A 566,664-nucleotide genomic window follows, 5' to 3' on the forward strand; every position below is an offset into this window, starting at 1 on the left:
GAACCCTGGTCCAGGAAGATCCCACATGCCACGGAGCAACTCAGCCTGTGCGCCACAACTACTGAGCCTGCACTCTAGAGCCCACAAGCCACAACTACTGGGCCCGTGTGCCACAACTACTGAAGCCCGCGCACCTAGAGCCCGCATGCCACAGCTACTGAAGCCCACGCGCCTAGAGCCCGTGCTCTGCAACAAGAGAAGCCACCACAATGAGAAGCCCGCGCACCGCAACGAAGAGTAGCCCCCGCTCGCTGCAACTAGAGAAAGCCCGCGCAGCAGTGAAGACCCAATGCAGCAAAAATAATAATAATAATAATAAATTAATTAAGAACAAATAGTTGCATATTATTCCTTAGTGTAGACACACCTTTCTTTACTCAACCATCTGTGGACATGTGGGTCGTCTCCAATGTTTGTTATAACAAGTGCACCTGTGATCAACACCATCTCACCTTACAGTTAACATATAGCCACTGCTTTTATTTCTGTGAGTTAAATTCCCAAATGTGAAATTACTGAGGCAGAAGGTAGATGTAATTTCTTTGTGAATTTTATAAAATTATTTTATCTTTAGCTTCCTGTTGATTTTTAGTGGAGCTAAATATTTTCTCGCGTTTCTTTACTAACTATAGGTCCATATTTGTGAATTGTGCGTTTACTTCTATTAATCTGTTACAATCTTTTATGTTTTTCTTCTCAGTTTTTATGAGCTTTTATGTAATTAAGTTTGTAGCAAAACATACTTTTTCATATTTAGCTCTTAGTGTTCACCATTTTTTCAAGTAAAAAATGTAAGGTATGCAAAAAATTAAAATTATTAAAGAAAGTAGACGTAATTTTAGCCCTAATAGACTATTTGGTCATTTTAGAATTCTATAACATCAGCTTTGGGGGTCTATAAAAAAGCGAAGCAGAGACCAGTGTCTTCCCACGTTTGCAGGAGGGAACTCATTAAGTTACCCACCTGCTTAAGAAAAGGAAACGTTGTTTTAAAGGGGGCACCCAGGTAAGAGGCAGGATTTCAGCCGCGGTAAAATGAGGCCTTTATTGACTAAAGAAAGTGAGGCCTCCCTTCGGCTTACTGCCCCCCACACGCCCCACGTTTCCTTCCATGATGGCGCGCCAAGGAATTTCCTGACTTGGAAGATGTTTCTGAAAATACTAACATATATGCATCAAAACACACCATGAATTCACCTTTTATTGTAGATGGAGAGGAACACGAGCCTGGGAGTCAGATAGCACTGCCTTCAAATTCCTGCTGCGTGCTCCCTGTGTGACCTCGAGCCCTTGAATCCCAGCCATTCTGACTCTTGTTTCCTCACCTGTGAATTAGGGTAATAATACTGACCGTGGGGGCCAGCCTCAAAGATGGCCCCAGGGACCATCACCGCTAGTGATCACACCCTGTGTGGTCCCTCCCACGCTGATTCAGAGTGGACCAGTGGGACCAAGAGAACACAGTACAAATGATGGTGTGAGTCTCCCAAGTTCAGCTCATAAAGTATTGCAGCTTCCACCTTGGCCCCTTGGATGGCTTACTCTGGAGAAAGGCACGGTGAGGGGAGGACACTCGGGCAGTGCTGGGGAGACCGGCAACCGTGGAAGGTGGCCATTCTGGAAGTGAACCCTCCAGTCCATCGAGCCCTCACTTGACTACAGCCCCGGGCGACATCTAATGGTAACTTCCTGAGGGACCCCAAGCCAGAACCACCCAGCCGGGCTGCTTCTGAATTCCTGACCCACTGAAACAATGAAATATAATAAATGACTATTGTTGTTCTAAGCCACTAAGTTTTGGGGTGATTTGTTGTTCCACCCTTGTAGTGACTGGGACATTGACCTAGTGGGTGTTTGGAAGATGCTAATGTACAGAAGGCGCGTACATAGGACACATTCTGATGGTGCTTTAAATGGTGCGATGGGTGAGATGATGATAGCCCCATTCCTCTGGACCCTGGCCACATCACTACACAGGGAGACTGCAGGACCAGGGAGCCAGAGACCGAGGTTCTGGTCTCCCTGCGTCTCAGACGATGAGCCTTGTGATATAGGGCAAGGCACTCAACATTCACAAGCGCTCTCCTCACGTCCAGATTAGTGAATCTGAATACTTTCCATACAGAGTTGATGTGAAGACCGAATAGAAACAACACATTCAAGCACCTGGAAACCAGACGATGCTCTAAAAATGAAAGGTGTATTCCAGTTACCTGCTGCTACACAACACATCACCTTAAAACTGAGTGACTTAAAACAACACTCACGGGCTTCCCTGGTGGCGCAGTGGTTGAGAGTCCGCCTGCCGATGCAGGGGACACGGGTTCATGCCCCGGTCTGGGAAGATCCCACATGCCGCAGAGCGGCTGGGCCCGTGAGCCATGGCCGCTGAGCCTGCGCGTCCGGAGCCTGTGCTCCGCAACGGGAGAGGCCACAACAGTGAGAGGCCCGCGTACCGCAAAACAAACAAAACAAAACAACACTCACTTTATTCCTCTCTCATGGTTCTGGGGTGATGGGGCCCAGCTGGGCTGCTCTGCCCTGGGCTCTCTCACACAGGTGTTCCCAGGCGATGGAGGGACCAGAGTCAGGCGCTCACCTCCTCCCTGTGCGTCTGGGGTCGATCCTGGCTGTTGACTGGGATCTCATCTCGCGCCGTCAGCCCAGCACCTGCATGTGGCCTCTGTGTGCAGCTTGGGCTTCCCCATGGCTTGGAGTCTGTGAGCACCAAGGGCTCCCCAGGGAGAAGCTGCTGCCCTTTCGTATCCTGGTCTCAGAGTCACACAGTGTCATTCCCACTGCATTCGATTCAAGGAAGCAGTCACAAAGGTCTACTCAGCTTCAAGGGAGGGACCCAGACTCACCTCTCAGTGGAAGGTGCATCAAAGAGTTTGCAGAGGGCTTTCCTGGTGGCGCAGTGGTTGAGAGTCCGCCTGCCGATGCAGGGGCCACGGGTTCCTGCCCCGGTCCGGGAAGATCCCACAATGCCGCGGAGCGGCTGGGCCCGTGAGCTATGGCCGCTGAGCCTGCGCGTCCGGAGCCTGTGCTCCGCAACGGGAGGGGCCACAACAGTGAGAGGCCCGCGTACCGCAAAAAAAAAAAAAAAAAAAAAGTTTGCAGAAATATTTTTAAAACCTACATCAGCGGGCATTAACATTCTATACAATTTTAAATCAGTATTCTCTCCCATCCAGCGGTTGGGGCTGATGGAGATCAAAGAACTTCTAATAACAATGATCATGAGCAAGTTCTCACCAGCACTTGACCTGAATAACACAAGCTCCACAGCAGCGTGGGCGGTACTTGGTGCAGAGGGCCAGCTGAAGGGAATAATCTACTCAGGGCTCTTGACTATCTCGCAGACTGTGCCGGTGGGGCCGCACGATCAGACTTTGGGGCTAAAAGAGCCAGGAACAACACCCAAATCACCCTGCGAGACAAGTCCCACTGCAGCTCGCACCAGGGTGCTGGGCCTTCCCCACAGCCACCTCCGAGAAACAAGGGTCAAAGCAGGGGCCTGCCAGTGAGATCAGAATCCGCCACTTCACGGTGACTCAACTGTGAGTCTCAGATTCGGGGCTGGACTGGCCCCTCTGTCCCCAGCCTGGGCATCGCCCTGGCTTGAGGCTGAGCAGGGATGCCTGGCGCCCTGGGCTCCGGGATTTTTCCTTCTCTCGCTCTTGCCGGTTGCCATGGTTCTGGGCTGGCCTGTTAACTTGCCTGCAGGTGTCAACTAGTAAGTGGTTTCCACAACCAAGTGCTTTTAGAGCCGGAGTGGAGGCGGCTGGGGCGTGCTGGCGCTGGGTGATGTCTTTGCTGCGGTGCGGCTTCAGACTCCATCCTTCACAAGGGGCTCAGGCATTTCACTATCTTACGGTTTGCACCTGGAGCACGTTAAAGCACAGTGAAAATGGTCCAGAATCTGCGAATTTGGTACTGCGATCATGCCAGCGTGGTAGCCTTGGTTACCGTCGTGGAGGGAGGGCTACCTTAACCTGTGTCTCAGGAGTGTCAGTGATTAGAGCTCGCAGGTTGGGCAGTACAGAAATCAGCAATTTCTCCAATGGACAAGATAGGAGGTGACTTGAAAGGATGACATACTCGGCTTCTCTCCCTCTCACCGGGTGGAATTTTCAGGCTATTCTGGAGTCGGATTGCCAAAACACAAATCCGTTGTTTCCACGATTTGGGATTAGAACCATATATGTCCTCATGCTGTCACATCACGCTCCATGCCTAGGTAGCCCCTTGACGAGGAGATGGAGTCAAGACTCTTGCATTTTACTCTCCAGTTGAATTCTCCCACACGGGCACATCTGCCCCCACCTCCCTACCCCCGAGGGTTTATATAAACCAGTGTCCTTGCTCTCGACTAAACTTCCCCACTTCCTGGTCATGTCACCTCTTAGGGCCTTCCGTTTCCCCATCAATACAGCCTCACAGAGTAATTGTGAGAAATCAGCAAGTAATTCATGTCAGTGATAAGGGCTCAATGACTTTTCACTGATAGGATTGTTACAGATCAGTCCATCATTAGTCAGGGTTAGTGGCCTCTGGTTAAGACTTCAAGCCGTCAACTCTTCTCAGGCCAAACTTCCTGTTGGCGGCAACAGCTGGGAACACTCTGTGTGTGACGGAGACCCCCAAACTCCACCAGCGCACATGAAACACCAGCAGGCACACAGGCCCCCGGGGATCCTGTGAAAATGCAGATTCTTCTCATCTGGTAGGTCTGCAGTGCAGTCTGCAATTCTGCATTTCTAACCAACCCCCAGGGATACAGATGCTACAGGTTGGTGGCCCACACTTTAACAAGGCTCTGAAAAATACATGCTAGGAAAGTACAAGTTCTCCACTATTGTTGCCATAATTGACTCACGTGTGAGACTGGGTCAGAAACCTGCCCTAGAAAAAATTTCAAGAAGAGATTGGGAACTTCTTTTTCAAATTTTTTTAAATTGAAGTATAGTTGATTTACAATATTGTGTTCATTACTGCTGTACAGCAAAGTGATTCAGTTATACATATGTATGCATACTTTTAAAATATATTCTTTTCCATTATGGTTTATCATAGGATATTGAATACAGTTCCCTGTGCTATACAGTAGGACCTTGTTGTTTATCCATCTTATATATACTAGTTTTGCATCTGCTCATCCCAAACTCGCACTCCATCCCTGCCTGCCCCCACCCTTCGGCAAACACAAGTCTATTCTCTATGTCTGTGAGTCTGTTTCTGTTTTGTAGATAGGTTCATTTGGGTCAGACTTTAGATTCCACATATAAGTGATATTGTACAGTATTTGTCTTTCTTTTTCTGACTTACTTCGCTTAGTATGATAATCTCCAGGTCCATCCATGTTGCTGCAAATGGCATTAGTTTGTACTTTTTTATGGCTGAGTAATATTCCATTACTGTACAGCTTTTTTTCCGTTCATCTGTTGATGGACATTTAGGTTGTTTTCATGTCTTGGCTATTGTGAATAGTGCTGCTATGAACATAGGGAGTGCATGTATCTTTTTGAATTATAGTTTTGTCCAGATATATGCCCAGGAGAGGGATTGCTGGATCTTATGTTAATTCTATTTTCAGTTTTCTGAGGAACCTCCATACTGTTTCCACAGTGGCTACACCAACTTACGTTCTAGGTTGGAAACTTCAAATCAGAGCTGACTTCTCCCTGCTAGACATTGATCTACATGCCCCCAGTGCTCAAATATTTGCACAATTGAATGAGGTCGGGAGATGTCAGAAAGGTGCTTTTTGCTTTTGAATTCATATTATTTTAAAACTGATCAATGCTGCATTAAAGTTGTCTTCTCTTGAATTCAATTGTTAAGCTAATAGTTACCAAAAGTCCTCGAAAGGTTAGGTAGAACCATGCAAACTTGCTGATATTAAACTTTTCACTTTACCTATAAAAATGGCAATCTCTTACGGTTCAGCTGAACAGTTGTGATTTCACTTGGTAAATGCAGCCACCGTTGCGGTGAAGAAAACAACGTTCAAACCAGGAGACGCTGCTTCTTCCATTTAGATTTCTGTGAGCCGCTGCAGCTGACATGACGAACAGCATGAATAACACCATTTGGAAGCAGCCTCCTACCTAGCTAACATTCTCATTTAAATGATCAGGGCTTTGAAAATGGTGCCTGAGAAGGTAACACCTGTGAAAATCCGTAGGACTCAGTTTTGCAATTTTCAGGCGCATGTGTGCTGAGTCCTAGAGTGCGTGGCACTCAACACACAACTGAGAAAAGCACAGGTTTTCCTAAGGACCAAGTTTCCATCTCATCAAGGGCAGGAATGTGGGCGATCTATACGATATTTTCTTTAAATCTGCATGATCTATAAAACCACACGATTTTATTGTCTAGCCCTGAGGCTCGGTAAACTTTTTCTACAAAGGGCCCAATAATAAATATTTTAGGTTTTGTGGGCCATATAATTTCTACGTTCATGACTAACTTCTGCCACTTCGGTATGAAAGTAGCCATAGACAGTAAGTAAGTAAATGCGCGTGGCTATGCTCCAATAAAACTTTATTTACAAAATCAGGCTCAGGGCTAGATCTGGAAATGGGCCTTAGTTTGACAACCTCTGGTTTAGCCTTTTCTGTTACAATGATAGAGATGGTGAAATACTGCAATGGTGGCAATAATTCTGGATTCTCAGTATAAACTTAGAAGATAAAATCACAGTTGCTGGAACAAAGAAGGCCAGATGGTATAATATGTGGTTAATTATATTTTGGGTTCTCTTTAATATCGATGATCACATTTTGAAAATACAAAGGGGAAAGTTCATGATTTTCTCTGTGGTTAACAGAGCAAAAAGTTTTGGGTATGCAAATCTGAAATCTTAATTATGTAATAAGTGTTTCACTAAAATGATTTAAAATTTTCATGTGAAAACCTTCAAGAAGATATCAAGGATAATAATAGTGTTTAAAGGATCAATAAAGGCCTTCTTTTCAAGAGATGAGTGAAAAAAGAGTATGTTCCTTTGTGGTGTAAAATATCTGATGAGCTCTAAGATGATTCTGTTCAGATTTAGACACCCAGAGAAGACGATTCGTCCATCTCCTTTTATGCCTGACAGTTCTCAATTGCATCATTTTCATGTACCTTATTCCTGTAGGTTTCTATCACCTAATAATAACCCCTTTGTAGCTGTATTCTGAAATGGTAAAGACTCATCTTACATAATACAGTAGGACAGATCGCGGTAGAAAAGAATGGCCATCCATTGGTGTTACGAGCTTTTCAACCACAATATTGTACACGTGTGTTTCAGCCCAAGTTCCCCAGGCTTTTCTGTCTTTTGTGTTCAGAGGAAATTCTAGCCTAATTTTCTTTCTCCCGTAGAAAGAGCGTCCTGTGAAGCCTTCCGTGCCCTAACGCCTCCTCTGTCTCCTATCAGATCCCACAGACAATAACCTCCTGGCTCACTTGGTCCATCCCGTCACCATCAGGTGTGACCGTCACCTGGCTGTGGTGTTTGAGAAGGGGCGTTGCATCAAGGCTCCTATCCTGAACAACAGACGGAGCAGATGTTGTCTTCAAATACAAGGGCCTTCTTTGATGAGTGAAGGAGGAGAGGGGTGGATTCCGGGGGAAGTTTCTGCCATTACTGTTTCCCCTGGGGCAATGCTCAGTCTACTGGTTTAGGCCAAGTGGAGGGAACAGTGAACACCTGGGTTCTGATGAAAGGGAGGCACTACAGGTGAACCATGAACGCAAGTGGTGTGGACAAGCTTCTTATAGACGTTGGTGAAAATGCACAGCGTGAGTATGACGTGTGAAACACTGGGTCTCCATCATCATGCTCTTGAATGAGCGCTGACTGGTGGTAAACACGTATAGGTGTCATTTCAATATGGAGAATATTCTAAGACCCGTTTATCTCAGGAGTGTGAGCTTGTGCGATGAGCTGAAGAAAAAAACATGGCTATTGATGCTTTGGGTGGAAATTCCACCAGGAAGACCATACAGTCTAGAAATCTCCAAACAAGGCAAATATGAACACGTTTACCCCACAAGCCATCTGCTCACCATATATGCTGCCAGAGGAAGCATGCCTGTCCTCAACGTTCCACTTTCCAGATGCGATAGAAGAAGCCCGCAATAATAAAAAGTGTGTCGCAGACAAATGATGACAGCTGGGGTTTAAGAGATGAAGGGATGTGTATTTGGGTCAGTGAAAATATGGTAACTGACTTCAAATCAGAGGCTCAAAAATGTTCAGTGATTCTAAGAAGCCTATCAGGCCTCCATGATGCCCCCAAACCAGCGGGGAGTGGTCAACGTGGGAGCCAAGGTGTTTCTCTCACTCAACCCTGAGAAATCAGTTCCCCTTCACCAGGAAGGTCTGTCTACCTCCCATCAGGCTCGGTCCCTTTCGAGACCCAGTCTGGCTCGTAGCAATTACCCCTGCAGTTCCTCCTAACTGTCCAGAGAAACAGGACGCATGTGTCTTCAGAAAATCCTCTCGAGTGGGAAATTGCCTTGATGACACCAAAACCTGTAGCTGGTTGTTTGCACAAGGCAAGGAGATGCTGATGAATCCACTGGAAATTCTTTAGGTTTCCTTAGCAACCTCAGGAGTTCCCTAGTGCTCCTGGTGAAAAAAGATTTCCCTCTTCCTGGAAATCCCTGGGCAGGTGGGTGCTCTCTTCTCTGGCCCCTTCTTCCTGTGGACTCAAGGTCCCTGGCCTCACCAGGGAGCCTTGGTCGACTGAGGGGCCGGGGGGATGGGAGAAAGTGCCCGGACGAGGAGCAGCCCTTCAGAGGGTGGCCTTCTCATCTGGGTGTCTGGGACCACTTCTTTCTCCTAGGGCCACTTGGTGGGGACATTCTTGTGAGTCCTGTGACCAGGCTTCACATCCGAACTGCTCTCTGGGATGCTGACGGGCCTGATAGAGCCGGTCGCCGTATTACAATGCAGGAGCGATGCATATCCCAGCCTTTCCCCCGTGAGTATGGGCTGTGTGATGCTGCAGTTAGTCATAAAGACACTAAGCTTCACACTAAGATATGTATAACTTGAAGATGATTAGGCTGCTTCTTTCTCCACTCGATGGGATTCTCAGGCTCTTACTTTCGGGTTATGTTGCCAAAACATGATTTGGATGTTTCCACGATTTAGGATTAGAATCCTAGTTGTCTCTGGACCGCCATATTGTACTCCATGCCTTGGTCCCACCTTGGCGGTCCAATGGAACCAACATCCTTGCTTGGTGCTGTTCAGTTGATCCTCTCACTCTGGCGCGTTTCGCTACCTCGTGGGTCTCTCTCTACAAGTCAGTCCCTTGCTTGATCTTTTCTAAATCCCACAGGATGGGCTTTTAACTGCCAAACACACAGCTTTCTCTAGCCGAGCCACCAAAAGACTGTAACTTAACCTGGTCCTGTAACAGGCTACCTCGGTGGCACACACGCAGTACGTGTGGATGACAATCTGACCTCTTACACTAGGGTCTATTTGCCAGAAAACTTCTCCACAAGACCAAAACGTCCCTTCTGCAAAAAGATAGCAAGTTCTGCTCAAAGCCTGCCTGCCCCAGGCCAGTGGGTTTATAACTAATTCTAAACACCATAGGACACACTCCCCGGATGGAGTTTTTCTCCTACCTGCTCCCTTTGGCGTCCCGACTGCCTCTCCTCTCACAGTCTAGGAAGTCCTCTCCAGTGTCTCACCGTGTCTCCCAGAAGCTCATTCCCTCTGGTTTAGAGATGAGGAGACAGGCCTGCAGGAAGTCCTGGAGTTGCCCAAGCTGCTTCTAGACCTTTCCCTTCCACAAGATATGTGGCGGGTGAAGAATTCCTATGATGTCATATAGGACTGTTAAGAGATTCTTCTGCTTCCTTAGTCTTGGAGACGTTGCGGATGGCTGTGGAATGAAGTCCAAGGAGATGGAGGGGTGGCTGATGGAAGGAGACAGCTGCCCCAGGGAGCCTCCTGCAGAGCAATGGTGGCACGTGAGGACCGGGCCCCTCACCGGTGGCCTCTGGGCGCAGACACGCTGGGCAAGAGGAGGCCGGTGACTGGCATTGCCCGGCCCAACCTTGTGCACCCAGATCTCTGCAAGGCACCCCAGTATACCTACATGTGCCACCGAGGGGCCAGAGTGCAGCCAGCCTCCAGCCTTCTTCTGCTCTGCACCACGACGCTGTCATCATGCACAGCTGTTCAGGTTGGGCCTCGCTCCACGTGGTCACGAGTCACCCTGGCGCGGCTGCCTCCACCGTGTGACCTGGGCTCCCAGAATGAAGTCAAAGGGCCCAGGGATCACCTGTAGTGATGGTGCTACACGGAAGGAACAGCGCCCCCCAGGGTAGGCCTCGGACCCCGCCCCCCTTACCCAGGCTGAACTCTGTGCAACACGTCCCCGCGTGGCCGGTTTCCACCCGTGGGCATCCAAGTCTGGAGCAGCCTCAGACGCAGGGGCAAGTCCGCCGCATCCTTTACACACTTGTGAAGAAGGTGGGTGCGTTTCCACTTGATATTTTATAATAGGAGCTCTTGGGAACTTATTAGCCAGGGAGGGAGAAAAAAAGAGAGAGAGAATCTGATTTCTTTCCTGTGGAATATTCTGCTGACTCGCATTGCATTACTTTGAAACAAACTGACCAAGGTTTTCTATTTCTTCTATACTTTTTAGTCACCTTCAATGTGCTCCCTTCACTATATGATTTCACTTAGTATCTCACGTAAATGAAATTTTGGTTTCTTTTTGAGAAAAGGTATATTTGGTCAATCGAGATAAATTTCCGCAGGGGATGAAAGAGCACATTTGCAAACAACCACACCTTATTGACCATGATGAAGATGGACATTAGGGTTTTTGATTTATGATTCTGGACAAGAAAAAGTAAGCCAAACATAGATGCCAAGACGACATCCCTGCGGGCCAACCGCCAGGTTTTTAAGGATACTTTTCATTGGCATAGAGCACACGCTCACCCTCGGGATGCAGGATCTTCTATTGTGAGGTGTCATTCAGAGAGAACCTTTGAAAAGTCTCACATTATTGCTTAGAGGGAGCAATCATCAGGCCACAAATCTGAATTTTTCTTTGTTTCATTCCAACTTTTCAGGATGTTACAAACACGGCTTTGTCCCCATGCTTTCAGGTTGTGCTGCACCAAGCTTCTGTCTTCTTGTATTTTCCAAACTGGTAAATAATACAAACAATAAGAGGAGGGGCAGTTCGTCCTGGAGGCAACTTACCTGTGCTGGCTGCTCCTTCATTGTTACTGAGTCTATTTCAAGCCCTCACAAAGGGAGGAATACTCCACCGTCCTGACAGCTGAGCCTTTTAGTGAACCCTTTCCCACATAAAACTTTAGGTTCAAAATCTGAAAACGATCGCTTTCGTCACATTTTCCTTCCCAGTTTCTCACGTACTGCCCTTCCCACCATCACGCCAGCTACACGTTCTGGAAATGCAGCTCGTACTGTACAGATTTCTAACATCCCTTTGCTGGGCAAATCTTAGATTTAGTGTGCCACAGGAGAAAAGCAGCAAACACACATCAGGAAGGGAAGGGCGTGCACAATTGTGATGTTTAGCTCGGCTCCGTGATCAAGTGTTCCAAAGGCAGAGGAAAACAACTCAAAATATTAACTGGTGAGTGTCAGGATTGTTCTTCAAAGAGCTTTGTGACACATAACGGAAAACAGTGTAATTACCGCTATTAAATTTAATACCCCAAACAGATGGTGTTCCAGTTTTTTCCCCCAAAATGGACTGCTACCTGATTGGAAAATTATTTCTGAGCCCTTACCCCAAACCCTGTTGCTTAACTTCTTTTGCATCCAAATGAGAATTGGTCTGCTTCCCTTATTTTGAAAATCTGACCATAAAATCGTTTCTACTTTCTCCTAGTTGTTACCTAAGGATCAGAAATTACCCATTTTACTTGAGGAATTACGGTTACACTGAGCCCCAAACTGTCAGGAAACGAAGGATCTGCTAAATTAAAGCGGTGTTCTTATATCCCCTTGGTTAAAAGGATAGGTTTGTGTGGACGTTTATCTAGATTTCTCTGGAAAAGGTTTGCACAGCTTCCCTTCTAACCCCCACCTTCCAGTACATTCCTAAGGACCCCTAACAAGCCTTTGGCTCCAGCTTAGCTGTTCTGAGCCTACACCCTTGAAGTGCCGGAAGGGGAGAATCTGGCAGCTCAGGCTCAGCTCTAAAAACCCACGATCCTAGTGACGGTGGTGGGTTTTCTTAATAAACAATAGACACACATATAAGAAATCATTGGAAGCTCTATTTTAAATCCTTGTGGAAACCACGTGATGCAGAAATAAGTCCACCTTACTTTGACTTTGAAAATATTTTATTTGAATAGTAAATAGTTATACAGTTGAAACAGTTCTATTGAAGCTTTCTATAAATAGCTAACAATTAAGAAAATAATGTATGTAGAAAAGAGATTGCATTTAAAAGTAAGAGCTGTCGTTTGTACGAGGGCCCTGGGGGCGCTCCAAGCAGAATAAAATGGTAGGTTGTCTGTAATTCGCTCAGATAGGTATAAAAGTTAAAACTTTTAACAGATCCCCTTAGAAAAAGGCTCTCTTCTAAAATGCACAGTGAAATGTCAAGAGTGGCGGGGGGGGGGGAAGCGCACCAAAAAAAACCTGCAATCAAATAATATGATAATCTTCATAATTAATATAAATAAATAAAGAATAAATAACAATTACTCATAAATCAACATATACATTTAGAGGGAACTCATTATAGTCCTACCTCAACAAAGATGATCAAACCGAAAAGTCTTACGTGAAACATTGAGGCAGTTTCTACAGCATCTTCTGAAAATTCCCTTCCCTCCCCCCGAAAAACAATCCCAAACAGACAACAGTTCAAGGCATTTGTGGCTAGACTAAAGAGAACTCTTTTTTAAGCAATTTGATTTGTTCACATACAAAAAGGTAAAGCCAGACTCCAGCAGTTCACAAGCCATAATAAAGCTAATCGTGTGGGAAGTTCAATTTACAGCCTGTGAAATATAAAGGCATTTATTCCTCAAGATTCACCCAAAACAACCCGTACGCTACATACATAGAGAGCAGAGATGGGTAGGCGAGAGCAAACCGCGTTTCTAGACCGTGAGCACAGAGAATACTAGCAAGAAAAACATCTCCCCTCCAAGGGGAGGCTTCCAACCACGAGACAAACGCGTACAGCTTTTCTCCCTTGTACAGAAAGAGATTGGCTCCTGTTGCGCCATGGGGGGGAAAGGGACACAACGCAAAGGGGGCGAGGGGTCCAAAAGGAGTCACAACGAGAGGATCGGGGTTACCGTCACGCTACACCGAGAGAAGCGGAGACGACACTTTCACCGGGGGTGGGTGCCCCCGGCGCGGACGCGGGGTCGGGGCGCGCTCTCTTCGTGGGTCTCCAAGCGAAGGCACGGTTCGGGGGGCCGGGGTGGAGGGCGCGCTCTAGCAGGCCGGACGCACGGGCACCTGCAGGAGGATCACTTGTCTGTTCTCGGATGGGTGGCACTTGTTGATGTGCCGCGTGAGGCCGGGCGAGCTGTAGAAGGTGGCCGGGCAGTACTTGCAGGGGAACACCTGGGCGGCGTGCAGCAGGCGCAGGTGGCGCTCCTGGGCGCCCTTGCTGGGGAACGTCTCCCCGCACACTGGGCACAGGTGGCACTCGGCGGACGCACTCAGGCCAAGCACGCCGGCCGCCTCGCCGTCGCCGGCCGCCTCCTGGGGCGCCTTCTCGTCGGGCCCGGGGTACAAGGCCAGTAGGTCCTCGGCGGGGGGCGCCGGCGGCGCGCCCTTGGCCTGCAGCGCCTGGTGGTGCGCCAGCAGGTGCTTGCGCAGATAGGCCTGGCGGCGGAACTTCTTGGCGCAGTGGTGGCACTCGTAGAGCCCGTCCTCCGAGCCCGACTCGGACACGCCGCCGGGGCTCGGCGTGTCGCGGTCGCTGCCGCCGCCCGTCGCCTCCCGCACCTCAGCCCTGGCAACGGTTTCGGGCTCGGACGCGCGGGCGGCGGCGGGCGCAGGCCGCGGTTTGTGCCAGCGGCGGTGCGAGGCCAGGTTGGCCGGGCAGCTGAAGACCTTGGCGCACTCGGGGCAGCGGTACTCCACGCGCACGATGCGCGAGCACTTGTGCTGCGCCAGCGCAAACGGGTCGGCGTACTCCTCCTTGCAGAGCTGGCAGATGAACTCGCCCAGCGGCCGCGCCGCGCTTCCCGCGCGGCCCCGCGGCGCCTCCACCGGGCCTTCCTTGATCTTGAGCCCCAGCACGGGCGACGTGGTCACCTCGTCCTCGAAGTGCAGCTTGCGGATGGCTTTGGGCTTCTTGGCGCCTGGGGCCTTGGCTACCTTGGCGGGCGGCTCGGCGGCGGCGGCGGCGGCGGCGGGGGGCGCGGGTCGCTTGCCTGGGGGTCGCAGGGAGGCGGCGGGGGGTAGCGGGGGGCCGGGCCCCGGGCCGCGGGCCGCCTCGGCGCCTGCCGAGAACGCCGTGCCCATCTTGAGCTCGGCGGGCGCGAAGAGCAGCGGGTCGCCGCCGCAGGTGCCGCCGCCGCCCGCGCCATTGGCCCCGCCGCCGCCGCCGCCGCCTCCAACGAGCAGCGCGGCGGGTGTGGGGAAGGACTCGGCCGAGACGGGCGAGCCGAGGTTGAAGCTGCGCTCGAAGTACTTGTGCTTCTCGTGCTCGCGGCTCACGGGCCGCGTGGGGCTGTAGAGCGGCGCGGGGTGCGCGGCCTCGGGGTTGCCGAAGTGCGCGGCCCGCGGCCCCGGCGGGGGTGGCGGCGGGCCCGGCGCGCAGGCGAGCGCGGCGGCGAGCGTCGCATGGGCGCGCTCGGCGGGCGGCGGCGGCAGAGGGCCCGGCCCGGGGCTCGGCGCCGGGGGCGAGGCGCGGGCGCCCCCGCAGCCCGGCGAGAGCAGCAGCGCGCGGTCGCCGTCCTCGCCGCCGCGGACCCGGTAGGACACGGGCGTGGACTTCTTGCTGCGCTTCACCAGAAAGCCGCGGGGCATGTTGGCGCGGGGCGAGGGCGAGAGCGAGGCGCTGGCTCGGTCCCACCTTCGCGCTCGGCCCCGGCGGCCCTCAGTGCCCTCGGCCCATGGCCCGGGCGCGGCGGCGACGGCGGCGAGACTCGCGTGGCGCCGGCGGCGGCTCGGCCCGGCTCTGCGCCCTGCACGCGCGTCCCTATCCCCGGGCCCGGGAGCCGCTCCCTTTTAACTGGGGGAGGGGGCCATTGTTCTCGCCTCCCGCTTCCCCCGGAGCCAATCAGCGCGTCCGCAGCTCCTCCGCCCGGTCGGGTTGGGAGGGCGACGCGGCGGCCAAGAGGGGGCCGGGACTCGGGGGTCGCCCGGTAGGTGCGGCAGATGTACCTGAGGGCGCGGGGCCCCCGCGCGCGCCTCGCCGCCGCCCCGCCCGGCGCTACCGCCCCGCCCGGCCCAGGCACACGCCCGGCCCCGCCTCCCTTCACGGTCGGCTGCTCCTCTATGGGGAGGCGCACGTGCCTGGGCTTTGTGTCTCTCCTCCCGGGGGCGCGGAGCCGCCAAATGGGCCCGTCCATCAGCACGACAATGCTCGCCCCCCTCCCGCGCTGGGATTACCCGCGGGTCGCGAGCAAAATAGCAACAAAGGAGAAGAATGGCCCCAAATATGTCAGGAGGGTTCAATCCGCGAGCCGAAGCGGAGGGGGAAGTTGTGCTCGCTGATTGGGTAGGGGCGGCGGTGGGCAGCAGCAGGCGCGGGGGAGATCTGAGTTAGGCGGCCGGGGCGGGAGTGGGGTTGGGGGAGGCGCAGGAACTCCTCCTGGTGTTTGGGAAATAATCCGGAATCGAAAATAGCTGCAAAGCCCGGGCCGCCCAGAGCCCCGCCCGGGCCTCGGACTGATGGGCCGGGGGACCCAGGGTCTAAACGAAAATGGGACCCTGGAGTTCCAAGTTTGGGTGGAGGGTCTGGCCTTCTGGCAGCAGCTGAGGGCGATGTTTGTGTCCGCAGCCGCTGCGCACTCTCGGGCCTCGGGAAGGTTCCTCTCGAGTTTGAGAAACAGTTGGCACCTCACTTCTTCAATCGCCAGCAGACGCAGCGCTGGATGGGGGAGGGGGCAGGCTGGGCTGTGTTCCAAAAACCTTGAATTTCTGAACTTTTTTTTTAAAGTTCCCGGAGGCTCCGGCATTGGCATCGTTGGAGGGGCCCGGTCCAGGCTGCTCGGAGCCTCCGCGCCGCCCAGGGCCGGGTTGATTCGGGTGGACTTGGCCAAAGCCCGAAACGCGCGGCTAGCCGCGTGCGCCCCAGTGAAGTTGGTTTCCGCTCTCCTTGCACGGCCTCATGCATTTTCATTCCGAGCGGGCATTTTGTCTGTCGGTTGACATCAGATGCTAAATCAAGGGCTCCAATCAAGGCGCCTCGGAATAAAGGGGCCGCCTGTCTGGGCGCGGGGCCCCCCGGAGCCGTGCCCCCTTCACCTTTGTGAAGGAAATTAACCTCCCGCTATTGAGCGCCGGTCGCGGCCAATCTGGACTCAAAAGAGGCGCGTGCTGCCGGCCGGGGGGAGAGGGGGGCAATCTGTCCTCTGAGGCAGGCTGCGGCCTCGGAGAGGACAGGCCGCCTCCCCCCGCCCCCCCCCGGTGCCACCAGGAAAAGACAACAGTGAAAATCCACCCCCCCAGCCCCGCCACCCCGACTGGACCCCAGACCGGGCCCTTTGCCTCCAACCTCTTCCCAGCCCTGCCCCAAGGAAACACAAAAGGCAGAATCTCCGGGGGATGGGGGCAGAACCCCAAGAGTGCGTAGTGGCCCTGATCGCCCATCACTAGGGAACAAATTGCAAAACCACAGAAAATGTCATATGTTGTGAAGAAGATGTCACTTTATTGAAAGAGAAGGAAACGAACACTTTTCTGAAAAGCTCTGTGCACTCAGATAGACTTTGCTGAGTTTTGCTTACGTCTGATTCCACTGAAGGTATTTCATTGTTTTGGATTTTCCCTGTGAAAATACCCTGGCGTGGAAATGAAAGATTAAAAAAAAAAAGTCCACATGAGTAATAAGTTGTAATGGGGACAGTTGTTAGAATTAGTTAATCAAGGGGTTAATCAAGTTGACTAATCAAGGGGAAAACATTTGGTGATTTTATGTTTGTAATTTCTTTTTTAACTCACAGACTGAAACGAGAAGAATACACATAATGGAAGATATTTTGAAAACTCTCATCGTTTTAAAAATGCTAACTACGATGAATGCTAGTCCTGAAAAAAGTTAGAAATTCTAAAACGAGTTTATCTAAAATTTATATATATCTTTCAGTCTAAAAGTAACTGACGTTATTTCCTTGCTCTTTTGAGCGCTGATTGATACTGCTGATGAAATTAGAAGTGGGAAGGGGATTCCGGGACAGCTTTGGCCAATTTTATTTTCTAATCACGAATCCCATCTGGATTGTGGAATAATAGGGCGGGGGCTCAGCCCGCCATCCCCAACTGACGGCGGGGTATTTGGTCTTACATGTGTAACACTCCTTTCATTCAACAGATAACAGGGAGAGTTAGTCACCTTGTGAATCCTTTAAAAATAACAACACCCATAATTGTAAAGAGGGCGGGGGTGGGAGGCTAAAAACAAAACAAAACAAAACCCCTGCCTGAATGCAGCAAATTCAAATAGGGCTCTGAATTAAGGCAAGAGCATCTATTGAACACTATTGAAATACTGAGATTCAATGGATCCATTTCTTTTTCTTTGTGGTTTCTAGTCTGGCCAGCGAAAATGAAATCTGCTTTCAGACAGGTACCGTCAAAAACAAATGGAAACTTGAAAGGTCCGAGTATTAGAAACTAATTTCATAACCCAGGGCTGAGGAAGAATTAGGCTGCGCTCACGCACACACCGGCAACCTCCAAGGACGTGCACCCTTGCACCCGGCCGTGGGTTTGCGTCTTCTGCGTGATTTTATTTCTCAGAACCTGCCCGCCCGCGGGCATTTGGACGGTGAGTCGAGATATTTTCCTTCGTCTTGGAAGAGAGCGAAGCGCTACCACGCTGCGCCGCAGCGGCGGGCCTTTGCGCATTGCGATTCCGGATAGGGGCCGCGTGGAGTTGGGCTGGGGAAACACTGAGCGCTGACTTGCCCCCTCCTGGGGAGTTTCACGGGAGGAGGCGAGCAGAAGGATCCCAGGCAGGGTCCCGAAGTGTCCTTCCCAGGCCCCAAGCGACTCCTCCCCTTCCTGTGGGGTCCTGGCCGGCGCTTGGGAAAAATCCAGAGGCCTCTTCGGCCCTCGTGCTTGCGGACCCCGCGGTGGATTCTTCCTCTGACCGCTGCAGAGCTGGAGGCCGCGGCCGCGCTAAGATCTCCTGTCCTGGAGTCCTAGGTTGCCGTCGGGGAACGCAGTGGGGTTCACTGTGACCCTCGGCTCCCGAGTTTAGCGCCAGGGAGTTGCTGGAAGCGCAAAGCTTGGAGATAAGCGCCAGAGCGAGGAATTTCGGCTCAGGAATTGCCCTGTGGGATGTCGCCGGGACTAGGCAGCCCCTAAGCTCCTAAGAGGAGAGGACAGGAGGGTCCGCAGTCTCACCCCGCGGCGCGCGGCGCGTTTGGAGACGCTCGGGAGGCGCGAGAGGGAGTGGTCAGCGCCCCCAGCGCCTTCCCGGGCCGGCTGCGGACGCCTCTGCCGGATTCGCAGAGGCCCTCCCGGCCCGCGAGCCACGGCCGGGCCTGGACCAAGCGTTCCAGGCGCAGAGCCCGCCGTCAGGTCCCGGAGGGGCCCAGTTCCCCGTGCGCCGCGCGCGCCGGCCCGAGCCGGAGAGGCTTTGTGTTTGCAGGAATGAGGGGCGGCCGTGTCTGGCCCCAGGGCACGCGAGAGCCACGCGCAGCCCGCTGCCTCCCCGCCCGTCCCGCTCCGGCCTCCAGGCACCTTCCGGGCCCCCGCCGGCGGGCCGTCGCCTTTGTTCGGCACATTAGCATAAAGCTGCCATGGATCTCCCGTTTAAATAATTCCACACAAAAGGAGAGCGCATGAAAGAGGGCAGACGACGGCGAATCCGCGAGGCTGCGCCGTCCGCCGGGCGCGGGGAGGGACCGCGCTCCAGCAGTTCCCTCCCCTCGAGTTTCAAGTGCCCCCGGCAATCTGCCGCGCGCCCATTATTCGCCGGGGCCCACGGGGTGGCCGGCCGCCCCCTTTCATCCTCCCGAGTGTGCCGTCGGGCCTCCGCACGCTCCTTGAAGTGCCCTCGGGGCTGTTTGTTTTCGCCTCGGGTGGGACTGTCGCGGGCCGGGCAGGGGAGGCGGGCCGGACAGTCCCCGGGCCGGGCGACGGAAAGGGCGATGTTGGCCAAAGCGGGCGAAGGAGAAGCCAGGAAGTGTGGGAAAGTCCTAAGCAGAAGATGAGGCCAGGAAGAGCTGGGAGGGCACCGAGCGGAGCGGGAGGGCCCCGAGCGTGGGGCGCGCAGGGGGCGGCTCCCACCTGTGAGGGGCGGCCCGGCTCCCCGCGCGCCCCAGTCTCAGGAAAGGCAGCGACGAAGCCCCAGCAAAACTGACCAGAAAGGCCACGGCGACTCGGAACGTCCCCAGTCCTCGCCAGCCCCGGGGGGCGGACAGAGAGGCAGCCAGACGCCCGGGGGCTGGAGAGTCGCGCTGTCCGCCTGGGCCTCTGTTCCCACCCCCACCCCCCAACTCCGTCCGTCCTAATGCTGCTGTTGGGTTTAGGTGTCCGTGTTCCTCCTCTCGCCCTCCTTCTCTGCCGGCCCCCCCCCCCGCCCGCCTCCTTCTCTCTCCCACCTTCCCTCCCCCACCCTCCTCTCCTCCTTCCCGGGCGCTCCCTTCTTTCTCCCCTGCCCCTCTCTGCCCACCCCGTCCCACCTCTCCCTCTCTCTTCGCATGTTTCACTCCCCCATCTCTCTCCTCCTCACGGTCTCGCCCACCCCCGACCCTCTCCCCCTCGGACTGTCCCTCTCATTCTTTTCCATGGTCTCCCTCCCTGCCCCCCATCACCTCGTCTCCCCTCCCCTCTCTCCCCGTCCATCCTCTCTCCTTCAGGGGCTCCCTCTCTCCCCTCCTCTCCCTCCCCCTCCCACCCTCTCCTCCCGCTCCTCTCCCCCTCTGGCTCTCCCCACTCCCCGCAGGCCAACGTGTGTTATTTTATTTGTCTAGAGAGAGCCTATTTGTTCAGTGATGTGTGGCCTCCTGGCCGCCTGCTTTAATGGGGGACGCGGAGGCTGGTTTCTGCGAGTATTAGCATACAGCTGTCGCTCCGCCCGGCCCGGCGCGCACTGTATCCCAGCCTTATCATCACCTCTTCTCTCAACCAGAAAACAATCAACAGCTCCTCGCTCACGACGACTTTCGAGCCCCTCTCCCTGCGCCTTGGCTAACACTCAGCCGTGCACCCGTGTGCGCGCGCTCTCTCTCTCACGCGCAGACACACACACACACACACACACACACACACACACACACACACGCACACACACCCTCTTCTGAGGGTAAATATTGATTGGCTGGCTTCACATTTTCTCCGTACAGTGTTCTCTTTCCTCTCCCACATCATCTTCTCTTTTTCTCTCGCCTTCCTGGGATATTTCGGTGGCATCTCAGGAGCCATTTTGGGGAAGGAGGTGGCCACGTGCTAGTAAAAACCGACTTATGTCAGAAGATCATTAGAGGCAACTGTGAGGCATGGTTGTGACATGTGATTTGGGGGGAATACAACGTGGGAAATTTAACTTTGGTGTTTTCCTGTCAGTAAGATTGGGCTTAGAGTTCAAGACTCCCTGGGGAGCAGCACACGCTGAAATGCCTGGGGACTTCCTGGCACTCATGTCTCTTACAGAAGCCATGCCAGGGCTCCCCAAGAGAAGTTCAAACTTGGTCTTTCTGAAGCCCTTTCTTCTGCCAGGATTCATCATCATCGAGGAATAAATATCTTTATTTTCCTAAAGCCCTTAAAACAGCCAGTTTCAAGCTATGATCAACAACTCTTGGGTTCGTCTCTTATTAGAAAAGTGGTTCCTCAGTGACAAAATGCTTGTCTGCACATATATGCTAAAATTCCTGCCTAGATTCAGGAAACGACTCACTTTCTGAATATAGGACAATGGTCAGTAACTTCCTCCAATGCACCATGTAGACTAAATTATATTCTAGACATTTTCAAATCTGCCATGATACCTCTGGGGGCCCAAGACTACTTTTAAAAAGGCAGCAAAGGAAAACTTACTAGAAAGTGTATGCATGATTTGACATTAAGGTTGGCACTATCATATGGGGTCACTTTTATGTGACCAGAAGCTTTTTAATGGTAGTACTCAGTCACAGAAATCATAACTGTTGATCCTCTAACTGGTTGTACTGTTAATCTCCACCCAAGGTCCCAGGGCCTGTCAAAGAAACTCACTCCATTTGCTGATGAATTTAATCCAGGGCCTCTCAGAGGAAGGGGGTGAGGGAAGGAGAGTTTCTTGAGCTGACTCATTTGCAGGCCCTGAAATATGGTTCCATATGTGTTGGGCTTGCAGTTTGAAGAGGGGACCAGTAGCAATTGTTCTCCACAAGAGTTACACAGTTTGTACCATATGGTGGGAGCTGGGCCCTCCCTCTGAATGACCCATGTGCTTATGAAAAACATACGTGTGCAGGAATTAATGGAGTTTATTGCTTGCTTTTGCCTGCCTTAGAAAAATCAGAGTCTAGGGTTCCAAAACCATTTTATTTCTGAGAGGTATCAGTTTGTTAATGGTGGATAATTCTGTAATGCCAGCTGTGACAGCCTCCAAATTACTGTGTAGTCATTGTAATTGAGCTAACTTTTGCTAAATATTAACATAAATGCCAAAAAAAAAAAAAAAAAAGAACGAAAACTGTAATTCTGTCCATGAAAGCCACTTTTAAGCTCTACTGGTCAAAAATTCAGACACAAATTGTGTCACACTATCTGCTTAAAAGAGATTCAAATAAATGAAAACAGTCTTATGTGTTGTTCCCGAATCCATATTTTGTGCTAGGCACTTAATTTGCTTTATTTACAAGAAAGAGGGCTACTGACCCACGTTACAGGTGACAGGTACCAGAGGGGGCCGATGCAAAGCAACAGCGCTGAGGGCCAAAGGAAATGACCGAGATTAGTTTCCCACCACCGTTTTCTAGTCTAAAACCTGTGTGTGAACCTGAATTGATCTTCCAGTTTTTCGGTGCATTTATGCTCCTGATCTGGGACAGGAAGTAGAAATACAGGGGCCGTGAGAGCAGCCTCCTCGTTTCAAAAGTTCCTGTAAACTTGTCTGTGCAATCAGTCCTTCTGATGTTAAGTTACAGAGATAATTTCCTGTCATCTGTTTTACTCATTTTCCATCCTGGGCACACGATTTTCTTTTTTATCGCCCACGAGTATGACCGGGTAAACATGTAAAGGACTAGCAGCATTGGCGGCAGGACTTTTCAGGAAATCAAACAGAACCACGCCCAAGGTAAAAAACAAGTTTTACACAGTACGGTCTCATTTTATTGCTAAAATGGGTTATTCTGCCCAGGAACACGCCTGGTGTTGGTAAAGCGTCTCCCTGCCCCAGAATCCAGACGCACCGCCGTGCGCCACCTACTGGGACGATAGGAAACCACAGGCATCGGTGGACACGGAAAAGAAAGGAGGGAACCACGACGGTGCCTGGCGGTCCAGCCAGGCTTCAGAGAGGTTTCCTGCTTCTGCGGAGCACTTCCCGGAACGATACGAGTGGAAGCAATCAAGTGGAGGCCGTGGCCACCGCTAAACGATGCCCTGCCACGCGTACATGGGCAGGTGGTAATGATTATAGCGCAGATAGTCAAGGATGCTCTTCTCCACCAGAGGCCTGTAGATGGTTTCCTGGAAAACTCTTCTGAGGTAATTCCTGGGCTTCTCGGGCAGGTTAATGCCCTCATCTTCGATCCGACGGGCTAATTCTTCTATGGAAGGAAGGTTTTCCTCCTGGAAAATACGGTAAGAGGCCAGATACTAAAATTACTTGGGCTTAGCTCCACAGTAAGAGGGCAGTTTCACTAAAACTCCCCAAGGTTGGTCATTTTGTTTTCTACATTAAAAAAAAAATTTTTTTTAACTGTGGCAAAACACACATAGCATAAAATTTACCACTTTAACCATTTTTAAGTGTAAGATTCAAAGGTGTTAGCGGCTTTCACACTGTCAGCCATGACCACCCTCATCTCCAGAATGTCCGCATCCTCCCAAATTGTAACTCTTTAATTTAACACCTGACTCCCCCTCCCTCTCCTCCCAGCCCCTGGCGACCACCCTTCTCCTTTCTCTATGGCATCTCGTGTAAATGGAATCAAACACTATTTGTCTTTTTGTGACTGTCTTACTTCACGTAGCATAATGTCTTCAAGGTTCAGCAAGGGTAGTAATTTTAAGCTCTTAATTTTAAGCTCTTAATGTACAGATAGAAAAGATCTGTATATCAGGCTTGTTTTAAAAATAAGAAAGGAGGTGATTAAAGATTTTTACATGAAAACTCCTAGATGGTTACTTTACTTGGTTACAGTCCCCAAGAAATGGGATTTTTAAAACCCTGGAATAAATTCTGAGTAAAGGCAAATTTCATTGATATCTTTAAAGATGGGGCTCAGAGGGAATAAAGTTATTTGAAGTTGAGAAGCATATGCTGTGCATGTTTACAATACAGTAGAGATTTTTCCAACATTTTATTATAAAGTAAAAGGATTCAAACATAGAGGCAAGTTGACAGAACGGTGCGCTTGGCATCTGCATACACACTGCCTGGTTTCTACAGCTACCATACTTCATCACCTATCTGCCCATCTATAGGAGGGTTGTTATAAAAAGCACTTCACTCAAAAATTAAAAAACGTTTTTAAAAAGGGACTTCCCTGGTGGTCCAGTGGTTAAGACTCTGTGCTTCCAATGCCGGAGGCACAGGTTCGATCCCCAGTCAGGGGACTAAGATCCCACATGCCATGTGGCGTGGCCAAACTAAAATCACTTCACTGAGATTTGAGCTGTGTGCTTTCTGAACACCACAATAATTGAAAATTACCCTAAAGGAAGATGGACTTTGATGGTATATTTATTTGACCTTCCAATAATTCTTTTTTATTTTTAACAGCAAAAAACCACAAAAAAGCGGATAACTTGCAGAGTTCTATTGGATCATTAATTTATTAATAGTAAGAACTTAGAAAACTAGATTCAAACTATATGGAGACATAAGGTAATTATCACTTGGTTAAGTAAGTGAGACACTGCCAGGTGTGGCAGATTATACACACATCACCTGGAAGTACAGTCAGTGGGGGGCCAGGACTCCAAATGGGCTCAACAAAGACGGTAAGAGAGAAAATGGCAAGGGATGCCCAGAACTAAATATTAGAGGCACTGAAACATTTGAGTGCCCAAGCACGTATGCAGTACATCTGAGATTGATTCTTTCTCCCTTAATTTTTCAGGAAAAATGTATCAAACATAAGCAGTGAATATACAAAAATTAGAGAAGATTTTGGGCTCGTGTTGCATGATGCTGTTCTAACATCAGGGTAAACGGTGTAAGGTCACATAATGGAGCTTTTAAATTTACGGAACACAAATACTGCTCTAGATCGTAAACTCATTTTTGTACATTTGCCTCTCCTGGTGTGACCTTTTCTCAGTGTGATCACCTCCCGCCGACACTGTGACCACCCCCGCCCAGGGTGACCACCCCCCCTCCCAACGTGCTCATCTGTGAGCAGCTCGCCTCACAATGCCACAGACGACACTTGACCTTTTATGTCTGGCTTCTTTCAGTTAACTCAGTGTTTTGAGGTTCATCCACTTTCTAGACTGTATCAGCACTTCATGTCTTTTATGGCAGAATAACGTTCCATCGTGTGGATAGTCCACATTTGTTGATCCACCTGTCCCTTGATGGGCATTTGGGTTCTTTCTTCCATCTTGTAATTCTGAATAGTGCTGCTATGAACGTTCATATACAAGTATTCCTTTGGGTATATACCTAGGAGTGCAATGGCTAGGTCATATAGTAATTCTGTTTGTAAGCTGTTAGGAGCCATCAAACCATTTTTTTCACAGCAACTGCATAATAATTTTACATTCCCACTAGCAATGTGTGAGTTCCAATTTTTCCACATCTTTGCCAACAATCATTATTTCCTCTTTTTTTTTTTTTTTAACTATAGCCATCCCAGTGGGCGTGATGTGGTATTTCACTGGGGCCCTGGTTTGCATTTCCCTAATGATTAATGATGTGGTTTGCATTTCCCTAAAGATTAGTGATGTTAACATCTTTTCATATAAATGGGTTTACTCTGGCTCTTAATTTTACTCCATTGATCTATATGTCTATCCTTATGCAAGTACCATACTGTCTTGGTTACTGTTGATTTGTATTAAGTTTTGAAATTGCAAAGTGTGTATCCTTCAACTTTTTAAAAATTCCTCAAATTGTTTTAGCTTGCATTTCCATCTGAACTTTAGGATTGACTTTCCATTTCTAAAAAAAAAAGCCATGGGGATTTTTCTAGGATTGCATTGAATCTGTAGATTGCTTTGCATAGTATTCCTATCTTAACAATATTTTTTTTTAGTTTAAAACTTGGCACTTTGGTTTTTAAAATTTTTATTTTATATTGGAGTATAGTTGACTTACACTGTTGTGTTAGTTTCAGTGTACAGCAAAGTGATTGTTATACATATACATATATCTATTCTTTTTCAGATTCTTTTCCCATTTAGGTTATCCTATCTTAACAATATTAAATATTCAAATCCATGAGCATAGATGTCTTTTCATTATTAAGGTCTTCTTTAATTTCTTTCAGAAATGTTTTGTGGTTTGCAGTGTACAAGTCTTATACCTCCTTGCTTAAATTTATTCCCAAGTATTTTAATATTTTTGATGCTATTGTAAATGGAATTGTTTTCTTAATTTCATTTTGGATTATTGATTGCTAATGTAGACAACTGATTATTGTATGTTGATCTTATATCCTGTAACTTTGCCAAGTCCATCTATTAGCTCTAATATTCTTTTGTGATTTTTTAAAATTTTCTTTATATAAGATCACGTCCTTTGAAAATAGAGATAGTTTTCCTTTCAAACGTGGATGCCTTTTATTTCTTTTTCCTGCCTAATTGCTGTGGCTAGAACTTCCAGTACACTGTTGAATGTAAGTGGTGAAAGCAGGCATTCTTGTCTAGTTCCAGATCTCTGAGGTAAAACTTTCAGTCCTTCACTATTGAGTGTGATGTTAGCTGTAGGCTTTTCATAAATACTCTTTATCAGGTTGGGTCAGTTTCCTTCTGTTCCTGGCTTTTTAGTGTTTTTACTATGAAAGCATGTGTGATTTAGTCAAATGCTTTTTCTGCATCAATTGAGATTGTAGCACTTCTCCCCCTCTTTCATTTTATTAATGTGGTGTATTACATGGATTAATTTTCATATGTTGAACCACTCTTACATTCCTGGCGTAAATCTTGGTTGTGGTGTATAATCCTTTTGGTGTGCTACTGGATTTAGTTTGCTAGTATTCTGCTGAAGATTTTTGCATCATAACTTCATAAGGGATATTGTTCTGTAGTTTTCTTTTGATGTCTTTGGCTCTGGTATCAGGGTAATGCTGGCCTCACAGAATGGGCTAGGAAGTGTTCCTTCCTCTCCTATTTGTCTGAGGAGTTTGAAAAGGATCAGTGTTAATTCTTATTCAAATGTCTGGTAGAATTCAGCAGTGAAACCGTCAGGTCTTGCGATTCCCTTTTTTGGGAGGTTTTAGGTTACTGATTCAATACCTTTACTTGTCATATAGGTCTCTTGAGATTTTCTGTTTCTTCTTGAGTCAGTTTTTGTAGTTTGTGTGTTTCTTGGAATTTCTCTGTTTCATCTAGGTTATCTGTTTAGTTGGCATACAACTGTTCATAATATTCTCTTTTAACCTTTATTATTTAAGGTTGGTAAATGTCCCCATTTTCATTTCATTAGGGATTTGAGTCTTTTTTTTTCTTGATTAATCTAGCTAAAGGTTTATGTTGTTGATCTTTTAAAAGAACCAGCTTTTGGTTTCATCAGTTTTCTCTGTTTTTTTTTAATTCTTTATTTCATTTATCTCCACTCTAATGTTTATTAAGTCCTTCCTTCTGCTAGCATTGGGTTTAGTTTGGTTTTCTTTTTCTAGTTTGGTTTTCTTTCTTCTAGTTCCTTAAGGAGTAGAATTAAGTTACTGATTTGAGGGCTTTCCTGTTTTTTAAATGTAAGCATTTACAGCTATAAATTTCTCTCTGAAAACTGTTTTCTCTTTGCATCCCATAAATTTTGGTCGGTTGTGTTTTCATTTTCATTTGTCTCTAAGTACTTCTAACATCCCATTTGGTTTCTTCTTTGAAACCAAAGAAGTTGCTTAAGAATCTGTTGTTCACTTTCTAGTTGATTTCTAGTCTCATTTCATCGTGGTTGGAGAATATACTTTGTATGGTTTAAGTCTTTTAAAATTTATTGACACTTGTTTGGTGGCCTGTCCTGGAGAATGTTCCACACGCACTTGAGAAGACCATGCATCCTGCTGTTGTTGGGTCAAGTGCTCCGTATGAATCTGTTAGGTCCGGTTGGTTTTTAGTGCTATTCAAGTATTCTATTATCTTGTTAATCTTCTACCTGGTTCTATCCATTACTGAAAGTGAGATATTAAAGTCTCTATTATTTTCAAACTATTTTTTCCCAACTCTATCAATACCCATCTTTCTGAAGGATGATTTTGACTATACAGAATTTCACCTTGGTCAGTGACTCTTTGGCTAGATGCATGACCAGAGGATTTATAAGCCATTCCCCTTTTGACTTCCACAAAAGGATTTGAGATGTCTTATAATGATCTTGTTTTCAAAATAAATCATATACACATTTAAAATCTACATATGACTTATGGAAGTCCTAGATAATAGTCATTTATTTCTTTCTCCACACGTGGAGGGAGGGGAAAATTGATAAACTGAGTGCTAGGACATCATAGTTAATGGGATTGAACTTCTGTACTTCCCTGAAGACAAGGTAGAAAGTGAAATTAAGTGGGTTACATCATCTCAACATTTGATAAAAGGAATTACTGTTATTCTGTAGTGAAGGCTATCTGCTTTGTTTTCCTATTACCAGACTCCTCAGTGAAATTCCCGCATGTCTGTTTGTATGACTACCACTTCCACTATTGGCCTGTCTCCACCATACCTGTCACAGTCACTCTGACTTTTGGTGGCCGGCACTTCCTTGGGGCCATTCTGTGCCCCGTGCTCGCACACAAACCCTCCCTTTCTCCCCCCGAGCTCTCTGAGTCCCTGTTCCATGTGTACCTGAGCTACAGGCAGACACCACTACAGGCCCCAACGCCTCCTGTGGCCCTTGCACTTGACAGATGTCAGAACAGTCCCCCAGTGGAGGCTCTTCTTGCAGAGGTTCCCCTTTCTGGAAATGTAGAGAATCCATGAGGATGGTTGGGGAAGCCTTAGAGCATCTTCTGCAAAGGCCACTTGCAGTCTCCCTGCTCTCCTGCCAGGGCCCACTGCCAGGCCGAGTTTATGCACTGCAGACTGACCCACGGCAAACATGTTCTCCTGCCTAAAAGGTTTCAGGAGTCTCAGCGGGCGCCATGAGAAGCAGCCACCATTGCGTTTGAGGATGTGTGCTTGGGAAAATGAAGGGAAAGTTTCCCTTTTAAACTTGACACCAAAAACCGCTTGGCTCTGTGCAAAAGGTTTACTGAGGAGTTCAGATCTGGGGTTTAGAAGGTTTAGGCATAGAATGTTGATGGAATAGCGAGAATACTGATGACTCCTTCTTACGGGGCAGTGGTGAGCTGCAGGTTGTCTTGGGAGGGAAGAGGGAGGGAGCTTAGCCAAGCTCAGTGAGCACCAGGCTTCCAGCTCGGGGTCATGTTTTAATGTGGACCGACTTCCTCACAGCCCCGAACGAAGTGCAGGGACCTGGCTGACCTGTGACATCCTAAATCTCTCTATCTCATTACTATTCTCATTTCCAATTTGAATGACTCTTGCCGTGGCTGACCTGGGCCTTTAGCCGTTGGCCCCTCTGCTTCCCTTGGGTACGCTTCCCCGCCTGGTTCCTATCTTTGTGGGCATCAAAGAGAATTGAGTTTGGTTTAAACTTTAACCCTATGTTTCCCAATCTGAATCTACCTCTGATTAGTAAAATTACGTCGGTTTCCCAGCTTGGACCCCCCCAGGGATGAAACTGAACAGGGGCGGGGCAATGAGGAGAGGGTACCACGCCACCGCTGTGGTCCAGGGCCGTCATCCCTGGCTTTGGAGCGGGAGACCCTTGGGTTGCGTGAAGTCTCTCGGCTTCAGCTTCCTCATGGGTGAAGTGGAGGTGATGACAACAGTGCCTCCACCCACCTCGGAGGGTCCCTGTGTGGTTCGGTGAGGTGGGGCGTGCAGAGGCTAGAACGAGGGGCCTGGGGACCTGGGCTGCATCTGTGCATCCGGTGTGGCAGCCCACACCCCAGGGACCCACGAGGAGGCGACACAGAGACGCAGAACCTGCCCGTCTAGACAGTCGGACGAGGCGGAAGGTCAGCTGAGCCCCAGCTCTCGTCCGAGTGAATCAAGGAGGAGTCTAGAATGCACGTTTGACCAAAGATGTAAACTCCCCGCAACTCCGGTAAGGACTCTAGGTGTTGAAAAAGATAAATTTTCCCAAATATTTTGCTACGTACATGGCAGAGTCCAATTTCCTGCCGAGTACGGAGCCTGCGGGGTGTGCAGCCTCACTTCCAGTTAATTCTACGTTGCTTGGAGAAAGAAGTTTCGGTTATAAAAGGAGTGCATTTCGACACCTGTTGAGTCCCCTGACACCTTTGGAACAACACGCGCACACGAAGGGTTAGCGAACAGCTGGCAAACGCGGACAGAAACTATAGGAACGCAGCCTTCATGCTCGAGGGCAAGGAGATACCACCCACACCGCGCTTTCAGCCCTCACTGTCCGTGGATAATGAAAGTACAGGTACCTGTAAAAGGGGAAAGCACATCTGCCCCGCCTAAGAGATTGGAACAATCCACATTCCCTGAAATATCACCATCTACGTTTACCTACTCCTTAGTTTGTTTCTGTGAGGGACAGTTGATTTTCAAAGTGAAACCGTAAAGTGGGAATGTAGGGAAAAGTCTAAATGATCAACAACTGTAACTGCTTCATTTGCAAGGAATAACCTACATATCTGTTAATCACTCTTACCTCCTTGGAGGATAAGATCTGGCGCAACTCTTTCCGGAGATCAATAAAACGATCGTGAAAGAGGGCCATGCACCACGGCTCCATGAAGTAGCTGGTGAGGGAAGGAAAAGGTTCAGTTAGTTGGAAACTTTCTCATTACCACTGATAAAGTACTTACCTGCTTTTTTTGCCTTTATAAATCACGGTTCTGGCCCCTTTGCGATCGTTTGCTCATGAAATGGCTCGCGGAACAGCATGGCCAATCAATTTTGTAAATGGATGTCCCTGATGTAAGGCCAGCTTCCATAATTACATTTAAAGTGGTTTAATTCAGAGCTGGGGCAAGACCCAGTGAAGAACCCTGATTTTATCAGAATTTAAAAGCCTGAAGACTTGTAAAGAACGGTGTCTCCATTATCTGCCCTCGTTTGAGAAAAACAGATTGCAGGATTAACTGAACTGCTGCATAAACAAATTAAATTTGGGGAGACAATAACACAAATGTTGTTCATCATTAAGGTTTCTGGATTAATAATGACCAGAAAAACAGGCCACCTTGGTGTTGCAACACGGCCTTCGTGCAACTGCACGGACGCCTAATTGAATCTTTCTTCAGAGAGCAGTTCTGTTGGTGGCCCTATTTGCTAACTTTGCCCTGAAAACTGTTTGAACACATGCTTTCTTATGTGGAAGACAGTATGGCCATCCTTTATTTACAGGGGATTGCTGAATATTTGATGCATTCTTGGAAGAGCCAGGAACATTTACTGGTATTTTAACTCTTACTTTGTCTTAATGTTCAGTGTCTCGGAACAGGAAACTTCGCTCCTTCATGGTTAGAGACACTTGGGTGATGTGAGCTCCTCTGGATGTGAGTTTGTTGTTCCTGGGACTGTTAGTGGATGTCACGTGTGTGTCCAGGGGAAGAAAAACTGGTGCCCACATGCAGATGAGCACCTTCTGTTTTCCGAGACAAGTTAATTCTTGGGAAGGAGGTAACGAGCCCCAGGGACACCGAGGCATTAAAGGACCGGGGCAGTGACAAGCATGCATACAATCAACCTGGCACTCAGCCACACGGCTCAGTACCTATCACCTGTTCGCCTGACCAGAATAGGACCTAATTTCATCCTTAACTACCTACTTTGTTGTTCAGGTCATATTTTCATCCAACTATTAATTCCACTAGTGTGGGCTCCATACCCACTCTGTGACCAGCACTGTTCTGGGTACTGGGGAGACAGCAGGGACCAACACAGACAAACATCCCTGCCACCGTGGAGCTTATATCCAAGCGATAAATAGGTCCATGTTCAGGATGCAAATAAGAACTGCTTAGGAGGAAACATAAATCAAGCGAGGACGGGAGACACAGAGCAAGGCTCTCCCCTAAGACAGTGACTTAGTGAGTAAAGCCCAAGGGACAGAGACGGGAGAGAGTGAGCCACGTGGGGCTCTGGGGAAAGAGGCTTCCAGGAACAGCAGGTGCAAAGGCCCGGAGGCAGGAATGTGCCTGGCCCTCCAGGAGGCGGAGTAGAGATAAGCAGGGCGGGGGTGGGGGGTGGGGTGGGGTGGTCGGGGTTGAGCTTAGGAAGGTGATGGGCAGGAAGGATGATCCTGGAGGCAGAAATGCACTCACACGTGCTGTGTGATAGCTCCACGGCTGTCTAGCTCAGCACCTGTGTGCAACAGGCGTCCTATAGATGTTCACTGAACCAAGGAAGGAATAATGAATGCGTAAACGGCATTCATTTACGTAAACGTAAACTGCCTGGCCCTGATTGGTCTTTCATTAATATAGAGTAAAGTTCTGCTAAATACATAGGCGATAAAACACTGCAAAGTGCCCCAAGATGGGCAGTAGTACCAAAGAGTGAGCCTCATGGGAACAGGGGGAGAGCCGTGGGTGAGCCCAGGCTTGAAGGGTGGTCTGCCTGAGCCCTGAGGCCCGGAGGGAGGGCAGAGGAGGTCCGGGGGGCACTCGTGGAAACCTGTCAGAGGTCTGAGTGACTCAAGGCTGCTGAATCCTGAATGAATGGAGTTGATGGGGGTTCTGGCTGGGGTTCTGGGCCCCCACAGACCCAGGCCGACATCCAACACCCATCTAATTCCTGGAGCAAAGGCACTGATGCGGAGCCGGCCACCTTGGAAGGCATCAACTGAGAGGGGTGATGTTGATCTCCTCGGACGGTAGCTTCTTGGACCAAAGCATCAGTAATGCCTAAGCCCAGACTCTCAAGCGCAGCTGTGCCAGGATGGTCCCTGCCTCTTAGGTCTCAGCAGCTTCTAGAAAAGCTTCAGGGAGTTGTGGACTTGCAAATCTTGAAACCACTATAATGCCTGAGTTAGAGACCAGTGGGCGCTTTTATGTTTGTCGCCATCTTTCCTGCATTGCTCAGACGCCCAATCCTCCCGTGTGTTTCCACGGCAGCATCCCTGTGGAGGGTCTGAGGCTCTCACCTCCTCCAGCCCCTCCAGACACCTTCCACCCTGGCCCTCCTGCCAGATGGGCAGCCCAGAGGACCCGTGTCCACGTCTGCACCTCCCCAGTGCCATCCATGCCCACATCCAGTGCAAACCTCCTCTGTGGAGCTAACTCGTGGCCTGAAGGCTTCCACCCACTTCAGTGCGTGGGACACTTCTGACCGTGCAGGAAAGCTGACGCAGGGAGTGTCTTGACCTCTAACGCATGGTGGGCAACGGGTCCCCACGGCGTCCAGCACAGGCTGGTTCTCAGGAGACTGGAGGAGCCGGTGAGGATACCTGGGCCTGCTTCTCCCCGCTCTGTGGGGAGCTTCTGCGCTGGTGCGGTGACTCCGTTTAGGGTGGGCAAGAGGGGATTTTGAGTGGCATGGACCCCTGTGGGCCTCCTTGAAATTATCCTGGAAACATGGCAGCCTTCATTCTTAAAATTGGAAGCGCTTTGAATTTAACAGAACTCATTTTGCAATGGATGAGAACATTTCGTCAAGTGAAGATCGTCTCCTTTTGATATAATGTTAGAAAGAAGTTTTACTTTAGGAAAAGCTTTAGGTCTAGTTTTCCCCCAAACTGAATGGCTCCTGTGCTTTAGTTTCTTTCCTTCTCCGTAGAAAGGAGAGGGGCTTCTGGAATCCTTGCTGAGGCTGGTGGGGTGGGGGGCAGGTCTGCATTAACGGCCCCGGGGGCTTTGGATAGCTGGCATTAGTGCTGACCTTTGGGGAAATGTATATTTCCGTGAACACTGTGAATTTAAAAAATAGAAAACAATCGCTTCTTTCCCAGTTTACATTCAAAATGGAAGACCTCCATCGTTGGCGGCCGCGCCATCTTCAGGAGACACTGTCTGGTAAGAGCACGGCCACGTGTGGTTTCTAAGTGGCCGTGTAGACTTGGGTGTTCGCATCATGAAATTCATTTCTAAACAGCCATGAGAAAAAGCTTACACGAACGCTCCAGGACCCAAACAGAAGGTGTGAATGTCTCTGTTCATTTTGCCACGGCTGGCCTGGTTTATTTCGGGGGACTTAGATTCTCCGTGACTTTTGCAAACGATACACTTTTCTCAGAAGGCCCAAGAAATGTCAACTTGTGGAACTGAATTAAGCATTCTGGTCGATGTGGTGCAATCGTGAAGGAATTGGTCAGACTTCTCCAGAGCTCGTCCTCGTCTGGTCATTCGGCCTAGTTGATGGACACCATCACACCAATGGGGTAGGGATCTGGTAACCAGCTCTGCCACTGGCCACGCTGGACGCTGAGAAAAGCAAATGGACAAGACACGCCGGTGAGGCTGCACTCGCCAGCCGTGGGACAAGCAGGACGCGTCTGAGGGGAAAGATAGGTGGATAAATGCTGTTCTTTCAGATCCTGGATCTCAAGCCCAAGGCCAGGGCCCTTCAGCAGCAGGTAGGGAAGGAGAGAGCGTTTCAGAAGAGCAACTGGAAATGCTAAACTACACAACAGTTGGAAAAGGCAGAGAGTGGCAGAGAAGAAACACACCTTGCCCTCCAAGATTTTTTTTTTTTTTTTAATGAAAAGCATTCTCATTTTATCTTAGTGTGATAATAGTCAGTTTTTGCTTTTGGACCCGATCAGAGGGTCCCCAGCTGCCCCTCACACCTGCACAGAGGTTTATTCAAGCTGGAAACTCACCCAAGAGTTGCCTTTTCTCCTGGGGGTTGGGGGGCACTGCAGCTGGGGGGCCCACAGACCTTCCCGGGAGCATGATGTTCTCGTGGTCCAGGCCCTTTCTTGTACTGACAGCACCACAGACTCATGGTGGAGGACCGACATTCTCCTCCTGCCAGGCCTGGGAGTAGGTGACACCCAGCAGGAAGCCTCAGCCTTTGGGCTGCAGCGTGGCTGGGGCACCTCGGCCCTCCTGTGGACACTCCACATGCAGAAGAAAGGAAGTGACAGATGACAGGGTCCATCATCCAGGTTGCAGACACCCTGGGGGCCAGGTGTGACCTAGAGACGTCTTTGCTTTGGCCTGAACAGCATTTGGAAATTGGAGTTTCGGCCTTTCTCTAAAAGGTCAGATTTGGCCACGTTGGGTCCTCGTTGTTCTACGGCGGCAACCAACTCAATGGACAGATGCCCCTGCAGTCCCTTGTGGTCCATCCACCAGCCCAGCCAGCATCCCTCACCTTTGGGGCCACGGTGGGCATGTGGTGTGCCCACCAGTCCTGGTTAAGCAATTTGGGTGACACGGAGGTGTCACCAGCAAAGCCCACTGGGGTACCCAGGAAAAATGAGATGGAATCTGGGTGATAAGGTCTAACTCTTCTTTTGTGCTCAGTCTAGTTTCGCTTGCCCGGAGGGGGACTGTGTGCAGATGCCTCGTACCTAACGTGTCGGATTAGAGTTCCCAGCTGTAGAACCGACACCCTAGCTGAGCTGGGCGTGTCCAGAAAGGCTGTGCCCAGCTCTGGGCCCGGGGCCGGAGCAGCACAGCTACCCCGCCACCCCCCAGAACCCCGTCCCTCCCGCCGGTGAGACTCCTATAAAGCAGTCCCGTCCCCATCCCTGTCCCGCCCAAGGCCTGTCCCAGAGAGCCTGTGCTCTAGGGCAGGGGCTTGCACCCCTCCCTTCCGTGATCAGAGCAGAAAGCTTTCCTCCGCTCTGAGCCCATCTCCATCTTGTTCTATTGGCACAAGTAACACGGGGCCGGAGGACCCTTGTCGGGACTTGACTCGAAGGGGTGGTAACAGAAGCAGGTGTGTAAACATGTTCTCTGAAGCCACCTGCCCCCGTCCCCTTCCCCAGGCCAGTATGTGTGCCCAAAACACATACGCTGTCCTGTCTTCCTTTCTTCTTCCATCCTCTGTCCATTCGTTCATCCTTCCTAACAGGTTCCGTGAGGCCTCTCAAAGCCCTCTGTCTCTCCCTCCGACACCCATTTTGGTCTGGTCCTCTGTTCTCTGCCGCCTCTGCCCACCCCTCAGCGAATGCTTGCTCCTTCTCCGCCGTGCTCTCCCCTCCTCTCTGTCTGAGGCGTCGGCCAGAGCTGACCTCAGTGGCTGCAAAGTGGCAACGAGGGGGACAACCTAGGGGGGGCGATTCTTTGCTGTTACTCCATCACAGCCATTGGTGGCAGATGCTTTGCTGGGCACTGTGGTCCCCACCCCGAAAGTGCACACACGAGGGTGGATGTGGTAGAGTGGAGGGCCGGGGGCAGGGAGGAGGGCCAGGTGGGGCAGCTGCCCTCACATCTGCGTCCTTTCTGTCGCTGCATTTCTATGTCACCCCTCTCGGGCAAGTGTTTGCCAAAAAATTCAAAATAACCCTGGCTTTAAAAAGGCATAGCGGTACTTTGTTCATATAAAGAAAGTCTAGGTGGGGTATCCAGGATTGGCATGGTGGTTCCATAGACATCAGATCACAGCACTAACCATAGGGCCCTTGGCCTCACAGAGCAAAATGGCTGCTGAGCTCCAGTCATCATAGATATGTTCTTGGATGGAAAAAGGGAAAATGAGGGTCCTTATTCTTTATTTTAGGAACAATTCCTAGAAATCTCACACAGTACTTCTATTTATATCTTACTGGCTAAGTTCGGTCAAATGGCTTCCTTGGCTGCCGGGAGTCTGGGGATCATTGTCATTTATTTTAGGTACAAAATAACATCCTATAACTCAGGATTCTGAAGAGCAAAGAGAGAACATACATTGTCTGCCATGATACCCAATAGACTCCACAACATCTACTTAACAATCTTTTCTTACAGTTAAATCTACATCAATTGGGAGAGTGTGTTTAGTTGAAGTTCCCAGAATGAGAACATATCTTTAACTAGATTTAAACCTGTCCCCAAAGTAAGCCTTGTGGAAACACACACACACACACACTACTTTCTATATGTGACAGTCACCTCCAAGTCCATGGGAAAGCCCTGGTGTCGTCCACATCCCCATCTGGCCTGAGTTGGCTTAAATGCAGAGGACAGGGGAGAACAATTTGTGTTCCCACTGTGAGGTTGCATTTTGGTCATTTTATTCTGCCCATAAAAGAAAGTGGATTCATGCATTTCAAAACAGTTTTCAAAACTAAGAATAGGAACAAATAAGCATTTCCAGTTAGCCCTAGGTTTGCTTGGAAATTAAATTACACATTTCTGGGGTGGTGGATTTACTCAAGGACGCCACATATTACACAAGTTGACACAGCCCCGTGACACACTGTGACAAGAAAACCCCGAAGACCAAAATGGAAGTTTGATGTGACTATTTCCTGTCCAGTTCAAGTTTGCCAGAATCGCTATCTAGTTCATTTATGGCTTCGAGGCAGATCTAGAAAGGTAAGATGAATGATTTTCAAAGCAAAACCGACTAGTTATTTGAGATCAGTTGTAATTGTCACCTGCACAAGATCTAGATAACAGAAAACCAAGTCTCCTCTGAATATAATTCGGCTACAGTGTTGTTGTCGCAATCTACAACAGGCATCACCAGATAAAGGATGTTTGCTGCTCTAAGGAAAAATGCCTCTCGATGCCCTGGCGCTAAAAGCAAAATTCTGATCTTTGGCAGAAGTCACCATCTTCTGACTGGCTTGTAAGCAACCTCTCTCTTAGTGCTGGTCAGCTCGTGGCTCTGCAGAGCTGGTGTTTGGCCAGTTACGCTGGTGTGCCAGGAACCAGAAGCTGACACTGCCTACGGCTGGGCACCCTGGGAGCCCCCGCCTGGCTGCAGAGGTGCCAGGAGAGACAGTCCCGAGCGGCTTGGAGTGTGAAGGCTGCTGTCTGCTGGATGCACTGGAACCAGTGTGATTTATTTGCCTGTGAGTGGACGAACCCTCGGCCCCGAGCCGAGGTGCCAGGAGGATGTGCTATCTCTCAAACACGAGTCTGTAAGAACACAGAATCCCAGGGCACATTTGTCCTGAGTCTGTGTCGGTGCCCAGATCGTGCTGAGGTTGGAGTCCTGCCTGACTGCCTCCGGAGTCTTGGTTTCTAGAAATGCTATTCCTACACGATTCTCTGAAAGATCTGTCTGCTGACCATTTGTTTTTCTGAATCCTGGACACTTAGCCCAGGAAAAGCTGTGCTTCATCTTAGGAAATGGAATACATTTCTCTCAGGCACCCTGCAAATCTAGCCACCGATACACATTTCCCTCCTTGCTTTGTCCTGGAAGGAACCCAAAGCTAAGTGTTCGAGTTCACTGCAGAAGCACCTGCGCTGTGAAGGGCGCAGCCTCTCCACCTGGGCTCCGCTTCGCATTGCTGGCCTGCCCGTGGCTGCCCTTTTACTGATGGCCTTTCTTTTTATCCCAGCTCTGCCACTTGTTAGCTTATGTAATCTTGAGCTGGGCTGCTTTAACCTCCCAGCCTCAGTCTTCATAGCTGTAAAATGGGGATAATGATGGTCCTTCCCGCAAAGAATGACTATCAGAATTCTCGGAGACACTGCAGGAAAGGGGTCTGGCTGTGTGCCTGGCGCAGGGCGGAGGGCCTGTGTACTGTGTTCTTCTTCTTCTTGTTATTCTTATTACTGCTGTTGTTGTTCTTAATTATCCTATTGCATATACTTTGTGTAAGCTGCCTCAGACCCTTTCTGGTGTGAGTTAGAGACCAAATAAATGATTAAAATAAACACTTTTTGTTTGCCATGTACTTGAAAGTCTTTCTTTGGCATAATTCTGCGTTCTTCTTCTTGGGGACTGCTTTTGCTCCACTCCAGGGTGTCTGCATAAACTCATGTAGCAGCAGTTTTAGACTATAAATTCGTTTTAGCTGAGATCAAGGTAAGAGGGGCTTCACGACAAGCCTTCATGGAGTTCTGTCGTGCCCTGGAGAGTTACGTGGGAACAAATAAACTGTGGCCTCGACTGCTCATTTTGGTCTGAGCTGATGGAAGTTAAATAAAAGGTTTGCGTGGAGTTCCCTCTTTTTGCCTGTTTATTATGAAGAGTGAGCCAATCAGTCACAATAGTTAACCCAGCCCTTGGTAGGATGTATGCAGAAACAGAGAGGAAACTAGTGGGGTGAGGACATGGGCCCCCCCGCCCCAACGCCCAGCTGGACAAGATTATCTTCTGACCTGCTCTTTTGCCTGACTTGCCGGGGCAAAACAGTCTTCCCATAGAAATAGCATGATTTTTATATAGCTAAGAATTTTGTTTCTATTTAAGTTGACCTTTCCATTCTCATTGAAGTTGTGACATCACCTGCCCAGACCTTTGGCTGCAGTGGGGAGCTGGCCGGCTGCCCTCTAGGCCCAGAGCCCGGGGACCAGTTGACATCCAGCTCCACGTACCTGCCCTTTCAGCCCATCTGCGGTATTTCCTTGCATGTTGCTGGTTTCTCAGGGGCTGCATTAATTGAATTTTGACGAGAAATCTAGTGCCCTGGAAGTTGTCCAGCTATTTACATTGATTTGTTTGATACAGTCAGGACTCAAAGGAGGAGGCGAGGTTAGCGTTTAATTCCGTGGAGAAAGGCAAGCTCTTAGAGCTCAGCTTCCCTTCCTGTGCCCCCTCCTCCTATTCTGTGCCTCTCTTCATAGAAAGCACAACCATTTTCCTTTAATTAGGCTGCAGAGAGCACAGGCTAGCATTAGGCCACTCAGCCACTCAGCCGTGCTCACAACCATGGCCATTTCCTATCTATTTTCTGTAGGAAAAGAAAAAAAAAAAGTGTATATATGCACACATAGCCCCCCAGAAGTCTTGGGGGGGATGGAACAAAGGAATCAGTGGAATTACCTTTTGTGAGACCGAGGCCACGGGAGCTAGCAAACCCCAGAAAGCAAGGTATTTTGCTACCTCACGAGTCCTCTGGTTAGACGAATTGCTCTTTAAATTCTAAAGGACTGCTTAGTAGAAATATCATTCGCTAGTACAGAATATATACAGCATGTTTGATATATGTTTACAATGATTGTGATTAGTACATATTTAAAATAATTACCTTTCATAACAACAGTTTTTCTAATTAATAGGTTTTTTTAACTGATAAAGCTTTTATAGAGACGATGACAAACTGCAAACTGTTCCTTCCCTTTCTTTGTTACGTTTATGCTTTCAGGTTTGTAGTTTCCAAAAATCATGTATTAAAATTCAACTAACATATTCCCAGTTCTTATTTCCCTACAGCATAATAATGAGGGGAATGGATACGACCATGTCTAGAAGAATCCATAAGTGCGTGCTGATATAGATAAGTGAATAAATAAACGGAGGAGAAGGGACAACTCTTCCTTACGGTCGAAAGCCAAGTAATAAATGTGGAGTGAATGCTGGAGCTAGACAAAAAGCACCCTTTGGCAAACAACACAGTAACAGTTGTTTCAGGCAAGAATTGTTTATGAATGCTAAAATAATTGGAAAAAAGGACGATTGAAAATAGGATGTTTATAGTCTCAAAGTATCACTAATTGATTATGAAGGTAAAAACAGAGAAGCCTGCATCCTCCAGTTTACAAATGACCACAGTTAACAACACAAGTAGAAGGACAAATCTGCACGCGTTGCCCAGAGGGGGACAGAGCACCGCTCCCGCAGTTCTTGCCAAGAAGGCACAGCCCGAAATGAATGAGGAACCATCAGACAGACTGAAATGGGTAGACTTCTACAAAATACCTGGCCAGGGCTTCCCTGGTGGCGCAGTGGTTGGGGGTCCACCTGCCGATGCAGGGGACGCGGGTTCGTGCCCCGGTCTGGGGAGATCCCACATGCCGCGGAGCGGCTGGGCCCGTGAGCCACGGCCGCTGAGCCTGCGCGTCCAGAGCCTGTGCTCCGCAACGGGAGAGGCCACAACAGTGAGAGGCCCGCGTACCGCAAAAAAAAAAAAAAAAAAAAAAAAAAAAATACCTGGCTTGTGTACATCACAAGTGAAGGCTCCCGACAGAAAAGGGCTGAGGAGCCGTCCCAGATTGGAGGCAATGAGGGAGACACAAGAAAGAGTTGACAAGAGGACTGATGAGAAGCCAGGGAAACACCAGTATCTCATGGGGACTGGTGGGGTGGGGGAGCGGAGGGAGAAGCTGGAGCAAAGCAGCATCATGAGTGACTGGGAGTGTAGGAGGGAGCCGCGGATCCCCGCCAGGCACAGACCCAGGGGCCCAGGTGGTAAAGCAGAGTGAGTTTGTGCAGCTCTGCAGTAGGGGAGCAGGGAGCCCGGGGGTCTGGGTAAGATGGAGCTGGGAGGGTCCTAGAACAGGGTGTGGGCTTCGGCGGTGGTTTCGCAGAGGGCGGAGGTGAAGGGCAGCAGGTCTGTGTTAGCGGCGGGCAGTCTGATGACATGATAGTTTCTGTCCAGGAGGCGGGAGGATTAACACAGGGCCAGAGCCATCCCTGGTCACTCGTGTTTGCAGAAGAGGGGTGTCGCAGGGTTTTCGTCGCTGTGTCCCCTCCCTGTCCCATCTCAGACCAGGTCACGGGGCGGGGGCGTGCTCTGATCACGGCTGCATTCCACGAGCACTGGGTATCACGGCCTCGCTGCTGGCTTCTGGGACCATTTTTCACTTTCTTGGAATGGACCCAGGAGGCTGAGACGGGGAAGGAAGACAGAGTGCCTCCCATCAGCGGCTCCCTAGAGGTGAAGCTCCAGGAACCTCCCTTGCAAACACCCTCTCATCCCCCATTCAACCCAGTTGTCTGCCTACTTCTCTCCTGCACCCAAGCAGCAGAACATAGATGGAAGGAAACCCACATGACCATGCTGCCAGATTGGAGCTCATGCCCATTCATCCTCGCAGATCCTAACGGGCACGCAGCGTTGCCTGGCCATCCAGACGCTGCCTGAGTGAATACACTTTTCTGCTCTCTGAGATGACTTTTCCTCTCTCCTCAAACATCCAACGTCCCTTTCGGCTTTACTCTGCTCTCAGCCGATGACCTTGCCTCATGCTTTATTGAGAAAATAGGAGCGGTCAAGCACTGCCTTGTCTTCTCACCCCGAGACCTGATTTTCTCCCATGACCCTGCCCCTGCAGCTGTTAGGATAGAAAGTTGTCCCGGCTCTGCCACTGACCTCTCTCTCTTGCATCTTTTATTTGTTTACAGACAAGACTCACCACCTCCCCTCTTTAACAAGCCCTCTCCTGACTCCGTTTCCGCCCTGCAAAGTATTCCCCGGATCTCTCTCCACGTCACAGAAAGCTTCTCCAAGTTGGACTCTGCAGCATCTTCAGTTCCTCAGGTCATAAACTCTCTCCTGGGCTCTTTCCACCTCCCCACCTGCTCTGAAGCAGCTCTCATGAAAGCCAAATCCACCAACCAGCTCTCTGTCCTTGATGCAGCCCCTCTGTGGAAACGACACAGGTGGCCGCTGCTGCACTTTGCAAACACGTCCTCCTCTTAGCTTCTGCCAAACCCCACGTCCTGTCCTCCTTTCTGAACCATATCTCTGGACATGGGAACATTGGGGTCCTCTTGGCCCTTTTCTCTAGGAGCTGAGCGGGAACGGATCTGAACTGGAGTCTGGCCCATGCCTCGGACCAGGCGGCTCTGGGTGTGAACTGCATCACAGGGTTGGCCGGACCTTGAGGCAGGGGCTTCTGGAGGCCGTGCCTGTCACTGGCCATGGGCTCCTCGGGACCAGGCAGATTGGAAGCTCCGGGCAAGGTGGCTCCCAGCTCGTTACCTCCAGGGGGCAGCTGTGAGTTATAAGCCCACATTCACCCCAGGGGGTGGGGGGGTGGAGGGGTGGATGGGAGGATGGGGGCACTGGACCAGTAAGGGCTGGGGAGGTGGGCCCCAGCAGTGCCCACGACAGAGGTGGAGGGCCACGAGTTCTCTCTGGGTAAGTCTGAGAGTCAAGCGAGCAGTTGGATGTTTTGTCAGAGCTTAGGGCATGTCTCGCACACCCTGCCGCTACAACACATCTCAAATCCAAATGCTTCACCCTGCATCCATCTGGTCCAACCCCCGCGTCTCTCACACGTGGGAAACCAGCAAGAGCCTCCTAATAGCTGCTACTGTCCATACTCTGTGGCAGCTGCGGTGAACTTTAAAGCGCGATTTGGCAGGTTACTGCCCTTCCTTTATGGAAATAAGCATCTCAGCCCAAACCTCCGCCTACAGAGATCTACACAATGTAGCTCCTCTGACCTTCATTCACTCCGCTACAGCTTTTGCTCCCCAGACGTACCAAGACCTCTCCCACTCACGGGCCTCTGCACCCACTGTTCCCTCTGGACTCCTCTCCCTCACATCTTGCAGGCCTGGCTGTGTCTCAGCGTCCAGCACTGGCTCAGAGTCTGCCCCGCACACCTCGACTCCTGCCCAGTGCTGCTTTGCCACATTTTCTTTTTGACTTTGTTTCGTAGCCTTTAGCACCATCTGAAATGGTCTTATTTCCATATTTATTTACTTGCTTGTGGCCTGCCTTCCTTCTCTAGAATATAAAATCCAGAAGGGCTGGCTTTTTTCAGTCTTACTCTCAACTGTATCTTCAGAACATAGTACACAGCAGGTGCTTAATAAATGTTGATTGAATGAATGAGTAAATCAAAAGCATAGATCAAAAACTATACTGGGTTTGCAATTAGGAGACCATCAAAATCTTAACTGGGAGGGGTGTGTTGCAGAGGAAATGAGCTGAGTGTAGTTTACTCCTTCAGAGACAGACAGACAGACAGATGGACAGTCACATGTCCATCTGACGTCTGTCCCTATGTGCCAAGCACCATGCCAAGTGCTGAGGATCCACAGGTGAAGATGTGCCTTGTTCTGAGGTGCTCAGCCACCGGGAAAACACAGTGGTGTGTGAGCTGGAACGTAGCCAGCTCAGGGGCCCAAGGTCAGGGTCACTTTGCTTCGCCTCATGACCACCATCAACAGATAGCTGTTTCAGGCACATAGGCAATTTGGAATATTGTTTTGTAACATGGGTTCTATCAACATAAGCAAACTGGCTTTGATTATTCAGCAGGTTTAATCTAGCAAGTTAAAATATCAAGTGACTATTAAAAGCCCAGGTTTTAAAACAGGCTTGTTCACTTCTCAAAGGGAGGAAGCAGTGAAACCAGTCGGGCCTGCTTGTGTCAGCTGGACCACGGACGTGACTTCAGCATGGCCTCTGGCAAGACGGGTGGTGCCTGGGAGCGGGGTGGGAGGATCACCCAAGACTGTGAGCTCTCTCTCCAGGCAGAGGAGACCTGACCTCACCCCTGGCGACTGCCCAGCGACTCATGCTACACAGAGATCTGATCCATCAGGAAGAAAGATGTAGGAAACCTCGGGGAAGGGGGACCTTCAGGGGATGCAAATGCTCCTGCATCTTCTGCTTTCCATTTTGGGAGGAAATTTAGTGATTCACTCATGAAGTATATTTGGTCATTTCCCTTCTTCCTTAAATTACCTTCCTAAGCTGGGATAGTTAACCCATTTCCTCTTTAGGGAAGGTCTTGGTTATAACATAAACTAAAAATGTTTTTCTTACCCAAAGTTGAAGATAATGGCAGTCCAAAGATATAAACATGTGACCTTAGCCACAGGAGAGTCCACTAAAATCAAGATGAGAGCCCACACCAACCATTCTGGAGACATACCATTATGTAAAATGGAGCATATCTATATTCACTGGGGACACTTTAATTTTTCTGAGGGAATAAAACTTATAATGAGAAGGTACATCAATGTTATTTGATCCCAATCTATGAAATATTGGACTAGCCTTCCAAGTCCTTGATTTAGTTTCTCTTAAAAAAAATATCACTTGTTCATTGTCTCTTTTTCATGAAAGGCAAGAGAAAGACAATAGTGGCAACTATCTCCACTATGATTTAATATTACACCAGTTATTCTAGGGAAGTCAATAAAACAAGAAAAATTAATAGGAAGTATAGCTATTGGAAAGGAAAGAAGAAAAGCTGTCATTATTTGCAGCTGATAATCATCTACCTAGAAATATGAAGATAACCTACTAAAACACATTTAAACAAAAAGAATTCAGGACTAGAGCAACTTACAAAAACCAATATTTTCCCTATCTACCAATATTTTTTAAATTAGAAAATGTAATAGAATAAAATTATCCCATTTACAATAGCAACAAAACAATAAACAATACTAAAATAAATCTAAAAGCAAATGTGCAAGCTCTGTGAAGAGACCTATCAGAAGAAAACAACCAAACTGAAGACAGCAAACAAAGATATGAATGGTAATATTCACTTTTATAAATATATTCCAAACTAACCTAAAAATTAAATTCAAAAATGCAGTTAAAATCCCAAAATTAATTTTTAATGAAATTAGACATGGTATTCATTTGGAAAAGTATAAGAATAGCTAAGAAAACTGCACATCAAAGAGATCAAAACAAACTGTAATGCAACAGTAATTCAAAGAGTGTGGCAGAATCCAGAAACAGAAATGAAATAACATTTCATTTAACAGGATGGAAGATAACAGGATAGCAAGTCCAGAAATGGACTCACCTGTATGAAAGAATTTAGCTCAGTATATGATACTGGTAGCATATCAATTAAATAGGAAAAAAAACCCATAAACTATTTTAAAAGTTATTGGGAAAGTTGTTTCTTAGAAAAAGTAAAATTAGAGTCTCATGTTAAACTATACACAAGCATGAAAAAAATTCCAAATGAATTAAAGATGTCAATGTGAAAAAAAGCCAGAAAAGTGAAAAAATAAAATAGAATACTTTATAATTGTCAGTTGGAAGAGATTTTCCTAAGTAGGAGACAAAATTCAGAAGCTCTAAAGAAGATGTGATTAGGTAAAAATTAAAACATTTATATGAAAAAAATCATAAACAAATGGTATAAGAGAATGAAAAGACTAGTCAAAGACTTGGGAGAAAATCTTTGCAAAACACATGTCTGATAAAGGACTAATGTCCAAAATATCCAGAACTCTTAAAGTTCACCAATAAAAAACATACAACGCAATTAAAAGATGGACAAAAGATCTTAACAGACACCTCACCAAAGAAGATATAGAGAGAGCAAATAAGCATAGAAAAAGATGCTCCACATCATTTGTCATCAGGGAAATGCAAATTAAAACAAAAATGAGATAGCACTACACACCTATTAGAATAGCTAAAATCGCAAACACCGACAATACCAAATGCTGGCGAGGATGTGGAGCAACAGGAACTCTCATTCATTGCTGATGGGAATGTAAAATGGTTCAGACACCTTGGAAGACAGTTTGGCAGTTTTTCCTTACAAAACAAAAAACATTGTTACCATAGGATCCCAAATCATGCCCCTTGGTTGACACCCAAATGAGTTGAAAACCTATGTCCATGCAAAAACCTGCACACAAATGTTTACGGCAGCTTTATTCTTAATTGCCAAAACTTGGAAGCAACCAAGATGTCCTTCAGTAGGTGAGTGGATAAACAATCTGTGGTCCATCCCGACAATAGAATATTATTCATCAATAAAAAGGAATGAGCTATCAAGCTTTGAAAAGACATGGACGAAACTTACACGGATATTGTTAAGTGAAAGAAACTAACCTGCAGGGCTACATACTGTATGAATCCAAGTATATGACATCTGGAAAAGGCCAAACTATTGAGGCAGTTAAAAGATCAGTGGTTGCCAGGGTTTTCTTTTTTTTTTTTTTTTTGGTGGGGGTGGGATGGGGTGGGGAGGGCTGAATAGGTGGAGCACAGGAGATTTTTAGGGCAGTGACACAATAATGATGGATACCTTATTATATGTTTGTCAAGACACCCACAGAATGTGCAACACAAAGAATCAACGGTAACAAGCTACGGACTTTAGTTAATAATAAAGTATCAGTATTGGTTCATCAGTTGTAACAAATATACCACAGGAATTCAAGACGTAAATAGCAGGGAAAACTGTGTGTGTGGAGGGGAGGGTATGTAGGAATGCTGACCTTGCCCATCAGTTTTTCTGAAAACTTAGACCTGGTCTTAAAAAAAAAGTCTATTAACTAAAAAAAACGATATACAGGAAAATATTTGCCATGTGTACCATGAGAATTATTAGTCCTATTTTATCATAAATCAAAAAGAAAAAGGCAATCTGTAGAAAATTGGCAAAGGATAGAAACAAGGAATTTGAGGAAATGCAAGCTGAAAGTACAAGATAGTTTTCTTACTCTTTCTTCCTCCTGCAGATTGACAAAAATTAAAACGCGGACTATATCAGAGTTGGTGAGGGTGGGGATAAACACACACTCTCATAGCTATTGGGGGGTATACATTGGAGTAACCCTTTTTGAGGATAATTTAAGCTAATGTCTTTTTTTTTAAGATTTTTTGATGTGGACCATTTTTAAAGACTTTATTGAATTTGTTACAACATTGCCTCTGTTTCATGTTTTTTGGTTTTTTGGCCGTGAGGTATGTGGGATCCTAGCTCCCTGACCAGGGATCAAACCTGCACCCCCTGCATCGGAAGGCGGAGTCTTAACCACTGGACTGCCAGGGAAGTCCCTAAGCTAATGTCTTGATCAAAAAGTAAATATGCATACCCTTCGATCCAGAAATTCCACTAGTGCCGATAAAGATGGGAATGTTACTTATAATAACAGAAAAATAATAGCAAATAATCTAAGTATTCATTAATAAGAAAATAGCTAAGTAAACTGGGATTTAGTCATTCTATGGGATATAAAGAAGCCATGAAAAAGAATGAGACTTATGTGTACTAACACGGAAAGACATTCAATATGTATTATTAATGGAAAAAAGAAAAATACATAAAGTATATTTGAGAAACACACATTCACGCCTCTACGATGTGGTCTGTGCTGGGGAGAGGAGTGGGACTGAGAAGGACAGACACTCATTTGGGTGATGGTAGAATTTTTTTAACCTCCATTGAAACATTTCTATCTTTGCTACTTAATTTCAAGCACTGTGAAGGAAAGAAGCCCGTCTGTCTTTCTGTTTGGTGGCTATGTCCCAAGTACCCAGCACACTGGTGTTCAATAAATATATGTTGAGTGAACACGAATTAGCAATGCTTAAAAAACTATAATGGAAATAATCACACATAGGGCCAAAAGATGTATCATTAAGGATGCTTATTGCAGTGTTAATGATCAAAAAGCCGGAAGCAACCTGATTAACAAAGGAAGACACATTCGTATGGTAGAACACTTTTCAGGCACTGAAAAGTCATGCCATTAAAATAATATTCCAAGAAGTGAAAAAATGTTCAGACTATCCTGATAAACCAAATTAGCAAGCTATAAATCAGCACTGAAAATATTATTAAATATATATAAATATTTATGTATTCATAGGATAAAATGTCCTGGAAGGACATACATCAGAAAATGTACCATGGCTGTCTCTGGGTGATTGCTTACGGACTTTTGGTTTCTTCTTTGCACTTCTCTGTTTTATATCCCTGTTTCCTTTGGGTTATGCAGCGATTATATATTACGTTTGTAAATAGAGGAAAAAAAGGTTTGTTAAAAAAATACTTCTAGAAATAGAGTGCTGCAGTTTAGAGTTTTGGAAGTTTTCTTTCCGGATGCCTTTAGAAGCTGCGCTTGGCTTATGGATGTCAGCTCCGTGTATTTGACTGTAATACCACTTGCCTGTGCACATCTTAGCCACTGATGCCCCCCAAACTCCTTCCTGAGTGCTGAGTTCAGAGCCTCATCTGCTAAAGGTAGTAAAGGACACTTTGAGCGATCGCCCTCTGACTCTATGGAAAGGGAATTCCCCTTATAAGATACTAGTCTATGACTGGCTTTTGCACATTTGAACTCCATTCTTGTTTTCTCAAGAGTAAATTGTGTTTGAAAGTAGGGGACTGTCTGTGTTATCCTCTGTTTAGTGCCTGGTATATTTAAGGTTTTTTGTTATCGTTTTTTAGAAAGAAGAGGATGGCTGAATAGATTCTGGTAGCTCCTTTCGTGCTTACATGACGTGAGATCCATTTATTCACTGGAGCCTTCTTTAGGCCACAGGTGCTTCTCCAAAGAAAGATGTGGATAATCTGGAAAGTATACCGGCTCAAACCAGAATCCTCTCCTAGCTGAGGTTTCAACAGTAAGAAGTTGGGTGGCAGACAGTTAACTGGCAGTGGGGCTGGACCTCGGGGGAGGGGGCTTGGTCTGGGATGGTGATCACAGGGTTATAGGTGTGTAATCACATCATTAACAGCCATCTGATATGATTGAAAACAAAGTCATTATTATGATCCTTTGACAGTCTCAAGCTTAAAACCACTCACGGTCTAATTCAATAAATAAGCTACTTAAGTACAGAAAGTTACAAGCAAGAACAGATTTTGTGTCATATTAGCAAATCTGATTTTCATTAATTCAAGATGAATGTCTTCTATGAAACACTTTCATATCATATTAATGACATGATAGCAAACAGCATTCACGGGTTGCTAGGCAACATGAGGGCCCTCTAATGATCTCCTCTGTACTGGAGATGGAGGGAAGATGCCAGAGCTCTGAGGCTCTTCCCCACTTCTTGGAAACTGTTTCTGTTGGAAGACCACCATGCGGCCGGGAGGGGAAGGAACGAATGATACCATTTACCGTGTCACCGTGTCACATATAGCTTTACTGGTGGAAGAGCAAGAACTAGAAGTAGGCTCAAGAGAGGTCAATCTACCTCTGCTTAGGTAGGCAACAGGCTGCCGGGAGACCAGGAAAGGCAATGGAGTGGACACCTTGAGGGGTTTCTGTCAAGCCATAATTTTCTGGACTCTGCTCTGCTCCTGGCATCCCTACCTCTTTGGGGGGTAGGTCCCCAGCAGTCATGTTGTGACTTCATGATTCCATGGATCTGAGATGGCATCTGATCTAAGCCTTCTAGTTCCATGCTGATGTGCAAAAACCACCCCCAAACTTAGTGGCGCAGAGGGAAAACCATTTTATTACGCTCACGGCGGCTTGGCTCTGCTTTATGACTGCAGGGGCTCCACATGGGAAGACAAATGCTTCGGGGCCACTCTGACGGCCGGGGCTGGAATCATCTGGAGGCTTCTTCCCCTACACATCTGGCACCTGTGCTAGGATGACTGGAAAGCTTGGCTCAGCTGGGACTCTTGCTGGAGTGTCTACCTGGTCCTTCCAAACAGCTTGGGCTTCTTCACAGCATGGCAGCCTCAGGATGCTTGGACTTCTTACCTGACAGGTCAGGACTCTAAGAGCAAATGTTCCAGCAAAGAAGCTGGAACTATGGGGCCTTCTAGAACTCAGCCTCCGAAGTCACACAGCCCCGCTTCTGCTGCACTCCACTGGTCAAAGCCATCACGAGCTCGCCCAGATTCAAGGGAGGGGGCACAGACCCCATCTCTCTTCGGGAAGAGTGCCAAATAATTTGAAGCTGTACCCCCCAAGCCATGCCCGTCACTCTGTGGGGAACCTGGAGCTGGGACTGAGATGCATCTGGTTACTCTCTGTGGGTTTGGGGCTGTGGCAGGGGCAAGCCGAGAAAGCCGACCTGCAGAGAGAAAGCAGCCGCCACTGCTTGGCTTCTGCTGGCTTTAGCCTTCCTGACTGTAGTCTCCGTCCTGAGATGGAGCCATCTCGACGCCCTTTGTTCCTATGAGATACAACCACGATGAATTCTCCTTTTTAGCTTACATCTAGCTTTGGTTGGTTTCTGCTGCTTGCAGCCAGAGTCGTAAGTGGCTCAGACAGAGCGAGCTGGTTTTTCCTGTGATTACTGATATAAATGTGATTGGTTATATGCATGATACAAATTATTACTTATGAATTTCAAGTATGCCTATCGACTCCTTGTTGTGGTAAATGAGGATTTATCTTTTTAAGCACAAACCCCCAGTTCTCCCTAATCCCAAACTCTCCCAACAGCTTGTATGGCAACTCTTGGTTAAATTAGTATCTGTGATTATGTTATTTTAACAATGCAAATACTAACTACATTTCTTTCTTGTATAACTTTTTGCTTTTCTTAGAAATAATGACGGCCCGGCCCTGGTTTTTTTTCCTTAGCTTTCAATGTATCTAGCGCAAGTTTTTTTTTTTTTTTTTTTTTCAAAATGCTCCAGCAGGTATGTAAAATGCCCTTCAATATTATTTTCCAAATAAACATGTCAAATAATCAAAATTAATTCTTTTTTCCTCAGGATCCCTCTATGTTATTGTCTCTGTGCTCCTGTCTGGCCTGGCCTGGCCTGGTTGTCCCCTGGGCCCATGGGGACTTCTCCCCACTATTCTCCAGTGTTTTTTTTTTGATGGTAGTATTCTTTTTACATTAAAAAAATTTTTTTTATTGAAATATAGCTGATTTACAATGTTAGTTTTAGGCGTACAACAAAGTGATTCAAATATGTATATCTATATATCTATATCCACATACATAACACATATATACACATATGTATATTCTTTTTAAAAGTCTTTTCCATTATAGGTTATTACAAGATATTGAGTAGAGTTCCCTGTGCTATACAGTAGGTCCTTGGGTTGCTTCTTAAAAATAACTCTTATATACAGGAAAAATTAGTGGTTACCAGTGGGGAGAGGGAAGGGGGGAGAGGCAATATAGGGGCAGGGGAGTAACAGGTACAAGCTGTTAGGTATAAAATAAGCTACAAGGATATATTGTACAGCACAGGGAATATAGCCAATATTTTATAATTAATATAAGTGGAGTATAATCTTTAAAAAATAACTCTTTATTATGCAGAATTTTAAAGCACTTTTAACTTAGAAGGACACCCAGTTCCAACAGCTATCAACACATGGCCAATCTTGTGTCATTTCTAGCCCCATCTACTCTTCTCCCTCTGGGGTTATTTTGAAGAATATCCCAGATATTTCAATGTGTATCTCTGAAAGGTAAAGATACTTCTCTTAAAATATGTGTAACTACAATATCATCTTCACATTTAAAAATGAATTAATTCCTTAACATCATCAAACATCCAGTGTTCAAATTTCCAATAATGTCATAAAGGGCATAATTTTTTTTACAGCCTATCTGAATCAGGATCCAAATCAGTTGATATGCTTATAAAGTCTATTTTATCCCACAGGCTCCCAACCCCATCTCTCTTTCATTTTTTGCAGTTTATTTGTGGAAGGAGTCAGGCTGTTTGCTCCGTACAGTTTCCTACACTCTGAATTTGGCGGACAGAAGCTCTGTGGTTTTAGTGAATATGCTCCTCTGTCTCCTCTATTTCCCATAAACTGGTGGTAGACCTAAGGTTCTGGACAGATTCAGGTTCAATTTTTTTTTCAAGGTGGTGTGTTTTCCCGACAAGTAGCACAGGGTGTCTGGCTGTGTCTTTTTCTGTGTCAGCAGCCACATCCCCATGTCCTTTCATTCAGGAGGGGTTGCAAAATGGTGACATTCTAACCGTGCCATTCCTCCTTCATGTATGGGCAGGGACAGTTCTCTGTCCTTGGTACCTCCTTGAAGGATGGTCGTAGAATTACTGCTGGAAATATTTCCTTTCAGAAGGATGGGGACCTTGCCCATCGTTTGTTTGGTTCTGGGGTTGCTATTGAGAAACCTGGTGCTATTTTGACCCTTGTTCTTTTCTAAGTGACGTGCTTTCCTCACCAGACACTTGTAGGAGCTTCTCATTATGGCTGGTGTCTGGAATTTCATCACAGAGAGTCTCGGGCTGTTTATCATTTATTGTGCATTTTTCAATCTGGAGATTGATATCTTTCAGTTCCGGGCATTTTTTTTTACCTTCCGCCCAACTGAGTTTTCTCTGCTGTCTCAGGAATTCCTATTAGTCAGATAAAAGGCCTTGTTCTCTTTTTCCTGAAGTGTCCTTGACTTCGTCTTCCGATACCTCTGCTCCGACTACTGCCATGCTGGGGACAGGGCAGCAGAGGGGGACGAGGGACTCTACCGGTCAGTATCGGGACGTTCATCTGATTCCTTCTCTCTTCACACTTTTCCTCTCTTGGGTCTGCTGCCCTCCCGTCTCAGTCTCTCCAGTTCACATTTTCCAAAGAACAAGCCTCCAGTCTCTTACGGAGGGTGACAGGGAGGAGGGGGTTCCTGGCTGTTGCAGGAAGGGGAGGGGGTGCTTTGGGGGGGTGACATTACAGTCTCTTCTGGGGTTTCAGTTCTGTCACTTGCAGAGGTTCCCGACTAATGGTTATGACCAGGAAGAAAATCAACAACCACAAAAAATTTTAACATTTTATCCAACTTGAAATGACTGATTTTTTTAAAGAAAACCCTGAAATTAAAAATGCTTCTCTGCCTCAGCTATCTTCCTACTCCATGTGCTACAGCCTGACCCGGTGCAAAAAAAGCCCTAGTTTAGCACTTCGGTCCGGTTTGTAATTGGAGAAATCAGGGTGGGGTTATATACGTTCATATATTAAATCCTTGCCAGGACCCCAGGAGCCTCAGACCTGCAACCAGAAAGATCCACTTGCAGGTCCGTCCAGAGGGCAATAACTGACCCCATGGACACCCTTCAGGGTGCCCTGGAGAGGTTTCGATTCGGGGGCCTGACAAGCCTGGCAGATCCTTGGTGGCGAATCCGTGTTAACATCTTGAAGGCGGCCTAGCTTTGTTCAATTATCACGTGCAGACAGCCTGCAGCTTGCAGGCGCCGCTTGTCAGCTGGGGCTGCTGGTGGCCGGGAGCGGATCGTTAAGCCCGCCACGGAGCAACCTCCCAGCAGCCTCACAGCCTCCAGCGTGGTGTATATCTTCCTATTTCACTTGGATTTGCTCCTAATGATTGAACTATAGATTATTAATGCTGCGAGCCTCCGAGATCCCAGCGTGACTGTGCTGGGCTCTATTCTGCCCTCAGAGCCTTCGGCACGTATCCTGGCCTGGCAAACAGTGCTCCGGCAGCTGTCAGAGCCGCTGGGGCCAAGACAGGACCGTGGGATGCAAACAGCGGCTCCTATTAGCAGCTGCGGGTGTGTCGCTGGTGGCATTTGGAGTTCTCTTCTCCCCAAATTACCAGATAGAGGGAATAATAAGTCACAAAACCCAGCTCGGAGTTTGCTGGGTGGGTGACAAAAAGTGTCTTTGGAGAGAAGGAACTTGGGGCTATGCCATCTGTCACTCTGCAAGGGATCCTGGGTGGGTGCCAGGTTCGGGGATGCACAGGGCCTGAGGCAGGGCGACCCCAGGGCAGCCACCAGCCCCGCCTGGAGCAGAAGTGCAGCAAAGAGAGTGTTTGTGCCGTGACTCCTCCAGGACAGGCTCTGAGCCGAATACTTCCTGCAGGTCATCTCGTTTAGTCTTCACGGCAAGGGCTAGAAGCTGGTATAAGCCCCACTTACAGGTAAGGGAAACGAAGCTTACAGGAACAGTTACCTGCCTAAGACAATACTGGTAAGTGAGGTCTGAGGGACTCCCAGGTGTGTTTTCTGAGATGTGCACTCTCCTTTTCACACCTTGTCACCACCGAGTGAGAACCAAGTTCCCGATAAGGAACCTGAGGCTGGTATAATGTCAGAAGTAGGGGTCAAACCCAGGACGAGCTGACATGGAGGTCGTTCCCATGGTGGCTGAATGGGAGTGCCCGGGGGGTACCATGTGCCTTGTGCAGCACGGCGGGCGGCTGTTGGAAGCCGCAAAATACCCTCTGCCCTTGTGGGGAGATAAAGCAGCACCAAACTTGGGATGTAAATCTGGCCTAGCTCAGGCTGTCATAACAAAATACCCCAGACTGGGTGGCTTAAATAATAAACATTTATTTCACACAGTTCTGGAGGCTGCAAGTCCGAGATCAGGGTGCCAGTATGGTCAGGTTCTGGTGAGGACTCTCTTCCCGGCTTGTAGACGGCTGCCTTCTCACTGTGTCCTCAGATGGAGGAGAGAAACAGAGATGTCCCTCTCTCTCTTCCTGTTCTTATAAGGCTACAGTCCTACAGGATTAGGGCCCCACTTTTGTGACCTCATTTTACCTTAATTACCTCCTAAAGACCCTATCTCCAGATATAGGCACACTGGGGATTAGTGATTCAACATATGAATTCTGGGGTCATGGTGGTGTTATCAACTGGGAGAACAAACCAACAGAGGAGTTAAACAGGGTAATGGGATAGAAAATGACTCAGATGTTGGTTGGGGGTAGGTAGGGTAATCTATGTAATATAAGGGGATGTTATGCTATGTATTAGGCTGGAGATGTTATATAATATGTAATAAACTTGTTCTCAAATTTGAAAAAAAATTCAGTATTTTAAAGATGTTAGTCCACTGACTTCTCACTTGCATTGTTTCTGATGAGGAATCTGTTGTCATTCTTATCTTTATTCCTCTGAAAACAATGTTTTCTCTTGTTCCTTCTTGACGTTCTCTTTATCACTGGTTTTGAGCAGTCTGATTATGATATGCCTTGGTGTAACTTTTTCTATTGTACAATATTATATGTTACAGGTATACAATATAGTGATTCACAATTTTTAAAGCTTATACTCTATTTATAGTTATTATAAAATATTGGCTATATCCCTGGGTTGTACACTATATCCTTGTAGCTTATTTTATACTTAGTAGTTTGTACCTCTTACTCCCCTATCCCTATATTGCTCCCCCTTCCCTCCCCCTACTGGTAAACACTCATTTGTTCTCTGTATCTGTGAGTCTGTTTCTTTTTTGTTATATTCACTAGTTATTTTTTGTTGGTTTTTTTTTTTTACATTACACATATAAATGACATCATATAGTATTTGTCTTTCTCTGTCTGACTTATTTCACTTAGCATAATTTCCTCCAAGTTCATGCATGTTGTTACAAATGGGGAAAGTTCATTCCTTTTTATGGCTGAGTAGTATTCCATTGTATATATCTGTATATCACATCTTCTTTATCCATTCATCTGTTGATGGATACTCAGGTTGCTTCCATGTCTTGGTAATTGTAAATAATGCTGCTTTGAACATTGTGGTACATGTATCTTTTTGAATTAGTGGGTTTTTAAAAAAATTATTTATTTGGCTTCTCTTAGTTGGGTCTTAGTTGCAGCACGTGAGATCTTTAGTTGCAGCATGTGGGATCTTTAGTTGTGGCGAACTCTTAGTTGTAGCATGTGGGATCTAGTTCCCTGACCAGGGATTGAACCCAGGGCCCCTGCACTGGGAGCATGGAATCTTTGCCACTGGACCAGCAGGGAAGTCCCTTGAATTAGTATTTTTGTTTCTTTCAGATATATATCCAGGAATGGAACTGCTGGGTCATATGGTGGTTCTATTTTTAGCTTTTTGAGAAACCTCCATACTGATTTCCTCTTCATGTTTTTTCATGCTTGACATTCACTGAGCTTCTTGGATTTGTGGGTTTATGGTTTACATCAAATTTGGAAAAAAATTTGGTCATAATTTCTTTAGGCTGTTTGAAGTTGCCTCATAGCTCACTGACACTCTGCTCATTGCTTTAAATTCTTTTTTTCTCTTTGTGTTTCATTTTGGGTAGTTTCAACTAGTATGTCTTCAAATTCACTAATATTTTCTTCAGCAAGGTCTAATCTTCCATTAATCCCATCCAGTGTATTTTTTCATCTCAGACGTTGTAGTTTCCATCTCTAGAAGTTTTATCTGGGTCTTTCATATACCTTCTACATCTCTACTTAATTTTTTGATCATGTGGAATACAGTTATAATAACTGTTTCAATATGCTTGTCTGCTAATTCTAACAACTGTGTCAGTTCTAGATTGGTTTCAATTGACTGATTTTTCTCCTCATTATGGGTTGTATTTTCCTGAGTCTTTGGATGCATGTTCATTTTTCTCACCACTGAGGGGAGACCGTAAGTGTATACTCTACCCGCTGATGAATCTTGAGGTTCTCCAGGCTGGCTGGTGGAAATACACACTGTTCCCAGCCCTGTGTGAGTGCCAGGAAATATAACCTCTAGTCCTTTGAGTGATTCTTTCCCAGACTTGGGGGGTTTCCTCTCCTGCATGCACTGAGCAGGACTAGACTGAATTTTCAAGAGGGACCTCCTGCTGATCCCCACGCCCCTCTCTCTGAGCAGCGACCTCCCCTCCAGTTCCTTGTCCTGAGAACACTAGCTGCCTTGGCCTCTGCACACTCACAGTTCCAGTCCTCAACTCAGGGAGTCTGCTGGGTTCCTGTCCCTTTGCCACAGCTTGGAAATTCTAAGGCAGCAAGCTGGAGTAATTTCAGGGTTCACCTTCTTTCTTTCCAGATTCTCAGAGATCACTGTCCTTCATTGTCTTATGTCCAATATTTATTTTTGAATGTTTTTTCACATTTTCTAAAGTTTTTTAGTTATTTCAGGTGAGAGGATAAATCTACTCCCCAAACAACTTTTTTTAAAAAATGTAATATCTGCTCCTAGGATGTTGGATAAGGGTTTGTCAACCTATAAATAATTAGGACAAAGTTCATCTTTATTGATACAGATGTAAATTCAAATTTCAAGTGTTCTTCTTGATGGTTTTGCATTTTGGGGGGGTGCTGATTTCTGGTCAGATTTGATTAGTTAGTTATGGGAGATATTACAGACTAGTTCATCCAGCTGCATTCCAGACCCCTGGTAGCATGACTTACCCAAAATACCAGGTAGGAAAGGGAAAGACTAGATTTTCCAGGCAGTGGAAATGTGGGTTCTACCTGGGACCGAGTCTCTGGTGTAGGTTCTACATGAGACCAAGCATCCTCCAAAGAGACACCCTCATGGAGGACTTGGAAGGTGGGCATGAGTACTATGAGGCGGAGACCATGTTTCCACTGTTTTTCTTCCTTTGCTGGCAAGCCTGGTCCTGGTAGCATTTGGTGTTGGCTGCACCAGAATCCCATGGGCAGTGAGAGGCAGGGCTTAGGGGACCCATTCTGCTGGTGTGGACTGCGGCAGAGAAGGTGTGGTTGTAGACTGGCAGTTTCCTGACTCCACACATTCCTCAATGTGGCAGAGGTTGGCCCGGTCTGTAGAGCTGATTTCTGAATTTTCCCTGAAGCCAGTTTAAAGCCTGCTCCTCCAGCTCATTCAAGGAATTTTTTTTTTTTTTTGCAGTAAGCAGGCCTCTCACTCTTGTGGCCTCTCCCGTTGTGGAGCACAGGCTCCGGATGCACAGGCTTAGAGGCCATGGCTCACGGGCCCAGCCGCTCCGTGGCATGTGGGATCTTCCCGGACCGGGGCATGATCCCGTGTCCCCTGCATCGGCAGGTGGACTCTCAACCACTGCGCCACCAGGGAAGCCCCATTCAAGGAATTTTATAAACCACCTATCACTGGCAGTACATCACGTTCTGTTTGAACTAGCCAGAGAGGATTCTGTTGTCTGCAACTGAACCCTGACTGAGGATTCATCGTTGTGCTTACTCATAATACGGCCGGTAAAGATCCCGTCTGAGGACTTGGAGACAGGTCAGCTCTGCCTTTTCCTGGTTTATGCATGCATGCTTTCCAGGATTTTCAATCTGTGGTTTCTTTGGAGGAGTTCTTTAAATGATCTTGCCCATGCTGTGGAGGTTAGTTTAGCTAAAACCAGATCATTATTTATAAATCCACAAAACCAGACACACAAAAACTGCAGTAATTCCAAGTTCACTAATAAGGTTGACCCCTCTAAGCTGTGACATCCCCCTGTAACACTCGATGTGTTGAGTCCATGTAGAACACACATCTGTCTTTCATCTGGCCCAAGAGGGTGCCAGTATTTGTGCTTCAAATACGAATAAAGCCTGATTGCTCTCCTTTTTTCTTAAAATAAAAATATAAACAGAAGTTCTAATGTTTTCTTCCTCCACATGTGAATCATCCTGGTCATCTCCTGAGGTATTTTGTCAGAGAAGCAAAATTATTCTCATGTTCCAAGCAGGTGCTTTCTCTAAATGATGTCACTGCACAACAGGAAACGTGCTCCTCTGGTCCTGTATGAAGGGAACTGGACTTGGAGGCAGGGGACTCTGATTCTTATGTTCCTGATGCCACCCTTGTGGCTGTGAGCCACGGCCAGCCCTGCCGCTTTCATTTTCTCATCTCCGAGGTGAGCGTGCCGGACCACAGTTAAGGTCCTTCCTAGCACCTGGTCACAAGAGAGGGTCTGTGGACCGTCCACAAGCTTGTTGCAGGTCTTAATTCTGGGAGCCGATAGCAGTGACTCTTCAACTCTTCTCATCTTGTATAGCTCAGTCATCTGAAATAGGTTCTGGGTAGTGGGATTAGGTATGGACTTTGTATTCTACTTAGCTTTTAAAATATTTTTCTAAATTTTATATAACAAACATGTATTGCTTTTGTAATGGAAAATGCTAAAGAGTAAAAAAATGTACAAAAGAATCCTCAAAAAGAAACATATAAAGATCCAGGCCTAGGGGGAGGGGGATGAGAGCATCGCGTGCGTGATACTCCACTCTGCCCAGGTGGCTTTGGAGCATCTTTTTGCATTATTGGGCCATAAAAAATGTAGGCAGGCAGGCCAGTTTCTTCTCACAGTTCAGTAGACTGAAAGATTTCTGAAATGTGTTTATGTTGACAATTCCAATAACAATAGAACAATTCTGTTGTTTCTTGGAGCTTGGTAAAGAGGTATTTATATTAAAGCAACTTGGTAGCCTTGGAGATGACCATTGGCTCATCAGCTATTATTTTAGACTCATAAATAATACCTTTGACCCACAGGCCGCCAGGTGGAAAGGAGGAAGAAAATCTATAAAGGACTTTAGTTCCTGCAGCAAAAGTTTGAAAAGATGCTCAGAGGGCATCTAGTCAGTTCTGAACATACCAGTCAGATCTGCTGAGCCCCAGATCAAGACCTGGGGTCCGACAAGGGCTAGAATGTTAGTAACTGAGTCTGCTGAGGATAACTGGTGAGGAAGTGCGGGCTGGCTGGGGTGGGGTCAGCTGAACTGTACACAAGGAAGCCCCTAGTGTGACCAAGGGCCCCAGGGAGCTCGACTGCCTCGCCCCTTCTCCCACGCTGTCCTTGCTCCCCCTCTGTCCACCCTTGGCATGTGATCTGGGGAGAATCTCCTTTCCAGTTGACCCCACAAAAGCAGGTATAGAGCGATATCACTTCCTCCTTCTCCCCCCCGGGGCTTTCACTGAGCACCCATCTCTGAGCTACCACATCTGCAAGTCAGGGATTCAGAACCAAATGGGCCTGGTGATTAGCACTTTAGGAAATGATTGTCCAGAGATGCACTGCTCCACACCACTCATTACCACGTCCATGAATGTGACTGGCCTACACCATCACGGCCCAGTAGAACTTTCTGCCATGATGGATGTCATCTATCCTGCGCTATCCAATATGGTAGCCACTAGCCACGTGTGGCTGTTGAGTACGCAGGCCATGGCAAGTGTGACCAAGGAGCTGAGCTTTTAATTTTTTTTAATCCTAATTAAAATTTAAAAGTCACACCTGGCAATTGGCTGTCATATGGGACAGTGCAGATCTAAGGTGTTGGTAACTCTTCACAATGCGTGAAACAATTTTCCGAAGCAATTTTTAAAACTATATGATTCTAGATGTACTTTATAACTCAAACAGCTCATGATTCCAAATCTTAGATGCTATTCAGAGCCTACGTGGTTGCTTTTGGTGGCAGTGTCTTGAAATGAAATCGTCTTTAAGTGTTGCTTATACAGAAACGTGTGACCCATTCCTTTGCTCTTAGCGCCCTGGGAGGTACAGTCTTCATACATCACTAACTCTGAATAAAGCACCTGATTTCGCACATATTTAATTCTTGATAATGACCTCTCCCCAAGTTTTTTTTTTCCTCAGAGCATGACTCTGAAAAAAAAAAAGCACGTGAAATTTCAAGAGTACCTCCAATAAGATAATTTTTAAAACAGGACATAGCAAGCACATATATAAATGCAATTTTAAAACATTTGCTTACTTGATTTTAAAAGAAGCACCGTATTTCCTTAAATTTGTATTAACTTGGGAGGGAGAAGGAAAACTGTGTAAAAGGCTGAAAGAGTGCCTCTCCATGAAGGCTAGTATGGACTTAGAGGGAACGTGAACACTTGAGCTAAAGTAATGACGAAACTTGGCGTTTGTATATTACTTTACGTCTTTTAAATACTTCCGCATCATCATCTGCTTTTATCCTGCGATGTGGGCAGTTTGATCGTTGGTGATATCTCCACTTCAGAAATGAGGAAGAGGATGCTCAGTGAGATTAAATGTCTTGCCCAAGTTTGCAAGGCTAGTAAACAACAGCGCAGAAATTGAACCCATCTCAGTCTAGCGTCCTTTCCACTCTAGGATGGAGAAGTAAGGATTCACTCTTATGCACTGTTGGGTTTTCACACCAAATTACCTTAGGATATATACCACGAGTGTACGGGCAAGCATGACAGAAACGTGGCTGGTTCGGCAGCTGTGGAGATGGGGGGCTATCTAGAGCTTACAGACGGCAGTGGTGGTTTCACCATGAAGTGTTTGTTTATTTTTATACAGCTAGGTGAAAAGTTTGAAATTTTTCATAATATTGTAGATGTGGTCCAACAGATGCATATGTGAGTTATGTGTCCCACATCACGTGAACTGTCCCGCGTACGGGTCACACTGCAGCACGGTGTCTGGGATGCTGGATCCCTGCGCTGCAGGTATCTCCCCCAGGTACTAAGATGTGATTTAAATATCCCTGTTTCCCTTCAGATACTGAAAGCAATCATTTTCTTTTATAGTAGGGAGACAGTCAAGCTCCTCCGTTTCAGGAGATGGTGATGCCTGCTCAGAGGTGGTGACATAAGGACAGGGGCATTCACATGGAACCAGGAGGGTGAAGAAATGTGCATTCCTGTCCCTCATCCTTCACTTTATTTATTTTTTTAAAGTAATTTATTTACTTATTTATTTCTGGCTGCGCTGGGTCTTGGTTGCTGTGCAGGCTTTCTCTAGTTGCAGCGAGCAGAGGCTACCGTTCACTGTGGTGCGCAGGCTTCTCATTGCGGTGGCTTCTCTTGTTGCAGAGCACGGGCTCTAGGCATGTGGGCTTCAGTAGTTGTGGCACACGGGCTCAGTAGTTGTGGCTCGCAGGCTCTAGAGCGCAGGCTCAGTAGTTGTGGCTCACGGGCTTAGTTTCTCCGCGGCATGTGGGATCTTCCCGGACCAGGGCTTGAACCCGTGTCCCCTGCATTGGCAGGTGGATTCTTAACCACTGCACCACCAAGGAAGCCCCCATCCTTCACTTTAGACTGATGGGAATGGGCACTGCGTGCGCCTGATGAGACTTTACACATTCTCATTAATAAAGGCCTTTAACGTTGAAATGAATCTTGGCTGTGAGATGGGATACGCACTTCTCTTTCACTCACTTATGGGTACTGTCCTCAAGGCAAAGATTCTCACTAACACGAATGAGACTGAGGCAGTTGAAATAAGAAAATGTACCTTCCAGACACCTCAAAACCATAAAAATATCTCAATCCAGGCCTTTCTGATAAATGTTGGGATAATATGCCAAACTATAATTTCATGACGAATGAGGCAAATTATTGGAACACATCGGATAAGAGATGAAAAAGCAAAGCTCCAGACTCCAAGCACTGCTCCAGGGTCATTACCTTAACATTCAGCCCTGACCGTGTGCACGCCTGCGTTTGTTTTTCCTGCATGTTATCATCTTGGGATGAATGTCTGAAGGGACACGTTCTGGCCATGACTTCAGAACCGCTTAAAACAATCTTGCCCTTCATCCCAGGAAAGGTTAATGCCATACAATGGCACTGTGGGAAGGAAGGAGATGACATATACTAGAAAAAAAGAATCCTAGTCTTTTAGTCAGAGCAATATTACAAATAAAAATGGACACAGGTTGTGTTAAATGGAATTTGGCCCCTTCATTGGTCTATACTTTGAGACCTAAGGTTGACCGTCTCAGTAATGAGGGATATTCCAAAACATGGGTTCAGCCTCACACGCAATGTGATCGTATGAGAAAACCAGTGGGCAAGGAGATGCCTCTTGGATCAACGAGGCCAGGGAATGACCAGTGTGGAGCCCCAGGTGAAAGTGTGTGAACATGCACAAGGGTGGAGAAATAGAGTTAAATAACGGGGAAGCAAAATGAAGAGGATGGATTTTTAAAAATATTTATCTATTTATTTACTTATTTATTTGGCTGTGCCAGGTCTTAGTCGTGGCACGAGGGATCTTCATTGTGGCATGTGAGATCTTTAGCTGTGGCATGCAGGATCTAGTTCCCCGAACAAGGATCGAAACTGGGCCCCCTGCATTGGGAGCACGGAGTCTTAACCCCTGGACCACCAGGGACGTCCCAAGAGGATGGATTTTGATTTTAGCAAATCACTTGAAAAAGGATTCTTTATAAGGCTATGAAATGGAATTGGCATTATCTGAAATGAATGATGGACAGGAACACTGATCTAAAGGGTCTCCAGAAGGGCAGGGGGGTGACTCGGTAAGCAGCCAACAGGGAAAGTTGCATCTGGGGAGAACTATTATCCAACAAATTTTAGGCGTGCACCAAAAAATTGACAAGTTGGAGTGGGCAGCCATAGTTCAATAAAATTTTGACAAGTCTGGAAAAATGGGCACCTAGTATTTAGTGTGTGATATCCTGCCGGGCATAGCACAAGGTCACTGACTACAGGGGAACTGAAAAACACGTTAAGTCATGATCAAATGATTCCAGTTGAGTCTAATAAGGGAATTAGGAGGCTGCGCGGGCTGGCAGCGTCCTACTTGGCTTCTCTGAAGACAGAGATAGCGTACGGCAGCTTTCCTGAGGGAGTCACTCCTTGGGCTACGTGGTGCAAAAAGGTAACGGCAGCCTTTTAAAGGGCCTGCTCAAATCCCATTTAGAACACTGTGCACAGCAGCACTTAGCCATTAAAAATAGGCATCCGAGCATTTGGGAAGCGTGGAGGGGGACGCAGCGCTCGCAGGAGGAGAGGGCCGGGCAAGGGCAGCCTTTGAGAGCTGAGCACGTTAAGATGTGAGAAGAGGTGATTTAATCAAGGTTTATGAGTATCTGATGGGCTCACACAAAGAAGCCAGGGCAAGACCTATTCACGCCGTGAGGATAAAGGATGCTACAGACTGTTAATTAAGGCCATGGTGTAGGGGAAGTCGGTAGGCAGGAGCTTTTCTTTGCAGGGTCACCGCTAAGCGGCGTACATGAAGATGAGGCAGAGGTAAGGAAGCAGGGAGGACAGGGGACAGGCCTTGTTAGAGCCCCGTGATGGGGACTTCGCAGGGCCCCGCCTCCACCTCCCCTTCCTCTCCACGCACGGTTCCCATCTCCGACTTCCTGGCACCCCCGTGGAAGCTGCTTCTGCCCCAGTGTCTGAGGGCGAAGCAGCCCAGCAGGTGGAGGGAAGGAGCGGCCCCTTCTAGACATCGTCAGAGGGGGTGGGCGAGAGCTGCAGGGGCTGTGACAGGCGTGTGCACGCGTACGTGGGACACCGCAGGGCACAGGTGCTCTGAGGGGAAGATTGCGGAAAAGTCCTTTTTGTAACACATTTGTTATGTGACTTTCAAATGCTGGTTGGTTCAGAAAGGAACAGATAAATTACAGGGACTCCATTCTTTTTCCAAAGTGATAAATCCGTCAACCCATCCATTTATTTCTCTCTCTTTCACACACACTAACAGACACACTCACACACAAAGGCACACACATTCACAGGCACACACTCACATGCACGCACACACACAGTCACCAGGGGTGAATTTATTCTCTCCATCACCAGTGGTTTGCACTGGAGCGCCAAGGGGAAAACAAAGGATGAAACAGAGGTAGAATCCAAGCCAGCCTGGCTCCAGACCCTCAGTGGCACTGCTGTCCTGTGACAGCTGTCGGCCTGGGTGTCACAGCGGCTGACTGCTCGGCAGCCACCACGTGTCCCCAAATGGCTCCAAGTGAGCCTGTCCGCAGGCAGCCAGAGACACGGCTGGTGAGGCCTTGGCTGCTATGGCGTCTGCCTGAGTGGCTGCCACAATTCCCACTGGGGCCACCAGCACCTCCTCTGTCCTGGCCCTTGATGGGGTGAGAATAGATTGAGGGAAGTGGAGAGAAAGGATCCAGAGGGTTTCTTTGAACCTGGAGAGGAACTTGACCTTGAGGTCATGTCTGTCTTGCAGAAGACAGAGCGGCTGGTTAACGGTCAGCCCTCCCAGCCTGGAGGAAGGTACCCCCAGACACAACAGATGGAAACGCACCCAGATTTGAACAAGAGATGTTACTGGTGCTGCCGAGGTCAGGGAAACAATCGGTAATCATATCTCGGCCAAAATCAGCTAAACCATTCACCCTGCCTGCTTGGAAAGAGCCTTGCCAGTTGGTCTGACAACAGACAGGGCGAGCAGTGCTGGGCCAAGAGTCAGCACGGGCCCTGGCAGCATTTCGTGGCACTTGAAAAGAACGTGGCCGCAGCTGCTCGTGCACTAACAGGCATCCGGGAGGGACGGACGGGGCCTGGCAGCGCCCTGGGTACCACACTAGAACATGGTCAGCCACCATCCCCCTGTCCCCTTTCTTACAGATGTCAGTTGGCACGTCCTAATAGCCAGTGTTGTCCCATTTTGCCATACCAAATATTCACTCCCAGCAAATCAAATTCACTTTTAAACTTATTACTGTCCTCAGTTAACAGCTGTGCCCAGACCAGTGGTCTCGAGCTCACAAAGTCTGTCTCTTTCAGCATCTCTTCTCAGGAAAAACAAACTGAATTTGGTCAAATGTGAAAATATTTTCTTTTCAGAGAAGACTCAATACATAGCTCCCATAAAAATGTTCTTTGACGAACAACTGATTCCCCTCTAACTCAAATATTTTGTGTAAGATTGAGAGCCACAATAAAATCCTACCCACAAGCTGAGGAACAAATGAATTCACTTTCTAAATACTTGTAATTTTCTTTATTTTAAATAAATGTTGGAGTCATGTCTACAAAGACCTGAGGAGGGGAAGCCTATGATTAAGGAATTTGATACTTTATCAAAATGTAGTTTATAATGGGAAACATATAGGAAGATATCCTCACACATAAAAGGTTTCAAAAGTTAAGTACTCTTTCTTGGGCTTCCCTGGTGGCGCAGTGGTTGGGAGTCCACCTGCCGATGCAGGGGACACGGGTTCATGCCCCGGTCCGGGAAGATCCCACATGCCGCGGAGTGGCTGGGCCCATGAGCCATGGCCGCTGAGCCTGCGCGTCCGGAGCCTGTGCTCCACAACGGGAGAGGCCACAATAGTGAGAGGCCCGTGTACAGCAAAAAAAAAAAAAAAAAAAGTTAAGTACTCTTTCTGGGAAAAAATAAAAATCCGTGCATGATAAAAATGCTTAGCAAGCCAGTAATAAAAAGAAACTTCCTTATCCTGATAAAGGGTGTCTACAAAAATATGTATGGCAAACATCACACACTTAATATTGAACGAATTCCCTTTAAAATTAAGAATGAGGCCAGGGTGTCATCCCTCACTACTTCTATCCCAAACTTTACCACAAATCTTAGCCAGTGAAGTAAGACAGGAAAAAGAAATAAAAGTTACAAAGATTTAAAAAGAAGAAACAAACAAAACCGTCATTATTTGCAGATGACATAATTTTTTTGTGTGGAAAATCTAAAAGAATCTACAGGTAAATTATCTGAATGAATGAGGGAGTTTAGCAAAGTTGCAGAATCCAGAACCATAAAAAAGCACATTTCTATACACTATATAGAAGCAATCAGTAAGAAAATGATATTTACCACAGCAATAAAAATATAAAGAACTTTGGATCATATCAAACAAAAATTAAGCAAGCCATTGACGGAGAAAATGATAAATCTTTACTGAAAGATATTAAACAGACCCACATAGATCAAGATCTACACAGTTGACCCTTGAACAATCGTGGTTTGAACTGCGTGGGTCCACTTACAAATTTTTTTCAGTAGTAAATACTATAGTACTACACGATCCATGCTTGGTTGATTGGCCCTTAGCTGAATCCGAGGATGTGGAACCACAGGCACAGAGGGCAGAAGGTGAGTTATACTCAGACTTTCGACTTTTGACTATATTGACACTGTAGTTCAAGGGTTAACTAGTATGTTATGAGACTAAAATTAATATCAAAGATGTCAACTCTTATGTAATTGATCTAAGGTTTAATGCATTTCCTATCAAATCCAGTGGGGCTTTTCACGGAGCGGCACAAGGTTACTGTAAAACTATTAGAAGAGCAAAGGGACAAAAATATCCAAGACATCGGGAAAAAGACAGATGATTTTAAAATGAAGAATATCTGTTAATTGACACCATAAAGAAAGTGAAAAGACAAGCCTCAGAATGCAAGAAGACGTACGAAGGAAACGTAAACAACCAAGTTTGTATCCAGAATATACGAACAATTCCTGTGAGTTAGTAAGAGAAGACGACCCCCGCCCCCCAAAAAGGGACAAACGTCATAAACAGGCATTTCCCCAGAAACTACCATGAATGGCCCACAAACAAATGAAAAGGCACTGAACCACATTAGAAATCAGGAAAGGGGGGGCTTCCCTGGTGGCGCAGTGGTTGAGAGTCCGCCTGCTAATGCAGGGGACACAGGTTCGTGCCCCGGTCTGGGAGGATCCGCGTGAGCCTGCACGTCCAGAGCCTCTGCTCCGCAGCGGGAGAGGCCACAACAGTGAGAGGCCCGCGTACCACACAAAAAAACAAATAAATAAATCAGGAAAGAGAACACTGAAACCCTGGGTAGACACCTTTCCACACCACCAGGGTGGCCAAATGTTCAAGCTGAACGGTGCCGAGGACTGCCAGGGCTGCGGAGGGCTCTCATGGCTGGCTGGAGGGAGGGTAACAGACACCACTACCGTGGGGAACATTTGGGCGTCACCTAGTACACCCGAGAGAAATTCCTGCACAGGTGTGCCCACGATGCCAATGGCACCAAACTGGAACAATATGAACATCAATCGACAGGAAAATGGACGGATGAGCTGTGACACAGTTATCTTACACACGGAATACCACACAGCAGGGAAAACACACAAACTCCAGCTACACGCATTGCCATGAGCAGGCTCGCAAACAGGGCCCCAAACGGAGTGCTGACTTGCTCCATTTGGGGATCTAGAGCCCCCAGTCTAACCAACCTGCTGGAGCAGAATTCCTTCCCAACGTCTTAGGCAAACGGTCGCCCCCTCTGCTTGAGCATGTGCCGTGAGGAGGCGGCTGGGGTCACAGACAGCCTGTCCGTGGTGCTGGAACTCCCCCCAGGACCAGATACCTCCATCCTGCCCCCAAATCGACCTCTTACGTTTCTGACCACTGCTCTTAGCAGCCTGTGTCTCAAGAGAGACTTGAATATCATCTGTGGCGTGGAGGCCATGCACGGATGCGTCTGGGACCCAGGCCTGCACGTGGCCGTGCAGCCACTTGTGGACACACCAAGAGCCTGTGCTCTTCTCCGTGGGCCTCTCCAGTGCTGGTGGGTCTGATACTCTTCACTGTTGAGAAGCTCTAGCTTCTCCCAGGGGTTCCCGTGTACTTCCTGGTGCATCACAAAACCCCTCCCTCATTCACAAGACATCCATGGCTTGTGTCTGCATTCCCCCCACCCCATAACCCCCGGGAAAGGGCAACGCCCAGCTCACCTGTAGAGGTCTGGGACCAGCCCATCCTTGTATCGAGCGCACAGGTTGTTGAGGACTTGCTCGTGCTGGCCGAACAGGCGGATGTAGTTGGAGGCAGGGAAAGGCACTTTGGAAAGGCACGTGATGGTTTCCACCATCTTGTACTTGTTGGTGTGGATTCGGAAGTAAGTCCCGTTCTTCACGTTACCTGTTACTATTTCTGAACCCTGGCGGAGGAGTGCATCAGAAAAACAACGTTAGAAACATTTCTGGACTTTGGGAACTTTATCACAGCAATTTATTTTTCAAATATAATGGACGGATTAGAGCTTATTGCCTGTTGCAAATCACAGTAGTAGATATTGACCAAACTCGACTGAAGATAAGTGCGTGTCAGAAACCATGTGTTTGAATTTGATGACTGAAAGTTCCTCAGGGTATTTGACACTGTGATTATATCGCTCCATGTTTCTAAATTAGTTGCTAGGTTACGGTCAATTCTCCGTTATTCAATACCTGGCACAGCCAGTAGGTGGAACTGGGTCTATTCTCTCCTGCGCGGTGTCATAAGACTGTTAACTTTAATTTTTTCACAGCACCATTTTGAGAAAAACCTCCTAGTCAAAGGTGTGCAAAAGGAATTTCAGTTTTTAAAGTTCTACTCGAACAAAGGAAAGAAGGAAAAAGGTGAATCCCTGACAGCTGGGTTTGCAGAGGTTCACCTGTTTGGTAGGGTCTGTTCCTGGGAAGAAGGTTCAAGTTCATGGAAAATATATAGACCGTTCTGTGGGCTACCTGTTAGTTTGTAAATTGTGAAAGGTGTAGATTCATGGCTTTATGTCCCCTAGAAACTGGCTGAACCACCATGTGAACCCAGATGACAAGGAAAGATGCCCCTCTACCCCAGTCATGACCACTTTTTCTATTTCAGCCCCTGATGGCCACTGACTGACCAGCCAGAGACATGCTTCCCACTGGCTCCAGCAACAAACAGAACCTCCATGGACAAACCTGGGTTTGGCTGTGGTGGCTGAACCCACAGACTTTGCCTCTGGACTCTGAACTCAGTACACAGTAGCACTCAGTAAATCTCTCCTGAGTGCATATAGATTTAAGCTTTTGTTCTGAACTTGAATGTGGCATTTAGAAATCCAGGGCAAGTTGAACTGCACTGATCCCAAACATTTACTGAGTCCCGGACATCCCCTGGGGACTTTATCTAAACAAGGACACACGGATTAACTGGATTTTTAAGTAAATTGAAGCAACTGGTGGGTGTTTGTGTATCACATGACTAAGCCCTGAGGAGGAACCAGCCAACTACAAAGGCACAAGGTGAGAAATACAGGAGGGATGCCAGGTAAGTCCTGGGCCAGCCCCAAGGATATGCACGAGATTGGGGGACAGAACAAACACAGCTTAGGATGGGGGTGGGGGACAGCGCCCCAGGGAGGTGCACGAGGTCCAGCATCATAGAGATGGATGCATACAGACAGGAAATCTACCTCCATAGCAAAGTGTTTAAAAAAACACCGAGTAAGGTATTATCTAACGCAACAATGGTATATGCACACATCTGGATGCAATGCATCCAACAGAAATTATTGGTGAGTTATTTCATAACAGGAAAATATGTTCCCAGTACATTTTATACTATAGAAGTATAGTATAAAAATTTATAATGTTTTATAATTTGTAGAGAATCATTCTATTTTCATAAAAATAAGCGGTATCATTTATTTGTTTCTGTGTCAATATTTTAACAAAATGTTAATGGAAGGGGCTAAGACTAAAGCTGCTGGTGCCAAACTCAAATGGTTTTTAAAGTCTTGTATTTATTCTTAGAGATGCTCGCAACGGGCGCGTTCCTCACTTTCATAGCTCTGCGTGTATTTAATTCAGAAATAGAGTTTGCTATGATGAGCCACCAAGTAAAGTTGACCCTGGGGAGGCCTCTTCGCAGTCAGGGGTGCCTTGGTGAAGTTGAATGAGTGTCTGGGGGAGGGGCTGCTCCCTGGCCTTGCTGGTAGGGCGGCTGGGGGTCCAGGAGAGGGGGCACTGGCCACAGCTCTAGCATACTTTTAGCACCAGGTTTCCCTGGCCTCAGTGGACAGCAGATCCCACAAGGTCGTGGACTCTCCTCTTCCTCTTTGAAATTTCTTTATGCTGAGTGATTAAGGAAGGGAACTCAGGCCTCAGAGGGGTACATCTCGGGATCCACCCACGTGGCTGACAATATTTTTGACTTGGCAAAGAGTTTCACTGAACATCCCACCCTCTGCTCACAAGCACTTGTATTTGGGGGCTGATTCAGTGGATTCTGAGCACCTCAACTCGAGGGCCACGGTGACTCCATGGCTGGTGTCTCAGCATCACATGCCCTCTGAGGTCACCCTGTTCTACAAGGGCTGTGTCGTCAGCATCGTTTCCAGTGATGTGTCATCGTGGGTCTGTTTATTTGGTGGAGGGAGTTGGCCTTACTTTTTAATTTAAAGGTTGAATTTAAAGGCACACGGAGGAAAGAAATGCCCAGTGGTGCAAAGACAGCACATCTTGACTCTGGAAGTGACCGTGACCATCGTTAATGAGATCTGGCTCTGCGATCACATAACCAGGGGGCCGTCCTAGGCATGCGGCATCAAAATAGTTTGCATTGACATGAAAGGCAAGTCGCCTACAGATGGGTTTCTCAGACACAAGTTACCCCTGTGGGGCTGGGCAGACTTATCTAAATTTCTGAGGTCATTCCTAGTCACTGTTGCTGACAGATGGGAAAATCCAGTGAAGTCCAGGACCCTTTCTGCTTATCCTTCCAGAAAATCACTCCACTAAACAAGGACTTAAGGCAGCTTCCAGCCCTGCCACCCGGTGAGGGATTCTGGGCTAACGACGATGATGATTTCATACACTTTCCAATTCTGTGGGATGTGGCTAGTTTCTTCCTTTAAGTATATGAATAAATTGTTAGGAGATTTGGGTGTTGAGTTTAAAATTTTGACAGAGTAACGGGTTCTGATGTGTTGTTTTTTTTGTCTCTTCCTTTTTCCCTGAATATAATTATCCTTTTGAGCTCCTTTATGATTTTGACAAAGATTGGAATATGGCTCTGGAATTCATGCCAAACGAAAGACCCAGGGGTAATCAGACTCGGCATGCAAGAAACCAGGTTCCCAGCTCCCACGATGAATACACAATTTTAAATTTAATGGTACCCAGGCAGAGTTTGTTGTGACAAATTTGTTTATTCCGTGGAGTATAAGCCAACAAAGCATGTGGACTGGAATCTGCGGATCAGTTCATTATGTAGACGACTTGGGGTCCCCTGTCTTCCTTTTGTCGGGTTACCTCATGAATTACTAAAGCATCTCCTTACTTACATATCCCGATGCGTGAGTGCTACACGAGTCTGATGAGATTCATCTGTACTACATTTGCTGTGAGAACAGTAATTTAGTTTCTCTAGCGAAATACTGCTCCGTGGGCTCCATTCTCCATCCACTGGCCATATTTAGGCGACTGCCTGACCATTTTGGCAACAATTTTACTTAATCAAATTAATTCCAAATCCGAAAGATTGCCATGGAACCATCCTACATTTTTTTTCTTGGTGAATAAAATGGGGAGAAAAAAATCTGTTTAGATCTTCTGTACTAATTAAAAAGGAGGCCCACCTGGCAAAATGGTTAATTACAGTCAGGGTTCCTGCTCAAATACTGTCACAGCACCAGCCAAAGAAGCTAGTCAAGTTCCATTCTTATGAAAACCCTCATTATCTAAAACTCCCTTTCGCTCCTCCTCTGACTTTATTCCGAGAAAGAACCAGTGGTTGATAAATAAATGACACTGCATGTCAGAAATCACACACTGTCCTTGAAGAATCTGGTTCAGTGTGAAACCAAGTCCAGTATTTCCTAGCTTTTGAACCCATTCCCACCGTGTACTGTCCGAATTCCTAACCCACAGAATCTGTGAGCGGAATCCAATGGCTGCTTCATGTCCCTAAGTTTTGTTACACAGCAGTACAGACTGGAGCACCATTCGCTACGGTCCTTTCTTTACTTGTAAGAACATTTTGCATCAGACTGTGGATACAGGACACACCTGAAAGAATCTGGGAAAGGCCCAAGGGAAGTAAGTTTTAAACACACAGCATCCATCCTTTCCTTGGAAGAACCAGGTTTCATTCTTTTTCTGGAACTATAATTAACAACATCTACCACTGACGGGTCACTGTTTTATTCCTTGAAGGCAGTGTTACTTTATATGGGATCCCTAATAACCCCCGAAATGCAGAGGAGTTGATAACCCGTCCAAAGTCCATGGGAAGTCGACGGAAGAGCTGGGATTCTGACTTCCCGAACAGACAGGGTGAGGGGCCAGGAGCCTGCGACATCCGGAGTCTGCTCCCCTTACGGAATTTTCCAGCAGCTTCTACTACATCTCATTGGCCGGGACCTGCCACATGGCTGACCTCATTCTCAAGGAAATCTGGGAGATGTGCTTATTTTACCTTAGTCAGATCATGAACCCTCAAAAAAATTCAGGATGAGAAAATGGGAGTGGAAGCAGGCAACCTCCAGTGTCTTCCTCACTGACGAAAAAGCAAACTTGAAGCACCAGAAAGGAAACCCCAGTTGACAACAAACACCAGTTGGGACCAACTGTCCGATAATCTTACCTGAGAAGCTCACCAACCGACCAACCATGTTGCGTCCTTTCTAGTTACCTTGAACACAGGGAACGCCCCTCCCAAGCCCCAAGCACACGCAGCTTCAGCTTCACCTCGCTGGCCCTTCCTGTGTCATCCAGGGAGGGCAGGAGGACAGGGGGGCCTGGACAGACATCCCAGACCCTAAGCAATTTACTATTGCCACAGAGGTGGTTATTTTAATTATCTATGGATTCATCACAGGCTACCTCAAAACTTAGTGGCTTAATGTCCTTCAGGAGGTGGATGGATAAACTGTGGTCCATCCAGACAGTGGAATACTATTCAGGGCTAAAAAGAAATGGGTTATCACGCCATGAAAAGACATGGAGGGAACTGAAATGCAAATTACTAAGTGAAGGAGCCAATCTGAAAAGGCCACATGCTGTATGATTCCAACTCTATGACATTCTGGAAAAGGCAAAAGTATGGAGACAGTGAAAATATCAGTGGTTACCAGGAGTTGCAGGGGAGGGAGGGAGGGATGAATAGGTGGAACAGAGGGATTTTTAGGGCAGTGACACTACTCTGCATGATACCGTAATAGTGGGTACATGTCATTACACATTCGTCCAAACCCACAGAATGTACAACACCAAGAGTGGACCGTAATGGAAACTGTGGGCTTTAGGTGATAATTATGTACCAATGTAGGTTCATCAATTGTAAAAAATGTACCACCCTGGTGGGGATGTTGACAATGGGGGAGGCTGTGCATGAACGGGGGCAGGGGGTATATGGGAAATCTCTGTACTTTCCTCTCACTTTTGATGTGAACCTAAAACTTCTCTAAAAAATAAATGGCTTAAAATGACAATACATTTTTATAACCTCAGTCTTTGGGAGTCAGAAATTGGGAATAGCTTATCTGGGGGATTCTGGCTCATGGTCTCCTGTACGTTTTAGTCAAGATGTTGGCCAGGGCTGCATCATCGGAAGGCTGGACTAGGGCTGGAGGACCACTTCCACGGTGGCTTCATCACACGACTGGCTGGCGCAGAAATCCTCAGTCCCTCTCCACGCGCACCTCCCGAAGGGCCACCTGGGTGACCTTACAATATGGCAGCAGTGACCCAGGAGGGTGCAAGTTGGAAGCTGTATTATCTTTCAGGACCTGGCCTTGGAAGTCACACACTGTCATTTCCACAATATTCTGCTGGCCACACTGGTCAGCCCTAGTCAGTGTGGGAGGGGACCATGCAAGGACATGAATACCAAGGGGTGGGAATCAGTGGGGGCCGTTTTGGGGGCCAAACTGCCACATGGCTCTCTGATGCGTGAACCAATACATTACACTAAAGACTGAATTAAGAATTTCACCCCTACCCCCATAAACAAAGTGTTATATTTGAAAGTAAAATGAAATTCAGGAATAATACTTACAAAATCAGACTGGGCCATTTGTACCTCCAATAGGGTTGGGATGGCAGGCTTGGCGATATGCAGATAATGGTACGACCCAGGGAGGATGCCTCCTGGTGGAAATGGCAAGTTTTCCACATTTTAATTCAGTCGGGTAACAACTGGGTAACAGGGCTTACATCTGTACCACAGGACAACCAGAGATGCCTGCCGTGGTGTATGCTACTCAAACTTTCCCACTCAAGTACCTCTATTAGCAAGGAACACCCTGCGATTTATTTTATTTAATAAAATCAACATGAATGTGCCGTTATAACCCATAATATAGCCACCAATGTTCCAAGATGTGCCAAGCTGATCCCGTGCATCCTGATTTCCCATAACTTGTGGCATTCTCATCTCTGCCTGCTAAAGCCAGCCAACACTTTGGTCTACAAATGTTGCCATGGTGTTCCCATTCTCCATCCTCCTCCACTATGTAACCAAAATACTAAGTAAATGTTATAAGGAAAATCAACAAAGTTCTTGTTCAATGCTTTAGAAAACTCGTATTATGAAACTGTTACTATTTCTAGCTTGCCCTAGAAGCCCGAGCCTGGTCTAGCTCTGATCAGCCTCTGACACCCATGCCTTGTCTTCCTTTCCCACATCCACCACCTTCCTTAAGGTCTCATCCAGAGTGAGAAGGAGATCACGACCTCTCGGAGGCCATTTAGTTGGGCAGATAAACACAAGGACTGCAATACAGGGCTTTTGTCTCTTTAGCCTGATGTTTTGTTTACTGGATTGGGGCTCACAGACCCCCTAGGGGTCCACGGGCGACTATGGGGGTTGGTCCATCAACCTTCTAGAAGTAAACAGTTTTGTAAAATGTGCATTTTTCTGGTAGAAGATCCACAACATTCAAAGATGCTGTTTTCAAGGGTAACTCCCACCTCCCAAATATAAGAAAGTTCCGCGTCACTCATATGATGATCTCCTTAGGGGTCAATAAAGCTGAGGGGATAAAACTGGACCGTTTTACAGCTGCTAATGGTCTAGCTTATCCATCCAGACAGCAGACCAAAGCCCGGGAGGCTTGGAAGTTCTCCTTACCTCTCAACTGATATTGAGAATGAAAGTTTGGTAAGATGTCAGGGCATCGAACCCTACACCAGTTGTGAGGGACCTCTGGGCAAGTTACTCATCATCCCCTAGTCTCAGTTTCCTTAGATGCAAAGTGAGCATCACATTCTGATGTGAAAAATTTTATCACATCAGTTCTGATGTGATAAAGTCAAGTCCATAATAAGCAGTTAAACGTAAAAGAGAGCCCTCCCGTGTCTCTGTGCAAACCCACTGAGGGACACAGGCGCCTCCTCACCAAACCTACAGGAAACGGAGGGCTGGCTGGTCCAGATCCAACCAGTGGCTCCGTCACAGGGATGAAGGTGGCCCACTACCTACCTTTGATCTTGGCTCCCCTGTACATGGGGATGAGGCGGTCAAGGTCAGCCGGCGGCTCAGTCACAGGCTCGAGGGTCGGGTCAAAGAGGTTGAGCATCACGGCTGCCAGCTGGAAGCCAACTTCCTTGGAATTGAAGTTGCTGTGAGTCCACTCATTCGAGTAATACCTGTTGGAGAACTTGGTGAGGGAGCCGGCAGCTCTGATGGCTATGTCATTGGTGTGGAAGTTGGTGTCTATCACAAGGCGGCCGTCGTAGACAAGGCACGCGTCGTTGAAGGCTCTGAATGTTTCGTAATCCACGTTCTTCTCACAGAAGCTGAAGAACATCTACAAAGTGAACAATCACATTATTTCTAGTTATCACTCTTCACTGTACCTTCCCAACAGGGTGAAGAGTCTCTATTTTATTACTTGGGGCACACAAGAAAACCTAAATCTACAAACAGTATGTCATAATGGTGTGTGTATCTTTGGTACACAGAAGAAATTAAGATCGTTCAATGTCACTCTTTTTTTTTCAAATTGCTCAATCTAGACATCCAGAGGCGAGGGTGCCACGTGGTGGAATATCTCCCACAAGAGCACGTTCTTCCCCGTAAGGAGGTTTACATTCATAAACACCACTTTCCTCTCATTCTCGGACATTTCAAATCGTTCCTTCTCAGCCTCCTACCATTTTCCTCTCCTGCGTCTGACACTTAGGTCTCTCCAGGTTCCTTCTTGGGGTCACTTCGTCCAGTTTTGAGTCTTCAGGCTGCCCCATTCCTGCCCCTTTAAACCCAGAAAGCCTGTCTCTCCCTGCAGGACGCCCCAGAGAGGACGCAAGCCCCGTCCGCCTTGGTGCCCCCCAGGTTTGGGCTCCTGCCTTGTTATTTCCTGCCCTGGGATGGCAGGTGCTGACTCAGTGAAGATTTACAAGGTACCTGCAGGCCCCTCCACTCTCTGCCCAAATTTTAATGTGTTCTCGTACTTATCTGGAGATCATCTTCCATATTGATGTTAAGTCATTAAAGCAGTCCAAGTTAGCTGTTTTTAAGTCTTCAGTTGTCATTGAAGTAGCTAAGCTGAATCATTTTTAGCTTTACCTAAACACAGTTTGCCACCTTATTAAAAGCATGCTAAGAAATGAACATATGACCTTGGTCCTCATCATACTGGTGGATACCACACTCCCTGCTTCCTTCACACGCCAGCTCTACCCACCTCACTTGCCTCATTACGTACAGAAATCAGCTGTCCTGAGCCAGAGGTAACCCCCTTCCATGCCCTTCCCTACATCTAGGAATGGCGTGCCAATGAGGAATGAGCCACAAATGAGCCTGCAGTAGCCACTAGTCATGGGTGACTATATACTTTTAAATCTAAATTAATTACAATTAAACAAAATTTAAAATCCAGACCCTCAGTTGTGGTGGCCTATTTCAAATGCCCCAAAGCTACAGGTGGCGGTGGCTGTCATGTTAGACTGCACAGACATGGACCATTTCCACCATCACAGACAGTTCTATTGGACAGCACTGGACTCAGATCCACCATCCCTATGACGTCCTTTCTTCTCCCTCAGGGAACCGGCAGGGCCTTTGCCCTTTTCCCTGTCTCTGTTCACTCAGATGTCTAATCCTATCCCAATTACTCCCATCCAGGCAGCTTCTTTCCTTCAAACCTCTTTAAATTTTTTTCTGTTTTATAACCTTGCTCAGTGACCACAGGAAAATATATTTCTCTGAGTCCGTGACTCTGAAACTTTCTGTCTCTCTACTCCTCTTTTTTTTTCCCTCCTCTACTCGTTTCCCATCTCTATAGAAACAGACTTCCCACTCACAGAAAAATAGGAAAAACGTTTGATTTGAATTGAAATTATGCATGAAAAACAGGACCATTAATGCTCAGCAGCTCCCTTCAGCATCCCTGCAAAGTTCTTCTACCTACCCAGTTTTTCTCCTACTTAAAACGACTCTTTTATTACGGGGCACATACATATACTAGCCCTTGTTTTACTGCGTTTTAAAGACTATCAGTACCTCTATCATATTATTTTATATGGTTTTGGCGTAGGCATTGACGCTACGGTTACATTTGGGACATAGGGGTTTGTGGAATAGAGTGAACGCCGGATCAGCAAATCCAACACTGTCCGTGGGAGCACGTGTTCTGAGTTACAGACCTCTCAGACCTCTCAAACACAACTCACGTGCTCCTGTAATGCCAACTGAATAAATAGTACATAGTGGATGAAAATATGAAGTAGGAACATCTGCTTTAAATGCTTCTACAAATAATGACCTAAGGGTCTACCTTAAGGAACTAGAAAAAGAAAGCCAAAGTAGATCCAAAGCAAGCAGAAAAAAGAACATAATTGTTAAGAGTGGAAATCAATGAGAGAGAAAACTGACAGATGACGGAGATAATTAACAAACTCAAAAGCCGTTTCTCTGGGGGGAAAAAAATCAATAAAATTGACAAATGTCTAGCTAGACAGAGAACTTCAGAGAGGTCCTCATCTCTCCTTAGCTGCTGGTGGGCGCTGGCCATCCCTGCTGCTCCAGGACCTGTGGCTGCCATCACTCCATCTCTGCCTCCGTCAGCATGGGGCCTTCTTCCTCATGGGCCTCCTCTCTGTCATCAAGTCTCTCTCTCCATGTAAGGGCACCAATCATTAGAGTTCGAACCCACCCCAAACCAGGATGACCTTCTCTGTACTTGACTACAACTGCAAAGATCCTATTTCCAAATAAGGTCACATCCACAGGTACTGGTTCTTAGGACCGTATCTCCTCTCTGGGGGCACATAATTCAGCCCACGACACCATGACCACATGGCCACAGTGAAGATCGTGAATATATTCGTGCCCATCAAAAGTCTCCTAATTCCCTGGCAGAGATGCCACCCAAAGCTGACGATCAGGAGGGATAAATACCCTGACTGTTCCCTTCTTCCAGTTTCTAATCTCCTGCCAGGTTGGCCAACCTACTGAGAGTCAGGGGAAATGGGCTGGGAGGGTCCTCTGTAGAGGCCCCTCGTCATGGTGCAGAGCAGAGCAGGGGAAGCCGGAGACAGGACCTGAGGACAGCAGGCCAATGTCCGACTCATCCATTTAGGGTGCAGTTTGGGCAGGAAGGTGTATTGGATCAAGGCAGCTGAGAGTATCTGCAAGATGTCCTTGCCATGATTTCCAATTCTGACCTGGACAGCAGAGTGAAGGCCAGCAGGGGCTGCTACAGAATCTGTATTCAGTTGGATATTGGGGGAGGTTTTCCTGCACCCATGCGCCCTAAGCAGGGTATATGTTCACCCCCAGAGTTGCCCAGGATAACCTGGGCATACATCTTCCACGATCATCATTTTGGGAGGAAACTTTTGGTGAAAAGATGTTGATTTTCCCTATCTTATACAGGTATTGTGACATACATGTGTAGATGGTGTCACTTTTATGTTAAAATAAAATGAACTTTTTCTGTCTTTTTCACTGCTATATCCCTCACACTTAGGACTAAGCCTGAGACCTAGTAGGTGTCCAATAAATGTTTGTGGAGTGAAGGAGTAAATGAAGGTACTGAGAGCAGAATGTGAAATCCCCCTGGGTTATCAGAATGAAATGACAGGTGGCAGGGAAACCCTCTCTGTGCAGGTGGTCTGCCTTGAGCTCCAGTCCAGACTCTGGGGGGATGAGGGTGGCCCATAGGGGCCCTTGGGTGAGAAGCCCTGACTTAGGCTGACCCACTCCTACTGCCAGGTGAGGGACTGCTATGAGCCCCCACGGGGTTCCCCAGCTGGCTTGCCCACTAGATGCTGCTGTCATCCTTTATCCCAACCGCCAACACAGCCCTTGACCCCCATAGCTCCAGCACTCACTCGGACCGCAGCCCCCTTTCTCTCAGGGATCTCCTGCTTCTCCATCACATCAACTGGCCCCTTTCCCCTCTTCCTCCCTCCTGGCTTCTGCTCATCTCCTGAACAGGGTGTGAGCTGAGCTGTGACAAGCCCCAAAGCAAAGCACTCTCTCCATACATCATGGGGGAAGATCCCCTATTGCTGTTTCCAGAATCTTAGGAGGTCGACACAGCATGGACTTTGAGGCCCTGCCGGCCTGGGTTGGGATCTCAGCTGACGCGGAGCCACGGTGTTCTCGTCTGTAAGGTGGGGATGCTTCCCTTGAAAGAGCTGTTGTGAGGAGGGGACAGAATACACTGCCAGTGTGCAGCATGGTACCCGGGACACGGGGAGCGCTCAGTGGGGCTGGCCCTCTTCAAAGCCACCCCCCTGACACTCTGCCCAGGAACAGGCGGGGTCCAGTTCCCTTCCCCTTGAGTGTGGGCTGCCTTAGTGACCTGCTTCTAGGGCACAGAATGCGGTGGAAGGGTGCAGCTTGACTTCTGAGGCTAGGTCACGAAAGGAGATATGCTGTCTCTCTCTCTCTCTTTCTCTCTGCGTCTCTCTCTCTGTCTCTGTCCCATTGCTTTCGGAACCCAGCCACCATGCAGAGGGGAAGCTCAGTCCCATGAAGGGGCCACTTGTAAGTGTTCAGGTCAAAATCTCACCTGAAGCTGAGCTGACACCAGCAGACGGACAAGTGGGTGAACACACCTTCTAGACGATTCCAGCCCCAGCCCCAGTCTGACGTCAGCCCCAGGAGACACCTCCAGGGAGAGCTGCTGGGGGAGCCCGGTCCAGCCCCAGGACCACGGGAGAGAATATGGAATGGCTGTTGTTGTTTTAGGCCACTCGGTTTGGGTGGCTCATTTCTCAGCAATAGAAAATCTGAACGTTTAGGGGAAAAAGAACCCTGTGACTATAAATTCACCACCTACCACTTTTCAGACCCCAAGTCCCCCAAAGGCAGTGTGTGAGGTTCTGGGGACCTACTTACGGAGCAAGGGAGCTGGAAGGGCTTGGTGGGTGTGGTGAAGCTGGCGCTGTGGATGGGGTCTGGGTTCAGGCCATCGTTCCACTGAGCTAGGACCGCATCCCGGTAGACGGTCACCCCCGCGGCTCGGAGCGCATCCTCCACTGCGCCCTCCACTGCGTAGTTGTTGATGCAGGTGACGATGGAGGTGGGTGGGTGCTGCACCAGGTGGATGTAGGAGCCCCTCACACCCAAGTTCAAGAGCGTCTCCACCGTGGTGTATGTGTCAATTGTGTTCCCATAGATGATGACATTCCCTACAGAAGGGGACAGATGCTTAGATACATAGTTTAAAAAAAAAAACCCAACAACCTTATTAGTCAAATGCTAATAATGCCGAATTGCTCCCTCCAACCCTCTCATTTTTTTTCAGCTGTGGGAGGTCAGCGGTGTTACCTAGCAACAGCGACCAAGAAAATTTAGTAAAGAATGGGCACACAACGTCCCACAAAGTAGTCAAGTACTTTTAACACAGAAGTAGGACATTCATTTATGTTCCTATAATTTGAAAGTTGAAATTATGCTAAATGAAACTGGTGAGAATAAAACCTTTTGCCTTGTTTTTGCTCCCTATTTGCTAGACTTATTAAGAGGAAAAATGGCTGAAGTTTGCAATAAATGCAAGTTCTTCCTGAGTGGTGAAAAGGACAATGGTGAAAATAATTGTCATGTGCGTGATGGTACGGATATTTTAATACTTAGTTGTTGAATCATGTTGATTTCAAGGACATTTTTCCTTCTTTGAGAACTAAAGACTAGAACATTCTGCTTGCAACAGATAATCTTATATTCAAATTCTGATTTTTAGGATTTAATGTGTCAAGACCTAGCAAAAGAGATTGACAGGTATTCTTTTGGTGAGGAAAAATAAAATCACAAAATGACTTTGAGAGATTTCCCCTGTGTAAGAGCATTTTGATGGTAACAGTCTATATGATTTATTTATATTTCTTAAAAATATTATAGAAGTAATTACATATGCTCTTCTACTAATGATATAAGTTTTAAGACCAATGATCCTATTACATGAGTGAGATGTATTACATGCTATTTATATGCTGTTTTTGACACTGAATTGGCATTATTACCTCTTCACAAAGACAGAAACTGCTGTAGGCTCACGTTTCGGGCGAGCTGTAACAATTTTACCACAAAATGATAGGTTTGTCAATCTACCTCTCTTTTTCCTCCTGTTTATAAAATGATCTGAAGAGGAATTTTATGAGACAAAATAAATGGCAAGTGTACTTACTCAATTTGGTGGAATAAATTATGCAAAAATCTATTTCTATCCAAAATTGAGAGGACGTATAACGGCTTGTCTTACTTGTTTAGAAGGAAAGGAACTAGAATAGCTTTCAGATGGCTTCCCTAAGGTTAAGAGCTTCTGGAAAGTCCTCCCCTACTTCCTGTTGCTCAAACGTGGAATGCCAAGGGGGCAAGGCAGCCAGGGGCAGGGTCCTTCCTTCCCGGCTTCCCTAGGATGCTCCGATTTGGGGGCTCTGATTGCCGCCCTATTCAGACGCGCTAGTGCAGCATTCCTGGGTGAGCTGCCTTTTCCTTGGCTGAAAGAGCCAACATTTTGCTTAAATTATTGAGGCTCCCACCTGCTGTGCAACATGAATCCTGGCGGTCTGACACAACAAAGAACTAGCCTGCCAGGAGAGCCAAAACTTGAACCTCAAACTGTCATAGGTTTGAGGTCTTCTGCCCCTTTAAAATATGCATGCAAAAACAATATTCATTTTCCGTGAAACAGATTTAAGTGCTTAGGCCCCATGCAACTCAGAGTTGAATATTTTTCCAGTCTCTCCTTCATGTTGGCTTTTAGTAACTATTCTGTGAGATGGGCTTTTTCATTACAGGCTCATGGAAGCCCCAGCAATGCAGGGTTATTTAGCCAGGGTTGCCCACAGATTGCAGGCGGCTGGAGAGGATGAGGACTTCCATACATTTCATAAAAGCTCTACTATTTAAATTAGACGTTTATTTATAGATATGCTAACTTCTAAATAGTTTTTTCTATCTTTTAGTTTAATTCGAAACGCCTCCCCCAAATATGAGACTTCAGTTATTGTAACTGTCAGCTATTGTCACGATAATGCTGCATGACAAACTACCCCCAAACTCAATGCCAAACAACAATAAGCCTGTTGCAGGTTGGCCTACATGTCTGTGGGCTGACTGATGTTGGCTGATGTGGCTCCAAGCTGTGGTTGGAGTCAGATCTGCACCACGTCTCTCTCATCCTCTCTGGACCAACAGTGACCTGAGGCATATTCTCTTTCAGGAGCTGTGCAGGAGCACAGGCGGGCAAGCACAACTGCTCAGACACTTTCTAAGCCTCTCCTTGCAAGACATCCACTAATGTTCCATTGACCAAAGCAAGTCATGCGGCCACACCCGCACCCGCCCAAGGGGGTGAAGCAAACTCTGCCCACAGCGGGGATGTGTGTGTGTACATATTTGCTGAACAACGGTCCAATATCACAGTTGTATTGGGCACATAGTAAATCATGCCTATGTGATGTCATCTAAAATTTTTCACCTAAATGTGTTTTATATGATTATTTACTTACATTGTCTCATTACCCACAAAACAGAATAAAATCTCATTATAATTTTTTTACTACCTAAATAAGAACATGTCACAGGTCAAATCACATTCCTCCACATACATAAGACCCAATGTTACAAAGTCAGCCTGTTATTCTTTGCTAGTTTGATCCCTTGCCTTTTACATGTTTCCACTCTGGGGGGGATTATTCTTTCCATTATCTTTGTGCAATTGTGAGTTCTTTCTACATCATTTCCCACTTTTTCTTTGTAAAGAATTTTTAGATTCAATTCCTGTTTATCTCGTGACTCTTATATACCTGGCCTAAAGCCAGGCACTTTAATACACAATCCCAGGAACTCCCTGGTGGTCCAGTGGTTAGGACTCCAAGCTCTCACTGCTAGGGACCTGAGTTCCAGCCCTGGTCGGGGATCCAGCAAGCTGTGCAGCATGGCCAAAAGAAAATAAAAAGTTATCTCTGGTATCAGCTCTCTTTCTGGGCCTGGCCTCCTATCTAAATTCTTAAAAAAAAATACACAATCCATTATTATTATTATTACCAGTAACAGTAACATTTAGAACTGTTACCAATAACCTTGGCTTCACGCAAATGCCCGTAATTTTTTCATAAGCTAACAGTAAAAATATAAGCACGAAGATAATTCATAGGATAAGCAAAGACATATTTGGGGGAGTCCCCAGGACAAAAGCTAGCAGACAAAGATTCTGATTAGTAATGTATGCGTTTCGGGACAAATCAATCTAGATATAAAAATATGATTACTTATAATTATCAGAGTAAGTTTACTAGCAGGGATGGGGTGGAACTAGGGCCTTTGAAGCCCCCTGGACTGGCCTATGCTTGTGGTTGTACCTGGGCCCCAGCAGAAGGTCCAGCCCCAGGCAGGTGAGGTCCCTGCAGGCCCGAGGCTGTCTCTGCCTTGCCTTCCTTGCATCGGCCGTCTACACGCCCTGGCTTACCTGGGGGAGGAGAGGACTTCAGGCCCACCCTGCCCACCCTGGGGCCTCACACAGAGCCTGGCCTGCAATGGGTGTGACAAAACGTTCCCCGACCAGATGCGCGGATGAGTGTTTGAGCTTCATCAGCTTTTGCTGATCCGAAACTAACTGGGCTTTCCCTTTGTGGCCTGTCGATATTTACTGCAGAACACCCTCACTCTGGCCAGGTTTTCCTACTACGTATTTCGACCTGGTGTTCACTATTAAGTTGGCACTACATACCAGTCCAGCCACAGGATGGGCTGTGTACCTGAGATTTGTAACACAGAAACATGTTAGATCTGGCTATTAGGTTTCCCTTCTAGCCCACGAAATCCTACACGATCCTAAATGTAACCAAAACTGTGTGTGCCTCCAACACGACAGTAGAAAATAATACTGCTGCCATGTTGGTGCAGTTTAAACCGAGGGACCAAGGATGTTTCACAGGGAGGTTAGCCCTTGGGTAACTATCACGCTGCGGACAGCTGGGTGAATTTGGGGCCAAATCAAAGAGGGAAGATGGAGAGGGAAGGAAACAGAGAAAGAAAGGGAGGGGGCAGAGAGAGAGAAGAACCCAGAACGCCTCAGAGAAGTAGATTTTCTTCCATCGCTGGCTGAGTTAGAAGCAAGCAAGAGTTTAAAAGCAGGTGAGAAAAGTGGTTGTGAGGTGGGGGAGGGGTGGGGGAACTGAGCCGTGAATAACAACACTGCAAAGGGCTTTGTAAGGGCGATGCTGGGTCTGACAGCGTGTCCCAGTCCAAGTGGACCAGGCGGGTGGCTGGGGTCCTGCTGGCGCAGAACATCCTGACGGCTGGTGGAGGAGAGGGGGGCAGCCTCAGGGTATGTGGAACCCACGGCATCTGTCATCTACAGCGGGCTTAAGAGGTCAGACAACCCCAGTTCATTAAAGATTCATTCAGCTCATGCATTTCCACCACTTTGGTGCTCTGTAACTCACGGAGTCTTTGCAAATATTTTGAAGGAGGTGACACATTGCAGGGGCTTCCTTTATCTTGTTGGGATTTCGCATATATTCTTTGGAAGTTTCTATGCATATGTGGAAGAAACAGAGTGGCAAAGCTGAGGATTTCCCCCTGGATATCAGTTTTATGCTAAGAGATCTGGTCACTGTCTTCTTCACAGCAGCTCAGTTTACTTAACAGACAAGAAACAGCCAGTCTTTGCACTTGACCTGATGGGTGACAGAGGGGAAGTGGTGGGCGGCCCTACTTTGAACTGGCAAATGATAACTCAGGATTCGAACAGTCTGGGTGGATTTTCAATAGGGGGCAACGGAATATAACTATACCAGTTTTCATGGGAGGCCGATCTTTGTTGCTCCTTCTAGGGGATAAATTATGCATTACTGAGAGTACAGAGCAGAATCGGGAGGCATAGTACAAGGAGGGCACGGTGGTGAAAAGACGACCTTGTGAAAGCCCCTGGAATTGAAGTTGGCAGGAAGGAGCACCCAGTCTCTCTCTCACGCTCGCCTGCAACGACCTTTGGGACAGAATGTGCAAGGGAGCTTCCAAAGGAATGAGGGGCCCAGCTGGGGAGGAAGCGGGGGCGTGATGATTCCCATCACCACCTGGGTGAGCTGTCACTTCTCCACCTCAGGCTGCAAAAGCACTAAGACCAGCCGTCTGAAGTGTTGGCATGAACGTAAAGGTGATGCTTGTGCTTTCTGATACACTCTTGTTGAAGGTGTAAATGAATACACCAGCAACTCTGATTGTGTGACCACCAAAATGAGGCAAGCCCACACAAGAGGTAAAGATGAAGGATTCTCCAGGAAGGAAACCATCACTTGGAAAGGAGAAAAGGGAAGGATTTTCCGATCTGGCATTCTGGCCAGGAACTCACATCTCAAGAGGATAAGAAGTAAATTCAAGATTTATGCACACAGATATTAATAAGAATTTTTCTTTACAGTTATTGCATTTTAAGACCAGAGAAAATAAGAATTATATACTACATTTTATAATTTATGTATTTTAAGTTATTTTATTATTGTATGTATATTTACATATTCCATTGTATTTTAATGAAGAATTATGGTTCCTTTCCACTTCAAAAGAAACAGAGATTATGTAAGATCAGAACAGGCCCATGAGAAAAGTTTTATTATGCTCTCCAGAAAACTGAGGACAGAGGGGTTAAGTAACAAGCTCCAGGTCACACAGCAGTAGATGGTTCATCAGAACTCAGACCTGCCAGATCTGATTTCAGAACCAGTGCTCACACCACTGCACTATATTTGCAGATGGAGATATATAACATGTTCCTTAAAAACTCCTCTAATCGGCATTGTATCTGTATTATTAACTTTAGGGAATAACCAGATAATGAAAGAATTTTAAATAGATACCCTAGAATATTAATAAATTGTGAAATAAACACATACTTAAAAAACATATTATGTTCATGAATAGACCAGAAAATACTCTTTTTACTTTTTAGAAGTCAAAGCATAAGATTTCTATGACACATCTCATTTTGCTCTGTCAAATAAAAAGGGAAGAATATATTAGATATAGCATAACAAAGGCTTTGTTCGGTGATTCATGCACTGGAATTTTAATGTTATACTTTTCTTACAAACATGCTTTTAATAAGGCAGTAAACTGTATTTAGCTAAAGATGAAAATAATTGAGCCATTTTGGGCCATCAAGGCGGTGTATTTTTTTGTGCTTTACTTTCATCCTACTTTTCATTTTCATGGAAAGTACAGAGGTAATAGCAGATGAATTTCAATTAGTTTCAATTAATGCCATAAACTGTTATAATGTATTAGGTTGCTGGGTTCTATCTGAAACACCCCCCCGCTCCCGCCGGCTAAACCCTCCAGGTTTTTTTTGCAGTTGAAAGCCAGTGATGTCAGCTATTCTCCAGGATAGTGAGGCAGTTCTAATAGTTTACGATAATTTACATCTATAAACTCATCCAACTGCAGAGACCAATAAACAATTTCCTTCAGACTGGACAAATTCCATCACAGAACAACTGTTTCTCCTTTGGAAGCAGAGGAAGACATGATAAAACAGAGACAGGGGCAGGGGAGAGTGGTGATGCTTTGGGGGAGATATCTGTGTTTTTTCAAGGGGCAGAAATTCAGAGGAAAGCTAACCTCCTCCTATTAAAAAAAAAAATCCATTGTTTCTGCTATGTAGCATCCTTCTGTCCTTCTAGAACAATCCCTCCACCGTCCTCAGCAAACAAGCCCCTCCTCTCGAGTCTGTTTGCTTCAAAGTTAGGCCTGGAGTTTCCCAGGATTCGGGGTGTGATTCCTGGAAGGACATTCGACCCAATCACAGCCCGTGAGACACAGGAGTTTTTTTCGCAGGCTCTTGGGAGAAGGGCCCTATCCTCAGCTCCCACCCTCCAACCCCAGCCTGAACTATTGAGAAAAAGGAAAATTAGCACTGAGGGAGCAAAAGCTAACTATCATGAAAAATGTCCACATTCTTTCTGGTGTTATTAGAAACCAAGGGCTGACAGGCGGAGTGACGGTAATGGATGCGGGAACAAAGCCCTGCTCCTCGTTTTCATGAAGTGCCAACTTCCAGTTTCCAGCTTCAAATACCATCAGCCCATAACTGACTTGGAAATAAGCTAGATGCAGCTGTGCCAGCAGGACCTCAAATGGATCAGAGATGGCTGCTTCCAGCCCGCCCCTGCCTGAACGGCTGCCCCGCTCCAGCCCTGACCCATCCTTCCCCGAGGGCTTTCTCTCTGCCGCCGTGGGCGCCAGAGATGGGAGTTCACCTTCCTGCAGTGCTGTTTTGTACACAGCATCACCCCTGGTTCCCCAGCCTCTAAAAAGTAACCACTTAAACCTGGACTCCCCTGGATCCTCCACCTTCTCCTTCCACTGCTGCCCTTCACGGAGTCTGCCCGGCCTGAGTTGTTGGGTCATGGTCTTTGAATACAAATCAAACTCCCCCAACCTCTCTCTTCCTTGCTTATCCTGCCCTTCTTTTTTTTTCAGCAATTTCAGTCTTTTTAAAATTTTTTTATTTTTGGCTGTGTTGGGTATTCGTTGCTGCGCGAAGGCTCTCTGCAGTTGCATCAAGCGGGGGCTATTCTTCATTACAGTGCACGGGCTTCTCATTGCGGTGGCTTCTCTTGTTGTGGAGCATGGGCTCTAGGCACACGGGCTTCAGTAGTTGTGGCACATGGGCTCAGTAGTTGTGGCTCACGGGCTCTAGAGCGCAGGCTCAGTAGTTGTGGCGCACGGGCTTGGTTGCTCCGCAGCATGTGGGATCTTCCCGGACCAGGGCTCGAACCCGTGTCCCCTGCATTGGCAGGCGGATTCTTAAACACTGCGCCACCAGAGAAGCCCCTATCCTGCCTTTCTTTAAGGCTGAGCTCAAATCCTCCTTTCTTGAGGAAACCTTCTCTAAACTTCACAGCCTCCAGGGCTCTCACGAAGGTCACGATGCCTCTCTACAACCAGACTGGTACCTGGTGTACACGGCTCCCCATCTTTTGTGTAGAGACTGTGCTAGGCTGCACCATCACCAGGATGGCAGTGGCTGAGACCTACACCCTGGAGAAACAACCCTATCACATGTAGCGGTAGTAGTAGTAACAAGGCTAACAACAGCCCATATGATTGAACTCCTACTGTGCTGCCCTGAGCTGGACATGTAATATCTTATCTCGTTTAATCCTCATAGCAGCCCATGTGAGGAAGATATCTGGAATGGCACTAATTAAATTCAAGTCTGAATATGACTCTAATTATGGAAAAACTACAAAGAGAAAGAGCTTCCTCAAGGCAGGAGGTTAACATTTTTCTTTCCAACTTTTCTTATAGTCATTTGAAAAGGGTCACTACCCTAAGTTGAATGAACTTGTCTGGTCTGTTTCTCAGATGCCTCCCAGAGCCTGGGCCCAGCATCTGAGTGTTTGGACCACCTACCTGGGAGATGCCCTGCCCTGGGGGTGTCATTAATCACTGGACCTGGGGAAAATAGCCTACTTTTAGGACAAGAAACTAATGTCTATAAACTCCCTAACCTGGCCGTTCAGTGGACAAAAGCGGGCACGCAGGGGTTTTATGCAAACAGTTAATGGGAGACATTCTTAACTCTTGCAAAAGCATTTATTTCCCTTTAGGTGGGCACCAGAGTATCACCATCTTCAACAGCTAGTCAAGGCAACACGATAGCTGGATGCTATTCCCCCATCTGAAAACCAAGAGCTTCTTACATTGGAATTTCTAAGTTCTCTGCCATAAGCATTCGACCTTAAGGACTTGCATTGCCATGTTCAAAGGCCCTTTCCTTGGTCAAAAGGCTCCTGAATCCTAACATTCAAAACAGCCAACAGTTCAATTAAAACACTGCATTATAACAGGACTGGGCACATTCCTAAGACATAATGTATATTTTGTATTGAACCATTGGCTTTTGTGCTTTCAGCAAGCTTAAGTTACATTTTGAGGTCTGGACTTGAAGAAATGGTAATGAGTTGTCACAAATTGTATGGATAAAAGCAGGGTTCTGCAAACTATGACTCATCCCCTAGTTTTGTAAATAAAGTTTTATTGGAACACAGCCATGCCTATTCACTGACATATTGTCTGTGGCTGCTTTCTTGCCATAGCAGTAGAGTTGGGTTGTTGGGACAGAGACCATATGGCCTGCTAAATCTAAAATTTTTACTGTCTGGCCCTTTACAGTAAAAGTTTGCTGACCCCCAGATCAGAGAACTCCCTAAGTGTACTTAGGTCATAGGGCAATGATTAAAGAATGACTAAAATATTGAAACAGGTTTAAACACATACAGATGCAAAACTGAAAATAATACTGAGTTTTAATGCAAAAATTAAAATATTGAATACTTTGACAAGTTTTTATTCTGGGTCCCCAGTATATATCTATATATCCCACCTCTGCCCAAAGGTTCCAGACCCAGTTGATTTTATGGGTGATTCCTGTCCAATTTTTAGGTTATACAAAGTATTTCTGACCCACCAAAAATATGGAAAGCTTCCCCAAAACCCTTTGTGAGACTAGCATACCCTTGATTCCAAAAACTTGCCAAGTAAAGCATAAAAGAGAAAACAGGCCAATCTTACTCATGAGTTTAGATGCAAATAGCCTCTAAGTACTAACAAATTGAATTCAGCAATGTATCGAATATCCTTTGATACCTATTTTTGATTTTTAATGAAGTAAATGTAGAAACTTGACAAAAAGTTAACTAACACTTAAATCTTCCACCAAAAATCGAAAGAAACTATATTTAATTTTAATATATTAATTATATTAACTAACATAATGAAATTATATTTAAACAAATACATTCAATAAACTAATATATTTAATTTTATATACTGATCTCCACACTCCAGTAACTTACTGATTTTTCCATCCCGGGACTGAATCAAAGGTCTGGGTTAGAAGCCTAGCTCATCACAGGTGGTTGTATAACCCAACCAAGTCCCTGATCCTCCCTGCGCTTTCGGTAAAATGAAGGGGCTGCAGTAAGTCATCTCTAAAACTTGACTCCCCAGGTTTCAATTAAAGACAAATAGGCAGCCAGGCCCTGTTCTAGTTATTCTACTAGTCAAACAATTTCCATTAACCCAAGCAATAGAGAGGAAGATGCTTGAGAAAACAATTTGTACAAATGTTTTACTCCCTCATTTGGCTTCAGGAAGTGGCAGGCAACTCGAATATGTTCATTTGTGGGAAGGACTGTGCAGGCAACCACGAAGGAGAACAATGGGTTGTGAAAGAGAAGAGCCCTTCCAACTCAGACCTTTCCTTTTCTTCCGAGGTCTTTTCAGCTTCACAAAAGGAGTCATATTTTCCATATAATTGCTAAACATGTTTGCTTATTAAATTATTCTTTAATTAGTTAATGATTTTAGCCATGCTTTGCTCTTTGGATATTCATTTTTGTGTAATAAAATAATTATAGATAATTAAACTATCTCAAGCCTTTTTCTTTCCCCCAGAAAACATGCTGGGTATCCAAAAATGACAAGTTGTAAATTAATCTGGAAAACAAAGCACAGCAGATGAATGATTTGGTTGGAATTAATTAGGCACTAATTATATACTGGAACTAGACGAAGAATAAGACTCATTATAAAGATAAAATGCTGTTCTGAAAAGATGCACAGTTACCAGCATCCTTACCTTCTGCAGCAATGGAGTTGTTCCTGATCCAAGTCAGGGCCTTCAAGCAATCTTCTTCGTCGTTGAGGGTGAAATGATTGCAGGGAACCGGGCCCGTGTACTGCTGCAGACCACTGTTCGGAACTTCTCTGTTTGTCGGGTGTTGACTAATGTCGGCCCCTGTAGGGCGTGGGACCTGATATACGTTACAGAGAGATGCTTATTTCAGTGGTAACAGGTGAAGCGCTCACAAGTAATGAGTTAATTCATCGATTGATTGATTAATTAATTAAAATAAACAGAGCAATACCCAGTACAGGTGTGCCTTTTGCTGTCTCAAGATATAATCAGGTCTTAATTAAAAAAAAAAACAAAAAACAGGTGAAATGATCACTTGGAGCTAATTCTCAGAAGGAGCTGCCCTGGTCATCTGATGCTGCGTAACAAGTTATTCCAAGGCTCGGTAGTGCAAAACCCCCATTCAGTAGGCTCACAGATTCTGTAGGTCAGCCATGCAGCCAGGGAATGGTGGGGGACAGTTTGTCTGTTTAGCAATGTTGGAGGCCTCAGCTGGGAAGACCTAAAGACGGGGTGGTGACCTGACGGCCGGGGGCTGGAATCACCTGGAGATAAACTCTCTCAGTCCTTTGTCTTTCCCCAAGAAAACATGGTGGGTATTTAAAAAGATGACAAGTCATCACTCTATGTCTAGCAGTTAGTGCTGGCTGTGATCCCAGCTGGGGTTGTCGGCCGGAACTCCACGTGGGGCCTCTCCCTGTGGCCTGAGCTTCCTCACAGCTGGGGGGCTGGGGGGTTGAGTTCCAGGGCACATGTCCTGGGAGAGGGTAGCAGTCCAGAGAGCTCCACATTCTTCTCTTCTCGGTCCCGGGAGCCCAGCAGGGCCTCTCTCGCCACGTTCAGTCACAGAGGTCTTCACAGAGGCCTGGCCAGGGTCAAAGGGAGGGAACCCAGGACCCGCTTGTTCCTGCAAGGGGGGCAGGGCCATGGAAGAGCACATGGTACTGGATTTGATGTCGCTGTTTTTGGTAAAAACAATCTGCACTGAGGCGATTATATCAAGGGATTGAAATTCAAGCACATAGAGGGTCTACCCACAAAATGAGGGAAGTGGGCTACTACTTACTTGTGAAAATTATAGGATTATCTTTCACTTTGTCAAAGAAGTGCTCTCTCTCTCTCTCTCTCTCTCTCTCAACACTGAGCCCTCCCAGTACAGCTCCTGTTCCCTCGCTTTTGACATAGATGTGGGTGAAGACAGACGCTTTCCTCTGCTGTAGGAAACCCAATAACGGATGATGGCCAACTCTTGTCCTTGGTGTCCAGGATGCTGTGACAAGCGGGACTCCCAGGCCCTGGCCAGAGCGTTCAGCCGTGACTCAACTCCATCTGGGCATTGTCAGGGTAGAGCAGGGGTTCAGGGTGGCCAGATCTGATCGCTCAAGAAATGCCAGATACTTGGGTATTTTATATGGACTCCTGATTTGTTCATTACTTTGGTTCAATTAAAATCGAGCAAACAGACGCCATTGTAGAAGCCAAGTCAAACGGCACAGTGGGGCGGGTGTGCCCAGTGGGCCCCCTTGCTGCCCCTCCGAGGTTCATTTGGCGGCAGGTGGAGATTATGGGAGATAACGAGGCCGGAACCTAGGGCAAGACTCCCAGGCAGCTCGGCTGCTGTTAGAGGCCCCGCAGCAGCCGTCCTGCACATTTGTGGCGTGAGGCCTAAGGATGTGAGGCCAGACTCCTACAGCTACAAAGGGCAAAACATTCACTGGCAGCAGAGACTAACACGGGCTCTCGGGAGGCTCTTCCTCCCCGACAACCGCGGGCAATGCCTGCTGTGCTGGGGGATGTGAATGCTGGCTGGTGCCGGGACACGTGGGGCTCCACTAAACCCCAGATGACATTTAGGAAACTTTCGGGTATATCCTTCCTCAAGAGAAGTATTAAAGCCTTGGCACATTGCTGTGATGTATTTAATTCAATTTCAGGCTGGACTAAAACAAAAAACAAAAAAAACAGAATCTATTTTTAAAGCTGGATGTCCTTTCTCCACAAAGAGGCTGCAGTAAAATGATATTTAGTAAAAAGGAACAACCCAATAAGTAGTGGTCATTTACTACAACGAAAATTGTGGAGGAAAGCTCTTATTAGCAATATAATTTATTTAGCAATATCACACTACAATTTTGGCATTAGTATATTCATAGTTATCATAAAGCAGTCCACTGAGGGCTGCACAATACTGAATACTGTGCTTTGGAGGTTTGAAACTTTACCAGAACTACAACAAGCATTATAGTATAAGAGAAAATGAAATTGGGGTAACATTATACCAGTTTAGTAAATCATGCTTTAACAAGTCAGGAAAAATCCTTGGCAGGAAAAGGCAGGGCTGAAGAACAAATTGAGAGCCATTCAATTTATAAAACTTTCAATGACTTATCATTCCAAATAGTGGGTGTTCATATGAAAAAACAAGGAAAAGAGGGGTGGAAAGAAAGAAGGTCAAAAACGAGAATTAGTTTGCTACAGTCCTGAGAGGCAACTGCATTCTGATAATCTATATAATTCTTCCACACACGTAACTGGATGGAGTTGTTTTTGCACATTTTTAACTATAAAGAATTAGAGAAATTAAAGGGATAATATATTTTCATGTTCGCACGGTGGCATTTCACAAAATAGGTAAAACTGGAGCTAGAATTTTAAATCCCAAAGCTAATTAATTTGTCCACAAAGAGTTTAGCAAAACTCAGTATATCAAGAAGGATCTATGGGGAAAAATCATATTATGTCATCAACAAAAGGAGGGAGTAGAGTTCAATTGGAGGGAGTAGAGTTCGACGGGAGGGAGTAGAGTTCAACAAGAGGTGTGGGCACATTTACTGAAGACGCACCATCAGCGCTGGCTCCCCAAAGCAGAGCTTCTCTACCACCACTGAACTGGCACTGACTCGTGATTGGAGAGAAGCAGACACTTCTCAACCATTCCAGATGATTTGGGATGGAGCATCACCTGCTGGTGGGAGCCCCTTGGCCACCTTGTTCTCCTCAGCAAGTTAACATGGCAGTAGGGGATGCTGGTGGCCTACCCAATATCCTGTCTCCCTTTCTTTCTTAGTAACAGACTCCTGGGACATATGCCCAGTTGGAACATTTCCCAACTCATGACCTGAGAGGTCAAGAGAGATAAGCAGGTGTCCTTTGGGGGCAGTGGGAGGGCAACTCGAAAAGTCATTCTGCTCTAGTCTTTCCTCCTTCCTGCTTCTTGCACATGAAATGGCTGGAACCACAGCAGTCACCACAAGGTGCTGAGGATGGAAGGCACATTCCAAAGATGGAAGAACAAAAGACAGAAGGGCCTGGGTTCTTGAGGACACCAGGAAGCCACCTTACCAGAACTGAGGTTGCTTTTCTCCAGATATATATATATATATATATATATATAAATATATATATATATATATATATATTTTTTTTTTAAGATGTTTGGGGTAGGAGTTTATTAATTAATTAATTAATTTTTGCTGTGTTGGGTCTTTGTTTCTGTGCGAGGGTTTTCTCTAGTGTGGCAAGCGGGGGCCACTCTTCATTGTGGTGTGCAGGCCCCTCACTATCGCGGCCTCTCTTGTTGCAGAGCACAGGCTCCAGATGCGCAGGCTCAGTAGTTGTGGCTCACGGGCCCAGTTGCTCCGTGGCATGTGGGATCCTCCCAGACCAGGGCTCGAACCCGTGTCCCCTGCATTGGCAGGCAGATTCTCAACCACTGCACCACCAGGGAAGCCCCACATAGTTTTAAAGAGAGGTGAAAAAAAAACTTAAAAAGCTGTTTATTTGACTCTAGCTATAAACGGTTAGTTCTAGAATTTGTGAGTTGTGAAGACTTTTAAAGCCATCCAGTGTAACCTCTGCAGCACATGGATGGGAGAGGGCAGGAGGGAAGGAGGAGGTACAGGGAAGGAGACGGGGAGAGAGGGAGGGAGGAGAGAGACAGGCAGCGGCGAAGAACTGGAGCCAGACCACCTGCGCTCAAACACTAACCCCTAGTCTGCCACCCTTGTGCGACCTTGGACAAGTTGTCTTGTCTGACTTTTAACCTCAGCCCCACTGCAGCTTGGTTCCCTCACCTGCGAAATGGGGGTGGGAGTGGCAGGGAGCTCAGGGTGTTACCACAAGGGTGACTTCAGGGAGCACTGGTGTGGTGCAAGGCCAGTGCTCGATCTAGGTCAGGTGCTCTGACCCCTCCTGCCAGCTGCCCGCTGTACCCGGGGGTTGGACAGTCCCTCTTGGCAGAGGCTCTGACCCTTAGGAGGTAGTTTCTTAGGATGGATGCGCGCTGTAGTCCCATGGCTTCTGATGTCTGTCGTTATCTGCTCCCCGGGCCACAATGAGTCGAATTCATTTCTACACGAACACTCCCAGCCATCGGACTCTTTGCCCCTCTGGCTAAACATCCAGGATGACCTCTTATCTCTGGAGGTGCTTCAGCTGGTTCCTTCCCTTACGTGTGACACCAAGAAATGCACGTCATGCTGCAGGTGCACTTCTGTCCTGGGATACACTCTGTGACACAACCACATTGCGCCATGTAACGGGCTCGTGACCTCCACGTCGTCGTCACGAATTTCACCCTTTGTCAGGATCAGTGCTCTTATTTCTCCAGCTGATTCTGCTTCGCCGGATATGACTATTGCTGCTGCTCATAACAGCTGTTTGAATTTGCTTGACATCTTTGGCTGGTGCCCCTGGAACTATCTTTTCACTCTTAAACTCTGAGTGTGGTTCGTTTTGTATTCCTCTTGTATTTCGACGTCCACGTAAAAACAGATCCTTGATCTTGTAATGGGGGCAATTTAAAACCATGACACTCGCTGTTACAACTGTTAGGTTTTTTTCCTTATGCCATTCTGGTTCATACTTTCAAGTGTAAGCATCGTGGCTATTTTCTTTCTTTTCTTGCCTCTGGTTACATGAAGGATGTTTTCTTCCTTTTTATCTTCTCCGGTTTTTGGAAGGTGAATTTATTTAGGCTGCTCAAAAGCATTCTTTAACCTTATTTCCTCTAAATATAAGAGTCAAGAATGAAACATTGCCTTTGTGCTTCCCCATTTAAGACACTGCATCGTCCTTGGCCACCTCTCTCCCTATTTTCAAGAACTCGGTTTTTTTTTGTTTTTTGTTTTTTAAGAACTCAGTTTTGATTAGATTACTTTAGAGTAAGATTCATTATTGCCCATCTTGGATTTATTCTCAGATTTATAAAAATGATTTGGATTACCTTTTGTTTGTGGCGTTGCCATGTGTCCTTTTATACTACTGTGTCCAGTTCTTTTCTGTCTCCGTTATCCAGAGTGCGAATTAAAGACCACGGAAGATCTTCTTTCTCAGGCCTGGCCCATAAAGAACACATTTTGCCATCCTCCAATAGGATACACTTAGGCGAGCATGTGATGACTGAATTGCCCATTTTCTTCAAAATTCTGAGCAGCCAGTTTCATTTTCTTAAACCACTGAAGGCTGGAGAGGTAATTTTTTGCCTTATTTGCCTTGCCTTAATTTTGTTCCTTTTGAGGCAGGGTGGGGGGAGGTAATCTGCTATTTTTCTCTTGAAGTTTGTTCATTGTTTTCCCTATCGTTCTCATAGAACCAAAATTTCATCAGAATGTAACTAGCTGAGAAAATTCTTCCTTGATTTTGCCAAGAATGTGGTCAACTGGATGATGTTTTCAGGTAAGGAAAGTTTTCTTCTAGCATATCTTTATTGTCTCTATTCCATGTATTTGGGCCTCTTCTTTGGGAGAAGCACTGTCCAGGAATGGCCTCCACCTCTAGCATATCTTCTTGTCTCTGGCACCCAGTGTATCCCTTTGCCCCTTGCCTCCACCCTCCAGGGGAGTTTTGTGATTGGTCTCCAGCTGACTTCACCAACTTATACAGAAGCAGGTCTGTCTCTTGATGGAGATTTAACATCAATCCTTTCTTACTCCATCTCCCTTTTCATCTCACCCTGTGGCCTTCTCAGCTCAGCCTCTGCTCTTCGAATGTCTTTGGCTCCTGTGATGGAGGCCGTAATGAGGATGATGCACAGTGTCCTGGGGAGAGAGACAGAGACAGAGACAGAGAAGGAGGGGCAGGGAGAGACAGAGAGAGAGAGACAGAGAGAGAGAGAGGGAGAGGATCCTTCTGGAATATTTTCAAAAGTATGTCCTTGCTCTGATTTTTCTAGATGTTCTTCTCTTTTCTCTTATTCTGTTATCTTTTTGTTCCAGTTGTTTCTTGCTCTGCAACAAGCTCACACCAAAACGTAGTGGTTTAAACCACCATTTTATCACCTTTCATGACTTTGTGGCCAGAAGTTCCAGTAGAGTTTGGCTGGGCAATCCTTTTATTCCATGTGTTATGGATAGAGGGCACTTGGTGACATTCAGTGTATGGATGGTCTGGTCTGGAGGGTCCATGATGGCTTCACTCACATGTCTGGGGCCTTGGCAGGGATGGCTGAGAGCCTGGGCTTGGCTGGAACCCTCAACTGGAGAACCCATGTATGGCATTTCCAGCATGGCGGTCATAGGGTATCTGGAATCCTTATGTGGCAGCTCAGGGCTCCAGGAGCCACTGTTCCCACAGACAAAGAGAAGCTGCCTAGCCTTTGACTTGGACTTAAATTCATGCCATGTCACTTCCTTCATAGTCTGCCGGTCAAGGCTGTCACAGATTCAAGGGGAGGAGATGTTGGCTCTGATGGGAGAAGCCTCAGGGAATCTGAAGTCTTGATTTAAAACGGACTCTTTTCTTTGGCCTCATGCTGTTATTTTCCCCTTTAATCTGCCCCAACACAGGGAGGTCTCTTCATGCTGGGCGCTGCCGAATGACAAGGGGTGGCACCTTGATGCATGCAGCTCTGTCCACCCTCTGCAGCAGGCTCTCGCCCGGGCCTGCACTGTCCCGATACCATGTTCTTCTATCTCCCATCTGAGACATAACTCGCGTCCTTGGAGACCACATCCGTTGCTCACCCACACCAAGCTCACCAGAGCTCACACCCCACTTGCCCTCACCTGGCTGCATGCTCTCGCCCCACCCCCCGCTGGCTTTCCCCGAGCGTCACCCTGTGGGAGTCCCAGCCACGGTTTTCTCATGGCCCACACCAACTCATCTGACTTCAGGCTGACACATTTTTATCCCTCCTCTCTCTGAGATGACCCACACCCAGGCGTGGGAGTGGGCATCTCTCCGTCTCTGCTCAATGCTCCATGAGCCAGCGAGGGGGCTCGGGGACCCTGGTTATAAGGTCTTGCAGACGGCTTTTCAGAACCGGCATGTGCTCACCAATAAAAATAATCAAATCCATCCGTGGGGCTGGGGAGGGGCTTAGAGGGTACTGGACGTGAGCTAGAAAAACCTTCATCGAACAAAGCGGAAAGGTCATAGGTAATGTCGGAAGTTGACCGATCAAGGGGAAAACTTCTATAAACACATTGTAGTTCTGGCAGGTAACCAATGAAGAACAAACAACAGAAATGCCTCAGAATGGCTGACCCTGGCGAGAGGGCTTGGAAGTAGAGACCAGGGCCCCTCACACGCAGCCCTGCAGCACACTGTATCTTGTGCATGGATCTTCTGATTAAAAAAATAAGTGCTATGGATTTGGATATCAAAAATATTGCACAATATTTTAGACTGGTACATGCCATTTACAGGTCAGATTAGAGGTTAAGATTTGTAATTATATTTTATAACACGTAGTCTTCTTGCTTATTTTCATCATTTTAACTTGTTGGTATTTTTTTAAATCACAAAATTGGGGCAAAACCGTGAGAGTGGCGGAGAAGGGAAATAGGGAAAGAAATTCGAGCCGGAAGCTCCTAGTGAATCCAGCTGCCTTTTTTATATCAGTCTACATACTTTTAATCTTTATGTCCTTCTGGAAAAATTAAATTGAAACTCTCTTTATCACTTCATTTCGTGTTTCCCATTGTTAAAAGGGCAAGAGCTTAATGTACCACAGACTAAAGCCGCAGGGGCAGCTGGGCACACATGGGCAGACGCCTGAGTCTCTGGACAGCTGGCCGGGCCTTCCTGTCACATTTTCCCAAGTCCACAGTCGCAGGCAGCAGTTGGAACTCGGAGGGGTAGGTGAGGGGGGACAAAGGGGTGCTTGGTGGTTTCTTCTGGTTTCACGTTTGAAAAAGAGGAGTACTTAAGTAACCAGTTTATTTTTCTCCTTTATCCAGAAAAAAAAAAAATCCTTTCCTACACTTTGAGAATGGATTGCTTTAAAAGAAGAAGAAGGAGAAGGAGAAGAGGAAGAAGGGGAGGAGGAAGGGGAAGAAAGAAAAGAAAAGAAATCACTCAGACGCTGATCCAAGCTGGGTCCTCAGGTGGTCCCCTCACTAGCGGCCTTGGCCTTACCCAGAAACATGTTAGAACCGAGGCATCTCAGCCACAGCCCCCCCACCCCCACCCCCTGCTCAGCATCTACATTTTAACGAGATGCACAGGGGATGTGTGTGCACATGGCAGTTTGAGAAGTGCTGCTCTAAGGTACAGATGAGGTTCTAGGTCGAGAAAGTTCAAGTCTGTGTTTCTCCACCTTAGCTTAGAATCACCTGGGAGCTTCAAAAAAATACTGATGACTGGACCCCACTCATCCCCAGAATAATTAAAACAGAGCCTCTGGGGGCAGGGCCCTGGCCTGGGTTTATTTCAAAAGTGCCCCAGGTGCTCTCAGTGGGTAGCCCAGGCTCAGCGCTGGAAGTCAGTGATGTGCGCAGTTGCTGGGCTGTCTATCCCCCCCAGGCCGGCCACCCGTGGCTCATCTGTGGGAAGCAGGCCTGAGCACATCCCCAAGGTGGCCTAGGACAGGAGCAGAAAATCATGACCAGTGCCTGGGGTGGAGAGTGGATAACTCCCTACAAACCCAACTTGGAGGCCTATCCAGTCCCTGAGAGAAAATGTAATGAAAGGACTCCATCATCTAAATCTCTTTTCATCAAAGAGATGCCCTATTTCTGTGGCATTTCTGCATGAAATGCTCCAGCGTTGCAAAGCAAGAATGTTCAAATTCGCTTCTGTCGGATGTTGAATAGGTAACATCCTGCAACACTTCCCTGGAATGTGGCTTGAGAATCTAATCGAGTTGGAAAGCACGGTCACCAGGTAAGCAACCAGCACACTTCCTAGCTTTGTAACCGAGAGACAAAATAAAATAAGGCTGACAGAAGGTGCACATGTTTGAAATACTTTCTCGCAAGCCCATCACCACCGCCAAATGTTAGCCTCTTGAAGCATAAATTAATTTTCCACAGACGCACGCCGGGCTGCGTCTGGATTCTGCTCTGGTGAGCAGTACGTGTTAGACTTTTGGACAACAGCTTCAAGGATGACATTTCTCCAACTTGCTGTGATTCTTATCCTTGGGCAGAATGTTTTTCTTGGAATGGGTTTCCAGGAGGATTTTGGACCCAGTTCCGGTCACATGTGCAGGTGGGAGGCACGCTCTTGACCCTGAGACGTGGGCCTGGTCAGCACGTGACCCCTGCCATCCCCGAGGGCTCACCTGGTACTGCTGCCCGGTGCAGAGGACAAGGTGGTCGTAGAGCACGACTTCTTCTCTGGAAACAATGACCTGCTTAGCTGCTCGGTCTATGGCCGTCATTTTACCGACCACCACGTTGACCCAGGAGCACAGCGACATCAACGCGTGATCTCTGTCATTATAACAGTGGCTGCGGAGAGAGAGGCTCCATCAGTGACATTTGAGCAGCTGACAGCGGGCATTAATTAGACATCTGCTGAGCTGGTTCAAGTCCCCTGGTTGGCTGAGCCTGTGCTCTTGCTGGGAGTTTACCGGGACCCAGGCTAGCCAGGAGATTTGTCCTTATGAGACACTTAGTCGCAAATTGACATCTTCCCATTAAAGCTAAATTGTTCTGCCTGGGGTAGACCAGTCCACAACAGGGAGGGAGGGTGTGTGTGTGTGTGTGTGTGTGTGTGTGTGTGTGTGTGTGTGTGTGTGTGTGTGTGTGTGTGTGTAGACCAGTCCACAACAGGGAGGGAGGGTGTGTGTGTGTGTGTGTGTGTGTGTGTGTGTGTGTGTGTGTGTGTGTGTGTGTGTGTGTAATCATTCATATATACTCTTGATTCCATTTCAAGAGTATATATGTAAATTTACCTTAGCGGTTGATCTGTCATACTGACAACTGTCATATTGACCACAGACTCGGAGCAAATGAGGATGAAGAAAGTGACATCTGAGGATTCCCACAGGCAGGGGTCAAGGTCCAGCATATTGAGAACCCTGTCTATTTGCTAAGGCTTTTCAATAAATGATTCATTCTTAGAATTAGTGTATGGATTCATGCCAAAACAACAAAACACATTTTATTTAGAGAAAGTGTCCATTAGGGAATTATGTTTGCATCCAGTACAATCCCTGGGGACTCTGGGGGGTGGGGTCACTTCTCAGGGTAAAGGTGATTTACGGGGACCGCTGCTTCCATAAGAGCAGGCCCAGGGTAGACGGGTTTTGTTCTCTGGGTTCTATTCGAGGGTGAACACAATACTGTAATGGGACAAAAGTGGGTTTCCTGTGGCTTTGGGTTTATTTAGAGTTCTGTGAGGGTTGTTTCCAGAATTTTCTGGAAGGTTTGACCTCACGTACATGACGTTTTAATAACCCTGTTCTGAAGACGCAGAGTGTAGGGCAGCAGAACAGTGAGAGTCTGTTTAAATCTAGGCTTCCCCGTGCCAGGGTCTGTGTCCCTGCTCTGTCGCCAATGCAAATGGACCCTGGGGACTCTGCATCCCTTTTTAGAACTTCAGTTTCCTCACCTCTCAGCAGGAGATAACGACCCCTCCTCACATGCCTGGAGCATTGCAAGGGATGGACCCAAGAATGTAAGAGATGCTGTCTGTCAAGTGGGATGCATATGTGAAGGGTATTATTCCAAATAGTATTAATGGTACACAATCCTGTTTACTCTCCTTGGAGGCAAACAGGATTCTGAAGTGGTAATGGGAGAACATTTTTTCTTTTTGATCCACGCATGAGTCTGCTCTCACCACACAAAAAGAATCCTGGTAATGGATGCACATTAGACCCTGTTATAGGGCCTGTGAAAGAGAACGGAGTCTGGGCTTTGTATCTCTCCACACAATGACACTTAAAAACAAGAAAATTTCTTCTTAATAAGAAAGGAAAATCGGGGGCTGGTCTGCCACAGGAAAATAACAGATAGTGAGATGAAATTCTCTAATAAAAAGCCATTTTGGTAGCTTTACAGGAAAACAGGAGGCTTCACTGATTTCATACATCTGTGAGAGACCCACAAGGGATTGTTCTTACTTGGGATGTGATCCATTCCTAACAGAAGCAGTACTGTCAGCCGTCCAAGATGAGGAAAAATTAAATGTAGTTAATGCACAGAGATTCGTCATATGAGGGTTTGCTCGAAGATGAAAGTTCTCAGGGGAAGTTTGGGGAAGGCTAAGACAGTGTTATTTCTAATGACAGTAGGCCAGCGGTGTTGATAATTTCAGCATGCATACTTCAGAGATAAAATCTGAAGCTCTGTCCCGTGGGAACTGGCCCTCGGGAACGCTGGGGTTGTAGGGACCTTAGGAAGCACTGAAAAATGTGGGGTGCTTGCTTTTACAGCCTGTGACCACACGGAATGACATTTCTCAGTTTCGAAACTGAGAAATTTACACTGCGTGTAGCTGATGCCTATCTGTTTCGGATATTAGAATACATTCTGGACCTTCTTTAATTTACCCATGAGGCAGTGAGACTAGATATTGGAGACTGTAAATGATATTTCTCCAAAATTATTTCCTAAGCAGAGTTAATGAGCATTAAGATTCCCACAGGGCAGGGACCATCTCCAGGCTCGAGGACAAGAGAAATATCTCCACTAGAGTCCTCTGGAAGAGAGAGAAGGAACCAAAGAAGGTAGGTCAATGAAACTTCGTGTTTCTCAAGTGACCTTGACTCTGACGCAAAAATAATGTGGAAGCTTGTCTTCACAGAACATTCTGGAGACAGGTAATAAGGAGGAGAAAAAAAGTAGAAATGCAGGATGGGGGAATTGCTGGAACAGGACATATGTGGAGAGTGGCCAGCTTGCTCAAAGTTGCAGTGACCCCAAATCTAGTGACGGGAAGACTTAGCCTAAAGTTCCAGGTACAAAATTAAGAGCAAACTCCAGAGGAATAAACTAAGTGTGGTGAGGACCTGCATTTCATGCAATCAGAACCCTGCAGGACCGGAAAGAACCTCAGAGGTTTCCAGCAAGGGTTTATCATGACGCTCCCAGAAGAAGGAGCATCATAATTAACCTTCAGTTATTCAGAGCTGATTGTCCAATTAGTGGATTTCTCCCACTGCCGGTTCCTCCTCTCCTCCCTCCGCCCTCCTTTCTGCTGCATCCCGGGCACATCATTAGCACGTCCACCAGAGGCTGGACAGGGCGGGATTTGGGCAGGGGAGGTGGGGAGACAAAACATGGCTTTTCAAAAACTAGTAACAGCAATAATAAATCAAAACACTGGTTATGGAAAAGTTCAGAATTTGTATTTGGCGTGAGGAATTTGAATCATTAAGTTTTTGGGTATCAATGCACTTGTTCTTTCTAAACTCCATGACCAGACATAATTTCCTGTATTGGGGTCTGAGGAACACTTGAAAGGCAACATCTTGTTGATGTTTCAATTTGCGGTTTCTAAGAGGATGACATGCAGGTAGCCATCCAGAGACGTCTTACATGGCTGTGTTATTTAGTCCCTGTCTACACCCTGATGGAGAGGACTTCTTCAGGTACTTTCGGAGGTAACTGTCATCTATTTGACATTATTTACTGAGCACCTGCTAAGTGCCAAGCATTGTCCCAGATGCTGGGAACCCATCAGTGAACAAAAGGCAAAAAATTCCTGCCCTTGTGGAGTTTACATCATAGTTGAACGATTCAGAATAAACAATTTTAAAAGGCAAATTGTATAATATTTACAAGGATTTCAGTAGCAAGAAAGAGAGCAGAGAAGGAGGATAGAGTGTGTTGGAGAGTTTGCTGCAGACGACTGGATGGTCAGAGTAGGTCTCATGGAAAAGCTGACATTTCAGCAAAGACCTGAAGAGAGAAAAGCAAAGACCCCCAAGGTGAGGACTTGCCTGTTGTGTTCGAGGGACATCAAGTAGGCCGGTGTGGTGACAGCAGAGAGAACAAGGGCAAAAACAGTAAAAGAGGGGGTCGGAGGAACCAGCAGAACAGGGGCAGATTTCGGATCGGAGCATCTGGAAATTTCTGTGACTACAGAATCCTTCTGCAGCTGGGCTGTCTGATAGGGCTGCGAGCCACACGTGGCTGGCCTCCCGCTTCAAATGTGGCTCATGTAATCAATGAGCTGAATTTTAATCCCGTTTAACTGTAATTAATTGAAATTTAAGCAGCCACATGTGGCTCACTGCCGCCACACTGGACAGAGCAGCTCCAGGCTGCTCGGGAGTTGATGGGATCTGTCACGTTTCTGCAGTCTTGCTCTGGCTACTGGGTTGGGAGTGTGGAGGGGGAAGGACAGAGGCAGAGACCCCAGGTGACTATGCACCCACCCACACGCAGGTCCCCACAGAATCAGGCCAGCAGAGCATCACTTGCTAGCCGGTCTCTCCTGGAACACACCTGACCTGGACTGACAGAACCTTTGCCAGGCCGACTGAATGAAATTCCTCATGAGACATTTATCAGGAACACCAGCATTTCCTGGGAATTATGTCATTTGGAAAGAAGGGAAAGTGAGGGAAGGGGGGTGTACGTGGGCTGATCCTCCATGCTCAGCCAGAACTTGGTGTTAGGCTAATTTTAACCAAAAACTCCAGCAAGGCTGGCTTATCATACACATTTCCAGTCAAAACCCCCAAAGCTCAGAGAGATGAAATCCCCTTTGTGGTGGCAGCAGGATCTGAATTCATCAACCTGGCTCAAAACCCACGTCTTGGGGCTTCCCTGGTGGCGCAGTGGTTGAGAATCCGCCTGCCGATGCAGGGGACACGGGTTTGAGCCCTGGTCTGGGAAGATCCCACATGCCGCGGAGCAACTAGGCCCGTGAGCCACAAGTACTGAGCCTGCGCGTCTGGAGCCTGTGCTCCGCAACAAGAGAGGCCGCGATAGTGAGAGGCCCGCGCACCACGATGAAGAGTGGCCCCCCCCTCGCTGCAACCAGAGAAAGCCCTTGCACAGAAATGAAGACCCAACACAGCCAAAAATAAATAAATAAATAAATAAATAATTTTTTAAAAAAGAAAAAACCACATCTTTTTGACTGCACCCTAATGATGTCCTTCCCCAAACCTCAGAGTTTATAGTCTGATCAAAGTATTAGGTCAAAATGAGCCTAGTTCTGCTGGCAAGGAGACTGCCGTTTCTCTCACCGTTTGAAGGCAAAGTCAGCCTTTTTCACAGAGGAAAGAGGGTCCTTCGTTGTGGATCTAAAATGAAACCCCCCCGAGAGAGAACAATTTCCTCCCTCCTTGTTGGAAAAATTGGGACATTGTTTCTAGAGGCAGGGAGCCTAATCATTCTTGTACTCATGCTTTGCTACAGGAAATTAAAATGAATGGAAGCTGTGTGACAATGAAGTGGCATTTTCTAGAAGGGGTGTTGTCAAAGACTGATTCTACTGGGACAGAAACAGTGACAGGCTCAGGGGACTCAGAAGGCCTCTGCCTCATCAGCCCTGATGACAAAGGGCCAGGTGGGCCTGAGACCCTCACCCCACGGAGGTGCCCAGACTTTAGCTCCCTCTGGCAAGTTGCCTGGTCTGATGCAAATATAGTCACCAAGCTCCCATGCCCTGGAGTGTCACTCAGAACCCAAAAGCAGGTGGTGTCTGGGTCACAGACCCGTCCCAGTTGTTTGGAACAGGGCCGGCATCCTCCCAGACCTGCTATTCACTCTTAACTTGCATTTGTATCTCTTAAGGAATCTCTGAACTCAAGAGAAAAGGCTGCCACTTCCCTTTTCTACCATTTAGCAGAAAAAGGACTGCACACGAATTAGGACATTCAGCCTTCAGAATGAAAAAGCAGGGGAGGGATAAATTAGGAGATTGGGATTAACATACACACACTACTATATATTAAATAATCAACAAGGACCTACTATATAGGACTGGGAACTCTACTCAATATTCTGTAATAACCTATATGGGAAAAGAATCTGAAAAAGAGGAGATATATGTATATGTATAACTGAGTCAGTTTGCTGTACACCTGAAACTAACACAACATTGTAAATCAACTATAATCCAATATAAAATAAAATTAAAAAAAAAAGAAAATAGAACACATACTCGCTTGCTAAAAACTTCCTTTGTTCAGTGCCCAGAAGGTTTTTTCCTGGGAGTCCGTGGGTTGAAATCAGGGTGAGATTACTGAACTTCAGGTGAGAGCTAAGGAGAAAGAAAAAAAAAAAAAAAGAGGTAAAGCACAATTCAGTGAAAGTTTATTACAATTCAATTTAACCTTATTTCACGTGTCTTCCAATTGTTGAGTCTTTCTTTGAACGCAGCAAATCTTTTTGCACAAACCTTCCAAGAGAACCGACCATTTAAATGAAAGAAGCGAGAGGGTGCCGGAGCAGCTAATGGCAGAAACTTCCAAAAGCTGTGACCTTGTGAAGGCAGGTGCCATTTAACTTTCTAAAATTTGCTTCTCAGAGTAAAACAAAATAAAACCCCAAACGGGGAGGAAGCAGGTAAATTTAGTATAAGTCAACGCCAAGTTTGAATTTCAGACTCCTTCTGAGAGATGGCCTGGAATTCTAACCACCACGGTGAAACTTGCTTAGTGCGTACACTCCAGTGCTCTGCAAGGCCCTCACTGAGTCCTGGAAGGAGTACGATGAGGTCAGTACTATTATTACCCCGATGTTATTATGCGGAACAGAGGCAAAGTGATTTGCCTAAGACAGTGCAGCCAGGTAATCTGGAGGCTGGGTGTGAACCCAGGCCATCTGGCTTTAGCATCTCCTCATCTAACCTTGGCCTTCACTGCCCTGTAGACCCCAAACTGTGGACAGGGATGCAAAGCTCATCTAATTCCCATAGTCAGCATTAGCTTTATGACTTTCAGATATATGTAACTACTCAGATCAGGAGAGCACAGAGGAGAGAATTCTAGAAGATTCCTTTCAAGAGCAAAGCTGCCTCATATTTATTTGCACCAGGCTTTCCAGGGCCCGAGGCATGATTATGGGTGTCGTCATAGAGATTAATCTTCAGGACAATTTCTGCGGGGGGTGGTGGCAGGGGGGCGGTGCAGGTTTGTATTCTCTGTATTTCAGACAGAAGAAAATCGAGGTTGGAAACGGTAGGTAATTTGTCCACGGTCACGAAGCTCAGAAGCAGCAGGGCCGGAAATGAAAGCCACATCTTCTGACCCCAAGTAGTGCCCTCTGCACTCACCCAGGCGGCCCAGGGACCAGTCCCCCAGGTATAGTAGGCAGCACGCCCAGCACACTAAGCGGACGCTCCTCAGCGCTCCCGCCGTATCTCCCTGAAATAGTTAAGATACTCCTGCTGCAGATCTGCCTTCCAGCTACAGTCAGCAACGTCTTATGGGTGGGCTGATCTCCTGCGCTTCAGCAGGATGAGAAAAACATTTTTTTTTTTCTAAAAATCTCTTCTTGGTTCACCCCTCCCCTTAGACCAACCAAATGCAGAAAAAGAAACCTTCTCCAAGTTAGAGGAAAACACCTGCCCTCTTTTCCCATGAGAAAACTGGAAAATTTCCAAACGTGGAAATGCTATCAATTTGCGGACAATCCGTTAAGTACCATTAAAAGCAGGAGATTTCTGGGGATGGCACGGCAGGCAATGGAAGAAACTCAACTGCACCTGACATTTAAAAATAGCTAAATATTAGGAAGGGTTTTGCTTTAAAGTCTCTAAGGATGTGTGTCATTTAAGAATGAATATTCTTATTTGATACAAAGAAAAGCAAGCACATTTTATCCCCTAATAATAAGAATAAAATTTTGAATACGTTCAAATAACATAAAGGTCACAATTAACCCCGACTACTTATGGCTGCAGTCTGCAAACACACCAATTACCATTTAACGGAAAATGCAAATAATAATACGTGTTTATACTTACACGCGGTCAAAATTTATTTGGGCTTTGGAGCCTATGTGGCTAAAATGTGGTTTATGTTGTACTAATAATACAATTATATGCAGGCTTCTTTTACGTCTCTATGTGAATAAGTGGATTAGTAATTATCCAGCGGTATTTTTTACTAAAGAAACAATCTCTTTGGCACTGAACAGTTTGAACTATCTAACAACGTGGATCACTTGTAAAATGACTTGTAAATTGCCGAATTACCACACTGTATTACCCTGAATTATGCTATTGTACAATTAAAGATTTCGCCAAAAGATTGGGGGAGGGGCCTTTTCTTACTTTTTATCTATTAAGGAACCAGCTTCCCACCCTTCTTCTCTAGCCTTAGCCAAATTCCTTTTGCATTCTTCATTGTGGCTGTTCTGGTTCTATATCCAATCTTCAAGGTCCCTACTTCACCCTTTCTTGTTCTCCCTACTATCCCCCTTTCTCATTCTCAAGTGAGAACATCTCCCACGTCATAAGGAAAACAGAAACTAGTCCCCTGGCAAGACCCCTCCCTCCATTTCCCTTCTTGCCACCTCCAGATACAGCTACAAGAGCCATCTTCCATTCCCCACCTTCAGAAGGGAGGGGTGTCCCATTAACCCTGTCTCCTCTTCAAGTTCCTCTCCTTTCTCTCCCTCTCCCTATCCCAGCAAGTTTCTCTTACAACTGCACTTAAGAAACCTGGAAGTGACCTGTCTAGTGCTGACAGGTGGAGCCACACTGTCAGCAGGCCCTGCTTCTCCACTTCTCAATGTGTGCCTTCCATTCGCAAGGTCACCTCAGGTCCAAGGTGGCTCCTGGAGCTCCAGCCATCACAACCCACATCCACATTACAGGCAGAAGGGAGGAGGAATAGGTAGAAAAGGATGCCCATTAAAGAGCTTCCCTGAATGTCTCACATGACATTTCTGTTGACGTGGGAGAACTTAGTGACATGGCCATATATAGCAGCAAGGGAGGCTGAGAAATGTGGCTTTTCAAAGAGAAACACAACGGGTTTTCCAAGAACCACACTGCCCAGGGTTCTGTTGTCAAGGAAAAAGAACGGAATAAACACTGGAAAGGAACTAGAAATCTCTATGTATTGACTCCTAAAGGAAAGGTGGGGGGGTGATGAGGGAAGATGCTTGTATCAGTCAGGGTCTGAGCAGGAAGTAGAGAGCCGACTCCACAGTGTTTGACTGAGTGAAGGCAGAGGTGTGGGCAGGGTTCTGGGGCTCATCCAGGGACTAGCAATGGTGGGTGGGGTGCCACTGCTGGTGGGAATCCTGAGGAACAAGGGCTGGAGGACATGTGGACAGCTGGGACCATGCAGGAGGCCACACCCAGGAGCTACCGCCATAGAACACGTGGTCTGAGACAGCACTGTCTTAAGGTTCTCTTTGAAGACCGCTTTCCTCGCCAGCTCCTCCTCCATGCCCCATTTATCCTTTGCCAAACTTCCCAGTCTCCATGCCCAGCTCCCTGGGTGATGTGATTGACACCACAACTTCATCTTACATCTTTACATTATAGTTTTCTTCTGAGCTAGAAACCTAAATTCCAGATGCCCATCAGTCCTAATGTGGCCCCTCCACAGGTATCCCAAATTCAATACGTGTCCAAACAAAGGTCCATGTGGCCCAGTCCCACTCCTCTTTTAACTTCATCAAAGGCATGGTCAACAGACTGCCTCTCAAGTTAGGAATTTGGGAGCCAACCTCAAACTCCTACCCTCTCTCTCCCTTTCCACAATTGGTCACCATGTCCAGTCATGTCTACGTCGTCCACATCTCTTGAATGCCCAACACCTGCCATTCCCAGGATACACTGCTTTTGCTCACCTTCTTGCCCAGAGAAAACAGTCTCAGGGTTAGTCGTCCCGGCACAAGCCTCTCTCCTGCCCATCTTCCACACGGCTACTGGAAACCTCTTTTTAAATTAAATCCCATCTCACGTCTATGTCTGCTCACCGCTTTGGTAGATACAGAGCAGAGCAGCTAAGACCATGGGCTCAGGGGTCAGATTGCCTCACTGGACTCCTGGCCCAAGCACTTTCTAACTCTTTGAACTTGAGCAAGTTATTCAACCTCTCTGTGGCTCAGTTGCTAGCTGGTAAAATGGGAATAATAGAACCTAGCTCCTCACAGTGGTGCTGTGAGGATGAGATGAAATAATATCTGTAAAATGCTTAGACTATTGCCTGCTGCACAAAACATTTTCAATGAATGTTACTATTTTTATAACCAAAATACTAAGTCCAAATTCATGAGCATGGTATCTCAGGCCCTTATGGTTGGGGCCTAACCTAGCCTCTTCACCCTTCTTTGTAACATCAACCTTTTTGCTATTCCATGAAGGTTCCCTGTCTCTTTCATGACTTTATATGAACTTACCATCAGCATTTCCATTTTATCTTCAACCTCATATTTTGCTGTGATAGTTATCTCTGTCATCTGATTTAGAAACATCAAATATTTGATTTCTTAAATTTATAACTATCTAAGAGTATCAGTCCAAAGTCATTATACTATTTATAATGTACAAATAGATCTTAGCTCTTCTGAGGATGAAATATGGATATAAAACATTTAAGGCTTTTATTCTGATTACCTATGAATATTCAAAAAGTTCCTGCAGGGAGTTCCCTGGTGGTGCAGTGGTTAGGAATCTGCCTGCCAACGCAGGGGACACGGGTTCGAGCCCTGGTCTGGGAAGATCCCACATGCCGCGGAGCAACTAAGCCTGTGCGCCACAACAAGAGAAGCCCTGCAATGAGAAGCCCGTGCACCACAACGAAGAGTAGCCCCTGCTCGCTGCAACTAGAGAAAGCCCACGCACAGCAACGAAGACCCAACGCAGCCAAAAATAAATTAATTAATGAATTTCTTTTAAAAAGTTCCTGTACATGGAAGTGGGTCACGGGGTGCATCCTGGTTTGGACACGTGTTAGACGAGATGGCAGAAGCAGCAGCACATCGGGAAAAGCACGATCTCGGGTCTAATGGTATCGGCTTAACGTATAGAAACGAAACCTAGCATCATTGTGAGCCCTCTGCTCCAAAATCAAAGGTCACCATGCTGTGGAAGCAAAAAAAGTTCAAGTGAAGCGCTCGGGCCAATGAAACATTAAACAAGTGCACCTGCATTTCCACAGCAGATAATTCCGGTGGGATTTCACGTTGCTGTGGATACAGAGGGAGGAACAGCTCACAGATACTTGTAAAGCAGGGAGGGATTAGAGTATCCAGGGAAATAAGTAAAAGCTATTGTGTTTCATCCCATGCTTCGGGAGGACAGCTACAAAATTAGGTCTGAGCATTCTTATCCCTCAAATAAAGAGGGTCACATTGCCAATTTATGGTGAACATGGTAAAAGAAACATAACACTTCTCACGTGGCTTACCCTTCTGAGCGGTAGAAACCTGTCAACCTGCCAGGTGAATGCTTATTATTTTTTATTTTTGTTTTTGCTGATTTCCTATTTTTGGGGGGGGGCACATAACAAGGACAACCAAAGCAAGGGATTTAATTAACTGTTTTCATTAATGCTTTTATTTGAACAAATAATACAGAGGGAAACTAATTATCCCATATCGATCTAAACGTTACAATTTAATTTACTAAAACCTCTGCTTCCTGAATTGCTCAAGCAATGACAAAAATATCTGCTAACTGACAGTAGGTTCCAGCTCAAGACAGATATTTAACCTAACTGCACGTGTGACTTGTCAGAGAATAACTCCGACTTAATGATACCACATAGTTCCACAAAATTAATGATAAAATGATGGGATTTAAAAGCTCGGAGTTCTATGAACTTCCAGTAGGAGAGGAAAAATAGGGACAAAACAAATCAAAACAAAATATTTATCCTGAGAACCAGTTAAGAGAATCTACAGTTTTTCCTTGAAAAATGTTTAATTTCAGCAATATTTTTTCCACTTAGATCACAAAAGAGACTTTTGGACAATGTCCTTGGCTACTGACTTCATTTTTGTTGTGTGAGTAAAAATGACACAGCAGCTGCACGCGTGGCCACAAAGCTGTCAGTAACAGCACACCCTGACCTCTGGGGGAGACCAGAGGCGTAGGGGCGTGTGGTCAAGGATTCCGAGCTCTCTATCGATAGAAGGGATGCAGTCAGTGTTCATGGGGCGGGTGCCATCTTCCACGGCTCCCCCCGCTCATGGAAGCCCCTGTAGGAACCGGGATACAGCCCAGCAGAAGGGGCCAAGGAGCAAGTCTCTTCAGCCTGCCTGAGTCCAGCCTTGTGTCCCGGGGCAAGGATCTCTGATAAGCACTGGATCCAACAATAAGTAAAAACGCTTGCCTGGCGGGACCTCAGTGCTCTGTGGATTCTCCAGGGACCTGGCAGGGGAGGGGGCTGGTGGCCGGGGTAAAGGGGTTTGGGGGAGGGAGATTTGGGGCTTCAGGATTTCAGATGAAAAGCTTATGTATCTCTGCATGAAAGGAAAACATAAATCCTTACTGAAAAAGAGAAAATGAGTGTAATGTTTGAAATGTCCACTGAACAAATAAGAATAAAATGTGGGAGTTCTGGCAAAAAAGACCAAAATGAAATTGAGTTTTGCTTTATGATTTAGGGGAAATGATTTATGATGTTTTCATCTCTATATACATGAAGTAAAAATGTCATACATTTATCCTTTGAGCATATAAATGTAAGATGTAAATACCAAGATGGAAGGTATGAAAGACAAGCCGGAAAGCCTTCGCACACAAGAGGCGGCCAAGTACAAGACAAAATTGGTCGTCCCATGGGACTGGAAAAACCAAGCATTATGGGAATTCAAAAGCAAGTGAGATCACTTCTAGTCTCGAAGGATGAGGAAAGGTTTTATGCTTTGGGCAAATGCTGGCAGTTACGAAGGCTTTATTGACACCATCAGGGCAGGTTTCCTCATGCTTGGCAGGTGTATCTCCTTGGACCTGCATTCTCAATGGTGAATAGTTGAAGCATGAAGCTTTGTGAAATGCTTTCTAATAGGTCCGATGCAGCATGTAAATACTATGAACTTAGGGTAATGACTTCAGCTATGCAATGTTTAATGATACATTAATAATTATGCCTGGTAAGCCCTGAAGTAATGATGTGACTTAGAAGTGCTATGATTTGTTGAGAATTTAAAAATATGGTTTGGAAAACACGGCCCATAAAAACAGCTCAGTTACAATGAGCAATCCGAGGGGGAAATAGGTTTCCTCATAGATAAGACTGCCAATTTGAGGAAATGTCTATATAAATGTTACTAAACCCGGCTGCATGTCAGAATTACCTGGAGAGTCTTAAAAATACAAATTCCTGGAGCCCAGTCCAACCTGGTGAATTGTAACCACAGGAACAGGGGCCCAGGAAGCTGTCTTTTTACAACTACCACCTCCCCACCCTTACCTGCACCCCAAAAGTAGCTCTGATGTACCGGATGGTAGAGTCTGGAATTTCCACAAACTGTTGCTTATATGGAAAGTTACTCCACCTTAACCCCGAGGTCTAGGAAGCTGATCCACAACGTTTTTCTTCACCACAGTTCTTAAAATCAAAAGGGAAATGCAGGGCTTCCCTGGTGGCGCAGTGGTTGAGAGTCTGCCTGCTGATACAGGGGACACGGGTTCGTGCCCCGGTCCGGGAGGATCCCACATGCCGCAGAGCGGCTGGGCCCGTGAGCCATGGCCACTGAGCCTGCGTGTCCAGAGCCTGTGCTTCGCAACGGGAGAGGCCGCGACGGTGAGAGGCCCGCGTACCGCAGGAAAAACAAAAAAAGAAGGGAAATGCAAGCAGTTTTTTCCAAGCCCTAGCACCTTACCATGTGGCGAGTGTTCCTTTGAAAGGAACGCTCTTCAGAGAACTACACTTAGAGATAAAGTCTCTGCTCAGCGGGCGGCCTTGCCTGGTCTGGGTCTCATACAATGGTTCCGGGTGCTCCCTTTCTCCAAAGATCACGGCTACGGGCACCTCTACGGAAGGGTCCTGGCCTATGTTTCCACCTAACATCAGATGCTGTAAGGCAGAAGGGTGAGGGGTTTGACACCCCCTGACTCCCTCAGTGCGGGGAAGCAGGCGCGGACGCCTCAGGAAACGCCCCTGGTTCATCCCCAGTCCTTGGGGAAGAGAGCACCTCCCACATCATGACTCTCCAGGCAATTCCCTCACAACGCTCAGCTCCCACCCGGATCTGGACATGCAAATGGCATTAGCGGGGAGGTGTCAGTCTAGCAAGAATTGAGTGCTAGGTCTTTCTAGGTGCTTTGCCTTCTTGCCAGTGGAGGAGGAGAGATCCTGGGTGCTTTCCCTGTTGTACAGCTGTGGAAACGACGGAGGTTCAGAGAGGTCAGATGGTCCACGTGGTGCCCAGCAGTAATGGCAGAGAGCTGACTCTACCCCAACTCAGCGGTTCTCGTGCTCCCAAAAGCGGTGTGAAAACACGGGTCCCAGCCTCCGGCCCCGGGTTTCCGATTCAGTCCTTACAGGGGGGCCTGTATCGGCACCTGCAACAGGTTCCCAGGCAGCGCTAAAGGTGAAAACTGCTGATCTAATTTCATCTCCATCCCAAAGGAGAAATCGAGTATTTGCCAAGACAGGCCCACTCTCCCTCTTTGTTCCAGCAGAGGTTGCTGGTGGAGCAGAGTACATGGGTTCTCTCTAGAGCTGCCAGGACGCCCGGGGAGAGAGGTGGAAGGAGTTCAGGAGATGCTCCCGACACAGTTTTCCCGTCTGGCCTTGCTTCCCTCTGCCTTTGTCTAGACCCACGCCTTCGTTAAAGGGCAATTGTATGAGCATCAAGAAAGGAGAACAAATGAAAGAAACCGGGCCGGCAGCGGGCCCACCCGCATCACCTGCAAATGGTCCTCCCGTCCCAGTGCTTTCCTGCCTTCTCTGCCCGGGGTCTCCCCCTGACTGTGGCAGCTTGAGGGACAGGCTGGAAGCACAGCCCAGGGTGACCAGATGGACAGGAATTGTTGGGTAAATACCCCACTTCCTCGGGCACGGAGGGACTGGTCCCAGCCGTGTCCTCGGAGGGGGTCCCGGCGGGACTGAACCTCGTTGCCCATGGTGAGCCAAAGGCACATGATTTGGGGGCTTTGCTGGCATTCCTGCCGGTCCCATCTCACCTGCTCGCTCGGGTAGTTCCCAGGGATCACCCCCAAATAAACTACTCGCACCAAATTCTTTGTTTTCAGCTTTTGCAGGACCTCAAACCAAGACGGAGCCAATGTCGTCATTTGAAAATGACCTGATAGTAGAGAACAGAGGCTGAAGTTACTGGTCCGTGTTTGCGGTTTGTGTTTTGTGCGATCGTGAAGACAATTTGTAAAAAACGCAGTATCTGTGAAACACAATAAAACCAGGTATGCCTGTACATTTAAATACCGGAATCAGGTTAGGAAATGGGATGGTGATTAGGAACCAGGGACAGCTCCAGGTCAGTATTTTCTGGAGGCAGGATGTCAGGTCCTTCTGCCTGGGGAGGCTGAGCCTTTGAACCTGACATACTGCCCCACCCCTATTTTCCCCCTACCAGGCCATCAGAGGGGCCTCTGTATCAGTCCCGACAGGCCCCACTGTAATGCCAACATAACAAGATGGTGAGATGTGACCTGCCCCGTGGATCTCCACCTGTGCCCCGGGCACATGCCCCGGGCCTGGCCGCCACCCTGCATTTCCCTGGTACCCAAAGGGGTATTGGGGAGAGCACACAGCCCTCAGTTCGTGTGGCAGAGGCCGACGGCATGGACAGCCACCAACCTGTTCGTGGGGTTCATCGCTGAGATCAGCACGTAAGCACTGACTACTTAATTAGTCACCTAATTAATGACAACCACAACGAAGCCTTCAGATGTCCTCAAAGGCAAAGATAAGAAGCTCATTAATCTGCAAGTGCTCGGCTGCTGCCGCCAGACCCCACAGCTGGGCCGGAGGCTGTGTGGTCCTGTGCGGCCCGATAACATGTGTTCCGGTCATCCAGCCACAACTGCAGCTTCACAAACGTGCCCTGTCGTTCCCAGCTAGTCTTAGTTGTTCTCGACACACCCCACCAGATGAGGGATCAATGCCCAGGTCGAAAACCAGAAACTTCACCCTTTGGTGAGATGACTCGGTGGGTGTTTTGAGACATCTCTTCCCGGGGTGGAAGTGGAAGCCGAGGTGATGGTGGGTGGTTCCCGTGAACCAAAGTGCATCTTCTTCTAACCACCCAGCCTCGGCGGGATGCCACCCAGGGCTGCCTTCATTCACTGTCATCCCAGGAGTCATACATGAATTTTTCTAGCCCTGTTATAGGCTGCTTGAGAGATTCTTTACATCAGAACTGAATTAGGTAAGATTTTAAAATAATGGATTAAAAGGAACTGCTCCATAATTGGGAGTAAATAATATAATACACAAAGCACAGAGACGTACGAGCTGAAACAGAATCAAATAGTAACTGCTTCAGCTCAGTGACTTGACGCCCAAGACATAGGGAAGAAGCTGTTGTGAATAATTCTGGAAAATAAAATGTCTGTTTGGGACACTGACTGCAGCAGGGCCTGAGATTCTGTGTTTCTAATCAGCTCCCAGGCGATACCAATCCTGCTGGACTCCAGACCAAACTTTTGAGTAGAAAGGACATAAGACGTAGGATGAGTCCATAGACCCGGTTCCTACTCCTTTTTTGGTAGAGCATATCCATATTTCTTTTTTTTTAAAATGATTTTGGAGTACTACTGTGGAAAGTAGCATTACTTTGGGGAGTTCATCAGGTCCAGACCTGGTACACAAAGGGACTGCTAAAAATATGGCCAGCTAAGCTGCGTGAAAAGAGGCCCCTTGCTTTCTGGAAAGAGCTTTCAGACTTCATTGCAAAGTTCTCCTTCGGGAAATAGCATTTCCTTGACAGATGACAGAAGCTCCCCTCTGGCCTTGGCTGTTGACCCAAGAATAGGGAGTTCCCTTTAGACCTCTGATACGGTCGGTGGAGTTCCTAGTGTGACAGCGCCCAGGGCTGGCAGGGCCAGGGGAGCCCTGCCGTGACCCTCCCTCAGCAGAGGAGGAGGGCAGGACCACAGCACTGGTTGGTAGCAGAGGTGGGCTGATGACCGAGGCCAAGATCTTTCTGCCAAAAACCAATGTTTGGGGTTTTAAAGAGGTTTTATTAATAGAAGTACCAAGAAGGATAATGTACATGAAACACCTACGGTGCCCAAGCCAACACCTTTCCGTCCGGAAGAGCCAGGCAAACGAACAAACACATGAGAACCACAATTTAAAAATAGCTCAGGTTCGACACCTGAATGTCTTGGGCATGATGAGAAACACAGATAATTCACAGCAAAGTGTCTTAAGAGTGGCCTTTCCCCTCCAATTCACTGCCCTCTATTTCATAGGATGAGTGAGGGTTTCCTCCTCTATGCCCCCCACCCCAAGAAAGCTCCCCGGCCCTGGTTCTGTGCCTGCTGTCCTTCCCCCTGCCAGCCCCTGGTCCCCACCCAGGGGGCACACAGCCCGGCAAGGCAGGTGATGAGGGGAAAGGAGGCCAGGACGTGTGTGCCCGCAGGGTGGGGCCTGGGAGCCTGAACATGCTCCCTCCTCTGCCCTCCATGGAGTTACCTGGGCACAGCACCCTCAGAAGACAGATGCACAAGACGCAGGGAGGGGGGACAAATTAGCCAAGTCTCACCTCCACCCTGAATCACCCTGCACCCTCGCCCTTCTGCATCAGCTAGCCAGGGGCCTCAGGAGTGTCCATGGAGATTGCAGGAAGTCTAAGGGCAGGGCTGCCACTCAGCCCAGCGCTGGAATATTCACCAGGACCAGGAGGACACAGAGAACCGCGGGGGGGTGGGGTTTGGTGTGTGTCCCTAGAAAACGCCTGTCACTCATGTCACCAGGTACTGGAGGGCCCAGGAGGTCTTGCCCTTGTAAGGACAAGAAGAAGATGCAGGGTGACCCACAGGCCTCACAACCAGAAAAGAAAGTGTGTCCTCCGTGCAGGTGTAACTGTGGACTGGTGGCAGCTGAGGACCAGACAGAAGGTTGTACTAAAAACCAAAACCCCAAATATCCCCTCAACACTCACACCTCGCATGGAGCTTCTATCCTGGTGTCTGTATTAGTTGGTGACTTTGGGCAAGTCACGTCAGCACCCCTAGTAGCACCGTGGCACTTGTGGAAAGAAGAGAATTTCTGCAAGGACTGCTTTTGGTGTCTTTGAAGAGGAGACCAAAGGTGCTTTGCAATTTGTTTTGCATGTAAATAATATAAGAACAAAGAGTTGTACTTGTTTTGTCACCAGATGACAGGATGACCAGATTTTCTGGAAAAAGAGGCGGCTGTACTGGGCCTCAAATGGATTTTCCAGGAACTACAGTGCCCCAACTGAGTTTAATAATGCAGGGCATGAGCGTGGGAGGGCGATTTTCCTAAATCTTGCCTCCAAAATGTGGATTTAATCCTCACTGGAGGTCAGTGTTTGGTGAAAACTCTGTTTCTTCAATTCCATCCCAACTCAAATCATTTACAAAGTTTAGTTCAAATGGCAGTTAAATTGGTAAAGTAAAATCTGCAGCAGGTTACTATGGTGACTGCTGATATGAAATAATTAGAGAAAATAATGAGAGAACTACTTCCTCTCTCCGGGATTTGATATCCGTAAACTGATCCCGGTCTCTTTTTAGTGCACGTAATCTGTATAACGATGATAGAGAATTATGAGTACTTTAAAATGCTTTAAAAAGCTCTGTCTGATTGACGAATTTAATCAACCAAGTACTTATATCAAAATTTATACCTTTCTTTATTAAATCTAAGTTGATTCCACAAAAAGAAAATTATATGTGTATATCTTAATGTAATCATTTTAAAGAAGACATAATGACAAGATATATAGCTAAACTAAGATTTAAGTTCTGTTTATGGTAACTTCTTGACTACTGTAATTTCACAACTCCACCCTGATGGTTCATCTTTCAAAAGTGGCTGTACAGATTGCTGTTCAGAGTCTGAGGTGAAGAGACCTGTCAGAATAGGGAAAGCCCTCAAACTACAGAGTGGAACAGGCAGGAAAATGGAGATTCCTGGGTGCTTCTCATGATTTCTTTCTTGCAATGAGAGATTGCTGTAGACTGACCACAGTATTTAAAGCCTGTGAACTTGGTTGCTAATTTCAATAAAGACAGGCGACTTATTTCTGGTTAACTAAGGGTGTGTTCCGGATAATTGAACAAATTGGCTAGAAAGTGAAAAAATCTTCGGTTACGTATGATGTCAAATGAGCAAAATAACCATCTGGGTTACTTCGTCTCCATATCCACCAGGGACAGACACCTTCTAGGGGTCATTTCCTCCACCCTTTTCCTTGTCTAGACCCTCACCACTTATCTGGCCTCCGGAGGAGTCATGGTGGGGATGCCTTTCCCCATCTGCCACTCTCCTCTTAGCACCTACAGCTTTGAACAGTAGCTAAAGTTTCTCATGCGATCCTGAGCAAAAGGTCTGGGAAAAACTGGATTCTCCTAACTTAGGAGTCTGTGGTTCTCCAAAGCCTGGGTCTTTGAAAACATCTAGAGACTTTTTACGAAATGAATGAGGAAGCTAGGTCTGAGAGAAGTCAGGCACACATCGAAGGTTCCATGCCAGTGGTGGCAATGCCAGGCCATGAATCCAAGTTCTTGGACAATAACCCAGGGCTCTTCCTGTTAAAGAGAGGCTGAAATTCGCTGAGCAGATGAAGAGCTAACTGGGGGAGCTGAGAACCCTCAGGAATCACCTATCGGGAAAATGGGCTCTGCAAGGAAACTGTGCAGTGCTTTGAGGATAATAGAAAACACATCAAACAGCTGCACAGACCTCAGTTGTCCTGGGGAAATGTACTCTGTTCCCTGGCACCTGAAATGCAGGTGTTGAAGGAAAGGTCCTGGACTGTCTGCCACTTCTGAAGCCTATTTGTGATGTATACAGTCAAAACTGGTCCCCAAACCTGCTTGATCACACAGAGCACCTGTTAAAATACAGGTTCCCAGGGCCCTCCATAGGAGTTTCTGCTTCTCTGTGTCTGTGAGGTCTGGGAATCTACATCTTTAACAAATGCTCTAGGTGATTCTTATAATCCAGCCAAGAGAGGGGAGCACCAGTATAGAATAGGGGCTGGAAAACTTCTTCTGGAAAGGGTCAGAGTGACATATACTAGGCACTGCCAGCCAAACGGTCTCTGTCACGGCTACTCAAAGCTGCCGCTGTATCAACAAAACAGAGACAACACATAAATAAATGAGCGCGACTGTGTTCCCATAAAGCTTTATTTACAAAGGCAGGTGGACCTGTTTTGACCTGGGGGGCTAGAGTTTGCCAACCCCTGATCTAGAATATTCCACTGATTCATTAATCCACATAGACAACGTATGTGAGGTAGCAGAAAGCTCAGGTCTGTCCTTTCAAGGGACCCTCTCAGGTGTAGGAAGAGAAAGGCCCTTTAAAAACAAAAAAATAAAGTAAAACAACTCACCAAAATATCAGTGTCTCTAGGAAGGAAATTCCAACATTGGACGCACCAACCACAACAATCTTGGCATTGACAGTTATTTTAGGTTCCAACGTTAGTTTTCTGTTTATATGGTTCAAGGCATAACTCAACTGGAAAAAAATACAAAGAGAAAAAGGGACTTGAGGAAAATGTAGTTGAGTCTGCATTCCCAAATTGGCAATTACTTAACCAGTAATTACCAGCAAATCAAACTGAAAAATGCCCCTGTGCAGCCCTGAGGAAATTTATGGGAAGTAATTTTTAAGAAATTAATGTAAGAATATGGCAATATACCTAACACCTAGGCTGGTTCACATCAAAATACTTGATTTAGATCATTTTCGTCTTATTGTTGACAGATGTTTTGTATAGAACCCAGGCCATCTATGACTAGAGATGATAAGGTAAATAATTCCCCAAGAAGACAGGCAAGTTGCTGCTTGAGAATCTGTAGTTTCATCAAAGGTCCCAATCTTTCCTTCTGTCCATGGTTTGAACAATTATATTACAGTAGCTGGGTGCCTGATGGAAGGTATTAGCTCTCATTCAATTCTGCATTCCTCACACAACACCTGGAGCACAGTAGGTGTTCAGTAATATTTATAGAATGACAAATGTGTTGAATGACAGAAGCATATTGGATGATAAGGATTGTTCAGTCTTTCAAATAACTTAGGGTCAGCGAGGACTCTTAGAAGCACAGAAAGTAACAGGTGATCGTTTTAATGTCCATGTTTGAAAAAATCACCTGGATTGATTTGTTTGGTTACTTTCGTGCAGAGGCTTCAGTGGGAACATGAAATGTACAAAGGAAGGTTTTACAAAGAGGTGGTGGGGTCTGTTTGTTTGTTTGGTTTTTGCCCACAAGGCACAGCATGTGGGATCTGAGTTTCCCGACCAGGGATCGAATCCATGCCCCTTGCATTGGGAGCGTGGACTCTTAATAACCGGACTGCCAGGGAAGTTGGGGTACTCTTAAAAGAACGTTGGATTGGGTCAGAAGACCTTGATTCTCTTTTTTAATTCATAAATTCAACACACATTTTTATTTGATGCTTCCTGTGTGTCTGGACAATAACAGGGTTTACAGCCGACTTCTCATCATAGGCAATGGAGGACAGGAGTCAGTGGAATGACATCCACACCAATGTGTCCCACTCGTTCAAGTTCTCATTACATTAGCATTAACTCACCCTCTAGGTCAGAGACCTTCAAATTCTAGTAGAACAAACCTATTTTTAATTTTCTTAAAATCCTGAGATACCAGGAGCTGGAAGTCCAGCAGGCTAATGGTAAAGTCCTATGGAAAGCTAGGCTCCCACCCACCTTCCATTGCCTAAGGCAGCATGGGTGGGGTCACATGCTTTGCAATTTACCTGGCAACATGTGTGACCTAGATGATAAATCCCCTCTCTTTAGCTCGAGCTAGCCCAGCAACATGCAGGTAAAAAAATGTCTTGAGCCAAATAAGGTATTAATAGAAATTCAAAACAAGGTCTGGAGGTTTTAGACTCTCTCCATAATTAACATTGCTGGTGCCTCTCAGCATCTGTCCCACCCCCCACTCCCACCTCTAATGAGACACACCAGGGATTCTGGAAAAGACTGAACCCACTCCCATCTTTAAGAGGGGGCTCTGGTTGACATAAACCAAGTTGCATAATCCCACCCTCCTTGCTCAACAATTGGCCCAGGATAGACACATGACCTATGCTGGCTTAATCAGAGTGAAGCCCAGGACTTTGGTGTGATGCTTTAAGAAGAAAAGCCTCTTGCCTTCCAGATGGTACGAGGTGTAGATTGTGAAGCCTGAAATAGTACAGTCATCATGCCACCAAGAGAGAAACCATTCTGGGATGAAGCCCCAAGAGAATCACAAAGAAATAGAGCAGGAATTCCTTTCAAATCCTACCTGAAGCCCATGCTAACTTTGGACTCTTCAGTTACATGAGCAATAAATATCAGTCAGCTATCGCCAAACAGTGCTGCATAACAAACCACCCCAAAATGCATTGGCATAAAAAATTGCCATCTATCCTCACCCATGTAACTCTGAGTCAGCTGGAAGAAGGCTGATGTCAGCGGGATTCAGCTGGCTTTGGCTCCACTCTGCAGATTTCAGCTTAGCCTCACATCTCTCCTATCTTTTTTTTTTTTTTTTGCGGTACGCGGGGCTTTCACTGTTGTGGCCTCTCCCGTTGCGGAGCACAGGCTCCAGACACGCAGGCCCAGCGGCCATGGCTCACGGGCCCAGCCACTCCGCGGCATGTGGGATCTTCCCGGACCGGGGCACAAACCCGCGTCCCCTGCATCGGCAGGCGGACTCCCAACCACTACGCCACCAGGGAAGCCCTCTCCTATCTTTTTTGATGAGAAAGAGCTGGGTCTGTTCTTCTCACGGCAATGCAGAAGTACAAGAAGGTAAGTGAAAATAAGAAATACTTCTTCAGCCTGGCCAAAGCAAGTCACACGGTGGAGCCCAACACCCATAAGGTGGGGAAGCCGACTCCCCTGTAGTGGGAGGAACCTCAAAGTCACACAGTAAGGGCACAACCCAGGGAGGGAGGAAGAACTGGGGAGAAAGACTGCAACCCACTGTGTTTCCTTGATTGTTTAGCTCAGTTTGATTCTTTTACATGCAACTAAAAACTTCCTAAACTGATAGACTTTCTAAATGACAATAATGAATATATCATTTGGGTGAAAGAGTATCTGTTCTTCAAATAAATGTCATTCTGATCTGCCCTATGAAAATTTCCCAGCACAGGCCAGTGAGGAATTCTGGGAGAAAACTAGTTAACACTGGTACATCTGGCTGCCAGTGTGTCCTGTGTTCCCATTAACTTGCAAGACAAGCCTGGTAGCAGCAGATTGGGTCTGGTGGTTTAGAGTGAGGAAGATAGGAAGCATAAATGGTGGTATGAAGGCATGTAGTCACAGGTCTAATTAAGAGACTTAAGATGCAAGCATCTTCACAGAGGTCAGAACCCAAGATTCCTTCCATAGGAGGTATGTTCAGACATTCCCCTCTGCTGTCCGGAAGCATATACTAAAACATGGGCAGTAATGACATTCCCTGGTAAAGAACTGTACCCCATTTAGGAAACAGTTCCTGAATCAATGATACAAAGGCACCTGGGGAACAGAACAGAATGGCTTTTGTTTCCCACACAATAGCTTTAACACCAACAGCTGCCAGGCCTCAGAAATCACCTTTCTAACCTCTGAATACACAAAGTGGCCTCGGGTGTCAAGAGTTAGCATCAGTACCAACGGCGGTGGGTGTCTCAGGACAGTGCTCAGGCACCACAATGGTTCTCACGAAACCCAATTTTGTGCCCAGGCTTTAATTAAAAACATATTCATCACTGGGTATGAAGAAGTGACCTGAAAAAGCCACATTTTTCTTTTGTTAGGATAGATGGTTTTTAAATACCTTGAAAAGAAATTCTTTCCAGCCTGGAAATATCTTTCAGTGACAACTGCAAATGAAGTCTTCTTCGGCTTTCAAAGGGTTTGTTTTGCCCATAAGCTGAAAGCTCGAGGCATTTTTGGAAGAAAGCAGAATATGTCCTTCCTTTATGTTCCTTCAAACTACAGGTTTTCCCAGTAAAGAAAAACAGGTACGGAAGACCCTCTGAGCCAAGCCAGCTTTTCCTTTTCTTTGTCTGAACATCTACCAAAAATGTCCCGTGCACTAGAGATCCTGTTTTAGATGTTTGTTTTTGTTTTTTATTTCCTTAACAGCAAAGTAAAAATAAAAGCTGTATCTACTGATTCATATTTTATAGACAGAAATTAAATGTGCCTTGTAATAGTAAATTATCAAAGATGAAACAGAGGAGTCTCTGTAAGCTGTTTAACTACATATCATACCAGTGATAATATGGGTGAGAAATCAGATTCTTACCTCCATATTCTTTGGAGACATTTATGCTTCTATTCTCCTAATGACACTAAGTTAGTATTTTTAGACAAACGGATGATTTTAAATAGATCAACAGGCACCCCAGCAAGAAGGAATAGGCCATATATCCTGTATAAGCTGACCTTTCAAGGCTGAGAGAAATGTTCCTTAAAATTGATTACGGCTCTCATAATAAGTTTAAAACACAAGGCTTAAGTTCCATCCCTGAGATGGAAGAAGAAAGAATGATAAAATGGGACTCCCTATTTGGAAATTCTAGAGCCAGGCTTGAGGTGTGGGGAGGGGAGGGAGTGTGGACGGTTCAGAGGGAAGTGACAATAAAGGTCAGGTGAGGGGGTTGTTGAGATGAGAAAATAGGGAACAGAAACGAGCACATGTTTAAATTTTAAGCTATTTATCTGTAATTTCCTATGAGCTTCTGAATTGGCACACCTTGTGCAAGTGTGTCGTTGAGCAGTTTGGTCCCTTTATTAATTCATCTGGTTTGTCTGCTGCCCTCCACCTAGACTGTTTGCTTTCTGAGGTCAGGGGCTATGTCTTTGTTTTTTTGAGGCATTCGTTTAGTTTTAGTTTAGTTTTGTTTTATCTGAACAATTCCTGCCACACATTTTTGGACATTTGGTAAATGATGAAAGGACAGATATGCTGACTTTGCGTTCTGTGAGCCCTTCTTAAAGGGTGTTGACGTAATTTCTACTGATTCAGGTTATTTCTGTTGGTGCTTTTCCAGTTGCTTACATGACAAACAAATGATTTATATATGATGAGAAGAACTTGGATTAAATTTGATCTTTTTAGTAAAAGTGACACTGACGTACATGCTCAGGTGAGTTTATGCCGTGATTCGCATACATTCATCAAGAGACCTTAAAGACACAGTTCTGAATTTCATGCACGTTTGTTAACTGTTCTGTGTGTACAAAAAGAAAAATTCGTCAAAGTATAATTTTATCTGATACACACAGACCTGAGTTCTGTGTTTCTATATCTGGTTTAGTTTTTCTCATGCACTTAGAATGAGTTAGAATGACAACAAAAACAGTATTAAAACTCGGTTTCGATAATAGATCCCAAATCAGAAGTTGCTAAAATAACAAATAGGCCATTGAACTAGAAAGCAGTCAAAATAACTACAAATGATCCTACATAATAAACCCAATTCATACTAAAATGGGACATGACAGCGTCTACGGTGAATTTTTTCTAATGATACCCTTTCGTTTGGGGGTCACATTCAACCTCCAGGATCACTGGACTGGGCATCATTAGCCCAGTCCAAACAAGGGACTGTTTTCTTAACTCTGCTACTGGTTGAAATTCTGAGCCTCTTTTTCTTAAACATCAGTTTCCTCAGGTGTAAAATGGAAGTAAATTACACAAACCTCTGCTTCCTCAGCAGGCAAACACGGGAACTATTCATTAAAAAACGTCTACAAATACTTGGAGCTTTTCAGGCAAAGATGTTTCACAAGGTAAAATTGCACATCCTCTCTCGCATCTGCAATATGAAAGGCAAATCTTCGAAAAACACGTTTTAAAAGGGCGAAACAAGGAGCTCCATTTTCAGCTTCACACCCATGTGTATATATATTTTTTCTTCTAGAAAGCTTCCAAAGACTTCAAAGGGAGCTCTGTCCAGGCAAGAAAATGGAAGATGGAGAGATTCAAAGCCATTAGAAATAGAATTTCTGAAATTCTTAATAAGCCTATTTTTGCTTTATAAATGTAATTTTTTCTCCTTACACTTTTCCATTCTCTCTCTTCTTTTTGAGAAGCTCCCCTTTCCCCAATTTGATCAAAACAAATAATGACAGGTTGACAGAGCTATAAATATCAGTGTCAGTTTCAGAGTTCAAAGTAAACGAATTGACCTCTTGGGGTCAAAGTATTGCAATATTTACCAAATACATAAAGAGTAGGGAGATACAGACATGTAAACTAGAACCAATAAGTCGGGCATCTCTTCCACAGACACAAAATGCAATTTTGAAAAACCTTTCTGCTAAGATCATTAAAAGGGCTCAAAACTACGATAGGGGGCTTCCCTGGTGGCACAGTGGTTGAGAGTCCGCCTGCCGATGCAGGGGACACGGGTTCGTGCCCCGGTCCGGGAAGATCCCACATGCCGCAGAGCGGCTGGGCCCGTGAGCCATGGCCGCTGAGCCTGCGCGTCCGGCTCCGCAACGGGAGAGGCCACAACAGTGAGAGACCCGCGTACCGCAGAAAAAAAAAAAAACAAAAAAAACTATGATAGGAACGCCATCACCTCTGTCCTAGCAGAACATGAGGAGGCTGTCAAGACAACGCCATGGTTTTGAACCTCGTTTTCTGAAGGATTCCCTTAACCTTCCTCTTTGTTAGGATATGGGGAGCTTCTAACACTTCTTGCAGCTCCAGCATGTGGGGAAAATGCACACTGTTCTGTCTCTGGCATCTGCTGAGAGTGACAATGACTCAAAGACCCTTTCTGGCTTGCTCTCCTATCACGGGGAGGAGTGTTCTCAAAACCGTGCAACGTGGGCCAAAGGGTGGGCTGGGGTTCCTGCAGCATCCCCACCACTGCACCAGGCACAAGCTAGGCACACAGTAAAGTTTGGGAAGTGAATGAAGCACTAATTTGGCCTCTGCAAAATTATTAGTAACCCTACCCATGAAGAATTCTCATTTCTTTAAAGAACTATAATACCTTTAATTCCTTTACATTCTTCACATTATCCCAGGCAAACAATGGGAGCTTGAACCCTAGCTAAAGAAGAGGGTCCTGTTTCAGTTAGGATTGGGCTTGGCTGCATACAACAGAAAATGCAGCTTAAACAGAAAATGGAGGCTTTGACAGGATAGAAGATAATTTCTCACTTATGCAAAAGAAATCTGGAAATACATAACCCAGGGCTACTGAGGCACAGCCAGACTTCTACCTGCCTAACTCCCCATCCTAGTGCACGGCTTCAATCCTCAAGGATGGCCTAGGATGGCTGCCAGACATCCAGATATCACGTCCTCATTCCAGGGAGCAGGAAGGAGAAGGAAGGAAAGAAAAAAGGTCCTTCCTTCCAGTGAGCCACACCCTTTAAGCAGCCATCTCAGAATTCCCATTCCAACTACTTCTACTTCCAGCTCAGTGGCCAAAATTGAGTCATGTGGTCATGCCGGATGCAAGGGAGGCTGGGAAACAAATTCTCTTAGTTGGGTGCATTGCTGCCTTGCACAAAATTGAGATCTCTTTACTAAGGCTAAAGGGAGGAATGGATATTGGGGGCAACTCATGGTCTTCGCTGTTGTTCCTTAAGCCTCTATAATTCAATGAGTAAATTTCTTTTACTTGCATTTTTCTTATATTTTTCTTATCAACTCCATCTGTCCCAATCCCTCCTACACCCATATTCCCAGCCTGGCTATTATCATTATTTTGCAAATGTTTTTAAAAGTTCAAATTATTGCCACCCCATGACAATCACTGGCAACCATTCTTATACATTTATATGTGCGGAAAAAAAGTGTTTTGGAAGTTGAGTGACTTTACTGAATTTCGCCAGTTCTAGGATGCACGTTTTTTCCACATTTGCATCCCTGAAATCAGCCTCATGGTCAATGTCACCTTAGCCGTTGGGATTGGCCAGGTAGCAGCAGTGACACAGCTGTCCTTTCCTGGGAACAGGTGACTTGGTCAAGGCTGTTCACTGTCATCATTTCCGGAGAGTCATGTGCGTTATGGGACAACATGTGTTGAGTTTAACTGCTGCTGACAACGCCTTCAAAAAGATTACAGCATGATTTGGCATCGAAATGAACACTTAATATGTTCCCATGCAGGCCCAGAAACCGAGCGGCAGGGTGCAAATTTGATATTAATGAAGCAAATATTAGTCATCGGAGGGAATGGCTGCAATTCCGTATTTTCTTGCAATGAAACAATCGAATGCTTTACAGGAACAAATCAGGGATGATAGATACCTACAAGCAGACGAAGCTGTGTCACATTTTGTTACCAAGACACATGCAAAAGTTTTTTTCCCCATCATGCAGCAAACAATGCAATTGAAGGGTACGTAAATTGGCTCTCCTCTCTGAATAGATAAAAGAAATTTCAAAGCAATAAGACTTATATGACTGATTCATATTCTGTTCAGGGGGGACAGTTGGTACCTTGGTACCACTTGGTACCAAGTGTTTAGAAATGTCCTCTGTGCCCCACATCACTCCCAGGAAATCCTGTCTGTTAGGGTTCAGCTACTTGGCTACCTCCAGGTTTCACTGTCAATACAGAGTCAGCCACAAACTGGAGAAATGACCTCTCTGGGGTGAACAGACAGCAAAAGGCAGGGAGAAAGCAAATCCATGGCAGGGAAATGGTTTGCAGAATCAATGACAAATTACTATTATGTTATATCTGTGTCTCTTAAGAAAAGCTCACTGACTTAGCATGTAGTTGCCTAATCATTCTCAACTTCTACAGCCCTAAGAAAGACCCATTTTTAATGAAATAAAATGAAGGTGTGGCCTCAAAGGTTTTGAAAATAATCAAATTCAAGAGCGATGAAACACATTCTTCCTGTTAAATAATGCCTTCCAAAATGATGGCATTTTCCTACAGGTATCCAAGGATAAAAATGGTGCTGTATATATTAAATACAAAATGCATATATGGCAGGGGGGATCTTCAAGATGGTGGAGGAGTAAGACATGGAGATCACCTTCCTCCCCACAAATACATCAGAAATACACCTACATGTGGAACAACTCCTACAGAACACCTACTGAATGCTGGCAGAAGACCTCAGACTTCCCAAAAGGCAAGAAACTCCCCGCATACCTGGGTAGGGCAAAAGAAAAAACAGAGACAAAAGAACAGGGACAGGACCTGCTCCTCTGGAGGGAGCTGTGAAGGAGGAAAGGTTTCCACACACTAGGAAGCCCCTTCACCGGCAGAGACGGGAGATGGGCGGGGGGAAGCTTTGGAGCTGCGGAGGAGAGCGCAGCCACAGAGGTGAAGAGGGCAAAGTGGAGAGATTCCCGCACAGAGGATCGGTGCCGACCAGCACTCACCAGCCTGAGAGGCTTGTCTGCTTACCCGCTGGGGCAGGCGGGGGCTGGGAGCTGAGGCTCCGGCTTTGGAGGTGAGATCCCAGGGAGAGGACTGGGGTGGGCGGCATGAACACAGCCTGAAGGGGGATAGTGCACCACGGCTAGCCGGTAGGCAGTCCGGGAAAAAGTCTGGAACTGCCTAAGAGGCAAGAGACCATTATTTCAGGGTGAATGAGGAGAGAGGATTCAGAGCACTGCCTAAACGAGCTCCAGAGACGGGCGCGAGCTGCAGCTATCAGCACGGACACCAGAGATGGGCATGAAACGCTAAGGCTGCTGCTGCAGCCACCAAGAATCCTGTGCACAAGCACAGGTCACTATCCACACCTCCCCTCCTGGGAGCCCGTGCAGCCCGCCACCGCCAGGGTCCCATGATCCAGGGACATCTTCCCGGGGAGAACACACGGCGCGCCTCAGACTTTTGCAACGTCACATTGGCCTCTACCACTGCAGGCTCGCTCCGCATTCCATACCCCTCCCTCCCCCAAGGCCTGAGTGAGCCAGAGCCCCCTAATCAGCCGTTCCTTTAACCCCCTCCTGTCTGGGCAAAGAACAGACACCAGAGGGTGACCTACACCAGAGGCAGGGCCAAATCCAGAGCTGAACCCCAGGAGCTGTACGAACAAAGAAGAGAAAGGGAAATCTCTCCCAGCAGCCTCAGGAGCAGTGGGTTAAATCTCTACAATCAACTTGATATACCCTGCATCTGTGGAAGACCTGAATCGACAATGAAGCATCCCACAATTTGAGGTGGTGGACTTTGGGAGCACCTGTAGACTTGGGGTTTGTTTTCTGCATATAATTTGTTTCCGGTTTTATGTTTATCTCAGTTTAGTATTTAGAGCTTACTATCATTGGTAGATTTGTTTATTAATTTAGTTGCCCTCTTCCTTTATTTTTATGTATATATATTTTTTCCTTTTTCTTCTTTTGTGAGTGTGTATATGTATGCTTCTTTGTGTGATTTTGTCTGTATGGTTTTGCTTTTACCATTTATCCCTGGGTTCTGTCTGTCGGTTTTTTTTGTGTGTTTTGTTTTGTTTTGTTTGGTTTTAGTATAGTTTTTAGCACTTGTTATCATTGGGGGTTTTGTTTATTGGTTTGGTTGCTCTCTTCTTTCCTTTCTTTTTTGAAATTACTTTTTAATTTTAATAATTATTTTTTATTTTAATAAGTTTATTTTATTTATTTCTTCTTTCTCTTTCTTTCTTTTTTTTCCTCCCTTTTCTTCTGAGTCGTGTGGCTGACAGGGTCTTGGTGCTCTGGCCGGGTGTGAGGCCTTAGTCTCTGAGGCGGGAGAGCCAAGTTCAGGACATTGGTCCACCAGAGACCTCCCAGCCCCACATAATATTAATTGGCAAGAGGTCTTCCAGAGATCTCCATCTCAGTGCTAAGACCCAGCTCCACTCAACGAACAGCAAGCTACAGTGCTGGACACCCTATGCCAAACAACTAGCAAAACAGGAACACAACCCCACCCATTAGCAGAGAGGCTGCCTAAAATCATAGTAAGTTCACAGACACCCCCAAACACACCATCGGACGTGGTCCTGCACACCAGAAAGACAAGATCCAGCCTCATCCACCAGAACACAGGCACCATCCCCTCCACCAGGAAGCCTACACAACCCACTGAACCAACCTTAGCCACTGGGGGCAGACACCAAAAACAACGGGAACTACAAACCTGCAGCCTGCAAAAAGAAGACCCCAAACACAGTAAGATAAGCAAAATGAGAAGGCAGAAAAACACACTGCAGATGAAGGAGCAAGGTAAAAACCCAGCAGACCAAACAAATGAAGAGGAAATAGGTAGTCTACCTGAAAAAGAATTCAGAGTAATGATAGTAAAGATGATCCAAAATCTTGGAAATAGAATGGAGGAAGTACAAGAAATGTTTAATGAGGACCTAGAAGAACTACAGAGCAAACAAACAATGATGAACAACACAATAAATGAAATTAAAAATTCTCTAGAAGAAACCAATAGAAGGATAACTGAGGCAGAAGAATGGATAAGTGACCTGGAAGATAAAATAGTGGAAATACCTACCACAGACCAGAATAAAGAAAATAAAATGAAAAGAATTGAGGACAGTCTCAGAGACCTCTGAGACAACATTAAACGCACCAACATTCGAATTATAGGGGTCCCAGAAGAAGAAGAGAAAAAGAAAGGGACTGAGAAAATATTTGAAGAGATTATAGTTGAAAACTTCCTTAACATGGGAAAGGAAATAATCAATCAAGTCCAGGAGGCACAGAGGCCCATTCAGGAGAAACACACCAAGACACATATTAATCACACTATCAAAAATTAAATACAAAGAAAAAATATTAAAAGCAGCAAGGGAAAAGCAACAAATAACATACAAGGGAATCCCCATAAGGTCAAAAGCTGATCTTTCAGCAGAAACTCTGCAAGCCAGAAGGGTGTGGCAGGACATATTTAAAGTGATGAAAGGTAAAACCTACAACCAAGATTATTCTACCCAGCAAGGATCTCATTCAGATTCGACAGAGAAATTAAAACCTTTACAGACAAGCAGAAGCTAAGAGAATTCAGCACCACCAAACCAGGTTTACAACAAATGCTAAAGGAACTACTTTAGGCAGGAAACACAAGACAAGGAAGAGACCTACAATAATAAACCCAAGACAATAAAGAAAATGGTAATAGGAACATACATTTCGATAATTACCTTAAATGTAAATGGATTAAATGCTCCAACCAACAGACATAGACTGGCTGAATGCATACAAAAACAAGACCTGTATGTATGCTGTCTACAAGAGACCCATCTCAGACCTAGGGACACATACAGACTGAAAGTGAGGGGAAGGAAAAACATACTCCATGCAAATAGAAATCAAAAGAAAGCTGGAGTAGTAATTCTTATATCAGACAAATTAGACTTTAAAATAAAGACTATTACAAGAGACAAAGAAGGACACTACATAATGATCAAGGGATCAATCCAAGAAGAAGATACAACAATTGTAAATATTTATGCACCCAACATAGGAGCACCTCAATACATAAGGCAAATACTAACAGCCATAAAAGGGGAAATCGAGAGTAACACAATAATAGTAGGGGACGTAAACACCCCACTTTCACCAATGGACAGATCATCCAAAATGAAAATAAATAAGGAAACACAGTCTTTAAATGATACATTAAACAAGATGGACTTAATTGATTTTATAGGACATTCCATTCAAAAACAACAGAATACACTTTCTTCTCAAGTGTTCATGGAGGATTCTCCAGGATAGATCATATCTTCATTCACAAATCAAGCCTTTGTAAATTTAAGAAAATTGAAATCATATCAAGTATCTTTTCTGACCAAACGCTATGAGCCTAGATATCAATTACAGGAAAAAAAAAATCTCTAAAAAATACAAACACATAGAGGCTAAACAATACACTACTAAATAACCAAGAGATCACTGAAGAAATCAAAGAGGAAATCAAAAAACACCTAGAAACAAATGACAATGAAAACACGATGACCCAAAACCTATGGGATGCAGCAAAAGCAGTTCTAAGAGAGAAGTTTATAGCAATACAATCCTACCTCAAGAAACAAGAAACATCTCAAATAAACAACCTAACCTTACACCCAAAGCAACTGGAGAAAGAACAACAACAACAAAACCACCCCCCCCAAAGTTAGCAGAAGGAAAGAAATCATAAAGATCAGATCAGAAATAAATGAAAAAGAAATGAAGGAAACGATAGCAAAGATCAATAAAACTAAAAGCTGGTTCTTTGAGAAGATAAACAAAATTGATAAACCATTAGCCAGACTCATCAAGAAAAAAAGGGAGAAGACTCAAATCAATAGAATTAGTAATGAAAAAGGAGAAGTAACAACTGACACTGCAGAAATACAAAGGATCATGAGAGATTACTACAAGCAACTATATGCCAATAAAATGGACAACCTGGAAGAAATGGACAAATTCTTAGAAAAGCACAAACTTCCGAGACTGAACCAGGAAGAAATAGAAAATATAAACAGACCAATCACAAGCACTGAAATTGAAACTGGGATTAAAAATCTTCCAACATACAAAAGCTCAGGACCAGATGGCTTCACAGGTGAATTCCAGCAAACATTTAGAAAAGAGCTAACACCTATCCTTCTCAACCTCTTCCAAAATATAGAAGAGGTAGGAACACTCCCAAACTCATTCTACAAGGCCACCATCACTCTGATACCAAAACCAGACAAAGATGTCACAAAAAAAGAAAAGTACAGGCCAATATCACTGATGAACACAGATGCAAAAATCCTCAACAAAATTCTAGCAAACAGAATCCAACAGCACATTAAACGGACCATACACCATGATCAAGTGGAGTTTATCCCAGGAATGCAAGCATTCTTCAATATACACAAATCAATCAATGTGATAAACCATATTAACAAATTAAAGGAGAAAAATCATATGATCATCTCAATAGACGCAGAAAACCCTTTCGACAAAATTCAACACCGATTTATGATAAAAACCCTCCAGAAAGCAGGCATAGAGGGAACTCGCCTCAACATAATAAAGGCCATATATGACAAACCCACAGCCAACATCTTTATCAATGATGAAAAATTGAAACCATTTCCACTAAGATCATGAACAAGACAAGGCTGCCCACTCTCACCACTATTATTCAACATAGTTTTGGAAGTTTTAGCCACAGCAAACAGAGAAGAAAAAGAAATAAAAGGAATCCAAGTCAGAAAAGAAGTAGTAAAACTGTCACTGTTTGCAGATGACATGATACTATACATAGAGAATCTTAAAGATGCCAGAAAACTACTAGAGCTAATCAATGAATTTGGTAAAGTAGCAGGATACAAAATTAATGCACAGAAATCTCTTGCATTCACTAATGATGAAAAATCTGAAAGAGCAATTAAGGAAACACTCCCATTTATGATTGCAACAAAAAGAATAAAACACCTAGGAATAAACCTACCTAAGGAGACAAAAGACCTGTATGCAGAAAACTATAAGACACTGATGAAAGAAATTAAAGATGATACAAACAGATGGAGAGATATACCATGTTCTTGGATCAGAAAATCAACATAGTGATAATGACTACACTACGCAAAGCAATCTACAGATTTAATGCAATCCCTATCAAACTACCACTGGCATTTTTCACAGAAGTAGAACAAAAAATTTCACAATTTGTATGGAAACACAAAAGACGCCGAATAGCCAAAGCAATCTTGAGAAAGAAAAACCGAGCTGGAGGAATCAGGCTCCCTGACTTCAGACTATACTACAAAGCTACAGTAATCAAGATAGTATGGTACTGGCACAAAAACAGAAATATAGATCAATGGTACAGTATCGAAAGCCCAGAGATAAACCCACACACCTATGGTTAACTAATCTATGACAAAGGAGGCAAGGATATTCAATGGGGAAAAGACAGTCTCTTCAATAAGTGGTGCTGGGAAAACTGGACAGCTACATGTAAAAGAATGAAATTAGAACATTTCCTAACACCATACCCAAAAATAAACTCAAAATGGATTAAAGATATAAATGTAAGGCCAGACACTATCAAACGCTTAGAGGAAAACATAGGCAGAACACTCTATGACATAAATCACAGCAAGATCCTTTTTGACCCACCTCCTAGAGAAATGGAAATAAAAACAAAAATAAACAGATGGGACCTAATGAAACTTAAAAGCTGTTGCACAGCAAACGAAACCATAAACAAGACGAAAAGACAACCCTCAGAATGGGAGAAAATATTTGCAAATGATTCAGCTGACAAAGGATTAATCTCCAAAATATGCAAGCAGCTCGTGCATCTCAATATCAAAAAAACCAAACAACCCTATCCAAAAATGGGCAGAAGACCTAAATCAACATTTCTCCAAAGAACATATACAGATTGCCAACAAACACATGAAAGAATGCTCAACATCACTGATCATTAGAGAAATGTACATCAAAATTACAATGAGGTATCACCTCACACCAGTCAGAATGGCCATCATCAAAAAATCTACAAACAATAAATGCTGGACAGGGTGTGGAGAAAAGGCAACCCTCTTGCACTGTTGGTGGTAATGTAAATTGATACAGCCACTATGGAAAACAGTGTGGAGGTTCCTTCAAAACTAAAAATAGAACTACCATACGACCCAGCAAGCCCACTACTGGGCATATACCCTGAGAAAACCATAATTCAAAAAGAGTCATGTACCACAATGTTCACTGTAGCTCTATTTACAATAGCTAGGACATGGAAGCAACCTAAGTGTCCAACGACAGATGAATGGATAAAAAAGATGTGGCATATATATATATATATATATATATATATATATATATATACAGTGAAATAATACTCAGCCATAAAAAGAAACGAAATTGAGTTACTTGTAGTGAGGTGGATGGACCTAGAGTCTGTCATACAGAGTGAAGTAAGTCAGAAAGAGAAAAACAAATACCGTATGCTAACACATATATATGGAATCTAAAAAAAAAAAAAAAAATGGTTTTGAAGAAGCTAGGGGCAGGACAGGAATAGAGACGCAGACATAGAGAATGGACTTGAGGACACGGGGAGGGGGAAGGGTAAGCTGGGATGAAGTGAGAGACTGGCATGGACTTATATACACTACCAAATGTAAAACAGGTAGCTAGTGGGAAGCAGCCACATAGCACGGGGAGATCAGCTCGGTGCTTTGTGTCCACCTAGAGGTATGGGATAGGGAGGGTGGGAGGGAGACGCAAGAGGGAGGGGATATGGGGGTATATGTTTATGTATAGCTGATTCGCTTTGTTATACAGCAGAAACTAACACAGCATTGTAAAGCAATTATACTCCAATAAAGATGTTAAAAATATACATATATGTATGTTTATAATATAGAATTTGAATGTCTTAATAATTAGGTAAGGAATCAGAGAAATATACAAAATGATCGGTGATAAGTTTATTCTCTCAGGACTTTTGTTAAGTGAAAAAAGTTGTACTGCTAATTGTTTCTGCTTGCTAAAAAAAAGAAGGTTTAAAGAAAATGTGTCAGGTGTCATATGTCTAAACACTATTTGATTCAAGAAAGAGGACTTCAGGCCATCCTTCCATTTCCATCCCAGATCTGGGATGTGTGCTTTATCAGGATGCACGTACAGTTGATATTTAGCCACAGGCTTAAAAATATTTTGCATTTACTATCCCAGAAGTAGACTGGAATCCACCCTTATTCCCATAGAGCAACTTACAAATATATAGCAAAGAGTTTCTATGGCATAGAGTCATTTCCTCAGCGTGAGAAGCAACTCTGGGAAAAACTGTTTGTATGAAATCAACATTCTAGCAACAAGGTCAGTCTGACTTGTTGGCAGAGAAGGCAGTTGGATACATGGAGTGATTCTGAGGGCACCGGGATTATCCATCCAGAATCCCGATGCCTGATATTCTTCCATCAAAACTTTAACACAGACCTTAATTCAACAATTTCAATCCAACAGATACTCATTGAGCATCTCCCATGTGCCAAGCACTGGCCTCAGCACTGAGGTAAGAATGAGGCACAGCTCCTGTCTTTAAGGAATTCTCATTAAGTCAGGAGACAGACATGTAAACAAATAAAATGCAGTAGTGTATCAGGAAGCTATGGCTGTGTAACAAACCAGTCCAAGATTGAGTGGATTAAAAGAACAAGTGTTCACTGAACTCATGATGGCAGGGAAGTCAGGAAGGTCTTCCTGGAGAAAATGATAGCTGAGCTGGGTTTAGAAGGATCCTTCCCAGGTGGGCGAGGGAGAGAACAGCCTTCTGGATGGGAGGAAAAGCCAGTGCAAGCGTCTGGAAGGGTGACACGTCCCACTGAAGAACAAATAAGCCTCTACACGTGCATTTTCAGATGATGTCCTGAGAAGGCAGAGTGGTCCTGCGTGGGCCACATGGGAGGCAGACATAGAGGGGCTGCATGGGGAGGAACAGGGTCAGGAGAGACCCTGGCATCTCTGGGCACAGAGCACGATGGGAACTTTCTGTTCCCCCCAGGAACAAGCTGTTTGCTCAGGTCAGGTCCCTGGCTATTTGCACTGCTGGTTTAGGCCTCGGGTTCATTTGCCAGGAAAATGACAGCAGTGGAAAAGGAACTCATTTTCCTGAGAACTCCGGTCCACCCGAGTGCCATTCTATAGATACAACTTTTCAATCTGGCTGTCTCCCCGCAGCCGTTTCTTTATTTTCACTCCTGGATCTTTTCAACACACACTTGCACGTCCTGTAAGCAGGGCTCCACTGTTCACGTCTAAGGTGTGCCTTCACGCACACTTTTAGTCTTTCAATCAGGCTAGTTATTTCCGTTGACATCCAACTGTATCTCAGAGCTGCTCTGAAGAAATTAAGCACATCATCTCTTTCACCTCGATGCAAACATTTGTACTCTCTTGCACACGACTTGACATTTCTGCACACCTAAATGAAAGGTTCACTCGGCTTTTGTGTGAGCAACACACAACGACTCTTGTGAAAGAATAAGCCTTTCTGAAAATTCCTATGGAGAACGCTAAGGCTGAAAACAGAGCTCAAAGGACCTTGATCAGAATCCGTGGGCCAGCCACTTAGTTCGAGGGAAGGATGTGCAGGGGGGAAAGAAACAAAACCAGCTTATTTTTAAATTGAAATTAAAAGAGAGCTTGGTAGAGAGCGAAGCAGGAACCACAACAGGAAGGAAGCTGGCCACCAGAAACGGGGGTGGCCAGAGCTGAACAAAGGTGGGGACACGTGTGAATAAAACACGGAGGCTAACTTCAGCCACGCAGATATTTCACATCAGATCAGGGAAAGCAAAAGCCTTGTTCCGCTCCTCGTTCTTATGAAAAGATCTCATTGCACAGAGGACATCGGTATAGAAGATTTCTACTTCGCTCCTTCCCCTCTTTCTTTGAATCCATTCCTGATGATTTTGACAGCACTTTTGAGAGACACTAATTCCACGCTCGCAACGGGAACTTTCCCATCATAGTAAGATAGTAAGTATTTTAAATATCTGAAGTTACAACACACATACACACAAACGCACACATACACACACACGCACAGCAATAACAATCCTGCTGTAATTAATTAGCACAAAAGGCCAGGCCAGGCCTGGAGGGCTTAAAAGGGAAGCTGGCTTGCCGCTCCTGTGGGAACCACCCATGGGATGGCAGGTGTCACTGGCAGGGTGTCTGAGTCTCCACGTATCAAATCAAGCAGAAGACCTGGGGAAAATGTCCCCCTTTGCTCACTCTGCTGTGTATTCAAACACAAAGTGTAACAACAACTAAAATGGCTCTTGGTGGGGCGGAAGGGCAGAGGCAAGCGTATTGCTCTGTCTTTACACCTGTGCACGGCTGACATCACGCTTCAGTGCAAAGACAGGCCCAGAACTTTTCATTTGTCGCATGCACGTCAGCGGTAAACAGCCCCAGCGTTCGTGTTAATGACACCATCTGTCGGCTCCCATAACTGTGTAGCGTTCGGCTTCCAAACAAGATGTAATGGCAGCAACACATGAAACCCACTGACATTTACAGTAAGGAAATTTATTATCCGCCGTCGGTTTGTATAAATGTGTTTGCATGACTGCTGGGGCTATAAAATCATCACCTTTGCCAGGCAAGAGAAGGTGCAATAAATAATGGATTTTAAGCCATGCATGTACTACCAAATCATTAAACATTTATCACTCAGGCACAATAGCATCTTAAGCAACAGTTACCACTTGAAAAATTAATGTCACTTTTGCGGGTTAAATGAAAACCATTTAGTGTAAGCTTTAATGATGTTCAATATGGTTTGGTATAGAATAAGGGATTTTTAAATTTTTTAGTTGAGCATGATATATGCATCTAAATAACTCTTTTATAATAATTTTCTCTTGTGAAACAACCAGTCTATGCTCTTTTGTTAAAAAAAATACTCAAAAATATAAACTGAAATGTTTCTTGAAAAAAGAAGTCAATGTTAAAACCTTTTCAAAACTAGAAATGACAAAAGAAAGGTTCAAATGGCATTCTTCCCTTTGAAATCCTTAATGGATTGCTCAGTTATGGTTGCAATTAAATCATTTTAACTTAGAATTAAGGAAACAAGTAAATATAAAGTCAAAACCAACCAAATCCCTTGAGTAATCGAGCCACATTTGTCCCCATTACTTAGTCCTTTAAAGTACTCTCCCCACAGGGTGCCCAGTAATTTTTTCCTTTTTTCTTGTTCTATGGGTATCCACGGCTTTAAAAAAAAATCCATGGAAATAACAATTCAAAATACAGATAGATTGGGCGATGGTTACTGGCTTTATGGAGGACTCATCAAAGAATACTGTTGGATTCAAAGGAACAAAGAGAGACAAAGGTGGGAATGAGTTACTTGTTTTCTTCCTAGACACAGAACAGTGAAGGTGGGGAGCCCCTGGCTGCCCTGACACAAGCCTCCCGGCAGGCAGGAGGGGGACCAGCAGACCCAGGCTGGACCGAGGCTCTGTCACGGGATACTCCGAGGAGGATGTATCCTTGAAATAACACCATATCGACACGTAAAAGGATCACTTATCAAGAGGAAACAGAGGAAGCTCTGTTTTTAGTGAACAGCACTGTTTTGTTTTGTTTTTTTAAATAGTTTTAGGCAGAAGTCAAGAGATGACTGAACTAGAGATTTCTATCTCAGTTTGTGAGTCCGGCTTAAATCCTTGGTGAGAACTGACATGTAGGTTTACAGGCCTGCGTGACAGGCGAGTTTCCCTGTCCACTATCTCCCGCCCCTGCAGGCGCAGCCCCAGCACAGGAGGCAGAGGAGGGCATTCCTGTAGCAGGGGGACCAGGCCGGGCAGGAGAGTCAGGACACCCTCGTGGGAGCCCTGCTCCCATCACTGGATCCGTGGAAGGACTTCAATGTCAGGATTTCAACGCCTTCATCCCCAGGGCTGACTGTCATCTCAGTGGCTCCTGGGGTCGCCCCTCTGTGCGCTCTAGGATTGAAATCCCAGGTTTTGTCAAGTGAGTCTGGAAGGACGGCTTCCTCGATTGCCAGGGAGAGCCACCCGTCCTTTGATGGAGGACTTCAGAGCCCAGTTTGGGCAGACAGAGGGGCGGGGGTGCCACTCGACGTCCCCTGCCGTCCTAAGTACCTGGCAAGGCGCACCACGTGTGGAAGCAGCCCAATTCCATGCACATGCCCACGAGTCTCTCCCGCACAAAGGAGCTACTCCAGCGACTAACTCCGATGAGCTTATGTGGACATGAACCTCAACCACAGGGACTGTTGTCCTATTATGATGTAACATGTATTGCTTAAGCCTTGACGTTCAGACAAAAGCACCAAGTGGGGGATTCTTCTCAAGCAGTGTTCCTATCCAATATCCTGTGAAAGCACCACACACTCGCCCTGTCCTTCCATCTGTCACTAATTAATTTAAATACTTCCTAGAGTTCTAGCTGTTATATGGCATGTTCTGGAAATGATTCTCAGGGCTCTCTCAGGGGCTGAGGATGGATGAAAGACCAAGAAGGCCTTGCTCTTTTCTTTCAAAGTGGCGTTGGTGCCTCTAGTTCTTGATTAATCACTCTGCCTTTGCACACGTGTGTGCATGTGTACGTGTGTGTGTGTGTGTGTGTGTGTGATGGACAGAGAGACAGAGAGACACAGGGAGAGCGTGCAGCATGACAAAAACAGCTCTCCTGAGGGTGTGACACAAGGTGACAGCCTGAATGCAACTGTGAAACGAAAAAAAACAGTTAACAATGAAGAAAGAGAAACAAAAAGCAATTCAACAGATGCATGTCATTTTTACTCTGCAGCGAGGATCAGTTTTTTTGGTTAATTATATCACCTATTCTTTCCTTATATTGATAATTACATAATTACATGAAACAGATGGGTGACAGAATGCACCCAGATGGTGAGAATGTAAACAAGCTTACCAATTGCTTATGCTTGAGCATATTATAAAGAATTATTTAATAATACATAGATTTCTATACTCTGCACATCTGTTAAATAGAGCCTTCAAAGTAGCAGCTACTTTGTCATTTTTTCATACCCAGATACAACGCCCTCCTAGGAATCCATGGGAGGCCAACTGCCATCCAGGTAAAATAGTTAACCTTTTCCAAACAGTTGGCCGTGTGAAATTCTAAACTCTTATCTGAGTCCATGGGTTTCCCCTGCTCCTTTTAAAAATAGAAATAATCATTTCAAGGGGAGTTACAATCCCACATAGCTCTAGTTCTGCTTTGAGCAAGCTATGGAAGATTGAAAAGGCACGGGGGGAACATAATGTGAAATGTTTCCACTGCATCTGATGGACTTCTGGAACTAAATTCTTTTAAAATAACCATGAACTAGAAGTCAAAGCATCAGCGCTGCATCGTTGGCCATGTGTCCACAGGGCTCAGGGCCAGGCTGCATTCTGTGGGTGTAAAGAAAGAAGAGAAACCTTCCTGGCCCTCACACCATGCCTCTGCCCCATCAGTTCAGGCCTCTGCTTAAATGACTCTCACCGGCATCACCCTCCAGCCCCGCCTGGGTTTTCTTCTTGCCCCACCTGGCACAGAGCATCCTTTTCCGCCTGTCCCTTGTCTACCTCCCCGGTGGACACAGGCACCAGGGCAGCAGGGATTTGTCCACTTTCTTACTGCTGCAGCCCCAGTGCCCAGAACAGGCCCTCCATGTGGTCAGCACACAATAAGCACTGATGGAACAAATGACATAAATTAACTGTCCACCTCCAAGCTTCCCAACCATCCATGCAGGATGGACCCGGGCCCGAGGTTCAGACAGGACCTCGGGCACTGGGGCCTGTCCACGCAGGGGCAGGGGTGACTCTGGGAAAGGTGGGTCCACACTGTGGTGTGCATCAGAGTCCGGGCAAAGAACACAACACCGGGACCAGTGATGCCGTGGGGAGAGAAGCGGGCTCAGGCTCCAAGTGGGGAGGACCTGGACGGGGGAGGCTGGTGAAGAACAGAACTCAGAATCAGGCCGTGGTCACCCACTGCTCTCTAGGAGTTGACCAGGTGTAGACGTGCTTGGAATTCGGGCACTTCTCTAGGGATGGTGATTGTGGGGGGTGTGTGTGTGTGTGTGTGTGAGAAAGAGAGAGAGAGAGAATGAGAATGAGAGAGAGGGAGGTTGGTTCATAAGCAGCATTTGAGAAGACTTGGGTTTGAAACCTAACTATGTGCTTTATCAATAAGGAGAGTTTCTAGACCATGGGTGGTTGTTGGGATTAAATGTACTAATTCTTAGAAGGAATATAGAAGAGCGTCTTTCACACATAACACATGACAAATGTTAACTATTATTGACATTTCTCTTGACTTTACTTGGTTGTTCTTACTTTTAGCATATTTTTTTATTTTGAAAATAAATATAATGAGACTAATTGAATAGTCTCATTCAATTACACAGTGCTTTGTTATGTTTTATTTTGCAAAGTCAATAATATTCAGAAAAAAACTTTAATTCTCCAACGCAAGCACTAAACACAACTAGTTTTGTTTGTATATATTTCCTGTTTTTGTCCTATGCATGCATATCTCTAGAAAGTTGAAATAAACCCATAGTTAAATAACACACACACGTGCACGCGCGCGCACACACACACACACACACACACACACACACACAAATGCATTTGATTACTCAGGGTCTGGAGAGTCTTTTGGAATCTGGGCTTGGTGGGGTGCATCCCCCATCTGCTCTCCAGTGGGGGTGAGTCCCCAGAGGGCAGCCCAGCTGGGAAGGAGAAGCCTGGTCATCTCTCCTGGTGCTCAGGGGAACCCGGGTCTCAGTGTGGCTGCCCTGAGTGGAGTCAAGGATTCTCGGGCTCCAAGCAGCATCCCCCAGAGCACACAGCTCTCAGGGAGCAGGACACAGCGAGAGGGGAGATGGCGGGGACAACCCCATGAGGGGTACGTCAGGCGCCTCCACCTGAAAAGTCAAAGGGGAGGGACAGCCAAGGGCGGGGGCAGACGTGAGCCCAGCCGCCGAAACTCCTTCCGCCTCTGGCACTTGCTCCCCTCTTTGGGGTGAATCAGATCACCGGTGTAGGTATTTGTCTGTCTGTGTGACTGCCTGTAGCCTCGGTCCTACCAACCCAGAGTGACCCAACACCCAGGGGGTGGGGAGGGAGGCTGTCTAGTAACAAATTAAAATAGTTGTCAATTGTACATAATTCCATGGGACAGACCATCAGGTCAGACAGCAGGTCAGACCAGCTTTGTGACCTGTTCACAGATTGTAACTTGTGAAAGATAATAATACCCGGCTCACTTTTTAGAATCAGCAATCACCTCTGGTTTCACGGAGGCACCATACTGAGGGGAAATCGGGGTGCTTTTGGCCAGCAGAGCTTCACTATGGTGACCAGAAAGTGCTCCCTGAGCCTGACTCCCTGGAAGCACGGCTCCTTTTGGTTAAATATATAAACTACCATAAAACCCTCGATTATAACAACTACCGTGGTGATCATTTCAATGCACTGAATTATATTTTTAAAAAAACAAAACAAACAAAAGCTAGGACATGATTGAAGATCGCCAAGGTGGGAGCCAGGGTATAGTGTGTAATTCTCAGTTATCACCACAGGTGCCCAGCCCTGGAGGGCGGGAGCCGGCAGCACAGTGGCTGAATCATGTTTGATATCGCGAAGAAGCAGCCATAAAATCCTTTCTGGCTCCCACGCTTCTTCCACACCTTATTTATTCTCTTTTTTTTTCTCCCCTGTTTTTAAGTCATGCTTTTTGTTTTCTTCTTGCTTATTAAGTTGGTTACTATGGAGATCATGACATCAGTAATCTTGACTAAGCTTAATGGTCTTGAGGCAACATACGGGGTAAAGGGTTTTATTCTTCCTGAAAGAGGTTCAACCCCAGACAAGAGCAGCAGCCTGAGGTCTGAGGCCTTCGAGCTGCTTCTCTGACTGGGGAGGGCACATGGGGGAGGGCACACGATGGGGGTGGGCAGAGCACTGGGGAGGGAACACGGTGGCGGAGGGCACAGCAGCTCCCCAGCCATGTGGCCAGAATGGGCAGGGAGGCCACACCCCCAGATACCCGGCACTTCAGTTTCCAAGGCTCATTTAATCCTTTGCCTCTGACGAACACAAATGCCATTTCCCTTCAGATTCACCGAGTGTGTAAATAATGATAAATAAACTCGGACAGCTTCATGAAAATTACTAAAATGTGGAAGATTTTAATGCACCTGTGCTCAATTTGAATGTAAAGCCTCCCTAGACTCTTGGTCTGTTTGGTGTTTTTCCTAGTCTTTCACATCTTTCAAGAAAGCATGTCCTACATTGCTTCCACTAGAATTTATTAACAAGATGTACCATCTAAAAACGTTCACAAAAAGACCTAAAAGTTAGACTTACGCACTTTCTAGTACAGGCATCTATTGACATAAAATCACGTCGTGACTGAGGGGCTATGCTTGTATAACTCCTCCAGGGGATAGAGGGAGCGGGCCAGCCCCGCGAGGAGCCTGCTGCGTCTGCAGTCCGTGTGTACATCACTGCCATCATCATAGTCAGCTACTGTTTTATATTAACAGATGCAATTCATTCCTGCCAAGTGCCCAGCCCCTCCTGACCCCCAAGCAGCAGCCAGGAGACACCAGCCGTCGTACACACGCGCCTCCTCATTTCGAGGCAGAGAGCAGGTTGAGAGGCTTTGGGGCCTCAAGAGAGCCTGACTTCTGAGTCCCAAAAATCAGAGTTGATGCTTCAAACAACAGATTTCAGAAGAACACGTGGTGACGGCAGAGTCTGCTGTCCCAAGACCAGATGAGGAGGCCAATTGGAGGGAGGGAGAGAGAGATAAATGCAGCCCACCCTCTCCTTCCCTCAGTTAAGGCCGCAAAGCGGAAGGAGGGGGCAGGATCCCCAAGGGGGTTCTGAAGAACACAGAGGGTAGAGAGGCCTGAGCCGCATGGGGACGCCCGGCTGCCTCTCCCGAGAAGGCGGAGCTGCTTGAGGGTGGAGCCAGGGCAAGAGAGGATGAGGCCGGCCAGGAGCTTTCCAAAGAGGGAGGAAGGGAGGGAGGGAGGGAGAGGGTGCGCATGCTCCAGAACCTGAGTCCTGACCCGAAGAGGGGACCCCACTGTGAGCCCTGAGGGCCATCTGGGAGCCTGGATACCAAAATGAGGGATGGCTGAAGACAGGCTGAAGCTCTGAAAATGAGCAGATGCCTGTGAGGAGGGAACACTCCTGAATGGACTCCATTTAAATGGTAAATGGCTAACTGTGCCTGGAATCAATGGAGATTCCTTGTCCTCCCATCAGGTGGAATGGAGGCTCCAAGCAGAGATCCAGCTGAGTTAAAGGAAAACGGGGAAATGAAAGGCTGTTGGCCACTTGCACACCCGATTATCTGCTTAAAAATCTACGTCTCACTGTACTATATGTATCTACAATGGAATACTACTCGGCCATAAAAAAGAATGAAATGATGCCATTTGCAGCAACATGGATGGACCTAGAGATTCTCATACTAAGTGAAGTAACTCAGAAAGAGAAAGACAAATACTATATGATATCAGTTATATATGGAATCTAAAACATGACACAAATGAACTTATCTAAGAAACAGACTCACAGACATAGAGAATAGACTTGTGGTTGCCAAGAGGGAGGGGTGGGGAAGGGATGGATTGGGAGTTTGGGACTGGCAGATGCAAAGTATTACATATACAACGGATAAACAACAAGGTCCTACCGTATAGCGCAGGGAACTATATTCAATATCCTGGGACAAACCAGGATGGAAAAGAAAAAAAATGAATAAAAAAAATCTACATCTCACAACAAAAGAGAGTGTTCCTCATGCTGGCGGCTTACTTAGATAATGCAAACACACTGCAAGGAGAAATCATCTTTTAAAGCTGGGAATCACTAGCTTCCATTTTCAAATTCTACAACGTTATCCCTTTTGATTAAAGAGATAGTAGCTTTACCTTTGACCTAGCAAACCGTTTCTAGGAATTTACTGAAATGAACTCATGATGAATGTACTCAAAAAAAATAAGGATGGACATGGTGGCATTGTTTATAATGATAAAAATTTGTCAAGTACATTAGGGAACTGGCTACAAGCAGCAGTGGTGGCTCTCGGGATCTGGCATCCCTACACTGTGTCCCGGCGCCTCAGCCCAGCAGCTGCTCGGCCTGGGGAAGCTGATGTCACTGAGGACATGTGAAGCAGGAAGACAAAGCATGCTGCATTCCACAGGAGCTGCTCTCGTGAAAATGCGAAAGCAGGTGGGCAAGCACTGGTTAAGTGACTTTTAAACCCCTCATTCACAATGAAGATACAAAAGCGTTGGAAGAATGGACAGAAGAGGATTTTTCTGGAAATTTCCTCTATGAGAACTGTTGATGTGCTGTGGGCCGCATGCCACTCCACCCCTAGGAGGAGGGCTGGGGGGGTGTCTCGTCCTTCAAGTCACAAGACGAGGGTTTGGGAGCCTCAGAGACCCTGGAGTGAGTTCCCACAGTTAGTGGACACAGCACAGTGGCATGTGGTTCCCACCCATATTGACGAAACTGATGAGCCGGCCAGCTGCTGGAAGGCTGGAGGGAAGGTGGCCGTGCTGGGCGCATCTGCTGACCAGACAGCCTGGGCTTTTATCGGAGGCCCTTCCTGTAGGGCTGCCTCCAGGGGCAAATCAGATTCCGGCCACAGAGTTGGAGGGTGCATTGCCTGCATTACGGGATGCAGGTGGGAGGTTGAGGCACAGGAATCTCTAAAGAAGCTCCAAGCACACGCATGAGAAGAGCCGCCCGGCCCACGGGGCAGGAGCCACCCTCTGACACATGCCTGCTCTCCCAACTGTCCTTCCCTGCCCTGGTCCCAATTCCAGAAGGACTGGAAATACAGCTAAACAAGATCGAGAAACCAACAGGCTTTCTTTCCGAAAGCTAAATAATAATAAGCTAAATAGATGCTAAGCGGAGGGCATAGTGAGTTAGAGAGAGCAAGGAGGCCCCACCCTCCTTCCCCAGCTACCGGCTTCAGTGGAGATATGGGGAGGACAGACTCTAGTCTTTAGATGACAACTGAGTTTGAGTTTTGATTATTACACAAAATAAAACTGGACATTTTACAGAATTAAGACCATGTTTTGTGATTTGGAGTGACCCCCTGTAACTACCTAAAACTGACCAGAAAAGTAACAGGACTTGCCCACTCTCTGTCTGGGTCCATGGGAAACCCGGCCCCGGGGAACGTATTCTCAGGGGGACTGATGGGAGACAGAGATCAAAGGGACTCATGATTATTCCCACAAGTCCTGCTGGATTAATGTTCAGTTACATAACCAAACCTCTCCTAACCTCAGTTTCCCCCACTGCAAAATGGAGAAAATAACACATAAACTTCTCTGAGAACGTGGCAAGATAATCCAAGTGGGCACATAACACAGAGCCTGGCACAGAGGACAAGGAGGCCACCCAAACGACGCTCTAGAATACACAGTGACACGCGAGATGTTCACAACATCGGAAGTGAAAAGGCTTGTTTCAAAACACTATGTGCTGCAAAGATGCTCAACATCACTAATTATTAGAGACATGCAAATCAAAACTACAATGAGGTATCACCTCACACCAGTTAGAATGGGCATCATCAGAAAATCTACAAAGGGAACCCTCTTGCACTGCTGGTGGGAATGTAAATTGATAGAGCCACTATGGAGAACAGTATGGAGGTTCCTTAAAAAACTAAAAATAGAACTACTATATGACCCAGCAATCCCACTACTGGGCATATATCCAGAGAAAACCATAATTCAAAAAGACACATGCTGGGCTTCCCTGGTGGCGCAGTAGTTGAGAGTCCGCCTGCCGATGCAGGGGACGCAGGTTTGTGCCCCAGTCTGGGAAGATCCCACATGCTGCAGAGCGGCTGGGCCCGTGAGCCATGGCCGCTGAGCCTGTGCATCCGGAGCCTGTGCTCCACAACGGGAGAGGCCACAACAGTGAGAGGCCCGCGTACCGCAAAAAAAAAAAAAAGAAGACACATGCACCCCAATGTTCATTGCAGCACTATTTACAATAGCCAGGTCATGGAAGCAACCTAAATGCCCATCGACAGACGAATGGATAAAGAAGTTGTGGTACATGTATACAATGGAATATTACTTAGCCATAAAAAGGAATGAAATTGAGTCATTTGTTGAGACGTGGATGGATCTAGAGACTGTCATACAGAGTGAAGTAAGTCAGAAAGAGAAAAATAAATATCGTATTTTAACGCATGTATGTGGAACCTAGAAAAATGGTACAGATGAACCAGTTTGCAGGGCAGAAGTTGAGACACAGATGTAGAGAACAAACGTATGGACACCAAGGGGGGAAAACTGTGGTGGGGTGGGGATGGTGGTAAAAACAAACAAACAAACAAAAAACCACTATGTGCGTATAACTCCGTATTTAATTGCATGTATTTTTTTTCACAGAAAATAATCTAGAAGTGAAAACACCAAAGTATTAAGAAAGGTAATCTATAGCGGATTGCAGGTTTCATCCATTTTCTCTTTACTTTTTTTTCCCCTAAAATTTCTCCTATCAATATGCACTGCTTTTGTAACCACATATATTATTTTAATCAAAGGGAAAGATGTAACTTCCCTAGTGGGCATCTGCAGCTCTAATTGTCCCCTTTGTCGTTTTATATCCCCAGCTCCTTTAAAATACACAAAGCAAAGCTTCCTGTTGGCGGGCGTGCTTTTCCTCCCTGAAGGCGGATTCTGAAGAAGCCACTTAGCTGCGAAGGCCAGCTCCTGCCTGGTAGCTCGGGTCCACTCGGGAGCCTTGCTGGGCCGTGGCGTCCAGAGCTCTGCAGCCGGCAGCTGGCGCATCCCGAGGCCCTTCTGGACCTCCGCGGCCTTCATTACCCTGGCTCTGCAGGGAACAGAATGCATTTTCCCCCTACTGGGTTGTGGCGAGAACCCCATCAGCATCTAAGAAAGCCTCAGAATTTTTTTTTTTTTTTCTGTTGGTAGCTGTTTTAAAAGCAATAACATTATTAAAGGTGGGCTGAAGTGCTGGACGTGCTGGTGTGAACAACAGAAAGTCCTCCACGTCACTCCTGGGGTCTGGATGGGCATTCCCTGTGCTGCAGGAGCTCTCTGAAACATTTGTGCAGGCCCCTGGGAGGCTGACGGGCCAGAGAGGGTGAGGCAGGGAAGATGAGTACAGGAGAGATTTTATTTTAGAAAAAATCTCTGCTTTCCAAAGAAATGAAGCTTAGATTGGTGGTGTACTGCCAAATATGTGTATGGTGCTCTCCCAAAGCAGTGAGAAAGCTCCACTCCTGAAACTGAAGGAATGGTCAGGTTCACGGCTCAACCATGGCCTTGAGTTGGCCAGCACCTCGCCACCTACTAGCAGTGATGCTGAGCCTGATCTAAGAATGAGAGTACGAAGTGGTGCCGTCACTTGGGAACATGGTCTGGAAGTTCCTCAAAACATTAAACCTAGACTTACCACATGACCAAGCAATTCTACGCCTAGGCATAGTACCCAAGAGAAATTAAAACATACATGCACATAGAAACTTGTGCACAAATGTCCACAGCAACACTGTTCATAGTCGCCAAACAGTGGAAACAACTCAAATGTCCATTAACTGATGAATGGACAAGTAAAATGGTGTATGTACACACAACAGAGTATTATTCAGCCATAAAAAGCAATTAATGGGAACTTCCCTGGCGGTGGTCTGGTGGATAAGACTCTGTGCTTCCATGCGCTCGATCTCTGGTTGGGGAACTAAGATCCCCCATGCCGTGCAGCACGGCCAAAAACAAAGGAATCAAATACTGGTAAGTACTGCAAATTGCTTGAACCTTGAAAAGATGCTCAATGAAAAAAGACAGTCACAAATACCATGTATTGTAGAGTTCAGTTATACAAAATGCCCAGAAAAGGCAGATTCATAGAAACAGAAACTAAAATAGTAGTTGCCTAGGGCTTGGGGTGGAGGGAGAGGGAGTGACTACTAATGGGTTTCTTTTGGGGAGAGGTGACAAAAATGTTCTAAAATTAGATGGTGATTGTTGCCCAACTCTGTGAATATATTAAGAACCAATAAATTGTTCAATTTAAGTGGGTGAATTGTATGGTAGGTGATTTATATGTCAATAAAGCTGTTAAGGGGGGGAGGGAAGATGGAGGAAGACGGTGGGGGGTGGGGGGAGAGAGAAAGAGATCAACTCTCCTATAATATCTATCCTAGAAAACGATGATAAGATACAGGATTGATTTTTGACAATACCGAGATATTAAGAAGTAACTTTACTTTTCACAATTTCTTATCACACCCTAGAGACCTCCTTTTGCTACTCTACCACAACTCAATTTCTAAACAGCGTCCAGGCGGGTCCATCACGCCGCCAGCGCACCCCCACCCACCCCTCACCTCCTGAGTAAACCTTCAGTTGCTCATCCTGGGCATTTACTCGAGGGTTTTCTAACAACACCGTGAAGCCACACATAGCATGGAAGTGAATCTTGAAAAACGGATAATGTGACCCACATACGGGGTTATTATTTTTTTCCACCTTTCCCAGCAGCTGCCACTATAATTTCGAAAGGTTTATAACAACGAGCTGACACAGCAAAGAGAGACATGGAGATAGCCTGGATCAGCTGCTGTCCAAAAAGTGACCCCAGGGCTCTATCCTGGACCCCTGTGTCTGCTCCCAGCCCAGCCAGGGTCAGGCTGGCACAGGAACAAACCCAAGGCTGGATGGCTCAGCCAGGAGGAAAATCCAGCTGTTCAGGCAGAAAGCCAATTATCCGTGGGTCACCTTTTGATTATGTAGCTGGTGCCAAAGATCTGGGAGATTCCAAAAGGTCTCTGTCAAGCCATCTTCCTTTTCTGTGGTTTGGTTTTCCTACAATAAGCTATGATATCACTGCTTTAACTTTTTAGATAAGAGAGCATATATAATGGTATGAGTTTTGGCATCCAACTGCCTGGGTTTGAAGCTCTGTCAAGAATTCGCCTTTGGCCAAGTCACTTACTCTCCCTCCTGCAAGCCTGTTTTCTTTATGTACATTGAAGACGACAGTAGCAGTAACTGTTTACAAGTGTTGATATGAGGATTAAACGTCATAACTCATGGGGAGCCTTTAGCGACAGCATGTTAGTAATAGTAGTAGTAGTTGTTGTTTATTACCCTGTAACCTTTATAAGAGGGAGGAATTTGATAACAAGGAGAATAAATCACTGATTCATAAGTCATTTTGATGTACACATACACTATGTACAATACTAAACTAGATAGTATTCAAAGAATTGGAAAGAAATGACCATACAACTTGTATTCGTTTGAAAAAGAAAAAACCTCACAAAGGAATTTATGTAAATTATTCTAAGAATGTCAGAGAAAAGGGTTCATCATAAATAGGAGGAAATGCATTTCCCACAGGTAGGGTAACTGTAGGAAATGGCGGGAATGTGGCTTGAAAAAGCAAACTGGACTCATGGCGGTGATTTGAAGTGGGTTAATTTCATTTCAGGAAACTATCACCATGGTCACATTAATAATGTTCAGTGCATATATGATGTTGAAAAATATGGGTTTGCATTTTTAGAAACTTCTACCAAGGAGATTCTAAAGGGCTAATTTAAACACACACACACACACACACACACACACACACACACACACACAAGTACAACCAAGGAAAGTCTAACGCGGGCAGTGAAAGTTTCCAAGTTTAAGGAAGGGGTTGGGGAAACAATTAAGCTGGGGAAAATCTAGCAGGTGCTGGGAGAATAATGCAATTTCCTAGGGCAGCAGATGTACAAGTGAAACAGTATCCAGCAACAGTCCATCAGATGGTAATTATAGCTGAACTGGGGAAGAACAGCCCAGATGAAAGGGGCGATTCAAAGGGTAACCGAATGCCAGAGCGTGACATCTTCCTGAGAGATCACACACTAGGAAAAATCGGGCCAGCACTTAGCTCCGAGAAGGGGGGTTAAACAAACCGTCATTTTTCTTTTGTAGAAGGACAAAGGGAAAACAGAGGCTTCAAATAATTCATTAGTCGAGATTTAAACAGACCGTCACCAATAAACAACCACAAAAAAAATAACAGGTGTTGATCACTCTGAAAGTCTGATTCCTGAGATGATTCTGTCATCTGAAAGAAGATGGATTGATCTGGTACAAAAAAATTTTGGAAAAAAAAAAAGGAAAGGTGAGTTGACACTGTAATTCTATGAATACTAGAAATCAACATAGAGAACTAAAGTGATTGAAGTGGATAATGGGGAGCATCTCTTAATACTGAAGCAAAGGTAGGAGCTTTTTAAGTTCAAAGCAGATTTTCTGGTGTTTAATATGACAAGTAAGAGTCATTTAAAACCCCAGTCTTGGAAAGGAAACCATGCCTCCGACCAGACACATTCCCTCCCAAAGGATTCCGCAGAACAGGTCTGACCCCGGCGGGGCTCAGGGACCCATGCAGCCCTCTCCGATCCCTGGTTTAACCAGCCCTGAGCAGTCCCACGTTAATACTGACACGGGGCTGTACGCTCCCCGAGGACAGGGCCCCTGTCACGGTCATGTTTGAATCCCTACGTGGAGGCAGGAAGGACAGCAAGCCAGCTTGCCCAAGGAACCACCCGAAAGTAAGCGTGGGTCAAATTGGTCCACAGTCTGTAATTAATATGGCCATCAGTTCATTCAGCCAAATTCTGAGCACTTCCCAGATCATAGTTCGCATGCAAGTGGGCCACACTGATTCATTTCATTAAAAATTCCCATGATAATAATTCTCAGAGGGCAAATGCCCAGGCCAAGACAGCCCATTCAAGCTAAGAAACGAAATCTTCTCGGTCCATGCCACGTGGATTACGGTTAGGAAAAAGCCTTCTCTTATCCACGTATCTCTGCTGGTTGACTGTGGCGACATAATGAACCTTCCGGGCCTACCTCGGTGATGTGTGATGAAAACCATTCACATGTTTTCCAGGTCCTTTCTTGTGACCTGACACGGGGCACACTGTCAATTGATACGAATGACAGGGACAGTTTGGTGGCAGGGACACCGACTCATCTAAACCAGGCAGCAGCTACCTGACCTTGGGGCGAGCGGAGCACACTACCCTGCCACGCAGTGATGAATTTCAATCTCTGCTGGCTTGTGCCAGAGTCAGGTTGGCAACCCACCGAGATGAAACGCTTTCTATCCCATTACTCATGCCTGAAGTGATCTGTTCCCTTGAAGACTGGCTTCCTAGGTGAAAGCCAGGGAACGGATGGTCAGTCTGAGATGGGATAAGAAGTATGAAAGGCCAGTGCCCAGCGAGAGCAGTGTGTGGACACGTGAGGGCGCTGAGGGTTGCTCGTAGCTCCGGGCAGAGGGGGGTGTAAAACTTAAAGGGACAAAGAGAGATTCATTTAGTAAGACAATCGCTCAACTTCAACGGCTGCGGTACTATTTGCTCTGCTAAGAAATCAATGTGCTTAGGACCCTGTAGAAAGTCCTCCAAAAAGTTTTCCATCTGGCTCACCTTGACTCAGATAATCAGCCTAAAACATTAAATCCGCCTACAATGTTTTTTAAAATTTAAAATAATGTAATGTAGTATTTTAACGTTTGCATGTCTAGGCTCATCCCATGTGGATTCTGCTCTCAATAATCCTCTGGTCCAACTTTAAGATTTCTAACATTTTCACTAGACCTTGTTTACTAAATCTAAATCTTTACTAAACCCTTCTCAAGAATAAGTGTAACAAGCAGCGGTAAAGTGCTTCTTAAAAAGTCAGAATTCACCAATACAGTAAACAACACAGCACAAAGTGGCGGATACGAGCACCAGCCCCACCCATCTGGTAAGTGGTTGTCTTCCTGGAGCAGGGATTTAAAAACCCATCCTTGGGGACTTCTCTGGTGGTCCAGTGGGTAAGACTCCGTGCTCCCTGGGCTTCCCTGGTGGCGCAGTGGTTGAGAGTCCGCCTGCCGATGCAGGGGACACGGGTTCGTGCCCCGGACTGGGAAGATCCCACATGCCGCGGAGCGGCTGGGCCCGTGAGCCACGGCCGCTGAGCCTGCGCGTCCGGAGCCTGTGCTCCACAACGGGAGAGGCCACAACAGTGAGAGGCCCACGTACCGTGAAAAAAAAAAAAGACTCCGTGCTCCCAATGCAGGGGGCCTGGGTTTGATCCGTGGTCGGGGAACTAGATCCGACATGCATGCCGCAACAAAGATCCTGCGTACCGCAACTAAGACCCGGTGCAGCCAAAATCAATCAATCAATCAATTAATTAATTAATTAAACAAAATCCATCCTCTGCTAGGTCTTGAAATAAGCCGGGGGCTCTGTGGGGACACAGCACAGAGAGATGGCCATGAAAAAGCTTATTAAATGTAAGCAATGATTTCAACTCATAACAACCTGGGAAGTCATGATAGGATCATTTTATTTTATTTTATTTTATTTATTTATTTATTTGTGGCCGTGCTGGGTCTTCGCTGTTGTGCGTGGGCCTTCTCCAGTCGCAGCGAGTGGGGGTCACTCTTCGGTGCAGCGCGCGGGCCTCTCACTACAGATGCCCTTCCTGTTGTGGATGATGGGCTCCGGGCGCGCGGGCCTCAGCAGTTGTGGCACGCGAGTTCAGCAGTTGTGGCTCGTGGGGCTCTAGAGCGCAGGCTCAGTAGTTGTGGTGCATGGGCCTAGCTGGTCCGTGGCATGCGGGATCCTCTCGGACCAGGGCTCAAACCCGTGTCCCCTGCATTGGCAGGTGGACTCCCAACCACTGCGCCACCAGGGAAGTCCCAGTAGGGTTGTTTTAAGTGAAATAAAATGTTTTCTCTGGCTTTTTCCCCCACCAGGAGCTCCAGCTCACCTCAAAGTCATCCAGGTCTGTAGATTCCCAGGGTTGGGGGTGGGGTGAGGATGGGGAAGCTCCAGAGGTTCAGGAACACGGCTCTTGATACCAGGTGGCAGCCCCGTGCTGCTCCCCGTCCCCCCCAGCCATACCACTCACGCCCCCTGGGGACCAGCTGAAGGTGCTGGGGCTGCGGGCTGCCGCCAACGTGTGAGGGCTTCTCTTGGCCTGGCCACGTGGTCTATCCCAACTCAAAGGCATCTCAGCAGTGGCTGCAAGAGGGCAGCACCTCTCACACAGAAGCTACATCTCTGTACTTTGTACCTGTGGCCCCTTCTCCTGGGATCAGGAGGATGTCACATTAGCTGTGTTTCAGTGACAGATATAGATGAGGCCACCCTTCCTGACCCCGACACACTCTCTTGGCTCTCATTCCAAAAGAATCCAATCCCAGGATCTCCACACACCAGCAGACCACCTGGTGGTCGACCCCACAGTCCTACAGATTTGCCCGGGGCCCCTTCCTCTCTAGAGTGTGATGCTGGGGCCCTGCTACCTAAGGACACACCTGTGGTCTTAGATGAAGTGATGACATGTATCTGTTGCAAGATGATAAGGGAGGAAGAAGTGGGTGAGGCTGTAGAATATGCAAAACTGGCCAAGAGTTGAACCCTGTTGGAGCTGTTTCTGCGCAGCCCATCGTGTGGGCTGAAACACGTGCCCGTCTGCCTTCAGAAGCTTTTAGAGCAAGTGCGCAGAGTAATTCTGTGTCTGTTAAACCTAGTGATAAAATAATAGGACCTGAATTTGGTCTCTGTTTTTAATCTCCTTCTAGGATTTCACATTTCACAAAACTATCAGTCTATGAGGGACTGTACATTAAAAAAAGAAGACGAGGTCCCTCAGCACAGACAGAAGGAGAATCCCTGCTTCGTAGAACTTGCTCTACTTTTGTACATGCTTCACATTTTCCATAATGAAGATTTGGGTAGAGCAAAAGAATTGCTATTCGTTTTTAGTCTCTACTCAAATACAAAGTTAGAACTTAGAAAATAAATACAAATTTATTTTTTATTTTACAAATATAAAGACTTAGGATTTTACATAGGACTTAGAGCAGCCTGCCTCTAAGATGAGTCTTGGTGGACCCACCCCCCATACGTAAAGCAGGAGCTGGGGGCCGTGAGGTGACGCATGTCCTGCAAAACTGGGGTGTTGATTTGAGCACCATTTCCAGCGCCATTTTTAGCTCCTTTGCTAAACGTTTGGAGAGTTTAAACTTTCCACTTTCCTCCTTTCTCACAAAGAACAAGTGTCGGCCCACTGCGGGGCGTTTTGCTACCGTATTTAAGTGGAAGTGTGCACATACAGTACAAGCTTACATGTAAGTCAGCCTGACAAAGTCACGCTTCCAGCCAAGTTCCTGAACACGGCTCTGTGTATGGTTGTTTACGCGTACACTTCCACTGAAAGCGAAATCTAGGTTCTGTTTGGTCCCTTCTCCTGTTCTGGTACTAAGAGTGTCCCAGGGCTGTGCACTCTAAGCTCAAAGCCCCCGCCACCCAGGACAGCTGAGACGTTCCTGTTCATCACGCGGACTCCCCCAGGAGGAGGGAACAAACCTAGCTCAGGACTCAGCCCCAAACGTCCTCACGCGGCCAGACCTAGGTTCTCAAACCGAGAAAGCAGAGCATGAAGGAAAGGGGAGTCTGCTTTGAAGCAAGGGGGCTAAACCCAGAAAGATGCTGGGAGGTGGACCCCAAGCCACTGGTACGGAGGCGCAGCAGCCCGCGGCGGCGTCCCCCGTGTGAGGGGGGGTGGCGCGTCACGAGGGACCACATGGCGTCCGCTCTGCTCCGGGCTCGCTGCGGAGGCACCACCCTAGGGCAGGGGCCGGTGGGAGGGAGCCTGGGCTCCTGGATGAAGGAGCAGCCGTTGGGCTCCGGCTCTGCGTATGCAGCGCCGCCCCATCTGCCACGCCCGCCCGCCCGCCCGCCCGCCCGCGCTGGCACTGCGCCCCGCCTGCTGCCGCCGGCTACCCACCGCGTCCCTGGAGACCTCCTTTGATGGGGCGTTGATGCCAAGCTTTTCCAGGGGATAGACAATCTGTCGTCGGGGCCGCACGGGAACCAAGTAGTGGAGGGCGGACGTCAGCGAGTGGGCACCGGAGCTCTGAAACTGGGAGACAGCGACCTCGATGTTAGGGGGAAGGGCGTGGGAGCCGCGCGCACATTTGCCGGCACGCGCCTCGACAAATACAAAACTCCCAACCCGGCCAAACCGGAGGTGGGGGGAACCAGCAAATAAACAAACATACTCTTCGACCAGAGGAATGAATTGTAGATAATGCCTGACACTAATGAAGATAATTACGGGAGTAATTGCATTAGTATCTCTGTGGGAATGACAGATAAACAAGTGGTTTGGTTTATGGGATTTTTCAGCACAAGTATTTTCCCCAGGAGGATATTCTTCTCCGTAGTGATCATGAATCAGCTCGATTTGACCCCATTAAGCTGTGTTATCTGCGTCCTGGTAACCTTTGCGTGTTTCACACAAGCTGCTTTAAGAAAGCACATAGATAAAAATGTCATCTGAGGGGCAATAGGGCGCAGATGTGAAAATCCTCATGTTTGTGAAAGTCACTGCTACTTCAGCTGGACGTCTGTTGATCAGATAAGTGTTTTAAAACAAAAGGATAAAACCGGAGAGTGGGGGAGCGGCGGGGGGAGGGGGCTGGACCGGATTATTCTGCTTTATATTAATACTCAATTGTGAGCTGGATTTATGCTTACTGAAACGGGCTACAATAAATCATGTTTTAGGTGAATGCTTTAAATATTAATTTTATCCAAGTTTTAGACTTGGCAGAGAAAACTGAACATGGTGATCTTTATTTCTTTCACATTTATGAACTCTTAGGGGTTTTGGCGAAACCCCTAAGCTTTGGGTATTTCAACTGTGTAAACCTCAAACTGTCAAACCAAAAATTTTTAATGAGACATTTACCGAATGTAACCTGGAAAGCAAAGAAAGTAAAACGGAACTGTAGCTGTAGTTTAATAAATGACGTGGTTTACACATGACTTATTTGTGGTTCTAAAAATAGCCCCTAGGCCTTTCTAAGAGCTTCTGGAAGGGATTTCTAAAATCCTTCACTATTGAACTTCACTGCCTGATTTTACACACTGAGAAACAGAAGCCAGGGATCTCTAGCCAAAGCTGTGTTTTTAAGCCTGGAAGAGCTCTCAGTACATGTTCTGGCAGGAGGGTGTGGAGAAAACCGTCTTCATCGTGTCAGCCGAAAGCTCACTTGTACTGCAGTCAACTGGGGATTTATTTATAGCAGAATTTGGAGATTCTTACCTGTACTATTTGGTATTGCTTCTTGCACTTATTTAAATGTACGTGTATAAATCAACTAGAGGTGCAGACAGAGAGGAAATCTGTTTCCAAGTGTGTTTCTATGTTATATATACAATAGCGCGTAACATGGTCCTAATTCCACACCATGGAGGGAAATACGTGAACACTCAATGAGTTCAGTTCAGGTCACCATTTTTTAGGATGCATGCAAAAGAACTTTCTACCAACTGGGCACTGGCAGGAAACACTGGGAATAAAAACTGAGAATGTAACATCCCATCCTTAAAGGTCACCAAATTGGCACTTGGCCAAATGTGAAGTACAAAGAAATTGTGCAGGACCAGGATTTTCAGGCAAAACTGTTAAACTTCCCATGTCCCAGGTTCAAATCTGGGACAGTCACATTGCAGTAGGGCTGCATTTTGACAGGAAAAAAATCATCACTAGAGCATATTCTACATTCGCTACCTATCTTTTCCATGTTTTTTCTTCTTTCTCCTCCATTCCTTCTGTTTTTCCCCAAAAGGCATTTGTCAAATAAGATACATTGGTAAAATTACTGTTATGTGTATGTACCCATATACCTTAGATTGTTTTTAAGTTTAATAATTCAGAGCATTTAAAAAACCCACTTAGCTCACCATGGTAACTAAGAAGAAACGTGACAATGTCAGACTCTAGGCAGAGCCTAAGAAAGTTTTTGGTCACGAATGGGATCTTATGGGACAATTTCTACCTAGGGGGGGTAGAAATTTCTACCTGGGGGTTCAGTTCTCAACACCCCTCAAGTCTGCATCAACACTGTCAGTGACAGAGGGACCATCTTGCAGGAAAGAACTGCTTGGGGATCCAGCTCCAAGAAGCCCTTGCCTGTGAGCAAGCGGGACACTGCGTGTGAGCACGTGTGAGCACGTGTGAGTGTGTGGGACCCTCCTACGTAACAGGGCTGCAGCTCTGAACAGGGCAAACAGCTCCAGCTTTACGGCACAAGACAGAATGTGAGCGAGTGAGAAGTGCTATGAAGGAGACGGAAGCAGGATACACGGAAGCAGGAAGCAAGAGCTTGCTATCTGTGCACAGTATACATAATGTATACACAGCAGACACGTGTTTGTTATAGAAGTATTGCTCTATGTAAGTACAAGTATTATGCAGACATAGTGGTACCTACTACATAAAGGTTACGTCAATAACACATATCTCCACTTTTTATCCATCACTTTTATGGGGATGTTATACTGCTGTTTTGCAATACCGTGATAGCACACCAGTATTAAGGACTGAGCTAATTTATTCTATGGGTTCACTACTAGAACATTCTTTGCTTGAAGAACATCATAGGACATTTTGGCCTTCACTAATTCACATGAGAAATAATTTGATTTTCACATCCCTTAGAGTGTTTTTCCATAGCTTTCAGTGTCTGCTTTGTAGATATGGAAAAGCCAACAATTTGTCCTACTAATTTTATGGGTTGTGATGGTTTCAGAAATTCAAAGCCTTCTGGGTTTTCACTGTAGTGTAAGAAAAGGACCAAACTCAATATGGCCATTTGAAATTCAGAGCCACATTACAATCAAAATACATGGAGTGAAGAAGAAATAAAATATGGCACACGACACAAATGACACCGTGACACAGATCTGCTGGAAAAGTGACTTAAGACATTCTTTTACCTTGCCTTCCTTGGCTCGCGGGTAAACAGGGTAGTAGAGACAGGACTTATATCCTAAACGGAGGATCTCCTTCAGAAAAAACTTGGTGTAGTGCTGAAAAATGGGGTTCAGGGCAAAGTGATACAGGTGGCCATGCTCTTCGCGCTGGTGGTGACTAAAGTATATGAAGTCTTCAATATTGTAGTGGGATCGTATGTACTCTATATCCTAAAAAGAGATGTGAGAAAAGACACCTAAGAAGGTTTTAAACAAACGGCATACGCTTTCTGAGAAACATCATTTAAAAATGACTTTAGGTACAATAATGAGAGACGAGTTTTTCCCTCCTATTATTTACGATCTCATTTTCATTGTTAATTTTTTTAAAGCTAAAACTTATGTTTCCTGAAAGTCACTTGTTTTGATGGCTTACTTCTGGAGGGTGGCTCAGAGCTTTGGGATTTGCTCCTCACAGCCGTGCTAAAAACCTGGAGAGCCTTGAGTCCCTGCTCATGGACAGCCTCCCAGTGGCCAGAGCAATGCAATGGAGAAGCAGATATACACTACCGTCAAAGAGCCCCTGCCAACCATCCACACTGATACTCTCATTCATGACATGGAGAGACTTTTGGGGAAAACTGACGAATGCAAAAGACCAGTTAGAGAAACATACAACTCACTCCAGAGGAAACAGAGGTTATCCAGCAAATGGAGGAGAATTTTTTAAAAATTCTACTCAATGTCCTCAGAGATACCAAAAAAGGATCTCGCATAAAACATAACAAACAAGCTCCTACAAAAAAGGAACAATAAGAGAACAAGGAAGAGACTTGGAAGTTAAACACATGAACTCTGAAATTAAAATTCCAATAGAAGGCCTGGATAATAGACTAGATGTGGCTGAACAGTAAATTAGGAAGCTGGAAGATAAAATCAAGAACAACTCCTAGAATGAAGAGTAAGAAGTACAAGAGATTAAAAAGTACAAGAAGAAACGTAAAAGACAGTGAAGGGTCACTTCCATCCAAAAAGGAATGGAGAATAGAGAAAATGGAAGGGAAGAAATCATTAGTGAAATCATAGAAGAAAGATGTTCCCAAGCTCAAAAGAGGCATAAGGTACTTCATAAGAATTTTTGAAATAAAAGGGAAAAACTAATTCTCAAGAGAGAAAGCAGACATACATACATTTATTTACATCAGACTGTATTTTGTCCGTAACATTGGATACTGGAAGATAATGAGAGTAAAAACATCAACACTCTGATGAGAAATAATTTGCATATGAATTCTATTCACAGCTGAATGAGTGTTCAAGTGTGAGGACAGATGAAAACTTGTATATGTGTGTGGACTCAGAGACCCTACCCTCTTCCACTCACGCTCCAAGAATTCTTAAAGATATATTGAATCCAAAGAGAAATGAATCCAAGAATAAGGATAGTTTGAACACATTAGAGAAATAAAGTCATACGAACATCTCCATAAATGCCGAAACACATTTAATAAAATTCAACACCCATGCGTAACAAAAACTTTTAGTAAATTAGAAATAGGAGAGAAGTTCCTTAACATGATAAAGGGTATCTTCCAGAAGCCATGTTCCCAGAAGGGAAGTCTCAATATTACAATTATCAGTTCTGCCTAAATTGTTCTGTAAAGTCTACATAGGCACAAATAAATTCATAGTAAGTATTACAAGGTTTATCTGGAAAAGAAAACACCCAAGTTTAACCAAGAAACTTTAGGCAAAAAATATAAATAAGAGAAGACTTCCCCACCAGATACCAAAGCACGTGATAGTACAATAGATATCAACAAATAAATCCATGGAACAGAACAGAGAGTAAAAATAGACACAGACACATGGAAATTTAATAATATAAAGGCAGCATTTTAAATCAGTAGGGAAAGAATGGACTACTCAGTACTAAATACTTTGGAATAATTGGCTGTGCACTGGGACAAAATAAAATTAGATGTCCACTTACACACGCACGCACGCACGCACGCACACGATGCATGAAAATAAGTGCAAGGAAGAACGCTGGAAGGGATAAATGCCTAACTCTCAATAGTGGTAATCCTTTGGGGAGGGAGCTGGGACTTGTTTTTGGTGGTGGAAGGTTATTTGAATTTTTAGATGGTGAATGTTTTCATGTACTCTTCGCAATATTTTAAACATTTTGAACCGAAAAAAAAATGGAGACTTGAAAGGCTGCCCAGTGGGATGCAAGCAGATCTACAGCCTTCAGAAAAAGAAGATATTCATCCTAAAAAACTAAAAATGAAACTTCAAAAGAGGCATTGTGTACTAATTCACGAGAGGAAAAGGCACGATCAAGGGAAGTAGTATCCACTTCACAATTTACCATTTCATCTCTGATCACTGCAATGCCAACTACTTGTTCTGCAACTTCGGCTACAAATGCCTTCAGTGGTGTTCCATCCTGACAAGAGAAGCAGATATTTTAAGACCCTAAAAAATATTGCTATTAGTGTTTCCGTAAGCTGTCAATAAAGGGTTTCAACCGTGATCACATAACGACAATGATAAAGCCACCATCCTATCACCACTTACCTCTGGGCCAGGTAATAGGTTAAATGCCCTCTTTGTATGCATTTAACCCTCACTTCAACCCCTCTGAAGTAAGTATTACCATTACATCTCTACTTCATTTACGAGAAAATAAGGCCTGGGAGGCTGCCTTGCCAAGATCTCCAGCTGGTACGGGATGGATCTATTGATTCGAACCACATTCCTTTGACTGGGAATCTGTTTTCTTTAGCATAACATCAGTGGTTCTCAAACACTGTCATCCCAGGCCCCCTGTGTCCTGAGGATGCTAAAGAGCTTTGGTTCACGTATGTAATGTCTACCACTATTTTCTATATTAGAAATTAAAACTGAGAAAATTTTGAATTCTTTGATTAATTTTTGTTGAACTTATTAATTAAAGCACATGTTTTAGTTTGATAAAAATATTTAGAGAGAAGAGTAGCATTGTTTCATATTTTTGCAAATCTCTTGAATATCTGGCTCAATGGAAGACGGCTGGATTCTCACACCTACTTCTGTATTGTATTCAATCTGTTGTAACATGTTATTTTGGTTGAAATATATGCAAAAAAATCTGTCTTCACAAAGATACGTAGTTGGAAAAGGGAGAAGTATTTAAATAATATTTTCAGATAATGATGGATATTCTCCTTTGATGCGCCACCAAAACTCAACATGTAGTAAGTAGTGTTTTAAAGATAAGTTGCAATGTGGCTCTGAAGCCATGTCAGTGACCTTTGTATACCCTACTACATTAAAATGTATCGGTCTCTTTTGCACTTTGAATCTTTTACCCATGCATGATTTTTGTAACATCGTGTACTGTCTATCTGGAAAATATTGATTCACCAAGCTTATGCAGGTTTTCCAAACGTTGACCTATTTCATTACAAAATATCAAAACATTGCGTGTGGTAATATCACCGCCAGTCTCATCAGAAAAAGTTTTTTTAAGTTTTGGGAAGCTGTCAAGCTCATGATGGCAGATACTGACTTTCTGAAAGTCTAATTTTTTTGTGAAAGCGTGGACTTTATCATGGGGGAACACATGCTGTCAGTTGTTTCTTTGGAGTGACACTCTCACCTCACTCATTTTTAAGAAAAAGTCTGCCAACTCCCCAGGACTGAATTACCATATTTTGTCTGCCAGCTGTTCTGTGACAATGGTGCTGCTTCAGCCTGCAATTCAAACAACTGCAGAAACATTTTTCTTGAAACAACCAATATACTTCAGCCTGCAGCCAAGAGCAGTATGCGCACGTCTCATTTTGCTACACAGAATACTGCAAATACATGTACTCAAGGGCTAAGACTTAGTAAGTTAATGTTTACAGCTTCAAGGGAAACTGGCTTTCCCTTTTGTTTGAATTTTAATTAAAATGTCTATGGAGATAGTTGCAGATTCACCAGCAGTTGTAAAAAACAATACAGAGAGATTCCTTCTACACTTTGCCCAGTATCCCATAATGGTAACCTTTGCAAAACACTAGTATCATATGACAAGCAGGGAACCCACACTGATGCCATTTCGCGTGCACGCGCGCGTGCCCATGTGTGTGCGTATTAAGATCTATGCAATTTTATCCCCTGTGTAGGTTCATATGTCCACCACTGCAGTCAAGATACTGAACAGTTCCAACACAAGGATTTCATGGGTTGCCTATTATACCACACCTATCTGCCTCCTGTCCCACTTCCATCCTTAACCCTGGCAACAAACGATCTGTTCTCCAGTTCTAAAATGTTGTCATTTCAAAAATGTCATATAAGTGAAATCATACAGTATGTAACCTCTAGGGACTGGCTTATTTTTCCATTTAGCATAATTCTCTGGACATCCACCCAAGCTGATATATGAATCAACAGTGCATTCCTGAATAGTATGGAGGGTCCCTAAAAAAATAAAGTAGAACTACCATATGATCCAGCAATCCCACTTCTGGGCATATATCCAGAAAAGATGAAAACTCTAATTTGAAAACATACATTCACCCCGATGTTCATAGCAGCACTATTGACAATAGCCACGACATGGAAGCAATCTAAATGTCCACCAACAGATGAATGGATAAAGAAGATGTGGTACATATATACAATGGAATATTACTCAGCCATAAAAAAGAATGAAATTTTGCCATTTGCAGCAACATGGATGGACCTAGAGATTACCATAGTAAGTGAAGTAAATCAGAGAAAGACAAATACCATATGATATCACTTATTTGTGGAATCTAAAAAAAATGATACAGATGAACTTATTTACGAAACAGAAACAGACTCACAGACATAGAAAACAATCTTATGGTTACCGAAGGGGAAAGGGGAGGGAGGGATAAATTAAGAGTCTGGGATTAACAGATACACACTACTTACTATATATAAAATATATAAACAACAAGGACTGACTGTATAGATACACATATATTTATCTGAATCACTTTGCTGTACCTGAAACTAACACAACATTATAAATCAACTATACTTAAACAAACAAACAAAAAAACTGGTGCTTCCCTTTGCACTGCTGAGCACTATTCCATGGCATGGAATTGCCACAGCTCACCCTACCCATTCCCCTGTTGGAGGACATCTGGGCTGATTCCAGCTGCTATGAACATTTGTGACCAAGTCTTCATTTCTCTGCGATAAATGCTCAGAGATAACTGTTGCATTTTTTTTTGTTTTTTAAGAAACAGCCAAAATGTTCTCCAGAGCAGGGGTACCATTTCACATTCCCACCAGCAGCATAGGAGTGATCCAATTTCCCCGCACCTTCGCCACACCTGAGTGGTGTCACTCTTCTTTGTTTTAGCCATTCTCCTGGTGCACAGTGACATCCCGTTGTGGATTTTCTGTTCCTGTTGTTGCTGTGAGTGCATCGCAGCAAACTCGAAGGCCACTGGGAAGTTTGGTGACACTGCTTCAATCCACATTGAGGTCCCTGAGGTTTTGCCCACCACTGCCTTTCCGCTGAATATCAATTCAGTGGAAAAGGAAAATAATTTCTTACTCTTATTTTGAGCATAGTTTTTACCTCATAGACTCCCTGCATGTGTCTTGGAGACCCCTGTGTCAGCGAGCCAGGAGGGAAGGAACAAACAAAAAAAGAAACAAAGAGACCAAGACAAACCAAAACAAACAAAAAAAACATGTGCTGGAGGGAAGTTTTACTTTAATTCAATGCCTTTATAAATATTAAACATCTCACCACGTTTGGTGTTTGTTGTCTCCCTCTTGATGAGTTTAAAAAAAAAAACCACATCTGTGGCTACCTAAAATTAACTGAGAGGTTTATCCAAAAGAGCCCATAACTGGGAACTCGCCAGATGACCCCAGAGGCGGAATGAAGAAATACATTGAGGTATATTCATGCAATGAAGCATCAATACTTTACAGCACAATGTGGATGAATCTCACAATCATTGCTGAGCAAAAGAGGCTAGATGTCAGAAAACACACTGTATGATCCCTTTAAATAAAGCTCAAAAGCCAGGCATCTATGATCTTAGAAGTCAAGGTGGTACTAACTGGGGGAAGAGTGACTAAATGAGAGCTTGAAAGGGACTTCCAGTGGGCTGAGGTCAGTCTGTTTCCTGAAACAGGCACTCGTTATGTGGCGTATTCAAACAGTGAAAGCCATCAAACTTTTTATTGGTTAAACTTTTTAATATAATTCATCAAGAAGTAATTAAGCATTTCCCTAGCTACATGCATTGTTCCATGTCTGGTGAAGTTAACTGGCCTGGTCCTTAAGAAAGCAGCGATGATGTAAGGACCACTGCTAGCTTGCCCTCTGCAATGGCAAAAGTACAGTACAGTTACTGTACTAGAAAGAGAACCCAGCATTGGTCACACAGGATCTTCCCAGCCAATCCGATCCTTGAGGATGCAGCCAGCGTCCTCAAGGGTATGGACAGACCCATCACCCAGAAGGGCAAAATGGGGTGCTGCTGGGATGGGCACCAGGCACCCCAAGGATCCACTAACCTTGGTCAGATTTGCCTATTCCAAGCACTGAAATCTAATTTTGTTATATTTGTCTAGATCAAGTTCAAATTTTCTAGCCCCGTGATAAGAATTTAGGGCATCTGATCAGCCCTCATAGGGCAACTAGTGAGAAGAACAGCCCCACTTCCTTAAACCTCAGTTTCCTTGTTCTTTTCTTCTCCCTCCCACCTTCCAACCCCACCTCTGCCACTCCCCACCACACGATTCTCCAACTAGGCCCAAGGAAACTTCTGGGTTGAACATACATGAGTCATAATGGTCCCAAAACATGAGGAAAAGAAGCCAGTCTGGTCATAGCAGGTACTTACAGGGTCCCTGCGAGCCTCGTTGTACTGCTGTAAATCTTCCAATATGCTTTTACTCAGCATGAGGGTGCTGACAAGATTTTCAACACCAGGAGTATCCGAGAGAGTGGCTAATCTTATTTTAATGGTCCTGGGTAAGGAGAGACACATTTTCTTTTTCAGGTTAACGTACTAAAATATGTATTCCGTCCTCCACCCAAATGGAGACAGAATTGTAACAGATCACACTTACATAAAATAATATCTGGTAAAATATTTTTTATATAACATTGGGGTTTGATTAACTACAAAAGTAATTCTTCATTCTAGAAAACCTGGAAAACACACATTTTAAAAAGTGCAAACATTGTAAATCAACTATACTTCAGTTTTTTTAAATTTTAAAATAATTTAAAAATAAAAATTTAAAAAAGAGAAAGAAGAACAAAGAAAACCCAAAGTCAGCAGAAGGAAGGAAATCATAAAGATCAGAGCAGAAATAAGTGAAATAGAAATGAAGAAAACAGTAGCAAATATCAATAAAACTAAAAGTTTGTTCTTTGAGAAGATAAAATTGATAAACCTTTAGCTATACTCATCAAGAAAAAAAGGGAGAGGACTCAAATCAATAAAATTATAAATGAAAAAGGAGAAATCACAACTGACACCGCAGAAATACAAAGGATTATAAGAGACTACTACAAACGATTATATGCCAATAAAATGGACAACCTGGAAGAAATGGACAAATTCTTGGAAAGGTACAATTTTCCAAGACTGAACCAGGAAGAATTAGAAAATAGAAGCCGAACTATCACAACTAATGAAACTGAAACTGTGATTAAAACTCTTCCAACAGGGCTTCCCTGGTGGCGCAGTGGTTGAGAGTCCGCCTGCCGACGCAGGGGACACAGGTTCGTGCCCCGGTCTGGGAAGATCCCACATGCCGCGGAGCAGCTGGGCCCGTGAGCCATGGCTGCTGAGCCTGCGCATCCGGAGCCTGTACTCCACGACGGGAGAGGCCACAACAGTGAGAGGCCCACGTACCACAAAAAACAAACAAAAAAACAAACAAAAAACTCTTCCAGCAAACAAAAGCCCAGGACCAGATGGCTTCACAGATAATTCTATCAAACATTTAGAGAAGAGCTAAAATCCATCCTTCCCAAATTCTTCCCAAAAATTACAGAGGGAGAAACACTCCCAAATTTGTTCTACAAAGCCACCATCACCCTGATACCAAAACCAGACAAAGATATCACAAAAAATGAAAATTACAGGTCAATATCACTGATGAATATAGATGCAAAAATCGTGAACAGAATACTAGCAAACAGAATCCAACAACACATTAAAAGGATCATACACCATGATCAAGTGGGATTTATTCCAGGAACGCAACGATTCTTCAATATATGCAAACCAACCAACATGATACACAATATTATCAAATTAAGGAATAAAACCATATGATCATCTAAATAGACAAGGAAAAAGCTTTTGACAAAATACAACACCCATTTATGATAAAAACTCTCCAGAAAATGGGCATAGAGGGAATCTACCTCAACATAATAAAGGCCATATATGACAAACCCACAGCAAACATCATACTCAATGGTGAAAACCTGAAAGCATTTCCACTAAGATCAGGAACAGCACAAGGCTGTCTACTCTTGCCACTCTTATTCAACATAGGTTTGGAAGTCCTAGCCACGGAAATCAGAGAAGAAAAAGAAATAAAAGGAATACAAATTGGAAAAGAAGAAGTAAAACTGTCACTGTTTGCAGATGACATGATACTATACATAGAAAATCCTAAAGATGCCATTATAAAACTATTAGAACTAATCAACAAAATTTGGTAAGGTTGTGGGATACAAAGTTAATGCACAGAAATCTCTTGCATTGCTATACACTAACAATGAAAAATCAGAAAGAGAAATTAAGGAAACAATCCCATTTACCACTGCAAAATAAATAAATAAATAAAATACCTAGGAATAACCGACCTAAAGAGGTAAAAGACTTTTACTCAGAAAACTATAAAAAACTGATGAAAGAAATCTGAGATGACATAAACAGATGGAGAAATATGCCATATTCTTGAATTGGAAGGAAGAATCAATATTGTGGAAATGACTATACTACCCATAGCAATCTACAGATTCAATGCAATCCCTACTAAACTACCAATGGCATTCTTCACAGAATTAGAACAAAAAATGTTACAATTTGTATGGAAACACAAAAGACCCCAAATAGCCAAAACAATCTTGAGAAAGAAAAACGGAGCTGGAGGAATCAGGCTCCCCAACTTTAAACTATACTACAAAGCTACAGTAATCAAGACAGTATGGTACTGGCACAAAAACAGAAATACAGATTAATGGTATGGGACAGAAAGCCCAGAGATAAACCCATGCACATATGGTCACAGAATTTATGACTAAGGAGGCAAGAATATACAATGGAGAAAATCAGCCTCTTCAATAAGTAGTGCTGGGAAAACTGGACAGCTACATGTAAAAGAATGAAATTAGAACGCTACCTAACACCATACACAAAAATAAACTCCAGATGGATTAAAGACCTAAATGTAAGACCAGAGACTATAAAACCCTTAGAGGAAACATAGGAAAAACACTCTTTGACATAAATTACAGCAAGATCTTTTTTGACCCACCTCCTAGAGTAATGAAAATAAAAACAAAAATAAAAAAATGGAACCTAATTAAACTTAAAAGCTTTGCACAGCAAAGGAAACCATAAGCAAGACGAAAAGACAACCCTCAGAATGGGAGAAAATATTTGCAAATGAAGCAATGAACAAAGGATTAATCTCCAAAATATACAAACAGCTCATGGAGCTCAGTATCAAAAAAGCAAACCCAATTAATAAATGGGCAGAAGACCTAAATAGACATTTCACCAAAGAAGACATACAGATGGCCAAGAGGCACATGAAAAGATGCTCAACATCACTTAGTTATTAGAGAAATGCAAATCAAAACTACAATGAGGTATCACCTCACACCAGTCAGAATGGCCATCTTCAAAAAATCTACAAACAATAAATGCTGGAGAGGGTGTGGAGAAAAGGGAACCCTTTTGCACTGTTGGTGGGAATGTAAATTGGTATAGCCACTATGGAGAACAGTATGGAGGTTCCTTAAAAATCTAAAACTAGAACTACCATATGACCCAGCAATCCCAATAATGGACATACACCCTAAGAAAACCATAATTCAAAAGGACACATGTACCCCAGTGTTCATTGCAGTACTATTTACAATAGCCAGGACATGAAACAACCTAAATGTCCAATGATAGATGAATGGATAAAGAAGATGTGGTACATATATACAATGGAGTATTACTCAGCCATATAAAGGAAAAAAGTCGGGTGATTTGTAGAGATGTGGATAGACCTAGAGACGGCCATACAGAGTGAAGTAAGCCAGAAAGAGAACAACAAATATTGTATATTAACGCATATATGTGGAATCTAGAAAAATGGTACAGATGAACCTATTTGTAGGGCAGGAATACAGATGTAGACGTAGAGAACAGACATGTGGACAGTGGGGAAGCAGGGGGGGACGAACTGAGAGATTAGGTTTGACATAAATACACTACCATGTGTAAAATAGATAGCTAGTGGGAACCTGCTGTACGGTGCAGGGAGCTCAGCTTGGTGCTCTGTGATAACCTAGATGGGTGGGAGGGAGGTCTAATAGGGAGGGGATATAGGTATACACATAGCTGATTCATTTCATTGTACAGGAGAAACTAACACAACATTGTAAAGCAATTTTATTACAATTAAAAAAAATAAAATTAAAAATAATTTTAAAAGTACAAAGAATAAGGTTAAAAAAAATCACTGATTATACCCATTAACCAGACAACACAATGTCACACTTTAAATTTATTTAATTTAAAATGTTCAGCACCATGTTTTATGTCATATTTACATTGTACATAAAGCCAAATTCTTCTCCCAGTTTTCAAAGTATGTTAAGAAGTTAAAAAAATTAAACTGAACCCAGGCGGGCTTCATGAGTCTCAAAATTCTTACTAATTTTATTTTTGATTTCGTGTTTTTACGTGAAGTCAAGTAGGACAGTGGAGCACGTCCGGGGCTTGGAGCCTTGGTTCACACGTGGTACCCACCTCGCACCAGCACCCGTGATGGTTTCTCCCCCATCTGTACCTTGCCCCTGGCACCTCCCCGACCCTGCCCTGTGACTGCTGCCACCCTCTGCCAGGGGTGACGACTGGGTTGCATCGGGGAGCCCCATGTTGAACCATCCCGCTCCACCCTCACTGGGGTCCTGGACACGGGCATGGGGAGGATCGAGGTCAGGTGTGTGCTCCTGGAGTCTAATCAGAGCAGGGTGGTGGCCGTCCTCACCGAGGGTCCCCACCCAGGGCAGGCAGTGCCATGCTGTGTTCGGCAGGCAACTCAGTGTGGAACTCTAGCCCACCCCGTGCCCAGGTATGTAGGGCATGCCGGTGCCTGTTTGCCACGGGATGGAGCCGTGGGCCTATGTGAGGGGGAGATGACCTCTCCACCTTAGGCTGGAGCCCCACATTTTCGTTTTGTAATGGGCCCTGCATACGATGTAGGGTTCATATAATGCATGCTCTCCAGTCATTGGGGTGTTATTACCAAATAGAGCAGGGCTACTCCTCCTACTATTAATAAAGTGAAATACTCTAACCTACTTAGCTTTCACTTGTAGTGAATATTTGTGCTTACATTTTAGTGCATGCTTCCGTTCTATGGACAACGCGGCATATTTGCTAAGCACAATCTACATCTATAATTAACTGATAGAAAGATGATCAATTTACTATCACATTAATAATACAAATAGTATGAGCAATTTTTAAGTGTAAGGTAAGAACTTGATTCTGATATGGCCACCTTATGCCAAAATCTAGTTCAGATGAATTAAAGATATAAATGTAAAAAACAAGACCACAAAAGTACTAGGAAAATACCCAAGGGAATTAAGACCATATGTTCACAGGAAACCATGTTCGTAGCAACATTATCCATAATAGTTCTCAAAATGGAAAGAACCCAAATGTTCAACTTCTGAAGGGATAAACAATATGTGGTCTATCCATACGCTGGAATATTATTCAGCCACAAAAGGGAATGAAGTACTGACACAGGCTACAGCAGGGATGAACCTTGAAAAGTGAAAGAAGGCCACATAGTTTCATTCCATTTATATGAGATGCCCATAATAGGCAAGTGTACAGAGACAGGATGTAGATTAGCTGCTGGGGGCTGGGGGGGACAAGGGGACAGGGGTGATTGCAGCATGGGTAAGGGGTATCCTTTGGGGTGATGAATTGAGAATGTACTAAAAACAACAGAACTGTACACTCTGAGTGGGTGAATTGTATAGTGTGAATTATACCTCAATAAAGCAGTTACAAAATACACATATATACAATACCAAAGAAAGATGAAGGGAAAAGGACAGGGGAATGGCAATGAAGAGTCAAAAGAATAAGCTGGGGCAGCACATAATATCAGGTAAGTTAGACCCCAAGGCAAAAAGCATTATGAGGAAAAGAGGGTCTTTAACTATAAAAGTAAAAGTTCACTAGGAAGATATAACAATATCAAATCTGTAGAGATCTAACAATATAATTTCAGAATACTGAATTAAAAAACTGACATACTATGACAAGAATAAGACGAATTCCACCATCACATTGCTAGAGTTGGGGACACTTTGCTCACAAATTGGTATCGGGCAAAAGATTTAAAACACTGTTGAAGATCTGGATAAAGTTAATCTAAAGGATCTTGCTTCTCCCAAATGAAAACACCTGGCCCTCTACCCGTCCTCTCGCTCTTACCATCCCGGAGCCTCTGGCAGCTTAGTCAATGGCTGCTCCATCCTTCCTGTGGTTCAGGCCCAAACCCTTGGCTTAGTCTTGGCTCTCTTTCTTGCACGCCTCACTTCCCGGCAGCACGTCAGCTGGCTCACCCTGAAAATGCGCCCAGAACCAACCACTTCTCATGACCTTGGATGCTGGCGCAGCCACCAGTACCTCTTGCCTGGCTGTTGCAGCAGCACCTTGATGGCTCTTCCTCACTCCCACCTCTGCCGCCCGACACTCATCCTCAACAAAGCAGGTAGAGTGACGCTTACAAAATGCCAAGTCGGTACTTCCCTGGTGGTGCAGTGGTTAAGAACCCGCCTGCCAAGGCAGGGGACACGGGTTCGATCCCTGGTCTGGGAAGATCCCACATGTCATGGAGCAGCTAAGCCCGTGCACCACAACTACTGAGCCTGTGCTCTAGAGCCTGCGAGCCACAACTACTGAGCCCGTGCACCACAACTACTGAAGGCCACACACCCCAGAGCCCGCGAGCTGCAACTACTGAAGCCTGTGAGCTCTAGGGCCTGCATGCCACAACTACTGAGCCTGCATGCTGCAACTATAGAAGCCCATGTGCCTAGAACCCGTGGTCCACAACAAGAGAAGCCACCGCAATGAGAAGCCCATGCACTGCAATGAAGAGTAGCCCCCGCTTGCCGCAACTAGAGAAAGCCCCAGGGCAGCAACGAAGACCCAACGCAGGCAAAAATAAATAAATAAATAAAAAGCTAAGTCAGATCGTACCACTCTTCTACTCAAATCTCAGTAAATGCAGGGTTCTTAAGCTCTTTCATGCCAAGGACCCCTCTCAGAAAAGTGTTTTTAAATGCACAAAATAAAATATGTAGGATTACTCTCTATGGCCTCATTAAACGACATGACTCAGCAGTGATCTAATAATCTCCATACTTTTGCTGTATAAATGAGCATAGGCCTTAAGCAACATTTGCAGATATCTGCAAATCCCATGATATGACAGGATAGGAAAATACCTGTTGTTTCAATGGAAGAGAAAGTTACAGGTGCTACTGATACTATTGTGGTTGGTTGCCTACTTTTACAATGGAAGGAAATGCTAGATTTTAGTTAAGCCTTAATAAAAATAAAGATGCGGTTTTCTCCTGAATTCTCCCCGTGGACCAAGGTTAAGGGCCTCAGCAATGATTCCCAAAGTCCCAGGATGGCTGAGCACCCCTCCTCTGACTCACCTCATATTTTTCTCCATAGTACTTCCTACCTTCTATTTATTTTGTTCATTGCTTGTCCCCTCTCACTAAAGTAAAACTTCATGAGGATAAGAATTTGGGTCTGTTTGCTCACTGCTGCCTCCCCTTGGCCAGACCAACACCTGGCACATAGTAGGTGCTCAAGCAACATCTGTTGAATGAGTGAATTATACAGCTTGCATGTAGACGGCCAGAGCATTTCCCCCAGGCTTCTGTGCATGACAAACGCTTCAACTGAGTTATTAAGAGTGTTGGGGGAGCCACTGTGCTGGCCTTTGCTCTCTGGGTTGTGGGCATCGTCCCCCTCCACCCTACCCTCCCCAAGCCAGGCTCACAGCTCAGACCACATCATGGTCCACTCTGAAAGCCCAGGGCTCTTCCTAGCGCACAGCAGTGCTCACATGTTCAAAGGGAAAGGGGCCATTTTACTGCCAAGTATCACAAAAACTCAAACGTTATTTCGTTAGTTTGTACTTGAAAATCTACTGTCGATTAGGGAACACAACCATTTTGTGTTATATTGTGAAGCTCTCACCTCTGCTACTTACATTTGCCAAAGAAGAGTATTTCACAATTTACATGAAAGTTCCTGGACTTTCAGGGGAGGACTGAGCAGCAGCGGCATGTCTGTGCCCTGCTCTAAGGCCATGCCGTCCAGTCTGGAGGCCACAAGCCACACGTGGCTGCTGAGCGTTGAAAGGTAGCATCTCTGAATCCAGATGTGCTGTCCATGCAAGATACCCACTGAATTCTGCAGACTTGGCCCCAAACGAGAATGCAGACGATCTCATTGATACTTTTTTATACTGATTATACTTGAAAGCAATAATATTTTGACTACAAAGCGTTAACTGATAAATATTACAATTAGTTTTGCCTACTTCTTTTTGATTTTTAAATTACTGAGGCTATTAGAACACTTAAAATCACATACTCTGCGGCTCACTCCGTAGTTCTACTGGAAAAGGCTGCTCTCTATTGCTTCGTGTTTGCCTCTGAACGCTATTTTTCAATTGTTTTCTGCTTAGCTCAAAAAGCAGAATGTAGTTTTGCTCCACAAGTGACCTCTTCACCAGGACTCTAAGGCAAGTGGCTGGTGTGGATACGACCTGCTTACACATCAGGAGCCTGTTAGTTCTGCTTTTACCAGGAATAAGATGAGGAGGACCTAGAGACGGCAAAAGGGAAACCGTGGCAATAGGTATGCGTCCTAATTGCTTTTATGTGGCAATTGACAGGAGCACCCAGAAAAAGAGAAAATATGCATAAGAAACAGATCCTCAATTAAAATGCATGCCTTAAAAATCAACGATTCGAGCGGCTTTATTGAGAATGACTCAGTCAGTCATTCTGACTGACTCAGCCAGACGCTGTCTCAACATTCGCTCGTGCCCAGCATGTCCTGGGTGTTGGGAACAAGACAGTCCACAAGGCCTGCCCTGTGGAGCTGACCTACTATTGATTCCAGAACTATCTTCAGAGAAGTAATTCTGAAATCCCTTCAAATTTTAAATGATGAGAATGAGGTTAGAAATGGACGGGTGTTACGCAGACCTCAGTCTGTGTTTTAGCCATAGAGGGCCTCTGGAAAAATAAAATGACTTCAAAAGAAAGTTGTAGCACAAACTAACTCAACATTGTAAAGCAATTATACTCCAATAAAGATGTTAAAAAAAAGTTGTAAGGATGCTTAGTATTTTATTCTCAACATGTGTGATCCTTAATTAAAATGAAATTTTCTTGAATATACATGGATGTCACACACACACGCACACACCAAAAGGAGACTGCATTTATTGTCAAATTATCGAGCAGCTATCTTTATTTCTTGCCATATTTTCAGATAAATCATAAAGATTAAGAATAGTCAATTGAGGGTTTACAAAATGATGTCAAGACCTTCTGTGGAATGAACTTTTAATGTGCTAAATAAATATCCAAAGAGACAAGGTTCGTTTTGATGTTTACATGTCAGAATTGGGGCCTGGCGGGACTGAAACAGATGGCGGGCCCACCAGATACACCTAAACGTGGTCCCACTTTCATCTCTCCACAAGTTTGGAATGAGGAGTTTCTGATATTCATTCTTTCATTATAACCTCTATACTGAGCCCCTTCCCCTGTCCCAACACCAGGTGCGGAACCAGGAAGGAAACCACGCCCCCAGCTCCCACCTGTTATACAGGTCGCCTTGCACGACCTTCCTGGAAGTGAACACGTGCTCAGTCACCAGGATGGTTTAGCCATTCTTTCCTCAAGGGCTCACACGTGGTTCTAAAGCCACCTTGAATCAGAGAGGCACTTTGCTGTGGCTGTCCTCATCCATCCACAGGGCTTCCTCCAGCCACAGAATAAGCAAGGTCTCCTGAGGGGTCCTGCGTGGGGCTCCCATGTTTCCTGACCCTTCCTCGTGGTCCTTCACCTCCCCACGGCACTACTCTCTCACACGTCCTCCCTCTGATGTGCTTGGATGCCTGGGGAAATCTAGCCTCTCCAGGAAGAAATGATGTCGCCCTTGCCCACTGGTCCCTTCTTGGGTCTGGAAAGTTTTGATTCCCAGGAGTTTTTCTTCTCCTGCTTTTGGCAGACTCTGGCCTCAAAGGTCAGAATTTATAGCATTTAATCAGACTACATGCATAACAAAACAGAAAATCATACACAAAAATAGAAGGGAAAAGATTTAACAGTTGATTTTTCGACCCTAAGTTGAACGAATGCATGATTTTAGACACCTAGCAGTCTATGTGTGTATCGTCCCTCGGCCTTGCAGAATATAGGGCAATTTTTTGATGCCAGTAAATTAAAACTAAATGATGGAAAGAATAAAAAGTAATTTGAGTCTTTCTGAATTCCAAAGGGGTGATCTATGTAACAGAAACATAAAATAATTCGACAGCCATCAGCATTTCAGTTTAATCCGAACAACAAAACAAAACAATAACCACAAAATAAAGTTTCTCTTGCCTTCTCTTCAAGGAAGCTGATTAAAAGCACAAGAAAGACTGATATCCCTAAAACACCCTCCGTGACAACATGAGCCCAAAATAGGTATAACGGTGACGTCCTAGAAAAAGGTGACAACCAGGCATGAGTGAGTCACCCACGGAAAAACACATAAAACAAAAATACTGAGGGAAGGAAACATTTAAAAGCCAACTACCTAAGGGCATTTTTATTTGCTGAGCAAAGTTGACAATTGGTGGTATGACTCAACTTAGCTGTCAATATTTATTCACAGAAAATCATTTCTGGCACAGTAAATATCAGTTGGATGAGTAAGTTCTAAACATAGTCCCCTAAATTAAAAACGGCAAATTTCAGAAAAACATGGTTTGGAAGGGCAGGAAGATGGAATAAGTGGCTGGTTCACCCAAATGTGTCCTCTGCTCATGAATAAAGAAGGAGGAGAGCCGGGGTGATGATGAAGGACGGGCAGCAGAAGGAAAAGGAAAGAGGTTCTTGTACCACACTCCAGCCTCAGGTTACATGCGGAAACATCCCAGAGATCACTCAGTGAAGTCCAGCGTTAAAAAGCATTTAGTTTATGCACATTCCAAATGAAAGCTAACATAAATATTGAGAACCGTCCTCTCAAAGACCAGCAGCCATAAAGGAAACGAGAGGGGCCCTAGTGTGGAATCTGTTGACGAGAGAGGTGGCATTGCTAGCGACTGAGTTAGTGATTCGTCCCCGTGCTCAGCAGCATGGCCAAAGGGCAGGTGACAGACACAAATATAACTTCCCAAGAGAAGAGGAATGTGATCGGGTGGGAGACCAGGACACGAGGTCATGAAATTTAGAGTAAGCAAACTTAAGGGCATGAACGATCCATCCCAAATGTCAAGAGAAGTGAAACAAAAACAACGGAAGAACATGATGTATTTTAAAGCCACGGCAGGAAAAGCGTGGGTGTGGAGGGCCGTGCCCACCTGGCTGTTCCCCTGCCTCCCTCCCCCCCACCCCGCCGCGCACCTGCATCTCTCATCCCTCTTCGCGGTCACCCTCACGCTTACACACACTGTATCTTCTCGCTCTTCTTTCTTTATGTCTTTCTCTTCCACCTGGAGTGCAGGCACCATAAGGGCGAGGGTTTTTGTCGGTTTGGGTCACTTTTGCTTTCCCAGCACCTAGGATGGGGGCAGGCACACCCTGCACACTCAACGTCAAGAACAGGGTGAATGAGGGGGGCGTGGGCCTGGGGCCTCTGGGAAAGAAAGCCCACCTGCTGCCAGCTCCCCCCTGTGGTGATCACAGGTGTCAGCCATCAGGCCGACATGAGGGACGCCAACTTCATGCTGGGGGACACGGGGGAAGCAGAGTGGACACGGAAAGAAGCCAGGACCCCGAAGGTTCAAACCCCAAAGCCCTGCCCATCTCCAGACCTCCCAGCTATGGAGGCCAATGACTGCCCTATGGCTGAAGCCATTCTGAGTTGGGGTTTCTTTTATTTCCAACTGAAAACATTTCCACTGATATTCTAAGTTTTAAAATTTCAAAAGATGGTTTTAGAAGAACTCATGCTGTGAGAAGCATGTTTATGAAAAGACAAGAATTAGATGCAATGTACAGCACAGGGAATATAGCCAATATTTTATAACTTTTATGGAATATAATCTATAAAAATATTGAATCACTATGTTGTATACCTGATACTAATGTAATACTGTAAGTCACCTATACTTCAATTTTAAAAAAAGAATTAGAAAAAGATAAGAGAAATTAAAGCATTACTTTGTATTAGATAAAAATCCACAAGACTGCCATTGTTCAAATATTCTTATAAAATCTAGGCCAGGGGTCTATTTATGCAATATAGAAGGGCCTTAAGAGCTCAACAGGAACTTGATTTAGATTCTTTCCAATACCAGAGTCTCTGGAGGGTTGCAGCCTTAAAGACAACGAAGGCTGACAGTGAAGGCAGACAACGAAGAAAAACAATGCCTTTCCAGGCGGACATTTGATTTTCCTCCCGGGTGCAGAGTGGGGTTTGGCAGCGCGTGGACTTCTAAGCCCGCTAGCGGCACCTGCCTCCCGGGTGGGACCCGCCATAACCCGACTGCGACCGGCTCTGCTTAATTTACTCCACGGAAGGCGGCACGTGGGAACCGGCCACCTGCCTCCAGTGCAGGCTGGGGAAGAGAAAAGGCCTCGGGCCTTGCGCCCCGACCCTGGGTACCGTTGGCTTGCACCTTAGACCCAAGGTTGTCACTTTCAGCACCAAGTCTGTCAGCTAGACGGCAGTCCAGCCGCCCACTAGCGCCGCCACCACCAGCTGCATCCCGGCCTTGGTGGAGGCAGCAGAGGGAAGGCGAGCCCCAGCCAGCCCACTGCAGCAGCACCTATAGCCCCAGTGTTTGGTGTTCAGGATTTCTGACCTCCATAGCTCCTTTTTTTCTTAGTCATTAAGACACCTGTACTGTCTACTAAAAATCACATTGATTGGCAGAGCTTCAAGATGGCGGAAGAGTAAAACGTGGAGATCGCCTTCCTCCCCACAAATACACCAGAAATACATCTACACGTGGAACAACTCCTACAGAACACCTACTGGACGCTGGCAGAAGACCTCAGACTTCCCAAAAGGCAAGAAATTCCCCACGTACCTGGGTAGGGCAAAATAAAAAAGAAAAAACAGAGACAAAAGAATAGGGACGGGACCTGCATCAGTGGGAGGGAGCCATGAAGGAGGATAGGTTTCCACACACTAGGAAGCCCCTTCGCGGGCGGAGACTGCGGGTGGCGGAGGGGAAAGCTTCGGAACCGCGGAGGAGTGCACAGCGACAGGGGTGCGGAGGGCAAAGCAGGGAGATTCCGGCACAGAGAATCGGTGCCGACCAACACTCACCAGCCCGAGAGGCCTGTCTGCTCACCCGCCGGCGCGGGCGGGGCTGGGAGTGGAGGCTTGGGCTTCGGTCGGAGCACAGGGAGAGGACTGGGGTTGGCGGCATGAACACAGCCTGAAGGGGGCGAGTGCACCACGTCTAGCCGGGAGGGGGTCCGGGAAAAAGTCTAGAGCTACCGAAGAGGCAAGAGACTTTTTCTTGCCTCTTTGTTTCCTGGTGCGCGAGGAGAGGGGATTAAGAGCGCTGCTTAAAGGACAACTTCCCTGGGAGAACGCACGGCACGCCTCAGGCTGATGCAACATCATGTAGGCCTCTGCCGCCGCAGGCTCGCCCCGCATCCGCACCCCTCCCTCCCCGCGGCCTGAGTGAGCCAGAGCCCCTGAAGCAGCTGCTCCTTTAACCCCGTCCTGTCTGAGCGAAGAAGAGACGGCCTCAGGCGACCTACACGCAGAGGTGAGTCCAAATCCAAGCTGAACCCCAGGAGCTGTGCGAACAAAGAAGAGAAAGGGAAATCTCTCCCAGCAGCCTCAGGAGCAGCGGATTAAATTCCCACAGTCAACTTGATGTACCTTGCATCTGTGGAATACCTGAATAGACAACAAATCATCCCAAATTGAGGTGGTGGAATTTGGGAACAACGATATATATATATTTTTTTACCTTTTTCTCTTTTTGTGACCGTGTATGTGTATGCTCTGTGTGTGATTTTGTTTGTATAGCTTTGCTTTTAGCATTTGTCCTAGGGTTCTCTCTGTCCGTTTTTTTTGTTTTTGTTTTTTTCCTAGTATAGTTTTTAACACCTGTTATCATTGGTGGATTTTTTTGGTTTTGTTGCTCTCTTCTTTCTTTCTTTTTTTAAACTTTTTATTACTTAAAAAAATTTTTTTAATAATTATTTTTTATTTCAGTAACTTTATTTTATTTTACTTTATTTTATCTTCTTCTTTCTTTCTTTCTTTTTTTTCTCCCTTTTATTTTGAGCCGTGTGGATGACAGGCTTTTGGTGCTCCAGCCAGGCGTCAGGGCTGTGCCTCTGAGGTGGGAGAGCCAAGTTCAGGACACTGGTCCACAAGAGATCTCCCAGCTCCACGTAACAACAAACGGCGAAAATCTCCCAGAGATCTCCATCTCAACACCAACAACCAGCTTCACTCAATGACCAGAAAGCTACAGTGCTGGACACCCTATGCCAAACAACTAGCAAGACAGGAACACAACCCCATCCATTAGCAGAGAGGCTGCCTAAAATCATAATAAGGCCACAGACACCCCAAAACACACCACCAGACGTGCACCTGCCCACCAGAAAGACAAGATCCAGCTTCATCCACCAGAACACAGGCACTAGTCCCCTCCACCAGGAAGCCTACACAACCCACTGAACTAACCTTAGCCACTGGGGACAGGCACCAAAAACAACAGGAACTACGAACCTGCAGCCTGCGGAAAGGAGACCCCAAACACAGTAGGTTAAGCAAAATGAGAAGACAGAGAAACACACAGCAGATGAAGGAGCAAGGTAAAAACCCACCAGACCTAGCAAATGAAGAGGAAATAGGCAGTCTACCTGAAAAAGGAATTCAGAATAATGATAATAAAGATAATCCAAAATCTTGGAAATAGAATGGAGAAAACACAAGAAACGTTTAACAAGGACCTAGAAGAACTAAAGAGCAAATGAACATAGATGAACAACACAATAAATGAAATTAAAAATTCTCTAGAAGGAATCAATAGCAGAATAACTGAGGCAGAAGAACGGATAAGTGACCTGGAAGATAAAATAGTGGAAATAACTACTGCAGAGCAGAATAAAGAAAAAAGAATGAGAAGAATTGAGGACAGTCTAAGAGACCTCTGGGACAACATTAAACACACCAACATTTGAATTATAGGGGTCCCAGAAGAAAAAGAGAAAAAGAAAGGGACTGAGAAAATATTTGAAGAGATTATAGTTGAAAACTTTCCTAATATGGGAAAGGAAATAGTTTATCAAGTACAGGAAGCACAGAAAGTCCCATACAAGATAAATCCAAGGAGAAACATGCCAGGACACATATTAATCAAACTATCAAAAATTAAATACAAAGAAAAAATATTAAAAGCAGCAAGGGAAAAACAACAAATAACATACAAGGGAATCCCCATAAGGTTAACAGCTGATCTTTCAGCAGAAACTCTGCAAGCCAGAAGGGAGTGGCAGGACATATTTAGAGAGATGAAGGAGAAAAACCTATGACCAAGATTACGCTACCCAGCAAGGATCTCATTCACATTTGATGGAGAAATTAAAACCTTTACAGACAAGCACAAGCTGAGAGAGTTCAGCACCACCAAACCAGCTTTACAAAAAATGCTAAAGGAACTTCTCCAGGCAGGAAACACAAGAGAAGGAAAAGACCTACAATAACAAACCCAGAACAATTAAGAAAATGGTAATAGGAACATACATATTGATAATTACCTTAAATGTAAATGGATTAAATGCTCCAACCAACAGACATAGACTGGCTGAATGGATACAAAAACAAGACCCGTATATATGCTGTCTAAAAGAGACCCACCTCAGACCTAGGGACACATACAGACTGAAAGTGAGGGGATGGAAAAAGATATTCCATGCAAATGGAAATCAAAAGAAAGCTGGAGTAGCAATACTCATGTCAGACAAAATAGACTTTAAAACAAAGACTATTACAAGAGACAAAGAAGGACACTACATGATGATCAAGGGATCAATCCAAGAAGAAGACATAACAATTGTAAATATTTATGCACCCAACATAGGAGCACCTCAATACATAAGGCAAATACTAACAGCCATAAAAGGGGAAATCGACAGTAACACAATCATAGAAGGGGACTTTAACACCACACTTTCACCAATGGACAGATCATCCAAAATGAAAATAAATAAGGAAACACAATCTTTAAATGATACATTAAATAAGATGGACTTAACTGATATTTATAGGACATTCCATTCAAAAACAACAGAATACACATTCTTCTCAAGTGCTCATGGAACATTCTCCAAGATAGATCATATCTTGGGTCACAAATCAAGCCTTGGTAAATTTAAGATAATTGAAATCATATCAAATATCTTTTCCAACCACAATGCTATGAGACTAGATATCAATTACAGGAAAATATCTGTAAGAAATACAAACACATGGAGGCTAAACAATACACTACTTAATAACCAAGAGATCACTGAAGAAAGCAAAGAGGAAATTTAAAAATACCTAGAAACAAATGACAATGAAAACACGACGACCCAAAACCTATGGGATGCAGCAAAAGCAGTACTAAGAGGGACGTTTATAGTACTACAATCCTACCTTAAGAAACAAGAAACATCTCAAATAAACAACCTAACCTTACACCTAAAGCAATAGAGAAAGAAGAGCAAAAATACCCCAAAGTTAGCAGAAGGAAAGAAATCATAAAGATCAGATCAGAAATAAATGAAAAAGAAATGAAGGAAACGATAGCAAAGATCAATAAAACTAAAAGCTGGTTTTCTGAGAAGATAAACAAAAATTGATAAACCATTAGCCAGACTCAACAAGAAAAAAAAAAGGGAGAAGACTCAAATCAATAGAATTAGTAATGAAAAAGGAGAAGTAACAACTGACACTGCAGAAATACAAAGGATTATGAGAGATTACTACAAGCAGCTATATGCCAATAAAATGGACAACCTGGAAGAAATGGACAAATTCTTAGAAATACACAACCTTCTGACACTGAACCAGGAAGAAATAGAAAATATGAACAGACCAGTCACAAGCACTGAAATTGAAACTGGGATTAAAAATCTTCCAACAAACAAAAGCCCAGGACCAGATGGCTTCACAGGAGAATTCTATCAAACATTTAGAGAAGAGCTAACACCTATCCTTCTCAACCTCTTCCAAAATATAGCAGAGGGAGGAACACTCCCAAACTCATTCTACGAGGCCACCATCACCCTGATACCAAAACCAGATAAAGATGTCACAAAGAAAGAAAACTACAGGCCAATATCACTGATGAACAAGGATGCAAAAATCCTCAACAAAATACTAGCAAACAGAATCTAACAGCACATTAAAAGGATCATACACCATGATCAAGTGGGGTTTATCCCAGGATATGCAAGGATTCTTCAATATACGCATATCAATCAATGTGATAAACCATATTAACAAATTGAAGGAGAAAAACCATATGATCATCTCAATAGATGCAGAGAAAGCTTTCAACAAAATTCAACACCATTTATGATAAAAACCCTCCAGAAAGTAGGCATAGAGGGAACTTGCCTCAACATAATAAAGGCCATATATGACAAACCCAAAGCCAACATCGTCCTCAATGGTGAAAAAGTGAAACCATTTCCACTAAGATCTGGAACAAGACAAGGTTGCCCACCCTCACCACTATTATTCAACATAGTTTTGAAAGTTTTAGCTACAGCAATCAGAGAAGAAAAAGAAATAAAAGGAATCCAAATCAGAAAAGAAGAAGTAAAGCTGTCACTGTTTGCAGATGACATGATACTATACTTAGAGAATCCTAAAGATGCCAGAAAACTACTAGAGCTAATCAATGAATTTGGTAAAGTAGCAGGATACAAAATTAATGCACAGAAATCTCTTGCATCCCTATACACTAATGATGAAAAATATGAAAGTGAAATAAAGAAAACACTCCCATTTACCATTGCAACAAAAAGAATAAAATATCTAGGAATAAACCTACCTAAGGAGACAAAAGACCTGTATGCAGAAAACTATAAGACACTGATGAAAGAAATTAAAGATGATACAAATAGATGGAGAGATATACCATGTTCTTGGATTGGAAGAATCAACATTGTGAAAATGACTGTACTACCCAAAGCAATCTACAGATGCAATGCAATCCCTATCAAACTACCACTGGCATTTTTCACAGAACTAGAACAAAAAATTTCACAATTGTATGGAAATACAAAAGACCCCAAACAGCCAAAGCAATCTTGAGGAGGAAATACCAAGCTGGAGGAATCAGGCTCCCTGACTTCAGACTATACTACAAAGCTACAGTAATCAAGACAGTATGGTACTGGCACAAAAACAGAAATATAGATCAATGGAACAAGATAGAAAGCCCAGAGATAAACCCACACACATATGGTCACCTTATCTTTGATAAAGGAGACAAGAATATACAATGGAGAAAAGACAGTCTCTTCAATAAGTGGTGCTGGGAAACTAGACAGCTACATGTAAAAAAATGAAATTAGAACATTTCCTAACACCATACACAAAAATTAACTCAAAATGGATTAAAGACCTAAATATAAGGCCAGACACTATCAAACGCTTAGAGGAAAACATAGGCAGAACACTCTATGACATAAATCACAGCAAGATCCTTTTTGACCCACCTCCTAGAGAAACGTAAATAAAAACAAAAACAGATGGGACCTAATGAAACTTAAAAGCTTTTGCACAGCAAAGGAAACCATAAGCAAGATGAAAAGACAACCCTCAGAATGGGAGAAAATATTTGCAAATGAAGCAACTGACAAAGGATTAATCTCCAAAATTTACAAGCAGCTCCATGCAGCTCCACATCAAAAAAACAAACAACCCAATCCAAAAATGGGCAGAAGACCTAAATAGACATTTCTCCATAGAAGATATACAGACTGCCAACAAACACATGAAAGAATTCTTAGCATCATTAATCGTTAGAGAAATGCAAATAAAAACTACATTGAGATATCATCTCACACTGGTCAGAATGGCCATCATCAAAACATCTACAAACAATAAATGCTGGACAGGGTGTGGAGAAAAGGGAACCCTCTTGCACTGTTGGTGGGAATGTAAATTGATACAGCCACTATGGACAACAATATGGAGGTTCCTTAAAATCTAAAAATAGAACTACCATACCACCCAGCAATCCCACTACTGGGCATATACCCTGAGAAAACCATAATTCAAAAAGAGTCATGTACCACAATGTTCATTGCAGCTCTATTTACAATAGCCAGGACATGGAAGCAACCTAAGTGTCCATCAAGAGATGAACGGATAAAGAAGATGTGGTACATATATACAATGGAGTATTACTCAGCCATAATAGGAAACGAAATTGAGTTATTTGTAGTGAGGTGGATGGACCTAGAGTCTGTCTTACAGAGTGAAGTAAGTCAGAAAGAGAAAAACAAATACCGTATGCTAACACATATATATGGAATCTAGAAAAAAAAAAATGTCATGAAGAACCTAGGGGTAAGACGGGAATAAAGACACAGACCTGCTAGAGAATGGACTTACGGACTTGAGGATATCGGGAGGGGGAAGGGTAAGCAGGGACAAAGTGAGAGAGTGGCATGGACATATATACACTACCAAATGTAAAATAGATAGCTAGTGGGAAGCAGCCGCATAGCACAGGGAGATCAGCTCGGTGCTTTGTGACCACCTAGAGGGATGGGATAGGGAGGGTGGGAGGGAGGGAGACGCAAGAGGGAAGAGATATGGGGATATATGTATATGTATAACTGATTCACTTTGTTATAAAGCAGAAACTAACACACTATTGTAAAGCAATTATACTCCAATAAAGATGTTAAAAATAATAATAATTTTTATAGATTTTCAAAAAACAAACAAAAAAAGAGCATAGGGAAGAAGCCGGTTCTGATATCGTGTTCCCTTTATGAGCTGAACGATCCTACACTCAAAACTACCATTCCTAACATTTGTAAAGCTCTTTGTGTTTAGAACTTAAAGAATTAAAAATCTAAGCTTGCTCTAGAGAACAGTGACCTGCTGCCATGGCCACAAGAGAGACAGGAACAAGAGTAAAAGTGCAAAGGCTGGACACGCTGAGAACCGGGTGTGCAGTTGTCACTGGGCTGGCGACAAAACTCACAGCAACAAAGGAAAGCTCCCAATGAGGGTTCAGATGGGAATGGTGACAAAGGTCATGATCTTCTAAAGGCACAGAAACTACTTCGGTTTGTAAGTCTTTACTTTTTCAGAAAAGAACCCAGGTGTACATGATTTGCTCCAACTTTATACGTAAGTGATTAAAACAAAACAAAAACGAAGCTGACACTGCAAATGGTTGCAAAGAAAAACTAGGGCCATGCTGCAACCAGGACTAATTTCCAGACAAGTGTTGAAAGTCTCATCGTTTTAAAAGCTTAAACTTAATTGTTAATAAAAGCAATACACGTACATAGTGAATAAGAGAGAGAGTGTACAAGAAAAGAATATGACTGTGAATTAAGTAATTAAGCCACTAAGAACAAGACCACTACCTCAGGCAGACCCATGGCCCGACCCTGATCCCGTCATCTGGTTGCTCTCATCAGCGTGTATTTATTCATAAAGAGAAGCCCAAGTCGTAAGAAAATGCCACCAATACACTCTATGTAAGAATGCAGAGAGCATAAAGAACATTCTAATGAAAGTTTCACCTGAGTCATAGTAAAATTTAAAATCTCAGTGATTAAAAATTAACTACACTTTCTATTATGGAAGTAATGCATGCTCATAATTTTTTAAAAATCAAACATAAATGAACAACCCAATCTTAAAAAAGGGCAGAAGATATGAACAGACACCTCTCCAAAGTAGACATACACATGGCAAATAGCAAATGAAAAGATGCTCAACACCATAAGTCAGTATGGAAACGCGAATTAAAACAAGATACCACTACCCACCTATGAGAATGGCGAAAATTCAAAACACTGACAAATGCTGGTGAGGATGTGAGGAAACAGGAACTCTCCTTCGTTGCTGGTGGGAATGCAAAATGGTGGAGGACTTTGGAAGACAGTGAGACAGTTTCTTACAAAACTCAATATTCTTACCATACAATCTAAAGTTGTGCTCTTTGGTATATACCCAAATGAGCTGAAAACCTACGCCCATACAAAAACCTGCACATAGATTCATAATTGCTGAAATTCATAATTGCCAAAACTTGGAAGCAACCAAGCTGTCCTTCAGTAGTGACTGGATAAATAAAATGTGGTCCATCCAGACAATGGAATATTATTCAGGGCTAAAAAGAAATAAGCTATCAAGCCACGAAGAGACATGGAGGAACATTAAAATATTCATTACTAACTGAAAGAGGCCAATCTGTAAAGGCCACGTACTGTAGGATTCCAACTATGACATTCTAGAAAAGGCAAAACTATGGGGACAGGAGAAAGACCAGTGGTTGCCAGAGGCTGTGGGGAAGGAGAGAGGGATGGATAGGGGGAGCAGAGGGCATTTTTAGAAACTACTCTGTATGATAGTATGGTGGTGGCTACGTCATTGCACATTTGTCCAGACCCAGAGAGTGTACAACAGAAGAGTGAGCCCTCATGTAAACTGTGGACTCCGGTTGATAATGGTGAGTCCCTGTAGGTTCCTTGATGGTACAAATGGTGTTGCTCTGGTGTGGGATGTTAACTGTGGGAGAGTCTTTGGGGGGACTGGGGAAGGGGTCTGTAGGAACCCTCTGCACTTTCTGCTCAGTTGTACTGTGAGCCTAAAACTGCTCTAAAAAATAAAGTTTATTAATGAAAAAAATCAAACGGAACCGACAGACATAAAGCAAAGAGTACGTCGCCATCTACACCCCTCACGTCTCTGTCCTGCTCCTCAGAAGCGCAAAAGGTTAATAAATTCCCGTGGACCCTTCTAGAACATCTTTACATATGCAAGATAAAAACTAGATACGATGGTCCCCCAGTTTCCCTCTCCCCTTCTCCCTTTTAATAACTGAGTCAACTGAGTTTTTGCCGGGCGCACATCTGACCCTCCAGCAACTTGTGCCCCGGCCTCCCCCGCGGCTCGGCAGGGCCATGCAACCAACTTCCCGAGCACAGACTGTGACAAGAAGTGATGTAACTTCCGTAAGAGGACAGTCTTCCCCTCCCTTTCTCTTTGCACCCTTCCCCGTGGCTAACATGTGACTACGGTGCCCCAAGCCGGCTCACAGCACCAAGAGGAAAAGAGCTCACTCTGACGGTGGTCTAACACCTGTGTGCCCCATGGGCCCCTCTGACAGCCTGGGGATGCTCGGGACCCCTTCTCAGACGGATGCTTTTCAACGTGTAAAATCAAAGACAACAAATTATATCGAGTAGAGCTATCAAAATGTTTTTTAAAATGTGTGTTTTGGTAATATCTGTGCCTCCTCATCAATGCGTCAAGTAACAAGTTTTGGTTGAGAATAAATTTACTGAAATTTCAAAGTATGATGAGCATCCATGTTTTGAGACATCTGCGACAACCGTAAGGTGACAGGAGAATATCCGTGGCTTCCACGGGCTACAAAGTCACGGCTTCGCTGACACTTCTGAGGTTTGTTGCCTCCATTCACAGTGGAAGGACACGTCAAACTTCAATCAGAGGTTAGTAACAGAAAGATGTAATTTTTCTTCCCATCCAAATTCGCAGACCCCTGACTCTCCACACAGACAGTAGGTGAGACCCTTGCTCTATGAGATGGAGGAGCAATGAGAGAAGTAACTGGGTCCCTGGACAGCTTTGTGGGGAAAAGCCATGACTCTCCTTAGACCACCTGTTCCTGTCTGGACCACTGTGTGGTAGAGGCGGAACTGTCCTCTGGCTCAAGCCACTGTGCTTTAGGGTCTCTATGCTACAACAGCTTTACGCTGAAAACACAGCATAGGAAGCAATACGTGAGGCAGTTATGAGTTGGCTCTGGAAGCCGGCTGCCTTCGTTCCAGTTCCAGCTCTGCTACTTTCTGCTGTGAGCATTTTGGACTAGTTACTTAACCTCTCTGTGTTTCAGTTTCCTTACCTGTAAGATGGGGATAATAATAATGGTATCTAGCTAATAAGGTCACTGTGCGTAAAGACACATGGAAAGTGATTAAGAAAGTCCTTGAAACACTACAAACCTTCCATAAATGTAAGCTGTCATTACGATTATTACTATTATCATCTGACCCTTGCTTTTCTCACCATCCCAGCTATTATTCCATACAGTATGATATAGATCTGTTTTTATTTTTTCAAAATCTGCATAATAATGTACTGAATGAATATGCCAAAATTCATTTAACCATTCCCCAATTATAAAGTGATCATTTAGAAGGTTCCTCAAAGTTTCACTTAAAAGGCTAATATATCAATTATAGAGAAAGTTCTCTGAAACTACTCTACCAATCCCTTTGCCACAAGATTTTGTAACAGCTTTACTGAGGCATAATTTACATACAATTAAATATAACCATTTTAAATGCACAGTTTGATGAGCTCCATAATATTTTGTAAGAATGAGACTATGTGAATAAGACAGCTTGAAAAAGTTAAATTATAGAAAATGGACGGTATTGACATTGTTCCTGTAATAGATCTACTGTTCACTTTCTATTGATCGAGTTGGTCCTATTCCAAGATGGAAGTGTGGGGAGCAGCTCCATTGCCCATTTCTCCAGAAAAGCCTCCACATTTGTATAGGTGATGCACCCCTCCCCCACCCAGCCCTGAGCTTTGGGACCAGACCCAAGGATGCCAACCAGCAGCCTCTGCCCCGGTGATGGGTTCAAAGTCAGCCAGCAGAGGGCCAATCTGAGCCACTGAGATGCAGTAAGACTGCTGTGTTGGGGCTTCTGAACAGAAGCATCCCCACCACTCTTCACCTGGTGGACTTAAGTGATAAAGGGTCTGGAGCTACCTCACTCGTCCCGCAACCACTGTGTCTGAGAAGGGGTCAACCCGGAAGAGATAGATCCAACAGGGCTAATAATCCACGTATGGAACCTGAATTGCCCTCGGAGTCTTCCCTTGGTTCTGTGTAGTAATAAATTCTCCAGTTACTTAAGCCTATTTGATGGGTTTCAACCACTTGCTATATCCAAGGTTGGTATAGGAAAATTCCAAAATTTAGGCAATGTGAGAAAGGAAATTAAAAATCACCCACGACAGTCCTCCTACCACCCCGAGGCAACCACGGGCCATCTCTAGCGCCGCTAGCCGGGTTCCCCAGGAGGCAGCCTCACAGAGAGATCTGCATGCTGGGGGTGATGAGGGTGGCTCCTGGGACCCTCCACACCTATGGGGAGGGGCAGGGCAGGTCGGGGCAGAGGTGAAGATGGACTGCAAGCCACGGGGTCACAACAAATGCCCAGCTGACACCTCGGGGCGTCCTGGCCCTGGGAAGACCCTTCAGAGGTGTCCCTCCCCCAGCTCCACACACACAGACTAGTTGCTGGATGCAGGCTGCCCTCAGGAGGGTGGACCTTGGGCAAAGCCCTCTCTTCTGTCCAGGGCAGTCTCCTCGGCGGGGCACCCAGCTTTGAGCTGGTGGTGCCCACACATCCCGCAGGTGCGAAATTAGTCCTGAACGAGGGGGCCTGGGCGGCATGAACTACATCTGCACGTGTCCTTTTAGTCTACTTTGTTCATGCATTTTTTCCTTCTTTAGAAATTTTGGTCATATTTAAATGCTGTTTCATTTGATAGGTTTTCTACCCTAACATTACATTCTGAGCATTTTCTAATCATTAGATAGTTTTAAAATGAACTGTAAGCATAGTTATAGATTACTTCCTATAGGTACCATAAAGTATTTAAACATTCTCTTACTACTGGATGTTTGGAGTATTTCCAATGTTCTTTAATCCTCAGATGTAAATTTTTGTTTGCATCTCTGCAACAAGTTTCTTAGGCTATGTTTCTAGGAGTGGAAGTAAAGAGTGAAAAAATATAAACTACCTTAATGTTCTGGCCAAACTGCCCTTTGAAATTTTATGTCTATTTACATTCTGACAAGAGTTACATTTTTCTCATTAGAATTGAATGTTTCTATATTCTAATTCTCGCCAACTGACCAAAAATGATGTCTCATTCTTGCTTTTGTTTCTTTTCCCTTATTAGCAATAAGTTTGAAGATTTTTTAATACCCACTGATTTTTTGTTTCTTTCATATGCAAACAGTCTGGCCATTTGTGTGGGGGGGTTAGTTTTTCTATTTTGGTGTTAAATAGTCTTCTAATTGATTTATTAAAGCTCTTTATATATAAAATATACCAACCTTGTGTCTGTTATATTTGTTAAAAATATCCTTCCACTAGTCAGCTGCATTTTAATTAAATTAGAGTGGTTCTGAAGTTTCATATAGTAAAAAAAAAAAAAAAAAAAATCTTAATTTTTTTCTTCCATGTTCTAAAAAGACCTTCCCCATCCTGAGGCACAATCAAGTTCAATCTTCACTCACACTCCTTGTCTAGAACTCAGCGTCCTTCCTCAGGAAAGCTTCCTCTGACTGGGCTGCATCTCCCAATGATACGTCTCCATAGTCCCACAGACCCACTGCTGGTACACCCATCGCAGATGCAGTTTTACTTTTACAGGAGTGTTTATAAGCTTTGAAAGGATGTGGGACAACCAGTAGGCTGTTCATTGCTGTATTCTCAGAATCTGGCCCAGAACCTAGCACTGTAGGTAACAGTTTCTAATTTTTAACTATTGCAATATCTACATTTAACTCTTCGATCACTTGGGAATCTATTTTACTGTAGAATATGAAGAACATTTCTGTCTTTATTTTGTCCCACCATTTACAAAATAATCCTTCCTTTTCTCACTGTAACACAAATGCCATCATATACATCAGTCTATAATACCTTTACACACAGACACACGTTCAATTCTTACTCTATTGGGGTCTGCAGTGGGACTCTTTCTTGTGTTACCTTGTTCCAGCCATAGGAATGTCAACATGGCTATTGTTCTGACTATTTTGGAGTTAGATTATGCTCTAATATCTGACTAGACCAGCAACTTTCACCATGACTCTTCCCCTAAATGGACTGGTTAAAATCACTTGATCAAGTCCTCCGCCAATAAGACAATTTTAAAAATAAATCATTAAATTAAAATGTCACGGAGCTCCTGTTCCATTCTCTTTTTTAAATTTCATGGACTATCTTTTGGCCAAACGCGCATCTGCTTACTTGAGCAATCCTGCCCGATGGAAGACGTAGAGGTCCTGGTCCAGGGTGCAGTTGTTGAAGGGGACAATCTTCACGAAGTTCTGTATGAGGGCAAACTCAGGGGTGAGATGTGGCAGAGAAATGATGCAGAAGTTCTTGTCCTGGCGTGATTGGAGACCAGATACAAATCATTTATCACTAAACAAGTTCCTGCCATAAAACACTAAATAGGAGTAAAATGTGTAAAGGAGATGGTATTCAAGTTAAAGATTCCTATCATTTGGAAAGTAATCAGAAAATTCAGGGGATAAGCAATTGCAAGAATATGGAGAAGGGCTTCCCTGGTGGCGCAGTGGTTGAGGGTCTGCCTGCTGATTCAGGGGACATGGGTTCGTGCCCCGGTTCGGGAAGATTCCACATTCCGTGGAGCAGCTGGGCCCGTGAGCCATGGCCACTGAGCCTGCGTGTATGGAGCCTGTGCTCCGCAACGGGAGAGGCCACAACAGTGAGAGGAACGCATACCGCAAAAAAAAAAAAAAAAAGAATATGGAGAAAATATCTGTGTTTGACTGAAACCCGAATAAAGGCATATTGTGAATCATAGGACCCATTCAGCACAGCTCTTTTCCAGAAGTACAGTTTTAAACTAAGGATGTTTGCATTTGCAAATTCACTTGTATCCAGGAGTGATGAGGCTGCTCAGTTTCATGGCAAAGGCCCTGGGTTTACCAAGTAATGCTGCACCAGCCGCCAGCCGTGGGCCCCACCTCTGTGAGATGAGAGCGTGGTGCTCCAGGCCTTTTCTGCTCTAAAGTCCTGTGATTACACATCAATGGATGTCTGTGTATTTTATCAGGGCACAGTCCCACTTGGGTGATGAGATCTAAGGGCTGGTTAACCTGGGCAGTGGGATCTGCGTGTCCTGACCTGTATCTGTGCTGTCCAATATGCTGGCCAGGAGCTGAGTCTGGCCACCGAGCATTTGGAATGTGGCTAGTGATACTGGGGAACCGAATTTTTAATTTTATTTCATTTGATTAAATTTACATTTCAAAACTGATACTTGGGAACCCTCCTACGTTGTTGGTGGGAATATAAATTGGTGCAGCCACTATGGAGAACATTATGGAGGTTCCTCAAAAAAGTAAACAAACATAGAGCTACCATATGATCCAGCAATCCCACTCCTGGACACATACCCGGACAAAACTCTAATTAAAAAAGACACATGCACCTCAATGTTCACTGCAGCACTATTCACAATAGCCAAGACATAGAAAAAATCGAAATGTCCATTGACAGATGAATGGATAAAGGAGATGTGGTATATATACACAGTGGAATACTACTCAGCCATAAAAAAGAACGAAATAATGCCATTTGCAGCTACATGGATTGACCTAGATATCGTCATACTAAGCGAAGTAAGTCAAAAAGAGAAAGACAAATACCAAATGATATCACTTATACGTGGAATCTAAAACGTGACACAAATGAACCTATGTATGAAACAGAAACAGACTCACAGACATGGAGAACAGGCTTATGGTTGCCACGGGGAAGGGGGTGTGGGGGAAGGTTGGACAGGGAGTTTGGGGTTAGTAGATGCAAACTATTACATATGGAATGGATAAACAACAAGGTCCTACTGTATAGCACAGGGAACTACATTCAATATCCTATAATAAACCATAGTGGAAAAGAAAAAAATAATAAAATAAAAACTGATACTCAGTTCAGTTATTGGAAAAGTTTTATGTATGTTTAGAACAATTTGGGTATGTGAATCTACTCATTCAACTGTAAATTTTACAAAATCTAGAAGCAGAGTGAGGATTTCTGATGACAATTTAGTGCTCGTATAGAGATGTGCCCTAAATGTAAAATACACATTGGATTTTAAAAACTGAGAAAATGGATGTACAAGATCTCATTAATACTTTGCATACTGATTACATATTAAAATCATTAAATTTTGGACATATTGCATTAAGTAAAATATATTATTAAAACTGATTTCACCTGTGTCTTTTTACTTTTTTTTTATAATGTGGCTGCTGGAACATTTAGAGTTTGTTGTCTATGGGACAGTGCTGCCTTGGACTGTCTGTGCTCCTCACGTCCACCGTGACCCTCTGCCAGGTGCCTGCAGAAGCAGCTTGCTCTTCCCAGAGCTAATTTGTCCCTTTGGCATCTCACCTCCTCCTGAACCCTGTGAAGGCCTTGCCTGGGCGAATCCAAAACCCTGGGGACACATGTGCAACCCAAAGGAGTGAATCACTCTTTCACCTGATCTTCCTTCTTTCTAGCAAAACAACACAGCTCCTTCTGGGGAACTTGCGAGTCACGTTGTCGAAATACTCAAGCTGAAAATAAGGACCAAGTGCCAAGCCCTGGGGGGCTTCCTCTGGGAGAAATGAGTAATTCCTACCATATGATCCAGCAATCCCACTCCTGGACATATACCCAGACAAAACTCTAATTCAAAAAGACACATGCACCTCAATGTTCATCGCAGCACTATTCACAATAGCCAAGACATAGAAACAACCAAAATGTCCATTGAGAGATGAATGGATAAAGGAGATGTGGTATATATACACAATGGAATACTACTCAGCCATAAAAGAGAATGAACGTAATGAGTTGCTTCAACATGGATGGGAAGGATTAAGGATGAAGTAACGAAGGTATTTTGTTTCTGTCTCCCCATATCCTGAAATAATTAATTAAAAAGTAAACATGTCTTTTACTACCTTAAAGCCAGCATTGCTTTTGTAATAATACTGAAGATCTGTCTCTGCATGGACTTCAAAATAGGAATGAATTGAACTTACTGAATTTACTTTGGGGCATCTCGGAGGGAAGCCGGCTTTGCAAACCCTCCCTCAGGGTCATCTACAGTGTTTTATGAGCTTCAAAATTAATTCAAAAAAATTACGATGGAAAACATCATTGCCAAGTCTTCATCATCTTAACAAAATGAGGAAATACAATCTATGATCACATAGCTTTCAGGCAACAGAATTAAACCTATTTTGTTTTTTAGCCTTGGTATAAAGAACATCGAGGAAAAATAAAAAAAAATAGATAATTTGCCTGTAATTAGCTAACTGAAGAAGCATGGTTTTTGACTTGACTAAACTGATAGACCAGCCATGGAAAAAGTCATAAAACTCCAATTAAGGAACCTAAATTGTCTTCTTGCCCCACTTTCTTCCCTCCAATAAAGTGATGAGAGGTTGGTCAGAATCTCTATCCCTTGACGACCATGAAACAAAAGTGGAGGAGGTGGCCTGGACAACCTGAGATGGAGAACCTTGTTTGCACTTGTGTGCCTGCCTGGGGCCATCCACCAACCAACCGTAGAGGGTCAAGTCAATCCCATGTGTCAGGCGACACCAACCAGAAGATCAACTGCAAGTTCCCACTTTCCTACCCTCAGAAAAGCAATCTAATGGTGTCAGCATTCTTTGAGCCAAAGCAAACTGTAAAGTAATACAACGGTCTAACTCACTTTAGAGTAATTCCTGACATTTTCATGTACTACCAGCATTCTATTCATGATTTGATTGTAATAAGACACTGATGAAGCAATCTCTAAAATAAATTATGCATTGAAAGAAAACTATTACAACAGCGTGACTGAAAAATTATTGAAAATGACAATCTTTTCTACTTTTAAGAGTTCAGGACATGTCATTCAACCTTTTTTTTCAGAACAGAGAAGTGGTTCCAACCTTAACATTCATAGCAGATTAAATGTTTGGACAATGAATATGGCATCCTACTATTTTATCATTTTTCTAGCTTATAAAATCAATTATATTACTCAAAATTCAACATGTACTTACAGGAAAAAGACTGAAAACAAAATTCATGAAGTCCAGTGACCTGTAAACAAGACAGTAAAAACTGTCAGTGCACATTTAAAAAGACCTATGGCTCTCCCCGCTTAGGCAGTGATTAGCCAACCAGTAACCAGAATTTGTGTCTAACTGAATAGTAATCAGCTGCAGAAGGCATAAGCTTCAAATGTCAGTAATGAAGTGTTTTTCTAGAACCAAAAGTACTATTATAGCAATTAAAAATCTCTACACATTCAAAAAGCAAGATAGTCATTCTGTGGACACGATCCCTCCCTTCCTTTTAGGAGGTGCTGCGGGGGAGACATGGGCATATTATAAGCTACTCTGATCTTTTTCTCTTTTATATGCAAAAGACTTTCTGACCAGCTGCAGGTGTATATTTATAGGCGAACCATAATGGGTCATCAAATGTTTGTTTGAAAATTCAAAAAGCACAATCTTATCCGAATGCACAGGGGAAAATAAATATACACGACAGATCTAGAAGGGTTTACAGGCTTTTTAGATGTCTACAATATAATTAGAATAAAAAGATTTCCCTTTTCAACCTTTCAATTGAATTTCAATTCCAAAGAAATCGAAAACTTGAAAGGATAAAAGTCCAAGAAAAGCATGGTTCTAAGGAAAGCTAGGAGAACGGGAATGTGATTAAATACATCCTCTAAAACGGGAGTGTCCAGCGGTGCTCTTGGTCATCTTAAAGATACTCTGGAACCTTCCAGCCTATCAAAATGGGCCAGTCTTTCCTTTTCAACATTGTTCTGTGGACGGAATGGTAGACTATGTGGGCATCCCAAAGGGGCTGTGGAATCTCGGCACCGAGGGCAGGGGTCCAATCCAGACTACAGGGCGCAGCGAGCACTGAACACGGGGTTGTTCTGGAGGGACAGGAAGCCTCGTCTGCCCGGGACCAGGCCTCCTACCTCTGGCAGCTGCCCTGGATTGTTGATGGGTGTCCTGCTAACACCCCTCTCAGACTGAGACTCCAGCCCCGATTCAGTGGGGAGCACAAAGCAAGGGACAAAGCCATCATCGTGGCCTGGCCTGGCCCCCCGCCGTCAGCTCAGGAATAGGGTAGAGGGTAGAGTGAGAAGCCTGGCCTGTGACTGGGGTATCTACTAAGTCCTAGATCAAGCCACATTGAAAATCGGTCCCACCACTGGATTATCCTTTCTTACGTGAGGCAATTATTCCATGTTTCCAAAGCCAGTTTCAGCTGGATTTTCTATTGCTTGCAACTAAAAGACTCCAGACAAGCAGCAACCTAAACCCAAAATCCCCCCAAAATGCAAACTCTAGAGAATGGGGAACAGCATGTGGCTAAGGAAGTGATGATTTTCCAGACCCTGGGCAGCCCAGTTCTCTGGGTCTGACCCACATTTTATGGGCTGGAGTCTGGAAGTGGGGCTTCCAGTGTTGGGTCACCACGGCCAGGAGAAGGTCTTCGCGCAGCAGACACACTGGGGACCAGCGCTTACCTTGCTTCGTACTTCTCGTCAATACAAAACAGCTGGATGCAGAAGGCAGTGGAGGCGCCCTTGTAGATGGGGCGGAAGTTGCTCGTCTCTTCGGGCAGAGAGATGGATACTGAGCTCGTGTTGCTGATGCAGTAATCCGTGTAATCCACACTGTACTCCTGACTGAGTTTTTCTGTGTCCTACAGCAAGGAGAGAGGAGGAACTGAACTGGGAATCCTATTTATTTTCTACCATTTAATGGGCTAGTGGCTGCCTTGTCTCCAAAGGACACTGTTCCCAGGACAGATGTGACTGCCTCACCTGAAACAAACCGCCCCGAGCCAGGCCCGGTTTTAAGGAGGTGTTCTTAGTGAGATTTCAAAATTGTTGAGGATGGAAACAAGTTCTCGCGCAAAGGTCAGAAAACGAACGGTCTCAGTTGGTCTTTGATACAGGATCCATATTTTAACTGCATCCCTGGATAGAGGTTAGAGCATGGGACTACTACATGCGTATTAATTCCATATAAGCGAAACACCTCTGTCCCCAGTTTTCCTTGTGATTTTGTGCTACAAGAATTTTTGGATCTTGGGACTGTTCAGGTGGTTTGCTAGTGAGGGGGAGCCCCGGGAGCCAATTGCCCAGAGCCACCTGGAGAGTCAATGCTGAGTCCTGTCAGGTCTCATTCATCGAAGGAGGTGTTACAGCTCAGTGAGAGGAGCATGATTCATTCCGAGATCCTCTCGGAGTTCTTTGAAATTGAAGTAATGCGTGCGTATGGTAAAAAGTAAACTAATATTAGCATTACAAGGTTATAAAGAAAGTCAGGAGCCTCCTACTCCCCCATTGACGAGCATTTTCAACTTTCTCCTTTCTTTTGGCCTTTACCTCTATATTTCTGAGTACTATTATGCTGGTGTCTGTATTTGGAGAACAGGGCGGGAGGACAGGGCAGGGGTTCCCCCACGTGAAATGGAGAATCCCACTGATCTGCCTGTTCTCTGTCTTTCCCCATCGCACAGCCTCGCACCGTGCACTGGATTTGGAGCTGCTTCTGCTTGACCCTTCAGAGAACGATCACCTGGTCCTTTCACTTGGGGGGTAGTTGACAAGCTAAGTGTCCTCTGCAGGGAATCTATTGTCCCCAACACCACCTGGCAGACTGTCACACAGAGCCCTCGCCCCGCCTTCTGCAGAAGCCCCAGGGCCCGGACTCTTTGTGGGCACACGTGGAGAATCCCTCCTCATCACGGTGCCCGGCCTCCGCCTTCCCCAGCTGTGAAGAGCCAGTGCAGACCCCGCCACCGATTTCCTTCTTTCTAAACACCTTTAAAGTGCTCGTGTTCCAATATCTCCTCTCCCAGTCTTCTTGTCTGTGTGGATTTGTGCCCTTATTCTTCCCTTATGGTTATTTCAGTGGTTTTTTCCAGAAGGGAGAGGAGATAAACATGGGAGATCAATCCTCCTTGTTGACCCGGATACCCTCTGGGATGCCAGTGCATCTAATGCAGTATGGACCACCCTGACCCCCTCCACATCCTTGTTTGGGTCCCTAAAGGAATGGCTACCCTCTTAGAAATACTGGAGAGAGATTGCTCCCCTCTGCTGCGTGCCCTGCTCCCTCCTCCCTGGGGCACGAGGAGTGGACACCCTAATGTGGGTTCCCCAGAAGCAAAAGGAGCTAAGTTCACACAGGGAGCGATGCCAGGAAATTCTGTGAGGCTAGTGGGCGAGTGAGGAGGGAAGAGAAGGACCCCAACGCGGCACAATGAACAAGTGGGTTATTGTCAATCCCGCCAAGACCTCGGGGAGATGTGGAAAGCACCCCTGGGAGCCATCCTACCCAAAAGGCAGAGGAGCTGGGGGCTGATTCTCCAACTGCCCCCGGAGGTGGCGACCTGCCTGCAGGAATAGCCCCAGGGAAAGAGCAGGCACTGAAGCCCCCATCCTCAGGGTGCTGGGGGGTGAGCAGTGCCAGAGGAGCTGGTAGGGGACCTGCAGCACATGCCAACGTGAGGCTCAGAAAGCGGACCTGTGCCCGCCTGGGGCCCACTCCTTCCAGAAGCATGTCCCGCTCCTGGCAGCTGGTGGAAGATGCTACCACCCCTTGGCCTGAATCTGTAACAGGAGGAAGCAGTTCCTGGAACCAGAGATGCGTGTGAATGACACATCAGACACATAAGTGTGTACATGGACGTACTCTACGTAGAGCAGGAGAAAACTCCTACAGACGTTTGCCCCTCCAAAATGTTTTCTCTCTAGACAATGGGAAGAACAGAAAGATTCTATTTACTGAAATGGTTGCAAATTATTGATGTAGGAAGTGTAACTTCTAGGACCAAGCTGTGCAAGGGATATAGAATAAAGGTCTCATGACAGTGGAGTGAGAGTTCACCGAGGGAGGCTTTGTGGAGCAGGTCCTGAGTAAGGAGGCGGCTCTGAACTGGGAAAGAAGGCGGGAGGCCTGGCGAGGAAAGCGCACGAAGACGCAGGTGGAGAGGAGTGAGCCGCACTGGCCCCCTGAAGGGCCCTCACAAGCCCTACCTCCACTTCACTAGCGTGTCCACTTTGGACTGGTGATAAAGCTTCCTCCATTGCGGCTTCTTCTGTGCTTTTTCTCTGCAAAAGACAAAGGCAAGACATGAGAATAAATCAACACCCACAGTGGTTCAGAGCTCGAGCTCTGTATGAGCTGCCTGGGTCAGATCCTGGCCTCCCTTCTTACAGGGCATGTGGCGTTGGGAAAGTGAGGGATCCCCAGTTTCCTCATCTGTACAAAGGGGCTAAGAGCAGCACCTACCTCATAAGGTTGTCCTGAGGATAAAATAAGGACAGGTGGATGGAGAGATGCTTAGCATCTTCTGACTCTCTGTAGATGTTAGTTATTCCTCCTTTATTCTTATTCTTCTGTGTAACTTAAAAGATGCACTAGGGCTTTTATAAAAACTGCTTTATTGAGGTATAATTGACATACAGTAAACAGCATATATTTAAAGTGTAGCTTTTGAAAAGTTTTGACCTATAGGTACCTATAAAAATATCACCACGATAAAAATAATGAACATATACATCACTCCCCAAAGCTTCTGTGTTTCTTTATGGCTCTTCCTCCCACCCGGGGCCACTCTGCCAACCACAGGCAAACAATGATCTGCTCTTTGTCACTGTAGATTATATGCTGAGTATCTAGAAAGATCTAGATCTTTCTAGATCTAGAAATAGAAAGATAAATAGAAAGATAAACAGAAAGATCTATTTCTGGATCTTCTATTCTGTTCCATTCATCTATTTGTTGACCTTGACATCATTACCACACTGTCTCAGTTACAAAAACCTTATAATAAATCTTGAAGTCAGTAGCATTAGACCTACAACCTTGTTCTCTTTCCATAGTTTCTTTGTGCTAGGTCCTTCCCACTTCCTCATGAATTTTGAAATCACTTTTTCAATTTCTCTAAAAGTTCCTCCTGAAATTTTGACTGTATTTCATTGATCAATCAACAACTTGACAATATCGAGTCCTCGAAATTATGTACAGGGGATATCTCTCCATTTATTTAGGTCTTATTTCATTTCTCTCAGAAATGTTTTGTAGTTTTTAGCATACACAAAATACTTAAATCTGACAACATCTTTTGTCAGATTTAAGTATTCTGTGTATTTGTACTGTTGTAAATGGTAGTTATTTAAATTTCTGATTGTTCATTGCCATTATACAGAGATAAAATTGAACTTTGCATGTTAATTTTGTGTATATTCTTTTGATTCTTTTCTTCTTTTTTCACTGGCTTGAACCGCCAGAATAATTCTGAATAGAAGTGGTGAGAACTGACATTCTTGTCTTGTTTCTGACCTTGGCGGAAAAGCACTCAGTCTTTTACCAAGGATGTTAGCTATAGGTTTTTCAACGATAACCTCTATCAAATTGAAGAAGTTCTCTTCTACTTCTAATTTTCTGAGAGTTTTTATGAGGAATGAATGTGAATTTTCAGATACCTTTCCTGCATTTATGAGATAAACATATAAGTACTCTTTTTTAGAATGTTAATATGGTGAATTACATTGATTTTCTTATGTTAAACCAACCTTGCATTCTCAGAATAAAGCCTACTTGATCATGACATTGTCCTTTTAATATATTGGTTCAATTTATTAAAGGTTTTATTTGAATTTTTCCATCGATGTTTATGAGAGCTGTTGATTTGAAGTTTTATTTCCCTGTGATGTCTTTTGTTGGGAAAGAACATACTTTAGATGACCTGAATCCTTTTAAATTTATTGAGACTTCTTTTCTAGCTTGAAATATGATCTAACTTGGTAACTATTCCATGTGGATGTGGGAAGGTGTATTCTGCCGTTGTTGGGTAGAGTTAGGTCAAATTGGTCAATAGTATTCTTAAAATCTTCTACATTCTTACTGATTTACTGTCTACTCGTTCTATCAATGATTAAGGGAGGGATATTGAAATCTCCAAATATAGTTGTTTGTTTATTTATTTATTTATTTGTCTTTGCAGTTCTATCAATTTTTGCTTCATGTGTTTTGAAGTTCCACTATTAGGTGCATAAATATTTAGGATTGTTATGTCCTCTTGACCTTTGTTATCCCTGGTAATATTCCCTTTTCTGAAATCCACTTTGTCTGAAATGAATAAAGCTACTCCAGCTTTCTTTTGATTAGTGTTACCATGATGTATCTATTTGCATGTTTTTCATCTGAACCTATTGTATCTACTCAAAGTGCATTTTTTTTTTGTAATTCACATGTAACTGTTTTGCTTTTTAATCCAAACTATATCTGATTTATGCATTCTTTTTTAGACCATTTTACATTTAATGTAATTATTGATGTGGTTAGGTTTAAGTCTGTTGTCTTGCTGTTTGTCTTCTATTTGTCCTATCTGTTCTTTATTCCCCTTTTCCTCTCTTTTTGCCTTCTTTTGGAGTCATTGTATACTTTTATGATTCCACTTCACCTCTTTGTAGGCTTATTAGATATAACTTTCTGAATTTGACTTGTAACTTTCATGTTCTTTTAGTTTATAGTATACATCTTTAAGTCTATCTTCAGGTGATATAATATCACTTCAGGTGTAGTATAAGGACCCTAAAATAGGGTCCTTACATTGTGCCCTCTGGCCTTTGTGCTGTTCTTGTCAGATGTTTTTACACATGTTGAAAGCTCCACACTATGTTGTTTTTATTTTATTTAGGCCGTCAACTATCTTTTAAAGAGATATAAATAATAAAAGCAAAATCTTACACATTTACCCATTTAGTTACCACTTCCAGTGTTCATCGCCCTCTGTGTAGATCCAGATTTCCATCTGGCATCATTTTCCTTCTGCCTGAAGGACTTCCTTTCACATTTCTTGTAGTTGGGTCTACTGGTAATGAATTCTTTCCCCTTTTCTGCGTAGGCAGAGTCTTTATTTCACCTTTATTTTTGAAAGATATTCAATGGGTGTAAAATTCTCGGTTGACAGTTTATTTTCTTCCAGTTCCTTAAAGATGTGACTCCACCGTCTTTTTTGCTCACATTGTTTCCAACAAGAAATCTGCTGCCATCCTTATCTTTGGGCCTCTGTTCCCAACTTGTCCTTTTTTTTTCTCCCTCTGGGTACTTTTAAGATTTTCTTTTTATGACTGGTTTTCCACTATTTGATTATGATGGGCTTTGGTATAGTTTTCTTCATGTTTCTTGTGCTTGTTATTGGTTGAGCTTGTGTCTGTGGGTTTACTGTTTTCATAAAATTTGGAATTTTTAAGTCATTATTTTTTCAAATATTTTTTCTGTTCCAACCTCTTTCTCCTCTTCTTTATGAATTCCAATTACACACATATTAGGTACTTAAAGTTATCCCACAGCTCACTGATACATTTTTTTTTTTAATTCTCATTTCTGTTTCACTAATCCCTTTCTCTGCAATGTCTAATCTGTGATTAATCCTTCCAGTGTATTTTTCATCTCATGAATTATAGTTTTAATCTCTAGAAGGTTTATTTGGGGTGTTTTTACAGGCATACGTTGGAGGTATTGCAGGTTCATATTCCAGATTCATTCACCACAATAAAGTGAATATTGCAATAAAGCAAGTCATGTGAATTTTTGGTTTCCCAGTACATATAAAAGTTATGTTATACTATACTGTAGGACATTAAGTGTGCAAAAGCATTATGTCTTTAAGAAAAAAAAATTCTAAACATTGTGATTTAATCTACTTGGGTGCTGGATAATTTTGTATTCCTACAAATATTCTTGAACTTTGTTCTGGGACTCAAATTACTTGGAAGCAGTTTGTTGCTTTTGGATCTTGCTCTAAAGATTTGTTAGATAGGACTGGAGCAGTGCTCTCTCCGGAGCTAATTATTCCTCGCTACTGATGCAGTACCCTTCTGTGCATTCTCCCAATGCCTTGTCAGTCGCAGGGTTCCCTGGTCTGGCTGATGGAACACGCACTATTCCCAGCCTTGCATGAGCTCTGTGCACTGTTAATGCTAATCCTTTTAGGAAGTTCTTTCCTCAGCCTGATCTTCAGTAGTTTTGAAGATCAGGCTGATGTGCATGTGCACATCAGTACTCAGCATGTGCAGATCAGTATTCAGCTGAATACCCAAGAGTGACCCTCGCTGGTGTCAACCATCTCTCTGTACAGCTCTCTCCTCTCTGGTACTCTGTCCTGCAAAACTTAGTGGCTTTAGTCTCCATGGACATACCACTTGGCTTCTGTGGTTCCTCCTGCCCTGTGCTGTGGTCAGGGACTCTCTCAAAGGAGGAGGCCACGATGTTTGGAGGGCTTACCTGGCTTGTTTCCCACCTCCCAGGCATCACTCTCCTTTGTTACCTGATGAGAAGTGTCTTAAAAACTTATTTCATATACTTTGGCCATTTTTTTGTTTTTTTTCAGGCAGGAAAGGAAATCTAGCCATCTTTGCCAGAAGCAGAAATCCCTCACGCTAAGTTCTTTCTATTAATTCCATTCATCAGCTTCATTTCCCACAATCTAGTCCATGCCAAACAACCTTCTTTAAAAGCTTCAGGTGTCCCTCGTGCCCTCTTCTGGGATGTTTTCCACCCTCATTTCCACATACTGAATTAGGAGGCTTTCCTCTTCCCACCGTGCACCACCTCCTGAAGGCTGTGGCTGTGTTTTGGTCTCGCGAGCGCCCTCAGCACCTAGCAGAGAGCCTGGCCATTGTGAGCGTCCAACCTCTGTGCAGAGAATAAATCAGCCCTCGAAATACAACAGCCACCCAGCTACAGGTTGGGTCCTTTTGTGGTTTGGGGTATAAGAAGGCATTTTCCATGTGAAAATGCAGCAGGACGAGCCATGTGGCCTAATGCTAAGATAAAGGTGTTCCCTGACTCCTCTTCTTCCCAAGATCTTCTTTGTATGAGCTGATGGGCAGGGGGAATGTTATTTTGTCCAAGATTGGAAAGGAGAAAAAAAGAGAGCTGGGGGCTGGAGTCCAAGAAGCAATGGCACTGCACCAGCCCCCGTCCTGGCCTCAGGTGGACGGAACAGTCAGGAGGACCAGAAGCAGAAGGGCCCATGCAGTGAAACGCGTGCTGGGACTCCTGGCCACACGCAGTGCTGATGCAGGGCCAGGCCGCCAACGGTGGCCTAGAGGTAAGCCCGTTCATTCTCCCAGCCCCCTTGGCGAGGCCAGTTCCAGAGGACACAAGGGACATGCCCTGAGGTCCTGCAGGAGCAGGTGAGGACCCAGAGCCCAGTCAATGTGGGCGTTTGTATTTCTGTGGCCCATCAGCGGTCAGAGGGTGGCAGAGATGGAACGATGGCTGGATCCCCAGGCCCAGCCCCCAAATCCTACGTCCTCTATTACATGGCTGACTGTGGCCTCCTTCAGTGGGGGTATGCCCCCCTTTAGGTCAGGGTGGCAGCACTCACAGAGCAGGAGGGTGTGAGAGGGGCCCCTGCTGAAGCCAGGCTGGGCCAGTGGGCCAGGCGCAATCCAGGGAGCTGTGGCAGGTGGTTCTAGAGCCTGCAGGGCCCAGTGGGGCAGGAAGGAAAATGCTGCCTCATTTGAGTCTGTGGACAAGGTGAGCTTTCTAACCGCCTTTAAGCGAGCTGCTTTATCCACATCAGCCTCCTGAAGCCAGGGGATGAGTGAGAAGGCAGGGGGAGAAGGGATGGGGCTCCATCCTGAGCTGGATTCTTGAGGGTGCTGTGAGGCTGATTTGTTACAAACACGCAGCCTGTTTCCTCCCCGCCCTTGTCCCCCAGATCTTAACGTCAGTGAGACCTTTCCCTTCTCGGGAGTGACTCCAGTGCCAGGAACACCCCTGACCCCGACGGCACAAGCAGCACCAGGCTGGGGGGATGATCTCCGTTACCTGGATGCTCTCCCCGGCCTCCGGGGCGACAGCTTCCTGCGGCTCCTTGACTATTTGCTGGCATTCCTGGCTGCTGCTCCTGAGCTCGGCGCCTTTCAGAGAAAAAGGGACAAGAGGACAGAAAAGAGATGGTAAATATCTGCAGAGCACAGGAAATTGGAGGCAGCGTGGTCACGTGTTTCTAAGCTGCAGCATATCTGAAGGATTATATTGCTGAGGGCAGAGCCGCGAGGTGGGGAGAACAGGGTCTTCGCAGCCCACTCGGATTCTGACCTCTCTGTGCCTCCATCCGCACAGGATGGGGGTCCAGTGATACCTGGCCTGACGGAGCTGTGGACATAAACCCGAGGCCAGGATGGGGCTGGGCTGGGCTGCCCCCCAGGAGGCCCTCGAACCTGCCAGAGACCGAGCTCCGTGATCCTTTCATGGGAGCCCCTTTGAAGTTTGTAAACAACTGATTATCAACCTCCTGGATGGCAGGCTTTGAAATGATTTTAAGGCAGAATATGGAAAAGACCACATCAGCTATGTCAGTGCGCTCAGAACACAGAGATTAGCACAAGGGCTGCTTTCCCCGTGCTGGGAAATACTGTGAACAGGCATCTGACAGAGGCCACGATGTTAACTTTTCTACTTTCTAAGCAAGACCTGGAGCTAACTTTGCATTATTGTTTTAACATGTTCTGGAAAGTCAATAATCGGGGTAGTGTTCATATATTTACCGTTCATCAAAAACTAAAGTAGAAAAATCTTTTTTCCCATTTTGTCTGAAAAGTTCTTTTGCCCCTCCCTTTCTTCCTTCTCCTTCTGCTGTCTTTTCTTTTCCTTGTTCCTGTCTTTCTCCCCACCACCACCCCCCTCCTCTTCCACTGTCTCACTCTCCCCCTCCCACCCTCCCCCGCTCTCTCGCCACCCCCGGCCCCTCCTTTCTTGTTCACTCTGTGTCTGCTCCACTGGGACTCTTAGCCCTCACACCTGCTTGCAGCCTTTCGGCCTTAGCTCAGAGCAGCCCTAGGATGCTCTTGCCCAGGGGCTGCCCCTCCTCAGAATTGTCCGCACATACACAGGAGGGACCCGGGACCTGCTGGAGGCCCCAGATACTGGGCTGCCAGTGGGGCCTGCTGCCCTGTCTTCTTGTTTCTAAGCATCACAGCAGACGTGGTGGCGTCAGAGGCAGCCTATCCTCTCCGCATCCTCCTCTCCCACTGCATTCGTTCCTGCAGCAACAGCCAGTGCAACGGCCCCTGCAGATGCCTCTCAACCCCAAATTCCCACTTACTCATGCCCTATATCTGCTTCTGGAAAAGATGCAGGCAAATGAAGTAGAATGAAATTCTAAGAGAAGAATCAGATGCCCAGGGAGGTGTAAAGGGCAGAGACGAAGAGGCATATAACGTTGAAGGTACAATGAGAGAATGGCACCCCAGCAGAGCAAGTAGCTCTTCTGGGTGGAGAGCAAATGACATGAGAGGGGACAAAGCACTCAGAATCGCTCTTCTGAAGAAAGACGCTTTGGGGAGAATGAAACCTAGCGAGTCTCTAGCACCTGGATACGTCCTGCTCCCTGCAAAACTTTCCAGATCGTTTGCACAGTGTTTCCAGTGTTCTCACAACAGCAAACTAGAGTGCTTTTCAGGTTAATGCAGCTTGTTATTAAGATACAACATGTAGGGCTTCCCTGGTGGAACAGTGGTTGAGAGTCTGCCTGCCGATGCAGGGGACACGGGTTCGTGCCCTGGTCCAGGAAGATCCAACATGCCGCAGAGCGGCTGGGCCCGAGAGCCATGGCCACTGAGCCTGCGCATCTGGAGCCTGTGCTCCGCAATGGGAGAGGCCACAACAGTGAGAGGCCCGTGTACCGCAAAAAAAAAAAAAAAGACACAACATGTATACGGCACAGTGCATCAATCTCTACCTGTATGTACCGCACGTTAACAACCCCTTAAATGAATATTAAAGCTTTTCCAGGGCCCAAAAGTTTCCCTCACCTGCTGTCCAGCCAACACACCTCTTAAAGGTAGCTGCTGGCCTGACTTCTACCATCACTGATTCGTTTTGCTCAGCAGCAAAGTATTTGAATCAAAAACAAACAAACGTTATCAATAACTCCCTATTAAGTTGCACTTTTTAAAAAATAATCTTTTCTTATATTAAGTTTTAAATTTGAAGAACTACCAAAAACACTGTTGAGTTTAAAAGAAAACTAGACTTTCCCTGGGAATTTATTTATTTTATTGAAGTATAGTTGATTTGTAATGTTGTGTTAGTTTCAGGTGTACAGCAAAGTGATTCAGTTTTATGTATATATGTATATGTGTGTGTGTATATATATATTCTTTTTCAGATTCTTTTCCATTATAGGTTATAACAAAATACTGAGTATAACTTCCAGGGCTATACAGTAGGTCCTTGTTGTTTATGTATTTAATATATTTTATGATTAGGACAAAATTACTAAAAAGCCAGAAATTTCAGAGACTGAATTAGGTTTGCAGTGAACAGTTCATCCTGGAGCCCTCACTGCCTGCCAGGCTGATGTTCACAAGACAATTACCAACGACACCGACTAACTGTCTGGGCTAAAGTGTCGTGGGCGTTGCCATTTATTAAGAAGCAGCTGCCCTGCTTGTCCCCAGAGGTGGCTGCATTTCAGAACTGGGCAAGGTGATGCCACGTCCCTCCTTCCTGTGTCTCTGGGGTTTTGTGGGTTTTAATTAATTAATTAATGTTCTTAATGTGCCCTGAGATCCTCAGATGTGAGGTGCTGTCCTAGCAAAAACTCAAGGCAGCGGTATTATATAACACACAGTTAGAAACACGACTGAGGTTGCAAATTTAAGTGTTTTTTTTTTTTTTTTATTTGCGGTACGCGGGCCTCTCACCGTTGTGGCCTCTCCCGTTGCGGAGCACAGGCTCCAGACGCGCAGGCCCAGCAGCCATGGCTCACGGGCCCAGCCGCTCCGCAGCATGTGGGATCTTCCCGGACCGGGGCACAAACCCGTGTCCCCTGCACCAGCAGGCGGACTCTCAAGCACTGCGCCACCAGGGAAGCCCCTTAACTGTTATTTTATTGCTTACACCACCTAAGTAGCTTGGTAGTCACGAACTAGGGCTTTATTCTAGTGGGAGCGAAGGCATCGTCTACTAGCACTTCCTCTCTCAGTCAGACTGCTACCCTGAGGCAGGGTTACCATGAAGCAAATAAAGCTGGAGGTCCAGGTTCCTCCCAAGGCACAGCACCCACTATTGCATTCCTAATTTTGTATTATTTTTCTTAAAGAGAGCTCCCAAATTGTATAGACCCAAGACCTGTGTCTGCCTTGCTCTTTAACAGAAATAATACAGAGGAAAAGCTAAATAATACATTGTGAAGGCTTTAGGAAAAAGTAGCAGTATACAATCTGGTGGGTTTTGACATTTTTTAAAAATAGTGATCAAAAAATCCTAACAAGGTTTTTTTGTGAAATGAAATAAAGTGATTCTAAAAGAGCAAATATGGAAGAACAGCTAGTCAACAAAATTTTAAGAAATAACAACAAAGAGTGGGCCATATTTCCTAATGAATATTAAGACATATTATATTATTGATACTATGTATAAAATAGACAACTGATGGGAATATACTGTATAGCACAGGGAACTCTACCTAATGCACTGTGGTAACCTAAATGTGAGGGAAGTCCAAAAGGGAGGGGATATCTGTATGTGTATGGCTGATGCATTTTGTTGTGTAGTGGAGGCTAACACAACGTTGTAAAGCAACCCTACTCAAATAAAAATTAATTTAAAAAATAACTATTGGGCTTCCCTGGTGGCGCAGTGGTTGAGAGCCTGCCTGCCGATGCAGGGGACACGGGTTCGTGCCCCGGTCCGGGAAGATCCCACATGCCGCGGAGCGGCTGGGCCCGTGAGCCATGGCCACTGAGCCTGCGCGTCCGGAGCCTGTGCTCCGCAACGGGAGAGGCCACAACAGTGAGAGGCCCGCGTACCGCAAAAAAAAAAAAAAACAACAAACAAACAGAGAAACAAAAAACTATTTAATCACATAATCCCAAAATAAAAATGGAGATACTTTTCTTAAAAAAAAAAAAAGACATATTATAAAGCCATAGTTATTAAAACAGAGGGTTATTGGGAGTAGGAACAGAACAGAAAGCAATCCAGAAAAGAGCCAGATAATTATGAAATGTTCATATATGTTAAAGGTAGCATTGGTGCGGGAAGAATAAACTGTACAATAAGTAGTGCTAACCATAAGGAAAACAATTCATTTGGGCCCCTATTTCATACAATACACAAAGATCATTTGCAGATATATTAACAGCTTAAAGTTTTTTAAATACTTTTAAGTTACGAGAAGAAAATATAGGAGAACATCTCTATTATCTTGGGGGTGGAGAAACCCTTTCTTAAAAATGTAGAAGGCAGAAGTCATAAAAAAAATATTGACATGCTAGACCCCATCAGAATTTAAAAGTTCTGTCTGTCAAAAGAACCCCCTATTTTTTAAATAAGTAGATACATGGAGAAAATATTTGCAACACACATGATAGACCAACAATTGAATTCTAGGGAAAGAGGAAAAAAACCACAATAGGCAGAGGAAATGAATGGACAGAAAATGCAAATGACCAATAAACACATAGAAAGTGTCCAACCTCAGTAATAGAGAAATGGAGTTAAAACAATATCTCCTTTCATAGCTATCATACTGGCAAAAGTTAAAAATGCTGACAACACTAAATCCTGGAAAACTAGGAGAGGCTCTGGAGGAAGGCCACTGCTATGGCCATGTTTGGTGGCAATGTATTTCCAGGCCCAACAAGAACGATTCTGGGAATACAGCCTGTGGAAACTCTTGTAAGGGACCCAGTGATACGTGTGCAAGGATATTTATTGCAGCACAGTTTGCAATAACAAAATAGTGGAAACAATTTAAATTTCCATCTAGGGACAAATGTGGCCCATTCCATACAGTGGAATCCTACCCAGAAGATAAAAGGAGGGTCGCAGCTTCCTGCGGCGTCGGAGGTGAGTTGAGGTGGAGGCAGGCTGAGGCTGCGAAGATGTCAGCAGTGGCGGCAGCGCCATGGCAGGACTCGCAGGATCCCTGCTGCCTTGGTGATCCCGGGCAGACAGCCAGAGACCACAGCGGCTCAGCTCCTGGAGAGCGAGGGTTGAAGAAAGCAGAGGGCAGCCGCCTGCGTCCACTGGCTCCTATTAGGTCAGTTCCTGCAGCGGTGCCCGGTGGCCTTGGCGAAGGCCCTGTCCAGCAGAGATCATGTATTGCCTCCAGTGGCTGCTGCCCGTCTTCCTCATCCCCAAGCCCCTCAACCCCGCCCTGTGGTTCAGCCACTCCATGTTCCTGGGCTTCTACCTGCTCAGCTTCCTCCTGGAACGGAAGCCTTGCACAATTTGTGCCTTGGTTTTCCTGGTAGCCCTGTTCCTCATCTGCTATAGCTGCTGGGGAAACTGTTTCCTGTACCACTGCTCCCATTCCCCGCTTCTGGAATCGGCACATGACCCCGGCGTTGTGGGCACCTAACAGCCAGCCCAGTTAGCTTTCCAAGGAAGCAGAAGACGGGAGGGGAGGCATTGACATAGGTCATAAAGCATTGGAGTTTCAAATCCCGCGGCCCTGCGGGGGCCACATTCCTAATGGCGCCTTTTTGGCCTGTGACGTTTTATCCTTATAATGTGAATAATAGCACGGACTGGTGCTTTTATCGTAGAGTCCTGTAGTCGTGGGTGGTCTTGTGGTTGTGTGTGTTCTGTCCCCATCTTGGCCCCTGACTGGCAGGATGGCCACCCCCCTCGCCTCATTCCCACGAGGAGCCTGCACCCTTCCTGGTCAACTGCCCCAGCATGATCCGGGCAGATAAAATGCCAGTCTCATTGTCACCTCTGTGACCCTTCCTTGTCAGAGTGTTACTGACTCCTCCGTCCCTCTCTTGGCTTTCTGTTAGTTCTCTTTAGCCCTTTCCTTTTTTGGGGAGCACCTGTCCAAGACAGGGCTCAGTTCTGCACTTATCTCGAATATAAAGAGATTGCTGATGCCCGAGAGCCTCGCTTTTTTATTCTTCTTCCCTGGCCGGCAGGCTAGACAGAATTGTGTCTTGACTGCTGTCCACAAATCTTCAGTATTTTCCCCACTTCATTCTGAAGGAAGAAGTAACAGATACATGTTGCTCTTTCACCTGGGGGTCTGGGCTCTGGCTCAGCAGCCCAGCTTCGCTTCCTCTGCCCTTCCTCCTGCCTTTCTCAACTGTCGGAAGGAGGGGGCCTCATTTTGTCTCCCATGCATGCTCTGCAGGATTAATGTGTTTACGTAGATCTAGCAGTCCCCAGCCGAGTGAATGGGAGAGTACTTGTGTGTTTCATAACAGCCACGATCCCCTGATAGGTGTTTGGATATTTTTTGGTGTGGTGTGCCGTGCATGCACGTGTGTGTATACGTACGTGTACAAGTACATGTGTAAATCCTTTTTAAAGAAGCTTTATCGAATGTATTGTGATTTTGAGGTGTAGCAATAGCTAGCTTGTAGGGGCCGCTACAGTTGGTATTTAGTCTGGGGATTGCAGAGTGACCAGCACACTGGACTCCGAGGTGGTTCAGACGAGACAGAGGGGAGCGGTGGCCATCGTCCGTCCTCGTGCCAGGAGCTTCTCCGGTCCTGCGCGTATAGACTGTATACGTTACGGAGAATACACGGGAAGACTTTGTGACTGTCACTTGCTTTTTTCTTTTTCTGCGCTTCAGTAAAAGTGTTGGCAAATGAGACTGTCTCCTGGCCCCTGCCCGCTGGGGATCAGCATGGTTGTCCTTCCAGTCTAAACCATCCATCTTTCTCTTGCCTGAAGGGGGAGGGAGGTGGGCCAGGCAGAGGACAGAACTGGAGGCAGTCCATCTATGTAATGGGACTGCGGGGCCACACTTGTGGAACATTTGGACTGCTATTCTGGAGCTTTTATTTCTGGTGTGTTCATTGCACAGCATTTGAAATGTTTAATAAACCTTTATAAACTTAAAAAAAAAAGGAGGGTCGCAGAACTAAGCTTATCAACGTTATTAGATCTCAAAGAGCTGAGTGAAGAAGCAAATTTCAGAACGTCCCATACCCAAAAGGTGCCATTTATGTAAAAAATACTGCCACGGGCTTCCCTGGTGGCGCAGTGGTTGAGAATCCACCTGCCAATGCAGGGGACACGGGTTCGATCCCCGGTCCGGGAAGATCCCACATGCCGCGGAGCAACTAAGCCCGTGCACCACAACTACTGAGCCTGTGCTCTAGAGCCCACGAGCCACAACGGCTGAGCCCACGTGCTGCAACTACTGAAAGCCCACGCGCCTAGAGCCCGTGCTCCGCAACAAGAGAAGCCACTGCAATGAGAAGCCCACACATCACATGGAAGAGTAGCCCCTGCTTGCTGCAAATAGAGAACGTATGTGCACAGCAATGAAGACACAACGCAGCCAAAATAAATAAATAAATAAAATTAATTTTAAAAACAAAAAAACCCTCAAAAAACAAAAACACTGCCACAAGATGGTAGTGGTTTTTTTCTGTGAATACATGCATAAAAAGAGGTCTGGATGGATGCATGCTAACAACAATGGCCACTTCTGGGGATGAGAGAGAGAACCAGGCTTGGCCACTGACCAAAGGGAATTCAACTTTTACTGCATTACCCTAACTTTTTAAAGGAGGACAGTTTCGTGTATTATTAACACATTAAGATTTCCCCCAAAATATCTAATTATAAAAGTAAATTTCTACCTTCAGAATATTACAAAATGGTCATTTTGTTTAGTATTTTAATATTATGATTTCAGAAAAGACTGACAAATGAATTTAAGCCACTCAGCTCTAAGAAGAGGAAAGATTAGAGGTTCGCGTTAAATCATTCATTCAACTGAAGTTCAGTGGAGAACGGGGAGTTGAGGGCACTCTAGAGGTACTGCGAAGTACATAATGAATCAGATGTAGTCCTTATTCTAAGAGGCCCACAAGTAATTAGGGTGTGAGTGCACCCCCCAACCCCCCCCACCTCTAATGATCTTGCAGTGTGAAAGTTGCTGAAGCAGACGTATGAACAAAGCACAGTGCGTGTTCACTTATTTATTCATTCTTTCATTTAAAAATTTATATTTTACACCTACCATCTGGTAGACATTAACACACTAGACGTTGAAGATTCAGCAACGAACAAGACTAACTTGCACTCCCAAAGCAAGTCAGTGAGAGAAGGAGGAAACATTAAGCTCTGCTAGATGCAGAAAATAAGAGCACGGGAGCTGCTTCAAGGTTGAGTGGTCAGAGACGTCCCCCTGGACATTTAAGCTGAGATCTGAAGGATAAGAAGTAGCCTCGAGACAGTAAGGGGATGGAAACAGTGAGCAGACAGTGCTATCAAGCATTTCTGCTGAAGAGTGGAGATGTCCTTATTTCCTGACCTGTTTCCTTCCTTGGTTTGCCTCTGACCCTTTGGTCTTCTTCGTAACTGTGCTAGTTTCCTGTGGCCACTGTAACAAATTACCACGCACTTGGTGGCTTAAAACAACAGAAATGTATACTCCCACAGTGCTGGAAGCCAGAAGTCCTAAATCAGTACAGTACCCCTGGGCAGAAATCAAGGTGTTGGCAGGGGCAGGCTCCTTCTGTCTTGGATAATTTCATCTCAAGATCCTTCATCACACGTACAAAGACCTTTTACCAAAACTAAGGTAACATTTGCACGTTCCAGGGATTGGGATGTGAACATCTTTCGGGAAGTCACGTTTCAGTCTAACCTCGGGAGCACCTGGGTGCTGTGTATCCACCCAAGTGCTTCCTAGGAAGGTAAACTCAACTTGTCCGAATCCGAAGTCAGAGCACCTCCACCAAATGATTCACTCACTCTTCTTATTCCCATCTTGCAAAACGGCTCCACCATCCACCTAGTTTCTGAAGTCACCCTGGAGGTTTCCCTCTTCCACAGTCTTCCTTCCCCATATGCAGTAAAACATCAAGTTCCATTAAGTCTCCAAAATATCTCCCAGGTTCATCCACAGTCACGCTTCTGGTTTAGCCCCTCATCTCTTTCCAGCACAGTCCAGTGGCCCTTGGAAAGTCTTCCTAGAAACTAGAAGTTGACGGTGTATCCCTTTCTAGTTTAAGGTTCCTGATGGTTGCTCATTAGTTATGTTGTGATTAAACAGAATCTAGACTCTTTCGTGAGGGCTCATAAGACCTCAGCTGCCTCTCCTCCATCTCCTGTCCTGCTTCCTATTTCCCACCACCCCCTCACTTCCCGCTTCAGCAACACTGAGCTGGTGCTTTCCCCTCATACGCCCTGGTCTCTAACACCTCCTTATTTTGCACATGCACATTGTTTTTCCTCTGCCAGGAAAATCTTTATGAAAGCTCCAATTTGTTTTTGAAGTTTTGACTCAAAATCTTTCTTTTCTATGAAGTCTATATTAATGTTCCCAAGATGACTTAGGTATAACTCTGCTGTGGTCCCACCACAATTTTCTATCCTTCAAAACAAATCTCTGATTATAAATTCATTTGTCTTGTATGTTTATCCTGTCATTAGACGGTGCAAGGCTCACCAGGTGCTAGACCAGGCTCCCGAAGGTTAGTATATGGGATGTATTAGCTGAATGAACAGCAAGAGGCTGATGATGAAGTCTACAATGATACAAAGGAAAACACTCGCAGGCTGCATGAAAGCAGGACAATGAGCTTTTCCATATTGTTCAAGGAAACTCCTCCCTCCTGGACTGCAGTGCAGACTCCAAGCCATAGAGTACGGTGAACTTGAGCTCAGTGCACTGGTAATTCCCAGATCACTGTCCTGACATGAGACTGTAGGTTTTATCCTCCAACAGGCTAAAATGGAGTTTGTGTCTCCTGAGGACAGGAGAAAGGAGGCCATGACAAAAATCACCAGCGTTCTTCTTTTTTTGGGAACATGGGTTGTAATCATGATGCTGATTTTTCAGCCTCGCTTTGTTTAGGCCCTTTGTCATGTAGTGGCCTCCACTCCAATTCTGGGCTCAGCCTGGGATCTGCTTTGGATAAGTGACATGTGTTGGCTCTAAGCCTAGACCTCAAGAGGCCTTGTGTATTTCCACTTGGTCTCTTGCAGCTGTGCCGTCACCATGAGAACATGCCCCATCCAGCCTGCTACGGGACGAGAGGCACACGGGGCAGAGCCAAGGCCAGCCTAGATCTGCCAAGAGGCAACTGACCCCAAGACACGTGAGAAGACCCAGCCAAGATCAGCAGAGCTGCCTAGCTGACCCCAGCTGCATGAGCAAAACACACTTATTGTGGGATGCCACTGTGGTTTTGCAGTTGTTTGTCAGCAGCATTATTGTGGTAATGGACTACCGATGCAGTGACAAAATATCACAGTGAGAATCAAGTAAATACTGAAGCTGGTTCTTTGAAAAATACCAATTAAATTGACACTGGTGAGACTAATGGAAAAAAAGACACAAATACAAAATACCAGGAATAAAACACAGAAACATAGGGGACATCTATAAAGTAAGACGGTAGATATAAACCCATAAGAACATTAAATGTAAATGAATGAAATACTATAATTAAAAGACAACAGTTGTCACACTAGATAAAAATAACAACAAGTAAACTTATGCTGTTTGTAAGAGACACATCTAACATGTAAGGAAATAGGAAGGATGAAAATAAAAGAGTGGATAGAGATATAACATGCAAATATGAATCAAAGAAAGCAGGTGTGGCCATATTAAAATCAGAAAAAGTAGGCTTTAAGGCAAAAAATTTTCACTAGAGATAAAGAAGGACACTTCATAACTGATTTATTTTAAGTTCAGGGAAGACATAATGACTTAAAAATTATGCACCTAATAACATAGACTCAAAATACATTATTAAAAATTATAGACTATGAATGGAAATTGGTACATCCACAATCAAAGCAGGAGACTTTAACAGACCTCTCATGAATTGATGAAACAACTGATGAAGTCAAAAGGATAAAATATTTGACATTATTATCAAACGTGACTGATTCATATAGAACCCTGCACCTAACAACTAAGGATATACACTTTTTTCATGGACTCCAGGAACATTTACCAAAATTGACCATGTGTTGAACAAAATTTAAAGGGTCAAAATCACACAGAGTACGTTCTCTGACTTTAGTGCAATTAAGCTAAAAGCTAGTGATAAAAAGATAACGAGACTATCCAAATAGACAGAGAAAACGTGGTATGTACAAACAATGGAATATTAATCAGCCTTAAAGAGAAGGAACTCCTGCAACATGTGACGATATGGATAAACCTTGAACATATTATGCTAGGTGAAATAAGTCAGTCACAGGAGGGCAAATACTACATGATTTCACTTATATGTGGTATCTAAAAGTCAAACCCATAGAAGCAGTAAAATGGTAGTTGCCAGGGGTTGGGGGGTGGGGGAAATAAGGAGATGCTATTCAAAAGTGTAAAGTGTCAGTAACGCAAGATGAATAAGTTCTAGATCTGCTGAAAACACAGTGACTGTAGTTAACACAAATCCAGTATACACTTAAAAATTTAAGAAAGTAATTCTCATGTTAGGTGTTCTTACCATAATAAAAAAAATTTTTAAAAAGATAAATAGGATATCTCCATATGTTTGGGAGTAAATATTCTTTTAAATAACTTATGAGCCAAAGAATAAATAAAATGAAATTTCAAAAATGTTGATAATGAGTACATTATAAAACAAAACTTGTAAGGTGCAGCTAAATCCAAGCATAGAGGAATACTTATAGTTTAAACACTCATTTTAGAAAAGAACAACAACTGAAAATCAATGAGGGGACTTCCCTGGTGGCGCAGTGGTTAAGAATCCACCTGCGAATGCAGGGGACACAGGTTTGAGCCCTGGTCCGGGAAGATCCCACACGCCGTGGAGCAACTAACCCCGTGTGCCACAACTACTGAGTCTGCGCTCTAGAGCCTCCGAGCCACAACTACTGAGACCACGCACCACAACTGCTGAAGCCCGCACGCCTAGAGCCCATGCTCCGCAACAAGCCACCACAATGAGAAGCCAGCGCACTGCAATGAAGAGTAGTCCCTGCTCTCCACAAATAGAGAAAGCCTGCGTGCAGCAACAAAAACCCAACTCAGCCCAAAATAAATAAATTTAAAAATAAAAAAAAAAGTAGTGAAGAATCCCAAAACTCAACCCACAAATACAATATGGGCAATTGATTTACGCAAAGGTGGTACTATAACAAGGGAAATGATGACCTTCTCAGTAAATGGTGCTTGGTCAATTGGCTATCCATACTCTTCAAATGAAACAATTCCTCTGCCACAGCACGCATGAAAATCAATTCCGTGTGGATGGTAGATCTAAATGTGAAAGGCACACCAGCATGAAGTGAGGAATTGAGCAAAGTTGTCTAGGACCCATTCTTCATTACCACACCCCAAGACTGTCTACAACCCGAGTTATGCTAAATTAAGTAATAAACACTTAGCAAACTTCTAAATCATTTCTAAAGAAGATAAAACATTAAAACATTCACTACTAAGTTTAAGTTTATATACTTTTGGCTTCTTTTTTACAGAGGGGTTAAAGATATTTGGATCTATTAATGAAGCTATTTGGATATGCCACGTCAAAAAATTGTGCTGTAAAGAAGCATATACCTCTAAAAATTATGAAATTCATGAAATTTGCTAGTCTGCTAGGAAATGCTAGTATATGACAGACAATCCACAATTGTCTACTTCCTCATTTTCTCTGTAAAATGAAGGCTATAATGGTTAAAAATTATAATCAACATATATAATTGAAATTACTAGAAATATTAAGGATAAAGGGAAACAAGTTTGTATGAAAAATATGCAAGGAATGTAGAATGTGTTTTTGTTAAGGTGAAAAAGAAAGAAATTGACTCATTTCAGAATAAGAAAGGGAAGGAATAGGACAAAACCTGAATGATACAGAAAGCTGTAGAAGGTTTATGGAAAGAAATTTTATGTTAAGTGGTTGGTCAAAGCTGGTAAAGGTTGCACGGATTTACTTATAAGGTTTCTTTTTTTAATGAGCTTTTAGTATCAATAACACTTGAATGCAAAACTAGAGTTTGGCTTTTCCTCTATTAAAACAACAAAGTCTTCTTGGGTTATTGGTCTACTATAATGAGACAGTGCCAAGGTTTTTATTTACCTTTTAAGTAATCTGCCTAGGAAACAAAGACTCTATGTCTTATTAGAATAATTTCCTGTGCTTTATGTGGACCTTTACTATGTCCTTGACTAAGAGAACTAAGTCTTCTTGCTTTTAAAAGAGCTAAGGTTTGTTTGTTTTTACAACCATCTCACCTCCTGTAGTTACTTTTAGATTCTTTATTGTTATTTTGATTAAATAGGTAACTAGGTATTTTTTCATAGTGACTTGTGGTCCTATAAAATCAGGTGTTCAAACCTTTTAAGGTGTTTGACAACCTTTGGTATTTTGTCTTCCCCAAATCAAATCCTAAATAAAAGCTTGATCCTGAATTGATTTTCCAGAGAGCCCCCTTGGAAAATCTCAAAGGATTTGTTCTTTTAGCTTGTAAAAGAAAGATATCAGAAATTAATAGATGTGTGAAGACCTAAATGTAAGGCCAGACACTATCAAACGCTTAGAGGAAAACATAGGCAGAACACTCTATGAGACAAATCACAGCAAGATCCTTTTTGACCCACCTCCTAGAGAAATGGAAATAAAAACAAAAATAAACAAATGGGACCTAATGAAACTTAAAAACTTTTGCACAGCAAAGGAAACCATAAACAAGATGAAAGACAACCCTCAGAATGGGAGAAAAGATTTGCAAATGAAGTAACTGACAAAGGATTAATCTCCAAAATTTATAAGCAGCTTATGTAGCTCAACATCAAAAAACAAACAACCCAATCCAAAAATGGGCAGAAGACCTAAATAGGCATTTCTCCAAAGAAGATATACAGATGGCCAAAAAACACATGAAAGAATGCTTAACATCATTAAGCATTGCATTAGAGAAATGCAAATCAAAACTACAATGAGATATCATCTCACACCAGTCAGAATGGTCATCATCAAAAAATCTACAAACAATAAATGCTGGACAGGGTGTGGAGAAAAGGGAACCCTCTTGCACTGTTGGTGGGAATGTAAATTGATACAGCCACTATGGACAACAGTATGGAGGTTCCTTAAAAAACTAAAACTAGAACTACCATACCACCCAGCAATCCCACTACTGGGCATATACCCTGAGAAAACCATAATTCAAAAAGAGTCATGTACCAAAATGTTCATTGCAGTTCTATTTACAATAGCCAGGACATGGAAGCAACCTAAGTGTCCATCAACAGATGAACAGATAAAGAAGATGTGGTATATATACACAATGGAATATTACTCAGCCATAAAAAGAAAAGAAATTGAGCTATTTGTAGTAAGGTGGATGGACCTAGAGTCTGTCATACAGAGTGAAGTAAGTCAGAGAGAGAAAAACAAATACCATATGCTAACACATATATATGGAATCTAAAAAAAAAAAAAATGGTCATGAAAAACCTAGGGGCAAGATGGGAATAAAGACACAGACCTACTAGAGAATGGACTTGAGGATATGGGGAGGGGGAAGGGTAAGCTGGGACAAAGTGAGAGAGTGGCATGGACCTATATACACTACCAAACGTAAAATAGATAGCTAGTGGAAAGCAGTCGCATAGCACGGGGAGATCAGCTCAGCGCTTGGTGACCACCTAGATGGGTGGGATAGGGAGGGTGGGAGGGAGGGAGACGCAAGAGGGAAGAGATATGGGGACATATGTATATGTATAACTGATTCACTTTGTTATAAAGCAGAAACTAACACACCATTGTAAAGCAATTATACTCCATTTAAGATGTTAAAAAAAAAAAGAGAACAGAATGAACATAACTATGGCACACCCATATGCTGCCACCAAACAAAATGAGGAAAAAAAAAATAGATGTGTGGAGTTACATGAAAAGCACTGTCAAACAGGAACAGATGCTTAACTTTCCCTAGGTTATATTTGTATGGGCAAGTGTTATTAATATAAATATTTCAGGAATTATATGAAGTGCCTAGGAATTTGTCAATGTCCTTGCAGTCCATATGTCCCAGTACTGCTTTGCCTGATATTAAATAAGAAAAACATAATGTTACCAATATGCTAGTTATTATTTTAAAATGTAGTATGCCACAGAAACAAGCACATTTCCTTGTCAACTGAGTAATTTTTAAATGAACTCTCATAAGATCTTTAGCCACAGCCATTTAAGTCTTTTGTCATCCACAAATAGTTATTGCTTTACTCTGATGCTTTCCTGAAAGCTCTTGCAATCAGCTACAAGCCAGAAGGTTTGTCTTCAACAAAAGGAACTGTCTTGGAGACCTAGGGTAAAGGAACTATGCAAGGTACTATGGAGGACAGGTTCTCGTGGCATTGTTTAAATAACTCTGAGATAATATCAGTGGACAGAGTAAGGATTTACAAAACTCTCATGAGGAAGCCGATGGGTTCATGAAACTGCAAACCCAAGATCAAGCAGGACAAGAATTAATTACATGGTACTAAATGAACTGACGAAGGATAATTTTTTGTTTAAAATTTTGTTCCTGGATTTGGGGACTTCCCTGGTGGTCCAGTGGTTAAGAATCTGCCTTCCAATGCAGGGGATGCGGGTTCAATCCCTGGTCCGGGAACTAAGACCCCACGTGCTGCAGGGCAACTAAGCCTGCGTGCTGCAACTACTGAGCCAGTGTGCTCTGGAGCCCGTGTGCCACAACAAGAGAGCCCACGCACCACAATGAAAGACCCTGCATACCACAACAAAGATCCTGAGTGCCGCAACTAAGACCTAATGCAGCCAAATAATAAAACAAAACACAAACAAACCAAAAAAAAAGAGAAGGCAGAGAAAGAGTGGAAGACAAGAAAAGAAACAAAGAACAAGGGCAATGAATAGAACCAACAGTTACAAATAAGGGAAATATTGATTGAACTATACCACTAAAAAAATAATAAAATAAAATAATAAAATAAAATTTTTTCCTGGATTTAAGGAACCACTTTCTTTTTCTCTTAAGTTATTTTTTAAGGTTTTTTTTTTTAATTTATTTGATTACACCGGGTCTTATCTGCAGCAGACAGCCTTCTTAGTTGCAGCTTGCCAGCTCCTTAGCTGTAGCATGAGAACTCTTAGTTGTGGCATGCGTGTGGGATCTGGTTCCCTGACCAGGGATAGCACCCAGGCCTCCTGCATTGGGAGCCTGGAATCTTAACCACTGTGCCACCAGAGAAGTCCCTCTTAAGCTATTTTTAACTTACAACAATTTAATAAATTATACTTTGTTTTAGCTTTTCATTTCTGGTTTATTGAAGTATAGTTGATTTACAATATTTTATTAGTTCAGGTTTACAACAGTGATTCAATATTTTTATAGATTATACTCCATTTAAAGTTGTTACCAAGGAATGACTATATTTCTCCATACTATACAGTATATCCTTGTTACTTAAACACAATTCATACGTCTTAATCCCATACCCCTATCTTGCCCCTCCCCACTTCCCTCTTCTCACTGGTAAACACTAGTTTAAATTATACTTCTATAAACAGAAATGAAATATTTATATTTTTCTCTCTGCCTGATCCCTCCAGAAATCAGAAACTCTTATTTAGTATTCTCATTCTCATGACAATATAGCTGTTATCACAGGTTTAATAAGAATCTGTCCTCCTTGTAATAGAACATAACTGGGAACGTTGGTTATATGACCAAGGCTTTGATTAAAATGTCGTATTTGAGAATGATGTGTATAGAATCTAATATGACCAGACAGTTTTAAGGAACTAGGTTGATTTACGGAGCTAATGCTTACAAATCCCTCTTGGGTATCTAGTGCCTGGCTTACAGGTTTCCCAGCATTACAAGTGAGTAAAGAAGGATATTTTGGGGGACCTTGAGAAGACGGAAATTCACCCAAATCTATAGGTATTGCAAGTGAAATCTGGTGGTGAGTTCTTGGCTTGGCATCCTAGCCTTGAGAAGCTTTTAAAAGTCCAATGTAAGCCTCCTCAAAATTCCAGCAGAGCAGGCTTTCTGCTCCTCCCCAGTCAATACTGCGTTTTCTTCTGCAGTGCCAGCATGTTCCTGAGTCACAGTGGTAAAGCTGAGAGAAAACAGATTTGGCCATATTGGGTACCTGGTCACCAGAGCTCCTTTTAACTCTGGCAAAATGGATATGGTCACCATCAATGATCCCTTCATTGACCTCAACTATATAGTCCACATTTCCAGTATGATTCTGCCCATGGCAGCAAGTTCAATGGTTTAATGGCACAATCCCATTAGCATTAAAAGCCCTATAGAACCTTCCATATTTTCCCATTGAAGCCCTAACTAACCCTCCCCCACCCCTTTGATTAAGTTGGTACATACACCTTTACTCCTGGCTATTCAGTGAGTTACTCACCACTACAGAGTACTCCTGCATGTGTAATTAACTTTTCTCCTGTTAATCTGTTTACTGTCAGTTAATTTGCAGGTGCCTGACCACTTGGACCTGAGTTGATAGAGGAAAAGTTTTTCTTTCCAACAAATGCTTTTATATCAAACAGAGAGAAATGAAAATAAATTAATCAAGCAGCTAGAATAGGAAGAACAAAACAAGGCCAAATTAAGGGAAAGGAGGTCATAGGATTAAAAGCAGATATTAATAAATTCAAAAAGAAATAAACCCACAAACTTGATAGATAAATTGAAAAGCAAGCTCTTTGAAAAAGCCAATCAAGCAAAAGAAACTTTAAAAAAAGAAAAAAGCAAGAAAGAAAGGTTAAAAAGCAAAGACAGCCTTAGGGAGAAGAAAGAGCTATAACCAGCTACAGCAGAGAAAAAATTGTAGGCAGAGCTCCAGCCTGGGCCCTTGGAAGCTGGGTCCATGCAGTTTGCAAGCATCCCAGTTAGAGGCTGCAGCAGAGCCTGCCTGTGTGAAGTCTATTTTGGTTGCAAGGAGAGTCTGGAACCATTTCCTTGACATGAACCATGTAGCAGCGATTATGAGGCTGAAGCTGGATCAGGCACAGATGTGCTGACTCTCTGAGAAACCAAGCGTGTCATTAATCCGGGGAGACAGCAACAGCACCTGTGGTGGGAAGCCAAGCTGAATCTCCCAGATGGGGTTAAAATAGGACCAGCAAATTGAAGTTGCTGATTCCGAGTGAGAATCAAGATAGAGCCAAACAGAGAGGTCAGGAATAAAGGAGTTATTATAGATCTCTGCACAGGCTGGGGTAAGCGAAAATAATTTTCATTTTTTACCTACAAGAGTCACTTTAATCAAGTGATCCAAGTGACACACATCAGCAGTGGAACAGGCTGAAAATGTGTAACACCAGAGAGGATGCAATGAGAACCCATCTCTCCCACCATAGTCCTGCCAAATGTGCGCAACATGAATCCCATCATGGGAAACATCAGACAAACACAAACGGAAGCACATTCTACAAAATTAGGGGCCGATAATCTTCAAAAGTGTTTAGGTCGTGAAAGTTAAGGGAAGACAGGAACTGCTCCAAAATGAAAGGTAATACGACAACTAAATGCAGCTTGTCGTTCTGGACTGGACATTTTTGCTAGCAAGGGCATTATTGGAACAAATGGAGAAACCTGAATGAGGTCTGGGATTGTGGATTAGATGGTAGTAACACATTCAAGTTAATTGCTTGACTTTGATGGATGTTTGAGGCTCACTGAAGTAGTGACTACTACACTCACTGAGGTAGTCACAGGTGAGTCAGCATCATGTCAGCAACTCACTTGCAAATGGTTCAGGAAGGAAAAAAAGTACCCACAACTTTTCTCTAAAGTTAAGATTGTTTTCATATTTTAAAAAACAGAAACGAAAGAAAAGCATTGCCTTAGTGTCACTTCTGTGACTAGGTCCATGTTGTCATTTTCTTAGACAGTTTTACCCACACTTCAATTCACGTCACGTTTATTTTTTTCACGTAAGATTATATCGTACCCATTTCCCTTCACTGTCTGTAAACTTTTTAAAGGCTACTGCACAGCCGTACAGTGAATACTCACAAGTTTAGCCATCCCTCTCTTAAGGGAGATTTGGGTTTTTTTAATTTGTCTGTTTATTTGGATATTTTCTGTTCGTTCATTTTTAGTATTATGATTAAGCTTAGGGAAAAGTCTTGAACGTGTATCTTTTTACAGATTCAGGATTATTTCCTCAGACTTGCTATAGTTGAGGTCAAAGAATATGAGCACTTAATGGATTCTGGTAGCCATTTCTGGACAGTATTCCAGAAATACAACCTTCACAGCTGTCAGAAGCCGAGGACTAGTTGCCAAGCTTCTTGCCTAGAACCGAGCATCTTAATTACAACACATGTTTAAAACTTAGTAGGCAAGAGTGGGGAGAAAAAGGTCTTGGGTTTTAACGAGCATTTTAGTTTTATGGAAGCTGAATATTTTCCCACACTTATTATGAATAATTTTTTGTATAGTTAGTTTTGTGATTTACTTATGTTTCTCTTTTCTCTAAAATATTTTATGTAGCTTGAAATCAGCACTCAATAAAAAAAGACAAGTCTTTTTCCAAACAGAGTTGGAGACATAATATATAGAAAGCTGAAATAACTTTCTAGGCCCAAGATGGAGCCACTCCTGCCCAGGGTGGGGATGAGGGCGTGCCAGGTCAGCAAACCAAAACTTGGGTCACTTTCGTGTCCCGGTAAAATGCAACATGACCAGAAATGCAGTCGATCCTTCAGTCAATCCCCAACCGCCGACCCAACCCTGGACCTTCTCACCCCAAACAAGGGTGACTGCAGGACCCCAGCCAATCAGGTATTTTCTCTTCCTTGTTCTTTATTCTTTATCCTATAAAAGCTTCCTGCTTTCTCGCCCATTTTGCAGTTCTCTGAAAAGAGACTGTCTACTTCATGAAGTGTTAAATAAAGTTTGTTTATATCACCTAAATTGTCTTCTTTAATCATTTTAACAGTATATATATATATATATATACTGTTATATACATATGTGTTTGTGTATGTATATATACATATACACACTGGAGATACATACATATGTAGATCCACCACTGTACACTAATCATTTTTTAACCTTCGTATACTAAATGATGCTTTTCTAGAAATATCTAATTTCCTAAAGTTGATTCAAAAGAAAGAAAATCTGAATGTGTGAGTAACCTTGAGGGAAATGGAACATCGTGAAACATGAACCTGAAGTTGGAACCAGCGTCCAAGGTGACTGTCCCTGGTCTTCCACTGAGTGAGCCCACGTGCTCCTGGAAGTCTGAAAACACCCAAAGCCAGAGTGCTATGCAGTGGAGAAAAGGTTTGCAACCCCGTAATGAAATTAACCGGCTTCATGTTGGGCTTAGAATTAATACGTTTTCCTTTGTTGCCACGTGCAAAGACTGATTTTTAGCAATTGCCTCTTCAGTTGCTTCGCTTGCTTGGATTAAACTTGCTCCGTGATATTTTAAGAGTCGTCAAAACCCCTGTGTAAACAGACACAGAACTCACAGTGCCCCAAGTGCAATGGGTACAGCCCGCCGACAGCCAATTTAATCAAGGGGGAATTCAGAGTATTCATCACAAGCAATTGATTTTCAAGAGAAAAGTCAGCAGGATCAAACAGCCTGTTGGGATGAAAACCCTCTGAATCACCCCTACCACCGTATTTTCTAGCAACTAACTCCTGACTCCATATAGTGTAAGAGCCAAATTACTATAATTATCCTGCAACACAAGTGCCATATCAACATTATTTTAAACATGGATTTTTTGCATAATCTTTCATTATTATCATTCAGTCTCCCATTTGGAAATATAAAACAACAACAAAGCGCGATCTACCCCCAAAAGAAGAAAGGTCACCAGAGAGAACAAATAAAAGGGCTATTTACATGTGAATGTACTAAGAGAGGTGTGTTTTACAGTCAAATACACTCTTGAAATTCATTAAATGCCTTCTCCCCTGCTTCATAAATATGGGCAAAAGACACATGGCCTACTGAGAAAATAATCCCAGTACATAATGATCATAACGAATATAAATAACGCCACTTTTCTTTCAAAGACCTCCAGGTCCTATATACAAATGCATTTGTATTTCGACCACTGAGAAACGAATCTGCTTGGTGACGAGCGCAGCAGAATCATCACTTAACCAGTGGCTCCCAGTGCTGAGGAGAGTAGGAACGCGGCTCCCAGTCATCCTGTGCTCTGCGTGATAACGGAGTCTTCAGAGGGTACCCTCATTTGTTGCTGCTGTTTTTAAAGGCATTCAAAAGGGCTTAGAAACCAGTATCTGAATGAAGGTGGAAAATCAGCACTAGGTTTTATTAAATAATCAAAAGGCTTCCGGGGCAATGACCCTGACAAGACTGATTTCAAGTCTGGATGGCCTCCTTCCTGGTATGTTACCAGCCCAAGGGTTCCACCCAGGGAACCCATGCAAGAGTTTATACTGTTGATGAAGTAAAAATTCGTATTCTAAGGCAAGTCATGGAAAATTTAAACATAAACATTTTTCTCTGCCCCTTGTTCTCCTCTCTCCCCTCTGCTGTGTATCGACATTATGCATGGACCAGACCTCCCCATTGGCGGAAGTACCTGCTCAACCACAAAGAGCGACATTCTCCCCGCACCCACAAGACAACTCCTTAAAAGGTAACATTCCTTCTTGACCTTGTAAGGGATCACAGTGACCCACCACTTTGTACTTAAAGACCTGGACTGTGCAAACTCTCTACATCATTTAACGTACAGCCCCTCTGTCTCAAAAACCTGTGTAATTGTGCTTTGACCTCTAAGGGGTAAAACAGTTCTCAGAGCTTTCTGAGAGGTTGTTCCTGGGTTATAATCCTCAGTTTGGCTCCAATAAAATTTCCCATTTTTTTCTTAGATTGACTGATTAATTTTTTGTCAACACCGCCAACCTTGGAGATAATCATGTCAGCCTGGGCATAAGTCTGGAATTATTTATTTGTTTTGTCAACATCTTTAACAAAGCGTTAGAACTCACACAGTTACTTCTAGAAAACCAAAGTTGGCAAGAGTGGCTCAAGTTTTAGAAGGACGCAATTTTGTTACCTTCATATACTAAAAAGACATTTGGTGGTTAAAAAAGATGCAATTTAAATTGTGGCAAACATGAGTCAGTGTATCAGGCTTTCATGAGCATGGGTAGAAGCGAGCAAGTAGAAGGGACCTTGTTGCCATGATCGGCATTATCACCATACAGCCTTGACCACAGGGCTCCAGAGAACCGCTGACACAGGATTCTAGGTGCTGCACATTGAATCGTGTCCCCACAAAACTCGTGTTTAACCCCCACCCCCTGATACCTCAGAATGTGACTAAATGTGGAGAAAGGGCCTTTAAAGAGATAAAGTAATATGAGGTCAGATGGCTGGGCCCTTAAGCCAATGTGACCGGTGTCCTTATAAGAAGAGGAGATTAGGACACAGACAGGAACAAAAGGGAAAACCATGTGAAGACGCAAGGAAAAGAATCTCCAAGCCATGGAGAGCGACCTCAGAAGAAACCAACCCTGCTGACACCTTGATCTCAGATTTCTATATTTCCAGAACTGTGAGAACGTGAATTTATGTTGTTTAAGCCCCCTGGTCTGTGGTACTCTGCTAAAACAGCCCGAGCAAACGTATACAGAGTCCTAGTGGGTCACTAGTTCAATAACTACGGAACGTACCAGGTGGTAAATACATGGTCTGAGATACAGAATGCAAACCTCTTGGCAGAAATACTGCTATGCTCTGTAGATGAGTGTTTCATCCACATTTGGAATCTAAGTTAAAAGAAGAATAAACTAAAACAGAAAGCCACCCAGGCATATAAAATCTAACCTTAGGAAGAGAGGCTAGAAGACCTGGGCTATCACTATTCAATAAATCAGACTCGGTTTAGCCGTGTTTCTTAGCCCTGCCATCTTTGTTCCAGACATTTCCTCGCCCTGTGGAGGAGAGACCCTGAGGTAAGAAGCAAGTGTAAGTTCCATGAAAGAAATTTAAACAAGACACAAAGAAACATTTCCTGAAAGCAAGAGTGATTTTCTTTCATTTAAAAGGCAACATTGCTACGTTTTTGGATGGAAATGTTATGAAAATTATATTTCAAAGGGCCTTTTAACTGTAGAGTAAGGGACTTGCCTGGTGGCGCAGTGGTTAAGAATCTGCCTGCCAATGCAGGGGACACAGGTTTGAGCCCTGGTCCGGGAAGATCCCACATGCCACAGAGCAACAAAGCCCGTGCACCACAACTACTGAGCCTGCGCTCTAGAGCCCACGAGCCACCACTACTGAGCCCGTGCGCCTAGAGCCTGCACTCTGCAACAAGAGAAGCCACCACAATGAGAAGCCCTCGCACCACAACAAAGAGGAGCCCCCGCTTGTCACAACTAGAGAAAGCCCACGTGCAGCAACAAAGACCCAAGCAGCCAAGAATAAATAAACTTAAAAAAATTAAAAAATAATAAAATAAAATAAATGTGGAGTAAGCAGCACTTTTCCTGGGTGGGTTGGTTATAAGGAGCTGCCCTGGATGTTCTTCGGGACACCCATGATTCTGTTGTATGAAATTGTATTTCTCCCTGCCAAGGGCACGTCGAGGTCACAGAGACTCTGTGTGGTGGGCCCCATGTACGTACTGAGATGCACCTTTCAGGGCTCTTTCAAAACCAAGACTCCCACTCCCCAGGTCACACCAGCCGACGTGACAAACAAAAGTTTTGTCTTTCACTTGCTTTCAGTTTTTCCATTTTAACTGGCAAATGTGTCGATGCCAATACAGCTGTGGAAATGCAGGCTGTGCCCTATTTTGCCTTCTGCATCATCAAGAAAATGGCCAGCTCACTCTGGTTCCAAAGTCTTTATTGTGATGATGCAGTCAACAGAAGACAGCCTGATGTGCCGTCGCTGGGCAGGGCCAGTGGTGGACCCAACTATTGTCTTGAGCCACTGTATTGTCGCTGAAGGAAAATATGCATAAACTACCAGCATACGGTCGCCACTGCGTGTTCACTAAGCTTTCAGACTCTTGCCATTTGCGGGATCTTGGATTTCATTTCGCACAATCTCCCACACAAGCAGAAAGCCCTTTCCTGAGCAGCTATGACTCTTTATGAATTCTTCCAATATTGGGGGAACTTGCTACTTCTAAACTAGGTACTCCGCTTAATAAAAAATAAACTTTTACTAGATTTTCCTTATACTGGGACAAAATCTGCATCCTTATGAGGCAGGAGATAGATGGGTCCCAGGCTGAGCAGCTGGAGTTTGTCCCCTGTGGACAGATACTCCAAGATAGAGATAATAGCAGGAGGCTAACAGGAGAGGCTGAGCCCCGCCCAGATAAGAGATAGGGACCACATATTTCTCATTCTCAAGGTCAAGGAGAACTTCCGGACTATACATGTGCAGAAAGCCTCCTTGGAAGTCAAAAGGGGAGTGATATCAACCTACCCATAGGCCTCCCCACTAGAATCCATCTTGACTAAGACATGCGCATGCACACATGGGAGGACCCTGAGATAAACCAAATATGGACTCAGAACCAGGCAAAGCAAGATGATTGGCCAAAGGAAACCCAGAAGAAATGCCCCACGTAAGTGACTTAAACTACCACCCTCTCTCTCAGTCTGCCCGTGTGTCTATTCACACGTACTCTCTTTCCTCCTAATAAACACTTTTTTTTTACTACTTTCCATCTTTGTGGGAATTCATTTCTGCAAAGCCAAAGGGGCAGGGTCTTGTCACTGGATATTGGTCTAGTGGCTAGCATTCAGCGCTCTCACTGCTGTGGCCCAACCTTGATTCCCGGTCAGGGAATCAAAATCCTGCTTCAAGCCGCTGCAGGCCGAGGCCACCCGAGATCACTTTGACTTTGTTCACATTGGTTCCAGTTTAGTCCCAAGGTTTAGTAGATAAAAACCCAAATTTACAAGTGTGTGTAATAGTTTGTATATGGCGAATAGGTGACTAAAAAAATGGGATCACTTAAAAATTATTCAAGTAAAATGCAAAATGAATGTGTATGGTTACACTTTTTAGATCCAATGGAAACTTCTGATACGGCTGAAATGATGAGATAGCAAGCCAATCACAATGTATGCAGTAGCTAAAGAAGGGGGACCACTGTGTGAGCTCAGGAATGTCGAGCCGTGACATTGTTATTCTGCTTGGAAGGGTGGAGGTTCATGTGAAATAGCAAGTCTCACGGCTGGTGGGAAAAGAGCAGACCTTGAGTTCAGGATTTGAGAACAAGAGTTTATTTGGGAAGTGACTCCAGGAAGCACAGTAGGGTGGTGAGGAAGAGAGAATGGGAAAGGAAGGCAGCTAACAAAACACATGTCATCACACGGATCACCAGCTGGAGGTGATCCTGGAGGAACGTTGAGAAACAGCAAAAAACTCGTGTCTCAGAGCTATCCCACCCTAGGGGTGAGGGAGCTGGGGTATTTATACCCCGACTCCTGTCAGTTGTGTGTAAATAAATGTTTTCACAGCTGGTGGGAAAAGACTAGACCAGCAGTGTCTTGGGGTGTGTTCTCTCAGAGGCACAGTCTGAGTCAAGGATTCAAGCACAACTGTTTACTTGGGAGTTGGTGGAGAAAGTAGCAGTAGGAGTACAGGGACAAGAAATAGGGAAGCAGAGGTTGCTCCTGGGGTGTCAATGTCCTGGCACTTCCAGCCTGCCTCTGGAGCAGGGCAGAGTGGCCTCACATGGTTCTGGCAAATCCCACAGACACAGAGGTGGAGATTCCAGAAGTTGGAAGTTTTCAAAGCACTCACGTGCACGCGCATACACATAGACGTCACCTAGAACTCCTAAAAGTGATAACTCATTAAATAACTCATTGAAGTGAAAAAATTGATCATGTATTTGTGTAGCAGGCCCACCATTGGAGTTTTCAATCACAGCCACCCTAGATAAGAAGTCACCTTGCCAAGCTGAAGCCTCAGTTGGGTTCTGGGTCAGCCCCTGTTGAGCTGTAACACCTTTTGGGAGTGTGGGCAGGTGTCACCTTTCCTAGCTCTCCTACATCAAGTTATGAGGATAAAATGAGATGATATATACAGAAATCCTTTGAAAAGTAAAAAGCATAAACAAAATTGAAGGCATAGGGCATAATAGTGTGTGCCCAATGAAACAAGCATTTTAGTTCATATTTTAGAGAAATTATATTTCCTTTAACTTGAGACTTTCATCAGAAAAAGAAAATGGACAGATCATAGGACATTTCAGATTTTCTCTGGAGTCTCATTCTTTGCTGCTGTTGATGGGAAGATCGCAGCAAAATGTGCTGATGACTCTTTTCTTAGATATAATGAGCTGCTGACGATTTGTGAATCCATTCCTGAGTTATTCGGAAGTCTACAATAGTGCTCCCTAGTGACAACTTCGTAATCACCTTTGCATCAGTGAAAATAAAGCTGGATTTTCAGAAATAAACAAGGCACACAAAATAACAAGAGAAGTTTTCCTATCTCCTTTACTTACCATCCTGTTCTAGATCAACTAATTTTAAGTAAAAATATTAAAGGTGGTAGAGAGAAGTAAGACTTCTTTCAGCTTCCATACCTCTGGGGCTTTTTGCTAGACAGAGGTACTAGATAGATTATGTGTGTTTTGAAGTCCAGGGTTCAGCCTAAATTTTGAATTTTGTTCCTGCCCATAAAGTTTCTAAGATGGGAACTTCCCAGTCATTCTATGTAACCTCAGAGCCACTCAGAAACATACTGGAAAGGACTATATCTTTTCAATTTATTTTTAATAATGACAACAGTCACGGGGGGAGGAAAAACGACTTCAATTTTTTCAACACTTACTCTGTGTTTGGCACACAGACCTAAGGACATCATGTAGATTCTAACGTTTAATCTTCCCAACAACTCTTTGGGTTCGATACTATTTTTATCTCCATCTTAGACATGAGAAAACTGAGCCATAAAACTTATTTAATGGTGCCTTCAAGAAGAATTTATATTTTGTTGATACATTCGAAAGTGACAGTGATAACTTTTTGTTCAGGACTGTCTCATGCTGAAAAGTCCTTCAGAACTCTCCTGTGTCTCTGCTGAGAAGCAAGGGCTAGCCAGCCTTCACCATTAGACAATAAAGACCTCAAAAGCTCTCTTTCGGGAAGAGCACCGTCATCAGTACAAAAGGGAATCACCTCTCCAGCTTCAGCTCTGCAAGCTCTTTGTAACGACTGTGAACATTCAGACGAGCTCCCTGCACTTGGTTTCCCGTCCAGAGGATAAGATCTGCCAAACCCACACCTGTGGTTGTTTAGATCAACAAGTCTCCTGCTTGTCAATCGTGTCCCCAACACGCTCCTCTTCCTGTTTTTTGAACAATCTTGGTAGAATCTCTCAGACACAAGAAAGCAGAGCAATTCAAAATGCCCCGATTTTAACCTGGGAAGACTCAACTAGGTGAAAGGCCAATCACAAAGTGATAATAATGACCGCTCAAGATGATGGTCCATGCTGACTGAGTGCTAACTTTGCCCGAGACACTGAATAAAGCCCTGGACGTGAGTGATCTCGGCGAGACCCCACATGGGAGGTATTACTACTATTCCTATTTTACAAATGAGGAAACCCACATTTGGAGAACTGAATTTACATGCTCTCCTTGCATCTGCCTGATTTAAGAACCAAAACACTTAACCTCAAAGATACTCATGGATGCAGGAAGACCTCATTAAAATACCAAAATTTGAGATGACCTAGTTTCACTTGGTGAAAACCCTAATACAGACATTATTTTAGAATCAGTGCAAGTATTGACTACTTGCAATAGACCTGTATTACACAATAATTTGTTGAAGACATAAACACAGAAGCTCTAACTGCTGGGATTAAAACTTAAAGGCATATATGAAAAAGAAAATATATGTATATATATACACATATATGTATAACTGAATATATATGTATATGTATAACTGAATCACCTTGCTGTACACCTGAAACTAACACAACATTGTAAATCAGCTATATATTTCAATTTTTTTAAAATTTAGAAAAGAAAAAACTTAATATAATTTCTCGAGTTCTTGACTTGAAAAATTCACTCATCATATTCAGGTTTTGTGTTGTACGTGTGTGTCTGAGTAAAATGCTGAAATGCTATCAGTTATTTCCCCACAGCTTACCTCTAACAATGAACATCCTGAAGGTAGATGTTCTGAATTCAGGAAACCTTCAGTGGCAAGGCCGCAGTGCACCCTTGACTCCCTGTGCTCACAGATACATGCACAAGGATGAGATGGACCAGGAACTACTCCTCAGAGGGGACTGGAGACAGAGCTACAGTAGGTGCCACCTAGTTCCAGCACTTAGCCAGGAGCACAGCACAGTATGTAAAGCTCGAATTCCTGACACGCTCCTTTGATGGCCACTGTACCTGAACTTCCTTGAACGCTTAGCTCTTGGGGTGGCTCCAGGACGTCATCGGGATGCGGGGTGCAGAGTCCGTGGAAGGGCCCCAAGTCAAAGCACTCATGCAGGAGCTGCATGTTCACTCTCGAGCACACGCTCATGAACCCGACGGCTACACCTTCCACCTGAAACGTCCAAAACATCTCATGACTGTCCGACCTCAGCTGAATGCTCATCACGAAACTCCCAGGAGCCCCAGCCCATGGGCACCCGGAGATGTCTGAGGGAGGGAGCAGCCCTAGTGTCCAGAGCAATGCACGGCATACAGGACAGGCTCGAAAAACGATGCCGTGGACGACCACTGTGGGCACTCCCAGAGGTGGGTATATAACTTAGGGAGGCCACCAGGATGTTCTTTAGGGAAAACTCTTTGGAACTTTGCCCAGACAACGCCCCTGCCTGCCCCATATCCCTTTATTGCCCCACTGCAAGCCCAGCCCTCCCATCCACTCTCCTCCCCTCCACAATGCGGTTCTCAGGAAGACTGGCCATTGTCCCAGTGGCCATCTGGTTGATCCTCGGTTCAGAGAAAGTTCATGGTCTTTCGCTCCTCATCAGGTAAGAATGCTTCGATCTTCTTAAACTCATTTATTTTTTTGATTGGATGGTCTCATGGGGAGGAGATGTGAGGAAGGAGGTTTGGTGGGAAGCTTTGAGTGAAATAAACTCATTGCACCTGTTCACCAGATGTGTCTGACCTACAACTGCATCACCTCCCAGCACCCTACCTGATTCTGAACCTCTTGCAATGGCCCTCATCATTTTAGGCCTTTGATGAGGAATACATAAGTGGGAAGATGAGGGTGACAGTGTGACATAATATTCAGTCTTCATCCCTCACTCCTGTCACAAAGCTCCTAAAACACCTGTAATTTCCTGAGAGGAGCATCTTTTGTTTTTCATAATTAAGTCCCTTTCAATCACACCTGAGTTTACACTAAAGAGGTGACTTTCGGAGCATGGGAGCTAGTTACCAGAGGAATCAACCTTGTGATTAGAAGGTTGGAACTTTCAGCCCCGTCCCCTCGACCTCTGGGAAGGGGAAGGGGGCTGGAGATTGAGTTCAACCACCAGTGGCCAATGATTTAATCAGTCGTTAATGGAACCACCAGAGAAACCCCTAAACGATGGGGTTCAGGATCTTCCGGGCTGGTAAACACACTGAGGTGCTGGGCAGCGGCGAGCCCAGAGAGGGCATGGAAGCTCCCCGCCCCCTCCTCCCCACCTCCCCCCACGCACTTCTTCCATTTGGGCTGTTCCTGAACTGTATCCTTTACAACGAATCGACGATGGCAAGTAAAGTGTTCTCCTAAGTTCTGGGAGCCCTTTCCAGCAGATTGTCACACCCGAGGAGGGGGTCATGGGAAACCCTGATTTATAGTCGGTCAGTTCAAAGTACAGGTGACAACCTGGGTCTTGTAACTGGCATCTGACAGGGGCAGGGGACAGTCTTGTGCGCCTGAGTCCTTAAACTGTAGGGCCTGTGCTAAGTCTGGGCTGTGTCAGAAGTGAATCAAACTGCAGGACACCCAGCTGGTGTCTAGGAAGCTGGAGAGTTGGCTGGTATGGGAAAATGCAACACATTTGGGGCCATAAGTATTGCGAGTAGAGGAAACAACTTATCTTTCTGTGAGTAACTAGCTGAGCTGAGCCTATTACTGGTACTGAAATATTATAAATTAACAATGAATTTTAATTCTATCAAATTTTAATACCACATTGAGAGATGACTGTGATTGAAATTCTTTATTATGTTCCATCGGTAATTCTGTATTTCATTCTTCTCTGCAAGGAAAGCATTTAGAATTTTAAAAGAGGCGAGAGAGAATGCAGAGTTCTTACGTTAACTAATCTTATTTGGTGGTAATTATTTTGCGATATGTACATAAATCAAAATGTTAGGTTGGACACCTTAAACTTACACAATGTTATGTGTCAATTATATCTTAATAAAACTGGAAAAAAAGGAAAATAAATAAATTTCACATAAATAATTCATTTGATCATTATGTGGGTTTTAAGCAAATTCTGGTGACTGATTTGACTCTGACAGCTCTTATAAGAAAACAGCATTTACTGGGCAGGTGCGATCCCACCAGAATTCACACTTTATTTCTCGAGACAGCCATCCCATCCAAGAAGCAGAACGCAACAGGACTTCCCTAGTGGTGCAGCGGTTGAAAATTCGCCTGCCAATGCAGGGGATATGGGTTCAATCCCTGGTCTGGGAAGATCCCACATGCCGCAAAGCAACTAAGCCCATGTGCCACAACTACTGAGCCTGCGCTCTAGAGCCCACGAGCAACAACTACTGAGCCTGTGCTCCACAACTACTGAAGCCTGCGCACCTAGAGCCTGTGCTCTGCAACAAGAGAAGCCACCGCAATGAGAAGCCCGTGCAACACAACAAAGAGTAGCCCCCGCTCATCGCAACTAGAGAAAGCCCACGTGCAGCAACGAAGACCCAACACAGCCAAAAATAAATAATAAATTTTTTAAAAAAACAAACTCAACAATCACCAGCATTCCCTGTTCCTAAGAAGGCAGCATCATTCCATAAATGCCCGGTCAGAGAAAATGGTTAATACTTGAACTTCCTAAAGTAGAGAAAGAAGCTACAACACTCCTTTAAACAACAGAGGAAAAAATGAGGTATTTAACTGTTTGTTCTCAAATGTTCTCTTCTGGTTTAAAACCACTTGTTCTCAAAGATGTGTTTGAAAAGTAAAGACTCCCTGTACTTTCTCCCAAATACTGGAATACAAAAAGAATTTTTAAAAAATTGATTTTTTCCATGCATATTCTTTTCTTTACACGCTCCCCAAAATACTAGCTGTAAAAGGCTGGATTTACACAGCTGTTTTATAAAGCCATCGACACTTTAATAAAAGTCCAAAATACACGTTTTAATTTTTTTCCCAAATAACAAGTGATCGTTTGTCTTGTTTGCGCGTGTGAACAAAGGCTGTGTAGCCACAGTTGTCTGGCTTCTCTGTAATTTTAGGCCCAAGACTCAGCAGACGCTGATTAACCGATCCCTCTACCATATGTGCAGAGAGAGCCGGCCAGCCTCCCTCTCGGCAGGGAAAATTGGCATCCATCTTTGGTTCACATGGAGATGTCCTTCTCATCTAGAGCCACGCTGGCGCGCTGCAACTTCCATGGCCTGAAATACCTTTTGCTGGCTTCATGGCGAGCTGCATGTGCATGATAAGAATGCATTATTTATAAGACCGCTGTTAGTAATGAGCTATTATACTAATGGCTCGTCATGTTTGGAATTTGATTCAAATGGCATGGATCACACATTCTGATGAAAATGAGAAAAACACGTTTCACCATTAGGAACAAAGATTTCACGTTCTCCAATTCTGCAACCTGTTATATTCCCATCTTTCATCTCGGGACTGTGACAATTCACAAAAGTTAAGAATGATCGACTCAACAGAGTGAGGACGTATTGTGGAAGTGTCTGCTTTTTCCTTTGGGTTTCTTTGGGATGACTGTTCCGATTTGAGAAACACTGTTCTTAACTATGAATTTGTAGGAGTATTCAAATGCATCTTTGTGTGTGTGTGTGTGTGTGTGTGTGTTTTCTGGAAAAATAAATTGATTTGATGGACTTTTTTTTCTTGTACAGTGAAAAGGCACTGATTGCTGGCTGCTGTCTGTCTTCCAGGTAACCAATACTTTCCACCACAAAGGTGCCTTTAATTATCTCACATTGGAGAGCAAACTGGGAGCTTCTTGTTGTCCTTGGTTTTCCCTGAGGAGCCATATGATGATGCATAAGGCTCAGATCGCTATAAACCACGTGTGCAGTGGCCACACCTTCACAAGCAGGACCATTTACAGGCCCGTATGCACTGCATCGTTCATGCTTCCATCTAAAAAGCCCTACGTCATCCGCCCCTTCTGGGTGCCCTCATCATGACCACTTCCAGCTCTGATCCTTCCTGCCTGATGTCAAAGGCATGGCTGCGCTGGCAGGCTCTGCCCCAGCGCCTCCTCGGACCGCTACTGCCCACGCCACAGATGCTGCCAAGGCAGACGCTCTGCCCATCTGTCTCTAGGAGCTGCCCTTGGCCTCCAACCGCCCTGCCCTGAAATCGCAGTTTGGAGTAAACACCAGATGTCAAGGTCAGCCAGGATAAAGTTATGAAAAGCAACTTGCAGCAAAGTGATGACTCAGAACTCCTCCAAAGTTGCGATTAAGTCAAAGAAAGTGCTCGCAGTTAAAAACCTTTAGTTGAGGGCCCCCCAACGGTGCAGACATGGCTCTCAGGGCATCCACATCCATGGCCTGTGACTGCCATGGACGGGTTTGGGAAGGGACAGGCTTGGTGTACTATGTCCCGTTATCTCTGGTCACCTAAAAGTATAGTGTGCTGGTTAATGCCTAATCAGCATTGTAGGGGAAAGCTTAATTGTAACACTTGCCAATTTCTGTGGTGTAAATATTCCCGTTGCAGCCCATTGTAAGCTCTTGGTGTGATGTCACTGAGTAGAGAATTGGGAGAAGATGCACAGTAGCTGTAGTTACAGTATTTCCACTCTGCAGAGACCACAGATATAAATGACCCCAAGAGGACAAATAAGAGTAAAACAATTAAAAAGTAATGAATTTTGAGGATTTATTAATTTTGTTTTTAGTATAATTTACTACACTGTTAGTTGATATAACTTAATTTTTGACAATGGCCGTGTTTAACAAGCAGCTTGCCAGTTCCTAAAGATTTAGCAACTGGCTCTCGTGAGCCAAGGTGAGCGAGCTCCAGCACACTGCTGCCAAAAGGCAGGTCTGAGGAAGCCCAGGTCGTTGGGAGGAGGATCCTGGCAGGTAAGTGGTAGGGTGGTGACTGCGCTGATCTTGAACCCAAAAAGGCTTAAGACACCTGTGGGTGTCTTAAGGGCTTGGTGAAGACCAGAGTTTCACTCCCAGATTCTAGGCTGGTTTGCTCACTGTTGACAGGTCCTGTTCCTGCCCTTCCATTTAAGGTTGAGGCCCGTGGTCACATCTCCATGGGACATGCAATCTCTGATGTCTGAGGCAGCACGGCCTCTCAGAGATCAGGCTGGACTCCGTCTGTGTCTTTGGAGACACCAAAGGATCCCTGCGGGGTTGGGACTGCAATTTTCAGCCTACAACTTTCCTCTGATATTTACACACGCTGAAAGTTTGTAACACACGACAAGAGAGGGAAGGAACTGAGGGAAGAGGTCACTGCAGCTGCTCTTCACAAGAACTAACTCAAGAGATTTGGGTTCAAACTCGCACCTTGAAACCAAAGAATTAAAAGCCTTCTCCAGAGTGAGGTCAGCATCATGGTGGTAAAAGACATCCCTTATTTTTGTCCCCTGCTCAACAGCAAATATTCGACATCCATCCAAGAACAAAAGTGCCTTTGAAGGAGCCGTGGGATCCAGCGCCACCCACCAAGGGGCCTGGGAGGAGTCTTGCCCACCTTTGCATCAGGAAATAGGCAGACAGACCTCGGTCACAGCTGTGGACCCTGCAGAGGCTGCTGAACTGGCTCTAGCCTCTCTCAGCCTCAGTCCAAGAGCCCCTGAGAACAGTGACTTAGACAATCACTCATGGATGAGAGAGCCTTTGATGAAGTTCAGGTTTCCCGAGGAGAAGTTTCAGCTCCATTGGAGCAAAAAAATACCAGTTTGGATGCCCTGGAGTGGGTAAGACAAACAGTCTGCCTTTCCCCACAACACCCATCCTCCAAGGCAGCACAGCTTAGGGCCAAGAATTATCCCCCTAATTTATCCCGTGGTAGGTAAGAGGGAGACTGTGTAAGTGAGCACCTGGCTTCCCTAGCTATGCAGGATGCTGCCAGAGGGGCTCATTTCTCTCTTGCCAGATCCAGAGTACTAAATTGGGAGCTCACGACTGGGGGATGGAAGCAGTCTGGGACAGCAGCAGGTAGGACCCCCAGAGGACATGACCAGGCATCATGGATTCTATCAAGAAGCCCACCCACGAGCTACTGGGAATATTTCACCCATGGATCCTGCCAGCCTGCCCACGAGCACCCCCAGTGCTCCACGTGCCTTACGCACACACCAGCCCACCTTGTGGCAGCTCCCTGTGTGTACTCCTAATGGTGCCATGAGCAGACTTTGGCAGATGGCTAAGGAGCATATGGAGAAAGTCAGCCCAATCTGTGGGTCAGGAAGAGACCACAAATTTGAGCTGTAGTGCCACCTTTGGGAATACAGAAGCACTCGACCTGGTGCTTTGCAGGGTCCAGAGAAGACACAGAAGCTTAAGAATTCTGCCACAAGAGAGAGCAAGAAGCATGGAGCAGGCATACCCATAGACGGTCTGAGGAAGCCTCAGAGTCTCCAGCAGAGCTGAGAGAAGTTATTTCTCCTCCGAAGACCAGAGGAGGTGACTGCGATTCAAATGTGAAGACAGCAATGCAAAACTCAATGACCATGAAAAATCAAGGAAGTATGACACCACCAAAGGGTCACAATAATCTTCTGGTAACTGAACCCAAAGACAAGAGTAAATGGTAAATCTCCAATTTACCAGATAAAGAATTCAAAATAGCTGTGTTAAGGAGACTCAGTGAGCTACAAGAAAACAAAGACAATTCAACAAAATCAGGAAAACAACACACAAACAAAATGAGAAGTTGAACAAAGAGAGCGAAACCATAAAAAGAACCAACCAGAAATTCTGGAGCTGAAGAATCAACAAATGACATGAAAATGCAACAGAGAGCATCAACAGCAGACTTGATCAATCAGAAGAAAGAATCAATGAGACTGAATACGGGAACTTTAAACGTATCAAGTCAGAGGAGAACATAGTAAAAAGAATGAAAAGGGTCATAGGATGGTATCCTATGATTTATAGGATACCATCCAAAGGACCAATTTGTGAATCACCAGAGTTCCAAAATGAGAAGAGAGGGAGAAGGGGGCAGAGAGTTTATTTAAAGAGATAATGGCCAAGAACATCCCAAATCTGGGGAGAGATATAGATATCCAAGTTCATGAAGCTCATTGGTCACCACATAAAATCAACTTAATGAGATCCTCTCTCAGCTCAGTGCTTTGTGACCACCTAGAGGGGTGGGATAGGGAGGGTGGGAGGGAGGGAGACGCAAGAGGGAAGAGATATGGGGACATATGTATATGTATAACTGATTCACTTTGTTATAAAGCAGAAACTAACACACCATTGTAAAGCAATTATACTCCAATAAAGATGTTAAAAAAAGAGATCCTCTCAAAGACACATTATAATAAAACTCAAAAATCAAAGACAAGAGGAGAATCTTAAAAGCAGTGGGAGAAAAACATCTTGGGACTTACAAGGTAACCCCCCATAACACCGTCAGCAGATTTCTCAGCAGAAACCTTACAGGCCAGGAGTTAGCAGGATGATATATTCAAAGCGCTGAGAGAAAAAAACTGCTAACCAAGAATACTTTACTCAGCAAAGCTGTCCCTCAGAAATTAAGGAGAAAGACTTTCCGAGACAGACAAAAGCTGAGGAAATTCATCACGACTAGACCTGCCCTCCAAGAAATGCTTAAAGGAATTCTTCAAGATGAAATGAAAGGATGCTAATCAATAACATGAAGATATAGAAAAATACACAACACAATAGTAAAGGTAAGTATACAGTCAAGTTCAGGATATCCTAAAACTTTAATATGGTGAAGCATTAACCATGTAACTCTAATGTAGGTATGAAAGGACAAGAATTTTAATATTTTAATAACTATAGCTACAATAATTTAGTAATGAATATGTAATATAAAAAGAGATAAATTGTGACATTAAAAACATAACAGGGGAAGTAAAAGGGTAAAATTTTTGTGTGCAGTTGAAATTAAGTCTTTAGTGTAAAATGGACTGTTATATCCGTAAGATGTTTTATGTAAGCCTCAATGGTAACCACACAGCAAACATCTACAGTAGATTCACAAAAGATAAAGAAAAAGGAATCAAAGCATCTCGTTACAGAAAATCATCAATTCATAAAGGAAGGCAGCAAGAAAGGAATAAAGGAACAAGGGTACTACACAACAGCCAGAACACAATAAGGTGGCATTAGTAAGTCCTTACCTATAATTACTCTAAATGTAAATGAATTTTATTCTCCAATCAAAATATACAGAGTGGCTAGATGGATAAAAAGCAAGACCCAACAATACACTGCCTACAAGAGACTCACTTCAGCTTTAAGGACACATATAGGTTCGAAGTGAAGAGATGGAAAAAATATTCCACGCAAGTGGAAACAGAAAGAGAACAGGGGTAGCTATGCTTATACCAGACAAAACCGACTAAGCCAAAAACACTAACAAGAGACAAAGAAGGTTATTATATAATGATAAAGGAGTCAATTCATCAAGAAGATATAACAATCATAAATATATATACAGTCAACATTGGAGCGCCTAAATATATTAAGCAAATACTAACGGGTATAAAGGGAGAAATAGACAACAGTACAATAATAGCAGGGGACTTCAATACCTTACTTGCAGCAATGGATAGACCATCCAGAGGGAAAATGAACAAGAAAATGTTAGACTTGGTTCATACTTTAGATAAAATCAACCTAACAGACGTGTACAGAACATCCCATTCAAGAGCAGCAGAGTACAAATGCTTCTCAAGAACACATGGAACATTTTCCATGATACATCATATGATAGATCACAAAATGAGTCTTAGCAAATTTAAGAAGATTTAAATCATACCAAGTATTTTTCCCAACTACAGTGGTATTAAACTAGAAATCAATAACAGGAGGAAAGCTGGAAAATTCACAGTATGTGGAAATTTTAAAATACACTCCTGAAAGACCAAGAGGTCAAAAAAGAAACAAAAGGGAATCAAAAAATATCTTGAAACAAGCAAAAATGGAAATACAATAAACCAATTTGGGGATGCTGCAAAAGCAGTTCTAAGAGGTAAGTTTATAGTGGTAAATGCCTACATTGAGAAAAAAGAAAGATCTCAATAAACAACCTAACTGTATGCCTCAAAGATCTAGAAAAAGAAGAACAAATTAAGCCCAAAGTTAGCAGAAGGAAGAAAATAACAAAGATCAGAGCAGAAATAAATGAAATAGAGACCAGAAAAATAACAGAAAAACTAAGAGCTGTTTTTTTAAAAGGTAAACAAAATTGACAACCTGTTAGCTAGACTAAGAAAAAGAGAAGACTGAAATAAAATCAGAAAGGAAAGAGTAGACATTACAACTGATGCCATAAATACAAAGGGTAAAAGATTACTAAGAAAAATTATATACCCAAATATTGGATAACCTAGAAGAAACAGATAAATTCCTAGAAATAGACAAGCTACCTAGAACGAATTATGAAGAAATAGAAAATATTGATAGACAAATAACAAGTAAGGAGATTGAATCAGTAATCAAAAACTTCCCAATAAAGAAAAGCCCAGGATCAGAGGGTTTCACTGGTGAATTCTAGCGAACATTTAAGGAAGAATTAATGCCAATCCTTCTTGAACTCCTCCAGAAAATTAAGGAGGAGGGATCATTCCTATCTCATTTTTTAAGGCAAGCATTACCCTGATATCAAAGCCAAATAAGAACATTACAGAAAAGAAAACTACAGATAAATATCCCTGATAAATACAGATGCAAAAATTCTCAACAAAATATTGATATTAGCAAACTGAATTCAACAGCACATTAAAAGGATCATACACCATGATCAAGCAGTACTTATCCCTGGGATGCAAGGAGGTTCGATACATGCAAATCAATAAATGTGATACACTACATTAATAGAGTGAAAGATTAAAATCATATGATCATCTCAATAGATGTAGAAAAAGCATTTGACAAAATATAACATCCTTTCATGACTAAAATGCTCAACAAATTGGGTATAGAAGAAACATACTTCAACATAACAAAGGCCAATAATAACAAGCCCACAGCTATCATCATACTCAATGGTTCAAGATTGAAAGCTTTTCCTCCAATCAGGAACAAGATGAGGGTGCTCACTCTCGCCATTCCTCTTCACCAAAGTACTAGAATCCTAGCCAGAGAAATCAGGCAAGGAAAAGAAATAAACTGCATCCAAATCGGAAAGAAACATGCAAAATTGTCTTTGTTTGTAGATGATATGATCTTACATACAGAAAATCCTAGAGACTCTACCTAAACACTGTTAAAACTAATCAACAAATTCAGTAAGGTTGTAGGACGCAAAATCAACACACAGAAATCAGTTGCACTTCTATACACTAGAAATACAATCTCTGAAAAAGAAATACTGAAAACAGTCCCATTCACAATAGCATCAAAAACAATAAAATACCTAGGAATAAATTTAACTAAGGAGGTGAAAGATCTGTACACTGAAAACTACAAGACTCTGATGAAAGAAAATGAAGAAGACAGAAATAGAAAAATACCCTGTGTTCACGGACCAGAAGAATTATATGCTGTCAAAATGTCCATATTGCTCAAAGCCATCCATAGATTCAATTAATCCCTATCAAAATTCCAAAGGCATTTTCATGGAAACAGAAAAAAAAATCATAAAATTTGTATGGAACAACAAAAGGCCCCCAAAAGCCAAAGCAACACTGAGAAAGAAAAACAAAGCCAGAGGCATCACACTTCTGTTTTCAAGCAATATTACAAAGCTATGGTAATCAAAACAGTACACGGGGGCTTCCCTGGTGACTCAGTGGTTGAGAATCCACCTGCCAATGCAGGGGACACAGGTTCGATCCCTGGTCTGGGAAGATCCCACATGCCGCGGAGCAACTAAGCCCGTGAGCCACAACTACTGAGCCTGTGCTCTAGAGCCCACGAGCCACAACTTCTGAGCCCACGTGCCACAATTACTGAAGCCCATGTGCCTAGAACCCATGCTCCGCAACAAGAGAAGCCACCACAATGAGAAGCCTGCACACCGCAATGAAGAGTAGCCCCTGCTCACCACAACTAGAGGAAGCCCGCACGCAGCAATGAAGACCCAACGCAGCCAAAAATAAATAAATTAAAAATAAATTTTAAAAAAAGTACACTACTGGAATAACAGACACATAGACCAATGTAACAGAATAGAGAGTCCAGAAATAAACTCCCACATTTACAGTCAACTAAAATTTGACAAGGGAGCCGAGAAGACTCAATGGAGAAAGGGTAGTCTCTTCAATAAATGGTGCTGGGAAAACGAGATAATCATACGGTGAAGAATGAAATTGTACCCTTATCTTATGCCACTGACAAAAATGAACTGGAAATAGATTAAATACTTAAACATAAGACCTGAAACTATAAAAGTCCTACAAGAAAACATAGGGGAAAGCTTCTTGACATTAGTCTTGGCAACAATTTTTTTGATATAACACCAAAAGCACAGCAACAAAAGCAAAAATTAGTGAGACTATATCAAACAAAAAAACTTCTACACAGCAAAAGACACAACAAAATGAAAAGGCAACCTACAGAATGGGAGAAAATATTTGCAAATCATATATCTGATAAGAGGTTAATATCCAAAATATACAAAGAACCCATACAACTCAACAGCAAAAAACCACACAACCCAATTTTAAAATGGGCAGAGGAACTAAATAGACATTTTTCTAAGAAGACATCCAAATGGCCAACAGGTACATGAAAAGATGCTCAATATCACTAATCATCAGGGACATGCAAATCAAAATCACAATAAGATTATCACCTCACACCTGTTAGAATGGCCACCATCAAAAGACAAGAAATGGGACCTCCCTGGTGGTTCAGTGGTTAAGACTCTGAGCTCCCAATGCAGGGGGTGCAGGTTCTATCCCTGGTTGGGGAACTAAGATCCCACATGGTGCACAGTGCAGCCAAAAAAAAAAAAAAAAAAAAACCCACCAAAGACAAGAGATAACAAGTGTTAGCAAGGATGCAGGGAACTCTTGTGCACTGTTGGTGGGGATGTAAATTAGTGCAGACACTATGGAAAACAACATGGAGGTTCCTCAAAAAATTGAAAATAGAACTACCATATGATTCAGCAATTCCACTTCTGGGTATATATCCAAAGGAAATGAAAACAGGGTACTGAAAAGATCTCTGCACTCCCATGTTTACTGCAGTATTATACACAATAGGCAAGATATGGAAACAACCTAAGTGGCCCTCAACAGATGAACGGATAAAGAAGATGTGGTATGTATGTATGTATGTATACATATATATGTGCGCATTTATGTAATGGATATTATTCAGCCATGAGAAAGAAGGAAATCCTGCCATTTGTGACAACAAGGATGGACCCTGAGGATATTATATTAAGTGAAATAGGTCAGACAGAGAAAAACAAATACTGTATGATACTGCTTTTATGTAGAATCTAAAAGGGTTGAACTCAAAGAAACAGAGAGTTGAATGGTGGCTATGAGGGGTTAGGTGCAGGGCAAAGGGGAGGTGTTGATCAAAGGATACAAATTTCCAGTTATAAGATGAATACGTTCTGGGGATCTAATGTACAGTGTGTTGATTATAGCTAATAATACTCTATGATATACCTGGAAGTTGTTAAGATAGTAGACTTTAAATGTTTTCACCACAAAAGAAAGTGGTAATTATGTGACATGATGGAGATGTTAGCTAATGCTATGGTGGTGATCATTTTGCAATATATAAGTGTGTCAAACTAACCCATTGTCCACCTTAATCTTATACAATGTTATATGTCAATTATATCTCAATAAAGCTGGAAAAATAAATAAATAAGGGCCTTCTCCAAAAAACAAAGACCTGACAAAACTGAATAGGTACAGTTGTGTCATTAAAAGCCCTTATTTGGGCTTTTAATTATCAGCAGTTTTTGTTTCATCGAGTAAGACATGGTTTTTCAAAATGCTGCTGCTGGGCCCAAGTATTTCATGACCCTTCCTTCTGTCACCAGCGTGGAGCTAAAGGTCAAATGACAATATTTGAAAGCAAGTCCTTAAAAGACAATGCAGAAACCTAAATATGAAAGAATAAAAATGTAGCTGAAATGTAGGAGAAACAGCTATCATGGACTAGTATATCAGAATCTAATTTTCAGGGCCAGTTCTCACCTTAAGAAACTAACGCCCATGTATATTTAAATTAATCCTGTTCTTCACCTGATGTGTTTTCCATCATGTAGATAAATGTTTTACCACCTGGGCTGCACACTGGAATTATGTGGGGAGCTTTTTAAATATACTGATGTGCTCTACCCCAAAAGATTCTTTCATTGGTCTCAGTGCATCCTGGCATCAGAAATTTTTTGTGAGATAGAATTCATCTACTGAAACCAAGGGTAATCATCAGTTAAATCCATCACACCTGGAGCCCACCGTCATGCTCAAGCTCGCTTTAACTGTTGCTACCAAAGACTGGCATATCCTCCAAGGGGCACATAGCCCAAACGTTAAGATGTTTGCCCGAGCTGTTTTCCAGGAACTTGGAGTCAGCTGCATCTAGTTCGAGCTGGAGCCTGTTAAGACTGGGCATCTGGAAGGACCTCGTAAGACCTGAAAACCTAAAGTGGGAACCCTGGGGAGGTGGGTGATGGCACAGCTGGGAGGAGGGCCGGGCACACCACCTAGAAGGGGGGAGGGAGGCAGCTCCCGGGATGCTCAGCAAACCGGGACCAGGGCTGCTCACTTCTGTCATCCCTCTCCCTCAGCGGGCCCCCAGGTGGTTTAATCACGCACCTCACATACGATGGCATGATTCTCTTCATCTTGGGCCTCTATGAGTTCAGCCAGGAAGTATTCGCCATAAGTCTCCTTCAGGATGGTGTCATGGTGCAGGAATATTGGCACGAGGTCATCGTGATCTTCCACCCTGTTTACCAGAAAGGCTTAAATTCAGTGCTGGTTCCTCTGCTTGCTCCTGCCACCCTGTTCTAAATGCCAGGGATAGAGCAACACGCCCACGAAATGAACTTACATTCTAATGGGGGGAACAGACAACAAAAATATAACACACAAATCACCTGGAACATTTCAAAGAGTGGTAAGTTGCTTTGGGATGGAGAGTGATGGGGTCAGGGAGTGACACTTGAGTGAGATCTGAGTGGAGACGGGGAGGAAGCTGTGTCGAGAATTGGAGGTGGGATGTCCCAGGCAGAGGGGACACGCTCGGCCCTGCTGGGCGTGGACTGCAGGGCAGCATCGCTCACGAGCCAGAGGACAGCAAGGTGGGCACAGCACCTCCCAAAAGTGCTCCAAGGAGCACTGCTTCTATGATATTGCTCCCAGCAGCCCTTCCTCCCCTTAGAAGAAATCCACTGTCTAAAAACACTTTTCTGCTATAGTGTCCCTCATGGATCGTCACAGTTATAAAGACTCTGGGAATTACTAAGGTAAAGAATATTTAAGCTTGTTTATGCATTCCTCCCAACAGGCCCATGGTACCCTTTACTCCTAAAATGTCTCTCTACTTCCATGGAGGGGGAGATGCTGGCTTGAAGGTAACGAAGCTCTGCTCACCATCTTGGGCACGTCTACCTCAAGCCTCCTTCTCAGGACCTCTACCGTGACCTCGACCACCAGAGTGCGTGGGAAGAGGAAGACCCAAGAACCAGGTTTACAGCATGAGGATGCTGGTCCTTGGTCTCCATTTTGCTGCCATATTCCACATTCCTTTCTTCTTTTTAGCAGATTCGTGATTAAGTCTACTCTATTTTACCTGTCTGGGATGTTCTTATACATTTTCCTGGTCCTTTTCTTTTAAAATGTTCCATGTTCATATTATATTTTTCTAGTGTAACTGATTTAGCTACTACCTTTATCCTCCCTCCCCCTTATTTCATTACTCTGACATCTTCATCATCCCACTTTATCTTCCAATATGTTCTCTTTGATGTTAATAGCAGCTCCATCTAATGAGTGACAAAGACTCCGTGACCAGACCCTAGCCTAGTACACCCTGAGCCTCTTTTCCACTAGGTCTGAAAAGACATGAACACTAACAGTTCCTAACAGCTCAAGGCCACATCCCTAGAAGGACCTGAGACCCCCTTAAAGTGCCTGCCTGAGAAAGCTCAGGGCTGCCAGAAGAAGTTCCCGTTTGTTCCAGCGACACCTGAGGATAAGGCCCCATCTCCCAGCCTCTTTGGGAGGGCAGGAGCCTAATTTCCATCAGGGCTAGTGAGTGACTCAGATGGGTCTCACAGGGACCAACCCTGCCTTCCCATTTTTTGTAATTTGTCACTTCCCTGACTCTACTGAGACCCTGCTCACTCCCCACCCAGCTCCCTCATTTTCTCTTTATTTTATTTAATTTTATTTATTTATTTATGTTTTATTTATGTTTTATTTTCCCTCCTTTTCTCTTCAAAAGGCCCAGTCACCGTGGAGCAACTAAGCCCGTGAGCCACAACTACTGAGCCCGCATGCCACAACTACTGAAGACCACGCACCACAACTACTGAAGCCCGCACGCTGCAACAAAGAGTAGCCCCCACTCGACGCAACTAGAGAAAGCCGGCGTGCAGCAATGAAGACCCAATGCAGCCAAAAATACATAAATTAAAATTAAAAAGAAAAAAAGGCCCAGTCACCTCTGTACAAATCAGAGTTCAGTCCACCCTGGATGTTTCCCCCTATCGCAACGGTTATTACGGATTAAAATCTGTCCTTACCAGCATCCGGCTTTGTCGACCTTTGACATCTGCACACCCTGGAGCCCACAGCCCAGGGGCAACAGTGACAGCCAACATGGATGGGGCCCTACCGCACGCACTGACAGCGCTGGGGTGCCGCCGCTCGGCCTGTTTGCAGGTGCGGACGTGTGGTCCAAGGGGGCGCCTCTGGGGAGTGACCCCCGCTCCACGCTGGCAACTCCCAGCCCTCTAATCAGCCTCTGCCTCTCCTGGTTGAGAAATTGGCCCGGTCCCCTCGCTGCTGAGCCTTGGTGTCTCACCTGCACAAGGGCAGGTACGAGGGGAGCGGGAGGGTACAGTGTGGGGACGCCCTCAAGGTCACTCTCGGGCAGGCAGTCAGCCCCTGGCAGCATCTGCTGTGGGAAACTTCACAGTCCCCCCACCATCTGATATGCTCCGAAACCCCCATCAGCTGCCTCCACCTGAGAGCCCCGGACCTCAGCTGGAAGGGCCGAGAAGGCCCCAGTGCATTCCAGAAACCCCTCATTTCCCCACAAAACCACCCTCAAAAAGGTGCTGCTAATGGAGATGGCTTTTCTCTGTATAAAGAGTCCTGGACGATATTGGTTAAGAAAAAACAAAACAAGAAGATTCTAGGAGAGAACAGCCAAAAAATCTACTTTCAAATATCCTGCCAAAAAACAAAGTCCACATCAGTATTTATTAACAGAGATAATTATTTTAAATTATGTGAAAGTAATTCAATATCCTAATCTTCTTAAGTGGATCAAGACAGCTATCACTGTGTACCATGGGCTTTTACCTATATGATGGACACAAAAATACTACTTTGCGGTATAAAAATCAGGAATGAAGGTTCAGAGAGACCCGGGGCCGTAAGCCTAGTCATGAGCCCTCGGCAGCCCGTGGACAAAGTGATCCATAATCACACCTCAACACTTACTCTTCTGGGAATAAGAAGAAAACATCCACATCGTGGAGCTCTGAAGAGTCTCTCCCTTCAGCCCTTCCCCAAAATGGATAAAGAGGAACTTGTTCTAAGAAACGCATTCCTTGGGGTAATCGATGATTTATGATCTTGCATCAGCCCCGGTGCTAATGATAAAGTACGACATCAGCCTCGCAGAGTCTCAAATGGCATATGACAAAGTCCAGCCCCATGGAAACAGACACCCTGGCTACTGAAAACAATTCATTCAGTAAAATGTTTAAATTTGAGCACTGCCTGCCGCTCGGATAGGAGAGCCACAGCTTCCTGTGGAGCCGCTGGGCACAGCAGGGCCACGTGCCCAGCACTTCCGTGACCCCCAGAGTTTAGGTGGTGATGATTATGAAGGTCAGGGTTGACCAACACAAAGTACAATGAGGCTGACACCGCTGAATAAGGATCAGCCTTCCTTTGGAGCTTCCAGCCAGCACGTGCTTGGAGAAGGCGACCACGTGCGTGTTAATGTAATTGATTATAGACTGTTTTATTTTAACTTGTTTGGAGGAAACAAAAGGTCCATCCCATAGAAACGGGTTTGATCATCCAGGCCCTTAAATGTCCACTGAACTCTGAAAAACATGCTAGTGAAAATGGGGCGGGATCCAAAGCTGAAGAAAATCAACAGCCTCTCAGGACACCTCACTTGGGGCTTGGGTGTCCTGTAAACCCAGGAGAAGGCAAGGTGAAGGATGACAGGGCCCTGGTGGCTGTCGCTGGCTTCCTCAGAGGTGGGGAGAAGGGAGGACAAACTCACTCACCACTTCCACTACATCAGTGAACGGGGCTTTCAAGGAGCAGCGCAATGCCAGACCCCAGGGCACTTGCCCGGCCGGCTGGCACTGTCCCGTGGTGGCAGGTGGACCTCTCAGCATCCGGACCACTCTTCTGTAGCATCACAAGCCTAGAGGAGAACCTACAGGTGGCTTCCCTGGATGCGGGAGGTGTGCGTTGTTTCCTTGCCAGCAAAGAAACCACTGCGAACTCACAGATGGTAAGTTCCTGCTTAGGGGCCGTAAGGACGGCCGCAGCCCATCTTTGCGTTCAGAATACTGGCATGGCCTCCTCTCTCCCGTCTGATGGCAACTTCCACAACCAGAGAGGATCCGAATTTCATTAGCTAGACTTAAAAATGTACCATTGGAAAAGTGATTCTGATCTTTAAATGCCATAAATATTGTATTTATTTAAGCCTGAGAGAGTGTGTATATATGTGTGCATGTTCTTTAAGAAATCAGTGAATAGCTGCAGCTGATCCCACCCGCTGCACTGCGCACCCTAGCAGTCAGTGGCTGAGCTGGGAGCCGCAGAAGTCACCACGGGGAGGTGGGGTGGGGGCAGCATGGCAGCCTCGTTATGGCTCCGTGGAGCCGCCGGCAGCAACCAGCAGTGGCCAGCCTTGCAGCAGTGTGTTCTAGGTCAGTGGCTTCTAAGACTCAAGTTGGATTCACTGGAGTAGGCAACATGGGGAATCCAATGGCAAAAAATCTCATGAAACATGGCTAACCACTCATTATTTATGATGTGTTCCCTGATGCATGCAAAGTGTTTCTAGATGCACGTGAACAGGTAGTGTCTTCCCCAGCAGATGTAGCTGAAAAAGCTGACAGAATTATCACAGTGTTGCCCACCAGCAACAATGCGATAGAAGCTTATTCTGGAGCAAATGGAATTCTAAAGAAAGTGAAGCAAGGCTCACTGTTAATAGATTCCAGCACTATTGATCCTATGGTTTTGAAAGAATTGGCCAAAGAAGTTGAGAAAATGGGAGCAGTTTTCATGGATGCCCGTTTCTGGTGGTGTGGGAGCTGCTCGGTCTGCGAACCTCACGTTTATGGTGGGAGGGGTCGCAGACGAATTTGCTGCTGCTGCCCAACAGCTGCTGGGATGTGTGGGCTCCAATGCGGCGTGTTGTGGAGCTGCTGGGAGTGGGCAGGCTGCAAAGATCTGCAACAACTTGCTGTTAGCTTAGTATGACCGGAACTGCTGAAGCTATGAATCCGGGAATCAGGTTGGGGCTTGACCCAAAACTCCTGGCTAAAATCCTAAATATGAGCTCAGGACGATGTTGGTCAAGTGACACTTATAATCCTGTACCTGGGGTGACGGATGGAGTTCCCTCGGCTGATAACTATCAGGGTAGACTCGGAACAACACTCATGGCTAAGGATCTGGGATTAACACAAGACTCTGCTACCAGCACGAACAGCTCAATCCTTCTGGGCACTCAGGCCCATTAGATCTACAGGATGATATGCGTGAAGGGCTACTCCAAAAAAGACTTCTCATCCGTGTTCCAGTTTCTACGAGAGGAGGAGATGTTCTGAGTTTGCCCTTTGGCTGTGGACGCTGTTGGAAACCACACTCTATCTTGGAGCCCCTTATAGCTCACTCCACAAGTAAATGGGTTTAATCAAAGGTCACCTGTCTGCTTTTGATTGTCTAGGTCACAGTAAACCCTGGGATTTTTCACCCATATTTATTTAACTGCTTATTCTTTTTATCTATTTAGCAAGGACATATTATCTGAATTTGTGGTTTTTTCTGCAAGCCACTGATGGTCTTTGCTAGCTAGCTGATTGACCTTTTCCAAAAGTTTGATTCCTGAGCTCTGTCAGCTAAAACGCTGCCTACTCCAATCAGGATATTATTTACTCCACTTTACAAATAAAAGCAAATTTTTCCCCCACAGGATAAAACCTATCCTGGAGGAAAGAAAAGAAATCGGTGTGAGGAAAGGAGTTAGAGAAAGGGGAAGTATAGTGAATTACTCCTGTGTCCCTCAGAAAGGTTGTCCTGTTAACCCAGTGGTGGTATCCTTGCATTGTGAGGTTACCCGTTCACTTTCCAGGAGCTGATAAGGCGAGAACTCCTTGCTGCATGCTATGTAATCTGGACTCTGTTACATTACCCTGGTGTGCCCCTCTTGTAACAACTCCCAATACTCAGCAACCTTATTTTTTATATTTTTGTACATTTGTACAGTACATTCTTACTACATAATTTTTGACTTCGAAAGAATCACATCTTTAGAACTGTTTCAGAGCCAACGATGATATGTGCTTTACATAATTGTTATATTATCCTAAATATAACCATATTATTTTGAATTCAAATAAATTTCTATGTTGATAAAAAAAAAGAAATCAATGAATAAAGAAAAATTCAGAGAATCCAGTTTAGTGGTAGCGCTAAAAAGTGCAATGTATTTGGCTTAAACCAACCCTTACCACGAACAGTTTCAACTTGGGGTTGGAGAACCTACAGTGGGTGCCAGCTAAGCAACTAGATTTTTCTTTTTATTCAGCTGTGTGAAACAAAGCACCTTTTTCTTTCCAAGATCTCTTGTGACCTCTAGTGGTCTTCTTTAGGAGAATCAAATCCATCATTTCTAAACCGTATATTCCATTCAAAACTTTAACATGGGTCTTGGAGCCATTTAGCTTCTACTCATTGGAAAATGTCATGATTTTACAAGTTACGGAGGACTTCGGAATGAAGTGCTTCAAAGCACATTCAGGGCCAATTAGAGGCCCCTGCACTTACACCACTGGGATCTGATCCAAAAGTCTGTGTTGGCACACCATAGTTCCAGTTGGATTGTGAACCAAATTCTATTTGCTGGGTTACTTATCAGGACTCAAGAAGACTAGTGGTGAAATTCCTAACTGCCCTACTACTTCCTTCGAATGCGTTAGGATATTTATCACTTAAGCATCAGAATGTTCATTTACATGAAATTGCTCAGAAGTCAAGCTTAAGTGGATTCCTAATAATCGTGAGACTATCAAACGCTTAATAAAAATAACTGCTTTAAAAGGTGAGAAGTTAGCATTTAAAAAACACCACATCTTATATTTTAAAGTCCTAAATTGACCTAAAGTCCTAAATGTTGACCTAACTTAATTTTTGTTATTAGCAAAAAAGCAGTACTATATAAAGGAAACTTTAAATTACTTTACAACACTGACTGACAGCACACAATCCTTTCCTTAAGTGAGTCCTCTCCTATCCCTGTGAGCACTTGAAAAAGGTAGGTTCCCCCCCAGAAAGGCCATTCCAATAGCTTCTAAATCTGAGAACATCTCAAATCCACCACCAATGATTAATCAAGCCCATTACAGATTATAAAGATGTGTCTAGAAGCAGCTATGCTTTACTTCATATATTATGCAAAATACAGAACAGGAACTTCAGTAATTTGTGTCTAAGTAGAGGGGCACATTACAGCACAATTTTCCACATGGGTAAATCAAAGAAATGGGACTGGGGATTACAGTGTTAATTCGCTGGCTCTGAATGCGTTGCTAGGTAAATGGCAGAAGGATAATTGCATCCCCAAACTCTTCACTGGTTTAGTGTCTTAAGAACTGTGTTCTTCACCATTAATTATCAGTGCAAGTAACAACTGATGAAACAGATGTTGAGAAATAAATGCGGGGGAAACAAGAGAAATGAGGCAGCCTAAGCGGACGCATGGCCACGCCCATCTGACTCTGAAGTGTCCTTTTTTCCTGTATCCTTAAGGAGGGAGATCATCCACATAAGTACATTTTCCAGATACCTGAAGTCCTACACCTGTAAGTATCAAAAGTCTAATATGAACGCTGTGGACAGAGGGCCTCTTAAAATGTGTTACACTTCCCCTTCTGCAAGCAAAAGCATCAACTCTCATAATGTCAGTTATCTCTGTATTTCGCGACTATATACTAAAAAGTTCTCTTTTTCTGAACATCCCTTCCTCGTTACAAAGTACCCTCTGTCATCGCTTTGCCACCAGCACTATGTTCCTCTCGTGAATTGCTTCTTGCAGATTTTCTGGACCAGCAGGACATTTCACCCTCAGAGGCTGAATAAGCATGACCTCAGGGTAAGGAATTGTGAGGTTTAGTTCAGGCCAGGACAGCCTGTCCACATGAAGGTTAGCACTCACAACACTCAAGTTTTCAAGGGTAGAAGGAAGAAAGGAAGGAGGGGGTGGGAAGGAGGGAACTGGGAGACCAGCTTATAACCACCAGTTACCATGTGCTTCTAGGAGCCAGCACTGGACGAGGCACACTCTACACCTGACTTCTCCAGCGCCTTACATCCTTGAAATGACAAGTGGGGATCTGTGAGTAAGTTAGCAAAGATGCCACTTACTTTTCAAAAAGTGAAAGAAATAGGTGATTTTTCCCCCGTGACTCATTTATTTTGTAACTGGAAGTTTTTACCTCTTAATCTCCCTCACCTATTCCACTCATGCCCCTACCCCAGAAACAGGGGATTTTGAGATAGGCTGCCTCCGCATATGTCAGTTTCAGTATTAGATTTATATATAATTTTCTATTACAATCATGTCTTGCTGAATATCTATGTCGAAAGTATATAAGCTTTAAAATGCCTCAAGAAAATGACAATTCCCATGACCCAAAGTTTGTATACTGCCTACACTTTAAGAAAATTCGGAGCTTCCAGGTTGGTGAACACGTGGAAGTTTGGGGAGAGTGGTGAGCCTGGAGGGGGCACGGAGGTTCTGAGCCCCTTCCCCACACCTTGCCCTGCGCACTTCTTCCATCTGACTGTTCCTAAGTTATATCCTTTTATAATAAACTGGTGACCTAGTAAGTGAAAAAAAAAACAAAAAAGACCTGGAAATGTGCCTACCTCAACTGTAACCATTCCCCTCTACCCTCCCCCAAAGAACTGTCTGCTTTGCATGCACATGTTTAATCATCCATCTGGATAATTTCTAAACTGGAAATTATTTTAAATGCAACTATTTTCTACACTTAAAAAGGAACCTGTAAAATCGCACTGAAACCCACAAGTATTTGGATAAATGCAAATTAAAACAACAAATTACTATTGTATTGGAGACAGTTTTTTTTGTTTGTTTTTTTGCGGTACGCAGGCCTCTCACTGTTATGGCCTCTCCCATTGCGGAGCACAGGCTACGGATGCGCACGCTCAGCGGCCGTGGCTTACGGGCCTAGCCGCTCTGCGGCATGTGGGATCCTCCCGGACCGGGGCACAGAACCCGTGTCCCCTGCATCGGCAGGCGGACTCTCAACCACTGCACCACCAGGGAAGCCCTGGAGACAGTTTTAATAACTGAAACATCCAGCATAAATGAAGGTGCAAGAAAATGAGACTCTATTGGTTAGGATACAAATTGACATGATTATTTTGGTTGAATAATTTGGTAGTATCTATTTTTAAATGTTAGTGTTTAATGCAACCTTACCCAGAAATTCCACTTGTAGGTATCTATACTACAGAGAAAAATAGCATGAATGCTTAAAAATATATGTACAAGGCTGTTTACCACAGCATTTCTTGTTATAGAAAAAAAAGAGGACAAATTTCCATAAATAAGGAATACTTAAATGAATTATAGTAGAACCACATGATGAAACACCACACAGCCATGAAAAAGAACAAAATTGATCTGGAAGGTGGATGAGCTGGTACCTTAAGTGGAAAATACAATTAACAGAACATATTATCATGACTATAGACATATATGTGCATATATATATATATGTGTGTATATATATATATATAGAGAGAGAGAGAGAGAGAGAGAGAGAGAGAGAGAGAGGGAGAGAGGGAGAGAGGGAGGGAGAGAGAGGGAGAGAGAGAGTGTGAATACACACATCTACTTGCATTTGCATGTATGGTTACATACTCACATAGAAGACTGAAACAATGAGTAATTTTTTCTTTAAAATGTTTTCTGATTCGAAAATATAATTCATTTTATTAAATGAGCCCATGTCTCAAATTAATTAGCAAATGGCAGGAAAAAAAATGAGAGATTTCTAAATGAAATGAAGACAAAATTACAGCAATTGTGAGACTACTTACAAGATCCTAAGAAATTAATTATCAGAAATTTCTCAAAACGTAATTTAAAAAACTGCCAAGTGGCCAGAGGTAGAGCACTGGACTGAATGGCAAAGACTGGTGCAGAGGAGCCAAAGGGATGAGCCTGGGAGAAAGCTGAGGCCCAAATCCTGGAAGGGGCAGAGTTCAGAGCCACAACAAGAGGAAAGAAAAGAGAAGAAGCAAGTCAGGATGGGTGGGGGCTGGGGGAGGGGTCAGCATCAGGGCAGGCAGTCACCCTCCCTCTCACCCAAAGTTCACTGGACTTTTCTTCAATAGGTATAGAATTACTCAAGTTATTCTTTTTTTTTAAGTAAATTTAATTAATTATTTATTTATTTTTCGCTGCATTGGGTCTTCCTTGCTGCGCGCAGGCTTTCTCTAGTTGTGGCGAGCAGGGGCTTCTCTTCATTGTGGTACGTGGGCTTCTCACTGCGGTGGCTTCTCTTGTTGCGGAGCATGGGCTCTAGGCGCACAGGGCTTAGTAGTTGTGGCTCGCAGGCTCTAGAGCGCAGGCTAAGTAGTTGTGGTGCGTGGGCTTGGTTGTTCCATGGCATGTGGGATCTTCCCAGACCAGGGCTCGAACCCGTGTCCCTGCATTGGCAGGCGGATTCTTAACCACTGCACCACCAGGGAAGTCCTATTCTTATTTCTAAAATGAGTTTTGGTAGTTTGTGTTTGAACACAAATTGTTGAATTTATAGAGTTGTTGCAGTCTTCCCTTATCCTTTCAATGTCTTTAGGATCTGTAATGATATCACCTCTTTCAATACTGATATCAGTGATATATTTTCTCTCTTTTTTTCCTTGATCAGTTTAGCTAGTAGTTCATCAATTTTATTCCTCTCATCTGTGTCTTTTAAATTACCAAATCCAACGGTTTCTTCTTTGTATTCAAATTATTTGATTTCACTACGAATTATTTGATTTGCCACTTTAAGAGTCTTTGACTTCTACAATACCCCTCTTCCAATTTTTCTTTACAATCATTAACGGCTCACTTTCATCTTTCAAAATTGTGCTCTAATCCTCTGCTTTCCACTTTAAAATCTCCCCCTCAACTAGACCATCTCCGTTATTCTCATGATCTCCTCATTCATGAGAAGCCCTGTATTTCCAACTGTCTCCTGTCCATCTAGTGCTATTACTTCCACTTTCAGTTAATGAATCCACCATCCCCCCTAAAGTTGAAACCCCGAGTCACCATTAACTCATTCTCATCCTTCAACTTCTCTAACCAATTGGTAATCAAACTGCACCTTCCCTCTCAAACATTTCTTTGCATCTATGCACCTGCCTTGATCCATTCCCCAACCTGGACCTCTTTGATTCGTCACTGCCTGAATTCCAGCCGGCATCATTCTTGGCCAGACTGTTCTGTGCTCCTCCCCTGCAAGCCACTGGCCACATGAAAAGCAGTTCTTTTTAACATACAGTCCATACCATGCCTTTCTTCAGTGCTTCCTGCTGGCTCCAAGTTAAAGCCTGCTCATCACACTTTTTCTGCTCTTCCTCACATCTGCCCACCTGCCTGGTAGCAGACATTCCGGGTGCTTTCCTGCCTCCACGCTTTTGCCCATCTGTCCATCTGGCTGAACTCTGACTCACCCTTCCTGACCAGATACAGAGGCTACCTTCTCTATGAAGCCTCTTTTCTTTTACATTTTTCCCACTGAGGTATAATAATATAGTGTACAGTGCACAGATATTAAGAGTGCAGCTCGATGACCTTTGACAGCCGCGTGTGCCGCGTGCACCCTGATCAATGCACAGAGCACTGTCTCCCCGCCGTATCCCTCCCACCATCACTCTTCCCTCCGCCAGAGGCAACCACTGATCTGACCTCTCCTGTTTTGTACATCTTACAAGTGAAATCAACAGTATATGGTCTTTGTTTCTATGTCTGCCTTCTTTCATTCAGCATAAGCTTTCTGAGACTGATCCATGCTATTGTGTGTACACGTAGTTTATTCCATTTCATTGCTGAGTAGTGTCCATTGTACAGAGGTACCACAGTTTGTGAACATTTACACGTTGATGAACATTTAGATTTTGGGGGGCCTGGGGGGTTGAAGCTGTCTTCATCCCTCTCTGCCCTTCCCTCCTTCAAGCTACACAGCATCACAGTTTATCATAGATGGGTCTCTCTTCCCCAGATAACTCTAATAATATTAATAATAATATTTAATTTCCTTGGGCACCTACATGTGACTGGCAGCGTGCTAAGTACTTGATTTTTATCAGCTCATCCCATCACTACAACAGTCCCATACAGCAGACAATATGCTCACACCCAGGGACAGAGAGGAAACTGAGGCCTGCGGAGGCCCAGTTCCTTCTTTAAGTTAACCCATCTGGTGAGTAGTAAAACCAAGATCAGGATCAAGATCTACCTCATGTCACTACTGCAAATTCTTAACAATTATGCCATAACACTACAAGCCTGGTAAACATTAGGCTCTTGCTTTTTAAAAAATTTAGTTTCTATACTTTCTAAAGAAATGCAGCACTCATCAAATATGGCAATGGTGGGAAGTCCCTGGCGGTCCAGTGGTTAGAACTCCACGCTTCCACTGCCAGGGGCACGGGTTCAATCCCTGGTCGGGGAACTAAGATCCCCGCATGCCACGTGGTGCAGCCCAAAATAAAAACAAACAAACAAAAACAAATATGGCAATGGTTACCCCCAAAAGATACAGCTTACTCTTCACTGATAAAGGAACCAACCACCCTTGTGAAATGATTTTATAGGCCCTCTTATTTCAAAACAGCCGTTCTATTTTGCTCACAGTTTTGTGCATCAGAAACCTGGGAGGACTCAGCTGGGCAGTGCGTGCTTGGGGTCTCTCATGTGGCTACAGTCAGATGTCAGCGGGGATGCAGACACTGGGGGTTCTCCTGGGCTGCACATCCACATGGTGAATGCTGTCAGTGGTAGCCCCTTGGGGCTGCAGGCCCAGCACTGACTTGTGGCCTCTCCGGCACGGTGGTCTCAGGGCAGTCAGACTTCTGCCCCTCGTCTCCTCCACAGCGAGCATCCCAAGAGAACCAGGCAGAAGCCTCCCAACCTCCCACGTCACAGAGCATCCCTTCCGCCATGCTGTGTGGGTCACAGCAGCCATAAAACACCCAGACTCAAAAAGAGCGGACGCGGAGCCCACCTCTTGATGAAAAGAGTGGCCAGGCCACATTATAGGAGAGCATGCAGGACGGAAGATGGCCTTCTTTGGAAAACAGAATCTGCCACAGCTATTGCCTTGAGATTGCTGACCTTCAAGGCATGTCATGTGGGCCATGGATGGTAAAGACTTTCAGCTTGGAAAACTCCTCTTTGGGGTCAACAGAATCCTCATTCACTGAATGCTGGAAAATAGGTGGGCTTTACTGGGGAAACTAAATAGGCAGAATCATTTCTATGTTTGTTTTATTTGAAAGTTGTTTCACTCAGTGTGGAGCCAAGGATTGTGTGTCTTCAGAAACCCTTAAGTAGGAAATGCACAGCTTTGCTGACCACACGGCACCAAATGGGTCTCATCAGATATTCAGTCCTGCAAGTTATGTCATCAAGGGGAATTGTAAACATCTCCAAATGAAGTAATGCTTCTGGTTATTATAAAGCGATTTCATTCAAGCTATAATCACTTACTGTAAGAAGTGGCAATTTTTAAACTCTTTGTAAGGTAACCGTCAGGGTAAAGCTTAGGTAGCAAAAGACACGGCTCCACACTTACCTGGCTTTGCGGATGTGTAGCTGAGGGTAGTGGCTGTGCCTGTGACATATGTGCACGGCAAAGTCCTCATCATATGTCAGGCTTGGAATGTTCCCCACTTGGTCGAACACAGTTATGAGAGTCGAGCCTAAATCCCAGAGACAAAGAAGTGAGGCCTCGATTTACCAAGGAATGACTTTAGGACTTCAGGGCAAATGTAGTTTCCATTCTAATGTGTGTTTTAATTGTTACAGTCGAATGGGCACATTATACATTGAGGACCTGGAGACCCGTGGTTCTTATGTCCCATCCCCAAAGCCCCATTTTAAGCACAAATTTCCTACGTTAGCGACTGGGGTCAGGAGGTGGTGGAGGAGGACTTACCGAGGCTCATGTAGGACGGCACAATGAGGAATATGAAGTGCAGGTCTGGCACCTCCTTGAACACGGTCCTGGCGAGGGAATGGGAGAGGACGGGGTGTCAACAATCCTATTAGCCAGCACCTGGCGAGACGAACGCCTTCACTACAAAAATAAGGCGTTCATAGATCCACCTGGGTGCCCTGCTCCCTTGCCTGCAAAGGCAAGAACGTCTTCGAGGCAATTCCTTTTTCTTCTCTGCTTTTCCCTGGATTCCAAATGCCCCCTCTTCTATCTGTTCCATGGAGGCAGCGAGAACCGAGGCACCATGTCCACGCGGTGCACCAGGTTTCTGCTGAGATTAACCTTTGCCCTGGCATCTGGATGGTCTGGTGTGACACTGCAAAGTGACTTGAGAGCTGAGGCCACCACCCCCAAGTGTCTATGCAGCCTGTCAGAGACCCCTTGTGGCGGAAGCCCTGCGGGTCAGGTTTCTGCAGGCGGTCCTGTTAATAACATGTCTAAGGATGAGATTGAGGAAAACTATTTTTAGAAACATCCAAGCCTGTGACCTCTTCTCTTCCCCTCCTCCCCCCAAATCCATTTTTTTCAAATGACCGTGTGACCTGTTTGCCTCCAACAGTGGTAGTTAAAGGCGTCCATTCAAAGGAAGGATTGTATTCTTTCAGAAACATCACCACCGTTCAGAGTAAATGCTTGACTAGAGCCAGAAAGTACAAGCAAATTGAACACCTCAAAGAATTTCCTTTAAAAATATTTTTTTGACTATCCAGATAGTTAAAGACATGATAAAGACATGAACGTGTCTCGTCTACGATGCTGCTGCCACTGCCCCATGTCACTGTCTGCCACGCCGTGGCCACTCACCGAATAATCTCTTTGCAGCAGCCGACAGAATACTCGTCCACGGCCACAAAGAGGTGCATGAACAACGTGTTCAGAGGCTGCAGAAGAAAAGAGGACACGATTAGAGGCTGAGTCAGAGCAAGGGGAGGGGTGGGAGATAGGGGGAGGGTCTGGGGGCAGCCATGGCACAGAGCTGCCTGGTGTTGATGGAAGATATTTTATGTCTAAAATAAGGAGACACCCAGGCAGGGTTCGAGCCACTTTCTGTCCTCCTAGCTTGGAATTATTCAAGGAAAGGGGGGGTCGTAAATGAGTCCAGCGTGTCAGGCCCTTCCTCCCGCCTCACTATGGCCGCGGGCAGGGGGGCGCCTGCGGGGGACTGAAGTCGATTCTGAACTCAGTGGTCTTGTCCCCAGGGCGCCTCAGCCCAAGTGAAAGACAATCCTCCTCCCCCGGGGCTCTGGAGTCAGCAGCTGCTGCTCTATTCAAGTGACACCAGGGAAAGCGCCTCTCATGAATTTGGAGGATGGAAGGCAGATGCCCCACTAGGAATCCAACGGCTTGTTTTGTTCAACATTCCCAGAGTCAGAAGCAAATACTATGCTCGGGACCCAGAAAACCTGGGAGCGGAAAACAAAGTAGCAAGATTCTAATATGGCTTTCGGGTCACGTCTTTAGGGGTTTTAAAGAATGCTGCCCCGTAACTTTTTTTTTTTAATTTTATCGAAGTATAGTTGATTTACGACACTGTATTATTCTTCCGTACAGCAATGTGACTCAGTTGTACTGAAGACTTTCTAAGTGGCTGGTCATGAGGAGTTGCTCTACACATCCCCACATCCCTCTGTTCAGCTCAGTACCCCTGTGTTTATGGACAGATCCTCAAATTCTAGAGACAATGCAAATGGGAGGGGGCTGAGTGGTGAGGTGAGGGCAGTGCTTGCACCTCGATCTGGACAACAGGAGCACTTCTGTGTCTCTTGTTTCCTGAGCAATTTCATAGATGGCCTTGGATGACCACCTGCACATCCGTGTGCCTCGGTCTCCCCTCCTGTTGGGTGGCACGTGCCCTAAGAACACTCAGAAGGTGTTTATCAGACGTAAAATGGCGAGAGAAGAATCATGAGTTTAGTTCATGAGCTTGAAAACTCCCCAGAGGCAAGCAACACGAACTCCAGAGTCCAGATAACAACAGCGACAGTGAGAGTTCAATGTCGCAATGTGAGCACTTCCCATGCGTGGACTCACCTAACCCCATGGCATCTGCTTTACATTCTGGTCAGGACTCGCCTTGCTAGCGCATGGTTTATGACTTGGCTGATTTATCCCCCAAATTCTCTCTTCCATCAAAAATATTACAGTTCAATATTTATTCCTTAGCTTTAAGATAAAAATCATTATTTTAGTTGCAGATACCCCCGGGGTAGGTAAGCCATTAAGTCATAAGCCTCTATACCCATGCTGTCCAACAGGAAAATAATTCAAGCCACAAATGCTGGGAACATATGTAATTTTCAAGTTTCTAGTAGATATATTTTTAAAAGGAAGTAAACAGGTGAAATAAATGTTAATATATTTTATTTAACCTAATATATTCACATTATTATCCTTTTAAGAAGTCGTAAATATAAAAATTCTCAACAAGGTATTTTATACTCTTTTTTTTCCTACTGAGTGTTTGATGGCCAGTGCATATTTTATACTCAGAGCTCATCTCAGTTCAAACTAGCCACATTTCAAGTGCCCAAATAGCTACATATGGCTGATGTACCCTCCAGGACCGGCCCAGCTCTACACTATTGAAGGAAGTAGTTTAAAAAGAAACAATTTTAAAAGAACAAGAAAAGGAACAAAAGGGGAAAGAATTTAGGAAGAATGATGTTAATTTATAATTCTCAAAAAGATAAAATCATGACCCTAATGCAAATACAAAATGCACGTATCAGAGATTGATTCAACCCATCAATCCATGAGGCGACCAGTGAGATGATACAAAACGATTCATTGCACTTGAGACGCTGGCTTCAGGCAGTTTTAATGAGGAAATGTTAGAAGATTGCCCAGCTAGATACAAAAGAGTTCAGGTCCCACTGGGCCAGAAACTGTAACCTTTGAGGTTATCTCTTCCACCACACTGAAGTTATTTACATCTCAAATGAACAAAAATCTACCAGTTCATCACTGTTCCTGCGGAACTGTAAAATAGCTCAGTCAATAGAAAATCAATCAAAAGTACAAGCACAATGGAAAGAATCTTGTTGGCCTATTTCCAAGCTTGAGATAATTTTTCTGACAGTGGTGACTGCGAGCGCAGGGGACCAGGGGGAGGCAGCCTCTAGCTGAACAGATGCTGGGTAACTAAGTGCTGGGCTGTGCGTGTTTGCGTGTGTGCGCGCGCACGAGTCCACTCGTTCACACCGTTGCCATTCCCCAGGGCTCCGGGACGCACTCTTGAACTCCACCGACAGGGCAAGCGTGCTGCCCGCAGTTGCAGCCTCAGCCTCTGGCTCTCTGCAGCAACTGGCCCGGATGCTGGCCTGGCTCTGGCAGCCGAGGGACAGCTCAGGCTACCAAAGCCCAACTCCCCGAGACCCGATGACCTGGCTTCTGTGGGTCGACAGGGTGTCCTCTGTCCGCAGCTGGGAGACATCAAATAAGCCAGAGCCCATGAGGGCACTTTGAAAATTACAGAGCATGACTTGAATCTGAGGCCCTGTTGTCATTATTTCAGGGGCAGATGTGTAAATGGCAGGTCCCTCCCAGCAGGTCAAAGACTTGGGAGCACAGCGTGGAGGCCTGGGAAGCGCAGTCCTGATGCTCCACTAATTCCTTGCCGTGCCCCACCCCCAGTCCTCCTCTGAGGCTTCCTGCTCTCAGACTCCCCTTCCCTCTCCACCAGATAAGTTCATTTCTGTCTGTCATGATGTCACACACTTTCTGTTGTGACTTTTGAACTGCTCAGTCTAAAAACTGAGAAAACCTATATGCAAACATAGGACTTCCCTTCCAAATTCAAGCTGTTCTCATAAGCAACGTGCATGGTTACTCACTGTGCATGGGATTTCACTGTCCAGCTCCCGGAACACGGACACCCAGTCGTCCTGTGGGGCGACATTCCAGTTGGGATAGTCTACGAAGGTGGCCTGGGCCATGATCTCCTCCTGGTCATTGTGGAGGGTGATGGCAAGGTTTGCCTTCTCCCTGCGGAAATGATTCCAATTGCACACATGAGGAAGGTACCAGAAGTGAGATGAAGAGGTGTCGTTTTCTCCCACCTTTGGCTACTGGATCTTGGCAACCACTGCACGAGATACGTTAGCCTATGGAAGAGGTGGGAGCGATGTGGCAGCAAGTATGGAAGTGCATCTTTCAGGACATCTGGTGCTACCAACCCCATCTTTACAGAAAATTACACTTCATTAGAAAGGTGTCACGTCTATGATATAACGTGTCCAATACCCCTCCCTTGGAGACAGGCTGGGGAAACCGTTGACCGTAGTCTTCCCCATCCTCTCCATGTTGCCAGCTCCACTGTGTTGCCCTAAACACATACATTTAGGATGGCCAACTGGCCCACGTACGTGTCCCTCACACACATGCACTTCCAGTACTTAATTATTTTCTTTAAGCCAGTTCACTTTTGGCTGAAATAAGTCTATTCCAATAAAAAAATTTTACATCGCTATCATAAATGGAAAACCATTATACCTTCCTATAAACAGAAGGTAACTATAAAAATGAAGAGATGACACTTAAAACAAAAATTGCTCTGGGGCTTCCCTGGTGGTGCAGTGGTTGAGAGTCCGCCTGCCGATGCAGGGGACACAGGTTCATGCCCCGGTCCAGGAAGATCCCACATGCTGCGGAGCGGCTGGGCTCATGAGCCATGGCCGCTGAGCCTGCGCGTCCGGAGCCTGTGCTCCGCAACGGGAGAGGCCACAACAGTGAGAGGCCCGCATACCACTAAAAAAAAAAAAAAAAAATTTCTTGCATGGTTTGAGTCAAATCACTTGGGGCCCACCAGAGCTGTGGGCACCTTTGGGAAACACTGTGCTCAGGACACCAATCTCAGCACTTCCAGCCACCATCCCCTCTCACAGGAAGTCACAGTCCTCAGCCACCGGGGACTCCACCAGGGGTGCCCCTGGCCCAGGCACTGCAGCTGGCTGCCCTCTGGTACCGAGAACAGGGGATCCACACAGGGTGCTCATTAGCGGGAGGAGGTAGCCCCCCAGCTCCTCCCGTCTGATTCACTGAAGCCCCTACCCCTCATTCCACTCCCGCAGGGCTCCCTCCAGCTCCTGGTCCTCTGGGGTCCCCTGCTCCGGGCTCCCAGAGCCACGACCTATGGCTTCACACTGACAGTCCTCGCTCTAACCCAGATGAGAAAAGGCCCAGGGCACGGGACCACGGAGCATCAGCAATGATAGTGATAGAGGTGGTGGAGGAGGAAGTGGGCAAGAGCTGGGACCAGGCAGCTGCCATCCCCTCAGGGAAGCAAGGGAAATGTGTTCCTGGAATCCCAATTTGAACCTGAAATGCATTTATCCATGGGAACCTAGGGTGGCGGTTGTGTTCTGTAGTACAATTAGCATGGTACTATATGGCACAGACATTAGAGATTAAATAGGCTTTTGTGGGCAGCCAGCCACCAATAACATTGTTTCAATGGGAAAATGCACTGCAATTTCCAGAGAGCCTGACTACAAAAAGTAACTTTGGCAGCATATCCTTTTGTATGTACAATTTCACTTCTTATTACCTCTCAGCCAGTAGGTCCTCTACAGGACAGATAAAAATCATCGTGGGAGCAAAAGAGGGAGAGGAGGGAAAAAGGTAGAGGGAGAAGGTGTGTTTCTTTAAAGCTGGTTTAAAATTATTCTTTGTAATAAGCCAAATCCAAACCAAAGGAGCCCTTAAAAATATATAGACACAAGCACGAGCACAGGTATGTATTTCACAGAAAATATATTAAAGCTCGAAGATATTATCCAGCAATAGAAATTAGAGTTCTTTTCATTAGAGCAGTGCTTCATTTATTCAATTGGTTGAAGGAGTTTTCCAAGTTCAGCCAACACTCGTTTTACTTAACCGTACTTGGTGGAAATCTTGGTGAAACAGTGTCTCCATTTTCTGCCTCATTAAGCAGCGTGAGTGAAACAGGGCTCAGAGTCCCTTTACGTGCCCCTCCTCATGCTCTGAACCGTGGAGCTTCCGCCCCCCCTGACTGCACTGTGCCATCTGCACACCAAGTGGCCACTCTTGTGGCCCTTTCCCCACTCACCCGCTCTGCCCAATCCGCTCATGTCCTCCCCTAAAACTGAGCAGGGTTTTTAGGTGAGACCACTGTTACTCATTCCTGTATCTCTGTGACTGAGCCAGCAGTCAATAAAAGGAAACTGAATAAACGAGAAAAGAAACCGCCAGTTTTAGAAATGCCCGTAAGATGGGTCTGGAAGCTTGAGGCTGGCCGGCGAGGGGATGGGAGTTAGTTACCTAATGTGAAAACGAAAGGCTACAAGGGCTGGGTAGCAAGGGAGCTGTTTGGGGAGCTCCAGGACACTAATGAAAATATAAATTTACTTTTACTTCTGAAAATAGGCTGGCTTCTAAGGCAGGTCTCAACGTTATAAGGGCCCCATTTTCACATTAAAAAAACTTTCACTACTCCCCTCCCACATGATGTAAGTTACGCTTTTTGTAACTGCCAATTCAGAAAACACATAAACACATCAGACACATGGATTCCAGGAACCCTTACAGCCACTCCAAGGCCCAGCAGGGGTAGGGTGCTCAGGGACCAGGGACCAGGGACCGGCACAGCACATGTCCAACACATTCTATTGGATGAGTCACAGCTCCAGGCTAATTTCAGAGGCAGAGACTACAGTGCAGGGAGGAACACAGAAGCCCAGAGAATAGGGGAGGCATGGGCGCCTCCAATGTCATCAACGCCCACACCTGCTTTAGCTGCAACACCAGAGTTAACTTGATTTCACGTATTGTAGGTATTTACATTTACATACGTATAATTATATATCTAACATATATTTTTATTTTCATTCAACTCATGTATTCTAATTTTTCTTTTTTGACCCATGATTATTTATTATTGCATTTAAAATTTTTCAAATATATGGGCGTTCCTTAATTATCTTTTTGTTATTGATCTCTAACTCCATTGCATTGTTGTCAAAGAATGCTCTTTGTGGTACTAACCACTGCTGGGGTTGCTTCATGGCCTAAGAGGAAGTTAGTTTTTATACATGTTTCCATGTCTACTTGACAAGATTATGTACGTTCTAACACTGGCTACAGTGTTCTACATATATCCGTTAGATCAAGTTCTTTAATTGGGTTCTTGTTGAAATCTTTCCTGTTGTAACTGATTTTCAGTTTGCTTGACCTTTCATTTATTTTATATTTATTTATTTGTTTATTTTGCGGTACGTGGGCCTCTCACTGTTGTGGCCTCTCCCGTTGTGGAGCGCAGGCTCTGGACGCGCAGGCTCAGCGGCCGTGGCTCGCGGGCCCAGCCCCTCTGCGGCATGTGGGATCCTCCCGGACCGGGGCACGAACCCGTGTCACCTGCATCGGCATGCGGACTCTCAACCACTGCGCCACCAGGGAAGCCCGACCTTTCAATTATTAACAGAGGTATATTAAATCTCCCATTATGATGGTGGGTATGTCTATTTCATCCTTTGGTTCTATTGATTTTTTGCTTTATATATTTTATGACTGTCATTAGGAGCATGCAAGTTTAAATTGTCACACCTCCCTCAGGCACAAAATCTTTTATCATTATATTGCTATAATGACCCTCTTTATCTGCAATGATCCTTTCTGCCAAAAGTATATTTTGTCTGCTATTTATAGAGCAACAGTAGCCTTTTTTTGGATGAGATTTTGGCTGGCATCTTTTTTTTCCCAAATACTTTGACTTTAAATCCTTCTGTGACTTTATATATTAGGTGTGTCTCTTATATGTAAAATATGACTGCTGTTTGTTTTGTTCTGTTTTTAGCCAATCTGCCCATCTTTCTCTTTAAACTGAAAAATTTTGTTCAAATACATTTATTTTGATTACTGATATAACTGAACTGTTTTCTATCTTCCTATTACATGATTTTAATATGTTCTATGTTTTGTTTCTTTTTTCTTCCTTTCTTGCCTTCTTTGAGATTCAGTTTGTTATAAATTTCTTGTTCCATTTTCCCTCTATAGATCAGAAGCTATAATCTCTACACCTATCTTTAAATGATTATTCTAGCCACGTTAACATATATTTCTAACAAGGTCTTTACCCTCTGCTCCAGTTATCAACTGACATGTACCAAACCACCCCTAAGCTTAGTGGCTTAAAACAATTCATTATTATCCCTCATGGTTCTGTGGGCTGGCTGGGCTTGACTGAGAAGTTTTGGGTTGGGATCTCTCAGGTGATGGCAGTCAAGTGGTGCTGGTGGCTGGAGTCACCTGACTATCCAATGTCTAGAACAGCTCCACTCATACTGTTAGCAGTTGATGCTGGTTGTTGGCTGGGAGCTCGGCCGAGGATGCCAAGTGAAGCACCTGCGTGTGGCCACATGACTTGAGCGTTTAACAGTATGGCATCTGGGTTCCAAGAGGGAGCATTCCAGAGCCCAGTGGAAGCTGCAGACTTCTTATGATCTAGACTTGAAGTCATAAAACATCACTTTTACTGACTTCTATTGGTTACACAGGGCCAACCCTGATTCAGGACAAGAAGGGACTACAAAAGGACTGAATGCAGGACATGTGGCTCATGGGAGGGAGGGGGAGCACCTCTGAATACTAGCTACCAACCCTCCCCCTGAACAATACCTTAAGAGTACTTTCAATCTAATCACATGACTCCCAATTTATCTGCTATTTTTGTCCTGTATTTTAGCTAACTTATTATTCATATCTTATAACTTACCATTTACATTTAATACCTATATTAAATTAGTCATTATTAATGTTATTATTTCATACAAGCTAGATTTTTCTCATATTTGTACATATTTTTGTTTACATTCCTTCTTTTATCTTGGGTTTTCCAGCTGGGATATTCTTCCGTCTGCCTAGAGTATATTCTGAGGAATTTCCTTAATTCAGAGTTCACTGGTAAACTAGCTTTTGTTTGTCTAAAAAATGCATTCATTTTCCCCTAGGTATTGAAAAATTGTTTCTCTAGGTATACAATTCTAGTTTGATGTTATTTTCTCTCCAATATTAAAGACAGTCCACTATCTTCTGGGTACCATTGTTGCTAGTGAGAAATCATCATTGGTCTAATTTTCAGTTGTTTGCAGGTAATTTGTCTTTTCTTTATAGTTATTTTTCAGATCTTCTCTTTAGCTTTGGTGTTTTGCTGTTTCATTATGATGTGGTTAGTTGTAGAATTCTCTGTGTATTTTTCCTATTTGGGATCCATTGAGTTTTCTAGAAGAATTGGTGCTTTTCAACAATTCTGGGCCATTATCTCTTCAAATATTGACTCTTGCACTTCCTATTATCTCCCTTTAGAAGTCTGATTAGACCTATTTCTTAAATATTCCATTCTTATTTTTTGTCTCTGTCTCTTTGTGCTGAATTCTAGGTGATTTATTGGTATTGATGCCCCAGTTCACTACTTCTGTCTTTAGCTGTGTCTATTACAATGTTTGATTCATCCACAGAGCTTTTAATATTAACTCTATTTTTTTCTAGATGGTCTATTAGACTTTAATTCTCATTTTTCATTTTTATGGTCTTTTAAAACATATCTTCTCACTTTAGACAAAGTAAGCATAGTTATTTTATATTCTTTGACTTAATATCTGAAGTCTTTGAGAGTCTGATTCTGCTGTATAGTTTTTTGTTGTTGGTTCTCACTAATGGTGAATGTCTCCTTGTATATTTTTGATTTTTGACTGTGAGCTCATGTTCCTTGGAATTTTATCTGTGAGTATTATTTGAAGTCTGAGCTGAAGCTCCACCCCTTCAGACCTGAGCTGTACTTATTTCAGTGGGTCTCCTGGACACACTACTAACGTGCAACCACTTTTAATCAAATTCTCCACTTCCTCTACTTTATTCAGTCTATGGGTAAACTAGTTTAGGTGGTCTAAAAATGCATTCATTACTTGGGAAGTTTTGAAGCTTTTGGGGACCATGCAGATAATTAACACAGACTTTGAATCAACACGTGCTTATGAATTCTTGGGGAAGGATTTATCCCCCTTCATTCATGCTGAGGTTGAAACAGGCTAGTTTCCTTACTTTTATGCAGTGGGTTTGTCTCCTTCATCCTTACAAAGAACTGCACAGTTTTATACAAAGAAATCTAATACTTCCCTCCTTAAGTGGATGGAGTATTTTTCTTCTGTTCTTTGTGAACCTGTCAAAACAAAACTGTGAGGTTTCTAGAATGCAGCAAAAATCCTCAAGGAGAAAGTGGTGTGGGTTCCTGCTATTGTCCTGAAGTTTCTGATTTCATTTTGACAATGTTCTCTGCACAGTCCGTACGTGTGTGTGTGTGTGTGTGTGTGTGTGTGTATGTATCAACATGTTTCCATCCAGAGGACATCATTAAGGTGTTTAATTCACCATAATGTCAAAAAAAATGAAATCATTTCATTGTTATACATATTTTTAAAGCATTTTTATACACATATTGTTCTCCAACAAAACTGTGCCAAATTTACGTTACATTCATCAGTGTGGTGATCAGAAATTGCAAATTTTAATGTCTTAGGCTGGCCTAGTTTAAACATTTCAATTGTATTTAACCTGAAGCTTTATGAAATCCAAAACACTGTGCTCTCTCTTATCATTTTCAATAAAAATAATGAGGAACAGCATATAGGATATTCATATTCTGGTGTCCAAAAAAAACAAAACAAAACAGGGAGAAAAAAGATTTAAAAAAAAACCTACGCATATTTTGAAGATTAGAAGAACATTTCAACAGCAGTGGCTAAGAGCACATCCAGGCTTTGTCACTTACTAACTGCTGGACCTTGGGCGAGCCTCCACTCTCTCATCTGTAAAATGGGCATGACAGTGGCTACCTCAGAGTTAAACAAGACAATGTTGGCAAAGCACAGAGTCTGAAAGAAAATAAATTCTCAAAACGGGTAGCTAAGTGACTCTACTAGTGGGTGGGGCAGTTGAGATTTGAACCCTAGTTTGCCTGAATCCAGAAGTCATGAGAAGTCTTTTCAATTTACATGTTGTTACAGGACTTAGCGATGGTTGTTCCCAGAGATCTCCCGCTCAATAGGGCAGATTTTCCTGCTGCCCTTTCCTCACCAAGCCCCACAAGGACAAAGGAGTGGAGCCCCTTTGCTATGTACTTACAGAAGAGAGATGATATTAAGACTCCCAAACAGCTTCTGGGTAAATTTTCTAATGAGGTTTTTGATGCAATAAATATCCTGTGACTCTGTTCTTCGGCAGTGAACCACCTCCACCCTTCCTCTTGGAGAAGTGAGTACTGACATTTTTGATCCTGTCCCCGAAAGAGAGAAAAACAGCCCACAGTTAGCCTGAGATGACAAGCCAGTCTGGCTTCAGTACTTACGAAACAGGACATTCCTCCAATTTCCGTGTGGTCAGAGTGAGCGTGGCTGGTGGGACGCATCTCCCCTGGGGGTAGGCTGTGACGACTGTCCCCAAAAACCAGTTGATACGTGTCTCTCCAGGAGAATGATGTTTCTGAGGACTGGCCTGTCTAGAAATGTCTGCAACTGTATTCTTTGTTTCCCACAAAGCTGCTTTAAAATATTCAAACAATAGGACTGAAGAACATTGAAAGGAATTATTTACTGATTCAGGGTCTTCATATTTAATCAGCTGCCATGGCACGTGGTCAGGAGTTACAGGTGAAAAACAGTTTCCGCCCATGGTCCATACAGAGCTCCCCAAACTGGAGCCCTAAGGGGCAGCAGTCCTGAGAGGTATTTTGAAGGGAAAAGAGTCCTGTGGTCAAATAAGTGTAAGAGGCACTGCTTGCAAAGGCCTTCTGCAGGGGCCGCTATGCCCATGAAAGTCTCTGGGAAGCTCCAGGATACAGTACCTGCTTTCTTTGTAGAACTCAGCCTTTCCCACAGCCAATCTGAGGAGAATCTCTAATGACAGCAATGGTGGAGAGTCTCATGTTCAGAGAGACACGGTGGGGATGCTGCTGACAGAACAGCAGGCAGCAAATGAGCTCAATCTCTCTCTCTCGATGTCTCGAGGCCTCAATGTGTGTGTCTCTCCCTCCCTCTCTGTTTCCTTTCCTCCCTTCCTACCTCCATCTCTCCCTCCCTTCCTTTCTGTTTCCTCTCTTCTTTTTGCCTAAGGAAAAACATCTTATTTTCTTAGCCATTGGGAAGTTCACTTCCGCCATTGCACTGACTCTAAGAGCAGTGTGGGAACTTCCCTGGTGGCACACTGGTTAAGAATCCACCTGCCAATGCAGGGGACACAGGTTCGAGCCCTGGTCCGGGAAGAACCCACATTCCGTGGAGCAACTAAGCCAGTGCGCCACAACTACTGAGCCTGCACTCTAGAGCCCGCGAGCCAAAACTACTGAGCCCGTGTGCCACAACTACTGAGCCCACGTGCCACAACTACTGAGCCCACGTGCCTAGAGCCCGTGCTCTGCAACAAGAGAAGCCACTGCAATAAGAAGCCCACACACTGCAACAAAGAGTAGCCCCCGCTCACCGCAACTAGAGAAAGCCCGCGCGCAGCAACGACGACCCAACACAGTCAAAAATAAATAAATAAATAAATAAATATTAAAAAAATAAAAAGAGCAGCGTGGAGCGTTCCCAGTGCCCTGGAAGGCTGCCCCATCCCAAGGTAAGCACCATTCTGACTTCTATCACACAGATGCCCTTGGCCACTTTTTGAACACCCTATAAATGGAATTATACAGTGCGTATGGTTTTCTTTCAGAACACAGTATTATATCATTTGGCCTTTTGATGTTGTTTAGATATATTCTTGCACAAATTTCATGATGACTGTATTCCAATAAAATTTTACTTTATGGACACTGAAATTTGACTTTTATAATAGTGAGTGTATCCTGAAATATTCTTTTGGGTTTTTTTCAATTGTTTAAAAATGTTTAAAAAAAATTCTTAGCTCATGGGCCACACAAAAAATAGATAATGTGCTGAATTTGGCCTATGGGCTATCATTTCCCGACCACCAGAACAGTATTTTAAAAATACAGAGGTAAAAATAATCATTAACCTAGAATTCTATACCTACCTGAATGATCATTCAAAAATGAAAGTGAAATAAGACAATTACTACAAAGACTGAGAGAAATTACCATTCAAAGAACCCAGTTGAAAGGACGAGTAAAAGATGTATATCAGGAAGAAGAAAATTAAACTCAGAAAGGAGCGGAATACAGATGAAACGCTGGGGAGAGACTAGTAAACATGCATGTGTATCTAAATAAGCACTGATGGCCAGAAAAAAAAAAAAGTAATAATGATGATAAATTTTGCTTTAAAAACAATAGCTGAATTGAATTACCAGACAATTAAAAATTTGTGAGATGGAAAGAAGGCAATCAGAAATAAAACATTCTAAGGTGTTTGAATCTTTTAGAGGCAGCTACAGATGATTAAACTTTGTCAAATCAATTGCGTTGAGTTACAAATTTAAGGGAACTCAAGGGAAATACCTTTTTATTTTAATAGCTATTTATTTATTTACTTCTCTTTATCGCAGTTATATAAAATCTCATTCAATTTATCCAAGATTTGAAAAATGAGATAACTTTAAAATGTTTAAATAATAATACGGTGGTACAGAGCTATGGCAAATGTTTTTATATCAGTTACGAATGACTTCCGTTTGAGAAATCAGCATAAAAATTTTTCTGAAAGCACTATTATTTTGAAAGCAGAGGTAGATGTGATAGTTCTATGTACATAAATATATAAATAAGTGACTTGTAACTGTCAAAAATTACCAATGAGCCATCAAGCCATGAAAAGACATGGAGGAATCTTAAATGCATATTACTAAGTGAAAGAAGCCAATCTGAAAAGGTTACACACTATATAATTCTAAAGATATGACATTCTGAAAAAGACTCATTGAAGACAAAAAGTCAGTGGTTGCAGAAGCAAAAGGGGAGGGAGGGATGAATAGGTGGAGCACAAGGATTTTTAGGGCAGTGAAGCTATTCTTTATCATTCTATTATGATGGATACATGGCAATGTATTATTTGTCAAATCCCATACACTGTTCAACACCACGAGTGAACCCTGTGTTAACTATGAACACTGGGTGATGATGATGTGTGATGTGTCAATGTGGGTCCAAGGAATGTGACAAATGTACTACTATTGATAGTGGGGGGGTTGGAAGGGTCGGGAGAAATGGGAATTTTCTGTACCTTTCATTCAATTTTTCTGTGAATCTAAAACTGCTCTATAAAAATAAAGTCTATTATTTAAAAATTCTCTTAGCCATTTGCGTGCACATAATTAATTCTTCTGTTTCTGAAGACAGGTCAAGAACTATACCAGTTAACATTTACTGGGCACTTTACATAGATTTTCTCTTTAAACCTGGTGAAATAGATATTATTTTTGTCGTATAGTTAAGGACACTGGGGCTAAGAGAATTGACGAAATTAAGACAGTCACAGAAACTTTAAATATCTGCTTATCTGATCACAAGGCTGGTTTATTTACTAGTACTCTGATGACTTATTTTCACTTTTTTCTATTATCTGGCCTTAAAATACCTTCAGCTGCTTTTAGTTACAAGCCTTAGAGTTAATTATTGGGTCACACCTGTCCAGAAACCAAGTGGGAGTAGACCTCGGGGACTACAAAGCCTAGAATGCACCGCGGCGCCGGGTTGCCGAGCCGCCAAGCCGCCGAGGAGCGCAGCAGCTCGCGCTCTGGCCTGCCTCTCTTCCCCCGCCCTCGAGCGTCCGGACCGGAGCCTAGTTCCTGTCCCTTTGCCCGGTGCCGCGGCTCCACAGAGCCACCCGTCCTCGCACGGTCATCCCAGTCCCTGAGGCGACCTGGGAATGCGCCCCGGACGCCCCGGAACCTACCCGCCTCCCTGCCGGGCAGCCAGCACGCCCCACCTCACCTGCAACTCCAGACGCCGTACTCCAACCGCGGCTCCGAGTAGGACGCGCAGCCCGGTTACCACAGAAACGACGTTGCCTCCGTCACGGCGCGAGAGGGAGGTCAAAGGTCACTCCAGGCATTTCCGCTTCCCGTTCCGGGATCCAGCTTGCTGGAAAGCTTTGCGGTGCGGGCGAGTACCCTGGGCCCATTTCTGGGGTCTAGGGGTCGCCTGAGTCTGCTGTTGCAGCCATGGCGGCCTCCACCGCGGCCGGGAAGCAGAGGATCCCCAAAGTGGCCAAGGTAGGCGGCGGCGCGGGGCTTCGTGGAAGGAGGCCTAGGAGAGGGTTTGGTCCCGCCTGAGTGGTTCCCGGGGCGGGGGGCGTGTGGTCCCGGGAGCCGGCCCACCCCGTGCGGGACCGCGGGGGAGCGGGAGGGAAGGGCCAGCCGGTGGGGGGCGGGGGGCGGGGAGACACACCAGTGTCCGCGGGGCCGTAGTGTGGGGAGGTGTTTTGCGAGGGAAGGAGTGGGGTCCTTCGATACAGACCAGCTGAGCCGGGTAAGCGCTAGGCGCTGGGGGGCTCCAACGAGGGCGGGCGACGAGCAGCCCTCCAGTAAGATACTTTAAGTGTAAAATTGCAACCTTGCAAAGGCTACTGAAGCCGAGTGGAATATGCCGTGGCATCTGGGCTTGTGTGAGGGGTTTCCAGCGTAAACTTTGCTGAGGAAGAGATAGTTAAGCTGACCCTTGAAGGCGGAATAGGAGTTACCCAGCTGAGAGTGGAGGGAATGAGAGTAGATGAGAAGAGTTGTGTGTTGGCATAATTTAAGCAATTAAACAAAATATCTGAAACGCGCTGATATTTCCGTCGGCGGCTAATACTTAGCGAGTGCTTAATATATGTGACAGGCTTTGTTATAAAGCATTTACAGCTACTCTCCCTCCACTCTGTTTCTGGAGCCTGTCCTTTACATACCCATGTAGATGACGCCCTGAGATAATGCGTAGAAAGCACATAGCACAGCTTCTGGTAGTTAATACTCATTAGGTATGAGCCATCGTCATTTTCATTAGCATCATTCTACACATGGCATTAAATACTTAATATTTCTTATAATTCAGTTCCATAAACTTCTATTGGGCTCCATGGGTCCCACAGAAATATAACATGAGCCACATAGGTAATTGTAAGTTTTCTCATAGCTATGTTAAAACAGGTGACGTGAATTTTAATTTATATATTTAGCTGGTGTAGCCAAGATCGTGTCATTCCAACATGTAAGGAATATAAAAAGTTTAATTAGGTAGTTTATTCTCTTTTTCATATTAAGTCTTCAAAATCCCGTGTGTGTTTTATACTTGCAGCCTAGTTTGGACTCACCAAATGTGATTCATGGCTGCTGTGTTGGACAGCACAGCTCTCAGACCTCAAGAAGCTTACAGTCTAATGATGGGAACTTACTGAATATGTCTTTGAAATGCCATGAAAAGTCAAACGCAGTTATCCACCTGGGGCAGAAGTTGAAGACTTCTGTAAATAGAGGTTGAAATGCCAGATAAGAAATGGCACACATCTTGATAAAACCTTTTGTGAGAATTTTACCAAGGCAGCCTCCAAGTTTATTATTACACTATTCTAAAAGGGAAAACTTGCTGGTTTTGCTATCTTGTCTCTTGAGGCTTTTACCTATGGCTTTGTAACAGATAACCTGCATAAGATAGAAAATACTTTTTTTACCTTGTTTCATAGAGAAATGGGAGCATGTCATGCAAAGAGGGCATCTTGTAGTAATGTTTATGAAGTTCACATCCAAAAATATGTTCATTTGTTTCTTAAACCTTGTTGTGAAGAGCACTTGCTAAAAATAGAAATGTTTCTTGTCTTAAAAGGTGAAAAACAAAGCCCCAGCTGAGGTGCAGATAACTGCAGAGCAACTGCTAAGAGAAGCTAAGGAAAGAGAACTTGAGCTTCTTCCACCTCCCCCTCAACAGAAGATCACAGATGAAGAAGAGTTAAATGATTACAAACTAAGGAAGAGGAAGGTGGGTCCATGTGATATCTTTTAGTCTGTTGATGTTGTTAAGAATTTATAGGTCAGAGTTTGAAAAGTTCCTCACTGGTTAGAGAGACTAGAAGCTAAGAAGAGGTGAGTGTTTCTAGCCACATGAATAGTATAACTTCTGGTTACCAGGTGATTGCATTGTGCTGAGCTCTATGAAATATGCCATGAGTTGTCTGTCTTAAAGAAATTAAATCCATCAGAGACAGAATGTTTGGTGCTGAAACAAAGATGAGTGGAAGTTTAACAGGCAGAACAACAGACAGCTGGAGGAGGGGTGGAATTAGCGAGATTGCATTATGTTCTTCTGTCTGTACCGCCTTGTGTGTTAAGAGGTAACACCTGGGATAGAGCCGCGAGAAGACTTGGGGATCTGATCCAACCTTCTCACCCTAGGATGTGGGATCATTTTAAACTGCTAATCTTACTGTATCTACTTATTAGTTATCCTCAATGAGCTGTGTATGAAATTCTGAGACATTGAGAGGACTTAAATAGGTAAAAACGTTTTCTTATTAGGAAAAGTGTAGAGTATATTAAAGTACCAGTTAGTTGTCATGAGCAATAAGAGAAAATATCAACAATTCTACTAATAATTCTTTTTATCTGAAGTTTTTCTCTCTGTTTGCATGTAAGACTTTAAGGAAATACTTGTGACCATAACCTTCTTTAGTAGGTTTCTTATTTCTTGAGGCTTCCAGGATGTAATTTCTCTTAAATAAGAGCAAAATGAATAAACTTCTTAGTACAAAGATCAATAGACAAAAGACGATATCATTTTTAGTTATTTTCCCTTTAATTTGACCCTTTTTGCCTTTTGCCAGACTTTTGAAGATAACATAAGAAAAAACAGGACTGTGATTAGTAACTGGATAAAATATGCACAATGGGAAGAGAGTCTAAAGGAGATTCAAAGGTAAAAATCACTGAGCATGTAATTGTATAAATAAAAATTCATAAATTACCAGATACTAAAACAGAAAAAGTTAAAGCATGAGTAAAACCGTGTGTCTCTGGTAGTAGTTTTCAAAGTCTGTTCCATGGGACCCTAGGGTTCCTTTGAGGGGCGTGAGGGCCACTGTGGTGGAACAGTCCTGGGGGGAGCAGTGGAGGCTCTCCAAGGTGGGTCTCGCCATGGGCACACACTTTATAGCCAGAGAAGTGCAGTTCCATCTGCTGTCTCCATATTGGGATTTTTTTTTTTTAATAAAAATTGTTCCACTGAAAACCAGTGGCCAAAAAGATGACATCACAGCCTGAGCCTTCCTGTTGTCCCCTTTTCTGTGTTCTCCCAGCATGCCCCCTGCTCTGGCTGGGCCCGAGCACCTGTCGCTCCCTGGACACATCTTGCCTCCTCAACCTGACATCTGGCTGTTCTCTCTGCCCGCACTGAGCATCCTCCCTACCCACCTTGGCCTCTGGAACTTTTCCCAAGTTCTTACCTACTGCCTGGCCTTTTCCACCAGACGTTTTCATTTCTTTCCCCTCTACTTCCTTGTGCAGACCTTGACTATAACATTTGTCACATTGCGTTGCAATTACACGCATGTCAGTCTTTCTCTGAGTCTTGTTAAGGTTCCTGAGAACATCAGATCTTTTCACCTTTTTATGCCCAGAACCTGGCTCATGGTAAACACCTGACAGAATAGCAGAGCACTGCAGACGGTTTCAAATGCTTGCCATGTGTGTTGCGTGTACTGTTTCTGATACCCTCCAAATCTTGCTTCTCTAGGGCTCGATCCATATACGAACGTGCTTTGGATGTGGACTATCGAAATATTACACTCTGGCTGAAATATGCAGAAATGGAAATGAAGAATCGCCAGGTCAACCATGCCCGAAATATCTGGGACCGGGCCATAACGACTCTGCCTCGCGTCAACCAGTTCTGGTAAGTTTCTGATCTATTGAAATGGCTTTTTGTAGACTACAAATATCCACATTTTTGTGTATTTATTTTATTTATAGCTGTGATCGTATATATATTTAATCTTACATCTTATTTTTTCTTTAAACATACTATCAGTACTTTTTAATGTTCTTTAGTCTGCTAAGTTATAATCTCAATGTATAATAGCTGTGTAATCAAAACAAATTTTGGTTGTAATCTTTTATGCATAAAAATCATCTTGTCAAACTAAGCAACTTTTGAGGAGAAAAATCCTTTTTTCCAATGGTTGATCCTTTTCAGATTTACATTTTAATAAGAAAACATGTTTGACTTAACCTTTAGGGAAGATAAAGCCCTAAATCTTCTTCATGTTTAACAAAGTTAGAGCTAGAAATTGCCAGAGACTGTTTTTTTCCCTAAGTCATTTTGACCATGACAGATAATTTGGGATGATTTTGTCAAAGGTACAAGTACACGTACATGGAGGAGATGCTGGGGAACATGGCGGGTGCCCGGCAGGTGTTCGAGCGCTGGATGGAGTGGCAGCCAGAGGAGCAGGCCTGGCACTCCTACATCAACTTCGAGCTGAGATACAAAGAGGTGGATCGGGCCCGCACCATTTATGAACGCTATATCCTTTGGACGGGTCTGCGTGGTGCCCTTTTCCCAGGTGCTGCACTCCTGTGGGGCTGTGGTCTGGTTGGGACATGTGGTCATTGATGTTGGCCTAGAAGTCAACATCTGCTGCGTAGACTTCGTTTATATTTTCTAGGGACACAGGTTGGTCAGAAAAAAAGTTTGTGGTCTGGATAATTGAATCTTTTCCAGTGAGACTTTGGTCTGTTTATACTTTGGCATTAACACTGTGGTTCCTTGTGGAAGGTGACATCCTAAGGCCCTGGCCGCTGCATTGGGTCCTGGTTTGTTCTGGGGTGTATGTTGGTCATTAGCACTGGTACTGGAGTCGATCTAGAGGGTTACCATTTACTAGCCATGTGACCTCAATGCATCGGGTAACTCCTTGGAGCCTTGGTGTCGTCATCTTTAAAAGGAAGGTAAAAGTTCCCGCTGTGGGCTGACTGTGAAGAGGAGATGGTAACACGGGAAAGCACTCTCAGGAACTTGAAATAGTTGATTCTACTTTTTCACTGTTCTTGTACTTGTGAATTCTCCTATTTGCTAAAGTTTATTTGTAAACCCAAAATCAGTATTTGTGGTACTTTGGCAGTCAGTTGCAGACAAGCCCAGAGTGATGAAAACTTTGAATCACCCAAGGCACATGGTCCCAGTTGAGGACAAACAAGACAATCATCTGCCTTCTGTCTCTGCTGTCCTGCAAGGATGACCGGAGCAAGGGATGGCGGGGGGCGGTACAGGGGAGAGAGAGACACTTCAGCTCTGGGGCCAGCTGCATGGGGCTGAATCCTTTCTCTGGCACCAGTTAGTGGGCAGCCTCAGGCAAGTCACTTAACACTTCTGAGACTTGTTTTCTCTTTCATAAAATAAAGAAAATAGAATCTACCAACATTAGTTGTTTTTAGGATTTAAAATCACAATCTGTGTGAGATGTGTGTGTGTGTATATATATGTGTGTGTGTGTATTTCCCCTAGGAGCAGTGATTTGGTATTTGCTAGGCAGAATGACTTCATAGAACATAACTACTGCGAGATCCAAGACAACTTTATTATGCAATTTTAACATCTTAATTATGACTACTCATTTTGATATTACTAGTTTAACAACAGCATTTATAGTGACTGCTTTGTGCCATGCATTATTCTAAGCACTTTACAGATATTGTCCTTTAATCCCCACCACAGCCCTGTGACTCAGGAAATTGCTTCATTCTACAGATGAGGAAACAGGCAGGAGAGGGTCTCTCGGGTAGTGATGGAGATGGGATTTGAACCCAGTAGCCGCTTTAGAGCCTGCACTCTTTACATCGTTGCCCTATTTGAATGTATTACTACTTAAGAAATTAACGATTTCTTCACGGAAGGTAGATTAAAAATACATACGTCCTGTGAAGAAGTAAATGGTAATTCAGAACTTTCTCTTTTGGCTCTGGTTAGAAGTTTTCCTTTTGTGACATGTTTTTTTCTTTCTTCCTTTCTTTCTTTTTAAGATTTTTTTTTTTTGTCTGCGCCACGAACCTTGCAGAATCTTAGTTGTCAGACCAGGGATTGAACCTGGACCATGGCAGTGAAAGCGCCAAGTCCTAACCACTGGACTGTTAGGGAACTTCCTTTTTTTTTTTTCCTTAAATTTTTATTGGAGTATAGTTGATTTACAGTGTTGTGTTAGTTTCACGTGTACAGCAAAGTGAATCAGTTATACATATATATGTATCCATTCTTTTTCAGATTCTTTTCCCATATAGGTTACCACAGAACATTGAGTAGAGTTCCCTGTGCTATACAGTAGGTCCCTGTTATCTATCTTATATATAGTAGTGTGTATATGTTAATCCCAGTCTCCCAATCGATCACTTCCCCTGACATTTCCCCTTTGGTAACCATAAGTTTGATTTCAAGATCGATGAGTCTGTTTCTCTCTGCAAAAAAGTTCATTTGTATCATTTTTTAAAATTAAATTCCACATATAAGTGATATATATTTGTCTTTCTCTGCCTGACTTACTTCACTTAGTAAGATAATTTCTAGATTTATCCATGTTACTGCAAATGGCATTATTTCGTTCTTTTTTATGGCTGAGTAGTATTCCATTGTATATATGTACAATATCTCATTTATCCATTCCTTTGTAAATGGACATTTAGGTTGTTTCCATGTCTTCACTATCGTAAATGCTGCTACAATGAACATGGGGTACATGTATTGTTTCAAATTACAGTTTTCTCCAGATGTATGCTCAGATTGCTGGATCATATGGTAGTTCTATGTGTAGTTTGTGTTTTTTTCCAAACATCTTTATTGGAGTATAATTGCTTTACAGTGGTGTGTTAGTTTCTGCTGTATCACAAAGTGAATCAGCTATACGTATACATATATTCCCATATCCCCTCCCTCTTGCAACTCCCTCCCACCCTCCCTATCCCACCCCTCTAGGTGGTCACAAAGCACTGAGCTGATCTCCCCATGCTATGCGGCTGCTTCCCACTAGCTACCTGTTTTACATTTGGTAGTGTATATATGTCCATGCCACTCTCTCACTTCGTCCCAGCTTACCCTTCCCCTCTCCTCGTGTCCTCAAGTCCATTCTCTATGCCATTCTCTATGTCTGCGTCTTTATTCCTGTCCTACCCCTAGGTTCTTCAGAACCTTCTTTTTTTAAATTCCATATATATGTGTTAGCATATGTTATTTGTTTTTCTTTCTGACTTACTTCAGTCTGTATAACAAACTCTAGGTCCATCCACCTCACTACAAATAACTCACTTTCGTTTCTTTTATGGCTGAGTAATATTCCATTGTATATATGTGCCACGTCTTCTTTATCTGTTCATCTGTCAATGGACACTTAGGTTGCTTCCATGTCCTGGCTATTGTAAATAGAGCTGCAATGAACATTGTGGTACATGACTTTGAATTATGGTTTTCTCAGGGTATGTGCCCAGTAGTGGGATTGCTGGGTGGTATGGTAGTTCTATTTTTAGTTTTTTAAGGAACCTCCATACTGTTGTCCATAGTGGCTGTATCAATTTACATTCCCACCAACAGTGCAAGAGAGTTCCCTTTTCTCCACACCCTCTCCAGCATTTATTATTTGTAGACTTTTTTTTTTTTTTTTGCGGTACGCGGGCCTCTCACTGTTGTGGCCTCTCCTGTTGCGGAGCACAGGCTCTAGCCGCACAGGCTCAGCGGCCATGGCTCACGGGCCCAGCCGCTCCGCAGCATGTGGGATCTTCCCGGACCGGGGCATGAACCCGTGTCCCCTGCATCGGCAGGCGGACTCTCAACCACTGCGCCACCAGGGAAGCCCTGTTTGTAGACTTTTTGATGATGACCATTCTGACTGGTGTGAGGTGATACCTCATTGGTTTTGGAAGTTGGAAGTTTTGATGTGCATTTCTCTAATAATTAGTGATGTTGAGCATCTTTTCAAGTGCATTTTGACCATCTCTCTGTCCTCTTTGGAGAAATGTCTGTTTAGATCTTCTGACCATTTGTTGATTGGGTTGTTTGTTTTTTTGATATAGAGCTGCATGAGCTATTTGTATATTTTGGAGATTAATCACTTGTTGGTTGCTTCATTTGCAAATATTTTCTCCCATTCTGTGGGTTGTCTTTTCGTTTTGTTTATGGTTTCCTTTGATGTGCAAGGGCTTTTAAGTTTAATTAGGTCCCATTTATTTTTGTTTTTAATTTCATTACTCTAGGAGGTGGAACCAAAAAGATGTTGCTGTGATTTATGTCAGAGTGTTCTGCCTGTTTTCCTCTCAGAGTATCTGGCTTTACATTTAGTTCTTTAATGTATTTTGAGGTTATTTTTATATATGGTGTTAGGGAGTGTTCTAATTTCATTCATTTACATGTAACTATCCAGTTTTCTCAGCACCCCTTATTAAAGAGGTTATCTTTGCTCGATTTTATGTTCTGGCCTCTTTTGTCGTAGATTAGTTGACCATAGGTGTGTGGGTTTATCGCTGAGCTTTCTGTCCTGTTCTCTAGATCTATATTTCTGTTTTTGTGCCAATACCATACTGTTTTGATGACTGTAGCTTTGTAGTATAGTCTGAAGCCAGGGCGCCTAATTCCTCCAACTCTGTTTTTTTCCCTCAAGATTGCCTTGGCTGTTTGGGGTCTTTTGTGTTTCCATACAGATTAAAACTTCTTTTTTTAGTTCTGTGAAAAATGCCATTGATAGGGATTGCATTGAATCTCTAGGTTGCCTTGGGTAGTGTAGTAATTTTGACAATGCTGATTCTTCCAATCCAAGAACATGTTATATCTTTCCATCTGTTTGTGTTGTCTTTGATTTCTTTCATTATTAGCATTTTATAGTTTTCTAAGTACAAGTGTTTTGCCTTCTTACATAATAGGTTTACTCCCAGGTATTTTATTCTTTTTGATGTGATGGTAAATGGGATTGTTTCCTTAATTTCTCTTTCTGATCGTTCGTTGTTAGTGTATAGGAATGCAAGAGATTTCTGTGTATTTTGTATCCTTCAGCTTTACCAGATTGAGCTCTAGTAGTTTTCTGGTAGTATCTTTGGGATTTTCTAAGTATAATATCATGTCGTCTGCAAACAGTGACAGTTTTACTTTCTCTTCAGTTTGGATTCCTTTTATTTTTGTTCTCTGATTGCCATGCCTAGGACTTCCAAAACTATGTTGAATAAAAGTGGTGACAGTGGACATCCTTGCCTTGTTCCTGATCTTAGAGGAAATGCTTTCAGTTTTTCACCATTGAGTATGATGTTAGCTGTGGGTTTGTCATATATGGCCTTTATTATGTTGAGGTATGTCCCCTCTGTGCCCACTTTTTGGAGAGTTTTTATCATAAATGGGTGTTGAATTTTGTCAGAAGCTTTTTCTGCATCTATTGAGATGATCATATGGTTTTTATTCTTCAGTTAACATGGTGTATCACACTGATTGGTTTGCAGATATTGAAGCATCCTTGCATCCCTTGGATAAATCCCACTTGATCATGGTGTATGATCCTTTTAATGTATTGTTTGATTAGGTTTGCTAGTATTTTGTTGAGGATTTTTGCATCTGTGTTCATTAGTGATATTGACCTGTAATTTTCTTTTTTTGTGGTACATTTTACTGGTTTTGGTATTGGGATGATGTTGGCCTTGTAGAATGAACTTGGGAGTATTCCTTCCTCTGCAATTTTTTGGAAAAGTTTCGGAAGAATCGGTGTTAACTCTTCTCTAAGTGTTCAGTAGAATTCATCTGTGAAGCCATCTAGTCCTGGACTTTTGTTGGAAGTTTTTAATCACAGTTTCAACTTCAGTACTTGAGATTGGTCGGTTCATGTTTTCTATTTCTTCCTGGTTCAGTCTTGGAAGGTTGTATCTTTCTAAGAATTTGCTAAGAATTTGTCCATTTCTTCTAGGTTGTCCATTTTATTGGCGTATGGTTGCTTTAGTAGTCCCTTATGATCCTTGGTTTTTCTGTGGTGTCAGTTGTACCTTCTCCTTTTTCATTTCTAATTTTATTGATTTGAGGCGTCTCCCTTTTTTTTCTTGATGAGTCTGGCTAAAGGTTTATCAGTTTTGTTTATCTTTTCAAAGAACCAGCTTTTCATTGATTTTTTTTCCTATTGTTTTTTTCTATTTCATTTATTTCTGCTCTGAACTTGATGATTACTTTCCTTCTACTAACTTTGGGGTTTTTGTTGTTCTTCTTTCTCTTGTTGCTTTAGGTGTAAGGTTAGGTTGTTTACTTGAGATTTTTCTTGTTTTCTGACGTAAGATTGTATTGCTGTAAACTTCCGTCTTAGAACTGCTTTTGCTGCATCCAGTAGGTTTTGGACTGTTGTGTTTTTGTTGTCATTTGTTTCTAGGTATTTTATGATTTCCTCTTTGAGTTCTTCAGTGATCCCTTGGTTGTTTAGTAACATATTGTTCAGCTTCCAAGTGTTCGTGTTTTTTAGTTTTTTTCCTGTAATTGATTTCTAATCTCACAGCGTTGTGGTTAGAAAAGATGCTTGATATGATCTCAATTTTCTTAAATTTACCGAGGCTTGACGTGTGGCCCAATATGTGATCTATCCTGGAGAATGTTCCATATGCACTTGAAGAAAGTGTATTCTGCTGCTTTCGAATGGAATGTTCTGTAAATATCAATTAGGTCTATCTGGTCTAATGTGTCATTTAAAGGCCTGTGTTTCCTGATTGATTTTCTGTCTGGATGATCTGTCCATTGATGAAAGTGGGGTGTTGAAGTCCCCCACTATTATTGTGTTACTGTCGATTTCCCCTTTTATGGCTGTTAGCATTTGCCTTATGTATCAAGGTGCTCCTATGTTGGGTGCCTCTATATTTACAATTGTTACATCTTCTTGAATTGATCCCTTGATCATTATGTAGTGTCCTTCCTTGTCTCTTGTAAAAGTCTTTATTTTAAAGGCTGTTTTGTCTGATATGAGTATTGCTGCTCCAGCTTTGATTTCCATTTGCATGGAATACCTTTTTCCATCCCCTCACTTTCAGTCTGTGTCCCTAGATCTGAAGTGGGTCTCTTGTAGACAGCATATATACGGGTCTTGTTTTTGTATCCATTTAGCCAGTCTGTGTTCTTTGATTGGAGCATTTAATCCATTTACATTTAAGGTAGTTATCGATATGTATGTCCTTATTGCCATTTCCTTAATTGTTTTGGATTTGTTTTTGTAGGTTTTTTTCTTCCCTTCCTCTTTTGTTCTCTTGTCTTGTGATTTGATGACTGTCTTTAGTGTTGTGTTTGGATTGCTTTTGTGTGTGTGTATCTATTGTAGTTTTTTGGTTTGCAGGTTCCATGAGGTTTTGATATAGCAGTCTATGTATATATATACACAAGGTTGTTTTAAGTTGCTTGTCTCTTAATTTCAGGTGCATTTCCCATTTCCTGCATTTGTATTCTCCTCTTCTCACGGTTACTGGTTTTGATAACGTGTGTGTGGATAATTTCCTGCCTTTACTTTATGTTTGCCTTTACCAGTGAGCTTTCCCATTTCTCGTTTCTAGTCGTGGCCTTTTCTTTTCCACCTAAAGAAGTACCTTTAGCATTTGTTGTAAAGCTGGTTTGGTGGTGCTGAATTCTCTTAGCTTTCGCTTGTCTGTAAATTTTTTGATTTCTCCATTGAATCTGAATGAGAGCCTTGCTGGGTAGAGTATTCTTGGTTGTACGTTTTTCCCTTTCATCACTTTAAATATATGGTGCCACGCCATTCTGGCCCGCAGTTTCAGCTGAAAAATCAGCTGATAACCTCATGGGGATTCTCTTGTATGTTATTTGTTGCTTTTCCCTTGTTGCTTTGATATTTTTTCTTTGTATTTAATTTTTGTCACTTTGATTAATATGTGTCTTGGGGGCTTCCCTGGTGGCGCAGTGGTTGAGAGTCCACCTGCCAATGCAGCGGACATGGGTTCGTGCCCCGGTCCGGGAGGATCCCACATGCTGCAGAGCAGCTGGGTCCGTGAGCCATGGCCACTGGGCCTGCGTGTCCGGAGCCTGTGCTCCGCAACGGGAGAGGCTACAACAGTGAGAGGACCGCATACCGCAAAAATAAAAAAAAAAAAAACAATATGTGTCTTGGCCTGTTCCTCCTTGGGTTCAGGTCGGAGGGGGCTGGGCCAGGAATTGGGGTGTTCAAGCCCACCCACGTGGGAGTCCCTCCCAGTGCATGTGGAGGCACGGCCTGGTACGTGGAGAAGGAGGCTGCAATGGCAGCCCCAGCTTCCTCCACAAACGTTCCTGGTTGCTGGAGCTCCGCACTCCTGTCCCTCCAGGCTGTCTCTGTGCAGCCAACGGCAGTCTTCTCCCCGGATCTGCTCTCCAACGCCATGTTCCAGCACCCAGCCCCTTCTGCACCGGCAGACACACGTCTCAGGTTGGGGTGTGCAGGGCTGAGGCAGGGACCATCTGTGTAGGTCACACTCTGTCCTGCCTGCTACAGACCAGTTGCTGCGCTCTTCTGCAAGCCCCTGAAGCTCCCCTTCTGTCCCAGCTGATCTCCCCACCAGGGAGGGGGCTTCCCTGGGTGCGGGAGCCTCCCCACTCCTTAAGCTCCCCCAAACGGGCGCAGGTCCCATCCCCCTTCCTCTTCTTTTTGTTTCTTTTGTCCTACCTGGTTACGCAGGGATCTTTCTTGCCCTTTCAGGTGTCTGAGGTCCTCTGCAAGTGTTCAGCAGGTGCTCTGTGAGAACTGTTCCATTTGTAGATGTATTCTTAATGTATTTGTGGGGTGAGGTGAGCTCCATGTACTCCTATTCAGCTATCTTGACTCCTCCCACATGTTTTTTTGCTTAATCAGTAATTCAAATATTAATGTTATTGAGCAGATACTACAAAAAGTGCCATTTGTTGAGCACATTCTTTTGGCCTGAAATTGCTAAGAGCTTTACACACATTTTTCTCATTTAAAGTTGGCAATCATCAAATGAGGTTGGTTGGTATTATTTTCCTCTATTTATAGATGATAAAACTGAGGCTTAGATAAGATTAATGACTTGTCCAGATCACGTGACTAGTCATAGGCTTCAGCTTTTTCGTGGCTCCAAACTCCTGTTTGTACCACTCCTGAAATACTGAATACGAGTTGGAGGAGGCCACACAGACAAGACACGGCCTCTTGGGTGGCCACAGGTTAGTGGGTCTCCACCTTCGTACATGTGTTATCACCCCTGTTAGCCACCCACAGTGTGTGGTGTTGAGGTTCTGGATTTGGGTTTGGGTTTTTGCTTTTTAAGCCACGTTGTTCTGCCTGGTTTTTCTTTAATCCCGCTCACTTGTTCTTGTGCACCCTGATGTGAAGAACTGGATCAAGTACGCCCGCTTTGAAGAAAAGCATGGTTACTTTGCCCATGCGCGGAAGGTGTATGAGAGAGCTGTCGAATTCTTTGGGGATGAACATATGGATGAACACCTTTATGTTGCCTTTGCCAAATTTGAGGAAAATCAGAAAGAAGTAAGTAAACTTGAAGGAACTTGATTATGTTGCAGAACAGCTTAGAAAAGATTACTTTTTGTGCACATTGAGTGCATTTACATTTTCTTATTCACTTATCCTTGGAGAAAATGCTTTCAAGATATGAAAATGTGATTTCTCAAGGAAAACAGCATATATCTGGCTAAGCTGCAGGTTGGGAGTGAGTGATTATGGATTATATTATAGCTGTCTTAATTTTGTTGTGCTCTGCTTCAAAATTAAGTCTTTAAACCTAAATGAGAATATTATCTGTAAACTGAGTCATTTGATACTCTGATTAAAGGGCTTTACAGGTAATGAACCTGGGAAACAAAAAGCCCCAGAGCCCTCAGTACAGAGAACAGAATATGAAATGGAAACAGAGATTGTCCCACGAGAAGTCAGTTATTTTCTCCCATAGTATGTATGGAAAATAATCCTGAAATGTAGCTCAGATAATACAGGAGGGGGAGGGGTTGGCTGGGATCTGAATGCAGGGTCTTGCACAGGTCCCAGAGGTGAGTTCAGATTCTGTCCTCAGGCCGGTGGGAAGTGTGGAGGGTCTTAAGCAGGAGGTGGTCGGATGTCATCTGTGCTGTGAGGGGAGCCTCTGGCTGGTTCATGCAGAGTGTATTGGGAAGAGGGCGGCAGAGTGGGCATGGGGCGCTTTTCACATGGTCAAGGGAGAAATGGAGGTGGGTCGGCAGAGGCCTGGGGAGAAGTGAAGGGCTGTGTTGAGGAGGTAGAAAGGGCAGGGCTGTGGAAGCAGCCAGTGTGAGGAATGCAGGAGAGAGGAGTTGGGGAGGCCCCTGACAGAGCAGGTGTGTGATCAGGGTGGTGGGTGTGACTGCCCAGGACGGGGAGTCTGACAACGACCCAGCTGGGCGGGAGGAGCGAGCTTGGGTGAGTCTGAGATGCATGGACGACATCCAGCTGGCAGCGTTAGGCACACTGTTAAATGTGGGGCTCAGAGGAGAGTGTCAGTCCATCCTGGCTAAAAGTACCTCAACAAAAGGGAGAAGAAAAGTCGTACTTCGGGCATTTTGAGGCCTCATAATCTAACTTACAAGTAATGTTTTATGTCATAATTACTCTTCAAGTTGTGGCTAGCATGAGAATACTGTGTTCTGGAAGATAATCATCCTGTCTGCTTTCAGTTTGAGAGGGTACGAGTGATCTATAAGTACGCCCTGGATCGAATTTCAAAGCAGGAAGCCCAGGAACTCTTTAAAAATTACACCATCTTTGAGAAGAAGTTTGGTGACAGGCGGGGCATTGAAGACATCATCGTGAGCAAACGGAGGTTCCAGTACGAGGAGGAGGTGAAGGTGAGCACTGGCGGTGAGTGGTTGTGCTGGCAGGGACCTGCTGGCTAGTCCTGGGCCACAGCATCGCTCTCCGTCCTGTGTGTGCAGTAAATTGGCATTCCAGATGGGGAGGTAAACGGGGCTGGTAGAAAAGGCAAGCAGACAGCGCTTGGATTTGCTCTGCCACTCGCATGTTGGAAGTCGCTTTGTTGGTTGCTGATTATACACAGAGAACTTGAGCAAAAGCAATCTGAAATCCATTTGAGCTCACTTTTTAAAGAAGATGGAAGAGTCAGAGATTGATCGAAAAAACCCATTTTTATACATTACCTTTTGGCTTAATTGCTTGAACAAAAGACATATTGTAGTTAGGGTTCCATTCTCATCTCTGTCTGTAAGGTACTATTTTGATTTGAATTCAAAGGTAGTAGTGTTTTCCTTTACTGCTCTGCTCTGTATTTTAAAATACTTCTGCTTGGCCAAATTAATTAAGATATCTCCAAACAAAGGACTAAGTCTGGTGTTAAATGGGGTCAGCAAGATAATGTTCAAGACATATTGCTGTTAATTGAAAAGGCAGGTTTTGCAGTTGTGAGCATGGTATAATTCCATCGTAATTTTAAATCTAGGCATAGTGCTATGGAGTCACATATATAAACAAAGACACATAAAAAAATAGGTGTCTATTTTCATAGCTATAGATACTGGGAGGTTTACAGAATCAATAGGAAGCTGGAGGAGCAGGCTTGGATAATGGGCGGGAATCAGGGCAGTTGCAGAAAGTCCTGGAGCAGGAGATGAGACAGTCACATTTCAGTCTGGCCAGGGATGACTGACCCACCAATGGATACTACTTCCAGAAACCAGTTCTCAGTGTGCTTCATCTCCACGTCACCCACTCATGTGCCCCAGACCCTCAATCAGGGGTCTTTACTCAGCCAAGTGCGGTGGCTGCCAGGGTGGGAAGACGGGGAGCTGGCACCCTTCACCTCTGTGGAGGAGAGGCATCCAGGGCACCACCAGAGCAGGGGTCTACTCTGATTACCATTTGCTGCTGCATTAAAAAAAACAAAAAAGGAAAAAACATCAGTTGTTATTGATCTTTATGTATTTGTCTCTAAGTCATTTTTCCACTTACACCTTCTTGAAAAAAAAATGAAAAATTGGTATAGTCCAAAAAAATAAGCTGTTGTAGATAAAAGGGGCTTTGCTGGGGGAACCTCTGGCTAATAGTCTGTCTTCTATAGTCCTTTTCCTTTTCTATTATAGAACCTCAGGAATGGTATTTTTAAATGAAATAGCCTGTAAAGTCTAGAAAAAAGTTGCTAGAGTACAGAAAGTCAGTCTGCTGCCTTCTTTCAGCTCACATAGTCCCGCAGGTGCAGCTCTGGGTTTGGTTTCTAATTATTAACCTTATCTTTCTAGGCTAACCCGCACAACTACGATGCATGGTTCGATTACTTGCGCTTGGTTGAAAGCGACGCAGAGGCAGAGACGGTGCGGGAAGTCTACGAGCGAGCCATTGCCAACGTGCCGCCTGTGCAGGAGAAGAGGCACTGGAAGCGCTACATCTACCTGTGGATCAACTACGCCCTCTACGAGGAGCTGGAGGCGAAGGTGCAGAGCCTAGTCCTGGGGTGGCTGGGGGCGGGCTCCTCCCCCTGCGCGTTGGCCCTGCCGGCGCGGCTGGGAACTGATACCACATTTTATAAGGTTGTTTGTTTTTTGGGGTTTTTTTGGCTGCGTTGGGTCTTCGTTGCTGCACATGGGTTTTCTCTAGTTGCAGGGAGCGGGGGCTACTTTTCGTTGCAGTGCATGGGCTTCTCATTGCAGTGGCTTCTGTTGTTGTGGAGCATGGGCTCTAGGTGCATGGGCTTCAGTAGTTGTGGCTCGTGGGCTCAGTAGTTGCAGTACACGGGCTTCAGTAGTTGTGGCTCGTGGGCTCTAGGTACGCAGGCTCAGTAGTTGTGGTGCACGGGCTTAGTTGCTCTGCAGCATGTGGGATCTTCCTGGACCAGGGATCAAACCCACATCCCCTGCGTTGGCAGGCGGGTTCTTAACCGCTATGCCACCAGGGAAGTCCCCTCTGCTACGTTTTAAACTCTACACCTGTAGTGGACATAGGTGAGGTGGTTTTTAGTTTTGCTGTATTTTTTTTTAAACCTTGAGATGCAACAAGATTATTACTTGGAACTTGAAAGGGAACAATGAACTAGCCCTTAGTTTCATTATCTATAGTTTCCTGGGTTTTCTCATGAATAGGGATCACAGCTGGATTGCACATTCTTACTTTTAGCAAATTTTCAGAAATTGGTTGTGTGTAAGTTAATAGGAAAATGTTAACTTTCTGCTGCTGATCCGAGACTGTAGAACATCTTTGTTTCTGCTGTCAGGCAAAAGAGTTTGAGGGCTGTATTGTGGGTGATTCTGTGATCAAAGTTTGATGGCCAGAGGCAGTTCAATTTTGATCATAAATGCAATCAGGGTTTGAAAATAACTTGTAGGAACATATTCAATGTTAGGGGTATATATTAGTAATAGTAAAATTAGTATTAGTAATAGACGTAAATATTTTGTGCAAATTTCTTATCCTAATGCAGGATCCGGAGAGGACAAGACAAGTTTACCAAGCCTCTTTGGAACTCATTCCTCATAAAAAGGTATGTTTGCTCTAAATGTTCTGTTCCAGACACATCAAACTCCTGCATCTGTTACTTGTGAAATAATTCAGTGAAATCATATTTATTGATTGGCTCTTCCCTGTGCTAGGCTCTGTGGAAACCATAAATAAGAATAAGATACACTCTTTGCCTCTGAAAACAGCTTACAGTCTAGTTGAGCAGGCAGCCTGTGTTAAGTGACCAATGACTGATATATATGCTAATGGAAAAATTCCAGGAGGATGGTAATCAGAAGAGACTGAGCTCAGCATGAGAGGGGACAGCCAACCGGCTGCTGGCACCTGTGTGGTCGTCTGCAGGCGCAGGGAACACGTGTGTTCTGGGGATGGTTGACACATGATCTCTGTGTATTTCCCAGCATGAGAGACACAGGTGTTGACCGAGTTGCCTTCTAGAATAGAGGGCCATGTTCTGCCTGATCACAGCACACCCACAAACCAAGCTGCCTCTCAGTAGGGGCTGCAGAGCCCTGCGTTATAGTGAAGTGCCTAGATTACTGTTCCTAATTTCTGTCAAATACTGTCTTCTTAGCTTATAAATGAAAAGATACATCTGTCCTAGCTCTGTAGCTTTAGGGAAGTTCGTCTGTGGCCCTTGTTAATTTAAATTTAACTTATGTGAGTTTTTGCGCTTTTGTTTTCTAGTTCACATTTGCCAAAATGTGGTTACTGTATGCACAGTTTGAAATAAGACAGAAAAATTTACCATTTGCCAGAAGAGCTTTGGTGAGTAAAGACAGGCTCAAGATGCATCATTAAGTCCTTCGAGAAGGAAATTAAAATCTTAATGCTTACAGGTTATGTGATTCCTCTTGAGAAGGCAGCAGAAATACCGTGCCTTTATAACCTGAGACTTGTTCGAAAGCACGGCCTTTGAAGAAAGATTGGGTGATGATGCTTAAGTTATTCTGTGTCAACATTGGACAGTTAGAGATGTTTCAGATCTTTCCTCCGGCTAGAGACATCGGATCTTAGCTCTTTAGTATTCTGATCCTGTACAAGATTTTTGGTGTATTAAGTGCACCTTCCTCTTAACAAGTGTTCTAAAATTTCTTAATAGGATCAGATGCAGCTATCCTTCTGGTAAGCTACTCTCACCCTGGCTGTGGGCAGCAGGGTTCGTCCCTTGATTATCCTTTTACTCATGGGAGGTGTTGTCCATCTGACATCCGCATTCACTAGGACATCCTGAGAAACCAGGTGAAATTCAAAATAGTTTTCCGAACAGTTCTGGAACACTATATCTCTTGCAAAACAGGCCGACTTGACAGCTGAGTGAATTGGAGGGTTTCCTTTGGTCTCTGTCGAGCCAGTTTGAGCAGTGCGTTACTGCAGAGGGAGAGGGTGGTGTGCCGTGTTGATGTGCCAAGGCTGTTGCTCAGCAGAGAACAGCTTCTAGGCCAGGCTGAGGATGTCTGCACAAGTCAGACCCACTCAGACATCACAGCGGTCGGTTATCTTTTTTTCCAGGGAACTTCCATAGGCAAGTGTCCGAAGAACAAGTTATTTAAAGGTTACATAGAACTGGAGCTACAGCTTCGAGAATTTGACAGATGCCGGAAGCTTTATGAAAAGTTCCTGGAATTTGGGCCTGAAAATTGTACCTCTTGGATTAAATTTGCAGAATTAGAGACAATCCTTGGCGATATCGAGAGAGCCCGGGCCATCTACGAGTTAGCCATCAGTCAGCCACGCTTGGACATGCCGGAGGTGAGGCCCGCGGGGTGACTATGGCTTTATCTTAGACGCTTGCCCAGTGTTACCTCAGATGACCTTGTGAATATGTGTGCCTCTTAGAGTATAAAGACCATCTCACCTATAGTCTTTTTCACTCAGATTAGGACTTCCTGTTTTGGAGACAGGAAGGCGGGGGAAGCAGCCCTCTCTAGTCGGGTAGCACAGCACAACACAGCCCCACTGTGACGCCAGGATGAATTGGGATCTTATGGGTGGGATCTTCTCCCTTTCTCTTTTTCGTGGATTTTTTTTTTTTTTTTTTTTTTTTTGGCGGTACGCGGGCCTCTCACTGCTGTGGCCTCTCCCGTTGCGGAGCACAGGCTCCGAACATGCAGGCTCAGCGGTCACGGCTCACGGGCCCAGCCGCTCCGCGGCATGTGGGATCCTCCCGGACCGGGGCACGAACCCGCATCCCCTGCATCGGGAGGCAGACTCCCAACCACTGCGCCACCAGGGAAGCCCTCCTCCCTTTCTCTTAACAGAAGGCTAAAGAGGATGAGCCAGGGCAGCGCAGTCAAGGCCACCTGGAGAACAAAGGAGGTAAAGGTTGAGACTGCACAGCCCCGGATCCCTCTGGTGCAGTTTTGCCTGGATTAGGCTCTCACTAAACCAGGATGTTCCTGGAGGTACCACTGCCCCTGTCCAGGCCGGCCTGGCTGGCCACAGGGCCTGAAATCATCCCGTCAGGATCTAAGCTTGAGCCGCGAGGTGGCACCAAACAACAGCTAGGACAGCGTGAACCTCTCAGGAACCACTGAGCTCGCTCAGTGACTCTCGCTCTGGTGTGACCCTGCACTGAGCGGTTCACCAGGCCCTGCTGACTGCACTGGGCAGGGCTCTGTGTGTCACTGGTCCCATCACTTGGCCTCAGCCGCTCCACAGACTGCGGCCTCCAGGCGTCTGGGCCACATCTTCCTGGTCCCTGTGCCCTGACGGGCTGTGCCAGGCGGGTGGGCAGCTGTGCCCTGGATGCTTGTTGAGTTGGACTCAGGCATATCAGGGAACTTAGAGTGGAGACAAAAACGGTGTGCACTGGCTGATCTAGGCCTGTTTTCTCCCCGCAAGTCTGTGGTTTGTGGCAGCCTCATGACAGTGCCTGGGAGGTTTGGCAAGTTACCCTGCTCTTTTGATAAGTCTAGAAGAGAATCCAAAAGTGAACCCAAGGTCTTTTTTCTCATAATGTAGACACTTAGCCAAATTTTGGCCAGTCTGTAAACACCAGTATTATTTCTTGTATCCACATACAGTCTGTTCCTTAATTGGTCATGAAAGTTCTAGGTTCCTAGATTTCCTAGGTTAGAATGCTAGTTAGGCTGTACTTTGGATAGGGGCATGTTGCTTCTTAAATGTCAAGACTGACCTATGAGGTTATCTTTCTTAGGTGCTTTGGAAATCATATATTGATTTTGAAATTGAGCAGGAAGAAACTGAAAGAACACGAAATCTTTACCGACGATTGCTTCAACGGACACAACATGTCAAGGTATCCTGTGCATTGTGGGTTATCTTTAATTTTGCTTGAATCAGCAGTCCAGAAGAAATAGTGTATTTCTATATTTTAAGTGTGTGGGATTTTTTAATATATTTATTTTATATGATTTCCTTACTTTTACAGAGAGCTTGTGAGTCTCAGAGGACTTTGGAATGTTAAGCTTATACCAGGTCAATATTTATACTGTGTGTAAATAACTTGGATATCGTAGGGTTGAATAAAAAATTAAACTTCAGGATTTTGAGACTATTTCAGACACCTAATTGGATGTATAAGCAGACTGCTTCACCATTCCTATATAGAAGCATCTAGTCAGTCTGTTGTATTGAAATACTAGAGATGAACACGTTACTATGCTCAGATGTCACTAACAAGAAATTAGCTTTATTATTACATTGTTTTCTGGGTGACATGGTTAATTTGGTTCTTTAATAATATTTTTTAAGGTATGGATCAGTTTTGCACAGTTTGAGTTGTCCTCAGGGAAGGAAGGAAGTTTGGCTAAATGCAGACAAATTTATGAAGAGGCTAACAAAACCATGCGGAACTGTGAAGAAAAGGAGGAGAGACTTATGTTGCTGGAATCTTGGCGAAGCTTTGAAGATGAATTTGGAACAGTATCAGATAAGGAGAGAGTAGACCAACTCATGCCAGAGAAAGTCAAGAAGAGAAGAAAGGTCCAAGCTGATGATGGGGTAAGAACTGAGCCCCTGAGCTGGTCCTTCCCTGCCAGCTGAGCAGAAATGCACCCGACTTTGAAATGCATACTTTGAAGTGGCGTGTATACAATCTGAGAAAGGGGGTTGACAGCTGGAGGAGGAGACGGTCACAGTCTGGCTACCATGGCAACACAGCAGGGTGTATGGTCCACCCAGGGCTGGAGAACGGTGGGGGGTGGGGGTTGGCAAAGGTTCTTCCTGGTGCTTGGTTCCAGAAACTGCATGAAATGTATTTCCGGAGCATTAAGCAGGAGGTCAGGGTGGAGGCTTTGTAGGCTGTAGTAAAGCTCTGACACAGTTTGTGTCTCCTGCGGGTTGATTTGAGGGGCTTCGTTGGAGGAGGGTCTGTTGGGAGGCTATTGTAAGCAAAGCAAGGTGGTGTTGGGAGCTGGGACCAGGGCAACCTTTAGGAAGTGAAATCAGTGCCCGATTGGAGGTGGGATTCAAAGGCAGGGTGTCAGGATAATCACAGATTTATGGCTTTCACTATTGGGTAAATACTAAGTAAATCTTTAAAAATTTAAAGACTCACGTAAGACTGCAAGATGGGGTTGAAGACACTGACTGTCTTTTCGATTGACCATACAGGAGCTATGCTTAGATTTTTAGGGCATTTTCCACCAGGTTGTAGCTCTCAGTGAGCTACAGCTGCAGCAACACCCATCCAACAGCAATTACTCCCACTCTACCAGGCCAGGCCCTTCTAATTTCTCTTTGAAAATTCTGCTTTCCAAGTAGACTTTGATGTTGTTTTGCACAATGAAGGTAAGTTGAATTTGAACCCTGGGTTTCCCAGTGAGAATTCTCCACTTTAACTGAAACGTATTCCAGCCTTGTGTTAGCTTATCTTTTAACTGTTTTACTTTTTTCCTGTAGTCGGATGCAGGCTGGGAAGAATACTATGATTACATCTTTCCGGAAGATGCTGCCAACCAGCCCAACCTCAAGCTCCTGGCCATGGCCAAACTGTGGAAGAAACAGCAGCAGGAGAAGGAGCCTGGCGAGGAAGACCCAGATGCGGACGCTGCCGAGCAGGAGTCCGGGCCTTCCTGTTCCTGTTGAGATGTTTTATTATTTTCATAGATGTATAGTTTGGAACTCTTGCAACTCCTGTAAGTTTTTGGATATTTCACCAGTGATGAATCGATGGGAATCTTTGGCAGCTACTTTTGAATTATTTTTAAAAGGTTCTTGGGTTAGTTACGGTGGGTTGCAAGTAAAGGAATCTTTTTAACTGTTGGATTTCTTTGAGTCTCAACATTTTGTGTTGTCCTAATGCATCATGCATTAGGAAATCCTTAAGGTAACACTTAGCGTGTCTTTTAGATCGAACTGCAAAATTTTGAAAGAGTCTTTTTTTAGAAGTTCTCAGTCACATCTCACAGTAACTTTTCAGGTGAAGTTTTCTCATGCTTGCCTTCTTCATAAAGATGTTTTATGCATTCATCTGAATCCTGTAACTTATTTACATCTTAAGAGTCACACTGACTTGAGTTCCATTCCCAGCTCTGCCACTTGGTGATACGTAACATTTATTTTCAGTTTCTTCACTCATAAAATGGGCTTTTGCCAGCTCATTTTGAAGATTAAATTAGAAAGGGAGTATTCCTCGCACAGAGTAAGTGCTCAATAAAATGTTCATTCCTGGCCACTTTCTTAAATAACGTTCATTCCTTGTGGAATTGAATGTGCTTAGATTAACTTCTAAATAGCTATACCTTCTTAATGGCCATTTATACTAAGTGTTTTTGAAAACACCAGTTAGAAAATAATTTACAGTTACTGTATTACTGAACAAGGTCTTTTTTTTTTACCAAAAACATTTTAGTTGAATTTCAGTTATGCTGTAATCAGTCTCCCAAACTAGTTGAGCTCTGCAGTGGCTTGTTTAAAGAATAGTAATGCAAGAGCTGTGAAAAACAATGTCCCATGCTCCAGTGAGTTTGGGAAACCCTAGGTTAAGGGTTAAGCCTTGTTGACAAATCTCTTCATAGTTAGGCTTCTCAGGGCCCTTGATAACACTCCCTATACATTGTGAATCCCCAGGTGCAATGCTGGCTGTGCTTCCCAAACTTAATGGACAAGGGAATCATCTCTACCTAGAGCACCAGTAAATGTTGCCCGGCGTGCTGCAGTAGACTGTCTACCTGTAAAACCTGACACGTTCAACTTAGCCTCGATTTAGAACGTGAAAAACAGCTGAGGTAACTATATGCTAAGTCATGAAACAAAGCAGCACAAGATGATAATGTACTTGCTGGCTGATATGCTGCTTATATTCTCAGGCAAAAAATACTTGCCTTAATTAACTCATCTGAGAGATTGTTTCCTTTAATCCAGCCTGTATTTCTCAAGCCTATTTTTTTTTTGGTTCACCACACAAGCTGTTTGACTAGAACCGTATCTTTGTGTTTTTTTCACCTATAAGGCCAATTAGCAAATATACTGTTTGCAAATTTATTATTACATTTTCAAGTGTATTATTCACCCAAGGGAATAAAAGCTGATCAATACAGTGTTAAATTGTATCTTGAAAATTGGGGGCAGAAGGAAATAGGACTAGCAGGTGAAAGCAACCTGCTCTTAGCCTCGCTACTTCAGTCACCTGACTAGCTTCAGCTGCTGGGATCAGAGGCTCTGACTGTTGAGTTCCAAGGTCTGTCCAGTCAGCGAAGAGGAGCACTGCTCTGAGTTGGCTAAGTACACAGGGCCACGGGGTGAGATGAAAACAGGCCAGATGCTACTCTAAGTAAGTGACTAATCATAATCATGTTCTGTTTGTGTCACATGTGTGTGTCAGGAAAAAAACTAGCAGTCAGGTTCTCATGTAAACTCCTAAGGCCACTTTCGGGCAGGTAATGTGCCAGTGTGAAATGCATGAAAGAAGAAATTACTCTCCTGGGAGAACCTCACTTCTCTCTCACCCTCAACTCCACCAGTCAGTCCTTTCAAAAGTAACAGGGTTTTAATAATCATTTCTGTGATTTATTTCGTTTTCTTCAGCTACTGTTACTCACTGGATATTTTCAGATACTGCATGCGATGAAAACTACACATGAAAATATGTGGTTAGCCTGTGATCTAATTACGTGGCCTTTCTTTGGGAATTAGGTTCTTTTTCCCCTGTATTTTAGCATCTTTTTGTATTTTGTTGAAAGGCAGGATTTAAGCAAAGCACTGTGAGACTAGACAAAGAAAAGACCTGAGACCAGCAGTATGGAAACAAGTATCTGGGAAGAACTTTGCAATAAGAAGGACGCTTAAGTGTGCTGGGCAGGGACTGTCCAAGTAAGCAATTAAACAATGCTTTGTATATAAATGAAAAATGTAAGGGAAACAACATACCCTAAATGATGACCTTCTTCAATCCTGATAACCTGACGTTTATAAATGACCAAAAACCTTCCAGAAAACACTCGAGTCAACAGTGCATTTTATTATACATCTTAGATTTACACATTCCATATATGCTTTTAAAGCTTCAATTAACAGTTCAATACAAAATAAAAAATATATATGCAGCAGTGGTTCTCAGGCACAGAATTGAGGAGGAGATTGGAGCAAGCTTTTTCCCTAGCATACCATGAATATTACATTATGAACCATAACAGTGGAATGTTTCCTTTTGACCTAGCTGCCTTTTTTGGCTGAATTTTATTACAGTGGACAGCTTTAGAAGGTATGATATTGCTAATAGGAAACAAGACAAGTTTATAACCTGTTTTTTTCTTGAAGTCTTTAAGATCTAAACAATTCCCTTTTCTCCTAATAGAGCTCCAGGATCATCTAATGAAAATAATATTGTCCATAAAATATCTGGAGCATCATCAGCCTAAGAACCACTGCTCATGGTTATTCAATGTCTTCCGGCCTCACAGGATGAGGTAATGGTATGATGGATTTCTTCTCAGTGTCCCTGGAAAGTGCTTTCCTCATATCTGTTAGGAAGCAAAGTTTAATGTAAGTACCCAAATGTCAGAATATTTTATATCAAATTTAAAGTGTATAGGTTAAGAGGTTTTGTCCCCTACCCCCACTTCTACCATATTCTAAGAGAAATGTATTTGTAAGTGATTCTCAATCACAAGTACACCAAACCCCAGCTGGGATCCAGCTCTTCCTACAAATGTTCTTTTGACAGAACCTTAGTAAAAATGTGTCTGTACCAGTAAAACAATAATTGACAGTAATTAACCAATGGTTAGTTAATGTAAGTTAATCAGTGGTAGGTTCTTAAGGGTAGGTTAAAGCAGATTTAATTATAGCCCAGATTTTAAATATGATTCTCTTAAGTGTATTAAAATAGCCGAGTATTTCAGTCTGTAGGATGAATGTAGACATTTGGCTTCCTCTCAGGGGGGAGCTCACCGTAAGCATCCTCATCGGGCTCCCCGTTGCTGGCCGAATAGTACTCTATGACTGTCCTGTACACACTGTAGCCTAACTGCTTGTACATGTTGACTGCAACTTGGTTAGACACTCTTACAAAGAGATCAACAAAAAATCCACCCTTTCTGTAATTAAAAAAAAAAAAAAATTAGAAGTCCTTGCAAATAATACATAATTTTTAAAACTACTTTGACTATTCATAGGATGGTACTATGAAACCCTGCAGTCAATTACATCATGTTATCAATTTTTACTGCTGAGGATTTTGCAGTACAAAAGATAACTGTAACATTTCAAAACCTACAGGTCTTCTTAAAAGATAAACTTTAAATTTTTACCACAATTCTGTTACCTGGCTTTAAAAATCATTTTACCAATTAGTCATATAATAGTTTCACCCAAGGTTTTGAAGAAAGCACCAATGTGGCCTTGTATAACTACAGGACACTGGTCACAGCTCTGAAGCCCTTGGGTCCCTCTGGTCAGTGACAGCCCCTTTCTTACCCAGGTCTCCATGTCCTGACTTGTGTGGTCATCAGCGCCTTGCTTTATGCAGTAGACTTACCACCTGTTCTGGTTTATGTTCTGGTTTAATTTCTCCTGTTTGTGAACATCACCTGAATGGAGTCAAACTTACTTTACTCTTTAGTGACTCGCCTCCCAGTCGGTACTGAGTCAGTCCCAGGGCAGCTGGAGCTTGTCCGTCCTCCCTGTGTTTAGTGTGTCCCTGTATGGACACACTATGAGATGTGAGATGTCTGTGGTCCTATACATTATCAACTATGCTGCTATGAGTATTTTGTTGTGTGTCTTGTGGTACATCCAGGATATCTAAGGTCTGCAGTTAGTGTCACTGCTGGCTCACAGGGACACCTTCAACTTTATCAGATAATGCCTGTCTCCCAGCCCACATGTGCCACCTGACACTCCCACAGGAGGGGGTAGACTCCTGATGGCATCTCAGGGCAATTTTAGCTGGCATTTCTGATTACTAACAAGGCTGATTATATTTGTGTCCACCATTAGATTTCTCATTCTGTATGGTCTTTATTGGTCGTTCTCCCCCACATGTAGTTCTCTATGTATTCTGGATATTCAGCCTTGTGTAAAGGATGGTGCAAGTCTTCTCCCCAATTTGCAAATCTTTTTCCAATTTGTGACTTGTCATCATCCTTATGTATCGTTTGATGAACAAAGTTACCGCACTCTAGTGAAGTTGAATATATGACTTCCTTGCACTTTTTAGGGCTTGAGAAGTTCTTTTCTACCCTGAGGTCATGGAGACACTCTCCTTTGAAGGGCTTTTTAGTTTTGCTCTTCACATATAGGTTTTTAATAAATATGGAATTGATCTGTGCATGATAAGGTACTAATGTGGGAAAACCTTTTCCCATATGGATATCCAGTGGTGCCACCACGTTTATTGGAAAGTGTATCCTTCCCCACCACTGATCTGCAGTTGCCTCCTCCAAGGTGTGTCTAAAGTCCATGTGTTCCTGAGTCTGTGTCTCAAATTCTGTTCCACTAGCCTAGACAATTACTCCACTCACTTTTTTGCTGTTCAAGAGTGTCTTACCTCTTTTTGGCTCCTTCCATTCCCTGTAAGTTTCAGAATCAACAAGTTGCACGGAAAAGACTTGTGATTTGGGTTGCAGTTACGCTGACTGTGGATCAGTTACCTGTCTACTGTAGAGACGGCTAACTCTATGCTGCAGCGGTAGTTCCTCCCTCCACTTAGGTAGGTCATCTGTTCTGTCTCTGGGTAAAGTTGTATAAACTTCAGAGAGGTCTTGCACAGCTTTTGTTAGATTTCTCCTAAGGGCTTAATGTACTGATGCCAATGCAAATCACATCCTCTTCTAAATGTTACTGTTTGTATAGAAAAGCAATTTAATTTATACTAACTTTATATCCAACAACTTAGCTTAAGTTTTATTAAAATTCTAAATATTTGTAGATTCCTTCCTGTAGGTTTTCTATTTGTACAATCTTACCTATCCAAAATAACGGTTTTGTTTCTTCTCAAACCTTTTATTTTTCTTGCTTGCTTCACTTGTATGGTAGAGGATGATTTCCAGTAAATTACTGAAGAGAAGCCGACTTTAGGCATCCTGTCCTGTCCCAGAAATCATTCAGTGCATCACCACTCATATTTACTACAGGTTTTCAGTTTTTCAGGTTAAGTAAGTTTTCCTATTGCTAACAGTTTTTATCAAGAGTGAACTCTGGATTGTATCAAAGCATTTTCTACATTTACTGAGATAAATATTCTTCAGCCTATTAACTGGTAGGATACATTCTAATATTAAAACAAACTTCCCCCGATACGTCATCCTTTTCATGAATTGCTGAATCCATTTTGCTAAGAATTTTCTGGGACTTTGCATCTGTCATGAGATTTTCCTTCCTCTTGTCAGGTTTTGTGATTGTTCCCTTTTTGTGTGTAAAAGTAAACTTAGTGTCATTATTTCTTAAATTGTTGGTGAAATTTGCAAATTTGCCAGAGAAGCCATAGCTTTCTTTGTGGAAAGATTCTGGCTAACTGACTGAAATTAGTTAAGGCAGGGGTCAGCTTTCAACCTATTTTTATGCTGCTCTCAAGCAAAGAATGGTTTTTTACAATTTTGAAGAAGCAATAGAGACCTTGGGTGGCCTGTGAAGCCTTAACGTTTACTATCTGGCCCAGAAAAAGTTTGTTGACCCCTGTTCTGTACCCTTAATCAATTTCTGACTGTCCTAACAATTAGGATGAGGCATGCTCATATCTCTAATTATGATGATTTGTCTATTTCTTCTTGTAGTTTTGTCAACTGTTGCATTTTTACTTTGAATTTGTCACTGGGTACGTACAGTTTTTAATTATTACATCTCTCTGATTAACTCTTTTCAGTATGCAGACCCTTTTTTATTTTCGTAATTATTGAACTATAATGTGACTGTTGTTAATTTAAGCACACCCTGTTAGAATTTGCATAATTAAAAAAAATTTCTTTACTTTCGATCTTTAACCTTTATACATATTTCCTGTAAATAGAATACAGTTCTGACAGTCCATCATTTTTTAATGTTACTGTCCTAAGAATACATGAGATCTACCCTCTCAATAAATTTTAAATGTACACTATCTTCAAGTGTAGGTATACAACGTTATATATCAAACTCTAGAGCTTATTCTTCTTGCTGAACTGAAACTTTAGTAACTTGACATTTCCCCCGTCCCCAGCCACCACCATTCCACTCTTCATGAATTTAACTACTTTAGGTATCTAAGTGGAATCACACAATATTTGTCTTCCTGTGCCTGGTTCACTTGGCATAATAACGTCTTTTAACTGGAGTCATTAGTCCATTAACATTTGCTGTTGTATTTATCAATTACTACATTTATCAATTATATTTGGATTCACTGCTACCGCCTTATTTCATGCGTTTTATTTGTTTTGCTACTTTAGTTTCCTTTTTTTCTTTGGAATTGACTTTTATTATCCTATTTTTCTCTTTGGATATTATATACTGTTTCTATTTTTAGTGTACACATTTAATGTATACATTAAAAATATATGTGTGTGTGTGTGTGTATATACGTATACACACACACACCCCCTACACAAATATAGGCCACTTAAATCTTAGCAACTATTGTAAAGTAAATGAACGTTTAGACCCTGTAAGGGAAGGGAGCATAGTGGTTTTCTACTCTAAGAGATGGTCTATCCTATAAATACATTAAATCTGATGTGCAATTAGAACAGTTCCTAACTCCCTGTCAACTATACATGATAATGCCAAATACTTGTTTTCAACAAGATATGCCATTAACCAATGTGTGTAAACTACAATCTTGCTAAAGATTTTCCCTCTTCTGTATTCACTCTAGGAAGAAATTTTTAAGTTCTTAAGGACTAGACTTTTTCAGCTAAATTAAGAATGAGCTCAGGTTCCTCTTGCCCTTGACTTGGCTCAGTGTTTTCAGGCCATGGTTACTTCTTTAAAATGTTCCACTTTAATGGATTTAATAAAAGTAACACATAGTGAGTGAGTGTTTGACACATAAAACAGGTCTGAAAAAAAAGCTACAATATTTGCAGTTCTCAAACTCATGGAGGTGCATATTTCAAATGTTTGGGGAAAACGTAGGCAAACCTTACATGTTGTACACTGGCAAACTACTAGCTTTATATAGTTCACAAATACACATCATATCACATTATATTCCTTTTGGTGACATAGTATCTTTATGAAGCCAGGCTTCTGGCAATTCCTGTGATTACATGAAAATCAACATGGAACAAGAATGCTGGCAGTTCTGCAGACTCTGGTTCCAAGGTTTGAGAAGCATGCAATGCCCAGCAGGTACACACATCTCATTAGGAGGTAACCACAGTTATTTAACAATGAAATGAAAATATTTTTTTCTTCCTAATAGCTACTAGCTTGCTGGGACACAGTTGCTTAAGACTACACTTCTGTTTAGCCTAGGGCACTATGAGAAAATGACTGAGATGCCAAGGACAGTGTTAACGAAGAATTTGGAAACACCTGCTGCAGTGGCAAGAACACTAACAGAAACCTTGAGGGCCAGATTTTGATTCCACCAGTTACCCAGCTCATAAGCCTATAGCAGGTCACTCACACTGCCTTAATTTTCCTCAGTGGCCAAACAGGAACAATAATATTCACTCTGAATATGTGACAGAATTGGTATAAGGACTATTAGAGGCTGAAAATGAAATTCCTATGAAACTGCATCATGACAGATGTTCAATCTGAAGGAAAAAATCTGATAAAACATTCACCAAGAGAAAACTCAAATGGTTAGAGTTCAAAAATCATTTGCAAAGCAGGTGCCTACCTTTCTGAAATCTCCTCTAATAACTCCATAAGCTTAGCAGCCAGACCAAGGCGTCGGAATTCCGGGGCAACAGACAGAGCTGTGACGTGCCCGTGCCACTCTTCCCTCGCCACCGAGCCTTCTGCTTTGCCCATGACTGCCAATGAAAGATCACATCCAGTAACTAACACGAGGATTTACACATACAGAAATGCTGTTTAGTACATTTTTATTATAAAGGAAACTAATGACCAAGTTCTGATCTTTAAGCAATACTTAAGAGTCATCTAGCTAATTGTTATTAATGCTTTTACTTGATAAGTATTTTTTTAAATATCTACATTTCATGTGGGTATGTATGTGTGTCATGTACACATAACAGAAAATCTACAGCTCAAATTTTTGTTAGCAATGCAACCAAGTCTGTCTGGGTCACTGCTCTATCCCCTGGGCCTAGCATAGTACCTAAAATACAACGGATCAGAAGGGATCAGTGAGCTGTCAAATGGTTGAAAAGGAAATAAAATTATGGGCATCACGATTATACTTCCAGTTCTGTGATCAATATAAAATAATCAGTTAAAACCTATATTTTAATCTCAACTGCCTATCCAAAAAAGTACTAGTGGTATTATACTTACTATAACCCATTAACTCTCCACCAGGGGCCTCTGCAACAATGAAGTACTCTGGCCAGTGGGCGAGGTACTGTAAGTAAAAAGGAATCCCATACTAGAGTCTTGTTAAGGAGGATGCAAAGTAATGGACAGTCAGATTTCTTCATGAAAGGGGTATTTTCAAGTTTCCTTTAAAAAGTATATTGTTTATCCCCAGCCATATGTATGACTTCCATAATCAATTTATTGGATGAAATATTTAGGTTAAGCACTAATTTTTAAGAAAATTGACTGAATATATATAAACTCAAATGTGACTGGAGACAGTAGCATCCAATAGACAGCAAAGAACCAGGCTCCCAAGTTCTACAGTCGTCTCCCCCGCTGCTCACACTGTGTCTAGATCCCTGCACAGCACTTTATCCATAATCACCTGATACTCTACTTGTTTACTGTCTCCCCTTGGAACATGTATGCCATGTTCCCTCTATCCCTGGTGCTTGGCAAACAGCACATGCTCAGTATGTTTATTTTTCATAATTGCACTGGGAAATTAACGACTAGTTCCTACATTAGCTTCAGCCATGGGACAGTGAAAATAACTTTAAACTTAAGTATTTCCAAAGGCTACTTAACAAACCTAGTTTTCCCCCTCCACCAATTCAAGGTCTCCATTTCTAGTAATGCAAAAAAAAAAAAAAGCTGACTTAAAAGTGAATGCCTGAGTACTGCTCATTACTTAACTCTTCAACCCTGGTGTCCTTGCTGACTTGTACTCAATTCCTGTCCTCCTCCTTAGTATAAGCTTGCTGATGCAGTTCTATAAGGGGACACCATCAATCATTTTTTTTTAAACTTCCTGGAAAATCTGTTCAGTGTAAATTCTTCAAACTCTCCTCTGAAGAACAGCCTTTATTCTGTCTCTTCAAACATAACCTTTAACATGGCAGTCGTCAAGTCCTTCTGCCATCCAGCCACTGACATCATAACCATCTCTTCTCTGGCTACTGGAGGAGCCCCTGGCTCAAGCTCATGGACCAAGAAGCCCTGGCAGGTTACTCTGAAACATGACCTCACCTGGATTATGGGACTTTCACCAAAAACTTTTAAGTGTAACGGGAAGCACACCACATAAATTGATTTGCATCCTAATACTTTCTCTTATATACAGTGAAAATTTTCTGCCATTCAGAATTCTTCAAACTCCTTTTACTTTTTATAAACATGGAGAAGTCTTTAATAGGTCAATGTTTTAAATACAAATGAAAATTATGGAGTCTTTTTCCATTCAACTTTGTTTCTGATATGTAGCCCTGTTGCTGCATGTATCTATAGTTGATTTTTACTGCTGTTACTGACATTAACTCGGGGGCTAACAAAATAACAAACATTTTCTCTAAAGAGCCAGACTGGAGGGTGGGGGAAGTGGGTGATGAATTGGGAAATTGGGATTGACATATACACTATTGATACTATGTATAAAATAGATAACTAACAAGAACCTAAAGTAAAGCACAGGGAACTCAATGCTTTGTGGTAACCTAAATGGGAAGGAAATCGAAAAAAGAGGAAATATATGTATAACTGATTCACTTTGCTGTACACCTGAAACTAACAAAACACTATAAAGCAACTATACTCCAATAAAAATCAGAAAACAAAAAAGGAGACAGACAGTAAATATTCAAGGCTGTGTGGACCATATTGGCCTCTGTTGCAGCTACTCAAACTGTGAAAACCACAACAAAACCTAAAGGAACTTCTCTGTGGAAAAGGCCACAACTCAAGAAAATTACAAATGGGAAAGCTCACTGGTAAAGGCGAACATAAAGGTAGGAAACCATCCACACATAAATATGATATCAAAATCAGCAACCATGAGAAGAGTACAAATGCAGGATACTGGAAATGCACTGGAAATTGAGACCAGCAACTTAAAACAATCTTGTAGTTATACAGACTGCTCTATCAAAACCTCATGGGAACCACAAACCAAAACTCTACCATAGATACACACACAAAAAAGAAAAAGCAATCCAAACAACACTATAGATAGACATCAAATCACAAGAGAACAAGAGGAAAAGAAGAAAAAAGACCTTCAAAAACAAACCCCAATTAACAAAACAGCAGTAAGAACACTTATTGATAATTACCTTAAATGTAAATGGATTAAATGCTCCAACGAACAGACACAGACTGGCTAAATGGATACAAAAACAAGACCCATATATATACCATCTACAAGAGACCTACTTCTTATCTAGGGACACATACAGACAAAGTGAGGGGATGGAAAAAGGTATTCCATGCAAATGGAATTCAAAAGAAAGCAGGAGTAGCAATACTCATATCAGACAAAACAAACTTTAAAGACTTACAAAAGATCAGGAAGGACACTACATAATGATCAAGGGATCAATCCAAGAAAAGGATGTAACAATTGTAAATATACAGACACCCAACATAGGAGCACCTCAATACATAAGGCAACTGCTAACAGCTACAAAAAGAGAAGTTGACAGCAACACAATAATGGGGGGGGGGGGACTTTAACACACCACTTTCATCAGTGGACAGATCGTTCAGACAGAAAATCAATCAGGAAACACAGGCCTTAAATGACACATCAGACCAGATGGCCTTAACTGATATTTATAGATCATTCCATCCAAAAGCAGAATACACTGTCTTCTCAAGTGCACATGGAACATTCTCCAGGACAGATCACATATTGGGCCACAAATCAAGCCTCAGTAAATTTAAGAAAATTTAAATCACATCAAGCATCTTTTTCTGACCACAATGCTATGAGATTAGAAATCAATTACAGGCAAAAAAAATTGTAAAAAAACACAAACACATGGAGGCTAAACAATATGTTACTAAACAACCAATGGATCACTGAAGAAATCAAAGAAGAAATCAAGTACCTAAAGACAAATGACATCAAAAACACAGCAATCCAAAACCTATGGGACACAGCAAAAGCAGTTCTAAGAGGGAAGTTTATAGCAATACAATCTTACCTCAGAAAACAAAAATCTCAAGTAAACAACCTACCCTTACACCTAAAGCAACCAGAGAGAGTACAAAAAAAGAAAAAAAAAAAAAACTCCGAAGTTAGTAAAAGTAAAGAAATCATAAAGATCAGAGCAGAAATAAATGAAATAGAGACAAAACAAAAAAGATCAATGAAACTAAAAGCTGGGTCTTTGAGAAGATAAGCAAAATGGATAAACCTTTAGCCAGACTCAAAAACAAAGGGAGAGGGCTCAAATCAATAAGATCAGAAATGAAGAAGTTACAACTGACATCACAGAAAAACAATCATAATAGACTACTACAAACAACTGTATACCAATAAAACAGACAACCTAGAAGAAATGGACAAATTCTTAGAAAGATACAACCTTCCAAGACTGAACCAGAAAAAAATACAAAATATGAACGGACTAATCACAAGTACTGAAATTGAAACAGTGTTTAAGAAACTTTCAACAAAGAAAAGTCCAGGACCACATGGCTTCACAGGCAAATTCTATCAACATTCAGAGAAGAGTTAACACCTATCCTTCTGAAACTCTTCCAACAAACTGCAGAGGAAAGAATACTCCCAAGCTCATTCTGTGAGGCCATCATCACCCTGATATCAAAACCAGACAAAGATACCACAAAAAAAATTACAGGTCAATATCACTGATGAACATAAGTGCAAAAATCCTCAACCAAATACTAGTTAACTGAATCAAACAATACATTAAAAGGATCATACACCATGATCAAGTGGGCTTTATCCAAGGGATGCAAGGATGCTTCAATATCTGCAAATCAGTGTGATACACCACAACAACAAACTGAAGAATAAAAACCATATGATCATCTCAATAGATGCAGAAAAAGCTTTTGACAAAATTCAACACTGATTTATGATAAGAACTCTCCAGAAAGTGGGCATAGAGGGAACTTACTTAAACATAATAAAGGCCATATATGACAAACCCACAGCTAACATCATTCTCAACAGTGAAAAGCTGAGGGCATTCCATCTAAGATCAGGAACAAGGCAAAGATGTCCACTGTCACCACTTTTATTCAACATAGTTTTGGAAGTCCTAGTCATGGCAATCAGAGAAAAAGAAATAAAAGGAATCCAAATTGGAAAAGAAGTACTATCATCACTGCAGATAAAATGATACCACACATAGAAAATCCTGAAGATTCTACCAGAAAACTACTAGGGCTCATCAATGATTCTGGTAAAGTTGCAGGATGCAAAATTAAGACACAGAAATCTCTTCCCTTCCTGTACACTAACAATGAAAGACCAAAAAAGAGAAATTAAGGAAATAATTCCACTTACCATCACATCAAAAAGAATAAAACACCTAGGAATAAACTTACCAAGGGAACAAAAGACATGTACTCTGAAAACTATAAGATGCTGATGAAAGAAATCGAAGATGACACAAACGGAAAGACATACCATGCTCTTTGATTGAAAGAATCAATACTGTCAAAATGACTATACTACCCAAGGCAATCAGATTCAACTACAATCCCTATCAATTAGCAATGGCATTTTTCACAGAACTAGAACCAAAAAAATTTTAAATTTGTATGGAAACACAAAAGACCCCTAATAGCAAAAGCAATCCTGAGAATGAAAAACAGAGCTGGAGCAATCAGGCTCGCTGACTTCAGACTATATTACAATGCTACAGTCATCAAAACAGTATGGTACTGGCACAAAAACAAATACAACTCAATGGAACAGGATAGAAAGCCGAGAGATAAACCCACACACCTATGGTCAACTAATCTATGACAAAGGAGGCAAGAATATACAATGGAGAAAAGACAGTCTCTTCAATAAGTGAGGCTGTGAAAATTGGACAGCTACAAGTAAAAGAATGAAGTTAGCACACTCCCTAACACCATACACAAAAATAAACTCAAAACAGATTAAAGACTTAAATGAAGGCCAGACACTATAAAACTTAGAGGAAAACACAGGCAAAACACTCTTTGACATAAATTGCAGCAGTATCTTCTTTGATCCACCTCCTAGAGTAATGAAAATAAAAACAAAAATAAATGGGACCTAATTAAACTTAAAAGCTTCTACACAGCAAAAGAAACCATAAACAAAATGAAAACACAGCCCACAGAATGGGAGAAAATATTTGCAAATGAAGCAACTGACAAGGGATTAATCTCCAAAATATACAAATAGCTCATGCATCTATATATCAAAAAAACAACCCAATCAAAAGATGGGCAGAAGATCTAAATAGACATTTCTCCAAAAAAAAAAGATGGCTAAAAAGCACATTAAAAAAATGCTCTACATCACTAATTATCAGAGAAATGCAAATCAAAACTACAATGAGGGAGGGAGGAACCAAAATGGCAGAGTAGAAGGACGTGCTCTCACTCCCTCTGCAGAGAACACCAGAATCACAACTAGCTGCTGGACAATCATCAACAGGAAGACACTGGAACTCACCAAAAAAGATAACCCACATCCAAAGACAAAGGAGAAGCCACAATGAGATGGTAGGAGGGGCTCAATCACAGTAAAATCAAATCCCGTAACTGCTGGGTGGGTGACTCACAGACTGGAGAACACTTATACTACAGAAATCCACCCACTAGAGTGAAGGTTCTGAGCCCCACATCAGGCTTCCCAATCTGGGGGTCCAGCAACGGGAGGAAGAATTCCTAGAGAATGAAACTTTGAAACCTAGTGGGATTTGACTGCAGAACTTCAACAGGACTGGGGGAAACAGAGACTCCACTCTTGGAGGGAACACACAAAGTAGTGTGCACATTGGGACCCAGCAGGAGCAGTGACCCCAGGGGAGACTGAACCAGACCTGCTAGTGTTAGAGGGTCTCCTGCAGAGGTGGGAGATGGCTGCGGCTCACTGTGGGGACAAGGACACTGACAAAAGTTCTGGGAAGTACTCCTTGGCGTGAGCCCTCCCAGAGTCTGTCATTAGCCCCAGCAAAGAGCCCAGGTAGGCTCCAGTGTTGGGTTGCCTCAGGCCAAACAACCAACAGGGAGGGAACCCAGCCCCACCCATCAGCAGTAAGGCTGATTAAAGTTTTACTGAGCTCTTCGGAACAGAGCAACAGTCAGCTCTACGAACCACCAGTCCCTCCCATCAGGAAACTCACAAAAGCCTCTTAAGATAGCCTCATCCACCAGAGGGCAGACAAAAGAAGCAAGAACTACAATCCTGAAGCCTGTGGAACAAAAACCACATTCACAGAAAGACAGACAAGATGAAAAGGCAGAGGGCTATGTACCAGATGAAGGAACAAGATAAAACCCCAGAAAAACATCTAAATGAAGTGGAGATAGGCAACTTTCCAGGAAAGTAATTCAGAATAATGATAGTGAAGATGATCCAGAACCTTGGAAAAAGAATGGAGGCTGAGATCAAGAAGATGCAAGAAATGTTTAACAAAGACCTAAAAGAATTAAAGAACAAACAAACAGAGATGAACAATACAATAACTGAAATGAAAACTACACTAGAAGGAATCAATAGCAGAATAACTGAGGCAGAAGAACGGATAAGTGACCTGGAAGACAGAATGGTGGAATTCACTGCTGTGGAACAGAATAAAGAAAAACGAATGAAAAGAAATGAAGACAGCCTAAGAGACCTCTGGGACAACATTAAACGCAACAACATTCACATTACAGGGGTCCCAGAAGAAGAGAGAGAGAAAGGACCTGAGAAAATATTTGAAGAGATTATAGTCAAAAACTTCCCTAACATGGGAAAAGAAATAGCCACCAAGTCCAGGAAGTGCAGCGAGTTCCATACAGGATAAACCCAAGGTGAAACATGCCGAGACACATAGTAATCAAATTGGCAAAAACTAAAGACAAAGAAAAAGTATTGAAAGTAGCAAGGGAAAAACAACAAATAACATACAAGGGAACTCCCATAAGGTTAACAGCTGATTTCTCAGCAGAAACTCTACAAGCCAGAAGGGAGTGGCATGATATACTTAAAGTGATGAAAGGGAAGAACCTACAACCACAAGGATCTCATTCAGATCCAATGGAGAAATCAAAAGCTTTACAGACAAGCAAAAGCTAAGAGAATTCAGCACCACCAAACCAGCTCTACAACAAATGCTAAAGGAACTTCTCTAAGTGGGAAGCACAAGAGGAGAAAAGGACCTACAAAAACAAACCAAAAACAAAACAATTAAGAAAATGGTCACAGGAACATACATACTGATAATTACCTTAAACGTGAATGGATTAAATGCTCCAACCAAAAGACACAGGCTTGCTGAATGGATACAAAAATAAGACCCATATATATGCTGTCTATAAAAGAACCACTTCAGACCTAGGGACACATACAGACTGCAAGTGAGAGGATGGAAAAAGATATTCCATGCAAATGGAAATCAAAAGAAAACTGGAGTAGCAATACTCATATCAGATAAAATAGACTTTAAAATATAGAATGTTATAAGAGACAAGGAAAGACATTACATAATGATCAAGGGATCAATCCAGGAAGAATATATAACAATTATATATGCACCCAACATAGGAGCACCTTAACACATAAGGCAACTGCTAACAGCTATAAAAAAGGAAATCAACAGTAACACAATAATACTGGGGGACTTTAACACCTCACTTACACCAATGGACAGATCATCCAAAATGAAAATAAATAAGGAAACAAGCTTTAAGTGACACAATAGACCAGACAGATTTAACTGATATTTATAGGACATTCCAACCAAAAACAGCAGATTACACCTTTTTCTCAAGTGCGCATGGAACATTCTCCAGGATAGATCACATCTTGGGTCACAAATCAAGCCTCAGTAAATTTAAGAAAATTGAAATCGTATCAAGCATCTTTTCTGACAACGCTATGAGATTAGAAATGAATTACAGGGAAAACAACGTAAAAAACACAAACACATGGAGGCTAAACAATACATTACTAAGTAACCAAGAGATCACTGAAGAAATCAAAGAGGAAATTAAAAAATACGTAGAGACAAATGACAATGAAAACACGATGATCCAAAACCTATGGGATGCAGCAAAAGCAGTTCTAAGAGGGAAGTTTATAGCTATACAAGCCTACCTAAAGAAACAAGAAAAATCTCAAACAATCTAACCTTATATCTAAAGGAACTAGAGAAAGAAGAAGAAAACTCAAAGTTAGCAGAAGGAAAGAAATCATGAAGATCAGAGCACACATAAACAGAAACAAAGAAAACAAGAGCTAAGATCAATAAAACTAAAAGCTGGTTCTCTGAGAAGATAAAATTGATAAACCATTAGCCAGACTCATCAAGAAAAAGAGTGAGAGGACTCAAATCAATAAAATTAGAAATGAAAAAGGAGAAGTTACAACAGACACCACAGAAATACGAAGCATCCTGAGAGACTACTACAAACAACTCTATGCCAATAAAATGGACAACCTGGAAGAAATGGACAAATTCTTAGAAAGGTATAACCTTCCAAGATTGAACCAGGAAGAAACAGAAAATATGAACAGACCAATCACAAGTAATGAAATTGAAACTCTGATTAAAAATCTTGCAACAAACAAAAGCCCTAGACCAGACGGCTTCACAGGTGAATTCTATCCAACATTTAGAGAAGAGCTAACACCCATCCTTCTCAAACTCTTCCAAAAATTGCAGAGGAAGGAACACTCCCAAACTCATTCTATGAGGTCACCATCACCCTGATACCAAAACCAGACAAAGATACTATAAAAAAAGAAAATTACAGACCAGTATCACTCATGAATATAGATTAAAAACTCAACAAAATACTAGCAAACAGAATCCAACAACACATTAAAAGGATCATCCACCATGATCAAGTGGGCTTTATCCCAGGGATGCAAGGATTCTTCAATATATGCAAATCAATCAATGTGATATACCATATTAACAAACTGAAGAATAAAAACCATATGATCATCTCAATAGATGCAGATGATAAAAAGTCTCCAGAAAATGGGCATAGAGGGAACCTACCTCAACATAATAAAGGCCATATATGACAAACCCACAGCAAACATCATTCTCAATGGTGAAAAACTGAAAGCATTTCCTCTAAGATCAGGAGCAAGACAAGGTTGTCCACTCTCACCACTATTATTCAACATAGTTTTGGAAGTCCTAGCCACGGCAAGCAGAGAAGAAAAAGAAATAAAAGGAATGCAAATTGGAAAAGAAGAAGTAAAACTGTCACTGTTTGCAGATGACATGATACTATACATAGAGAATCCTAAAAATGCCACCAGAAAACTACTAGAGCTAATCAATAAATTTGGTAAAGTTGCAGGACACAAAATTAATGCACAGAAATCTCTTGCATTCCTATACGCTAATGATGAAAAATCTGAAAGAGAAATTAAGGAATTGGTAAACTCCAATTTACCATTGCAACAAAAAGAAAAAAAATACCTAGGAATAAACCTACCTAGGGAGACAAAAGACTTGTATGCAGAAAACTATAAAACACTGATGAAAGAAATTAAAGATGATACCAACAGACGAAGAGATATACCATGTTCTTGGACTGGAAGAATCAATATGGTGAAAATGACTATACTACCCAAAGCAATCTACAGATTCAATGCAATCCCTATCAAATTACCAATGGCATTTTTTACAGAACTAGAACAAAAAATCTTAAAATTTGTATGGAGACACAAAAGACCCCGAATAGCCAAAGCAGTCTTGAGGGTAAAAAACAGAGCTGGAGGAATCAGACTCCCTGACTTCAGACTATACTACAAAGCTACAGTAATCAAGACAATACGGTATTGGCACAAAAACAGAAACACAGATCAATGAAACAAGATAGAAAGCCTAGAGATAAACCCACGCACCTATGGTCAACTAATCTATGACAGAAGAGGCAAGGATATACAATGGATAAAAGACAGTCTCTTCAATAAGTGGTACCAGGAAAACTGGACAGTTACATGTAAAACAATGAGATTAGAACACTCCCTAACACCATACACAAAAATAAACTCAAAATGGATTAGAGATCTAAATTTAAGACTGGACACTATAAAACTCTTAGAGGAAAACATAGGAAGAACACTCTTTGATATAAATCACAGGAAGATCTGTTTTGATCCACCTCCTAGAGTAATGGAAATAACAAAAATAAACAAATGGGACCTAATGAAACTTCAAAGCTTTTGCACAGCAAAGGAAACCATAAACAAGACGAAAAGACAACCCTCAGAATGGGAGAAAATATTTGCAAACCAATCAACAAAGGATTAATCTCTAAAATATATAAACAGCTCATGCAGCTCAATATTTAAAAAACAAACAACCAGGGCTTCCCTGGTGGCGCAGTGGTTGAGAGTCCGCCTGCCGATGCAGGGGACAGGGGTTCGTGCCCTGTTCCGGGAAGATCCCACATGCCGCGGTGTGGCTGGTCCTGTGAGCCATGGCTGCTGAGCCTGAGCGTCTGGAGCCTGTGCTCCGCAACAGGAGAGGCCACAACAGTGAGAGGCTCGCGTACCACAAAAACAACCAACCCACCCAATCCAAAAATGGGCAGGCCTAAATAGACATTTCTCCAAAGGCATCCAGATGGCCAAGAAGCACATGAAAAGCTGCTCAACATCACTAATTATTAGAGAAATGCAAATCAAAACTACAATGAGGTATCACCTCACACCAGTTAGAATCATCAGAAATGATGGGCATAATTCAGAAAGACACATGCACCCCAATGTTCACTGCAGCACAATTTACAATAGCCAGGTCATGGAAGCAACCTAAATGCCCATTGACAGACGAATGGGTAAAGAAGTTTTGGTACATATATACAATGGAATATTACTCAGCCATAAAAAGGAACAAAATTGGGTAATTTGTTGAGACATGGATGGATCTAGAGACTGTCATACAGAGTGAAGTAAGTTAGAAAGAGAAAAACAAATATTGTATATTAATGCATGTATGTGGAACCTAGAAAAATGGTACAGATGAACCGGTTTGCAGGGCAGAAGTTGAGACACAGATGTAGAGAACAAACGTATGGACACCAAGGGGGGAAAGCCATGGTGGGGTGGGGATGGTGGTGTGATGAACTGGGCGATTTGGACTGACATGTATACACTGATGTGTATAAAGCTGATGACTAATAAGAACCTGCTGTATAAAAAAATAAAATAAAATTCAAAAATTAAAAATAACAACTAGTACTAAAACTTTCTTTGGGTTATTTGTATGGAAATATGTTAATATAAACGTTTCAGACATTACAAGAAATTCCTAAAAATCTTATATGTTCTGGTATAATGTTATAAGTCATAATTCTAGTTATTATTTTTAAATGTATATCTCAGAAATAACTAAATTTCCTTGTCAAGTGCATTATTATGAACTTTCATCAAATCTTTAACTGTGGTCATTTTTAAGTCTTTTGTCATTTACAGACAGTTCTGGGTATACTCTGTTGCTTTTGCAAAAATGTTCCTATAAAGGGTTTTATCTTCAAGTAATTCATGGAAAAGACTGACAAGTACAGGTTTCTGGTAAGTGACTATACTGCTGAACTGAATGAATAAGCATTTTCAGAACTCTAATGGAAAACTGATGAATTCAAAAAAGTGCTAACAAAAGATCAAGATGAAAAATAATTACATGGGACTGAGTGAACTGATGATGATGATTACAATTTTTGTGACTTTCTGTTTGAAACATTGTTGGTTCTTCTGTGCTTTGTTTTTCCAGATTTAAGAAAACTTTTTCTCTTTAAAAAAAAAAACAAACCTACAATGAGATATCATCTCACACTGGTCAGAATGGCCATCATCAAAAAATCTACAAACAATAAATGCTGGAGAGGGTGTGGAGAAAAGGGAACCCTCTTGCACTGTTGGTGGGAATGTAAATTGATACAGCCAATATGGAGAACAGTATGGAGGTTCCTTAAAAAACTAAAAATAGAACTATCATACGACCCAGCAATCCCACTACTGGGCATATACCCTGAGAAAACCATAATTCGAAATGAGTCATGTACCACAATGTTCATTGCAGCTCTATTTACAATAGCCAGGACATGGAAGCAACCTAAGTGTCCATCAATAGATGAATGGATAAAGAAGATGTGGCACATATATACAATGGAATATTACTCAGTCATAAAAAGAAAAGAAATTGAGTTATTTGTAGTGAGGTGGATGGACCTAGGGTCTGTCATACAGACTGAGGTAAGTCAGAAAGAGAAAAACAAATACCACATGCTAACACATATATACGGAATCTAAAAAAAAAAAAAAAAAAACTACAATGAGATATCATCTCACACTGGTCAGAATGGCCATCATCAAAAAGTCTACAAACAAATGCTGGATAGAGTGTGGACAAAAGAGAACCCTCCTACACTGTTGGTGGGAATGTAAATTGGTGCAACCACTATGAGAACAGTATGGAGGTTCCTTAAAAAACTAAAAATAGAACTACCATATGACCCAGCAATCCCACTACTGGGCATTTATCAGGAGAAAACTATAATTTGAAAAGATACATGCACCCCAATGTTCACTGCAGCACTGTTTACAACAGCCAAGACATGGAAGCAACCTAAATGTCCATCGACAAAGGAACGGATAAAGAAGATATGGTATACATATATACAGTGGAATACTACTCAGCCAAAAAAAGAGAAAAGAATGCCATTTGCAGCAACATGGATGGACCCAGAGATTATCAGACTAAGTCAGACAAAGACAAATATCATATATCACTGATATGTGGAGTCTAATTTAAAAACTGATACAAATGAACTTATTTACAAAACAGAAACACGCTTACAAATATCAAAAACAAACTTATGGTTACCAAAGAGGAAACGTGGGCGGGGGGGGGATAAATCAGGAGTTTAGGGTTAACATACACACACTACTATATATAAGATAGGTAACCAATAAGGACCTACTGTATAGCACAGGGAACTTTACTCAATATTCTGTGATAACCTGTAGGAGAAAAGACTGAAAAATAATGAATATATGTATAACTGAATCACTCTGCTGTACACCTGAAACACAACACTGTAAATCAATTATACTCCAATAAAATTTAAAAAAAACGGCACAGAACAGAAAAAAAACTCGTTATATATTCTAGCTATTCACTTCCTGTCAGTTTTAGATATTAAAAAAAATCTGCTTCCATTCTTTCAACTTTTTAGTTTTATGCATGATGTTCTTTAAGTAGATATTCATGTTTTAAGTATTCAATTAAAAATATTTTCTTGATTTCTACTGCTAGTGTACAGAAATGCTATTGATTTTTCGAAACTTGATCTTGGTTCTAACATTGCTGAACTCGCTTATTATTAATAGGTTGTTCTTTTTTCTAGATAGATGACTGTATTATCAATTATAAATAATGACAGTTTTATTTCTACTTTTCTTATCCTTATACTTTCTTTCACTTCTTTCTTCTTTCCAATACCTTTGGTCAGTTCCTCTGGAACTATGTTAACGTGCAGTAGTGACAGCAGGCATTCTCATCTTACACCCAATCTTAAAGGGAACGAATCTAATTTCTCACTTACCTATAATGCTTACTGAAGGTTTTTAGTATCAAACCTTTACCAAATTAAGAAAGGTTCTTCTACTTCTACCTTGTTGTGCATTCTTACCATAAAAAACTACTGAACTTATACAACATTGTAAATCAACTCTATTTCCATTTAAAAGAAAAAACTGTGAAAATCAAGGAGAAGAGCACAGACAGTATGTACATTATTCACCATGGTTGTGTCCAATAAAGCTTTATTTACAAAAAAAGGCAGTGGGCCAAACCTGGCCCATGCACATTACTGTGCCAACCCGACATAATTGACTCTATTTCTTATTATCTTCAGCTTCCAGGAAATTGAATTACTAGGTATTACATTACCAAAGTGCCTTCCAGAAAGACTAGCATTTACTCTGTCACTCGCAGTTTATGAGACTGCTCCCCCTCACCTCACCTTCATCAGCCTTGAGTTTTATCACTGCTTGAAATCCTTCATAATTTGATAGATAAAACATGGTATCTCATTTTGGTTTTAATCTGCATGTCTTTTAACTGGTGAGACCGAACTCTTTTTAATATTTTCATAGCATCCTATATGCCCTCTTTGTTAAATTATCAATTAATACTACCCTCCTACCCTGCAGTGGACATGGCACATAACCCCAAAGTGCAGCTCTGTTTCATGCTCCTGAGCGTGTGGGGATTGTCTGTTAGGGTCAGAGGACCCTCACTTCACACATCTTTGCCCGTATCTCTAGTGGGGAGCATGAGAAGTACTGCTGATGTTAGCCAAAGTCCTTCTTTCACTTTAGCAACACGCCCCAATATAAATCAGGCTCATTCCAGACTCTGTTCTAGATAGGCAGGTATGGCACGAGGCAGGGGTCCACAGGATGCAGAAGGCTGTGTGGCACCTCCCAGAGGTACCCCTGGGAGTCTGGGAAGGACGCACTCACCTTCCCCTCTGTTGATCGATCCTCCTGCCAAGAACATGGCTGAGATGCGGTACGCTCTGGGAGCCACCTGGACAGGAAGCCAGGAACACCCGGGAACGGGAGAGTGGTTCCACTGCAGAGCCCGGTCGCTGGGGATGTCACAGAGCCACCAGGACTGCTCGTCCACTCTAGACTCATTCACATCAGGCAGGAATAGCCCCTCCTGCTGAAGTCACCACTTTCTGCTGCTCACAGCTATGCTTACTACTGAGGGGCAGGGTGGGCAGGGAACTGTACTGTTCTTGATTTATGAGGTCATTATATTAGCGGCTTGCCAACAGGTGTAAGATAACTCTTGTTCCCAGGTTTTTAGTGTTTTTTATTTTCAACTGCTTTCAATGTTGCTTATGTTTCCTGACCTCCAAGTTTTAAACATTTTCGGTACTCAAGTCTATTTTTTTCCTTTTGATCCTCTATTTTCCTTATTCTTAGTAAGCCTTCATTTAACTTTTTAAAAAAGGATACAGTTTCTGTAAGTGGATCCAAGTTACTAAAAGAAACAAGAAAAATGTCAACAGTAAGCAGTGTTTACAAAACCAGTTTAAATAAGGAGACTACAACTAAAAATAACATGCACAGGGAAAACAAAACATGTTAAATCCACAACTTTAAAACCAACTTTACAGCTAAGAAAGATGGTTTAATTTACCTAATGGCCATAATGAGCTATCATCACAGCCACTATAAAGACACCTGTACATTTTCATTTAACTGCTGCTTCTTTACAAATTATAGTTAATACATCATCAAAACCTTCCTTTTTGCTTTTTCCTTTGGCTGCACCAAGTGGCTCGTGGGATCTTAGTTCTGGACCAGGGACTGGACCCAGGCCCGAAGCAGTGAGAGCACCGAGTCTTCACCACCGGACTGCCAGGGAAGTCCCTAAAACCTTCCATTTTCTAAATGGCAATAAACTGTTACCGGAACTGGGGACCAAGCTGGCATGTCAATCACAGATGGGGGTAATAACCCTAGCCCTGCAGCATCTGACAAGCACCCCCTCTCTGCCAATTCCTCCTCCTCCCTCCCTCCTCCCCCAAAATGTGGGCCATCTCACCACTCAGGCTTCTGCTCGCCACTCTTCTACATTTCTGCCCCCCCACCGCCCCCATTCCCATACTTTCAATTTTGTTCTCAGAGGGAAGCTCCTGATCTGGCTCTGGAGCTGCTGAGCGCCTGCCACGTCAGCATATCCGATCACAACACTCCCGACAGCATTTCTTAAATGCACACCTGCCTCTGTCTACAAAGAACTCTGCCCCTTACTTTCCTATTCAATTAATGGAACCAATATTTTGCCAGACCCCAAAACAGCTACCTTCAACTCTTCCTCTTGCACAGTCAAACTCTGCTTTTGGACCCTTAACAATGCAAACAGTCACACTGCATTTCTGGAGACCAGCAGTTCTTAGGATCCCTTTACACTCAAAAATTACTGAAAACCCCAAGAACTTCTGTTTATGTGGATTACATCTATTGACATTTAAATGTTTAAAACATTCATTTAAAAAATAAATAATACATTAATATGAATAACTTTTTTTAAACCAAAAACGTCACTATTTTCGAAAACAAAAATTTAGTGACAAGAATGGCATTATTTTAACAATTTTACAGATCTTTTTAATGTCTGGTTTAATAGAAGGCAGCTGATTTCTCATTTCTGTGCCTGTTATGCTTACTATTACATGATCACAAACCTTGAAAACTCCACTGTGCACTTGTGAGAGAATGAAAATGAAAAAGGCAAAAGAAAAACCACCCCAAACAAAACCCTTATTATCATGAAAATGGCTTGCAGAACCCCCAAAACAATCTTGAGGCGCCCCTGGCCACACCTGGAGAATCACTAATCCATGTGGACTCACTCTCCCCTGCTTCTCAGGACTACTCTATACCCTCTCCTGTCTCCTCAACACTCTCCCTTCCACCTCAGCTGCTTCCAATTTCAAGAAGAAAACAGCAGTAAGGAGAAAGCTTCACCAAGGTCCCACCCCCGCCCCACCCCCCCTACACCTCTGCGCCCACACTCCACCTGCACTCCTGGACCCAGGCCTGGAGGCCTGGTGAGCAGATGCCCCCACCTCTCGGGACCCAGGACTCTGCTCCCCTGAAAGAAATGTATAAACGTGCTGCACACCTAGCCACCGGCAGACCTGACACAGTTCAGGGCTCCGTCCTCCTGAAATGCTGTCCTCTCTCAGACTCCAGACCCACCATCAGGTTTTCCTCCCACCTCACAGGGCCACTGTGTCTCCTTTAACATGTGATGCCCTGGGGCACATTCCTGGAACCTCGTTTTTCCTGTCCGCACTCACTCATCACTGATGTCACCTAGCCACGTGGTTTTTTGTGTTTGTTTTTATTTGGCTGCACTGGGTGTTAGCTGCAGCACCACGGGATCTCAGTTGCCGCGTGTGGGATCTCAGTTGCAGCATGCAGGATCTAGTTCCCTGACCAGGAGTCAAACCCGGGCCCCCTGCATTGGGAGCGTGGAGTCTTAACCACTGGACCGCCAGAGAAGTCCCTAGCCACCTGGTTTTAATGCCATCCACATAGTGTTGACCCCGAAATTTCTATCTTTAGCCCAGACCTAAACTTGAGACTCCCACATCCGGATGCCCAGCTGACTTCTCCACCTGGGTGTCTGAGCGCCCTTGGCGGAGACCCACGTTCTATGCCTCTCCGAGGTCGAGCCCTTTGACTCCGATCGGACCTGGTGTTCTCACACTCCCACACTCACTGTTCCAGCACAGCTGCCGCTGCCTCCTCCTCCGAAACAGGAATCTGTGCCCGTGCCACTCCCTCTGCCTGGAAGTCTCCCGCCCACAGTGCCCACAGACTCCCTCCCCTCCAGGTCTTTCTGCAGTGACACCTTCCCTGAACACCTCACCCAAAGCCGAATCCCCACTCACTCCCTATTTCCCTTTCCAGCTCACATTTTTTCCTTTGTACTGAATGCTAAGTTCTATCTTACTCTTCCCTCTAAACTGTAAATTCTGGGAATTCCCTGGCGGTTCAGTGGTTATGACTATGACTCCCCCAACTTGGTTCTCACTGCCAAGGGTCTAAGTTCAATCCCTGGTCAGGGAACTAAGATTCCACAAGCCACACAACACAGCCAATTTAAATAAGTAAACTGTAAATTCCATAAAGATAACATTTTTTTTCTGTTTTGTTCACTACTGTCTCTTCAGCACTGGTGCACAATAGGCATAAAACATTTTGCCAAGAATAAAATATTTGTTAAATTAACTGCAACGTTTCTACATCCACTGCTTCTTTCAGTTACTACTGCAACACCCTACTCCAGTGATTCTCGGAGTTCTTGATGGAAGTGCCCTAATCAAAGTGAGAAGTAGGAGAAAACGAGGAGGGAGAGGAGCTCCCCTATTGGCATATTCTGAAGAAGACTTCACAAGCTACATGATTCTCGGAAATCAAATGTTTTGTTATAAATAAATGGTCATGCTTATTTTCCTTCTACTCTATTCATTTTCGTATAAAAATATTGGCCCTTCCTAGGTCTTCGGTTATAACTGGTTCTCCAGCAGGCTTTGCCTCATCTATTCTTGAAACTTCAAGGCATACTGTCACCTCCAGAGCCTGGGCTTCCCAAACCCAAGCCTTTGTCAAGTCATCATCTCCCGGCCATTGCCAAGACCACCTAAATGGCTCACACCTGCCTGGTATACCTCCTCCAGCAGGCCCGCGGTGGCGAGCTCAGGCTCCTGGGCGGCCAGGAACGTGCATTTCCAAAAAGCTCCCGGTGCTCACGGACCACTGTAAGAACCACCCGCCTGGAGCCAATCTCGTTGATCAGTCTCCTTGCTCTGCCCACTCCCACGCAGGGCTCTACCACCTGGGCCATTCCCCTGCGCTCTCAGGACCTTAGTTTACTCACACCAAAACTGGGGATGAGAAGGGCAGCTACTTCACAGAGTTGTCAGGAGGAAATGGGTTACTCCAGTGCCAGGCACAGCGAGCCCTCAACAGTCGCCTTAGTTACACTGCTCCTACTGGGAGAGGCCCCACAGAAAGTTCCAATAGTGGAGCAGAAGTCCAGTCTCACCAGTTTCTCTGACCACTGAGTTACAGAAACCCGCTCCTACCATCACTCACCTCCCAGGTGTCGGCCACGCCCGCACCTGCTTCCTCCTCCAGAACCTCCTTCCTCAACCCTGTCAACACTTACCCATTTTCCAAGGCTCAGCCCCTCTTTGAATGTTTCTAGCCACCTCATCTCAAGTTCTTTCCATCCTCCTGACACTTGAATATGTACTCTCTGGTCCTTAGTTTTCACATAACTGCCCCGGGGTGTTTAAACTGGGTCTGGGATTGGTGGGTGCATGGATAGATGGGTGGGTGGACAGAAATGTGATGAAGCCAATGTAGCGAAATGTTAACGGTAGAGTCCAGCTAATAGTCTACACGTGTTCACGGTAAAATTCTACCAACTTTTTAAGTGTTCAGGAACTTTCATAAAACTTAAAAAAAAAATGGCACCTGCAAGTCACAGTCCTTGACTTAACTCGGACGGAGGAACGTGCATACCCTGGGCCTGCCGCAGCGGTGCTCCCGCCGGGATGCGCAGCAACAGTAACGAGACGCGCAAACCCGCCGGGCCCTGGACGGGGCCACAGTGTTAACCCGCCCGGAGGGGAACGCGGGCCGGAGCCGGGGGTCAGAGCCGGGCTGGCGCCCCCCGCCCCGCCCGGCACCCCGAGAAGCGCCCACACCGCGCGCAGGGCTGAGAGGGGACGACCGCCCGGCCAAGGTCAGCGGGGCGTCCGCACGTCCTCCCGGCCCCCCCCCCCCTCACGGCCCCGGGGACGCGCCGGCGGCAGCTGGGCCCGGGCGCGCCTCACTCACATGTTGTTGAAGCGGAACAGGTCGTCGCACGTGAAGGCCCGGAGAGTGGTCATCGCGCCGCCACCGCAAGAGCCTGCTCTCCGCAACTCAGCGCACTCCCCACCGGAAATTATCTGGCGCGCGGCAGTCACGGGGCGGGGCGGGATGGGAAACTGCTTCCGGGCCAAGACTTGCTTAGCAACGGCGGCGGCGACGCAGCGCCTTCTGGCGGCCAGATCCGGGAAAGCCTGTAAAGTCTGGGGTCTTCCCTCTTAGAACCTCAAAATCCCTCCTTGGAGTGACAGGGGAAAGCAGGCAGAGTGATCCTCCGGGGAAGAAGACAAGACGCTGCCAGGGGTTAGGAACCCAAAGCAGAAAAGCGGGGATCAGGACCACTTGGTGCCGCCTGGCAAATGAGGAAGGAAGCGGAGAGGGATGGGAGAATTCACGGTCCAAAGTGGCCTGTCCCAGTGATGACAGCCATGCATGTGATCGCAAATTTTCTAGTATCATGTTTCACAACATAAGAGAAAGGTGAAATTAATTGCAATTATATATATATTATTTTACCCAGTATATCAAAAATATACTGGGTAATTTATTTAAAAAAATAAAATTTAAAAAAAAAAATTTTTTTAAATATATTTTACCCAGTATATCAAATATATACAAAAATATACAAACACGTAATCAGTAGGAAAAAAAAAAAACTAATGTAATGTTTTGCTTTTTTTTTTTTTTTTTTTTGGTGCTATGTCTTTGAAATCTTGTGTGTATTTTACATTTGCAGCATTTTTCAATCCAGGAGCTAAACTGTCATAGGAAATTCTTGTTCTGTATTTAGATTTCATAAAATGTATGGTTAAAAAGTGGATACCCAAATGGTTCCAGTCATGCTGTTTTCAAATAACTGAATGGAATATCACTTTTCAAATGTAAATTTAAGTTATTTAAATAAAGTTAAAGTCCTGGGGGACAGGTTGCAGAGGTCAAACCAACCCACATAACTGAAGTCTAAATTCAAAGCCCTCACAGCTCTTAACTGCCCTGGGGCCCTACTTGCCCCACAGGAATCTCAGCAGCCCCTGCCCAGATGTGTGGCCCAGGCAGGGCAGGTAGAGAGAGCGATGACAGAGGAAGTAGGCAGGCCCCCCAAGAAAGATGCCCCCCACCAAGGTCCAAGCTCAGCTCCAGGCCTTGTCTCCAAAAGCCCAATAACAGAGGCATGTGACAGTCCCTGGGGAACAAACTCATGTCCAAGGTTTCTACAAATTCTCCAGGAGGGGAGACTGACCTCATAAGCTCACCTGCCTGCCAGGTGTTTCAACAGGGAGAAATTTCAGAGACAATTTCCTATCAGGAAAACCCAATGTGCTACATTATTTTGTTTTGAATTTTATTTTATTCAGTAGGTTCTTATTAGCTATCCATTTAATACATATTAGTGTATACATGTCAATCCCAATCTCCCAATTCATCCCACCACCACCAACTGCCCCTAATGTGCTACATTAAATGAATGCTAAAAGATAATTTTTAGAAAAGGTAAAATTGTGATTCTCATACAAATATGAAATGAACACATGACAAAGATTTCAACTCATTCATTATGAAAGAACCAGTAAGATGTTGCAATCGGTTCAAAGGAGAATTTAAACTGCACAAGGCAATCAGGAATGCTGAAATGTATTTATAAATAGATGTACAGCTGGTTAGTATTCACCGTGCAGTATATCTGGCAGGACACCCAGTTTTTTTTTTTTTTTGGTCATTTCCAAATGAACTGAGTTTAAATAGATTACTGACTACCAAAGAAATAAGCGTACCTAAAAGTTTCCTTTAATGCCTAAGATATATATTATATTATGTCATATATAGCCTATGTGTTTTCAACATCTTAATGAAAATCGTTGAGATCCAAGTATTTTTTATCATAAGTTTCCATTTAGGGCACTATTGTCTCTTTGTAATGAAAGCTATAATGATCTCTGTAATGATCTTTGTCTGCTCTGCCCTAGTCTCCTGATTATTTTGCTTGTATTATTGTTATTTTTCAGAACTTTTATATACATCTGTGTTACAACTATGCATCCTCCAGTTGTTTGATTTCCGTCTATAATTGAGTGGATGTAATGTGCACTGCCATTTTTTTATTACAATTTTCTCGTTCCACTCTTCATTTCGATTCATTTATGGGTTGGCTGGATTTCATTATAGTATTTTCTTTTTGTTTTGCTTTGCTTTGCTTTGTTTTCCAGGGGCCCCACGGGGCTGCTGCTCTTTTCCCAGAGCTCCTTAGTCTGTGAGATGCCTGATTAGAATATTGGCTGGATATTCATGGATCCCATGTTCTCTCCCTGCCAAGAACTTTGTAAACATCATTATTCTATTTTTTCCCTGGGGTTTAAAGTTTCTGGGGGAAAAGAGTAAGGCCAGCATGATTTTTGTTTTCCCTTTTGGGAGTGACTTAGGTTTTTTTTATTGCAGTGAGATTAGTCATGACACTTCGAGAAAGAAAACATTCTTAAAAGTGCATACATTTTAACCTGAGTAAATCTTTGACAGTTTCAGCAGTTTAACACAAATTTACAAAAAAAAAAAAAAAAAAATCAAAGCTGAATCACTTCCACATAACCAGTGGGAATGTAAAGTGGCACAGCCTCTCTGGAAAACAGTTTGGTGGTTTCTTTAAAAACTAAATATGCAACTAACATTTAAGCCCAGCTTGCACTCCTGGGCATTTATCCCAGAGAAATGAAAACTTATGTTCCCACAAAAACCTGTACAGAAATATTTAAGCCAGAATAAAAATTCTGTCTACTGTATGATTCCATTTATAAGATAAACTGGAAAGGAGAGAATTTCGGGAACAGAAAACAGATCATTGGTTGCAGGGGCTGGGGTTGGGGAACAGAAGGAAATTAGGGGAGAGTTTTATGGGACTGATCACAGTGGTGACTCCCTCACTGAACGGATCTGTCAAAATTCATAGAACGTACGCTGAAAAGAGTGAATTTCACTGTATGTAAGTTATATCTTAATAAACCTGACTCTAAAGAAAATAGAACCACCATGGTTTACCTCAGTGTCCCCACCACTCAGTAACTTTAAAAAGCACGAACTACATTTAAATGCCTTGGAGTCCCATAGTTACTTGGGCTCCTAGGCCATGCTGTTATTGCTTTCTGTTTCAGCACGTTCAATCTTATTTTTACCCTGCCCATTGTCCTATGTTACTGATGACTCAGAGCTTCTCATTGATCATTTTACATTGTGTACTTCCTTTTACTGCTTAGTTGGAAAAAATGACAAGCTTTTACCACATTTTATCACAAAACATCTTCCTGCTCATTGAGACAAAACATCATGTGCTCTTCTGTAAACAGTGCTGACCCAGGCTCTCCTGCATCATTCACTGTGGCAACATTCTGACATTTAAACAAGCAAAGAGCTTGACGTTTCATCCCTTGCTACTCTGTTTCTTTTCCTTCAGATCAAGTGGAAAAGACAAAGTGCCCAGTAAGTATATATTCTGATAAATCCTTAGCAATGTGCTTGACAATGAAACAGCTGGGATGGGTAGTCGCCTTCAGATAAAAAATTTATTTCTTTATAAAATAAGTGGGTCAGATAGATGCATTGACTCCAACCACCCATGTAATCAATTATTTTTAGTTTGGGTAACTAGCTTGTACAAAAAGCACTCACCATTCGTATGAAAAGCTGACTACAGGTTTCAGTGAAACAAGATGAGCTGAACACATGAGCTTCCTATCAACACCTCACTTAAGATGAGAAGAAAAGAGAATTAAAAAACTTTTTAAAGGCATAAATTCATAAAAACAAAGAGAATGGAGAAGGAGACAATAGCTGATGAGAGCTAGCCGCACAGTTACAGATGCTAGTAAATTCATTTAACAGACAGACGCAAGCTGAGAGTTCAGCAACTACAGGACGAAAAGCCAAGGGGCAAGGCAATGGATTCCCAGTGCAGAATCTGCTGAGGCTCAGGATTCAGACAAGGCAGGGACAACGGCAGGGAGAAGAGGACAGCCTTATTCCCTGGAGAGGCATAGGAAGCTGTGTTCCCAAGTTCCCAGAGCACAGTCCATACTACAGAAGGTGAAGATTTAATCTTCTTATACCATATACATAGACATGCAATTTTTCTTCGCCAATCTCCCCAAATAATTATATAACATTTTGGATAAACTAATGTTTTTTATTATGATTTTTTCATAAATTTATTTATTTTTGGCTGCATTGGGTCTTCGTTGCTGCAGACGGGCTTTCTCTAGTTGCGGCGAGTGGGGGCTACTCTTTGCTGTGGTGCGCGGGCTTCTCATTGCAGTGGCCTCTCTTGCTGCAGAGCAAGGGTTCTAGGTGCGTGGGCTTCAGCAGTTGTGGCACACGGGCTCAGTAGCTGTGGCGCACAGGCTTAGTTGCTCCGTGGCATGTGGGGTCTTCCCGGGCCAGGGATCGAACCCGTGTCCCCTACATTCCAGACCACCGCATTGGAAATCGGGGTTAAGTAAGAGCTGGCACATTCACCCTGCCCTACGTAGGTCCCAGAATGCTGGCAGTGAGATTTAATCCCACCCTGCAACCCCCAGTAGGGTACTGGAGAACTTTTCCTGGGGAAATCGCCTGACCCAAGAGAAAAGCCCCAAAGATATTCACATTTTTCATCCTTCCAATAAAATGACCAGGTTGCGACATGGTCACCCTAAAGGGAGGGCCGCCAGTTCACAAACTCTGCCAATATACACAGCTTCCAAGAAGCTTTGTGGTGCTTTACATTTAATTATGAATAATCGGGACTTCCCTGGTGGTACAGCGGATAAGACCCCATGCTCCCAATGCAGGGGGCCCAGGTTTGATCCCTGGTCAGGGAACTAGATCCCACATGTGTACCGTAACTAAGGAGCCTGCCTGCCGCAACTACAGAACCTGCCTGCTGCAGCTAAGGAGCTGGCAAGCCGCAATAAAGGAGCCTGCCTGCCACAACTAAGACCCGGTGCAACCAAAATAAATAAATAAATAAATATTAACCAAAAAACCCCACAACCCGCCACCCAAAACTATGAATAATCAAAAGCCACTGAACATCTGAGTACAGCCGCTAATCCAAAAGACAGAATAAAACAAACAGAAAAAGAAAAGTGGGATGAACAGAGATTTTTTTTAAAAAAATAATGTTGTAACTAAGATCCACAGACAGACAAGATATTTCATCCAGGGAAAAAAAGAACTGAATATTATAAAAATGACATTCAGAAACAAAGTATGTTATTATTATAAATTAAAAATTCAATCATTGAAGCAATACCCCAGAAAGTATAAGAAAAAGACACAGAGACAAGAAGTAGGAATTAAAGCTTGAAAAAAACAAATAGGAGCGCAATCTAGTAGGTCTGTTACCAAGCCAGGTTTATTTGCCTGACCTGAAGCAAGCCAAACGTTAAGACGTGGAGGTTTGTCACACAGAAAAGGTTCCTTTGCAAGGCAGCCAAAGAAGGAGAATGGAGAACAAATTTCAAATCTGCCTCCCTGAAGGCGAGGGCTTGAGATATTTATGGGATAAAGGAGTAGGGTGGTCTTAGGTGTGGGAAAAGGTGACTGGAGGTAGGGAAAAAGTGAGGTAACTGGTGTTGTGTGCAGGTGTATCTGGGTTACACGCTTTTCCACGGGATGCCTGTTTAAAAAAAAATGGAGGCATTTAGCACGATCTGAGGGTGGAGTTTTTCAGCCCTCTGGTGTCAAGATGTATGTCACTGGACACCTGCGCAAGCCAAATTTTAGGGTGGGCATTCCTAATCAGTCTTACTCAGCTTCAACTGCACTGGAGCTGACTCCAAGTTCCTGGAAAACAACTTAAGCCCCCATTACTATAGCAACCCCTACTTCAAAGGTGTTATCTATAGGGGGCAGTTAGGGAGCCAAAAAATAATTAAGGTGAGCTTGGTCAGTGAAGGCAGGTCCCAAGTGAAGGGTTTCTTAACAAGCTGTTCCCTTATCTGGTGTTCTGTAAGACAAGATCAAGAATTTCTGTTAGTCACCAGTTTCTGTTAACCCAATGGGGCACGTTTTCAGGTCCAATATTTAAATAATAGGAACTCCGGAAAGAGAAAATAGATGGGAAAAATAATAATTTTGAAAATATGAGAAATGTTCTCAGAATTAAAGAATATGAGCTTCCAGAGAGTGAAAGAGATCTGAGTCTCCAACACAACTGATGAAAAAAAAAATCCACATCGAGGCACATCTTTGAAATTTGAGAACAGTAGGGATAAGGAGACTCTTCTAACAGCTTCTGGAAAATGGAAGGGAAGTGTATCAGTTAGCTTTCGCTGTGTAACGAATCACTCAAACCTAGCGACTTAAGTTGTGGGTTGGTTGGGTGGTTCTTCTGGTCTGAGCTGGAGGCTTGTTAGTTGTATCATCCCAGACGGCCTCGCTCACGTGTCTGGGATGTCCTGGGATGGCTGGGACTTCTCTCTACACAATCTCTTATCTTCTAGGAAACTAGTTTGTTCTGTTCACAAGGGTGATGGAAGGGTTCTCAGCAGCAAGAAGGGGCCAGCCCAATGCACAAGCACTTTTCAAACCTCCACTTGCACCCTGTTTACTAGAGTCCTTTTGACCAAGGTGAGTCCTCTGGCTGGGCCTACAGTCAAGGTGGAAGGAGATGATTCAATGGTATAAAATGAGATGAGATTCATATATGCATGGATTAGAAATCAAGTGATGTCAGACACCAGCATCTCTGAAAGCTAGATGACAAGAGAAAAAAACATTATTTCTAACCTTCAAGAGTCTGAGAGGAGGGCTTCCCTGGTGGCGCAGTGGTTATGAATCTGCCTGCCAATGCAGGGGACACGGGTTCGAGCCCTGGCCCGGGAAGATCCCACATGCCGTGGAACAGCTAGGCCCATGTGCCACAACCACTGTGCCTGAGCTCTAGAGCCCACAAGCCACAAATACTGAGCCTACATGCCACAACTGCTGAAGCCTGCGTGCCTGGAACCAGTGCTCCGCAACAAGAGAAGCCACCATAATGAGAAGCCCGCGAACCACAATGAAGAGTAGCCCCCGCTCACTGCAACTAGAGAAAGCCTGCATACAGCAATAAAGACCCAACACAGCCAAAAATTAATTAATTAATTAATTAATTAATTTTTTAAAAAAAGATTCTGAGAGGAAATTTCTAACAGGGTTCTCGACCTAGTCAAACTATCAAGCACTAGGAATGATAGAAGAATCAGAAGAATATGTAAAAGCCTCAAACGTTTCACCTTCAATTCTTCTAAATAATGTGCTCCAGTAAAAAAAGAAGTGAGTGAAGAAAGAGAAAAAAAGGATCCAAGAAATAGGATATAGGACATTTAACTCTGTAGAATGGTAAGGAGAATTTCCAGGAAGACAGTTCTATCACAGTCCTAGAAACCAACTGGCCCACCCACATTACAACAGGAGGACAGCTCTAGGAAAGATATCTCAATGAAAAAAATAAAAGGAAATGATAGATTATTCTGAATTATTAGAGCATGTTGAAAGGAATTTCTCGGCTGTGGAATAGAGGTTGAGAATGAATTAGTGATGGGTACATTAAAGGTAAACCATAAAAATGGAAGCAATCATTAACTCCAAGAAAAACAAAAAGTTGTACAAAAAGGAAATACAATTGCATTATAGTTTAGCTCTGAACAATATTTACATTGCCATCATAATAAAAAACATGAATTTATCCAAAATGTTATATAATTATTTGGGGAGACTGGCAGAGAAAAATTGCATGTCTATGTATATGGTATAAGAAGATTAAATCCTCACCTTCCATAGTACGGACTCAGTAAATAATGTCTAATATTGGAAAAGAAATCAATAAGCAACAGTATAAGCATTTTTTAAAGAAATATGCAGATAAATAATGGCAGATGGAGCTGGAGAAGTTGTTTAGAGGGGGAGGCATCAGAAATGGGATTCGGGGACTTCCCTGGCAGTCCAGTGGTTAAGAATCCGCCTTCCAGTATAGGGGATGGGAGTTCAATACCTGGTAGGGAACTAAGATCCCACATGCCATGGGGCAACTAAGCCCCCGCGCCGCAACTACTGAGCCTGTGAGCTCTAGAGCCCACGCGCCACAACTAGAGAGCCCACACACTGCAACAGCAAGATCCCGCATGCCGCAACGAAGATCCTGCATGCTGCAACTAAGACCTGACATAGCCAAATAAATAAATAATTTTTAAAAAGGATTGTACATTAAGTGAAAAATATTTTTAAAAATAGAAATGGGATTGGGGGAGGGGACAGGAACTGCTGCTTCATCATACACCTGGGAATATTTGATGTGGTGTTTATTTTGTAAAAACAAATCCTCCCTTCCCCCACAAAAAAAGAGCAAAACCACATGCATGAAACAACACTGCAAGCATAGGAGGGTTCAGGATTGTTTGGAATCACTGTCCGGAGGAATGCAAGCGTTCTGCAGGGTCCACAGCACTTTCCCTTTGCAGCCGCCGCCTGCTGAGTCCAAAGATGTTTTAAACAATTCACTCCTTAGTCACCAAATACATTTTAAATACATCTATCTTCCCTGCTTTTCAAAATCGATGAGCAAAATGGCCCTGTAGATAATAGATTCTCAGGGAATGAAATGCCTTTAAAAGAAAGTTGGCTGTCCTTTCAGAAAATAAAAAAGCCCATAAACTTCCGATATCACGTGCAGACAGTGTGACTAGTTAATTATCCAGACTACATAATGATGTCCCTGCACACACACGCACACACACGCACACACACACACACACACACACGAGTACACATGTGAGAGCAGCTGGCCCAGACAGAAAGAACCTTCTGACTCAGCTTCTGTTTGCCTCACATAGTTGGAGGTAAAAGAAGATGCCTGGCAAAACCACTGTATTTGTCTTCAACCCCACCTCATTTTGAGTCTTTCCCCCTACGTTTCAGGTCTCTTTTCCCTATGAAAGCAAGAAGACTAAATCATCATCAGAAAAGCACGTGTTTCCTGACATCTGCATTTTAAGCCTTTTGTGATCATGTACGTGGTTTGAAGTGAGGTTATGCCTTTTTTTTAGTTAGTGTCACAAGCTCCATCCCTCCAGAGATTTAACAGCAGCAGTTTAAGTTTAATTGTATCAGCTGCACAAATGCCCTCAACACAAACAGGCCTTGAACTAATACTGCTCAAACTGTAACGTGCACGTGGATCATCTGGGAATTTTGTTAAAATGTAGATTCTGTTTCAGTAGGTCTGGGAGGGTCCTGAGACTCTGAGGAGCTCCTGGAAGATGCTATGCTTGGTCCATGGATTGCATTTTCACCAGCAAAATCTTCAACTATCTGTGAAATGAGATTTTGCAATTTGCCAAGTATTGTATTTCCACATGCTTGTGAAAAGCAGCAGCTTTCCAGTGTCCTAGCTAGTTCACGTGTATTTAATTTTGATTGGTTAAAGAGTCTTGGGCAGTTTATTTTTCTTTGCAATTTTTCATTCTTTCAGTTCATTGTCGATGCATTTCTGTTCTGTGCGTGATTGTATATCAGTAGACTGAAGAAACAGAGTGAAAAAGATAAAATTGACTAAAACTGCAATCTGAGTCCATTCTCTCAAAATTTGTAGAACTGGCAGGAAAGAGGAAGCACAGACATCAGAGATAAGGAAAATCGCATCAAATCACACCTTATTCTTTTTGGTAAAGCCTATTGTATTTAAGAGTAATCCAGTTAAATAATAGACATGTATATATAAATATCTAAATGAATAAGTGAATGTAAAAAATAAAATTAAAAGAGGAAAAGCTGTGGCAATAATCACTGACTGTAGTTACACTTTTACTTAAGTAATCATTCCTTCCTGGGAAGCGCTACTGTAGCCACCCTCGGGGCAGAGCCGGTTCCTCCCAGGATGTCACTCTGGCCATCCCTGCAATCTCCCTCCCTCCTCCCCTTTCCCCCTCTTGGCAATAGTCACCACTGGCCACAGCCCTGCTGATGTTCTTGGCCAGTAGGGAACACTGGGAATATCCTCCCAGTTCACACCTGTACTCCTCCATCACCACCATCATCAACAACAAACTTAACGGATGGCATTCACTTTATTTTTAATCCTCCCACACTGGGCATCTCATCCCTATATATATATAAATATAAATATATATATATATATGTGTGTGTGTGTGTGTATATATATGTATGTATATATATATAAAATATATATATACATACATATATAAACATATATAGTTAATATATATAATATATACATTAACACATATAGTTAATATAAATAATATATACATTATATAGTTTATATATAATATATACATTGATATATAGTTAATATATAATATATATTAACATAGTTAATATATAATATACACATAATATATATAGTTAATATATAATATATACATTGATATATATAGTTAATATATATAATATGTATATTGATATATATAGTTAATATATATAGATATATAGTTAATATATATGTATATTGATATATAGTTAATATAGATAGTTTATATATAATATATATAGTTAATATATATGTATATTGATATATAGTTAATATATATAATATATATAGATATATAGTTAATATATATAATATATAGATTTATATAGTTAATATATATAATATATAGCGATATATATATAATATGTATATTGATATATATAGTTTATCTATATTAAACCTTAGTACCTGTTATTGTCTTTCTTTTTTTCACAAGAAACTTGCCAGCAGATAAAAACGTGAATGGGTCCGTAGAAACAAACAACGGCAGTGGAAAATTTTCTTTCGAAGAGGTTGATTGTCTCATGATAATAGTGACAAATATTCAATGTGCCTGTGGAGTACCGGGTTCTAAGACATCACATGGATTAATTCAGTGCCTCGTGGCTCTCGCAGGAGCCAAGAGGGAGATGCCGTCAGCACCTCGGCTGGTAAGGGGTGCCTGTTTGACAGTGCGCGTGTGTGTGTTTGTGACGTGGTTTTATTTTACATGCACCGATAACTGTATTTTTTCAGTTTCTTAAGTCACTCCTAGTTAGTTTGCTAGAACTGCACTTTCCAGCACAGCAGCCACCAGTCACCCGTGGCTGCTGAGCATTCGACATCTGGCTACTGAGACGTGACATAAGTGCCCAGTGCACACAAGATTTTGGAGGTGATGAAAAAAAATTAGTGTAAAATACCTCTAATGTTTTTGATTGATTAATTGTTAAAATATTATATTTGGGATAGCATGGGTTAAATAATAAAATAGATTACTAAAATAAAATAAATTATTAGTAATACTGTAATATAGTGCTATTGATTTCACCCATTTGTTTTTCTTCTTTTTTTTAACGTGGCTACTAGAAAATTTAAACTCATCTGTGTGGCTTGCTTCCTGTTTCCATGGAAGGGTGCCATGCTACAAGTACATTTTCCATGGTCTCTTGCTGAAGTCAGCCGACTAAGACCAAGAACCTGTAACTGATTAGGCGTTAGGGGCTGTAGACAAAGTCTTACCTCTCTCAGGTGTGTTTCTCTCCTAAGACCTGTGTCTTGATCTATCCTGGTATTTCTCAGCCCCGATTTCACAGTAGAATCACCTTGGAAGTTTCAGTAGAAGTCGCTGCCTGGGTCCCACGTGCAGAGATTCTGATGGTCTGGGCAGCCTGGCCTTCGGGTTTTAAAGGGCTGCAGGTGAGCTGAAGAAGCGGCCGAAGCTGAGAACCTGATGGGAATAGGACCAGCGGACACTGAGCCCTGGGGACAGACCAGGTGGGCGGGTGTAGGTGGTGGCACCTGGCTCACCCTGCATCTCAGGTAGAACTGGAGAAGCGTGTGTTGTGGACAGGCCTCAGGGAAAGGCCAGAGCCCGCCCAGCTCATTAAAACCTAAAACCTGCCCCCCAGGGTCCTGGGGGAGGGAAGGGAAGGAATGGAGCTAAATGGGGGGGAAATGCCTTCAGCTGTGTGAGGTGATGTATTCCCCAGGGGACCGAGGGCAGGCCGCGGGGAGGGGGGCGGCGATAGACGCCAGGGAGGAAACCTTAGCCCAGAGCTGAGCCCTGCCTGGTCCCCGCTACCCGCCCACCCCAGCCACTGTCCCTCTCCCCGCCATGGGCCCTGAGCGCCTCCCCCTCCAGGCTGACAGAGTCCAGGATCCACCACAGCAGATCTGCGTTCGGTGGAAGGAAATACTCAGATTCATTCTTATGATGATATTCTAAATGTCTATTACGTACAGAACTTTCAGGCAACTTCCACTCTGGAAGGTTAGGTTATCAGCATCGAGAGACAAGCAGCTGTCCGGCCCCCGGCCCCCCACCCTCCAGATCAAAGCTGCCGCCCTGCACACGTGCCTGCTGGGTAGGGGTCTGAGGGCAGACCCTCGGTACTACTTTATTAAATGTATCGGCCCAGACCTTTCTGAATAATTTTTTATAAACTTCCCCTGCATACCTTCCTGACAAAAGTCACTGTCCATGGGGGAAATGTTTGTGCCAAATGCCACCCATCCTTCCACGTTGGAGGGAAACATCTTTTTCAAATAAGAGCGTGTTCTCCAGATCTTCCTCCCTCCACCTCTTCTATTTTTTTACGATCCCTTTAGGATTCTGCCATGGTATGTGAATTTTCTCCCATTTCCAACTCGATCAGGGTTCACTAAATGACCAACAATACTTTTGGTCTCAAATTCACCATCACAAGCATGGTTTGAAAGATGATGATTTTTAGTATTTTATCATCAGATACTGCCAGGCGATTAGAATGCCCGTGTCCCATGTACGTAGCCCTTCCCCTCAGACTTTAGCGAGTAAGCAGGCAGTGCTGTTGATAATCAGAGTGCTGTCTCATTTCCAGTCTCTTAAAGATGGAGGTAAGAGATGCCCGGCAGACGTGAAGCCACATTTATGAATGAAAGCATTCATGGTTGGGTTTCGTGCCTTCTGTGTTTCCTTACAGATCTAAAGTTGTAACTTCCACACGATACTGATCTGCTCGAATAGTTTCTATTTCTATTCTGCGTCCCTGAGGAGAGAATATTTGGCACTGCATATAACATTAAAAAAAAAAAAAAAGAAATCCTTTCCTCTGGCTGGCATTCAACTTTTATATTTTTAGATTTGGAAATACATTTTCCTCTCCCTCCACCCAGCATGTATATTTTTATTCTCCTCTTATTCCTTCAAACTGCCCCAAAATCTGTTTCCTGGCAATTTGAGAAGTGAGAAATGTTGGCGTGGGGAAAAAAGTGAAGACGCATGTGAAGCTGTAATTTTAGCATGGAAACATTGCCCAACGACAAAACCAGGGGCTGTCTTGTGATGTTTTCTTCTGCTCACACTAGCGTCCTATTTTGATCTCACTGAAGTTTACTCCGGCTGTCTCCCATTCAGGCACAGTGACCTGCTTTAAGTCAGCAGTGTACTGACTTCGGAGGACAAGGAGAGCGTGACGACCTTAAACTACAGGGACTGAATTGTCACTCTGAATTCATTGTAAATATGCAAAGCAGGCAGTCGGCTCAGCCACAGTTCTGATCTTTAAGCATCCATCCTACTGACGGGTTAGAAAGTGCGTTCAGTCAACAAGGACCTATCAAGCCATTGCCAAGCACCAGGAATAGGCCAGCCTCTGCCGTGCTGATTTTGAAACAGCCCCGAACTTTCAGCTGGGGCACTTCAGAGGTTACATAAAAAAAAAGACCAGGGCGGGGTGTCTGCAGGGCTCTTCTGATTAGCTGTGATGTTCTCTTGGTCCAGCTAAGCCAAGGACTGTCCCAGATAACACCAAATCCTTTCAGGTTAGAACACCTTCTTTTCCTTCTGCTCCTGTCAGAACATGAGCTTGGTGAAAAAATGTCAACTTTTCTGTTTCCTCTCTATGGATTATCTAACCACAAACACTGGCGTGGGTTCCAGATTTACATAACATGCTCTGGTGCATAATCACATTCTGCTTCTCAAAGGAAAAAGACAACTGAAGAATATTTCAAGAATTATTTTCACACATGATTATCGCACAGTATTACAATGTATTATGTGCAAAATTCCATTAAAAAAATCATTTACAAAAGGAAGTACAACACAGTATGTGTTGAGGGTTCCAGATGTACAGCAAAAGCTTAAAAAGGTACAAGGTACAAAGCCAACAAAATTAGATGACTACGCATCCTTACACAGTACAATAACATGTTTTTGTAACTACCTTTGTTATGTTGATACGAGACCCTCATCCTCTGTGCAAACCGCCCCTCCCCAGGCCCCGCCCAAACAGGTTTCGTAAAACAGAAATTTAACTTCCGCCACACATTCTACAACACAGATGGGCTTTTTGGTGCATTTGCAAACTCCTTTCCAAATGGCATTTATTTTACTCAATGAAACTCACAATACACGGTTTCTGCCCAAAATAATCTGATGCTGTTAGTTTTGATTTATGTGGAAAAGGAAAAAAAAAGTGGTGTTCTTTTTTTTTTTCCTCGTGGGGTTTTCAAAATTGCTTCCGAAAGCAAATAACATGGGACAGATTTTGCAAATCTCACTGCACATTTACAGTATTTTCAGCATAGGCGGTTCCTTTTATCTCCTTTTCCCACTTCCCTCAAGGAGTCTGAACCAGCAGACTCCACCCCTTAGTCCTCTGTTAGAGTCTGTATTTCCCTCTCGACCTCTCTCTACATTCGTTTCTTTCCTGATCCCCAGCACCACTTGGTGAAAGCACAAAACAACGCGATACCACTGAGCGTGAACAAGGTAATAACAGTACGTTGGATTTCCAAAGGCATTCTGTGGCCAGTGTCAGTAATACATCGCTGTAAGAAACCCAGCAGTCTCTCCCCACAAAGTTGCTCAAACATCCAGTTACAGAAGAGAGACTTTTAAAATGCAATACTCTCAAATCCAGCAAGAGATTTCTTTTTGCATATTAAATGTTAAAATCACATGCATAATTATAGAATATCTTAAAGTTACAAAAATATTTTAAAAACCAATCCTGACAGTTTACCTGCAACTGCTATAAAAATTTCTATGAAATATATAAAAATGCAAAGGCTCTTCGTAAAAAAAAGAAGAAGAAAGGAAGGAAAGGATGAAGGCACCCACTGAACTGAGAGGTCCTTGATGCACTGCATCGGACAGTCTTGTCAAACGCCTGCTGTTGAACTCAAGAGAAGAGCTTGTACCTTAAATGTTCATTCAGTACGTATACATACACGTGAGCCAACCCTGTACCTGGCTGGGGGTAGGCAGCAAACGATCTCGGGACACCTGAACCATCAGATGCAGTTCTCCATCTCTGAAGGACGGATCCTACTGTTTCATGAACCTCAGCTACTGTGCTTGGGCGTCGTGGCTAAAGGTGCCCTTGGCCGAGTCGGCCTGTGGATGGCTCCGTCACTGAACCGAGCGGACCCCAAGGAGGTGACTGCTTTGCAAGCACAAGCACGTGGAAGCCAGAGGCCAGGTTCCTAACTCCGCTCTTCGGATGCACCACTGGGAAGCCTCGCATGTCTCCTAGGAGGCGGTGAGCTCTTCTTCCCCGTTCTGGAAGATGACGCCGTAAGGATCCTTCTTGATGCGCTTGTAGACAAAGTGGAAGACGTGGGACTGTGGCCGGCTGTGCAGCTCGGCCTTGATTTTCTGAGGGTATGTGTCCTCGGCCAGCTGCTGCCACGTTTCGTCCACAAAGAGGAAGAGGCTGTACTCCTCGGGGTCGGCCACCTTGAACTTCTCGGCACAGAGCTGACACACGTCCTCCGTGGTGACGTAAGGCCTCACAAGGAGGGTCTTTCCCGTGCAGCCACTGTTGACATCCTGGAATGCAACCCGGAGGTAATTCTGCAGGTGGAAAGAGAGGTGCAGGGGCGGCGTCAGAAGAGGAAGTGAGATGGTGCAGGTGAGCTGGGGGACACCAGGGAGAGGCCTCACAGGTGAGCCTCGCCGGGACGTCCAGGGTCAGGAGACGAGGCCCCCAAGTACAGGGAAAGAGGCTGATGTGAAACGGGATGGTGGGGAGCACAACTGTATGGACTTTAATTCATCCCCAATACGAGAAGCGGGAGGAAGTCCGTTCAGCCCTGCTCTCACCCTTCAGTCTCTCTCATAAAGCTGGGCTGAGAAATCCCTGGTTAAGAGTGTCAACCAGATCTGACGGGTTTATTTTATTCCCAGCTTGAAAAACCAACCAAATGTCAGAAGAGCCAGGAGTCAGCAGCAGGAGACACATTAACGTATGTAGACACAAGAGCGCACGTTCTATTCGCTTTGGACTCCTTTTTATGAAGCCTAGGCAGGGGCGATGGCGTTAGGCTGCACCACGAAATACTGCGGACGGTTGACCGTCCTTCCCCTCCCCCACTGGCAATTTCACATGGTTCAACCCAACACAAGGTGGCTCTGAGTGCTGTGTGGGAAAGTCGGCGGCGGGGGGGTTGTGGATTCTGTGGAAAGGCCTGGGAGATGCAGGGCGCCTCTGGGTGCAGGGCGGTGCCGTGGAGATGGGGGCTGCAGGCTGGGGGGTGTCTGCAGGCCCTGCATCGTGAGCAGTACCAGGCGAGCGGCTTCACGGAACAGAACAGACCTGGGGCCCGGACGAGGTGCGGGGCATCCTAGGCTCCTGCCCGGCTCTCTGAGATTCTGTGGCCCCGGGTCATTCTGCAGTTCTACTTCCTCAGGAGTGGGGTTACCAGATAAAATAGGGAATGCCCAGTTAAATCTGATTTTCAGACAGAAGACAAATACATCTTCCTTTTCGAAATCTGGCCGCCCTACTCAGGAGTAATGGGGAGTGGGGCTCTCTGCCGGGGGTCCTACACGGTTACCCTGAGGGTTTCCTCAGGTGATAGAAGAGAGAGCTCTTGGGCAGGCCAGTGCACCCTGCACACGGATGAGAACACCGACGCTCTTGAACTGGAACAATAGAGGGCACCTTCGGGTACACACACGCCCGGTTTCACCAACCCCTCCTATCCCATACCGCCCCCCAGCACATGGCCTGCACACGGTATGCATTTACTTACTGACTCCTAAAAAAAACCTTGTGAAGGAGGCCTCCACTATCCCTGTTTGAGTGAAGAAACTGAGGCACAGAGAGGTTAAGGAACTTGCCCAAGGCCACACAGCGAGTGAGTGGCAGGGCCAGCGTTCTGGTGTCTCGACCACTGAGGTGAGGTGTGCTGCCTCTCCAGGGTGAGCAGATGTGTGTGTCTGTGACCCTGACTTAGGAGTTCCAAGTGCAGCTTTGCTTCCTGGCTTTGGCTTCTATAGCCAAGCTGAGTGCTGACAATTCCCGTCTTGGGTCCGTTCTTAGAAGATGTGCCTCTCTGAGGTGAGTGAGGCCAGGGGTGTGCACAAGGCATGGACTCTGGGGGTTCTAGGTTAGAAGCTCCAGATGGAGAGAGGGGACCAGGGGAAGGGGCTAACGGCAGGTGGGGATGTGGAAGGATGCGTTTTTATCCCTTCTTATTTCCCTTCCTCCGTTCTTCTCCCCAGAGGCTGTGTGGCCTTAGGAACCCCCTCCCCAGATGGCCAATAGTCGCCACATTCCAAGGGCCTGCGGATGCTAAATCGCTCAGCACGTGGACGGTTCTTCAACAATCCACGGGGTGGGGGGCGCACAGGATGCCTTCTCGCCCCTTAGGTTTACGCGCCTGGGAAGGAATTTCTGGGAACACTTCTATCTTGGAGAAAACCTTGCTGACCTTGCCTTTCCACAATGGGTGGCTTTAAACCAAATGTACCTTTTGAGTGTTTTCAGAGCATTAAAAAGGCAAAAAGGGCAAGGAAGGTGAATCTGGACGTGGAGCAAATCTGTCCTGCTTGGAAATTCACCACGTGGCACGTGGACACAAAGCACGGTCGGGGTTTACAATTCTATTTGAAACTTTTGAAATATTATCTGAAGACATTTGCAGACTTACTCATCGTTTCATAGACTGTGAGCAAATCAAGCGTTCCTGTGTTGGGTCAAGATTTCTATAGCCTCAACCTGCCTCTCCTCTCTAGGAAGCGAGCTCTGTGGGAACCCGCCTTCCCAGGGACCAGCTCAGGGGCACAGAAAATTCTGGAAGGGGATCCAGGCAGGACCTGGCCCAGATGCTCACTCTTCAACTCTGGCCCTGACCAGCTGCCAGAGCTGACGCTGCTGATGAGATGCTGGGGTCTTCTGTTTTGGGGGGTGGCGAGATGAAAGAGGAGAGGTGTCCCTCTTCTCAGAGAGACCAGGTCAAGTGCAGGGCCTCACACGGCTGCTTCCACCTCCCAGTCTCCCATCTGCCACCTGTGCTGAGAGCATCCTTCCTTCTGGCTTCCTGTGCGCTCAGGTGAGCAGTATCTACGCTGGACGTTCTGGAGGAAATCCTGCCCTAACTCGACTCTGATTTCTTAAGGGCAGCAAAACTTGGGCCAAATCCACACACACATATATATATTCTGTTAATTTAAGGAAAACAGAGAAGTGAAACAACAAGGTCAGAGGGTGGTTTAAAATATCCCTCTTCCACCAGATGGTCCGACGAAGGGAGGCCCTCGGGTGCCCTGAGCTGCGTGCGCCATGAGCCAGCTCTGCTTCCCAAGGACAAAGGAAGCAGCAGGAGTCTGTCCCCACCGCCGGCCGGCCACATACCTGAAAGTCGTCCACTGAGGGGATGGTCCGGTTGGTGGTCCTCCGCTTGTGCCACTGCCTCAGGGTGTCCCTGGCCTCAGAGCTCAGCAGTCTCGCTGCCTGCTCTTCCTGGAAATTCTTTATCAGGGAAAGTGCTCCGTAGGCGCTGGTCAGGTAGTAGCCTCCTGGAAAGGGTGGAAAGAATGAGTTCTCCAGGGGGTTACCAGTTGGACAACAGTTGGGGGCCCACCGTGTTGGAGGTCCGGTTCGGCATTTTCTCCTTCTCTTCCGCATGCGTTTCCTTGAGGGACCGCATGAGAGCACATCCTAACCCATCCATTCCTGCATCCGTCTCCGTGGATGTACGGCTGACCCAGGCCTGGGCCACTGCCCACCGCGGACCACGCCCTGCTTTCCCTGACGGAATTTCCATTCCAACGGGTGAGACACACAGAATCTCTATTATCTAAACACAATTGTGAAAATGCTTTGCCAGAAAAGGTCAGGGTGCTGGGGCCTGAGGCAGGTGGGGAGGCGTGTGAGGACGGCAGGGTCCACCTTTCTGAGGCCAGAACCCTTTAGTACAGGAACAGGAACCCACCTACTTCTGGCAACACCTGCTTTGGGGCTTTTCCTTTAGGAATTACTCTTTTCTAAATTTTGAGTAAACTATACACTTTGAAAGGAATACACAGTATACATGTGTGCTCACGATATGGATTCTTCAAAATAACTTCTCCCTCCTGATTCCCTTTCTTACCCTTCCCTGGGGACTCTCATAACATGACATTTAGGAAAGAGTAATTTACAAGGAAAAGCAAGTGATGCCCCTTTGCTGGTGCATTTGGGAACGACGTCTTATGTCTGGGGGAGTGTTAAAAAGATTTACAACACTCTGAGAGACATAAGTGTGTTCACAGTTTGGTCTTAAACTATAATTAGGTGCCTTCCTGAAACTTGTAAGCTGTGTGCTAGAGAAACACTAGGGGGCGCCCCAAACACTTATTACAAATTCCCTAATTGGGCACAGCACATCATCGAGAGACATTTCTTTGTCCAAATACCTATTGAATCTCCACCGTGAGCCAGGTACAGAGTGGGGGTGGGTTTGTAAAAATTAGAATCAGAGTCCCTGCTTTATAAATGTATTAAAGAAGACGGACATTGGCGGTTTATTCATGCAGGGACCGGAAGTTAGTTGTGGTTTAATAAGTTTTGTCTGCAAGTATCTCTTTCATGGCCAAAGTATTTAGCTGCTAACACAAGACCCTGGAGAACTTTCTCTCTGGTCAACAGGTGACAACATTCAAGATGGCAACTGGTCCACCATCTAGGAAACGAGCTGAACGCCCCCCTGTGACTCATACTGAGAAAGAAACACACTTCTGTGGCTTTCAGGTCGCTGGCAGAGATTTGGAGTACAGCGCTTTGAGTGGCTGATTTTTACTAAATATTTTCCCCATGAACAAATCACATGATTGAGTGGGAAACTCAGTAGTATGGAATTTAAATGCCACACAGAGGATTTCAGGAGAAACCAATATGGACTTAATACTTGAGAGGCTTGTGGAGGTGTCAGGATTGGAGCTCGGACTTGGAGGGACTATGACAGTTGAGTTTGGGAGGGGACTGTTTCCTCTGAACACCAAATTTTAGACTCCACGGCTCAAAGTTCAGGCCGCTATGGAGAAAACTCCAAATGCTGGAAGCACAAAACTGACCACACTTTGAAACATGTGGATGCAATTAGAAGAAGGTTTAAATTTCTGCAAAACTCTAACCCTGCCAGCAGGGCTGTGCACGTAAAAGGGATTCCATGACGCTTTTTCCGCAAATGAAACTACCTGCTTAAACAGCAGAAAACAGATGTGGGCTGTCGTCCCGCAAACCAAAGAGGGCTTTGGGCAGTAGGGCAGGATGCAGGGCTGGACCAGCAGTGCATCTCTGCTTGGCTGCCTCTTCCTCCCAGACTGCAGAGCTCTGGTCTGAGAGGAGGGCCTGGTCTGCAACCATGGCCACCCGACGGGGCCGCCCTGCTCTCCCAGGAAGCAGGCTGAGAAACCAGGACACGGCTGAGTGGAGGCAGGCTCTAGTGAAAACCCGAGCTTGCTGGCTGCGCTGTAGTTTTGCTAGCTGGGTCCTTGTCTCTCTCTGTGATTCCTGGAGTTGAGCACTGCCACCCGCCCCATCCGTCACCGACATAGTGGCCAGGGCAGTGCCTCGCTCCGGGGAAACGATGGGAAAGGTGGCAGGAAGTGGCTGTCTCGACCCTCAGGCCACATGATGTAAGTGTATGTTTGTCCTAAGCACACTCTGTCAGCAGCAGAATGGTAATTTTCTGAGGGAAAGTGGCATGCCCTTCCCCCAAAGCCCCAAGAGTTCAGCACACTTTTTACTAGAATTAAATATGACTGAAGCTCAAAAAAATCCCAGATGCATATAAAATTATAATAATAACGCAGCAGAAGAAAGGAAAGCATGGGACAGAGACAGATGTATGTTTCCTCTTAGTCCCTGGACAGAGCCACATGCTTCTCCCCTTCTGGAAATCCCAGGGCGGAGCAGGGGAGGAATGATGCTCCTGGCAGGGTCTGGCCAGAGGGTCTGGCCTCAGCGTCGTGAATATGGATGAGGGGAGATAAATGGGGGAGAGGTAAAGGGATGGACAGGCTCATTCACAGGATGAAGATATTCATCACTGGTCCGGAGTCAGCGTTGTCCCTACAGGGACGGAAGGGGGACCCTCAGGGCTCCCTGGAGGTCAGACACTCTGAACGAAAGCCAGGCACTGGGGACTTAGTGAATGAATGTACACACTCGGGGGGTGACACTGCACTGCAGTTTCCTCCAGGGAAAATCCTGGGATGATGCATTCCCTGGGGAATCCCATGAGCACGTGGATGGACCTTTTTACTCAAGCCCAGACTAAAGCTCACTGGAGAGAAAACATGTTATGCAACAATTCATCGCTCAGGGTCTATCTGGGCTCCAACAGGGACACATGGAAATGGACTGTCAGAATGCACCAGGATGAATAGGCTCCGATCTGCTCCCCTTTAGGAAGACAAGGTCACACAAGAGTCCTAGTTATTCCAAGCCTGTGCATCACAGTGACAAACACCCCAATTATTTCTGTGATAAATGTGTAAGGAGAGGAATTCCTGCGAAGACATGTGGATACAAGAAGGAGACTGGAATAAAGACAAAGACCTACTAGAGAATGGACTTGAGGATATGGGGAGAGGGAAGGGTAAGCTGTGACAAAGCGAGAGAGTGGCATGGACATATATACACTACCAAACGTAAAATAGATAGCTAGTGTGAAGCAGCCGCATAGCACAGGGAGATCAGCTCGGGGCTCTGTGACCACCTAGAGGGGTGGGATAGGGAGGGTGGGAGGGAGGGAGATGCAAGAGGGAAGAGATATGGGAACATACGTATATGTATAACTGATTCACTTTGTTATAAAGGAGAAACTAACACACCATTGTAAAGCAATTATACTCCAATAAAGATGTAAAAAAAAAAAAGAGTCATATACCACAATGTTCATTGCAGCACTATAAAAAAAAGGAAAAAAAAAAGGAGACTGAACGGACAAAGTAAATCGAAAGCAAATCGCCCAGATTTTACTCCTCTGTAGTTTTATGTTAATGATGAGCAGATTCTATTTTTTTTAATAGAAAAGGAAATTAATGCTGTTTTCATCTTGAAAACCAAATTTAAAAAATAAAGATGAAAACAAAAGACAGGGCTTTGTCCGATTCGCTGACAGCGGGCGGTTGTGCCAGCAGTGGAATTATTCTCCAACAAAAGTTTATAGCTTCCCTTTGGAATCAAAGAAATCATTTCTTCTAAAAAATTGCATTTATTCTACTGAAAGTTATTTTTTATTGCACTTAACCGATCTCAGTGAAGTATAACTATGGCAGGGTTGCATTTTTGTGTGTTTTTCTGACTTTTCCAAATTTTCTGCGATGAACATGTATTACTTTTGTAATCTGAAAAAAAAAGTCAGCACATTCTTATAAATGAACAAAACTAAAACGGCCGTTACCCCTGAAGATGTCAAAAAAGCACCCATATAAGTGCCAAATGGGCCTGGGGTTTTATTTTGGGGGATGAAAATGTTTTGGAGCTGGAAAGATGTGGAGGATTGCCCCAGATTGTGAACGTATTAAATGCTACTGAATTGTTCCCTTTAAAATGGTAATCTTATGTCACGTGAACTTCAATTTAAAGAAAATGAAACCGAAGAAAAGCACCCAGATCCTCCCACTTCTTCAAAAGCCTGTTACCTTCTCCGTGTAACAGGGATGGGTCCAGGAGTTCCATCATGTACTCAATCTCTGTGTCCAGTTCCAACATGTCGCACTGGGCTATGACATAGGTCAGGACCGGTAAAAAGTCATCAGCTCCATACATCCTCCCTGGAGTAGGAAGAAAGGGGGAGACAGACGGGGATATTTTTATCAACATTTCTTCCTTTCATATCCTACTTGCTGCTTTTATTAGACAGCGAGGAGTCATGCTGGGGAAGTGAGCTATTCATAAAGAGAGATGGGTGTTTCTGGAATCCTGCAGGGCCTGGGCCTCTCCCCACTGCCCACGTCAGAGACCAACCCTAACTCACAATTTCAGAATGAATGTCTGAGTCAATGAACACAGGGAAGATCTTCTCCCCATTTCCATGATTTGCATCAACCTCCGCAATAGAACAGAGTACTTTGAAAGAGTTTAAATTTTTTAGCAAGTGACACGATAAACCATGTGCGGAAGTGTCTACTTAATGCTGTTACTCCTTTGTGTCTTGTTTCCGGTTGCTTTCTGTGCAAAGTAATCAAAACTCAGTGACAGAACCAAACTCGAGCAAGGAATAACTTGTTCCTTCTCTGTCTTCAATGTGAGCTAAATGTACTCATTCAGTGTACACTGAATACATATATACGATTAATATCTGGCGAAAAATGTTTAGTCTTTACTGCTACTTTTTATGACAATGCAGATTCTCAACTAGGGGTGATTTTGCCCACCCCCCATCCCCACCAGGGGAGTCTGGCTTTGTCTGGAGACATTTTTCATGGCATCCGGATGCTGATAAACTTCCTACAGGAAGCAAGATGGCCTCACAATGAAGAATTCTCCAGATGTAATGGCATTAGTGCTGGGATTGAGAAACTGTGCCTGAGAAGAGCAGAACCCTGTGCAGATATAATTCGGGGGACGTTTTATAAACGATTTCACGGACTCCAGAAAGTACATTTCTTGCATGTGAAGTATCTTCAAAACTGCAGAGGTGCTGTTCGTCAGCATCACCAGCTCTGGAGCGCATGTGGTAACGTTTCTGCCTAACAATCTGCAAAGTGCTTGCACACGGCAACCTCCTCCGGCCATGGGTAACAGAGCCTGTGTTTTCTCTCCGCTGCTTCTGCATCGAGCGATTACACTCAGAGGAAAAGTTGTGACCATCCACGGAATTAAAAAGGCTCACCCAAGACCTGGAGCACTGTAGGGCTCATCGCTACCCACGAATCAGGGTCACTCCTGCACCTACAAGAAGCAGCGCAGGGGAAACCCGAGGGCTGACTTATATGAATTCCTACTACACTGCATCAGTGTGGAGCAAAGAAGGGAGAGCCAATGAAATGGCCAGGATGAAGCCACATTATAGCTGAATGCTCCAAGTTTGCTGTAAATCACTGACACAAACCGTCACTGGCCAAAATGTAGTAACAACAGGAATAATCATAAATATTTCCACCACGCTTGGGGCTATGCATGCGTTGTCCCATCTAATCTGCACCTTTGGAGGAAGGATGGGGTCATACCCACGACAGGTGCAGAATCGCAGCTTGGAAGGTTGATTATGGTGGCCAAAGCCCCACAGTTAATGAACCCATTCGCAGAGCTAGGATCTGAACTCAGACTCCCAAGACTGACTCTGTATCCACTACCCTGAACTAAATCTTTTATCATCTGGCATCGTACAAAAATCTCGTTGCCCTCCTCCGCTTACTTTTTCGGTGCTGTCTGCTGCACGTGGACTAATTTGCCAGACACCAGAGCAACACTTGTATTTTTGTGAGCCAGTTGGTGAAGTCAAGAAACTGAAAGGAAGAGCAGTTGGGAATCAGAAAGCCCGACGTGTCCCAGGCCCATCGCGAGGCCAAGAGCCCGGGCGGTGTGGCCTCACCTGAGTTGTTCTCCATGACGGTGTAGATGAGTTTGCAGACCCTCAGCAGCAGCATGACTTTCTTTTCTGGTGAATACATCTTCTGCATGGTCATGAACTTGACTTTGATTTTCTCCACGTCCACGAAGTCAGGGGTGGGGGCGAAGACGCCCAGCTCCTGTGGATTCCTCTGCCGCACGAGCTGCAAGTTCTCCTTGAGTTGTTTCCATGAGCCGTCGGCCACGTGGAAGTGCTTCAGCATGGCCTCGACGTGGCCCTTCAGGGGCTTCAAGATGCACTTGTGCATGGCTTTTTCCAATACCACATCTGCCAAAGAAAGCACAGCTACTGTGACCATTGACTAAAGAACGAAGGAGTGCAAGGTCTGCTTTCTGGGAATGGACAACTGCAACCTAGTGCACTGGCTATCGGGCAGACGCGTCCGAACTACACACCCAACCAGCCAAAATTTAGCGCCACGTCACTCACACGCCAACCTTTTCTCTTCAGTAGAGCCAGGAAGAATGCATCTTCCCTAATAGTCTTACAGTCTCTCTTGCATGCAGTCCATACAATTGAATATACTTGGCTTTAACTGCTTTTACACCTCCTCACTCATAAGCACAGGTGAATATTCTAGAAGACATTCTTTCGACTCAGTCCTTCCACTGAGGGTCCAGTGGACAGTTAAGCAAATGTGTTATGTTAAAGGGAGGATTTGCTAATAGCAAGGGTTCCAGCTCCCTTAAAATATTTCCTGATGAAAAAAAATTCAGTCAAATACACATGGTATCTCGGATTGGATTCTGGACCATAAAAAGTCTTTATGTCATTTGTTATATGTAAGGGACATGAGTGGGGCATTAGTCGAGATTTGAATAAAGTCTGCAGATTAGATAATATTGTTAACAGTGAATCTGGCTTCTTTCACACAGATTGACTCTTGGAGACTCAGCCAGCTGTGTCTGGAGCAGAAGTGTGCTCTTTTCCACAGAATGAATCTTCCGTGAAAGTTAATGAAAGTTAATTTCACTACAGTTTTGTAACACAATGTCCCTGTTTTTAGAAAATACCCAGTGAGTATTTTGGGATCAAGGGACACAATGCCTACAGCCCGCTCTCGTGGTTTGGATAAAAGAGAATGTGTGCATGTGTGTGCGTGTTTGTGTGTGTATACACACGCGCGTGTGTAAACAGAGAGAGAGGCAGGGAATGAGGCAAGTGTGGCAAAGCATTAACACTGGGGAATTCGGGTGAAGGGCAGACGTGATTTCTTCATACCCTTTTTGCAACTTTTCTGTACGTCTGAAATGACTTCAAAATAAAAATTTTTTAAGTCTTGAAGTGTGTTTCCGTTCAGAGTTAGGAAACACCTTTAGGTGTGGGAGGCATTAGTTTTCCCTCTTTCTTGGAATGCTTTTGCCCAGTGCAGTAGCTTTCTTGGCTGACAGGACAATGACCAGGACCGTGAATCTGGAGGTCTGGTCTGAAGATGGTCTGTACTGTGAGAAGCTCTCTGCTTCTCCCACACCCGCTTTTCCATCTCAAATGTTTCACATTCTCATCAAAGCTCCACGGGTAGCAACCACATCTAATATATGACACTAGGATGTGATTTCATCTTGGAAGCCCACAGATCCATGGAAATAGCCGAGTTACCTCTCTGGCCTTTGGAATTCCTGACATAGTTCAGATCACATTGAATCCAAATTATCACCTATTATTAGAAGATCAGGGACAGAGAGAAATCTAAACCAGACATACCCACAGAAATCAAGGTTGAAGCAAAAGAGGTTATGAAGTAAGAAGAAAAACAGAACAGCATTTTCACTTCACATCTGGCATTATAACAAATTACTTGGTTTGCACTGGTTACATTGTGTTAATAAACTTATATAAAGTCATACAGCATCTTTGACTTCACCCCAAATGGTCACTATGATGAAAAGTCAATCACAGCAATTAACATTGAGTGCTAGGCTTAATGTTAGGCTAGGCTCAGTTGGGCTAGGCTCTATCTAAGTACTTTTTTTTTTTCGGTACGCAGGCCTCTCACTGCTGTGGCCTCTCCCGCTGCAGAGCACAGGCTCCAGACGCGCAGGCTCAGCGGCCATGGCTCACGGGCCCAGCCACTCCATGGCACGTGGGATCTTCCAGGACCAGGGCATGAACCCGTGTCCCCTACTTCGGCAGGCGGACTTTCAACCACTGCGCCAGCAGGGAAACCCCTATCTAAGTACTTTATATCATTATCTCATCTAATTTTTACAATATCTCTATTATTTTTGCATAATACGACAATTATGCCCTTTTTACAGATGAGGAAACTGAGGCTTGGAGATGCCTAATGGCTTGCTCGAGGCCATACAACCAATCATCCTGCTTTTCAAAGTCAATGATTTCTTAGTTCTAAAGTTCATGGTGTTTCATAAACATTCACCACTTTATTCCTCTATCCAAAGGTTCTGAAGCTACATTCCTGGTGACCTCTCTGCAGGAACGAGGTCACCAAGGGGGTTGAAAATCACATCAGTCATTAACCAGGATGCACATGAATGTTGGCAGCAGTGTTACTCGTAACAGTCCCAAACTGGAAACCACCCAAGGCCCATCCCAGTGGCATGGATGCAAGGATATATTCACACAATGGAATTCAGAAAATGGAATTCAGACAAGTGAAGATTCATTCCGTGAGAAAGAGCACACTGCTGCTCCAGACACAACCGGCTGGGTCTGCAAGATACCATCTCTGTGTGAAAGAAGCCAGACACAGAAGGGTGTCTCCTTTAGCACGTCATGTATACATAAAGTTCAAGAGCAGGCAAAACCGATCTGCGATGACAGGTCAGGATGGCAGTCGGCCTTAGGAATAACCAGGGCCGAGGGGGGCACTTCCGGGGGGAAGGAGACGGTTGATGTCTGGATCCGGGTGGTGGCTACAGGTGTGCAAATTGTCAAGCTGAGCACTCGAGATTCGCACACTTTGTGGATATAAGTTAAACCTCAAGAACCATGTGGATAAATCAAACCAACAGAAAACACCTGGAGACCTTGAACCCCAAGGGCAACTTTTAACTTCCGAGCAAGGTTGGTCACCTCTGGGCCAGGGCATGCCCACAAGTCATCTCCAAAAGGTTGTGTGCTGTTCCGGGGACGAGAGCAGAAAGCTCGCCATCGGCAGGCTGAGTGGGTCCCCTGAGCAACGCATCCTCGTCCCCAGGGAAGGGACGTTGGCCTTTGTGCCATAAACTCCGCCCTTAGGAGCAAATGGGGCTGTGGAAATCTGCTAGGAGGGTTGAAACCTACAACCCATTGCCATGTGCCCACTCCCTCAAAACCCCAAATGACAAAAAACAAACTTAGTACGTTTTTTAAAGGCCGTAATTCAGAAATAAGGAAGACTGGTCTCTTTGCATTCTTTTTCAGGACTTTATTCCTAACTACCTCTCTACCCCCACAAATCCTTAATAAACGTGATGAATAGAAAAAAAGGCCAAGTGACAGGAACCCAGTACCCAACTGGTTCTCTCCAATAGGAAAAAAAGGTTCTGCTCATGTAGCAAGAGGGAAAAATGATTTTAGGAAACGAAAGGAACAGAAAATCTTTCAGAATGTGGGCTAGCTCAGAACAGAAGGTAAGAACACATCGGTCAACGTGGCTTATAAATTACTACTGTCTGTTTTTTTCTACCATCTCCGGTTGCTTTAAACCCAAGAATAATGCTGCTGTCGGCACTTTACATGCACTGACTTTTCAGATCCTCCAGCAAACCCATGGCGGAAGGACGATGATTTATTTTATAGATGAGGAAACTGATCCCCAGGGAGATTGATGCCACACAGGTAGCAAGAGGGGTAGCGACGATTCAAACCCAAGAACTCTGGTTATGTCACCTGTGTTTAATTACAAACATAGAAACAAGAAGATACTGGAGAACTGTCTGAGCTACAACAGTTTGAATATTAGAAACCAATTGCTAACTGAATCACCAACTGGAAATACATTCTCTGAAAATATTTATAGAGATCCTATCAACTGGCCCCAAAGCTCAGCCACAGAAGGGAAGAGTAAGGAGCGTCGGCTTGGAGATCCCTGCCCTGGTGTGACCCAACGCCGTGATTTACAGGAAGAGTTAAATGTGTGGGCTTCTGGTGCTGTGAAGTGACCGCCCCCCTCTTAGAAATGAGGACAGAGATTCCAGAGAAAGTCAGACTTGAGACAAGGAACCATCACAGGACAGGATCACTCAGCAGCTCGTCTGAACACTTTCTGCTCACCCACCGCCGCCATAGGGGACGCGAGAGCCCAGAAGATGAAGTCCAGAGAAGGCGCGTGTCTTAGAAAGGGTGCGAGGAAGCGGCCTGGCAGCCCGCCTGTCTCCGTCTTTCTCAGTGACTATGGCCATGTGACCTCACCTCACCTCTCTCACCGTCACCGCCTGGAACTTCTGAACCGCCATCGACTCCTCCCCCATGGCAGGCAAGACAGAAGGAGCACTCTGAACCTGACCGGTTGTCAAAGTAAAACAAAATAATATTCAACATTCTCCAGGGACTCTAACCGAACCCAGAGTCTAAACAACATGATCTCCAAAAGGAGGGGGTCGCAACCTGCTTGACAAAAGACGAAGTTCGGGCTTCCCTGGTGGCGCAGTGGTTGAGAGTCTGCCTGCCGATGCAGGGGACGCGGGTTCGTGCCTCGGTCCGGGAAGATCCCACATGTCGCGGAGCGGCTGGGCCTGTGAGCCATGGCCACTGAGCCTGCGCATCCGGAGCCTGTGCTCCGCAACGGGAGAGGCCACAACAGTGAGAGGCCCGCGTACCGCAAAAAAAAAATAAAACCGCAGTCCAGCCTGAGCACTTACTCTAAACCACCCCGTCCCCTCCACCCCCTACCTTTCATCTGGGAAATGTATTCACCCTTCTTAGCGAGCTGAGATGTGACACCCAGGTGCCCACAGGAACACCTGTCTAACCCTCTGCACAAACTAATTATGAAAAGCAGACAGACCACCTTGTGTCCCAGTGGCCCTCGGGTCAGATGTGAACTCCAAACGAGCGGTTTTCTACTTTGCGGCCTGGAGGGAAGAAGATGAGCTTTTCAGGCCTCAGCTTCCTCATCTGTAAAATGGGACCACTCACAGCTTCCTGATAGGACTGTCGGGAGGACTGGGGGAGACCTACATAATGAACACCTCGTACGCACCTGACACCTAGTAAGTGAGCAAAAGTCACTGGTTCCCTCTGTTCCTTTCCACGGTGAAGTGTATGTCTTTGATAAAGGACACCAGGATTACTGATTCAGGCCTGTTTGGTTTGGTTTGGGTTTTTTCTGTATTAACTGTGGTTTACTTGGTTTGATGAATAGAAAAGTCGCCTGGCTTCCTGTACAGTCAGTCCCCTGGTATTTGCAGGTTCCACATCAGTGGATTCAACCAACTGTGGATGGAAATATTCTGGAAAAAATAATTCGGAAAGTTCCAAAAGACAAAGCTTGAATTTGCTGTACGTGGTCAACTATTTACATAGCATTTACACTGTTTCGGGTATTAAAAGCAATCTGGAGATGATTTAAAGCATAGGGAGCATGTGTGTGGGTTCTGTGCAAATACCACACCATTTCATATAAGGGACCTGAGCATCCTCGAACTTTGGTATTCATGGGGGTCCTAGAACCAACCCCCTCAGATACCAAAGGACAAGTGTACACCTTTCTCTCTCCTGTCTTCCGACTCTTCTGCAGCCCCTCCCATCCACAGGTACAAGGACAGAGGATCTGAAGTCTGGCCCTCGGGGTCTTCCTGCCCTGAAACTCCCAGTGTTTTGTCACTACCTCATTCCGACCCCATCTCACAGCTCAAGACCACAGATGAGCTGAGTGTCTTGGGCAGCTGTGTGTCTCAGAGCGATGGGAACAGACAGCCCCCAGCCCCATTGCAGATGAGCTGGCGTGTGGGATGAAGGGTGGGTTTAATTCATCACCAACACTTTTTGGTCAACTAGCTGCAGAGGGCCTGGGTCACGCTGCTGCCCCTGCCCTGTGTGTGCCCACTCCAGGCCCCTGGCACCCGGCCTGTCACACGGATCCTCAGGTGTTTTTGGCCAGTGTCTGATTTGACTGGCGGGTACCTGGGCTGGAGCGACTATTGAAGAGTGTGACTCTTACCCTGCCTGGGGCGATCTCTCTAAAATGCTCTCCAGCACCTTTAAGGCTCAGGCAGCTCTAGGGATGGACCCTGACTCATCCTCTATCCCTTCTTCCTGCCACATCCCCACGAATGGGCAGCCCACGCTCTCGCTGAAGCCAACAGCCCTCTGCGCCTTTCCTCACACTGTTCCCTGTGCCCGGCAGGCTCCTCATGTCCCCCGATGACAGGGATTCCCAGGAAGCCTTGCCTGCCTACCTGCCTCCCCACACAGCTCCCCCTTGCTGCATCCTCGGAGCTCTTTGCTGCGTCTGCAATGCATGGCACAGAGCAAACTTGACCTCCCTCCTGGAGAAGCCCTCCGCACACCAGACCTGGGGTGAGCCGCCTGCAGCCCTGAGCCCAAGGCCCACATGTAGCGTGTGTTCCACAAGTGACCTCTGAATGGAACTGAAAATCCTTCCTTGGGGTGGCTACATGAAAACTATGTTTCTTCTCCGTAGCCCTGCAGAATCCAGAAAGTGTGATTCTAGTGAGGAGCCCCTTGCTCGGGTGTGGGGCAGCCACCAGAGGCCCCTGCAGGGATGTCTTGTAACTGGGGTTTGCTTTAAGGATTGTCAGTAATGCATCCTTCGGCGCTTAAATAATGAATGATAAAGGATGCTTTATCACTTAAAGGAAGATCCCATCAGCCCAGCAGAGACGACCAAAATAAAAATGACAAGCACTGGGGTGGTGGTCGATCATTCACGTTCGTTTTGGTGGGCTTCTAGGAAGGGCATTCTGTAAACGTATAGGCTACTCTTCGTTGCGGTGCGCGAGCTCTAGGTACGCGGGCTACAGTAGCTGTGGTTCGTGGGCTTAGTTGCTCCACGGCATGGGGGATCTTCCCGGACCAGGGCTCGAACCCGTGTCCCCTGTATTGGCAGGGGGATTCTTAACCACTGTGCCACCAGGGAAGTCCCGGGGGGCGGGGGACGTTTTTATACAGCAGAGATCTGGCAAGCTTGGCCTTGGGCTGGTGATCCAGGCTGACACCATCACTGAGGAGTCACGTGGACGGGAGGACCCTCTGGTGTGGTGACCACCATAGGAGGGGCAGGAAGGCCTCCACAGGAGTTGGCTTTGGCCCTACATGCATCCTGGCTTGAGGGCACTAGGCTCTGTTTCCTTATCTATAAACCTGAGGATACTAAACGGGGCCTCCCGAGGCAGTAAGGGGGGTTAAGGGATCCTCTGCATAAAAGTGTTCTTAAACTATTGTGGAGGCTGTCACTTGGTTCTACTAAAAACACACTCTCTACTCAACAGAGGGCTGTGACTTCCGGTTTCTCAAAGAAGCCCCTGGGCCTGGATGATAAGTGAGAACCTCCCGCATGGACGCCGTGTCCGTGGCGGGAGCAGGGCTGGCCCTGCAGGATGTAGTCCCTGTTGGGAGGCTGGGCCAACCAGGCAAGGCTGGGATGAGGCCAGGAGGATGAGGGCTCCTCTGTGGGGGTCTGGCCTCACCAAGACAGCCAATCAGAGCCATCCTTTCTGTGGAGCAGAGTCATGGAAACAGTGTCAAAGATTCTGATGCTTCCCTTTCAGTCCGCCTGGCCCTTCAAGTGTGCCTGGGCTCCCGCTCTCAGTTCCCATGTGGAGTCCTCTCTTGCCTGGGGGCGTTCCCTGCCAGGGAGGTGCTTCTCTCTCTCGAGATGGCAGATTCCAGGGATAGAGTCAGGAAACACGCCAGCACAGACACCTCCGTGTGCCTCACACTCTGTGACGCCGTCCCCCTTCCCCACCTCAAGAGCAGAGCTCTCTGACGGTTCCCTTGCTCAGAGCATCACAGAGACAGCGACTACTGGGCAGAGATTCTTAACTCCAGGTCTGTGAACCTTCTTTTACTTGATATGACATAATGAACCCAATGTTGACGCCCTGAAGTAAAAATTATACAACAAATGATGCCCCATGGAGAATAAGAGGGGCTTCTTGCTGCGGTCTTCTATTTAAACTAATTTTCAAAAATACTATAGGCATTCTTTTTCTATGCTGCAAGAGGTCAGTCTTTCTCCTTCTCTCTACCCTTTGTTAACGTACAAAGAGACTGACTCCTTGCAGGTGATATGGACACAAGGACTAGATCTGAAGTCAGAGTCAAGGTTTTAATCTCAACTTGGCACCAATATGCCTCTCTGGCCACAACTTTCATTTAAAAAAAAAAAAAAGATCTGAAGCAAAGTAGTTTTAATTGTTTAACGTCCAAGGAATGATTTCAGATCTCCTTTCTTATTCATGCTATGCTCTCTGGTGATTAACCACATTTCAGTATCATTTCTCTATTAAACACACACACACACACACACACACACACACACAAGTAAATTGATGTTCTCTTTGAAATATGTTGGAATCGTGTTTAAGGATATTTTTTCTTCAAATAATTGAAATGCTCTTCAGAGAAAATACACATTTTGACAGCTATTAAAGAAAGTAAAGCAATATATTGTCTTGTTTTTCATTATTGACTTTTAGGAATACAGTTGGCTTATTTGTATCTTTGTTGATCATCTATGGGCAATTTGAATGAAATAGAAAATTTGGGATTACTAACATTTTTGGAGTTGGAAAAATTTTGTTTTTCTTGAAACAAGACTTGAAAACAGAGGGATTCCCCAAGATTAACATCAAATCAGAAGTAAGACTTCTTTTGCTTGAATAAAATCAAAACACTAACCACAAAAATGCAACAAGTTCTGCAAAGTGTAGAATTCACGACCAGCAAGTTTGGACTAGGTTCTCCCATTGGTTGAAAGAGACTGAAGCAAGAGTGGTGTGATGTGAAAACCCACCAATGAGCAGCACGTGTTGGGATAATACGTGATGTCGCACCTGTCAGTACCTTACAGGGCTGGACACACTGGTGGCGAGTACACCTCACTCTGTCCATGAAGTCACCGATCCTGGGCTTTTGAGGAAGATGCCAAGCAGTGTACACACTTTGTTAAAGCAGTTGTTTGTCCCTCCATGTACCACTTTTGCAGAGTCGGGGGTGGAGTGGTCCCCACAAGGGAAACACAGTAAGTGGCCCTGGAATCAAGAAAGAGCTGGCTCTCATGGGAACTCATCTCATCCTCCAATCAGAAGAGCAAAGCTGATGTCAATCAACCAAGAGGTTCTTACTGAAGAACCTCTAAATGTCAGGGCTTTGCGTGGCAGTGCTTTAAAGAGTGGTCTAAACAGAATTCAAATTCTCCACAATAGGGCACAACCGTTTAGACTGGCAGTTTTTCATCTTTGAGATTGTTTATCATTTTATTCTCACCTAGAAAGTGCTGACTTACAGGGCTGTGACAAGAGCACATGGACAAAGTGGCAGTGGGGGAGGACGATTCAGTTTTTTCATCGGCTTTTCTCTATGCAGCTGAAGAACCACTCTCTGAAGAAGATTAGCACTGTATCGAAACACTAAACGCATATATACATGCATTCACATGGTTATTTTTCGCAGATGAATGATGGTTCTAATTCTACGTGGGTTAAACCAGTGAAATACCTCCTCCAACTTCCTTGTTTTCAGGATGGAATTCTGTAAATCTAGGCTTTAAAATCCCACCTCCTAGTTCAGAGCTCTCTCCCTCAGAAGCTGTGGGAAAGGAGGACAGGACTAGATTTTTTCTGAAGCAGAGAAACCCAAGTGGCATTCTTGAAAAGACTTCTGAGCATCAGTGGACACCTGTTCTGAACAAATCTGAGGCTTAGAATTCTGGGGGTGGCATTCAAGTGAATCCATTCAAAGTGAATTACAACCTCCCAGGAAGTGAGATTGGTGGGAATGAGCAGACAAGCGAGAGGAGATGGGGGTTGAATCCAAGCTCCCCTACCTACCAGCAGCATAACCCTCTGCAAGTCACTTTATACATCTCGGCCTCCATTCCTGAATCTGCAAAATGTGAACAAAATCTACACAAATGTACCAACCTTGAGTTGGTTACGAGGTTTAAAGGAATCACTGTATTAGTAGGTTTTTAGTAAACTAGTGAGCCCTTCATTTAGGAATATGTAAAGCAGACAATTAGACTAAGTCCATTTTCTTGCCAGGGTCCTAATCTAAACGTGCACATTTAAAGGGACTGGTTTTCTAATAATTAGGGTCACATCCTTCCCTCCAGCTGGGCGCATGATGAGTTCCTCGGGTCACTGTCTGCTCTGGCTCACCTTCCTCTTAATTTCAAAAGCCCAGCACGTTCACTGCACTTTTCAAAACAGAATAATGATTTCATTGGGGAAGCAACAGATACGATGAAGTGTCTGCTTTAATGCAAAAGCTTAAAAAACCAAAACGAACCAATAAAAAAGTGAGGCAGTGCTCGGGCTGGGCACACCTACACCTCCATAGGCAGCTTCGGTCTGAGCTGCCTCCACTGAGGGTAAGCCTGTATTCTAATTCCCCTTTAAGTTAAATTTTAAATTAATTTTTATTGAGATGCAATTGACATATACCATATTCATTTTAGGTGTATAACATAATTAAACAATTTTCCAATCCTCTTAATTTCTTTTCTTTTTCCCTTGTAGAACATTTGATGTTCTTGTTATTTTTTTATCTTTATTAAAAGAAAAATTTTTTAACTTTTTATTTTATATTGGAGTACAGTTGATTAACAGTGCTGTGACAGTTTCAGGTGTACAGCAAAGTGATTCAGTTATACATACACATGTATCTATTCTTTTTCAAATTCTTCTCCCATTTAGGTTGACACATAATATTGGGCAGAGTTCCCTGTGCTATATAGTAGGTCCTTGTTGGTTACCCATTGTAAATACAGCAGCGTGTACCTGTCAATCCCACCCTGTCCCCCTTAATTTCTGATGAGAAAATATGAACATAGGCCGCAGCAGGGGAAAGGGGTGAGGTTCAAAACCCATGGCCTTTTGAATCCGACAGAAGGAAGTTCAGAAGCTGCACGGGCTAATTCCTGGCCGGCGTGGCCCTGGGACACCCCGCTCCACCTGGCAGAGCCGTGCCTTGCTACATGGCACACGGATGCCTGCTTCACTGGGCTGAGGCCAGGACCCACTGCCATCGCTTGGACAGGCGGCCTGGCTCAAATTAGGGGCGCCCTAGACGTCAGCTTCCCTTCTCCTTACGACCTTAGATTTTAAACTGAAAGCTGCATCCTTCCGGAGCAGCAAAGTGTTTGCAGCAAAGACTGCTGGCCAAATTCAAATTTGTTTTTGGAGAAAAGGAGATTTGGTGCTCCAAGAGCAAGTACCCTCTCTGAACTTCACCCACAAAGAAGCTGGCAGGAGAGCTTCCTGGGACGGGCGCTTCTGTTGGTGATCACAGCATCGGCGGAGAAGGAAGGGAAGGCCTGGTTCCCCAGGGAGGAGCCTCCTCTCCGTGGGCTGGTTGGCGCTGCCGGCCACATAACCCAGGGCTGACATCAGCGCCCGCAGAGGAAGCTGCTCCTGCCGGGTTCGGGGTCTGAGTGGGTCTCCTCTGAGAGGCAGGCTCTGGGGGGCGGGGACAGAGGGGGCCTGGGTGGCTATTTTGTTGTCCCGAAGGCGTTTCCATCTCTAAGGCACATCCTGGGGCACATTCCTTCCAGCGTTCTCTCCAGCAGCCCAGCTCTAACCACGCCCCATCAACCCAGGCACAAGCCATAGGAAAACAAACAAGGCTTTGATTCCTTTGTGAGAAAATCAAAAAGCTGCTGAAACCCAAAGGAGAGAGAGGGAGAAGGAAGGAGAGAGAGACAGAGAGACAACACTTGCTACCACACACTGTTTACTCCTTTCGTCAAACGGACCCAATCAGAAAGAGAAATTGGGGTTTTGCTTTATGAACTGCCTGCAAATGTTTGGGAGCCCTTCTGGCTGCTGTGCCCAGTCAATGAGGTCTCTGAAACTAGCCTTTCAGAGTCAATCTTCTGAAAAAAAAAAAAAAAAAAAAAAATCCCTTAACACTCGCGCCCTGGAAAAAAAAGATGGCTTGCCAAATTCAATTTTCCCTTGGCCAAAGTAACCACTAGCAATTCAGCCCTCCAACAAGGTTATAAAGAAAGTATTTCCCCTTGACTTTGGAGAAAACACCTTTCATGTGACCTCCAAATATGTGACTTAGTTTAAAGGTACACAAACCAACCTGTCCATTTGATTTTTTTTTTTTTTTGCTTACTCCCTCACAGTGCTACTTACTGAATTCTGTGATGAGAAGCCGGCAAGGTGGTTACCCTCTGGGGAGAAGGGGGACAAGGCGGGGATCCCAGGGGGCTCTGGATGCTGTCATGTTCTGCTGGGCTGGGGCTTGTTCCCTGTGGAAACTCACCCAGCTGCACACCGTGGGCTCTGCCCTCTTCTGAGGGTAAAAAGGGCACTTCCCAACCAAAGCAGCGCAAACCCCCCGCCTCTCAGAAGACAGCAAAAAACGCCTTTTCCTCGCACACAACCTGCAGAGACGCACCTTCAGGAGACCCTCAACAGGCGTGTCACACACACAGCACAAAATCAGGTGGGCTAACGGACCCTCAGAAGGAAAGCTCCGTCCCTGAACAGACCCATCTGCTGCTCCATCGGTCACCCCCCACCCCAAACACGTCCAAGCCTGGCGCACAGCAGCCAAGTCAGGTATAACGTGAAGTCTCCTTCAAGAAGCTGTGTTTCCAGTTCAAATCAGCCCAGGGGCTGCGGTGCGTTGCTGTTTTGAACTCCAGAGAAAACTCCATCCAAGAGAACTAACACAGGGTGCGCTGTCCTGCCAGGCTAGAGATATATATCTATATATAGATATATTTGTTGTAGTTTTATTGAAGTAGAGTTGATTGACAATGTCATGTTAGTTTCAGGTGTCTAGCAAAGTGATTCAGATACACAGATATATATATTTTTTTCTTTTTCAGCCTCCTTTCCCATATCGGTTATTATGAAATATTAAGTATAGTTTCCTGGGCTATACAGTAAGTTCTTGTTGGTTATCTATTTTATATAGAGCAATGTGCCTCTGTTAACCCCAACCTCCTAATCTATCCCTACCCCCCTTTCCCTTTGGTAACCGTAAGTTTGTTTTCTATGTCTGTGAGTCTCTTTCTGTTTTGTAAATAAGTTCACCTGGGTCTTTTTTTTTTTTTGGTTCCACATATAAGCGATTATATATATATATATGTATTTTTAAGGCAAGGTGGGTACTCACCTATTTGGTCTTCGGGGATCAGCGACTCGATGGGGGGGTCCAGCTCCGAGCTCTGGGACAAGTAGTTCTTCACCTGGGTCATGAACTGCCGGACGGTCTGCAACAGGTCCGTGCTGGACACGTGGCACTCCTTGTTCTCCTGCAGGAAGCTCACGTAGTCCTGCACCAGGCAGCCGAAGTAGGTGCGCTTGTCGCGGGCCAGCTCGGCGATCCTGCGCACCATGCGCTTCTCGGGGGTCAGGAAGGAGCTGAACACCCCGCTCATCTTGCGGAGCTGGGACTTGACGAGCTTGGGCAGCACGAAGGAGCTGTTCCTCTTCTTCTTGGACTTGATGGGGGGGGCCATGGTCTCCTGGTCGCTCTCCACGTCGTAGTCCTCCAGGCTGCTGTTGGTGTCCGCCTCGTAGCCAAACAGGGGCATGCTGCGGTCCAGGTCCAGCGAGTCGGAGGAGGAAGTGGAAATGCTCATGTCACTCAGCCTCTGTCGGCCTCCGCGCCACGGGGCCCGGGATGGGGATGCAGGGGCGGCGGCCGGCCGGGCCCTTGTGCAATCCCGCGGGGCCTCCTCCTCCACCGCCTCCACCGCCGCCGGGGCTCCACCTGCGCCGCCGGCCGGGCCCGCCGCGGGCTCCGGGCGAGGCGGGCCGCTGATCAAGGTCTTGGCGCCGCCCTCCGCCTCGAGAAAAGACGCCTGCTTCTTGAGCCGGGGCGGAGGGACGGGGGTTGGTTTCGCTCCAAGCCGAGCTCCGTCGCCGTGTTGGTGATGGGCCACGGTTTCCGGCATGCTCGCGGCGGCCGCGGGCCCGGACAGCTGGGGGCTGCCGTGCACACTATTAATAGCGGGGGGCGGGGGCCGGGGTGGGGGGGACCGAGGCCTGTCCGTGCCATTCGCGTCGGGGGGAGTCCGGGTGCAGGGCCGCTTCGGGCCTCCGCCGAGCTCCTGGCTGTGCACTTTGAAGAACAGAGGATTAATAAAGCACAGGGCTCCGTTGGTCTGGCTGCACTCCAGCTCCGAGGGCGTCCTGGTTTTTATAGAATGCACTCCATTTATAAGGCAGAGCTGACGCGAGGCAGGACCCACACCGTCGGAGGAGAGAGGCCTATGGGGAGGTGGAGGGTTTGGGGGTTTGTTGTCAGCTGGAGAGCTCCAAAAATCTGAAAGTCATTATCAGTGAACACAAGAATGTAAATACAGTGCACTCGGCCAGTCCTTCACAAAAAATCACACTTGCCTGGCAATGCACAGCTTTGGAAGGGGAGGCGCTGCTATACTGGAGTGTGGTGTTTTTCTTTCTTTCTTTCTTTCTCTGTCTCTCTCTCTCTTTTTTTTGTTTTTGTTTTTGTTTTCACTGCATTCCTTTACTGGAAAGGGTGGAAATGCTGCCAGGCCCAGCTGCCGGCTCATGGGAAGGCTCCGGAGGCTTTTCACCTTCAAAGCCCTTGTGGGATGGCTTGGCTGTGGCACTGAGCCGGCCAGGCCTTTCCCCAGGTGAGGAAAAAGGAACTGGGGTGGTTCCAGTACGAGCTTGGAAAAGGCCGTGGGACTCCCTACTTGCTCCACAAAGACCAAGTCCTCCCACTAAGCAGCAGCATCCTTTCTGATTCCTTCTCCCGGGGTGCCCTCCGCAGGGGGCCCGCAGTTCCCCTTTAATAGGCAGGACCAGCAGCTGGGCCTGGCGGACGTTACACAATCTGCCTTGGGTTTGACACATTCAGCATTAAAACCCAAAAGGAGGAAAAATGCACTCATGGGTCCCATCAGCAAAAAACAGGACAGCCAGCTCATGCAAAGGTTAAGTGCAAGTTCGCCCATCCATCTTTGTGGTTTGCTGCCCATCCTTCCCAAATCCTACAACCTCCTGGCCTTGACTATCGGTGCTCAGCACTCTGGAGTGGTGCACGTCGCTGACTGCAGCCGTACTGCCTGGGCGCCCTTTGACAGACGGGTCCGTTTTCCACACAAATCGAGGGAGGCAGTGGTGGTGCTGAACACCTGTTGTAATTTCCATCTGGAATAGGTTCTTGTCTCTACAGTTCTGCCTTGTTGTGTTTGCTGAAACTGTGTTTCTTTCCCGAGGGCCCCGAATGGCTGGTCACAGGGGCCTGGGGAGAGGCTGAGGCTGGGAGCCCTGGCCCTGTCCTGTCTGTGCTGTGAACATGCCTGACCTTGACTTGTGTCGCCCGCTTTCTCTCATCCTTCCTTCCCTCTAGGTCTGTGCTGTCCAATAGGGGAGCCAGCAGCCACCTGTGGCCAGTGAGCGCTTGAAATCCAGCTCGTAAACGGAGGGGCTCCATTTTCCATTTATTTCAGGTGAATCAATTTAAATGTAAAAACTGACACAATTCAGTTACTGGGAAACTCTAAAGTATGTGAAACTTTATATGAAACTACTTTTTCAATTGTAGATGTAACAAAATCTAAACACAGATCCATGTACTTCTGACAAAAATTTAGTGCCTGAATAGAGATGTGCTATACGGATAAAATACACACTGGATTTCAAACACTTAGCATGAAAAAAAGAAGGTAAAATATTTGATCAATACTTTAAAAAATAGGGATGATATATTGAAATAACGTTGCAGATATCACATTAAGTAAATTGTAAAAATTAATTGCACCTTTAATTTTCTTTCATGCGGCTACTAGAAAATTTAAAGGTACACACTGGCTTGCCTTACATCTATTTCTACTGGCCAGTGTAGAGCAGCTCTCGCCTCCTTTGCGTCCTCCTTAGACTCCCCCTGCCACCGTTGTAAGGCTTTACAAACTTAGAACACTTAGTTCCCATGTTATGTATTCCTCCCATGCAGACTAAACCTGGGGAGTGGGGGAGAGGGAGAGACCCTATGCATCTTTGAACCCTTGTTATGGGACATAGCGTCTGCCACATAGCGGACCCTCCAGAAAGACTTGTTGGACAAACAAATAAATTAGGTACAGAATTTTTTAAAGTGCTGTCTCTTCACGAAATGGATAAGGTGCACGTTGACCATTACACATGGAATATCTATGAATGAGACCTTATTTGCCTCCGGTGAGCGGCCACCAGAGCGAGCTCTTTCTGCTTCGATCTCTGCAGGGCACGAGTGCTGTCCCTGATACTGCGGTCCTGGAGCCCTGGCACGAGGCACACACAGCAGGCTGACCCCTGAACCAGGAGTCCTGGGGATGGAGGTCACCAGAGGAAACGGAGACCTGGCGCCTGTCCTGAAGAGGCCTATAATCTAGTGGAGGATCTGATCTTAAATTCAGGAAATGTTTTAAACTCTCTCCAAAGGTGTGTAAAGCTCGGGGGCAGAGATGGTGTGACTTTTCAGCAGGCACATTTATGCGGCCCTGATATTTTTACCTGGATTCTATTTCCCAATCCTGAAACCCAGCTGCCCATCAGACAGGCCTCAGATGCATGTGGCAATTCTTTGGAAACCAAGTTTCGGAGGGGAATGTGAATCCACCTCCGGGCTTCTCTATGCGTTTTGTAGGCTCTCTTGGCAACGGTACCCGCTTCAGAACAAGTTCTTGAGATTTAGGGGCAAACTGGCCAAAGGAGGGACACATATATTTCTTATTTGCTGGGTCAAGTATGACAGTTTCTTAGGTCCTTGGAATCCTGGTAGTTGCACTTCAGAATCCCAAACTCAAATACTATATACTGGTATATAAACTCAAATACTACTGCCTGGTTGTTCATCTATCTGAAGACTGAAGCCCCAAAATCTTAAGAGAATTCCCCCTTCCCATCGAGGAGGAAAACATTTTTTGTGAAAGTTAAACCCACACGGGTTCCCCAGGGCAACAGAACCAAGAAGTGACACTGGGAGAGTGGTGTGTCCTGAGCCCCTGCCATCCACCGTCCACCACGGGGCTGGGTTGAGGGGCATTGGCAAAGGGCAGGAGGGGAAGCGAGCGCCCAGCTGGCCGGAGTGAGGATACACGGCGGTGTAAGGGACATGGCCCAGAACACCAGGGCCAGAACCGAGCAAGAGAGGAACTGAGACAGATGTTACTCTGGAAGCCTGCGCTGTCAAATTCCTCAAAGCACAGAAATGCCATCAATACCGTGTGTTCCTCTAGAATAAAACTCATGCACACGAGGTGCCTGCACTGGCTTTCCCCGTCCGTCAGGCACGGCCTTTCCCCAGCAAGATGCCACAGAAGGGCAGGACCCATGACAGAGGTTCACCTTATCTTAAGACTTGGACATTTTGGGGAGCTCAAACTCATCGACGGGAGATGCTGGGGAGAATTCGTGGGCTACTCAGGCAAACTCGGCACCTGCCTCTGAGAGCGGGTTGGACGTTTGACTTAGAAAAAGACTCTCAGAAGGTGTGACTCAGGGCCTCATGGAGTTCTACCATGGAGATGAGGGTTGCTTTTTGATGCAACGATGTATCGTCTGCCATTGGCTCTGCTCCATGCTTTCACATCAAGAGAAACCGGGCAGGGGCACCCACTTACTTAGTCCCAGTTGGGCTAGTTCTTCAAGCTGAGCCTCAGTCTTGGCTGTTGAAATGGCATAAGGCAACTTCAAGGTAAACGGCAGGACGTCCCTGATTTTTCAAAAGAGAGAATACATGTAATTACATGTCTTGTTCTGTCTCTTGCTTTCATTTCCATCCTAGAGATGTTTTAGCTTAAACTATTTATTTTTGTTTTATTTTTTAATTGAAGTATAGTTGACTTACAGTGTTTCAGGTATACAGCAAAGTGATTCAGTTTTATACATATATATTCTTTTCCATTATAGGTTATTACAAGACACTGAATATAGTTCCCTGTGCTACACAGTAGGTCCCTGTTGTTTGTCTATAGCTTAAACTATTTCAGATGGCCCAGACATCACAGCATACCCAACCAGACTCGTCTTTACTGATAGGACTGTGGGATCACTACTCCTGCCTGTGTTAACACACGCAGGACAGGCTGAGAGACAAGCCCACATGGTTTCAGTATTTGCAGCGAGGACCAAATTGCCTTCCTGGGCAGCTAAGCCGTATCTAGAGTTAATATCAGGATCGCTAACTATGTTGGTGGATCCATCACATAAATAACACCTTAGGTACTGATTTGCTAGATGCTCTGAATGTTGGGCCCCGACTCCCCGGGCAGGAATGTGTGATCCTAAACCAAAATGTATTACCCCACTGCCTTGGGCACGGCAGATTCTCAATGAATGTCTGTTGGTTTTATTTGTGACGTGTTCCGGCTACAGCCCATGTATTGTCCTTTGTGTGCTGGGGACAAAACTCCCTCTTGAGTCTTCAGGTAGTGCTTCTCTAACTGTAATGTGCACCTGAATCTCTGGGGGGTCTTGTGAGGCTGCACTCTGACTCAGCAGGTCTGGGGGAGGCCGGAGGTTGGGCGTTTCTGTCAAGCTCCCCGACCCTGGGCCATGCTTTGAGCAGAAAGGCAAATCTAAAGGACCTCATGTGACAACACTTCCCCCAAGCAGCATCACGCCATGTGTAGACCAGGAAACAAATGCACTGCAGCATCACAGACCAGCAGACCCAAGAGGAAGGAGCTGGGCTGGCACCAGGGTCCTGCTGCGGCCAGGGCATAGCGTCGCCACCATGACCTCCTGCTTTCTCCGAAAGGGCAGAGGCAGACTTCAAAAGCACTTGTTCATCTTCATGCACAAGGGTTAGGATCATGCTCTAAGCACTGATGAAATCCTCACGGGGCTCAGCACAGGGCCTTGCCTGACACAGATAGGGAGAGAATGTGTTTTGAATAAATGGATGAATGAATATGCAATGACAAGGGTGACTTATCAGAAAAGGACTTATTTTTTTCAGTGGTGGTACTGGTGTTACAAAGAAAGAATTCATTCATCCATCCAGCAAAGTCTATGGTCATCTATGATGTGCCAGGTGCTGGGAACAAAACAGACAAAGTCCCCACCTGCACAGAGCTTCACTCCAGCGGACGCCAGCAGACAGAGAACAATAAAGCAATTCATAGAATACACGGGAAGGGGATGTGCCCCATGGATAAAAGTAAAGCACAAAAGGGGAAAAATAAAGAGGGTTCAAGTGTGAGAGTTGGCCAGGGAAGGCCCCCTGAGCAGGTAGCATTTGACTGAAGATCTAAAGGTGGCCAGGAAGTAAACTATGAGGGAAAGAACATTCCAGGCAGAAGGAGCAGCAGGTGCAAAGGCCCTGGGGTGGGAGAGGGTCTGGCATGTATGAAGAACAGCAAGGAGACCCCACCCCCGCCCCCCCCAGGGCTGGGGTGGAGAAAGTGAGGACAAAGTTCGGAGCTCCTGCCTGTGTTCTGTCAACACAAGATGACCTGAACATTTCCACTGAAGAAAATAACTATACCAAACAACTAGTCGTTTAGGGTAACATTGGGCAACACTGTAGGCTGAATCAGATTAAATCTGGATGACTGGAGACTTTTGGAACCCTTGAGGCTGTTGACAATGAATAACAAATTAGTCAGGTCGATGGAAAGAGCAAAACACGAGGGCTCACATAACTGCTAGGAGTTGGCAGTCGGGAGGCTCCTCTTTCCTGGGGTATTAAGCCCAGGTCGCCTCCTGCTTCCAGGAGACCCTTTCATCTGTCCCCATTGTGAGCACCTCGTCCACTTGCCTCTGTTCTGGATGAAGCAGGTGGAGCGTCAGGGGATGCAGCGTTTGTATAAGAGCTGCTGCCGGACCCAGGAGAGGCCATGGCCCTGATTATGATGTTAAATGAAGACTATTGAGACCAGAATTTTGTAACGTCAAAGCATCATGCAAATCTGTATTTCCATGGCTGTACCCACTTAATGAAAACCTACTTTCTTTAGGCAATTGGGAGGAAAGCCACACATAACAAAACCAACCTACGTTTATTTTAAGGTTTTACTTTGCCCAATGCAGTACCTAGAGCCTAAATATTGCATAATTGGTTTGGGTTTTCTTAATGACAGAGATGACAGGAAACCACACCCGTCATTCACTAATGGGTGGTTTTAGGCTTTGATCTACTAGAAAATTAGATGTTGTGCGTGAATACTCTCCCGCCGTGCCAGCCAAGGGCGTGACACAGCCTCTCCTCTCTCTCTCTCTCTCTCTCTCTCTCACTCACACACACACACACACAAGAGGGGGCGCCTCCTTCTCACCTAACCCTGGTTCTAAAACTTGCATAACAGACAAAATAAAGCCATCTTCTGTATAAACGTTTCACTCAAGAGCTTTAATGCATGCATAAGTTAGATTTATTTTTTTAATATTTTTTTACTCTATATGTCATATCTCTAAAGAGGAGGAGACTGACTATTAATCTCAAAATGTCAACGTAGGGCTTTGCCTGGGAGCATCTTGTGTTGGCATCATGCTTTGTGGGTCACCAAGCCTTCTAGGTACTCGGTCCCCTTCAGTCACCAAGCGACTCCAGACAGCGACACTTAGTTGACAGTGACCACTGAAGGGAGAGATAGATGGTACCTTTCGTGCATGGCTGCCAAATCCTGTTTTATAGGTGGGATGATCTTTCACAACAACAGCAGGTTCATCAAGGAGCAAACTATAACGTGTAAATGCCGGCCAGCCTCACCTCTGACCGACATACCAGGGTTGACAGTCACTCCCAGGGGCTGCCGGGCTCATGCCAGTGCAGGTGTGCATGCCTGGGGATGTGAGGGCTTCTGCACTGGCCTCCTCGATTTGGGCAGACTTCCTCACACAGGTGAGGGCTCCTGCCCACACCCTGGCAGGTGGCGGCCCCTGCAGGGCACTCACAGGGCTCTGGTCCCATTCTGGAGGAAGCCCCCCACTTCCTCCCGCTGGGCTCCCCCTCTGGAAGTGCCCTCCCCCATCAGGCCACTGACCGCAGCTTCGGCTGGCCTGGCCTGGGGACCTCCAGGAGTGGACAGCTTGGTGCCTACCTTCCCCCCAACCCCCAAGGATCTAGCCCGTCTCTGCTCTATCGGCTGTGACGGATGCACAAGAAGAACCAAGGAGGCCAACTGAGCCAGGCGACCTGAGGGGAGGCAACATCGACCTCTGCAGACAATGAGTTTTGAGTCTCATTCGTGGAAAGAACCCTTGACTTGAGAAACTGGGATGGCTCACAGAAAAGAAAGAAGAAAGCCTTCCCCAGCTTGCACTCCCCTGACACTTTTTAACATCGGGATTTGGGGCTTGGCTTCATGTAGACTGAAACAGTCCCTTTAGTTACAAAAAAGACAGGGGTACCCAGCAGGCCTGAAGGAGAGCGATGCAAGATTTATGGACTGGTTGAAGGAACCACATTTCTAGATGAACTGCATCCACTGGGGGTTTTTCAGAAACATTATCAGGGACCTTTAAATGTTACACGCTTGCATCACGGGCCCCTTTCTGCATGTGTGTGTTATTTTACACTTAGAGGGGCTGGGCTAGTTATTCTGATCTTAAGCCTGGTACAGGGGGCCTGGTGACCCTTTCACCTCAGGGGCCAATCCTTCCAGGGACATTCAATAGGTGACAAGCCTTCCAGAGCCCTGCGCCTGGGACGCATCAAGAAACCCGGGGGCCGGTGATAGCGCACACGCCAAGCAGGGGCTTGAAATCGGGAGACGAAGAGCCTTACCTGCTGATGCAGTAGAAAGCAATGAGCCGGAATAAATCCGCAAAACTGATTCCTGAGCCTTCCAGGGAAAAGGCTGGAAAAGAGAGAGTTTGGAAACCAGCTGAGTGTCCCTGAGCATCCTGGGAAAGGAAAGGCCCTCAGTGCTGGATGTTGCCTGCTGCAAGGGCAGGAGCATCCCTGTGCTCCCTGACCAACTCTCACACGGCTGACGGGAACCAGCTGTGCGGCCGCCAGACACAGGCCAGGGGAGGGGCTGGGGGCCTAGAAGTCTGGCCCCTGACTCATTGGAGCACGTGCTCCAGTGCCTGGTAAACAGACCAGCGCAGACTCAAATGACACAGCTAAAGTTTGGGATGCAAAGCTGGGCAGGGTCCAGGGGCCAGACTGGCAGGAGTGAGAGGCCATCAGGAGACAGGGCTTGGGGGACGCCAAGGCCCCACCGGCCCTTGACCCTCCCGGGCTGGACCTCCTGGGTCACAATCCTCTTTGCCAAAACGGGCCACTTCTGGTACAGACACAAGGCAGAGAAGGAGCTCGAGGCTTGGAGGATAACACGTGGTTCTCATAAATCAGCTTTGAGGTCAACTCTGTAGGAAAGATTCTAAAATTAATTTAGCCCCTACCCACTCCCACCACCACCACCAAGCGTGCAAGCGTGCAAGAAATATTCTGTCAAGTCGGTGCGCCATTTCATACATCTTCTAGTTGATGGAACAGAGAGTGGCTTGACTTCAAAAATTCATGTATTTGCCAACCACTCCTCAGTCCCTCTTTGCTGAAATGCCACCCCTGCAGCCATTCTTCCAGCAACATTCCAAAGAGCCTCAGCTGTGTGAAGATTTCCTCATTTCCTCAATCAGACGAGTTTCTCTCCCTTCCATAGCCTCATTTATTTTGCTTATTACTTGCTTACATTGTATTATTTCACTTACTATTTCTGTAGCACCCAAAACACATCTATACCTCCACACATATACCATGAGCGACAGACAGACAGACACAGAAACAGAAACACACACACATGTGCACCACAGTTTTGTGAGTTAAGTAAAAGGGAATGGACTTGGGGTAGGTTAACCTCTCTGAGCCTCGGTTTTCTCATCTGTAAAATGGACAATAACTGTACTTCCCTTGTCTCCCAGAAGGATAGTAGTGGGAAGTGCAATTTTTTAACAAATGTAGTAACTTAGGGTCTTCCCTGGTGGTCCAGTGGGTAAGACTCCACGTTCCCAATGCAGGGGGCCCAGGTTCAATCCCTGGTCAGGGAATTAGATCCCACACACATGCCGCAACTAAGAGTCCGCATACCACAACTAAGGAGCCGACGCAACCAAATAAGTAAATAAATGAACATTAAAAAAAAATGGAGTAACGTGTGAAAGAAATCTACACAGATATGAGGTGGTACTTATTATGAAACACACTGTCCAGATGTTATGATAAAATATCTATGTTTTTAAAGCCAGCCCTTCCTCTCTCAGTGCACCTCAATTTGCAGAGAAGGTAGACCCTGGCCGGGAAGGGGCCATCCTGGTGTGACTGAGGCCTTGTGGTAATCAGTTATAGGCAGGTTAATTCTTTGCTCAGACTAGCTCTTTCAGCCACTTTAAGTCACCTGGAGAGGACTAGGGAAGTGATAAAAGTCTTTACAAAATAGGGAGGAAATTGTTCAGCCAGGGAGGGACCTCAGGTGAACAACAAGTAAAGTTTAAAGTACAAACACTAACTGTACTTATTGCAGGAGGGGAAGGAGGGATTTGCAGGCTAACTTATCATGGTTAACTTTGGCTGTTAGAAGGTATTTAAAAACCACTTAGGGGACTTCCTTGGTGGTGCAGTGGTTAAGAATCCTCCTGCCAATGCAGGGAACATGGGTCCGGGAAGATCCCACATGCCATGGAGCCACTAAGCCCGTGCGCCACAACTACTGAACCTGCACCCTAGAGCCCGTGAGCAACAACTACTGAGCCCGTGTGCCACAACTAACTGAAGCCCGCGCGCCTAGCGCCCATGCTCTGCAACAAGAGAAGCCACCGCAATAAGAAGCCCGCGCACCGCAACGAAGAGTAGGCCCTGCTCGCCGCAACTAGAGAAAGCCCGCGCGCAGCAACGAAGATGCAATGCAGCCAAAAGTAAATATATAATTAAAAAAAAAAAAAAAACACTTAGATGTATCACTTCTTGGCTAGCTGAGCTTCAAAAGCCAACTCAGAACCACCTTTCTTCATTTAATATTTAATTCATTGCCTTTCAGATGGTGGGTTTGAAATCTACCTTCTGATTCCCTCCTAACGTAAATAAACCAGGGATCATTAGCCAGGTTCAGTGACGGCTCAGATGATTTTGCACGTGGAAGCTTTTCCCTGAAGCCAGGGGCCTTGGGAGAGGCCTGGAGGGAAAACATCATGGGACCTGAGGCCAGTCATACATCACAGAGGCTGCTCCAGAAACACCTCCTCCAGACCCAGTTAACGACTCTTGGGCTCAGCAAGACTATGAACTCTGGGCTGAGTGGAAGCCAGGATCTGCCCTGAAATTGGTCTCAGGACCTTCGGCTCCTTCCAAGGCAGGGACTGAGGCTCGCTCAGGTTATAACGAGAACCTGGTCTCCGTCATCTTATTGGACAGTTGACCAGCATCCAAACTCGCCTTCACACCTCAGCTTGCTCACCTGTGGCTCGGTGAAGCCTCCCCCTTGGGGGCGTAGGTCCATCTTCTGATGGCGGCTGGGAGCCTGTCAGGACATCAGGACTGTTTGCTCCCTTTCCCATTGAAAACTTGGCCCTCCAAGATTTCAGATTTCCAATGACCATGGTTCGGCAGAAAGAAACCGACACTCCTGACCACGATCCCTCCAAAACTTCAGCCGGTCCATTTTTTCCAAAGGGCTAGATTCTGCCTACGATCAGCTGCCTTTCATGGCACACTGAACAGCGATGGCCTAGAGGGAACATAGCCCCTCAAGGACTATTCACAGAGCTGTGCAGACACACTCTTTGGCGTGAGAGCCCATAAAAAGGCTCAGCGGTGCAGCCCACCCTGCAGCTCAGTCATCAGCAAACCTGGGGACCGCGCCCTGCATAACTGGGAAGAGGGCGAGGAAACCAGCCTCTGTTAGGCCCCTGCTGTATGCCAGGCAGCAGAATGCGAACCTTGCACACAGGTTGTTTAACTGAACTGTTAACACCGTACAGATGTCGCTATACAGATAAGAAAACCGAGGCTCCTAGGGCAGGTTACCTGCCCAGTCATCCTGGGACAAGCGATAGCGCTGGGACACAGACCCACGTCTGTTCGTCTCAAAGTGCAGGCTCTCTCCTATTCTACTGGCTCAAAGACCCCAGGCCCCCGTGTCACCGGGACCCAACCACCCGATGACCACTTACTGTATGTGCTTTCCTTGATGGCAAATTCCTTGAGTGGGGCTCCAAATTCACAGGGCAGGCGAAGGGAGAGGACTTTCTTCTGCATTTTGGTGGATTTACGAACCAGGAAGATCTAGGGGAGGGAAAAAAAAGTTCAAGCTTAGGAAACATCTCAAAGGCTGGGACCTGGGCATGTGATAACCTGCATACCCAGCACCCATGAGTGGAGCCCCTCTTGTAGCCGAGCTACACGGCTTAAGGCAGAACACTACTGCCATGGAAAGGGGTGATGAGCAGACAGGCCACAGGTGCCCTTCTTGGGTAACTGGCCTCAGGAGAATCCCACTTTCCCTTTGCCAGAACCTTCTCCGTGAGGCTAAGTCTGCAACAGCATTTTCAGCCTGGTGACTGCTTTACAGCTCACGGTACATATTCTCTAGCCCGTGTCTGATAAAGGCATCCTGGTTGACGAACCCTAAATTTCTAGACACAGGTAACACGGCTAAGCCATAGGTGGTGAATTAGAGGTTCTTTGGCTAATTTGGCTTATGGGTGTATTTAAGATAGAAATCTGAATTTGCTGCCAACAGTGAAAAAGCACAAGGTGTTTTGTTTTTCACATTAAAATCCGAATGTCTAGCTTCTCTTGGAGAATGGGATGATAAGGCAAGACCAGGCATGGCCACATCTGCTGGAGCTGAAAAGGGCAACTTCCCCCGGGAGACAGGTAGCTGGGCTCTGAGGTTCGCCACAGCCAACACTGAGGTGGCGGTCCTAACTTTACTCCTGACTCGCTTCACTTTGTGACAGCTCCCTCCAGTTCCAAATAATGTCTTTAGATGTATGTTTTTTTTTTGTTTTTTTTTGCGTTACACGGGCCTCTCACTGTTGTGGCCTCTCCCGTTGCGGAGCACAGGCTCCGGACGCGCAGGCTCAGCGGCCATGGCTCACGGGCCCAGCCGCTCCGCGGCATGTGGGATCTTCCCAGACCGGGGCACGAACCCGCGTCCCCTGCATCGGCAGGCGGACTCCCAACCACTGCGCCACCAGGGAAGCCCTAGATGTATGTTTAAACCCACCCAACCCCCGGTGCTGATCTCAGGAGACCATCCTAGCCTCTGTCACTGCAGAGGCGAGTATGCCGTGTACTGCTCTGTGCAGGCCATGCACTGCGCAACTCCAGGGGGCGCCACCTATTTAGACAACAAATCAAATGGCACTCCTTGGAGCTTGCAGTGTGGTGATCCGCTGCGTCCTTGTTCCTTCCTGGGGTACATGAGCCTTCTCCAAGGATCCCATCCTGTCCTGTTTCTTTACCTACATCTCTTTCCTCTGCATTTGGATACCTACTCTCTCCTGCTTTTCTAAAGCCTTTTATTTTTTCCACCTAATCTTCATTTCTTTCTCGATGTCCGTCAATAGCTCCTAAGATGATTTTTGGGGGAGGCGGGGTAACGGGAATTGGGTATCTGGTAAGGAGACAGGAAGATCTTAAGTTCCCTCTTTTTTCCCAGCACCCATAGGGAGGCAGCCAAAGAATTTGCCAGCTCTGGGAGTCAATGGCTCTGGGTCACCCTGAAGCTTAAGCAGGTGTTTCCTCAGTGCTATCGGGTTGAGTAAAAGCCCCAAAGTACTGGTGGGAGGTAGCTGCTGGTGGGTGGAAAGAAGTATCGCTCCCTTAGGGAAGTGGGATCTCCTTGAGCCTTGGGGTCAGGGAGGGCACAACCTCTAAGCTGTATCTCCTGAACGTCTGAAACCTTAGGTCAACAGTTGGTAAAGCTTGGCCTACAGACCAAATCCATCCTGCTGCTTGCTTTCACGAACACAGTGTTACTGACATACAGCCTTGCTTCTTGGTTTACGTACTGTCTATGGCTATGGCTGCCCTACGATGGCAGAGTTGAGTGGCTGTGACAGAGACTGTATGCGCTACAAAGCCCCAAATAGTGATACTCCGACTCTTTATAGAAACAGTTTGCCAGCCACTGTCTTAGGCTGTAGATGAGTCAGGGATGGTGGCAGCCCAAGGACCAGATGCCACCAGAGCTGCTCTTGCAAATCTCTCTCCTTCACACACCTGCCCTTCTTTCTCTTCAGCAGCCTCACTTCTCCTGGTGAACCGTGGCCTCTCGCGTCCTCACCCCACCCTCGGCCTGCCCCACCCCGTCAGGCAGGTCCTGCCCAGGGCTCAGGTAGGTGGAGAACCTTCTGCCTGACTCGTTCCCCATCAGGTCTCAGCAGGAATGGACGTGCCTGACTCCAGGAACTGGGACAGGCAGGGAGGGGAATTGTTGCCTAGCAACATGGCAACCTCCCTCTTTAGAATTTTTTGCAGAAATACAGGAGCAGACAACTCAGCCTGAAAAAAGTGGGGGCCTCACAGAAGGGGGTCCTGATCATATAGACCAAAACCAAGGGCAACAACCCGGCACGCTGGCCAAGGAATTCTCTGCAGAGATGATCCAATACTGCGCTTGTCACCCTGAGTGTGTCCCAACAGAGGACTTGGTCCTGTCTGCTTCTGTCAGATGAGAAACAAAGACTCACTTACAAGTCAAAAAGTGATCACTGACAAGCTCTGGCTGATAGGAAACTTAAAAGTTTATTTTTGTGCCCAACTGTTACAACATTCTTCAGCCAGCTACGGAAGGAATTTTCTCCTTGCCTCTCCATCTATTTCTTAGTTTCTATCTCTTGTTATGTGTTGTTTCCAGTATTATTTTATCTGTGATTTACTGTATTTATCCTTGTTTTGGAAGTAGACATTGTACACAAGCGCTGTCCAGTAGAACTTTCTATGATGGTGGAAATGTTCACTACTTTGAGCTATCCATCCGATATGGTAGCCACCAACCCCTGGGACTAGGGAGCCCTTAAAATGTGGCTAATGCCACAGAGGAACCGAATTTTTTATTCTATTTTATTAATGTAATTTAAATAGCTACATGAGGCAAGCGGCTACCATGACAGACAGCACAGGAAATACCTACCCATCACTGAATAACATTTTCTGAGAAACTTCTCTAGCGTCACGGAGTGGGCTTGAGTAAGATGAGACTGGTCTTGGGTAGGGGGGAGCTGAAAAAACCCAACTGGACTTTGATTTGTCCCTGAGACAATCCAAGGAAAGGAAGATCACATTGACAGCCAGAGCAGACAAGGCTATGGACATGGAACTTTTGAAGACTGGGTCCCATGTTGGATGGTTGGGCCCTGGCAGGGTGCCCAGGCTCATGCTGAAAGGAAAACCACAGGGGCAACTGAGGACCCCACAACCAGACTCATCCCCAACGTCATATCTCCAGAAGGCAGGCCCAGGGCCTCCAGCCAACGGCCCGTCCTCAGGACCCCGGCGCCCGGTTACCCTGCAGACCTGGGTACACATGGTCACCGGGCAGAGGAAGGCAGAAAGGCAAATCACGAAGGGCTCTGTTCCTGGGAGCTGCCTCCAGAACTTCTCTGCAGTGTAACGAGGTACACACTGGGAACCGTGCTCCCTGCAGGCTGGGAAGAGCTCTCTGGAAGTCCACGTCTTTCTCTTTAAGGAAGCGGCAGCCCTGCCCACCTCCACCTGCTTTCCCGCTTCTGAGTCTTACCCCCGGAGGCTGTGCCCGTAGGACTCCTGCCGCCTCGTCTTCGCTCAGACCCAGCTGCAGCCATATGGGGTGGGTGTGCAGGAGCCGGTCCAAGATGCTGAGCCTGTTGGACAGGCTGTCGTAGCCAGAGTCCCGGGGACAGGTCTTCACATCCTTTTCCTCGGAGTAGCCATCGTCCTTGTGTCTCACCATGCTAGGAGAGAGAATTGGCAGGGGTCAAACGGCTGCGGCACAATCCCCCACACAAGGACAGCATCTCTCGGTCTCCTTGATGGGGCTGTCCTGTCATCACCATCTCCTTTGCCTTCCCCTCCAGACTGAAAGCTTTCCGGGGGCAGACACAAAGTTCTAGTTCACTCTTTATCTCTAACGTTACAGACAGTACTCAACAACACTCAACACACCCAACCTTCTACTTCTAACCCAGTTTTCACAAGGTTCTAAACATCCTAAATGCTGTTTACTCTGTCTTCTGCCATAGAACATTTCTAACTTTGAGCCAAACACGCTCAATTCCGTATGGTAACCGTGAAATCAAGAGCATGACCAGGCAAGCGCTAAAAGCAAAGACAAACACTCACACTCACGCACACTCATTTTGAACCCAAAGAACTGCATTTCATTTCTTGCCAGGCACTTTCGTTTTCCTTTTACTATATTATTTCCAATAGAAAACCACAGGTGAATGGTGTGTTGTGCTATTCATAAAACCGTATGAACATTATTCATAATTGCCATACATACAGTGGAAACATCCCGAATCTCCATCAACTAGAGAATGGATAAATAAAACGTGGTCTATCCATACAATGGAATTTGATTCAGCCATTAGAGTCATTCATCCTTTTTATGAATGAGGCACTGGTCCATGCTACGAAATGAATAAACCTTGAAGACCCCACGCTCAGTGAAAGAAGCCCGACACAATAGTGTACTGATTCTACTTATATGAAATATCTGGATTAGGGAAAAACATAGGGACAGAAAGATTAGTGGCTGCTGGGGGATGGGGAGTGGCGTGGGGTATCTCATGACCGCTCATGGGAGTGGAGGTTCTTTCGAGGTAACGAAACTGCTCTGGAATGAAGTGAGCTCATGGCTGTGCAACTTCATGAAATACTGAAAACCACAGAACTGCATGGCATGTGATGAAATCTCAAAAAAAAAAAGAAAAAAAATTGGACTTCCCTGGTGGTGCAGTGGTTAAGAATCCGCCTGCCAATGCAGGGGACACGGGTTCGAGCCCTGGTCCGGGAAGATCCCACATGCCACGGAGCAGCTTAAGCCCGTGCGCCACAACTACTGAGCCTGCGCTCTAGAGCCCGCGAGCCACAACTACTGAAGCCCGCGCGCCTAGAGCCCGTGCTCCGCAACAAGAGAAGCCACCGCAGTGAGAAGCCCGTGCACCGTGGCCAAGAGTAGCCCCCGCTCGCCACAACTAGAGAAAGGCCGCATGCAGCAACAAAGACCCAATGCAGCCAAAACTAAATAAATTTATAAAAAAAGATACCATATTGCTGTCCATCATTTCCCTTGGCACCCAACCCTACCCCTGCTATTGAGTATTTAATACCCATTCTACAAATGAGGAAACTGAGCCCCAAGAAGCTCCCGAGCTGTCCAGAGTAATAAACAACCATGAAATGGCAGAGGTAGAAATTCCAGAGGTCTGGTGTTCCTCCAACTTTGCAAGTAACAGCTGAGATCATGCACACGGGAAGGCTTGTATCAAGTGGTGCCTACTGTTGGCCCAACCTTTATCAATATTTTCTCATCCCTTCCTCACGGTAGCCCTGAAAGGAGGGGCCAGGATCCCAGTTTTCTAAAAGAGGACCAGAGGAGGCTCTTTCCTTCCTTGAGGAGCCTGCCCAAGGGCAGGCCTCTGTCAAGAGAGGGTGGAGACCCCTGCCCAAGGCTGCTTAAGCTCTGGGGTGTCTTCCCCTCTACCACGCTCAGAGCTCTCCATGAGCTGGTCATCAACATGGCCCTGGAACAGCCAGTGGGACCACCAGGCCTGACCATCCATGTCTGCACAGCCGAGTTCAGGTGGGGTACACACCATCTTCAAATGTCTGCACCCAAAGAGACACAAATGTATGGCCTGGAGGAAGGCTTTACCAGTGAGGAAGACAGGTGGTGGGTCTGAATGAAGGGGAGGGAGGGAAAGGAAGTGTGTCACCCCCACGTGGACCACTCCACCCCTAAGAGGAAGCCCACCTAAGTGAACATTTTGGGGCATGCAGGCTCAGAAACAGCCCCCCACGATGACAGCACGAGGGCTGCCAGAGACCCCCCCCTCCCCACACCCTCTCCATCACCTCTTGCCTCGCTCCAGATCTAAAGAATCTCGTGTTCCCATTCAAGATTTACATTTCCTCTGCTCTCAGATATGTGAGTGTTTTTCTTTACCGCTGCTGCAGTTTTCCAGATGGGACCATCTGTGCCCAGAGAGGGCAGTTCCTCATTCTGGAAATGCCATTCCAGGGCCTCCAGGTATTTTGAAGTGAATCTTTGCAGCTCTAGGAACAAGCTCTTCAAAATGAAGCTGGTGTTAAAATTCCTTTCCCATGAGGTAAGGCAGGCAACTTTATGGCAGTGATTTTCACCCCTGGCTGCCCATGAAAATCGCCTGGGGAGTTTAAAGTTTTGTGATGGCTAGACTGCACCCCCAGATCCAATAAATCAGACACTTTGGGGCAGAACGCAGACATCAGAATGGTTTAGGTTCCCCAGGGTACAGCCAAGTTTACAACCATTGCTTTGCATCAGCACTTGAGCCTGGGTGAGAAATCTCCCGGGGAGTGTGAAGCCACACTTCCTGGTTTCAGCCCCAGATATTCTGATTGTGCAGGTCCGGAGTAGGCCTAGGATTCTGCATTTGTAGCAGGTTCTGGGGTAACGCTGATGCTGCCAGTCCCAGAACCTGAGGAGCACGTGCTTGAGACCTAAGAGCAAAATATGCACTTGAACTCAGACCCAATTAGGTTTTTTTTTTTTGGAGGGGAGGGGAGACAGGTAACAAGCCATTGAAAGAGTTCTGGGAACTCTAATAAAGATATATTTCAGGCCTGTCATCTCAAGTTGGCGATATTTTACCAAGACCAAATTCTACCACCTGTAACACGGCAATCCTGACACTCACGTGCTGAGAGTTGACACTTCTTCCTTCCTTAGAAGGGCCCATCCTGCTCATCCAGTTGTTAAGAAGCTACACAGCAGAAACTAACACAACACTGTAAAGCAATTACACTCCAATAAAGATGGTAAAAAAAAAAAAAAGAAAAGAAATATAAGAGTGAGAGAGATCCACACCCCCCCCCCCCAAAAAAGAAGCTATAAAGACTTCGTTCTGACAACAGACCTCACCTTTAAAAACCACGGCCCAGGGCTTCCCTGGTGGCGCAGTGGTTGGGAATCCGCCTGCCGATGCGGGACACGGGTTCGTGCCCCGGTCCGGGAAGATCCCACATGCCGCAGAGCGGCTGGGCCCGTGAGCCATGGCCGCTGAGCCTACGCGTCCGGAGCCTGTACTCCGCAACGGGAGAGGCCACGACAGTGAGAGGTCCGCGTACCGCAAAAGAAAAAAATATAAAAACCACGGCCCAGACAGGAAGGCGGTGAATAAGATTCATGGGGTCTCATAAAGGAGCAACCATAAATTAGACCTTGTCTTTGCAAATGACTAAGCTCACGCTTGTCCTGCTTATGGGGACAAGCCTTGGGAAAGAACTAATGAGGGAGATACTAAAACTGTAGTGGATGCTGTTGGCGCCCTGCCCGCCTAGACCGCCTTTACCAACCAGGCATCCATGCCCCTGCTGCTATGAGTGGGACGCGTCTGGGGTGCTAGTCCCACTTCAGAGCTCCCTGCGGGGTCAGGCAGAGGCGACACCCCTGCTGACCCCACATCTTTGCCTGGCTTCCTCCCCATCCCATCCTATAAGCCCTGTCTCTGGCTCTGTTTCTAGAGACTCCAACCCAAGAAAGAACCTGATGAGATGAATAGAACCATGATTTCTAAGACAGATGTCTGCATGCAGATGTGAGGGTGGGCAAAGGATGAGTGGCTTATAAAAGAAAAACCACCGAGTAGGAGACTCAGGAGATGGTCACAGTGGGAAGACTGGTGCCTGAGACCTGGCCAGCTCCCTTTTTAAGCTTTGTCTGAAAGTGGCAAATAACATCTCATGAATGGATGCTAATGAAAGACTTAGGAAACAGAACGTTCAGAGCCTTAAAATATTATCCCATGGATTCCTTATCCTGAAGAGGAGAAGATGCCCTGACAGTGGAGGAACCTGGGAGACATCTCCCTGACCAAGCACTCAGGGTCAACATCTCCAGCACCTGACATGGTACCTCTGACCTCTGATGCTCTGAGAAGGTTATAACACCTCCAAGTCCTCCTGCCCCCAAATGTATTTAACCTGAATCCACATGGGAGGAAACAGACAAATCCAAATTCAGGGACTTCTGCAAAACCACTGGCCTGAACTCTTCAAAATGTCAGTGTGGTGAAAGATTATTTAAAGAAAAGAAACTGTGGGTTATTGTAGATAAAAGGAGACTAAACAGATGTGATAACCATGTTGAGTGCACAGAATTGATCGCATACGGCCTCAGAATAAAAAGCAGCTATAGGGTTTCCCTGGTGGCGCAGTGGTTGAGAGTCCGCCTGCCGATGCAGGGGACGCGGGTTCGTGCCCCGGTCCGGGAGGATCCCACGTGCCGTGGAGCGGCTGGGCCCGTGAGCCATGGCTGCTGAGCCTGCGCGTCTGGAGTCTGTGCTCCGCAACGGGAGAGGCCACAGCAGTGAGAGGCCTGCGTACCGCAAAAAAAAAAAAAAAAAAAAAAAAAGCAGCTATAAAGAACAACTGGGAATAACTGAAAAGGGTAGATATTAGATAACATTTTATTGATATTTAATCTCCTGACTGTGCTAGCTTTATTATGGTTATGTAGGAAAATGTTCTTGTTCTTAAAAGATGCATGAGAGAGGCAAAGTGTGAAAATGTTAGAAATTAAGTACCAAATGATCAGCCCTTCATGCCCTTCCACCCCCTCAAAAAAAGGGAAAAATACAGAGGTAAGGAAAATGTGGTAACATTTCAACAACTGGTGAGTATGGGTGAATAGTACTCTTCTTGCTACTTTTCTGCAATTTGAAATTTCTTAAAATAATAGGTTGGGGGAAACGGGATGGGAAAATATATAGCATCTCACTGGGCTTTTATGAGCATAGGATTCCTTTATTTATTCAACTATTACTACTATTTCCAAGTGTCTAGGCCCACTTTCATGGGGAGATGAAGTTCAATTATGGATTCAGTGAGACCCGCACCTACATGTGAAAATACTGGGCAAAGCACAGAATGCCCCCCACACCTAAGGTGCCTCCAGGGGCAGAGAAAAAAGCACTGGAAAACTCAGACAGTATGTGCTCCCATTCCAACCAACCCGGGCCTCAGGGCTCGACGGCAGATGGGTGGCAACTACACCGGCTCTGGCGGGAGCCACGCTCTCTAACATTCTGGTCACACTCAATTTAAGACTCTTCAGAGTGTGGGATGTGAGTGGCCTTTCCACTTGGCTGTATTCCCGTCATTCCCGGCACCAGGCGTTGGTAGCCTAGGCAGGTGCAAGAAAAAGTGATGGCAGCCCGCACATCTTAATGCAGGACGGGCGGAAAGACCTGATCACAGAATCAGATTCAGCTCAGAGAAACCACAAACTTGCAGCAGTGTTCCCAAGGGATGCTTTCTTGTCCTCCTAATCCAGAACCCCAGAGGATGGCACAGTTCACTGAGGCAGCTTCTAAGGTCCAGGGTCTAAACCAAAGTATATTCAGAAAGGCTCCCCTGTCCCTCCCAACACACCACTCCCTCTCCCCGGCTCCAGCCCAAACAACACATTACTTAACAGCTAAGTCTTTTTTTTTCAAATAAAGACAGGCAATTAAGAAAGCAATACATAAAATACGGGAAACTTTGACGTGAAGTTGTTTCAGTGCAGTCGATACCCTCGACAACCTTCTGTATACAAGAATCCTAGCTCAGCTGTCGAATAGCAGAAATGAACTTTAAGGGAACTAGATACAAGGCAAAATGCCCAATTGTGACTCTCAGCAAGGGTGGCACACGTCCATCTGGCGAATGGGTCTCAGCACGAGTGCAGTGCTCTGGAGGGCTCTGTCCTCAGTCAGGACACGGGGACAAAATAAGTATACAGAAAAAAACAGAAAGCCCTCCAAACCTTTCCTATGTGCATTAGAAACACATCATGAAGCTGAACAATTACATTTTTTAAATGGATAATTTATATCAACACCTATGATAAGACGTACTTGATTATTTTTTAAGGACAAAACCTATTTCAATTAAATATTTTAAATGTGCTAAGACTTTTCCTATCTAGAGCAGAGTGTTCTATCCCAGTTCAATAAAAAAGAGACAGGTTTAGTCAATCAACAACTTGAGGAAACCTCTCGTAGAATGAATGGCAAGTGCTCTGAGGAATTATATCTATGTAATTATATGATAGATATATAAGGTGGGCTCCCAAACCAGATTCCATGGCTCCCTGGCTCGCTCTGTGTGTTTGCACGGAGGAGAGCAATGCACCTTTGCACAAACCCTATCCCATCTACCTTGGAATTCGCTACCTTTGCAATCTCCTTCATGGAAAAGCCGTCCTTATATTTTAACTAGGTTTTCTGCTTTGCCTCTACTAACAGAACTAGTGGGCCCTGCAAGTTGAGTCATGTGGAGACATGTGGATGACTAAGTCTGCAGGATTATTTGGAGGAAGGATTATCAAAACCCCCTAAAGTACACCTTGGCTTTCGGCCTTTGTCTCCTTCTTCCCTACTCCTCGATTCCTTGCCCCACGCACCACCCTTGATCTCCTCTATCAGGCTTTACAAAAGGCAGTTCTCTTCGTGGAAGCAGTACCCTGCCCGCCGTGCCTGCTCTTTTCAGGCCAATCCCGGCGTTGGATGTGGGACTGAGTAATTTACAAGGGCCGCCTCGTGGGATCTGAAGGGGTGAGAGACAGGCTCTACCTGGGTCTTACCTCCCAGGCCCTACCTGGATTTCCAGCAAAGATAACTCTCAGGGAAGACAGAGCTCTTCCTGCAGCCCAAGGGCTGGTTCCCTGAAGGTCACCAGTGGACCTTCCAGACCTTTAAGAAAACTAATCGTTTTTCCTTACTTACACTGTAAAGGCCTAATAAACAGTCAGAGGATGAATCAAGAGAAACAGATGGGGCTGACTATTATCAATAAGATGCTAACGTCGTCATTAAAACAAAACAAAAACAAACAAGAGAAGAGCCCAAGGTTCCAAGTTGCTTTTCCTAGGACTTAATTATGGCTTAAGATTCATCTCATTGCCTATTTGCCTGACATAGAGAGCTGCAGTCCTGCTACAAAGCGAAGAACTCAAAAACAAAACAAAATCCTACCTGGTAGGATAGAATAGATTAATTTTGATATTTTATAACTTTTCAGTGGTTTATTAAAAGTTGACAGTAATTCCCAAAGAGTGCTGGATACACTAAGGTAGTTCATGGAAGCACAATTTTTATTTTAATGTCCAGTATTTAATATAATAGTTACATGTATTTAGTGTAATTCCCAATTATGGTGGGGATATTTACTTTTTTCCCCATTTTTTATTGTGGAAAAAGACACATGACATAAAACTTACTATCCTAACCATTTTTAAGTGGTATTAAATACATTCGTATTGTTGTACAACCATCAGTACTGTTCAAAAAGAAACAACAGGTCCCAAATGGAGTCACTTGTGCTGAGCTCATCAAAACTTACTACCTAACCTAAGTATGGTTTCAACCTTCCCCAGGAATGTGACCTTTGACCAGCCAGCTTGAAATTTCCTTGCAAGCACTAATAAGATATTCAGCCTGAGAGACCCCTTCCTTTCCCTTAGGAGGGTGACCTTGCCAAAAACAACGAATTCCTTGCTAATAATTTCATGTTTCCATTTCCTCTCTACCTTAAAAAACCTTTCCTTTTCTGCAGCTCTAGGGAGTTCCTTTCTCTTGGCTAGATGGGATGCTTCCTGATTTGAGAATCGTCCAATAAAGCCATTCATGTTCAGAACTGTTTTCCTCTTGCAAATCTGAAGCTCTATACCTGTTAAACAGTAACTCACATTCCTCCCTTCCCCCTAGTCCCTGGAAACCACCCTCTACTTTCTGTCCCTATGAATTTCACGACTCTAAATACCTCATATAGGGACCTCCCTGGTGGCGCAGTGGTTAAGAATCCGCCTGCCAATGCAGGGGACACGGGTTCAAGCCCTGGTCCGGGAGGATCCCGCGTGCCACGGAGCAGCTGAGCTCGTGCACCACAACTACTGAGCCTCAGCTCTAAGTAGAATCATGTGGCACTTGTCTTTTCATGACTGACTTATTACATTTATTTTAAAATAAATGTAACAAGTGAGTCAATTTAAAGAAAAACATGAGGTAAATGAAGAGTAAAGATGGTACATGAATAAGTGAAAACTCATGGCACAATCAATGAAGCTTGGGCCGAGACAGTTCAAATGAGAAGAGAATATTTTTCCCGTATTCATCTTCACAAACCCTTCTCTTAGTTTCAAGGGGGAAGGTCATCCTCAGACAAGCATCTATTTGCCCCTGCTCAGCCCCCTCCTTGCTCACGTTCAAGCTGTTCTTGAGTGTCCATAACTGACTCCGACCCGCCTGTCAAAACCAGGCTCAAATCCTGTCCCCAGCGCCCCCCCACCCCGCCCCGGGCCCCTGCAGCTGCGCTGAATTCCTTCACCCACTGTTTATATGCCTCCGGGGCGCTCACCCCATTTTACTCTGTATCACACGTATCTCTTTCTAGCCTTACTTCATCCCTTGGCCATACTCAGGCCCAATCCTGGGGAGGCGTGGAATAAATGCCTGCTCTGGGCATGACAGGGATGGGGTAGGAGGTTGATTCCTTGTGACGGAGAAAGGGGAGAAGCTCAGTGGGCAAAGAGAAGTGGGGGACCCTGGGTCTCCATAGCTTCTGCCTGGGTCCCCACTGCACATCCTCTGACTCAGGCCTGTCCCTAGCCAGGCCCCGACAATAGAATCTGGCCACTGGTTCCTGTCTCAGGAGACAAAGGGTTCTTGTCTCTGTGTTTACCAGGAAATGGGTGGGGAGGGGAAGCAGATACGCCACCCCAAAATACGCCACTTTGGCAAGTGGATTGTTTCAAGTTGAAGACTCAGCCCAGCTGACTCAGAGAGAGCCACCTTCCCCTTAACTGCTTGAAAGAACTCGGATAGAGGTCTGGCCAGGAAGAGAGCTACTGGCAAAGGTGACCTTCCATAACAGAAAGACTTCTCTGCATCGCAGACACCTGTTTACCAACACCTGCTCCTCTCACCTTCCTGTGAACTGTCTTCTCCTCTTTGAAGGAGATCCTGAGCCCTTTCTTAGCTCAGGATGGCACAGAAGCCTTGTCTGCTGACCGTCTTTGGGCTTCACGCCTTGAGGGCCCTGTTACGTACAAAATTTGTTTTTCTCCTGTTAAGGTCTTATGTCAATTTAATTACTAGATCAATATAGAAGCTAGAGGGTAGAAAGGAAAGTTTTCCTCCCCTACAGTGGCAAAAATCACCAGAGCCAGCAAGAGCCCCCTGGCCTCTGGCCATCTCAGGGTCTGGGGCGAGAAAAGAAGCAGCCCAAATCCTTCCAGGGCAACAAATCCAAACTTTTAGCAGCTCTGTCCTCACTGCTCATGTGTTCCCCTCATGGACACCCCCTCCAGCCTTCCATTGAGCAACAAGGGGTAGACTTTGAGTGTAAAAGTCATTGCTGAGTTTTGGTCTAGAATTGCACTTCCACGCCTGCCAGACAAAGGGCATTGGTGCTAAGCTCTCCAATCAAGGCCCCCCGATACAGAATGCCTTCCCCACCGCTGGGGATGAGACTTAGAATTCCAACCAAACTGGCCGGATGTGCCCCAGCTGGTTGAGCACAGGAGGCATCGGGAGATCCTCCTGGCAGGAAAGCTACCTTTGGTGAAGGAAAGGAAAAACCCAAAGTGGGAACCTCACGCACACACCTCCTGGGGATGTACCATTCATTTATCAGTGGATTCTCATTTACTCAGAATCAAACCCCCCCACTTCCCACACACGTGAACGAGGCAATATCAAGATGCAATGTTTTGGAAGGCACGTGGACCCCGATCCTAGGGTCCGCTAAGCCTCATGATCCTCAGTGGTTTTGGGGGAAGAGCATTTGTAGTCAGACCTGGATCAAAGCCTCAGTTGACTCTTTCTAACTGTGAGGCTTGGGCCCATTACTGCCTGTCCTCCAGTCTCAGTTGCCCCATCTCTAGAGACGGATTCTTGTTGAAAAAAGGAATCTGTTACTAAAACAAACAAAATCCGAAAAGAGCTGAGTAGAAGAGCCTGGAGCATCTTGAGAACTACGAGTAGATTCTGTTCAGTAGTTTCCAGGATGTCTCTTATTCTCTCCTAATTTTTAGAAATTCAGAAAAAGAAACAAGGCAATGTCTTTTCACTCTAGACTATTCAAATACTATTCTACAGGGAATTCTGTGGCGGCCCAGTGGTTAGGACTCTGCGCTGCTACAGCAGGGGGCCCGGGTTCCGTCCCTGGTCGGGGAACTAAGATCCCGCAAGCCACGTGGTGCGGCCAAAAAAAAAAAAAAAAAGTGAGACTTCCTGAGGATGGCTCCCAGCAGGTGCCTCTAGCTGGGGTGCCCTCCGTCCATCATCAGGGTCGAGTCCCAACCTGGACTCTGGTGCTCGCCATCCTCAACCTCCAGATGGAAAACAGTAAGGATGGAAAGCTACTTCTCCTGATGTTTCTGTGTCGAAATTTCCAGGCATATCCTCCCTCTCGGGGAGACTCCTTTCCTCGTTCTGCCCGTGTTGAGCCTTCAGCGGCCCCCCAGCCTAACAGAACCTCTTCACATGATGAACCAGCTGCAATGGCAAGGAAGATGCACTTGGACACGGCCCTCCAGAGGGCTCAGCCTTCCAGCTACAAGAGGCCAGTGCAGAGTTGTCTTCAGAATTAAGGACCAGACAGAAGTCGGAGCCCTGAGTCCACCCTGGCCTTGCTCTTGGAGCAGTAGATCCTTGCCGATGTATCAGAAGGAATCCAAACACACCCCAAATACCAAGAAGTGGCTAAGATGCCAGTCTTGGTGGGAGATGAATCAGGACATCAATAGGTTCTAGAAAAATGTTAGCAGAAAAAGACTCCTCTGTAGAGACAGAGAAAACAACAGCTCATCCCAAACAGATCCATCTAATAAAAATTTCTGGCAAAAGGACCAGTTCCAAATTTTTTTTTTTTTTTTTTTTTTTGCGGTACGCGGGCCTCTCACTGTTGTGACCTCTCCCGTTGCAGAGCACAGGCTTTATTTATTTAGTTTATTGCCTTCTTTGAGGTCAAAACGCTAGAAATTGATAGAACTGGGCCCAGTCCTGACCTGTGCAGTTTCCCTATACCATGAAAATGGATATTTTCATTCCTCAAGGCCTTTTTGTACCCTTAAACTCTGCAAGGAAAAAGATGAACAGATTTTGGGTCACGGGCTTTATTCCTCAAGGGCTGCTGCTTTCTGGGGGAGGAGGCCTCAACTTCCTCAAAGAGATTTCTAAAAGCACGTGGTAGGAGGATTTTTGTGAAAAGGCTTCATCTACTGAGGACCAGTTGGAGAGAACAGCACAGAAAAGGGAACATTTCCCCTTCGGGGAGGAGGCCCTGCCATTTTCACGAGAGGAGAAGGATTTGGTGACTTTTTTTGCTTATGAACTTCCTGCCGTCATCTCTCCAGTGAGAGATGAAAAGGGCAGATATGGGCCAGAGCTGGCAGGGGCCTTCACTCGTTCCTGTAAAACTAAGAAAGGAACAAAGAACCTGTTGTCCTGGGAACGCTTGGAGCTGAACGCAGGAGCAGGGGCCAGGCCGGCTGGGTCTCGCCCGCTGACCCTGGAGCCCGGGCTGCGGCCAGTGCGGGGTTTCACGGAAAGGCAGCTCTCCTTTGGGTCACACCGCTGTTGTCTCCGAGCTGAACTAAATCACCACTGCATCTAACCGAGCAGATGTTTTGCGGCAGAGTCAACTACCAATGTAGCAGCCAGCCAGGGTCTGTAAAGGCCAAGATGGATCCAACTCCAAAGGATGCCACTGTCAAAATTGTGTGCCCAAGTGCAGTGTGGGCAGGGACGCCAGCCCCCCGACAAAGATGGAATCAACTTCTAGGACACACTGTGCATTTCCAGGATGATCCAAAACGCCCTCGTAAGTCAGCGAAAATCATGCACGATCTACCACTTGGACGCACAGAAAACACTGGCAGGATATGCACCCAGGCGAAGAAATAAAAGAGCCAACAAGCAATCAGAAGTGGCTCTGTCTCAGGCGGTGGTTCATGGTAATACTTATTTTTATTTTTTGCACTGTGCTTTCTCCACAATGTACATGTTCTACTTTGCTAATCAAAAAAGAAATCGTTATACACACTACTATATGTAAAATAGATAACTAATAAGGACCTACTGTATAGCACAGGGAACTCTTCTCAACACTATGTAATGACCTATATGGGAAAAGAATTTTAAAAAGAGTGGATATATGTATAATTGATTCACTTTGCTGTACAGCAGAAACTAACATAACATTTAAAATCAACTATACTCCAATAAAAATTTTTTTAAAAAAAGGAATCTTACATGTTCTTTTTAAAAACCTTCCCCAATATCTCCAATCAAGATGGGCAAAACAGCTGTTTGGGGAACTTGTACTTACACTTGCTCACCTCATTCTTTAAGGCTGAGTCTCATCTTTCCTAAAACCACCTCCTACCTGGAATTACCTGCATTGTCTCCGAGCTCCCCGGGACATCTGGCATAGTCCCCTATTATGTCCTCATTCCATTTTTCAATACTTGTTTACAATTTTTTCTCCCTTAGGTTGGGTAACTCTTCAGGCTCCCCTGAAGAGTTATAGGTATTTTAGCAAATAGCACCCACTCAAGAAATAGTTTCTGTAAATTGAACTTAATTGTTGCTACATTGGTAACAGTGTGAGCAAGGAGTTGGTCAATCCTCATAGAATTCCTTGACACACTGTTCCAGACACTCGTGGCGCCTTGAAATCAGGAAACACCTTAAGGAACTGGGGGCAAATTGATCAAGCTAGTCATAGCAGAATATCCTCGGGACTTCCCTGGTGGCCCAGTGGTAAAGAATCCTCCTTCCAACGCAGGGTATGCAGGTTCGATCCGTGGTCAGGGAACTAAGATCCCACATGCCGCAGGGCAATTAAGCCCGCGCACCACAACTACTGAGCTCACCGCCTCAACTACAGAGCCCACGCGCCACAACTAGAGAGAAGCCCACGCACCGCAACAAAAGATCCCACATGCGTCATCGAAAAATCTGCGTGCCACAACTAAGACCCGACACAGCCAAAAAAAAAAAAAAAAAAAAAGAACATCCTCGATGAGCGTGATAGGTAAATGTCTTACTGCAAAACCGTTACTGCTAATTATGAACAGAGCTATGTCCCTCCAAAGCACCCCACCTGTCCTGCTTCCATTGAGGGCAAGAGGGGCTGTGTCTATGGTGTCCCTTGGGGTGTTTCAGACAAATGGAGTTTCAACTGTTTTCAACCCAAGCAAAGAGCTTCTCTATCCTGTTTGCCATCAGATATTCTTTGAGAGAGAATGTGAACAGGCAAGCACTGACAAATTAGAATTAGTGGAAATGTGCATTAACAATTCTTAGCAATAGATCATGTGTAAGACAAAGCCATAAACTTTGATAACAGCAAACATTTTTTAGAAGGGACCTAAGATACTGAAAGATACACCTAATATTCTGTAGCAAATGATTATTCTGAGCTTCCTGTGTCTGCTGCAGAAGGCAAACCAACCTTTTTGACAGGTGTGGCTGGTTCTAGGCGTGGCCTGCCCTCAGATGCCACAGCATCTGAACGAATGGCCTGAGGTACAGGCAGGTTTCCAGATATGGCAAAAGAGGAAAATGTTTGTTCTTCTGGCTAACACTGCACACAACACAGACACTATGCAAGGAGACAAAATGCAAAGCGAGTTTTGCCTCCAATGACTTGAACTTGCTTCCAAATGACCTCATGAATACATTCTCCAAGATCTTCAGAAGAGCAGAAGTAGCCATAAATCAGAGAAGAATAGTCACTCTGTATGCGACGTTCCAAGAGAAAAAAAATGGAAAGGAATAATATGAAGTCACATTAAATTCTGCGTTTGAAGTTACCGACGTTGAGGACATGTATTTATTAAATATGGGAAACTGTACTGGAGGCAGATGTATTCTGAGTTTAAAAGAAGAATTTAAACACCCATAGTAGCTGTATCAGATTTGGGCACATTCAGTTCTTAGTTATGATGCAGCCAATGGCCTTGGTCAAATCAATTCACGCGATGCTAAATATTTCTGCATATAAGTACTGAGCAAAGTAAAGGAGAAGCAGCTAAGAGGTGGAGAGAATTTTGTTGGCAGTTCTTTTCTGCTGCAGGTTTATGATCTAAGATTCACAAGCAGAAATAGAAATAATAAAAGGTACATATTTTTTCTCATTATTTCTGGATTATTGTCTCTTTTCATCCCCTCCCCCAAATAATCCTTTCCATAACTTCACAGGTTTCATAAATATCACCCAATGAATAGGCTGTCAGCTCAGAACTCCCCAGGACTTTAGCCTTGAATCTAGACATATGAAAATGGTAAAAGGGTGCTCTGTTAAAACTGGAGAGTCAGGGCTTCCCTGGTGGTGCAGTGGTTAAGAATCCACCTGCCAGTGCAGGGGACACGAGTTCGAGCCCTGGTCCGGGAAGATCCCACATGCCGCGGAGCAACTAAGCCCGTGCGCCACAACTACTGAGCCCATGTGTCATAACTACTGAGCCCGCATGCCTAGAGCCCGTGCTCCTCAACAACAGAGGCCAACTCAATAAGAAGCCCACGCACCACAACAAAGAGTAGTCCCTGCTAGCCGCAACTAGAGAAAGCCCGCGCACAGCAACGAAGACCCAACGCAGCCAGAAATAAAATAAAAAACAAAACAGAAAAACTGGAAAGTCCCTAATTCCTGACTCCCAGAGCACTGAGATAAGCACTGAGTCACAACATACAGGTAATCACACCTGCGTTCATCTGTCATGGTTTCAGAAGCTCTACACCCACACATCCATCCAAATGGCTAGATTGAAAAAGTAGCCGATAGCAAGTATAGATGAGAACAGAGCATTCAGAACTCCCACACACTGTTGGTGGAAGTGCAAATTGACAAAATGACTTTGGAAAACTCCTGGGCACCGTTTACTAATGTAGAATATATAAGCATCCTACAACTAAACAATTCACTCCCATATCCCTAATTGAAGCATGTCACATGTGTTCCCCAAAAGACACGCACAAGAAATTTCACTGCAGCATTACTCAAAATGGTCCCACGCTGGAAACAATGCAAATACCCATCAACAGTAGAACGGATACACAACTTGTGTTGTAGTCACAGAACGGAATACGTGCTGTATGATTCCAGTCACATAAAGTTCAAAAAGAGGCAAAACTAATCGATGGCAATAGAAGGTGGTTACCTTGCCGTGCAGTGTTCGGAAGGGAGCCCCTGGGGGGCACTGAGAATGTTCTGTGTCTTGATCTAGGTGCTGTGCTGTGTTTACTTTGTGACAACTCATCAAACTGCGAACTGATGTGTGTGCTTTTTCTTCATCTTGTTTTACTCTGGTAGGACTTTCTGAAATGCAGCACTCAATGCGAGAGGGTTTCATTCAGAAGCCACAGGGCAGCTAACAGGTCCTGGTTGTGCCTCTTCCCCAGACTGTAAGCCACCACTCTCCTCTTCCAATCTCGTGTTCCAACCTCTAGCCAAGTGAAGAAGTGAAGGGCTGTACCAGGGGCGGGCAGTCTGAGTGTCTTGTGGTTTTTCTATCAATGCTGTTGCACAGCTGCTAAGAAGCTTGCAACTTCCCCAGGGACACAGACCCTTCCAGAAGTGGCCAGTGGTGGGGAACGCCTGCTACCCCGTGGCATTGGGCAGGGCTGGCCAAGGGAGTTTTGAATTCTGTGTGTCTGAACTGGGGGGTGGAGTGATGGGGGTGGAGTTTCAGGAGCCTGGGCACCCCCAGCCATCCACTTGGGCTGGAGTGTCCCAGTGAGGCGACAGCAGGAATGAGGGGGGTAAAGGAGGATAAGACGGTACAGAGGGGCAGTGACAGCCATCATGACCTGGTCCAGCCGGGATCCCCAGGGGGCCTGCACACCCAGCCGGAGACTCTTTTAGTGAAGTCGTTTTGCTGGATCCCTCTTTCTACCTGAGGACAAAGGGGTCTTTGGAGATGGGCCTCAGTCCAGAGGTGATGAGTCCAGGTGGGGATGCGGGGGGAGCACTGATGACGTGCCTGCCCAGAGACACCCTTCCCCCAACTGCAAAGGGATTGGGAAATCGCGGGGGAAGGAGGGGAAAGTAAAAAGCCTTTATTTTCCCAGACTCTAGTCTTTGGGGGAAAGGGGTGGGGAGAAAGAGGGAACAAGCTGCAGCATTTGGAGAGAGCATTGACAAGAAACCCGTCAGCCTCCTCCGGGCTTCCCAGCTTCTCTTCAGTAAACCACCAGCAGAGGGCCTGGGGCGGAGCTAATCAGCTGCTCCTTTATTGGTAAACATTACAACAGCCTGTAACTCAGAACTGATGGAGGAAGCATGGCTGGAACATAGCGGGAAGGGGTTCTGGGCCCTCCCTCCGCTTTGCTAGGGAGGAAGCTTAAGGCCTATCACACATCTTCAACTTTTTTTTTTTTTTTTGCGGTACGCGGGCCTCCCACTGTAGTGGCCTCTCCCGTTGTGGAGCACAGGCTCCGGACGCGCAGGCTCAGCGGCCATGGCTCACGGACCCAGCCGCTCTGCGGCATGTGGGATCTTCCCAGACCGGGGCACGAACCCGCGTCCCCTGCATCGGCAGGCGGACTCTCAACCAGTGCGCCACCAGGGAAGCCCCTTTTTATTTTTTACGCACTAGCTGGGATCCCCTAATGGCTTTACGAGCGTGAGGTCTTGTTTCTGCAAGAGGCTTCTGGTGCTTGAATACTTTTAGAATCTCCAAGGGGCTGGCATCTGTCATTTGTCCATTCACCAAACATTTACTGAGTGTATGCCACATGCCAGACACCATTCTGGGCACTGAAAACACAGCACTGAACAGAGACCAAATCCCTGCTCTCACAGAGCTTACTTTCTAGTGCTGGGAGTCAGAAGACACATGATTAGGCAAGTGAATCTATGTCAGGTCTGTACAAGTTCTACAAATTAAGATAAAGCCAGGGGCTTCCCTGGTGGCGCAGTGGTTGAGAATCCACCTGCCAATGCAGGGGACATGGGTTTGAGCCCCAGTCTGGGAAGATCCCACATGCCGTGGAGCAACTAAGCCCATGCACCACAACTACTGAGCCTGTGCTCTAGAGCCCATGAGTCACAACTACTGAGCCCGCGTGCCGCAACTACTGAAGCCCACGTGCCTAGAGCCCATGCTCTGCAACAAGAGAAGCCACTGCAACGAGAAGCCCGTGCTCTGCAACGAAGAGTAGCCCCCGCTCACCGCAACTAGAGAAAGCCCACGCACAGCAACGAAGACCCAACACAGCCAAAAATAAATAAATTAAATAAATAAATTTATTAAAAAAAAAAGATAAAGCCAGCTAAGGGGACAGAAGAAGGGAAGGTCTGTGGGTGATTGCTTCCTGGAGGAGAGGCATTCCAGGCAGAGGGAACAGTAGGTACAAAGGCCGGATGGGAGGAGCCTGCTTGGCCAGGAGCCGGGGTGCTGGAGCAGACAGATAGAGGGGAAGACACTGTAAGAAGAGCCAGCGAGGACGGGGAGGGATCAGATCCCATAGGGCTGAAGGATTTTGGTTTTAAATGGAAAACTACTAAAGGGCTTTGAACGGGAGTGCCATGACTTGGATTCAGAGGAACTAAAGTCAGAGCATCCTCTCTGCTGCTTAGATAACAGCCCAGAGAAGGTGGGTCGGTGATGATGAAGCAGAGGCACCAGGCAGGGGTCTACTGCAGTGGTGGTGAGGGGTGGTCCGACCCTGGGTCTATCTTACGGGTAGAGCTGCAAGGATCTGGAGGGAAGGGGAAGGCGGTTATGAGAGAAGAGGCATCAGGGTTGATGCAAGGCCCAAACACCTGGAGGCAGGTTACTGGGATGGGGAAGACCAGGGAAGAAGCAGGTTTGTGAAGGGAAACCGAGGGCTCAGTCTCGGTCTTTGTAAGTTTGAGATGCCGAAGGTCAGGCTGAGTGGGCAGCTGGATGCAAACATCTGGATTCCAAGAGAGGACCAACGTAGGGATAGACACAAGTTGGGAATCACCAACATACAGATAGGATCAAAGCCACAAGCCTGGATGAGATCACACGCAAAGCTACTCTAGAGATCTCTCTGTAGACAACATATTGTACTTACCACGTGCCAACACTGTGCTAACAATAAGTCCTTTACAGCTATTGACTCAATCGTCCTGACAACTTGGAGGTAAAGCTCCGCTATTATCCCCATCTTACTGATGTGGACACTAAGGCACTTCCTCAGAGAGACAAGGGGACAGTGCAGAGGCCTCTGGGTACTCCAGGGTCAGGAGGGCAGGGAGACCAGGAGGAACCAGCCGGGACACTAGAGGCGGTGGCAGGTGAGGTGAGAGGAAACCAGGGAGCATGGTGTCCCCAAAGCCCACAGGTGTCCCTGCAGGGGACAGGAGGTGGAAGCTGACCACTGGATGGAAGAAAGGGACAGCTTTGCTTTCACTAAACTGGTTCTGAAATTACTTTCCTCCCATTTCGAATGCAGGCAACAAATCCCAGTAGTTCTCTCAGCCCCTGAGACTCTGTCACCAGCAGCAGCCCTAGGTGCTTTCACCGTCGGTGCAGAAGTACCCTGTGTGCTCATCTCTGCTTCCAGATGACAGCAGTTCCTAGACCCACAGCCTCACTTGGCTTTTTAACGTGTCAGTAAAGAAGTACCTATGCTGTGAAATCACACATGTTAAAATTCTGATCCTTGTATCCCAATACAACTCTTTCCCCTGTCAGCCTACATATTTATACCATGCATTTAAAATACCCTGAGAAGGGGTTCATGACACCAGGAAAGGTTTAAAGATCTCCAGCTCATCTCAATATTAACCACAGGTGAACAACCAAAAGCCACCGCAGGTTGGGGAACGGCAACCTAACCTAGGGCGCCAGCTTGGCACTTAACCTCGGATTCCACAAGCTAAGGAAGCCCAGACACTTCCTGATGACTGTGTCTGGGGCAGGTAAGGTTAGATCACAGCTCACAGGCACCCCCACCGAGGACAATGCCACGAAGACGACTGTGATGCCTCCCTGCGGCCCCCAGAACATGCCCAGCCCAGGTATGGGGGATGGGCGGGGAATTGCTTCTTCTCTCTCCCGGGGTCTCACTTGAGACGACTCTGCTACCCCTACTCCTTCTCCTTCCCTCTCGTCTGCCCTTTGGGCTGCTCGGTGCCAGGCTGACCTGCTGTTTCCCTGTGACCACAGCTCTGCTCTGCCTTCACTTTGGAAGCAACTCAGAGTGTTCCTCATCATACCCTGCCCCCGTCATCTGGCTCTCCTGACTTCTCTGCTGGGCAAAGTGGAGGGGTTAAAACAAAGTCACTGTTCCACGCTTCCGAACAATCAATGAGGGACCCCAGCACAGGAGCCACAGCCTCCTCAGGCTGGCTTTTTTTCCATGTCACGTGGGTCCCACACCAGCAGAACGAGGGTCATGACGGAGCTTTCCTTTATAGGGTCATTAGGAGATTCAATGAGTTGGCAGCTGTAATGCACTTACAACAGTGGCTGGCACGTGGTAAACACCATATACATCGTTAAATAAAGACAATCTTGACTTTTCTGATTCCCATTTAAAAAAAAAAAACAATTCATAAATTCAGTGTTAACCAACAGAGCATTCAAGAATAACTGACATTACCTGGGAAAAAAAAGGTATGGTGGAATGCTTACAGTCACTCTTAAATTTGAAAAGCTTAAAGGAGATGTTAAGGGTAAAGAGAGATCCTCTGGCTAAAAGTTCCACAGAGTTTGGAACTACTCTGAACATGGAGCAGAAAATCTCTAATCAAAGATCCTTGTGCATTTGTCTAGTTTATGGGGAAAAAAATGAAACCACCAAAGCTGTTCACACCGAGATCAAGGGGAATCACACAATACCACGGCGAGGACCACCTGGTCTACCTCCGTCGTTTTTGTAGGAAGGAGAGGAAATGGAAGGCACGAGAATTTTCCACAGCTAAGGGGGAAATTCTCCAGAGACGCAGGGTGTGGAAGTACCATCTCCCAGCTGCAGGGTGCCTCGCGGGGACTGCCAGCTCTCCCCTCCTCCAGGGCAGGAACAAGTCTGGCTGGTTTGAAACTTGCCTGGATAACCAGAACCTGGTTCGTCTGCCTCTGCAGGACCCCTCCTGCCCGTCTCATGACTTGCAAGCAAAACCAACTCTGCAGATCTCACCCTTGCCCTGCACCCACCAGGCAACCTCGACTCCATTTCCCGAGAAAAGGGGGAAGCTGGCAATGAATCTGGCCTCTGGGGCAGCAAGTGTCCATGCCGTTTCTGTACTGCTTATACTCTGTTGTCCTTGCTAGAAATGAACTAGAGCCTCCAAGAGCTGGAAGAGGTTTGGGGGAATCTCCTCCGCCTGCCCCCCACCCCGACCTCTGCACCCCCATTCTGCAGAAAAAGCCAGTCCCTAACTACCTACCTAGACCACGTGCAATGTGAACACATTGTAACACATCTAACCAGTGCCTTCCTTAATCACTCACAACCACATCCGATTTCCAATACGCTGGGCTGGATCGCATTTCAGACTAAGGGCCACGGAAGGGGCTGGGGTTTTTTCTGACCTGAGAATGCAAAACGAGTCCATCCTCTTTAGTGCTCCCTTTAAACCTTCTGGAGACTGACACGGGCTACACTGAATTCTACTTTGCACACGGAGGATCCCACTGCGTTACTGTTTCCATCACTGTGAGTAGGTGGATGTGACAGACAGAACTTTAGCTTTCCAGGTTCTGATGCCAGGAGGAATGGAGAAGGTGTAAAATTCAAGTGCCTTCACAGGGATTAACGGGAACCCGGACAACTGGTTCCTAGGCCACGCCCACCTCCTACAGAGAGCTTCTTCTGGAGCGGCTACCGCACCCCCAGCTCCCAAACCTGAGGGGTGACCGGAACGGCAGTCCTCGTGGCTAACAGGCTCACGTCGCCCCCATCACGCGCCCGACGCCTAATCGCCTCGGTCACCTGTGGGCTTCTGTGGGTCCCAGGCCATTTTCCAGGCTGACATCTGTCTGCACCATCTCCTGTTTCAGTTCTCCAATCTCCGAGGCGATTGTGTCAATGAGCTATTCAAAGACAAAAATAGTGTGACGTCAGGAAGTGGAAGAGGCGTGTGCAGAGCTGGGCAGCTCCAGCCGCTGCAATAGGAGCACAGAGATGACCACCTTTTTTTTTTTTTTTAAATCCTGGCTGTGTGAATTTCCTTTACCCAGCTGCGGGGGGGGGCGGGCAAAAAATAGGGAGGGAGCAGCTTCTTAGAAAGAGGAAGAACTTAGGTTTCGGTATCACCCTAAGAAAAAAATATTGACACCCAGTTTGGCTTCTCAACATGACTACAAAGAGGAATAAGTAAATCTTGGCAAAACCAGGCAGGCCTCAAAATTCCTATTGCCAAAGTGAAAACTCCTAAAGGATGCCCTGGGTTAAAATGTATACCATCCTTATTCTGGTTACAGAAGGAAGCCTATTTCAAAGATATATACACTTGGCAAATCAATTTCCAATGACTTTAAATTTATTTCTCGTCTTATTCTTTGCTTTCTTTCTTTCTTTTTTTTCTTTTTTTTTTTTTTTTTTGATGAGAAGATTGTTAGGGGAAAGGGAAGAGAGAGGGGTGTGTGGGGCTGGGAGCAGGTGTGTGGGCAGTCAGGGAGCCACAGGGGGAAGAGATGGGTAAATGTGTCCTCTTCTTGGAAAGACTTGTGTGGCTCGCATTCCCCGCCCACATGCCTGGAAGAGGCTACATCTGACCCTGAAGTTTGGTGTGAATTCTTGAGCACCCCCAACTGCTCATTCAAAAGCATCTTCACTGGTGCTAACCCGGCTCTGCGTGTGTGGAACAGAGGCTCTCAAAGTGTCACTGCTCATCCATTTTTTTAAAATGTAGTTAATTATTTCACGTAAATGTTACTTATGTCAACATGTAATCAATCACTGTTTTAAAATAAATATTTAAAATTTTTTCTTCATTTATTTCGTAATACAGCAAGTCCGCTACATACGAATGAGTTCCATTCCGAGAGCCTGTTGGTAAGTCCAATTTGTTCGCTAAGTCCAACAAAGTTAGCCTAGGGACCCAACTAACACAATTGGCTATATACCGCTGCTTTTACGCTTAGCTTCCGGACATCCTGGGCTTGAAATAGAGATACTGTACTACTGTACTCTATACAGTACTGTACAGTAAAGTACACAAAAGCACAACCACTTCTAGAGGATGCATGCACATGACAGTGTACACCAGACACGTGAACTAACGTATGTGACTGGACGTGCGAACGCACGTCTGCATCTTTGAAAGTTCGCAACTTGAAGGTTCGTATGTAGGGGACTTACGGTACAGCAGGTATCTATAGATATAATACACATGAACACAAGCAGTTTGTAGGGCCCTTCATAATTTTTAACAGTGTGAAGGGGTCCTGGGGTTTATAAAACGCTTGAGAATCACTGTTTTGGCTAAAGACAGGTGTCGTCTTGCCTCAAGCAGCTTTCATCCCACCCAGACTCTGGGAGCAATTTCATTTTGAGCCTAGAGACTGTTCCAAAATGTTGACGTCCATCTATTCATTCATTCATTCATAACTTTATGGCTACCCACTTCCTGCCATGCACTGCAAGTGTAGAGTAGGGTTGACAGTCCTCACGGAGATGATATTCTGGTGGGACACAGACCAGAGCACTGAGCACTGAGACGTTCCAGAATGAAAAGAGAGTCAAGTGATGCTGCAGGGAGCAGCTAAAGGGCCACCCTAGCTATGGCGGGGTGGTCAGGACAGGTCTTCCGGGAAGTGATGGAGCCCTGAATGACAAGGGAGCCATGAAAAGATCAAGGGAAGAGCCATCCACACAGAGTCCCAGAGGTTAGGGAGGCATGTGGAAGGGTGCAGTCTGCCTGCGACCAGACCTTGTCTGCCTTCTACATCATGGTACCCTTGGATTTGAGTTTTCAACTGAGAACCATTGGAGGGCTTTAGTGGGGGAATGGCATTTTACCTGTTTTATGTTCTAAAAAGATCCCCTTGACCGTGGGTTAGAGACGGTTTGTAAGGAGAAGCAGCAAAACTAGTTAGGAGGCAACTGCAATGGTCCAGCCAAGAGGTGATGGTGGCTTTGGTCAAAGTGGTAGCAGAGGAATTAGAAAGAAGGGGGGAAATCCAGGAACAACTGGACACGGAAATTAATGTACGTTGATGGGCTGAACGTGGCGGTGGGGAAAGAGAAGAATCAAGGACAACTCCTAAGTTGTTGGCTTGAGCAATTAGAGAGATGACAGTGCCCTTGACTGAGATGGGAAAATATGGGGAAGGATTAGATTTGAGGAGGAAATCAAGCTGGACACTGCGCAGGTTAAGGTTTTTTTGTTTTTTTGGGTTTTTTTTTGCGGTACACGGGCCTCTTACTGTTGTGGCCTCTCCCGTTGCGGAGCACAGGCTCCAGACGCGCAGGCTCCGGATGCGCAGGCTCAGTGGCCATGGCTCACGGGCCCAGCCGCTCCGCGGCATGTGGGATCCTCCCGGACCGGGGCACGAACCCGCGTCCCCCGCATCGGCAGGCGGACTCTCACCTACCGCGCCACCAGGGAAGCCCCAGGTTAAGTTTTAACTGAGTTGCTTATCGGCCATCAATTAAATGTATTAAGTGGCTTTTGATATGAAGGGTGGAACAACCTGTACGTTTGGAAGTCACTGGAATAGGTGTTACTGTTTCAAAGTCCTGTGACAAGGAGAGATTGCCTAAGGGGGTGGGGAAGTTAGAGAAGGAGCCCCAGCAAACAGCTCTGTGCACTCCCAATACTTAGAGGTCAGGGGACAGGAGACCAGCCAAATCCATCCCCTTCGTGTGTGACTGGGGTGCAGGCTGTAGGTGGAGCTTCTGGAAGCACTGGGGCCTTGGGAGAGAAGACCAGGAGATCTTTTACACACAGTCCAGGGGCACAGATTAAAAAGTCTGACAATGCCAAACACTCGAGGACGTGGGAAAACAAACCCCCACGTGTTGCTGGAGGAGCGTTTGGCGAGCACTTTGGAGAGTGAAGTGCAGTTTCTTGTAGAGCTGGAGATACACAGACCTGCATACGTACTACGTACGAGAGAAACTCGTGCACATGGGTACAGGGAGACCTTGAGAAGAATATTGGCTGTACCGCCATTTGTAAGAAAACCAGATTATACGCACCTAAATGTCCATCAATTGGAGAATGGATAAACGGAGGGATAGAATACTACGTGTTAGTTAAAATTAATGAACCAGATTATATGAATCAACACATATATAGACACAAAAGCTCAAACAAGTTTTCATAAAAGCGAAAACAAAAAAGGTTGAAAAGGATTACATTCAGTACATGAGGTTTAAAACCAGGCAAAATTGTACTATTGAGGGTTTGTAGATATACACGTAAATAAAGACAACTGCAAGATGCAGTACAGGGTTATCTTCCTAAACCTCAGGAAGAGAAGTGGATGGAGGTGAGCACAGGTAGAGGGGCTCAACCTCTGGCAACTTTTCATTTCTGAAAGCAAAATGACAAAATGATGAGATTTGACGGAGCTAGTGATGTGTGTTTTAGTATCATGTGTGATCTTCTGTGTGTTTAAACGACTTCATCATCAAAATTATTAGGAAAATAAGAAAAAGGGTGGATGCGTATGAAAATGGAAAAAGGACGAACTAAAACGGTGGGAGGAGTGGGGTGAGCTTGGTAGGTCCCCCCTCCCATTCTAGGCCGAGGCTGGGGTCCTGGACAGGAGCGCCACACACAGCCCATGAGGGACACACAGGACAGACAGGTCTGCCCTGGGGAGGCCCAGCCTCGGGCTCGGGCAAGCCTCGGCCTCCGGCAAACCTCGGAGGAAAGATTCCCACTGCAGCACATTCAGCCTCTCCGCCCTCAGTCCCCTTCACGGCCACAACTGTGATCTGAATGTCAAAATCCCAAATGGCTTTCCCCAGGAAAAGCAGCTGACCCGCTCCGGCCAGGCTGTTTTTTCCCAAACACACGCTACAAACTGCGGTTGCCACTCAGCCGCACTTGGATGGCAAATCACAGGTAACACTGCTTATCTGTAAAGCAGAGGGCGGCGTAGTGCTCCCAAGACACAAAGGTGGGTGATGACAGAGGTTGCCCCTGGCTGGATGGCTATGGGACTCTTCAGGCCGGATGAGGGCTCTTTCAGCCCCTCCATCCCTTTCGACCCCAACTCATCCACCTGACGGCACAGATTTACCCGACAAATGGAGCAGAGGCTAGGGGTCCAGAGCCAGGCCTGCCTCTGAGTGACCTGTTTATATGCCAGCCAGGCCCCTCCAAAAGTAAGAGTCATCCTGAAATCTCTGCCACCCCCTGAGGTCGGCCCAGATGTCACTGATGGGATTTGAGCTGTTCCCCACATTGTCCCCAGATACACGTGTGTGTGTGTGTGTGTGTGTGTGTGTGTGATTGGTTTTAATTCCTGCAGATGTTTGACCTCAACCCTGTGCTCTCATGTTCTTCCAGATTTGAGGCCTTGAGGGCAAACAGAGATAACTTACCACCCACCAAAGGGGACCAGTTTGAACCTAAGTTTTAGCCTTTTCCCATGTTAAAGCCAACAGTGGTTTCAACGTATGCGCTTTATCCAAGTCAGTGCTGCCTCATCAAAATTTCTCCAAACCCACTTACACAACCCGAAACCCCAACACATCCTGGTCCCTGTCGAGAATTCCTTCAAGGGGGAAGGGGCTGCCTAAGCACGTGCCAAGCTGGGAAGCCAGCGCTTCTGTCCACAACCCTGATTGGCCGCCCAGGACATGCCGTGGACACCTGGGAAAGAGGCAACAGAGCCAAAGGGCTGTTCTTCAGTGAATCTTCTCCAGAGATGGGCCATCAGGTTTCAGGGCACTGAGCTGGTGAGACAGTAGTTCTTGCACCAAAACACAGCAGGTGTGATCCACCTCTCCAGAAAGCTCCACAGGCAGTGACACAGTCAGGGCACGGCAGAGACGCCCTGATAGAGCCAGGGCACTGTCTGTGTCCGCCACGCCCCTTGGGGAGACGGGGCTGGTGTGTTGGACGTACCAGCAGGACGAGCCCTTCTGCAGCCGCCTCAGGGGTACCAAGCCAGGGGTTGGGTCTCTGGGTCCCTCCCTCATTCTGCTCAGAAAGCCAGCACCCCGGGGCACCAAAACAAAGCACAGGAAGTGCTCACCTAGGCGATTTTCACACTCTCCCGGCAGCCAGGCCAAGGGCAGGAGAAGAATTCGGGAAGTCCCAGGTTCTTTCCCGACATCACACCCAGGACCCGGCCTGGACAAGGCGGGACCTGCCGGGCTCTAGCCTGGCACAGGAGTCTACACTGATGTGGACCACTCTGTAATCATTCTGGGTAACGTCCCAGTCGGCGGGAACCTCACCTTCGGGGCCACACTTCCAGCAGCAGGCGGGCACAGTGTGGAGGCAGCCAGCTTCCAGCCACTCCCGGGTGGTCTGGCAGCAAGGAGGGGTGGTGAGCGCCCCAGCTTGGGCTCGGAAAGACCTGCCTTCAAATCCCACCTCGGCCTCCTGTCAGCTGAGTCCTGAACCCATCTGGGCCCACTCATCCCTGGACCTTGGATGCTTTGGGGGAGAGAGTTGGATGATTAAATAGGATGATGACATTAAAACATTCTGCAGCATGCCCCTAAATGCTCTCGCATTCTCTTCCTAGTCAAATCCTCTCTTTATATCAATGGTGACCTGCTAGGAAGCAGAGAGCTGATAAAGCTGACACTTAAAACGGACTCACACACCTCCCAGCCTGCAAAGAGGCCATTTCATCCCCAGCAGCCGACAGGATCTACAAAAGACCAGTGTTCGCAGACTCCAACCCTCCTTCTGCCTGTCTGCCCAGAAGTCTCTCATCTCGAGATCTGCCCACTAGATGTCAATTTCCACCACCGACCGGGAGAGAAGCTGCTGTCTGCCACCCCTGCTTGCAGGGCAGCCTGGAGGGAGGGAAAAGGGAGGGACTCCAAACCTTGTTTTCTTTCTTTCAGGGTTAGATAAAAGGAGAAAAATTCTCTTGAAGGTCAAGTAAAAATAAAACGAGAAAGTACTTATAGAGCAAGTTCTGATACAGCGCTCTTGGAATTCCAGGACCAACTCAGGAATGTTACCCGTGGTTCTGAAAAGGATGTACCACGGAAAGATGAAGACTTGAAACCTAGGGTGTGGGAAAAGTCAAGTGCTTGGCCCTTAGCCACGGAATTTCTATTCCCCAAGTGCATCAACTTGGCCTTGGGGTGTGATTGGCCTTTACAATCCTATCAGCTTTGTGGGATTAGACCCAACTCCAGGTCATGAACAACCACTGACCCTGACAACTGCCTTTCCTGTCTGCTTCTGCTGAGCTGGAGAAGGCTCCTGGTCTTGCGGGCACACCCCATGCTGGAGTTTTTCTGAAGCAGTCTGGAAAATAATGGACTTCCTACAAACTTTCAAATGATCTTTGCCCCCAGGAACCGTCACCATGGAAACCAAGAAGTAACAAAAGCTGCTTCCCTTCACCTGCAGAGGAGTGTCTGGGGAATAATGTTGGAGCATCTCAGAACCTTGCCCTTTTCTTTGTTTTGCTTTTACTCTGTGTGTGTCACGTCTCCCAAGAGGGTTTGCATTTACATTTTTGAAATTTAATTAAAATTACAAACATAATACATTCCCATGAAAAACAGATTATTGTAGTTGTAGATGAAGAGTGTTGCCTGTCATATCAGTAAACAAAGGATGTCAGGGCCATCAGGCCAGCAGCCACTGCAGTTCCCTGCCTGTGCACCCTGAGGGCACTCAACACAGGATAGTGTCCCTAGATAGCTACGGTGCATACCGAGGAACGATGTCAATGAGCCCAGACTCCTGCATCTTTCCCAGAGGAAAGTGCTAAATTCATTAATTTGAGATGTCTGTTTTTTCTTGAATGAACAGTAATCTTTTGATGTTCAGACTACTTGTTCTTTTTTGTAAAAACTCCTATATATCTGGCTCCTCCCTGACCTCTCTGGAACAGTCCCTCAGAGTTATCACCTCAGGATGTCCACCGAATAAAATATAATTCTCAACTTTTAGGTTGTGCATTTTTTTCAGTCCACATAGTTGAAACTAATCTCCCTCAGGACTTCCCTGGCAGTCCAGTGGTTAAGACTCCACGCTCCCAATGCAGGGGGCATGGGTTCGATCCCTGGCCGGGGAACTAAGATCCTGCATGTCGCATGGCGCAGCCACAAACAATCAAAACTAACCTCCCTGGACTAACACCTATAATCCCACCTACTCAGAAGGAACCACAACGATCAGTTTTGTACGTATCACTCTTGAATGTTATCACTGTGTGCTTTTTCTACCAGATGGAATCGTACTGACGTATTGTCCTATACCTTGTCTACACTCATTTCACCCAAGGAAATCTTGTAGGATTTATCCATGTTGATACACGAAACCTTGGTTCATTCATTTTAAGTGGGAGTGGTTTTCCACCAGAGGGATAAACCATGCAGGAGGAATATACCATGTATCCATTCTATCTTTTTTTTTTTTTTGGCTGCGTTGGTCTTCGTTGCTCCACACAGCCTTCTCGTTGCGGTGGCTTCTCTTGTGGAGCATGGGCTCCAGAGTGAAGCCTCAGTAGTTGTGGCGTGTGGGCTCAGTAGTTGTGGCTCACGGGCTCAGTAGTTGTGGCTCACAGGCTCTAGAGTGTAGGCTCAGTAGTTGTGGCGTATGGGCTTAGTTGCTCCGTGGCATGTGGGATCTTCCCAGACCAGGGGTTGAACCCGTGTCCCCTGCATTGGCGGGCAGATTCTTAACCATTGCGCCACCAGGGGAGTCCTATCCATTCTATCTTGATAGACGCTTAGGTCGTTTCCAATACGTTGCTGTCACAATCCTTACCATAATGAACAGCCCTGTGTATTGTGTGAAACCTCAGAGAAAATGCCAGGTTCTAGGCCCGTGACAGGTTGGGGTGGTACCACGTGGCTCTCCCTGGGTCCGTGTCCAGCTACAGTGCCTCCACCTTCTTTGACAACATCCACCTCACTTAGTGTTTGCTGGTATCAGACTTCTAAGCTTTGGCTAATCTGATGAGTACAAGTGGCTTTTTATTGTCTTAATGTGCTTTGCCCAGATTAGATGTGTCAGGGAGGAATAAACTTTCCTCTACCCTTCTAGGTTCTTCTGGCTGGTCTAAGAGTTAAGAACTAAAATAAATTAAATAAATTAAAAGGAGACAGATTCACAGCAGAAAATCAAACAGAAGTTTAATAACACGTACACATGGGAGAGACCCAGGAGAACTGAGTAACTGGCCAAATGGCCAAAACCTTTAATATACCACCTTCAGCTCAAGACAAAAGAGGATGTTGGGATAGTGGTTTGGGGTTTCAAAGGGGAGGAAGGCAGTTCACATGAGATGGAACAGCAGATGTTTGGGAAACAAAGGTTTGCTGGGCCCTGCAGAGACAATGGGACCCGGAGAGGAGTATGAACAGACTTCCTGTCCACCACCTCGTTCATATTAGAGGTATTTATGGTGACGGCTCCCTTCCTGGAACAGGTCCTCTATCTGCATTCTATTAGGCAGTTTAGGGGGAAGGTCAAAGGTTCCTCCTGAGTTGTTTTTTTTTTTAATATTTATTTTATTCATTTATTTTGGCTGTGCCTGGTCTTAGTTGCGGCATGGAGACTCCTTAGTTGAGGCATGCATGCGGTATCTAGTTCCCCAACCAGGGATCAAACCCGGGCCCCCTGCATTGGAAGTGCAGATTCTTACCCACTGGACGACCAGGGAAGTCCCCTTCCTGAGTCTTCTGGGTGATTGTTTTCAACTCCAAATAATCTGCACGCCAAAGAGATATTTTGGGGTGGCAACTTTTTCTCCCCTGCCTATTTTTGTTGTCTATTTGTATTTCTTCCTCGGAAGGATTGCCTGTTCATTTATTTGTTGCCGTTTTGGGGTTTCTTGATTTTTCTTAAGTTGTGTAAGTTGTGGATATGAATCCATTGTCTCAAATATTTAAAAGATTTTCTCTCATCCTGCGTCTCTGTCTTTTACGTTTCGTTAAACTTTCAATGTTCATAGAATCAAAAGTTCCTTACGGTTCTTGCTGACTAAACTTTGCTAGGAAGACATACCTTATCTTGAAGTAATAAAGTCTCCTCTGTTTTATGCTAAGACACATAGTTTTCCTATGTACATATGATGTATTTGTTTATTTGTAGGCCTTTCATCCATCTGGACTTAATTCTGAGTGTGCTGTGAAGTCAGGACGAGGAGGTGAAGAGATGTCTATAGTAAGGCCAGGGCTGGTTACCCATGCCCCCCGGTCCCCCGCCCCTAAACCCTGGCCCTGGGATGCCTACATCTGCCCCAGGGCCTTCTGCAGACCAAAGAATGTGCCCAGAAGGCTGCTTTTCCTCAATCTGCCCAAAGGCTGGGGGTGGCCCACAAGGCATGAGCTCTGCCCTGGATTTTTCATTCCAAATGGAAAGCCAAAGGCTGCCACAGTATTTATGCCACAGTCCCTACTAGCTCTGCTGATCCAAAACAGCCCCTTAACCACAATCAGAACCTTCCCATTTACCAAAAAACAACACACACTACCTTTTTATTCCACTTTCTCCTTTGTAATTAAAAAAAATACAGCCTATCTCCAACACACTCACGCAGAGGAAAAGCTGACGAGCAACCCACCCCTCCCCGTCCTCTGGGTTAAGTGAATGGTTTGACACGAGTAACTTTCTGTTTTTAGCACAAAGCAGTAAATAGCAGTATTTAGAAGAAACAAACACAAGTGAATAACTGAATATTTAAAAGCAGAATTTTGGCTAAAGGCCCAGCTTCAAATTCCTTTGGCTCTGCTAATTCAAGCAAGGCATCCTTGAGGAAATAATTTGACCCCTTAAATTTTCTCATCCATGAACTGAGGACACTCTGAGGCCTGCTTCTCAGGGCTGTTTAAGAGTCCCAGGAGGTGCTGCAGGCCAAGTCCGCAGCAGACGGGCACCTTTAGTGTTTGCCCGTGGGGAGAGGACTTAGCGATGTACACCACCACCGTTGGAGGACAGAAAAGTGAGAGTCTGGTTTAAGGCGTGCCAGAAGTATGGGCTGGGGTTAAGGATGCAGTATGTGCAGGCTGATTGCATCTGCTGGGGACGCAGGTCCTGCGACAATGTCCATGAGGGAGCCCTCCACGTGCTATGTCCTCCTGGCACCTGAATTCCACGGGGCTTGTTAGGGGCCTGATAAGCATGGATGTACTTTGGTTTTGTTTTTTTTAAATAAATTTATTTATCTTTGGCTGCGTTGGGTCTTCGTTGTGGCGCACGGGCTTCTCATCGCGGTGGCTTCTCTTGTTGCAGAGCACGGGCTCTAGGTGTGGGGGCTTCAGTAGTTGTGGCTCGTGGGCTCAGTAGTTATGGTGCACAGACTTAGTTGCTCTGCAGCATGTGGGATCTTCCCCAGACCAGGTCTCGAAGCCATGTCCTCTGTATTCGCAGGCAGTATCTTAACCACTGAGCCACCAGGGAAGTCCAGCATGGATGTACTTTGAACGGGTAGAAATATTTGAAATTCGGGGAGACCCAATCAGTACTGGTGCCCCTTACGTGCACTGGTACTCCTTGCAGGACCTCATCGAGGGACCAGGCTTCGGTAGCGCTTAGCCTCTTGGGCCTTCCCCACATCTGAAGAGCCCTGCTGCACAGTGGCCTCCCCCGAGACTGGTGCTTCTGCCAGACACGTTAGGTGCTTCCCCAATGCCTTCAGGGGAAGGGAACTGGCCCTCCACGGCCAGCCCCAAGTCCCTTGTCGGAGGACGGAACCTGATTTGTCTGGTGCACAGAGACCCAGAAGGGCCCTCAGAGTCAGTTCTGGACCACTGACTGATGGGCGCTGGGGTGTAAATACTCCAGATCCCTCACCTCTGTTCCTTTAAGATGGAGCCAAAGTTACCCTCAGGGGACTGTGCTTGAACTTGGACCCTTGCTGACCTTCTCTGCCCCACTCCGCTGTGAGTTTCTCTCGGGAGCACTTCTTGATAAGCCACTTTCATGAAAATCTTTAGCTCTCGGTTTGTTTCTGGAGATACTGACCCAAGATGCCCCCAACCTTCCCACTTGGCCGCCCTCTTTCACCACTTGAGGTTGATGGTCCTGCACCTGGGACCCTCCTGGAGCCAGAGGCTCTCTCGAATGGCTGCCACCTGGATGTAAATTCTGTACAGCAGCAACGGTGTCCTTCTGCTCTGTGGAGACCTCTGAACTCAGCAAAGTCCGGGGCCCAGGAGTTGTTGAATGAATGGGTGCTCTCCCCTCTTCCGCCTTCCTCTTGGTAACTTCCCTGTTCATTTCCTTCTAGACCAGGGGTAAATCAGGACACAGATTGGGTGGCGCTCCAGTCCGACCATTAGAGCCTCAGCTGGACACCATGGGGAAGTAGCTGACATTGCGGCAGCCACTGCAAAGGTGCCGCTTAAGAGTTTTCAATTATTCACCAGCAAATACACCGATGTGGTTGCACATGCAGAGCGCAGAGCTCTCTTCTGAGCCATGATTAAGCTCTCACTGAGCGGAAGCCGTTGGCTTTAAAACACGGCCTCTCTAATGACTCAATTGTAAACTGCTTCTGTCGACTTGTAAGAGAGACCCGCACTGGCTCTACCCTGCCAGACACTTGCCACCAAACATGGGGAGGCCCAAATATGGGGAATAAATCGGTGTCACTTCTAGAGGCCCAGCCCAAAGCTGTCTGTTAGTTTAACCATATTTGAAATGATCCTCCACAGCAAACACTGATATAACTTTAAATTTAGTTACATTGGAAAAAAAAAAATTTTTTTAAGATACAGAGTGGGGCTTCCCTGGTGGTGCAGTGGTTAAGAATCCGCCTGCCAATGCAGGGGACACGGGTTTGAGCCCTGGTCCAGGAAGATCCCACATGCCGTGGAGCAACTAAGCCAGTGAGCCACAACTACTGAAGCCTGCGCTCTAGAACCCGTGCTCCGCAACAAGAGAAGCCACCGCAATGAGAAGCGTGCGCACCGCAACGAAGAGTAGCCCTCGCTCACCACAACTAGAAGAAGCCTGTGCACAGCAACAAAGACCCAACGCAGCCAAAAATAAATAAATTAAATCAATAAATTGATTAAAAAATAAAGATACACAGAGTGTCTGTAGTTCTACATACGAAACATGGAAGCAGCCGGTGTGGTGTACCTTGAAACAGTCATTTGGCTGAGGTCCTGGTTTACTCTGTCAGTTGTCTGAGGCCAGTGTTGCGTTAGATTCTTCAATGACCTCAGATGTCACAGATATCGCCATATCACTGCCCGTGGCTTTGTGTTTTAAGGTGAAATAATAAGCTAACCGACAGAAGCACAAAGCTCTTTCTAAGAGTTGGCACTAATGTTTCTACAGCCCTGGCTTCAGCATTTGTGTCTGAAGTCTTGATTTTGCATATTTTAAAAAGATTTTAAAGAAATGTTTACAGTGGTGATCATTTTGTAACGTACAGAAATACTGAATCACCATGTTGTGCACCAGAAATTAACTTAGTCTTGTAGCTCAATTATACTTCAAAAACAAACAAACTGATAGAAAAAGAGATCAGATTTGTGGTTACCAGAGGTGGGAGTGGAGGGTCGGGGAGGGGAAATTGGATGAAGGTGGTCAAAAGGTATAAACTTTCAGTTATAAGATAAGTAAGTACTGGGATGTAATGTAAGAGAGTAAATCCTAAGAGTTCTCATCACAAGGAAAAAAAATCTTTTTTCTTTTTCTTTTCTTTTGTATCTATATGAGATGATGGATGTTCATTCAACTTCGTGTGATCATCATTTCATGGTGTATGCAAGTCAGATCATTATGCTGAACAGTGCTGGATGTCAATTATATCTCAATAAAGCCGGGGGAAAATAAGCAAAAAAAAGAAACATATATAGAGTACTCTAGGTCAACAACAGAGAAGAAAGACATACAATGTGCTCCATCAAATTTAAGATAGTATCATTATAAGACACCATCAAGAAAAAAAAAGATCTGCCAGTTATAACACACCCTTGACTATAGGATACAAATAACTTCAGAGATGGTAAAGTTTGAAAATCAGTACATCTTAGAATCGAAATGCGCTGTCAATTGTCTTCATGGAGCTCAAGTGGAAGGGCCTGAGGTTGTGTTGGTTGATTGTTAGTGCCTTGTTTTGCTGTCTTCTTAGTAACAAACGTGCTGCGTGTGACTAACATCCTGGAACTTACAAAACGGGTGCGGTCCGATGACCAGCCAGCCTTCCAGCTTCCTGGGCTCCACCTGGCACCCCCTCCAGGTGTGACAGTCTCCCGAGAGGTGTTCCACAAAGTCAGAGGCTGGAAGACTGGCCAGAGCAGATTCCCACACAGCGAGCAGGCATCTCTGCTCAGGTCCTGGGAAAAAGGAAACTGGGAGGCCGATCGCATGGGAAACTAGAGCTAAAGCCCGAATGTGCTGCCCTTTCAGCCTTCAAGCATTCAGAGGAATCCCAATGTGGGTAGGTTCACCACTACAATCAGCCTTGCCCACCCACTCACCGGTTCAGCCACAAAAGTTGTTCCTACAGTTAAGAAAACTATGCAAAACTTGAAGTGAAAAAGCTCCCTTCAGGGTTTCCCTGGTGGCGCAGTGGTTGAGAGTCCGCCTGCCGATGCAGGGGACGCAGGTTCGTGCCCCGGTCCGGCAAGATCCCACATGCCGCGGAGCGGCTGGGCCCGTGAGCCATGGCCGCTGAGCCTGCGCGTCCGGAGCCTGTGCTCCGCAACGGGAGAGGCCACAGCAGTGAGAGGCCCGCTTCAAAAGTTCCCTTCAAAGTCCTAGTTGGGCACCATCTAACAAGCCTGCCTAAGGGTCGCCTGGGATCACATTTTGTTCAACTCTTCTTTTTTTTATTTTTTTGTCTGAATCGCATGGCTTGCGGGATCTTAGTTCCCCGACCAGGGATTGAACCCGGGACCCCGGCAGTGAGAGCGCAGAGTCCTAACCACTGAACAGCCAGGAATTCCCTCAACTCTTTTCTTTGGATGAAGGCTCAGATTCTGTAAAGTCAGATGCAGAACTTATGGAAGATTGATACGGTGCAAATGATATTTGTTTGGCAGAAAAGATAACCCCAAAGGTTTTGGTTTTATTGCCCTGTCCACGTTGAGCCAGTTTTGTGTTAGGCTGAATTATATAAAATTGCAGTGTTGGAAGTGCAAAAAATGGTTGCATATCGGCAATATCAAGCCCATATCTAACTTTGCAAAGTTAGATACACAAAGCTGGCCAGTGGCAGATTTTTAAAGCTGGTTCAAGATAAAATACTTTTGTCCGCTCTTTATTTATTTATTTTTTTGAAACAGCTTTTTATTAAACAGCAAAGCATAACGGCAACACAACTTTAAATGTTTGAAAACTTTAAATGTTTGAAAATTAGGTCACAAAGGGATGCAAAATGTTTGCAGTATGACTATCATATATTCATACAGCTAAAGTCATCAGATCTTACACCAATACGAACATTAAGATTATTCTATGATTAGCCTAAATTTAATAACCATAAACTATATTAGTGGATCTCTCTTCCTATTTAATATTTTAACATTACTTCTGATACTGATTTCTTTACCAAATGGAATCTACAAACTAATTTTTTTTTTTTTTTTTTTTACAAACTAAATTTTAAAAAACTGTTAAATGACTAAAACTCTGCAAACCAGTAGCTGGGTTTACAGAAAATTCTGGGAGAAGTAGATAAAATACTGAGAAAGCATCAGTTCGTAAACATGTAAAACTCTCCCATTTTATTCATGATTCTGATACTGAAACACTTTTAAGGGACTTTGCAAAGTTGATCATCTGGGTACTGCAAATAAACCTGAGACCAAACTTTATTCCCTTCTAGGTGTGGTTACATAAGGTTAGCCAAACTTAATCCATTTTCTTATATATTCCCCCCCAAATCTAATCTGTGCCAGAGATACCACAAATCTGGACTAAAAACAAGTACTTACCAAGTACTTACCAAGTACTTGGTTACAAGTACTTACCAAGTATTGAATACTTCTCCTACCCTATTTCTGTTTTCCTCAAAATTTTCTATTTCAAACACACACACAACCAGAGCTCGTCTTTTCAGATATCAAGTGGATTATTTTGTGCAAAGGAAGTTTTTAATGACAAATCTTCCCAATATGATAATTCAGTTTCAAAGAAAAATCTTCATCCTTATAGCCCCCGTTTTCAATTGATTAAACAGAAACCAACTATCTTATCTTATTACTAAATATAACAAATAAGCCCTAAACTGAGAAAGTATCTTACTTTGGTTAAGTTTCAACAGAGTTCGGGCTACTCTCTTAGATGATTAACTAAAATTACTTTTTACAAATGTGAAACCAATTTTTTCCTTAGGGGAAGGAAAATGGGAAGAAAGCAAATGGAGAAGAGACACACGATGGTGGACAGGGTGTATAAAGCTGTGCATTCAGTACATGATTTTGGTCACTTTTTCACAACACGGTGGTTATCTTCTTGTGTCTCTAACTATGCCTATAATAAAAGACAATGCTAAACCTATAGATCAAAGCAAATTTGATATAACATTCATTTTCAAGTTTCACAAATATATGCATTTCTAATTATAAAGTCTCTACAATACGTCTGCACATTTTTGTAGACTAACATAATACACAAACTCATGGAAGTCTCCTGTTATGCTCTTAATTTTGCTTAGATCTGACATTATCTTCGTAAGTACTCAGTGAAGCCACAAACAAAAGTACTATAACTATTGCAATCTATCCAAGTTTTAAAGAAAAAAAGGTCAGCAGCAATTCCATAAGACATAAGGGATATCAATCCCTTATTTTCTTTGGCTTTTTGTGTCAGTTGTTTGAAAAACACTAGAAGCTGACATGAGGTTTTCTATCTACTGTCCAAGAACTTGGTTTTCTGATTTTAGCTTCAGATTTTCTTCCTTAACTGCATCTACTCTTGCAGAGAGATCTTCAAGTGTGTGTTGGAGTTCCAACACTTGATTAATAAGTCATGTTTTTTCCTCCAGTTCCACCTGGTTTTCAGCATCGACTGCATCCGTGTCAGCATTCATTACCTTCAGTAACAGAACTTCTGGGCCTTGGATACAAAATCCTTGGTGAATGGTCTGCCGTTTGAGGCACCGGCAGGGGGAGGGAGCCAGAGGATAACTCAGGTCTGGACACTTGGACCAACTGGCCCACTCTTTATTTGCTAGTCTCTGCCATCTATGATTGGCTCTAATAACTTGTTGATTTTCTCCTTAATGAGTTAAATCAATCTCTGACACATGCTCACTACGTATTTGTATGAGAATTATGTTTTTCACGTCTATCCGTTCTAAGAGACTTGACGACTGTGGGTCCTTGGCCCTGTGTGTGTATAGGGTGAGGGGTGTGGGTCGCTTAACCTCTCTGGACTTCAGTTTCCTCAAGCATTCAATACATCAATGGATTTCTAACGCCTCTTCTGGCTCAAACTCTTGGTGACGGCCAGCTGCCCCCCTTAGCCTTTCCGGAATGCAGTGGCATAAATATCTAAGTCACATTCACTTCCCTTTTTACCACCTCCAGCTTCCTACCGAGCAGCTGCCTGCACAGGGCTTTCAATAAGCCCTGGAGGAGAAATAATGACTCCCCCTTTCTGGAAGTCAATCTGAATGTATATATCTGCAACTCAGTATGCAAACTATCGAATTCAGCATTTCCAATTCTAGGAACTGATCCAAAGAAGCAATTAGGTATATGTTAAAGAAGGTTCTTGAGAACATCATTTATAATCATGAACAATGGAAAAAGGACTAAGTGTCTAATAACAGTGGCCTCCTTAAAAGTGTGGTACAGAAAGGTACTGGAATATTATACAACCCTTAAAATGGTGATTCTGTCATATATATACACACACATATATATGTTTATTGATATGTCAGTATATACATACAGAGACCTGTTATTCAGTGGGAAAAAAAGTTGTATGTATTCTCTGAGCCCATTTATGTAATATATTTATCTATGGATTAATATAATACACTAGAATTACAAACAGAGAAAGCAAAATTCTGTACTCATCAGCATCTAGATTCTCACAGGGCTCCTTTCCAGGTGGTGCAATTAAAGAGGGTACAATATAGGTGATATTCTCGTTCTTCTTTACGTTAAGAATTTTTTCTGCAATAGCTTTTTTTTTCCATAGGAAAAATAGCTATCTTCTTTGGGAAAAAGAGAAGTAAAAGGACAGTTCAACAGGTGGAATTCATACAGAGCCTGGAGTTAACAGCCTAGCAGTTAGATCAGTCTTCAGAGCTCCTGGGTTTGGCAATATGATAGTCGGCCAGTGGGTGCTCAAAGTTGCCAAATGGAAGTACCAGCAATATACCGCTTGGTTGGTGAAGGCCCTGATAAAACTAAGGAAATGGGATGCTCTGCCACTTGTCATGGCCTGAGCTAATGAATTATGTTCCTCTCCCCTCGAGGCCAGGTTGACACTCAGAGCTGTACCTCACCCACACAGCCCACCTTTTTTTTTTGACAGGTCAACTCAATTACAGGCCAGGGGTTAACTTCAGCATGGAATCAGAGTCACTCCTCATTCCAAAACCTCAGTTACACGTAAGGAAGTTTTCTCTCTCTCTTTTTTTTTCCTAGCTACAAAAAGCAGTGCAAACTCTGAGCTGTAATTTTCCTGTGCCCACTGTCTCTGCTCAGCCCACCCCAGTGCTACTAATTTCAAATGCCCTGAGAGTGTTTCAAGTGGCATTTCTTCAAATGTTTTCACCCAACACTAGCAGTGCGGGATGTGAACAGGCATGATTTCAAAACAAGAGTTACTGCTCCAGTAACATTGGAAATAGCCAATGAAACTGGGTTAAACATTCAATTAAACAAGTTCACGTGGACTCCTCAGAACCTTTTAAGAAGCCGGTGTAAGTGAGGGTCTCCAGGAAGAGAACAGAGTGTGTAGGATTCCACAGCCTTCTTGATCTTTTTTTTCTTTTAATTTTTATTTTATATTGGAGTATAGTTGATTAACAATGTTTTGTTAGTTTCAGGTGTACAGCAAAGTGAGTGAGTTATACATATACATATATCCTCTCTTTTTTTAGATATTTTCCCATATAGTCCATTACAGAGTACTGAGTAGAGTTCCCTGTGCTATACAGTAGGTCCTTATTAGTTATCTATTTTATATATAGTGGTGTGTATATATCAATCTCAAACTCCCAATCTATCCATCCCCCAACTCTCCCCCCACTGGTAACCGTAAGTTCATTCTCTAAGTCTGTGAGTCTGTTTCTGTTTTATAAATAAGTTCATGTGTCTTATTAGTTTTTTAGATTCCCCTTATAAGCCCTTCTGATCGTTAAGGCTCTGTTGAGGACACTTTCCGAGGAGCAGTGTTCTACAGAAACTCTTAAGGAAATGCTGACTTGAGGAGATGCTGACATGGCCCCTAGGAATAGTAACTGCCGTATTTGGAATTTCAATTTTAATTTTTTTTTTAAAAAGAGAAATGGAGTAAGGATTCAAGGGGAAAGTAACAGGAGAGGAGACATGAATCTCCAACTTGCAACATGAAGATGAAAAATTTAGAATCGATCATCAAAAATGTTTTTTTCTGTAAATTGAGTATGACAACATCCTCTGAGCACATATATTTAATTTAGGGAAGGAAGAAAGTAGAGGGATTATGAAAAGGGACTTTGGATTGTAAGACAATGTAAAGTCTGGTCATTTTCAGTCTTGTGAAGATGATTAGTAACTCGCAGGCAATGAATCATTGAGGCTTTGAAATTGACTAAAATGCAAACGCTTTGTTTCTAATCAGGACCTGGAGCTCTGATGTAGATGTCGGCCGAGGCACCCCAGAACTTCAGATGGGATACAGGCAGCACCCCGCCCGTACCTCCCGGGGTCGCTGCTCCCTCAGGCTCCACTGCAAGCACGTGGACGCCTCTGCCCAAGGCTGTAGATGCTCTGTGGGCAGATGAGGTCAGAGCAGGAGGGGCTCCATGCACGGATACCCCAGCTTCCCCTCACCCAGGAGGGACAGTTCTGATGCTCACTATACAGTCTCCCCAAGGCCCCCAGCGGGACTGAGCCCCAGTGGCTGTTCTCCCTTCTCTGTCTCACCTCCCTACGCCCCGACCTGAGCTTCTGGTGGTCACCTCCCAAACAGACTGCTGGTGTTCATAACCTGTCTCTGAACCTGCGTCTGGGGACCCCAACCAGTGTGGTTCTTTTCGCTATAAATTCAGAGCAAGGCCTCTCAGGTTACCTCCTCTACCTGAGGCAGCTGGGTGCCTTGGTCCCTCCCTAATGTTCCCAGGTAACAGGTATACGCGGGACTATTCCTGCAACTCTGCTTACGTAAAGTGACCAGAACGGGGCACAGCGTTCCAGCGCTAGCTTGGCCTCGTCTCTCCTCTACACAAACAGGACAAGTTTGATAAAGAGGGTTTCAACCCTCTTTATCATTCAGAATGAAACTAGCAGAATAATATTCCCCAGACTAGTATTTCCCAAACTGGGATGCACACGTGCATCACTTGGGGATCCTGTCAAAAACGCAGGTCTTGGTTCCTAGGTCTGGGGTAGGGCCTGAGATTCTGCATTTCAACAAACTCCTCGGCTGACGTGGAACAAGGTTCTAGGGGTCCAAGAGCCCTGAGGACAAAACCAATATATATGTATATTTATAGGTTAATCAACTCGAATTGTTTTAAGACGTCCATTCACTAATTTAATTCAGCTGCTCAGCTGCAAACACGAGAACAGCTGTTGAAAAGTCCTTCTGATGGTGGGAAAGTACATATTTGGCATATCCGGACACCAAAGATGTCCATGCACAGCACGGGGAGATAGCAGATTTGGAATGAGAGCCACTGTCAACACACATTTATTGAAGATCGGCCACCTTTGGGGAACTGGGCTCAATGGACACTGAAAGACGTAGAAGACATTGTCCCTGTCCCTAAAAAGGCTTACAATGTGACTGGAAAGGTAAGACAGAGAAAAGTAACAGGAAACACATGCCTGGTGAGTGGCCACAGCCGGTAGTGACTTGGACAACTTTAATTGGTCCTAAGTCACAGTGCCGCCCCTCTGCTCACCGAGCAGACTGCATGGCCCCCGCCCCAGCGGGCAGACACCAGGAGCTGCATTTTGCAAGAGACTCAGGCTTAACTTCAGCCGTAGCACACACTCCCCACAACACACATGCTCATGTACCTTGTGGGTGATGTTCCTCTATTAGAGACGTTTTAATGTCCGTACTCAGGGCAAGAGAACTAAAAACTTTTAGAGGGGCTTCCCTGGTGGTGCAGTGGTTGAGAGTCCGCCTGCCGACGCAGGGGACGCGGGTTCGTGCCCCGGACCGGGAAGATCCCACATGCCGCGGAGCGGCTGGGCCCGTGAGCCATGGCCGCTGAGTCTGCGCGTCCGGAGCCTGTGCTCCGCAACAGGAGAGGCCACAACAGTGAGAGGCCCGCATAACACACAAAAAAAAAAACTTTTAGAAGCAGAATCCATCCCACGTTCATAGCTGCATTACTCACAATAGGTGGAAGGGGGAAGCAGCCCACATGTTCATCAACAGATGAATGGATAAACAAGATGCGGTTTATACACATAATCAAATACTGTTCTGCCTTAAAAAGGAAGGAAATTCTGATACATGCTCCATCATGGGTGAACCTGGAGGACATGATGCTGAGTGAAATAAGCCAGTCACAAAAGGACAAACATTGTACGATTCCACGGATGTGAGGTTCCTAGAGTATAATCAAGTTCATAGAGACAGGCAGTAGAATGGTGGCTGCCAGGGGCTGGGGGGGAGGAAGGAAGGGGAAGTGAGTGTTTCATGGGTTCGGAGTTTCAGTTTGGGAAGATGTAAAGGTTCTGAAGATGGATGGTTGGGACGGGGGCACAATAACGTGAATGTACTTAATGCAACAGAAATGCACACTTAAATATGGTTGAAACGGTACATTTTAGGTATGTTTTACCACAGTTAAAAACCAGAATCCACAAAAGTCAGAAAACAGGGCTTCAGAGTTTTTTGTTTTGTCTTTTTTACGGATCTATGCTACAGGGACTGTCTTTGGAGGAAATAAGCTACAATGGCCCCGCTGCAGCTTCTAAACCCTGGGGTCCCCTAAGAAGGTAACGGTCGTCTGAAGCGAAGCCCCAGAGGGTCCGAGATGTGACCTCTGGAGAGCCTGTCCACCGATTCCACACCTACGGCCCCAGGGCCTCTTGATGCTGGGATAAAATGCAGCCCCCGCGGTCATGTGTCCCTACACCTCGGCGTCTCCTGTCTCCTGATGACAACAAACACTCAGGATGGAGAACAGCCTGATGTTCACACACCAAGATGGTTAGGAGTGACCAGCCCAGCCCAGGATACTGGGCATCTTCCCAATGCTGGACAAGCCTCCTGGAACCAGGCGGCTGGGCTGAGACCCTCCAGGAGGGAAGAGCTGATCTTACAACAGGTGCATCGACCTGCAGGCCTGAGGTCGGGGCCGGAGCTAGAGAGCTGGGTCCAACCCCACATGCCTTCCTTTGGTGCCTACAAGCAATGCCCGAAAGCTCTCGCCTGGTTTTGGATCTGAGCATTTTGGTTCCGACAAGAAACTTGTCTATGGCCAGATGACTTCTGTGAGCATATGGAAGGCCCCTGAACTCTTCTTGCAACTTTATATGGAAATTTGACATTGTATAGCATGTATATTATATAACATACATGATAGTATATATAATACAAAGAGTCCTCTGTGCCATGGTCACAACTCTGCTGTAAATTTGAAATGATATCACTCAAAACTCTCACCCCCTACCCCCGGGGCGGGGTGGGGGGGAATTAAAACAACGTACTTAAGAATGAAAACCAGGCTGCCAGATGTAGAGAATGGACTTGAGGACACAGCGGGTAAGCGGAAGCTGGGACGAAGTGAGAGAGTAGCATGGACATATATACACTACCAAATGTAAAATGGATAGCTAGTGGGAAGCAGCCGCATAGCACAGGGAGATCAGCTCGGTGCTTTGTGACCACCTAGAGGGGTGAGATAGGGAGGGAGGGAGGGAGACGCAAGAGGGAGGAGATATGGGGATATATGTATGCATATAGCTGATTCACTTTGTTATACAGCAGAAACTAACACAACACTGTAAAGCAATCATATGCCAGTAAAGATGAAAAAAACCCAAAAAACAAAACAGGCTGCCAGGAATCACTTCCCTAATTTCTCCCAGCTCATCTTCAAAGCTCACTTTGCACACTCTTCTTGCTGGGAAATCTCTGCTTTGGAAAGTTCAGGCAGCTCTGTTCCTCACCCTCAAAATCTGCGTCTAAGTACGCTTGGACCCCTAGTCAGAGGAAGTGTGGCCGACACACCTCTTCCTGCACAGGCCACTGGGCTCCAAGGCCTGGTTGTGCCATGGCCCCTGGGCACCCTGACCACACCGAGCTGAGCCCCTTCACCGGGGCTCCTGCTTAGCCCCCTGGCGAGCCAAGGTTCAGGGGTCCCCAGGCAGACCCGCCGAGCTTCCTGATGAGCCCCAGAACCACACAGCCCTGGTTGGAAGGCCAGCTTGGGCTCCTGCCGCCTGGGGGACCCGTGGGGGAGACCGTACCTCCCTGAGCCTCAGTCTTCTCATCTGTAAAAGGGGTGATGATCACTTGGTGGGGGGATGAATGGGGCCCAGCATAGGGAAGGTGCCCGCACATCTGTGGCCGTAAGAGCCCCAGCCGGTGGTGGGTGGAGGCTGCTGAGCCCAGCACTTGGCTGTCAAACGTTTCCAGGAAGGAAGCATTTTAATTTCATCATATAGTTAACTTGCGTGTCACGTGGGAAAAATAAAAAAATATTTTAAATTATATACAAATGGTGGTGGTGGGGCAGAATCTTTCAGGCTTTGGGAAACTCTAAAGGCATTTAGTGTGGTCTTGGGGTAGGGCAGGAAAGCACCGTAGGGTGAGTGGCAGGGGTGAAGGAGACAGGGAGGGGGGCTCGGGGGGAGATTATGAAATGGGCTGCACTGGGGACAGATGTTTTATGTCCTTTAGTAGATTACTAGCAAAAACTTGAGAGCAGGCATAGTGTTCACTGTGGGGATATTTTTCCGCCACTCAAGCCCGAAATACAGCTCCTTCAAACAGGAGATGCTCATCAAATGACCATGAATCTCTCCGAATGGAAATGAAGCGTTACCTTCTTCGGCCTGGCAGTCATTTCTCTCTCTCCAGTCTGATTCTGAAAAACTCTGAACTTTTGAACTTGAAGCCTTAGTTATAAATGATGATGTCTTTGCGCTCCTCGAGTTAACCCCAACTCTCATTCACTTGTATGCCCCGCGATGAGAGATTCCTTCCGCACCATGATTCTAGTTACCAGAGGGTTAGTCTCCCCCTCTCTCTGATGTCCAAAGTCTTTCTGAAGTTCTTATGGACAGAACATAACGTGACGCTTCTTAGATGAGTCTTGTCAGGCCTTGAGGCGGTAGCTCTATGGATGTGACGGGTGAAGGACAGACAGAAGCTGTCCTAACTGGGGAAGTCTCAGGACATCCACGTCACATGTGACAGGACAGGTACCACCCATCATGTCATTTATTTAATGCTCACATCATCCCGGTGTGATAGGTCTGGGGCTTTTCGTAACCCTATTTCACAGATGAGGAAACTGAGGTTTGCACAGTCTGTCCCACATCAAGCAGGTGGTAACGGAGCAACAGGGCTTGGCAGACAGGGTTCTTAGACCTGCAGAGCCATGACCTTCCCACGAGTCTTTTCTTTTGTGTAAGGATGCACATCTTTGAGGCACTGAAGGTAATACTGGGCTTTGCTACAGTGGAGAAGGCTGACGTGTGCACCTCTGGGAAGCTCCTGTTGGCTGTTCCCAGGATGAACTTACCAGCTTCATCTCAGACCCTGGGGCTCCCCAGGACATCCCGAGCTCAGCCTTCCTGCGTCTGTCTCCTTTTTGGCTCCTGGGCATTTCCTTTCCTCTGCGGATAACTGGAGTCTGAAGCTGCTCTCATGTCCAGCTGAAGACTTGCCCAGAAGCCAGGGCTAAAGGCTGGTACGGAAGCTCCCCTGGTTAGAGCCCAGGGCAACTCCCAGCTGCCTGGCATCTCGTTAGGGACCCGCCCTTCCCGAGGACGGCTTTGACAGTCCCTCCAACGTGGATGTCATATATCAGAGGTCCTTGGAGGCCTCAGGACACACTCAGCTATGTTTTGTCTGACTCGCCCCACGTGGGCTTGTCCTGTCTTTTATAACTAAAATGGTTTCAGCATTTAAACATATGATGTTTCCTACAAAAAAATCAGGAGGTTTCCATAAAAATCTAGGTTTCTAGCTTCTTGAAACTGAAAAACTCTGGGCCGTGGTGATGCTGACCTCTTTATACGGGATATCTGCTTCTGGTTTGCCTCAGTCCCCACCACTCCCTACTGTTCGCCAATACTGAGGCCAAAGGTCAGTGCTCAATTACCAACTTGCACCTGGGAGGGCTCGACTGGTTTAGGTTATGCGCCTGGCCCCTGTAGGCACCAGAGGTCGAGAGCTCTGGTATATTCACTCTGGCTACTTCTGATGATCTATAGGAGGCAGGGAATGTGGTTCGGGAAAGCGCATGGGCCACGCCCTTGGAGACCAGGCCCTTAGTGGCCCTGTCATGTGTTCATCTGTAAACTGGAGGCGCTGCTACCCACACTCAAGATTGCCTTTAAGAAGTCAGTTGCAAAATGCAATTATCTCCAAAGTCAGGGCTCAGCAAACTCTTCCTACAGAGGGCCAGAGGGTCAATATGTTAAGCTCCAGAGGCCGTATGGTCTCTGGAGCAACTTGGTTCCACCACCGTGGGATGGAAGCAGCCGTGCACAGCACCTCAGTGACCAGGTGTGTCTGTGTCCCCACCATGGAGACAGGCGCTGGCCGGGTCTGGCCTGAGCGTGGCAGTTTGCTGACTCTGCCCTAATTGACTGTCCGGTTGCCTGGGTGTCTGCCCTCTGGTCTACTCCGCATATTTCAGGTAGAGAAGTTATTTAAAAAACTCTGGGGCGGGCCTGAGCAACAAATACACACCGAGACCTCACAACATTCCTAAACGCCTTGCCTTCGAGTGGCTCTGGTCCAGCGTTCCCAGGGCCGATTCTGAGAAGGTTCAGAGAAGGAAAACATGAAGTCCACGGCTCCAGAGGGGCCAAGATGACATGTGCAATAAAGATGAGAAGGTGGAAGGTGAGGCAGAGTGAACCGGAGGTGACGGGGAGACTCGGGAAGCATTTTGGGAGAGGGGAGAAGGGATGTTTCTGGAGGGAGCGGCCAGGCACGGGGACACGGGTGGGTTGACCAGCAAGCTGAGCTGTGCTGGGTGGGAGGCCCACTCTGCACCCTATGAGGGGTGGGGGCCAGGGAAGATGTGAATTGCACTCTGGTTTTCTTGGTTGATGGATTAAAGACAGGGTGCTGTTGCCAAGCTTTCCGAGGGCTGCTCGTGTTGGATCATGTCACTCCCTCTCCCCCAAATGCTCATGGCTTCACTGCACTAAGAATGATTCCCAGGTCCTCACCCAGTCAGCACGATGGCCCTGGCTACTCCCCCCGCACCGGGTCCTTACCTCACGCCCACCCCCGTCTCCCACCACCCAGACACTGGCCACCCTGTTCTTTCAGAGTCTCAGGCCCTGCTCCCCGGCTTGTGTGCTTCCCCCTTGTCTGGGAATAATTTTCTCCCTGCCTCTTTCTCTCCTGCAGGGTTCAGCTTAAACACCACCTCCTCAACGAGCCCTCCCCCCTCAGGCCTTCCTACCTGTCTGTCCTTCAAGCTCAAGTTTCTCTGATCGTTATCTGCTTCCCCATCACCGCACACTCAGTGCCCAGGGCTGGCCCTGCCACCATAGGTGCTGAATCAATACAGGTTGAAGAAATGAACGATATATGGGTAATACACACATACATGCATTACACGCTTTTTCATTCATCCAGCATATTTATTGAACACCTACTATTAATGGCCAGGACAGTGGGTGCTAACCACACTCACACTTTCCTTGCTTTCTTTACTTCTGGAAGACCTGCCCCAGAGATAGAGAAACCCCAGGAATGGGTTATTTCCTAATTGACACTGCAGACCAGGAGTTTTCAACTTCAGCACAGTGGAAATTTAGGGTCAGATGATTCTTTGTTCTGGGGGCTGCCTGTGTGTGATAGGAAGCCCGCCAGCTGCACACCCACCCAAGCTATAACAACCAAAAGTATGTCCAGAGAACCAGCGGCCTAGACTGGACTGGCTGTCCTGGACCAGAACCCGGAGGATCTGCATCTTCAGCCATCAGCTTCTCGGGAAACAAGCCCCGAACTGGGAAGTTCAACGAGAACTGGCCTGTTTCCACCTGAACTTAAGTAACACACACAGAATGTCAACACACCAATTCGACAAGGCTGCCAGGGACCAGGTCTGAAACAAGACAGAACACAGACACTCAAACCACAAAAATGACTAAACGGCCCCCTCTTCTGACACACAGCGTCGCTGCTTCTGTAGCATTGGCGCGTTGACTCCCTCCATTCCTCCTGCCTCTGGATAAAACTCACTGCGCTGCCCAATCACGGGATTGCCCTCACTTCCTGATGACACTCCAAGCCTCCTTCAGGGTTGCCAGATGAAAGACAGGGTGCCCAGTTAAATCTGAATTTTAGATAAACAGAGAATACTTTTTTTAATGTAAGTATGTCCCCAATATTGCATAGGATGTACTCATGCTATATCTGAAATTCAAATTCAGCTGGTGTCTGGTATTTTTATTTGCCAGTCTGCAACCTAATTCCTTAGAATTAGCCCAAATCCTATACTATGCGCCTCCGGGTGCCCTCTTGCTGAGAGTCCTCTGCTTGAGGGTTCTTCTAGTATGTTCTCAGCAGTTGCAGCAGCTAGTAAACCCTGACTCTGATGCAGGTTGTGTTCCTGGGTGTCTTTAGAAAGAACAATCCCCACTTTTTGAGGCAGGAAACTCTGAGAGGCGGTCGTCCGAAAGGGATATCTGTGAGTGGCCAGCAGAGGACAGGCTGGGGGTGACAAGCAGGGAAAGTGGAGTCAGGCTCACATCTTAGTTAACCAGCGTCCAATACAGGGGCTGCAACCTGGAAAGAGGTGTGGGGGGAGTATCTCATTTCAGCACTGGATGAGGCACAAGGTCGACAATTTAAGGCCCCGAGGGTGCTAGGTCCCATCTCTACAAAATTCCTTCCAAGTTGAAGTACAGTCACCAGGGAACCACCACAGAATTGACAAGTGGTGTGACCCTGGGCAAGTTTTGTAACCTCTCCCGGTCTCAGTTTTCCCACCTGTAAAATGGGCATAACGATAGTGTGAGGATTAAATAACTCAATGGGTTGAAAGTGCTTGGAACAGGCCTGGGAGAGTGTGAAACTAAACATAAATTTTTAAAAGCAGTTGAATAAGGAGGAAGGTGGGCTGTGCATGTGAAGTGGCACCACGATGGTAGTTTTTGCCAAAATGCCAGGCATCCAGCAAAGGACATGCTGCTTCTGTTTGTTCTTCGGTTCCTTTGGCTAACGGCCGTGTAGACCAACAACAGAGTTAAAAAATTAACCTCCCCCAAGCCTTCCCGGGAGAGGGGAGGAGCCCACGTCTCTGAACCTCAGCTTAGAGAATATCAGAGCACCGGTGGGCAGGTGTCGGGGGCCTGGTGGGCGATTTGGCTTCTGGTTTACAGGGGCTGGGGCAGGTGCCTCAGTGTCTGTGTGCAGCCGCTCTTGAGAGAGTGAATGAAACATGGGCGTGGGGTGAGGGCACAGACAGAATAAAACAGAAGATCTTATCAGACGGTGGCAATTATTCCAAGGCTTGTAGAGAGTGAGTGGGCACAATCGTCAAAGTACCATGTGTGAGCTCACAACTCCACTGGGAAGGTGATGTCACTGCATTTTCCAGACGGGGACATGGAGACAAGCCCAGAATTCAGCCATTTCTATGTTTTTTTGTATCAGTCTGTTTAGTCATTCAAATCTAAGACATAGAGCAGTGATTCTCCAGCCTGACTTCCCCCGCCGAGCCTGTTAAAACGCAGACCACGGGCCCCAACCCCATCATCTGATTCCCACATTCCACAATCCAAGAACCTGCATTTCTAAGACGTCTCCAGGTAAGCTGACGCGGGGAGCTGGCATCACACTTTGAGAACCACTAGTCGAGGCTGCCTTGGTAACAAACTCCGGGTGATGCCGACACTGCCCGTCTGTCCAGGGACCACATTTCACGTGTCAATTACTTCCTAAAATGCAGGCAAATGCAGAGACACAGACTCGGGCATCTCACCTTGACAGGTTTACCTGGTGAATCGGTGTCTTCTGGTGGCTCCAAAAACAGGAATCACCAGGGCCCTTGTTAATGCCAGAGGCTTCCGTTCCCTCCCTTGGAGGTTCTGATTTATGGATATGAGACGGGCCTGGGAGTTTCTATGTTAACAAGAACCCACAGGGAGTACATCCTTTCATTGTCATGCTCTGGCACTGCTTAACTAGGTCACCTAAAGATTATTTAATTATCTAAGGGGTGCACCTGTGTTTGACTTTGCTCTGTGCTGTTAATGAAGGACTCAGGCACTGTGAAGATACAAGTCAGCCTGCAGATTTCGGTTCAGAAAAAAAAAAAAATTACCCCAAAGGACACAGTTTTATTGCCCTGTAGTACTACTACCAGTTTTGACTTGAACTTAGCAAACTTATTACAGAATGACTTTTTAAGTCAACTACAAATACATCATCTGTCCAAGCGTTATTTGAACCAGCCTTACACTGGCCTCCTGGATTCATGCATGGTTTGAATAAAGCTTTGACAGATGTTCCTTTTATATTGTATGAGGTGTTCATTTTATATTGCATGATTTAATTTTTCGAAAATCATACATTGAAACAAGAGTCCTTCAAACCTACATCTTCTTCCTTGGTATCCTCCTAATGATAAAAACTCAGAGTTACAAGTAAGCCTGTAGAAATAACGTGGTTGAGGGGACCTGGGGGAATCTATTTCACTCCCGATGTTTAAAAGGCAGAGTTCCTTGAAGCAAGTAAGAACGTGTTGTGGCCTAACACGCAACATTTAATATCAGAAATGGATGGCCAACATGTGCTGGGAAACTACCCTCTAAAACCATGAAATCCATTGTTTTTGGAAACACGAACAGGAACCGCTGTCCAAAATGTTCAGGGCATTCCTAGAAAGTCAGGCCCTGGGTGGGGGTAGGGGTGCAGGGTGTGCGACCTGTGTCCTGGAAGCATTTGGAGCAGATGGTGAAAGATATGCATGTGTGTCCAAAAAAAAGCCAACCAATGCTCCAGAAAGAGGCCACTGTCCCCATGACCTCTTCAGATGGAGTTTCCTGGGGGATCTCTTGGGAGAAGGGTGAAGCGACCAGAGTGGAACCGTCGGGAAGGCTACGTGGGATGGGGGTGCCACATGAGAAAGTCAGGCCAGGTGCAATTCCCACCCCTGCTGGGGACTAATAACCAGCCCCTGGCACTCCAACCTCCCTGGGTCTTAGTTTCACTATCTGTGAAAGGAGGAGGTATAGAGTCCACAAAACATAAGCCTTCACTCTCCAATACGGAAGTCACCTGCCACGTGTGGCTGTGGAACCTTTGAAATGCTGCTAGCCTGAATCAAGATGTATTCGGTGTAAAATACACACTGGATTTCAAAGGCGTGGTACTAAAAAAAAAATGTAAAATATCCAATTAATATTTTTATATTGTTACATGTTGACATGACAATATTTTAGATATACTAAGTTAAATAAAATATATTATTAAAAATCAATGTCGCTCCTTTGTTTTCTTAAATGTGGCTACTAGAACATTTAAAATGACATCTGCAGTTCACTTTGTATTTCTATGGGGCACCACTCCTCTAAGGCCTCTCCAGGTGTAAGCATCTAGGAAGAAAGAAAAGACACACCGAATACTGATGTCAGGTATGCTTTGCAATATTATTATGACGAATTAGCAAAACACTCTCTGACATAGATCGCAGCAAGATCTTTTTGATCCACCTCCTAGAGTAATGAAAATAAAAACAAAAATAAAATGGGACCGAATTAAAAGTTTTTGCACAGCAAAGGAAACCAGCAACGAAATGAAAAGACAAACCACAGAATGGGAGAAAATATTTGCAAATGAAGCGACCAACAATGGATTAATCTCCAAAACATAGAAACATCTCATGAAGCTCTATAACAAAACAGCAAACAACCCAATCAAAAAATGGGCAGAAGATCTAAATAGACATTTCTCCAAAGAAGACATACAGATGGCCAAGGGGCACATGAAAAGATGCTCAACATCATTAATTATTAGAGAAATGCAAATCAAAACTACAATGAGGTATCACCTCACACCGGTCAGAATGGCCATCATCAAAAAAAATCTACAAACAGTAAATGCTGGAGAGGGTGTGGAGAAAAGGGAACCCTCCTACACTATTGGTGGGAATGTAAACTGGTGCAGCCACTATGGAGAACAGTATGGAGATTCCTTAAAAAAATAAAAATAGAACTACCATATGACCCCAGCAATCCCACTACTGGGCATATACCCAGAGAAAACCATAATTCAAAAAGACACATGCACCCCAATGTTCATTGCAGCACTATTTACAATAGCCAGGACATGGAAGCAACCTAAATGTCTATCGACAGAGGAACGGATAAAGAAGATGTGGTATACATATACAATGGAATATTACTCAGCCATAAAAAAGAACAAGATAATGCCATTTGCGGCAAGGTGGATGGACCTAGAGATTGTCATACTGAGTGAAATAAGTCAGACAGAGAAAGACAAATATCATATGATATTGCTTATATGTGGAATCTAAAGAAATGGTACAAACAAACCTATTTACAAAACAGAAGTTGAGTCACAGATGTAGAAAACAAACTTGTGGTTACCGGGGGGAAAGGAGGGGGAAGGGATAAATTGGGAAATTGGGATTGACATATACACACTACTATATATAGAATAGATAACTAATAAGAACCTACTGTATAGCACAGGGAACTCTACTCAATACTCTGTAATGACCTATATGGGAACAGAATCTAAAAAAGAATGGTATAGGTATATGTAGAACTGCTCAGGGGGGCAATCACACCAGTCCTCTTCCCGCACCATTCTCTGCTCCAAGAGGATCCCCCTCGGGGTCACGGACATGGCGACGAAAGACAGAACGAATCTCTCATGGCAGTGCTCGAGCTGTGAATTGAGGATGACTTCCTGGCACTACGCCAGAGCCATGGCTAGGCCTACGTGACATTTCTACCACCAGGCAGACACCCGCTCAGCCCACATGAGCTCCATTGTCAATGGATAAAGGGACACCAGCTTGGAAGGGCAGCTGGGAGCCTGATGGGGAGGGGTGGAAGGTGGGCAGGAGGAGGGAGGGACACAGCAGGTTTGGGCTACAGAGGCAGACCCGTGAGGGCACAGGGACAAGACCGGTGGAGAAAGAGCTGGGAGAAGGTGGAAGCACCATCTGAAAGTCCTCGAATGTCAAGGTGAAGAGTACAGACCTGGTCCAGGGTGCAGCGCGAGCCGGGGTCTGCAAGCAGGCAACTCAGATGGATGGAATGATTGACAAGAAACAACCAACCAACCACATTCAGAGGTGGTGCAGATGGATTCCGGGCATCATCTGCAGTGCCCGCAAAGGGAAGAACGAGACCCTAAGCAGGGAGTTGGATGTAGGGAAGGGAAGGAGGGGTGGATCCTGAAGACTCGAGGGGGATCTGCCAGCACTGGGCGCCTGGATGGGGTTGGGGAGGGGTGGCTTTGGAAGCCAGGCAATCCAGGAAAAGGAGGGTTCCAAGATGATGCTGAGTTTCTCGGCCCTCAGCCAGGACCACTTAGAACTCTTCCAGCCCAGATGACGCCTTTCTTACTGTCTCTTTCACACAACACAGCCTTGCAATCTGACAGCTCTCTGTGTCCACATCTATGACTAGGTGCAGATAACTTTGCTGCCTTGTCTGGGGCATCACTTGTCTGCCTCCACATGTTTTCACAGAGACCTTGCAGGGCAGGAAGACACTTTTCTCACGGGTGGTTGAGGAACATTAGCAATGATGCTGGGAAGGGCTGTGGACCATGTGTTTGTCCGGCACAGGATTTCTGTGGCCAGGCTTCCAGGAAGAGACTCCATGAGCACCACAACCCCGGGGCTTTGTCAATTACACCAGAATGCTCAGACCATCCACCTTACCCAAGACCCTTGCGTCCTGCAACTCATCTGGGTCACTTCCAGGAGCCAGGACAGATGCGAAACCACAAATCAAGGCTCGCTGCTCGTGGTTAGCAGCTCTGGCTTAAAAGCACACACAGGATAGGGGAAGATGACGCTGCAAAAGAGGTCTGCTGATTGTCTTTCAATGACCCACGCTTTGCACAAAATCACGTGAGCCCTAATAATCAAGAAAGGGATAATGAACATGTGGAATCCAGCTGTGAGCCAAGAATGTAACCACGAATCCCCACCTTATGAAGTGGTCCTACCTGGATGTAGGGCATCGCTGGTGTGGTGGAGGGCAGCCCTGCAGGGACACAAGAGGTTCACTGAGTCCCTAGATTCACCCCCGGCTCTACAGCAGAGGCCACTTCCTAGGAAAGACTGCGCTGGGGCCCCACTCAGGTCATCTGTCCTCAGAGTCCCTCTAACTTCTTTCACGAAGCATTGTTTTCTCTTATAATTCGTTATTATGCGTTTAATATTATATTTGAGCAATATCCTTCTTTGGTACCAGACTGAAAGCCCCATGAAGTGGGATGGCTTCTGGCTTTTCTCTCCCTGGTGCCTAGAACAGAGCCTGGCTGATCACAGGTGCTCCATCAAGGTGAGTCAAAAAAAAGCATGACGAGTAAACGAAGAGCCAGTGGGTCCAGGGCTGTGCGGAGGGACAGCCCATCTCAGCGACCGAGGGCTACCCTGGTAACCATTTTTACAACGAACCTCCAAGGAGTCAGTATGAAATGTCCAAGGGGCAGTTGTCTTCATCCTATGGGTAACTGCATGCCTAAATTGTGGAATAATTCATAATAACTAACAATATTATTTATCTAATATTATAATAATGAATGATATTATTATTCCATAATAACTATGAAATAGCCATAGTAAAGAGTAACAACGTCTATAAAGAAGAGAGAAAGAAGTATAAGGTAACTAGATCATCCACTTGGACCATCTAATGAATAAACGAAACAATTTAAGCTCTACAGAAAAAAAAAAAAAAAAAGACAACACCAAGTTATATAGTTCCAGCCACTTCCACACGTTTTCCTCAAGGGCATTTGACTCAGGAGAGAAGCAGACTTGCCCTCAGTGGGTTCAGGCAGCCTCTCACCTCTTGTCTGATGGATTCTTTCATAGGACATGGCCCAGAAATACAAGTTAACTACTTTACCTGTTATACAACTTAAAAAAAAAAAAAAGATTTTTCCCAGGACTGCAGGAAAAACTGGCTACATTGGACCTAACAGTAGGTAGTATTGGGTCCAACAAATTCCTCAGGAATTTTCAAAGGCAATTTGGACTCTATTCAATTTTCTCCTTTTGCTGGGACTTTAAAACCTAACTACTAGGTGAGATTCAGCCCCACTGCATTTCCTGAGCATAAGGTGGTGATTACGGACGATCCAATATTTAGGCTGATGTAGGCGGTGCCTTGGGAGAAGGGGGGTTTGGGTCCACCCTGTCCACCAGGAGGAAATGAATATCTCAGCGTAAGACAGAATCCAGGAACCAAAGAGGAGTCAGGAGCCTGGTCCACTGGGGGCTTGAGGGGCCCCTCTTGTGCCTCCAGTGGTGGATTTTACACAGGTTTGATTGAAATCAAGTAAACGGGCTGCGAACTAAGATGGCTGCGTCCACAAAACTTAACTCTTAGGACTGAGAATCGAGACCATCTGTGTCAACACAACTTAAGCATTTCTTCCAGGAAGTTATTGTAAACCAATAAATAACTCTGCTGTTCACGGCAGGAAATTCCTACGAAACAATCTGTCCTGGCACAGTTTGCTCACCTGGGAAAACAGCCTGCTGATCAATGGTTTACTCGCCAAGATTCCCTTTAAGGCCCTCGTCCTGCTGTATCCACCCATCCTGAACTATATTACGTCACAAACTTTGCTGAAACCCAGTCGATTCTCTGCCTTGAGAAGCACAGCTTAAAGGGTTTGGGCCTGGACCTCTAAACTCTATAAAGATGCCTCCTGACCTTAGACACCAATAGGCCTGTGCCCTGGCGACGCCCTCCCTGACAGCAGCTGCTTGAATGAACTTGGCTTTGCTTTACCAACAGCCTCTTCTGCTGGATTTTTTTGAGCCCACAACTGACAGAATAAATCAGGTTTGGCCTCTTGGAAACAGGAAGCATATAAAAGCTATGACTAGCCTATGACAGATTTCAAACTCACATTTCACCTCCACTTCCTTCCTCTTTTACATGATTCTGTATTTTCCAAATTTTCCACAGTGAGTCTGCATTATTTTGAGGGTGAGTGAGAGGATGCAAAGCAAACACCATAAGAAGAAAATCAATTCCCAAGCGTACGTTAGAAACGATTGTCAGGTCTTAATTTAACACACACACACACACACACACACACACACACACACACACACACACACACACACACACACACAGTATATAAAATACCCACTGAGCAGCTCATCTCATTAAGCTAGCAATGTCTCCCATGGACATCAAAAGGCATGGAGAAAAGTGGTCCAGTTTTAATCAGGCTGCCTTGGTTCTCTCAGGCCTCTGGGGTGTTGATAAAATACACCAGCAAAAACATTCAGTCAGTTTAGGGTAAGGCCCAGGGATCTGTGTGTCGTTCTCTTTTTTTAATGAGCACTTAAGTGATTCACAAAATCAAGCCACGTGCAAAAGCACAGGAGCCTACAACCGACTCACTAGAATGCCAAGTCCAGCTTCCATCAAAAACTGTCCAGATGAAAAAGGACCAGGTTGGCGGTTGACAAAGGAAGGATGCCTCAACTGTCTCACTCAGGTGGCATTTCCCCATGCCTGGGTCCTGGGCCTGTCTGGAAGCACACTGACTCACAAAAGCCCCGACCTCCTGTAAAATCTGGGAATAGCTCACAGCTGGGCTCAGGCAGGGTTCCCCCCCACCCCAGCCAGAGCTGGCTCAGAGAGCAGGCTTCCCCCACCGTTCTCTGCAGCCCTGCAGCTCTCCGTGCAGCCAGCACAGGGAGTGAGATGCCCGTTAGCAGCCCCAATCAAGGCCTCCTTTTACCTTAAAGAAACTTCCTCGCTTCTCTGGACTGCGGGCGCCCATGGTCCAAGCTGACATTTCCCGCGGCGAGGCTCTACTGCACGCCTGGGACTCCTGAAGGTAGAGACATTTGTAATGGTTAGTCCAGCCTGTAGGAAATTCCTTTCTAAGCCACAGAACACTCACAACAACAGTCCTGCCAAGATCTTTTTCCATCAACAACAGAGTGCCATTTTATTTCCCACCAAAGCCCTTCCATCTCCTTTCAGGCTGATTTCCTGCTACAGACAGCACAGTTCCTAGACTCAGCCCCACCTCGCTGCCCGCTGCCCCCCCGCCCGCTCCTCCAGCTGACGCCGAAGCCCCCTGGGACTGCAGAAAGCATAATGATTGCTCTGTGTGTTTGCTTGACCTCACGCTCAAGTCCTAAAGGGACTATGTTAGATGTCACTGTAATCTGCTCCAAAGCTCATGGACTTAATGTGGTTGATCACACAAGGCCAGCGGAAGAGTGAGGGCCTGCATGTCCCAGGAAATCCTGAAGGAATGGGATGAGGTCATTATGAGCTGGGCTGGCCCTCTCCCTCCGGCAAGGTCAACACAAGGGCACTGGGAATAAATCCCTCTATTTTCTCCAAAGAAATCAAAGACTGGGATGAAATCCTGTGCCCCTGTTTTCAGAGATCAGTTTGTGTAAGAAACAGCTCCAGGATAACCGGGGAAGAGGGGAGTGGACTTTGGAACGCGGAGAGGAATTTAAGGGCATGATATGATTCTGAATCACAACTGTGGCTATTTGAGCTTGGAATTTCCCTCACTGGAGCATCAAAACCCGATAATCTTCTCTCCTGGCTGCAACGCCTTCCGTGTTCACTTGTAAATAAAACACACACACACACACACACACACACCCTCCCACGCAGCTGGCCCCGCCCCGGCCAGCATGCATGGAGAGGATACCTGGGGGAGCATCCCCAAACCATCTCCTGGACCAGCAGCAATTACGAAACCAACTCCCGCTCACATAACTTGCACAAGATGTGGCTGGTCCTAACCACAACCAGCCTGGTGGAAGGACGATAAAGGAAACATTAAATGAAAACATGTCTGGAGATCTTAAAAGGGGTTCAGCTGCAGGGGTAGAGCGGGAAGGCACCAAAGCCACAGTAGCCGCTGCCAGTTTGCTGAGGCTCTTTCATTATTAGCTGGGGAACAGAGAGGCAGCTGCACTCAAGGGCATTTCAACAAGTGGAAAAGCATAATGACTTTGCAGAGAACTGCATACGTTAGGAAGCAAGGATCTTTGGAGACAGGCACATTTCTGCCCCAAGATCGGCCCCTCCCTTCACATCCGCGGTGCGCTGTGATGACCCGTGGAATTCCATCTCGGAAAATGAGAACGCAGCGCACACCCACCCCTCCTCTGGGGCCGTCACCTATGTTAGTCGTTTCTCCGTGGTTCGGTCCCTTTAAAGGTTCAGAGGTATCTTCCCTGCGATTCTTCTCACTTGGAATCCCATTGGGATGAAGGTCAACCTTCCAAAAGCCTCCTGAGATGACTGGTGAGCTTTCTATTGCGATTCTCTGACTCTGATTCTACTGATTCACATTCTTGGGCTCAGCCCCTGAATGCAGCCCCAGCTCTAAGCCCTTTGAAGTTCATCATTTAACAGCGAAGTCCACGGATTGGAGTGACTCCAGAAGGAAAGTAGGGTGCTGTCTTCAGAACAAGAAGCAGAACCACAACCACACCGTAACCTTGGGGAACAAATGATTAACTGTTTCAACCCAGAAGCACACAAAGAAAAAAGTACACTTCTTGAAACCAAGCCTAATGCCTGTAATTCTTTTTCTTCCAGACGCTTTCTCTGCAAGGAATCTGGCATGGATGGCATAGCAGTGAAGGAAGAGCTTGGGGAGTGCCAAGCCCTTCATTCCTCATCCAGACCTAAGTCCTTTTGTTTTGTTCAGAAAGTTTCCTAGTACAAACCCTTTCTGATGATCCAGGACAGGGAGGGAATTTTGCCTATAACAATGGAGCAGTCTGGACTCCGCACGTTTACTACGTTAATTAGCTGCCTGAAAACTGCACACGAACACTTCCACCTCAAGTGGTCCTCAAGGAAACACCCAGTTTGGATTCTGTGCGAGAGCAGCAGAGCCATCACATTTCTTCCAGAGGATGCAGGTTGCATCCCCGCTTCTTCAGAAGGCTGCTCCAGGATAGAGATGAGAGCAGGTGACAGAGACAGGCGGCCAGGGGCCACGGCAGGCCCTTCCCACAGAATGAAATCCAAGTGGACAGAACATCACACCTTGTTCTAATTCTTAAAGTTCTTAAGGGCCCCAAAGAAGTTTGGGTTTCAGGTCTTTCCTGTCGTAGCAATAGTCCTTCCCAAAGCATAGCCTCTGACACCCCAACTCAACACAGACAGACATTTAATACAATTTATAAGGAGACATTCTTTCCACTTGTGGTTCCTACCCTTCCCCCCAAAGGGTTAGGTTACACTGGTAGTTTCATCCGAAAACCACCCCCAGGAACAGACTGGACCAAGAAACAGAAAAGGTACCGTAGTTGGAGAGGCTGTAAAATTCCTCCAGACTTATACAGTGGAAGCTTGCTTCTTGCTTGGTTTCCCTGAATGGCGGAGCGGAGTCTCGAAAAAGGAGCCTAGCACATCCAGTGGATCTTTCCAGATGCTAGCTGAAAGCTAGCAAAAAAAAAAAAAAAAATAGAGAGAGGAAAAAAAGCCCTAATGGGACTAAAGGACACTGCAAGCACTTTGGAGCTGCCAAGCCTCTTCAATAACAGCACTGAAGGAATGTAAACGAAGCTGGTCGCTGCGGTCCGGCTAAAAGACAAAGGCAGGAAGTGAATATTCCTGACTCTCCCCCAACACGGGGCTCGGCCACTTTGGAGGGAGGCTTGCAGTGGCTTCCATGTGGCCCCAAGAGCGAGTGCTGAGGTGAAGTCTGTCCTGAGATTTCAGCCTCCAGGACTCACTGAGTCGTCCGGCTGGGCGCCAGGCTGCATGGACTGCCGCTAAGCAGGATGGCTCCCGGCCGGCTTTCCAGCCCATTCCGCTGGGAGCGCTGGGGCACCGCCACCTGGCCCTGGGCTGTGGGCTGGCCGACGGGGCTGGAACACCCAGAGCCTGGTTTTCAGTTCACTGAGCCACGGAGCTAAGTCACTGGCAAAATTCCAGCTGTTGCTCGAAATTCCAGCTTGCCAAATCGGGGCAAGACAGGTTTACATCTGAGAGGGACCTCGTCCTCCCCCTGTCCACCCGGATTTATTTAGTCAGCCCATACCCTTCCCATTCCATCCGCCTCAGGTCACAAGTGCAAAGCCACAAAGCAGCAGCAGTAACACTGACACTGGCAACCACGACCCCCAAGTCTGATTTAAAAGAGACTCGTCTTGTCCAAGTCACGGGGGTTCTCATCACCTGCTGCTGTGAAAGTCGGCCACAGAAGCTTTCTAATCACTCCGTTCTCCCTTCTTCTTTCTAGCAGTTGAATAAAGCGAGGCAAAGCGGACTTCGCTTCTTGGTAAACAAGAGCTCATAATCATTTTACAGCCAAACTGACTGAAGTAAAAGAAAGTGACTCACCCCTGGGGACCTGTCAGGTCGAGGCCAGTCCTGAGACAGGCAGGTCACCTTTTTGCCTGGTTCCTTGAGTGGCTCCGAGGATGGCAGGTTCTCCCTCTTTTGAATGCTTTTCATCTTTACTAAGAGGTAAAAGCCAGTGGGGCGGTTCTGTGTCTGGATCCAGGCAAGGTCTCTGAATATTTCCATAATTATCTTTGTATGATCACGGATTTTACAAGTGGAATAGAAAATCTCTATTCCAGCCTCTGCCTTGACAATTCAAGTTATGTAAATTTAAAATTTGTTCTTTGAGCATCTTGTATCACTGCCCAGCACCGATTATCTCTCAATCGTTAAACTTTTTTTTGCGGTACGCGGGCCTCTCACTGTTGTGGCCTCTCCCGTTGCGGAGCACAGGCTCCGGACGCGCAGGCTCAGCGGCCACGGCTCCCGGGCCCAGCTGCTCTGCGGCATGTGGGATCTTCCCGGACCGGGGCACAAACCCGTGTCCCCTGTATCAGCAGGCGCACTCTCAACCACTGCGCCACCAGGGAAGCCCTCGATAACTGCTTTTAAATAGAACTAGGAACAATGCTCTTTGTCTTGACTTTCACAAGAGTAACCAAGGATAATAAAATAATTTTTCTTCTTTTTTTAGGAAGGTGCTCACGGGTGAGACTGTGCATTTCTGTCACTCACAGGACTGGCCTGTAACAAATTCCAGGGGAGGTCCATCCCTTTCGTCCTTGGAAAACAGATGTCTCACAGAGACGCTGCAGAAGCTCTGCCACTGCCCAGGAAGCCCAGGTGTGGACATCGCCACCAAAAGCAATGAACGTGCCCTGGACACAGGTGGGCAGCTCTGCTGTCGGAAGTTCCCCCTTCCCTCGGATGGGAAACTGCCTCTCTTACCTCCCACCCGATGCCCTCATTTTACCCCTCCAGCCATCCAAGAGTTAGCCTCCCGCCTCCTTCTCCTTGCCCCTTGTCCCTGAAGGGCGACAGCTTCTCAGGCCTCAGGGCTGCTGCACCCTGCCCGCCTGGAACAGGGCTGAGAAGGGAGGGGGGTGACCCCCCCACAAGGTCGTTCTCAGAAGTATGTGTCTTTTAACCTCCTCACTTGAAAAGCGCCCCATAGTCAGCGGTCACACCCGGCATGCATGCGCAGAGACCACACGTACAATGAAGCCCCATAAGCCACATCGGCCCTGAACCTGAAGGACAGCACAGAGGGAAGCCACACCCTCCAGGGCTCCCCCAGGTTTACCGTTAACATGTGAGCACCTGAGTTTAGAGCTTTGCTTCCCAACGTTCTCTGGCCACGATGGTAAAAGGGTCTACATTGGTGGTTAATTTTAACTGGAGGTTTATAACCAGGCGGCTCTTGGATGGAGTCTACACTGCAGATACGATAGACGAAGTAACACACTTTTTAACAATTTGAATGAACAGTCTCCAGAGACCCCGAGTCAAAAATTCATGTCCCAGTCGTTTATGAGAGGTGACTTCAGGACACACTGGTCGGGCAGAGGGGATGTGACACAGGGGAGGAAGGGCAGCAGTACAAAGGGCATCACCAAGCAAGCAATCAGCGTGGGTGACTGGGTTGGGAACTCTGAGAGCCAGTGTAGACCATGGCTCAGGTGGTCCCAACTGAGGGGTATTTTTCTGACTCCCCCCAGGGAGTCTTGGGTCACCAGCACCTCCAAAATATGCCTGGTGCCGGCAAAGTGGGCTCTTGGGGTGAAGAGAGCCCTTGGGCAAAGCTGGCAGGTGGAAATCAGGGCACCATGCGTGGAAATGCCAAACACCCAAGGGATACGGGAAGGTCTTGACAGTGTCTGCTACACCTGGCGGCTCAAAAATATCAGGACATTTTGCCTAAAATGTGGGTGTCTAGCTTCTCTGTCACAGTGAGCTGTCATCCCAGAATGGCCATGACTGGCTGGCTTGGAGGGTTCTCTCTGGCTGGGATGTGAGCTCCTCCAGTTCAACAGTGCCCACAGGTTTGCTCTCTGTACCCAGACACCCTGCCTGACCTACCACACCCCTCGTAAAGCACCTGCCATGCCCAGCTCCTGCCTGACGTGCAGAGGGCGGTGATTCTGCCCATTCGGTTCTCTCGGCTGACTGGATGACCTAGTGATGTCATATGACCCAGGCTAGTAATTCACTGGCTGTTCTCAGATGAGGGAGAACCTTCTGAGCTGAGAGTCACAGGGTACGTGCTTACCCATGAAACCTGGATTGTGAGCCACATGCCAGCTTAATTAATGAGGAGCAGATACCCTGAGTGAGCAGATATGAGAAGCCTTTGGACCACGGGGGTGGGGGGGATGGGGGAGGGGAGAGTCTTGAATCTCAGCCTCAGGTTGATGGCTTTCTACTTCCCACCAGGTCTGGCAGTGCCAGGGTCCAGGGCATCTTGTATCCTGACAATAAGGGTCCCCTCTTCTTGAGCAGGTGGATAGATGTATATTCCCTTCCATCACATATGCTTTGACCAGAAGAGCTTCTTCAAGCTGTTTATCATCATCTTATCAAATGTTTAATTCAAAGGTCTTGGGGGAACCCTCCTACACTGTTGGTAGGAATGTAAATTGGTGTAGCCACTGTGGAGAACAGTATGGAAGCTCCTTAAAAAACTAAAAATACAGTTACCATATGATCCAGCAATCCCATGCCTGGGCACATATCCAGAAAAGATGAAAATTCCAATTCGAAAAGACACATGCAGCCCTATGCTCATAAGCACTATTTACAATAGCCAAGACATGGAAGCAACCTAAATTTCCATTGACAGATGAATGCATAAAGACACACACACACACACACACACACACACACACACACACACACACACACACACACACAATGGAATACTACTCGTCCGTAAAAAAGAATGAAATGATGCCATTTGCAGCAACATGGATGGACCTAGAGATTATCATACTAAGTGAAGTAAGCCAGATAAAGACAAGATATCATACGATATAACTTATATGTGGAATCTAAAATATGATGCAATGAACTTATTTACAAAACAAATAGACTCACAGACATAGAAAACAAACTTATGGTTACCAAAGGAGGGGGGGAGGGATAAATTAATCCACAAATTATCTGTGGATTAACAGATATACATTACTATATATAAAAGATAACCAACAAGGACCAGCTGTACAGCACAGGGAACTATATTCAATATCTTGTAATAACCTAAAATGGAAAAGAATCTGAAGAAGAACATATACATGTATATGTATAACTGAATCACTTTGCTGTGCACCTAAAACTAACACAACATTGTAAATCAACTATGCTTCAATTAAAAAAGCAAAGATCTTGGAATAAAGCACACACTGATAAAGGAAAAGCTCCATTAAACCAGAACAGAACTTGCAGATGTCTCCACTGGTGGGGGTTTCCTAAGTGAGTATGAGAGAGGGAGGCCTTTGGACCATCCGAGGGAAGATGCTTCAGTTGTGGGGTGAGGAGGACGGGCAAAAGACACATTTCCCCGTCTTCTATCACGATCCCAAAGGTGTGTGTGGGCTCTGCTGCCTGGGTGGACCTCTTCTCTTTGAAAAAAATTAAGTTTCTGGGACTTCCCCGGCAGTTCAGTGGCTAGGACTCCGCGCTTCCACTGCAGGGGGCACGGGCTCCACCCCTGGTCAGGGAACTAAGATCCGGCAAGCTGCGCGGTGAGGTCAAAGAAAAAAAAAATTTAAGTTTCTGACTTAAAAGAAATGGAATTGAGTCGGCTTTTCTGATAAGAGTTGTGGACTGTTGTAAAGATGTTTTTACCTTATTTTAATCTGGTCTCTGTGTCTTCAAGGAAGTTTTAACTCAGTGGTTAATAAGCACAAATATTTTCATTGGAATTATACCAATATCGATCATTTTCATGGAGAAAATATTTTCTGGAGCAAACTCCATTAAGCCATCTTAATTCCTTAATCAGTTTCTTATACAGTGCAGACAACTGTTTAAAACTTTCTTCTGTCCTATTTTAATTTTGTACCTTCTTTTCTAACATAAGAAATTAAAGCTATTGAATATTCTGTGTTTTATTCTGAAAGCTTTATAGTTTTAGCTTTTTTTAAAAAAATTATTTTATTTTATTTTAGGCTGTGTTGGGTCTTCGTTGCTGCACGTGGGCTTTCTCTAGTTGCAGTGAGCAGGGGCTACTCTTCGTTGTGGTGCTCTAGCTTCTCATTGCGGTGGCTTCTCTTGTTGGGAGCACAGGCCCTAGGTGCGCGGGCTTCAGTAGTTGTGGCGCATGGGCTTAGTTGCTCCACGGCATGTGGGATCTTCCCGGACCAGGGCTTGAACCCGTGTCCCCTGCATTGGCAGGCAGATTCTTAACCACTGTGCCACCAGGGAAGCCCCTATAGTTTTAGCTTTAATGCATAGATCTATGATCCGTCTCAAATTAATTTTTGTGTATGGTGTATAGCAGGTTTTTTTTTTTTCTTTCTTTTTTTTTTAATCTGTGATTGCCCTTCTCTGTGGAAAGCAGGGGTTTTAAAGTCCTTATTTTTCCATATGGATACCCATTTAATTTTAAATTTATGGAAACTAGTTTTTAGGGAATTCTGTTCCTTGTAAACTTTATATCAGAGCTGTGATTGATCGAACAGAATTTTGTCTTCATGAAATGCTACTGATTAAAGTCCCTGCCCTGTAAGGTGGCTGTGGTTATCCTCATTATTTCTATGAAGTTGTCCCAATTTTCCTGTGTTAAATTTTGACTACATATCTTGCAAGATTATTTGATGCTTCTGTAAAATCTTCGTCAATAACAAACATGACTGTGCAGTTTTAGCTGTTGTCAGGTTTTCGTCTACCAGCATAAAATATTTCTCAGACCAAGTATTTTTCACTTTCAAAAACTACACACAAATGTAACGTCAGGTTTGGATCTATCACGAACTATGTCCAGTGCAGCTTTATCTATTTCATTATGAATTGGCTACATTACTGGATATTTTGTATTTCTTAGAAAATCAGTGAGAAAAGTGAAAGCGATTCTCCTCAGGGCCTCTGAGAACACTCAAGCAACACCACAGCGAAGGAAAGTGGGTATCTGCAGAGACGTGGATGGACCTAGAGAGTGTCATACAGAGGGAAGTAAGTCTGAAACAGAAAGCAAATATATAATAATACATATATGTGGAATCTAGAAAAATGGTATAGATGATCTTATTTGCAAAGCAGAAACAGAGACAGACGTAGAGAACAAATGTGTGGATACCAAGGGGGGAAGGGGTGGGAGGGAGGAATTGGGGGACTTGGATTGACACATATACATTACTGATACTATGTATAAAACAGACAAGTGATGGGAACATACTGTATGGCACAGGGAACTCTACCTAATGCACTGGGGTAACCTAGACGGGAGGGAAGTCCAAAAGGGAGGGGATATCTGTGTGTGCATGGCTGATTCATTTTGTTGTGCGGTGGAGGCTAACACAACATTGTAAAGCAACCATACTCCAATAAAAATTAATATAAAAAAGGAATACCCCAGCAATGGGTTATTATAATTCCAAACTCCATACCATTTATTCTTGTAATATTTTTTGGTTTGTTTACTAACAACCTATGTCATTAGCTGACAAAAGAGTAAAGAACGTACACCAGGTCCAAACGGCCACAGAAAAATGTCCTCTTTAACAGAGCATAACTCATGTTCAGCGTTCTTACTGAAACGAAATAAAATGAAATAAAACAGTCCCAGGTTAAAATGTCATGACAACCACCTCTATGAAGGAAAAAAAAAAAAAACGACGTCATCACTATGTAATAAACTAGGGTGGAGAGTGCCTGGAATTTCATGGACTAATTTGCTTCTTTCTCCTTCATTTTGATCCTGCACATGTTGACATCTTTCCAAACTTTCCACTTCATCATTAGAATATTTATCTTCCCCTTTAATCAGTGATATGCTGGAAAATGTCCAACAACTGGCTTCCTGGGAAATAAAAGCTCCAAGGTTTATCATTTGCCTCCTTTGTCGGGTAAATACTCCCATCGGGGCCAATTTCAAGCTACCAACGTGACAGCAGCGGGCTTGTTGAATTCACGAAAATTTAACAATCAGCTCTAGTGAGCAGAGAGAACTGGCTTCAGCTCCCACTGCACCCACTTCACCCATTCTCCACCACAAGGTCTCTGAAGAGGTTGCTTTTATTTGATTCTTCATACACGGAAGTCATACAAGAGAGCAAAAGTAAGAAACGGGATCTCCAGACTGAAACCAGTGCTTTCTCCATGAAAACACATTATTTGTCCCTAGTAAGACATGAAATATTTCTGGCTATCACCTTCACCACGTTAAATGGTACCATCAGGAACACTGAAGGAAGCTATACGCTCAGCCTGATCTTTTAGATTTAGAAGGTGCCGTGTTTTAAAGGTTGAAGAAGAGAAGAGCTTCGTTTAGTTTAGCCCACAGACACCGGGGTTTCACATGCCTTATTCGGAGTAGTCTCTCCCGTACCGTACACAGTGCCTGGCACGTATGTGCTCAATAAGTGTTGGAAAAGTAAGTGCATGAGATCTTACACACACGTCATTGAGGCTGAAAGGGAGGGTTTTAAAGGAATGGTTTCATCCAAGCAGAAGACGATAGGAAGAACACAGCTTCAGGAACGGCAAGGCAAGCTCAAATGCCAGGAACGTGCATTCCATGCTGTCGACCCACACAACATGCTGGAAGAAACGTTCTTTATACCACCCTGAAACACAAGAACATTGGCTTATGGAGCCCATGTGTTCTCCCTGCGACTGGATTTTTCCTGTGGAGTCTGTGATCTGGAAGCCTTTCCTCTCTCTATAACATCCAGACCCACTGTTCTCTCCGCATCCTCAGCCACTCATGTTCCTCAGCTCTTTCATTTCTGCACCAACAGAATCCTCAAGAGGCCTCCAGGTGTGTGTCCAAGCTAGCACAGCTTCACTTGAGACCACAAAACAAAAGAAATCCACAGAAAAGATGCCAAACTCCCAATGAAACATAACTAACCGAGCAAGTGGGCTTCTCCGTGTGTTTGTGCACGCACTTGCATCATGTGTTACGGGGATTAGACCCTTAAAATTCCCATCCTTCCTCTTAAGAAGTGGGATGGAGAACAACTGAGCCTCCTCTGGAGATACCCTCCTTCTAAGCCCGCAGATTCCACGTGGGGTGCTACGCAGAAGCGCACCGTCCAACACCAAAGTAACGAAATACCACGATACCTTCTGTACAGAGTAAGTGCCCCATTAACATGTATTAATACTATCTCACAGCCAGAATCCGTGTTATCAAGGGAGGTGCATATAGGTATAGACAGTTGCTCTCCAAAATAATTTATTACTTTATGTGTCTGCAAAAGAGTCATGGAAACCCACAGAGGTCAGTAAGGTTCTCAGTGATGTCTGCTGCCATCACCAAAAAGGTGGTTTTTGTCTGAAATTGTGCCTCCGAAGTTCGGGCGTGTTTAAAAAGTCTGTCTCTCAGCTGGCCAAGGGCACTTGCAGCTTTTGCTGGGAGAGACAAGCACAGACGACTGGGGCATTTCACAAATCCAGTTTCATGTTACTCGGTTTGGCACAAGCTACAAGTACCAAACAGTTTCTGCCGGCTCTGCAGGCTGTCTTTAAAGCTCAGGGCTTTCCTCTCAGTGGTCTACCCCTCCTATCCTCTTGGTCAGGTGTCTGACCCAGGCTTAGGGCACAGAGGCCAGACAGGCAGGCACAGTTAGAGTGGAGGCCAAGGGGGCAGGGGGGCAGCTGGGTCACCCTTTTCCATCGGGAGTACTGGCGGGTGGGGACACACTCACATCTGAGGAGAGAGCTTTGGGTCATAATGACAGCGTTGGGGTCAGAGTCCTGGAAGAAGAAATCAAAGGCAATGGGGTCAAACGGACTCACGGACGGATGGTCTGAGTGGACAGGGCAGTCAGTGTGCCATTGACCGTGTCCGGGCTCTCATGCCTTCAAGGGCACGCTGGGCAGACACCAGTATTTTCAGGGCAAGAGGACAAATGGAGACTCAGATACTTTATGTCTGAATTTTTTAAAGTTATACATCAAGACGACAAGACGTTGTTAACTAAAATGTGTTCTATTCTTCTACCACAACAAATTGAAATTAGAAGGACTTGGGAAGCCTGGTTGCAATTTAAAATGTTCAGACTCTTCAGTATTCTGTGTTGACTGTGGGGACACGGGCCATCCTGAACCTACTCCCTGGCTTGTCGCCCTTCTTTTCCCTGGAGCGGCTTAGTGGACACCCCAGCCTTCCCGTCCAAGCCCTGTCCATCTCGCATTCCCTCCCAAACCCGCAGCCTACGGAAGTGTAATAACTACGTCTCCAGAAGCAGAGTCAGCCCTCGGGTGGAGGGATGTGGGGGAAGCCCGCACAGGCAGGGCAAGCAGGTGTGGGGCGTGAGGACAGGGATTCCAAGGAACGTGTATCTGAAGCAAGAGGCATCGGGGGATGCGGGCTCTGGGTCAGCACAGCCTTTGACCCTGTAGACTTCTCCTTCCATGGGGAGGGATGAGGCTAGAGTGGGGCTAAGGACACTACCAGAGGGCAGACTGGGTCATCCTATGGCCCACGAAAGGATGCACACGGGTTCCACCACTGCTTCGGGGCTTCTCCCACCCTCACCTGACCTTCATTTGCAGGTGTGTAAGGCTCAGTCCCAAGTGACCTGAGTTACACCCTTGTGGCACTTGGAGAAAACAGACAAGCTTGGATTCAATAGCCCTAAGGCCTCCTAATCTCTCTCTAGCTTCTAATTCCAGTTGACAAGGTCATGTTCTCTCCTTCAAAGCAGCCCAGCCATCATGCTTCTCCTCTGCCTTCTCTCCTTCTCCAGCTATCCTGAAACACTGTAGCCCCTTCACTATGGGTCTACCACCCTGGGCTTCTCCCCCAATCCTGTCTTCATCCTAAACCAGCTGCCCTTCTCCTCCCAGCATCCTCACTGCCGAGGTCCAAACACTCCCGGTACGCACTGACAAATACCTCTGCCCTGTGTCTGAGATCAAGGCCCTATACGCACACTTGCTTAGGGTTTGGGGATATTCTATGACCCTCTGTAATCAGCTTCTACTGACCTCGAGTTACTGTAGATAACAGGACACTGGATAACATGCCTGAGAATCCACCCGAGCTGCTTATCTTGGTAAAACAAGGCCTCCCTCTCTTTGGGTGGCTGTAACAGGTCCCCAACAAAGGGGAAGATTAGAGGTGAATGCTTTCATCTTCCCGAAGGCCTTATCCTTTTGCTTTTCTCCACGAGGCCGAAAGTGTTTTCGTCAAAGCCGGGAAGAGAGTCTATGTCTGCTTCAGTGCAGGGCCAGACCGTGCTACTCACAATCCCCTTTGGCCTAACCCAGATCGTAGGGGGAGGAGTCTGGTTATACCAGAGCTACCGTCCCAGCGCTGTCAGGACAGCGACCCAGTTGGTGTGTGGTATTTTGCTCTACAGAGGGATTCTACCCATACAGCCTCATCTCACCTGCCTGCTACGGCATCACAGGCTCCTCCACCTACAAACACGAGGCTCCCCTACAGCCGGAAGCTTCTATTTTAACCGCGTCTTCTCCAGGGACCCTGTTCTCAGTGCTCGAGTGCTTCCTTTTCCTTCCTGCTCCCTACTTTTTTTTTTAATTTTTATTTATTTATTTTATGGCTGTGTTGGGTCTTCGTTTCTGTGCGAGGGCTCTTCTCTAGTCGCGGCAAGCGGGGGCCGCTCTTCATCGTAGTGCGCGGGCCTCTCACTATCGTGGCCTCTCTTTGCGGAGCACAGGCTCCGGACGCGCAGGCTCAGCGGCCATGGCTCACGGGCCCAGCCGCTCTGCGGTGTGTGGGATCTTCCCGGACCTGGGCACAAACCCATGTCCCCTGCATCGGCAGGCGGACTCTCAATCACTGTACCACCAGGGAAGCCCTCGCGGTCTCTCTTGTTGCGGAGCACAGGCTCCAGACGCGCAGGCTCAGTAGTTGCGGCTCATGGGCCTAGTTGCTCCACGGCATGTGGGATCTTCCGGGACCGGGACTCGAACCCGTGTCCCCTGCATTGGCAGGCAGACTCTCAACCACTGCGCCACCAGGGAAGCTCCCTGCTCCCTATTTTTGATTATTTTCTATCCCTCTATGATTTCACTGAGGTGTACAAAGAGAGTGGGCAGAAGTCAATCACTCAGCTGGCAGGCTCACGCGTGATCTCTGGATCACAGCTCTTTGTTTTGTCCGCTTCCAATTTAGGAATAAAAAAAAGCAAAACCAAACCAAAAAGTGTTTGTCGGATCCTCTTATTCCTCCCCCACCTCCTTTTCTGAACTCAGAAAGATCTGCCTACAAAAAATTACAAAAAGAAGCACTCCTTTTTGGTTTCTGTCTCTGAAACGCTGACTTTCCACTCAGCATTCCTTTCCCCTGAAGTCCGCGCTCCCGTCTCTTAACGACAACACCAGGCTTGAATTCCCACTTCACTGTTCCCATCAATCACCTCCAGTCCTGCGGGGTCTCTTGTCCAAACCTCAGTCATCTTCCTCCCCACTCCCCACATCCACTCAGGCCCTGGACCGAGGCATCCTCAATGTTTTGGGCATCTTGTTGCTATCTGTGGTCCCCACTGTGTGTCTGCTACCCTTCATCCCGCGGGTCCACCTCAAGGGAACAGCCCTTTCCAGCATCCCGCTTCCTGTTGCTGCACTGCAGCCCGTTTTTAGGAACCTAATGTCCATGTTCCCTGGGTGAGTATTCACGGCCCCTTTTCAATCTGTTTCCAGCCTGATGTTCCAACCTCAGCAGTGATGTGTGTGCTGACCGGCCCTGTCCCCTCCAGAATGGAGCTCCCACAAGAGTAGAGAAGGAGAACATTCCTCACTGGCACCCCCATCCTCGTGGTGTTTCACACCTGACATTTGCACACTGTCACTTCCAGCCACACCGCAAACCTGGACCAGCAAGGTGATGCGGCCTAAGTGGGCAGCCGCTGGCAGGTGAGATTCTGAAGGCATGTGATGCCTGGCGCAACAGCAATGTCTCCCCGGACCCGGCTCCCAGACCGCCCAGATCAGGCAGCTCCCAGGCGCCACCCTGCGCTGTCTCCCAGGGTCCCCGTGAGATCAGGCTCTAGTTGCCCAAGGGTGGGAGCTGGCTTGACGACACACCCCTTCACCTTTCCTTTCTCACTTCACATCCTCTGACCAGAGGATGGGCTCAGAGCTCACGCAGAGATGTTGGCCGGGGTGAGCATCGCTGCCTAAACCTCACCCCTCTCTCCTTGCTTGGCCTCCTTGTGACAAGTAACCAAAGGTTTTCTTTGCTGTGAGATCCAGCTGCAGCCACAGGAGATCTAAACCTCGGTTTCCTCTGACTAGCTGTAATGAGAATTAGCCCAAAGCCATGCCTGCACTTCTTTTTGACTGTTTCTGGGTCTGTGAGCTCCAGGACCTCCCCTGCCCTCTTGTTAGGACAATTAGCCCGCTGCTTGTTTCTGCTCTGCTGAATGCCTCCTTATTTGTACTCTGTGACCCACTTTAATATGCTGTTTTTATGTATCCAAAGAGGTAACTGCTCTAACTTTCAGAGTTCTTGATTCTCGCCATGCTGGTGTGAATGGAAGCTTCTGTGACGCCCACCAGTAATGCATTTGGGATGTCCTTGAAATATTAAAGTTTGGTCCTTAAAAAAAACCGTCCCCCCAAACTATCTGCACTTGAATCCTTATCTTAGAGTCTGCTTCTGGGGGCACCCAAACCAAGACAATCACAATCACAGACTCACACACACACACGTGCACAGCACACTTTAACGGCTGCTCGCCCTGCCCTGTGTCCTTTCCCCACTTTCCTGAGATCACCTCCCAGTTAATGACTTCTAAACAAATCCTTGTCTCAGAGACTGGTTCACTAGTTCTCTTAGGAATCCTGCTCATCTGGTACGGAATTCACAATTAAAGGAAACATATTTGCCAATATAAAATCCAGAAAAAATACACAAACATATTTTGAATAAAATTTCTATGTCCCTGTAAATAACCAATATTCTTTGTGAGCATAACTTACAATTTCCAGGCAAAAATGGAAACAAAAGACTTACTTTGCAAACTGTTGCAAATTCGCAAAAAATTTGAAAGACTTATTTGCAAATAAGTTAAAATGTTATATTACTCAGTGCAACTAATGATAAATCTATTTTAAACGAGGATGTAATTTGTATTACTAGAGAATCTTTTCTTTGTCTAGCCCTTGCAAAATAAATTCAAAGACTAAGAAGTGTCACCGGAGGACAAGTCCTCTCAGGATACCCATGCACTTTGGTCCAGTTCTGCTCCCATCTGACCACAATTAGAGCTTTTAAGAAACTCCTCTGATTTTTCTCATCATAATCCCTTGCTTGTTTCCCCATGGTAATGAGCAATTAATCCCACAATATAAATAGGCCCTTGAATCAGTGAGGAGCTTTTATGTCGTAAGCAACAGAAAACCCAATTCAAATTGGCTTAAGAATAAACAGTCACGTCTCCTTATAGATGGTACATTAATTGCAAGAGGAATGATAGTAATCAAACAGTGGAGAAACTAGACCACACCAGGACCAGGTGAGCAAGATGAATACCCCGCTGAGGGCAGAGAGATGCTGTGTTCCTCCACACTCGAGATGAATACAACATCAATTACAGGGTATCCCAACAGGAGGCAGGGAACCTGAAACCAGTCATAAGGAAACATCACATGAACTCGATAAAGGACTGGCCTGGAGTTTGCAAAAATGTCAATGTCATGAAGGACAAGGAAAGGCTGGGGAATCATTCCCAGATTAAAAGAGATTAAAGAGACCTGAACCTCCAAAAACACATGATGCTGGACTTAGAGAAAGAAACATGCTATAGAGCAGCGGTCCCAAACCTTTTTGGCACCAGGGACTGGTTTCGTGGACAACAATTTTTCCACGGACTAGGGGGCTGGGGGATGGTTTCGGGATGATTCAAGCACATTACATTTATTGTGCACTTTACTTCTATTATTATTACATTATAATATATAATGAAATAATTATACACCTCACCATAATGCTGACAAGAGGCGGAGCTCAGGCGGTAATGCGAGCGATGGCGAGCGGCTGTAAATACAGATGAAGCTTCACTTGCTCGCCCTCCCACCATTCACCTCCTGCTGTGTGGCTCCATTCCTAACAGGCTGTGGAACGCTACTGGTCCATGGCCTGGGGGTTGGGGACCCCTGCTAGAGAGGACGCAGTTGGGAAAATTGATTAAAATTGGTATCTGTGGTTTAGAGTAAACTATCGTATCAATGATTAAGCTCCAGTCCTGGATGATAGGACTGCAGGGATGTGAGAGAAGGTCCCTGTTCTGATGAACAACATACGGAAGTAGCACGTGCTCAAGGGGCGTGATGTCCGCTATCTGCTCTCAGTGGGTTCAGAGAGGATTCAGCCTGGGGATAAAATGGTACAAATTGGTGAATCTGCATAAGTGGTAAATGGGGGTTCTCTGAACCATTCTTGCAAATTTCGTGAAGTTTGAAAGTATTTCGAAATCAAAACTTAACAATCACTGAGCAGTGAAAGCCATTAGGGGACCCAGGGGGCCAAGCCAGTGGCTCCGTGACTTCAGCGAGGCCCTACTTTCCCTGGCTTTCTTCTGTCTCCCGGTTCTGCCCTCCTGGGGTCAGCGCTGCCCGTCCTGAGAGTGGCCGGGGTGAACGGGCTGGTGGGGGGCCCAGGCTTCCCACCCCCTCAGAAGGGCAAGTGAGGGCCTGTTCTTCCCTCACGTCTGAGAAACCCTGCTCCAACACACAGAATCTAATCAGGACGCCCCTGGCACCTTGAGCATAAATTCCCTAAACGCTTTGATTCAGCAGATACCCCAGGTCTTCTCCAATTTCACTCGAACCTTCATTCCCGTTTCCAACACCCCCATGAGCCAATCCTCACCTGCCACCCCCGACTCTCTGCAACAATCCCTCTGTTTCAAATGTCCCCACCCCCCACCACTTGGTAAACACTTTCTGTCCCTCAAGACTCGGCTCAGGGAGCACCTCCTCTACATGACCTTTCCCCACCCCCGCAACAAGGCCTTCCCTTTCCTGGTGTCCTCGGCCCCTCTGACAGCCTCCCACGATGTATGAGTCCATGTTTCTATTTGCTACCCACAGGCCTTATGCTTCTGGAGGGCAAAGCCCGGCTATGGTCTAAGGTTCAGAAAGTGCTCACATACCCACAAACCATGGACCCGAGCAACACGTCTGCCCTGCCGACACCACGCGCTCCCTGCCCAGTAAAACTCTGTGGAATGATTTGCATAAGTGAATCTGTGAACATGCTTACAATAGTGTTAGACACTAAATAACTCACTAAAATAAACCATTACCCAATAAAATACATCTTAATTAGGTTGGGTATTTTACTCTGGGAGGGAAAATTACCGTTATTCAAGCCACATGGAACCACTGAGAAACGCAAGATTTAGCCGAGACGTGGCCACTGCATATGTTCTAATTTCCTGTTTTTCTCCAAGAGGCCACTGTCCCAGTCTGGGTTGGGCAATGCATGATGGGCAGCCCGGCCCTGGCTTAGGAGAAAGACTGCCTTCATTTCACACGGGAAAAAGGGAAATCTCAGAAAAGCCACAAATCACAAATATCACATCATCAAACGAGAACCGGGGACAAACAGCCACACTCCGCAATCATCCCGGTGGCCTGGTGGGTGTTAGCTCTTCATGCCCCAGGGGGCCCCACGCCAGACACACGGACATGATGGCTTTTGCAGCTCCTGCCACCGAGCAGAGTCCCTTTCCGGGGCACCAAAGTGCCTCACAGCTGAAAGAGCAGGCCCGCTCACCCAGCGAGATGACTTCTTCAGAGCAACTTGGGACGCATCACCCTGAAAGATCTAAATAATCTCCGTTTGATTCATCCCTCATTTTTAGTCAGATCATGGCTCTCAAAAACCTCCCACTGGAGGACACAGCTGCAGCCCCCCATGCCTCCCGAAACTGGGCACGGAGGAGGATACAGCATGTCTTCTGGGCCCAAGAGCATGTGACCTGAATCCACTTGTCAGAAGCAATGGACAAACCAAACTGAGGGTCACTCTGCAAAAACAACTGGCCTGAGGTCTTCAGAAATGGCGGGGTCTTGGAAGAGAAAGGCTGAAGACCCATTTCAGATTGAGGGAGAAAGGACAGATCTAAAAGGAAATGACAAATAAATGCAACACATGATCCTGGACTGGATCTAAATCTAAAGAAAATTGCTCTAAGTGGCATTACTGGGATAACTGCTGAAACTGGAATATGGACTGTATTGCATCAATGTTAAATTTCCTGAATTTGGTAACTGTATTCTGGTGACATAAGAACATCCTTGTTCTCAAGAAATAAACACTGAAGTGTTAAGTAGTACAGAGATAGGATGCATGCAATTGACTCTCAAAACCTCTAGGAAAAGGGCTGTGTGTGTGTGTGTGTGTGTGTGTGTGTGTGTGTATGTGTTTGTAGGAGAGAGAATGATAAAACAGATGTGGGAATATGTTAAAAATTTATTAATCCAGGGCTTCCCTGCTGGTGCAGTGGCTGGGAATCCACCTGCCAGTGCAGGGGACACGGGTTCGAGCCCTGGTCCGGGAAGATCCCACATGCCACGGAGCAACTAAGCCCATGCACCACAGCTACTGAGCCTGTGCTCTAGAGCCTGTGAGCCACAACTACTGAGCCCGCGTGCCACAGCAACTGAAGCCCGCGTGCCTAGAGCCCGAACTCTGCAACGAGAGGCCACTGCAATGAGACGTCCGCGCACTGCAATGAAAAGTAGCCCCCACTCGCAGCAACTACAGAAAGCCCGTGTGCAGCAACAAAGACCCAACGCAGCCAAAATAAATAAACTAAATCTAAAAAAATTTATTAATCTGGGTAAATAAATGGCATACTAGTATTCTTTGTACTACACTTGCAACATGTATTAAGTTTGAAATTGCTTTAAAATCTGAAAGTACATTCCACTGCCTCGTTTTATAAAATAATATAAAACAAGATTTTTAGTGACAGTTTAATATTTTTGAACAGCTCACCATACAACACTGGAAAACATTCAATTAAACAGAGAGGGCGGGGGAAAGCTTTATGCCATCGCTTACACAAAATAAGTTAGTCTGGCAGCACAATTTGATGGGTGAGTGGTTTTTAAAGGTTTGAAATTTGATATAAAATGCATTTGTGGGTGTGTGTTTTATTATTTCTTATGCAGTATTTCAGAGATGCAAAAAAGTTTTAAGATAGTATCACACACCTCACCACCCCTGAGCACTCCCTTCGTTATATCCTCTTCTCCCTTTCAGAAGTTACCAGAATTCTACTATGGCTGTACCAATTTACATTCCCACCAACAGTGTACAAGGATGGAGGTTTCTCAAAAAGTTAAAAATAGAACTACCATATGACCCAGCAATTCCACTCCTGGATGTATATACAACCCCTCCCCCACTAATTCAAAAAGATACATGCGCCCCAATGTTCATAGTGCATTAGTTACAATTGCCAAGATATGGAAGTAACCTGAGTGTCCAACAACAGATGAATGGATAAAGAAGATGTGATACACACACACACACACACACACACACACACACACACACACAGGCGGCATGAACACAGCCTGAAGGGGGATAGTGCGCCAGAGCTAACCAGGAGGGAGTCCGGGAAAAAGTCTGGAACTGCCTAAGAGACCATTGTTTAAGGGTGCGCAAGGAGAGGGGATTCAGAGCACCACCTAAACGAGCTCCATAGACGGGCGTGAGCCGCAGCTATCAGTGCAGACACCAGAGACGGGCATGAAACGCTAAGGCTGCTGCTGCCGCCACCAAGAAGCCTGTGTGTGAGCACAGGTCACTATCCACCCCTCCCCTCCCGGGAGGCTGTGCAGCCCGCCACTGCCAGGGTCCCATGATCCAGGGACAACTTCCCCAGGAGAACACACGCGCAGCTCAGGCTGTTGCAATGTCACACGGGCCTCTGCCGCCACAGGCTCACCCCGCATTCCAGTTATAACTACCGTACCCCTCCCTTGGCCCAGCCTGAATGAGCAAGAGCCCCCTAATCAGCTGCTGCTTTAACCCCGTCCTTCCTGGGTGGGAACAGAAGCCTGAGGGCAACCTACATGCAGAGGTGGCACCAAACCCAAAGCTGAACCCCGGGAGCTGTGCGAAAAAAGAAGAGAAAGGGAAATCTCTCCATGAAGCCTCAGGAGCAGCGGACCAAATCCCCACAGCCAACTTGATGTACCTGCATCTGTGAAATACCTGAAGAGACAGTGAATCAACTCAAAATCGAGGCAGTGGACTTTGGGAGCAACTGTAGACTGGGGGTTTGCTGTCTGCAACTGACTTGTTTCTCATTTTATGTTTATCTTAGTATAGTTTTTAACACTTGTTATCATTGGTGGATTTGTTTATTGGTTTGGTTGCTCTCTTCTTTTATTACTTTTTTATTTTAATAATTTTTAAATTTTAATTATTTTATCTTTTCTTTCTTTTTTTCCCCTTTTCTTCTGAGCCATGTGGCTGACAGGGTCTTGGTGTTCCAGCCTGGTGTTAGGCCTGAGCCTCTGAGGTGGGAGAGTCAAGTTCAGGACATTGCACCACCAGAGACTTCCTGGCTCCACGTAATATCAATTGGCGAGAGTTTTCTCAGAGACCTCCGTCTCAATGCTAAGACCCAGCTCCACCCAACGGCCAGCAAGCTTCAGTGCTGGAAGCCCCATGTCAAACAACTAGCAAGACAGGAACACAACCCCACTCATTAGCAGAGAGGCTGCCTAAAATCATAATAAGTTCACAGACACCCAAAACACACCACTGGATGCGGCCCTGCCCACCAAAAAGAAAAGATCCAGCCTCATCCACCAGAACACAGGCACCAGTCCCCTCCACCAGGAAGCCTACACAACCCACTGAACCAACCTCCCCCACTGGGGGCAGACGCCAAAAACAATGGGAACTACGAACCTGCAGCCTGAGAAAAGGAGACCCCAAACACAGTAAGTTAAGCAAAATGAGAAGACAGAGAAATATTCAGCAGATGAAGGAGCAAGGTGAAAACCCAGCAGACCAAACAAATGAAGAGGAAATAGGCAGTCTATCTGAAAAAGAATTCAGAGTAATGATAGTAAAGATGATCCAAAATCTTGGAAATAGAATGGAGAAAATACAAGAAACGTTGAACAAGGACCTAGAAGAACAAAAGAGCAAACAAACAATGATGAACAACACAATAAATGAAATTAAAAATTCTCTAGAAGGAATCAATAGCAGAATAGCTGAGGCAGAAGAACGGATAAGTGACCTGGAAGATAAAACAGTGGAAATAACTAGCACAGAGCAGAATAAAGAAAAAAGAATGAAAAGAATTGAGGACAGTGTCAGAGACCTCTGGGACAATATTAAATGCACCAACATTCGAATTATAGGGGTCCCAGAAGAAGAAGAGAAAAAGAAAGGGACTGAGAAAATATTTGAAGAGATTATAGTTGAAAACTTCCCTAACATGGGAAAGGAAATAGTCAATTAAGTCCAGGAAGTGCAGAGAATCCCATACAGGATAAATCCAAGGAGAAACATGCCAAGACATATTAATCAAACTATCAAAAATTAAATACAAAGAAAAGATATCAAAAGCAGCAAGGGAAAAGCAACAAATAACATACAAGGGAATCTCCATAATGTTAACAGCTGATTTTTCAGCAGAAACTCTGCAAGCCAGAAGCGAGTGTCAGGACATATTTAAAGTGATGAAAGGGAAAAACCTACAAACAAGATTACTCTATACAGCAAGGATCTCATTCAGATTCGACAGAGAAATTAAAACCTTTACAGACAAGCAAAAGTTAAGAGAATTCAGCACCACCAAACTAGCTTTACAACAAATGCTAAAGGAACTTCTCTAGGCAAGAAACACAAGAGAAGGAAAACAAAAGAGACCTACAAAAACAAACCCAAAAAAATTAATAAAATGGTAACAGGAACATACACATCGATAATTACCTTAAATGTAAATGGATTAAATGCTCCAACCAAAAGACATAGACTGGCTGAATGGATACAGAAAGAAGACCCATATATATGCTGTCTAAAAGAGACCCACTTCAGACCTAGGGACACATACAGACTGAAAGTGAGGGGATGGAAAAAGATATTCCATACAAATGGAAATCAAAAGAAAGCTGGGATAGCAATTCTCATATCAGACAAAATAGACTCTAAAATAAAGACTATTACAAGAGACAAAGAAGAACACTACATAATGATCAAGGGATCAATCCAAGAAGAAGATCTAACAATTGTAAATATTTATGCAACATAGGAGCACCTCAATACATAAGGCAAATGCTAACAGCCATAAAAGGGGAAATTGACAGTAATTCAATAATAGTGGGGGACTTTAACACCCCACTTTCATCAATGGACAGATCATCCAAAATGAAAATAAATAAGGAAACACAAGCTTTAAATGATACATTAAATAAGATGGACTTAATTGATATTTATAGGACATTCCATCCAAAAACAAGAGAATACACTTCCTTCTCAAGTGCTCATGGAACATTCTCCAGGATTGATCATATCTTGGGTCACAAACCAAGCCTTGGTAAATTTAAGAAAATTGAAATCATATCAAGTACCTTTTCTGACCACAATGTTATGAGACTAGATATCAATTACCAGAAAAAAACTGTAAAAAATACAAACACACAGGGGCTAAACAATACACTACTAAATAACCAAGAGATAACTGAAGAAATCAAAGAGGAAATCAAAAAATACCTAGAAACAAATGACAATGAAAACACAACGACCCAAAACCTATGGGATGCAGCAAAAGCAGTTCTAAGAGAGAAGTTTATAGCAATACAATCCTACCTCAAGAAACAAGAAAAATTTCAAAAAAACAACCTGACCTTACACCTAAAGCAATTAGAGAAAGAAGAACAAAAAAACCCCAGAGTTAGCAGAATTTAATAGAACATGACTAGAGCTAATCAATGAATTGGTTAAGTAGCAGGATACAAAATTAATGCACAGAAATCTCTTGCATTCCTATACACTAATGATGAAAAATCTGAAAGAGAAATAAAGGAAACACTCCCATTTACCATTGCAACAGAAAGGATAAAATACCTAGGGGTAAACTTACCTAAGGAGACAAAAGACCTGTATGCAGAAAATTATAAGACACTGATGAAAGAAATTAAAGATAATACAAATAGATGGAGAGATATACCATGTTCTTGGATTGGAAGAATCAACATAGTGAAAATGACTATACTACCCAAAGTAATCTACAGATTCAATGCAATCCCTATCAAACTACCACTGGTATTTTTCACAGAACTAGAAGAAAAATTTTACAATTTGTATGGAAACACAAAAATCCTGAATAGCCAAAGCAATCTTGAGAAAGAAAAATGGAGCTGGAGAAATCAGGCTCCCTGACTTCAGACTATACTACAAAGCTACAGTAATCAAGACAGTATGGTACTGGCACAAAAACAGAAATATAAATCAATGGAACAGGATAGGAAGCCCAGAGATAAACCCACACACATATGGTCACCTTATCTTTGATAAAGGAGGCAATGGATACAATGGAGAAAAGATGGCCTCTTCAATAAGTGGTGCTGGGAAAACTGGACAGCTACATGTAAAAGAATGAAATTAGATCACTTCCTAACACCATACACACAAAAAAAAACTCAAAATGGATTAAAGACCTAAATGTAAGGCTAGACACTATAAAACCCTCAGAGGAAAACATAGGAAGAACACTCTGACATAAATCACAGCAAGATCCTTTTTGACCCACCTCCTAGAGAAATAGAAATAAAAACAAAAATAAACAAATGGGACCTAATGAAACTTAAAAGTTTTTTCACAGCAAATGAAACCATAAACAAGACGAAAAGACAAGCCTCAGAATGGGAGAAAATATTTGCAAACGAAGCAATTGACAAAGGATTAATCTCCAAAATATACAAGCAGCTCATGCAGCTCAACATCATAAAAACAAACAACTCAATCCAAAAATGGGCAGAAGACCTAAATAGACATTTCTCCAAAGAAGATATACTGATTGCCAACAAACACATGAAAGGATGCTCAACATTACTAATCATTAGAGAAATGCAAATCAAAACTACAATGAGGGCTTCCCAGATGGTGCAGTGGTGAGAGTCCGCCTGCCGATGCAGGGGACATGGGTTCGTGCCCCGGTCCGGGAAGATCCCACATGCAGTGGAGTGGCTGGGTCTGTGAGCCATGGCCACTGAGACTGCGCATCCGGAGCCTGTGCTCCGCAACGGGAGAGGCCACAGCAGTGAGAGGCCCAGGTACCGCAAAAAAAAAAAAAAAAAAAAAAAAAAAACTACAATGAGGTATCACCTCACACTGGTCAGAATGGCCATCATCAAAAAATCTACAAACAATAAATGCTGGAGAGGGTGTGGAGAAAAGGGAACCCTCTTGCACTGTTGGTGGGAATGTAAATTGATACAACCACTATGGAAAACAGTATGGAGGTTCTTTGAAAAACTAAAAATAGAACTACCTTATGACCCAGCAATCCCACTACTGGGCATATACTCTGAGAAAACCATAATTCAAAAAGAGTCATGTACCACAATGTTCATTGCAGCACTATTTACAATAGCCAGGACATGGAAGCAACCTAAGTGTCCATCGACAGATGAATGGATAAAGAAGCTGTGGCACATATATACAATGGAATATTACTCAGCCATAAAAAGAAACGAAATTGAGTTATTTGTAGTGAGGTGGATGGACCTAGAGTTTGTCATACAGAGTGAAGTAAGTCAGAAAGAGAAAAACAAATACCATATGCTAACACATATATATGGAATCTTAAAAAAAAAAAAAGGTCCTGATGTACCTAGGGGCAGGACAGGAATAAAGATGCAGACGTAGAGAATGGACTTGAGGACACGGGGAGGGGGAAGGGGAAGCTGGGACGAAGTGAGAGAGTAGCATTGACATAAATACACTACCAAATGTAAAATAGATAGCTAGTGGGAAGCAGCTGCATCGCACGGGGAGATCAACTCGGTGCTTTGTGACCACCTAGAGGGGTGGGATCGGGAGGGTTGGAGGGAGACGCAAGAGGGAGGGGATATGGAGATATATGTATACATATTGCTGATTCACTTTGTTATACAGCAGAAACTAACACACCATTGTAAAGCAATTATACTCCAATAAAGATGTTAATAAAAAAAAAAAGAATGAAATTTTGCCATCTGAAGCAACATGGATGGACTAGGAGGGTATTATGCTAAATGAAATAAGCCAGACAGAGAAAGACATATACTGTATGATATTACTTATACATGGAATCTAAAAAATACAATAAACTAGTGAATATAACAAAAAAGAAGCAGACTCACAGATACAGAGAACAAACTAGCAGTTACCAGTGGGGAGATGGGAGGGGGGAGGGGCAACATAGGGGAGGGGATTAAGAGGTACAAACTATTAGGTATAAAATAAGCTACAAAGATATATTGTACAACACAGGGAATATAGCCAATATTTTATAATACCTATAAATGGAGGATAATCTTTAAAAATGGTGATTATATTGTACACCTGTGACATATATAATATTGTACCTCAACTATACTTCAGTTAAAAAATAAAAACAAATTAAATTAAAAAGCAGTTACAAGAATTCTAAACTTAGTGCTCATCAGTCCCCTATATTTCTTTTTTTTTTTGCGGTATGCAGGCCTCTTACCGTTGTGGCCTCTCCCGCTGCAGAGCACAGGCTCCAGACGTGCAGGCCCAGCGGCCACGGCTCACGGGCCCAGCCGCTCCGCAGCATGTGGAATCTTCCCGGACCGGGACATGATCCCGCGTCCCCTGCATCGGCAGGCGGACTCCCAACAACTGCGCCACCAGGGAAGCCCCCCTATATTTCTTTTTATGTTTGTTACATATATGTATATGTGTATATTTTCATCATATTTTTAAAAATAAAACTTTTTTTTTTTTTGGAAACCACTAGAACATCCCAGTGTAGCTGTACCACTTTCCTATCACATTATGTACATGTCACAGTGCTACATGGTTGGTTTGTTTGTTTGTTTTTTGGCTGTGTTGGGTCTTTGTTGCTGCACGCAGGCTTTCTCTAGTTGTGGCGAGCAGGGTCTACTCTTTGTTGCGGTGTGCAGGCTTCTCACTGCAGTGGCTTCTCTTGCTGCGGAGCACGGGCTCTTGGCAGGCAGGCTTCAGTAGTTGTGGCTCGTGGGCTTAGTTGTTCCACCGTGTGTGGGATCTTCCTGGACCAGGGATCAAACCCGTGTTCCCTGTATTCGCAGCCGGATTCTTATCCCCTGAGCCACCAGGGAAGCCCAAACTTTTAAAAAGAAATCTGAATTAAGTTTGTGTAACTCCTGAGGTACTCTCAAGGAATATTATAGTTCCAAGGATTATAATCTTAGAACAACTGGATGAGCTAATCTCTCAGGCTCTTCAAAGATAGTTACCCAGTGACCTTGATTCCACACCCTTGGAAAGTAACTTGAACACCGTGGCAATAATCCACAAAATGTACGTCACAACACACAACCAATGATGTGCTGGGACCAGAAAATACTGGCACGTAGTAGTGACTGTATAAATCTCTTCCCCACTCTGTCTTCAATGCCTTAGTCGGCCGAAATTCACCCTGACTGGAGTATTTACACCACGAAAATAGGCAAGTACTACATACTGGGGTGCTATAAACATTTACAGCAAACCAGTGGAGGCACCTAGCTACTAGGTGCCTTTGATGTAAAAGGTTTTCAGATAGCCTTTCAGATACTCCAAAGGGAAGATGAAGAACTAAAGCTTGTTAAGATTTCATAGCCCAGACAGACTGGTATAGAAAGCGTTAAGGTGAATCCAAATGACAATTTTAGAAAAACTGTCCAAAATATCCAGATATAATCATCCAAATACAATTTACAAATTAAATTTGTCCAGTAGAGGAGAACTCCAAAGATTATAGTTTGACTGCCCTGTAGGACAGTAACTAGTTGGGTCTCTAAGTTGCGAGCCTATTTTAGCAGCCTTGCTTTGAGTTGACGATATATGCATCAGTCTCCTGTAACCTATTTGGAATTAGCTTGGCCTTTCTGCTGATGCTTTCTTAAGGGGTGAAGAAAATCTTTAGGTCATGTACCTTTGACGTCTGCAGGAGAGCTATATTTTAAAAACTCTTTAACGATCATACTTTGACAAAGGAAATACGGGCTGGAACTAAAGAATCTGGTCTTTTTTCTTCTTGTCAAATTCAGTTCTGTCAGCCAAGAGGAGGAGAAGCTTTAGAGAAGTGAGGAAGGAAAGATTCAAAAGACACCGTCTTTGATGAACTGGCCCCTTGTTTACCAGAGCCAAGCTTCATGGTTCTTGAAATGTACCAAGTCTTGTTGTAATAAGAACCAGGAAAATCTTAACCACAAACAGACAGATGTATTGCCAAAAAGCCTGGTGCCTCTCAGAGCAAACTTAACCAAACAACTTTATGAAAGTTCAGCTGTTAACTCCCAACTCCAGAAAAGAGGACATGAACCCGGCAAACTAAATAGTGCCACCAAGATGGTCCAAAGCCAGGGTAATGTCAATAGTAACTTTTCCTGCCTGTTATAAGCCGTTGGGGTTTTGTTATTATTGTTATTGCCTGACCCCTCTTCCAGGAGACTTTTAGACAATGTTTTCCAATTGATTCCTTTCATTAAAAATTTTTTTCTTTTTTCTTTTTTTTTTTTTTGGCTGTGCCACACAGCATGCGGGATCTTAGTTCCCAACCAGGGATCGACCCCATGCTCCCTGCAGTGGAAGTATGGAGTCCTAACAACTGGACTGTCAGGGAATTCCCTCATTAAATTTTTTTTTCAAAGATTTTTTTTTTTTGATGTGGACCATTTTTTAAAGTCTTTATTGAATTTGTTACAATATTGCTTCTGTTTTATGTTTTGGTTTTTTGACCCCGAGGCATGTGGGATCTAGTTCCCCGACCAGGGATTGAACCCGTACCCACTGCACTGGAAGGCAAAGTCCCAACCACTGGACCACCAGGGAAGTCCCCCTCATTAAATTTGAATACCACAGACATACTGTATATTTGTTTATACGTTGTCAGATGTATCTCTGTGATTTTTAAAATTAATTTTAATTAATTTTTTTTTTTTTTTTTTGCGGTACGCGGGCCTCTCACTGTTGTGGCCTCTCCCGTTGTGGAGCACAGGCTCCAGACGCGCAGGCTCAGCGGCCATGGCTCACGGGCCCAGCCGCTCTGCAGCATGTGGGATCTTCCCAGACTGGGGCACGAACCCGTGTCCCCTGCATCGGCAGGCGGACTCTCAACCACTGTGCCACCAGGGAAGCCCTAATTTTAATTAATTTTTAAATTAATTAATGAATTTATTTATTTTTAGCTGCATTGGGTCTTCGTTGCTCGCACGGGCTTTCTCTAGTTGTGGCGGGCGGGGGCTACTCTTCGTTGCGGTGTGCGGGCTTCTCATTGCAGTGGCTTCTCGTTGCGGAGCATGGGATCTAGGAACGCAGGCTTCGGTAGCTGTGGCTCGCAGGCTCTAGAGCGCAGGCTCAGTAGTTGTGGCTCACGGGCTTAGTTGCTCCGAGGCATGTGGGATCTTCCCGGACTAGGGCTCGAACCCGTGTCCCCTGCATTGGCAGGTGGATTCTTAACCACTGCGCCACCAGGGAAGCCCTATCTCTGTGATTTATATACAAAAACAGTAGGATTTTTTGAACCCCCCCCACCTCAAAACCCAGTCTTGGCTTCATGAATTTGAGAACTGCTGAGTTTGAGCTGTCAGTAGGGAAGTTCAAGAGGCAGGTCCATCCACTGACCTGGCTCTTGATGGGGGGACACGTGCTGGAGATAGAAACATGGGAGTTGTCAGCATGTACACGTGTGATGGACTGAAGTTCACTCCCAAAATTCAAATGTTGAAGCCCTAACCCCAAGTACCTCAGAACGTGACTGTATTTATGGACAGGACCTTTACAGAGGTAACTGGGTTAAAATGAGGCTGTTAGGGTGGCTGTCCCACGGCAATATGACTGGTGTCCTTGTAAGAAGAAGAGATTAGGATACACAGGGAGAGACACCAGGGATGCACACACACAGAGGAAAGACCATGTGAAGAAGCAGTAAGAGGGTGGCCATCTGCACACCAAGGAGAGAGGCCTCAGAGGAATCTGACCCACCAGCACCTTGATCTTGAACATCCAGCCCCCAGAACTGTGAGGAAATTAATTCATGTTGTTTAAACCACCCACTCCATCTATGGCAGCCCTCGCTGACTAATACAACATGGTAGCCATGGTCATGGAACAGAGGGATCTACGTGGGAGCCAAGGGCAGGTTTTATTTCAAGACATTGTGACTGTTCAATGGAGCCAGTGTGGAAAGTGGGCAGAAAAGACAAGGCCTGGAAGCTTCCTGTTGGGTGTAGCAACAGGAAGGAAGGGCTAAAAAAATGGGAGGAAAATAGGAAAGTCAGCGTTTTATACTTACTATTCTATTTGATCTCCTTGTCAGTCTCGGGATGGAGGTACCATCTTGCCCAGTGTCCTACAATTAGTGAGCGGTAGAGCTGGGACCAAGAGCCCTCCCCTTCTGCGGCACCATCTCCATCCATCCTGCTCCTGAGGGTGAAGGCCCAAGGGCACCACTGTGGCCTCAGCCAGCTCACCCTCCTGGAAGCTGAGTGGCTACTCCCCATCTTGTTCCTGCCGACTTACTGTCTCCTAGGACACTCAGCTCCATTGCTGTTGTCCCAGCATTCTAAGGATGAACTCCTGGGATGGCCTGGTGTGCAGCTGAACCACACTGACTCCGTTCGCCAGCTCCCTCCTAGGCCCACAGTCCCCCCACCCCCCTCTCCTCGTGGCTGAGCTTCAGCTTCCTCGCGAGGAATGTATCCAAGCCAGATGAGCTCCCTATCAACGTGCACCCCTGCCTTCATCTGATATAAAACTGGAAGCGTGCCTTTTGCTGACACAGATGGTTAAGGGTCATGAGACCCCTGGGTGGAGGAAAACCCCCAGCTGCAGTCAGTGTGGACGTGCTTCTCACTCGGTAGTCAGATTCTGTTTTTACCTTTGGCCCCTTTAATCCCGCTGTCCCCCTTTCGGCCGCACAGAGGCAGCTTCGAAGGCCTCTGGATCATCTGTCTGCCCCATCTTTCCTGCCTCTATGTAAGTTCCCCACAACAGACTTCACAATTGCACCTTATGGAGTTGTCTGCTCCACTTTTCATTCTCAAAGTTCCTCCTCAGTTCGGAGGATATTATTCAACAGCTCCACCTCCCAACACCTGGCATGGAGGGACCTCCTACTATCTTCCCAGGAAAGCCTTGCCGCCCCCATGGCCTCCGGAGTCCCCCTCCCAGCTCTGGGGTCTCAGCTCAGCTGCTTGGACCTGAGCTCAACCCACTTTGGGACACGGAGTTGACAGTGGTCCTGCCTTCTCCCCACATGTCCTGTGCCTCCCGCCAACTTCCACTTGGCTCTGTCCCCAAGCCTGGGCAGTTCCATCCCAGTCCTGCCAGGGTCTCACTATGAAAAGCAGACCCAAACATTTACCCTGGACTGCAGGAAAACAGATGAGATCACGGAACTATTGACATTGATTTTTTTTCAGGAAAATTTATGGAGAACAGGAGAGGAGTGAGCGAGGGTTGGGTAGATGTTATTCCAAGGGGAAATTTTATTTCCTGAATATGGTTATGAAAGAATTGTTAAGAGGGTGGGTTCTGAGCACTTAGGAAAACAAGGATGGCTGGTAGACATGAGCATGATTTCTCTAAAACATGAATTCCTTGACTTTTTAAGGTTTCTGAGCAATAGGTCAGGGGCTGTGAACATCTAAGTGTTTGACTTTATGAAGGAGTTTGACAAGCCTTTCAAAATACTCTTAAGAAATACAACATGGGCCAGACAGCAATACAGACAATTGTCTGGTAACCCAACCACAAAGCCTCTAGAATACATTTTTCCTTTCAGTCCTTGGACCAAACCTAACAGCGCTGGGTCTCTTTCTGCTTCCATTCTACAAATCAGCTGAATTCATCTTGCTGACAACCTCTGGCATAATTCCCACCTCACCCAGTTGTGGCCTGATCTGACTTCTGTCCTTCCTAATCAAGAAAATATGTTGACTTTGGCATGCAACTGAATTGTCAAGAGAAATTATCTCTAATTGACCCCCTCAACGACAGGTGGGCGAAGATTTTTTTAATAGGACGTAAAAAGCAAGAACCACATCAGTAAAACATTTAAAAGGGGCAAACCATTAAAAAGGGATAGACTTCATTAAAATTAAAAACTTTGTTCAACAAAACACATCATTAAAAAGTGAATATATAGGGCTTCCCTGGTGGCGCAGTGGTTGAGAGCCCGCCTGTCGATGCAGGGGGCGCGGGTTCGTGCCCCGGTCCGGGAGGATCCCACGTGCCGCGGAGCGGCTGGGCCTGTGGGCCATGGCCACTGAGCCTGCGCGTCCGGAGCCTGTGCTCCACAACGGGAGAGGCCACAGCAGTGAGAGGCCCACGTACCGCAAAAAAAAAAAAAAAAGTGAATATATAAAGAACTTATACCCAGAATATATATTTTTAAAAACCCTGAAAACCAGTAAGAAAAAAGACAAAACAAATTTTTTAAAGGAGCAAAAGACTTGAATGTACCCTACACTAAAGAGAATATGCAAATCTAAAGCACGTGAAAAGGTGTTCAATGCTATTACTCATCAGGAAAATCAGAATTAAAACCACAATGAGATACATCCCTGTAAGCAGCTGATAAAATTTAAAACGCCAATCACATCAAGTGTTGGCAATGACGTAGAGCAACTGGAACTCTCTTTCACTGCTGGTGGGAGTAAAATTTGGTTCAACCACGCTGGAAAACTAGAATATCTACTAATGTCTATGCTTACTCTGTAACAAGGAGTTCCACATCTAGGTATACATCTAGGATAAATGAGTGTATGTGTCTACAAAAAGACAAGAATATCCAAAGCAACCTAATTCATAAAAGGTCAAACTGAAAACAACTTAAATATCCATGAACAGGAAAATGGATACAAAAATGATGCTATAGGGCTTCCCTGGTGGCACAGTGGTTGAGAGTCCGCCTGACGATGCAGGGGACACGGGTTCGTGCCCCCGTCCGGGAAGATCCCACGTGACGCGGAGTGGCTGGGCCCGTGAGCCATGGCCGCTGAGTCTGCGCGTCTGGAGCCTGTGCTCTGCAACAGGAGAGGCCACAACAGTGAGAGGCCCGCGTACCGCAAAAAAAAAAAATGATGCTATATTCATACTAAGAATAAGTACCCAGGAATTAAAAGGAACAAATTATTGATATATATCACAACACAAATGAATTTAAAAACATTACATTGAGCAAAAGGAGGCAATCACAGAAGTATATATACTTTATGTCACTTTATGTGACAGCTATCAGAATAGTGGCCACTCTTACTCAGAAATAATGTTGACAAAAACCAGCTGGGGTGATGAAGAGGTTCTATATCTTGATCTGAGTGCTGGCTACAGGGCTGTGACGCAAAAAGTTCACTGACCTGTACATGTAAGATTTTACTTTTACTGTACGAAAATCATGTCTCAATAAAAATAATTTTTAAAATAATGAGGGCAGATAGAGGCTAAGATATGCCAGTAAAGGCCTTAAAAATCAATGCAGAAAGCGGTCTCCCTTCCTGTTTCTTCCTTACTAGCCATGCTGCAGAGTCTAGAATCATTCCACTCAGGGTTCTAGATCCATTTCTTTTTTTTTAATATCACTCCCAACTATGAATCTTTTATTCTAGCTCTAGCAAATTTCTTGTCACTATACAAAATGTGAAAATACCATGTGTCCACCTTTTTTTTCTTACTGAGATTGCCTGTCTCTTTTTTTTTAATTTTTTACTTTATATTGGAGTATAATTGATTTACAATGTTGTGTTAGTTTCAGGCGTACAGCAAAGTGGTTCAGTTATACATATACATATATTCACTCTTTTTTCAGATTCTTTTCCCATATAGGTTATTATAGAATATTGAGTAGAGTTCCCTATTTCTGGTGACCAATCACTGGAATGCTTCAGTGGAGAAATACTAAATTTGAAAGCTGCTAAGTCACCGGTGACAGCAAAAGGCCTGTATTCTACACACCACCCAGCATAGGCTAAACATTGGCAATTAAACCATGACATGATGCTCTCTAATCCCTCAGAATTTACCTCAGTCTTACTGAAAGAGGTCTCAAAAGCCAGAAGGTTTATCTAGACATACAGTGCTATCATATATAATTTTTCTGCACACATTGAAAGGAAAATAAAATATAAGCAAAATAAATTGATTAATATAGTCTTGAAACTCCTCCATAGACAGAGTCTGGTCTTAACCACTGCGCCACCAGAAAAGTCCCATGATGCCAGTATTTTCTTGATCTCACAGAAGGGGTCAATGGAAGGTTCTCAGATGACAACCTAGATTCTTATTCCTTCCTCAAAAGGTCCCGAAATGCTTTGTGGACTGAAACGTTGAGGCTACAGATGTTCAGTCAGGTCCCCAAGAATAACAAGCAAGTCTGCACACACACAGGAAAGAACCACCACCACATGACCATGTGGCTGGCAGGGACTGCACCATGCCACCAGATGTGATACCCACAGTTTCAGAGACATGCATACAAAGCACCTTGTCCTAAGTCACAGTCAATAACTTGAGTGGCTGGGGAATTCTGCATATGCCTTAATTCTCAACAGGATGATGGGCCTGAGGTCAGAGAAGAATAATTCCATTTGGATCTCTAAAACTATACTTGAGTCATACCTAAAGAAAGAATGGAGATTCAGAAGGATCTGAGGTTAGGAAAGAGTAGTTCAACAAGTTGACATGGTCCCCACCTAAATGGGGATGGCCTGCCCAGTCCCCCTGTGGTGGATATTTTCCTGTAGAGGAGGTGGGAGCCTTCAGCAACCAGACCTGGATCCTTCAGGCCATTCAGATCATCCAACCATGCCCCTTGCTCTGTCTCCATGTTCATAAGCAAAATTTGAATTATGATTAGGTGCTGTCAGTAGGCTTCCTAGGAGAAAAGAATACACAGAGTGGATGGTAAGAATTACCGATCCACAGCATATTCCGGTTTCTCATTGCAAATCAATCCACTGGCATCCTGGCTTACGGGACAGCTGCATGAGTTTAGCTAGCGGGGGTCCATCTGAGCCGTGACCACCACCTGGACATGCTGGCAGAAGTCAACTTGTTCATACTACCCACCTCCAACTCTTCACACCTCCCTTGGTCCATGCCCTTCACCACGTGACCTTGCAGTTCCCCTCAAGAGAGGCAGAGCATATCTCCCTGCACCCTCGACACTGGGCTTGGTTGTACGACCTGCTTTGGCCAACAGAAGCAGTGATGTGGGCACTGGCCTTAAGAGTGTTTGTGCAGTGGGATTTGTGTCCTAACGCACCTCTGTCACCGCATGAGAAAGACACATCCCAGAGAGCCCAGAAGGCTGAGAAGCACGTGCACACCTGAACCAGCCCAGGCCTGGGAGCCACGTCCAGATGAACTCCAGCCAACCTGCAGATGTGACCGCGAGAAGGAAACACTTGTGGTTGTATGCCTCTGAGTTTGGGGGCGCTTTGTTAAGCAGCACCATTTAGATGACAGCTGACTGATACACCTTCCCAGCCAGTCTCACTTTGGCTGCCACAGTGCCACCACCAACATGCAGTCACCCCACCTGGAGCTCTCGGGAGCCCAGGGTTCTCTGTCCCTCTGGGTCTCGGGCAGCTGGGTAGGCCTCGCCGGAGCTGGAAACTTTTCCCAATCCCCTTTGACTGTGCCTGTCTCCAAGCTTCACCTTGTCTGGGACTCCAGAAACTGAAAATCCTTCTTCCCCCTTGGACTGGATCCTCCAGTGTCACCTCTGCACCACCTGGACTCCTTCCTCCACCTCCATCTCATACTCCTCAAGGCTTTCTCTCTGCTGCCTTGCTGCACTGTCCTCTCCCCCTGCCCCAGTTCCCAGCAGGCTTGGAGGTCATTGTCAGAGTCCAGGGTCACTAGGCAGCCTCCCTTCTGGGGGCCATTTCTAACCCCTACACACACTCCCTTAGAAGTTGATCTCAGAACTGGATATACAGCACCAGGAGCGAGCACCGGGTGAGAAAAGTGCAGGTGGAATTTTTGCTGAATTCAGGGTACCCCACACCCAGCCTCCTAGTAGCCTGTGCTGTGCTTTCAGCCGCACCTATGACTGTGACGGCTGCAAACAGAAGGTAAGATGACCACGGTGGCCAAAAGGTCTGTGAGAACCATAGACTACATCACTCGCAAACTGACTGATCCATGTGCTATGTCCCATCTGGAGTCCAGCCAGAGTCCACACCAATGACAGGATGCACAGCATTTCTCCTTACAAACCATCTCTCTTAGGAGAAATGACAGCCTCCCCGAGCCAGACGGATGTGCGGGGACAGTGAACCGTCCCCTCGTCCTCGGGGGCCTCACTCGATTCTGCATCCGGCAAAAGGAGAGCTGGGGGGTGGGGTTAGCTACACAAGACCTGCTCAGAAAACCAAACCGAGTGAGGGTTCTCTTAATGTTAGTTTAAAGATGATGTGGGATTAAGCAAATGTCAGTGGCCTTTGTCCCTGGGCACATTTTTCCGCAGGGCCAGGCTCAAAGCTCCCCAGGGGAGGCTGTGCCCACAGCATGGCCACTTTCAGAGAACTTTGAAATTTACTTTAATGACAACAGTCGCTTGTATAAAACTCAAAATAGAGGCAGGAGGAGATTCAGGAAGAAGGAACTTGTTCCTTTCTGATAAATCACAAGGATCAAAGAGGGAAAACTTGGATCTTTAAAAAACTTTTTTCTAGCCTCATCGATGAAACTTCACATTTTCTGGAGGCTGCTGTTTTGAGGCATTAAGAGACTTGTATTTTAATATAAAAACCACACAACCCTTGCTTTTTCTGTGCTGTGCCATTATCTGACTCTTGGCAGACTTAAAATTCTTCCTTTTAAAACGATTTCCTTTTGGAGGTCAGCTGAAAGGCCGGTTCAAGCACCACATTGATAGAACTGAACTCTTAAAAGCAGCCATTATGGGTCCCAGTAGAAAAACACTCCGTGGTGCCAGGCTTCCGAGACATCAGGCTCAAACGTGGCTTTGTGTCAACGCAGCTGGATCCACAGGCGAAAAGTTAAAAGACTGATTTAAAAATGTTTCCACTTCTGGAGGCTCCTCTCCCTGCAACTTCGACGCCGAGCAGAAGCAAAGATCTGGGGTAGAAGGATGCTCCCTGTGTCCCGGGATGCCTGCGGACGGAGTTCCTTTGCCCAGACCTCGCCCGTTTCCCAGGCTCTCTCCGTAGATCCCAGCGGGCAGGCACCCACAAGTGCCCTGAGAGCTGGTAAGCATCGAGGTCCAGAAGGGAAAGTCATACCTTTCTGGCTGTTTATACTTCATTGAGAAAATCCTAAAACCGTTTATTCATTCTACAGACAAGATGAGCTCATAGGGAATCAGAATTTTTTTTTTTTTAATTGGCAAAATCTGGTGCTTTAAGGACATGCAGCTTTGATACAGCTTAAGATTTTAACATCCACTGAATTCTGTCCCCTTAAAACTCCCCCACGTGGCCGGGAGCTTGACTTTTCTCCCTGCACGATACTCCCAAAGGTAGTGACCATTGTACAGAACGAATGGACAGTAAGATAGGAGTTACAGATGCTTGGGGCAAAAGCCAAATGATTTGGATGATTTAAATGGTTGACCACTGGTGGAGAACTAAAAAACTGGTTTCACTCTTGTTAAAAGATAAACTGAAGCATATCAAAGCGTTTACGAGTTTATTGGAGCAAAAATCGATCCAAGTCGGGCAGCACCCGATCTAGCAGGTACAAAGGGGCTCCGAGGAGCTGTACAAAAATGAAAGACTTCCCCAAGCAGAGGGAGCAGGAACAAGGAAGTTACACCAGGTAAAAAAGTGGGTTGTTTATTGTAAGATCACTTTCCTTTAGGGGATGGTAGGGGTCGATCAGGTAGGTGACCTCACTAGCGCTGATCATGCAACTCCGTGACTGGTTTAAGATTCCATTTCTGGGAGAGCTGAAACTGTCATTAACTCGGTTTGGTGGTGTTGGGCTTCATTTGGGGGCCTGTTGTCTTGTTTTTAATACTCTTAAAGTGGGAAGAGGATGGTCACTGATTGACAAGAGCAGACGCACATCTTTGGCTCTTTTTAAGACAGCTCTTTAGTGTACATATGCACAAATATGCCAGTTATACATAAAGAGCCTGATGTATTTTCAAAAATTAGCACACTAACTTATTTTACAAAATAGAAATAGACTCACAGACATAGAAAACAAACTTACGGTGACCAAAGGAGAAGGGGTGAGGGAGGGATAAATTAGGAGTTTGGGATTAACAGATATACACGACTACATATAAAATAGACAAAAAACAGGACTTACTATATAGCACAAGGAACTATATTCAATATCTTGTAATAACCTATAATGGAAAAGAATCTGGAAAAAATGTATGTATAACTGAATATACATACAGAATATACATACTGAATAAGTGTACTTTGCTGTACGCTTGAAACTATATTGTAAATCAACTATACTTTAATAAAGAAAAAAGTAAAAAATAAATAGGTAAAATTAATCTCTATTTACCCAACACATCTAAAATATTATCATTTCAGCATGTAATCAATATAAAAAATGAGATATTTTCTCTCTCTTCTATACTGTTTCCAAAGCCTGTGTGTTTCACATCTCAATTCACTGTAGTCACACTCAAGTGCTGGACAGTCCTATTTGGCCAGGGCCCACTATGTTGGACAGCACAGTTCTGGAACACCCTCTGGCTCTCGGAACCTGGAGCTCCTGCACCTCTACCCCCTGGCTCACCCCCCTGCCAGCCTGGGCTCCTCCCCTTCAACTGCATGTGCCATGCGGCATAAGCTTCCCTGATTCTTTAAAAATGTGAATAAAAGGGCTTCCCCGGTGGCGCAGTGGTTGAGAGTCCACCTGCTGATGCAGGGGACACGGGTTTGTGCCCCGGTCCGTGAAGATCCCACATGCTGCGGAGCGGCTGGACCCGTGAGCCATGGCTGCTGAGTCTGCGTGTCCGGAGCCTGTGCTCCGCAACGGGAGAGGCCACAACAGTGAGAGGCCCGCGTACCGCAAAAAAAAAAAAAAAAAAAAAAAAATGTGACTAGAAGAATCACATTCAGAATTCTTACAAGTTTTATTTGTAACACATCCCTGGGACAAAAAGTGAAAGAACTGCTTATACTCACAGCTTTACAAGAAAAGGCAGAATGAGTTGATGGGGAGTATTAGAACCCTTTAAACTTTGTCAGGGGGAAACGATGCTAATAAACAAGCTAAAATAAACAAACGCTAAAGGCGTCAGAAGAAGGACAGAAGGAAAAGAGGACTTGATGAACATCCCTTCAGAATATCTTTGGCAATTCAGCCGTGTGATTATTCTATTTAGCAATAAAAGAATGTTGACTGCAGGGCAAAGCATGAATTCAATTTTGGTTTGCCTAGTGTTACAGAAACAAACAAACAAAACTAAATAGCTGCCACTATTTAAAAATTAAGACATACCGCTTACCAATGAATTTCTGGCATCTTTCGAAAAATGACAAGGGCTGAGAACCCAGGTTGGGTGGACGGAACGGCAGGTGCCTCTCGCCCACAGATGGCATGTGTGCTCTCTAGCGGGCCACAGTCCCCATCCTTCCGGGTCATCACACACCAGCCATGCACCTGTTTATACGAGTCCCTGTTTTTGAGTCTGTACCTCTTCAGTAGACATAACTTTGAGACACCAAGATAACTTTTTGGAAGTATGACAGGCTAACGTTGAAAGCAATGCAGTTACATCTTATTGGCAATGGGGAAAATTTTAGCAGGAGTAAAAACTATTATTTATCAGGTTTATATTCTAGTGGTTTCAGTCTTGAGGGGCTTTGATCCTTTAGCTTATATATTGGTAGAATAGTTGGTCCCAGATTCAGAGGCAAGTGATTTTTTTTTTTTATCCTTTAATTATCCGAGATGATATAGTGTCTACAGGCACTGTAGATATAGTGTCTACAGTGTCCCAAGGGCAAACAATTGCGATCACAAACTCTTTCCAATATCACTGGCCAAACTGGAAAAACACTCCACCAACATCATTTTTAGAGTTATTCTCTCTTAAATTATTATGGCCTTGGAGTCTGACACCCTTGAGGATTTAAATATGTTTGACAATCAGGAAACAAGCAGTTTTGTCTTTTGGCATCCCCAGTTCAGCTATCTGTTCCCTGAATCTTGTTTATGTACCTCTGTCATGTTGTATTAAGTTATAGTTTATGAGCCACGGCATTGCATGTTTTACAGAACTATGAAATGTGTTCTTTATAAAGTCAACATCTTTTACGTGAAAACATTTTGAGGGCTGAAAGTTACTTTGTCAGAATAATTTTCTACTTCTAACCAGAAGTTCCTCTCAAAAGAATTCAAAGAAAGTGGCTACGCTTCAACATGGCTTGCCATTTTGCTTTGGACATGCTGGTGGGGTGTGGTAGCATAAGGCTGACTGAATCTGTCTTTGACTAACTGGACAGTCTACAAAGGAACAGCCTCACCCCTCTGAGCCTCAGTTTCCCTGTATTTAGCACGGGGTAAGGCCTGGAGTGGCCAATTCCTACATTACTTATTTACCAGATTTCCTTTCTTCAATTCACCAGAAAAGGGCAGAGCTGCCTTGCTGATGGGGGCGGGTGTGAGGTTGTTGGCTGGGATCCCCAACCCCCGCTCCTCACAGGCAGCCATGGCTGTGGCTAGTGGCCGAGTGACACGCTCATTCCTCTTCTAGGCAGCAGAGTTTCTGAACCAATCATCAAAATGGCCTAGGGCAGCACAGCAGCCCCGCAAAGATTCCCCGTCACCTCTGTCAGGTGCTTGAACAGCCCTGGACCATCTGGTGAGCCACTCTCCCTCCCGCCTTTCTGCTGTCTGAACTTCACCCGTCAAGAGCTTCTCAAGCCCCACCTCCCTCCAGAGAGCTTCCTCAGACACCTGGGGCTATCCTACCCCCATCTTACTTCTCCCCAGGTCCCTTCTCCACCACGGAGCACTGACGTTACTGGGACCTTAGTGCAGAATCGACCAACGCCCCTGACAGAACCCCACACGGAGGAGGGACGGGGGCCAGCCGCGCACCTCCACGGTGGACCCAGAGCCTCCCCTTGATTTTAGACTGTGGGAGGCTCTCAAAGGTTTTGACCTTTGAAAAGGTCCCTTTCATCACACAATAAGCCCCTTTACAATGAGGAAACATCATTGTACCATCGGATCATCTTCCAAAATGAATATGAACACTTATAGACGACAAAGAGGAAGCTCTGCCTCTATGGGTCAAATCATCCTTTCAACAGTGGCCTTTTTATTCCGTAAGCCGGCACACCCTATGAGGCTGCACTGGTTACTCCCAACTCTAGGTTAAGTTATAGATTCACTTCGCTTCAGTGGAGCTGAAAGAACAAAGGCCAACTCATGTTCAAGGCAGTGATGCCAAACAATCATAATAAAGTCCTTTTGAAAAAGTCCTTACGTGTTATGGATGAGGGACTGGATATAGCCCGTTTGATCAAATGCCCCCAAAAGAACAGACATCTTTTAGGGAAGGAGAGGACCCAGAGAAGAAAGGAGAAAGTGGTGCACAATCTCCACATCGGAGATGATGGGAACACTCCTGAATCTGACTTACCTTTCAACAAAATACCTTGACCAAATTTTAAGATTTTTAACCTGTGAGTTCCTAGAAAGAAAAGCCATCTGTTGCTCTATTGCTTTGGACAAGTCCAGGCACGAGAAGATGTCCAGGACAGGACCTTGGAAAATGTGCACGGAAAAGGCTCGGTCAGGCCCCAGGACAGTGTGCATTTGAGGCTGGTCACTCGCTACCTATCGTGGCCAGAGATGCTCTCCCAGCAATTCAGGGCATGACTGGACGTGTAAAGACACCTCCTTAATTATCAGAAGGATTTTTGGGTTGGATTCAGGGGCATGGAGACTTAGCCTTGAGAGAGGCCTGTGAATACGCTGTGTCAACAACTACAAAACATTCCTGGGGGCTTCCCTGGTGGTCCAGTAGTTATGACTTTGTGCTTCCATTGCAGGGGGCATGCGTTGCATCCCTGGTTGGGGAACTAAGATCCCACATACCTCGCAGCGTGGTCAAAAATGAAGTAAATAAATAAATAAAACATTGCTGTAAACTGTGGGGAGGGCTCTCTGTGGAGAGGGAATGATGATGTCTGTATGCTAAAAATCAAAACAGAACAGGGCTATCTCTTTGTTTCAGTTTGTGTCTCTCTAGACATTGCCTGCTCTGAGTCACATCAGGGAAACTCAGGCACCTGCTGAGGAACAGACAAACACCAAACCGCAAACTCCTGCCCAAGAAAGTGCTGAGAAGACTGACCACTCTCTTCTGACGGGTGGCGCCAGGGAAAAGCCACGGAGACGGGAGCCATGAGACCTGGATCTGGTCGGTTCACTGTTGCGACCTTGGACCAGGCATGTTCTCTATGAGTTTTTGTCCCTTTGTTCAAGAAATTTGAGGTTGAAACTGCTAGTACTGAAAAACTAGCTTTTAGTGTTTTTATTCCCTTGATTATGGAAAGAATACATGCCCACTGTAATAACCATGATTCATTCAGAGGATGGGTGGGAAGAGGAGAACCCTGCGGACCGCATCACACCCGAGGTGGGGAGGGGCAGGGGGACGGGGAAACAGAGATACGAGAAGAAAGCCTGGGGGAGCAGCCAGGGCCGAGGACTGAACTAGAGCCTCCAGGAGAAGGCTGGAGGGAGAAAACGGACCAGGGCTTTCTCTCCTCAAACACTGCTCATGACACAGCAGACGGAGTAGCTGAGCAGCCACTGGTAGAGGAAAAGCATTAGGCCAGGAGACATGTCTGGCTCCATTGTGGAACTGGTTTTGTGACTTTGGGTGGGGACTGAACCTCCCCTGAGTTTCCATTTCCTCATCTGTAAAATGTAGGCAATGGTTCCTACTGCAAAGTGTGGCCGGGAGGGTAAAATGGATGAGCTCATGAAAGCTGCAGGCAAGCTCTGAGCATCTACACGGCAAGTCATTCTCACCACGATGGGAAGGAGGCTTTCCCCCACTTTGGCCTTTATTTCCTTCATAAGTATTTGGGCAGCTACAGACCCACAAAAGGGCCTGTGTGCGCAGAGCTTTTCTCACTGGTTATTGTGTTCCTCCCGTGGAGACTGCGTGGTGATGAAGCCAAGGTTAAAGCAGACCTGGGGTGAGAACGAGTGGCATGACACAGCGAGGTGGCAAGCACAGGCCAGCGCAGGATGGGACTCGGGCCCTTCCCACTGAGAAAACAACCTCAGCCCACAGTTCCTGCTGGACTCCTGCTCTTAATAAACAGGTTGGTCCACCTACGTACAGATTAAAAAGGATCGCAGAGGCCTGCCAAGCTGAGCAGCGTGTGCTGTCAGGCCACTGGGAGGAGTTACAGGGACTAGCAGAGGATTGGGTGAGGTCTCCAGCGGTCCGGTGTATGGCGTTGGGTGGCATCCCTGGCGTCAGCGCTCCACCCAGAGCCACAGCCCACATTGGGGAAACAGGCGCTGGCAGCTGGGTGTGCCCAGATGTGCCGGGTCATCCAGCCCACTGTGGCCACAAACAGTGCCAAACTTCCTCAATAGACTTACTTACCCAGGCCTTTGGTTTAGATCTTACCACATTTGGGACTGTGATTTCCCCAGACAAGAAAGAGACGGGAAGGGAACAGCCAGCAGCGGACCCCAGGGTGATGCCCCCGGGGAAGGGAGTGGCCTCAATGACAATCTGACCCAAGTGCTGTGAAACTCCCTGCGCTTTGCAACCACCCACTGTCCCAAAGGCCCCCACTCCATCTTCATCTCCTTCCAGTGCTAAATTGCCCATAGATGCATTCCCCGCCACACTGCTCATTTACTCAATTTTTGCTCAAAACATCTTTTTTCTCCTATCTGATTTAAAAGGCAATTGCATAAAACTGTAATTATAAAACTGTGTTGGTGGGCTTACAGTATATAAAGATGTAATTTGTATGAGAATATTAGCACAAAGGAGAGGAAATAACTATACAGAAGCAAATCTGTTATATATATTTATATATATATATATATATAAATAATTTATTTTTGGCTGTGCCACTTGGCATGTGGAATCTTAGTTCCCCAGTCAGGGATCAAACCCACACCCTCTGCAGTGGAAGCACAGCATCCTAATCACTGGACCGCCAGGGAAGTCCCAAAGTTGTTATACATTATTTAAATTAAGTTGGTATTAGTCCAAACTTAATTGTTACAAATTAATATGTTAATTGCAATCCCCAGGGCAAACACTAATAAAATAACTAAAAAAGAAACATAACAAGGGAATTAAAATGGTACACTAAAAAGTCTCTATTTAATATAAAAGAAGTCAACAGTGTAGGAATAGAGAAACAAAAAGGCGTAAGACATATAGAAAACACATAGCAAAATGGCAGATGTAAACCCTATTATATTAAATGTAAATGGACTAAATGTAATTATAATTATATTATATTAAATGTAAATGGACTTACCAGTAATTATATTATATGTAATTATATTAAATGTAATTATATTAAATGTAATTTAATATATTAAATGTAATATATTAATTATATTACCAGTAATTATATTAAATGTAATTATATTAAATGTAAATGGACTAAACACGCCAATAAAGCAGAGATGGGCAGAAGAAAAAATTTTTCAATGATCCAGCTATATGCTCTCTGTGATGGTTAATTTTGTATGTAACTTGACTGGGTTAAGGCATGTCCAGAGAGCTGGTAAAATATCATTTCTGGGTCTGTCTGTACAGATGTCTCCAGAAGAGATTAGCATTTGAATATGCAGACTGAGTAAAGAAGATCGCCTTTACCAGTGGGGATAAACACCATCCAATCTGCTAAAGGCTTGAACAGAACAAAAAGGTGGAGGAAAGGCAAATTTGCTCTCTCTGTTTGAGTCAAGACATTCATCTTCTCCTGCCCTCAGAGATTGTTGCTTCTAGTCTAAAGTTCTTGGGACTTTAGACTCACACTGGTACTTATACCCCCACCCCCCAATCTCCTGATTATAGGGCCTTTGGACTTGGGCTTACGTCACTGGCTCCCCTGATTCTCAGACTTTTGAGCTTGGACTGAACTGAACCACTTGCTTTCCTGGTTCCCCAGCTTACAGACTGAAGATTGTGAGACTACTTGGTCTCCAAAATAATGTGAGTCAATTTACTATAATAAATCTTTTCATATATTTATATCTCTGTCTCTGTATCTTATTGGTTCTGTTTCTTTGGAGAACCCTGACTGATACCCTATCTGTAACAGATTCACTTTCTCTTCAAAGACACAAACAGCTTGAAAGTAAAAGAATGGAAAAAGTTATACCATGTAAACAGTACCCATAAGAGAGATGGAGGGGCTATCCTAATATCAGACAAAATGGACTTTACGACACAAATTGTTACTAGACAAAGAACGTTTATAAGGATAACAGGATCAATCCATCTAACAACAGAGTCTCCAAATACATGTAGCAAAATCTTACAGAATTGAAGGGAGAAACAGAAATTCAACAAAAATAGCTGCAGATTTCAGTGCCCACTTTTAATAATGAACAGAAGAATTAGAAGATGAGCAAGGAAATAGAAGACTGAATGGCACTAGGAACCAACAAGACCTAACAGGTATCCATAGAACGTCCCACCCAACAGCAGCAGAATACACATGCTTCTTAAGTACACGTGAATATTTTCCGAGACAGATCATATCTTAGGTCATAAAACAAGTCTCAACAAATTCAAAAGGATTAAAATTACACACAGCATGTTCTCTGACAACAATAGATGAAATTATAAATCAACTGCCGGAGAATTAGGAAATTTCCATGTATGTGGAAATTAAACTATGCACTCAAATAACCAATGGATCAAAGAAGAAATTAAAAAGGAAATTAGAAAATACTTTGAGATGAATGAAAACAAAAACACAACATACCAAAATTTATGGGATGCAGCTAAGGTAGTGCTTAGAGGGAAATTTACAGTTGTAAAATGGTTATATTTAAAAGACATTAAGACTTCAAATCAATAACATAACCTTTCACCTTAGGACATTTTTTAAAATAGAAAATTAAACCCAAAGCAGACAGAAGGAAGGAAATAATAAAGATCAGAGTGGAAATAAATAAATTAAAGAACAGAAAAGTTGAGAAAGTTGTTTCTTTAAAACATAAACAAAATTGATAAACCTTTAAGTAGACTGAATTAGAAAAAGGAAAGAAGCCTCAAATTACTAACATCAGGAATGAAAGAGAAGACATTACTATCTACTTTACATTATTAAAAAGAATAAAAAGAATTATAGGAGAATACTATGAACAACTATATGCCAACAAGTTAAATAACCTAGATGAAAGGACAAATTCCTAGAAAGACACAAACTACTGAAACTGACTCAAAAGAGATAGAGGTAGAATTAGTTTTAAAAAGACAAAAAAGGGCTTCCCTGGTGGCGCAGTGGTTGAGAGTCCGCCTGCCGATGCAGGGGACACGGGTTCGTGCACTGGTCCGGGAAGATCCCACATGCCGCGGAGCGGCTGGGCCCGTGAGCCATGGCCGCTGAGCCTGCGCCTCCGGAGCCTGTGCTCCGCAACGGGAGAGGCCACAACAGTGAGAGGCCCGCATAATGCAAAAAAAAAAAAAAAAAAAAAAGACAAAAAAAATTCCCACAATGAAAAGCCCAGGACTAGATGACTTCACTCATGAATCCCACCAATTGTTAAAAAATTAATACCAATACTTCACAAACTCTTCCAAAATACAGAAGAGGAGGAAACACTACCTAACTTATTCCATAAGGTCATATTATATGATACCCAAACCAGACAAAGTCATCACAAGACAAGAAAACTACAATCCAATATGCATTGTGAATATAGGTGCAAAATTCTCAGCAAAATACAAGCAAACCAAATCCAGCAACATATACAAAGCTTTAAACATCATGACCAACTGGGATTTATCTCCAGAATGCAAGGTTAATTCAACATATAAAATCAATCAGTGTACAAGTATTGGCAAGGATGTGGAGAAATGGTAACCCTTATACATTGCTGATGGGAATGTAATTGGTGTAGCCACTATGAAAAACAGTATAAAGTTTCCTTAGAAAAAAAAATAGAACTACTGTATGATCCAGCAATCCCATTTTTGGGCATGAATCTGAAGGAAATGAAAACAGGATATTGAAGAAATATCTGCACTCCCATGTTCATTGCAGCATTATTCACAATAGCCAGGACATGACCATAACCTAGGTGTCCACTGATGGATGAATCGATAAAGGAGATATTATTCAGTCACAAGAAGGAAAGGAATCCTGCTGTTTGCAACAACACCTTAAGGGCACTATGGTATGTGAAATAAGCCAGACAGAGAATGACAAATACTGCATGGTATCACTTATATGTGGGATCTTAAAAAAGTCAAACTCATAGAAACAGAGAGTAGAAAATTAGTTTCCAGAGGCTGGGGGGTGGAGGAAATAGGGAGCAGTTGGTAAAAGGGTACAAATTTTCAGCTACAAGATGAATCAGGGGGAATTCTTTGGTGGCACAGTGGTTAAGAATACACCTGCCAATGCAGGGGACACAGGTTCGAGCCCTGGTCCGGGAAGATCCCACATGCCGCGGAACAACTAAGCCCATGTGCCACAACTACTGAGCTTGCACTCTAGAGCCCGCGAGCCACAACTACTGAGCCCACGTGCCACAACTACTGAAGCCCACACGCCTAGAGCCCGCAACAAGAGAAGCCACGGCAATGACAAGCCCACGCACTGCAACGAAGAGTAGCCCCCACTCGCTGCAACTAGAGAAAGCCCTCACACAGCAATGAAGACCCAACACAGCCAAAAATAAAAATACATAAATAAATACATTTATTTTTAAAAAAAGATGAATCAGGTCTGAGGAACTAACGTATAACCTGGTGACTATGGTTAATATCACTGTATTCTAGGATTGAAATCTGCTAAGAGAGTAGAACTTAAATGTTCTCATGCAAAGGAAGGGGAAAAAAGAAACGTGAGGTGATGGATGTGTTAATTAACTACATGGAAGGAATCTTTTCACAATGTATACATACGTCAAATCATCATGATGCACACTTTAAATATCTTACAATTTTATTTGTCAATTATACCTCAATAAAGTTGAAAAAAATCAGTCATATACCATATAAATAAAGGACAAAACCACATGATCATCTCAATAGATGCAGAAAAAAGCAATTGATAAAATCTAATCCATGATTAAAAAAACTAGGACTCTAAGGGAACTTCCTCAACCTGATAAAGAGCAGCTATGAAAAATCCACAGCTATCATACTTAATGGTGAAAGACCGAAAGCTTTCCCCTTAAGATCAAGAACAAGACAAGGATGTCTGCTTTTGCCACTTTTATTCAACATTGTACTGGAGGTTGTAGCCAGGGCAATTAGGCAAGAAAAAGAAATTAAAAACTTACATATCAGGAAGGAAGAAGTAAAATTATATTTATTCACAGATGACATGACCTTGTATACAGGAAATCCTAAGGAATCCACAAAAAAAACCCAGAACCAATAAACAAGTTTAGCAGGACAGATGATCAGTGAACAGAAATTAATTGTATTTCTATACACCAGCAATTAAAATGAAATTAAGAAACAACTCAAGTTGCAATAGCATCAGAAAGAACAAAACACTTAGGAATAAACTGAACAAAAGAAGTATAAGACTTGAACAGTGAAAACCACAAAATATCATTGAGAGACATAAGGAAGATATAAATAAATGGAAAGACATTCCATGTTCATGGATTGGAAGATATTAGGATGGCCGTGCTCCCCAAATTGATCTACATATTCAACACGATTGCTTTCAAAACCTTTTTTTTTCAGAAATTGACAAGCTGATCCTAAAGTGAAAGAGACTGCAGAACGGCCAAAATACTCTCGAAGAGAACACAGTTGGAGGATTCAACTTTGAATTTGAAACTTCCCGGTTTCAAAACTTACTACAAAGCTACAATACAAATTATATATCTGATAATGGACTTGTACCCAGAATTTATAAAGAACTTGTTTTATTCTTACAACAATAAAGAGAGAACTACCCCAATGAAAAAATGGGGAAAGGATCTGAATAGATATCTCTCCAAAGAATATATATAAATAGCCAATAAGCACATGAAAAGATGTTCAGTATCGTTAGTCATTAGGGAAATGCAAATCAATATCACAATGAGATACCACTTCACACACACTGGGATGGCTATAATCAAAAAGTGGGGTAATAACAATTGTTGGTGAGGATATGGAGAAATTGGAACCCTCACATTGCCGGTGGGGTTGTAAAATGATGCCAATACTAAACAGTTTAGCAATTCCTCAGAAAGCTAAACAGAGTTATCCTCTGACCCATCAATTCCACTCCTGGGTATACCCCAGAGAACCGAAAACCCTGTGTGCATATCCACACAAAACCTTGTACGTGAATCTATATACCAGTATTATTCATAGTAGCCAAATAGTGGAAATAACCTAAATGTTCATCAGCTGATGAATGGATAAACAGGGTGGTATATCCATACACTGCAATATTATTTAGCTCTAAAAAAGAATGAAGTATTGATATATGCTACAACGTTGATGAACCTTGAAAATATTATGCTAAGCGAAAAAGGACAGACACAAAGGTCACATATTGTATGATTCCATTTATACAAAATGTCCAGAATAGGCAACTCCATAGAGAAAGACAGTAAATTAATGGTTGCTAGTGGCTGGGAGGAAGGAGGAGTGCGGGTGACTGCTCATGGTTATGGGGTTTCTTCTTAGGGTGATGCAAACATTGTGGAATTAGATAGGGGTCATGGTTGCAAAACTCTGAATATACTGAAGGCCATGGAATCGTAGGCTCTGAAAGGGTGAATTTTATGACATATGAATCATATCTCAATTTTTTAAGAGTAAAAAGAAAAGGAATGGTCTTATTAAAGTTAGGGCCACTGTTCAACTTGGTTGAAGAAACTAGTTAATTAACCATAGCATCTAGTCTATTTGTCCAGGGCAGACCTCTGCTCCTCAAGACACGGAGCAAAGGACAGCTCATCTCACAACCTCTCACCCTGTGTCGTATGATAAGACCAGTCTTAGACTGACAATGCAGAATCTGTTTAAAAATAAGTTAGAAGGTAACTAACAAAAGTATCTTCACGCTAAAGGAAGAACAGAACAGCCTCCCAAATGAGAGAAGATGTGATTTTATTTTCAAGCTAAAATCTCTGAAAATTTTTTGAGTAAAAAAGAAAAAAAAAAAAAAAGACCTGATTTTTATGAAGTGACTGTGTTAGCAACTAAATAAAGTGCTTTCTTTTTCTTGCCCCCCCAACTCAAAATGCATTTCACATGTATTATAGAATTAAATAAACGAGTAATAAAACTAGATGAAATTACAGGCATTCATCCATCTCATCTCTGGATGGGGAAGGCCATTCTCAGCATACACCCCAATCCAAGAAAAACAAACAAAGGAATCAAAAAGGAAAAGACTGATAAACGTAATTATATTTAAAAATAATTAAAGTATCTGTACATTAACACACATCATGAACACAATTAAATGGCAAAGTAAAAGGATGATTTAACATTTGCTAGGAATTTGACAAAAAGTAATATATAATTAATTCAAAGAAGTCAGTAAAAAGTCAAATTTCCCAATGGTGAAATTAGCAGAAGTTATGAACAGAAAAAAAAAAAGGCATGAAAAAACACAGTTTAGAAAAGATATGTGGTTAATTGGAAAATGTTGAAACTTCCTAGGAATAAAAATGCAAATAAAACTGACAATGTAAGGCTGTTTCTCACTTATGAAATTAGCCAAAATTAGGAAAAAGACAGGGCTCAAATTTGTTGATTTCTCAGAGCCTTTATTTTTCCCCTGAGGTATTTTAATTTTCTTTGAACATTTCCCCATGTTAACTGAGTTAAATTCATTCCCAAGTGTTTCCTTTTTTGCTGCTATTAAATGTAAAGGCTTTTGACTCAGTCAGAACTGGGTTAAAACCCAGCACTGTAAGTTACGGTGTGAACGTGTCTGTGAGAGTGTGTGTGTTCAATGTTCTGTGTTACTCCACCTCTCTGAGGCTCAGTTTCCACATCCATAAAATGGGGACAAGTAGAGCTTTAAGGGAAGTACCTGCAAATGACAAGTGATAAGTGACAGCAATAACAATGGTAGGATGGCCATAATGATCCTCTTTTGATTTGATATCTTCCAATTCCTCTAAAATGAATATCTATTACTTGCATGGTTATGAGTCTAATAATTTGCTGTTGTTTTCATAATGGTATGATTTACATACCTTAGGGTTGCACAAAAATCAACAAAAAATTTCTTTGAGGAAATAGGTTCAGGAAAATTATAGGATGTTACCTATAAATGAAAAATCAATTGCATTATTTGATCTTAGTAACAGAGTAGAAACTCACTATCTTCCCCCATCATAATAGCTACAGAAATTAAATAGAAAAGAATTATATAATTCAATAAACAAGAACCATTTAAAATTATGTAACCCTAATGGGAAAAATGAAGAAAGATTTAAATAACGGGGAGAGAAATCATGGTCTCCTTGTTGGCAGTCCCAAAATACTACAGGTGACAGTACTCCTTAATTTAATAGAGATTTAATGTAACTCCAACTAAAACACTGACATAACTGTAAGGAATGAAGTTGAATTCAATCAGCTCAGTTTTTCCGAAGAACAAGCTGGTGATACACAAGGAGAATTATAAATCTCTTCATAGCGTCATTTCTAACTTGTTGATTTGAGTGTTGAGGGTAAATCCTGTTAGCTTTGGTGTGATGCTCTGAGGAAACAGTCACTCAAGAATTCACTCGGATTTTATTTAACTGAAACTAGAAAGAAATGGGGAGGGAGGGTAGGAAATCTATTACGCTCAGCGTTATCATGGTGAGGAATTTAAATGCATTCACCATTTTCTTTTTTAGTGCTTATGGTCGAATTTATTGTGGTCTTTTAAAATTAAGGTCTAATTGACATATGACAACAGTTTCAGTTGTACAACATAAGGATTCAGTATTTGCTTATATTGCAGAATGATCACAGTAAGTCTAGTTCACATGCCTCACCATACATAGTTACAGAATGTTTTTCTTGTGATTAGAACTTTTAAGATCTACCCTCTTATCATCTTTCAAATGTGCAGTACAGTACTGTTAACTACAGTCGCCATGCAGTATATTATATCCCATGACTTACAGCTGGAGGTGTGTGCCTTTTGACTCCCTTCACCCGCTCCCCACACCCCACACCCCACCTCCAGCCTCGATCTGTCCTCTATGACCTTGGTTTTAGTTTCTGTTTTAGATTCCACATATGAGATCATACTGCACTTGCCTTTCTCTGTCTGACTTATTTCCCTAAGCATAATGCCCTCAAGTTCCATCCATGTGGTTGGGAATACATTCATTCTTTAATCCACTTTGCCCAGCAGAGCACAGGACAGATTGTGCGGGATGATGACATCATGGGATGACATCACAGAATGACATCACTGGAACAGGAAGTGGCCACGTTTCAACCCATGGTCTGTCCTGAACATGCTTGGTGCGGAGCTCAGATCTCCCTCTGGGTGTGCAGGATGAGGGGGCCTGTCTGTCGCCCTGGACAGCCAGACAGCCCGACCCAACCTGCCTGTTCCCAGCACGGTGCTCACACACAGATCAGTGATTGGCAAGGGCCGCCCTTGGCTTCCGTCACCATGGGGGCCACACGGGGAAGCACCATGGTTGGTGAGGAGGCAGAGGGAAGGGGGAAACTGTGGCAGGAGACTTTTTTCTAAAAATTAATTTTATTGGAGTATAGTTGCTTTACAATGCTGTGTTAGTTTCACTGTACAGCAAAGTGAATCAGCTACACGTAAACATATATCTCCCCTTTTTTGGATTTCCTTCCCATTTAGGTCACCACGGAGCACTGAGTAGAGTTCTCTGTGCTGTAAAGTTGGTTCTCATTAGTTATCTATTTTATATACAGTAGTGTGTCTATATTAATCCCAAGTTCCCAGTTCATCCCACCGCCCCGCTTTCCCCCTTGGTATTGTGACAAGAGCCTTCACTGTGGTTTCCACAGGGAAGACATGGGTGAGAAGGGCAGGCAGGCTTACATTTGGCTCAGTGGGCTCCGGGACACAGGCCTGTCCCAGGTGGTCTGCTGCCTGGTCCTGGGGTGATCAGGGCAGGGGGATAGTGGTCCAGGCTGGGAGAGGCCCATAAAGGGGGTGGTGGCGGTGTGGGTTCTGGATGGGTGGGTTTGCATTTGAAAGGTGCCCTCACTGGGGTGAGTGGTTGACTATTTCTAGGATGTTACTAAATTGAGGGTCAGCAAGGCCCCAGCTGTTAATACGTCAGAACGCAGAAAATACAGGACATGGTTGATGCACTGGCCCCAAACCTGAAGAAAGGGGCTGTACAACCAAGCCCAACGGTCCAGGGCACCTGAGCGGCCCAGGCAGCTTGTTATCTGGAGGGCCTGGTCAAACCCCAGTCCTGCCTCTGCTGCCCACCTGTCTTCTTCTGCAACCCCGGGGCCCCAGGCACCAAGTTTCTTACCTCGGTGAAGCAGAACTCCCCGTGAAAGCCCGGCCTTGCCCTCAAACACTATACACTGTACCTGTATCTTTCTGTAAGATCAGTGGCCCCCCCACCCCGCCCCCGCGCCACAAACCAAGCACACAGGGTGAGAGCTGCACATCCCTTCCAGCACTGCTCTCCTCCACGCCTTCTGCCTTAAAGGGGCAGGTTCTAAATACCAGATCTCTCCATAGCAGTGTGGCAGCACGTCAAGTCAAGAATAAGACCCCAGATGTAGAAGATGGACTTGAGGACACGGGGAGGGGGAAGGGTAAGCTGGGATGAAATGAGAGAGTAGCATTGACATATATACACTACCAAACATAAAATAGATCGCTAGTGGGAAGCAGCCGCATAGCACAGGGAGATCAGCTCCGTGTTCTGTGGCCACCTAGAGGGGTGGGATAGGGAAGGTGGGAGGGAGGAGATATGGGGATAGATGTATACGTATAACTGATTCACTTTGTTATAAAGCAGAAACTAACACACCATTGTAAAGCAATTATACTCCAATAAAGATGCCAAAAAAAAAAAAAAAAAGAGTAAGACCCCAAAGGAGAGTCACAGGGGAGGAGCCAGCTCTGCCTTTTAGCAGGTGCGTGATGTGGGTGGAGATAATACTACGCGCAAGGTTGCTGCGGATTAAACTGGATGAAGAGTGCCTGCATCATTCATACACGAGTTGTCATCATCACCATCACCATCCTCCTCCTCCTCAGTTAAAACCTCTAGATGCTGCCTTCCCAACTTATAACATTCAAGACCCACCCTAGAGCATCATCTTCTTAGAAATAAGATGTTGCCAGAGACACGGGTCAGAATGCCAGCTCAGCTGTATGACCTTCGCAAGTTACTTCCCTCAGGTTCCTCGTATGTAAAATGAAGATAAAAATACTACTGCTCATAGGACAGAAGTGTTAGTGCAGGTCATCTGAGATGAAGATACCCAGACAGGATCAACTGTGCAAAGACTGTCTTAGAGGGATGCCTGTGGGAGGCTGGGAGAGCCATCCGGCTGAGATGCAAGTCTCCTCCCTGTGAAGGATGGAGGGGAGGAAGGGGGAGGGGAGAGGAACACCCTAGAACACTGTGCAGCCTGAGGAGGGCTGGGGAGGCCCCAGGGGTCATGGAGGCAGTGATGGCCGTCAAAGGAGCCCCCCGTCTCTCAGCAATGGGCCTGACTCAGTATCCCTGCTGGGGTCAGTCACTGGCTGGGAAATTCGGTGACAGATTACGGAGCACAGCGGCTGGGCCCTCAGTCAGTCATGTCCCCTTTAGTTGGAAACGTGCACACGTGAAGCCCTTGGAACGGGGCCGGGCACACGGTGAGCTCTGTGTAAGTGGCTGTCATTGTCATGATTAATTATTACCAATTGCCAGACATGGTATCTGACAGTGGAACGAATAAACACATTAAAAAATCTATGTCAAGGATGATATGACATGAAAGATTATTATTTAACTTTCTTTATGTATTTGTTTTATCTACTGTAATAACAGTTGCAGAAAAAAGCGCTTATATTTCTTTATCCTCCCTGGAACATCTCCTCTATATACAAGTTCATAGTATACATTCAATGAATGTTTGCTGAATAAATAATGAATTCAAAATATCAGGGAATCTATACTGATATAATCTTCAGTACTAGATGGGCTTAACCTTATCTTTGAAATAAATTCATACAAGTTTCCCAGTCTGCCCTTCCTAGGAAGGTTATACATAGTTATTTTTCCAATATTTTATAATAAAAATATCAAACAAAGTCAAAAGAATTTTTCAGTGAACACCCATATACACACCGCCTAGATTCTACCATTAACATTTTACAATACTTATTTTATCATGTATTTATCCATCTATCCATCCCTTTCTCATCCATCAATCCATCTTATTTTTGGTGTATTTCAAAGGAAATTGTAGACATCTGTATTCTCCCCTAAATATATACTTCACCATGCATACAATTAACTAGAGTCCAGCCTTTTTCAGTTTTTATTCTTTTAACGTAAAGTTTACAATGAGATTTTAAATGAATGAAAACGACTTCCAAGCACCAGGACGTTACCTGGTTGAGAGTAGCTGGCAGCTCTTCATTTCTAAGGAGCATTTAATGCCCTGGGTGGGCACAGCATTTGCTTGGAATGTGGCACTCGGCCTCTGTTTACCTGCTTCTTACAGATGCTAGTCATTGCAAGAAGGATGGGGTCTCCAGGAGGCAAGAAGTTTATGAAGAAGCATCCATGGGACGAATGCCTGTGGCCTCCAGGGGGAGAAAGCAGGAGTCACAGAGGGAGAAGTGCAGCTGCGGTGCAGGTACGGCCAGCCCCACGGGAAGCGAGAATGGTGTGCAGAGCTGTCCTGAGTTGGGCTGAGATGGCTGGGCTTTTGTATCTCTGAGGCCATCAGTCCCTGGTCATGGTTATTCCCCTGACCATGGTGCTGTCTGCAGCTGAAGCACCCCTGCAGGGGCTGACATTGAGGGCTGCCGGTGGTGGGCACGCCCAACAGCTGGGGGACAAGTCCCTCCTGGAAGACGGTCTGGTGGCACACCACAGAGTCCACCACACTGTTGACACCTCACTCATTTTATTTTATTTATTGGGCTGCATCAGGTCTTAGTTGCTGCATGCGGGATCTTTGCTGCAGAGCGCAGGCTTAGAGCACACGGGCTTAGTTGCCCCGCAGCATGTGGGATCTCAGTTCCCTGACCAGGAATCGAACCCGCACCCCCTCCTGCAATGGAAGGCAGATTCTTTTCTTTTTTTTTTTAAACATCTTTATTGGAGTATAATTGCTTTACAATGGTGTGTTAGTTTCTGCTTTATAACAAAGTGAATCAGCTATACATATACACATATCCCCCATCTCCTCCCTCTTGCGTCTCCCTCCCACCCTCCTTATCCCACCCCTCTAGGTGGTCACAAAGCACCGAGCTGATCTCCCTGTGCTATGTGGCTGCTTCCCACTAGCTATCTATTTTACATTTGGTAGCGTATATATGCCAATGCTACTCTCTCACTTTGTCCCAGCTTACCCTTCCCCCTCCCCGTGTTCTCAAGTCCATTCTCTACCGTCTGTTGGAAGGCAGATTCTTAACCACTGGACCACCAGGGAAGTCCCGACGCCTCACTCGTTTTAGAGACCCATCATGGGGCAACTGCACAAGCTTTATTCCACAGCAACAGGAAATTCCAGCCAAACCATGTTTAGGGTCCTGGAGTCTGAATTAGCGGCGTGGAGTAGGTTGTGATAAACAGTTGCTTGTATTTAACAGCCGGGTGGGAAATGACTCTGCAAAGGGCTGGAGTTCATGGCTGACTCTTCCATCACTAGAGTGTTCCCCATGTGCCATGGGAGGGCGCTGCACCTCAGGCAGCAGGTGGTACTCACCAAACTGTGCACCAGTGATGTAGCAGAGAGGGACCAGGAAAGGATTTCAGGCTTGTGCCATGTAAGTAAAAAATGATTTGAGACCTGGTGTAAAAACTAATGGACTGGGCTTCCCTGGTGGCACAGTGGTTGAGAGTCCACCTGCCGATGCAGGGGACACGGGTTCGTGCCCCAGTCCGGGAAGATTCCACATGCCACGGAGCAGCTGGGCCCGTGAGCCATGGCCACTGAGCCTGCGCATCCGGAGCCTGCGCTCCACAACAGGAGAGGCCACAACAGTGAGAGGCCCACGTACCGCAAAAAAAAAAAAAAAAAAAAAAAAAAAAAAAAAAAAAAAACCAAAAAAAACTAATGGACTGCTAACCTAGATTCAGAGAACTAGTCAAAATAAAACGTGACACTAGCTAAAGAAGCCAGCAGTCACAGACTTTATACACAGTCGTTAGGATTAGCCTTGGCTGAAAAACCAAATGGTCTCATCAAAATGACATTTTACAATGAAAAATCTATCTCCAGTATCTGAATGTCTGTGCACCCCCCCTAAATTCATGCTGAAAACCTAACACCCAAGGTGGTGGAATTAGAAGATGGGACTCTTGGGAGGTGCTCAGGTCATGAGAGCAGAGCCCACATGAGTAGGATTAGCGCCCTTTTCAAAGAGGCCTCAGAGAGCTCCCTAGTCCCTCCCGCCACGTGAGGACACGAAAGAAATCTGCAACCAGGAAGAGCCTCACCTGACCACGCTGCCGCTGACCTCAGACTTCCAGCCTCCAGAACTGTGGGCAGTAAATTTCTGTTGTCTATAAGCCACCCAGTCCCTGGTGTTTTGCTGCAGCAGCTGGACATTACGCTCTACTCCTTCCTTTAAAACATTAAGTCCCTTCCTGAAGTGGACACCTGTCCTTTGTGGATGCCCCTCTGACCATACTACCCACATCGATAACACCTTACAAGATAATTCCTGTCTTTCCAATGGAGAATGCAGAAAATCAAACAACCAAACCCTCACTTCCTGGCCTCCGTGCTGCTGGGATGCAGTCGTGTGACCTAGGTTCTGCCAAGCAGAAGGGCTCCAGGGAGGCTTTGCTGGGAACGGAAGGGGGCAGGAGTAGAGGCAGGGCCAGGAGCCAGGCAGAGCTGGTGTGGCCTGAGTGGCAGCTGGGAAGGGGTCCCCTGACTCACCAGCTTCCTGACCCTTGGCAGGCTGATTCTGCTGTATCTTTCTGGGAGTCACCTGGGAAGCCCAACCCACTTCTTGATGGGTCGCAGGGGCCTGAGAGCTCTGTTCCTCAACATTTCTTCCTGTATCAACCAGCTAGGGGCGATTCAGTTGTATGCATCTAAAAACTCTGACCAATATACTTCCTGTCACCGACAACAGTGGAAAGGGAATTACAACCTCTTTTGGACCCAACCTGTTTTGTTCTACTTTATCCATCATGCCTCCTGTTCTAAGTCCTTCCCAGCAAATCCGCACTGCCTGCCCTACAACTCTGCGTCTCCAGACCTGTTTATCTACTCTTCCCTCTTCCTAGCATGTCTGGCATGATGTTATCTACCTGCGCACTCTTCCCAAAGCTCTTTCCAGTGGCTGCTTCGCATCTTCTGACGGGTCATTTCAACAGCCCTTAGCGTTCGTGGGCCTGCCATTTGCAGACATGACTATGCTGCAGTGATAACCGCAGGTAATCTGTAAGTTTGCAGAGGCACAAATCTGAATCACTAATACACCAAGGCTGGTGAATTGCCTTGGTTTTTCTCTTCCTTCCACCCCAATACCCATCAGTGCTCGCATTGGCCAAACCCGGCGGGGAGCCAGTTAGCAAAGGGAGCCTGAGGAAATGTAGCTGGTTGGGTCAGTCCGGTTGCCACACGGAGCAGAGTCAGGGAAAAGCAAATTTGGATCTGGGGCAGTGGAGGCAACGACAGCTCGGCAACAGGTCACAGGAGGCAAGAGGACCACAAGAAACAAGACTCTAATTAGAATACAACAAAAGGAGGGCGTGCTCTGTCATGTTCTGTTGATAAGGAATAGAGTTTTGTTGGGTTGGTTTGAAGAGTCAGTAAGCTGTCTCTGGAAGTCAAGAACAAATAAAGCATGTGGCACATATATACAATGGAATATTACTCAGCCGTAAAAAGAAAAGAAATTGAGTTATTTTGTAGTGAGGTGGATGGACCTAGAGACTGTCATACAAAGTGAAGTAAGTCAGAAAGGGAGAAACAAATATCATATATTAACACATATATGTGGAACCTAGAAAACTGGTACAGATGAACCGGTCTGCAAGGCAGAAATAGACACACAGACGTAGAGAACAAACGTATGGACACCAAGGGGGGATAGGAGGGGGTGGGATGAATTGGTAGATTGGGATTGACATATATACACTAACATGTATAAAATAGTTAACTAATAAGAAAGAAAAAAGAACAAATAAATCTATGCATCTATGCACCAGTTCTCACGCTGGATAAAAATGGGGATGAATCGAGAAAAGTGCTACTGTAGCAGCAGGATATTACGGCCAGTGCCAAACACAGGAAATGAGTGAGTGTTTCTGCTACAGAAATCAGGAGGAAACATCAAAGACAGAACTGGTGGGGATTCACCTGTGCACACATATTCTCATAGTGTCATTGTGATCAAAACTGCGCCTGACACGTCCTTGACCCAACTCACTGACAGACCCAGGCCTCGGAAGTTTGAGAAAGTAGTGGGAGGGGCCACCGGTCTTGACTTACTTCCAATTAACAAGGAGGAAGTGATGGGAGAAGTGGAAGCGATGGGAGAAGTGGAAGCGATGAGAGAAATGGAAGTGACCAGCACCACAAGGGAAGACACTCACGTCACATTTATGTTCACGACGGCCAGGAATGAGAAACCTAGTCTGGCTGAGAACCCCGTAATTTCTTTTTTCTTTCTTTTTTTAAAAAATTAATTAATTAATTTAGTTCGTTTTTGGCTGCGTTGGGTCTTCTTTGCTGAGCGTGGGCTTTCTCTAGCTGCAGCGAGCAGGGGTCATCCTTTGTTGCGGTGCACGGGCTTTTCATTGCTGTGACTTCTCTTGTTGCGGAGCACAGGTTCTAGGTGTGCGGGCTTCAGTAGTTGCAGCACACGGGCCCTAGAGCACGCAGGCTTCAGTAGTTGTGGTGCACGGGCTTAGTTGCTCTGAGGCGTGTGGGATCTTCCCGGACTAGGGCTCAAACCCGTGTCCCCTGCATTGGCAGGCGGATTCTTAACCCCTGCGCCACCCGAATCCTGTCATTTCTGAGCAGAGATTCCAAAAAGTTGAAAGGTGAGTTGGAATCTTAAAAAAATGTCCTCCTTCTCAGTTAAGGTGAGACGTTCTTGAAAATGGGGTTCTGACACCACAAACACAAATCATTAGCGAAGAGGTAGAAGAATCCCAACAAGCTGCTGTGTCTGCGCCGACAACTTTGCAGTGAACTCACGGCTAGAAAGGACAAACTACGAGGAACGGTTCCGGAGGCAGAGACGGGTCTAAATGAATGATGTCTACAAGCCTAAGACCCAGGGAAGGGAGTCTTGCAAATAAAGCTAAAGAAAATCATCAAAGAACTTTTTAAAGGTGTTTTTGGAACAAGATAAGGTTGACTGGTGGCAGAATAAAAGAAAACAAACCTACTCAACCCCTGTCCATTGGAGTGTTTAATACCCGTGACAGGAGCAAATAAAGAAAGAAGTAAGACTTCTGGGCTGGGAAGAGGAGGCCAGCATTAACAAGCAGGACTGGATCCTCAAGGCCACGGCACCACTGTAAGAGGGCATCTGGGTGTTCCATGGGCATCTCCATTTCCCAGCCTGGAGGGACCACCTGCCGGGCTCTGATTAAAACTAAAATACACGTGACATGATTTGTGGTCACCATCCAGCATTCACAGGGAATTGAAGAGGTGCTGAGACAAGGTGGGTACGTAATGTTGACCCCTGGTTTCAAAATCAGAGAAGGCACTGGACTCTTCCTTATGAAGATGTGGGCTTCAGGGCCATCTTACGCATGACTCTAACTGGGATTACTGGCAAAACGGTCTATCTTTGGCCAAAAGTGCTCATCCCTGGGGGGGGTCAGCTTGGGTTTCTAAAGACGAGCTATGTCAGCTCAGGGGTGCTCAGAGCAGCTCATAGCTGTTCACACTTGCTATGTTTTTGGCAGGGCTGTTGGGCTAGGAATGGTCAAAACCCGTTAGACGTGGATCTGAATTTCAAAAAAGGAGCTGACAAGTAACGATACCTTTTAAGCAAGATGGAAAATTGTGTGTAACAGGATGACAAAACAGCTGTTAAACGTCCACACGCCCAGAGCCCGTAGTTGATAAATCACTATCACACGGGAGCAGGCCCCAAGTTTCTTCCCATGACCGTTCTGTTCAGGATGTTTTTTAAAAAGTTAAATTAGGATAAGGAGTACATCAAGGTTAAACTGACAAATGGCTTAAAGTAGAGAGAAATGGTAAATCTTCTAAGCCAGTGTTTTCTAAACATCAGTTCTGTGTGAACTGCCTTCATAATTCTCACCACATGGGCTTAAGGATTTTCTTTAAGTTGACTCATTTTAAACTTAAATTTTTAAAAAAAGAAGCTATGTATTTGATGTGTTAATTACATTTTTATACAATAAATTAAGTTCATAAGAATTAAAACGAACAATGAAATAAAAGTGTAAAAAATGCTCATCTGAGTACCACCTAAAAATCTTCTGGGCTATTTCTAGAGGTGTCTGTAACATGCTTTGGAAACATGGGCCCAGGTGACATCATTGGGATACAAGATACCACTCAACTGGCTGAGACAACAGGTTCACAAAATGAAATTTGGTAGAAATAAATGTGAACTCCTGTGAGCAGGGGTACAGAAAGCATTAATGGAGCACATGCTGGGGACGGTGCTGTGGGCCAGGAGCACATGTGAAAGGGACTCTGGATTGAATTGACTCTTCCTGCAAAATGATGGAGATGCCCGAGTCCCTGACGTGCATTTGGGCTCATGGGAGGCAGTTTCTATGTTGCGGCAAGTCCTGCTCCGTGAGTCCCCAGCTCTCACTGAGAATGCGGAGCTCAGCTTTGGTGGGCACCAAGGGTGGGATTCTGCCACACTGGACTGGGGTGAGGTGAACAGAATCCTGGCCACAAAAAGATGAGCTGACAGCCTGGGAAGGTTTTCCCAGGGAAGACTGAGAAGCAGGGTAGGATGGGGCAGGCGGGCTGTCTTCTTACAAATAGGTTCAGCCTGCTGGGCTCAGCCTAGGAAGGACCCATCGGATGATCCGAGCTGCCTACAAACGGGATTGGCTGCCCTGGAAGGAGGGAGCCCCTGATTGCTGGGAAGGACAAGCACAGGCTGCTCAAGCATTTGGAGCTGAGAGAGGCTTAGTCCTGGACCGAGTTCCCCAGAAGCAGAGGTCGAGATGGGGATTCAGATGCACACGGCTTATTGGGGGTGTCTTTGGGAGCGAGAGAGGCAGAGGGGAAGGATAAAGACCCCAGCAAGCCTGTGTTCGCAGCTAAGTCTAGCCTTGGCCTGACCCCACGGGCAGCTCTGTAGCATGAACAGAACCGCGCTTATCCCACAGGAGGCAGGGGCCGGCCTTTTACTGTCAGGCAGGTGGCTTGACCTGCCCTGTGAGGTGTGTCCTCCTAAGTGTCACTGAGAGCAGGCCTCCGGAGAAGGGGGCCCCTGTGATGCCATCAGAACCCAACACCCACCCCAGCCTGTGAGGAGACCTCGGTGCTTTAGGAAGGTGGCTTTTGCGTGTCCTCTCCACCTGGAAATGATTGGTGGCCCCTGAGTTTTTGTAACTAATGTCTGAGTTCAGTTTTAAAAAACTGTTAGAGACCATATTTGTCTTCTTCTTGGCCCCTACTGTGTCCCTGACAGCCAGAACTTGCAAAAATCTCTCTTCTCTAAGAGGCTCCTGTAATTGTTACCATGTCCAAGTCAGGCAGGGGCAGACCCAGGTTTTAGGGGGCCTGAGGCTTATTCTATTTTGGAAGCCCCCTTAATGGGAAAGAATACAAAATTACTAATGCAAGATGCCCACAGGCCACTGGAAGGGCTGGGGGCAAGGCAAGGGCCTAGAGGACCCTTGAGTGTTACTTGATACCCCAAAAATCTACGTCTGCCTGCAGTAATTTTTGCCATGTAAACGGAATATTGTACTATTATTTATTTACCTTTTAAAATTAATTCACTTAAAACCAAATATATCTAAACTCATCCTAAATAATAATCATGGTGGTATCACAATTTGATGCACTAGTTACATGTATTTTAAATAATCTTAAAACAAATCCCTAAGCTCAAAGAAGATTTATCTTTGGTCCATCTAAAATCATCTCATGTTCAACCAAAGGGAGACATAATCCCTTTGGATAAGTGGTGATAGGAAACAGTCTTAGATGCTTCGTTCTCTACCCTAGGTTTCATCCCGAAAGAGTCACCTGGAAGGAGCCTAGTTCAGGCCCCTGAAGCAGGACCCTGCTCAGGTCCAGCTTTCAAAGCATGTTTATACAATTACTAACTCAGTCAGTGCTCACCCAGCCGCTAGGAGGGAAGGGAACAAAGCAGGTTCATTCGCTTACCACCCACTTGCTTTTGCTCAGAGGTCAAACAGCTACGCAGGGGGGAAATCCAACTTAACTCAGTGTCCAGATTTCACAGCATGAACATTTTCACTACCTTTTGCTTCCTTACCATGTTCATTATCAGTCAGCTTTGATTTTAAGATAAGAAACTCCAACAATCAGCAACATCTCCTTGCTATGCGTCTGTGACTATTTAAACAGGGAAGGGTTCCCCCCTCCCAGGGACTCACTAAGTGGGAGGCTTTGAGCAGTGACTTAGTCTCCTTATGCCTTAGTTTCCTCATCAGTAAAGTGGGTATTCAATGAAATAACCTATGGAAAAGCACTTCTTAGTACAATGCCTGGAATACAGTACATCTTTAATATATGTTAGCTATTCTAATGATTATTATCAATCACTAGAATTTTTTTTTTTTAATTTTAAAGCACGGTTTACTAAGTTCCTAGGCCAAGCTAAGAAGTATCTGGGCAAACAGCCACTTCCTTTTACAATGTACATTGTGAAGAAAGAATACACTAAATGCACACAAAGTACTTTCAAGTTAAATTATGTCAAAATTATGTAGCCATAAGAATGCATATATTAGCATGAGCAATAGTGACCATCAGTAATTAAAACTTCATTCTTCTCATCCAAATAGATGTACGTGGTATTTTAGCATCCAGGATTTATAATTGTGTGTATGTGTCTCTCTCATTAGTGTTGATCAGTGGGCACAGTATCTGCTACAATAAAGGTACTTAGAGAGGGTCATGGAAGGATGGCCCCAAGCAAGACAGCTTCATAGATCAAATCAGAACATTAGTTTAGAATCTATTCTTGGCTTTTAAATTTCCTTATTCCCCGTGTCTCTTCGTACTAATATGGGCTCTTCCATCTATTCCATTGATCCAGCCCCTGAAAATTCTTGCCATTCTTTGGATTCATGATAAGAAACTCATCTGTAAGCTCTGAGAAAACACAGGAAGCCCAAGAGGAAAAAAATAGTGCTGCTATCCCACCAGAGCTGCCACTAGTCAAATCTAGGCGGTTTCCACACCACCACCTCAGTCTTGGAGAACTGGTCGACTGGCCCCGGACATGTGCTGCACTATTTCTAGTCTGCAAATGTCCCAGGAAGCTCAGACCTCTGAGCCACCTTGAAATAAAATACACGTGGGTCCATCTTAAAGGATGGAACACAGACTAGAATAAACTCCATGGGCCTAAAGGTTCTGGAGACCATATTCATGAGTAGTCTGAAAACATCCTCCATAAACTTGCAGAAGAGGAATGAGCCTGCTCTAACCTTGCATCCACCTTGCCAGTTCTCTCTTTCCCAACCCATGCACCGAGGATGGGTGTATCTTGGCCGATGATTCATTCAACCATTCTTCTATTTAACACACATGGTGGAGCATCTACAAGGCACCAGGCTGTCAGCATGAGATAACAGACATATTAAAAAGCTACCCTTGGAAATTCCCTGGCGGTCCAGTGGTTAGGACCTGGCGTTTTTACTGCCATGGGTCCAGGTTCAATCCCTGGTCAGGGAACTAAGATCCTGCAAGCCACACATAGAGTGGCCAAAAAAAAAAAAAAAGCTACCCTCTGCACCCAGACATGTACAGCAAGATCACTGTTAAAACTGAGATTTGTCTGGGATGAAGTGAGAGAGTGGCATGGACATATATACACTACCAAATGTAAAATAGATAGCTAGTGGGAAGCAGCCGCATAGCACAGGGAGATCAGCTCAGTGCTTTGTGACCACCTAGAGGGATGGGATAGGGAGGGTGGGAGGGAGACACCAGAGGGAGGAGATATGGGGATGTATGTATATGTATAGCTGATTCACTTTGTTATACAGCAGCAACTAACACACCATTGTAAAGCAATTATACTCCAATAAAGATGTTAAAAAAAAAACCCTGAGATTTGTGACCAGCACAATGGCAACAGAAGACAGAAAGTGTAAGTTCTTCTGAGAAAGACCAGGATTGCTTTACAAAGAAGGCAGCATCGGAGTTGAGCCTGGAAGGATGAGTAGGCAGTGGAAGGGATTCCAGGCAGAGAGAAGAGGGTGAGAAATGCCATTCAGAGGCGAGGGGTGAGCAAGTGCTTTGGGAAGACCATGAATCCAATCTTTCTCAGTATTGCTAGAGCCCCAAGGGTTCTGTGGAGGGGGAACTGGGGTTGCACAGAACAGATCACCTTGTAGGCCAAGCAAACAAACGTAGATTTGACCCTATGGGTGATGACAAGACACCAATGGATACCTCTGAGCAGCAGATGGACATTTTGGGGGGCCAACCAAGGTGGGGGGGGGGAGGATGATCCATGCATATTAAGCGTGAGGCATATATAGGTGAGAAATATTTAAGGGGGTCAGGACTTGATACATGTGGGAGGTGGGTAGAGGATAGGGATTCCCACAGAAGTTTCAGGTTTCAGCTGTAGGAAACTTGGGTAGAAGGTGGTAGAATTCACCAAATTATGGCATCCAGAAAAATGGCAGGTGTAGTGGGAGAAACAAAAACAGATGAACTTTAGAGCAGTGGAATGTGAAGAGACCGTGGGTCACCAAAGTGGAGATGACCGACAGAGCTGGGTATGAGTTTGGAGCTTGGGCACATGGCCAGGGGTTGGAGAGACAGCGTTAGCATAGGCGGGATGGCTAACGGATGCCACGAATGAAATCTGAGGTAAAGCCAGAGGGCTCCGCTAGATCAGAGGACAGCATCACCTGCAGCGATGTGCTGGGACCAGCTCACACCACGTCCAGTTAAGTTCCCGAAATTAAGTCCTGTGAAGCGACTAAAATAGGAAGTAAAGAAAAGGCTAAAGAGAACAAACATTACTGGAATCACATTGACACCAACTGCTGTTCCTCACCGTACCAGCCAGGAGTGACACGATAATTACAACTGAACATTCCCGCCTACACTGTTGGTGGGAAGGTACAATAAGTTGGTGCAGCCACTATGGAGAATGGTATGGAGGTTCCTAAAAAATGTAAAAATAGGACGCGCTGAGCCTGCGCGTCCGGAGCCTGTGCTCTGCAACGGGAGAGGCCACAACAGTGAGAGGCCCGCGTACCACAAAAAAAAAAAAAGTAAAAATAGAGCTACCATATGATCCAGCAATCCCACCACTGGGCATATATCTGGAGAAAACTCTAATTCGAAAAGATACCTGCACCTCAATGTTCATAGCAGTACTATTTACAACAGCCAGGGCATGGAAGCAACCTAAATGTCCATTGACAGATGAGTGGACAAAGAAGATGAGCTACAAATATACAATGGAATATTACTCAGCCATTAAAAAGAATGAAATAACGCCATTGCAGCGACATGGATGTACCTAGAGATTATCATCCTGAGGGAAGTAAGACAGACAGAGAAAGACTTAGTGTCTGTGCCTGCATCGCTTTCTGGCCAGCGCTCAGGCTAGCTAGTGATCCATGATGTGAGCAAGAGGCAGGGCTTCTGGACCTGCCGCAAGTCACAGCTGAGAGCTGTCAGCCCCAGGGAGCTGAGAGCTCACTGAGCGTGTGGATGGTGGGTAGGGGCTGCTGCCTCTCTCCTGGACGCTGCAGACACTGGTAACAGCTGTGGTGCTACTTCCCAGTGGGGTCCCCAACGTCCTCTTCCATCAGCACTCCCGGCCTTCAGGTAGAGAGGCCCTACTCTGATTCCACCAGGGAAGAAGGTGAGGTCCGAAGGCTGAGTTACCTCCCCGAGTCCTCACAGCTGGCCAGCGCCGGCGCCGGGGTAGAGCGTGGCTCTCGGGGTCGTCTCACCCGTGCGCCAACCCTTAACTCGTAACTGATCAGGAGGGCTACTGTGCTCTGTGTGCCCCTGAGCTCCAGAGGACCAAGAGGACAGGCAACAGCAGAACCTCCAGACGAATGTTCCGCTGTCTCGGGAAACAGAGCTGGCAATCCTTTTTACTGTGAAGGTTAAGGGCTTATACTCCCTGTATGTCCACCTAATGTTTGGTCAGGCTTTTTGTTTGTGTGACCCCATTCTGACTGCAGGGCCACCATGCCCGGTGCTCACTTGGCTACACTGTTCGGGGTTGGCCTTTCTGCCCCCTACAAGCTAACAGACTCAAAGAAACTGAGGCCGAGGGCGGCACACAGAGTTCCCCAAAGCCACCCCCGGCTCAGACCAAAACGTGATCTCCTGACACCTTGGTCAGTTTATCTAACTGGTTAACCACTGGTCCCTGCCCTTCAGCTGCTCTAGTTCCTCAAACTGGAAGGGGCTTCACTCTGAATAGGAAAATCAAAGAGTTCTCCCGATCATAGAGACCACAGCCACAGCACCCTTAGGTCAGGTGATACCAAATGGAGGGAAGATGGCGACGACACCTGGGGACAGGGGGTCACAAGCTGTCAATCAATGATGCTAAATGGAAGCTGAAACCTAGCAACAGTTATTGATATGATTAAGGCGTGACCTTGGGAATGTCTTTATAAGTCTGGCCTATAAAGAAAAATCCTTTGGCTTGAAAATTTCTGAAATTAGACTCAAGTAGATTAGGTGAAAACATGTTGGAGATAAATAAACCTGTTCCAAGTTTTTCAAAATCACATCAGTATATTAAGATTCAGCCCATCCCCAAACATTATGCACGTGCCACAGGCAAGAGGTTCCGATCAACTCTGATGTCTGTTTCCTGAGGGCAGAAATGTGCCTGAGAAGCTTCATAACCAAATGAGATCTCTGTCTTTCTTAATATCCTATCGCCTGTGTGTTATATCATAAAGATGAATCCAGGGAGTGTGACAAGCCATACACACCCCCAAACTGAGGCCTTATTCCTTCCCCAAAGGAAGACGCTACAGCAGTTTTCATCTTCCTCCTAAAGGCACGGTTGTTGGAGCTGATACCGACCGTAGAGGAAATAGCTCCAGAGGAAGTGGATGGCAATAATCAGTGCTCAGGAGTGGAAAACGCAATGTGATTCACATTAACTTAAAGAAAAGGTCGAGGGAGAAAAAACAACCAAAAATTAAAACCACAGGCACTCTTACGCATCAGCAAATGCCACACTGAGCATGTCACTGTGACATGCTTTTTAAAGTCCAAGGAAGAAAAAAAAGGGCAAAATTTCAAAACAAAGCCTAATAAAACCTAGTTATGGCAACACTGAACTAGTACAATGCAAAATGCAGTTATATAAAAACAAATGAATTCTTTTTAGTGAAGCTAGAATTTGTTATAAGAAAAAAGGAACCAATGCATTATTTTTCACTCAAAGTCAAATACTCCTTTATATACCTTCGTTAACTTTTGTTGAATACTATCAAACTTTAAAATGTTAACTTTTGGGCTTCCCTGGTGGCGCAGTGGTTGAGAGTCCGCCTGCCGATGCAGGGGACACGGGTTCGTGCCCCGGTCCGGGAAGATCCCACATGCCGCGGAGCGGCTGGGCCCGTGAGCCATGGCCGCTGAGCCTGCGCGTCCGGAGCCTGTGCTCCGCAACGGGAGAGGCCACAACAGTGAGAGGCCCGTGTACCGCAAAAAAAAAAAAAAAAAAAAAAAGTTAACTTTTGCTCAAAGTATACTTTATCTTTGTAGCTAGAATTCTTGCCTCATTATAAGCCTTCTCTCAAGTAGCATCATTTAATTTCTCAATAGTGAGTGATCTAGGAACGTAAAACAAAGGAGTGACAGTTGGGCTCCTTAGAATCCAATCAACAAGGAAGTAAAAAATAAATAAACAAAAAAGAAACCTCAAAGCTACTGGGATCAATCGCTCTAGAACAACGGAAACCACTGGAAACAGTGAGTAGAGCCACGGAACTCCGACTTAAAGTAAGAGCCAATTAAGAATCCATGTGGGGACTTCCCTGGTGGTGCAGTGGTTAAGAATCCACCTGCCAGTTCAGGGGACACGGGTTTGAGCCCTGGTCTGGGAAGATCCCACATGCCGTGGAGTAACTAAGCCCGTGCACCACAACTACTGAACCTGTGCTCTAGAGCCCGTGAGCCACAACTACTTAGCCCACGTGCCACAACTACTGAAGCCTGTGCGCCCTAGAGTCCACGCTCCACAACAAGAGAAGCCCCGCAATGAGAAGTCGGCGCACCGCAATGAAGAGTAGCCCCCACTCACCACAACTAGAGAAAGCCTGCGTGCAGCAATGAAGACTGAACACGACCAAAAAAATAATAATAATTCACGTGGACGCAGATTTTGAGTTTCTTTATCAGTGCGTACATGGATAATTATGAATTTGAATCAGTTATAAGAAACCATGACCAAGCTTGCAAACCATCCAATGAAGTTACTATTTGGATGGGATCTGATGTATTCCCAAGTGGATTTTAATGTCAGCCTAGACCAGAAACGGAATGACTTGACTGTGTAGCGTGGGGAGGTTTTGGGCGGATGTCTTGGGTGGGAGTGTTGTGTGACCACACGAGTTGTTGTGAGCGGTTGTTATAAGCAGTGGTGACTTTAGGGAACAAAGTGTCACCTTTTTTGGAAAGCGGCACCAATCAATGAAAAGGTAGACTTAGTCATATGGAAGCACGGAGGAGGGGAGAGAGAAGGAGGGAAGGAGGGAGGGGCAACGTAGTCATACATGTATGCATGTTCCTGGGAGCTGAGCCCCAGGCAAAGAGCCTGGGTGGGGCCTTAAAATGTTTTATTTTTGTCTGACTTTACAAGTCTGGGAGTCTTCCTGGGCCAAGCTAACCCAATGACTGCATGTTCTGCTGTGTGAACTCCTGGACACACATTTGCAGTTCCCTTTGCCAGTGAAAACAAAACAATATTAGAAGCAGCATTTGGGGCTCAAATGGTTGGTCTCCGCATCTTGCATTTAATGCTACTATTTTCTATTCTGGCCAACTTAGAAACATTTGTAATTGACCAAGACTTGAAGAGACCATTCATCATTCCAAGTTACCCATCAGAAAGGCATTTCATAAACATGTCTGGTTTTCCATAATTTATTGATCTTCTATTTCCACATATCAAAATTCCTAAAACATGCAGAAACCACACTGCAGACAATAAAGACTATGTATTATTTTCCAGTTGATTTTTTTCAATATTTTTGGTTATAAAATTATGATACCAGTGACACAATGAATCATATGGACTTAAAATCTAATGTTTTTGGCAAATTTGGAATAACTTTTTTTACCAAAAAGAGCAATACAAGTTTGTTATAGAAAAATTAGAAAACAAATTACTAACGTAAATTTTTTAAAACTACAGGTCTATTTGTTAATCCTCTGGAGTACATCCTTCCAGAATTTTTATGAACCCATCTGTCTCAACCTCCTTATTGTGTTGTATTTCATTTTGTAATGCTTATTATAACCTGATATCTATGGTGTATTTATTTGCTTAATTATTTATTGTCTGTTTCTCCCACTTCCATCCATTTCTTCCTTCCAAGAGAATGGAAGCCTCTTGAGGGAAAGCACTTTGCCCCTTTGCTTCACTACTAATCCCCCCTCTCATCCCTACACCCAGCCTCAAACAGTGGCTGAGTTTGGAGTGGCATGTTAGGAGTTCATAAAGACTTAGTGAATGAATGAAACAATGAACAGTTGATACTCGCTAAATATTTGGAAAATTGAAAGCCGGTAAGTACAGGCCGATGTGGTCGGCGTCAGGGAGATGGCAAGTGGGTTGGAAGGTCTTCCTTCTCCACCTCATCATCCTAATTTCCTCTGCTGTTGACTAAATCAGCCCATTAAGTCTGTTTGAATTCAGTACATTTAGCTACAGGCGTGGATTTGGTTCACGTTCATGATGTGAGAAGTTACAGAAGAAGGAGGGGATTCGGTGGGGGGGCCTACTGCACACAGGTGTGTCTGTTCTCTCATTGCCAGAACGGGGACCGCGCAGCCCTGCCCACACCTCCAGACCCACCGTGTGACCTGCCCACCAGGCGCCTCCTGACCACACGTGAAGGGGAAGGCTAAGGAGGCTGAGTAACTTCCACAGTAAGGAGAGGAAGGGAGATATTAATAAGCTCTATCATGCATTCCTTTATCCAACATCTGGACACGCTTCAATCACTGATTTCCCACTCACAGTGAAAAAGTGGTCAAGGAAGTATGTCTCGATTTAGTAAAGAGCCACTGTGTCGTTACCAGACAATGACTCCTTCTGGCCAAAGATTCCTAGTCTGATCTCTCCCTTCCCTTGAATTATTTTAGCGAGCATGTCCTCGCTGAAACAATTCCTGGGTGTACCATCCTGAAGGGGCATGGGGAGGGTGATGGGGGGTTAGACTTTTTTTTTAACTTTTTATTTGGAAATAATTTCAGACTTATAGAAAAAATGGCAATAGTCCAGAACCCTTACTAGTGAATAAGAAGATAAAGAACCCAACACAAACATAAGAAAAGATCTGAACGGACGCTTCACCAAGGAAGATAACCCACTAGCAAATAAGCCCATGAAAAGATACGCAACAACCTTAGTCACCGGGAAATGCTAAACTCACGATAAGATGCGACTATACTTCTATCAGAGTGGCGAGCATCAAAAACAACTGACCACACCAACTGTTCGTGAGGACAGGAAGAAATCAGGCTCCCATTGTTGGTGGGAATGCAGTAAAAGGGAGCAGCCTCTTCGGGAAACAGTTTGGCAGTGTCTTAAAGAACTAAACAAACACTCACCATACGACCGAGAAATTTCACTCCTAAGCACCTACTCAAGAGAAATAAAAATCCATATAAAGACTTGTATGTGGCTGTTCATAGTAGCATCATTCATAATAATAAAACTAAAATCAATCCAAATGTCTATCCACTGTGGAATGGATAAACAAAAAGTGATATATCCAATCAATGAAATACTTTTCCACGGTAAAAAGGAAACGAACTATTGACATGCTACAGACTCGGACGACCGAGTGAAAGCAGCCAGACACAAAAGCCATACACACAGTGTATGATTCCATTTGCAAGAAAGTTCTAGAAAACTGTAAAAGTTTACTAAAGCACTCATACCTGTACACTTAAAAGGGATGAATTTTATGATATGTAAATTAGATCCCAATAAAGCTATTTCTATAATTAGGAACCTGTTCTAAAGATCGTTCTGTATTGTGCTTTTTCTCTACTCAAAACTGTAACTTGAAGACAGTTGCATATCATCACAGTAGTTCTTCTACCTTTTTTAGTGGTTGTATAATGTTTCATTGTATGGCTATGACAAAACAGAAATAAATTAAATAGCCACGCCAAAAAAAATGTTCTCCTTTCCCCATTCCGTCCAGAGGCCTCAGAGGGATTCAGTTTCCGCTGTGCTCAGATTTAAAAGCTATGCATTCCCTCCTTCCATTCCTCAAACTGTCTGGCACACCCCACAGCAGATGCTAAGGGTGCCTCACCCATGCCCCCTCAGCACCACCCTCCCATACATGCCATTTTTTCGACTTTAAGAAAGATCAATGTTACTTTTCTTTAAAAATATCACAAATCACCTAGCTCCTCCAAAATAACCATCCTCTGGTACCCACAGCTCTCTTTGATCTGAAGACTGATGGCAGGGGTACGCCTAGGTGGGCAGGGGTACGCCTAGGTACGCCTAGGTGGGCTGGAAGACCAAAGAGCTATTGCCCCTTGGAATGGTCCTCACCAATGATGGATGGGGGTTGGTGGATAACGCCCCAGGGTCCTCACTCCCTGGGTGAAGTAACTCTGCGGTGAGGTCACTGCCATCTCCCAGAGCTCCCCGGCGGGCCTGACCCAGCTGCCCACAGTGGTCACATGCTTGTGAACACACCTGCTTCCGTTTCTCGTCTCACCTCTCCACTCCCCCACCATCCTTCCCACCCAGAAGTGACACGCGAATTGGCTCACACATCTGGTACTTTCTGCCTTATCCTATGCATTCACGAAGACAGAGACAAGCCACTGAGTCCACAGGCATTTTAGCAGCATTCGTACGGCGCGTGCTTTGCACTGATCGGTTAATTAGAAAGCTCTGTCGGGCCAGATACGGTGCCGTCATTCAGCAAGGTCTTATTACTTGCTTGGCCAATGTGCAAACACAGTATGAATAACTTACAAGTGTTTGGAAAGACGTTCAGGGCCAAGAACACAACAGTCAAGCCACCCTCAGCAGAATGCTTTATGACTGAGAACTCACAAAAAGCATAAAGTGGCAAGTTTTTTCCATGCTCGCTGGGAAAAAGTCCTGTAAATCTATTGCTGCTAATTCCAACCAACATAGAAGCATGGCCGCCTCTCCAGCTCAACTGTATCTGTGCCAGGCGGGAGAGCCAAGGTATTGATCGAGGCAAAGAAATGACATTTTCTCAGAACTCAGAGCATTCTCCCAAAACGGAGGACAACATACACATACATGTAATCGACAATTTATTCATCCCACTGGCTGCTCTTATTTCAGTCCGACACACTTGAGCAACCAGTACGCACTGATGCCAAGTCAAACCATTTTAGGCAGCTGTGGGGAGGCAGTGGGTTGTCACTGAGGGAGCCAGACAACGCCAGACACCTCCCAAGTCCACGAGGAGCAAAGCGGCGGGACCAGGTGGGGCAGCAGTCCCTGGCGAAGGTCTGAGCTACCAGAAGTTTCTGCAACCTGAGGCCGTGTAGCTTTTAATAACCTCGTCATCACTCATTAATAACAACTCAGACTATCATTAAAGGTTTGAGGCTTTGCCCAGAGTTATAACCAAAACTGCCATGGGTAAAGGCCTTTAAATTTCACCTTGTATTTGCCCAGTTAGGCAGAAGCAGTGGGCTTTCTGGGTCCTGACCAAGGCCAACAGGAGACAACCCCCAGGACAGGCAGAGTTCACCGCTCGGCCTCTTGACTTGGGCTTGACCATGCGACTTGCGTTATCAATACGATAACATAGAAGCAGCAGTGCAGAGGCCTCTGGGTCTCCACCTGCACCCACTGCCTCTCCCCTGGTCATGAGAAGAGCTTCCCTGGGCTGCCGCTGTCTGTAAGGCTGGACTTAGAATGCACTCGGGTGGAGCAGGCTTGAGGCCAGACCTCAGCGAGAGGCCAAGCCTAGCTGGACCCAGGCTGGAAACAGACACCCAGCTGAACCCAGCCTGGATCAGCCACTCCCCCTGCCCTCCAATGTGCATTGGCCCAACCAAGGTCAGCAGAGCTGCCCAGCTGAGCCCAGCCCAGATCAGCCAAGCCCCAGCCAACCTTCACTGCAGGAGCTACATAGACGCTTATTATTAGTTTTTCCACTGCATCTGGGGGCAGTTTGTTGCACAGGAAGAGTTGAGATGCAGAGAACCAAGGGGAAGTTCAGCAAGCCAGGGGAATCCTGCACAATAGGTTCTCCTTCCTTCCTTCCCTGGACAAATGGGGGCAACTTATAGGATATAATTATGAAATTCACAATTGCTTCAAAAGGTCCCCATGATTTCGCTAGGAACACCCCAGCTTCCGTGTCCCTTGGTGAGACAATTCCCAGATGCCCCCTACATGGTCTGTCACAGGTCCCCAGTGGGACTGAGCCCCGGTCACCCACAGCAGTCACCTGCTCAGGCCCCACCCTGAATGGCCTCTCCCCCTTCCCTGCCCCAGCTGCACCCCCTTATGCCCTTCTGTACTGCCCATAGAAACTGCCCATAGAAACCCTTGCACCTGAATTTTCGACTCAAACTAAGACATGGCTCATTTTACAAATAATATCAAGCACTTGAATGTGCCAGGCATCATGACACACAGGTGACTTCACCTCTCTGTACCTCAGTTTCCTCATCTGTAAAATGGGGACAAAACCAGTGCCCCTCAGGGCTGTTGTGAGAAAAGAAAGCGTAACGTGCCTAGAACAGGACCTGGCTTGTGGCAAAGCCTTTAATAAATGCTACTATTTTCAAGCAATTCCTGCTTCTCCTTATTACCGTCGGGCTTCCAAGCTGCATCCGCCTATTGGAAAGAATGGGTAGGACTGAGGAAAAGAAAAAGGAAAAAAAAGAGAATGAAGAAAAAGGAACACATTCCATCCTCATGAAACCACTTTAAAAGTCTCAGCCAGCTGATGGCAGCACTGCCTTTAACTAAACCACGAGCAGGGCCATAAACGAGCATCCTCCATTGACTATATTTGGTTCAGGGAGTTCTTGTGCATGGAGAGCAGGGGAAGCCTGAGAACCAGAGATGGTACAAGAGGGGCGTCCGGGGGGAGATGCCAGCAGGGTCCCGCTCCTCGGAGCACGTGGCTGGGGCGCACGAGCCCTTCCCAGAGGAACTGGGAGGAACCGAGTGAGGAATATTTCAAACGGACTCAGCAGCAGCCCGAGGACTTGGGCAGAGGACCAGGCTTGCCCAGACCCCACCAGAGCATTCCCAGGGCTGCTGTGAAGCAGGGTGCTCAGACCCGGCCTCGGGGGTGGGGTGGGGGCTCAGGACTCTGCCAGGGGAGGAGGCTGGAAATTCCTCACCCTGATTACCCAGGGCTCCTGATGACCTGGGGGAGGGCGGGGTTTCTGCTTCTTGCGGCTGCTGAATTCTCTAGGGTGACACCTTCCTAAGCACAGTCCTCAGACCTCAGACCTCCTTCCAAGCAGCGGCCGGGGAGGGGAAGGGATGACACCCCGCTGTCCTGATTACACCTGGCTGGGCAGCCGTTTCTGTCTGACCTGCAGGCCATGTACCGTGGAACCCAAAGCATAGCCCAGCTTCGAACCCTGCTCTGGCCACCGCCCACCTGTGTGATCCAGGCAAGTTGCTGAACCTCTCAGCACTCGGTTTCCCCATCTGTAAAGCGATGATAACTCAGTCTCAGCCTTCTAGGGCCACTGTGACAAAGAGATGCAAAACAGATGTCAGGAGGCTGGGGCCCGGCGGTGCAAGGTGAAGCCTCCCTGAAATGCCATGGCAAAAGGGATGCAGCAGACAGACGATTCGACCCTTCCCCTCCCCCCAGCAAACAAACCCATCAGACGAACAGATGCACTTGAAGCCTCAGGGGCCGGAAGCAGGCGGCACTGAGGCTGCCCCCGGGTTGTCGGATTCCGCGCAGGGCGCCTTCTGCTAACTCAGACGTGAAGGCGGCTCCTTACTCTTCACCTGTGATCTGCTGCCACCCCCAGCAGACAGAGGGAGAGAAAACTGCAGCAAAGGAAAAGAAACCCTCTTTGCGACCAACTATCCACCCTGTGCTCTGCCTCTATCTCCCCTCCCCCCGACCTGTCTCAACACCCCCTTTTCCAGACTTGGGAGCTGGAGAACTGGGGGGAGGTGTGGCACCCAGGGCTCTTCTCTTCTGTGTCCATCTCAGCCTCTCCTGCTAGCCTCTCCTCTCAATCCAGTCCCATTTTCTCATAAGTTATAAAGCACATAAGGAGTTTCATTTCCACCACCTGCACTGTAGCGCTGCCAGTGTCCCCCGCGCAATGCGGCATCTCACTGGGTGTGTGCGTTTCCGCGGTGGCCACAGTCCTCCACCCTCTCTGCGAGCCTGCCCCTTGCAGGCTTTGCAAACCCTGCCACCAAGGGCTGGAGCCTACTGCTCATGTCTCGGATCTCAAGTGTCCTGTGACTTGCTCTGGCCAATAGAAAGCGGCAGAAGTAGCCCTGTGTCCCTCTCGAGCCCCAGCCTCAAGAAGCCATGCACGTGCGTCCTCTTGGAGTCCTGCTGGGGGGAGGGGATCGGAGCAGAGGTGGGTCACCTGGGCCAAGGCTTCCTCCACCTGTCAGCTCCCAGCCAACCAGTTAGCCCAGAAAACCCAGCTAGACCAGCTGACCCAGGTGGCCTGAACTTCCCACCTGCAGAATCGTGAACTAAATCCATGACGATTATTTGAAGCTACTAAGTTTTGGGGGTTTGTTAGACGGCAAAAGCTGACAGATAGATTAGGCACTAAAAAAAGATGGGATTTAAACTTGCCTAACATTTTGCATGCATTCATTTCTCCTTCTTAAAAAACAAAATCCTCGGGGCTTCCCTGGCGGCCCAGTGGTTGGGACTCGGTGCTTTCACTGTCATGGCCAGGGTTTGATCCCTGGCCATGGAACTAGGAACTAGGAACTAGGAACTAGGATCCCAGAGGCCAAAATAAAAGAAACAAATAGCCTCATATTCTGGTCCTGCAGATCTTCCACCTACTGAGCATAGGATCCAGTGTTGGACACTGGACAACGTAGAGAGAAGAGCTGTCCCCAGTTCTGGAGCAGCTGCAATGCCACGCAGACATGGAACTAAATTCAAGTTGAAAGACACAAGGCCACCGATACTATGAGCAAAGGTCGACCGCGATGAGTGTGGACGTTACATGTCACATATCAACATTCATACCAAAGTCAATTCTCCAACGTTGCACATCTGAAAATATCTTCCACTTGAGTAACAACCCACTGAGAAATATTGTCTCAGAGCTCTGCCAGTTCCTGTTATTGTTTAGTTTACTGTTGCCTTTTGTGGAAGTTCTTTGTTTATAAAAGTGAAACCCAAAGATGTTTTATCTAACAGGAGAAACAGAGGAAATGACAAAGAAACCTTGACCTCAAAAGACAAACCTTTAGCACCAAGATAAGACTTCAGTATTTATACCTGGAATTTTGCACTTCCTTATATGCTACCATCATCCTTCTCGAGAAAATTCACACTTAACGGCTCTTTGGTATTTATTTAACTTGCATTTATTCACTGTCTACTACAGGTTAGAGTCTGTGCTAAAAACTGAATAGGAGACACAGGCCAGGCTCTGGCCTCACGGAGCCTGAAGTCAAACAGGGATGACACAGAAACATGATTATTACTTCACATGATCTGAATCTCGTGTAACACGAGCAGATACCACGAATCTAAGCTCTGGGAGGGAAAGCAGGCAGCTTCCCGAGAGGACTGTATGTTTAAGGCAGGATCCCAGGGTTTAACTAGGATTCAAATTAAGGAAAGAGAGTCAGAGCCAACTATGTAAAGCTAGTTCTCCAAAGCTGTATTCTCTGGACCTCCTATTCCAAATGGTTCGCCTTCTCTGAGAGGGCTGTGTTTGAGGGGCAGCAAAGGCCCCAGCTCCCAGTCCAGAAGGAACGGGCCCTGGGGTAGGGGGGGATCTCATGAGCTGGGGATCAGGGAGCCCTGGGTTCCAATCCCAGCTCCTCGTGTGGCCTTGGGTGAGTCACTTCATCTGACTCGGCCTCCTTCCTCTTATTTGTAAATCTGTGTAATGAATGACATCTACCTTCAACGGTGTCGTGGTGGGTTTAAATGAGAGAGCACCAAGCAGTGACGATGTTTATCCTCTCCTGAATCTGCTGTGGGGACAGGGCTCCGCGGGGACAGTTCACTTTGTCCTCACTCCACTCGGCAGCGGTGGGGCAGCTCCAAGGCTGGGGCCTGGCGCCATCGGAGTCTCCCTCACGTGTCAATGGGGCCCTGGAGGGGCTGTCGGCTGGAACCCCTACTCGGGGCCTTTCCACGGGGCCCAGCTGGTTTCACAGGCAGCCCTGCCCGGAGCGTTGAGCGCCGGCTGGGAGCCCCGTACGCTTTGCTGATCTCCGCTTTGAGGTCACTCAGTGTCACCTCTGCCACCTTCCCTGTGCAGGTGGGCGCCGAGTCCCACCCAGACTCAAGAGGAGGGAAAGCAGACTTCCCAGCTTGAGGGGACCCGGCAAGGTTCTGGAAGAGCAGCGATACCACGGTGGCCATTTAGGGAAACTATGATCCGCCACGGTGACCTATGCTGACGTCCCTCTGATGCTAAGCCCCTTTCATACAGAGATCTATGATTCCATGAAAAAAAAAAAAAAAGATGAAAAGCGGGCATGGGGAGAAAGGCAAGCGGGGGATGTATGAGGAAGAGGAAGAGGCTTTTCCCTTGGGATGGGGCCACCATCAGGACCATATGCTCTCAGTAATCAACCAGGTTCCTTGCGCTCCCTGGTGGCCCAGCTCTAAGATGAGAACGAAATGAATTAATGCATTAAAGCGCCGGGGCCTGCCACGCAGTTGGCACTCCATAAAGGTGCACGGTTACAGTTTACGCTCTGGGGCTCTTGAGCCGTCCTCATCTCGGTTGGGCCCTGCAGCCACTGCATGATAACAGAATCCCTTAGGTACCAGGAAACAGGTAAGCATCCTCCCTGATCCTCTGTCAGGGAGAGGTCACATCCACTGCAGCGCACCAAGCCAGAGCACACCATATCCCTGCACACCGAGGAACTTGGAAACCAGAGTCCAGGCCACGGCGCACTGGGCTTCAGTCGTCACTTACCCTTCACGCCAGCATCTCTCACTCCAGCCCCCACCTGCCCAGCATCCTGGAGGGCTTGAACTGTTATCTTCTCCGGCGGAAGCTCAAAAGTCCACGTGTCCTTTATCCATCTACAACACACAGAATTGGCCACTTAGCGTTTGTACGCATTTTTTAAATGCCACGAAAACCACACGGGGACTTGCCCTTCACCTGGCTGGGAGGGGGTGCTGAGAGGTGAGGGCACAGTCATCCTTGGTGTCTGCGTGGGGTCGGTTCCAGGACCTGTGGATACCAAAACCCACGACGTCCAAGTTCCTTATTATTAAGCTCCATGCCTTGGGCTGGGTTACTCAATAAATATTTATATTTGACTGTACTTGGAGGCCTTTAGTCAAATGCTAACAATCGTTCTCCCCTTTGTTAACACACTGGTGGCTGTGAAGTTTCTTCTCCCAATTAAAAAAATTTTTTTAATTAAAAAAATTTTTTATCTTCACTTTCCAAGGTTCCATGTCTTTTCTCCTGGTTCTCATATCTGGGAAAGTTAGAAGCCAGCCTTTCCTTCATCAAGAATAGCATGCTTCAGGCTTCCCTGGTGGTGCAGTGGTTGAGAGTCCGCCTGCCGACGCAGGGGACACGGGTTCATGCCCCGGTCCGGGAAGATCCCACATGCCGCGGAGCGGCTGGGCCCGTGAGCCATGGCCGCTGAGCCTGCGCGTCCGGAGCCTGTGCTCCGCAGCGGGAGAGGCCACAGCAGTGAGAGGCCCGCGTACCGCAAAAAAAGAAAAGAAAAGAAAAGAAAAAAAGGGTCTTTTCTTCCTATTTTGATCCCTATTCCCACCTCTGGGCCAGGTAACGCAAGAAGGGACTTGCTTTACCAGAATGTTCTCTACACCCCTATGCCAATGCTCAGATTTCTAAAACTCCAAATAGTCTTCCATGTTAAAAAAGGAACTAATCAGCAAGGATGCTGTCTTCGCCATGAATTCAGAGACAGTTTGTTCCTTTAGCCCTTGCATGACCTCAGCTCCAACAATGTGAACAGTCCTGAAATCTTCAAGTCTAGGGCTTGGAGATGGTACAGAATATGAAATTCCCAAATGATTCCATTTCTTTTTCTTTTCTCCTAACAACACCCTCACCTTTTCAGAATTACCTAAGTGCATGAATGCAGTCATCTTGCTTACAAACAAACAGAACACAAAACATAAATGCTAGATCAATGCTCAAGTTTCCTTTAGCAACCTAAATGTCCACTGACAGAGGAATGGATAAAGAAGATGTGGTACATAACTACAACGGAACATCACTCAAGTCATAAAAAAGAATGAAATCATGCCACTTGCAGCAACATGGAAGGACCTAGAGATTATCATACCAAGTGAAGTAAGTCAGACAGAGAAGACAAATATGATATGACTTCACTTATTTGTGGAATCTAAACTATGATACAAATGAACTTATTTACAAAACAGACTCACAGACTTTGAAAACAAACTTGTGGTTACCAAAGTGGGGGAGGGAAAAATTAGGAGTTTGGGATTAACATACACACACTACCACATACAAAACAGATAATCAACAAGGACCTACTGTATAGCACAGGGAACTCTACTCAATATTCCGTAATAACCTATAAGGGAAAAGAATCTGAAACAGAATAGATACATGTATATGTATAACTGATTCACTTTGCTGTGCACCTAAAACTAACACAACATTGTAAATCAACTATACTCCAATATAAAATAAAAATTAAATTAAAAAAAGCTCAAGTTTCCTTTGACTGTCACCACTAATGCCTGCAGCCTGCATCCTTGGCACACATGGACACTGTCAGAACTTGGAAGGATATCTTTCCAGATCAATTCTGTGCAAACATTTACTCTCTCTCTCTCTCTCTCTCTCTCTCTCTCTCACACACACACACACACACGTGTTTCTTTTCTAAATAAATGTTTGTGTCGTCCTGCACATTGCTTATTCCATTCTCAGGATGTCTTATCAGGGTTCCTACAACAGTATAAAAGGATGAACTTATCCTTTTTTTTTAAACTCTTTCATCAGTATTTCATAGTCTCACTGCTCTGCCAGGCTGTGTAACTGGACGCTGACCTCCTTGCCAGCACCTCTCCTGGTACCCTCCCTAGCACAGGCACACACACCCCCTCCATCATTCCCTGGGTTCACATTTTCTGGCCTGGAATAGCCTCCCTGCCCTCTCCATGTACTTAAGACTCAGCTCTAAGGCCTGGAGGCAACATATTTGATCTTGAATCCCAGTTGAATCTCTCAGACAAGTTACTTAATTGTTACTTACTTGGGTTCCTTCTGTGTAAAGTGGGGTGACTGTAATAGCACCTGCCTCAAAGGGTTGTTCTAAGGGTCAAGTAAAATAACCATGGAAAGCACAGGCCCATTTCAGGTTACTTAGCAAATGCTTAATAAATGTTAACCGCCACCCACCATAACCAACATCAGTCGCTGTCATCATCATCCTCACCTTTTTTTTTTTGATAATAATTTAAATCCCACTTTCCTCCTTAATTCAGATTTTCCTCGGAACCCCTATTTCACGTGTAGATAGGGCTACTGAAAAATAATCCCAATAAGCTTCAAGCTCCATTTACATCACTTATAAAGTCTCCTCTTTTTAAAAGTTATTTTCTTTTTTCATGGAAAGGCATTTTATTTTAAATATAGCAGTGTGTACATGTCAATCCCAAACTCCCAATCCATCCTTCCCCCACCCCTCCCCCCGGCAACCATAAGTTCGTTCTCTATGTCTGTGAGTCTGTTTCTGTTTTGTAAATAATTTCATTTGTATTATTATTATTTTTTTTAGATTTCACATATAAGGATATCATATGATATTTGTCTTTCTCTGTCTGACTTACTTCACTTGGTATTATAATCTCCAGGTCCATCCACATTGCTGCAAATGACATTGTTTCATTGTTTTTTATACTGAGTCATATTCCGTTGTATATATGTACCACGTCTTTATCCATTCATCTGCTGATGGGCATTTAGGTTGCTTCCACGTCTTGGCTATTGTAAATAGTGCTGCAATGAACATTGGGGTGCAGGTATCTTTTCGAATTAGAGTTTTCATCTTGTCCAGATATATGCCCAGGAGTGGGATTGCTGGATCATATAGTAGTTCTATTTTTAGTTTTCTGAGGAACCTCCATACTGTTCTCCATAGTGGCTGCACCAATTTACATTCCCGTCAACCGTGTAGGAGGGTTCCCTTTTTTCCACACCCTCTCCAGCATTTATTGTTTGTAGGTTTTTTGATGATGGCCATTCTGACTGGTGTGAGGTGATACCTTACTGTAGTTTTGATTTGCATTTCTCTAATAATTAGCGATGTTGAGCATCTTTTCAAGTACCTCTTGGCCATCTGTATGTCTTCTCTGGAGAAATGTCTCTGTAGGTCTTCTGCCCATTTTTTGATTGGGTTGATTGGTTTTTTTTGATAGTGAGCTGTTTGTAAATTTTGGAGACTAATCCCTTGTCAGTTGCATCGTTTGCAAATATTGATATTTTCTTCCATTCTGTGGGTTGTCTTTTCATTTTGTTTATGGTTTCCTTTGCTGTGCAGAAGCTTTTGAGTTTAATTAGGTCCCATTTGTTTATTTTTGTTTTTATTTCCGTTACACTACACAACGTCTTCTGATCTTTGCTAATAGATCAATAAGAGGTCGGGTTAATTTACTGGCCACTGTATCCAGGTGGGCTGCAGTCACACAGAGCAAAGGGGCCCAGCGAGGAAAGGAAGCTTATCCTTTCAAGGCACAAAAAATCCACTGCTTTCTCCATTATATTGTTTCTATTATATTAATTAAGTATAGACAAATAAAATAACTAGGTATCAATACCTTATTCTCATGAGCTTGTACAATTATAAAACCAAGCACAATGACAAATTATATAAGAACAAGAATGTAACCAATACGATTAGAAGTAATAAGATTAATTTAATGTAAGAGATGATGTTGTTTTGCTGAAACTCGTCCCTTGTGACGGGAGTATAGTGGAGTTGCATCTTCTGTGAGGGAAGGGCTAACGGAAGAGAATCAGTCAAGGGTCACCCTCCAAGGTAAGCTGCTGTATGGAGGCACCCACACACAGACCACCTGGGGAAATCGCAGACTTCGAGGGGAAGAGCAGGTGAAACTGCTCACACGATTCAAATGATACCAACCTCTCTTCCACTCTCTGTGTTCTCCTCACCCCAACCCACGTGTCTCTGCCTGAACCTCTGTGAACTTCATCCACTTGCCCCACTAGACTGCACTTGCCTTCACCTGGGGCAAAGCATCTATGCCCTCAGCCCCCCTGTTCCCTCCTCCCACCCTCCAACAATTCCAGTCTGTGGGAAGACTTGGCCCCAAGGCAAATTAAAGAAACACAAACCAGAGGCAGGACTGAAGTTACCTGGCTACAAGGCTCAAACCCTGCCAGGGTCGCACCCCTGGCTGCACAGCTAAGAAGGTTTACGCAACAAAGCAAGCCTCATGGCCAGGTCACACCTGAAATCAATTACAGCAGAATTTCTGGGGGTGGACCCTCACAGTCTTAATTTTCAAAGCCCATTGGGTGATTCCAGTGTTGAGTGAAGGTTGAGAACCAGTGATCTAGTGATTAATGGCTTTCAATCTCTTTGGACGTCTGCCCACAGTAATACAGTTCACATCATGACCCAGACCTACACGCACACATACAGCACAGAAACAAACATTTTATAAGACACTACCTAACCCTTACATCCTGATGTTTTCCAGTCCATTCACTTTTACTGAAAGCAATGCCGGACATGCCTATTAAAGAGTCATAAGCCACTAGTCCACTAGAAGTTATGACCCATAGTTTGATAAACATTGCCTTAGATGATCCAGAATATAGTTAGATGAATTATGAACCATTATCCTTAAAATAAAAACACACTTCAAACATTCCCAAAGAGGATATATGAATCCCTGAGCATAAGTCCACACTTACAGATGCCCATTTTGAAAATCTTCATTATACTCCAATCTCTCATTTGACAAAACAGGAAAGGCCAAACTCGTATGTCTGTCCACTCAGTGTGCACGTATGTCTGTGTATGTTCTGCTTTGCCCACTACCCATGATTTCGCAACTATATTATCAGGCAGCGTTTGGTCTACTTGAAATATCCTGAAATTATTACATTGTGGACCCCAAAGCTTAGAGCTTAATTACACTGTTTCAATGTGTGCAGAGGTGCTGGTCTTAAGTTTTCCTTTGTCCATACACCCTGGTGCATCGCACGGTATGGAGCATGAAGTAGGCATTTGCATTAATACCTGTTGACTGAGTTTTAGCATTCTGGCATAGATTTCCAACGTGGATTTAACAAAATAGTGTACTAGGGAGGCTGATAAACCTATCTGGCCTTACGGAAAAGGGGGTTTGCTATCCCCAGCCATATCTCAATAGTTACCGTGCTCCTAACATCAGGCTATAGTTGTAGGTATCCGGTGCTCTTGCCACACAAGCAAATTATAATTCAATGTTGCTTCCAGCACCCATTTTTCACTAATGTCGCTGCATGTTGAAATATTTTAATACATTGTATTAAATAAAATATATTATTAAAATTCATTTTACCTATTTCTTTCAACATTTTTTAATGTAACTCCTAGAAAATTTAGAATATGTGGCTCACATTATATTTCTACTGGACAGCATTTCTCTGTGGAACAGCCCTCAAAGTCTTATGGGCTCCTAGTACTACTGTCTCCTATGCCTTGGTTGGTGTACTTGCTGTATTCTAAACACACACACACACACACACACACACACACAAAGACGCAAACACACACACACACACAAAGACACATACATACAAAGACGCACAGATGTACGCAAAGACACACACACAAACACACATACATATAAATACACACAGACGTACACAAAGACACACAAAGACACAGACACACACACAAAGACACATACAAAGACACAGACACACAAAGACACACACACAGAGACACAGACAGACACACATATACAAAGACACACACACATACAAAGACACAGAAACACACACACAAAGACACACACACACAAAGACACATACATATAAATACACGTACATATAAACACACACAGATGTACACAAAGACACACACAAAGACACACACAAACAAAGACACACACACACAGACACACACAGACACAGACATAGACACACACAAAGACACATACAAAGACACAGACACACAAAGACACAGACACACAGACACACACATACAAAGACACACACACACACACAAAGACACACACACAAAGAGACACACACACGCACACACACGCACACATGCACACAGGAGGATGCTCAGCCTGAAACCCCTCACCCTCTGCTGCCACCTCCTGCTCCAATCCAGGCTTTCCTTTAAGATCCATCTCAAATTACAGCAGGTCACCGCGGCGCGGGACTGACGGCACGCCAGGCACTAGGCCAATTGCTTTCCCCCGACGCCCTTACACCATCACAGCAGCCTCATGAGGCAAGCAGCATTAGAGTCTCAACTGAAAGCAGGACAAAGTGAAGTGAGCTGCTTAGCACCATGAGCTGGTCATGGCAAAACCCAGATCTGTCCCCACTGTCCCCACCTTTAACCCCCGTGATGGCCCCTGCCCCCTCCCCAAGTCTGCTCTGGGTCCCGTGCATCATGTGTCCCTCACTCCTTTGAAGCCTCACTGAACTTGGTTAATACATCTCTGTTTACATGCCTTTCCACAGCGTGGATTACTATGTTGTACTGTCATGATCTTGATCTTGTCTGACCCACACAATTTCCTCTCAAGACCAGGATGAACTCTGCTCTTGCTTAAGTCTTCGTGGAACACGGCACTTTGGGACCTCAGTCAGTGTTTGACTAAAATACAGCATATTATATATTTGAATGTCCTCCTCTCACCACCTTTTACAAATAATAAACTTTGGCTGTTGAAAAGGGAATTGGGGAAATTGGTGTGGACGCCCGCTGCCGACAGGCGGAACCTAAAAGGGGCGGCAAAGGAGAGCAGCTGGGCGTCTAAGGTCCCCTCCGGCAGGGCCACCTGTGAGGACCTTCTTAGTTTCTCTCGTTCACCTCATGCTGTCAGGTTGACCCTGTCCTTGACCTTGTCCCTAGAGGGCATCCTGACCCCCACCTACCCAACCACAGAAAACTGCCTGAGAAGAAACTGATGGGGGAGGGAAGGAAGGAAATATGTAAGGAATTAGGAGAGTAATTACGGGTATTTCCAACACACGAACATTTCTGGTAAGTCTAGAAGACTCTAACCTTTAGCTATTTTATTGTCTGAGTGGGCACAAAAAAAAGTCAGAATGCAGACCCATAGTCATACCGATAGATAAATCATTCCAAATGCCGGCTTTGCATGAGAATAGGAACATTTCCCAAAACACATCTTCTGTTAACAGTTCTAGGAACATTTATCCCAAGAAATAATTTACTTTTTGGTAATATTAATAGAAGTTACAATACCTATGAAATAAGAATTCAAATTAGCTATATATGTTCTATTCCCTTTCCAAAGACTTTTGGGCAATTGAGGAATTTTAGATTACTTCCGATTACTTTAAAATAGACCTGTTAGTTAACTTTCCTTATGCAAATTTTTCTCACTTCCAGGGGAGGGGCATACCTCCTCTCCTGGTGGGTCATCTCTTACTCTGATATGTTTTCTTTCAAAGGACAAATCAAGAATTTTGTTGCCCTTTGACAATCCAAACCTTAGCACTGTACTAACTCACTAAATTAGATTCTTTGACCTTTGCTTAAACACGTACGATTAAATTAAATAAGATCTACAAGATTGTTTTAAAGAATTTTCTCGAATAAATAGGTTCACTATTATGGAAACGTCTTCTTAACTTCAGAAATGACCAGCATTTCTAGGAATGCAGATACATCCGTGGTAATTCTGCAACCATTCCTGTTTCTATTCTGCCAGTTAAGGAAAGGGCCAGCAGTTCATTTGTTTATTCACTTTAATAAATATTGGCTGGGTTTTGCTCAAGGTCTCAGCTGGACACTGCGGGGACACAGACAGGGCCCTGTTTTTAAATGTGAGCATCTGAAAGAGATGCAGAAGACGAGTGGAGTTTCAACGGGGGAGCGAGAGGAAAGGCATTTTAGAGAAAACCACTTGGCCAAAAGCAGGTGTGCCGAGGTCAAAGCATTAGAACACCAGTTGGCCTTGGGAGGACTGGGGATGGGAGAGGACAGGCAGTCCAGGAAAGGGCCCGGACCAAGGGTGGGGCTTCCACTGTACAATGTAAACCTAGGGGAGCCCCCGAAGTCTGTGTCGGGGTGGGGTGCTGGAGGTGGAAGGGCCACTTAGGGCAGATAATGAAGACCTGAACCATGAACTACGACCTTGAACTAGGAAAGACGGTACCGGACACGAGAGCTGTTACAGAAGGCAACTGCTGTACGTGAGGAAGCTCCAAAAGGGCCCCCAAGAGGAAAAGGATGCCGTGAGAAGGAGCTGGTGCAGGCAGGTGACGATTATTATATTTTTAGATAAGTTGAGTCTAAGTGGAAAAGTCCAACACTAGTTGAAAAATTAACAGGAATAAATGTGTATTTCTGTTTCAGCATAGAAGTCCCCTCCCCACAAACCCACATACACAGATGGAGAATGAAGGACAAGTGGTTAACAGTTGCCCTTGTGATCAACAAGCCCAGGGGTCAAGTTTCCTGTGTGGGAAGCAGGCATCCTGACCGCTGGCCTTATTAAAACTAGAGGAATTGAGTGGGTGCCTGATTATGTCACTTTTGGATGAGTTGAGTCTGAGGTTCCAGGGGCAGGCCGGCTGGGATCCAGAGCATGGCCACTGCACCATTAGGAATGAAATCTCGTTCCAGCCCTCTGTCTGAGGTCACTTCTCTCCATTGTGACCTAGGGCATTAGGCAAGTTGCTCACCACCAGCCAGCGTGGGAGCCACCCAACCTTGGGCTTCATCGGAAAGCTTGAGGATGGTACCCATGTTCTCAGTTGCTGCGTTTTTGGAGGTTTACCCCATTTGAGGACAAGGTAAACAGATCTCTCCAGCATTCTCTCCTATCAGTTACTTTTGCCAAAAGCAGTAGATATTTAAAGCTCTAAAACTACAAAAAAGAAAACCTGAAAAGAACTCAATTCTTTACCAGTAGAAAGGTCAGTTTGTAAGCTACATCTAGAGACGTTCCGGTTAAAAATTATCCAAAACAAAACCACTACAAAAGGTATTAGGCATAGTTACTCCTCCATCAAAACAGTCCTTATTTGTTTAGTCACTGAGGCCCCATTCATTCTAGATACCCATCACTGCATAACAAATCCCCACAGGAGTCAGTGGCTTGAAACAGCCATTATTTTATTCTCTCTCTGGTTTCTGAGGGTCTGGAATTCAGGCAGGGCTTGGCTTGGTGGTTCCGGATGAGAGTCCTCAATGTGACTGCAGCCACAGAGAAAGGAGCTGGGGCTGGAATAAAGGGCGGGAGTGGGGGTGGGGGGCGGAGAGACAGCTGGCACAGGTGGAGAGCGGCAGGGCATCTTTCTCTTACTTCTCGTAGGTTCAGACCATGCAGTCTCTTCCCATGGACCAGTCTGGGCTTCCTCACAGCGTGGCAGCCTCAGCATGGTCCAGAGAGCAAGGTGGAGAATGCATCACCTTTTCCAACTCATCCTCAGAAGTAAGGCAGTGTTATTTTTGCCACATTCTACTGGTTACAAGTGAGACTCAAACCTAGCCAGATTCAAAGGGAAGAGATGAGACTTTATCTCTTGTTGGGGTGTGGGGTGCGGGTGGGCAAAGAGAACATGTGACGACGGTGCGTCCGTCCTTAGAGAAATGAGCCTCCCCCAGTCTAAGGTTAGCTGTGTACGGCAGATGTCACATACGAGGAAACCATCGCCATTCTCATTTCTGAGGTATGTAAGCCAGGCAAAGCATTTCTAAGCTGCTTGTAACACAGAGGAGGGGAAGAAACCATCATATCCTTGTGTTTTAGCCCCTTTGCAACTTTAAAGATAATACAACATGTGGAAAGTACTTTGTGAACTTGAAGTTGTCGTGATCGTTCAATGCAATTTGGAAACATCTCTGAAAAGTTTGTTATCTCTGAAATTCTGACATATTATCAAGGGAGATGACACTCTCCTTGGCAAGTTTTATCTTCTTAACAAATAGCACTTGACTTGCCCTTAGAAAGTATTTGGGTATTTCCTAGAGTCTCATTTAATAGAGAACTTGGAAAGTAAAAACCATCACCAACTGGCCTTATAAACTGTTTCTCATTGGATGAGACAGTAAGTACAGCTGTGGGCAAGGAACGCTTGCCTTGGGCCGCAGTTTAGGAAAGAAAGTGCAACACAGCAGGTGCCAGGTGATTGGTCAGTCTGCTGTCCTCGGAAGGGACGGTCCCAAGGACAACATTACCGTCTGCAAACTGAAGCTCACTTCTTCTCCTGGGTCCAGCCAACTCTCATTTCACATCTTCCTGGGTTTTGTCCATTTTAGTTCTGATTTTTTAAATCTTTGATTCAAGGTTGCCGTATATAAACATATATATATACACAAATATATATATGACAAATATATGTACGACAACCTTGAATCAAAAACTTTTAAAAGAAAATGCTTATCTCAGGATATTTAATTAACTAATGCTGGAACACTGCCATTTTCTTCTGCTTTGGGGTATATATGTGTGTTTAGAGAGGGGTGAACATTTAACCCCTGAAACGTTTTGATTCTCAAACTCTTCTTTTCTTCTTATTGCAGCTCTGCGTGCATGTGGCCTGCGGCATTCTGTTCCTTTTATAATAGATTTTCTTTCCTGGACCGGCAGTGAGCTTGGACACAGACAAGGGACGGGGCCTGGGGTGGCTAACGAGGTTTCTTGATTCAAGCTCGCCCCCTGCTGTTGGTTTGGTGAAGTGCAGTTTCTTTATTGCGTAGTGCATTTCTTGGCGAGGGGGATTCTGATCTCTTTCATCTCTGCAGGACTCCTCCACCGTTCTTTCTCCACATCTTCTCCAAGGGGCAACCTTCCAAGGTTCCCCTTCTGTCTCGAAGCCTCGGGTCCCACACGCATTCCAGTATTTCCACCCAGGATGGGGCTTGTCTTTCTAGGGGTGATGTTTTCTGGGCTAGGTCACCACAGGCTTCCCAGACTCCTGTCCTTTTCTCCACATTTTCTCTGCTATCTCTGCCCACTGCTCCGGACAGGGGTGGGCTCCAGAGCTGCCTGGCTGGACTTGGGTGTTTATCTCATTAATCACAGGTAACTTGGAAGTTTGTAGAATTCTGTCTCCTTGAAATATGCACGGCATCTGTAAACAATGGTTTTCTTTGCTCTATTTGTCAATTTGGGTTATTTTTGGGGAAGTTACGCAAAGATATTTGGACCTAAGCAACCAGCATTCTATTGTAACTCAGAGCTCTATATGTCGAAATGCCATTTACTGCATTAAATAGGTCCGTTCTACCCAAACCTACATACTCTTCACAATACAAGAATGTCTCAGCGCAGCAGTATAGGTAACTTTTTAAACAAGGAACACTTTGTCATCACTAGCATGCTTTCACACACGCACCCACGAGACCAATTGTTTAAAAGACTTTCTGACAACTAAAGCAGACTGGAGCAAACATTCTTAAATACCATCAGCTGTCACCAAAACATCCCAATTTGCCCCGACCAGATCAGCAGAGGGCAGAGCCCCTAACACCACCTGCCACCCTGAATGAAACCTCAGGTGGCAGAAGTCATTGGGAAAGCCACATCCGGGTTTCAAGCTGCCCTGGGATATTCAAGTTTCCGCCTAAATTCAGATAATCCTCAGGGTCGGAGGAGGGCGCTCCTGGCCTCGGTGCCAGCCCGGCTCAGACACACCCTGCAGGAGACGCTGTCCCCCCAGCACCGGAGGATGTCTGTGGCTGGGGGAGAGGAGGACAGGCCCTTCCCGGGGGCACAGCAGGCCTGAGAGCTGGGAATTGCCCCCCCTCCCGCCAAACAGCCCCCATTCAGGCCTGCTGGGTGCAGGCGTCGGAATCCTGGGCCCCCCCAGCGCTCACCCTCAGCAGGGTGACCAAGTCAGGTTGTCACCGACCTTGTCCGCAGGCTGATTTGACAGATCACACACCCTGGATCAGCTGCCTCCCAGCACCCCCGCTCCCCTCCCGGTGTTTCCTAGGGTTCCCCGGCCCCAACATCCCCCTCCCCCGATGAGTCACACTCGGATCTCTGCTCAGGGCCTGCTTCTAGAGGCTCCCGGAGTGAGGCAGCCTCCCGGGGGAGCCTCTCCTCCAGCCTCCCAGAGCCTCCAGTGGGACAGTCATCGCCCAGGTCAGAGCAAGGAAGGCAGCCCCAAACAGGGCGAGATGGACAGGGGTCGTGGATGAAATGCCCCCGGGTCTGGGAGGCTCCCGAGCTGGTCCCGATGGGAGTGCCGAGCAGAGTCTGGACCACTGGTGGGGCTGCGGCGGAGCATTTAAAGGGCGGGTGGTGAGGAGGACCCCCGGCTTTCTCTGACCCGGGCCTGCGGACACAGCAACGTCTCTGTAAATATTTGTGGAAGGGAGGAGTTCAGCGTGAGGGAACCACACTAACGTAAACCCTGTTCACCACGGAAGCCTCTTCCGGTCAGCACTCGAACAACAGGGGAACATTTGTTGTTTCCTGATGCAACAGAGAAATCAGGGCAGCAGGCTGAGCTGGAGTTGAATTCGACAGAATCCCTCCCGCTGCCACCGTGGGGCTCTGAAAACCCGATACCAACCCCCAGCATCCTCTCTGCGGCGAATTCTTGGGTGAGGTCGCATGTGCAAGGAGCTGTCATTTGTGGAGACGTGGACACGGCTCACGGGCGCCTCCCCAGCCCCTCACTCTGCCACAAGGCTGGCGGGTGCCCCACATCCCCACCCCACCCATTAGAGGCAGAAGCTGGCATCCCAGCATCCAGGTGTGCAGTGGAGCCCACGAAATACTGAGTGGCTGAGATCAATGCACCTGTTCACCAGGTGGGGCCCACCTTAGTGATTCAGACAAGGACAATCCACCTGGGTCCTGTTTCAGAAGAGGCCACACAAAGCTCATGTCCTACCCAGGAGCAAGGGAAGCATTTTGAACGCAGGAGAGAAAGATGAACATTTACACACAAGATCACCGCTGTTTTCAATTCTTGGAGAGATCAGTTCATCAAATCAACAGTTATTTTTAAATTTCATTATTTTACAATAATCAACACTTTTTTTTAAAGATGTTGGGGGTAGGAGTTTATTAATTAATTAATTAATTATTGCTGTGTTGGGTCTTCATTTCTGTGCGAGGGCTTTCTCTAGTTGCGGCGAGCGGGGTCCACTCTTCATCGCGGTGCGCAGGACTCTCACTATCGCGGCCTCTCTTGTTGCGGAGCACAGGCTCCAGACGCACAGGCTCAGTAGTTGTGGCTCACGGGCCTAGTTGCTCCGCGGCAACTAGGTCCTCCCAGACCAGGGCTCGAACCCGTGTCCCCTGCATTGGCAGGCAGAATTCTCAACCACTGCGCCACCAGGGAAGCCCAATCAACACTTTTTAATACACATTTCATGTCTGGCATGGGGTTAGATGCTGGGCACACAGCCAGGAACAGGCAGGCTCCAGCTTGACCCTCCCCTCAAGGAGCTTTGTGAGAAAGGCCACTCTAGTGCAATCAGTCCACTGAATATTTTATGACTAATTCTCCTATAAATATCTACTTTGTCTAATGTGGGTCTGTGGGATCTGGTCACAGAGCCCAGATAAGGAATGCCTAACCATTTAGGCATTAAAACCTCAAAGAATTAAACAGGGCTTTATATAAAATGTGTTCTAAATCACTCTCCCTTAAGTAAGCAACCTGTCAGGAGAAACGTTAACATTTCTGTGATGCTCTGGGACCTTGATCATGGGACCTTTGATGGTCAACAACCTTCAGTGCACAGGTCTGCATGAAGGCTTTGCACCCTCCACTGTGAGGAGCATTATAAGTGCAAGCACAGGTTAGGGAGACTGGCCACAGACTTCCACCTGGATACACCTTTCCCGGAAAAAACAAAACCAAGTAGCACACCATCCTCCTCTGTTGGCATCTGCCTCTTGTCAAAGCGCGGTGAAGGGGATGTGGATGCAGGATTTCCAGGTGATGCAACACTGCTGCTTTTCTAAACAGACCCCCGAAGCCGGGACATGAGCTTCCCCAGCCTCACCTGTTCAAAGCCACAGTCGGTGCTCTCTCTCTTGCGCTCTATGATTATATCTAGCAGTATGATAAGCAGGTGATCCAACAGCGCTGCGTCCAGCACAGCAGCCCCTGCGGCAGAGGCCACGGCTGCTCCCCAAGCACCCATGTGCCCCGTCTATTTCTCAGACCTTCTTGCATCTGGGGAGTCTATGGGATTGGGTTCTGTCCAGCCAAATAGGGGTGGTAGTTACGTGTGTCCCTCTTAGACGTGGGATTTAACCATCCCAGTCTGCAGCCCCTTCGCCCCTCCTGCAGTGACCTTGTAACTGTCTGTTCCTGATGACTTGCTGCAGTAAAGGACAGCCCGGGGCACTGAGCCCCGACCTGCAGAAGAGCCATTCCACACGCACTGCCAGACGCACACCTTTATGTGTTAAGCTCCGAAAGCTTGGGGTTTATTTACTAACCTCTCCAGACAAACGCAACCATCTGGTCAGACGTGCCCTGCGTCTCTCTGTTACTGGGAAACCTGGCATAAAATGCACGGAGGCCCTGCCCCCCATTCAGGACCTCCATTATCATCCTCACTGCCCATTGGACTGAACTGTTACGCACGCATAACTCTTTCTAATTCTCTCTTTTGTGACAGGGGCTGTTCTTAGCCCCATTTCACACATGAAGAAACTGGGGCTCAGAGACGTTCATTCATTTGCCTCGATACACACAGCTAGCGAGTGAGGCCCCGTGGCTTTACAGCACACGCTCTTGTTCACCACACAGCGCTGCCTCTCCGCCAGCCTCTTGCTTCCGCCCCAGCCATCTCCTGGAGGCTGCGTGCTTCGCCTAACTGCATTGCTCCACGGGGGTCCCACGGTGATACCCCTGTCCACACTTGGTTTGACCTGAGATTTATGACACCCTAGGTTCAGAGGAGGGCAGGGCACGGGATGTCTCAGCAAAGAATGAAACACCATGGCCCCTTGTGATTGGACTTTTTGGGAGACAGTGCTTCTTCAAAACCCAGAAATTCATGATCGTGATGGGAAGCTATCTCTGCAAACAGCCCTGGGAAACGACTGCTTCCAGGTTATTTTAATGCCTTCCTTTGAACAGAGCCCCAGGTACAGAGCTGCCTCCACGATGGATGAAGTTTCTCAAGAAATATCTTCTCCATTACCAACTCATGCTCTGAATCACATTCCACTCTGGCCCAAGAATTCCATCAATGAGCTTTGGTGTTTTATATTTTCGTCTCTGAATTTTTCGGAATTGTTCTAATTGTGTATAAGTAGATAGTACCTTTATAATCAGAAATGAAAGCTATTATCTATTAAAGAGGGACTCACAGGGAGGAGAAACGCTCAACTATTACACCAGCCGTAACCGGTTTTTTAGGGCAAACATTCGGACTCCCGGAGTGGGGTGGGTTTTACTGGGCTTGGACTGACTTGAGATTTGGTGTCTTCTTTCCCTCGAGGCACAAAATATGCTGGTACCGATTCAAACCAAATCAATCGCCCTGACTTGAGCTCTGTAAGCAACAGCTGTGATACTTTTAGAAGTGCGGTGTGGCTGCACGGTCTCGGCAGCAAAGGTTTTATTTTAGAAAATCTCTTAAGTGTTCAGGTTTGTAAATATACTCCCATTTCTAGCTTCTGGATCTGGGATGCTTACTTATCTGAGGCTCTCGGCTTGGCTACAGTTTGACAAGAGCGGCCAAAATGAATGTTTTTCTTCCTGGAAGGCATCACGGGTCCTGGGATTTGGAATCACACTCCTCACTCAAATCCCCACTTCCATATCTTCTCACCTTGGGACCCCAAGCCAGTGAATTACATCCGCCCGAAGTTCAGTTCTGCTGATCCATGAACAGTGGGAAGTAACAGCTCACCCCAGGATGTAGTAGGAATGGGATGAGCTGACATCGGTGGCACGTCCAGCCCAGGGCCTGGCCCAGAGAAGCTGCCCCACGAGCTGCTCACTCCGTCCCTCCTCCCTTCCACACTGGCTGGGGGCCGGCCGTGCTCAGAAGTGAGCCTCTGAAAACACAAGCCAGAAGTTTCCTTCAACACTGTTCCTCAGCATCTGGTTTTGCTGACTGTGTGCTTTTTTGATATCTATCACAATCCTTCAGCTTAATGACTGCAAGACTCAATAACATAACTGGAAGTGCCCTTAGCTGCAGGGCAGCACACGATGGAGAGTAACTACTGTTGTTATTATTATTGTGAAGGTCATTTTTATCTGGGCTTTGAATGCCTGCTCTCGCTTTGACACACAAGATGCAGCATTTATCTTGTAGAACTGGCTGATGTAGTGAGAATTGAGCCAGAAGTCAGACACCCTCCCCGTCCGCACTGCAATCCCCTCCCAGGAGGATTCCCCTGCAGGAAGCTGGAAAGCTGCCTCACAACAGGCGTACTTTTATTTTTAGCCCAAAGGGATATTTTGGCCCTTTAGTCACCCCGCCCAAGCTTCACGATTCTTTGTGCCTTCATTATTTAATTCAACAAGTTTTTATTAAGTACCTGCTACAGATATGCCAGCACTACTCTGGGGACAAACCAGACGACCCCCGACTTGCCCAGCGCGTGTCAGGTGCAAACAGATGCCGGGAGAACAGAGGAGGGCGTGGGTCGATTTGCTGTGTTTCACGGGGCGGTCAGGGACACCGTCTCTGCAGTGATGCTCGGGAGAGACCAGAAGCAGTGAGGGCGGGTCACGTGGGGATCTGGAGGGGGCCCATCCCTGGCTAAGGAGGAGCCGGACAGGGCTGGGACACGGGCAGGCTTACCACCTCTTGGGAGGGCGGGAGGGGAGGGGAGACGGGTGCTGAGCCGTGGCCATAAAGGGACTTGCGGGTTGTAGAGAAGGCTGTGGGTTTTACTCTGAGTGAGATGAAAACTGGAAGGAGAGGCACTGACATGTTTTTAGAAGTCGGCTGTGAGTACCCCGTGGAGAGAAACACTGCAGGGAGGCAAGAACAGAGCAAGGCCATGCGTCAGGCGGACACTGCAGGACTCCACGTAAGAGACGATGGGGGCTTAGAGGTGGCGGCAGTGGGCGGGCGACATGTGGACAGCTCAGGGATACTGCTTGAAGGCAGAGCTGATCAAACCTGCTGAGGGACTGGATGCAAGATATTGGGGTAGGGGGACAGTCCATGGTGTTGAGCCTGAAAACCTGGGAGAATGACGCTACTGGATGAACTGGGGAAATGAGAGGAGGGGGCAGGACCAGGCGGGCAGGACAAGGAGTCCGCTTGGGACACATCCAGTCTGAGATTCCTACGAGCCCACCGAGCGGAGATACCCGAGAGACCACTGGGCACCCAAGAGCGGCTGCAGTTTCGGGGAGGCTTGACTTGGAAACCATCGCGCGCAGGTGGGATTGAGAGCAGCAAGGCTGGATGAGATCGCCTAGCGGAAGAATCAACTAGTGCGGCGAGCCGTTTCTGACCGGCAGAATAACGAGCCGCCACACGCAAGATTCTTCTCGTATCACACTTTATTGGAGCACAGCTTGGTTGAAGAAAGATGGAAGGAAGACCCCGCAATCCTATAGCAGTCTGCTTATATAGGGATTAAGAACATGTGTCGCTCTGTGATTGGCTTTCGCCGATGGTGCGATTTGTGAGCCAGCATCGGATAGGTCGCTACTTTACGCAAGCGCAGTGGCCACAGGAAGGATGACTCAGCTTATTTCAGCTTCCTGCCGCGTAGCAGTTAGCTGACCGCGCCCTACAAACTAGAAGAGACCAAGGACTAAGCCCCAAGGCACTCGATGGTCAGGGATTAAGGAAAAGGCAGGGGGGCTTGCAAAGGAGGCTGAGAAGGAGCCCCCAGAGAATCAGGAAAAGCGAGAGAAAGTGTGGCGTTGAAAGCCAAGGATTTGTAAGAAGGAAGGGCGGGTACCTGTGTCTGATGCTACTGGAAGACGGAGGGAAATGGGGACCAAAAACTGGCCACAGGATGTGGCAACGTGGAGGTCACGGGTGCCCCTGACAAGGTCAGATGGGGTTACAAGACCTTGATGGGAGTGGGTCTAGGAAAGAATGGACGGGGCAGTGGGGACAGAGAACACACCCCTGAGAAAAGGGAGGAGTGGGAGGCAGGTGTGGGGTCAGGGGAAGCTTCTCTAAAGATGGGTGATACGACGGTATGACTGTACCTGGACGGAAGTGAGTCGGAAGAGACGCCAGGAAACTGGTGATCCAGGACACAGAGGGAGCCACTGTGGGAGGGATGTCCTCGAGTATGGGGAAAAGTTGGGGTCCACTGCACCAGCGCAGGGGTGGACCCCAGAGAGGAGGACAGACGATCTATCCATCGTGGCAGGAGGGGGACACAGAAGGTACATCCAGGTGCAGGTCTGTTGGTAGTTTCAGGGCAGGAGTCATGGAAGTTCTTCTAATTCTAGCATCTCAGTGAAATAAGACGTAAGGTCATCAACTGAGAGTGAGGAGGGCAAGGAGTGCGTGGGAGGTTCTAGAAGGGAGGAATCAGCATGAAATAATCCGGGGCTTCTTTTTTTCCAAGCCCATTAGTGGGCTGTGAAATAGATTTAGACGGTCACCATCAGCACACTTTAAGTAAATGAAATAGGATAGGATCAGAGAGAAGGGAAAAGGAAACATCAGAGCAGTGTTAGTTTCTGAAACTTTATCTCTCGTATATATGTGAATGTGATTTTTTTTTTTTAAGTCTGTCAGATCTGATCTGAAGAAGACAGCGGACGGACTGATAAATGGAACAGGAGCCCTTGAGATCAATGGCCACAAACCCTCAATGCGCCCGTGGTTTTCCAGCCTGTCTGCCTGCCTGGTGCAGACACAGACCAGGGTTTGGATTCAGTCAGGGGAGTCCCCTGAGAGAGACAAGAAAATTAAGGTTTATGCAAAGGAACAGCTATAACCCCAGACCCCGAGATCCAGGCTGAGAAGGACGCAGGTGAGGATGTGACATGGACGAGGGGCAGTGACCAGGTGGCAGGGTCAATGGATTGTAGAGCATGGTTGTGGCCAAGCCAAAGCAACGCTACAGGAAAAACAAGATTCCACATCCCCTCCTCGAGACAGAGGGCAAGGCGGATCGCGTCCCCTCACCGTCCATTCGAAGACCTTTTCTGTTAAACGTTAAGTTTATTGGAAAATGCTTTATCAGTCAGAGGGTTTTCTCCTTGCTTCTGTGCTGGGTTTTCCCATGGTGTGTAAACGTGCTTGAAGTCAAATGGCTTAATAGCTTGGTCCATTTTCCTAGCACTCACCAAAAAATGTTTCCTCAAAGGCAGTTTTGCTAAATTACATAATACTTAATCATGCAGCTGTATAAGTACCTTCAGTTCAGTCAACCTTTAACAACTACTTTGCCATAATTCATTGATTTTTATCTCTGTTTCTAGAATGCTGTTTAATTTATAAAAGCATCAAAATCTTTGAGAACTACAAAGTCTTGGTTCTTATGCCAGGCTCTTTTTCTCTCTCAGGAAGAACTGAGTACAGCTTACCCTGAAGCCTCCCATACTTTCACGGGATGTATCATCTTTCATGGGATGTATAGAGAATCCCACAGAACAGTAAACAACAACTAAGACTCAGGACTTTAAATGGACTTATGGAAAAACAGAAGTGAAAATGCTACATTTTCAAACTATTCATTTTCTTTTACCCTTACAGTTGATCATTTTTTCCTCTTGCAATTCTTATTTTAATGGTTTCTTGATACTTACACGAAATGAAAAATACCTTAGGAAAAAACTAAGAAATAGATATTTCTACCTTATATCGATAGTTAAAATTAGATCTGGTGATAGATCTCTTGAGAGCTTGAATCATAATGTTTAAAATCTCATCTCAGAAATACTTGAAAATGATGTGACCTACAAGGGCTTAATTTCCAAAATACAAATAGCTCATACAACTCAACAACAGAAAAACAAACAACCCAATCCAAAAATGGGCAGAAGACCTAAATAGACATTTCTCCAAAGAATACAGATGGCCAATATGCACATGAAAAGATGCTCAACAGCACTAATTACTAGAGAAATGCAAATCAAAACTACAATGAGGTACCACCTCACACCGGTCAGAATGGCCATCATTAAAAAGTGTACAAATAACAAAAGCTGGAGAGGGTGTGGAGAAAAGGGAACCCTCCAACGCTGTTGGTGGGAAGGTAAGTTGGTGCACCCACTGTGGAAAACAGTACGGATGTTCCTCAGAAAACTAAAAATAGAGTTACCATATGATCCAGGAATCCCACTCCTGGGCATATATCCAGACAAAACTATAATCCAAAAAGATACACGCACCGCTACGTTCATAGCAGCACTATAGCCAAGACATGGAAACAACCTAAATGTCCACTGACAGATGAATGGATAAAGAAGATGTGGTATGTGTGTATATATATATATATATATATATATATATATATATATATATACACACACATACATACACACACACACAATGGAATACTACTCAGCCATTAAAAAAAAATAATGCCATTTGCAGCAACATAGATGGACCTAGAGATTATCATACTACGTGAAGTCAGAAAGAGAAAGACAAATACCATATGATATAATTTATATGTGGAATCTAAAATATGACACAAATGTCTATGAAACAGAAACAGAATCACGGACATAGAGAATAGACTTGTGGTTGCGAAGGGGGAGGGGGTTGGGGGAGGGATGGAGTGGGAGGTTGTGGTCAGCAGATGTAAGCTAGCATATATAGGATGGATAAACAACAAGGTCCTACTGTATAGCACAGGGAACTATATTCAATACCCTACGATAAACCATAATGGAAAAGAATATTTTACAAAGTGCATATGTATGTATAACTGAGTCACTTTGCTGTACAGCAGTAATTAACACAACATTGTAAATCAACTGTACTCAATTAAAAAAAAAAATCTCATCTCAGACCACGTGGTACTGTCATGTAATTCTGGCTTCTCTGTCTCAACCCTTATTCCAGCTGCTGGGTTCTCAGAAGAGCAGATGAGTGGACTCCTTATCACGGGAGGGTCTGCAGGTTGAATTGCAGCCCCTGGTAGCCATGGGTTTCATTCATCTCTGAAGCCTCCTGTGATTGGCTAGTTTGAAGCAATTCACAAGTCCATGGTCTTACGCTTCCACTGCGGGGCTGGTGCAAACTACCAGAACTGGGGGGGGGGGGGGGGGGGGGTGGACTACAGCACAGAAAAGATGGAAGGTGCAGGTACGAATACGCCCAGATGCTTAGGTGTATTTAGTGACTGGCCGGGACAGTGAGGATTTATGTTGTCGTCTCCTGACAGGATTAAGAAGCTCTTCAGATCTTAAAGTTCCCTGAGGTTCTCAATGTCCCCTGTCCTATACCTCATCAGTCTTCAAGGAACTGGGAGCCAACAGTGGTAGAAACCAAGGGCTCACTATGTCCACGAAGGCTCTTTGCACAGTTACAGGCATCCTGTGATTATGTTGACTATTTCCAATAAGATCTGAGGGCATAAATACCTGCCGCAGAACTGAGGGAAATCAACATGGTGAGGAAGCTTCAGAGATGGTTTCTGGTGAGCCAGTGTGACCACCATGGGCCAGTAAGCCGCACACATTATCCCTCACAGCAGAGGGTTAGTAAGAAACTCCTGTGCCTCGTACCATCCCAAGAAATGGAGGAGGGACCATCTTCCAACCACCCACCCTGCCGGCTTCCGTGGGGCTGAGAACAAGCGTCCCAGGCCGAGGTCTGCGCGGGTCCCTGTGCGACTTTCAAACACATCTTCCCTCCCACTGCCGGCGCCCCTGTCTCTGCGGGAGGACAGCCTTCAGGCTGACGGGCCCTGCTCGGACCGCGTGCAGGAGCCAGAAGCGCTTGGGGCGGCCCTCGGCCAAAGACTGACCCGCGAGGGGGCACAACGATGCCTGCGTCCAGTGAGCTGGCCTCGGATCCGGCCACTCTCCTGGGTCCCACACTGTCTCCAGCACTTTCCTGTGAAGATGCCCCCTTATCTCCTCTTATAGACAAAGGAAGCTGAGATTCTACTTAGATCAAAAATAGAGTGCAATTCCCCGCAGGGCCTGAGCCGTTCCACCCAGGGCAGCTGATGACAGCTTTCCCTCCGAGACCCTCTCCATCTTTCCACACGGTCTGGGTCTTCAGGACATGATGCTGCCCTAAGCCGGCCTCTGCTGGTCCCGCATGTGAAGCACCTGCCTCCCTGGTCTAGGAGCCCTCAGAGGGCCTGGACCACGGCCTCCCTCTCTCCACACTTCACAGGCGGGGAAGCTCGGGTCCATAGTGGAGCCACAGTGGACAGCGCATTCTTCCCCCAAACGTCCACACTCCTCCTGGTTCTTGTTCTTTGCACTGGACCCTCCTCTATCCCAAACCCAGCGGATACCAGCTAACACCCACCACCCCGTCCATCCCGCTAATCCCTTCCACTGTGCTCCTCTGTGACACCCAGGACAGGAGGAAATGCCCCTTCTATGTGCAACCACGCCACCCTTGAATGGAAGAAGGAGGTCGCTGCCCTCTGCCAGCCCCCTGCTCTTTGACATGACTCCACCCCCAGGAGGTACCACAGTCCCAGGGAAACAGAGTTCAAGAGAGGGGGATGGCTCTTTGGGACGCAAGTCCACCATCTTCTCAGTCAGCTGGCTTTCCAAATAAAGTCACCATTCCTTCCCCCAACAACTCGTCTCTCCATTTACTGGCCTGTCATGTGGCGAGCGGTATGAGCTTGGACTCAGTAACATGAGTGGAACACTGACCACCCTGCCCTGTCCTCACCAGTGTTTATAAGTATCCCCTTCAAGGCCAGGGGCCCTTCAGGCCGGGAATTACAGAGGGATACCTGCAGAGGTCAGATCCCAAAGGAACCTCGGCGCCCATCCTGGAAGTCAGCCAGGACCCACACCTCCCAGCGTCACTGAAACCAAAAGCAACCACATCCCTGCAGGACCAGCCCAGGTTTGTATCTTCTCCCCCAGGCATCCTGCTGCCTAGGAAATCAGTGAGGCCTGAATCTGCACAAGAAATGCCTACAGGCTCTAATTCAACTAATGGGGGAAGAGAATCAAAAACGATGTCTCACGTCTTCCCAAACCGGTGGCTAGGCCTAATACAACTCCAAACTAACGCCATGGAATAAAACTAATGGGAAGAATTAAGGCGAACATTGCCAAGAAAATCTGGGGGACAAAAGGAAAGAAAGACAAAGAGGCGAAAAGTGGAGTGGGATTTGCTCAGCTAAATACAGCATGTTTTACAGAGTTGGGGAGAGCTGGGTTCATTCACCAAATGACGCTGGGCCTTTGGGTAAACTAGTGGGGACCAAAAAGAATGAAGTTGCATCCTGACTTCACAGACCATCTGCCAAGTGATTCCAAGTGAATTTCAACAGTCACCTGTAAAACTGAAAGCATCAAAATAAGAAGAAACTGTACGTGGCTCGCTGACTGAGGATGCAGAAAGGACTTCTACGCACAGGAGCCAATTAAAGAAGTCCATAGGAAAAGTCCAGGCATTTGACTACATGGAAAGCGAAAGTATTTGTGTGATAAAAAGTCACGAATGCACAGCACTTAGTTGAACAAAGTCTGGATCGTGAGACGAGGATGGTTGTTTAGATGACGTCTCACTTTCTGTCGCCACATGTTGAAGGCAGCCAAACCCCAGGCTGGTTACAGAGATACGGTCTCTGGTTTTGGCCCTGCGGGGTCATGGGGGGGTCTTAGCTGATTTCTGGGGACACAGGGTCCAGGAGCAATTTGACCTGTGAAGGTGCCCCTCCCTAACCATCCAGGAGAGACATCTGCCTCAATTCATTTTTCAAAAATGTTCTTGTACTCAAACCTGAGTTTGAATGCAATGGGGAGTTAGATATTTGTAATAAAACCTGTGGTGATATCTTCAATAAAGGGAAAAAAAAAAGCTTTTTAAAGCAGATAAAGTTCAACGAGCTAATATTTCAACTAGCTGAATGTTTGGATTTCTGTATTTTGCATGTCTGACCTAACATGAAATCATATACATGAAATCTAAAATACCTGTCGTTTATCTCATTTACTACTCAATTAAAATAGACTTAATTCAATTTTAACCTACTCTATTAGACTTAACCTACTCAATTAAAATAGACTTAACTCATTAAAAATGGTAAAATACAAATGTTTCACCCAAGCCTTATCTTTAAAATGCTCAACTTTCGAGAATTTCAAGCAAGTGGGGGAATTACATAATAACTCCGTTGACCGTCACTTGACCACAAGTCATGATCAAATACAAATGAGACAGAAGCTCACAGTAATTAGAACACCTGAAACCAAGCAGGGCCCTGCAGGGCCTTCAGAGGTATGAGACCTCAGAGTCCCGCACTTCTTGTCTGTAAAAAAATTTTAGTCTCCTAGAGTTCCGAAGAGCAGAGTCAGGTAGTGAATAATTAGAGAAGTGAGAAAATGCAGAAACAAAGGAAAAGCAGTCCAACAAGAAAAGTAATAATAGCTTAAACAACAATTCAGCCATAAAACAGTCACAGGACTCCTAGTTCCTCCTCAAGGGATATAGCTAACATCTGATGCATATCTTCGAGTTGTTTTGCAAAAACTAAGACCCCCACCCAGGTGGAGGACGGCAACTACATGATGTCTACATGTTCGTTGGAACCAGAAGATTGATGATTGAGATTCCAGAAACTTCACCTTGTCACCTCACCACCAATAAATCAGAAGAATGTCCACGAGCTGACCATGTAGCCTATGACCCCTACCCCTAATGTTGCCTTGAAAAACCCTTGTCTGAAGGCCATCAGGGAGTTCAGGTATTTTGAGCACAGGCATTCTCCTTGCTTGGTGTCCTGCAAATAAACACCACACTTTCCTTCACCACACCTTGGTGTCAGTAGACTGGCTTTGCTGTGCAGTGGGCGAGTAGACCCAAGTTTGGTAATGCACTTCCTAAATTAGTTTCTCATTTGTACACTATGAAGTACAGCATCATCATTGAAATCACTGCTAAAAAGCCGGTAAAGCTGTTGGAGTGGACATGTGATTCTTTCCTTTAGGTTTTAAAATAAGGATTTTTGCCAAAAAAAAAAAAAAAAAAATGATGGCTTAAACAAATCGGCCTACCTTCATAAACCCTCCTACAACTTTTGGGCTTATTCAAAGTTACTAATGGGGTTCCTTGCCACCAAAGATTCTTGACCAGAATAAGACATCTCACATGGAGTGCCCATAACTTCATCCCCTGCTCCTCCTCAAATCCAACTTTATCTTTTAAGAAACTTCTGCAAAATGGCTCTGTTTAGACTTTCACCATAGCATTAGCAAGTTTTAAAAGTTTCTACCACCAAAAACAGTGTCATTTAATCACTCATTCATTCAATACGTGATAATTCTGTAGAGTCAGTTTGCTAGTATTAACTGATGTGGATCTATTCACACTCTCAGCTGACACTCCACATTTCTCAGGGATTAAACAGAAAGATATTCTGTGCTCATGGACTGGAAGAACTAACATTGTTAAAAATGCCCATACTACCCAAAGCAATCTATAGGTTCAATGCAATCCCTACCAAAATTCCAATGGCATTTTTCACAGAAATATTTAGAACACTCCTAAAATTTGTATGGAGCCACAGAAGACCCCAAAGAGCCAAAGCAATCTTGAGAAAGAAGAACAAAGCTGGAGGCATCAAGTTTGCTGATTTCAAACTATATTACAAAGCTATCATGATCAAACAGTACAGTATTGCCACAAAAACAGACATATTAGATCAATGGAACAGAAAAGAGAGCCCCAAAATAAACCCACACGTATATGGTCAATTAATTTACAACAAAGGAGCCAAGAATTTTAAAAACGGGTAAGGACAGTCTCCTCAATAAATGATGTCGGGAAAACTGGACAGCCACATACAAAACAATGAACCTAGACCACTATCTTACACCATACACAAAGATTAACTCAAAATGGATTAAAGCCTTGAACATAAGACCTGAAACCATAGCAATCCCAGAAGAAAACATAGGTGGCAAGCTCCTTGACATCAGTCTTGGCAATGATTTTTTGGATCTGACACCAAAAGCAAGGGCAACAAAAACAACAAACAAACAAACAAGGTGGCACTACATCAAACTAAAAAGCTTCTGCACAGCAAAGGAAACCATCAACAAAATGAAAAGGCAAGCTACTGAATGGGAGGAAATATTTGCAAATCATATATCTGATAAGGGGTTAATATCCAAAATACATAAAGAACTCATACAACTCAATAGCAAAAAAATCATACAATCTGATTAAAAAATGGGCAGAGGATCTGAACATTTTTCCAAAGATGTACAGATGGCCAACAGGCATATGAAAGGATGCTCAACATCACTAATCATGAGGGAAATTCGATATCGCCTCACACCCATTAGAATGGCTATTATCAAAAAGACAAGAGATAACAAATACTGGTGAGAATGTGGAGAAAAGAGAACACTTGTGTGCTATTTGTGGGAATGTAAATTGCTGCAACCACTATAGAAAACAGTACGGAGGTTCCTCAAAAAATTTAAACTAGAACTGCCATATGATCCTTCAATTCCACTTCTGGGTATTTATCCAAAGAAAATGAAAACACTAACTTGAAAAGATATCTGCACCCCATGTTCACTGCAGCATTATTTACAATAGCCAAGATATGGAAACAACCTAAGTGTCCACTGATGGATGAACAGATAAAGATGCGGTACATATATATAATGGAACATTATCTAGCCATCAAAAAGAATGAAATCTTGCCATTTGCAGCAACATGAATGGACGTTGAGGGCATCATGCTAAGTGAAATAAGTCAGACAGAGAAAGGCAAACACCTTATGGTCTCACTTATATATGGAATCTTAAAAACACACACACACAACCAAGCTCATAGATACAGAGGACAGATTGCTGGTTGCCAGAGTTGCAGGTGCAGGGGGTAGGGATGGGGAAGAAATGGGTGAAGATGGTCAAAAGGTACAAACTTCCAGGTATAAAGTAAATAAGTCATGGAATGTAATGAACAGCATGGTGACTATAGTTAATAATACTGTATTGCATATTTGAAAGTTGCTGAAAGCAAATAGGTCTTAAAGGTTCTCATCACAAGAAAAAAAATTCTGTAACTCAACAGTGACGGATGTTAACTAGACTTATGGTGATCATTTCACAATATATAGAAATATTGAATCATTAAGTTATATACCTGAAACTAATATGATGTCTGTTAAAAAAAAATTCACAACCTGGGGTAAGCCTGGGCCCTGGTCAATCACAACACACGCTGGCCAGGAACTAGTGGGTTGAAAGTTCTGGGTTATCCGGCTCGTCATCCATGCAGGCTCTTTCTCTTTCCTTCCCTGGACCTGGATGTGGGCTTCTAGGTTCTACCTTGACGCCATTCTGCTTGGCCCGTGGCCTCTCTCTGGGTGAGTTCACCAACTCCCCTGCTCCAGTCCCCCACAGCACCCCTGTGGACCCCTGACTCTGCCTGCTTATTGACAATTTCTATCAGGTAACATACAGGACTTCAAAACTCAGCGGGTTGGAAATCACACTCAGTATTTCCTCCCCACTCTCTTCCTTGGCCACACATGCAGAAGGACACACACACACACATACACACACACACACACACACACACACACACACACACACACACATCCTCCTCTCACGAACACCCATCCCATCTGATAGGTCCATTTTTCTCAAAATATTCCTTTCCTTGACCTCTGTGACACCACCCTATTCAATTACAGATCTCCAAATGAGCTTAGATTCTGTGCTTTGGAAACATCTATGAAACAAATTGGAAGATAATTTGCTCAGCACTGGAAACCTAGAAATGTCTCCATCCAAAAGCAGACGGACGTTAAATTCACCCAGCCTCTCTCTGATCCGGCATCACCTTTCCCAAGGCTCCTCCAAACCCACCACTCTCCTCTGAATCCCTGAAATACAAACTCTGGAATCCACTGTTCATCTCCTCTCCTAAATGCAATAAAGCCTGACAGCCAGGGTTACTGATCTGTGAAAAGTACCTCACGGTGGATTGCAGGCCCGCTCTAATTCAAAACAATTTCAAACAATGCGCGTGTCTGAACTGGGGGCTGCACCTCCTGCAGTGGGGGACCTGGATGACGGATGACCGTCAGCAGCCCTTCGTTTCTGATCCCAGGCACTCAGACAGTGACCGTGGCTTCCTCTTCACGAGTAAATGTAGACATGGATCCCCTACAGGATCCACAGCTCCCAGGGAGAGAAGAAGGGAGGCAACTGCATTTCCCACTCGATGGGTGCGGTCAACAAAGACAAGCCACCATCAGGACAAGAGGCCCTAAGCGGCTACTCCATAGAAACAGCTGCATCTGAGGGGTTCTCCGGGGAGGCTGGGTGAGCTCTGCATGCTTCTGGCAGCATGAAGGGCCCATGCTCTCTAGGGCCTGTCTGCATTGTCTACCCAACTCCTCCAGTTCCCTCAGATCTGATCAAACCCGGGAGAACTGACTCGTGTTAATCAGATGCACAGAAGCTGGGGAACCAACAATTTACTCTAAATTTACAAGGGGGTTATTACTGTGCCTTTTAAATGTCCAGAACATACATTTGTTTACTATTCTGCACACTAGTGGTCCTTGAACACTGCCTAGATGTCAGAAGGTTTTGAGTGAACTAAGCAACATTTCCCCAAGTGGACCCGTTAGAACACTGGATCCCGAAGATGTTCCACGGTTCTGTGGCCAAAAGAAGCTGGCAAACATTACATGTTATGGAGTCATCCTAAAGAGTCCCAATGCACATAATGATAATAAAGGCACTGAAAAGTCCTGCAGTGGAAAACCTGCTTAACACTAGCATTTCTCTAAAGCATTTTACCCGAGTAACTCTAGTAATTCCTTAGTAAAACCGCCTCCTAAAACACCACTGTGTAAATTCTGCTCTGGACATACACTGCGTGGGATGTGCATCTGAGCAGGGCCACCTCTAGCAAGTCAGCAGTGGTTCAGCAAAATGATTACTGGGCCTGGAGCCCTGGTTCCAACTTTGGTGCTTTGACCTCTTCAGGCCTCTGTTTTCCCACCTACCAAATGGAATTGTTAGTATTGTTGTGAGAAACAACTGAGATATTATCTGGACAAGCATTTTATAAAGCACTATAAAAATATTATCTGCTGGGACTTCCCTCGTGGTCCAGCGGTTAAGACTCCGCGCTCCCAATGCAGGGGGCCCGGGTTCGATCCCTGGTTGGGGAACTAGAATCCTGCATGCCACAACTAAAAGATTCCACATGCTGCAACTAAAGATCCCTCACGTGGCAACGAAGATCCCACGTGCCGCAACTAAGACCTGGTGCAGACAAATAAATAAATAAATATTAAAAAATAAAATGTCAAGGGCAATAATAGTGACATTAAAAAATATATTATCTGCTAAGGATATACTTATTGCCCTGTAACTCCTCAAAATGCTTTTTACAGGGGGATACTTCTGTTCACTTGTTCAACACCCATTCCTTAAGTGTTAGAACTAGGAGCTGGCTCTCACCCTTAGGAAGTTCACCATGGGCAAATGGCGGCCATTGCATACTGCTCGTAAGTAATACACACCCAAGGAATTCTGGTGCCGTACCAGGGAATCCTTCCCAGCTGAAACCACTAGGAATCTTGAAGGATCATCATCAGGAGGATTGGATATACGAGGGGAATGGGACACAGAGCAAAATGATGGAATGCAGGCCGTGTGTGCTGCTCGGGCCCAGTTGAGGTTGACCTCCCAGTGGTGACTGCCCTTGGAGAGAGGAGAAATGAGTTATCTGTCTCCTCCAAGCAGAGGGGGAGGATTTACCTCTGAAAAGAGGTATTTCTGGAGAAGGAACTCCTCTCTGTTGTGGGTAGTGGCCCTTGAATGTGGCGAAGGGGAGGAGGACCTCATGGGGTGGGGCGGCTGCTGGGAAGTTATCTCTAAACAAGCGCATACCACAGACCTGGGAGTCAAGCTGCTCCCATCTGCCCCTGCATTGGAGTGGGGAGTCAAGGGTGGACTATTTTAGGGCTACTTCTCTATTCAGATAACCTGTCTATGGGACAGTGCCTCCAGACAAAGAGGTCACGGTAGCAGGTTGGTCTTCTCACATCCCCAGTCTCCAAATGCTGAAGGCGGAGTCCCCAAACCCCAAAGCTCCTGTCAACCCCCAGCCTACTTTCTAGAGTCCCAAATGTGAGTCTCCCCCCAGGCCCCTGCCAACCCACGGCCCCCGATGCCCTCTGTGAAGGTGCCAGAGCAGGGACTGCACGATTGTTCTAGAGACACGTTGGAAAAGAGAAAATGCCCACCTTTATGTCCACTCGTCAAAATACTCTCGCATATCTGACCTGAGTAAAAAGTTAGTAAGAGTTCCACAGTCAAAAAAATAAAAGGGATAAGAATCTGAAAAAAAAAAAAAAATGTATGTGTGTGTGTGTGTGTGTGTGTGTGTGTGTGTGTGTGTAATTGATCACTTTGCTGTAACCTGAAAATAACACACTGTAAATCAACTATATACTTCAATTTAAAAAAATTTCATAGTAAAACCAAAAAAAACCCATGACTATATACGAAGTCGGCATTGCATAATCTGCTGCATGCCACTGTCAAGCCTCATAAACCCCCAGGTGGGGTCCAGATAAACTGAGCGCGATTGGAAACACTGCTTCCATTGAACAATGATGCAAGGTCATAACCACAACCCGGACTTGATGTAAAATGTTGATATTTTGTTCACTGTGGATTTTTTACATGAAATTTGATGTTTTTCAATATCGCATTAAAACACTATTTTTCTTAATGACCGAGTTCCGCCAGATGTTTGCTTTTGCTGCAATATTTACAAAGTCCTGTTGGTCCGAAGAGTGCTCTGGGGTTTCCTTGTTGATGACAGCATGTTCCTAAGAAATCCCACTGTGCCTGAAACCCTCAGGCCTGCAAGAAACTACCGCTCCACAGCGCTCGGGTTCGTGCGCGGCTTCCTCTGCTGACTTAGGAAAGCCCCCCACCCCCACCCCGCCCCAGGATCTGAAAGCTCGGAGGAGAAGCGAGGCGCCGGTTAGGGCCCAGGGGGTCGGTCGCGCCCTGTATTTCTTGGCAACACATCACAGGGTTTAAAGCTGAATTCTGCAAACTCCCCGCCGTCCCGCGGCCGTCGAGGGGCGCGGGTGGGTGGACGCTGCGCTGGTGGGAGCCGAGGCCAAGGGTGGAGGCCGAGCCCGGGGGGTGGGGGTGGGGGGCTAGGAGGCCTCAAAGTGGGAAAGTGGCCCCATTGCTTCCCGGCAGGAACCCGGACTCCTCCTCCGCCTGCCATCAATCACCGCGAAAACCCCATTGCCCCCAGTCCGGCTTCTCCCCCCGGGGGAGGAAATCCCTAGCCCAAGCGTCCGCCCCGCTCATGGGCTGAGCGCACGTACCCGGTCTTCGCCGGGCACCCAGGCATGCGACCCCGCTCCGGGCCGCGCGCGCCGGCGCGGGGCGCACTTGACACCCCGTAGGCGTCCCCGCAGGTAGAACTCGACCAAAGTCCCTACCTCCTCCGCCGCGCGCGCCCGCACCCGCACCCCGTGCGCCCGCACCCGCAGCCTCGGCGGCTCCTCACCACCCCCACCCCGGCAGAGGTCCGCTGAAGATCCTTGCCCGGAAGCCCACCCTGCCCCCGTCCCGGCGCCCCAACTCCCTGTTCCCCCCTCCCCCGCCCGTCCCCAAAACCCCCGAGGCCGCTCGCTCGCTCTGCCCCCAGGCCTTAGGGGAGGAGCGTGCGAGGAGCGGCACCCGTGCCTCGAACCCCGCAACGCCCCCGCCCCAGTCTAGGAGTCTCCCGGCGCGCCGGGTGCGGGCACAGGGGGTGGGGTCTCCGCTGCCGCCGCCCCTTACCTCGCGCAGGCCCTCCCCGCAGGTCCTGGAGGCGGGGGCGACCGGTGGCCCCGCGGACTAGCGCGGGGCTGACTTTCCCCGCCCGGGAGGAGGAGGAGGAAGAGAAGGAGGGGAGGTGGAGGCGAGGGAAGGGCTTTGTGTCTGCCTCCCGCCCTCCCTCGGCTCCAGCTCTAGCCATCCCCCTCCCCCAACCGCCCTACAGAGCTCGGGAGGGATGGGGCGGGGGAATCCGAGGGGGCGAGGAAGGCGCCTGCGCGACCGGGGCCCCCAGCGCCCCCGGTACCGCCCACCCTCCGCTGCGGGGACGCGCAGCCTCTGCGCTCACCCGGGGACCAGGGACCCAGGCTGCAGGGAGGAGAGCTGGACCAGAAAGTTGATCTGACCCGGAGCGAACTTGGTTGGCCCGGCTCCCGCCCCGCCTCGGCGCCGCCGCCCGGCTCTTCTCAGTCCCCGGGGAGGACCGGACTTTTGTTCTCGGAGACTCGGCCCAGTCTCCTTTCTATCCGCCCATCACAGGGCAGCACACACGCTTGCACCCCCTTCCCGTGACGAGCCCCGCCGCCCCCCAGCGGACCCCGATCCGCCGCGCGGTCTGGGAGCCCCAGCTGGGGAGGCCCGCGTGGGCGCGGCCCTTTGTCCCGGGTTTGGCCGCGCCGTGTCCCCGCCGCGAGGTGTTTTGCTCGTCCTCGCTGGGTAGGGGACCGCCTGGGTTGGTTTCTGTGTGTTCAGGGCCACCCAGCCCCGGCCCCGCGGGAGCGAGAGCGGCGGGGAGGAGGGATGTGGTTTGGCTCCGCGCTGGGAGACCTTTATCACCCCTGGGGAGGCGACGCGGACAGGCGGGGAGCTGCTGGCCGGTTGTCGGCCAGGAACCAGCAGTCTTTCTTCCGAGTCGGGCGGGTCCCTGGTGAGCTGCTGAGTTTTCCCACTTCCGCGCTGGGGAGAGCACCTTTGCAGAGAAGTACCTAACAGCGTTCGAGTTACCGAAGTAGCTGGTGTCGCAAAAAAAAAAAAAAAAAAACCAAAAACGCAAAGACACCTGTTTCGGACAGAGCAGAAAAAGGAAACAAACGGACAAAGACCTTATTTTTGCTGCTGTTCTGCTTCAGACCAGTAGCCAAAGAGGCGACTTAGATTTCACTGGTGTTGGCTCCTGTGAATCCTGCCTTCTAAAATCCCCAAATTTATTTTTCATTTGTAATCAGCTCAGCTCCCAGGAAAACATAGCCCACTGTGCTTCTCTTCTGCTCCAAGTCAACCATTCAATAAAGAATTGAGCACCTGCTATGTGCCTGGCACTGCTCTAATGTTTGGGATGAGCTGGGGAACAAAAGATGAAAAGATCTTTGTTATTGATTAGAAACAAAGATCTCCCTGCCCTGGTGGAGCTGGCCTTCTGGGGGGGCAGGGGCAGAGGGTGAACCATGAACATCAATGAGTTAATTATCTGGGATGGTAGAAGAGGTCAGTGATAGGGAACCAAAGAAAAAGTAGAATAAGGAGGCCAAATAAGGAGGTTGGGGAGTGCTAGTGTGTGGTGCAGTGTGTGGGATCCAACAGGTGGGGTAGGCAGAGGAGGCTTGCTTGAGAAGGTGGGATTTGGGCAGGTGAGGAAGGGAATACCTGGGGAGAGAACTAGGGGCAAAGGCTCTGAGCTGCTGGCTGGAAATCGTGAGGGTCTGAGTGGAGAGTGATGTGGTCTGGCTATATTGCTGAAAGATGGGCCTGATGCTGTATAGGAGCGTCTACTGTAAGGGGCAACGGTGGAAACAAGTTAGGAGACTGTTGAGATAATCCTGGCTGGAGATGAAGGTGGCACAGAGCAGGGTGGTGGCACTGGAGCTGGAGGGAAGTATGGATTCTTATTTATTTTGCAGGTAGAACAGTCAGGAATTCCTCTGCGGTTGGATACGTTGGCAGAAGGGAGAAGTAGGCAGAGACAGACCTGGTCCCACATCTCTCCTCCTTCTCTCCCTTCTTCCACCGGATTGATTGTGTTTTGTAGACAAAGTGCCCCAGGTAAATGCTGAACAGGTATGGCCTCTGCTCCTTTCTTCCTGTTCTTTTCCCTGTCTCCCTTTTCAGGCACCCTCCTGAAAACTTCCTTCGTCTTGTGGACACAGGCTCAATCTGTTCCAGAACTCGGGGCCCATTTGGCCCTGTCCCCTACCCCACCCCCCACCACCGGAAAACATCTTACTGTAGAGATGGATTTGGGGTTATTCATCAGAACTATTTATTGAGGAGCAACTGTGTATGTGCAAGCACTGTTGTAGGCTCTGGGGCGATAGCAGGGAACCAAAAGATAAAACATTGGGTTCTCCTGGAACCCACGGTCTCATGGGGAGGGAGGCCAGAAACCAGACGAGCAAGGAAAATATGTGACATGGTTGATGAAACGTACCATGGAAAAAAGTTAACCTGGTTGAGGGGGAAGAGAGGGTGCTAGGGAGGCTGCGATTTAAGGTAGGTGGTCAGAGAAAACTCCAGGAAAAAAAAAAAAAAAACAACTCTAAAATAACAAGGCTTGGACCCTCTCCGGGACTTACACTCGGCAGGTTTGGCCTCCTGCTCTGGGTCCCTGGAGATGGCAACGTGCACTCCATCAGCCGCAGAGATCACAAGTGCTCCAGGGGCACTTCTGTCAGCTGAGGGCCAGCCAGCCAAGAAAATGTCATTTCTAATGAAGTTATTTCCCTTCCAGAGTAAACCAAGCAGCACTGGTCTGGAAGCACTGCCCAGAGCTGGCAACTCAGCAATTTGTTTCTCTCCTCTGTCGAGCAGGGCACGTAGAGGTGAGTGTCCTGTGCACACAGAATGACCGCAAAAGAGTGGTTTTGTACTCCAGGGTCTGAGCTGTACCGTAATCACGATAATAATCATGGCCATTCTTTATTTTTTCATCTGCAGTGGTAATGGGTAACATTACCTTGCTCAATCCTCATAGCCACCCTGAAATTAATTGGGGCTTTCTTTGTGACCTAGTATATGATCTATTTTGAAAAAAAAATTCCATATTTATCAAAAAAGAATGTTTATTAAACGCCCCCCATAATCTAGTTCATACGTAGCATATAGTAGTTGTTCAAAACTTTTTATTACTGAACTTGAATACCAATTAAGTAAATGTGAATTCATCTTTTATATTTATTTTAATTCTCCATGTTGTTTATTTTTACTATTCTCTTTGCCAATCTCCTAATTGATATCCTGCCTTCTCCCCTACCCACCTTCTTGAATAAAATGGACTTAGGGCAGATGTGTTAACATCTTCCATTTCACTTGGAGTTTTGACATTTTTCTTGAATGTTCTACCATTCATACTCTAGCATTTTCACGCTGTTACACAGTATGTAAATATTTACGTGTACCGTGATGTTACCGTGGATGGCGTAGCTATCAGTATAATAAACCTCCTTTGCCCCATTAAGTGTGTTTGTCCTGATTTATTCTGAAATTCATATCGTGACCCCTGCTTTCTTTGCGTTTGTATTCATTTAATAAATTCTTTTGTCTATCCTCTATTTTAAATCTTTCTGCATCTTTTTATTTAGACGAGCCTTTCTGAAGCAACTGAATTTTCGGTTATATAACTGGATTTTCTTTTTAAACCCAACTGGTGAATTTGTTTCCATTTTTGCCATTTGTTTTATGGTTTGGGGGTTTTCTAAACCCCTGCCATTTCCTGAGTTCTACGCTTTTGGGTTAAACTGACTGTACTCTATCTCTTCGTAGGTTCTCCAGTCATTTGAAAAGTGTAGTTCTTGTTCTACCCAGAGTAGTTCATTCAGTCCTGTATTCAGTTATGATTCTGTTCTGGGTGGTAGGCACAGTTCCAGGCACTGTGGCTATATGATAAGTATAGGAGCCTCAGAAGAATCTGTACAAACACATGAAAAGAACTCTTATCTCCTCTTTGCTTCCTCGTATATTTCAATTGCTTTTTCACAATCACTCTTTGTTCAACCTAGTTTATAAGCACTTAGGCTTAACCACTTTGGGGGTTTTCCTGTGAAGGCCTCTCCCCGTTGCGGAGCACAGGCTCTGGACGCACAGGCTGAGTGGCCATGGCCCACGGGCCCAGCCGCTCCGTGGCATGTGGGATCTTCCCAGACCGGGGCACAAACCCGTGTCCCCTGCATCGGCAGGCGGACTCTCAACCACTGCACCACCAGGGAAGCCCTGCTTTTAGACTTTTTATTCATCTTTCTAATTTAAGCATTTTTGCCTCCTGACCCACCCTGGTGCTTCCCCACGAGGCCCCCTGTGGTGTGCTGTGCCCCCTTCCCTTGGAAACTGTGAGTGACAAACTGTCTTTTCAGTGGCAGTCCTCTCCTGAGCTGTTGCCTCGCCAAACCTGAATAATAATAAAACCTACATTTTAAACCATCATCTTCCTCACGAAGACTAAACTATTCACCACCTGGCCATTTATTGAAGAGTCTGCTGTCCCCTGGACTGGGCCACCTGTAACTCGGAAATCACGTCACTCTTGTCCTACAATTAAGCCCCATTTTCTCTTGGCTTCTATGCCAACAGCATGTTCTCTGGATCTGCGCCTCCTCCCGGGCTGCTTGCCTTTCTTCTCCTTTGCTGCCTCTTCCTGTGACACCAGACGCCAGCGAGTCCCCCCTCCCCCTCCCGTGCCCCATCTCTATACACATTCACTCTCTCTGGGGAATTAATTAAACACTTTATCTATACCAATGATCATGAATCTGTAACCCCAGCCCTGACCTCTCACATGTTCGACAAACTTCTATACTCACAATCCTCTTACATCCTCTATGCTTGGGAGGTAACAGCTACTCAGTGTTTTCATACCAAAGGTAGAACTCCTAATTTGCTCCCGTAAAACTCTCCCCAGACTTCCCTATCTCTGCATTTTCCTTAATTTCTTGCTTTTTCTTTTTCTCTTACCTTTTTTCTTCCAGTTTTATTGAGATGTAATTGACATACAGCACTGTATATTGTACAGTATGCTGATTTGACTTACATACATCAATCTGATACAACAATCAGTTTAGTGAACATCCATCATCTCTTATAGATGCAAAGTTAGAGAAATAAAAAATGTTTTCCCTGTGATGGGAACTCTCTTAACAACTTTCATATATAACATGCAGCAGTGTTAATTATGTTTATCATGTCGTACGTTACATCCCTAGTGTTTATTTATCTTATAACTGGAGGTTGTACCTTTTGACTACTTTTAGCCAATTCCCCCCCTCCCCCCAACCCCTGCCTCTGATAACCAGAAATCTGATCTCCTTTTTTATGAGTTTGTTTGAAGTATAACTGACCTACAGCACTACGTTAGTTCCTGTTGCACAACAAAGTGATTCCGTATTTCCATACATTTCAAAATGATCCCCACGATAAGTCTGTTTACAAATCTGTTAACCTACAAAGGCATAACTTTTGCTTTTTCTTTGGTTCCAACTACAGACACATCAATGACACCTTCCTGCTCTCCCCACAAAGCTAACCTGAATCTGTCCCCTTCTCTCCACCTCCATTGCCACCAGGCTAGGCTGAGCCACCACCACGTCACAAGCCCAGGAGCCTTCTCCCTGGTAAACTGCATCTACTCCTGCCCGCTACGGGGTTTTTCTACACACAGCCGGCAGAATGATGTACTGCAGTTAGAGGGGAAATTGGATCACATTCCTTTCCTGCTCACCCGTCTGGCTTCTCATCATTCTTCAGGAAATCCAAAGTCTTTCTCAAGGCTCACAGAGTCCTCACACTCTGGCCTGTGCCCTGGCTTTAACCCCATCACCCCCCAGCCACCCAACTCTGGTCTTTCCTTTGTTCTTTGAACACATGGGGCTTATTCCAGCCTCAGAGCCTTTGCACGAGCTGTTTTCTCTGTGGTCCTTTGCATATCTGCACCACTGGCACAGAGCGCACTTTTGAAGACTTTATAGACCTTAGGATGTTTTTATTACACCCTCACAGTTCAATGACAGTTTGGCTAGTTATAAAGTTCTAGGTCCAGAGTCATATTTATTCAAAAATCTAACTTCATGGTCTTCTTGATCAGAACACGGCTGTTGAGAAGCCTGAGGTCAGTTTCATTCCTGCTCCACTGTAGGTGGTCTGCTTCTGTCACCTGGAAGCTGAAGAATAATAGCTTTGTCTTCAATGTGTTTGAATTCCACTATGATGGGGTCTGAGCGTTTTCCCCATCCACCGTGAGGTGCCCTATGTACCTTTCCATCTGTAGACTTTCATCTTGTTTAATTCGGGGGAAGTTAAAGACACGCCTTTAAATTTCTCCTCCTCTCCTTCTGGATCTGTGCGTTGACTTCCGTCCCCCGAGCCCTTTAACTTCTCCACCTCCCATCTCCAGTCTCCCCCGAGGCCTCCTTGGAGAGGTCCCGGATCACATCTTCCCGCTCATGGGTTCTTTGCATCCCTTTATTATTATTATTTTCTCGGCCACGCCGTGTAGCTTGTGGGATCTTAGCTCCCCGACCAGGGATCGAACCCAGGCCCTCAGCAGTGAAAGCATGGAGTAATAACCACTGGACTGCCAGGGAATTCCCGGTATCCATCTATTCCTTATTCCACCTATCATTTTCTGAATTATTCTTTTTCATATAATATTTCCACTTGCTTCCCTTTGGTGTGATGTCTGATTCTTGTTTCACATGGCTAATTTCTCCTTCTTAACATTTTTATCAGGCTTATTTGAAAATTTTGGTGTGGCCATTCCAGTAATTCTGCTTCAGGTGGTGTATGTTGTTACATTTGCTGCCCCTTTCTGGCAGTGGTACCCCTCAGGCATGACATTCTGAAGGTACCGGCTATTCTAACTGGTATATGTACTGGGGGAGGGTCCAAGCCTGGCTCCAGGCTGTGTCACTCCTCGTGCGTGTAAGGATCTGTGTACTCGTTTTCTGTGGCTGCATGTCACATCGCCACACACATAGCAGCCCGACATAGCACACCTGTATCATCTCAGTTTCCGTGTGTCAAGAGTCTGGGTGCAGCTTAGCTGGGTTTCCCGTCCTGACGAGGCTTCAATCCGGGTGTTGGCGAGGGCTGCGACCTCAGCTGAGACCCCTGCTCCCTCCTCTGGATTCCCTAAGCTCATGTGTTTGTTGGCAGAATTCACTCCCTTGCAGCTATGTGGCTGAGGCTCTTGGCTCGGTGGCAATAAATTAAGACCAACCAAATGACAACAATGAAAGGCCATTTTTTCAGAGCTTTCAATAGCAAGGGAGTCGGCCACCATTATTTGAGTTTGGCAGAGACTCGAAGGCAGGTAGGGGGTTGGGAAAGCTTTACAGTGGAGAAAAGAGGCAGCTTCAGCTCAGGTGTGCCCAGACCAGGGCTACTGTGCTGGGGAAGCAGGAGGCGGGCTGACTTGCTGTGAACATCCTGTGTGGCTTGTTCAGTAGCGTGTTTAGGTTTCTCTGCTTGGTCCCACGTTGGAAATCGGGACAAAATCAGGAGGCTGTCAGTTATTCATCAAGTTCTGGTTGTTTTGTCAAGGGGAGCATTAACCTTCTCTCCCTTCATACAAAAGTTCTGGGCACTTTGGACCAATGGCTACAGAGGGCATTGTTTGTCTTCCTGGACCAGTGGCTAGAGACAGCGGTCTGATGTCCTACAAGTCTGACTTGTAAATGGGGTGGCTGCTTCCTGGTTACTATAGATAACGGCTTGGTTTCCTGGGCTGGTTGCTGCAGGTTGTGGGTCAGGGTTCTCTTTCTACCTATGGCCTGGCCACTGTCTGTTGGTACAGCTGGTCCTCAACTCCTAGAGGCAGCCCCTGGCACATGGCCTTCTCCTTAGGACGTTCACAACACGGCAATTGCTTCTTCGGGACCAGCAGAGACATCTGTCACTCTAATGCGTTCTAATGTCACCGAAAATTCAACTCACTATCAAGTTAAGAAGAATAAAAAGGAATTTTATTCAATCCAAACTGAAGTTTATAACCTGGGAAGCAGATTCTCAGAAAGCTCTGAGACCTGTTCCGCCTGTTAGGAGTGGAAGGCACAGTCAGACACATTTTCGAGACAAAGGATTATACATCAAAGTGACATCAGGTATTTTACATAAAGCTCACGAAGGACACATAGTCCCGGTAAGCACCTACGAAGCGAGCAGCACGTCACCGTGACTCCCCACGGAGCTGGGAAAGAACACTGTTCTTTTAAGAAGTTGCATTGCGAGCATCAGAGGAAAGAAAAACATCGATCTTTACGTTGGGCAGGCATTCCCATCTTTGAGGAGCTCTGGTTCATGTGTAATTCAGATGTACACTGCACAGCGGGGAAGGAGGGAGGAGGCCCAAACAAATGCAGAGAGAGAATTTTATGTTTAATTTTTCTTGTCCTGCCTTAAAATATAAATTTTAGGGGCTTCCCTGGTGGCGCAGTGGTTGAGAATCTGCCTGCCGACGCAGGGGACACGGGTTCGAGCCCTGGTCTGGGAGGATCCCACTTGCCGCGGAGCAACTGGGCCCGTGAGCCACAACTACTGAGCCTGCGCGTCTGGAGCCTGTGCTCCGCAACAAGAGAGGCCGCCATAGTGAGAGGCCTGCGCACCGCGATGAAGAGTGGCCCCCGCTTGCCACAAATAGAGAAAGCCCTCGCACAGAAACGAAGACGCAACACAGCAAAAAATAAATTAATTAATTAATAAATTCCTACCCCCAACATCTTAAAAAAACTATATATATATATATATATATATATATATATATATAAATTTTATTTCATCACTAGTAAGACGGGGTTTTTTTATATATGTCATTATGTATTCACAGGAGTGACAGCCATACCTTTGCCATGTTCTATAGGCTAGAAGTGAGTCACAGTCCTGTGCAAATAGGAGGAGAGGATTACAGGATGGAACTCCAGGGCTGGGGAGCATGAGGCCCTCTGACCCCATGTCAGACTCTGCATACTGCAGTGGGGGAGGGGAGGGGCCCTTGAGCAGCGCCTCAAGCCCTGGAGAACATTTGTTGGTCACGCCCATTACTGGCTTCCACCGAAAACATCCCTGGTCCAGGTTTCATCTTTAAATTCGTAGAAGAAGCAACACTGGGAGAAAACCATTTCCCCCAGGCTCTGCCAGCCCCACCCTGGGGTCTTGAGGAAGGAATGCCCAGGGGCTGCTGGTCCTGGGAGCCTCCTTCCAGGGACAGTCACCACAGGATGCTGGCTGATTCCTGTGGGGAAAGGGCCCATGGCCGCTGTTGCAGGGTAGTGGGGTCCGGGGGGGAGAGGCAAGAGCAGAAATTAGAAGCTTTCTTCTTATTAAAAGTGGGAACTGATCACCTAACCCACTACCCAGTTCTCTGTCTCTCTAATGATGTAAGTGAAAAACTCTATTCCCTCAAATACCATCACATGCGTCCGTAGCGTTACTTGTCTCTTCCATGGCTTCCTTCACATGCAGGATCCCCTGGCTCCTGCTACGGGGTTTCTCGCCCATTCCTCTCCACCATCAGTGCTCTGTTATACACGGGGCAGCGGGGCTCAACCTTGGCCATACATTACACGCACCTGGAGAGTCTGATAAAACCCTGAGGCCCAGGTCACAGCCCTGACCTATTACTCTCTAGGGTGAGGTGCCGGCCACAGCAGCTTTATAGCTATCAGGTGATTTTAATACGTAGCCAAAGTCCTAGAAAAGTCTAGAAGCTGCAGCCTGCAAATCAGTTCTTAGTCTTGCTATACTTGGGGATCACCTGGAAAGCTTTTAAAAAAACACTGATGCCCGGGCCCCAGCACCAGAGGTTCTGAGGGAACTGGTCTGGAGTGAGGTCAGGATTTTCCAAAGCTCCCCAGGTGATGGCAGCATGCAGCCAACGGCGAGAACCGCTGGTCCTGCATCCAGATAGCAAGGTGCCCTCAGGGAACCGGCTTGGTCCTCTGCTCTTCTCAGTAAGAAAAGGGGCACGTGCCCAGTTTAAGTGTGATGGATAATGAGTGTGACGAGAACACAAGGGTGTGTTGCTTTTGTCCTGAAAGTTGAAACGATCAAGAATATTAGCTCAAGGATAGATCAGGTTCCCAGCTGTAGGCTAGTTTTCTAAAGGAGCCACTGGAATTTCCCTTTGCTATCACATTCAGCACGCTTTTTGATTTTATAAGTAGTGTTAAGAGAACATCCCCCATCTCCTACATCGGGTAGTCACCTTGAGCTTGAGAAGCCGTCCCCAAACGTGCAGTGAGAGGTCATCATCCACTGGGGTTGCCGAGGGAGCCGGCCGGAGCCTGAAGGGTAGATCCGCTCGGCTGGAAGGAGAGAGACAGAGCAGCCAGGCCCGAGGTGCAGAGCTGGGCCCTGCAAGGCGTGTTGAACAACAAACCCAACAGATCTGGGAGAGGAGACATCGTGTAGAGGACAAACGTCATCTGACGGCCTCGGTGACACTGTCATTGTCAGCTACAGGTTTACTTTTACAGGTGCGTCCTGCTCTGTAATCATAAGTCAGTTTTCTAGACTTTGTTTAGAGGTTGATTCTACAGACTGAACACCAATGAACCACATTAACACTGATAACCAGTGCTAACTCTGCAGCCTCATCGTGAGCTAAGATGAATTCTCCTTCTCTGTGACTCCAGCGTCACTACTCCCATGACATTTAAAGGGAAATGTTTCTAGCATCAAGGTCAAATGAATTCTCTTCTCGTCCCCCTTCAATTGCTCAAAATTATGATTGTGCTGTATTTCAGCTCGCTTCTTGTTTGAATCCTTATTTTCTTAAATGGTCCCTTCCTCAGGAGGTTTCTAATTGCCTTTCTTTTTCTTCCTTCTCCCTCCCTCCTTCCCTCCCTCTCTTCCATCTGTCCTTCCTTTTACAATTTTTTATTGTTTCTGCTGTCAACAGAGGACATTTACTACCACAGACCTTCAGAAATATCCAGACTTTCAATTCTACAAACTGCTGCAGAAAATCCGCTTTCTTTCTGAAAACGTGCTTCCAGAGACTTCTGCGTTTCTGCTCCAATCTGAATTTCTTATTTTCTAGATCTGCAGGGAATTCTAGTCCCAAGGCCGTTTTTTTTTTCTTGTCCCTGTATTTCCAGGGTAGATCCACTGTTTTCTATCAATAGATCTCAAATATTTTTCTTCCTTATTTTATCTCAAGAAGGGCGCCAAAAGGCTAACTTTCAGAGTCTGTATATGTCTGAAAACATTTATTTTGCCCTCATGCTTGATCGATATTTTGACTAACAGTGACATTTTAGGTTCAAAATACATTCCCTCTTAATTTGAAGACATTTCTCCATTGTGCTTCACTATATGATGTTGTTGAAAAGAGATCCAATCCATGCTGGTCTGAATCTCCTTCCCCTTATAATTGATCTGATTTTCTTTTCCTCTGGAAAGTTTTCTTAATCTTCCAAGTTGTAAAATTCACAGGGATATGTCTGGGACTGGAGCGTTCCTACATTGCTTTGTTGTATCCATCAGTATCCTCTTATCTGCTTTTATCTTCAATAAATTTATCATAGGTTCAAATTTCCTGACGAATTTCATGTAGATCTCATTGTTTTTATGGATTTAATTCCTCTTGTCCACCTTTACTTTCATTTTAAGAGGACTTGGGGAGGGGAGGGAGAGAAATGTGTATGATTAGTCTGCCATTTGGAACACGATTTCTAGAAACGTAGTATTTGGATATTAAAGGAAAGGAGGACCCCCGAAGGCAGAAAGAGGTGGAGATCCTTGACTTTCATCTCGGAGAAATGACTTGGAGAGTCTGTCCCATGCCTCTCCCTGAGTTGCTTGGTGGTTGTTGGCAGTCCTTGGCCTGTGGCAGAATAACTCCAGCCTCTGCCTCCGTGGCCATGTGGCATTCTCCCTGTGTGTCTCTGTCCAAATTTCCCTTTTATAAGGGCACTAGTCATTGGGTTAGGGCCCACCTGACTCCAGTATGGTCTCATCTTTACTTGAATATATCTGCAAAGGCTATTTCCAAATAGGGCCACTTTACAGGTTGCAGGGCGTAGGACTTGAACATACTGTGTGTGTGTGTGTGTGTGTGTGTGTGTGTGTGTGTGTGTGTGGCCAGGTGAGATACAATTCAATCTGTAACAATTATCAAAGTAAATTAAAAGATAATCAAAATAGTAAAATGTGACAAATCTTGTTATTCTTTGAACAATAGTATTGTGAAATTTTCCTAGCTTTACCAATAGCTCCAACTTTTTCAAATACAGAAAGACTGGTTTATAAATACCTAGATTACTGAAAAATTGAAAAATACATGCTCTCACCTCTGTTAAGCTCCTAATTAATGCATGCAATCGGAAAAAAGAATGAGAAACACAAGTAGCCCTCTACCACGAATGGCAAAACAAATATAGAGAAAGTGTGTTCATACAAGCATGAAAACAATCAGTGTATCACAGAGGAAGGAATGCTTCCAAACTCATTCTGCAAGGCCAGCATCACCCTGACACCAAAACCAGACCGATGTCACTGATGAACATAGATTCCTCAACAAAATATTAGCAAACCAAATCCAACAATACCTTCAAAGGATCATGCACCACGATCAAGTGGGCTTTATCCCAGGGACGCAAGGATTTTTCAATATCTGCAAATCAATCAGTGTGACGCACCACGTTAACAAATTGAAGAATAAAAACCATATGATCATCTCAACAGATGCAGAAAACCTTTTGACAAGATTCAGCATCTACTTATGATAAAGTCAGTGTATCTCTTTTAAAAAGGAAGCCAAAGTTTGTCTCTTGCTTCATCTTTTTTTTTTTTTTTTTTTTTTTGCGGTACGTAGGCCTCTCACTGTTGTGGTCTCTCCCGTTGCGGAGCACAGGCTCTGGACGCGCAGGCTCAGCGGCCATGGCTCATGGGCCCAGCCGCTCCGCGGCATGTGGGATCTTCCCGGACCGGGGCACGAACCCGTGTCCCCTGCATCGGCAGGCGGACTCTCAACCACTGCGCCACTGGGGAAGCCCGCTTCATCTTATTTTTAAGGTGACAATAATATTTAAGAATGAGCTTCTTTCATAATGCTTTAATTTCTTTCTTTCTGTAGAATACCTTCAAATAGAAATTAACACTATACTATGTTTCAGTTTTTCACTGTTTTGTGCATGTGTCACACTTAGAGTGAGAAGCATCACAGAAGTTTTAATGCCGTATCCAGCACTTTTCTTTACTCAGCCCCTGTATGTACTTCCAAACCCCCAGATCCTCAAAGTGCCCCTGGGACCAGCTCTACCAAGTCACTGGTTCCTGCAATAATGAGTTAACAATTCTTAGACCTATACTTGTCCCCTTCTTTTATTTTTGCATGAGAGTTATCTCGAAAAACTTTTTGAATGTGTGCTTTGACTTACTCTGTACTTTGACATACTTAGGACTTTTTCTCTGTATCCTTGTTCTGGTGGTGGGATATAAGAAGTTATGTGTCAAAGCTCCAATGGTGTGCTTTCTTGTGCCAGGCCCTTGTAGGTCCCCCGGAGGAGGTGACTGACCGAATCCCCTCACTGCTTTGCACTTACGTGTGGGTAGAGTCACACAAAATGCCAGAATTAAATACCTCCTTTGTTTTCATCTTGTGCTTTTTTGCAAATGAAAGTCTATGACTGCTTTAAAAAATAGCTACTGTATAAGGGGAAGAGGGGAGATGAATATTGATAAGAAATCATTGAATCCGCTTTCTAGGGGGCAGGATTTCGAATGGCCTGGACAGCTGTGAAAGAGGCATTAAAACCCATTCCCAGTTGTATTGTTTTATATTTGGGTTGGGGGTGCCACCTAGGGAAAGGAGTAGGGGGCAGGAGGTCCCTAGGGAAGGAAAATTCAGAGGCTGTCTGGGCTAAACAGCCAGAATTTGGCATGCAGAGAGCTGTGATTAAATTACTCACATGAGCTGCCTGAGGAATGTTTGCCTTCTCACTCACACCAAGATGACTGCAGGATACCACCAACACCATGGATGACTGTTGGTGCTCCCCTGGGTGGAGAAATGATCCTAGCCCTCCCGTGTTCTAGGGGCTCAGTCCTCTGCTCCTCCACTCCCAGCTGTGTTTGCTTCTGGCTTCACACCTGGGTCCCCATTATCATTTCAAAAATGATAGCTTAGGGGCCTCCCTGGTGGCGCAGTGGTTGAGAGTCCGCCTGCCGATGCAGGGGACGCGGGTTCCTGCCCCGGTCCGGGAAGATCCCACATGCCGCGGAGCGGCTGGGCCCGTGAGCCATGGCTGCTGAGCCTGCGCGTCCGGAGCCTGTGCTCCACAACGGGAGAGACCACAACAGTGAGAGGCCCGCGTAGCGCATAAAAAAAAAAAAAAAATGACAGCCTAAATGTCCTCCCGATGGGACCTGTCCCCACATTCACTACAAAAAATTGCTGTTATATAAGCCACTCCCTTCCTTTTTCTATTTTCTGCCCCCTTTTGCTACATGCAATGACTTTCTTTGCTGAGCTATTTTTTTCCTCCATAGGAAATCTCTCATTTTGCAAGTGAAGCAAAATCTTATGGGGCTTAAAAGGAAACATGTAGAATCAGTCCCGGCTTCATTACAGAAAGGAGACAGGCCTGTTTAGTTCATCAGTACCACACAGGAATTTCCAATATTAGCAATACACCTGGCAGCATATCCAAGGGGTCCACGTCTAAAGAGTGGGGTGAATCTGAAGATTGGGTGAGAGTCACCCTGAGTTAGATCCTGGCCCTTCAATTAAGTTCTCTGTAGTTATTCCTTTATCCAGTGAAAATGAGGGCTTATTAGAACAAAAAGATGACTCTCTTGCCTTCCAGATTCACCAATCCACCCCCAATTTCAAGTGTGTTGTTCCGCGTCATCTGTGCCTGTCCCCATTTGGTACTTCCTGTAGCATCCGCGATGCCAGCAACAACGCACGGTGACCTCCTAGAAAAGAGTGTGTGTGAATGGCCACGTGCCCCCTGGAGAGCAGAGCAGCATTTACTGGCAGAGTTTCTCAAACTCAGATGTTCGTACACGTGACCTGGGGACCTTGTTAAAATGCAGATTGTGATTCGGGAGGCCTGATTCGAGAGCCCACAGGAGACGCTGCTGCTGCTGGTCTGGGAAGCACCCTGTGAGCATGGCTGCCCTGAGGCACCCCTCCTATTGCCAGGCAGCCGGCCTCAGGACCCAGGAGATGCTGGGGCAGAAGGGGCGTCTTCTGGACACCATGGAAGAAAA

At 45.2% G+C, this 566,664-nt stretch overlaps 6 protein-coding genes, 1 non-coding gene and 2 pseudogenes across 8 annotated transcripts; 4 read left to right on the forward strand and 5 right to left on the reverse strand.

Annotated features, from left to right (window-relative positions):
- Positions 1–12,451: 12,451 nt before the first annotated feature.
- Positions 12,452–15,013, reverse strand: INSM1 (INSM transcriptional repressor 1). The gene has a single exon (XM_060032940.1). The coding sequence runs from the start codon at positions 15,011–15,013 to the stop codon at positions 13,466–13,468; it is 1,548 nt and encodes a 515-aa protein (XP_059888923.1). The 3' UTR covers positions 12,452–13,465.
- Positions 15,014–22,533: 7,520 nt separating this feature from the next.
- On the reverse strand, positions 22,534–274,775 carry CFAP61 (cilia and flagella associated protein 61). The gene is made up of 26 exons (XM_060032942.1): positions 274,633–274,775; positions 267,333–267,483; positions 264,304–264,380; positions 263,440–263,507; positions 263,077–263,203; positions 249,578–249,710; positions 235,833–235,992; positions 207,307–207,398; positions 201,495–201,569; positions 198,972–199,150; positions 197,479–197,518; positions 193,646–193,785; positions 167,706–167,832; positions 163,202–163,279; positions 160,852–161,058; positions 157,853–157,987; positions 120,885–121,012; positions 106,579–106,677; positions 100,793–100,961; positions 91,231–91,405; positions 80,478–80,770; positions 75,609–75,936; positions 74,184–74,275; positions 68,114–68,319; positions 30,228–30,318; positions 22,534–22,942 (listed from the first exon to the last, which is right to left on the reverse strand). Exons 1-26 carry the CDS (start codon positions 274,773–274,775, stop codon positions 22,742–22,744), a joined length of 3,714 nt encoding a protein of 1,237 aa, XP_059888925.1. The 3' UTR covers positions 22,534–22,741.
- Positions 212,588–212,851, forward strand: LOC132438680 (apoptosis inducing factor BLCAP-like). The gene has a single exon (XM_060032941.1). It carries the CDS (start codon positions 212,588–212,590, stop codon positions 212,849–212,851), a length of 264 nt encoding a protein of 87 aa, XP_059888924.1.
- Positions 253,835–254,805, forward strand: LOC132438543 (3-hydroxyisobutyrate dehydrogenase, mitochondrial pseudogene; annotated as a pseudogene).
- Positions 274,776–278,541: 3,766 nt separating the features above from the next.
- Positions 278,542–301,082, forward strand: CRNKL1 (crooked neck pre-mRNA splicing factor 1). Its single transcript, XM_060031296.1, has 14 exons — positions 278,542–278,676; positions 280,265–280,417; positions 281,259–281,350; positions 282,167–282,325; positions 282,790–282,956; positions 291,730–291,908; positions 293,066–293,236; positions 294,641–294,832; positions 295,816–295,875; positions 296,541–296,621; positions 297,366–297,605; positions 299,014–299,115; positions 299,571–299,819; positions 300,720–301,082. Exons 1-14 carry the CDS (start codon positions 278,626–278,628, stop codon positions 300,903–300,905), a joined length of 2,082 nt encoding a protein of 693 aa, XP_059887279.1. The 5' UTR covers positions 278,542–278,625; the 3' UTR covers positions 300,906–301,082.
- A 2,177-nt stretch (positions 301,083–303,259) lies between these two features.
- NAA20 (N-alpha-acetyltransferase 20, NatB catalytic subunit) lies at positions 303,260–329,263 on the reverse strand. Its single transcript, XM_060031298.1, has 6 exons — positions 329,131–329,263; positions 324,724–324,748; positions 309,705–309,795; positions 309,085–309,220; positions 304,212–304,357; positions 303,260–303,781 (listed from the first exon to the last, which is right to left on the reverse strand). The coding sequence occupies exons 1-6, from the start codon at positions 329,181–329,183 to the stop codon at positions 303,696–303,698; spliced, it is 537 nt and encodes a 178-aa protein (XP_059887281.1). The 5' UTR covers positions 329,184–329,263; the 3' UTR covers positions 303,260–303,695.
- Positions 329,264–343,145: 13,882 nt separating this feature from the next.
- On the reverse strand, positions 343,146–551,569 carry RIN2 (Ras and Rab interactor 2). Of its 2 annotated transcripts, XM_060031299.1 has the most exons (13): positions 551,491–551,569; positions 519,339–519,448; positions 439,604–439,696; positions 404,173–404,273; positions 382,770–382,962; positions 379,195–379,306; positions 375,809–375,881; positions 371,700–371,791; positions 367,238–368,392; positions 353,936–354,241; positions 352,041–352,172; positions 347,764–347,927; positions 343,146–344,978 (listed from the first exon to the last, which is right to left on the reverse strand). In XM_060031299.1, the coding sequence occupies exons 3-13, from the start codon at positions 439,658–439,660 to the stop codon at positions 344,655–344,657; spliced, it is 2,709 nt and encodes a 902-aa protein (XP_059887282.1). In that variant the 5' UTR covers positions 439,661–439,696; positions 519,339–519,448; positions 551,491–551,569; the 3' UTR covers positions 343,146–344,654. The 2 variants fall into 2 exon arrangements, with proteins under 2 accessions (XP_059887282.1, XP_059887283.1); XM_060031300.1 differs by lacking the exons at positions 439,604–439,696; positions 519,339–519,448; positions 551,491–551,569 and adding an exon at positions 409,603–409,629.
- LOC132437830 (short coiled-coil protein pseudogene) lies at positions 420,090–439,857 on the reverse strand (annotated as a pseudogene).
- Positions 504,617–504,689, forward strand: TRNAK-UUU (transfer RNA lysine (anticodon UUU)). Its single transcript has one exon. It is a non-coding gene; the product is annotated as a tRNA-Lys (tRNA).
- Positions 551,570–566,664: the final 15,095 nt, after the last annotated feature.

The sequence above is a fragment of the Delphinus delphis genome, chromosome 15 (assembly GCF_949987515.2).
Source record: "Delphinus delphis chromosome 15, mDelDel1.2, whole genome shotgun sequence".
Classification (NCBI taxonomy): domain Eukaryota; kingdom Metazoa; phylum Chordata; class Mammalia; order Artiodactyla; family Delphinidae; genus Delphinus; species Delphinus delphis.

Bases quoted from the DNA above. Each gene is read 5' to 3' on its own strand.
- INSM1 (XM_060032940.1), bottom strand. From the start codon at position 15,013: ATGCCCCGCGGCTTTCTGGTGAAGCGCAGCAAGAAGTCCACGCCCGTG.
- LOC132438680 (XM_060032941.1), top strand. From the start codon at position 212,588: ATGTATTGCCTCCAGTGGCTGCTGCCCGTCTTCCTCATCCCCAAGCCC.
- CFAP61 (XM_060032942.1), bottom strand. From the start codon at position 274,775: ATGTCAGTACTCACTTCTCCAAGAGGAAGGGTGGAGGTGGTTCACTGC. The intron at 193,786-197,478 runs GTAAGTACATGT...CAATCACGCCAG, and splicing joins TTGTTTTCAGTCTTTTTCCT to GACAAGAACTTCTGCATCAT. The intron at 121,013-157,852 runs GTGGGTAGCCGG...ATTTTTTTCCAG, and splicing joins AGGAGGTCTCCAGGGACGCG to TTGAGTTATGCCTTGAACCA.
- CRNKL1 (XM_060031296.1), top strand. From the start codon at position 278,626: ATGGCGGCCTCCACCGCGGCCGGGAAGCAGAGGATCCCCAAAGTGGCC. The intron at 297,606-299,013 runs GTGAGGCCCGCG...TATCTTTCTTAG, and splicing joins CACGCTTGGACATGCCGGAG to GTGCTTTGGAAATCATATAT. The intron at 299,820-300,719 runs GTAAGAACTGAG...TTTTTCCTGTAG, and splicing joins AGGTCCAAGCTGATGATGGG to TCGGATGCAGGCTGGGAAGA.
- NAA20 (XM_060031298.1), bottom strand. From the start codon at position 329,183: ATGACCACTCTCCGGGCCTTCACGTGCGACGACCTGTTCCGCTTCAAC. The intron at 309,221-309,704 runs GTAAGTATAATA...TTTCATTGGCAG, and splicing joins TGGAGAGTTAATGGGTTATA to TCATGGGCAAAGCAGAAGGC. The intron at 304,358-309,084 runs GTAGGCACCTGC...TTTTAATTACAG, and splicing joins TTAGAGGAGATTTCAGAAAG to AAAGGGTGGATTTTTTGTTG.
- RIN2 (XM_060031299.1), bottom strand. From the start codon at position 439,660: ATGTCAGCTTGGACCATGGGCGCCCGCAGTCCAGAGAAGCGAGGAAGT. The intron at 354,242-367,237 runs GTGAGTACCCAC...TTTCTTTGGCAG, and splicing joins GATCCCCGAAGACCAAATAG to ATGTGGTATTGGAAAAAGCC. The intron at 352,173-353,935 runs GTGAGGCCACAC...TTCCTACTCCAG, and splicing joins CGTCATGGAGAACAACTCAG to GGAGGATGTATGGAGCTGAT.